Below are 567,743 nucleotides of genomic sequence, written 5' to 3' on the forward strand. Positions count from 1 at the left end.
TTATTAGGGGGAAAAGTTAAAAACTTTTCCCAAATAGAACAAATAATTATGGAAGTACTGTACAAATCCACGGTAAAAATTAAAATATGATTTTGTTTTGCGAATTGAAAAAAATTTCAGATGAGTTACAGAAAACAAATGAAAAAATTATGATTTTGAAAAGCCAGACATAACACTGGTGATGTATCTTACTTTGCGTTGGCCCTCATAAAGCACAATACATGGTATGCTGCCGTAGGGACGCCTCTGTAAACAACAGTATATAACACAGGTGTAGACAAGTTTTACCTTTCAATGCCAGTTATAATGATACAGAAAAAAAATAAAAAAAAAATGCTTTTAATAGCCCCTATTTAAAAAAAATATGTATTTTTTTGTTTTTATTTAAATATATAGTAGGGTGGGGGAAGATGGGACACCTTTTCACTCTATTTTCCCCTTTCATTTGGTAGTAAACTAAGAGCATTCAAAGGAATTTAAAACCGTATCCTAATGACTCCCATAGACTGTTGTTAATTGTTTAAAACACAATCAGGATATTTGGATATTATGCGCTAATGGTGTCCATCTTACCCCACCATACTATACCTATTTTTTGTATTAAAAACATATGTATTTCTTTTTGTTCTAAAAATATACATTTTTTTAATTCATTTTCACACATTACATAAAGCATTCATAACAAGGCATGTTCATTATACCATGCACCACAACAATAAGTGAGCCACCAATGTTTACAAAGCTTACATTAGTTATATTAATACCTTATTAATATTAATCCTACTGTATTAGATCATGCACTAAGTATTATATTACATAACCCTCGAAATTTAACTCTGGCACATAAAAATAATGTCCGTGGCAAATGCCACCGATTACTTTACATATGCTCTGTGGTGAAGTATTGGAGGCATTTTGAAAAATGCCACAGTGAATTTCGAGGGTTAGCTCAGCAGTTTTAGATAATAGTAACATTTATAAAATGGAATAGCATGAAAACAGGACAGCTAATTTGTAAAAGTATCTTTAGGGAAACTTTTTGAATTAAATAACAGCCTATAAATAGACAAATTCTATTTGCTATGGTACAATACATAGTTCTTAGTTGGGTGTTTTAGAAAAATAAAAAAAGACAATTGGTTTTAGAGGCTAAATGTGCATCTTAAAAATAAAGTGTATTTTTTGTTACTTTCTTTAACATAGCAGTAAATACCTTTTAAACATACTGTAAAATTTCAGAAAACATAACGATAAAAATAGAACACATATGTTTAAAACATGATTTTCAAACTGGAATTGTATATCATTTATATATAAATGATAAACTGTCCTATGAGCTATGGCTAACACACATGTTTTTTGGGCAAAAGGTAGGGTGTAGGTTTTGTACGTAAAGCCAAGGGGTGTCTTAAAGTTCAAAAACCTTTAGTGTAATATATTCTATATGGGTGAGGTCCTACAGTATGGTATGATTTGCACGTCATGAGATTTGGGATATTGGTCAGAGTTGGCTTATTATTCTGTTCTATATAGGTGAGGTTCTACTGAGGCATGCTATGGACTTAAGATTCAGGCCAGAGTTTTTAATAATAAAAAGTGTAAAATATATGTATAATACTTAATGAAAAACAAACTAACTTGTAACGCATCTGGATCAATTTTTGTTGAGCTTGTGCTTTTACGAAAACGCTCAATTCTGTCGGCAACACTGAGGCTTGCGGGATCATTTTCGGCAACACTGGGTTGTTGATCAAGCTCAGCGGGCGGAGGTTTTTCATACCTCATGCTGCCGGACCGTTGAACTTTGCCAGGTGATTCAATTGTAGGTACCAAGCCTGGTGTTAAGTTTTTGTTTTAGCTGAAAATGCCACCGTTTACAGGTTCAAGGCTCGTCGCTGCTACTATTGTGCGTGTATTTGTCTTTGCGAAGACACTTAACGACAATTGCTTTAACGCAGTGGTCACTAATGGGCTGTCCAAATTATTAGCCATATACAATTGTCAACCATACAGAAAAAAGTCACCCACAAAGTTACATACTTGGTATTTTGTAGGCAGGCACGAGGTGTATGAAACAGACACCCATGTTGTAACAACTATGGTTTTCTACCAGACGAGAAATTACCAAACTGTATTATTGATAGTTTGGAAATCCATTAGTGACCACTGGGTTGGAGCAATGTCTGTTTAGTGCCTAACTGCATATTTAGTAGCAACCTTGAGCTTCAAAACTGGTGTTTTTAATGCACCCCTGTTATGGCAGCAAGAACAACGTACCTATTTTAGCTTTGGCTTTTTGTTGTCGAATGTATTCTTGTGCGTTGTTGCAACGGTCCAACGACTTCGTTTTCATCGGCAAACGTGATTGGTCAGCTGGACGAGATGTTTCACTGCTCATTCTCCTGAAAAAAAACACATTTTTTTATTTTCATTTTTTTTTAATTTTTATTTTGGGTGTTGGGGTAATGAGCCAACTTTTGCCTAAATCCAAGACAATATTATATTGTATTATAATAATAATAAAAATATTCACATTTATAACATACCAACACTTTACAACGGAGAAAACAGACAAAACGGACGAATTCCGGATACTGTGTACAGCCACCTTTACTCCAATAATTCAATACTTTCTGCAAGTTAGCAATTTTGCACCAAACTACTATATTGTGAGACAATAATACAAGATTTAGACTTACAAAATATAGTAGGGTGGGGAAAATGGAACAACTTTTCATTCTATTTTCGTAACTCGTTTGGTAGAAGTTTGTAGTACATTCAAAGAATTATAAAACCATATCCTCACGACTACCATTGTTAATTGTTTAAAATGTGACTAGGATATTTGGATATTATGTGCTAAAGGTGTCCCATCTTACCCCACCCAAGTATAACGATTCATTATTTCATCCAGTTTTATAAATTACCTGTTATTTGATGGGTTAAAAAAATGTGAGCTTTTGTGCGCAGGTGATTGAGGGGTTCCACCACTATCGAGACTCACTTCTGATTCATTGCAACTTGATAATACGTCAGATATACCATCTCTGTGTTATAAAATGTATATTAGATATACCATCTTTATGTTTTATGAATGTAACTTACTTTATCCTTACGTGGCTGGAAAATGACGGTGGTTATAACATGGGTGTTCATACACCTCGTGCCAGTTTATGAGTATGTAACTTTGTGGGTGATTATTATTTTTTATAGTATAGACACAATTGTAAATTAAAAGTACATTAATGTAATATTATAAATGTAACTTATTTATTCTTGCATGGCAGGCAATGACAGTTGTTATAACACAGGTGTTCTGTTTCATACACCTTATGCCAGCTTACGAGTTACCATGTATGCAACTTTGTGGGTGATTATTTTTTATGAACGGCACAATTTGGACAACCCATTAGTGACCACTGGGTTGGAGCAATTGCCATTAAGTGTCTTGCTCAAGGACACATACCCATATTTAATATATGAATGAATCAATGTAACTTACTTTATCCTCGCATTGCCGAAAAACGACAGTCGTTATAACACTGGTGTTCTGTTTCACACACCTTGTGCCAGCCTATGAGTTACCAAGTATGTTACTTTGTAGGTGTACCATACATAACTACACTGTAATACACATGGCATACAAAACTTACATATACTCTTGTACAACGATATAAGCATGGGGTACAAGACCATCTTTTCCTTTAAAACTTCCTTCCCACCAGTCATCAGACGCACGATGGTACAAAGTGACGCAATCACCTTTTAAGAAAGACAACTCACGATCTGAACGACCTTTATAATCATACTTTGCCATCGCTTCCAAAAACTGCTCAGATTCTGTGAGAAAAATTTGCATTATATTTGTATGTGTTAACATGTGGCATAGCGGTTAGCGCGCCCTGCCTGTAACCCATAGGTAATGGGTTCAAGGCTCGTTGCTGCTACCACTGTGGGCGTATGTGTCCTTGGGCAAGACACTTAATGGCAATTGCTCCAACCCAGTGGTCACTAATGGGTTGTCCAAATTATCAGCCATACATAAAAAAAATAAAATAATCACCCACAAAGTAACATACAAGGTAACTCGTAAGCTGGCACGAGGTGTTAAACCCGTGTGATAACGACTGTCGTTTTCCGGCTACGCGAGAATAAAGTAAGTTAAATTCCTTTATTCAATATGAAGTGGCATTTTAGTGGTGCAGGGTAAAAATGGGACATCGTTTCTTTCTATTTTTCTGTCCCATGTGGTAGTAAGGCACTCTCTTAGAGTAGGGTGGGGAAAGACGGGACACCTTTTTGTGCTATTTTTTCGTCCCATTTGGTAGCAATCAAAGAACATTGAACGCAATATAATAATAAAATTGTACCGTCATCGCTGACACTAGAGTGTGCTGAAGCGCTGTGATGATCGGCAGCTGATTGGTCGACTTCGGTTGCCATGGTATCACCGGGGTCGTCGGGGGCAAACTCGTCAGAGGTCATGACCTTTTCATATTCCGGTCCATCCATTTTATCAGGGAAGATAGCTTCATGGTTTACTACTATCGTCTAGTAAGTAAAAACTGGTTTAAAGTGGTTTATATTTATTGGTGAACACAGAGGTAGTTGCTTGACCCCCAAAAAATGTCATTATTTTTATAAAAAAAAAATAAAAAAAACAACAATTTTTTAAAAAAGAAATAGTTTTTCACAAAAAAAATATTATTTTAAAAAAAAGTAAAAAGTAATATATATTTTTCTAATATTATTTAACTTGGTAAGCGTCCTGCCGAAATATATTTCTTTGATACACCATTAGTTGAATTTGAAAACAGCCTAATATATTGCTCTTATTTTAGTGTGTTCAAAAAGTTATATTTTACTACAGTACTAACTGTTGGAATTATATCTATGGCAACAAATGGGGACCAGGTTTTGTACAAGCAAAGGGGGAAGCTGAAAAAATTTAAATTAGAAATAAAAAAAAAGTTTTGGCAGCGAATATTGCATTATATACATATATATAGTAGGGTAGGGGAAGATGGGACACATTTTCATTTTAATTTATTGTACCATTTGGTAGTAAACGAAGAACATTTAAAGAATTATAAAAACCGTATCCTCACGACTCCCATAGACCGTTGTTAATTGTTAAAACTTAAAACAGGATCAGGATATTTGTATATTACGTGCTAAAGGTGTCCCATCTTCCCCCACCTACTATATGTTCAAAAGGGTATATTTTACACTACCAAATTTTATATAAAAATATACTAACCTTTATGATTTCATTAACATTAGCTTGGCAAGTGACTTGGTCATAGTTATCTGGTACTGGTAACAGGGTGGGACCAAAGCAGACAGCTATGTTGTATGCGTCCATCATGTTTTCGTCGCTGTTCTGCGATAAACTGTTCATGCAGCGTGTTAGTTTGGTATACCTTGTGCTCACTGTCGAGTTGTAATATGGGTGTCTTCTTATACACCAGACACACATAGTGCATTGATAAACCTGATGCTCATTGTCGAGCAACATAATTAAAATCACATAACCTACAAAGTTATTATGTTGTAATTCATAAGAGGACACGAGGTATATGAAACAGAACACCATTGTTATAACAACTGCTGTTTTCCGGCTACGTGAGGATAAACAAGTTGCACACATGGTAGCTCAAAAGCAGGCACGGGGTGTGTAAAACAAAACACCCATATTATAACAACTGTCAATGCCCCACAATGCACACATAAGTAAGTAACATGCATGGTAACTTGTAAGTTGGCACAGGGTGTACGAAACAGAACACTAAATAATGACTGTCTATGTCCCACCACACGAGGATAAAGCAAGTTACATATGTGGTAACTAGTAAGCTGGCACGAAGTGTATGAAACATGAAACACCCACGTTATAACAACTTTCAATGCGCGTCAGGGGAGGATAAAGCAAGTTACATATGTGGTAACTAGTAAGCGGGCAGGAGGTGTATGAAACAGAAAATAAAAAGTTAAATACATTCATTCAATCAAACACATAAGACTTACTGGTTTAGAAACGCGAAGAGATATCTCATCACAATGAGCACGGACTCAGGGATGTTGAGAATAATCTTCCTGATTTTCACAACACGATCTTCCATGTCCGATATATCTGGAAGGGTCACGTGAATTGTTCATGTGAAAAAATCATGGAAACATCATGTGAAAAAAATCATGGAAATATCATGTGAAAAAATCTTGTAAAAAAAACATTTAAAAAAATCTTGTGAAATAATCATTTGAAAAAACATTTAAAAAACTAAATCAAATTTTACAAAATGAAATGTGGTTCTTACAATATAATCACAAAACATATAAAAAGTTGTAATCCGAAATTAAATAAACATGAAAAATCTTAATATAGAAGATTTGTTATATAGTTCATATAGTTAACATATCGTGAATAATTTTCACGTGATTTTTTTTAAACTTTTTTAGGAATTTCACATAAATACTCACGTGCACACTGAACAATATCATCGAAAATATATCTCGGAAAAAGTTTCTCATCCAGTTGTCTGAAGTAAAGTTTAAGCAACCCTGCAACTGAGTTGATATCAACTTCATCCTCTCTTTCACTGACTGGGTCTTCACCAGCCTCAAAAAGTCGCTTCATTTCCGTTATTTCCTGAGGGGAATTGGTTTTTGGTTAATTTTTGGTATTTTTTTTAATGTTTTTTTTATTAGTTTTTGACTTCTTCTAAATCTTTGTTTTTGTCATTTACTGTTTTTGGTAATTTTGACATTTTTTATTACGTGTTGCTGTTTTTCTTTATTATAGAGATTCGCATTTTTGACAATTCTATATTCTCTTTTTTTGTTCTTTTTCAATGGCTAAATAGAACCAAAAAATTAAAAAAATTAATGTTAAGTATATTCAATCAAAGTAAAAACACAACATTAAAAAAAAAAAAATTAAGTAAAAAATATCACACAAAATACCGACCTGATGGGAACCAGGGACACGGAATATGCCTTGATGATGTAACCCATACAAGTTCAAAATACGAATGCAACTTTCAACTACGAGCGGAATGGATCGACCAGATTCCTGTGTTATGGTTAAGTTTAAACTACTATATAAATGTAACTTTATTAAAAAAATTCTCCGAATACAGTCGCGAAGATTGTATAGATTTAAAAATAAAGAGAATTAGCAGAAAAAGGTTTTAAAAACAACAAAATTTTTTGAGGAGAAAATGAGTATTACGACATAAACGTAACTTTAAAATTTTTACTTTCTTCGAATACAGTAGCTAAAATTATATTAAATAAAACAACGAAGAGAAGGGAATGAGCACCAAAATGTTTCAAAAACAACAAAATTTGGGGTAAGAAAATGTATATTACTATAAGAAAATGTAAATTTAATTTTTTTTTATCTCTTTTAATACAGTCGCCAAGATTATATAATTCAAAAAACCAAGAGAAGAAAATTTGCAGCAAAATGCCTTAAAAACAAACTTGAGATAGAAAATCTATATTATTAATACACTTAACACAAATTTTTATTTTTGTCTTCAAATAGTGAAGATTAGTTTTAATTTGCACGCTATGAAATGTCTTTTTTTACGAGACTTTTATCGTCTGGACCACCTCGCGGCTTGGTCCAAAATTGTGCCTTTTTAAAAAGTGACTCAGCAAATATTTGTCACTTTTTTCAAAAAAAAGAGCGATATGCCTTCTTTTTTTCCCATGTGAACAGGCTAATAGTGTTGTTTATAGGTTAGGTCCTACAGCAGAACCCAAAAGACCCTACAAATAAGCATAATGGGCTTTTACCAGTTCAAAACACTTTAAAAACAATTTTTTTTATGGTTAATTTACATCTCATGCCCATTACCCCAATAAAACACATAGTCTTCTATATAGACGAGGTCCTACACCCCAAAAAACCTTACAAATAAGCCTAATGAGCTTTTATCAGCCCAAAACACAATAAAAACACAATTTTTGATGGTTAGTTCACATTCACCAACCATGCGTCTTACCTGTAGTTTTCTCAGAGACCGACGTGGCCTTTTAACAATAAAATAAATTTAAAAGTGATGTTCGTAACACCGTTATAGGACAAATTGTTAGATGCATGCATCAACACCTACACATGTTACATTCAACTATACAACACTGAATGGTTATGAAGAGTGGGTTAATTTTAAAGACATTTACAAACAAATAAACGGTTATATTTAAACATGAAGTTTTAAAGCCGCGTTTTTAAGGCCACAAAATAAAGCCTACAGTTTTTTATTAAACAAATGGTTATATTTAAATATGAAGTTTTAAAGCCGCATTTTCAAGGCCACAAAATAAAGCCTACAGTTTTTAACCAAATAAAAGGTATTATTTATATACCAGTTTTAAGGCCATATTTTTAAGCCACACAAATTAAGCCTACAGTTTTGAACCCAACTAAAATAGCCCCAAAGCTGAAATTCTGCTGGTTTAAATTTTAAATGGTTAGCCATCATTTTTTATATTTAAGAGTTTATTTTAATAAAACTTTCTATTCCCATTTCCATAAAACAAAATTTATATTTTTGTCAATTTTGAAATTTTAGAAAGTACTTTAATAAAGTTTTAAGTCATTTAATAATGAAGCATGTGTGGACATACCAACCATTAATTAAGTGAGGTACAAGTATGCGGTTTGTTAATATTAAGTGCTTTCACTTAATAACATTTAAAATTTGAAATCTACAAAACAAAATTGACTTCAAACACAAAGCAACATTAAGGACAAAAATGAAAATATTTTACAATTTTGAAAAATTATATTTTGAAGACTTTTTTATGAAAATTTTCACACAAAAAGTATGTGGCTTTAAAAATTTTTTTAGTACTTTTAAAGTTTAACATTTAAGCGGAACACTACCCATTTCATTTTATTTTAAATTAAGAAAGGTTAATTAATATATAGGTACATTGTACAGTACATTATAAACGATATAAAAACGTTGTTTGATTTTAAATTGTCTTTTTGTTTTTTGAATATTTAAAAAGGCCCTAATTTTTTTTAGGTTTAAAAAGCCTTATTTTTTCTGTAGAACAGTCCATGCACTTTACGCATAAAAACACTAAAAAATATAATTTGTAAGCATTATTGTTTTTGATATGGTTTTTGAATATTGAAGTTAAAAAGGCTCTAATTTTTTGTAGGCTAGTCATTGCATTTTACACATACTAAAACTAATAAAAACAACTTTAAATTGTAAGTCTTATGGTTTCTGATATGTTTTTTTTAATATTGAAGTTTTAAAGGCACTTTTTTTCTGTAGGCTAGTCATTGCATTTTACAAATATAAAAACTACAAAAACAACTTTAAATTGTAAGTCTTATGGTTTCTGATATGGTTTTTCGAATATTAAAGTTAAAAAGGCACAATTTTTTTAATTCTGCATGATAGTCATTGCATTTTACATATATAAAAACTACAAAAACAACTTTAAATTGTAAGTCTTATGGTTTCTGATATGGTTTTTCGAATATTAAAGTTAAAAAGGCACAATTTTTTTAATTCTGCATGATAGTCATTGCATTTTACATATATAAAAACTACGAAAACAACTTTAAATTGTAAGTCTTATGGTTTCTGATGTGGTTTTTCGAATATTAAAGTTAAAAAGGCACAATTTTTTTAATTCTGCATGATAGTCATTGCATTTTACATGGTAATCCAGCTGTGCAGATGAAACAGACAGTCACCCTTGATGTAGACAGTTTAAAAACCTTGGCTTCATAAAATATTCATTACACCAGTTCAACTGAATGAATGCATTAGAAATACACAACAACAGGTTTCAATCTTGTTTTTAAGCAATACCAGTGATGTTACTTTTTAGATTCACACCAAGCTCTAATGCTTGAGGCACACAACATTTTTGAATAAAATATATTTTCAAAATTTATTTAAAACTTTTTTTAAACATTTTTCAAAACAAATGTTAATTTCGTTATACAGTTATTGTTGATTCTGTATCAGCTGCTACTTTATACAGTGGGCTGTAAATAAGTAAAAATAATTTTACTCTATATGTAGGTAAGGATGCACATTACAGAATTTCGAATCCATGAGATTCAAATCCTTTTGTATTCAAATCTAATTACGGGATTCGGTATTCTGTTTAATGACGTCATCACACCTCATCTCATAAAGTATATAAACAATTTTTGAAATTTATTATATTTCTTTTCATAGCCTGCTATACGTTTCATGACGCAAAAACTACCCAATAGTACAATTTTTGATCATTTTACAGATCCAACAAGGCTACTATGATAGAATCTATAAATATAAAAAGATTCGAAATTCTAGATACGGAATTCTAGATTCGAAATAAAGTATTCTAGGATATCCTAGAATACCTAATTATTCTGTAATGTGCATCCCTATATGTAGGTTGCATGTACAGTTATGTATGTGTGCACACAACATTTTTGAGCCGAACATCACTTTTGCTTGCAATTCTGTTGGTTTGTGATTTTGTAAAAAAATCCAAAATTCCCCCAAAATACCTTTTTGTAAGAAAAACCTTAAAAACAGTTTTTTTCTTTAAAAAATGAAACCTTTTTTTAAATAAATTATTTTTGTAGAAACCTTTTTTTTTATAATTCATTTTGACTTCCTTTAAAAAATATCAGAATTTTTTTATAAATTTTTTTAAAGTTTTTTTTATAAAAAATTTCGTTGTTTTAAGCAATTTTTTTATGTTTTTGATTAATATACCTTTAAATAAGCTTGCAGGTCGGTGCTAAAGTGGCATGCTATGTTGACTTGTGAGTGTTTAGCTCTCTTGCGACGAATAAACTTTTTTTTGGGCTTACGAAGCACAGTTGGTGGACCAGATTTACTACACCCGTGGAATATAACATGCAGTTAGTACAATGCAAATACAGGTTACAACTAATATTGTGTTAGCATTCAACAATACATAGACATACAGTGAGACAAAATGCATACGGTTGATAATTTTATAAAATAAAAATAATATTAAACATAGGCACCAAACTTGGAAAGACACCAAACTTTAAAACCGAAAAAAAAATGAATAGACACCAAACTTGAAAATCGAAAAAAAAATGAAATTTCGGAAATAATATGAATTTTGTCGTTTTTTAAAAAAAGGCATAAAATTTTCGGAATATTTTTAGTAAAATTTCAGGGGCACATTGTCAAAATACAGTTACACTCATAGTAGTCCTACATAAGAAACTTCATTGATTAATATGGTGAATGCAAAATACTTTGGCTTATTTTTATATAAATAGATAACAGTAGGGTAAAAATGGAGTACTAAAACATATAATGTCACCCCTGTTTCCAAACCTATTTAATTATTAAATTTAAGGGGAAATTTAAACTCGTGACACCCCATGTTTGGCGCCTATGCAACTAAATACAACCTATACAAAATTAATCTAAATATAAACTAAAATTTGCTATTTTATTAGACATATATGAGTCTTATAGAATAATTTATAGAACAGATTGCATTAGAATTGAATTTATAAATAATTTAAAAAAACAAACAAAGAAAAAATTACTAGGTGATTATATTATACGTCAAATAAAATTAAATTCATATTCTGTGTAGAAAAATTTTTCTTTATCTAGCTCAAATTGATCGTTTTTTAAAGGGAAAATAAAAATGGGGAAAACGTCTGGTTTTATGGGAAATAGAAAATATTTAGAAAATAAGTTTTATTTTAAATTTCCTTGTTTGTTCTTATTATAAAGTATTGTGGGGTAAGATGGGACATCTTAAGCACATATTATCCAAATATCCTGATTGTGTTTTAAACAATTAATAACGGTCTATGGGAGTCTTGAAGATACGGTTTTTATAATTCTTTAAATGTTCTTTATTTACTACCAAATGGGACAAGAACATAAAATGAAAGGTGTCCCATCTTCCCCCACCCTACTATACATAATATAGATAACTATCTGTAAATTGATATTTTCAGAGTTGGGTATTTTTATTGTTATTGAAAAATAAATAGGACAATTTGAAATATATCTACATCAAGTACAATAAAAAATGCCAACTCTGATATAAATAACATAATAAACAATAAACATAACCAATAAGAAGTCACATACCTTGTAAATGTGCTAGTTTCAGCTATAGGGATTTCTGTAGAAAAAAACAAACAAAAAATTTACTTTAAAATTATAATTAAACTTTTTTAAACAAAATATAAGGCAAAAAAAATCGACAAAAATGTTTTAATAAAACACTTTTGGTGTATAAAATATAAACCTAAAAACTAAAAATAAACAAAAATGTTTTGATAAAATACTTTTGGTATACAAATTAATAGCCCCCTAAAAAGTAATGAACAAAATTTTTTTGATAAAATATTTTGGGCTATAAAAAATATGTTTTAATGAAAAACCACAACAGAATTCTTTATTAGTTGAATAGAAAATAAGTTTGAATAATATCAAATCAAATACATTAGATTTTACATTACCTTCAGCAAGTGCTTTTTCTAATATTTGGTGTCGAGCCCGTAATCTGTTAAGCTGGCTGCTTTTTTGAAGGTAATCCTCAAATTTCTGAAACATATGAAGACATTTTAAACACTTAAACACTTTTTTTTACTTTTATTACAATTTTAGAGACGGTTTTTGAAAAACTGCCAGAATTAAGTTATAGCATTGCTTATAGGCCTAACGCTTTACAATTTTTTTAACTGTCATATTATTTAATGTTAATTTTTTTCTACTGTTTGTTGCGGTATAATATTAATGTATATAGGCTGAAAAAATAATGCTTTTTATCCTTTTTTAAGTTGCCTGCCACTTTCCCCAGCAATATTTAAAAAGTAACAGCACAAACCAGTTTCAAATGTTGTGGAGTTTTTACATATAAACAAAAATTTGGCATGTGTTTATAAAAAATGAAGTTTTTAAAATTTTAGTGCTAAACAGATCTAGAAATATAAGCTATTAACCTAATTGGGCCTAATACCTTGCAAAATTACTTTAAAACTTTAAATTTGCCAACATAACTTACTTTAAGATAAAACAAAAAGGAAGAAAAACCCTTTTCAAACATTGACTAACTTACTTCAAGATAAAATGCTTCACAATCAAGCAAAGTTTTTCGTGTTTTCGTAATTTCTTTAGTAAGGTAGGGTGAAGGTGGGGCAGCGAACGTAACGGCCCCAGGAAGCCCGGGGAACTCCCTCATGTGCCTGGTGTGTTGGAAGGGCGAGACAACATCCGAAGTCATGTCCGCTGCGTACTCATCCATTGATTTCGATGTAGCGTCAACTGTTTTCTTCATCTATAATTCATATGATATATATTTGTATAGTATGGTGGGGTAAGACGGAACACATTTCCCACATTTTACCCAAATATTCTGATTGTGTTTTAAACAACTAACAACGGCCTATGGGAGTCATGTCGGTTTTCTAATTTTATTTATTTATTTTTTTAATAAGAAATAGGACGAGAAAATGGAATAAAACGGTGTCCCATCTTATCCCACCCTACTGTTTTAAGATACAGTTGTGTGTGTTCTGGAGAAATCCGGCCTAACTTTTAGGTATCATGGCATGTTTTACTATAGAACTTCACCTATGTTAAGGTTTTATGTTATGTATATGTTATGGCTTTTTGGGTGTTGGGGCCATGGGACAAATCTGGCCTAAATCCTTGACAAGGACCTCACACATATAATAAAAAAACGTATTCTTACGATTCCCACAGACCGTATTTTGTTGTTTAAAACATGATTATGATATTTGGATGCTATAAAGGTGCCCTGTCCCAACCCACACCTATAAGTACAGAATCGAAAATTTAGAAACATGCAGACGTTGGCGCAGCCAGGGAGGTTGTCGCAACCCCCCCCCTTTGAAACCCATAAAAAAATTAATTAAAAAAAAAATTAAAAAATAATTTTTTTGAAATTTTTTTGATTAAACCCATCCCCGTTTTTTTTATCTGGCTGCGCCACTGCATGGAGATAATTTTACCTCATCTTCATCTGTGAGCATTTGTTGTACTGTCCTCTCCATCTCACTACATCTTTTGTCAATCTCCCGATGCAGCTGAGGAAGAGCAAGCGATACTTTGGCCACATCATCACTGCTGTGTGTCATCATTATAAACTCAGGTGGCGTGGCGAATGCATTCACATTGTTTTCCATACATCTGTGGGAAAAGTTTAATTAAAAAACACACATACATATATATTAGTAGGGTGGGGGAAACAGGACACCTTTAGCACATAATATCTAAATATCCTGATCGTGTTTTAGAGAATTAACAACGGTCTATAGGAGTTGTGAGGATACGGTTTTAGAATTCTTTAAATGTTTCTTGTTTACTACCAAATGGGCAGAGAAATAGAATGAAAAGGTGTCCCATCTTTCTCCATCTTACTAAACAACATATATTTTAAAAATATACTTTTTCCGTTTAAAACTTTACTAAAAAAAAGTTAAAACACATTTCTTTAAAGTTTAACTAAAATGAGGTTAAATGTGTAAACTTCACTACATAAAAAAAGAAAACATTTTTTTGTTAAATTTGGTCCTAAATAATGGGACAAAATTTTTCACTATTAAAAAGAAAAAAAAAATCTCTTGAAAATGAAAAACCTTTTCTTGTCCTTATCATGGTCCAGTTCTTGTACAGTTTTCTTCAGCAAGCCAACGCCAGTCATTTTGGAGTCTTGTGCGGCAACTTCAGCTGATATAAATGAACCCCATGCTCGCTCAAGTGACTTGTGGTACCCCATGCCCATCGTCTGTAGCAACATTATGATATCGAAATGAAACGAACATTGTTTTAAACACACTGCTTTTACTATAATTTAAAACAGGGCAACATTAAGTAAAAAATACAAAAAAGTTTAAATAGAAAAATGTAACTGTATTACATTTCATCATTTAGTTAAACACTCTGAACTGTATATTTTGAGAACCTTTTCTTACAGTTTTTTTTTGTAAAATATTTTTTTACTTAACAATAAAATAAAAATGTCAAAAATGATTTAAATTAACATAAAAAAAAATCAAACAAAATTAAAAAGGAAAAAAAAAACTGAAAAACATAAAAAGATGAAAATACAGTATAAATTAAAGAAATATTGTTCAAAAAAAATCATAATAACTACAGTATATGTTTACATCAAAAAGAAAGAAAAAAAAAGCAAACATAAAAAGATAAAAAAAACAGTATAAATAAAAGACAAATTTGCCAAAAAAATCATAATAACTACACGTGTAAAAAAAGAAAACAGAAAAAAAAGATAAAAATACATTATATAAAAAAGACATATCGGTCAAAAATAATAACAATTATATGAGTATATGCTTACATCTAACAAGTTGTCGATATCTACTCCATAATATTTCTTGATAGCAGCATTTGTAGCTTCTAGTTGAAGTATGTATTCATTACGTGCTTTCACAGATTTGAGATTGCTCTCAGAGTACTTGAGTTGTCTCTGTAAGATGACACTTATTAATACAAAGACGATTTACAAAAAAAACTAAGAATATCTAAATGAAAACTGAGATATCTACATAAAAAATGGAGAATTTCTAAATAAAAACTGAGAATGTCCAAATAAAAACTGGGAATTTCTAAATAAAAGCTAAGAATATCTACAGAAAAACTGAAAATTAGTAAATAAAACTGAGAATATCTTAATGAAAACTGAGATATCTACATAAAAACTAATCATTGCTACATAAAATCGGTTTACATTTATCTCTTCAAAATTAATATACACAATATCTACACAATGACGGTTTAATTTTAACTTTTGAAATTTACCTAAAAAGTCTGTAGCATCAAAAGTAAAAACTTTGGCTTACGTGTGGCGAAAACCTTAGTCAATTTTTTGAGGTTTCATTTTTTGGGGTTTGAATTTTATGGTTTTCCATAAAAACTTACTTTTTCTTTTAATTTTTCCAGTTTTCGGAACGAAGTAGACCTTCTGACTTTGTTGTCAGTTTTCGGGGAGTCTAAAGTTTTCTCATTCCTTTTGTCAAACTAAAATAAATAAACGAGAAAATTTAAACCGTAACGTAATACCACGCGATAGGTACAGGCATTAAAATCCATATACGCATAAAAAACATAATTTACCTGTTTTTCTCAATTTGTAATTTGTAAAAATTACACCAAACATTAGGTACATGCACTTAAATCCATATACGCATACCAGAGATGGTATTCTCGGTTTTAGTCGGACGACTAAATTTTTGTGCATTACTTATTTCAAAAGTTAGAAATCTAAAGGTCGAAATCTAAATTTCAGTCAGTCGATTTAGGCGGCGACAAGTTTCGTCGTTAGCCGGGAATGCCACCTCTGAAAGCATAGTTTACCAGTTTTTCTCAATTTCTAATTTGAAAAAAATTATACAACACATTAGATACAGCTACTAAAATCCATATACAGATAACAGAATGTGTAATTTACTTGTTTTTCTCAATTTGTAACTTGTAAAATTATACCATACATTAGGTACAGCGTACAGGCATTAAAATTCATTTACAAATAACAAAATGTGTAATTTTTTTTTTTTTACACAACTTGTAACTTGTAAAATTATATATCACATTAGATACAGCTACTAAAATCCATATACAGATAACAGAACGTGTAATTCACCTGTTTTTCCGCAACTCGTAACTTGCTTTCAGCTTGTACATACTCAGTATAATACACTTGATATAACTGCATGGATTGATACAGCTTACGAAGATCTTTAAGTAAATCTTCATGCGAGCATAGAGCGATCTCACGTGTCTGGAAAAATTGTAATTTTAAAACGAGGAAAAGTATTAAATGTGATAAAAATAAAAAACCTTTTCCATATACTTTTCTTGATATTATAACTACATAAAAAAGCTTTTCTATCTATTGTTTTTACATTTTGTTTTAATAATATAAATGTATATATATATATATAATATATAAAAAAGTCCCTTAGATGGATATATTATATTTAAAAAAATGTTTTACTGCTATATAATAAAAAAAAACTTAAGCAACCTATTACTGCAATGGATTAGTAGCAATTACCTTTAATAGTCTTGCCCAAGGACACAAGAGATTTTAAAATATAAACCAGTCAGCAAAAATGACCACAACTAAAATGCTACTATTTAAAAAAGTCCTTAAATTCAGGGAAGCTTAAAGCTAAAACTGATACAAAGCTTTTTTTCGTTTTTTGGGTACACTTAATTTTGCCAAAAACACATAGGCAAACCATTAGGGGTGTATAGAATGTTATTTTACCCCAATGTTTTAACTTGGGGGGTGACTTATAATTTCTACTTCGATTTTAAGTACAGTGTAGCTTTATCTTGCTGTTTGGAGGCAATAAACAAGCAGAGTCAAACATAAATTATACTTCATTTAACACATTACACAATTAATAAGGTTCTCTATGTTTGACGACTATGAGTGTAACTGTATTTTAAAAATGTAACTTTATAAAATAATTTCAAAAAAAGCCACAGAATTATCCAATTTTAATACAACATGAATAAATACAGTATATTTGACTCTGCTTGTTTGTTTTCACTAACTTATGAATATTACTCACTTTTTTGTGAAGTCTTATGGCATCTTCAACTACAATCTGCAACCTTGGAATAAAGTGATTAGCATATATGTTTGATAATGATTGATGATCTTTGCTTTCACGCTGGCATTGTTCAAGCATTTGAAACCAACATAATACGGGTGATTGCAGGTCAAGGTCTGGCTGCTCTTTCCTGAAATTTAATATATACATAATTAATATAGCAATAGGTGATTAGGTGTTAATAGGGTTGCATTGCATGGTATGCATGCGTGCCCTGCTAGAAATTTAAAAGTTGTGTTTTATTCTTTATGGGCGAGGGTCCTTGTCAAGGACCTGGGATTTGGACCAGATTTGGCTCATTACCCAAACACCTGGGAAGCCTATTTAAGTCTTTCATGCGACCGGTGTTCAACTTTGCGACACTACTTTGTAGAAACGTATTTTCGCATAATTTTTTATCCATGTGTGCACACCACACTTTTCAACTTTGTTTTTTTTTGATATGGCTTATAATTTGGACAACCCATTAGTGACCACTGGGTTTGAGCAATGTCTGCTAAGTGTCTTGCCCAAGGACACATGTGCAGTTTTAGTATCGCCATCAAGCATCGAACCGGGTACCCTTTGGTTACTATGCAAGCATCTAAACCAATGGGTCACGACGCTGGATAATTTAAAAGTTAACACAGGTTGTGTAAATTATAAAATACAAATTTTAGCAACTTGTGTGACTTTAAGAGGTTTAAAAACTTCTGTGTTACTAAGAAATCATGAATTGAATATGCAAACCATGGTAACTGAAATAGAAAATTACCATTTGAATTTAAAAATCATGTGAATTTAAAAATCATGTGAGTTTAAAAATCATGTGAATTTAAAAATCATGTGAGTTTAAAAATCATGTGAATTTAAAAATCATGTGAATTTAAAAATCATGTGAATTTAAAAATCATGTGAATTTAAAAATCATGTGAATTTAAAAATCATGTGAATTTAAAAATCACGTGAGTTTAAAAATCATGATTTGTATTTAAAATCCACAATTGTGAACTAAAAATCCTGATGTAATTTAAAAACCATGTGATTTCTGTAGAGACAATACAATCTCATATATCTATTGAACAAGAAATCAATAAAATCAAATGTTATGACAACCACCTTAAATTCTATTCAAGGCCCAGGAATGTATATAAAATAACACGCATGTTTACGCAGATAACAAAACAACAAACAAATATATCTTTGACAGTGTGGCAAGATACTGTATAAATAATGAAACAACTAGAACAAATAGGATTTTAATACAGTGTGTGTACATGCGCACTTTGTGCAATATAGTAGGATGGGGGAAGATGGGACAAGTAATATAGTAGGGTGGGGGAAGATGGGACAAGTAATACAGTAGGGTGGGGGAAGATGGGACAAGTAATATAGTAGGGTGGGGAAGATGGGACAAGTAATATAGTAGGGTGGGGAAGATGGGACAAGTAATATAGTAGGGTGGGGAAGATGGGACAAGTAATATAGTAGGGTGGGGAAGATGGGACAAGTAATATAGTAGGGTGAGGGAAGATGGGACAAGTAATACAGTATGGTGGGGGAAGATGGGACAAGTAATACAGTATGGTGGGGGAAGATGGGACAAGTAATATAATAGGGTGGGGTAAGATGGGACAAGTAATATAGTAGGGTGGGGTAAGATGGGACAAGTAATATAGTAGGGTGGGGGAATATGGGACATGTAATATAGTAGGGGGGGAATATGGGACATGTAATATAGTAGGGGGGAGAATATGGGACATGTAACATAGTAGGGGGGAGATGGGACAACTTTTAAATCCATTTTTTGTCATATTTGGTAGTAAATAAAGAACATTCAAAAAGCTATAAAATTGTATCTTCACGACTACCATAGGCCGTTGTTTATTGTTTAAAACGGGAATAGGATATTGGGATATTATGTGCTAAAGGTGTCCTGTCTTCCTCCACAGTACTATATATCCTATAAGGATAAGTAGATGTCATATTGTGTATAGAAAGTACGTTAAGCTAATGGTTACTATAATGACAAGTTTGCAGCCTTTAAATTCAATGCAGCAATTTAAACAACATGACTTTATTTGTTTTTGCATGGACGACAATTTGAACAACCGATTATTGATTACTGGTTTGAAGCAATTAATGTTAAGCGTCTTGTTCAAAGTCAAGCACATACATTATCAACAATGTTATTAGCATGCAGCAGAACACATGGTGTATTTTGGTAATGATACTTTGTCAAAAAATTTATAATTATTTTCTGATTTATTAGTATTCTATGTGGGTAAGGGCCTATAGCATCTCATGGAACCTGGAATTAAGGCCAGAGATACCATTAGAGCCATCCCCCCCAAAAAATCAAAATCAAAAAGTCCCACAATCAAGTATCAAATTAAGGCAAGATTCACAGAACCTTATATCACATTAATTTGTGCTTACTTGTGCATGATTTTTTCTACAAACTTAAAAAAAATACATGAAACTTACTTTATAGCGTATAAGTTTCTTTGCTTTGTGAGATACTTCTCAGATAAAATATCCAGTTTCCGAGCGTATTCTGAATCTATTTCAGATTTCCGTTTGAAAAATTCTTGCATATCATTGAGCAAAGTGGTTCGTGACTCTGTGTGTTGGTCGAGACATTTCAGCTGCTCATTCAACTGAAGTCGGATTTCTGGCGAAACAAAAACACGGGTTGGATCAGTGTGTAGAATGTAATAACATAAGGGCTTACAGTTCTAAATGGTGGACCTAATATTAAAAGATTTGATATTTTAGAAGGGTGTATTAATAAATAAATGAATAACTTTAAATTGTTTAATGTTTTAGAAGAATTCATTATTAAATTGACCAGGATTTTAAAAGCATTTATTAATAGATGAATAACATTAAATTGTCCAGCGTTTTAAAAGGATTTATTAATAAATTAATAAAAAACATAAAATTGTTTGATGTTTTAAAAGGATTTATTAATAAATGGATGAATAACACCAATGCACAATTGCAAACATATGTGGAGACTTTATACACCTCATGCACACTGGCAAGTTATTAGCTAGTTAACAATAATGGAACTTTGGGTTATGGGTTATAGAATAATCCTGGTCCAAATTTCAGGTCACATGGCGTGTCTTGCTATAGCATGATGCATGATACTCATATAACAAAAACTACAACTTTGTGTGACTTTTGTTATTATTTTGTTTTATTTGTGTGTGATTATAGCAGCATTAAGCTTTGGATCTAGCATTTTATAAGTGTTTAATTATTCTGGTTTAAGGAAAAGACAAAACAAAGACAGAATAATAAAAGAAAACAGACAAGGCCACGCAACTTTAATACAGTGACTCAGAACCAGAGTAATCAGTTCTTAAAGAACAGTAGAATTTACTGCAGTGAGTGGGCATAGAAGGTTTCTACATAAAGACCCATGAGAGGAAAACTCTGCCTATCTAACCTCAAGAGAATAATCAATATGACAATACTATTAGTCATAAGACTTATAACTTCAGCAGCGTGCTTGAATAAAGTTAAGCAAGCATTTAAAAGACTTGTATCAAGATTTCAAGGAATCTAAGCTTTTCGAAAAAGTGGCAATATAGAATATCTATACAGTAGGGTGGGGAAAGATAAGACACATTTAGCACATATTATTTAAATATCCTGATTGTGTTTTGAACAATTCACGGGTCTGTGGGGGTCGTGAGGATACGGTTTTATAATTGTTTGAATGTTCTTTGTTTACTACCAAATGGGACGAGAAAATACAATCAAAAGGTGTCCCATCTTTCCCCAAAGGTGACCCCTACTACACAATATGTATGTGAAAATAAATATAAAACACATTTGTTTGACAGAAGACAGGCTGTTAACTGCTTAAATATACCTAAATATAACATCTTTGAATAATATTAGCTAATAATATTACATACTCTATTCAAGGTATAATATAGGACCAAAAATAATGAGGCACAAACTTATAACATTGTATCTTATAGTAATTAAACCAAAAAAAAATTAACAAAAAATAACAGCAAAAATTACATATCATTTGATACATTAATCACAAAAGTATTGAAATGTACAAAAAACATGTTTATCTGTCACGGTGGGGTATTAAGTATACGCATTTCCTTTCCTTAATTGATCGACATGACGTCACACTATCATTATAGGTCAATCCCTGTCCTTTAACACGTGACTTTGACCGTGATGATAGGTTGTGACGTCACAGAAGCGCGTGCAATCGTTATTAGAATGCAAGGTCGGTACTACAGTTTTATAGATCTTAGTTATTCTCGCGTGGTGGGAAAACAACTTATTAGTAACCGCTGGGTTAAAGCAATTGCATTTAAGTGTCTTGCCCAAGGACACATACGGCTACAACTGCGGCAGCGTCGGGCATTACTCGTTCCCTTTTCTGAAAACGAGCGCTTTAACCTCTGTAGCACGGCGCCAAGCAAAACTGATAAGAAAATGCAAAAGCAATTAATCACTCTGTTAAATCGTTAAAATTGCACGAGTTCATGCAGAGCCGATTACAGACGGTTTGGAATTTGAAATTCTATATTAATACCAAACATTTGGTTTTGATTGAAGAGTTCAATTTAAGTACACGGTAAAGCATGCGAGATTAAACCGCACTCGGAGCACGCGCGAGCGACAAGACGTGTCTAGTTTACAAATATAAATCATTCATTACTTTTTAAGTATTGGTATACTAGCAGTGCCGTGGGCGAAGGACTCCGGTAAATCTTGTCGCGAAATTCTGGACAAGATTTTGGGAGATAACGTTGCTTGCACAGGGACGTATGAACGCGAGCGTTTCAGCAACCCAGGGTACTGGAGCTTTGCCAAGGCAAATTACTTTGCGAGAAATACTTGGTAGAATTCATGGCGACAGAAAATGAGCGCGAAATTTAGTGTGGTGGAAAACCTTAAAGGGGAACTGAAGTTATGTTAAAATTTTGCGTGAATATAGCCTTTACTAATCTGAATCTAACGATAAAACGGTGCGGTTTTAAATAGATAATTTAGTATTGTATATTCTGGTTAGTGAAGTCTACCAGTACACCTTTTGTAAAAAAATAATTTCAGTTTCACTTTAAATAAGCATTCGGTATGTGTTCGGGGTGGCAATCATGCCATAAGAATGACGTTATATTTTAATGCACATATTACGCGGGCTAACCGCGTATGTAGGGGTACTTTCACTTGAAAATAGATAACACAGCTCTGGTGGTACTTTCACTTGAAAATAGATAACACAGCTCGTAACTGTTAATTTTGGGCGTCTGTGTTTTGGGGCAAGACGGTTAGCGGACGTTGCTCCAACCCAGTGGTCACTAATGGAACAAAATAAACAAAAAATAAACCAAAAAGTTACATACGTGGTAACGCAAGCGGGCACGATGTGTATGAAATAAAACACCTGTTTTATACCGACTGTCGTTACTTCGCCGTAAAAGTTATATATGTGGTATTGGTAACGCATAAGCGGGCACAGTATAGATAAAATAAAACACCTGTTTTATACCGACTGTCGTCCCCGCCACGCGAGGATAAATAAGTGACATTTATTCATTTGAACGCAGACGGACGATTTGTAGTGACAGTAGCGGACATCTGTCTTTATGCATGAATTGGCAGTGTAAAACAAAGCCAGTATATCTGATTAGTCGTAAATCCACATGCGATAAGGCACGTAGCATCTGTCTGTCTATAATCGAAAAAATAATAAAGAAGAAAAGGACCGGCTAGTAAAAGTCACGCATTTTGGGAAATTGTAATTGAATTTTGATTTCTATGTATCTTCAATCTGTCAAATGAGTTGTATTTTTTTAGAAGTTAAGTTCTATAATAAAAATATATGAACATGAATACGTATATCGTTCTCGTGGAATACGATAGCGAAGATTAAATTAAAGTCATAGAATGTTACGTATTCGAAAGAATTTAATAAGAAACAATTTTTAATGCAGTTTTTATTTTATCTGTAGCGTGTTTTAACGGTTATCGGCTGTTTCGTAATTTATAGTGGGGTGGGGGAAGATGGGACACCTGTTTATTCTGTTTTCTCTTCCAATTTGGTAGTAAGCAAAAAACATTCAAAGAATTATGAAACTGTATGTTCACAACTCCCATGCACCGTAGTTAATTGTTTAAAACACGATCAGGTTATTTGGATATTATGTGCTAAAGGTGTCCCATCTTCCCCCACTCTACTATATATCTTTTCGTTGTTAAATTTGATCTTCGCTATCGTATTTAAAAATTAAAGTTATGTTATTGAATTTAACGTGCAGAAGACAACACACAAATAGGGATGCACATTACAGAATTTCGAATCCTTTTGTATTCGAATCTTATTACGGGATTCGGTATTCTGTTTAATGACGTCATTACACGTCACCTCATATACCATAGTAACAATTTTTGAAACTTATTAATTTTGAAAAAAAATATTTTTGTGTTTGTGGGACTTTCGAGAGTAAACGTTTCGTAACGTCTTTTCATAGCCTGCTATACGTTTCATGACGCAAAAACTACCCAATAGTACAATTTTTGATCATTTTACAGCTCATGACCCAACAAGGCTGCTATGAAAGGGTCAATAAACTGACTTTTTTGGGTAAAATTTCTTTTTCCTATAAATATAAAAAGATTCGAAATTCTAGATTCGGAATTCTAGATTCGAAATAAAGTATTCTAGGATATCCTAGAATACCTAATTATTCTGTAATGTGCATCCCTACACACAAACAACAAGCGACAATACAGAAACATTCGTTCCGTTTAAATGTAATTTATATTCACTTTGCTTTGCCGAACGAAATTCCGTATTATAAGCTAGCGATACGACATTGTAACATAAGTAGGCACTTGATAATATCTGCTAGAGCAGTCATGACAGCATACACTAGGTCGGTACTGTTAATTCCCCTTTACATAAGAACGGATCGATGAAAACAAAGCGTTTAAATTGAAAGCACGCGACGATTCTGGCGTATTGATTGAAAAGTCACTTCTGCAATGACGAACGCGTTGGAATTAAATCGAAATGGAAATATCTATAACAACATACACTGTACAGCGTTGCCAAGTCGTATTAAAAATACATTTACCATATGAATCGTTTCTTGTCGTTTTTTTCAACTAGTACTGTAGGGTAAGATGGTATACCGTTAGCAGTTAAAACCCATATTTCTGGGACATTTTTTAACATTAATAACGTTTTTCTTTTTATCTTACCCCACCCTACTATACAATGATTTAAAGAAACTAATATATTAAACTATAGATGCATTCATTTCATGATTCCAGTTAAAAACCTTTTATACAGTCAAATAATAACATTAATAACTTTTATTTACCCCTTCGATTACGGTAGCAAAGATTTAGAACTATTTTAAACGAAAATACAGGATATAGCGACGAAACAACAGTTGTTAAAACGCATTAAAAACATATTTACATTTACTTGGTAAAAAAGCGTAATAAACGGTACATTTATAAGAATAAATATATGTTTCAAATTGGTGATAAATCAAAATTAAAACCAGATTTTTTCATGAAACACATTTCGTCTCGATTTATTAAAGCTCTGCTTTCGTTTTTCGTGGAATACAGCTACACAGAACGTATCGGTACGGTATGCGACGGAAAATTACTGATAAGAAACATGTTATATTAATAAACGTCTGTAATATTACATTGCCGTACACCAATCAACGTAATGCAACACGAACGCTTACACGAACGTTTAATATAACGTCGTGCTAATTTCGCCGAAACTTTAGCTTTGTATTGGCGCGCTTTCAAAGTAGTTATGTACGTGTGTGCGGTTTAAGATTACATACACTGTTGTAACATACCAAGTTCCTGGTTCTATAAATACAATTTCATCATACTCATAGTACCGTGGGTTAAAATGGGATATTGTTAGGTCCTAAATCCCATATTTCCTGACCTGGTTTGAGCAATGACCAACGTTTTTTTAGAGTTGTAAGAATACAGTTATATAATTCTGAAAACATTCTTTGTTTTTTTTACCAAATGGGACGGTAAAGAGAATAAAAATGTCCCATCTTACCCCACCATACTAAACGTTTTCTTCATATAATCAAAGTTACAGCCACGTTAAAAATAGCCCCGACTAAACGAGCGTGTGTTTGGGCAGTTTAAACTGGTTTAAAGCTGTCAAAACTGGAAGATATATGAGGTCAAAGTGACTTAAAGATATAATATGTTCCCTACGGGGCGTAGGCGTTATAAAGAAAAGGGAAGTGAAAATGGAATACCACTAACACTAACCGACATACGACTTAACCCGCCCGTTGCCTCTCGTCATAGGGCAGAGCTTTGCCAGATATGCTATGACTTGCAAATCATCAGTGTGTGAAGCTAATGCAAAAGGACTGACATGTCCGTGTATTGGGTGTAAGTGTTTAAACAGGTTACACGTTACAGAATACAGATTTTATACAATGCTATAACTAAATATTTGGCCTAAACCCGAGGTCCCACGGCACAGCTTGCTGTAGGATATAACCCATATAGATTTAAAACAAGTCAAATAAGTATTATATAGTGGGCTGGAGGGAAGATGGGACACCTTTTTATTCTATTTTCTTATCCAATTTGGTAGTAAACAAGGAACATTCAAAGAATTATAAAACCGTATCCTTACGACTCCCATAGACTGTAGCTAATTGTTGAAACACGATCATGATACTTGGGTAATATGTGCCAAAAGTGTCCCATCTTAACCCACAGTACTATATACCTTTACAAATTATCCTAATGGAATATTAGCACGTCATAAGAGATTATACAACTCAAGTTAAACCATGTAATTTTGACTTGTAATACAGTTGTTATAACACACGCAAAATTTATGAGGTTTTTAACCTCAGCTTTATTTGTTCAATACTTTGTGTATGCTGTTGGTAAATATGCCCAACAATGTATGCTTTGGCGCAATTCCATACACCTTGCGTGCGTGTATCATTAACCTAGTCCAAAGTCACTTAGGGATAAGTGGCTGCTATGCACACAACGGACCACGAAAGTTAAAACACCTCGGCGCACTCGAGCACTCAGTCGTGGTGAAATTTGACACCGTGACGTCACTAACGACGCATTTCAACGAAGTATGTCGGATGCGCGCAGTCGAGCTGGGTTTTAAAGCAATCTAGGCTAAAACGAACCAAAGGTGACATGCATTCCGTGCACGATTATGTAAGCAAAAATGCACAATGAAAAGCGTCAGATTAGACACTATTGTACTAAATATTATTATTGCATATTTTAGTTTAAACACGGAAATCCTATGGGTTTAAAATTCCTATTTAAAAATCGTTGCATTCGATTCGACTGAGCAGGCCCTTTGTTCTAAATCCTTTATTCAGAATTAGACACGCCGGACCGCGTTTTGAGTGAGCACATCGCTCTGTGACGTCATTTATCAGCGTTAAAATAGGAACAATGATGGATCGAGACCGGGAAAAGGAATTTCGCGACAGTTTGTGGCCGTAATCGAGTTCAGAGAGAGTTAAAAACGTTCACATTGTTTGGTTCTTAATACTGTATTGGGTTGTTATCACCCACAAAGTCACATACTTGGTAACTTTTCAGCGAGCATGAGGTGTATGAAACAGAGCACTTGTGTAATAATGGCTGTTGCCAGTCACGTGAGAATAAAAAAGCTGCATTATGTGGGAAATATATGTACTATACTGTACCAGTGTTTATAAATTATATCTACGTGTAATTCGACCCAATGCAACTACAAATGCCTCATTAAATTTACACGTCAACACAGTAAAAAACATACGTTTCTAAACATGCGTTTCTACATATACACAACAATAATACGAAATACCACGACAGCGATCTTCTTTTACGACCGCTACAAGCTATGTTTATAGCAAAGAGCTATAGTTTCAAACGAGCGCGCATAAAAAGCTATAATTCCCTTATGTAAGACGAGACGGGCGAAATCTTAAGTCGTCATACGAGAGGTGCTTGCGGAATGTTAATTTCGAGAGAGAGAAAACACTGCTTTGTTCACCCACTGTCTTGGAAATGTTAGATCATAACCTCTTTTATTGCCGATGACAGAGAACGTATTATTCCATAGCAGAGACTTTACATAGGGCTACAGAAGTTGTGCTAGGGTATAATATTGTAGGTAATACCTGTTGGGAAAAAAAGTGCTCTAAAATTTGAAAAATTTAAACAGGAAATTGTGAAATACTAAACATTAAAATTTGTTCTTATATATAAATTCCAAAAAATATAAATTCCAAATTTTGCTCTGTGTAAAGGACCTTAGATTTGCTTTTAATTGTAAGCCAGTATCCCAAGGGATGAATTCCATAGATAAATAAAACTCTTGGCTTCAAAAATATCACCACTTAACACATAACGCCTATGCTGCTTTGTAATGCCCATGAGAAAATATATCATCAGTAGTAAAATACTAAAATTTCATGCAGTTTTTGAATTCAACACTGGATTGGATTTACACTAGTTTATCTATTTGGCTTTTTTTTCAGCACAGAAATGTAGGTCAGTTAGAATTTTCAAAACAAAAAAGATTTCTTTAACACTTATATAAAAAACATACAACTGGCAGGAACAACATATACAAACATATTTTTACCAGCATTTTAATACATATTATATATGCATTACACTTAAATAGAACTTGCTTGATAACCACTTATAATATAAAACAAGGAGGAACATTCCCACAGAAATATATGTAATGATAAGATAACACCATTGCAATTAGTTTAAACATTTTCTGCTGAACTGGGCTAACTGATAATGAGCAAAAGCAATCATTATTGTTTTCCTTGTAATTGGTTATCACAGTTTAAAATTATAGCAATTGGTAACTTTTAGAAATTGGACTATTTAGTCAAAAGTCAAAACCAACAATCACACATCCAAATAATAAAATAAATATATATATATAAATATATATTATAATATTTATATATTGAAAACAAATTCCTGTTGCCACATATGACAATGACATCATAAATAAAAGTTTTTAAAAACAAACAGAAAATATAAACCAGCTACAAAAAAATTTAGAAACTCATAAAAAAAAGAAAACAATGCCAAATGTAATGTCATCAAATAAAGAAAAAAAGGTGCAATAAACATATATATCTATAATACAGTTTTTTGTCAAAGTCAAACATTTTACAAATTTCATTGAAAATAAAATGAGGCCAAGTGTGATGTCACAAAGAAAGGTTTCAAGTAACGCTTGATTGCACATGAGTGGAAATGCTTTGACGAGCGATCAAGCGGAACACATGTCTAAACAATAGTTGGGTCTATTCGAACACAACATTTTGAAACATTCTTGTTAAATATTTTCGCTGGCATTGTGTGAAAACAAAGCAACTAAATTAACTCTTATTTTAGGTCATTTCTGTTCCAGGCAGATATCTATCTAAATACCTAAGCTGACATGATGGGAGCATTTTAAAACTTGGTATAAGAAACTGAGCGTTACTGGTAATAATAAGCACTTAGATTTATGATTACATATTAGATAAAGCAACAGTATTTTATTTGAAAATTTCTGTTATAATTTGACAGAATGACATACTGATACATACATTAGTAACAACACGTAAATCTTAAGCTCATACCGTGATCGCCTTGCCTATAGATTAGAAAGCCATTACCGTTTACATTAATGAATAATGATGTTAGCAATCTCATTAATTTCTACATTGGCATACAGGCTTTTAGTAGTGTATGTGCTGTATGGTCTCATTCACATAGAATAACTAGCATACAGATACAAACACACCCTTTGTTAAACTGTTTAAAGTTAAATATGTGAAAAAGTGGTAATTACTAATTCACCAGACAGATTTGTATTTTTTGTGGTGTAGTAGAATTTGAATTGTGTCTTTTAAAATTTCCGCTCCAATTACAGGATGTCCATGGAATTTTCCAATTTTGTATTTTATATACAGAAAGGTTAGAACAACAATTGTATGCAATTGAATTTAATAGTATAGGCTAATATGTGAACTGTATACTGTATAGCATATAGTATCAATACATATAGTATCAATACAGACATGCATTTCTGGCATAAATTCCATGTATGCGTGCCTGGCCATAGAACATCACACATAAAATGATGGAAAAAGAAAAAATACATCAACACGTAAAACTACATTACTATAAAATGGTGGTAAAAGTATGCAGCAGAGACACAGAGGCCACTTGTATGTTCTGCTTAGTTGTACAAACATTTCTTTACAAGAGTTTTGTAGTGATAAGAGTAAAGATAAAACAACAAAACTAGCAGCAAAGTTTACAATGCACTTCAAGGGTTTTGTTTAAAAGGTTTTACTATGAGTCTATGACCACCTATCCACATGCTGCAATACTATTATTATTATTCAGACGTTTCGTATTATACAGACTTTTTTTTCAGACATTTCGTCTGCCATACAGTGAGACTTTATATTGGTATAGCATAACTGTATTAAAATATGGATACAAAAAGCTTAGGTCCACCAAAACAACCCTCTAAACCAAGTTTTACGCATTTTTGAACCATTTAAAAACATTTCAACAATGTATTTGCAGCTTTTTGTATAAACCAAATTTACTGCCCAGGTTTTAAGTTGTTGAATAAGCAGAATCAAGGAATATCAAAGGTAGGGCAAAAAAAATTTTTTGTTTTTGAAATACGTTTTAAGGTGGCTGTACACAGTATTCGGAATTCGTCCGATCTGTCTGTTTGGTCCGGATTTCGCTGCCGCATTCGGAACTCGGTAATAGGTTTGCATACGACTTTGCATGCCGGATACTGTGTAGTGTGTACAGCCACCTTTAGGCTTTTTGGAATGTCACCCAAGTATTTTTAAATTAAAAATTGTCACTCAAATGCCATTAAAGTCTTACCTTTTATCTTTGCATCACATTCTGCCAGAGGCTGTTTATCCTTCTTGGTGTTCATTTCACAGAGTAACTATTACTTGTCTTCGGTCAGAACTAACCTGAGCTGCTCATTTTATTCAATGTATTTCTCTTAAAGCAATTTTACCCTTTTACCTACTATACAGCATGGCGGCACCTTAACACAGAAGTTAAACTTATAAAAACAATAGCTTTTAAACTCTTTCTACTGGTATATACTCTTTTTGTTCTTAACAGAGTTCTCAGATCACTTATTATATTAAAATCTACAGTAGCAGACTTAAAATTAATGCTATTACTTCATTTTTATTTAACTTTTTAATGTACCACAAATGACATACCTCCTATTAAGAACTTATGTTATATTAAAATGATTGTATTCGAAACTAAACCATTTAATACAGAGGTTTTGAAACTATGATACATGTAACAAATGTTGTATTTATGATATAAAAGTCTTTCTTTGGTACTAGAGCAACTATTTAAGGTAAATCAGAGTTTTACAGAAAATGCAATAAAATCACAAATGTTATGCCCTGTACTGTGCAGTTTTTTAAATAAGTGAGTCTGTCACTCTCTGTGAAATGAAAAATGGTCTACAAGTAGTAAAATAGCCACTGTGCTACATAAATGGGGTATTAGACCTCTTTACAGAACAAAACATAGTATGTTGGAAAAGCAAGGTCAGGAACCCTATGTTCAGAACTTCACTTCTTAAAGTGGTTTTCCATTAAACACCAATGCTTTCAAACTTTTTAGGGTCACATTTTTATCTTTGGGACAACTTTGTAACAGTACAAATTTTATCAATTAAGATGCCATTGAGGAGCATTTTATGATCAACTACAAAACACAAGTAAAAAAAACACACAATATGAGAAAATCAATCCTATTGAACCATACCTTATATAAATACACTACTGAACAATTTACAGGCAGCATATCAACATTCAAATCTATTGCTATGACAGGAATGTAATTTGATACATTCCTTCAATTATAAAGACTAAATAATAATATAGTAGCTACTTAGTGCTAAAGAATCTACCTGCTATGTATTCTAAGTTATAGACTAACCCCTCAAGTTAGTGCAGTTTTTTTTAAGTCTATTGTTTAGACTAAGTCATAGGAAAAAAAAATATTGCCCTGACACCACAAAAACAAGCTTTTCAATCTGGCAGATACCTAAAGGCTTAAAATCTTGCACAATTTACTTACATGAAGCACTAGACAGATATACTATAACTTAACTTTACCTAATTTAAAATCCATACCATGCGAATACTTTATGTAGGCAGGTTAAGTGCTATACCTATTATGTTTTTATTGGCCTATATTATATATCAGATTGGACAACACAGGATGTAATTTAATTAGAGCACCTACGTTTAATGGTAATTCAAGTACTACAGTACACCACTTAAAGAACGGAAGTTTAATATTTGGTATAGCAAATATAGGCAGTGGCCAGTCTGCACGTGCTATCATTAAAAATCGGTGTGCCAGGTTAGGAAACCCTATTTAATTTAATACATATTTTTCATTGTTCAATTAATTGGCGAGCGTGGGACAAACTATGGCATGCATAACCAAAAGTTTGTAAAAAAGATTGGCAGTCGCTCGTGCACCTGTCATACTCCGCAGACTGGGGCATTCTTAGGTACATTTAACATTATAAATTAAACTTTCCACCGGATTTTACCCACAGTATGTTCAGACAAGGCAAGAAAAACCTAGGTTAAAAATAATGTGTGCTACAAAAAAATAGCCATGACAGAATATAAAAAAATTATCATGAAATCGACATAATTTGTTGATTTTCCAAACAAATCTACCCACTTTTTTGAGAATCTGTATGCTAGTATAAGCAAAAATCTGTCTGCACATTCACAAATTAAACTTTCAAAACCAACTTTCAATTATACTATTGCCTATTATACAAGTTTTTTTTTTACAGATATTATTTCTTTCAATGAGGAATTGTTTTGAGTGTGACGAGCAGACTTTTAACAACAGACAAAATGTGCAATAAAATACATTATCACCAATAATCAATGTAACATTTCTTAGGCAAATAGAGCATCTAGGAATGCAGGTCAAAGTGTAAATTAGATTTGCCCACACAACAGAATCTTATATGAAAATGGCCTAAAAGCATGTATATACCATAGAACATCTTAAAAGTAAATTTTAAAAAAAGGAAAAAAACAAATAGGCCCAGTTACAAAATGACCAATACGTACGGCAGCAGACATTTCATTTTCCCTTTACTAACTTAGGCTGTGCAGCTTTTTAATTATTTAAAAGCCAAGAGAAATCAGGCTTTTTTAAACAAATGAAATTACAAACCTTTTTAGGTTTAATCTTTTCTTTTAATAAAAGACACACTAAACAAAATGAAAATAAAAAAATAATGCAGTTGTTTGTGCTATTAAACTTCCTCAGACTTGCAAACTGTCTGCCGTTCTGCATTACAGTAAACCGAAATCAAGGCACGACCGCCCTAAACCTATACACACGTATAAGAACCGGACGCAACTAAAGTCACGAAGAGAATTGACAAACGATTACGTAAATAATCGCGTAGCGCCGTTGTGTGTCGTTGACGTTACGCAGAATATAGTAGGGTGGGAAAAAGATAGGACGCTTTTCATTCTATTTTCCGCCCCATTTGCTAGTAAACAAAGTATATTTACAGAATTATTTTATTGTCAAAAACACGATTAGGAAATATGGAACTTAGGTGACAACGGCATTCAATTTAGAAAAAACGACCTTGTGGGGGGCGGCTAATGTTGAAGTTGCGGGATCGCGCTCCGAAGCCTCGCGACGACGCTGTTCCATCCTGCCCCGACGCACGCGCTATCCGACTCCGCAACGCATTGCACACCGATGTATGACACTTGTACGGCACATCTCAGTTTATTGTACGGTGAAAGTGCGCCATCGAGCTTAGAGACAAAGTGAGAACAGCAGGGTATTGCAAGCCCCGTACTGCCTCCAGTTCAGGAAAGTGAAAGGTTTATATAACGAAAAACACGTGTAGCAAAACAATAAATCATTGGCATGTGGCAATTGCCTCGCCTGGCATACACACAACTGGGTAATTGTTTTATTATCACGATTAGAATGACGGGAAAGTAGATGTTACGAAAGCAGCGAAACTGCATTCCATTCCTGTCATGCTTTTGTTATCGCTATACAACGTTGCTTTATATTCAATCTTTATGCATTAGTGTTAAATTTAGCTATTTTTATATTATTAAATCTGTGCTAGAGCACAATCAACCGCTACAAATACGCCCACACCACACAGAATGGTTTCATATACGTCCGCAATCGCGAGTATTGTTCATTTGTTCCTCATCTTGAAATTGTTTTGTCGCTACTTGACAGGTTCACGACGGTAGACTTGTTGCAAGATTCGCAACTTCTTGTGCTGAGCAGACTAGACTAGGCATAGATGAGGACATTTGATCAAATTTCGCTCACGCTTTCGCAGTGTCGTGCAGGGTATCAGTAGAGTATCAGTACTCGAGCAGCAGATTGTCTGAAAAACAAATTGGAGAGAAAATACTAATGCCATAGAGATTGAATATTCAAATACAATAACGAGCGGGTAAGATAGGTAGAGATAAAACTGGGTTTTAAACGACAAATGGCTTCTGCAGTAACAAGCGAACAATTTACTGTAAGGTAGTGGTTCAGGTATAGGCAGCTGAATCCCTGTGAGTGTGCTAACTCACAATATGCATACAAATATAAGACCAAAGAAGAAATAGACATTCGGGCCATAACATTAATGAAACCCTGCGAGTGTATTAACTCACAATAAGCCTAAAAAATAGGTATAAGAGGGCATTTTGCCATCACTCGTTGGGGGAAAACATTATTTTACCCATCTCAACGGTTATGCTTGTTGGGGTCTTAGTCAGACTCACTTCAACAGTAATAAAGTATAAAGCACATATAACAACTCAACGGTTATGCTAGTTGGAGGTCTTTGTCGGACCCTACTTCAACAGTAATAAAGTATATAGTATTCGGGCCACATAGACTAGTGAAACCCTGTGAGTGGTCAGCTCACAATATGCATAAAGTATAGATAAACAGAAAAAGATTCACCGTTGACTGCAGTTGCCATCGGAAGGATTGTGTCCAGCGGTTCACCAATTGTGGGGGGCGGCTAATGTTGAAGTTGCGGGATCGCGCTCCGAAGCCTCGCGACGACGCTGTTCCATCCTGCCCCGACGCACGCGCTATCCGACTCCGCAACGCATTGCACACCGATGTATGACACTTGTACGGCACATCTCAGTTTATTGTACGGTGAAAGTGCGCCATCGAGCTTAGAGACAAAGTGAGAACAGCAGGGTATTGCAAGCCCCGTACTGCCTCCAGTTCAGGAAAGTGAAAGGTTTATATAACGAAAAACACGTGTAGCAAAACAATAAATCATTGGCATGTGGCAATTGCCTCGCCTGGCATACACACAACTGGGTAATTGTTTTATTATCACGATTAGAATGACGGGAAAGTAGATGTTACGAAAGCAGCGAAACTGCATTCCATTCCTGTCATGCTTTTGTTATCGCTATACAACGTTGCTTTATATTCAATCTTTATGCATTAGTGTTAAATTTAGCTATCTTTATATTATTAAATCTGTGCTAGAGCACAATCAACCGCTACAACCTTCTGGCTTTACTACCAAAAGCACATTTTAGTTAAGGCAACAACTTTGGTATAAACAGCCTTTGTTTTCGAAACAAATCATATCACTTATGTTATGTTTGCAATCATATTTAATTACAAAAAAACATTCTTTTAAAACACTAAATTACCTCAAAGATCTGTAATCAGCAAACCAGTGGAAGCCAAAGCTTTTCCCAGAAAAAATGCTGTAATTATGGTGTACATGCTATCCAAACAAAACCCATGTAAAAATACTCTGTACATATTGCATTCAAAATGAAATTAACAATTTTTAAATGAAAATAACACACTACCATAGAATCTGGATTTCCATACACAGCAAAACAGAGAAATATTTCCAAAAATTGAATTGACGTTTGTAAAACAGTGGTTAAATAAAGTACAAACAAATAAAAATGAATAAGCTCCAGTTGACGGACTGTGAAAAATAAAAATGCATCACAAAGTGTAATTAATATAAACTAAAAATGAGGTTTGATTATGTTGTTAAACTTTAAACATTATGTAATAAAGGTTAGAGAAATGCGTAACAGAAACTTTTGTAAGAAATAAAAATTAAAGTTTGACAGTGTAATTCAAAGTAAAGCAACTATCTCTTCAATAAGATGCTTGTTTTCTTGCAGATACACCTGTGTATCCCATAATAAGTTAAGAAGTATTTCATCATTTGTTTCATTGAGTTGTACCTCATCTTCCATAAATGGGTTAAGTCTAAAGTAACTTGCATCCATAGTTTCACACCTGGAGTGAATACATATTATTAACACAAATAACAACTATATGTATTTTAGGAATAAAAATTATTCAGATTTATACTTTTAAGGCAAGCAAGGACAGTCATTATACCACAGGTGTTTTATTTCATACACCTTATGTCCACTTATGACTCGTTACGAGTTAGTATATGTAACTTAAGCATAGCTGGCGATTTTACCAAGCATGAAGCCCATGAGTGATTACTATTTGAATTTTTGCCCAAAGAAAAACACACGGTACACCCAGAATGGTGACAATACCGAGCCTCGCACCAGTTACCTCTGGTTTAGAGTGAGCGCTTAAACCATTGCGCCAGATAATATTGTACAATCTAAAGAATGAGAAGCACCTGTCTGTACTATGGTATAAATTAAAGCATAATCTTAGGGTGGTAAGAATCTTACCAGGCCTTGGCCCTTTCTACAACATAATCATTGCTTTGACAACATACATCAACCATCATTTGAGCCAACTCAGATCCAGCCAATGCCGTGTTCATCAAGGCTATTGGGCTGCTTGACCAGTTTAAATCCAGGGATCTGAATAAAGAATAAATGTCAATTTGGCGCCTGGCAAAGTGGTTGGGAAAGACACTTAACGACAATTGCTTCAACCCAGTGGTTACTGATGGGGTGTTTAAAATATCAGCCTTGATTCATATATAAAAAATAATCACCCGTAATAAGCAAGTTACATTAAATCTAGGTGTAGCGACCATGCTTATTTTATTCCAACTAAATGTAAATATGTTTTTAACTGTAAGCGTGATTTAACAACTGTTGTTTTGTCACTATATCCTGTCTTTTCTTTAAAATATTTCTAAATCTTCGCTACCGTAATCGAAGAGACAAATAAAAAGTAATTATTATGGTAACTTAACAATAATTATTTAAAGTAATACTATACCTGGCTGTTGTTGTTTTCATTTGCCCCGTTCCAATTGACAAAACCAATCCAATTTTTTTATAATCTCCAGCACCTGTTCGAACAAGCTCCTTGTTATATTTGTGTATTTCTGTCAATGTATCAAGCGTTGGGTTATTTGCAACTAACCCCCCATCTAAATATGGACCCATGGGGCGAAAATAGGTGGGTGCTGCACCACTGCTTCTTGCGGCCTCCCAAAGCAGTTGTTTGAGCGACGAAGTCGCATCACATGTCAATTTCTTCATTTCCGCATCACTCAACTTTTTCGAAAAAGATTTAGTCTTTGAACTTTTTGAAATAGGGTCAGTCAAGCTGTAGTTTCGAAACAAATGCAAATGAATTGGTTTACGATCAGCTAAGGCAGCAGTGATCAACAGTCTTGGACCATGCTGCAAAGATTCCATAGTCGTGTCTTCTCCAAACTCCTTTTTTAAGAAATCCTCCATAGGTTCTGAGTTGTATGGTCTTGATCCGACAAAAACTTTATCTTTAAACCGAAAATACAGTCGTTGCGCCTCAATTGCACTTTTGCCCATCAGCAGAGCCATAGCGAGAAACCCACCAGTACTAGTACCTGATATCCAGTCAAATAAATCTCGGCATTGCTTCCCAGTCTCGCGCTCAATTGCCATTAATATTTGGGACAACACAAGGCCGCGTACACCACCACCATCTAGGCAAAGAACTTTTAATTTTCGATCAAAATTTTGTGAGTTTCTATTCTGAAATGTAGCCTTATCATTGTTCACAGTAGGCGTAGGAGTTTTATGCAGAAGGCCGCCCATACAAGACAACATGTCCATGATAGTATCTTTATTTTGCTTCATACTCCTCATAGCAAGTAGCCCTGGTGTTTCTCCAAAGTCATTCTCAAGCAGGCAGCTTGCCCCAAAAAGCAGCAGCATTTTAACAAGCATAACATGGTCCCCGCTCACAGCCAAGTGCAAAGCTGTATTACCATTCTGCCCTTTACCATTCACATCTGCATCAGCAAGAATGAGAACCACTGCTGCTTCCAATCTCCCTCTAATCACCATGACATGAAGTGGAAGATGCATAGCCCAGCTCCGGACCTCAACTGGCGACTTGTACTCCAAAAGAAGATTAACCGCATCTTGAGACTTGCACCAATGTAATGGTAACCCACCATGTTGAGCACATTCCATTGTAACAAGAGATGGGTAATCTTTCAGCAACAATTCCACAATCTCATTGGAACTGTACTTTAAAGCATAATGTATCGGAAGGCCTAATTTTCCCACCACAAATGGATCAGCTTTATTTTGAAGTAATATTTTACAAAGGTGTAATTTTTTCGCCCTGCAAGCAATATGTAACGGTGTCATTTCTTCTTTATTTAAAGTATTTACAGCCACACCAGATTCTACCGTGCACAGAATCTGTAATATCTCTTTTAAATCCATTGAAACAGCAATATGAAACGGATTGTTTCCATAATCATCTGCTTTGTTCAGAACTGCACCTGCTTCAACCAATTTTTCTACAACCAGTTTAAGTTTCAGCTCACAAGCAAGGTTTAAGGGTGTGGAATGATTTTCACAGGACTGACTGTTTAACCATTGGTTCATTGGGCCCTCTTTCATTTTAACATCACTTAACCCTGCTTCCACCACTATATGCATTGGCGAGCGAATATTATTATTTCGAATCATGTTGCACAGCTTAGAAATTATTGATACCGAAAATTCTTTTTCAGTAGATTGTAAAATAGGCAGCAATTTTTCTTTATATTTCTCGAACACAGAAAGTGCTTCTTTTTTCTTGGATAGTGGTAAATGGAACAGCCTGAAAATTAATCGCTGGCTTGCTTTAGAATCAGGGAACAGAACCAAATCAAAATATTGGTTCACTTTGTGTAGTGCAAGTATGCCATGGGAGTCGGCCATATTTGATCTCTGGTATTCTCCCATATCAGGGATCTGCTTTACAGAATATGGATCTGATATTAATCCTGTAATTTTTTCCAGAAAGTACGCCATTTTTGATCCAGTTATGCTCTACACTTATGCCTTTGAATACAGCAAAAAGAGAGGTTTTATATATAAATAAACTGAGTTTTTAAGCAGGTGTGCTATTTTTGATTGACCGAAAGTGGTCATATATAAACATTGGAAGTTGGAACTAATAAGTTTATAAACATTACAAGGGAAATTCATTTTTCGTTTGTATAACGTGCATATAAATGGACCTAGTATAAAAGAATTGGTAAAGAAAAAGAAATTTATCTGATTGAATATGTATATAAATACCCATCATACTATACTCAATAAACAGATATACATAAATCAATTTTTCTAATCCATTTTTTAAAACACCTTTTTGTTTACATTGACAACTAAGCCATCATAAGCTGCAATTACTGGGCCTGAAAAGTCAGTTCTAGTCTCAGTTTCCAAAATTTCAGTAGTTTGGTCATCTGGTTCAACATCGTGCGTAAGAGGATGTTTATATCTTTGACTTACATGAGTTAAAACTATTTTTTGGGCTCCAATTGCATTTGCAAATTGTGCAACCATTGCGGGTGTAGAATGCCCATTTGCAATACAGCGGTCTTGCTGGCAATTCTCATTAGTAGCTTCATGTATTAACAAAGTACAGTTATTGCAAATTCCCCTCATATGCAATGAATCGCATGTATCTTGTAAAACAGCCACCTTTTTTCCAGACTGTACAGGCCCAACAAAATCTTCTGGTTTTAAAATGCGTCCATCTTCTAAAGTAATTTCTTCACCATTTTTAATCCTCCCAAATAAGGGCCCTTTAGGTACCCCATATTCGATTAATTTTGCATTATTTAGTTTCCCAGGCTTGTCGCACTCCGTAAAAACAAACCCAAAGCTGGGAATCCTATGTTTCAACCCACCAGCAACTACAGTCATATTTTTATTAGAGCACAGAGGCCAACACTTCATAACTTCATCATAAAAAATAGCGCGCCCAAAACCCTCTTCACAAAAATGAAGACACCCTTTTGCTGTGTGTTCTGGATCCCACATATTCCAATCTGGATCTCCAGGCTTCCACCCATCATACTGTATACGGTTGGGCACAATCTCATGCACAACATACTTAAATGTTAAAACTGACCTAGAAAGATTTAATGCTTCCCTTAAAAAGCGACGCAACCCAAGTGGCCCATATATTTCTACCAATTTAAGGTTTGAGACCATTTTCTCTGAAAAAATTGTGTCCAAATTCCCGTCTTCTGTTGGTTTTAACGCCATAGAAATAGTACATAACAACCCAGGAAGGCCAAACATATGATCTCCGTGTAAATGGGTGATAAAAATTTTAGAAATTTGGCCGGGCCGAATGGTTTTTAGTTTCATGATTTGAGTTTGGGTTCCTTCACCACAATCTATCAACCACACATCCCCCTCGTAGCGTATAGCAAGCGCTGAAGCCCCACGACATGGGGTAGGATATCCAGAACCGGTGCCCAAAAACGCTACGTCCATTTCCTAAAAAACTTGTGAAGGTTTATTTGAATAAAATGCACATCTCACGATTCTGATTCAAATATTTTTCACATGAATGTTTTCTTTAAAAATCAATGTGTTATGTTATTGCAAACATGTTTAAACTGATACATCTAACAGCTTTACTTTAAACAGTTACACAACAAAAGTTATTTGCATAGTTTTATAACCGCATTTTTAAACTATATATACACGAATAAATCTCCAAAAAGCCTAAAGTCATAGCGTAAAACCACAATGTAGCCACGCCTTAGACCGACATATAGTTTACTACGAACTGGTGACACTGCAAAATGTTGGTACTACTTAAAACTTTCAGGTTGTTTAATGAAAAACGTTTTTCAAATGGGGAATACCCCATTGTACAACTATGATAAAAACGTTTTCAAAATTACACGCTTTTGGTATTATATATTTGTGTACAAACCTAGAAAGTATGTATAAATTGTGATTTATTTTTCAATTTAAAAATGTTAACAACTGAATTTGAAGTTGGATGTATGTTGGTGTGTTCTCCAATACAGCTTTCCATACTCCGTTTTTCTATAAACTTACCTTTTTTCTTCCATACTCTCATTTAAAAAACGAGAGAGAAAACGAAAAAGTTTTTTAAAACATTCACATGGCATTTATATACAATATGGATTCTACACTCTGATGTGGAATTGTATCGTTTAGTTAAAACTTGAGATAAATATGATCAAGTTACAACGGTTTTTGATATCCACAATGCAAAATATGCGCATTAAGGGTAAGTTAGTATAATCATTTATTGCTAAACACCGTGTATAGGCGTACTAAATAAATAAAATGAATTTCACTTATTTATTCTTGCGTGGCGGGGCAAGGTAATAACACGAGTGTTTTATGGATGAAAATTTGGATAACCAATTATAAGTAATGACCGTTAAGTGTCTGCATACTTGTCTCAGGGTAGCAGCATCAAGCCTTGAACCCTGTGTTATCTAGTTAAAAGACAGATGCTCTATAAATCTTTTAACTGTGCCATGGCACTTAATAGTAAAAATAATGTCCAGCGTACAGGCACTGGTTAGACCTGCCTCCTACCCAGAGGGTACAGATCACAGGTACCATTAATTGTGGGTGTAAGTGTGGTAGGGCAAGAAAATTGATCCTAATTGCTTTAAACCAGTGGTAACTAATGGGTTGTCTAAATTGTCAGCCGTACAAAAAAATCAGTCCATAAAGTTACATACATGTTAACCCATCAGCTGGCACGAGGTGTATAAAACAGAACATTCTTTTAAAACCACATGCGTTTTCCTACTACGCGATGATAAAGCAACTTTATTCATTCATTTTTTCCTTTTTTACAAGATTGTGTTCAACCAAGTTGTCACGTGATGCAAACTCGAATGAAAAGTTCTCGAAAAAGAGGAAGAATGCGCGGCGGCCATAAACCGATGCCCGTGCCTCCAGAGAGACTGGAATGGAGTCAGTTTGATGCCTTGGATAAGAAACAGCCACGTGTTGAGCTAAAAGGCATGCCATTACTAGAAGAGTAAGTGCTAAAATTCGTGTAGAATTTATTTTGAGTTTTATGGAACTACGAGTTGAGCTGAAAAGCATGTCATTGTTAGAAAAGTAAGTGCTAAAATTTGTGTGAAATTTATTTAAAATTTTTTGGGTAAATTTGGAAAAAAAAGTTATTACAGCTGGACAGTTTCTAAAATGAATTTCTTTTAAAGTTAAACAATAAATGAAAAACTAAGTTACCACATATGTTTGTACGTTTGTGGGTGATTGTTCTGTGGTGATGATAATTTGAACAACCATTTTAGCCACTGGGTTGGTAAAATTACTGGTAATTGTCCTACCCAAGGACACACATGCCAACAATAGTAGCATTATCAAGCCTTGAACTTAGTAACCTCTGGTTTAGAGGCTAAAACGTAAAACCACTGATTTATGGTGACACTGTTGTCTGTTACATCATATAAATTGGGGTAGCCCATAAATACATCAAATAAATTACTGATATTAAACTAAAGGCTAATGATTTAATTTATAAGCTTTATAAGCTAAACCCTAAACTGCGACAGTATTAATACAATTATTAAATAAATTAACGAAATATTAAACTAGATCTGAAAAATCTGGTAAAAGCACGGATGCACGAGTGTTAAAAGTATTATCCCTTGAATTTGGAAATCAAAAAGACTTGGAAAAAGCAAAAGTATTAGAATATGGGAAACATCTGCAAAGACATCCTAATGATTTTGATTCACCAGAAATGCAAGGTATTATTTTAGTGTATGTATATACTCGGTACATTAGCGTACAGAAAATTTCGGAAACCTGGCTTAGGGCAAAGTTAGTATAGACCAAGTTAGGAAACGGATTGTAAAACAACGAGTCTTGTTATCCACTGTCTCGCGTCTATGACGTCATAGTCGCCACCATTACGGAGCCCACGGCATAGCATTTTATCATTGCTGGGTGCTGTTTTTCGTTTAAATATTGCGATTTTTTAAAAACCAAGCACTTCTGCGCGTAAAAATGGCTTTCTACTAATGTTATACCTTATCACAATAATAAACCTCACAAAAATAATCAACTTTTATTGAACACTCAATTGATTCAAGAGTAAAAAAACAGAAAATATCAAGTTTACTAACCAAAAACATAAAAGAACGTGTTTAAAATATAAAAACGCATAACATTACCATAAACTGGTGTATCTAGCTGCAGTTTTGCATGTAAATTGCCGTGATTTTACTTTTTGGCTCACAAACTCAACGCGTATACCCGGCAACGAAACTTAAGGTATCTGTGTAAAATTTGCCTAATATCGAAGTGACATTGAGGAAAACAATACTGAGTTACTATTTTTGTTCCTTTGCTTGAATTAGTAAGCTACCTTTTCTGCGTTCCGGGTCTTTATGAAATCGGAAAACGCGAACACCTTATCTGCTAGTACTTAAGCAGTTTGGAGCTGCATGTCCACCAATGTTGGATAATAAATGTAGTAAAGAATGGCTCTGTAGGTTCGTAGGTATGATCATATATTATTATGTAAACTAAGCTGATTGCTGCTAGTCTTAATCGCCAACGTAAAGTACCCTGTTAAACCACACTGTACGCCGAAAACCAGTCAAAATACTAATTTACTCCACATTAAATCCTAGATTTAATATTATATAACAAGATTTATATTAGAAATTATATTTTATATGTTAAAACAACCGCTATACGTGTTTTTTAGCTTTGTATCGCTTACAAGAACTAAATGAACACATGCCGACCATGCATTTGTATAGGCGATTCACGCTCTGTGGGCTCCGTAATGGCGGACACGAGCGCCGTTTCCTAACTTGGTCTATACTAACTTTGGCTTAGGGTACGCAGTATGAATGAGTAAACGACTTTTGTCTCTTTTGTAACGAAATTGAAAATCAGTAAAACTTACAAAAGCTGGTAGTAACGGAAGAACGACAGTCGTTATAATTATAGCACACTTATTGTTAAACACAAGTACAACACTTTTTCAATATAAAAGGCGGTACTGTTATACCTTACAAACAGTATATATATTTATGTTTGTATTTAGCAGCCGTATTTCTTAATTAATTCTTTTCCTTAATTGTTTTTTATCCATAGCATGATTTTAACAAATGATATTTTTTTAAAACAAATTTTCTGGCATAATAATTTTTACGTATATTTTATTATAAACCAATGTTTCGTACTGGTCAGGTCTGTTTATTTTAGTTTAAATATTTTAATAAATACTTTTTAACAGTTGCACAACTGACAGTGCACATACGAACCATTCAAGAGCATTATGTCAGAATATTTAGACAGGTAATTGTACAATCCTATTTTTTTTCAATGATTTAATTTACACTAAAATAAATCATTGGTTTAACCTGTTTTTCATAAATTGTACCTAATTTTTAAATATATATATATATTATATATTTTTTTAAAGTTATAATTTTTTAATATATATTTTTAAAGTTTAAATTAATTTGTACATGTATTAGCAGATACTATTCTATAAGTGTAGGGCCCCATTTTTTACAGAATATTTTTAATTTTTCTGCAATCTTTTATTTAGGACAAAAAACTACCTGGAGCTGTGAAAAAGATGGTTGAAAGAAGAAATGACCTTCTTGATTTCCTCCATTTATATCGATTTGAAACGTACACTAAAGTTTTGAAATTATTTAAAATTAAGTAAGTTTAAAAAGGGGGATAACTTTCACATTTTTCTTTAGGTTTTGGTGCCTATATGTCTAATATATTTATTTCTCTTCAAGACATAAACTGCCTCCACTGGAGACAAGGATCAGATCTGAGCTCATTGATAAAGTGACGGACATGAGGATCAGAGCATTCGCCGAGAGCAGGAGAGTCAAATTTGAGGAAGAGGAACGGAAAAGACAACTCTCTGAATTGAAGCAACATCTTAAAGAACAAAGAACAGTTGATAAATGAAAAAGACAAAGTTGCAACAGCGTGATATGATTTTAAACTCAATATACAGTAGGGTGGGGAAGATGGGACACCATTTCAATCCATTTTCTCGTCCCATTTGGTAGTAAACATAGAACATTCAAAGAATTATAAAACCGTATCATCACGACCCCTAAAGACCCTCGTTAATTGTTTAAAATAGAATCTGGATATTAAGGTGTCCCGTCTTCCCCACCCCTCTATATTGTTTTTTTTTTATCAAACTAGAAATATGTGGCTATTTTTAACAATGCGCTGGGTATAAAAATCCTGTCTTCTGTTTACAAATAAATGTGAATAAAAATAAATTTGTTTGAAGTGGGGTGTCATGTTTTAAAATGTCGGTTGTTAGAACAAGGCTTCTTAAACTGGGCGATGTAGGAACTGGTGTGTCATTAAGCATACATAGTATGGAAAATTTAACTTACTAAAGCTTGGCAATGTATTTTATGTTGTGAGAAAATGTCGGTTGTTAGAACAAGGCTTTTTAAACTGGGTGATGTAGGAACTGGTGTGTCATTAAGCATACATAGTATGGAAAATTTAACTTACTAAAGCTTGGCAATGTATTTTATGTTGTGAAAATTCCACAAAACAATTTGTGTGTGTCACAAACAGTTAGAGGATCCAAATGCAAAGGCACCAGTATGTTAACTTGTGCTATAAAAAAAATCATAAAAAGTATTTAGATTAATAAAAAGTTTATAAAATGAATATAAAGGCCTTAGCAAACCGTACAAAGAGTAACAAGCTTCAAGGCAACTCCAGTTGTTATCACAAAAATGCCCTGTAACTTAAAATACATTGCATATTGGATAAAACAGATAAGGTGTAGCGATCACGCTTATTTTCTTTCAACTAAATGTAAATATGTTTTAACCTGTAAGCGTGTTTTAACAATAATTGTTTTGTCGCTACATCCTGTTTTTTTTCGTTTAAAATATTTCAAAATTTTCAGTACCGTAATCGGAGAGAAAAATAAAGTTATTGTTGTTCATCAAGCAATAAACCCCAAATCTTACAAGACTTAACCAGTATAACCACTAAACTATTGCGCCAAATACAAGTGGGTAAATGGTAGACAAAAGCAGCAAACGTTTTTGGTAATTATTTTATTAAAAAAAAGATTTTCAAAATTTAAATCATGATATCTTTTTATCAACAGCTTCGATTCGTTTTTGGTTCAATTTCATTTCTTTTATTATTTCTTCTTTCATTTGCCTCGTGTCATAATGTTTACATATATCATACTGCAAATGTCCGTGGCCCCTTTTCTCTCTGTTATAAAATGGATGAATGAATCTTATTTATCCTCACATGACTAGGCAACAACAGTAGTTATAACATCGGTTTTCTGTTTCACACAGTTGATTTTTTTAAGTTTAGCTGACAATTTGGACAACCTATTAGTGACCACTAGATTGGAGCAATTGCTGTTAACTGACTTGTGGTGCCAGTCGTTTTTGTTAGCACAAAATTATCTGGACGACATGCATTCAACAATCTATATCTCAAAAGTCTTTTGACAAAACCACCATAACATAATTTAATAAGCTTACTGCATGACTTTTTGTTCCATAAAATCTTCTTGAACAAAATATTCTTCAAGATATGCATTGTATGGGCGTGGCCATGCTTTATGATAGTTGTAATTCCATAGTTCAAATTTCTTCATTTTGACTTTACCCTATTATTTTAATGACTTACAATTTATTTTAATGAGTTATTTTAGTTGGTTATAAATATTACTCTTATAGTTTTTATGTTATTAAAAGTCTAATGATGCCAAATTTTGGTTAAAATATATATATGTATCTTTAGTATTTAGTGGGTTGGTAAGATAGTTCATATTTTCATTGTTTTTATCATTCCATTTGGTAGTAAACAAAGAATATTTACAGAATTATATAACCATATCATCACAAATCTAAAGTAGCGTTTTAATTGTTTATGGGACATTATTTTCTAATGATATCCATCCTATCCTAACCTACTATATTTTATACACACTAATTGACTGGCACATATTTTAGATATTTTTCCTCACATAGCAGGGTAATGACAGTCATTTTTATAACAGGATAGTGTTAAAGTTTCATACACCTTGTGCTGTGCCAGCTTACGAGTTACTTCGTATATCACAGGTGTTCTGTTTTATACACCTTCCGCGCTTACAAGATACCATGTATGTAACTTTGTGCGTCAATGAACAAGCCATCAGTAACCACAGGGTTAAAACAATTGCAGTTAATTCTTTGCTTAAAAAAACACACACGACCACAAAAGTAGCAGCGACAAGCCTTGAACCAATGGCCTCTGGTCTTTAATCTAAAAATACATGATGTTTACACACCTTAAACACAGGTAATTCTTCTGTAGGAGGCAGTGGAGCTTCAGCTGGCATATCAAAACTTATGGTACAATAATCAGGGTCTGCATCTCGTAAGTAACGTAAGTCAGTATCTAGCCATTTCTCCAACCTTAAGACCTGGGTAATGAATAAATGAATTTTTGATATTTATATTTTCTTTCATGCACAATGAAGTACAAAAGTTATAGCATGAGTTTTATACACCTCATACCTGCTTACAGGTACTCTGAATCCCAGCATCTTAATTTGAATGTCCATTTTATTGAAATTAAAGTTTATTTGCCATGCAGCGAGGATTTTTTATGGTTAAGGTTTCAATAAAATACCTTACTCTGTAGTTTATATTATATAGTAGGGTGGGGGAAAATGGGACACCGTTTATTCTATTTCTCGTCCTATTTTGTAGTAAACAAAGACAATTCAAAGAATTATAAAACCGTATCCTCACGACTCCCATAGATCGTTGTTAATTGTTTAAAACACGATCAGGATATTTGAATGTTATGTGCTAAAGGTGTCCCGTCTTCACCCACCTTACTTTATATATGCTAATTTTATGTCAGTGACTCACAAGATCAGTTTTGGGAAACATATTATGCCTGGTATAGCAGCAGCACAAATTCTTTGTTTACTATAATGAATAATTCAGTCTTAATGCAAACGCTTTACACTGTACTGTATATGAGCAAACTTGTAAAGCCAGTACTAGCTATAAACCTTACACTTAACTGCTAACTGTTATTTACACAAAGCAAGGAAGTATGTGGAAACAGGATCATAAGGGGTCGTTAAGGTTTAGAAATGTCAGTCGTAAATTGTGGTCATTAATTTAAAGTACGATTGAGCAGATTTTTTCATATGAATAAGGTCCTACAGCAAGGCACAGCGTAAAAACTGCACCTATCTCTAATCTAGAGGTAATGGGTTCACGACTCGTCGCTACTACCATTGTGGGGCCCAGTTATGCATACACTGACACGCACGTCCTAGTTAAGCATACACTGACACGCACGTCCTAGTTAAGCATGCACTGAAATATGTAATGCAACTTACTTCATATTTTAACATCACTGGGCTGTAGAGTTGATATACTATTTCAATGCCTTCCCCTTCAACAATATTTCGAAGCAAAAACTTGCAGCCGAGTCCGAAACCATCGCGATATAAACAACGACCAACAAACCTGTTAAAAAAAACAATTATATATAGAATTAAAAAGCAGTATTTAAAGCTATGAATGAATGTAACTTACTTCATCCTCGCATGGTCGGAAAACGACAGTCGTTTCATACACCTTGTGCCTGCTTACGAGTTACCAAGTATGTTCATGGGCATAAATAGTAAAAAAATGACCGACAATCGCCGTGAGGCACTTAATTAGTAGCCTATTACCCTTTTGTTGCTATTTTAGTATTAACAACTAAATAAAAATACGACTAAAAAACTGACAAAAGCATGCACAATGCACAAACAAAAGAACTATGCAGTAACCTTCTTTGAATTAAAAATGCTTTAAAGGTTATTATCATTTAAGTTAAAATACGCCTATTTTTTGCCCTGATGTTATTTTGTGTGTGATTATTTTTGGGTCACTGCTACATTATACTGACCTTGATTGTTGACCTGCAGCGTGCTGATCATACACTGTAACTGCGAGAATTGAGCCAGGATAAAACTCTGGAATATTCACAACATTTCTGCGCCTCAAACAATCCATTCTCTCCAAGCGATATTTTAGTTTATTTCTATGCCATTCTGGCCGCACTAGTGGAGGAATGTATTCGGAACTGAAAAGTTTTGGGTCTTCTCTGCCCTGGAGATGAATAATAATGAATGTCACTTATTTGTAACTGTGTGGTAGGCAATGTTGCAAGTTATAACACAGATGTTCTGTTTCATACACCTCATGTTGGCTTAAAAGTACCGCATTGTAACTTTATGATTCATTTTCTGTATCGCTGAAAACCTGGACAATCAAATACAGATAACGAAGTTGGAGCAAAAATATTTAGAAATCTTTCCCAAGCAGACATAAGTTCACATTACAAGCAGCTTCGAGCCTTGAACACGATATCTTCTAGTTAAGACTATTGCTTTAGCCTAGGCACCACATGGCCAAAGGTAGTAAAAAAATTTGCTAAATTTAAAACATAGTCTATTATATAGTAGGGTGGGAGAAGATGGGACACCTTTAGCAAATATTATAATATCCAAATATCCTGATTGTGTTTTAAAGAATTAACAACGGTCTATGAGAATCGTGAGAATACAGTTTCCTAATTTTTTGAATGTTCTTTGTTTACTATCAAATGGGACGAGAAAATAGAATAAAAAGTGTCCCATCTGCCCCACCCTACTATACTTATTAAATTATCTTAATATTAATGATTAGTCATTTATTTATTAGTTGGTAGTCTACATTTTAAACTCACAGGAACAAAGGAGGTTTTCGAATCGTCAGATTTTAAAGTTGGGCGTTTCGGTTGAACAAATGAAGAAGAAAATCTTTTCAAAACATTCCGACATCGCATGGATATGATGTTAACAGCTGAAACAAAAGTGGACAAAGTTTTAAGCTACTAATTTATCTTTATGTGATGGTGGAGCAATGGAAGTCAATATAACATAAGTGAATGCCATATTTTTACTCGCCTTGCCCGCTTACCAGTTAACCATTTTTGTTTGTGGGTGATTTTTCTCTGTATGACCAAGAATTTGGACAACCCATTAGTGATCACTGAGTTGGAGCAATTAATGTTAAGTGTCTTGCCCAAAAGTCATATTATACAGCATACACCCAGAACAGTTGTGGGTTTGGCAACCACGCTTTTATTTGAAACTTTTACTCCCAGGCAGTTGTTACCGTTAGTTTTTAACGACTGTCGTTTTTCTGCTATTTTTTTCTCTTCGTTGTTTTATTTAATTTGATTTTTGTTACCATATTTGCAGAGAAATTATTATTATGTATATATATACAAAGTAGGATGGGGAAAACGGGACACCTTTAGGCTTTAGCACATAATATCTAAATATATTTATCATAATTTAAACAATTAAAAACAGTCTATTGGAGACACGAAGATATGGTTTCATAATTCTTTAAATGTTCTTTGTTTACTACCAAATGGGACGGGAAAATAGAAAGAAAAGGTGTCCCATCTTCCCCCACCCTACTATATATAAATATGGTTGTACTTACTTTCTGTTCCATGATAATTTAAACAACGTACAGCAGGTGTAAGAATCCTTATTGACATTATTATACAGAAATACCTTTTTAGAAATACCAATGCATCTGAAAATGAAAATATGATCAATTGCTCAAGTGAATAATCATTCATGGGCGTATCATGTATCACCAAAATCTATCACGCGTGAAAAGTAGAAAAAGTATCAGGTTATAAATTGAGGTTATTTTGCAATATTTATGTTTCTAATTCACCTTGATTAAGATACTAACAGCAAGTAATGTATTGGATTAAGACTATTTAGACAAAAATTTTAGTTACATAAATATGTAATGCACGATTTGCATAAATTTCCATAATGGTAATGGAGTATACAACATGTGAAATATAGCAATTCATCGTGACTATACTATAAAGCCTTAATGCAAAGAAGATATATACAAACAAACATAATATGTACCATTTCATGTCTTTGGAAATAAAACAGTAACACATGATATGTGGTACAATAAATTATACACGTTTTTTATTTGATTTTTTCTTAATTTCCAACACAACCCAGAAAAAAAAATCGAAAAATAAATGTTTTTACATAACAAACTGATAGAGTACTGTGGGGTAAGATGGGACACCTTTAGCACATAATATCTAAATATCCTGATCGTGTTTTAAACAATTAACAACGGTCCATGGCAGTCGTGATGATACGGTTTTATAATTCTTTGAAAGTTCTCTGTTTACGACCAAATGGGACAACAAAATTAAATGAAACGGTGTCCCATCTTCCCCCACCCTACTATTATAATGTTTTATGTTTCTAAACCACTTTACACACGCAGCATGCCCTGTTACAGTATAGTTTTACCACTTTTACAAACACTGTGATAATGTAATGATACAATAACATTTTACAAACTTATAAGCTAAAAACCAGAAGATTATTATTATTCGGAAAATTATACAATTATTTAAAAATGGCAATAAATGAATTAAGCCTTTGTTCAAATTGCAATTTAAAACATGTCAAATAAAGTATGGTATTGCACAATTGTTTTTTTACAAACATAAACACAAAATTACTATCTCTGATTAAAATAGAAACCTAAAATAACCATAAATTTAACCCAAATGCTACTCGCTACTTGCCGGTTATCTATTTAAACTATCTACACACAAATATATTGCATCGTAACCATTTTTCTCAAGATTTATAAAGAATCTAAAACATTAATATGGCATTGATAATTGATAAATATAATTTCTCTTCTGTAGGGAGGCAAGGCACTCCTGGGGACCTGGTATTAAAGGCAGAATTGGCCTATTACCAATCAAAACAAAATACTGGTCCGTATTTCTTCTTATAGACAGAGTTGGCCCATTACCAATAAACAAAATTACTTGTCCATATTCCTCCTTCTAATAGACAAAGATTGCACCACAGTAGGGTCAGCAAGGGTGCTTATATCTCCAAGGTCATCAACTTGACCAGCCGCAACTTTTCGAAGAATCCTCCTCATAATTTTCCCAGACCTCGTTTTCGGAAGACCCTCCGTAACCAGCATCTGTGATGGGACAGCAAATGATGCAATACGCTCACGGACCAATCCCTGAAGCTCTTTCACTAGCGTTTCATGATCACGTGAGAAGTTTTCTTTCACGGTCACGAACGCGAACGCTTCTTCTCCTTTCACAGCATGAGGTACCCCTACGACAGCAGCTTCAGCTACATCCGGATGTTCATCTAAAACATCTTCAACTTCCGCTGTTCCGAGTCGATGTCCACTGATGTTAAGAACGTCATCCATTCTCCCCGTGATGTGAATGAATCCCTCTTCGTCCCGCTTCGCCCCGTCTCCGGAAAAATAATGTCCCGGAAACGGCCGATAATAGGTATCCATAAACCTTTCATGGTCACCGTAAATAGTCCTAGCCATTCCAGGCCATGGATTTTTAATACATAAAGCGCCTTCATTTACCCCCTGCAAGTCCTCTTGCTCTGAGCCTAAAATTGCCGGCTGAATTCCAAAGAATGCCCTCATAGGCGCTGCCGGTATAATCTTATCATTAGGTCCAGAGGGTCTAGGTGTTACAGCAATGCCCCCTGTTTCAGTTTGCCACCATGTATCTACTACATCACATTTTCCATCCCCCACAACATTATGATACCACTCCCAAGCTTCATGGTTGATAGGTTCGCCCACACTACCCAAAACTTTTAAAGAAGACCGGTCATATTTTTTCACAAATGAATCCCCATAGCGTAACAGTAACCTTATAGCTGTAGGTGCCCCATAAAACTGGTTAATTTTCAGTCGTTCGACCATTTCCCAATACCTGCCAGGGTCTGGATATGTGGGTATACTTTCAAATAATACAGTAGTTGCCCCATTAGACAGTGGGCCATAAACCACATAACTATGGCCTGTTATCCACCCTATATCAGCAACACAGCCGAAAATGTCCCCATCATGATAATCGAACACATACTTTTGAGTCATGCTTGCATAGAGTAAGTACCCAGCTTGAGTATGCACTATTCCCTTAGGTTTTCCGGTACTACCAGATGTGTAGAGCATAAACAGTAAATCTTCACTATCCATAACCTCTGGGGTAAAATTTTCCGAAGCTGTTTTCATTGCAGCGTCTAAGTCAATATCCAAATTAGTTTTCGGGGCGTTTTCGCCGGTTCTTTTCGAAACAAAGACTCTTTTAACGGATGGGCATTTTTGCACTGCGGCATCGACAGTTTTTTTCAGCTCAATAACTTTTCCACCTCTTACACCTTGATCTGTAGTGAGTATAGTTTCCACTCCTGCGTCCTGTATTCTCTGAGCTAAAGCATCTGCACTGAACCCAGCAAAGACAACACTATGCACAGCACCTATGCGTGTACAAGCTAGCATAGCAGCCACAGCAATAGGGGATACAGGCATATAGATTGCCACCCTGTCACCGCGCTTTACTCCACTGTCTTTCAAGCAATTTGAAATTTTACAAACCATCGCCAAAAGCTGTGAGTATGTGACTTTTTCAGTGTTGCCAGGCTCATCTTTTTCCCATATTAAAGCCACTTTATCTGGGTGTTTTGCAGCGTGACGGTCAACACAGTTAACACTGACATTTAATTTTCCGCCATCAAACCATTTAATGTTACCAGAATTCATATCACAGTCTGACACCTGTGAAAATGGCTTATACCAGTCCAAACGAGTTTTGGCGAGTTCCCCCCAAAAATCGTCTGAATTGTTGACCGAAAATTTGTACAAATCTTCATAAGTCTTCACTCCTTTAAATTTAGCAGATTCTGGCATAGCAGTTGTTAGTGGGACGCCATTTTTCAACACATAGCTGCTAGTGTGTATTGAAGGCAAAGTTTTGCAAAATTTTGCACTGCGATGCAGCCTTAATATCAGATTCATATTATGACTAAATTCTTAAGTTGCCTGCAAAAAACAAGAGTATAAATTGGCAGTAGGCGGTAAAAAAACGTTTATTTAATTTTACTGTTGTTGTTAAGAGGCATAATTTTACCAGAAGAGAAAATTTACATCGTTTTTTAATTGCATTAGAATTTTGAAATATATATTAAAATTTGGATCATGATAAATTCAATAAACATGTTAACATAATAATACAATGCCTGTTTTATCTGCAAACAATTGCACATTCACAAGGTATAGGTGTCATATGCCCAAAACACCTTTTAAAAAATGTCACTCATTTGCATTGCAGTTATGGTTGTATTACGCATAGGCACCCAACTTTTGAATGCAGGAATAGTTAGACATGCATAACTTTACAACAAATTTGGTGCTAATGTTTGATTAATGCAATGCAGAAAATTTCCGGGTAGGCCTGCCTAGGTTTGGGCCTATGATTCTAAGTAATAATTTATGATTCCACAAAAAATTTGGGGCACAGATTCAACAAAACAAAAACGATATTTTCTGCCTAAAAACGATATGCCAAAAACGATAGTTTTTTAGAACCTGGAATATAAAAGTCAATTTAAATCTACACCTGAAGGTATATTAATGCCAAGGCTTCCCAAAACATTTGTAACGGGACCTGATAACCCAGCTTGGCTGTGACACCCTTGTAAAAAGTTCTCAACTAAATTCAAATCGATATTAACCGGCGCGTTATCTTCATTTAATTTTTGTTCTTCTGTAGAAATATTTTCACTAACGCCAGCATTTTCAGACTTGAGTTTTACAAAACTTTTTCCAACAGCGGTAGCAGACAATTCGGAGTCCATTTTTTCCATGTATTCCTGTATTTCATTTTTTTCTTCCTCTAAATCTGTGTCTGTTTCTTCATCGCTTGTTAAAAACTCACTTGAGGATTCATCGGACATATTCTCAGCATGACCAAGCATATTTTCAACGTTTAACATAAAATTTTCGACATCAAAAACCACTGGGGATATATCATTTGTAGTTTCTACGCCCTCGAGGCCAGAGACTTCACCCACAAAAGTTTTCATTTTTTCCACAGTTTCTTTTATAGTTTCCTGAGACAAGTCCGCAGTTTTTTTCTTCTTTTTTCCAATATGCAGATTTTTGAACCCCAAATTCATTTCTTTGGTTAACTCTTCAACTGCGTTTTCGTCTAAATACATCCATTTATCAGAACTTTCATTAGGTAGCTCTTCCAGTATATCTTTAATGACAAGTGTCTCTAATTTCGGAAACCCACTTTTTCCCCAAATTTTAAGCATTTTCACCATATTTACAAGCACATCTTGCTCAGTAGGTACATTTCTATCCGAAACGCAATTTTCAGTGAAAAATTTTTGTGCCTCAATTTTTAATTGATTATAAAGTTTGGACCCTTCCAGTTCATTCCGGAAATAACCGGTTTCTTTAAGGTAAGAAACAAAACTGTTAAACTTGTCTTCATCAAATAAAGCAGTTTCGGCAGAATTTTCAGCACTTTTTGTTGGTTTTACTTTAGAGCAAAGTATCTCTAAACCGTGAGATATTTTCATACCTAAGTCAACACCTTTGTTTTGTTTAGGGGGTAGGGCAGAGCTGGGTAAATACCCACTACGCTTGTCTGCAATGAACTGCTGTTGCATTAGCTGTGCATAATGACATCGCGTCATTGGTATTTGAGACCATACACGATTTTCCGGTTTAAAATAAGTGAAGTTTCTACAAGCTCTTAAATCAACGGGATTTCTCAAATAAAACGCTTGCACAGCTGGAGAAATTAGGGATGGGTTCTTGTCCAATAAATGCACAATACTTTCGCACAAGTACACATTTGCATGAAACACATTATCTTGACATGGGAAACCACTTATACGTTTCTGAATACATGAAATTATGGAAGAGCTTGCCTGTGTTAACCATGGATAATTAGACACAGCATCTAATGCTTGCTGTAGGGTAGGGTCCCCAATAGGCAGTATGTCAATTTCGGACGGAGAAGCTGGTTTAAGCACAATATGTACCAACCCTTTACTAATAAATACTCTGTTATTACATGTTGTAGGTGTAAGCCATTTTGGTAGATATTCAGCAGCCTCTATTAATAAGAACTCGCCATCACTGTCATTTATAGTAGCAACCAATTGAGTTAGGCTTATAGTTATCTTGTGCAGCAAATACACAATAAACCATTCGTCGTCAACGGAATCGCCATAGTTAGTATTACCTTTTAGCGAAAATGGTGTTGTTGTTTTGCATATGCTTAATTGGAATGGCTCGTTTTGCCAGATGTGTCCATGCGTTTCTTTTGCAACTATTGCTTGACATTTTAAGAGAATTTCTTCCAGCTTGTTGCAGTCTGATAACTTGTTTGCATATAAAGTGTAATGCGTAACATTGTCAACGAAATTCGTCGGTATTTCGTCCATTTCGCAACACTTACGAATTACCGAATACAATCAATACTAAATACTACATACATGGTATGAACGAAAAAGTGCAACAAACTCTGGAATAAATTAGAATAAAGTTACTTTCCGTATCTCTAATTAAATCACATGTGTGCCACACCACAACGTCTACAGCATAAACTTTGGCAAGGGTGATAAAAGATTTTGTCTGGTGCAGAACTTTATATTCACTGCTCAGTTTCACATAACTTCCTTTTTTCCTTTTTAATTGTCTCTCTCGTTTTCACAAAGACGAGTTTACGAGAGAGACAAAATGTTTTGGTATATATATCTGTTTCAGTAAACGAGAGTCGACTGTAATTCGTAATACTAATTAAAGGTGTACGCATTGTAAATCCGCGAAATAGTTTTGTATATGCGCAATTTCACACGTGTGGACAATTCAAATGTTATTTATAAGATCTAAATATGTAATACTCGTAGCAAACAAACCAACAAAGTTGGTGTTTATTCATATTAAACCAATATGGGTATACAGTACTATCTTTTATTCAGATAAGGCAGAGTCCGTGTATAAACAACGTTTTATTTCTGCATAAAACACATGTTTATAAGAACCTACAATAACGGTAGCTTAGTAAACACAAGCTATAAGGTTAAGAGGAAACCAAACAAAGGTTAACAGCCTTAAACCTCTAGTCTAGAGGAGAGCTTTCTAACCACTGTGCCCCGGTACCATACAAGCAAGTGACATAATCATTTTTTCAAAAGTTTATTAAAATATTAACATACATCAACGATGCAAGAATTAACAGAAAAGACGCTATGGATAAAGTATATGGAAAAGAACTAACAATAAGTAGATGGCCATTGAACACCCCAAAACCTATATAGTAGGGTGGGTGAAGATACATTTAGCACATAATATTCAAATATCCTGGTCGTGTTTTGAACAATTAACAACGGTCTATGGGTCGAGAGGATTTTGCAATTCTTTAAATGTTCTTTGTTTACTACCAAATGGGGTGAGAAAATAAAGTTAAAAGATGTCCCATCTTTCCCCACCGTACTGTATCCTACAGTGAGGCACAAGTTATTGGTTGAAAACAAATTAATAGTTTATAGATCAAACTAAAAACGTGCATAGACATAAAAAAATATATAAAATAAATCATACAAAATATACCAGTAATCAAGACTCATTGCATGAATGCTGCATTACAGATGAAACATCATTATAATCATAAAAATTATATTTATATCTAGAATTAAAACGTTGAAGAACTATCAAATCTGTTTTAAAATCTTTAGATTTTTTAAAAGATAATGAAAAAAATTGCAAAAAGCACAATCAAAATGAACTTAAATTTGACAATTATGCAAAAGCAGAAGGTTATGAAATAAAATAATGATAAAACTACATCAGTTGGTTTTACATGTTAATGGCGCCGTGGCGTAGTGGTTAGCGCGCCTGCCTCTAACCCAGAGGTAATGGTTTCAAGGCTCGTCGCTGCTACCATTGTGGGCGTATGTGTCCTTAAGCAAGACACTTAACGGCAATTGCTTCAACCCAGTGGACACTAATGGGTTGTCCAAATTATTAGCCATACGTAAAAATGAAAAAAACAAAACAAAAAAATAATCACCCACAAAGTAACATACTTGGTAACTCATAAGCTGGCGCGAGGTGCACACCCGTGTTATAACGACTGTCGTTTTCCGGCCACGCGAGGATTAAGTAAGTTACATTACATTCATTCAATGTTTAAAATTGAAGAACAAAAGTTTTTTTGAAGACATGACCTGAATCCCAACAAACAATATATCATACAGTAAGTATTTGGTCTTGTTGCTTGCTGTAAAGACAGATAGTATTTAAATATTGACCTGACAATGCATTGACAACTAAAATAAGTTTACACTGAAGACCACACTACGCTTATTCAAATAAAGTAAAGTCACAATATGGCATACATACATAGTTTGTAAAATTGACACAAACTCAATATATAACATGTTGAATATGTGACTTATCAGTGCAAATGAAAGTTGTTCACCTGTTTGCTATTTAAACAGCAACCAGAGAATGGTTGTATAATTCAACTTCACTTTCACCAACAACACTCCACTTGTCAGTTTGATCATCGTAAAATTCAATTGATTTCACAACTTTGTCATTAGAACCCTCACTATGATAATAATTCAAAAGAGAAAATTTATCATAAACAGATCGTATTTCTAGTATTTACCCTCCTACTACATAAATCTTGTTTTGTGCAACACAAGCTGCATGACAATGTCTCTCTATGTTCATATTTCCCACATAAACCCATGTGTCATCATCAACATTGTATTTCTCAACTGATTTAAGATATTGTTTTCCATCATAACCACCTGATATTTATTAAGAACAAATAAAAATATCTCCTGTATATTTATTGCATAATATTTTATCATAAACTGTTAGTTAATAATATGTCGGATAGAAACAACTTCAAAATAAAGAAAAATAATTAGATGGCACTGAAAATGGTCATTATAATTTAGGTAATTTAACATTTTTATTTTTTGGAAACATATTGATATTAAGCGTTTGTTTTTTTTCGACTGGTATGTTTCATTAGTTTAGTTTTATGGTTTTAACAGGATTTGTGCAAATGTTTTAAAAAAGTAAATGAAAATTAAATAAGCCACTCAACTATGTTGGTTTATGGGATATTTAACATTTTTTCTATTACTGCTTTCTTTCTTTATATCAATATCGTTATTATTAACCTGATTTTTGCTTAGTGCTTTAAAAATTAGAATAAAATTCTTGTCAGGCTTCCGAGTCGACATGTCCTGGTTTAATTTAAGTGAAAATGATAAAAATTGTTAAACAAAAATAATATATCAGTAATTAAAAATAATTACCAATAGCATAAATAGCATTGTTAAGCACCACAGCAGCAAACCCATATCGTGGTGTTTGCATTGGAGCAACATCATTCCACTCATCTAAGAATGGATCATATCGTTCCATTGAACATAGATACCCTGACTCATATCCACCAAGTGAATATAAATGTCCTGTTTAATATAAAAGTATTTGTTGGTCAAATTAAATAAACCGAACAAATTTATTATAATAACCAACCATTGTGAGCAACCATAGAATGGCCTTGTCTGGCAATCTTCATTGGTTTAAGTTTAATCCACTTGTTAAGTGAAACAACATAAGATTCTCCAGATGACAGACTTCCGTAATTATCATCAGATCCACCAAATACAAAGATGGTACCTATGTTATGAACAAAAATTTACCAAACAGATTAAATGAAGTACTGCTTCAACTTATACACCATACCTTATTATTTTTTCCTATAAACTAAATCACATATATTACAGTGTTAATAAGAATGTTGTCTTAAGAAGATATTTTTACATAATAAATACTTAGATATTTAAACCATTTACCAGTTTGTTGAATAAAATACTACAAGAGGCAAGTACAGAAACACAGAATGGTTTTTAATTTTTACGAAACCTTGTATTATATAAATAAATAAAGTAGGCATTTACTACATGAGTAAATGAAATCACCAATCCAGAAGAAAATCGCATTTTAATTTTCGCTGGAAATCACATAATTAACATTTATTATAAACATTTGTTATAAAGTTCAATATATTAATGTAAAATAAACTCACCATTTAAAACAGCAGCACTCAATCCCCATCTCTTAACATTCATTGAAGTTAACTTCTCCCATTTTAAAACCTTTTCCTTTAATTTCATTCGATGAACAATGTTAGTTGCCGTAATTTTACCATGAGTTTGTAAATCTCCTGCAAGATAATACAGAACATCATCGATGACAACGGCTGCCGCGTCATCACGACCAACTGGTAAATCCTGAAATCAAATCAAACATTTAGTCTGTATCTCATAACTAAGAAAAGTGTGCTTTAAAAATATGAAATGCAAAAATAAACATGATGTAAAAATAACAAGTAGATACCAATAAAAGTTAACATTTGCTTAAACTGATATACACTATATGATAAGAATTACCTAAACAAGTTATTTTTAGGCACGAATCCATGTTGCTTGTACAATATGTATTATTTCTGAGATTTTAACTGTTTAGAAAAAATTATGTAATCACTTTATTGTAAAGCAAACACATATTAAGCTTACCGGAAGTTGACTCCATTGTTTCGTTTGTAAATCAAACTTTTTTACTTTGGTTGGAGTTTTTGCTCCACCAAGTGATATGAGAGATTTGTCTAAGTAATAAAGTGGTGTTCAACTTTTTTTAACTAATAAAATAATTTATAAATGTTAAAAAGTCAGCTTTGAATTGGATATTGAAAAAATAGATCAGTATCTTTTTAAAGATGGTCAAATTACTGAAATATTGTAACGAATGGTATTAACTGTGGCTTAAAAAAATATTCGAGTTTTATTTTTACTTATTAATTAATAAAATGGCTATTTGAAGAATAAAAATGAAGTACTTTACCTGTTTTCTTTGAATGTTGCACCAAAGCATCAAATAATGAATAACCCAAATCACCGTGCTTTTTAATGAGAGGCTAAATAACAACTTTAATATATTTTTTTTTGTTTTTTTAGTGATAAATAAATTAATAAAAGTAATATATTTATCCTCGCAAGGCTGGCAACGATAGTCACTTTAGTGTTCTGTTTCATACACCTTGTAATCGCTTACACCCCACTGCTATGTAACTTTGTTAGTGAAATTTGACTTTACTTATTGTATTGCTAACCGCAATGGTAACAGTCGACCCCTGCATCCAGAACCTCTTGGCTATAGGCAGATGCGCTAAGCACATTGTCACAACACCAGAAATAAAGCAAGGGCATTCACCTCAACAGAGACTACATCTTCAAGCATCTCTGGAGACATTTCATGAAAATCAACAAATTTAATGACTTCGCTCAAATGACTTTCATTTGAAGCCAATTCAAATTTTACCCAGTTTATAACAGCAGTGTAAACCAAATCTGAAGGAACCTGAAAAAAAACATGGTTTTATATTTATGAATATCTTGTGGCAGCATCAGGTGATCAGGTTACAAATTAAAATTGGCACGAAACATTTTATTTAAACAACCTTGCCATGTGTTGACTGTAGTAACTTGGTGACATCATCTTTTGAAAGTTTCTTGAAATGTTCATCAGAAACAACTTGTTGATAATTTTCAACAACAAAGTTGTTGAATTTCTCAGTTAACTTAGGAATCGTGAAACGGTCCGCCAAAGCTTGAATTGTGAAGCAATTTTGTGGCGAGACTGTTGTCAACAAATATTCAATGCAAAGTTTCCTGACAGCTAAAACAGTTATGATAAGGTAAATCATAATAAAATATTTAAATCATGTTGTATGTACAAGGCATTTGAAGGAAATCAGAAACTGCAAGAAGGTCGCACACATTGTTGGTGTTGATGTTGATTTTTCCTGTGTACATGAAATCAACAAGTTTCTCCACACTTTTCGCATCTACACCATGAACTTCAACAACATCTTTATATTTTTCTTCCATCTGAAACAATATTGTTTACAACTTGAATTGATTTATTCATTGACTGCAAAAGCTTCATATAAAGGCAACACAATAGCATCACCCAGTCCATTGTTACGTCACAAATACAGAAAAAGGATAATCATTGATTAGCTGAGAATCACTAATCATATTTTCTGCATATTACCCTGTATGTATAGTTTATATTTAAAATCCAAAATTAATTTTGGTTAAAAAAATGACACATAAAAGTCATAGACGCCTAAATTATAAAATTCAAGGTAACCATGAGTGTTAAAAGATAAAAGTTTGTACGGCAAAAACATAAGTATATTTTACTTGTCACATTTTTAGCTTTTATTTGGGAAATTAACTAGACTGATCATTGCACTATCACTACTGTATATTGTTAATTTAAAGTCATGTTTGTAAGATAGGCTATTAAATTGTTTATGCATTTACACTACTCATGGAGTCATGGAACTCTGATTTATTTTCAGGGTATATACGCAAACCTTGCATACCCATGTTAGGCGCCTATGATAAAAGTACATACTCCATTAAAAGGTAATAATAAACCCAAGATAAGCAAGTTATATTTCTGTAAACAAGACAGAAACAGAATATACACTTACGGGTACCTCAGTGTTAAACATGGTGTTGAAATATTTCGAATAACAAGAAAGAACCATCTTGTTTGCTGGGATGTTTTTCTCTCCAACACGAACGATGATGTCATTAAAACAACCGTCTTGTCGTGATTCATTGGCAAATTGAAGAAGATCAGATGAATGATCAATATTGTGAGTTTGTTCTTCAACTGAGCATGTTCCATTGATAGAAAATGATGTTTCTGCCGCTGCCATGGCCATTTTAATGTTTGTTTACAGCTCTGATTTAAAAATATATTTTCTATTCACCTTATTTTAGTGCCTTCGATAAAATTTTATTAATTAACATGAACATGTATGTTTTGCACATATGCAAATGATAACATGGGTAATTATAACAGTTAAACAAAAATTACATCATCAGGATTATAGTCCATAAACAGCTTTCAGCTAAAATGTAATTATCCACGTTTTATTTCACATAGCAATTTCATATAAAGGCACATGGTAAGACACATAAAAAATAATCAAGCACAAACTAACACACATGGTAATTCGAAAGCTGGCACAAGGTGCATAAATAACCGTGTTATAACAAATGTTGTTTTCCAGCCAAACAAGGATAAAGCAAGTAACATTCATTCAATCATTAATCCACAAATGCGTCTTAATGCAAACATCAAAAGTTTGTACAGTCGATTACGACTCACAAGTTACGTTCAACAACATAATAGTATGTATCTTGATACAGTTTGTGTCACACAAAAAAAACAAGGTGAGCACTTTATCCATATATATTCACAATATCCAGTGTGCCCAGAAACAATGAAGCAACACAATCATAAATTTAATTGATGAGCCATAAAGTAGTATTTTAAACAGCACAATGGTGCTTAACCATAGTAAACCATATGTGTTGTATTTGACTGCTATATAAAACTTTATTTAAGTGTGAAAACTTTAACTGTAGCCTTAGTAAAACATGTTAACATTAAAGCTGTATTCAATAACTGTTGTTGCCTGAGCTAAAGTATATAAAAATCACCTGATATTCTCTTGAAGTAAGTAGCGGTATTACACTACATAAAATAGCGTTACAAAAAGGCGTTGGTCTGAACTGTAAGCAAGAAACGAATCCAACTAAAGGTACAATATATTTCGGGGAATCCCCAGGGAAAGAATTTTTTCTTGCACTGTGTTGATAAACAGGTAAAGAATAGACTACTGTAATATAACAGGACAAATTTACAAAGTTCAGCATTTTAATGCCAATTCCAATCTGTTGTAGTTAATTTCGAAAATTTGACTCTGTATGTGTACAGTTTATGTTAGAGCGATAAAGAATATTTGCAACGAAACGATTGTGGTTATTAAAAGCTATGAATGGAAAATAAAATAGCGCAAAAAGCTAACTTTCCGCTTTGGCTTGTACCGATGTTTTCACCATACTGCACTTGATGAAATTGGTTTAACGATATAATTCAGACTTAAGATTTTAAGTGGTAGCAATTCTTTGTTTGTTCAATTTAACGCGTGCATAACATAATGCTCCGTGTGCAATAATAGGAACGCTCTAATTATGCGGTAGAACGTATTATTCCAAGAACTTGCACTAACGGTAGCTCGGTAAACACAAGCTATATCAATACGGTTAAGAGGAAACCAAACAATGGGTAACAGCCTCAAACATCTGGTCTAGAGAAGAGCCGTCTAACCACTGTGCCACGGTACCATATAAGGAAGTGACATAATTATTTTATTTTTCAAAAGTTTATTAAAATATTAACATAAATCAACGATGCAAGAATTAATAGAAAATACGCTATGGATAAAGTATATAGGACAGAACTCACAAAAAGTAGATGGCCATTGAACACCCCAAAACATATACCTTACAGTGAGCTGCAAGTTATTGGTTAAATACAAATGAAGAGGTTATGGATCAAATCAAAAACGTACATAGACATAGAAAATATATAAAACAAATCATACAAAATATACCAGTAATCAAGACTCATTGCATGAATGCTGCATTACAGATGAAACATCATTATAATCATAAAAATTATATTTATATCTAGAATTAAAACGTTGAAGAACTATCAAATCTGTTTTAAAATCTTCAGATTTTTTAAAAGATAATAAAAAAAATTGCAAAAAGCACAATCATAATGAACTTAAATTTGTCAATTATGCAAAAGCAGAAGGTTATGAAATAAAATAATGATAAAACTACATCAGTCGGTTTTACATGATAATGTTTAAAATTGAAGAACAAAGCTTCTTTGAGAAAATACATGACCTGAATCCCAACAAGCAATATATCATACAGTAAGTATTTGGTCTTGTTGCTTGCTGTAAAGACAGATAATATTTAAATATTGACCTGACAATGCATTGACAACTAAAATAAGTTTACACTGAAGACCACACTACGCTTATTCAAATAAAGTAAAGTCACAATATGGCATACATACATAGTTTGTAAAATTGACACAAACTCAATATATAACATGTTGAATATGTGACTTATCAGTGCAAATGAAAGTTGTTCACCTGTTTGCTATTTAAACAGCCACCAGAGAATGGTTGTATAATTCAACTTCAGTTTCACCAACAACACTCCACTTGTCAGTTTGATCATCGTAACATTCAATTGATTTCAGAACTTCATGTTTAGAATCCTTACTACAATTATAATTCAAAATAAAAAAATAATCATAAACAAACCACTTTCAAGTATTTACCCTCCTACTACAAAAATCTTGTTTTGTGCAACACAAGCTGCATGACAATACCTCTCTATGTTCATATTTCCCACATAAACCCATGTGTCATCATCAACATTGTATTTCTCAACTGATTTAAGACATTGTTTTCCATCATGACCACCTGATATTCATCAAGAACAAACATAAATAACTGTGGTATATTTATTGCATAATATTTTATCATAAACTGTTAGTTAATAATATGTGGGATAGAAACAACTTCAAAATAAAGAAAAATAATTAGATGGCACTGAAAATGGTCATTATAATTTAGGTAATTTAACATTTTTATTTTTTGGAAATATATTGATATTAAGTGTTTGTTTTTTTGGACTGGTATGTTTCATTAGTTTAGTTTTATGGTTTTAACAGGATTTGTGAAAATATATTAAAAAAGTAAATAAAAATTAAATAAGCCAACCAACTATGTTGGTTTAGGGGAACATTTTTTCTATTACTACTTTCTTTCTTTATATCAGTATCGTTATTATTAACCAGATTTTTGCTTAGTGCTTTAAAAATTAGAATAAAATTCTTGTCAGGCTTCAGAGTCGATATGTCCTGGTTTAATTTAAGTGAAAATGATAAAAATTGTTAAACAAAAATAATATATCAGTAATTAAAAATAATTACCAATAGAATATATAGCATTGTTAAGCACCACAGCAGCAAAACCATATCGTGGTGTTCGCATTGGAGCAACATCTTTCCACTCATCTAAGAATGGATCATATCGTTCCATTGAACATAGAGACCCTGGCCAACATCCACCAAGTGAATACAAATGTCCTGTTTAATATAAAAGTACGCTGGTCAAATAAAATAAACAAAATAACTTATTATAATAACTAACCATTGTGAGCAACAACAGAATGGCCTAGTCTGGCAATCTTCATTGGTTTAAGTTTAATCCACTTGTTAAGTGAAACAACATAAGATTCTCCAGATGACAGACTTCCGTAATTATTATCATATCCATCAAACACAAAGATGGTACCTATGTTATGAACAAAAATTTACCAAACAGATTAAATGAAGTACTGCTTCAACTTATACACCATACCTTATTATTTTTTTCCTATAAACTAAATCACATATATTACAGTGTTAATAAGAATGTTGTCTTAAGAAGATATTTTGTACATGAAAAATACTAAGATATTTAACCATTTACCAGTTTGTTGAATAAAATACTACAAGAGGCAAGTACAGAAACACAGAATGGTTTTTAATTTTTACGAAACCTTGTATTATATAAATAAATAAAGTAGGCATTTACTACATGAGTAAATGAAATCACCAATCAAGAAGAAAATCGCATTTTAATTTTCGCTGGAAATCAAACAATTAACATTTATTATAAACATTTGTAATGTGAGTCGAGATATTAATGTAAACTCACCATTTAAAACAGCAGCACTCAATCCCAATCTCTTAACATTCATTGAAGCTAACTTCTCCCACTTTAAAACCCTTTCCTTTAATTTCATTCGATGAACAATGTTAGTTGGTGTTGCTTTACCATCAGTTCTTAAATCTCCTGCAAGATAATACAGAACATCATCGATGACAACGGCTGCTGCGTCATCACGACCAACTGGTAAATCCTGAAATCAAATCAAACGTTTAGTCTGTATCTCATAACTAAGAAAACGTGATTTAAAAAAATCCGAAATGCAAAAATAAATAAGATGTAAAAATAATAACTAAATTACAAATAAAAGTTAACATTTGCTTAAACTGATATACACTACATGATAAGAATTACCTAAACAAGTTATTTTTAGGCACGAATCCATGTTGCTTGTACAATATGTATCTATTGTGGGATTTTAACTTTTAAAAGTTATATAACTTCTTTATTGTAAAACAAACACACATTAAGCTTACCGGAAGTTGAATCCATTGTTTTGTTTGTATATTAAACTTTGTTACTTTGGTTAGAGTTTTTGCTCCACCAAGTGATATGAGGGATTTCTCTGAAAAAAACAACGTTCATCTTAAATTGATTAATAAAACAATTGTTAGAAACAGTTGACTATGAAATGAAAAATGATGAGTATTTAAATATTATAAACTGGGACATGGAAAATTCATTTTACAATTTTTAATAAAACATAAAATAGAATAACTTTTAAAAATATAAATATGATGTATACGGTATACCTGTTTTCTTTAATTGCACCAAAGCACCAAATAATGTATCAACCAAATCACCAACTTTTCTGATGAGGGGCTAAATAACAAATTTAATATAAACCTATTTGTCATTACTGATAATTTTTTTCATCTCCACATAGCAGGATAATGCTAGTCATTATAACACATGTATTCTGTTTTATACACCTTGTACTTGCTTAAAAGTTACCACATGTCTAACTTTGCGGGTACATTGTGCATTTTTAATACATAGTAGAAAAATTTGGCAATGAAGAAAGGACCGCTGGGTTGGAACAATTGTCATTTTGTTTCTTGCCCACATATGCCAACAATGGTAGCCGTGTCAAGTCTCCTACTCATACCCCTCTTTGAGGCAGGGACGCTAAGCACAGAGCCGGGAAAAAGCAAAAGCATTTACCTCAACAGAGACCACATCTTCAAGCATCTTGGGAGATAAATTATAAAAATCGACAAATTTAATGACTTCACTCAAGGAACTTTCATTTGAATTTAAATCAAACTTCACCCAGTTCATAACAGCAGTGTAAACCAAATCTGAAGAAACCTGAAAAAATATTTTGTTTAAATGAATGAATGTAACTTGCTTTATCCTTGCATGGCCAGAAAATGACGTCAATATAACATGGGTGTTCAAACACTTGCATGCCAGCTTACAAGGTACCATGTGTGTTACTTTGTAATTGATTATTTTTTGGGGATTTTTTTATTTTTTTAATGTATGGCAGATTATTTGGACAATCCATTAGTTGCCACTGGGACGGAGCAATTGCCAGTAAGTGTCCAAGGACACATACACTCACAACAGTAGCAGCAATGAGTCTTGAACCCATTACGCCTAGGTTAGAGCAAGGTGCGCTAAACATTTTACCACGGCGACAGAAAAAATTATGCATAATTATACATATGTAGCAAAATAGTAACTAATCTTTGTATTAGAGATTCTGGTTTAACATTATATTTAGTTAACAATTTGCACTTTTTGTTGATGTCACATTTTATTTAAACTAACCTTGTCATGTGTTGATTGTAGTAACTTGATGACATAATTTTTTGATAGTTTCTTGAATTGATCACCAGAAACAACTTCTTGATAATTTTCAACAACAAAGTTATTAAATTTCTCAGTTAACTTAGGAATGGTGTAACGGTCCGCCAAAGCTTGAATTGTGAAGCAATTTTCTAGCGAGACTGTTGTCGACAAATATTCAATGCAAAGTTTCCTGACAGCTGAAACGGTTATGATAAGGTTGATCAAAATATAATATTTAAATCAAGTTGTACGTACAAGGCATTTGAAGGAAATCAGAAACTGCAAGAAGGTCGCACACATTGTTGGTGTTGATGTTGATTTTTCCTGTGTACATGAAATCAACAAGTTTCTCCACACTTTTCGCATCTACACCATGAACTTCAACAACATCTTTATATTTTTCTTCCATCTGAAACAATATTGTTTACAACTTAATTCGGTTTATTTATTGACTGCTAAAGCTTCATATAAAGGTAACACAGTAGCATCACCCAGTCTATTGTTACGTCACAAACACAGAAAAAAGATAATCATTGATTAGCTGAGAATCACTAATCATACTTTCTGCATACTACCCTGAATGTATAGTTTATATTTAAAATAATATATTAAAAATTAATTTCGGTTTAGAAAATAATACACAAAAGCCATAGGCATCTAACTTTTTAAAAGTCAAGGTACCCATAAGTTTCAAAAGATAAAAGTTTGTGCCAGCGAAACATAAACATTTTTTTCTTGTCACCTTATCAGCTTTTATTTGGGAAATAGACTGGTCTGATCATTGCACTATCACTACTGTATATTGTTAATTTAAAGTAATGTTTGTAAGATAGGCTAATAAATTGTTTATGCATTTGTACTAGGTACTCATAGGTGTTATGATTTATTTTCAGGGTATATACGCATAACTTGCATACCCATGTTAGGCGCCTATGATAAAAGTACATACTCCATTAAAAGGTAATAATAAACCCCAAAATAAGCAAGTTATATTTCTGTAAACAAGACAGAAACAGTATATACACTTACGGGTACCTCAGTGTTAAACATGGTGTTGAAATATTTCGAATAACAAGAAAGAACCATCTTGTTTGCTGGGATGTTTTTCTCTCCAACACGAACGATGATGTCATTAAAACAACCATCTTGTCTTGCTTCATTGGCAAATTGAAGAAGATCAGATGAATGATCAATATTGTGAGTTTGTTCTTCAACTGAGCATGTTCCATTGATAGAAAATGATGTTTCTGCCGCTGCCATGGCCATTTTAATGTTTGTTTACAGCTATGATTTAAAAATATTTTCTATTGACCTATTTTTAGTGCCTTTAATAAAATTTCATTCATTAATATGAACGTGTATGTATTACACATATGTAGATGATAACATGGGTATTTATAACAGCTAAACTAACATTACATCACCAATGATACTTTATAAAAACTTTAAAATAAAATGTAATTATCCTGATTTTATTTCACATAGCAATATCATATAAAGGCCATAGTATGTATTATATCACTGACAATGTGGCTCTGTTGGTTTAATGAAACTAAATAAATAAAACCAAGTATTGTCATCCATTGTTTATACACAATACACAATGAATGATATCATGTTTCTCACATACTGCGTATAACAAAAGATTTCAATATGACTTTACTCTGTAAGTCTCTATATTGTGAACCATTTTTGTAGAAAATACTTTCTCATTTAAACTTTTGATTTAACTGTTGTAAGTAATATTTTAGCGTTAAATATTTATGGAAACAAGAAGGCATCCATTTTTGAGTGAAAACATCCTTGATCAAATTTGCTCATATTTTCATTCTATTTATTTGATTAGTTTGTACCTTACCAAATAAACCCAACCCACATATTATATATAGTTGTCCGGCGCCGTGGCAAAGTGGTTAGCGCGCCTGTCTGTAACCCAGAGGTAATGGATTCAAGGCTCGCCGCTGCTACCATTGTGGGCGTATGTGTCCTTGGACAAGACACTTAACGGCAATTGCTCTAACCCAGTGGTCACTAATGGGTTGTCCAAATTATCAGCCATACATAAAAAATTAAAAATTCCCCTAAAAAAATAATCACCCACAAAGTAACATACATTGTACCTCGTAAGCTGGCACGAGGTGTATTAACACCCGTGTTATAACAACTGTAGTTTTCTGTCCACGCGAGGATAAAGCAAGTAACATTCATTCATTCATTAATCCACGGCACTGAACAAATGCGTCTTAATGCAAACATCAAAAGTTTGTACAGACAATTATGACTCACAATTTACATTAAACAACATAATACCATGTATCTTAATACAGTTTGTGTCACAAACTATAGCAAGCAGTGTAAAAAAACAAGGTGAGCACTTTATCCATATATATTCACAATATCCAGTGTGCCACAGAAACAATAAAGCTCACAATCATAAATTTAACTGATGAGCCATAAATCACTACTTTAAACAGCACAATGGTGCTTAACCATAGTAAACCATATGTGTTGTGTTTGACTGCTATATAAAACTTTATTTAAGTGTGAAAACTTTAACTGTAGCCTTAGTAAAACATGTTAACATTAAAGCTGTATTCAATAACTGTTGTTGCCTGAGCTAAAGTATATAAAAATCACCTGTTATTCTCTTGAAGTAAGAAACGCTACTACACTACATAAAATAGCGTTACAAAAAGGCGTTGGTCTGAACTGTAAGCAAGAAACGAATCCAACTAAAGGTACAATATATTTCGGGGAATCCCCAGGGAAAGAAAATTTTCTCTTGCGCTGTGCTGATAAACAGGTACAGCATAGACTACTGTAATATAACGGACACATTTTCTTTTGTCAATTTGACTCCGTATGTCGGGATTAACAGCACAATCAATGTTTAACGAATAAAGCAGCGTTATTATAATGTTTAGTGATGAAATTCGTTCGAAATTCAACCATACAGCTTTTTTAATTAAACATATTACAATTTATGTTAGATGCGGCCATTAATAGAATGAATGGAAAGTGACAGTCACTAGGCTTCCCACCAGACTTTTTCCTCTAAGCAACATAATTTCTAGCTCGTTTGGACACTGTGTCTGTGAAACAAAACACACATGTTATAGCGAACTGTCACCGCCACGCGTGGATACATAGGTTTCAATCATTATTAACTTGCTATAATCTCTAAAAAAATATTTAATTCCTGAAGATGAAAGTAAGCAGAATTGATTTTACCGCGAATATGAAAAAGCAAAGATCAACTTAATCAAAGCAGCGATAAAGAACATTCGCAACATAACGATTGTAGTTATAAAACGTTTTGATTGAAAAACAAAAAGCTAGCTTTCCGCTTTGGCTTGTACCGATGTCTTTCCATTACTGCACTTGATGAAATTAGTGGAACGATATAATTCAGTCTTAAGATTTTAAGTGGTAGCAATTCTTTGTTTGTTTAATTTAACGCGTGCATAACATAATGTTTCGTGTGCAATAATAGGAACGCTCTAATTATGCGGTAGAACGTATATATTCCTGCATAAAACACCAAGAACTTGCAATAACGGTAGCTCAGTGAACACAAGCTATCAACAGGGTTAAGAGAAAACCAAAGAATTGGCAGCCTCAAACCTCTGGTCTAGACAAGAGCCGTCTAACCACTGTGCCACGGTACCGTACATGCAAGTGATCTGATCGTTTCTTCAAAAGTTTATTAAAATATTAACATACATCAACGATGCAAGAATTAACAGAAAATACGCTATGGATAAAGTATATGGAAAAGAACTCACAACAAGTAGATGGCCATTGAACACCCCAAAACCTATATAGCAGGGTGGGGGAAGATAGCCTACATTTAGCACATAATATCCAAATGTCCTGGTCGTGTTTTAAACAATTACCAACGGTCTATGGGCGTCGAGAGGATTTTGCAATTCTTTAAATGTTCTTTGTTTACTACCAAATGGGACGAGAAAATAAAGTTAAAAGATGTACCATCTTTCCTCACCGTACTGTATCCTACAGTGAGGCACAAGTTGTTGGTTGAAAACAAATTAATAGTTTATAGATCAAACTAAAAACGTGCATAGACATAGAAAATATATAAAATAAATCATACAAAATATACCAGTAATCAAGACTCATTGCATGAATGTTGCATTGCAGATGAAACATCATTATAACCATAAAAATTATATTTATATCTAGAATTAAAAAGTTGAAGAACTATCAAATCTGTTTTAAAATCTTCAGATTTCTTAAAAGATAATAAAAAAAATTGCAAAAAGCACAATCAAAATGAACTTAAATTTGTCAATTATGCAAAAGCAGAAGGTTATGAAATAAAATAATGATAAAAATACATCAGTCGGTTTTACATGCTAATGTTTAAAATTGAAGAACAAAACTTTTATTGAAGACATGACCTGAATCCCAACAAGCAATATATCATACAGTAAGTATTTGGTCTTTTTGCTTGCTGTAAAGACAGATAGTATTTAAATATTGACATGACAATGCATTGACAACTAAAATAAGTTTACACTGCAGACCACACTACCCTTATTTAAATAAAGTCACAATATGGCATACATACATAGTTTGTAAAATTGGCACAAACTCACTATTTGCCATGTTAAATATGTGACTTATCAGTGCAAATGAAAGTTGTTCACCTCTTTACTATTTAAACAGCAACCAGAGAATGGTAGTATAATTCAACTTCAGTTTCACTAACAACACTCCACTTGTCAGTTTGATCATCGTAAAATTCAATTGATTTCACAATTTTGCCATTAAAATCCAAACTATGATAATAATTCAAAAGAGAAAAATTATCATAAACAGATCGTATTTCAAGTATTTACCCTCCTACTACATAAATCTTGTTTTGTGCAACACAAGCAGCATGAAGACTTCTCTCTATGTTCATATTTTTCACATAAACCCATGTGTCATCATCAACATTGTATTTCTCAACTGATTTAAGACGTTGTTTTCCATCATAACCACCTGATATTCAATAAAAATCAAATAAAAATATCTCCTGTATATTTATTGCAAAATATTTTATCATAAACTGTTAGTTAATAATATGTCGGATAGAATCAAATTTAAAATAAAAAAAATAATTAGATGGCACTGAAAATGGTCATTATAATTTAGGTAATTTAACATTTTTATTTTTTTGAAATATATTGATATTAAGTGTTTGTTTTTTTGGACTGGTATGTTTCATTAGTTTAGTTTTCTGGTTTTAACAGGATTTGTGCAAATATTTTAAAAAAGTAAATGAAAATTAAATAAGCCAATCAACTATGTTGGTTTAGGGGAATATTCAACATTTTTTCTATTACTGCTTTCTTTATATCAGTATCGTTATTATTAACCTGACTTTTGCTTAGTGCTTTAAAAATTAAAATAAAATTCTTGTCAGGCTTCAGAGTCGATGTGTCCTGGTTTAATTTAAGTGAAAATGATAAAAAATTGTTAAACAAAAATAGTATATCAGTAATTAAAAATAATTACCAATAGCATAAATAGCATTGTTAAGCACCACAGCAGCAAACCCATATCGTGGTGTTTGCATTGGAGCAACATCATTCCACTCATCTAAGAATGGATCATATCGTTCCATTGAACATAGATACTCTGACCCACCTCCACCAAGTGAATACAAATGTCCTGTTTAATATAAAAGTACGCTGGTCAAATAAAATAAACAAAATAACTTATTTTAATAACTAACCATTGTGAGCAACCATAGAATGGCCTTGTCTGGCAATCTTCATTGGTTTAAGTTTAATCCACTTGTTAAGTGAAACAACATAAGATTCTCCAGATGACAGACTTCCGTAATTATCATCAGATCCACCAAATACAAAGATGGTACCTATGTTATGAACAAAAATTTACCAAACAGATTAAATGAAGTACTGCTTCAACTTATACATCATACCTTATTATTTTTTCCTATAAACTAAATCACATATATTACAGTGTTAATAAGAATGTTGTCTTAAGAAGATATTTTGTACATGAAAAATACTAAGGTATTTAACCATTTACCAGTTTGTTGAATAAAATACTACAAGAGGCAAGTACAAAAGCACAGAATGTTCTTATTAAATTTTTTCCGCAACCTTGTGCGATATAAATACATAAAGTAGACATTTACTACATGAGTGAAAGTAACACCAATCCAGAAAAAAGACCGTATTTTAACTTTCGCTGGAAATCACACAATCAACATTAATTATAAACATTTGTAATGTGAGTCGAGATATTAATGGAAACTCACCATTTAAAACAGCAGCACTCAATCCCCATCTCTTAACATTCATTGAAGCTAACTTCTCCCATTTTAAAACTTTTTTCTTTAATTTCATTCGATGAACAATGTTAGTTGGTGTTGCTTTACCATCAGTTTGTAAATCTCCTGCAAGATAATACAGAACATCATCGATGACAACGGCTGCTGCGGTTTCACGACCAACTGGTAAATCCTGAAATCAAATCAAACATTTAGTCTGTATCTCATAACTAAGAAAACGTGATTTAAAAAATCCGAAATGCAAAAATAAATAAGATGTAAAAATAACAACTAGATACCAATAAAAGTTAACATTTGCTTAAACTGATATACACTATATGTTAAGAACTGCCCAAACAAATTATTTTAGGGCACGAAGTCATATTGCTTGTACAATATGTATTATTTGTAAGATTTTAACTGTTTAGAAAAAATTATGTAATCACTTTATTGTAAAGCAAACACATATTAAGCTTACCGGAAGTTGACTCCATTTTTTCGTTTGTAAATCAAACTTTGTTACTTTGGTTGGAGTTATTGCTCCACCAAGTGATATGAGGGATTTGTCTAAGTAATAAAATGGTGTTCAACTTTTTTTAATTAATAAAATAATTTATAAATGTTAAAAAGTCAGCTTTGAATTGGATATTGAAAAAATAGATGACTATCTTTTTAAAGATGGTCAAATTACTGAAATATTGTAATGAATGGTATTAACTGTGGTTAAAAAAAATATTCGAGTTTTATATTTACTTTATTAATTAATAAAATGGCTTCGAGTTTTATTTTTACTTTATTAATTAATAAAATGGCTATTTGAAGAATAAACATGATGTACTTTACCTGTTTTCTTTGAATGGTGCACCAAAGCATCAAATAATGAATAACCCAAATCACCATGCTTTCTAATGAGAGGCTAAATAACAACTTTAATATTTTTTTTTGTTTTTTTAGTGATAAATAAATTAATAAAAGTAATATATTTATCCTCCTAAGGCGGCAACGATAGTCACTTTAGTGTTCTGTTTCATACACCTTGTAATCGCTTACACCCTACCACTATGTAACTTTGTGGGTGATTTATTGACTTTCTTTATTACATGGCTAACCGCAATGATAGCAGTCGACCCCTGCATCCAGAACCTCTTGACTATAGGCAGATGCGCTAAGCACATTGTCACAACACCAGAAATAAAGCAAGGGCATTCACCTCAACAGAGACTACATCTTCAAGCATCTCTGGAGACAATTCATGAAAATCAACAAATTTAATGACTTCACTTAAGTAACTTTCGTTTGAAGATAAATCAAATTTTACCCAGTTTATTACAGAAGTGTAAACCAAATCTGAAGAAACCTGAAAAAAACATGGTTTTATATTGATGAATTTCTTGTGGCAGAATCAGGTAACATATTAAAATTAGCACGAAATATTTTATTTAAACAACCTTGCCATGTGTTGACTGTAGAAACTTAATGACATCATCTTTTGATAGTTTCCTGAATTGATCACCAGAAACAACTTCTTGATAATTTTCAACAACAAAGTTGTTGAATTTCTCAGTTAACTTAGAAATGGTGTAACGGTCCGCCAAAGCTTGAATTGTGAAGCAATTTTGTAGCGAGACTGTTGTCAACAAATATTCAATGCAAAGTTTCCTGACAGCTGAAACAGTTATGATAAGGTTAATCAAAATATAATATTTAAATCATGTTGTACGTACAAGGCATTTGAAGGAAATCAGAAACTGCAAGAAGGTCGCACACATTGTTGGTGTTGATGTTGATTTTTCCTGTGTACATGAAATCAACAATTGTACACCATGAACTTCAACAACATCTTTATATTTTTCTTCCATCTGAAACAATATTGTTTACAACTTGAATTGATTTATTCATTGACTGCAAAAGCTTCATATAAAGGCAACACAATAGCATCACCCAGTCCATTGTTACGTCACAAATACAGAAAAAGGATAATCATTGATTAGCTGAGAATCACTAATCATATTTTCTGCATATTACCCTGTATGTATAGTTTATATTTAAAATCCAAAATTAATTTTGGTTAAAAAAATAACACATAAAAGTCATAGACGCCTAAATTTTAAAATTCAAGGTAACCATGAGTGTTAAAAGATAAAAGTTTGTACGGCAAAAACATAAGTATATTTTACTTGTCACATTTTTAGCTTTTATTTGGGAAATCAACTAGACCGATTATTGCACTATCACTACTGTATATTGTTAATTTAAAGTCATGTTTGTAAGATAGGCTAATAAATTGTTTATGCATTTGTAATAGGTACTCATGGGTACTCTGATTTATTTTCAGGGTATATACGCATAACTTGCATACCCATGTTAGGCGCCTATGATAAAAGTACATACTCCATTAAAAGGTAATAATAAACCCAGAAATAAGCAAGTTATATTTCTGTAAACAAGACAGAAACAATATATACACCTGTACCTCAGTGGTGAACATGGTGTTGAAATATTTCGAATAGCAAGAAAGAACCATCTTGTTTGCTGAGATGTTTTTATCTCCGACACGAACGATGATGTCATTAAAACAACCGTCTTGTCGTGATTCATTGGCAAATTGAAGAAGATTAGATGAATGATCAATATTGTGAGTTTGTTCTTCAATAGAACATGTTCCATTGATAGAAAATGATGTTTCTGCCGCTGCCATGGCCATTTTAATGTTTGTTTACAGCTATGATTTAAAAATATTTTCTATTGACCTATTTTTAGTGCCTTTAATAAAATTTCATTCATTAATATGAACGTGTATGTATTACACATATGTAGATGATAACATGGGTATTTATAACAGCTAAACTAACATTACATCACCAATGATACTTTATAAAAACTTTAAAATAAAATCTAATTATCCTGATTTTATTTCACATAGCAATATCATATAAAGGCCATAGTATGTATTATATCACTGACAATGTGGCTCTGTTAGTTTAATGAAACTAAATAAATAAAACCAAGTATTGTCATCCATTGTTTATACACAATACACAATGAATGATATCATGTTTCTCACATACTGCGTATAACAAAAGATTTCAATATGACTTTACTCTGTAAGTCTCTATATTGTGAACCATTTTTGTATAAAATACTTTCTCATTTAAACTTTTGATTTAACTGTTGTAAGTAATATTTTAGCGTTAAATATTTATGGAAACAAGAAGGCATCCATTTTTGAGTGAAAACATCCTTGATCAAATTTGCTCATATTTTTATTTTATTTATTTGATTAGTTTGTACCTTACCAAATAAACCCAACCCACATATTATATATAGTTGTCCGGCGCCGTGGCAAAGTGGTTAGCGCGCCTGTCTGTAACCCAGAGGTAATGGATTCAAGGCTCGCCGCTGCTACCATTGTGGGCGTATGTGTCCTTGGACAAGACACTTAACGGCAATTGCTCTAACCCAGTGGTCACTAATGGGTTGTCCAAATTATCAGCCATACATAAAAAATTAAATTGATGAGCCACTAAGCACTACTTTAAACAGTACAATGGTGCTTAACCATAGTAAAACATATGGCCTATCTGTGTTTGTACAATACAATATCCTACCCAGACCTAATACCAGTTATCTTGGACTGTTGTGTGAAAACTTCGTACCCTTAGTACAAATGTGTTAACATTAAAGCTGTATTCAATAACTGTTGTTGCCTGAGCTAAAGTATATAAATATCACCTGATATTCTGTTGAAGTAAGAAGCGGTATTACACTACATAAAATAGCGTTACAAAAAGGCGTTGGTCTGAACTGTAAGCAAGAAACGAATCCAACTAAAGGTACAATATATTTCGGGGAATCCCCGGGGAAAGAAAATTTTCTCTTGCGCTTTGCTGTGACAAGTAGGCTACAGAATAGACTACTGTAATACAACGGACAAGTTTACTAATACAAATATTTAACAAATGAAGCAGCGTTATTATAATGTTTTGTGATGAATTTCGTTCGGATTTCAACCCCATAGTTTTTTAATTAAACATATCACAATTTATGTTGGATGCGGCCATTACTAGAATGAATGGAAAGTGACAGAGTCACTCGGCTATACACACCAGATATTTTCTTTAGATTAATTTCTAGCTCTTTTAGGCGGAGTTTCGGTTATAAAAAGTTTTTTTTAAGCATGATTTACTCTTATAAACGGCCAGACAACATGATTTTAAACCAATGATAAAACTACTACTATTGCTTTTATTTAATGTTCCTTAGCATTAAGCTGTGCATTTTTAAATTGTTACAAATACTCTGCACTGAGTTACAAGTAAAATATGATTCGACTAAGCGACATTCTAGCAAATGTTATATACCAAAAAGTCCGGCGCCGTGGCGTAGTGGTTAGCGCGCCTGCTTGTAACCATTAGGTAATGGGTTCAAGGCTCGTCGCTGCTACCATTGTGGGCGTATGTGTCCTTGGGCAAGACACTTAACGGCAATTGCTCCAACCCGGTGGTCACTAATGGGTTGTCCAAATTATCAGCCATACATAAAAAAATAAAAAAAATTCCCAAAAAAATAATCACCCACAAAGTAACATACATGTTAACTCGTAAGCTGGCACGAGGTGTTAAACCCGTGTGATAACGACTGTCGTTTTCCGGCCACGCGAGGATAAAGTAAGTTACATTCATTCATTCATTACATTCATTCATTCATTCATTCATCAATGTTGTATAAAAGCGGTCTTTGTTAAATCTATTATATATAATATCTCTATTTCATGATTTTTTTAGTAATGTTTCGCATACCATTGCTATGACGACCACTGAATTCGAAACCTGATTGGCTACAATCCAATATACTATTTATGACGACATAAGAATATGACGTCATGAAACCGATCAGCTGATTTTTCATTAGTAAAATTGATGCGCAAGTATTCGCTGCTCGAATTTTTGCTGCTGATTTTGAACAAATAGTGAACAAACGTACACTTTGGTGTGTTTTGTTGAATGCGAAGTGAAAGAAAGTTAAATCTACTATAGGTATGTGGTTGATTTGTGTTGTCTGTGTTATTTTGATTGACAAATACGAACTGTTATATTTATATGCAATATGTTGTGTGGATACGATTAAACTTAAATGTTTGGAGTGTTTGAATGTTTTTGATACGTGGCATATTAGTGTGTATGTATGTTAGCAATGCCATGAACATAATATATTTAATAAAAGCCCGTTTTTATCTGACAAAAAAATAAAACAAAGTTTTCACAAATACAGAGCCTACAACTTTTTCAACGCGTTTTTTTGCACAAAACACATTTAATTCAACAAGAAACAGTACAGTGCGTCGCACTGGTACGATGTGCTTTAAAATTTCGAAGAAATATAAGACATATACAAAACATAACGAGAAAAATATAAAAAATAGTAATAAAAATTGATAGCGAAAACAAAATTTCATAAAATTTAGACATTTTGGTAAACCATTGCTACGGCGACCGTTTCCATGCCAAAACAAATTTGGCTGATTTCAAAATCTTTATGACGTAATGTGACGTCACTATTACTATCTGCAGTTTGAAAAATGGACTCCGATAATAGTAATCGAAAGCCAGAATGGGCGAAAAGGCCAAAAGCTGGTTTACAAATTCAGGTACATATTGCTCTGTACAAGCTTTATAAGTTATTGGTATACGCTCTATCTATCATACTGGAAAAATACAAAAATTCAAATTAAATCCTATTAATCCTATGTAAAATCCATACACACCTTATTACTGTATAACAGGATTTACAAATAGGCACGCCATAGGAAATTAGGACAGAATTAAACCCATTACAACAGTTACATACATATATAGTAGGGTGGGAAAAGTTGGGACACCTTTAGCACATAATATCTAAATATTCTAATCCTGTTTTAAAAAATTGACAACGGTTTATGGGAGTCGTGAAGATACGGTTGTGTAATTGTTTGAATTTATTTTGTTTACTACCAAGGGGGACGAAAAAATAGAATTAAAGGGTGTCCCATCTCCCCCACCCTACTATATGTAGTTATACCTTGAACTAAAAAAGGATTTCATACTTTAATAAAAGCAAAAACACATATATATGCAAATATAATAAATCAGACATATCTTTCAGGCTGGCGACGGGGAAGTGTGCTGGTATTCGCCGTATGAAATGTACGTCGATCTAGACAAGGTAAGAACTATAGCTCTTATTTTGTAATACGCTTTGGCAATGTAGGTGTTTTAGTTCATATAGTAGGGTGGGGAAAGATGATACACCTTTTCATTTTATTTTCGCGTTCCAGCATTTAGTATAAAACAAAAAATATAAAACTTTATTTTCGCGAGTCCTACAGACCGTTGTTAATTGTTTAAATCACGATCATGTTACTTGAATATTATGTGCTAAAGGTGTCCTATCTTACCCCACAGTACTATATGTTGAATAAAGCACCCGTGCTAAAACGACTACTGTATTTGCCCGTCACGGGAGGTAAAAAAAACGTCAACTAATTATTTATATTTGTTCTTTAAATCATTTATTACACTCATAGGAAACTAAAGAAGTTTCTGGAAAGTTTAAAACGACTTTGGGTCGCTGGGAGAAACAAAAAGCTGAGGTATAGTTAAACGATTTTTTTAGTGAACATAATTATAGTACCGTACATTTAGCCCTAGCGTATTAATCTCCGTTTTAAGACCACACATAGGTTTTACAATTGTTTTTTTCAGGGTGATGGCAAAAATAAAGACGTGACAAAAGCTCCTCACGATATGTATGTTCGTGAAAACAAGGTAATCATTTTGTTTTGTAACATTCCCAAAATTTCTACTCTATAGTGGGGAAAGATGGGACAACTTTTCATTCTATTTTCACGTTCCATTTGAAGTAAACAAAGAACATTCAAAGAATTATAAAACCGTATCCTCACAACTCCCATAGACCGTTGTCAATTGTTTAAAACACGATCAAGATATTTGGATATTATGTGCTAAAGGTGTTCCATCTACCCTCACCCTATTATATGAACACCTGATTCTATTTTAGGGAAGGCAGAAAGTTTTAAAGAACTTTAAAGAGACCTTGAATCAGTGGAAAATGACAGAGTTTGAGGTAAATTTTATCAAATACTTCTTCTTTTTTTGTAAGTAAAGCATATAGTTTAATGCAATGCATTAAATCAAATACAGGACAGTCTAACAGACGAGAAGCTTTCCGGTCTTTCTACTAGCTTCTCTTATACAGAGGTGAGTTCATTTTACATGAAATTCACTAAAACGTTCGTTGACTTTATTCTTTTATTTAGGAAGCACAGCGAGCACGCAGGGAACATGAGAGACTACGCAAGCAGTTTTTTACAATCTGTGATGGACATGGGGTGAGATACACAATTAAAACTTTTTTGTCACATCTATTTAATGTATATATGAACTGTTGTAGCTTAAGTGTAACTACAACCATCCAAGAAACTATGTGGAAAAATAACATTTAAAATAGCTTGGGGAATTCAATCAATTTTCTGGTTCGTCCTGTTATATGTTTGTCGGTTTGGAAACCCGTTAGAATTCCACGCAGTTGTCACGTCTTTGTTCGTTCTCTTACATGTTTGTTTTGTTCTTTGAGAGATAAGTAGTAACAGCAGCAACTTTAATACTAGATGAAAGGCCATGAGCGTAAATCGAAAAAAACAAACGAAGTCAACAGATCGACAACTCCATCCAGATCAGTTTCTTTCGTAAGCAATAACCTTTTGTTTCTTTTTCATACATGGTTTACACTTTGGATAACCCATTAGTGACCATTGGTTTAAGCTAGGACCGTTAGGCCTAAGTGTCATGATCTTGACCATCAAGCAAAGGCAGCAGCATCGTAACCACTGTATTTTACCTACAATGCGAGCAGTCTAACTTTTATTTTACTTTTCAGTTTATTCCACAAGGCAGGCAAAGATCTGCTGCATACAAATCAATAATGAAAGCGAGGGTAAGCTAAACTTATAGCTACAAAAAACATTCGCATAACGTTTGTTTTCTCTACAGAGCGGAAGGACGCTTGGCGAAACCAAAACCGGGGAAAAGACATTGCGAGATGTAATTATATGATTTATAACTTTTATCTAACATAGGCATTTAACATTAAAATTTTTCGCAGGAAGCCGCACCTGATAACTCTCCTGATATGTTTAAGTTGGAAACCGCACTAGAGGTAAATTATCAAGTTTATTCGTTGTGGTAGAAGCTTAAAAACGCTGTTTACTTCGGTAACCGGTCATTCTGGCCTAAATCCCATGTTCCATGGCGTGTCTTGCCGTATAGGAACTCAAACACATAGATTATAGCACATATCAATAACTGAATCTTATTTTTGAATTTCAGATTTTAAATCCAGACCCGCGCACAACAGATCAAAGGTTAACTGAAACTGACGGATCCTCGATAACTAAGGTAAGTTATTAAATGATGACAAGTTAAATGGTCATAAAACTATCCTTTTACTAACTAATATTGTGCATTCTATATGGCTTCTGACATTTTTTACAGATAAAAAATTATTAAAGTAACTGATTAAAATATATAACATTTTCAGTGCCAAATAAAGCCTTTAAAAATATAACATTTTCAGTGCCAGATAAAAGCCAATGATGTCACTCTGTCTCCATGTCGAAGCCAAGAAACCCCAACAAAAGTTGAAAATAAAGTCAATGAAAGGGTATTTATTGTTGTGCATTTGATTGCTGAATAATTGATTGAAATCTTATTTATATGCTGGCGTGGCGAAGCAAATTTACAAGTTATAACAATGGTGTCTATTTGGCATCGTGCTCGTTCAAAGCACGTATATAACTTTGTGGTTGGTAGTTTTTTTCTACATGGCTGACAATTAAGATAACCCATTCAAACAGTATAAATAGGTCTACATGAATTCATAGCAAAACTTCTGTTTTACAGAATAATGATCCATCGACATTGAAAAATCCTCCCACCAGCCCAATTGAAGGTTCAGAACTGTCAAAAGTAAGTCTAAAACTTAAGCTATTTCGTTGTTTCCTCGGCGTGGTGGCAAAGTGATGGCGTCCCTGTCTCTAACCAAGACGTACAGGTTCAAGGCTCGTCGCTGCTATCATTTATGGGCATAAGTGTCCTTGGGCAAGGCACTTAACGGCAGTTGCTCCAACCCAATGGTCACTGATGCGTTGTCCAAATTAACAGGTATACATAAAAAATGAAAAATCTAAAAATTCTCCTACAAAGTAACATACTTAGTAACTCGTAAGCTGGCACAAGATGTGACCTGTTTTATAACGACTGTCGTTTTCCACGCGTGGATAAAGAAAACTACATTCCTTCATGCATTTATTCTTACCGGTCAACAATTAATGTTGTTGTTTTACAGTCGTACACCGATTATGAAGACGATTTCGAGAGTTGCAGCGACTCGGACTCGGACAAGGTTAAAGAAAAACCTCGTACACCTGCGTGTTGGGGAGTTCTCAGTCGAAGCAATGTTTTGGACTGTGTAAGTATTTTATTTATACGCGTCTTTACACAACTTTTCTTTCAATTAGAGTAGGGTGGGAAAAGATGGGACACGTTTAGCACATAATATCTAAATAACCTCATCGTGTTTTAAACAATTAACAACGATCTATGGGAGTCGTGAGAACACGGTTTTACAATTCTTTGAATGTCCTTTGTTTACTACCGAATGGAAAAAGAAAATAGAATGAAAAGATGTCCCATCTTTCCCCGCCCTTTGGGAAGTTGTTTTAACTATGTAGTTAATTTTTAAAGGCTAAAAATGTGATTGTTAAACGAGGTATTTCTTAACAGGATGAATGGAGACAATTGTGTGATTTAGCAAACATGTTACTCAGAAGGGAGCCTGAACCTGAAGATTACGAAGTGGATCATTCGCTTCCTGATTGCGAAATGAGATGCCAATTTATCTCACCGTTTTACCCGTTGGTGGAAACACGACTTGAGTTCGTCGGTGGTGCGTTTTCCAACACTTGCTCTCCAATCCAAGAAGAAGAATTACCGGATGAGGACAAAGTGGGAGACAAGGATTCAACAAAGTCCTCCAGTCATCTCTCTTCTCCACTGCTGCCTCCCAAGCGCAAAAAGCTCCAAAAAATCGCCCCACAACGCAAAACCATTTCAGAGCCTGGTTCATACATTGAGTCAGGAGAGAGTGACACCGACAGTTACGACTCTCTCCTTGCACAGAAAGCTACCACCCATCCACCATCTCCCCACTTCGTTTCCCCTCCACTTAGCTGCGGCAAAGTCAGCCCCATGCCACACTGCAGCAAAACTGAAGTCAACGTTGTGGTAGCGTATGACGACGATGACGTACAAAACAGTGGCTGCGGATTCTGCCATCTTTTTCGAAAGATGGCCAAGAGAATCAAAAAACTATTTAAATAATTTCATTTTACCTGTACTGTATACTGTATTGCGCTTATAAAAAGGGGCGTTTACATTGCATAGCACGAAGTGCAATTTCCGTTGTGATAGCAATCTGAACGCCCCTTTTCATTTTAAACGTATAAAAATAAAACTTATTCTCATCTCTAGTCTAACATACGACAGGTTGTGTTTATTGTGTTGCTAAGAGTAAAATTTGCGAAGAAACCAGAGGTAATGGGTTCAAGGCTCGACGCTGCTACCATTGTGGGCGTATGTGTCCTTGGGCAAGACACTTAACGACAATTGCTCCAACCCAGTGGTCACTAAGGGGTTGTCCAAATTATCAGTCACACATAAAAAATCAAAAAGTCACACATAAGAAAATCAAAAAAAAAATAATCACTTACAAAGTAACGTACATTGGAACTCGTAAGCTGGCACGAGGTGCTAAACCCGTGTGAAAACGACTGTCGTTTTCCGGCCACGTGAGGATAAAGGAAGATACAGTAGGGTGGGGGAAGATGGGCACCTTTAGCACATAATATCTTGATGTCTTGATCGTGTTTTAAACAATTAATAACGGTCTATGGAAATCGTGAGGATACGCTGTTATAATTCTTTCCATTTTCTTTGTTGCCTACCTAATTGGGCGAGAAAATAGAATAAAAAGGGGTCCCATCTTCTATATACAAAAACTGCCTTCTTATAACTGCAATCGGAGGTTAGTCGAAAACCTAAAGTATGTGAAGAGAGTTAGCCTACCATATGTTACGCTACTTTGTGGGTAATTAATTTCTTGGTGATTTTTTATGTATGGCTGATAATTTGGACAACCCATTAGTGACCACTGGATTTGAATAATTGCCGTTAAGTGTCTTGCCCAAGGACACATACGCCCACATTAGTAGCAACGACGAGCCTGGAACCAATTACCTTTAGGTTAGAGGCAGGCGCGCCAACAAACTGTGCTACTGCGTCGGAACCTATATCATTTGGTTGAAATTCCACTTAGCTACGGTGCTGGGTAAAGTTACCACAAACGTACACAAGCCCCTTTAACACAAAGCCCCATAAATAGGAGCCTAATATTAATGTAAATGTTATTATTGTTTATTAACTGAGTAATAATAGAATAAACAAATATCACGACAGGAAGGTATACGCCGATTTTTAGAGGTATAACAGATATTAAATCAATGATATGTTACAGGCTCCACTAAGAGTGTTGTGTAAAACTAAATGACCAAAGTCAGCAATAATCAGTTAAAGGCACCAGCCGTATAGAGTAGTACAGTTAGGTACAGTACATATTGTCGTAAAAATAATGTATAGTAGGGTGGGAGAAGATGGCACACATTTTCATTCATTTTCTCATTCAATTCGGTAGTAAACAAACAATATTCAAAAAATTATAAAACCGTATCCTTGGGCCTAACATAGACCGTTGTTAATTGTTCAAAACATGATCAGGATTTTTGGATATTACGTGCTAAGATGTCCCATCTTTCCCCACCCTACTATTACAAAAACGAACAGGTATTAAATATTAAAGTGCTTAGGTGTTATAATAAATGATATTTAAAAGGTTATAAGTAACGTTTGTGAAAATTGTTTTAGTTTGTTAAACATATATTTTAGTTAAATTGTATTTTAAAATGTATCAATTTGTAGTCTTATATAATGCATTTAGAAATTTCGGTAATACGTAAGAAACAATTTGAAACAATACTTTAAAGGTGTTTTTAAATGTACAAGTGTATTCTGACTAATTAAGCCTGAAAAAAAAAAGACTTTTAATGGCTTTATGAATAAATGAATGAAATGTAGTTCCTCTTTTCAGTCACGATAATGAAAAACAATAGAGTTTACAAAAGCGAAAAAACAGGTAGTAACAGTAAAACAAGGCTTACTAAAATACCATATTGAAGGAAAGGGTTTTGGGTAAAAGGCGTGACCGTTACACTGTACACTGTGTACAGAGAATATTCACATTAATTCATGTAAAACTAGTTTTAGTTTGTGTAAGTAAAAGCAGACTGACTCCAGTCATAGTAAGTATACTGTGGTGCATAGCTAGTACCACCTACAATGTGTTCATTGTCGTCTTCATCTCTTATGTTAACTTCTCCACCTACAGCAGCCATGTACGTAGGTGGGGGGGCTGGAAAAAGGAAAGTTAATGGTTGGAAAAGAAAAATAATACTGGCAAAAATAAAAAAATAACGCCAATGAAAAAAAATAATGGGAAAGAAAAAAACTAAGAAAAGAAAAGAGAAAAATATACTGACAAAGAGAAGAGAAAATAAAAAAATACTGGCAAAGAAAATAAAAAATATACTGGCAAAGAAAAAACAAATTTTCTATAGAATTAGGTTGTTTTCTTATAACAAAACAAATAGGAGGAGCATTTTTTTGGACAAAAGTTGGTACACTACAAAAATGGGTTTTCACATGTGGTACAGCTTAATGCATATAATACAGAGATATCATATTAATTTGATTTTTGTAGAGATTTTATTCAAAAGGCTGAGAGATTTTTTAATGAATGGTACAGGCTATTCTAATAGTATTTGTGAGTATTGTATAGCAGGGAATACCGATGTACTTTTTTTATGGATGCACAGTACACACATGCGACTATCATTTGGAAAACAGGATGCCTTTTAAATCGCATATCCAAATCATTACCTATGGTAAACCAATTACCCTATTACTATGCAGAGCCATAGAAATACCGAGTAGTCCAACGTACGTAAAACACAAATTGACCGGCAATTTGGGTCCAAAATAACACAGTAGGTATAGGAAAAATGTATGTTTTTCGGTAAATTACAGAAAAACTTGAGCCTAATAACAAATTTAGAAAAACTTGTGTTACTTGTTTTCTGTGTCATAAAAAGTCAAAAATTAGAATAAGAAGCGGTTGATTTGCGACATTTTAGTCATTTAATGCGGCTAAATTTATATATTTTTTCTAAAAAATGTTTGGTAAGGTAAAAAAAAAGCTTTTTTACACCTTCCCACAAAAGGAAAACACAAACAAAACGTAACAAGTTTGTTAAACCCATTGCCAAAGTCACTACTTTTGCTCTATTTTGGACACACAAATACCGCAGTTGGACTACTCGGTGTTTTTACGACTCTGTTACTATGTAGACCCTGATTATTTATAAAGGATCTTATAGTCGATTTCAGAGCATGCATACATATGCTGTATACCCATGACAGGTGCGTAATGCACATAACATTAAAAAACCTACAAGTTTGTGATGTATTTGATACTCACGTTCATATGTTGGGGGTGGTGGGGCGCTGGGTTCAACAGGGGGTGCAGAAACAGGGAAACTCCCCATAGGAGGGTGAATAGAGTAAGGTGTTAGACCTTGCAAAGGGATAGTGCCCAATTGAATTGGCAAATTTAAGCGCAGATTAATGCTAGTGCCAGGTGTAACAACTGTGAACTGTAATAAATAAATGAATGAACGTAACTTAATTTATCCTTGCCTGGCCGGAACATGACAGTGGTGTTCATTAACACGGTTGTGTTCGTTAAAACATGGGTGTTCGTTTTAAAGTTATATTATACATGGTAGCAATACCTGAATAATCTATCTTAAATGTTATTTAAGGTTACAGTACAGATTAGCTTGTAAATGTAGTATATATTGCACTTCTGTGTAAACTATTAATAGCATATAAATGATAGGGCAATATGTAAATGTATAAATGTATGTACTACGGCAATATGTATATGAACTCTAATATATACATCTCCTGCAGCCCTGCTCCATGGTAAAGTAGTTATAAATAAGTTGTTGCATTCTCATACATATCAATGTATTATTATCAACCCACGCCCTACTAACCTGTAGATGATATTGTATATCTATGATATTACAGAATCTTAACATTGATGGTGGTAATGCTGGCACCTGTGTTAAAAAATTGCATTAAAATTTGGTATTTTAAATATATACAGAAATATATATTGTTTTTTAAAGCTAAAACTTAAGTTTATATTATTTAGTTTGGATTTTATTTATGTAAACAATTGATTACTAATAAATAATTTATTATGTGACAATGTAATAGGTTCTAAAATGTCAGATATACAGAAAAAACACACAAAAAATCAAAATCCAACTGTTTTTACACCACAACACAAGAACAAATAAGTGTTATTTATTTAGGTTTAAGGGTTTATTAAATATCACTAAAAACCTTAAATGACTAAAACAGTTTATTAAATATCATTAAGACACCTTGAAAGACTAAAAAAAGTTTATTAAACATCATTAAAAATGCTTAAATGACTAAAAAAAAATTTTAAATACCAATAAAAAACCTTGAATGCCAAAAAATGATCATTAAAAAGCCTATATCATTTAAAAAACCTTGAATAACAAAAAAAATGACTTTATATTTTAAACAGTACTAACTTGTAACCGTTCATTATTCCATTGAAGTGATTTCCCAGCATCCATGCCTTGCCCATTTATTTCAACAACCGTGTTTGAACGTGTTCGTGATTTTCGAGTTGTTTTAAAAGTCACACTCTGTATGATAGATGCTGAAGTACCAGGTAGCTTGGAAGAACTGGAAATGCAAAAATTTAACACAATTTTTAATTTACGTCTTAGAAAAAGATAGAGAAGATCATGTTATTTTAAAGAACGAATCAAAGTTTTTACGCACACTTTTGTTTTCCTATGAGACTAACTTGATAATAATTAAACATAAATGGCTTGTTTGTCTGCCAGGTGTAGCTACCCTGTAAATAAGATTTTAACTGTAACCGTGTTTGGTGTTTAACAACTGTTGTTTTTTAGCTATATCCTGTCTTTTCGTTTAAAATATTTTTAAATCTTCGCTACCGTAATTGATGAGACAAATAAAGTTAGTTTTATTAAGGATATTAACAGAAAAATAACAGTTGTTAAAACACCTTATAAATAAAAAGTCTGACTGTTAAATAAAGGCGTGACTGTTGCACCTAACATATTACCTAAAAGGAATTTCTAAAGATAAACAAATGCTATGACCTACTGGACTAGGTAGGTAAATAATCAGCATTGCTTGAAATTGAAGACTAAATTATTTATATAGTTTTGGTTAAAAAAACATGAAGTAATCTTAAAAGTCTTTTTCATTGCAAAAACCAATATGAATTATTTATATGTATATTAATGTCCCTAATATGCTGCTTGTGGAACAAATCAGGCACACATAGATCTATGAGCATACCCTGTACAAATATTAGGTAAATTATACATAGTGTTAAGGCAAATCAAAATCTTAAAAATATGGCTATTACCTAGTAGAGCTATTTAACAACAAATTCAGTGTATGTAATTTGCTGGTTAGGCATAATCCCTTTAACCTACAATTACCCACAAAGTAACATACATGGTAACTCGTAAGCTGGCACGAGGTGTTAAACCCATGTGATAACGACTGTCGTTTTCCGGCCACGCGAGGATAAAGTAAGTTACATTCACTCATTCAATCTCTTACCTTCCATTTTCAACATTAGCATTGACAGCGATGAATTCCCCTGGAACGTAACCCATTCTATCAATATGTACTTCTGCTGCTATTGGTCCACTTGCACAGCACAAGCAACATAATGTCTTTGAATCGTTCATGGTTGCTGGAGACTGTAAATATACAATTAAATAAATGTAAAATGAATGTAACTTACTTTATCCTCGCGTGCCTGGAAAACTAGTCGTTATCACACGGGTTTATCACCTTGTGCCATCTTACGAGTTACCATGTATGTTACTTTATGAGTGATTAAATTACTGTTCAAAAAGCTTGTATGATTTATATGGTAACTCGTGAGTTGGCACGAAGTGTTAGAAAGAAACAAAACACCCATGTTTAAAGACTGTCGCTTTTTTCAGACCCGCAAGGAAAAACCAAGTTTCATTAAATGTAAGTGTGTGTTAACAACTGTTGTTTTGTTGTTATAACCTTTCTTTTCGTTTTTAATATTTACTACCGTAATCAAAGAGAAAAATTAAGTTATTAATGTTATTTTATGTCCAATAAGTAGGTTAATGGGTTTTGTTGATATTATTAACAAAAATGCCTACGAAACATCTTATGAACCATAACTATTGGTATCTGTAGGACTATAACAAAACAAAGTTGTTAAATTAAACCTAGCCATCGCGTAAAAAATCTCACCCTGGCATGTTGTTCTTGATTTAGGTCAAGCATATCAAGAACAGTGAATGCAGTTTTTGTGTTTGGGTCAAATTTCCATGGTTTGTCAATTGATGCGTGTACCACATATCGAACGTAACCATGTGCTCCTATACAAAAGTTGTTAAGTAATGATATAACACAGCGAGAAAATCTGATCTGTGGTATACAAATATTGCCTCAATCATGCCTATTATATTCTCGTATGGCAAACAATGGAATAAAATGTAAATGAATGGAACTTGTTTACTTTTGCTTGGGAGAGCAAGGACAGCCCTTATAATAGGGGTGTTCTGTTTCATACACCTCCTGCTAATGAGTTACCATGTATGTTACCTTGTGGGTGAGGTATATTGATTAGATGTCTTATTGCACAAAATGCTATGTGGCATCATACATTTAGACATGAATGTAATTTACTTTAACCTCGCATGTTCGAAAAACAACAGTCGTTAAACAAGGGTGTACTGTTTTATACACCTCGTGCCAGCTTACGAGTTACCAAGTATGTTACTTAGTGGGTGATTATTTAGACAATTAGTAACCACTGGGTTGGAGCAATTGTGGTTAAGTTCTAGCACAAGGACACATACACCCACAGTAGTAGCAGAAAAGAGCCTTGAACACATTAATTCTGGTGGGTGATTTACCTTCAAAAGATGAAGGCAATTGTGGAGGCAATATAAATTGGAATGGGAAATTGGATTGACCACCAGGAAGTTTCTTTTCATTTTGATATGGCCCCATACTCCCTGTTAAAATAGGATTTAGTTAAACAATGCATATTGGTTAATAGGAAAATGACCACTCTTAGAAATTAACATGTTAAAAATAAAAAGTGAAGAGCATTAAATTAAAAAGTGTTAGGTTTAGTTTAAACTAGAATTTTAATAACTCATAAGTCTCATATATATAGGCTATATATTTATAGCATTGTGGCTCAGTTTAAACATAATTTCTAACAGATAAGATTGCTATAACAAACAAGTCAAGTTAAAATACAAGTAGGGGCAAACTGACCTTGCCCATAAACATATGAAGTCTGTTCAAAGTAAGTTTCAGAACTTCTGTAATGAACTGTCCGCCTATTTTTACCACTGCCCCTTGATTCTGACCAATGCACATTTGCTTTTCCAACAAACTTGATCTTGACAGCTGTAAATTATGGTATGGAAGTTAGAACAATGTAGATAGCTACTGTAGCTACCCACATTGCAATGAAAAATCTTTTTTATCACAGTGGTGTAAATACATGTATATATGTTACACGAATTTAAAGCATGGCAATTAATTATGCATAAGGGTAACTACTGAAATTATGCATGACGGCACTTGGTGACTTGGTCTATTATACTTTGGTGTCCAAAACTTCTTTTGTAATACTAAATTTCACCATATATATATAATTTCTATTGTACACAAAATCATGAGAAAATTGTTGTGTTTTTGTTGTGCAAAACTTAGAAGTTGTTTAATTACATTCAACGCCAAACATTTTCCGTATGGTAGTCACATATCAGCAATGAAAAGAGAAAGAATTTCCACTCAATTTATGATTACTTTTGTAAAACTATAACATGCATGTATATACAGTATATTAAACAGTGTTTAAAGTATGCAGTTGTTCACACCTTTCATTTTCATTGGAGCAGCAAGGTTTATAACAATGCTTCCACATACAGTATACACTCTCCCCAGGTCGAAACACTGATTTGCCTTCATTAAAACCAATGTAAAAAGATTGTAGCTTTCCCATTTTATCAGGAGTACACTATCACTATGAGTATGGACACTGCATTTATAAAAAAATATTAAACTGTTTATACTTTCACATAGCCTATGTAGTTGCGTGGAATTTCTTTTGTTTGGTAGATATTTGCAAAATAGACTCAACTGAATGCACTTTTTAATATTGTCTGAACGGTACCCTGACAGTTAAAGCTAGCTATTGGTAAAGCTAGTTATTGTTTGTGTGAACGGTCTTGCCGCAAGGCTACATGACTATTAGGCGAAAAAAGAAGGTAGAATGAGAGAAGCGACTGATTGTCGCCGGAACAATATGAGTTTGTATTGTAAAGGTGGGCGTGTTCGCGTGTATGTGCCGTGTCCGCGATTTCAATGATACGTGCGTGTGACGTCATCGCTTATCAACGTTGTCGCTGACTTGCTGAAGTTGCTGGTTTGCTTTTTGCAGCCTAGCGGAAGATTGAATTTCTATCGATATGTAGGGCAATAAAGTAAACTATGCGGTTGGTCATTTTGTTTATTTTTGTTATATATTGATTCTTCGTTTATTATATTGTATACACTTTCTGTAATCAGAGTTCGTATTCAAACATTTATACATACCGACTCTGCCTGTGATTTAATAGGCCTATCATGACTAATTTTGGTACTGTATTTTACATTAATTTATCTATTGTTTAAAATAATTATTGTTCCTTAAACATTTTTTATTTTAACAATAACGGTTTTGTAGTATTACTATTTTGTTGTTCCTAAAATATCCTTACCTTTAGGGATTAGTAAACCATATCAATTCCTGTTGCCAATATGAGTATTGTTAGTGTCCCTACGTCTGCATATGCTGACCAAAAACCTGGCACCAGTGGTTTAAGAAAAAACACCCAAGTATACCTCACTCAAAAGCATTACACGGAAAATTTCATTCAATCAATCTTGCTTAGTATTGATGAAAATGAGAGAAAAGGCTCCACTTTGGTTGTGGGGGGCGATGGTAGATATTACATGAAAGATGTAGTTCAAATTATTATTAAAATGGCAGCTGCGAACGGTGTCGCAAAATTAGTTGTTGGACAGAATGGTATTCTGTCAACACCAGCTGTATCTTGCCTTATACGCAAGTATTCTGCTACTGGTGGCATTATACTAACTGCTAGCCATAACCCTGGTGGGCCCAATGCTGACTTTGGAATTAAGTACAACACTTCCAATGGAGGGCCTGCACCATCTTCAGTAACCGATAAGATTTTTACAATTTCTAAATCTTTGGAGTCTTTTCAAACCTGCCCTGATATTGAAGTGGATATTAGCTCTATTGGAAGCAATGCTTTTAAAGTGGGGGGTAGTGATTTTACCGTTGATGTGGTATGCAGTGTTAAAGATTACGTTGAAATGATGAAAGAGATTTTTGATTTTGAGTCAATAAAGTCATATGTAACGTCAAAAAATCTGAAACTTTGTTTTGACTCTTTGCATGGTGTTATGGGGCCTTATGCTGACAAGATTGTTTGTGGGGAGTTGGGAGCAGATGCGAGCTCAATTGTTCATTCTATTCCTCTGGAGGACTTTGGTGGAGGACATCCGGACCCTAATCTCACTTACGCTAAAGCTCTTATGGATAAAATGAAAAAAGGGGAGCATGATTTTGGAGTTGCATTTGATGGAGATGGAGACAGGAACATGATAATAGGAAAGAATGGCTTCTTTGTGTCACCATGTGACTCTTTAGCTGTAATTGCTGCTAATCATGAAGCAATTCCATATTTTCGAAAGCATAAAGTGAGTGGGTTTGCACGAAGCATGCCTACAAGTGCAGCTGTGGATCATGTAGCCAAGGGCTTTGGAATGGAGATGTTCGAGACTCCAACTGGATGGAAATTCTTTGGGAACCTCATGGATGCTGGGAAAATTTCGCTCTGTGGAGAGGAGAGTTTCGGAACTGGGTCGGATCACATCAGAGAGAAAGATGGAATGTGGGCCGCTCTTGCGTGGCTTTCAATCCTCTCGCATCGAAAAATTTCCGCTGAAGAGGTTATTATTGACCATTGGAAGAAATATGGAAGAAATTGCTTTACAAGGTATGACTATGAACAAGTGGATTCTGAAGCTGCCGGTAAAATGATGAAATCTTTGGAACAGATGACTGAAGATCAAAGTTTAGTTGGTTCAACACAGTCTGGTGCTGGAAAAACTTACACTGTACAGTTAATGGATAATTACAGGTACTGTTTGCTTATACTTAATTAGGAATTCACAGTACAATATAATATTTTGTTTAACATCAACTATGTAAAAATCTTAGCAATGGTAAAATATTTTTGCGCCGAAAAAAAAATAGTTTTAATATTTAGCAGAAAAGATTGTTTAACTATGATAATTTAATGTAAAGAAATGTTTGTGTTGTTTGTGCAGGTACACAGATCCTATTGATAAAAGCATTGCAGAAAAACAAGGAATCAGAATCATTTTCTCTGACGGTTCACGTTTAGTGTTTCGTCTCAGTGGTACAGGTAGCAGTGGTGCTACAATACGAATGTATGTGGACAGTTATGTCTCAAGTGATGATGCAACACTGGAAGCTCCTGCCGCAGATGTGCTATGTCCTCTTGTTGAAATTGCTTTGAAAATTTCTCAGATTCCGGAGCTGACAGGCCGTACAAGCCCTACTGTTATTACGTAATAAATAGATTAATATGTATTTATGCATGCAAATAGTTATCTGTGTGGCTAACTTTATATATTGGTGACTTTATACTCTTTAACTGTGCTTATCTGCCAAAACATATTATATTAGGCCTAATGGGTGTACATGAATTGCAGTATATATATATATGTGTTTATTTATTATAGTTGGTCGTTTTTAACTTATGTTATTAATTCAAAATGAAAGATTGGTTTTGCACTGTATTTTGAAAGTTCAATAAAAGTTATATGTTCTGCTGTGCAATTAAGAAACAATATCGATTTTAATTTGAGGTAAGAGGGTTTTCCGAAATTTGTACAATTTAGCTTGAAGTTTGGCGAAATAAGACGTCTGCTCCCCAGTTGTTAAATATTACGTGGTTTGTAGTGCCACCGCGTGGGTAAATACAAACCGTCAGTTGCCTTGACAATAGAAGTCAATTATAAAAGCAAGATTTTTCAGCCGCGTTTTTTCATAAATAGAGAAAGAAGTTTGTAAAATTTTATGTTTTAATTTGTCTCAATGTAGTCTTAATACTTACTTAATCTGTGCCGTTTATTTTATGTAAACAGCAGAACGGTTCCGTATACAATTCGAAGTTGATGAACGAGTACAATATCGTTATATTGAACGAAAGAAACGTAATTATATGGATGGATCAGTATCACTGTGTACAATAATAGATAATGAAGTAACTCAAAAACTAATATAAAGTCATAATTTGTTACCATAGCCTAGTTGCTTGTAGAAAAAATAATATTTCATTAATGTTATTTAAAATTACTTTTTCCTGCAGAAATTTTGTTTAATTTAAAACGCCACGATGTTTGCTTCTCAGCGTCGAACAGCGCTGACTCATGCTCAGCAGGAGAAGCTGCAAGTGGAAAACAGAAGGAAAGAAAACCTAAGAGAAGATTTTCTAAAAAATTTAAAAGATGATACTCTGATCCGTGCAAATGTGAAGAGTGAGGATCGTGTTGCGGATAAAAGGTTCATCCGGACACTGCAGAGGGAGGAGCAGGAGCGAGTGATGGAGGAAGCCATCTTGAAAGCGGAGCAAAATAGTCGGCAGCGGGAAGAGCAGCTCGCGCAGGAGGAGAGGATGGCTCGTCAGTTGGAGCAGATTAAACTGGAGAAGATTCGAGATGAAAAGATGCGGCAGCAGCTCCGGGATAATAGTCTCGAGCTTAGGGAGTTGGAAGCTAAACTAAAAGCTGGGTATATGAATCGAGAAAGGGCGGCTCAGATCGCGGAGAGAGATGCTATTAAGTTACAAGGGATGCAGAGGGACTCTAAGATCGCTCGTCAGATGAAAGAGGAGTTTGAAAGAGCAGAGGAGGCAGAGCAACAAAAGGAGCTTGAGCGTTGGCAAGAAAGTGTTCGCTATCAACAAGAGCTGGAACGGCAGCTTGAAGAGAAAGAGCATAAGAAGCAAGAGGCGTATGAAGAGTTCTTGAAAGAAAAACTCATGATTGATGAAATCGTTAGGAAGATTTATGAGGAGGATCAAAGGGATCAGGAAATGAGGTTGGAGAAGCAACACGCGACGCAGAGATTTGTGGAGGAGTTTAAGCAAAAGAGGGATGAATGGAAGAGATTGGAACGAGAACGTTTGGAAGAAGAGAATAGAAAAATACTTCAGTTCGCAGATATGCAACAAGTTAGGGAGAATGAGAGAATGGCTAAGCAGCAAGAACAAGAAAATGCGAAGGCACTGGTGCAGCAACAACTTGCCACTAAGATTGCTAGGGAGCAGAGTGAAAAGGAAGAAAGAGAAAATATTCTTCAGGATCTTTATCTGGAAGAGCAAGAGGAAGCTGAGAGGCAAAAAGAAATGGCGGAGCAGGAGAGAAAGCTTCGACAGAGGATTGAACTCCAGGAAACGCACCAGAAGCAAATGGAATTCAAGCAAATGAGGATGGAAGCGGAACAGCAAGAAGAGGAAGAGTTCCGGAGGCAGATGCTTGCTAAATTTGCAGAGGATGATCGAATTGAGCAGATGAATGCTCAGAAACGAAGAATGAAGCAGCTCGAGCACAAGCGGGCAGTTGATGCTCTCATTGAGGATCGGAGGCGGCAGTTTGAGGAGGATAGACAGCGAGAAATTGATCAGCTCCAGGAAGAGGAGAGGATTCAAGCCATGCGGAGACAGATCTTGGAGGAGGAGAGGCAGAAACTTCTTAAAGAGCACGCAACCAAACTTCTTGGGTATCTTCCTAAAGGTGTCCTCACTAGCGATAAAGACTTGGAAATATTTGATGAAAATTTCAGGAAAGCTTATCAGAAGAGACGTGTTGATCCCTTTGATGACTATTGATGCTTTCCACTTATAATGGCTGCAAGTTTTGAATGTTTTTTGTCCCATTGACTGTTGTAGCACTTTTACTGCAAGTTTTCAACAAGGCATTGTGAAAAATTTAAGTTTGTCTCTTTTGACACTTCGTTACATTTTATGGGTATTTGTTTTTTGCTTCATTTGTGTAACTGCATAAAACGGTGAACTAAAAATATGAAAAAAATGAATGAATGACATTTATTCTCATTTTAGTTATAACACAGGCTACATATTTCATACACCTTGTACCTGCTTTTAAGTCCGTATGGCCTATAACATGGACAACCATAAGTGACCACTGGGTTTAAACAATTTTAGTTATGTGTCTTACCAAATAGGGAACAAACATGCCTACAATAGTAGCATTAGCAGCATTAAACCTAAATTCCTTTGGTTTTAATATGCTTCTACCACTAAGCATCAGTACCAGAAAATATCACACATCAGATAAAATAAGTATATTTGAATTAAACAATGTCCGGAAACTTAAAACAAGGAAAAGACACCGACTGTTCTAAAAATTTCGCAGTACTAAGCAAAGTACTGTCATTAAAGTGTGCTGATATCAACTGCATTGATATCGGCAGTCCATTTTGTGATAGATTGACAGGCACTGAAATTGCCGGCACGCCTGCTAGGTTAACAGGCTGAAGGCATACATCATGCTCTACAGTTCTGTGGCGGTTACTTCTTTGATTGAATTCACTATGTAGTGGGCTAGGTGACACCATTGCTGGAGTAAGCAAGATATCAACACTGCTATTTGACATTCCCATTGTTTGGGGTCTCCCACCCACTCTTAAATTTTCTTTGGTGGAAAATATGTTTAGGAAGTCATCCGTTATGAGCCGGCGAACTTTCATTGCTTTTTCGTAATACTTTTCATAGTTGCTGTAAGAAAGAGAACTAGGTAAAATATAAATTGAATTATTCTTGCATTGGCGGGGCAATAACGGTTGTTACGGCATTAGGATTTTTTTATATGGCTAAAAATTTAGACAACCCAAAAAGGGACCAATGGGTTGAAGCAACGACAGTTGTTAAACATGGGTGTTTTGTTTCATACATCTAATACAAGTATGTTCCATTGTGGGTAAAGGATTAACTATTAGTGACCACTAGGTTGGAGCAATTGCCGTTAAGTGTCTTGCCCAAAGAATACATTGACATAATGTTACTTTGTGGGTGATTATTTATTGGGGACTTTTTATGCATAGCGGATAATTTGGACAACCTATTAGTGACCACTGGGTTGGAGCAATTGCCGTTAAGTGTCTTTTCCAAAGAACACATACATGATACATCCACAATGGTAGCAGCGAAGAGCCTTGAACCCAATACCTGGGAAAGATGCAGGCGCGCTAACCAACTGTGCTACCGACTCCTATGGCAAGCTTTACCTTTTAAGTAGGAAATAATTGCCAGCAAGTATTCTTCCAGCAACAGTCTCATTAAAACCTTCACTTCTAGATCGGGCATACATCTTTTCTGTGTAATCGCCTTCAACTCTGTGGCCAAACTCCAAACCATCAAACCTGTAAATATGCATATTTTAAGAGATTTGTTATCATTGGCGCCTATTTTTAGAAAAACCAGGCTTCTTTTCGGCCACATACTTATTCCTATTAAGTTATTCTTGTTAAGCAAGGTACTGTTCACATGTGCTGATATCAGTTGAATTGATAATGGCAATCCATTTTGTGATAGATTGACAGAAACTTACTTGATTATTGAAACAGGGTATTATAATTCATTCCAGGGCAAGGCTATGTTAGGCACCTATGTTTGTTACACACATACAATGTTTTTTTTAGAGTCCTTCCTATTTTTTTTTACCAAACGGGACGATAAAAACGCCATACATGAAAAAAATCCCCCCCACAAAGTAACATATATGGTAACGCGTAAGCTGGCACAAGGTCTATGAAACAGAACATCCATGTTATAACGGCTGTTGTTTTCTAGCCATGCGCGGATTAAGTAAGTTACATTCATTTATTACTTATTTACCTAGCCATGTTAGATGCCACTTCAGCTGCGCCAAGCACTTGGTAACATGGTATTGAATACTCTGTATGCGGCAGGCTTACCTATAATGCAGATAAAAATAAATTACAAAATATTGTTCAGTTAAACATAAATGGCCTGTTTGTCTGCTAGGTGTAGCGACCACGCTTATTTTTTTAATTTAATGTAAATATGTTTTTAACTGAAAGCGTTTTTAAACAACTGTTGTTTTGTTAATATATCTTTACTTTTTGTTTGAAATATTTCTAAATCTTTGCTACCGACAATTGAAAAGAAATAAAGGTACTACATTTTATGTTTCTTTATAACCTTGATTTACCACAAATTACCTGCACAACTCTTGCACCAGCATTCTCAAAAATGTCCGCTGTTCGATTCCACGCTTCAATGACCTCAGGTGACATACCAGGAACATTGTACTCCTAAGTTTGAAGAATAAAAGTTTGATTGAATGTTCCTCAAGGGAGCGAAAACCCAGTTGTTATAACACAGGTGATCTTTTTTAAACACCTTGTGACATTTATGAGTTACCATGTATTTAACTTGTTGGTGATTAGTTTTCTGTATAACTGATAATTTTTTAGACATCACACTAATGATCATTAGGTTGAGGAAATTGTCGTTAAGTCTTTTTCCTAAGGACACATACGCCCACAATGGTGGCAGCACTGAACTTGTATTCTCATAGGCAGATTTGCTAACCATTGCCAAGATACCAGTAAATTTTAAGATAAGTTGAATGTATGTAAGAATGAATGTAAATGTGTTACCAATTTAATGATTATTATTAAACCATAGGTTTGGGTTCAAAATTTATCGCGGCTTCCGTTTTGACTTGAGAGCGTATGTCTTTTGGCAATTAACAGCAATTGCTTCGACCCAGTGGTGACTAATGGGCTGTCTAAATTGTAATGCATACACAAAAAACAATTACCCACAAAGATACGGAAGTGGTAACTCGTAAGCTGGCACTTGGATCATCCAACAGAACACCTGTGTTATAACGACTATCGATCCAGTCACGCAAGGATAAGCAATTCATTCATTATAACAGGAATCACAAACCTTCGGTATTCCAACGACCAAATCTTTGATACTTTCACAATCTAGTTTTACTTTTTCCACTTCTTTGGTTGTTGAGGTTGAATCCATACAGTCGTTACCGGCAATAATACCTGTTTTTGTTAGCTACTATAATATGGAATACACCTTGTCATATAATATAAGATTTTACGAATAATATATATATATATATATGTGGGGAAGATGGGACAACTTTTCATATTTTTTTTGTTCATTAAAAGAATTATAAAACCGTATCCTCAGGACTCCCATTGGCCGTTGTTAATTGTTTAAAACACAATCGGGATATTTAAATAATATGTTATAAAGGTGTCCCATCTTCCCCCACCCTACTATATATATATATGTGTCCTAGGTTCCACACTGTAAAACCTTACCCATAACTTATGTGTACATACATTAATTCTATGTGCATAAAAAGGTAGGAAAAACATAATTCATTGTATTTTTCCAAGACCTACTGTAAATAAGTGCCACATCTTCAACCGTCTTTGCCAATACCCCTGGCACGTCCAGTGAGTTAACCAGAGATATGAGTCCATGCCTTGATAATGAACTATACGTTGGTTTGAATCCCACCACACCACACATGGCTGCAGGTATTCTTATGGAACCTCCAGTGTCTGATCCTAATGCACTAAAATAAATAAAATATTTTTTTATTAGTAATACCATATTACATACCATAATTGTTTATTTATAATTGTTTATTTTTAATACATAATTGTTTATTTTTAAATACAGCAACCAAGATCAGGTTAATAACCTGTCCGGCACAGTGGCGTAGTGGTTAGCGCGCCTGCCTGTAACCAATAGGTAATGGGTTCAAGGCTCGACGCTGCTACCATTGTGGGGGTATGTGTCATTGGGCAAGACACTTAACGACAATTGCTTCAACCCAGTGGTCACTAATGGGTGGTCCAAATTATCAGCAATACAAAAAAAAAAAAAAATATTCACCCACAAAGTAACATACATGGTAACTCGTAAGCTGGCACGAGGTGTTAAACCCGTGTGATAACGGCTGTCGTTTACAGGCTACGCGAGGATAAAGTAAGTTACATTCATTCATTCATTTAAGTAATGAAGAAAAAAGAATTAGCAAAAAAACGACAATCGCTAATTTGCTATAAACACGCTGTAGGTAAATCGTTAAGTAAAAGTGTCAGATAAAAGCGTGGCTGCCAAACCCACGGTATCATAAACTGACCGTAAGGACATTCTCATAAATCACCTAATAAATGCACAAACAAAGACAAGGGTTTCTGCTAAGTTTTGTAGAATTTTACGATAGGGCTGTGGGTCGTAGTAAAATTCCAAGGCTTCCCAAACTGGGTGTTGTATGATAAACTTCAGGGACCTCTAACATTTACACAAAGTTCTGCATTTACTGCATATATTATACTATTACTAGTGAATTATAATTTTTTTAGGGCGGAAATATTTTGGTAGATTAAACAGGGTTGCAAGCGAAACACAAAGTATTTCAATCTCCCAGGGCCTACAGATTGTAGTCTAACTCTCCAGAAACACGCACTGCCATAAACCTTTGCTAATGTTATATTGAATAATATGTTTACACTTACAAATAGCTTGCTCCTGTTGCCACAGCAACTGCACTACCACCAGAGCTTCCACCACAAATAAACCAATCAGAATTATCTGTATTGTTAAAGTCATAAAGCCATGGGCTTCGTACAGGACCAAATAAGGAGTTAACTGAACCGGACCTAAAAATAATGTTAGCCAAAAAAAAAAATTAAGTCGAAAATTAAAATTCTTGCTGAAAGAGAAAAAACTAAAAGTTAGGACTATATATATAGTTAAATATAAAAATTCACTCTGCAAATGTTTTAATTCTGATTTAGCTATTCTGTTTTGTATTTTAAACAATGAATGTGAATTGTTTTGTATATGGGTGAGGTCCTACAACCATAGATGCAGGCCAGTGTTGGCCCATTACCCCCTATTGTCTAATGTGGGCTGGTCTAGTTAAAAAGTTTGAGTGTGTTTTAAGTTATAAACTAAATATGCATGGTATTATTAATTTAAATAATTATAATAATAACTTTTATTTGTTTCTTAGATTATGGTAGCGAAGATTAAAAAATATTAAAAAAAAACAGAATATAGCGACAAAGCAACAGTTATTAAATCACGGTTACTGTTTAAAAGATATTTATATTTAATTTGAAGAAAATAAGCGTGGTCGCTTCACCTAGCAGAAAAACAATGAGCCATTCTTAAAAACAAACACATACCCCATAGCAAATTCATCCATATTAGTTTTGCCTATCATCACAGCTCCAGCCTTTAAAAGTCTATCAACAACTGTAGCATTGAATGTAGGAACGTAATCTTTCAACATATTGGAAGCACATGTAGTTCTGACACCCACAGTACTGAAGTTGTCTTTCACAGCAAATGGGACTCCATGAAGGGGTAGGCTGAAACATTAACACAACAGTTAATATAACAGAGCAAATGGGTATTGGTCTAACTCTGGCATAAACATTTTTTAATCTGCATGTGCTGGTGCATAATATTACATAATGTTTCAAGCAAATAGCTTCATTTTTTTTATAAAAAAATGACCTAAAGTGCTGCCAATAGCAGATATTTTGAATATAGAACTACAAAGTAAAATACAACATAACCTACTTGGTAGACCCATGGTTTTCATTGTTATGGTCATCCACTACTGTTATGAATGCATTAAGAGGTTTTATCTCTTCAATTCTTTTGTAACACTCTCTTGCAACCACATCTTTTGAAATAGCACCATTCCGAATCAAAGATGCAATCTGAAATTTCAATTTGAAAGGTACTTTCTTATTTTGTGTCTAAAAGATAAATATACTACTGAATTATTTTATAAATGTAAATACATACATAAATATATATGTATTTCTGTACCTGCACTGTAGATTTTTGTAAAATTCCATTGCTGGCCATGGGTAATGAAAAACAGCATGCACGACCAGTTTTAAAATTCTGACTTTACTAATATTGTGTTTCAATTTTGGGAAATCCCCCTGTTTTTATATGAATTTCCTTTTTAACAGTATTTCAAACTTGGTCAATTTTAGAAGTTCTTACTTTTTTAGTCAAGTTTTAATCATATTTTATTAATGGACAGAAACTCGTTTAAAAAATAAAAACATATTCTAATTTCGGTGATTACGCCACTCTCTCACCTAATTCCTAGATTTTTAAAAGAAAAAAGGTATAACAAAAAGAAAAAAGGGGGAAAAGAAAAAGTTTGTGGTTGAAAATTGCTTTTTTAGTTCTCTCGCCAGTTGTTCAATGGTGTTTGCCAAATGAGGTAGTACAGTATTGTGAATCTGTTTCAGCATAGTTTATTGTTTCATGTCAAGGAAAAGTTGTTTCTTTTAACTGCAAATAGTGTTTACAGAAGTATACGACACGTATACAATCATAATGCATCAATTTACGCGAAGTTTCCTGGGCAAAATGCGAACTAGATATGCTGTACGCAAATATTCCCAAGAGTTCACAATGCGGAACCAATTTGACTTTGGCCCGAAGCCAAGCTTTAAGCACTGGTTTCCTCGACACATGGGTAAAGGACTTATTAAAATGCGCAGAGTTTTAAAAAACGTAGATTGTATCATTGAAATACACGACGCTCGTATCCCGATTTCTGGACGAAACCCAGGGCTCCAACAAGCGCTCAGTTCAAAGCCTTATCTTTTGTTGTTGAATAAAATTGACTTGGTGAAGTTTACAAAGCAGCATGTGGACGCAATATTCGAGTTTTACCGAGAAAAAAACGTCGAAAATGTTATTTTTACGGAACTGTTATCAGCAGGGCAATGCCATCCGTCCGTTCGTCGGATAATACCAGCGTGCGTGAATTTGGTGCAAAAAAGCCACCGCCACGACAGAGAAGGGGACATGGACATTAATATTATGGTTGTAGGCATTCCAAACGTTGGTAAATCCTCGTTAATAAAAGCCCTAAGGGCTGGCAACTTGGGGAGAAAAGGGGGACCAGAAGTAGGACGAAATCCTGGCCATACCAGAGCAGTAATGAATAGGGTTCAAGTCTCAAGTAATCCTGCTGTTTATCTGCTTGATACTCCAGGGATTTTTGAGCCACACATTACAGACATGCATGTAGGCATGAAGCTTGCTTTATGCAACACAGTACATGACCATGTAATTGGACCAAGCATGGTGGCAGATTACCTACTATACACTCTGAACAAACATAGGGATTTTACATACACAAAGTACTTTAATCTCCCAGGGCCTACAGACTGTAGCCTAACTCTCTTGAAACACATTTCAAATGAAGCTAATCAGTTTCAGACTCGTGCAGTGCAAACTGGTACTGGTAAAGTCCATGTTAAAATACCAGATTTCGATCAGGCAGCCTCTGTTTTCTTAAAGGCTTTCCGAGAAGGAAAATTGGGAAATTTTTTACTTGATGATGTTTTAAATTTTGAGTTCATTCATAAGTTTAATGAAGAAACAGAGTTTTATGATGATGAGAATGAAACGTAATTTTTTATGTTGTTTAAAAATGTGTTTACCATTTGCAAGGTATTTCATTCTACAACAGTGCAGAAAAATAACAATTTTTAAACGGGCCAATGTATACTAGTAATTTAATGTTTTCATATTTTGCGCCTTTGCAAATTAATTGTTTTTTTATTTGTTTACTATTAGTCCGATATTTCTTTCCATACCACAGCGGAAAAATATGTTAAATGTTAGGTCTAATGACTATTGACTATTGAATAACTTATATCAGTAAATCATTTTTTTCATGTTTTCATATTTTCAGCCTTTGCAAATTGATGTCTTTTAAAAAAAATTTTTTTACTGAATAACTACACCAGCTTGTTCCTTGAAATCACCCCAGTGGTTTCTACAACTGCAAAAAAGTTGTATTACTTATTAAAATTGCTCATAAACTGCATGGCACAAACTATTGTTAGGTCATTTTTTGTCAGTCATGTTATTAATTATGGTTTTGTCTTTTTTTTTTACAATTTTTTTTTTTCAGTTGTGGCAGAATTATCAAGTATACATATGATCTATACACGCTTATTTTTCATTGCCAAAACAATTTTTTACTTGTAAAAAAATAGTTAAGTACGCTTCTATGCTGCTACAATTTTGTATTTTTTACTTTATCCATGCATTTTCCCAATGCCCTGGTTATTCTGTAACATTTTCCACATACAACCACATAAAAATTCCTATCATGTTTTTTTTACAGTGTTAAACCAGTATTTAAAAAAAAATTACCGTTTAAAAATATGAGTTAGGTGTTTAAACACAAGCTGATAAGATCCAGCCATGAAAAGAAACATTCTTAAGTTTGTACAACAGGGCTTATGGCCTTCGTTATCCGGTGGCTGGTACTACGATACATCTCATAGCAACTTCACAAACTTGTTCCATCTCTATTCCTGGTTGTTTTTGCTCTGTCTGCCATTTTGCCTCTACTTAGTAAGTTGCTACATTTTTAGATTTAAATTTAATTAAAACTAAAGTAGGCTATGTTTTGAAAAGATTAATAAAAAACAATGTTTTTATAGTTTCATATTTTTTAAATGCAATAAATAATAAGTCATTGTTGGATTTCTGTACGATGCTTTGGCCCAGCAGTTAGATTCTTGTATTGTGAATAAAAGGTACAGGGTTGAATCGTACTGATAAGTGTATCTGTGTATGTGTCTTTGGGCAAGACACTTAGCGCCATTGCTGCAAGTTTTTGAACTATATCAGATAAAGGTAATAGATCATTTTTCAAGAATTTACGGTTTTGACATGCATTTTTTAGCAGGTTAATTGTTTTAAACTTTGGTTGTACCTTTAGATAACCTCTATAATTTCAGCATTTCTTTCTATAAACAATTTTATGTTGGTTTACCCCTTTGGGATGACAATAACAACAATATTATTTTTTTTAGTTGACACTGCTCACATGGGGAGTAACAAGTGCTTACTTTGTGTCACTTGTGATATTCTTCAGTACATTGAAATTTGCCAACAATCATCTACATCAAACATTTGATAAAGGGGAGACAATACAGAAGAAGACAGTGGAAGAGGATCCACCAGGTATGAGCACATCATGTATAATTGTGACTTATTTATCCTCTCATGGGGGCAATGCTAATGGTTACACCGTGTCTGTCTGGTCTGGTATATAAAAAGACCCCTGTTATAACTTGACAGGGAGCATGAGGTGTATGAATACACCATGTGTGTCTCGTGTATAAAAAGACCCCTGTTATAACTTGACAGGGAGCATGATGTGTATGAATACACCATGTGTGTATGGTGTATAAGAAGACACCCATGTTATAACTTGACAGGGAGCATGAGGTGTATAAATACATCATGTGTGTCTGGTGTATAAGAAAACAACTATTTCGTAACTAGACCCTATGTTATCCTCAAATGCCCATGTTAAAATACAATCAAAAAACATTACTTTGCATTTTACATACCTAACCAATAGGCTGTTCAATTAAAATATTCTGTTTTATTAAACACAATAAAATTAACTTTTAGATGAAGATAAAGTGACTGAAATAAAAGATACTGGTGAAGTAGAAGATGCTGTGAAGAAAGATTCGTATACGTGAGTCAGTGGCGCAACCAGCGCGTTCAAAAGGGGGCTGTCATATTTACGTCTAGTCCACGTTTATCTCAGACGCGATAAAACACTCCCTTTATTGGTTGTGCACACGAATATATATTCTATTTTACGCGGTAAATTAAAACTAACACTACATTATTAAAAAGACGTATCTAAATTAATATAAACTGAGGAAACATTGTTGCAGATTTACGCATGTTAATGTAACGATTATTTACGTCAGAATACCTTTGAAAAACCATTACGATTGTTCCATCACAAACGAGATTGTTGGTAAACAATCGTGTTTTATTTGCTCCTATACGATCTGTAGTTTTTGTATAATTTCTGTTTCTGATGATTAGTTTAAATCAGTGCTTCCCAAACTATGGTATGTGAAGGCCTCCCAGGTGGTACGCGAGCACCTTATTAAGTTCACACCAAACGATCGCAAATGATCTTTTAGTGATTGTCGTGAACTCGTGAGCATTATTTTAATCCACATAAATTACGTAGAGCGTGTCATTCCATGCCATATTCCCTACACCGGTGTTCCTAACTTTTTAAACCTAGGCGTTGTTTTACGCGTGTACAGAATATTTTTGCAAGCCTATCTTTACTTATGCGCATGAAAAGGCAAATATTCAACCTGTTTTCAAGCACCTGCAGGCTAAATAATCAAGGGGACAATCGCTAATATGACGCAAATAATGAACGTGTGAACTGCTATTATGACGTAATCAATTCCCAGGTCAAACAATCGCTATTATGACGCGATGAATCCACGTGTGAATCCCTACTGTTTCGTAATAATTATGCTGCTTGGCTGAGGAAAACATCGTGAATATACAGCAGTGCTACTTCTGGAACATATTTAGGTTGTTTATTACCGCGCCTGTTGCCCTGTTTAATAGGCAAATTACTTTTATTTTCAACTTTGAGAAAGGCAGTGCCAAGTTCATGCCCGCGGAAAAAATAGGTGTGCGTGCGGTTTTTAATTTCACTATTTAAAATGAGTTGTTCACGAGCCTTTAGTAGTTTAGTATGTAGGTGGTTTGAGAACGCTGCTTGAACCAAAAAGTGGTACGCGAGTAGATAAAGTTTGGTAACCACTGATTTAAATGCTGATAAACCGCGATTATTATGCATTTTAATTGGTGCAAATATAAGTGCGAGGAGCGACGCTATCAGTAAATTGGAACCAACACAAATTGTAATATATTATTATAAAGTATCGCCCCGGCAGAGCTTGGACAAAGGCCAAAAAACATCGTTTGATGACACCGCACGAGAACCATAGTTTTATTACGTCACTTTTCACGAGAATAAATTCACAACGATTGCTTCGTTTGTTAAGTGTTGAATGTATGCTACCACATGCGTCTTCCTTTATTTCCTACGCCGGCGCAGAGCGTAAAAATGTGACGCTCATACACGATGTTTCGATCTCGTGGTTGGTTGTGCAGTTAGCACATTCCTCCAGATTGTTATATTATGAAACGTCATAATTAATAGTTACGTTACAATAGGACAAGTGACGTAACAATTGAACGAAAAGTTATTCCAATTTTAAGCGAACGAATGTAATATTAAATGCAACGCGCGTGTGTGTGCGTCTTAGCACTTTCTGGCTGCGTGCGTGTCTGCGGAAAAGGGGGCTGTCATGACAGCAAAACAGCCCCCCTGGTTGCGCCCCTGACGTGAGTCTATAACTTGATTTAAAACACAATTTAGGGCTAAATGAATGAATGTAACTTGTTTTACCCTCGCATGGTCGGAAAACGACGGTCATTATAACACGGGTGTGCTGTTTTATACACCTCGTGCCTGCTTACGAGTTACTTTGTGAGTGATTATTTTATTTGGAGTTTTTCATTATTTATGTATGGCTGATAATTTGGACAACCAACTAGTGACTCGGTTGGTGCATTTTCCGTTAAGTATCATGCCCAAAAACACATACGCCCACAATGGTAGCAGCGACGAGCCGTGAACCCATTTCCTCTGGGTTAGAGGCGGGCGTGCTGACCACCCTACCACTGGGCTGGACACTTTAATATATCTAAATTATTGCTGCAGAGGTAAAGACGACGAAAACAACGAGAATGGTAAAGTTGATATCGCAAGCAACAAAGTTGATACTTCAGGTCACATGGAGCTTTGGGATGAACTTACTAAACATGTAACTTGTTTTTTACTATCAACTTAACAATGATTTTCTAGATATCATTTTTATGAACAATTTGACATGTAACCTTTTCTTAATCAGTAGGCTAAGCAATGTTTATTTTTATTAGTATTTTATATATATACAAGTAAATGTAAATATGTTTTTAACCGTAAGCGTGTTTTAACAACTGTTGTTTTGTCACTATATCCTGTCTTTTCGTTTAAAATATTTTTAAATTTCACTACCGTAATCGAAGAGACCAATAAAAGTTATTATTATTAATATATATAGAAATGATTTACAACAACAATATTGAGTCCGCTTTAAGAAAGTAATCCATTAAAATGTGTAATTAGTAGCTCCACAGTAATGTGATAATTTAGAATATTCTATTTAATGTATGCCTTATGCAGTAATGCATTACAATGGACACAGCAAGTATTATAATATGGAATATGGACATGATAAGTTTATGCATTGCCAGTCGGTATTAATTTACTAGACCAACTTTTGCCTGGTGTTACTGTACTAGACCATTGACTGCCCATAGGTTCACCTGCCATCAAAATTTTATGGATAATAACTTTTATTTGAACAACAGTTGTTAAAACACGTTTACAGTTAAAAACAAATAGAATAGAGTTACAGTACATGAAGTCATGACAGCTGGCGGCTGAATTTAGAAGCACTGTAGACAAACTGATTTTAAAAGTTTCTTGTTTTTTCAGTTGCCACAATGCTGTATTGCTTTTATGGACTATGTGTTAAAAAACTATTATTTTTTCCAGACATTTGCAGATGACGATTTATTTCCATCTTCCATAAAAGACACATCACAGAATAAAGGTATTTGTTTACAATTATTTTAACTCCAATCAACAGACCATCAATATGTTGCTTAAATTGTCAGCTGAATAAAGCGTTTGCCACCGAACCCAAAAGGTTAGGATCTGGTGCTACGAAAACGTAACAAACAAAAATTAAGTCCAGCCAATTGTTTAATAAAATACATATATATCGCCCAAAAGGTATTGTCAGTCTCTTATCCAATTACAAAACCAGAGATTGTATTATCGGCGAACGACTAAAATTAGTCTGTTGTGGTTACCATTGATTACCACCAGTGGCGCAGCCAGAAAAAAAATGATGGGGGGGGGTTAACAAAAAAATTTTCATATTTTTTTTAATATATATAATTTTTATTTTTTTTCTGGTTTAAAAGGGGGGTGGTCAGGTCTCCCTAAACCCCCTGGATGCGCCACTGATTACCGAGTTTTTTTAGTTGGTCGGCTAACTTTCTATGCATTACTTATTACGGAAGTTAATCGTTCGAAATCAGCCGGCTAAATATTAGTCTGTCTTGTTTAGCCGGTAACCACGAATGCCATTCCACATCAAGGTCAAATTTGCAGGATTTATTAACAGTTACTTTATTCTTCCATTAACTTAAACTATTTTTCTTAGTTACTGTAGATGTGCATGGCCAAGCAGAAGAGGAATCATTCATTGTCAAATCTTTTGACGAAATTCCAAAAAATCGTCACAATAAAAAAACAAAGTCACGAAAAAGGGAGAAACGGTTGGCAGTAGACCGATGTGCAAGCATCCCAAATGTCGATAATCGTGATAGTGATGTCATAATGAAAGATTTTCTCTCTGGAAGAAAGGCGCAAATAAAGGTAAGAATTACTTTAAAAAAATCTGTAAATAGTCAAAGTTGGGGTAATGGGGCAAATATTAGCCTAAATCATAGGACCCATGGCGTGCCACGCTGCGGGACCTTACCCACATAGAATAGAAATAGTAAAAATTGCATACTATAACTGTGTTAAGTTACTTTAATCTGGCCCTGATCTAGTGCTTGCAAAATCTGGTCTAGTGCTTACGAAGTTTTTCTTTCTCGTAACAAATGCCATTCAGTGTTAAGTTTTACAACATAAACGACAAAAAATTAAATAAGTTCACCAAATTTTATTCTGTGAGAGAGATATTTCTCCTAAAAGCGCATCAACTGTCCCCTTATTTAAATGGAATCCAAGTCCATATCTCACAGAATAAATTCTAGGATTAATATTTGTCATTTACACACTTTGTATTCTTTGATCTTGTACCCTTTGACGTACATTAAGTCCTAAACTCAGTCCTATCTCAAACTGTGAAGCCAATTGCTAATAACGTCATCACTCATCAAGATATATTTTTTTTGCTTTTGTGTGCATTTGGGTATTAAGTTATATACCATATATAACAACATAAGTTTGGGTACTAACTTATATAACATTACTTACATGCTTTTTTTATTTATCTCTTCGAATACAATTAGCAGAAAAAAAAAATGAAAAACAGTTGTTGTAAACATTGCGGGTAAAACTACCAGTTAAATAAAAACCCTGGCTGCTAAATCCAACTTACACAAAGTTTTGACAAATAACAATCTTTAATCCACAGGCAACTAATGACAAACCACTCTCATCTTCAGATGTCAAACTACAAGATAATTCAGAACCTTCAGGTAATTAGTGTTTAATAGCGAAGCGAGGGCCTTAACATCTGGTGATGTCTATGCAATAACCCCTGGGTGTTGTGGTAATGTGCTAACGATGGCCTGAATCAGTCGTTCTTAGAGTTTTTTGTATTGTTTACCCGTTTAACAAAGATGCTTATCGGATTTACCCCCAATATGTAATATGGTGCTCATTTATTAAAAAGCGAAAACAACTAATTACATCAGTTATGTTTAATGTGACGGTTGCGCTTGCTTTTTGACAACGAGTTGTTCAATGTCTGGTAAAGTACTACAATTGGCACAATTTTTCTGTCCCCTCAACTGATGTGGATTTTGATTGGTAGCTCATTTACCCTCTAAATACAAAGAATTTACCCTTAGGGGTAAATTTACCCCAGGGCCCAGTTTAAGAAATGCTGGTCTAAATGAAGTAACTACGGATTATATAAACTTGCATAGGGTGGCACTTAAATATGTATAATAACTAAATGCTTCTTTTACTTTCAAAAGCATTCCTGAATCTTAACCTTAATTTTAAAAACATACAGTAGGGTGGGGAAAAATGGGACACCTTTAACACAAAATAACCAAATATCCTGATCGTGTTTTAAACACTTAACACCGGTCTATGGGAGCCGTGAGGATACAGTTTTATAATTCTTTGAATGTTTTTTGTTTACTGCTAAATAGGATGAGTGAATACAGTCAAAAAGTGTCCCATCTTCCCCCACCCTACTATATAACTACAATCTGTCAAAATCTTAATGATTTCTGTTGGTATACTGATTTTTTTCATTTTTTTACCAGTGAAGTCTATTGTCGCCAATGATGATCAACTTTGTGAGGTACAGACAATACAAAGAAGGATTGGTTTTCGTGGCCACAGACGTCCAGTGAAGAAAAGAAGTTTTACAAAGCATGAAGGTAAGCATTACAAGTGTTGTTTTTTATTATGGTAGACCTAGAAATTCACGGTGGCGGTTGGCAAATGCCACGAATTTGTTTTTGAAAACTGTGCCACTACCCAGTGGTCACTAATAGGTTGTGGTATCATGGGCGTTAATGCATGTAGAATAGAACATGCTTCAGAGGTACTGTTTTTTATTTATGTGCAAATTGTATGTGTATTTAAGTCTGTCACACTTTAATTGTACTTTACCTTATGTAAAACATACATTTCTGTGGTTTTTTTACAAAAATTAGGTTGTACTTAACTTGCCATTGTAACTTACCTTATCCTCGCGTTGCCGGAAAACGACAGTCGTTATAACACAGGTGTTCTGTTTAATACACCTCGTGCCAGCTTACGAGTTACCATGTATGTTACTTTGTGGGAGATTTTTTATATGTGGCTGATAATTTGGGACAACCCATTAGTGACCACTGGGTTGGAGCAATTGCAGCTAAGTGTCTTGCCCAAGGACAAATACGCCCACTATGGCAGCAGCGACGAGCCATGAACCCATTACGTACGGCTCTGGGTTAGAGGCAGGCGCGCTAACCAACTGTGCTACAGCGCCGGACGATTTGACTATTAATATTATTTTAAGATTTCATCATTCAGTTATCTTATGCTATCTTGCGCTATAGATAATGGAGCCAAAGGAGACGACGCACGAAAATCACGCAAGCGATCAGCAGAACTAGATGTATTGAGTGATACACCTGATCTGAAGAGAATTTCTAACGGTACAGCCAACCAGGTATAGTTTTAATGCTTAAGTAAATATATACTATATGTGTGAGGTCGTCTGGAAGAGCATGTCATTGTACCCTGCTAATGAGACCTCATTTAAACAGAAAAAATAGTTCAAAAAGGGCAGAAACTGTAACAAAATACCTAAACACATTAGGTTTTGGGTATAGAGCACAACGCTGCTACCATTGTGGGCATATGTGTGTTTTGTAATGTTGTAAACCCTTAAGAGCAATTACTCCAACCCAGTGGTTACTAATTTGTGTTGTAAGCCATAAAAAGCTCAAAAACTTACATACAAAATAACTCGTAAGCTGGAAGAGGTGTATGAAACATAACACCTGTGTTATAATGACTGTGTTTTCTGCCATGTGAAGATAAAGCAGTTACATAATTCATTCAAGTCCTCTTGCTCCCAGGACCCTACATCAGCATCCACTCCTCAGATCAACCTGTTCCTCAACCAAACCATGACTCAAACCAAGTCCTCATCTTTGCCACGAGATGTCAGAGTGACAAATCGGATCGACGAAAAAATGTTAGTTTAAAACTTTGATTTTTTGGGGTTTGTACTGAATTAAGGCTACTGTTTTGTTTCCTTTTGTTGATATATTTTTTATTCATCGGAACTTGAAAGCGCTCACAAGGTGTATGAAACAGAACGCTTGTGTTATACCGACTGTCGTTGCCTCACTAAGCGGGAATAAAAAGTTACATTCAATCATTTATTACTATTTAAATCAAAAATGGAATTTAACAGTAGGGTCAACTCTTATAATATTTCTATGGCACGTTAATATTAATATACTGCTTCTATGTCAGATCAAGATCACTTCTAAAAGATGATCTCATGGCTGGAGATTCAGTAAGTCAAATTTTTATTTTTTTGTTTGTTTTTATGGTCTGGCTCCATGGTTCAGTGGTAAGCACTTGCATTGTAACTAAAAGGTGTGGTACTGATACTTATAGGTATCTCTGTGTCCTTGGGCAAGACACTTAGCAGACATTGCTCCAACCCAGTGGACACTAATGGGTTGTCCAAATTGTAAGCCATATCAAATGACAATCAAACACAAAGTTGAAAAGTGTGGCAACTCGTTACCACGCCTGTTGTACGTATCGTGGTAATGGGCTAACTCTGGCCTAAATCTTGAGGCCCATAGTGTTAACCAACGTAAAATTAAAAAATGATTGATATTTTTATTTTTGAAGACCTCTACGCAATTGAATTTTTCCACAAATATGTAAATGGAATTCCAACCATGACAATTTTTTCATAAAATCACGAAATAATTTATTTTTTATTTTTAGAATCATGGTCGTGAAAACATGATGAAAATCACGGTGAATGAATTCCTTCAGGATAAATCATCTTCCTCATCTCTTTCATCCACAACAACACCATCAGGATCATCTTTATTGGGGTCAGATGCGGTGGACACTTCCCACGTCACCTTGTGAGGAAGATTTTATATTTTTATGGGTCCCAAACTTTACGTTTTAAAAATGGGTCACAAATTTAATGGTTCCAAACCTGATGACTCTCTTTTTTTAGTCTTTAATTAAATAGGTCCTATTCAATATGGGTTTCAAAAATAAAACTCATAAAAGCATAATGGTTTTTTCTTGCTATACTGTTGTGTAAAAAAAACCACATGCACAATTTTTTTACTTTGTATTTTGCACAAGTTAAAGTCATTTAGCATTGAAAATTGTTGCTTTAAAAAAATTGAGTTAAAATCGTTATTTTTTACATTACGCCCAATTTTAATGGATTTAAGTTTTTAAATAGTAATTATTTTTGTAGAAACACAGAAGGTGCAAAGAGCAACAAGAATCCTGGAAATTGTAAGTTTTTATTAAGTCAGACTTGTTTCAGTATAGAATCCAGAAAGTAAACATGAATGAAAAATAACAATGGTTGAAAGTGATCCCGTTAGGACCAATACAGGCTTTGGGCAAGACACTTAACGGCAATTGCTCCAACCCAGTGGTCACTTATGGCTTGCCCAAATTATCAGCCATACAAAAAAAAATCCACCAAAAAATAAACCCCCTCAAAGAAACATGGTAACTTGTAAGCTGGCACAAGTGTATGAAACAGAACACCCATGTTATAACGACTGTTGTTTCGGGCCATGCGAGGATAAATAAGTTACATTCATTCATTCATTCAACACCTAAATTTGCTGCTCCCTTCAAATAAACTAAATAAAACAATGCGTAGTGACTTTCTGAACGCCTTACAGCTATAATAACTTTATTTATCTCTTCCATTATGGTAGCGAATATTTGGAAATATTCTAAACCAAACAAAGTATATAGCAACAAAACAACAGTTGTTAAAAGCTACTGACTAAGAAATTGTATTTTTTGATGGTGTCACCTAAAAATATGATGGTTAACAAAACATTAACTTTACTTTTTATAATCAGCCATGCGCCCAACCAAAGCTAAACCTCCAAGAAGCAGAAAACCTGGGAACTGGTCTGTTGTGTCAGGTATATGTTCTTATACCGATATCATCGCTGCTACCATTGTGGGTGTATGCGTCCTTGGGCAAGACACTTATAGGGAATTGCTCCAACCCAGTGGTCACTAATGAGAGTCCAAATTGTCAGCCATACATAAAAGCAATTACTCATAAAATTACATTTACTTGGTAACTTGTAAGCTGGTATGAGGTGTATGAAACATGGCACCTGTGTTATAAAGACTGTTGTTTTCCGGCCATGCGAGGATAAAGCAAGTTACATTCATTCATTCACAATATATAGTAGCTAATGTCTCACAAATCTCTCATTTACAATTTCATGAAAATACATTTAAAAATATCAATTTTACTAAGCATATTCAAAACAAAAGCTCAAATTGTTTACCATCTGCATAAACACATGCATTCATTCTCTTCATAAGACTGTCTGCTGTGAATATGATTAAAAAAATAATGCTTAAATTTACTTTCACAAAAACTTTGTTAAAAAATTATTAACTACCAGTATACTTTTTGGCTGCACCACTGTATAAAAAGATTATTGGGTAATAAGCCGAATTTTGCCCAAATCCCTCCTCAGATAAGGACCTCACCCATATAGAATAGAAATAGTTCTAACCTTTATCTCACATAGGTAACTTAGATAGTTCAACTAGTAGTTCTTCTGAAGATGAAACTGAAATGAGAGCTTTTCTTGATACTTTGCGACAATCTGCCACCCATGATGTATCTTCTGGTGATACTAAGAGAAAAGGTAGAAAGAAGTAACATCTATTTTAACAATGGTGTATTCATACACCTCATGCTCACTGTACAATTATAACATGGGTGTCTTCTTATACACCAAACACACATGATGTATTCATACATCTCATGCTCACTGTCAAGTTATAACATGGGTGTCTACTTATACACCAAACACATAATGTATTCATACACCTCATGCTCAATGTCGAGTTATAACATGGCTGTCTTTTTTTACACCAAAACACATGGTGTATTTATACACCTCATGCTCACTGTCAAGTTATAACATGGGTGTCTTTTATTACACCAAACACACATGGTGTATTCATACACTGTTGTTCTAATTTTATATACCCTGCTTAGTTACCACTAAAAAAATTACCAAAAAAGTTATATAGTAGGGTGGGGGAAAATGGGACACCTTTAGCACAGAATATTCAAATATTCTGATTGTGTTTTAAACAATTATCAACGGTCTATGGGAGTCATAAGGATACAGTTTTATAGGTATTTGAATGTTCTTTGTTTACTGCCAAATGGGACGAGAAAATGGAATGAAAAATGTGTCCTATCTTCCCCCACCCTAATACATAACCATTTTTTGCTATATAACAATAAATATATTGAAAAAAAGTAGGATACAGTTATATAATTCTTTAAATATTCTTTATTTACTACTAAATGGAACAAGAAAGTAGAATGAAAAGGTGACTCATATTCCCCCACCCTACTATATATATATATGTTTTTTAAAAAAATTAAACTTTATTCTAGATCTTCTGTTAAAAATAAGTTGTATTTTCTACATAAATGTTTTTTCTACCATTAGGCTTATTTTTTTTATATACATATAATATAACTAATTTTACATTGCATTTCATTTTCAGGAGAAACATCTAGTATATACAGTGACACCATGTTTAATAAGGTATGATTTACATTATGACATCACTAATGCACTTATGACATCATATTTTGGTTTTAGGCTCAAATGGGTTCAGTTTTAAAAGCTCAGACGCAAAGGTAATGTGTTACTGTGTAATTGAGTATATAAAAAATCTTGAAACCTATTTTTTGAAACATTGAATTTACAAAAGTGCTTACTTGACTATAATAATATAAAAACAATAATATAAATTGCTTTGTTTTCTCGATACTTCTTTTTTTTGCCAGACCCCGCAATGTAAAACAATTCACCATAAGTTTAAAGCAAATGGACAAGATTTTGTTTTAATTTGACATGTGTTATGCAGCCTATGTAGTTAAATACAATCAATACAGTTGTTTTTTTAATAGCACCAGTTGGGCCAGAATAAAAGACCTATAGGCCTTCCCACCCTGGTACCCCATGTTTGGAGCCTATGCACCTACCCCAAAATTTTATATCCTCTATTTGGGTTTGCCTATATTACCCTTTATTAATGAATGTTACTTTACCCTTGTACAACAGGGTAAGGACAGTTGTTATATCACGAGTATTCTGTTTCATTTACATTGTGTTTGCTTACGTGTTACCAGTATATAACTTTGTGGGCAATTATTTTTGGTTGGATTTTTTGTTGTAAATCTGACGATTTAGACAACCCATTAGTGACCACTGGGTTGGAGAAATTGCCGTTAAGTGTCTTGCCCAAGGACACATACGCCCCCAATGGTAGCAGCCCACGCCTATTATATATTTTTAAATTCCAGGTCTTCATCCAGCACAGACAGTGATGACAAAAATATGGAAGAAAATTACAACCAATGTTTGCATAACTTCAGTAGGATTCAACCACAAGTAAGCGAATCTAGAAATTCGCGGTGGCATTTGGCATGTGTTACCTACAAATATTATAGTACATCGCTATATCGGTGGCATTTTCCTAGCCTTTTTTTGGCACATATATATGCAGCAGACTATTTATTTCTCATTTTTTGGACGACAAAATAAAAATGCAAAAACTAAAAAAACGAAAAACCTAAAAAATACAATAAAAAGTAAAAAAAGTAAAGTATAAAAAAAAACCTTTTGCAACACATACTTATTTAGGGTTATTTTTTGGGAGCAACTTAAATTTAAAAAAATTATTTATCTTTTCAACCTATTTAGCTATAGATATTTTAAAATTTGAAAACTTATAATGTTTCTATGTGCAGCCTGATAATATCCGAAGGTCTATGTCCACAAGACAAGCCGTGCGTCACCGTGCGCATCGTGTCCGACGCACCCAATCTGTGCGTGTCCCCAGTGCATCAAATACAACATATTCCCCATTAAGTAGGGAGGGGTTGAGACACAGGCATCCAGCTGGTGACCAGAAAAGTCAACCTGAGGAAAATAATAATGAGTAAGTGATTCTGTTTATTATCTGTCAAGTTATAACATGGGTGCCTTCTTATACACAATACATACATGGTGTATTCATACACCTCTTGCTTACTGTCAAGTTATTACATGGGTGTCTTCTTATACACCAGACGAAGACGGACACGGTTTAACCACTGCCTTTCACACCGAAAACACATGTTGTATTCATTCATCACAGTAGGTTAGCACACCTCCCTCTATCCCCGTTGTAATGGGTTCAAGGCTCGTTGCTGCTACCATTGTGGGCGTTTGTGTCCTTGGGCAAGACACTTAATGACACTTGCCCCCCCCCCCAAAAAAAAAAACCTTTATACCCACAAACACACCTTCTAATTTAAATGATGTTGTTTATCCTCCGGACACAGAGAGGTTGTTGAAAAAGAGAAGACCGAGGAGGATCAGCCATCAGCAAGTGGTGGATCCAACATCCACTTTGCAACCAACCACGCAGACACTACAGAAGGAGCCGTTCACTGTTTTCAAGGTCAGATACTTGTATAGTATATTTAAAAGCAGTTTTTGTTTATATTTGAAACCATATATATTTGCCTATATTCTACAGAATTTCTTTTGCTTACATTTTAAAGCACTAAAAAACAACGATTTCGAGTGGGTTAATTTTTTTTTAAAAACGGAACTTTTCTGGATGCTGTACTAACTATATATAGTAGGTTGGGGTAAGATAGGACACTTTTAGCACATATTATCCAAATATCCTGATCGTGTTTTAAACAATTAACAATGGTCTATGGAAGTCATTAGGATAAATTGTGTATATCTTTTAAATAGTCTTTGTTTAATATGGAATAGGACGAGAAAATAGAATTAAATGGTGTCCGATTTTACCCCAACCAACTATATATAGTCAGTAGGACATCCAGGAAAGTTTCTTTTTAAAAAAAAATTAACCTACTCGAAATTGTTGTTTTTTAGTGCTTTAAAATGTAAGCAAAAGAAATACTGTAGACAATAGGCAAATATATTTGGTTTAAAATAAAACAAAAATGCTTTTAAATATAAGAAAATAAAAACTATTTAAAATATAAAGAAATAAATATAGATAAAATGTAAGCAATAAAAGGTTTTAAATATAACATAAGGAATTAAACTGTGTTTTTACAGATGAGTTTGGTAATTGGTTGACATACACGTTTGGTGGAAACACTGCTGTTGCTACTGAGATATCAAGTAATTTGCCTGCTTTACCAGAACTACCTTCGCTTAGGAGTAGACACTCAAGCAGGTAGGATAGTCTGATGTATAGAAAGACACTCATGTTATACATTGTTAATAAGAATAGGGTGTATAAATTTACCATGTGTGTCTCGGGTGAATAAAAAGACACCTATGTTATAACTTGACAGTGAGCATGAGGTGTATGAATACACCATGTGTGTCTGGTGTATAAGAAGACACCCATGTCATAACTCGACAGTGAGCATGAGGTGTATGAATACACCATGTCTGTTTGGTGTATAAGAAGACACCCATGTTATAACTTGACAGTGAGCATAAGGTGTATGAATACACCATGTGTGTCTGGTGTATAAGAAGACACCCATGTCATAACTTGACAGTTAGCATGAGGTGTATGAATACACCATGTGTGTCTGGTGTATAAGAAGACACCCATGTCATAACTTGACAGTGAGCATGAGGTGTATGAATACACCATGTGTGTCTGGTGTATAAGAAGACACCCATGTCATAACTCGACAGTGAGCATGAGGTGTATGAATACACCATGTGTGTCTGGTGTATAAGAAGACACTCATGTCATAACTCGACAGTGAGCATGAGGTGTATGAATACACCATGTGTGTCTGGTGTATAAGAAGACACCCATGTCATAACTCGACAGTGAGCATGAGGTGTATGAATACACCATATGTGTCTGGTGTATAAGAAGACACCCATGTCATAACTCGACAGTGAGCATAAGGTGTATTTGTATGAATACACCATACATCATTATAAAAAATTCACAGACGGACTCGTGGCGATTCATCGTCAACTAACTCAGCTCGTGACAACCGGTTAAATGACGACAGAACAATGTTACAACTCTGTGCACAGGATGAAATGACACTACCAGAGTACGCAGATTTTTTTACAAATTTTACCCCCCAAAAAATTTTTTTTTTTCATATATTTTTGCTCTTGCAAGTTAGAATTATAATATTATAATGTAAATATTTTGACCAGACAACTGAGATTTACCGATCGTAATTATCAAGTTTATGTTTCACCTACAAGAGCTGCATCTCAGGTTAGTGTTGTGAAGTCTTTATTGAGGTTTTGTTTTCTTGATGCTCACTGTTGAGTTATTACATGGGTATTTTCTTATACACCAGACACACATGGTGTATTCATATACTTCATGCTCACTGTCTAGTTATAACATGGGTGTCTTCTCATACACCAGACACACATATTGTATCCATACACCTCATGCTCACTGTCAAGTTATACCATGGGTGTCTTCTTATACACCAGACACACATGGTGTATTCATACACTTCATGCTCACTGTCAAGTTATAACATGGGTGTATTCTTATACACCAGACACATATGGTGTATTCATACACCTCATTCTCGCTGTCAAGTTATAACATGGGTATCTTCTTATACACCAGACACACATGGTGTATTCATACACCTCATGCTCACTGTCAAGTTATACCATGGCTGTCTTCTTATACACCAGACACACATGGTGTATTCATACACCTCATGCTCACTGTCAAGTTATACCATGGCTGTCTTATGCTCAATGTCAAGTTACCCAATGGTTTCCTATAACCACTTAACAAAAAGTCATCTAATTATTGTGTTATTTTTTTAAACAGCAAGAAGTAGGATCAAGACAAGCAACTCCAAAAGTAAAACTCTTCTACAAAGTGAAGATCCTACCATTCAAGTCTATTACATTACAATACGACAGACTTGCTCTAATGGATCTATTAGACAGGTTAGTGACTGTATTTATGACTCGGTGCCAAGAGGTAATTGGTTCAAGACTCATCCTGCTACCATTGTGGAAAAAATTCCTCAGAAAAAAAAAATTACCCACAAAGTTATATACACGGTAACTTGTAAGCTGGTATGAGGTGCATGAAACGTGGTGACTGTCATTTTTTACATTCATAACCTGGCTTTCTGTCTTTGAACATAACACTTAACAACTAAATCTGATAAAATGCATAAATAGGGCACTGAAATCTTAAATTTAACAATTTAAAAATGTCAGTAATTTTATACACTTGGCAGCAACAATATTTATATATAACATGTTTGTTATGATTATTTAGAATGCATTTGAGCATCTGTATTTTGAGACAAATTTTGACTTTTTAAAAGTATGCCTTTTAAAATCAATGTACCAGTAAAAAAACATAAGACCTCTCAAGTTAAAAAAAAGACTAAAAGACCCCAAAAACTTAATGAAATAAAGTGTAATATTAATACAGGAATGTGATGATGATTGAAACGATCATTTCCATTCTTCTTGCATCTGGTGTTGGACTTCTCGGACTTTTTGTCCTCTCCCAGGGTTTACTACACGAGTTATGGTCGTTCTGGTTTTGCATTGTCATAGCAACGTCTCAATTTCCGATGATTCGTAGCGTTCAGCCTGACTCAGCATCTCCTACTCATGTAAGATGATTCGGCATATAATTCAGTGTTTCCAACAGTTTTTTTGATTCAGTGTTTCCACCATTTTTTTTATTTAGTGTTTCCAACTATTTTTTTAATTAAGTGTTTCCAACAGTTTTTTTTTATTTATTATTTCTCAACCTTTTTTTAAAAGTTTATTTGTCAATATTTGTTTTTTATCATATTCATTTAACTTTTTGACAAATAGTTGTAAAAATTCTTATTTTTTGGGGCAAAAATTCCAATTTTTTACATAATACTTCGAATATGCCTACCAGAAAGCTTAAAATTTAGCCTCAGACACCCAAATTTAATAGGGGTGTTTAGAAAACCGTTTAAACCAGCATTTTTTAAACTGGAGTAAATTCCTCATATTTAGAGGGTAAATAAGCCACCAACCAAAATTCACATTAGTTGACGGGACAAAAAATGTGCCAATTGTAGTACTTTATCAAACATTGAACAACTCGTTGCCAAAAAGCAAGCGTATCGGTTGCAATAAATATAAATGATGTAATTAGTTTTGCTTTTTTAAAATGACCGCCATACAACCTATTGCGGTTAAATCTGATAAGCATCTTTGTAAAGGTGGTCGTACACAGTATCGGGAATTCGTCCGTTTTGTCTGTTTTGTCCGGATTTCGCTGCCGCATGCAGAATTGGACGCGGGTTTGCATACGACTTCTCATGCGAATTCGCCACTGGTTACTGTGTACAGCCACCTTTAAAAGGGTAAAGCATACAGAAAAGTTTAAGAACCACTGTCTTAAAACTAACTAACCTCTCGATAAAATCTACAGGGACACAACAGAGTGATTGCATACAGTCGCCCGGTATATTTTGCATTATCAGCCATGTTATTGTTGTTGTTTAATTTCCTATCAACACCTGACAACGTTCGACTTGATGGGATTTCAATTCTCGGACACAATTTTGGGAACAACGAAAGTTGCCGATTCGCCAGGGATTTTATGCTGAGTAAGGATTAGTGAGCATTTTTTTAACCTTTTTTTAATCAGCAAATTTAAAAACAAAAATATTCATGATATTTTTTAATAAAGCACTTATAAAAATGAATTTTTTTTTTAATTTCCAATTTGACAAAGAAATATTTTCAATTTAAATGTATTTTTGAATTTAAATATATAACTAATATTTTAAAAATATATTTTTGCAGTTTTTACTTGTTTGTTGCCCATTATATTCATGCTTGGACTTCTGCCTCAAATCAACACATTTGTTCTTTACTTATGTGAACAAGTGGAAATGCACATGTTTGGTGGTACAGGTAAGCATATGTGTTTTGTTCACCAAGGTGATCCTAGAATACAGATATTCTAGCGGCCATTTTCGATACCTTCTACTGGTACCACTAACCTAAAATTTGGACACTGTACTAACTAGACCCCAGCGGTACCGATTCTAAAATGAAAAATTTAAAATTCGAAAAAATATTAATTATGAATATTAATATTCGTCATAAAAACATATTTATAGAATTTTCTCCCGATCCAGCTTCGAATATGTTATAGCGCTAAGTGATACCTAAAATATAAAACATTATTTTCTTTAAAAAGGTGCGGGGATAGATGTTAAATATAAAAAAGTATGATCATAACTTGAATCATATAAATATTATATTTTCGATTTTTTTGCGAAAATATAACTTACGCATACATCTATGTAGGTCACTAGCATGTTATCCCCATCGAAAAAAAAATTAATTTCAACTTTTTTTTATAACTGAATATTAATATTCGTCATAAAAATATATTTATAGAATTTTCTCCCGATCCAGCTTCGAATATGTTATAGCGCTACGTAATACCTAAAAAATGAAACATCATTTTCTTTAAAAAAGTGCGGGGAAGGGTTCAGAATACAAACAAGTATGAGGGTCATAACCCGAATCATACAAGTATTAAATTTTAAAATATTTCGGCGAAAATATAACTTACGCATACATCTATGTAGGTCACTCACATGTTATCCCCATTGAAAAAAAAATTAATTTCAACTTTTTTTTATAACTGAATATTAATATTCGTCATAAAAATATATTTATAGAATTTTCTCCCGATCCAGCTTCGAATATGTTATAGCGCTAAGTGATACCTAAAATATGAAACATTATTTTCTTTAAAAAAGTGCGGGGATAGATGTTAAATATAAAAAAGTATGATCATAACTTGAATCATATAAATATTAAATTTTCGATTTTTTTCGCGAAAATATAACTTACGCATACATCTATGTAGGTCACTAGCATGTTATCCCAATCGAAAAAATAATTAATTTATTTATTTTTTTTAATTTGAATATTAATATTCGTCATAAAAATATATTTATGGAATTTTCTTCCGATCCAGCTTTGAATATGTTATAGCGCAACGAAATACCTAAAAAATGAAATATCGTTTTCTTCAAAAAAGTGCGGGGATGGATGTTAAATATTGTGGAGAGTATTAATTACTCTAATTTCGGGTTATTTACGGTTATCCTGTCCGTACTTACGTACCTGGAAATATATCAAGAATTTTAATTTATTTGTTTCAATTAATACAAAAGATTGTTTGTTCTTGAAGCCTCTAAGATTAATTGATAGGCTCGATCGAATTGTTTGTTATAGAAACGCCTGAAGTAGAGGTGCAAGGTCGCTTTCGCCCATTTTATGATAATCTTTGCACCTCCGTTATTTAATTTAACGTTGTTGGCAAGGTCCACCAGAGAGGAGTTTTGTGCAGTTGTAATCCAAACACTTTACTCTTCTACTATTCTGCAAACTGATACGATGCAGAATTAATAGAAGGGTAAAAAGTGAGGAATAGTGACCAAACATTTAGTGATCTTCTCGTTGTCTGTTCGTTGATCATCGTCGGATTCCTGTAGAATATAACTGAAAACACATAGTTATCATAGGTAGTAAATAAATTAGTCAGAGCAATTGATACAAAACCATTTAACGCCGATACTTTTAGCCTCACCAGGTATATCAATATTCTTATATTTACAGTTATAATTTTGTTATAAAAACATTTACGTGGATTAATATGTACTATTTTTGCGTTCGTGCAAATAAAATATATAAACACGAAATTCGAGAAATTAATACTCTCCACAATATTTAACATCCATCCCCGCACTTTTTTGAAGAAAACGATCTTTCATTTTTTAGGTATTTCGTGGCGCTATAACATATTCAAAGCTGGATCGGGAGAAAATTCCATAAATATATTTTTATGACGAATATTAATATTCAAATTAAAAAAAATAAATAATTTAATTATTTTATCGATGGGGATAACATGCTAGTGACCTACATAGATGTATGCGTAAGTTATATTTTCGCGAAAAAAATCGAAAATTTAATATTTATATGATTCAAGTTATGACCATACTTGTTTGTATTCTGAACCCATCCCCGCACTTTTTTGAAGAAAATGATGTTTCATTTTTTAGGTATTACGTAGCGCTATAATATATTCGAAGCTGGATCGGGAGAAAATTCTATAAATATATTTTTATGACGAATATTAATATTCAGTTATAAAAAAAAATTGAAATTAATTTTTTTTTCGATGGGGATAACATGTGAGTGACCTACATAGATGTATGCGTAAGTTATATTTTCGCCGAAATATTTTAAAATTTAATACTTGTATGATTCGGGTTATGACCCTCATACTTGTTTGTATTCTGAACCCTTCCCCGCACTTTTTTGAAGAAAATGATGTTTCATTTTTTAGGTATTACGTAGCGCTATAACATATTCGAAGCTGGATCGGGAGAAAATTCTATAAATATATTTTTATGACGAATATTAATATTCAGTTATAAAAAAAAGTTGAAATAAATTTTTTTTTCGATGGGGATAACATGCTAGTGACCTACATAGATGTATGCGTAAGTTATATTTTCGCAAAAAAAATCGAAAATATAATATTTATATGATTCAAGTTATGATCATACTTTTTTATATTTAACATCTATCCCCGCACTTTTTTAAAGAAAATAATGTTTCATATTTTAGGTATCACTTAGCGCTATAACATATTCGAAGCTGGATCGGGAGAAAATTCTATAAATATGTTTTTATGACGAATATTAATATTCATAATCAATATTTTTTCGAATTTTAAATTTTTCATTTTAGAATCGGTACCGCTGGGGTCTAGTTAGTACAGTGTCCAAATTTTAGGTTAGTGGTACCAGTAGAAGGTATCGAAAATGGCCGCTAGAATATCTGTATTCTAGGATCACCTTGGTGTTTTGTTCTATGTTCCGGCGCCATAGCACAGTTGGTTAGCTCGCCTGCCTCAAAACCCAGAGGTAATTGGTTCAAGGCTCTTCGCTGCTACCACTGTGGGCGTATGTGTCTTTGGGCAAGACACTTAATGGCAATTGCTCCAACCCAATGGTCACTAATAGGTTGTCCAAATTATCAGCCACACATAAAGAAAGAAAAAAATCCACAAAAAAATCACCCACAAAGTAACATACATGGTTACTCGTAAGCTGGCACGAGGTGTATGAACACCCGTGTTATAATGACTGTCGTTTCTCGACCATGCGAGGATAAAAAGCAAGTTAAGGTCTCTAAGTGTAGCAAGCCATGGGTTCTGGAAAGCTTATTAATTAATGTGGCGAATGCAATATACCTTAGGGGCACAAAGCTTGGGGTATTTCTTTACATAGGCACCAGTTAGCCCCACCTAAAACAGGGGTGCTAAAACATTTGTCATCTATGTTTCAAAAGTTGGCATAATTTGAGACTTTATACATATGCAGATGTATATTAATGGCAAATATTAGTTTTATAAAAAATGCTAAATCTTGTTCTGTCCATAAACCATGTGATTACTTATTGAAAAATTAAGTCCGCGCCGTGGCTTAGTGGTTTAGGCGCCTGGATCGAAAACCATTTTGTCCCCAGTCGATGCTCGACGGCGGTACTAATACTGGTCCGCGTATGTGTCCTTGGACAAGACACTCAACGGACATTGCTCCAACCCAGCGGTCACTGATGGGTTGTTGGGGTAACAGGCCAAATCTGGCCTAAATCCCAGGTCCTTGACAAGGACCCCACCTATAAAGAATAAATAAAAAAATAAGTAATTGCAAAGTCAAATTATTTCCTTCTACCGAAGTTCTAAACTTTTATAACTCATAATAAAACATTCAAAACCCTTCAGTGTTGAATGTTTGTATTTTCAACTTCCAGCTTCTACAAGTTTTGGCGCTTCAATTTTTGGAGTTTTTCGAAGTTTGTTTACATGCTTATTGCTGTTTGGATTCTGCTATGGTGCGATGCTTACCACTGTAAGTTTATGACCGTGTTTTGAAATTAAGTTTAAAATGTTTCTCAAAGAAATCTGGGAATTTTTTACCTGGTTAACGATTCGTCATCTTGTTATATTATATTTATAAAGAATTTAGATTATATTTAAGTTGCCTGTATCAGAGTATGCCGTCAAGTGTCTTGTATAAAATAAAAGTCTGAATCTGCTATGAAATAAATAACAAGCACAAATCAGCTTTTTTTTAAAAAGACACTGATAATGCCATTTACGTCAAAATGTATATTTATTACAATAAAAATTTTTTGATCTAATTTTGTTTTTTTTTTCTTTTATTACACTTAATCTTGACTGTTATTTTGCTTCAGGATTAAATTTTGTAGCATTTAATGTTTTGGGTTTTAATTGGACATTGATGATGCTATTTAGGCATAGGGTGGGAAAGATGGGACACGTTTTCATGTTGTTTCCTTGTCCCAGTTGGTAATAAACAAAGAACATTCAACAAATTATAAAATCGTGTCCTGACGACTCTCGTAGACCGTTGTTAATCATTTAAAACGCGATCAGGATATTTGGATATTACGTGCATAAGGTGTCCAATCTCCCCCTCACCCTACCATATATATATATGTAAAGCAATTTACATTCATTAATTCACTCATTCTTGAGAAGATATTTTGCCAAACTTTAAAAAAGGTTAATTTTATTGAATCAACATTTTGTCTCGTGGCGCACAAAACAGTTGCACAATAATATTACATTTTTTCCCAAAAGAACTATTCTAATGTAACGAACAATATAACGAGTCTATACCTAAAACTCGAGTCGTAAGATGGATTTTAACTTCAAAAACTATATGTGGAAAACTGTCAGAAAATTAATTTGAGAGAAATTTTATATATATATGTATATATATATGTTATAAGCACTTGATAATTTAAATTTTTTTAAATTAAAGCTTAAAATACTAAATATTTGTATTTGTAACAGGAAAGCAGTCAACACATTTTATTCTCAATCTTCTGTGGATTATTAGTTGCATCTTCTTACCATCTAAGCAGGCAAACCAGTTCTCCTTGGACATTTTGGTTTGTTTATTTTAATTATAACATTTTTTAGAACTTAACCATTTCATTTTTTTACATGTTTGATAGATATTGTGATAATATAATTATAACTGATTCGTCTTTGGTAATAGCATAATTCAAAGGTTTAAATAATTTTAACATTTTATTTTATATTTTATTTTTCGTACTTGTATGATGATGTTTTGGAAATATTATTACTTTTTTCCCTTGGTAGTAGGGAAACTCAAGGCTTTAAACTTTGATATTATTTCATACACCTCGTATTTGCTTCATTATTATAACATGTTTGGCTTAGGTGGGCTTTTTTTGTATGGCTGACGATTTAAGCAACCCCTAATTGATCACAGAGTTAGACCAAAGACAGACCTTGCAAAGTCCTATTCAAGTCACATTTAGCAGTTTTTTTTTAGTGCCTTGCCCAAGGACACATACTTCAAAAGTGTTAGCAGCGCAGAGCCTTGATCCTAATATCTTCTAGTTTCCAAACAAAACTAAAAACCACTAAGCTACTCAAAATTACATTTTTGCAAAGATTTTTGGAGTAATTCCTGTACTAAATCCTAGGACCCATTTCAAGCCACGCTGCGGGGCCTTACCCACATAGAGTAAACCCCTAATCTGATGTCTACAACTTTAGGTCATTGATCAAATCAAAGTTATTACTTGATGAACCGCGACGGGATAATGGGAGTACTGAGACGGGTGATCCAGCTGAAGAGGCAGACCAAGTGTCATCTGAATATATGCTTAATGCTGTTGTGAGTATATGAGATATTGGGGTGGGGTAAGATGGGACACATTTCGGGGAAAGATGGGACATATATTTTGGGGTAAGATGGAATACACACAGTCGGGTTTGATTGGACATAAAGTGTGGGGTAAAGCGGGAAAAGTTTTTATTCTCTTTGCTTGTTCTTTTTAAAAGTAACCAAAGAATATTTATAGAATTATATACTACATTAAATACGTATATATCTTTATGGTAAAATTCACCTTTTTGTGGTAAAATAAATTTTATCTTTTTTTCAGAGTGATCGTTTACAATCTGATGTGATTTGTTGTTCTATATTATGTGTCGTAATGTTCGCTGTGCACTGTAGTACTGCCCTATCTACTTCACAGGTCAGTTTTATTATTTACAATTTTTTTATATATTTTTATGTACAGGTTTTTTTTTATTCGTCATTTTTTATCATGATTCGAAAATTTCGATGATTTTTTCGTGATACAGTTTTTTTCATTGAAATTTGCCAGAAGCCTCCGTAAATTTCCAGATCTTATTATTTTTGTTAAACTGGCTATAAGTTTTATCCATAAAACAGGCATATAGTTCAAAATAGACTAAAAATACCCTTTTAAATTTCAAATTGTGTATTTAAAATGTATAGTGGGGAGAGATGGAACACCTTTTTATTCTATTTTCTTGTCCCATTTAGTAGTAAATGAATAAAAAAAAAGTAAATGAAGAAAAAGTGTCCCATCTTCCCCCACAGTACTATACTATTGCTGCCAACCATATTATATATGTTTTTTGACTCTACTGGCAAGAATTTTACTACGATTTTACCCTGATAAGACGTTCGGTACCGACAAAATTTTTGCCTAAAGAGACAAAATACAAATATAATATGGTTGACAGCAAAAGTATATATATATATATAAAGACAACAATTTGTAATTTTAAAGGTTATTATAGTCTAGATTAAACTATACGCCTGTTTTATGGATAAATCTGCGGCCAGTTCAGAATTAATTATAAAGATCTTATAATGGTGTTTATGAAAAAAAAAATTTATTACTATATTTACGTTATCATTTATCTTTTTCATTAAATTAACCCTTTATTTCAGCCATACCTTAGTACAGTGCTGTACATAATGGTCGCATGTACTGGCGTTATTCTGCATTATATATTCCCTCAATTAAGGAAAAACTTGCCATGGGTCTTTTTCTCACGCCCAATTCTAAGATCACGTGAATACTCCATGTTTGAGGTTCGTTTTCACGATTTTTTATCATAGTTTAAATTTTTATATACTTTTCATGTTTTTGTTATTATAATTCACGATTTTTCATGATACAATATTTTTATCATAATTCAAAATATTTTATGATATTTTTCGTGATACAAAATTTTTTCTTGATTCGTATTTTCTCATAATAATTTTTTTATCTTGAATAATAAATTTTTTATCTTAAATATAATATATACATATTAAAACTGACCAAAAAATACAATTTTTAAATTTTTTAAAATATTTTACGAAATTTCTTAATTTTTTTTTACATATAGGTAACAGAAGCTGCTCATTTAATGTGGTATGAGAAATTTTACGTCTTCGTGTGCTCTGTCGAGCGTAATGTCCTTTTTCCCATCGTTGTATTGAATGAGTTAACTAGGGATTCCCCAGCTGTTGTTGCTCTATATGGTCACGTGTAAGTATTAATGAATAAATGAATGAGTGATTCTGTTCCTTCTGCTACCAGGCATTGTACAAACAATATATCAGTGGCTCATCTGGGATAAAAACGTATAGTGTATTTCCAACGTTTCGTCTGCCATACGGCGAGACTTCATCAGGGAATGAAATTCTATTTTCTGAGTGATTGTTACTTTTAACCTCGTGAATGAGGCATAACAGTCTTATAACTTGGATCTTCTGTTTCATACACCTTGTACAAGCTAACGAGTTACTATGTATGTAACTTTTTAGTAGTTTATTTTTTCTTATAAATTTAGTATACCTATTAGTGACCACTGGGTTGGAGCAATTGCTGTTAAGTGTCTTGTCCAAGGACACACGATGCATGAAACAGAACACCTGTATTATAACGACTGTCATTGCCACGCCTTGCAGGGATAAATAAATTCACTCAATTTTCATATTTTTTTTAACAAAAAAATATATCAACACTTATACACGTAATCTTACAGACTTGGCAGTATTCTAATCGTAATATGCGGCGTAAAAATGCTGAGAGGGTCATACACAATGCCTGCTTCTCAGTTCAAAATCTTTGTTTTTACTGTTCTGTTCATTAAATATGACGCAAGGCAATACACAGGACCGTTACTTATTGCTTACCCAATAGTAGCAGTGATTTATGTCAAGGTAAGCTTATGTTTAAACTAGTCATACTAACTATGTTTTTACTACAATCAAATAATATAAATTTGAAACCATTAAATAATATTAATAAAAAAGTATTTTATAAATTTTATTTATTTTTTATTTTATAAATTTTATTTTTTTTTTAAAAACTTAGATTTATGCATTGTTTTGGAATGTCTTGGGTCCTGGAATATTTTAAAGGGGGTGTTTTATTATTCTGCTGTGTTCTATTTGCGGGTGTTTCTTTGCCTATTTGGGGTTGTTTCTAGGCATATTGGACCTGAGTTTTTCTACATTTCTCTTTTTTAACATTTAAATACTTTGTAAGACTTTTTTTTTAATTTAAAAATTTTGTAAGACTTTTTTTAGTATTTAGATACTTTTGGAATAGTTTTTAACATTTAAATTTGTAATACTATTTTTTAACATTTAAATACCCTGGAACATCTTTTTTACCATTTCTATACTTTCTCATACCTTAATAACATTTTAGCACTCATTTTTTAAACTTAAATACTTTAGTAATACTTATATTTACATTTAACTTCTAGGTGGAAGAATTAATACTCAAACTTCAATTCTGGTTAGTGTATGTTTGCCCATGGCAAATAACATGGGGTTCTGCTTTCCACGCTGTTGCGCAAGTCTGCTCAGTACCCCACAGTGCGCTTTTAACCCTTCATGCTCTAGTGGCTTCCATAACCCAGGCCCCATTCACCCCTTTTATTGGAAGCGCGCTTTTTTTGACATCTTACCCAAGGCCTGTGAAATTTTGGGAAAAAAATTACAAGTATGTATGAATTTTTATTTTATTTTTATCACGTTCAAGTTATAACATGGGTGTCTTCTTACGCACCAGACACTCATGGTGTATTCATGCACCTCATGCTCACTGTCAAGTTATAACATGAGTATCTACTTTTACACTTCACGCCCAATGTCAAGTTATAACGTGTGTATCTTTAGGTCTTTTTTACTACTAGCAAATAACCTAAAATCAAATATCAAACTATTTTTGTGTCTACATTAAAAACAGTACATTACCATTAAGACATTACAGAAAAACAGCAAATTAAAAAACAGTTCCTTTATCTTACAGTACAAAGAGAATAGACCACTCTAATTCAAGACTCTCAAGTCAGCTTGAAAGAGGGCCACACTCTGACCATAATAACTTAAATTCTGTGTTTTACGAACACCTAACTCATTCATTGCAAAAATCCTTGGCTGGTGACCTGGAATTAGGAAGGTATGTTAAAGTTTACTACCATTGTGGACGTATGTCCTTGGGCAAGACACTTAACGACAACTGCTCCAACCCAGTGGTCACTAATGGGTTGTCCAAATTATCAGCCATACATAGAATATGAAAAATTTCTCTGAAAAAATTCTTAACTCGCATGAATATTACTTGGCGTTAAAAATAAATCTGTATTATAAAATAGAAGTGATTTTTTTTTTACTTAAAAAAATGCATTTCACTTAAACATTCATATTTGTTTCCTGGTTTACATTTTTTTCTGCTACTCGAAAAATACTATTCTTTTAAGCATTTTTTTTCTGAAACACAATTTTTTTGCCTTACAAAAATTGCAATTTTTATACTTTCATATTATTTTTATTTTTTCTAAGACCCAATTTTTTTTTGCTTCACAAAAATTACAATATTTTTAAACCTTTTTATTATTTCTATGTTGTACCACTAGGTGGGGTAATGTGGTAGCCGGAGATTGCTTCATATTAGCTTCGGATTATTTAAATGCTCTCGTGCACATCGTCGAGTATGGGAACGGGATCCTTACTTTTCAACTGAGGGGTTTAGAATTTAGTGGTAAGTTCTTAAATATTTTTTTTTTTTAAAAAGGTGTTTTAATTGTTTTAAATGGTATTTAGTGTTTTTTATTTTTTGTTTTTTGTTGGGTTGAAATATAGGTGTTTTATATATTTTGACACAGGGGGTTTAAAATTTAGTGGTTTGTTTTAGAATTTCTGTTCTAATTTGTATTTTTTGTATTAAAATAGGTGTCTTACCTGGTATTAGGTGGTTTGTAGTGTTTTATTTCTGTTTTTTTTTAATATTGGGTTAAAACATGGGTGTTTTACACACAAAATACATAGTGTTCTAAGACCTGCACTTTGGGAAGAGGTGTTTGAATCAGAACACTCGTGTTATAACGACTGTTGTTACCTCACTCCACATAAAAATAAAACAATTGCACTTATACATAATGTACTTTATGCTCACTGCCAAGTACACAACTTAATTTAATTCCTAACCCACACAGAAACATACTAAGTAAACTCGCAAAGTAACATACGTGGTAACTCGTAAGCGAGCATGAAGTGTATGAAACAGAACACTCGTGTTATACAACTGTCATTTTCGGGCCACACAAAGATAAAGCAAGTTACATTCATTCATTCAATTATGCACCTCATGCTCACTGTCAAGTACGTAACTTAATTTCTCCTTGCCCACACAGAAACATACTAAGTAAACCCACAAAGTTACATACGTGGTAACTCGTAAGCGAGCATGAAGTGTATGAAACAGAACACCCGTGTTATAATGACAATAATTTTCGGGCCACACAAGGATAAAGCAAGTTACATTCATTCATTCATTCAATTATGCACCTCATGCTCACTGTCAAGTACTTAACTTAATTTTTCTCCTTACCCAAACAGGGACATACTGCCAACAACGCGAAGTTGAAGCGATCAACGAAGGTGCCGACACAAGTGAGAGTTGCTGTTGTTGCCACGTGGGGAAAATAAACGGAGTTTTATCTTTTAACTCAGCGTTTAACCAACGCTGGATGGCGTGGCAGGTTAGCTTTTGTTTGATGTTTAAAGTATTCATATATAATAAGTGTCTGGCCCTGTGCAAAGGTGGTTAGCACCCATGTTTTGTAACCCAGAGGTAATGGGTTCAAGGCTCTTCACGGCTACTATTGTGGGCGTATGTGTCCTTGGGCAAGACACTTAACGGCAATTGCTCTAATCCTATGGTCACTAATGGGTTGTCCAAATTATCAGCCATACCTAAAATTGTCTTAAAAAATTAAAAAAAAATAATTCTCTGCAAAACAATTTACATGGTAACTCGTAAGCTGGCACAAGGTGTATGAAACAGAACACCTGTGGTATACCGACTGTCGTTTTCCGGCCACACGAGGATAAAGTAAGATTCATCCTTTTTAACATTAATATTTTTTCTTAAAAATCTTTAAAATGGGCTTTGCTATAAGAGTTAACAAGTTAAAATGACGTAAAGTGCTACTAAAAGGTACGCCAGGGGACTTGGGATTTAGGAACATTTAACACTAAATAAATGCAAACATTTATAACATTTAACATTAAATAAATTAAAATTATAAATTTGTATTACACAGGTTATAGTGAGTAATTATGTGTTAGATGGGTACAACATTAGTGATAACAATGCAACAACTATGCTGGGTGTTTTTGACTTGAGGAAAATTCTCATAAGTTATATCGTGAAAGTAAGTATCATGAGCGTGACTTTTTCATATGAATATTTTCATATGAATTTTTTTCATGAGGGTTTCACATGATGTGATATAGTGGTATGAAAAAAGTTATATCGTGAAAGTAAGTATCATGAGCGTGACTTTTTCATATGAATATTTTCATATGAATTTTTTTCATGAGGGTTTCACATGATGTGATATAGTGGTATGAAAAAAGTTATATCGTGAAAGTAAGTATCATGAGCGTGATTTTTTCATATGAATATTTTCATATGAATTTTTTTCATGAGGGTTTCACATGATGTGATATAGTGGTATGAAAAAAGTTATATCGTGAAAGTAAGTATCATGAGCGTGACTTTTTCATATGAATATTTTCATATGAATTTTTTTCATGAGGGTTTCACATGATGTGATATAGTGGTATGAAAAAAGTTATATCGTGAAAGTAAGTATCATGAGCGTGATTTTTTCATATGAATATTTTCATATGAATTTTTTTCTTGAGGGTTTCAACTGATGTGATATAGTGATATGAAAATTACGTGATGATATTATGATTGGTTTGTGCTAAGTTTTATATGATAGCTCATTAAATATGATACTCATATTCATGAATTTTTGATAAAATTTTCATTAGTTGTGAAACTATGATAAAACTTTTTCTCATTACAAATAATGTGAATTACTTTCATAACTTAAAAATGTTATCAAATTTTGTTCATAAAACATGATCAAATCTAAACATTCACATAATACCAGTTCTTAACTAATTTTTTTTCACGAAAATGATAAAAAATTCACATAGCATGATTTTTGTCAGAATATTTCCAATAAAAAATGATCATTCACATGATGCCACCTTTAAACTAAAGAAAATTTTCACGAAAATTATAAAAATTCACAGAGCGTGATTTTCTTCCTTGTTGCTCACGATTCACTTGACTCATGGATCACGAACGACTCAATCCGTGAGCAACTCACGTCATGTGAGCAACCTGACTATGTAGACGTTGATTCTATGTTCGCTGTTGCCATTGACGACGATTATGACGTGTGGTTATTTGGTATCTCAAGGTCAAAGTTCACGCAAGTTTACTCGTCGTGGATCGATTACTGCTGTGCTCAGCGGGCCGGGACCAAAAATGTAAGCGGAAAAAAACAAAATATTTTCAAAATTTACAAAAATATTTTTTTTGATAAAAATGTAACATGCAATGGCTTTAAATTAAAGCCAAAATTGACCTTTTATTTAAACAGCAAAATCCATTAAGTGAAAAACACTATCAGCTTTCAAAACACATATATTAGGGTAGGGTAAAATGGAATCTGTTTTCATTCTCTTTTCTCATCCCATTTGGTAGTAAACAAAGAAAATTTACAGAATTCTACAAACGTAGCTTTATAATTCTAAAATAGTGTTGTTAATTGTTCAAAACTTGATCCAGAAACATAAGATTTAGGTGTTAAAGTCTCCCATCTTACCCTACAGTACTATATCTCTATTACCAAGTTTAAAAGTATCTTTTTTATTAATGTGTTAAAATACAGGGTGCAAATTACAGCGGGGATTCTAAGCTCACCACATTATGTTTTGCGATTAGTGTTCTGGCACGCAGAGCACTTGGGACCGCATCTCATAACTTATCATCCAAGTTAGTACCTTGTATTATTTGAATTTTATTAACATATATAAATAAAGTATATATATATCTCAAAAACTTCAAAACGCAAGTACAAATAAATCAATATAAAAAAAACTTCGAAATGCTGGTTAGAGCGCTCTCCTTGTAACCAGAGATTACCAGATTCAAGGCTTGACGCTGCTACCATTGCTGTTGTATGTGTCTTTGGACAGGGCACTTAGTAGCAATTTCTCCAACATAGTGGTCATTTTAATAGGTTGTCCAAATTGTCAGTCATACGGAAATGATAATTACCCACAAAGTTTCATAGGTGGTAACTCACAAACTGGCTTGAGGTGTATGAAACAGAACACCCGTGTTTAGTGGAGTTTTTTTTATTTTTTTTGAAAAATTTTTTGATTAAACTCCCTCCTTTTTTTTTCTGGCTGCACCACTACCCGTGTTATAGTGACATTTTCCGGCCACACACATAATAAACCAGGTTACAGTCATTCACTCATCAAAAAAACACTCACAAAGTAACATACCTGGTAACCCGCAAACTCGCACGAGGTGTATGAAACAGAACACCCATGTTATAAGAACTTTCATTTTCTGGCCACGTGAGGATAAATCAACACAACATCTAACATTCAAAAACTCTTCTCCAGTTTAGATTCCTTTCTGTACGGACTTTACTCTTTATTCAAGGGAGATTTCCGCATTACATCCAATAAAGACGAATGGGTCTTCACTGACATGAACTTGCTTCGAGAGGTTGTTGCTCCTGGAGTCCGAATGGCTCTTAAATTACATCAAGATCATTTTGCATGTAAGTTTTTCGCAATTTTTTTCATTATTTTTTATTGTTATATAGCAAGAGATAGGTATATAATAGGGTGGGGGAAGATGGGACATCTTTTCATTCCATTTTCTCATCTCATTTGGTAGTAAACAAAGAACATTCAAAGAATTAGAAACTGTATCTTCACGACTCACATAGACCCAAGATCTCATCATAAAACATAATACAACATACAGTAGGGTGGTGGAAGACAGGACACCTTTAGCACATAATATCCAAATATCCTGACTGTGTTTTAAACAATTAACAATGGTCTATGGGAGTCGTGAGAATAGGGTTTTATAATTCTTTGAATATTCTTTGTTTACTGCCAAATCAGACAAGTAAACAGAATGAAAAGGTGTCCCATCTTCCCTCACCTCACTATAATAATAATAACTTTGTTTGTCTCTTCGATTACGGTAGTGAGGATTTAAAAATATATAATTTAAAGAAAAGACAGAATATAGCGAAAAAACAACAGTTGTTAAAACACACTTACAGTTAAAAATATATTTACATTTTATCGTCAAAAATAAGCGTGGTCGCTACACCTAGCAGACAAACGCCATTTATGTTTAAATATTATCAAGTTAAACTTCTAAAGAAACAAAATATCCAGGTCCAGATGAGTATGACCAACATGAGCCTCTATTTACTGCTATATCTGAATACCAAACAACTATGGTAATAACACATGAGGGGGATCCCATGTGGAGGAAAGCTGTTCTTTCTAACACAAGTTCATTGCTTGCATTAAGGTTTGGACCTTAGTTACCTTTTATTCGTTTGGAAAACACTTAAAACAGCCATGTTATAACTTGGCAGTGAGCATGTGGTGTATGAATACAGCATGTGTGTCTGGTGTAAAAGAAGACACTAATGTTATAACTTGACAGTGAGCATAAGGTGTATGAATACACCATGTGTGTCTGGTGTATAAAAATACCCCTGTTATAACTAGACAGTGAGCATGAGGTGTATAAATACACCATGTGTGTATGGTGTATAAGAAGACACCCATGTTATAACTTGACAGTGAGCACGAGGTGTATGAATACATCATGTGTGTCTGGTGTATAAAAAGACAACCATGTTATAATTCAACAGTGAACATGAGGTGTATGAATACACCATGTGTGTCTGGTGTATAAGAAGAAACCTATGTTATAACTTGACAGTGAGCATAAGGTGACCCATGTTATAACTTGATAGCGAGCATAAGTACCCATAAAACCTTACACTAAAATCATACACGCAAGAATAAATAAATGACATTCATTTACTCATCCAAAAATAACTTACACAACCTAACCCTTATTCTCTCCACAGGCGAGTAATAAGCGACATGTTCGTTGACCAATACAGTGTTATAACACTAAACCATAGAGCATTAGGCTTTAATGTGGTTAAAGTAAATCGCGAATGTGTACGAGGTTTATGGGCTGGCCAACAGAACGAGCTCATTTTCTTGAGAAATAGGAACCCGGAAAGAGGGAGCATTCAAAACGCTAAGCAAGTTTTGAGGAATATGATAAATTCATCTTGTGATCAGCCTATTGGTATGTATATTCTGTTTAGTTTATGTATTGTATTTAATGTATGTATGGTAGGGTGGGGAAGATGGAACACCTTTAGCACATAATATCCAAATATCCTGATTAGGTTTTTAACTGTAAACAATGCTCAATGGGAGTCGTGAGGATACGGTTTTATAATTCTTTGAATGTTCCTTTATTACTACCAAATGGGTCCTGAAAATAGAGTGAAAAGTGTCCCATCTTCCCCCACCGTACTGATGTGTTTAATATAGGAAAACATTTTCTGTTTTGATGAAATCGTTATTAGGTTGTTGGAATTTTTTGTTATGGTGTTTTGGCCTTTTTAGTATTTTGGTATAACATATTAACAGTGTTATAGCTTAAAAGTGAACAATAGGTGTATGAATGCACAATGTGTGTCTGTGGTGTATGAGAAGACACCCATGTTATAACTTAACAGTGAGCACGAGGTGTATGAATACACCTTGTGTGTCCGGTTTATAAAACACACCCATATTATAACTCAACAGTAAGTATGAGGTGCATAAAAAAGAAAAAGGATTGTAACTTCTCATAAAAAACACAAGTTATATACTAATACACGTTAAATTAATACAAAAAACTTTACCTTTTTTCCGCAAAAATAACCTAATTTTTTTTTACCAGGATATCCAATATATGTTTCCCCTCTAACCACTTCATATGCAACAACCAATCATCAACTGAATAAGGTGATTGGCGGACCAATCACATTCGAGGCAGTCAAAACTTGTTTCACCAGCATTATAGCTTGGTCAGTTAAGTAAAGTAGAATATTTTGATATTTTTTCACTTTTTAATACCAGGTTAAAAAAAACACTTTTCCCTAACTGTTAAAATTTGTTGACACGTTTAACTTTTGATTGACAGTTTACATTTGATAAACACATTCACCTTTCATTGACAGTTTTTGTATGATTGACACTTTAAATTTGATTGGCTCTTTACATTTGATTGAAAGTTTACATTTGACTGACAGTTTATCTTTGATTAACACTTTACATTTGATTGACACATTTACATTTGAATGACAATTTACATTTGATTAACGTTACATTTGATTGACAGTTTATATTAAAAAATACATTTTGTTGACAGTTTACATTCGATTGACAGTTTACATTTGATTGACACATTTGCATTTGATTGACAGTTTACATTTGATTAACGTTACATTTGATTGACAGTTTATATTAAAAAATACATTTTGTTGACACTTTACATTCGACTGACAGTTTACATTCGATTTACAGTTTACATTTGATTGACACATTTGTATTTGATTGACAGTTTACGTCAGAGTTGCTCAGGTAGTTGCAACAGTGGAGGAAGTGGTGGATTTCCTCAAAATCAAGTTGTTCAATCAATACCCATGGTTAATATTCCATCACGTGAGTATAAATTACAACTTTAGTGTAAAGGTCATCTTAAAAAACTTATAGCGACTTTTTATTTCCAATTCAAAGCAATTTTTCTTTCCAATTTAAATATTATTATTCTATTAAATAAACGTCTTATTTATTTCTGATGTATTACCGTAACTGAACAGATAAAACGTTTTATCAGCTGATGTTACAACCATGTTTTAAAACTATTTTTAGCAAAAAATGCCAAAACTTTTATTGTAACAATGTTTTTTTACCATTCCTCAAGACTTCAGGCTATCAACTATTTTAAATTTTATTTTATTTTTATTTTTTAGGAAATTATTCGAATGAGCCAATCCCGCTTCACCTAAACTACAGACTGGCCAATGAGAGCGGAGCAAATGTGACATCATTCACCAACACTAGGTCGCGACACGGTTCAGCGATTAGTGGGGAGAAAAAATCTCTCGAGTCTCGAGCACGAAGTTCCATTTCTTCAGCTTCAACTTTAAGGTAAAATTAGATTTTCCAAATATTGGAATGAATGTAACATGGTTTAACCTTGTCTGGCCGAAAAGGACAGTCGTTATAACTCGTGTGTTTTGTTTCATACACCTCGTGCCCGCTCAATTTGCAGTTGTTTGTATGGAGTCTTGTTTTTTTTTAAATTTTGATTAAATTTTTTCTTTAGAAAATCTTTAGAAACTTCTAGAATGAACAAAGATGCTTTAGATGACCTGCCTTCATTTTCTGCCATTCATTCAATTTCTGGTTCGTCTTCGCGCTCAAATTCTACGTCCGATAATCCTTCAAAAATGCGCAGTGTTTCCAGATCAGAATATTCGCGTTCTCGACCGAAATCTGCTGCCAGTGTTGCCGCACAGTCATCAAATTCCAGCTGCAGTGTTGCACAACCTGGAGAGGCAGGTGCAAGAGCAGCAAGTTAATAGTGAAGAATTTAGTATTGATTTTTTTTGTGGCAACACTGACTGCGCCACTGACCGTAATGTTATCTGTATTGTAACATCTGCAAAGTAGAAAACCCCACTATTTCACTATTCTAATGCTTTTCGTATCTGCCACTGATTGTATGTTTATTTCACTGTTGTGTTTTCTGTTTATTAAGTTTTGTACAAACACTTTTTGTTGTCAAACACTTAAACTTTCTGTAGATACCATTGTAAATGAAAACTATACTGCTTTATGTTACAATGTTAAAAACAGTAAATACGTTGTTAAAACGGCATCGAATCCTGCTTTAAGCAGAAATTAATGGTAAATTAAACAAGTTAGTTGAACCAGGTGGCTACAACATTAGCAGTTTGAAATACAATATTGGGCATTAAATAGGAAGTGTACAATGCAGTCTCTAAAAGGTTTTCAAGAGAATTATAAACATATAGACCAAGTTCAAGCTGAATTACTAACAGGCAGCTTCATTTAAAAAAATATATATTTGTTTTTTCAGAATCGACTTGCTACTATCATATCCATAATAAATATATTATTAAATTTACTTTTAAACTTGTAAAGAACGGTGGACGTAATATGGCGCTCAACATTATTTAAAAAAACTGCACAAATTGCTCTAATCTAAAGGCCTTACTTTATTACTACCCCACTGGGATAATGCATTCATTGCTCTCTTCTAAATTTGGCGGCAAACTTCTAAAAATTTCCACAAAAATTTTGTTGTCTGCCAAATTTTCTTTTGTCTTCAAACAAAAAGCCAGCGTTTTTTTGTTAGTTTAAAACGTAAGTGTTACGTCTTGTATAATATACAATTTCTAAACAGTTGCGTGTGCTACTAGTACTATCTATTTAGGGCTAAGAATCGTTTATTTTAAGTCAACATGAAGCCAAGTTTCAAACGCAAGTTTTCTGTTCCATCCCAAAGCGTAAAACCCACGCGCGATAATCAAAATGAAGCATCACCGGTTAATAAAAACACGGAAAACGGTAAGATATGTTTTTTTCGGTTAATGCAACCAAGCTAATTTAATTTACATTCATTCGTTTATAATGGGGTATTCTTTACCCAGACTGCAGAGTATGGCAGGTGCACCCGCGATTTTTTTACAGACTTTTGGTGATGCACGCCACAATTTGTCCCACGCATGCCAATTAATTAAACAAAGAAAAAAATACATATTAAATTAAGTAAGATTTCCTAACGTGGCTTGAAAATGTACATGCTTTGCACGCAGTTTTTAATAATAGCACACGCGCACTCAAACGTGCGAGATCTCGTCAGGAACTGCCATACTCTCCAGACTGACCATTTTATTTAATTTTAAAGTGTTACTTAACTTTTTAACCAGATTTAAATAAAGAAGTCACTGAAGAACCAGAAATAACATGCAAGTTTGAATATTCACCAGTGGAAAATGTGGAGACTCGTGTATGTGTACTGTATAGCTGTTTTATTTCGGTATTTAAACTTAAAAAAAACTTTTTTTTTACCATATATTAAGTATAATAGTATAATAGCTTCATTTGTCTTTTTGATTACGCTAGCGAAGATTTAGAAATATTTTAAACTAAAAGACAGGATATAGCGACAAAACAACAGTTGTTAAAACGTAATCACATTTAATTGGAAGAAAATAAGCGTGGTCACTGGCTCACTGCACACCTACAGCGACACCTTTATATATATAGTTATATTATCCCGTTATTTTATGTTTAAATGATATTGTAATATCCAATTCAACTGGTTTATTGCATTTTTATTGTTTATTACAGACACAGAATACCAATGAGCCCAAGCAAGCTTTATCAGACAGCCAATATGATGAAATTTTTGACGCAGTTCTTACAAAAGCTACATCAGGTGTGTTATACAGCAACATTACACCATTTTTTATTGTTTTTATGTTGATTTACGACACATAGACAAATTACTCATTTCATATAAATGAAAATATGTTTTAACTGTAAGCGTACTTTAACAACTGTTGTTTTGTCGCTATATTCTGTCTTTTTCGTTTAAAATATTTCAAAATTTTTGCTACTGGAAACGAAGAGATGTTTTTTTATGTTGCAACTAAAAAACAATGATAAAAAATGTATGTAATTAAACATGACCAAAATGTTATTAAAAATATATGAACTACACTATAACAAAAACAATTTATACAGACAATTTGAATTCGGAAAAATCGAAAAGTGAAAAGGCGGCCGATCAATTTGTTAAAAGAATGCAAAACTCAACACCTACAAAGTAAATGTTGTTTTATAACCTATTTTGTCTTAATTTAAAAAAATTGACTGTTTTTGTTGACAGCCACAGTATCCGCGCAGATTGAACAGTTTACCATCGTGCAGCGAAAAAAAATTTTTTTTTCTATTCATGAATCGTTATAAGGTAGAAAATAGAGACATTACAAAATTAGGGTAACTCCATTTTTCCTCCAACCAGCATTCAGGAGCAGAACGAGATAACTCCCTCCACAAGTCCTCAGGAGGATACAAGAAGTCCACCCAAACTCCTCCTTAAAAAATGCAGCAAGAATAAGTCAGAAAAATCAGATCTGGACTCCATAAAAGCCCCACATAAAAGAACTAGTCTTGGTTATAGCAAGCCAGATAAAGAAAGACACAGCTTAGGTAAAAAAGCAGTTTAGTCTTATTATCCCTAATATAAATTTGACAGGATTCAATTAGATTTAGTAATTTTAATTTAGAGCAGTGGTTCTCAACCGTTGGTTCGCATCAACTTTTCCTGTTGGCCAGCCAAATTTGTAGCACTGTAACATAGAGTTCATGGTCTTTTTATCGTACGTCACAACAATGCTGCAGGTGTTGTGCCCAACTGTTTAAAAATAGGCTACAACTTGTTTAAAACCAGTTTTATGTGAAAGCAAAAAGAAAAGAGAGCAAATTTCCCATTAAATGGAAGTTTCCATTCTTTGCTTTTAAGTTGCATACTTTTGTCGTAATTACATTTTGTGTTGAATTTTCAAGGTCCACCTTTCCGCAAAATTTTTTCAAGCTAAAAAGGTTGAGAAACACTGGTTTATTTCACGTATTTAATAACTGTGTTTAATTTATATATTAATTAGTTGTTAAACTGCTGTTAATTTATTTTGCTTGTTTTTTCTGACTGGTTTTAGTTATTTTATATTTTTGTTTGTTGTTTTTAATGTTGTTTTTTACTTTTTTTTTCATAATATATATACATTAATATAATATTTTTTATATATATATATATATGTATATAAAGTATAAACAAGCAACAATAAATTCAGGAAGTTTAAAGACAAAGAAAAAAGAAAATCATAGACGACATCAAACTTGTGATGAATCTAGTCGGAAAAAAAGTGAAAAAGTTTTTAACAAAGGTGTGATTAATAATGTGACTTTAATTTTAACTAGGCTGCGATAGAATTGTGTGTAATTCCCTATGTGGGTGAGGTCCTACAGTCTGGCACCATGGGATATAAGATTTAGGCAAAAACCCCGACAACCAGGGTGCTACAACTCTACAAATCAATATATTATTAGTAATCACTAGGTTAAACGATGTCTGCTCTGTGTCTTGCCCAAGGACACATACATGTATCTGTATCGAGCATTGAACCTGGTATCCTTTGCTTATAATGCAGTCACCTAATTACCAAGCCACAGCATCAAACTTAAATATTGAAAAACTGACATAAATTTAAAAATATGCCCGTTTTTTTCCACACAAATAAAAAATATAACCATTTTTCGCGCAAAATAAAAAATGATCGTTTTTCTGCACAAAAATAAAAAATGTGACCCTTTTTTCTGCACAAATGTCCGTACCACAAACCGAATCTTACACTTAGGTGTGTGGGTTCAATGTGGAGAAAGAGATTGTTTGAAATGGAGGTTTCTGCCCGATTGTTCCGACCCTAGCTCCCTACCTGGCTTCTGGAGATGTTCATTAAATACAGATAATGATCAGAACAAGTTTGTGAACATTATATTCATATTATTTGATTTACACCAGATTTAATTATTTGTATATTATAGCATGTTATGTCTGTATTATATATACAGTAGTGTGGGGGAAAGATGGATATTTTTTATTACATTTTCTTGTCCCATTTGGTGGTAAACAAAAAAATACAAAATTATATAACTGTAGCCCAGGGATTAGGCCTCCAACCCAGAGGTTACCGGTTTAAAGCTTCTTGCTGCTATCATAGTGGGCGTATGTGTCCTTGGGTAAGACACTTAACAGCAATTGCTTCAACCCAATGGTCACTAACGGGCTGTCCAAATTCAGCCATAAAACAAAAATCATCAGAAAGTTTTCTACAAGGTAACTCAAAATCAGGCACGAGGTGTATGAATATGAAACAGAACGTCATGTTATAACGACTGTCATTTTCCCAAAGATAAAGCAAGTTATGTTCATAGAAAAATAGCCATACTACTGGCACATATGTTATAACGACTGTCGTTTTCCGGCCATGCAAGAATAAAGTAAGTTACATTCATTCATTCATTCATAATATATAATTCCAGGTGTTCTGCCCCTGAAGTAGATTGGACGTCATGTTTATCAAGTTCACAAGATCACTTCGTATACACCGAGTACAATGCTGGTTCTATAGTGTGGGCTAAGATGGCTGGCTACCCACCGTAAGTATTTAGGTGGTTTTAAACTGGTGTGTATTGGACAGCAATGTTATAACTGGACAGTGAGCATGAGGTGTATGAATACACCATGTGTGTTTGGTGTATAAGAAGACACCCATGTTATAACTTGACAGTGAGCATGAGGTGTATGAATACACCATGTGTGTATGGTGTATAAGAAGACACCCATGTTATAACTTGACAGTGAGCATGAGGTGTATGAATACAGCATGTGTGTTTGGTGTATAAGAAGACACCCATGTTATAACTTGCCAGTTAGCATTTTTTAAACTTAAAATTTTAAACAATACTTTTTAAACTAAAACTATTTTTAATAAAATCACATGTTTATTTTTTTATGACAATATTTTTATAAAAAATGTTAATTTTAGTTGGCCAGCTATGGTGGATAGCGATCCAGACACAGATATGTTGTATGAATACGATGAAGAAGGGACAGTGGTACGTTTTGTTCTACTATTTTTAAATCTGATTTATAATAAATACAGAGGCTCATAGCGCATTTGGATAAATGAATGTAACTTACTTTATCCTTGCGTTGCTGGAAAACGACAGTCGTTATCACACGGGGGTTTAACACCTCGTGCCAGCTTACGAGTTACCATGTATGTTACTTTGTGGGTGATTATTTTTTTTTTGTATAGCTGATAATTTGGACAACTCATTAGTGACCACTGGGTTGGACGTTGGAGCAATTTCCGTTAAGTGTCTTGCCCAAGGACACATACGCAAAATTTTTAAACAATATTAGACACATGTTAAACATATTTTTAATTTTTCATATTTAGTAAAGTTTTCCCACACTTAGCGGCAATTGCTTCAACCCAGTGGTCACTAATGGGTTGTCCAATTTATCAGCCACACATAGGAAAAATTTAATAAATTCTCCAAAAATAATCACTCACAAAGTAAGATGCAAGCTAGCACGAGGTGTGTAAAACAGAACAACTGTGTTATAACGACTGTCGTTTTCCGGCCACACTAGGATAAAGTAAGTTACGTTCAGTTGCATAAAATACTTAAACAGGCTTTCCGGGTGTTGGGGTAATAGGCCAAATCTGGCCTAAATCCCAGGTCCTTGACAAGGACCTCACCCATAAAGAATAAAATAAATTATAAAAATTGCTTAATGTCCCAACAAAATTATAAAAAAAAATTGCCTAATTATAAAAATTACCTAATGCACCAACAAATTTATAAAAATTGTCTAATGCCCCAACAAAGTTATAAAAATTGCTTAATTATAAAAATTTCCTAATGCCAATGCGTACTATGATAAATAACTCTTACACATTTATTAATTCCTATAGCTTCGATACCATGTTGTTTTCCTTGATAAGAATGTTAGCAGAGCGTGGATACCATCGCGATGCATTGAACCTTACAACCATTCAAATAATCAGTTGGTGAGTACTATTCTGGTTATCTAAATGTTTTTACTGTTTTATTTTTCTAACCAACATGGTCGGTAAACTTGTAAGCTGGCATGAAGTGTATGAAACAGAATATCTGTGTTATAATGGCTGTCATTTCCCCACCACGCCAGGTTAAATAAGTTACATACATGGTAACTCGTAAGTGGGCTTGAGGTGTATAAAACAGAATATCTGTGTTATAACGTTTGTCATTTTGACGTCATGCAAGGGTAAAGTAAGTTAATTTAATTCAACTTGGAAGCGCGCATGAGGTGTATGAAACAGAACAGCCGTGTTATAATGACTGTCATTTGGCGCCATGCAAGGATAAAGTAAGTCACATTTAAAACTCGTAAGCGCGCATGAGGTGTATGAAACAAAACACCCATGTTATAACGACTGATGTTTTCCAGCCATGCAAGAATAAAGCAAGTTACATTTATTCAACCAACTGAAGTTTTTTGTACATTGCTTTATATAGACTAGTAGCTGTTTTATTTACGTTTAAATACTATTTGTTGGTAATTACTACTTACTGGAGTCTTAAACCTCCCAAAATAAGCCTTCACATATGTAATAACTCGTAAGCAAGCACGAAGTGTATCAAACAGAACACCCATGCTATAACAACTACCATTGCCCCGCCGCACGAAGATGAATAAGTTCATTTATTTAAACATATCAAAATTTGTTTGATCTCCCTTCAGAATTTATGTAACCAAAAACATTTCAAAAGTGAACTGAATACAGCAATAACAGCAGCAGATGAAGCTCTTACTATGAGTTTGGCAAAACGAATTGAAAAATTTAGTTTCGGACAAAGATTTAAAGGAGACAAGGAATCTATATGGACATCACTAAGTAAGTTTTTGTCATTTTTTTTTTGGCCTGAAGCTTAAATACAGTACTATGGGCGTGGGGTAAGATGGGATATTGTTAGTAACTAAATCCTGAATTTTTGATCATGTTTTGAACAATTAAAAATAGAGTGGCTGGGCTATAGTTATATGATTCTGTTTTCTTTGTTTACTACTAAATGGGACGAGAAAAGAGATTGAAATGTCCCATCTTGCCCCAATATACTTCATTAGACTTCTATACCTAGGCATGAAGCATGCAACTAACTTTTTACTTTGATGTAGGGCTGATAATTTAGACAACCCATTAATGACCACTGGCTTGGAGCAATTGCCACTAACTGTCTTGAGAAAGTCACATACATAACACCCACAGTGGTGGCAGCGAGCCTTGAATCCAGCATCCCTTACTCATAAACTCTTTGATCAATATTCCACCATTTTTGTAAAAAATTTAAAATTTGTTTCAATATTTTTTAGCAAAAACAAGAAAATCGAAAAAACGGAAAAATAAATTTCTAATGGAACAAGTGGTCCCTGTCTCCCCATCTCCCAGTGCTGAATCAAAAAGTAAGTTTTTCTCATTTTTATAAAAACTCTGTTACTTAAATATTTTTAGTACATAAACAATTTTTCGCCTATTTTCTTCCAATTAAATGAAAATATGTTTTAACTAAAGCGTGTTTTAACAACTGTTGTTTTGTCGCTATATCCTGTTTTTTCATTTATAATATTTCTAAATCTTCGCTTCCGTAATCAAAAAGAGACAAATAAAGTTATTATTATCATATCATTATTTTTTCTGTTTCGAGTTTTTGCATTAAAGCTTTTTAATATACATAATATATATATTTTTTAAATATTACAATATTAATTTAGATTTAAAACCGAATAATTACTATTTAAATAGTAATTAAACATTTTTTACCTACTTACTTTATCAAAACAAATATTTCCGTAATTTTGTGCCTAGCCTGACAGTGACAAGAGGGCATTACATTTGTGAGATAATAATAGTAATAATAACTTTATTTGTCTCTTCGATTACGGTAGCGAAGGTTTAGAAATATTTTAAATGAAAAGACAGTATATAGCGACAAAACAACAGTTGATAAAACACGTCTACAGTTAAAAACATATTTATTTACATTTAATTTGAAAAAATTCGTGGTCGCCACACCTAGATAATGAGTCTGTTTTTCTTTAGATTCAAATGATTATTGGGAGACAGCCACCGATGATATGTTACCTTTGTCTAAAAAGGAAGAGAATCATGGGAAAAAGAAAAAAAGAGAGAAGGTGGAAAAAGAGATAAAAGAAAGTGAGGGATTTTTTTTCCAAAAAGAAGCAAATTTTCTCTCTTTTATGCTAGTTATTTGTAAGCAATAATATCATAATTTTAACGCAGAAAAGAAGAAAAATAAGGACAAGGCAGTAGATGGCAGTAAAGAGTCAGCGAAAACGAAAACAGCGTTTAAACCAACTTTTGTGGCCCCGGCACAAAAAACAGCGCTAGATGTCAGTAAAGAGACAGAAATAGAGTCACAGGACGTGCCATTAGATGGAGCTATTAAGTTTGATCCTGATATTTATACAATGGAGATAAATAGGTGGGTTGTTTGTACCTTATGCTTACTGTCGATTTATAACATGGGTGTCTTCTTATACACCAGATACACATGGTGTATTCATACACCTCATGCTCACTGTCAAGTTATAACATTGTTGTCTTCTTATACACCAGACACACATGGTGTATTCATACACCTCATGCTCACTGCCAAGGCGTTATAATATAATATATAAAACTTTTCTGCAGCGAAAAAATTGAAAAAACTGAAACAAATAAGCAAAATTATCCAGCTGGGAAATCCCCTAAAGACCCCCAAATTAACCCATGTCCTGGGTCCCCTGATTTAATAGAGTGTTCCCCTGCATCCATGGGGTCTCAGGACGAACCGATAAATTTAAGTTTAAAAGATGAACAAGTGTTGCCGTCCCCAGTGTTGCCCAGCGAAAAACAAACAACGGAAAGTTTTTGGTCAGCACCACTGGAAAAAAATAATGGTATTTTGTGTTTTTTGAATTTTCTCTTTGGTTTCGATATGTTTAAAAGAAATAAAAGTTATTATAAATTTTATTATAGATTTTTGTTATAGATTTAGATTAAGGTTTTACGTTTTATCATATATTTTGATCCTAGATTTAGATAACGTTTTATTCATATATTTTTATTATTTTTTTAATTGTAGATTTATATAACCTTTTTAGAGCAAATTTTTATCCTAGAAGTTTTTGTGATGGATTTTTATTACAGATTTAGATATCTTTTTATTATATGTTTAATTGGACGATGTTTATTACCTTTTATCTTAGACAGTAAATAGTAGAAAAAACGACTGACCCTTGCCTAAATTACACGGGCCGTGCGGCGCTCGAATTAGTTTCGTTGAACCATCTAGTTATTAGATGATGTTTTTTTGTTTTATTATTTGTCCGGCGCCGTGGCGTAGTGGTTAGCGCGCCTGCCTGTAACCATTAGGTAATGGGTTCAAGGCTCGTCGCTGCTACCATTGTGGGCGTATGTGTCCTTGGGCAAGACACTTAACGACAATTGCTTCAACCCAGTGGTCACTAATGGGTTGTCCAAATTATCAGCCATACATAAAAAAAAAAGAAAAAATCCAAAAAAAAAATAATAATCACCCACAAAGTAACCACATGGCAACTCGTAAGCTGGCACGAGGTGTTAAACCCGTGTTATAACGACTGTCGTTTTCCGACCACGCGAGGATAAAGTAAGTTACATTCATTCATTATAGATTCAGATGACAGTTTTTTGTTAAAGATTTTGCCTATTTTAGGTGACTTTTTATAATACATTTTTATTATAGATTTAGATTAGGTTTTTTATTATTGTGTTTTTTTGTTATAGATTTAGATGATGATAACGTTTTCTCTGATCTTGAAATAGATGATGTAAAAGGAATGAATTGGGATGACAAAGAAATTGATAATTTAGATGACCTAATGCCAGATATGATAGGCCAGTGTTAATTATTTTAAATCAAGTTCTTTTTACGTTTATTTTTTAGTTTAAAATTTTATTGTTTTATTAGAATAGTATATTGTTTATATTTTGTTATAAAAGCGTTTTTGAGTGAGTATTCTTTGTTCCTTTTGGGTTTTAGGTGTAATTTTGGACTATACTGAGTAAAAAGATTCTCTTTTTTGCTTGTAACTACAGTCGAGCTGCAATTTGTAGCCTATTATATAGTAGGGTTGGGGAAGATGAGACACTTTTTTTTCTATTTCTCATCCCATTTGGTAGTAAACAAAGAACTTTCAAAAAATTGTGATACCGTGACCTCACAACTTCTATAGACCCTTGTTAATTGTTTAAAACACGATCAGGTTATTTGGATATTATGTGCTAAATCTTACCAGACGCTACTAAATGTGTTTATAGTGAAACAGACGTTTTGTTAAGTGGTTAGGTTAGACTCCGAGCCTAGTTGTGCGTATTCAGAAAGACAGAACTTAGAATCAAGTACTGTAAAAGTTCGAGCCCGAATTTTACATTACGCGCGAGTAATTTTTACACACATGTATTCTGCATATAGTATTGTGGGTAAGATGGACTTCAGCAAATAACATTCAAATATTCTGATCGTATTTTAAACAGTTAACAACGGTCTATATGTGAGCCGTGAGGATACGGTTTTATAATTCTTTAAATTTTATTTGTTTACTACTATATAAGACGAGAAAATAGAATGAAAAGGTTGACAATCTTTCCCCATCCTACTGTATACCCAACAGCCAACACAAGCAATTTAAGGCGTCAGTTTTCTTACGGACGGTGCATGAACTACGACGACACATGTGTTCAAAAGAGAGTAAAAAGTGATTTTTATTCAAAAACTTGCTACAGGTGCGTTTTCAACGCTATAATTGACTTCAGACGAAAACACATTGGTTTTACTTGATGGGCAAAATTTTAAACAATGTTTGTTGGGCATATATTCTACGCACGCTCCTCATTCACGTTTATAAACCACCTCTCGTGTTTTGTGTACGTGTCTGGTCTTAATTTATGCCTCGTAACGCCCTGGGCATTATATTCTTACACCGTCTGTGTGTGGCGGCTAGAAAGATATTTTGTTTGCTGTTTAAACTCAAAACTTTATCCACTGTATAGCTTTTTAACAGTTTCAAGTTAGCTAAAAAAGATACATTACATACAGTTTTTGGACAATTGCATTTTAGCGAATCGAGTTATTTGTTTTTGAAATTAGTCTACTGTGATCGGTTTTTGAATTCAAAGGAATAACTTTTTAAATATGACTATGCGGTCAGAAAACATGTACACGACCATACGTACAAATGATTTCTTAAGTTCACAAAGAAGAAGTTCGACTATCAGCAAAGGCTATCGTTCCATCAGCAAAGGTAAAGTTTTACCCAGCAAACCCCGTTTCAAAAGAAAAAAATGTTTGATGATTTCAAAAGCGGAACAGAAAATATGAAAATTATGACTTTTAAAAACCAAAACCATTACGTTCTTTAATTTTTTATAAACAAAAGCTAACGTTTATTTCAATTTCTAGCCATAACAGATACTACACGTGGTAGGACCAGCAGAGCTACCGAGTTTTTTGATGAACTGCCTAAAGAACTTCAGTGCCCTAAATGTGGCGATCTATTCGACAGGCCAGTCTTATTATCTTGTTCTCATACTTTATGTATGGACTGTGCTGAAGATGCAATAGAATATGCAGAACTCGAATTAAAGGTAAATTTTAACGGCGTTATTTTTTATCATTGTTGCCGGGGCAAAGGCATCTTTTTAACCAGTTTTACCACGTGTGTAACTTTATAGGTGTAATTTTTATTCTTTTTTTGTAATGAATGACTGATAATTTAAATGTTAGACAACCCATAAAGGACCACCGGGTTAAAAGAGTTGCCTATAAACATCTTGCATAAGGACACATATATATGCCCACAATAGTAGCAGCGACGAGGCTCGAACCGCTGCTCTGGACTACGGGGCACCTTTTGCGCATAATATTCAAATATCCTGATCGTGTTTTAAACAATGAACAACAGTTCATAAGAGTCGTGAGAATACGGTCTTATAACTCTTTGAATGTCTTTTTTCACTACCGAATAGGGCAAGAAAATGGAATAAAAAAGGTGTCCCATCTTCGTCCACCCTACTATATATACCCATTGCCTTTTAGTTTTACGGATAACTTTGTTCTTTCATCATATAGCAACGCAGACGATTTTCCTGCCCGATATGTAGAAGTGCGATCAAGTACAATGCTACTGGTATAGAAAGCCTACCCCGAAACATAAACATTGAAGAGGTATTCTGCAATAAAATATATCATAGTAGGGTGGGGGAAGACGGGACACCTTAAGCACATAATATCCAAATATCCTGATCGTGTTTTAAACAATTAACAACGGTCTATGGGAGTCGTGACGATACCGTTTATAATTCTTTGAATGTTTTTTTTTTACTGCCAAATGGGACGAAAAAATAGAATGAAAAGGTGTCCCATCTTCCCCACAACCTACCGTATATTTGGTTCTTTAACGAAGTACGAATAAATTTAAATAGATAACACGTGTTATGTTATTCACTATGAATGAATGAATGTAATTTACTTTATCCTCGCGTGGCCGGAAAACGACAGTCGTTATCACACGGGTTTAACACCTCGTGCCAGCTTACGAGTTACCATGTATGTTACTTTGTGGGTGATTATTTTTTTGTTGGATTTTTTCATTTTTTATGTATGGCTGATAATTTGGACAACCCATTAGTGGCCACTGGGTTGGAGCAATTGCCGTTAAGTGTCTTGCCCAAGGACACATACGCCCACAATGATAGCAGCGACGAGCCTTGAATCCATTACCTAATGGTTACAGGCAGGCGCGCTAACCACTACGCCGCGCCGGACAGCCACTATGGATGTAAAAATTATGGACAGCTTATGCTGTACTCTTAACCGCTAAAACAGACAACTATTTTAAAGCTATACATCCATTCATATTTACCAGAATATATGTTACTGTATATGGTTAATGCAACATCAAATGGGCCAGATACGTTATTATAGAATAAAATGAAAAGTTTTGGTTTACTATGTCAATTACATTTTCTTGACTTGATAAAAAAAATGTCAAAATTTTAATTATAATTATAATAAATAAATGTAAAACGCTTTATCCTTGAGTGGCCAGAAAACGACAGTTGTTTATAATGTGAAAACAATCAGTTTCAGAAGCCTTGGTCTTAGAAATTTACCCTTGTTTTTTGCAGAACTTTTTTTAAACCATATTTTAAACTCTTAGGCCGTGGCGAGATTCAAAAAAGTGGGAAAATCTCACTATCCTGTATGTGACCAACATGCGGCGTTTAAAATGGAAATGCTTATGTGGTGTGAAGAATGTAAAGTGAATATTTGCCCTCTGTGTGCGGTGGGGGATGAACATAAGCAACATAAAGTAGGAATTAAAATATATATCATTTTCTTGTTTAGGTGTTATTAACAGTATATAGTAGGGTGGAGGAAGGTGGAACATTTTTCATCCTATTTTCTCGTTCCATTTAGTAGTAAACAAAGAATATTCACAGAAATATAAAACTATATTCTTAGGTTTCCCATAGACCGTTGTTAATTGTTTAAAACACAATTAGGATATTTGTATATTATGCTATAAAGGTGTCCCAATTCCCCCTAACCATTTGTATATGTATGTAACCTGTTTTATCCGCGCCTGGCCGGAAAAACAACAGTCGTTTTCAACAGATCTTTTTTTCATACATCTCTTGACCGCCTAAAAGTAACGAAAAAAACTAATAAAAATACGTAATTTTACTGTTTGTTTTGACCTATATATATGGCGTTCAAAATCAAAAGCAGTTTAGGCATTTTGTCGCATTGCCCCGCCATGTTGCTTTGTAATTAGTTTGCATTCATTATAACGTCATTACTTCTATTACGCAGATAACACCAATGCAAGTCGTGGAAAAATTCCAAAGAATAAAAAGGCGATTGAAAAACACGAAAGATGCGCTGAACGAAGAAATTGATGTATTAGGCGAATCAATAGTTAAACAACAGAAAATCGTGTACGATCTAAATGAAAAAGCGAAGGACCTTAGATTAAAGGTAATTTTCAGCACGCAGATATTCTTATTGTTATTTTAATTTCTATTTTTATATCGATTATTGTTTTTTCCGTTGCAGGATAATTTTGCATCAGATTTTGGATCATTAAGCACATAATATCCAAGCATCCTGATCGTTTTTTTTAAACAATTAACAACGGTCCATGGGAGTCGTGAGGACACGGTTTATAATTCTTTGAAAGTTCTTTGTTTACTGGCATAGGACGAGAAAATGAAATGAAATGTATTTAATCCCTATCCGTAATATCCGTAATATACAATTATAAGTTCTGCATATTATTTTCTTTAGGTTGATCAAGAGTGCGATGAAATGATCGCACAAATTGAAAAGCGAAGAAAATCGATGTACGCAGATGTAGACAAGGCGCTAAATGGTAAAAGAGAAAAACCAGACAAGAAAATTGAGACTCTACGAAGCCAATTCACGAAGGTAGTATTATAAAGCACGTTACATTTAGCCATGTAGTTTTGTGAATGAATAAGTGTAACTTACTTAATTACTTTATCCTCGCGTGGCCGGAAAACGGCAGTTGTTATTACACGGGTGTTCATACACCTCGTGCCAGCTTACGAGTTACCAAGTATGTTACTTTGTGGGTGATTATTTGTTCGTGATTTTTCATTTTTTTATGTGTGGCTGATAATTTGGACAACCCATTAGTGACCACTGGGTTGGAGCAGTTGCCTGTAAGGAACGAAGAAATGGTCTCATGGCATATGGTTTTAAAAGCCATTTTTTATCGTTTGTCCCATTACAGATGCAAGTCTTAACTATTCAAATACAAGAAGTTCTAGAAGTTAAAGATGCAAAAGATTTTATTGAGACGTTTAACATAAATGGCCTTCCAGGAAAATTGCAAGATATGGGAAAATACATTCAAAGTTAAGAAGAACGTATTTTTTGAAAGTATAATTGTGTTAGATTTTTACTGTGAAAGTTTCAAAGTTTTCCTGTATTTCTCTCAAAAGTATACCCAAAAAACCTAAGGTAGTCTACGGTAAGTGCTAAACTTAACTGATGTATTTAAAACATGCATATATAATTAAGTATAAACAAGAGAGCGTATCTTTAGTAAGTGAGTACGTAATAAACTATTTAAAACAATCTTAGTTACCCCTTTTATTACAACGGTCGTCTAAGCTTGATTAAAAACGAACGAAAAGAAGTAACTAATAAATCGGTTTTCAGTCGGTAATGGTGACTGTGGAGCAGTAGGTAGAAGGCATTATTGCATGTATTATAACTCACGTAAACGAATGATGTATTAAGTTGGTAAATACGCTTTGTACAACCTCAGCACCATGTGTTGAAATATAAACTTAAACTAGTTAATCCTGTCCCCAATATAATGAAAAATAGATTGATACCGATGCGTCAATTGTTGTCCAGATTTTATCCAGCTTTATAGTTGCATTGAGTGCCATCAATGGTTATGTCTAAAACAGTTAAGATTGAAAGCAAATGCTATCCCAAACAGCTTTTCTTTGAAGTCCTTAATACATATTATCCAGCTATTTAGCTAGTAAACAAAAACTTAAATCCGTTGCTTGTAGCTTATGCGATAGAGTAACAACGTAACATATGTGAATGAAATAACATTGCTGCATATGGTTAACTGCTTACCATTTGCTGACTTTTGGTTTCAATACCATCTGCGACGACAGGTATAACCTACTGTTGGCTTAGGAACAGCGATTCAAGTCTTCTTGCTTCGAAGGAAGTAATTCAAACGTTTTTCAAAAACCGAAAACAGGATGTTGGATGAAAGTTTGCTGAGAATTGATTGACAGTTGTTGTTATGATTACACTTGCGGCTTGAAAAAAAGAAATCTTGCAAGTTGCTGCAAAACTTACACTCTTTTGATAACACCTAAAACGCTTGACAAGCTGAAAAATTTCGGGAAAGCTTTACCACACTGCCAGAAACTTGCAACATCTAAATTTTCATTAATCTCTTTGTTTAAATAGTTTCCTAATTGCGCAAAATTACAACTGATTACATTCTGTTTTTTCTTCAAGTATACCATTAATAATGTGTATTTTTTTAAAATCATACGCAACTGGCAAAAGCATGTTGAAATAAAGAATATATCATGCATCATGAAACTAGTAGCTGTCAAAGGTTCTTTTTCACTTGTCTATCACATTATAAACAGTACATTAGCTTCTTGGGTAGAAAATTATTTTTGGATAAGACTTGTGATCCCAAACAACCTGTCAATCAAAAATAAATACCAAAGTGGGAGTTGGTGAAAGGATTTACGTGAGAAGGCCCACTTCCCTTCCCAGTATCTATAGTTCGGATGTTGTGTCGAGCTTCTTTTATTGCTTCCTGCTGCGACAAATTTATTAAAACCCGTTGATTTTGATTGACAGATCTTTCATCTGTTAGCTTAGGAACAGAGATTCAAGCCTTTTGGATTCGAAGGAAGTAATTAAAACGTTTTTCGTAACTGAAAACAGGATGTTGGACGAAAGTTTCGGTTTGATGAGAATTGATCTACAGAATGATCACACTTGCGGCTTGCAAAACAGAAATCGTGCAGATTACAGTTGTTACAAAACCCAAACTTAATCTTTCAAACTTTATTCTGCCTCATAATAGTTTTTTTATAACAGACAAAGCCTCCAAATCTCGGTTCCTCAATCTTTATAATATAAATGTTATCCGCGTCGTGTTGTAGGCTATGTGGGGGTCAAAAGATGTTTGACCTTACGTGCTTAACATCTTTTCGACGAAAATGAACATGTATATACTTTAAAAAGATGTATGTGCCCCCTTACGCCGTCAATAACACAGCAAATTTAGTGTGTCTTTATCACAGAAATAAAAAAGACTAGAACGCGCAACTTTCCAAAACCGTGATATATTCTTTTTTTCTATTCACGTGACCGCCAACTCCGTCCCCATTTCGCTTGGTCTCCATTGTAAAAGATAGGCGCATGGTAGTTTTAGGAGGTTTTAGCTGTTTATTTTAAAAACTGCACCACCTATTCAAGTTTATTAGGCCAGTTTAGTTATTTGGTAGGTTAACGTTAACAGTTTACCACTTTTTAGGAAATTAAATTATTTAATAATTTTAATTAAAAACCTTTAAGTAAACGGTTTGTTAAAAATATTTGTATATTAGAAAATAGTTGTTTGACCCTATAACTTTAAATCAAGTCAAAAAGTAAAGAAAAACTACATAAAACGCCCTCGAATCCATTGACTACAATAGTAAACGGGAACGACCCGCAAAAAAGAGAGAATATATCATGCTCTCTCCTTTGTCGACATTGGAGATGCGCGTTCTATTCTTTTTTATTTCTGTGGTCTTTATACAGATGTCCCTTACATGGAGTTTATCACAAATAAGACACACACTCTATTTTTTAACATTTAACCCATAAAGTCTTCTGTAAATTAGTCTACTACTACAGTTTATATTTTTTAAATAACAATCCATTATTCCTACTAAAAGTTCATTTTATGTTTCAGTTTACACCTTTGGTTCTCCCTTCACATTTCACCAGTAGCCTTACACAATTGGCTTCAAAATTTCAACACACAATCAAACAAAGTAATTGCTCTTAATTTTATTTATATTAACTGTTTATTATTGATACATTGGATGGAGAACAATTATTGTTCTGCTCCGTTGAGTTCTTGCATAACTTCATAATAGGGATGAATGTCCATCTCATTGGTGTCTTCAGCTGCAAATGTTAAACATCGGTGAACAAGCGTATATAAATGTTACGTGTTTGAGGTGTCTGGTCCGGGACGTTGCCCAACGGCAATCGCAGGGCCTGCCTCGCTTGTTGTTACGCAACAGCACAATAGCGTAATTATGTAAACGCATATAAGTAACTCCTTACCATTAGCTAGCTTTTGGTTCCAATACCAACTGCGACGGCGACCGACAAAGGCAACAGTGGTGTCAGTGAGAACGAGGAGTCCGACGACGAGCAAAAGGAGAAGAGCTGACTTGTTCATCTGCAACAAGAAGACGTATAAGTAAAACAACAACACGTTTATACAAGTTACTTACGTTTACTTTGTGTCCTGCAGAAGACTGGTGATTTACTGAGCAGATTCTGTGCTTTATATAAGAAATCTGCTGCTCCCTACAGGATGAGTGTTTTCGCAACAATTTTGTTTAAAGAAAAAGATATTCTCACAAACGTGTCTAATCTCTGGATACAACATCCGAACTATAGATACTGGGGAGGGAAGGGAAGTGGGCCTTCTCACGAAACAACGTTTCAGCAACTTCCATTTTAGCTTCCTTTATTGCTTCGTACTGCGACAAACTTGATAAATCCGTTGGTTTGATTGACAGGTTGATTTTCTGTTTTGCAAACGCACGATCGTACGCTCGTTTGATCATAACAGCAACTGTCAATCAATTCTCATCAAACCGAAACTTTCATCTAACATCCTGTTTTCGGTTTTCTAAAACGTTTTAATTGCTTCCTTTAAAGCGGGAGATCTGTCAATCAAGATTTACGAATGTTTATTTTGCTTCAGTAAACTTCCACACTGTAGGGAAAGGTGAATATAACATAATACATACTGAATCGCCGCTTTGACACGGTATTAAACAGCAAAAACAGTGAGCAACTTTCAGTTAAACTGATAAGTCACATATATAACATGGCATATTTACAGCTGAATTTTGCCCACTATTGTAAAAACTTCGTAATGCAATATTTTGCCATCAGTTTTTGACAAAACATTGCGTAATGCTTAAGCAAAGTTGTTACTTGTCTACTCGACTAATTTACAAAAGATTTTATGGGTATAATGTTAAAAAAAATAGAGTGGGTGTTTTCATTTGTGATAAACTCCATGTAAGGGACATCTGTATAAAGACACACTAAATTTGCTGTGTTATTGACGGCGTAAAGGGGCACATACATCTTTTTAAAGTATATACATGTTCATTTTTGTCGAAGAGGTGCTAAGCACATAAGGTCAAACATATTGTGTTCATGCATACTCACATAGCCTATAGCCATACAGCACGACGCGGATAAATTTTTTATAAAGATTGAGGGACCGGGATTTGGAAGCTTCGTCTGTTATAAAAAAATCTATTATTAGACCGAATTAAGTTTGAAAGATTAAGTTTGAGTTTTGCAGCAACTGTAAGTTGCACGATTTCTGTTTTGCAAGCCGCAAGTGTAATCATTCTGTAGATTAATTCTCATCAAACCGAAACTTTCATCCAACATCCTGTTTTCAGTTACGTAAAACGTTTTAATTACTTCCTTCGAATCCAAGAGGCTTGAACCTCTGTTCCTAAGCTAGAAGGAAGCAATACGTCGTCAACTTTACAACGAGAACTGAATGTAAATGAATGTAACTTATCCTCGCGTGGCCGGAAAGCGATAGTCGTTATAACAAGCCAATGGTCTATTCAATTGCTCACACTCTCAACAAAAAGCTACATAATGATATGCTTCATGGACCAATCTGTTACAGACCTGGACACTTTCGGCGCTCGTCTCAAACTGGAAGCGGGTGGTTTTGCACATAGATATCAAATATGTATAGCTCAGTGGTTTTGCAGCGCTTGTCGTACAAGATCTGTATGACCACTTACGTGCTCAATTAACCATAGTGTTTTCTTAAAGATTTTCTATAATCGTTTTTTTTCTAAATCATTTTGACACTTAAGTGCGCTGTTTTTGGGTGGGGGGAGACTTCACTAGCACCGATTTTTTATCCACACAAAAAACTTGTACGTTTTGAAGCAGTGCTAGTACACCAATTGCGGTGGCTTTATACACCTTTTGCCTGCTTTTAGAATCACATATGCCCAAAAACAAATCAAACATTTTTTAATTTATTATGTTATTTCTAGAATCAGAAATTTTTTTTTAAACACAAAATATCAATTTATAAATCGTAATTGCTAACTTTTTAAAAAATACTAAAAATATGCAAGTTTTTAAGTTCATGAACAGTATAACCTTATCTAGCCCCACATTTTTTAATTTGCTTAATGCAAAAAAGACTAAAAACAGAATGAACTAATATCCACACATTGAAATAGGAAAAAAACATTTTTATTTTACTCAAGTCAAATATCAACGATGAAGAAAATAATAATCAATTGCTGTAGAAAACGCAGCAAAGCCAGCTCCTCCTAATAAACCAGCTTTAATGCCACCTCGGAGACCAAGAATTCCTCCAGTAACAAAACCACTGTATGCACTGTTCTTTAAGTCAGCTTCACCCCTGTACTAAAAACATAAGAGGTACTCGGTTAACAAAAGCGCTGTTGCCGAGTAGTTTGGGCGCATGTTGAACCCAAAGATTATGGGTTCAAAGCTCGTTGCAGCTACCATTGTGGGCATATGTGTTTTTAGGCAAGACATTTAATGACATTTTCTCCATCTCAGTGGTCACTTAATACATCCCCAAAGTTATATACGTGGTAACTGTTAAGCTGGCACGAGACGTATGAAACAGAACACCCATGTTATAACCCCCCCCGTGCAAGGATAAAGCGTTACATTTAGAAGTTAAAGGGTTACCACACCACGATTTTATTTTATATAAATTTTACACCTAAAAATATCATGTCCGCGCCATGGTATAGTGGTTAGCGCGCCTGATTGTAACCCAGAAGTAATGGGTTCAAGGCTCGCTGCTGCTACCATTGTGGGCGTATGTGTCCTTGGGCAAGACACTTAACGGCAATTGCTCCAACCCAATGGTCACTAATGGGTTGTCTAAATTATCAGCCATACATAAAAAAATAAAAAAATCGCGAAAAAATAATCACCTACAAAGTAACATACATGGTAACTCGTAAGCTGGCACGAGGTGTTAAACCCTTGTGATAACGACTGTCGTTTTCCGGCCACGCGAGGATAAAGTAAGTTACATTCATTCATTCATACATTCAAAAACAGTATCACACTAAATGCAATGCATAGACATCATTTGCGCATTTAACTGTTTATAAAACTGCACATAATGCTTTTAACTTTTACTTATTTATACCCATATGACATGACCACTCAAGTTATAAAATGGCTGTTCTATTGCCAACCAGTAGATAGTTATATTTCCTCAAAAAACTCATTATCAACCACTGGGTTGCAGCCACAAAGATAAATCCAAGAAAATAGAAACCAAAACCTGTAACAGCATTAAGCTTTGAACCTGGGATCCTCCAGTCACAAAACATAAGCTTAAACACAAAACACCAGCAGAAACTCAAAGACAAGACTTACAGTTTCAATGCAACAATGTGCCATAGAAAACATTGCACCAATTGTGGCAAAATTTTTAGCAGTAGACCCCATTCTTGTTTTCATTTCTCGCCAAGTCTCTTTAATGGTTGGAACTTTAGAAGGGTCCGTATAACTTGGAGACTCAACACCAAAAGTAAACAATGCAAAAACAACTCCAAAACCAGCACCTGTAAAATTGAGATATTTGTAGTTGGGTAAGAGCAGAGTTTTTAATACTGTGTATCAGGTATTTGCATTATTTCCATGTACCAGAGAAATTTAGTTATCAACAATTTAATTTATATACGCTGTAATAGGATATAAATACGTCCTATCCCAGAAGTATTGTTTTATTAAATTGGGGCTAAAATGGCATGGTACAGGGTTAAAGTGTTTCTCTTAATTAGAGGTTTACGACTTGTCGCCCTACCATTAAAAGCGACACATGTACACTTATTAATTGATCCAATCCAGTGGTGCATTAAAGTTACCAATTATAATGACTGCTGAAAATAATCACCCACAAAATTACATACATGGTAACTACTAACTAGTAAGCGGGCACGAGGTGTATGAAACAGAACATCCAGTTTTGTAATAAATGTACTTGCCCGCCATGTGAGGATAATTAAGTTACAATTATCAACAGTTATTAAAACATGGTTACAATTAAAAGTGTATTTACATTTAATTGGAAGAAAAAAGGCCTGGTCACTACACCTAGCTGACAAACAAGCCATTTTGGTTTAATTATAATCAACATAAATTTTTAATAAAAACCAAAGTTTGAAACAAACCTGCAACAGTTGCAAGCGCGGATTTAAACAAGCAACTTTGCATTAGCTTTTCAATTCGTATTTCATAAATACTGGGAACTGGAGTTGGTAATCCACCCAGATAAGTCCCAGGTTGTAATGTTGAAGTTTTGTCTGGCCCCACTAAGTGTTTGAGAACTGAGCTGTACTTGAGTGTTGTGAATGTATATGGTTCTTTATTTGCTACATTTTGGTCGATTAATTTCGGTGTTGTCGACATTTTTTAACCGATAAATTTTGTTGCTTCTAAAAAATCCAGGAATTAATGAGTGATCATTTGTTAAACGATATCATGCATTCGAAATTAAAGTCAGAGTCCCAGAAACAGGTTTATATTGGTTTCGTTAAGGTTTTGCCACACCAGCAAAGTCTGCATGTAAAAGTAATGTATTTGGTTTTTCTTTCCCGCAACTTATTTGTTAACCACTAACCCCTCAATCCCTTTAATTAGTGCATGTCCGCTATGTCCACAATATTCACTATGTCGACTATGTAGTGAATGAATATTGTGAACATAGCAGACATAGTGAATATTGTGGACATAGCGGACATGCACTAATTAAAGGGATCCCAAACTACTAACCCCCATAACCACAACCCCTAACCATCAATCCTTAACTTTCCAACAGCCTATTCGGTGCTAGTGAAGAGTCTTCCCCCCCACCTTATTTGCTAACCACTAGCCCCTAACTACTAACCCCCATAACCACTAACCCCCTAACCTAGGGGGTTAGTGGTTAGCAAATAAGGTGGGGGGGGGGAGATTCTTCACTAGCACCCCCTATTCTTCTGCTATGTACAGGAGGATTCTTCACTAGTGCCAACTTTGATGCCGTAACGATTTCTGCCAGACAAAAAAAATGGTAAGCCCAATCCTACATAAAATATAGTTTAAATAAACAAATTGCACATGCAGGAAAACTAAATCTTTTCCTGTGTGGGGACAAACCACAGTATTTTTATTGTTACAGTACGCACAAAATTTGTTGTTTTGCAAAATGTCTCGTAAAGGGTAACACATTTTGTTGGCTAGTCTATAATTCTTTCACACATATTATAAAAAATATTGCAGAACAGTTGGTATTTGTATTACTGTTTTCTTTCAAGTATTTATGATTTCGAAAATTTACAAATAAGCACGTGGTCGTGAATGGATTGTTCCAGAACTTGACATAAATACATACTTTGCGATGTCTTTAACACTGGGAAATCACCTAAAGCAATATGAAATAGTTATTTCTTTCACTGCCATAGATACCATATATATAACATGTATAGCCCAGTGGTCACTGCCCTTGAGCATAGATAATACATATATGTGTACGTATGTACAGCCAAGCGCTTTAATTACAAATATTTGCCACGGCGTATGATCAATTTCCTGGTTAAATGAAACATCAACTTGGGTGACACAGTCTAGTATTACATTTGAAATATTTTACAAGATGCTTTAAGAGTGATCTTTCCCCACCTTAATATACCATGCAAAGCACTTCCATACATCAAGAACTAAACAGTAAGTTCTTACAGTAGGGTGGGGAAAGATGGGACATTCGTTCTATTTTCTATTCGTTCTATTTTCTCGTCCCATTTGGTGGTAAAAAAAGAACATTCAACGAATTATTAAACCATATCCTCACGACTCCCACAGACCGCTGTTAATTGTTTAAAACACGGTCAGACCATTTGGATATTATGTGCTAAAGGTGCCCCATCTTCCCCCACCCTACTATATATCATCTATCGTTACAGAGTAGTCGGTAATATTTTGAATCTGGGTACGCAGTGCAATTATAAACATAAAAGAAGCAAATTACAAAACACCTTGGCGCACTCAACGCATTCAATAAGCCATATGAAACCACCAACCTAAACTAGCACAGCTGGTGGGCATCGAGCGCAAACCATTATACACTCAAAGTTGTGCATTGTGCAGAAACGAAAACAAATCTGGTGTTAGTTGTTCGTGCTGTTTAGCGGTATTTAAATATGCGTAAGAAATGATTACATATAGCAGGGTGAGACTAGACACCTTTAGAACATAATACCTAAGTAGCCTGATCGTGTTTTAAACAATTACCACGGGCTATGGAAGGCATGAGGATACGGTTTTATAATGCTTTGAATGTTCTTTGTTTACTACCAAATTGGACGAGGAAATAGAATGAAAAGGTGTCCCATCTCCCCTACCCTACCATAAAAAGAAATCCCACTCTATATTCAGTAAATCTTATGCCGAAAACGATTCGACTGTAAAGTATAGAAGTCGGCAATTAACCTGGGGGTAGAGAGAAAACATATAGGCCCACAGTTTAAACTCATTAAAAAAATGTATCAGTATATAAAACAGAACTGTTTGTAAATTGTCGATACCAAGTGCGCAAGAGAGGTCCTTTTCTGTTTGTAGTACCTACTTCATTTTGACAAACGCAGGTTTTGGAAAGAAAGTTAGCGTCAGTTGAGGCTAGTGCAACGACTGGTAAAGGGTTTTTAACTTGTAGTCGTTTCTAAGTTCGTGTTTAAGCAGCAGTGATTCTTAATTTTTTTGTATGCTTTACCCTTTTAACAAAGATGGTTATCAGATTTACCCCCAATATGTAATATGGCGCCCATTTATTAAAAAGCGAAAACTACTAATTACATCGTTATATTTAATACTACGAGTGCCCTATCTTTTTGGCAACGACTTCTTCAATGTCTGGTAAAGTACTACAATTGGTACAATTTTTCTGTCACGTCTACCCCTCTAAATACGAGCAATTTACCCTAAGGGGTATATTTACCCCAGTTTAAAAAACGGTGTTTTAGTGAGTTAAAAAGTATTTTTTAACTTGTTCAGTAGTACTATTTTTAATAACTTTATCTGACTCTTTGATTACCGGAGCGAAGATTTAGAAATATTTTAAACGAAAAATCAGGGTACAGTGACAAAACAACAATTCTAAGACGCTTACAATTATTTTTAATATTAGGTATTTTAATACTGGTTTTTAGTCAACGTTAAAGGAAAACTGTTATAGAATATGGATGTTGTGAACTCAATGCATGGCACGATGCCAGAGGAAAACTCTACGATGGCAGCAAGTACAATGAATCATGCTGTGATGAATCATGATGCTGTGATGGATCATGGTAATCATATGAACGGAATGGTAAGAGATCACGAACTTATTTAAATGATTTTTTCTACTTTATAAGAGAGTGGGGGATAGTGGTACACTTTTCCCTTAATTTGCTCGTCTCATTTGGTAATAAACAAAAAACATTCAAAGAATTATATAACCCTATCCTCACGACTCCCATAGACCGTTGTTAATTGTTTAAAACACGATCGGAATATTTGGATATTATGTGAAAAAGGTATCCCGTTTTCTACCACCCTGCTATACGGTATGTATACAAAATATTTGCAGAACTATATAACCGTAGCCGCTCCCCTGCAATTGCGTTGGTAATTGTTAAAATACGATTGGGAAATATGGGATTTAGGTGATAACGGTATCCCATCTTACCCCAAAGTGATTTCATTCTATTTTTGCTTTCTATTTGGTAGCAAATAAAATACTCAAAGAATTATTAATTGTTGGAGACCGTTATTAATTGTATGTAACACGATCATGTTTGGATATTATGTGCTAAAGGTGTCCCGTCTTCTCCCATCCTACTATCTATGTCTGTATTGCCGTAGCGCAGTTGGTTTTTTCTTTGCAGTGCAATGGATTATTGCAACTCGCGTTTAGAATCCGTGCGCCAAAGCACGTAGACAAACTATTTTTATCCTTTTTGCGGTCATAAAACCTAAACGTTTTGTGTTCGTTCTCGTCTTGCAACCCACAATACAAAATTTACGGCATCATTGTAAAACCTTAGAGTAACGGGTCACTTCACGTTACTGGTTTTGATGCCCGGATTCAGATACATTGTGTTTTTAGTGTACTTAGCGTTTATTGCTTCAACTAAGTGATCACTAACAAGTTGTCCATAAAAAAAATAATATATTAAAAAAAAGAGAAAAAATTAACCAAAAACGTTCATACACAAAGTTACATGCGTGGTAACTGAAAAGCTTACATTAAGTCTACAAAACAAGACGCTTTGTGGAAACGCCTGTCGTCGCCCTTCCACGCGAGAATGAATAAATTTGTTTTGTGCTACCGGCTGCGCCTTAGCTTTATATACAACTTTAACAAAGAGGTTATTTTAGGTGCTGTTATTGCCGAATTTAATTAACGGTCCCGAGCGCACTTTTACCGGTCTGGTGATTTTACTTGATGATTGATATTTAATTTAGATTTCTTACTCCCGTTTAATTTAAAACGCATACTCCCATATAGTGTTGAGCTTTTCACACAACAGAACAGCAATAAAAACAGCCGTTGATTTTTCCTCTATGCTCGATAAAACAAGAATGCAGTCTGCTATTGTGTTTAGCTGTAATTATGTAGACCTAATATGAGAACGCACTTATTTTCCACATTAACACTTATTTGTAGTCATAAGCATAACAAAAATTATACACCTCAAGGTGTATATAATTCACAAGTCGTAACCGCGCTGTATAAAGTCATGTATAATATATCGTAAAGTAAAATGGTTCATGTTTGCATTCTCTTTTATCACCCTTTTTGGTATACTATATATAGTAGGTCGGGGGGAAGATGGGACACCTTTTTATTCTATTTTCTCGTCCCATTTGGTAGTAAACAAAGAACATACAAAGAATTCTAAAACCGTAACTTAATGACTCCCATAGACCATTGTTAATTGTTTAAAACACGATCAGGATATTTGGACATCATGTGCTGAAGGTGTCCCATCTTCTCCCATCCTACTATACAAAATTATAAAACCTCATTCTCACGACTCTAAAAGGGCGTTTTAAAAAAAATATATTTACAAAATGTTACCTTCTATATTTGGTAACAGTATTCATCTTACTCCCACAGTATATTGTATTTCAGATGATGGCACACACGATGAAAATGTACTTTAACTTCAATTTACCAATACATGTTCTATTCTTTGAGTGGTTGATAGTAACCCAAGGGCAACTGGCTGGTTCCTGCATCGGCGTCTTTGTCTTTTCTATTCTCTATGAAGGCCTAAAAAGCCTAAGAAAATACCTACAGACAAAAGCTGTAAGTAAGCCAGTTCACCTGCATAAAAATAATATAGCAGGGTGGGGATAAATAGAACGCCTTTTCATTCTATTTTCTCGTACAAATTTGTAGTAAACAAAGAAAATTAAAAGAACTATAAACCGTATCCTCAGCAGGACTCCCATATAGACCGTTGTTAATTGTTGAAAACACGATCAGGATATTTAGATATTATGTACTTATGATGTTCAGTCTTTTCACACCCTACTATACATAACTGGACACCAATAGCACATAATATCCAAATATCCTGATAATGTTTTAAACAGTTAACAAAACGGTCTATGGGATCGTAAGGATATGGTTTTATGGTTCCATAAAAAATATATTTTTGTTTACTACCAAATGCAAGAGAAATACAATGAAAAGGTGTTCCATCTCCCCCCACCCTACTATATATAATTTAATTTAAATACTCCACGTATATAGGCACCAAAACGATACTACCAGAGAAATGAAAAAGGATCAGAAGTTTCGTTCTCCAGAAACAAAGGGATTCTGTAAGTATATAATTATTATTTTGCGAAATAAAACTTTAAAATACCACAATGTGACATAAACGATAATTAAACCTTTAAATTAAAGTCTCCCAATCTTAGCTATTCTATATCAGAAAAAATCGAATAACTGCGAATCAAAACCACCCGAAGCGGTAGAACGGTTTGAATTTACCGCGCTGACAAAATTTCTGCATATATTTGCTTACGCGCGTTGTATTAAATGTCTTTTTTTATCTGATTTTTGGTTCCACAGTTCGTCCATGTTCAACTGTTGGCATTTACTCCAAAGCCTTCTACAACTCGTTCAAACTACTTCAGGGTTACTTCTGATGTTGATTTTCATGACCTTTAACGTCTGGCTGGCTGTTTCCATTTCCATTGGTTCAGCAGTCGGCTATTTTCTATTCTCATGGTGTCCTTCCTGCCAGGTTGACATAGGGGAACATTGCAATTGACACGCAGCTATAAGGAGTCTTCGGCTGTCATCAATGACGTCAGAGGACTCGTTCGTGACGTCAGACGTTGATGAAGACACGTTTTTGATCGCACCCGCTTTGTATAATTGGCATGACAAGCACATTTAAATTTCCTGGTCGTGTTTTAAACAATTAAGAAGGCTCTTTAAAGTCTTGAGGCTACGGTTGTATAGTTCTGTAAATATCCTTTGTTTACTACCGAATGGTACAAGAGAATGAAATGTCTCATCTTACCCCGACCTAAACTAATATAAGTCGATTTTAACGTAAATTCGACCATAAGGTTTGGTGTTTATACATATTATATGAAAAGTTAGGTTTACATTTTAAAATTAGGGTGATAGTTTGTGTAAAGGAGCATGATATTTAATTAATGTAACTTACTTTATCCTCACGTGGCTGGAAAACAGTCGTTATAACACTTATGTTCTGTTTTATACACCTCGTGCCAGCTTACGAGTTACCAAGTATGTTACTTTGTGAGTTAATATTTTGGGTGATTTTTGATTAGTGCTAAGTACATACGCTTTATGAATCTCTAAATAATACTAATCCTGTAACGGTGTGGGTGTATGTACAACAGCTTTCGATACCGCGGCTGCACATCAGCGTCGATGGTATACAGCGGTTAGCATTGTTGTCTTTCGTCGTGCAAATTGGAGATGATATTTAACTGTCTTGGTGAAGTTATTTTTATTAAACCTTTTTGTATATTCTAATAGCACAATATAGAACAGTACGGTACTTACAGACGTTTGGTAATGGGCCAATCGTGGCATAAATTCTAGGACCTATGCTATGCTGCGGAACCTTACCTACATAAAATAAAACTTACACACGTTTGCGTCTATAATTCCAATTGTCCATTTTGAATATCTATAGCCTCGATTATAAGGACGACTCGGCTAGTTTTAGGTCTGTGACTCTATCTTAGTATATACTATATACATTGTCGATTCGTATGTAACGGTAGATATAGATTGCAGCAGTGGGCATCACTATTTATTCAATGTACTCTGCATGCTTTATTCAAACAGAAAGCGAGGTATGCAATCTGAACGTCAAGGCGATAAAGTGATCATGAAGTGTCTAGCTTAATGATTAGCTAAACTGTAAAAAAATCACGCAAACCTGACCCTGAACTGGTGCTCATAGAGGTGCGTGAATCTTAGTTAAGGAGAAACAGTATGGATCTAGTGCTACGAAAATTAACAGAAAAAATCAAGGCTAACAAAATTTTTCAGACAGTTTTTCTTTTAAAAGATATATATGTTTAGGCTTAATTGCATCGGTCTTTATCTTGAAGGTTCTTCTGTCACAGATATACAACTGAAAACAGCGAATTCTGTAAATTATGTCAAACACTGAGATAGAAACTGCTCTAGAAGCTGTGAAGAGTGCTGTCTTCTGTCAGACTACTGAAGAATCGCAGTCCTATTATGACGTTTGGAGTAAACGTTATGACAGCGACACATCAACTCTGGGATCTTTAAGTACCATAAAAATAACAGAAATGTTTTCTAAACATGTAACAGGTTTGAGCAACTGCCAAGTACTGGACCTCGGAGGCGGTAGGTAACTTAGAAGTATTATTATTTTACACTGAACTGGAGTCGTTATATAATTTTTAAACAGACAGGCCAGTTTAAAAGCGGATGTTATTGTACAAAAATACGCTAATTATTGATTAAAGTGGTCATTTTTACACATAATTTGTTTTAAATATACCATGTTATTTTCTCTTGCAAACGAGTATATTCAAAAAGAGCTCATTTATTTTACGTGGACGTATGTACACGCATTCGTATACTATAGTATAGGTTACGAAACTAATGGTAAAAAATTTCTTAGCGCTACTAAAAGTCAAGCTACTATAACCCATGCCGGTAAAAAATCTGCTACATAGAATTTATTTAAACAGGAACTGGAAGAGTTTCTTACAATCTCCGAAATCGCATTCATTTTAAAGGAGACATAGACATACTTGATGCAAACATGAATATGCTATATGAGGCTAATCAAAAAGACATAAATTTCAGGTAGAAGTTATTCCTTTTGAGTCGATTCACATTATATATAGTAGAGCGGGAGAAGATGGGTCCCCTTTTCATTCTATTTTCTTGTCCCATTTGGTAGTAAACAAAAAATATTCAATGAACTATAATACCGTATCTTTACCACTTCCATAGACTGTAGTTGATTGTTTAAAACACGATCAGGATATTCGGATATTACGTGCTATAAATGGTGTCCCATCTTCCCCACCCTACTCTATATTACTGTGGGGTAAGATGGAGTACCCCATAAATACCATACACTACCTGGTCGTGTTTGAACAACAACGCCCTTTTAGAGTCGCGGGCACACGGTAATACAGTTCTGTAAACATTCTGTGTTTACTACTAAATGAGAAAAAAGAAAATAGAATGAAACCGTGTCCCATCCTAAATCTTACCCTATCCTACTATATTTCTTAAAATTAATGTGTTTTTTATTTAGAAATATTCTTCGCCATTTTGTTACTGAAAACGGGAATCTCCCTATCAGTGACGAAATGTATGACGTCGTTGTCAGTTCAGGAACGTTTTTACCAAATCATATTCCCGTAACTTCTATTTTCGTAAGTAATGTTATGTACAAATTATTTTAAAAAATCACGAAAATTGTGTTCAACGCTCCACGATTTAAATCTCAATAGATTTTAACTTCCAACCAATGCCCCCTAGGTTTTCTAAAGTCTTAGTCATACCAGAAAACAAACAAAAAATGAAAAAAATCCAAAATGAACACTTAAAGTGACATACGTGGTAACTCGTAAGCGGGCACGAGGTGTATGAAACGTAACACCAGTGGTATAACGACCCTCGTTTACCGGATACATTAGGATAAAGAAGTTACATAAATTTATGTAGCCATTATAACCGCAACTGTAAACTCCTATACTTTGCCGGCGTGTAATTTTTGCAAATGTGAAGATTATACAATATTTTGTCGATTAATATTTGTATAACGCACTATTGGCAAATATAAAGACATGTATTGCTCTGCACTGTAGTGTAGATACACACAAAATGAAAAATGCCACGCAAGTAGAAATGTTATAGAGAACCAAAAGTTTAACTATTTGCACATCAGGGAATAATCAACGTTATCAAACGAGGTGGTTTACTACTGTTTACAAGAAGATTGAAAACCACAGAAGGATACGGCCAACAATTTGTTGAAAATGTTGAAAAGTTATGCTCGGAGAAAAAGATGAAATATGTCGATCATATGGAGTACGTACATTTTACAAAAGTTGAAGATAAATTTCCGTCTGTCTGTTTTGTCTATCAACGGTTGTAAAGTGAAATCTTTTATTCTAATATTACCAAATTATAGTAGGAGGGGGGTGATGGGACACGTTTAACACATAATACCCAAATATCCTGATCGTGTTTAAAATAATTAACAACGGTTTATTGGGGCCGTGAGGATACGGTTTTGTAATTTCTTGGATGATTTTTGTTTACTATCAAATGGGACGACAAAATAGAATTAAATGGTGTCCCATCTTTACCACCTTACTGTATATGTTAAACAATTGTCCCACATTGTAGTGCGATTTTGACTGTCGATTCCTTGCTAATTCAGCATGTTTTAATCAATTTAATCTTATCGCGTATGTGTAGATATGAATAAAAAACATTTTTGTATTTCTGTACTTTAGACAAAAATTCATTTGGTATTGCGCAAACGGTAACTTGAGCACGTTTAAAATTGTGCACAAAATCATTTTACTGGTGTTTTTTTAAACAGATTGTGGTAAATACTGGGTTGAAGCTATATTACCTCAAACTACTTCTTTATTTAAAAGCACACACTCTATTCTGGGTTGTAGGTGAGTTATTCATCATCATATTTAGGGAGTTTAGTGTACACAAAGATTTCGCTTTTTGTGATTGTATGGCTATACGGTACAATTAGCAAGCTACCGGCACGAGGTGTATGAAACCGAACACCCATGTTATAACGATTGTTGTTTTCCGGCCGTGAGAGGTTAATACGAAGCACATGCATTCAGCGTAAAGACCGCAGAAAACCAGCTGTTTGGAAGGCTATACTGAATTTGTGTAGATACTATTTTCCTGATGTAAAGTATAGGCCGATGTCCTAATGAGAATAGAAGGGGAAAAAACAGGTGTTACTCATAGCCAAGCACACAACAGTTATTGTAAAATATAGACTTACAGTCGCCTTTTTTCAAAGTAAATACTTGACATGGTATAGGTGAGAGTCAGCAAAATTAACACGGCCACGTAAAAGATGTTGAAAAGTGAGAAATAGAGGAAAAGGTTACAGTCCAACGTCAGTTAAAGAACTATATATGCATGGTAACGCAATATTCGCTTAGCTAAAGATAAGAAATAATGCATAAGGTTTGAATAAGCTTAAATTGCCTACGGCACAAAAAGCAGTTTTGCTGTTTTCTTTGAACAAGAATAACATAAACGTGTGTGTTAGCCATGGGAATAGAATATGTTGTAAATTGGTCTAAAAGGCTAGGATTAGAAAGTAGTAGTTTCTTGTATACAGCGTTGGGGTGCGGGAACAGATTCAAGCTCGCATCTTAATGGCTTCTTATAGCGCTATAAGGACAAACGTGAAGACAGCAAGAGCATACCGTTTCCTGTACTCGCTGGTAAACACAATACAGCTGTTCAGTGTTTAATCCTTTTGCATTTAGTGTATTTCGGTAAACTATATAGTAGGGTGGGGGAAGATGAGACACCTTTTCATTCCATTTTTCGTTTTGGTAGTAAGGAAAAAAACATTCAAAGAATTATAAAACTGTATCTTCACCCCTCGCTAAGACCGTTGTTAATTTTTAAAACACGATGAGAGTATTTGGATATCATGTGCTAAAGGTGTCCCATCTCCCCCTACCATATTATATATCTATGCTCGAAGTGTAGTCATGCGCTATAATAGCACACGCAATCACAAACCCGTGTGCTATTGATTTTTGAACACTTGTTCTGATAAGCAGTGGTTTAGTATCTGAGCATCATGGCTGACAAAGAAATAGAAACAGCGCTTGGCGTTGTGCAAAACGTTGTGTTTTGTCAAAGTACAGAAGAGTCGCAGAAAAACTATAGAAAATGGAGCACGCAGTACGACAATGACATGACTATACTTGGTACATCAAACACCACAAAAATAGTAGAAATGTTTTCTAAACTTGTAACAGATTCGGAAAATTTTGCAGTACTAGATCTTGGCGGTGGTAAGAAATTTGTACACTTTATACAATTTAAATTACAAGTCGTTAAATTTTAAATATGACTGGACAGGTTTTAAGCTGGCATTTTAACAACTGACACCTTCTATTGCATAGTATAGGAGGGGAAAATGGGACATGATTTCATTGCCTTTTTCGAATCAACAAACGATTAAGAAATATGGGTTATGGGTGCTTGAATTATCGTCCCATCTTACCCCACAGGATATCGTCCCATCTTACCCCACAGGATATCGTCCCAACTTACCCCCACAGGATATCGTCCCATCTTACCCCACATAGCATCGTCCATCTTACCCCCACATGATATCGTCCCATCTTACCCCACATAGTATCGTCCCATCTTACCTCACATAGTATCGTCCCATCTTACCCCACAATATATTCGTTACTCTAATAACTTATCCAACTATGTAAATAAAGCGCTCGATATCAGACTAGAGGGCTCGAGTCTCGATCCTGCTATCTTAGAGGTGCTATGCATCCTGTTACATATGTGATAACTCATAAGCTGACACGAGAGATGCATGAAACAGGACACCTATATAGTAGGATGGGCGAAGATGGGACACCTTTTTACTTATTTTTCTCTTCCCATTTGGTAGTAAACAAAGAACATTCAAAGAATTATGAAACCGTATGCTCACGACTTTCACAGACCATTGTTAATTGTTTAAAACACGATCAGGCTATTTGGATATTATGTGTTAAAGGTGTCCCATCTTCCCCCACCCTACTATATTATAACGACGATCGTTGCCGGGCATACCAGCATAAATAAGTTACATTCATTCTTAAGATTTGTATTTTTTTTACCCAAATTTATATAGGAACGGGAATAGCAGCTTCTAATCTTCGAAATCACGCTGGGTTTAAAGGAGAATTGGATATTTTAGATGCGAGCATCCATATGTTGTATGAAGCAAGCCAAAAAGACATTAATTTGAGGTACAATATATACATTATAGTAGGGTGGGGGGGGGGGGAGTTTTTTATTAATTTTAAGTACAATATATACGTTATCGTAGGGTGGGGGCCTTTTAGCACATGTTATTGAAATATCCGGATCGTGTTTTAAACAATTATTAACCGTCTATGGGAGTCGTGAGGATACGGCTTTATAATTCTTTGAATGTCTTTGTTTAATACCAAATGGGACGAGAAAATAAAATACAAAGGTGTTCCATCCTGCCCCACCCTACTATATAGGTTTTTCACAAAACAATTAGTATTTATATTTATTGGCTTTCATTTAGAAATATTATTTGCCACGCTGTAACCGAAAACGGGAATCTCCCTCTTCGTGACGAAATGTATGACGTTATTATCAGTTCGGGAGCATTTTTACCAAATCATATACCAGCCAGTTCAATTTTTGTAAGTACTTATGCTAAATGAAAAAAATGGCAAAAATATTAACCCATAAAGTTGCATATATTTATTGACTCGTAAGCGGCACAAGTTTGCGTGAAAAAGAACAGCTGTGTTATAACGACAGCTGTGTCGAAACGACTGCCGTTGCCTTGACGCGCGAGTTAATGAGTTAAATCAATTTATTGGATGACGCGCGAATTAATGAGTTAAATCAATTTATTGGATAATTCTCTTGCTTTAGCGTTTTTTGTTGCGTATATACGTGGGAATTTCACAAAACGTGTAATTGTCACACGTGATATTATCATCGCATATAAGCTCATATGGTATAGCCTATATACACAGTACCTAACCCTTCAATTTCTCTATTTTAATTTTTCAACATAAGAAATACACAAAAACATAGCCACTGTTTCGTACAGATGTAGTAGGACAGGTTAAATGGGACACTTTATTCTCTTTTCTCGTTCCATTTGGTGGTAAATAAAGAATATTTAAAGAATTGTATATAACCAAAACTCAGCTACATTCAAAGTAGTATACTTTATTCTCGAGTGACAGGAAAATGACAGTCGTTAAACACGAGTGCTATGTTTCATACACCTCGTGCCAGCTTAAGAGTTACCATGTATGTTACTTTGTGGGTGATCATTTTTAGAGGGATTCTTTTCATTTTTATTATGTATGACTGATCATTTGTACAACCCATTAACGACCACTGGGTCGGAACAATTGCCGTTTAGTGTCTTTCCCAAGGACACATACGCCCACAACGGTAGCAGCGACGAGCCTTGAACCCATTACCTTTGTGTTAGAGGCAGGTGCGTTAACCAATTTAACCACGGCTTTGGGTCTTACCCCATAGCAATGTAAAATATCCACTGCAGGTAACTGTTAATATGTTTACCTATATCAGGGAATAATCAACGTTATCAAACGAGGTGGTTTACTACTGATTACAAGAAGATTGAAAACCACAGAAGGATACGGCCAACAATTCGTAGAAAATGTTGAGAAGTTATGCTCGGAGAAAAAGTTGAAATATGTCGATCATATGGAGTATGTACATTTTACAAAAGTTGAAGATAAATTTCCGTCTGGCTGTTTTGCCTATCAACGGTTGTAAAGTGAAATCTGTTGACTTTTTCATCGTTGTTTGTATAATTAGGTGATTAAAAATTTGGAGTAAAACTGGTTGTTTTAACACAACATTATATGATGCTCCGTACTTCTATAAACGTTGTGTTTAGAATAAATAAAATAAATATTAGAAGAAAACAGGGAAATATAAAAGACGCACAGCGTAATAATAGGCACAGTGTTAATATTAATAACTTTATTTGTCTCTTCGATTACGGTAGCGAAAAGTTAAAAATGTTTTGAACAAAAATGGAGGATATATAGCGACAAAACAACAGTTGGCAAAACACGCTCACAGTTAAAAAAATATTTATGTTTAGTTGGAAGAAAATAAGCGCATGTAGGCTACGTTGCAAGAAATGTCAAAAAAAATACCTTATAACTGTATACAGCAAAAATACCACTCTGTAGAATCTACAATTTCTGTTAAAAAGTGCAATATAATGACAGTTCAAAAGCTATACTTTGGTGTGAGCGGATTTTATGAAGTATTCCCCTTTCCGGCAGAATTAGTAAAAAATATGTATAGCTTTTACAAAGTTTCTGGCCACGCTAAATATGGATAAAAAAGAAGTTTTTACATTTTTTCCTTTAATCGTTTCTAATCTTCGTTACCGTAACCGAATAGGTAAAAAACGTCAATCATGTATTCAAGTGAATTTTAGTTGGGCAATGCAAACACCACAAACATCATGTACGTTTCCGACAGTTAAGTTTCTATGTTGTGTTGATTGAGTGGGACCATGGCCCATGGAATTTAGAATCGATTCCATACTGCAAGAAAAATGAGAGATTTGCTAGTAAACAAGAACATTCAAAGAATTATAAAACTGAACCTCACGATTTTCATATACCGTTGTTAGTTGTTTAAAACACGATTGGGATATTTGGATAATATGTGCTAAAGGTGTCACGATTTTTTTGAGTCGTGGGGATACGGTTATTTAAATCTGCAAGTTTTTGTGTCTACTACCAACTGGTGCCGAAAATGCAAACGAAATTATAACCCATATTACACTAACCTACTACATTTATAAGTGTAGAGTGAGAAAAAATGGGACACCTTTATCACATAATATCTAAATATCCTGATCGAAACAATTTAAAACGGTCAATGGGAGTCGTGAGGATATGGTTTTATAATTCTTTGAATATTCTTTGTTCACTACCAAATGAGACGAGAAAATAATATGAAAAAGTGTTCCATCTTCCCCCACTGTACCATAAATAACATACAGTCTTACCCAAGAGCATCTATGTTACGAACTCGCGAACTACGAAATCTCCCCAGTGGTTCTGGCAGAACAACTTTTTCATCCTTTTTCGCAGGTGCTGTCTCTTTTCCGAGTTTACTCACGGTAGTTATATAACTAAAAATTGTGAAACCTTTTTATACATAATAATAATAACTTTGCTTGTCTCTTCGAATACGTCCTAGCGAAGACTTAGAAATATTTTAAACGAAAAGGTTTTAAAACACACTTATAGTTAAAACATATAGTAGGGTGGGAGAAGATGGAATACTTTTTCATTCTATTTTGTGGTCCTACTTGGTAGTAAACAAAAAATATTCAAAGAATTATAAAGCCGTATTCTCACGACTCTCATAGACCATTGTTAATTGTTTAAAAGCGAATCAGAATATTTATAAATTATGTACTAAAGGTGTCCCATCTTACCCCACAGTAGGCTATACTATATTTAAGGGGCACCCTTGTAAATTGTAGAAAAAGTGCGATACTGTACTGCAAAAGAAATTAAATACCAAAAAATAAATACCGTACAAAAATGGTGTGGGGAAGATGGGACACCTTTAGTACCAATCGGAGTCGTGGGCATATAGTTTTATATTTCTTTGAATGTTCTTTGTTTACTACTAAATGAAGCGAGAAAATAGAGTTAATGAGTGTCCCATCTTCCCCCACCCTACTGTATGTACAAAACTCAGCATGAAAAAGCCATATATATCAAATACCAACGTTTCAAACACATTTGAAGCTGTGCTTTCGCTTTCGTTAGCATTCAGTTCGTCTGCGCTTTCCGCTTCTAAAATCTTTTTAACGACAACCCTTTCAGACATTCTCTTTCAGAAATCAATACACCTTTTCAGGCAGAGGATTTAAAGTGTATAGTATCAAAAAACAACGTAAACTATCGGCCAAATACTTCAGTCAGTCATACTGTATCTGTTTAAGAAGCACATTTTTGCTCGCCGTTCAGTAAAGTTGTAGGCTACTTATATAGCATTAAATCCGTTAAACCTTTACCTTACCTGATGTACATAGTTTAACAGTTAAAAAAAACATAAGGCGAAATACACTAGCCACGCTAAGGGAGACACAATAGAACTAGAAGTTCCTGAATTCCACAATAGACTTGGGATTTCATTACACGCCAGTCTTGTTTACCAACAATACACTTTCTTTGTGTAAGTAGCTTATGTATATTTACACTATAGAGACGTATTGTGTATTAACTATTTAATAAGCTGGATATGTCTGGGTATTTGGTTGAAATTATTTCTGAATCCTAATATTGTTTTGTGAAATATGAGAGCTTCAGCAGGATAAACGAATTCGTGATTTTTAAATTGACCGCTATAAAACACAGTGCTAAAATACAGCATGGTTCTAGACTAGAGTAACAAAATCGCTGTTTTCACAGTTCATTAAATTAGAGGTTAGTACAGTAGGATGGGGGAAGATGAGACACTTTTAACTCTATTTTCTCTTCCCATTTAGTAGTAAACAAAGAACATTAAAAGAATTATAAAACTAAATCCTTATGACTCCCATAAACCGTTATTAATTGTTTAAAACACGTTTAAGATATCTGGATATTATGTGCTAAAGGTGTCCCATCTTCCCCTCCCTACTATATTACTTCTTTTCACTTGGAATCGTCAAAGGATTACTTAAATTACAACAAGATTTTTTTTTACTTAAATTATAACTAAACAATAAAAACTAAGCAACTGGTTCTCGGAAATTAGTATATTGCTTCCAGCATACATCGTATACAAATTTTAATACCATTGTTAATATTCTGGAATCCAGAGTCTACTCTAGACTATAGTTATATAGACTACACACTCTTCTGGTATAGTACTTTAGTTATTATATGCTAACCTGCCATAATCTAAATTTATCTTTTGACTTACGGTAGGGTGGGGGAAGATGGGACACCTTTTCGTTTAGTTTTCTCTTTCCATTTGGTAGTAAACAAAGAACATTCAATGAATTATAAAACCGTATCCTCACGACTTCCACAGACCGTTGTTAAAAAATTGTTTAAAACACGATCAGGCTATTTGGATATTATGTGTTAAAGGTGTCCCATCTTCCCCCACCCTACTATATATACGAAAAGAAAGTTCAAATTAATTAAATTAGCGAAGGAAAGGAATAGCAAGAAACGACAGGCGTTTAGAACACGCTACGAGTAAAAAGTATTGGGTACTGAAGAAAGGCACCAATTGAAAAGAGTGTATTGTTGATTACAGATATAGTACGGTCATTTTTCCTTGATACATTATGCTTATACATAGTTTCGCGTCTTGTTACATGCGAAAAATAGTTAGCATGGTATATACATAAATTATTTATTATATCCTGTGTTGTAATGCACCGGAAAAAGGTGGTATAGGTAAAAAACTGCTGTAAATATTGAGAGCATACAGAAAGAAGGGTATAGGGCTAAAGGTTCCTGCTATTGAAGGAAGCAGTACAGAATGACGTTATAAATTATTAACAGCAGCGTTATATAAATAGTGTACAAAGAATGCGTGTTATATTGTCAGAAGTGTATATAGTAGGGCATTAGGTAACATGGGACACCTTTAGCACATGATCTCCAGATATCCTTGTGTTTTCAACATTTATAGCAACGGTCTACGGGAGTCGCAAGGATACGTTTTATAATTCTTTGAAAGTTATTTTTACTACAATTGGTATGAGAAAATAGAGTGAATAGGTGTCCCATTCTACTGTATACAGAGTACTGTAGTAAGAGCAGTATATAAACTTTACCTTTTTATAGTGTGTTTAATACTTAAATACAGCGCGTTAGACAGATGCTCAGGATTCGTTAGGAATCGATTATTTGCAGAAGAATGTCTAGTTTTGTGGAACGACTTGAGAATGAGCTAAAGTGTCCAGTGTGCTTTGCAACTTTCAAAAAGAATGTAATTTCTTTACCATGTCAACACAAGATTTGCGAAGACTGTGTTATAGCTTTGTGCGACTGCATTGTATTTCGAAGGTAGGATAACTGTGGACCACTGTGCGCAGATTGTGTTAAATCGATAATTTAAACCCGTTGAGGTAGACCACGATCGTTATTATGGTCATTGCTGCATCGAAACGATTTTTTGTTTTAGATTAAATACCAGGACGGAAAAAGATTTTATTCTCTTTTCTCATCCCATTTTGAAGTAAACAAAAAACATTCAAGGAATTATAAAAACGTATCCTTACGACTCCCGTTGACCGTTTTTATTGTAAAAACACGATAAGGATATATATGTGCTAATTGTGTATAAAATATAATGAAAATATGTCCCATCTTCTCCCGCTTTACTATATACATTTAATACATGTTAATATTCTTAAGGTGTCCTGTATGCCGTCTCAATTTCACACCAACGGAGTTAAGGAGAGATCACACACTTGAAAACATAATTCGTATCGTAAACAAAGAAAAGGTAAGTAATGTAACTTGCTTGATCCTCGTTTGGCTGTTAAACGACAGTCGTTATAACACGAAGTTTTGGTTCATACAACGTGTGCCCACTTACAAGTTATTAAATATAGAAATGTAACTTTGTGTGTATGTGTTTTCTGTATGGCTGACAATTTAGACAACCCATTAGTGACCACAGGGTTGGAGCATTTACCGTTATGTGTCTTGGCGAAGGACATATACGCCCGGTAGCAGTGGCAATTCCAACACGGTAGCAGTGGTAATTCCAATGTAAATGGTCTCTAATGTTTAAGTATGAATGAATTAATGAATGAATTTAACTTACTTTATCCTCGCGTAGCCGGAAAACGACATTCGTTATCACACGGGTTTAACACCTCGTGCCAGCTTACGAGTTACCATGTATGTTACTTTGTGGGTGATTATTTTTTGGGATTTTTTTAAAATTTTTTTATGTATGGCTGATAATTTGGACAACCCATTAGTGACCACTGGGTTGGAGCAATTGCCGTTAAGTGTCTTGCCCAAGGACACATACGCCCACAATGGTAGCAGCGACGAGCCTTGAACCCATTACCTCTGGGTTACAGGCAGGCGCGCTAACCACTATGTCACGGCGCCGGTTAGGTAGCTATAAATTTGTTCGGCGCTGTTGTATAGTGGTTACTGTGCCTTACTGAAAAACTTGTGGTAACTCGTAAGCGAAGCACGAGGTGTATGGAACAGAACGTCGGTGCTTTAGCATAACAACTGTCGTTCCCGCCACGAAAATTTGAATAAATTACCTTAATTTATTCAGCTATCGTTGGATTCAGAAACGTACGAGAATAAAGAAGTTACTTTTAACCCCGATGTTGTACATTGCAAGGCCGGTAAGTCCACTGTGAACTGATTTTATATGGTAGCTGAATCATTTGTAAATTTTTAACAGAGAAGTTAGACTATAAAGGGTCTATTAAGACGCTGAACGTTGAAAAAGGTGGGGAAAACACATTGCTTGATAAAATAAGATACCTCAAGTACCTACAAAGTATAAAAGTGGACAAAAAAACAGACGATTTGTTGACTGAAATTACTCACCTGGCCTCGACAACTGAAATTGAAGATGCTTTTCAAGTTATATGTGGTCTAAATTCTATTGCTGAAAGCATGTCTAGCAGAAAATGCGATGGAGTGCTGACTTTAGCTGATATTGTACTGAAACGAGCAGCATCTGTACAAATTCAGTCATCTCGTTTACATTGTTTGTTACATACGGCGTCATACATGCAGTTTGTTGCGAACACAATGGCAAAGTCAAGCAAGCGTGAACAATTTTCTGGGCACGGTTTGGATATTTTAAAGACAATCTTTGCCGAAATAGAAAGAATGGACAATTTAGAGAGTAGCGAAACCGCTAAAGGCTTAGCCTGGTGTTTAAAGTTCACAGGCGTTTGCTGTAATGTAATGTGTATGTACGATAAGTCGCTAAATGTAAACAAAGATGCACTGAAACTGCTTGAAGCCGAATTCGGAACCAGTGTATGTAAAAACTTTAGAGTTTATGGTATGTGTCAACAAAACATGGGTGTTGCATACAAGCGATTAAATATGGAAGCTGAAGCAAGATTATCGTTTATTTCGGCAATGGAGAGTTATGTTGCTGCGAAAGACTGGACAAGTGATTTTCAAAAACAAGAGAGTCTAAACCGAACTTTAAAATGCTTAAAAACACTTGCATAGCTTAAATTTGAATCATTTTAAGACATTTTATTTTTCAGTCATACGTAAACTAAAGTTTTACAGTATTATACAGCACCATCTTATTGCTATAAAAAGCTGTTTGAGAATTGAGATGAAACTATTTTTGGTGGGCTTATGTTTTTTTACCTCAAAGTACATTTTCCGGTCGCAAATGATAATAATTTTAACTTAAAACTTTGTGTTTCTTAACTCTTGATAAATTTAAATGTATTACATATATATACAATATGTATACATTCTTGAATAACCTTAAAATGAATTACGTACGTATAGTTTATAGGATTCTATAAATTTTACAACATTTTTTTATAATGTTTAGTATATAAAAATGCAATGTAAGTAGCATGTTCGTCACTAAATAAGTTCCTTTAACTCATTCGATGCAACATTTACACCTGACTTAGAGATTTCACTTTCGCTTTTCAAATTAACATTCAAGTTTTCACTAACGTATCCCGGTAGCTGACAAGCAGTTTTTAATCTCTGAAAGAAAAAACATCAATCATTAAAATTTTAGATACCGTATTAAAAGGTCACATTAACATAGCGAAGAGATAGGAAATAACAGCAAGTGACAGGCGTTGTAAAAGCGTGGTTGGTAAACTGAATAAGAACAACTCAGTGTAGTGCTTAATGTTAAAACTATATATACTTAAAAGCAATTTGTGAATAAAACATGGAAGTCGAATCTAAGATTCCTGGCACTAAATCATGAAAATAAATATATGTATTTGAAGTAAACGGCCACATACATACATACCGATTGCAAAGTTCCAGTATCCGTTATAAGATCATATATTGAAATTACAGGTATCCAGATAATGGTCGAGCACGTTATGAATAACCCCAGAGCTTGTGCCCACGTTGGGTACACATACACTTTGTTGTACGTTGCAGGTGCGTAGAAATACACGTTACAAATCACAATAATCTAAAATTAAGTACATATTTCTAAATAGTAAAATGAAAGTGATTATTCCAAGAATTTGGTCGCATAGTGGAGCTAAAGAGCAAATTTTAATTATTCTTGTCGGTTTTTATGTCGTTTTTACACCAGACTCTGGATCAATAGGTATTTATACCTATTAAACAGTAGGTTGAGGTATGATGGTCCATGTTTTCGTGCTATTTCATCCTTGATTTTTGTTTAGTAAAATATAAATATAGTAGGGTGGGGAAGTTGGGACATCTTTAGCACATAATATTCTAATCGTGTTTTAAACAAAGAACAACGGTCTATGGAAGTCGTGAGAATACGGCTTTATAACTGTTTGAATGATCTTTGTTTACGACTTTAAAATGTATAAAACATAAATCTAAAACAGCTCTCCTGATATATACATTTATTTTTAATATCAAAGGGAAAACTTAGTAAAGTCGTTCACCGTATAGTGAGACAGGGAGTTTGCATTCGCTGGCAACAACTATAAACAACAGCTCGCACACTCAAATCTCTCTTTAACTTAAACAGATAAAACGTTCGTGTGATCAAATTTAGGGTGTGTCAAGCTAGGTCTTTGAATGTAAACTATAAAGTATAAATCTTTTTCTTGTTGTAGTGTAAAATGGAACAAGCCTTTTCTTGTCCCATTTTACACCTTTTCTTGTCCCATTTTACCCTTTTCTTGACCAATTTGGTAGTAAACAAAGTACATCGAAGAGTTATAAACCCGTGCCCTCACGACTCCGATAGACCGTTGTTAATTGTTTAAAACAAGATTAGGATATTTTGGTATTATTTGTTAATGGTGTTCCATCTTTCCCCGCCCTACTAAAACTTAGTGACCAGAGCCTTTTTTTAATATATAGTAGCGTGGGGAGACGGGACACCTTTAGCACATAATATCCAAATATTCTGATCGTGTTTTAAACAATTAACAACGGTATATGAGAGTCGTGAGAATGCGACTGTATTATTCTTTGAATGTTCCTGGTTTACTACCGATTGGGACAAGAAAATAAAATGAAAAAGTGTCCCATTTCCCCCACCCTACCATATGTTGTGCTTAGCTAGATACTCAGATGAATACTTTGCTTAATATAGATAAAAACACATAACACGTTACAGTTTTGTTGCTGGTTATTTATTCACTGAAATAGTTAAATGGAAGGCAGAACTATTCAATCTTTGTGTGTTCCTCGTCTGCTTAAAATATAAACAGAAATAGGTTTACCAGTTTTTTAAGAAAAAAATGTTGTTTTTTTATATATTATATTAAAAAGGTTAAACGTTCACAATTTAATATTAATAATAATAATAATAATACCTTTTGTCTCTTCGATTACGGTAGCGAAGATTTATAAATATTTTAAACGAAAAGACAGGGTTTAGCGACACAACAACAGTTGTAAAAACACGCTTACAGTTAAAAACATATTTACATTTAATTAGAAGAAAATATTCGTGGTCGCTACCCCTAGCAGACAAACGATACATTATTTAAATTTATCATTAATTGGTCTAAATATGTTTTACCTGTTACCCTGGGAAGCATTTGATTTACTGCTCAATCGGGTTTTCTAAAACTAAACAATATTGTTGTTATTGTGATGAGAACATGTGACACAAAACAGCAGGGTTTAAAAAACTTACCTTGTAAATCATCAAGATTTTCAAAGTTCATGTTAGAATCTAAGATAAAATCAGTTATGTTATTAAGACATTAGATGTACTTTCAAATGGTTAAGAAAAAGTTTAATAATACGCCGTTTTTTATTGTTCTTTTTCATTTAAATACAGCCAAAACAAACGTAAACCGACAAACAAAAACAGCCTCTGTAATAGTTTTATACCTTCTTCCGGTTCCATTTTGCTCCTCTCATCTGTAAACGAAGCAAAATCGCAAATTAGGCGAGTTTTTATTAATGTTAAATGAATATGGTTACAACATATAGTAGGCCGGGGGAAACATGGGACAACTTTTTATTATATTTTTTGTCCTATTTGGTAGTAAACAAAACAAATTCAAAGAGTTTTAAAACCGTATTCTCACAACTCCCAAAAAGACCGTTGTTAATTGTTTAAAACACAATTAGGATATTTGAATATTATGTGCTAAAGGTGTCCCGTCTTCTCCACCCTATATATTTTGCTTACCGCCATAATAATAATTACGCTCTTTTCCATTTCTACGCCGTCCCCACTATATGGCTTTGGAGACTTGCACCATCATAAGCATGCCGAGCAAAATAGCGACGAGTAGTAGCTTGTTCATCTGTAAAACATACAAGTTACTGCAATCTTATCTCAACTTTCAAACCGTACAACAAATTGAACCAACTTTATTTTCTTTGATTTTCAAAGTGAAGCAGACTTGATAATTACTGCTTTTTAAACAGTTTTGTAACAATTGATAGGAAACTGCGTTTATTTAAATATTCCGACCAATTTCCTTTTTTTAAATCTGCAGCTGTCTGTCTTAATGAGTACAGAAAACCATGAGTGCGCAGTGAGGACAATACTATATGACCTTGATTGTACTTGAAAAACTTTGGATAAATTAACCGTTGAACAGATTTGCGACCTCTAGTAGAAATCGAAGGAAGTTGCAGTGTTCATTTTTGCATTGTTTTCTTCTGCAAGCCAAGTACTTCGTTCTTTTAATTGGAAATTACTGAACTTCCATGTCAAGGTCAAAGAGCTGTCTTTTTAATTCTTTTGCGATATGCACTTTGAGGTATTTTTGCATTACATTTGCTGCATGTCTGCATACATAGCATAGGGTGAGAGAAGATGCGGCACCGTTAGCTCATAATATCCAAATATTTTGACAACGGTCTATGGAGTCGTCACTTTTATTAGCTAACAACGGTCTATACGAAGTCGTGAGGATACAGTTTTATAAATCTGTACATTTTACTACCAAATGGGAAAAAGGCGTCCCATTTCCCCCATCCTGCTATACTTTATATTTATCAATCAATAGCCTGTTTGGGCGGGTAATAGGCCATAAATTGGTTCAATTCCTGTTTGTGGGTTTTGTTTTTCCATCATGCTCCAACCTTTAGATCAATCTTTTTTAAGATCAACTTCCTTCACTGTACGGGTGTCCTTACGCACAGTTTTCTTCCAATTAGAACCTTCATATGGTTAATTAAATGCCTTTTACTTATTTTTTTTTACACTGTATCGTTTGTAGGGTGAAACGGTCACGCCTTTTATCCAAAACATTATTTTATTTTTTTTATCAATAAGGGTGTTTTAACAAATATTGTTTTACCGTTACTACCTGTTTACTTTCGCTTTTGTAAACTCTCTTTTTCTTCGTTATCGTGACCGAAGAGACGGAATAAATTTTATTCATTCATTCAGCATTGTATGAGTAAATTTAATAATTAAACGTTGCAGTAATATTATGTAACATACGCAAACTTGTGCGCGATGCAATAATGAGGTACGTAATTCATTTTAAGAATGCTTAAAATTAAAATTAAATCGTTTCTGAATACAGAAACTCATACGATTTAAAGTATAGTAGTGTGGGGGAAAACGGGACACCTTTTTATTCTTTTTCTCATCCCATTGGTTGGCAAATAAAGAATATTTAAATAATATAAAGCCGTTTCCGTACGGCTCTCATAGACCGTTGTAAATTGATTAAAACACGATCAAGATAATTGAATGTTATGTTTCAAAGGATATTATGAACATTTAATGTTTGGATAATATTTTTCTACAGTATATATTACTATAAGAAAAAATGGATACCGTTAGCATATAATAGCACACACTAACTTTTTGATTGTTATATTAATCAAAAAGCTTATAAAAAGTCGTCGGAATACTGTTATATTTCTGTTAATATTCTTTGTTTACTATCAAAAGAACGAAAAACAGAATAAAAATATGTACCATTTTACCCCAATTTACTATATATATATAATTACAATTTCAACATGAAATTTTGTAATGTATAACAAAAAGAGTCGAAAAGTTTTATGACTAACGTGGTAATAGTTTGTATAAAAATGCAATTTAAGTTACATGGTTGACACTAAATAAGTTCCTTTAACTCATTCGATGCAACATTTACACCTGACTTAGAGATTTCACTTTCGCTTTTCAAATTAACATTCAAGTTTTCACTAACGTATCCCGGCAGCTGACAAGCACTTTTCAATCTCTGAAATAAAATATAAATCATTATGAAAGTCAACCTGACAAGGTGATTTAAATAACTGCAAGATACACTCGTAATCCGCTATTAGTAAGATACAAAATCAAATTTTGATATTTAGTGGGGTAGGGAAGATGAGACACCTTTTCTTTCGATTTTCCCTCCCATTTGGCAGTAAACAAAGAACATTTAAAGAATTATGAAATCGCATCCTCACGACTCCCATAGACCGTTGTTAATTGTTTAAAACACGATCAGGATATTTTGATACTACGTGCTTAAAACTGCCAAGCATAGGATCAGTAAGTGCACTCATGCGCGAAGAATGGTCACGTGGTCTCGTTAGCGAACTATCACTTAAGTATACTGTGGTTAAACCCAAGCAATCATACAAAAAGAAAGATTCTACCATTAATGAGATTGTATTTTTAGTTCATACATACCGATTTAAAAGTTCCAGTACCCGTGATAAGATGATATATTGCAATCGTAGGTATCCAGATAATGGACGAGCACGCTATGAGTAATCCTAGACCTTGTGCCCACGTTGGGTACACATACACTTTGTTGTACGTTGCAGGTGCGTAGAAGTACACGTTACAAATCACTATAATCTAAAATTTAAGAGGACTTTTTTAGATAAAGAAACTTGCAAGAAATGTGGTATATTACTTTGTACCGATGTCCATTTCCCCCACCCTACTATAAAACAGTAAAACAAAAGTTTTTATTTGCTCTTAGAAATAATTGGGCATGAAATTCAAAATGTCCAGTCTGTAATCTGCACATTGAGTCTAAAGCATTATTTTAAAAACTGCATACATTCTTTTAATTATTATGAATAAAGTATTCGCTTACTGTAAGAGAAGCCGGGGTGACGAATCTCCATAAATACTTAAAATAAAGCAGAGCCCTCGGTCCTCGGTTAAGTATCTTTCTCAAACAAGCCAAGTAAGCATCTCCGCCAATCCAACCTCCAGCCAGGGCTTCAAAGACACATAACGTCGTTGTCGACCACCCGGCAGCAGCAAAAGTGTCCATCAAATTAAACACGTAAATTCCACCCTGTTTAAAAAAAAAATGCATGTTAAATTTAAAACTTTCTTAACATAATCATTGAGTTGTCTGCCAAACCAGATTAAAGAAATGACAAGAGAGCTAAGCTTAAATGAATGTGCACGCACACAATTCGACTAATACAGTAACACATAAAAACAAAAAACAATTCGACTAATACAGTAACACATAAATGTAAAAGATATATTTCATGTATAGTAGACTGAGGGGAGATGGGACATCTTTTAACTACTTTTCTCATCTTATTTGGTTGTAAATAAAATACTTTTAAATAAATATAAAACCGTATAATCAAGACTCACATAGACTTTTGTTAGTTGTTTCCAACATGATAGAGATTTTTAATGTTAAATGAAATTTATTTCGTCTCCTCGGTCACGATAACGAAGAACAAGAGAGTTGACAAAAGCGAAAGGACGGGTTGTAACGGTAAAACAACAGTTGTTAAAACACGCTTATTAATAATAAAAAAATAAAAGAAAGAATGTTTTGGGTAAAAGGCGTGACCGTCATGTTGTGTGCTAATAGTGCCCCATCTTACTCAACAGAACAATACAACATATATGTTAATTTACTTTTAATTAAAATACCAAACTTACTTCAGTAGTCATTGTGATTCCAACAACACAGAAAATAAATGATACAGTGGCAATGAACAATTCCTTTCCAAATCTGAACGATTGAATGCGCGGAAAGTAGTCCAGTACACTGGACGTCCAGCTTTCCATAAACACAAACTGTTAATCGAAGTAAAAATATAAACTAAAGTTCACTATTTGTTCAACTTTATATTCAATTCGCTTTAGCCTCGCGAAGCCGGAAAAACACACTCGTTATAACACGGGTGTTCTATTTAATACACCTCGTGTCAGTTTACGAGTTATCGTGTATGTTACTTTGTAGGTGATTATTTGTAAGGTTTTTTTTTCTGTTTATATGTATAGCTTATAATATGGACAACCCACTAGTGACCACTGAGTTGTTGCCATTACCGTTAAGTGTCTTGCCCAAAGACATATACGCCCGCAACGATAGCAGCGACGAGCCATGGACTCATTAATGTATATTGCGTAATACCGTTTTACAGCAATGTCTTACCTGGCTATCAAAACCCAGCAAAATTAGGGTGAGAAAAAATAAGGCACACCAAAGCTGTGGGAGTGGCAATAGTGACAACGCATGTGGATAAACCAAGAACACAAGACCTGGCCCAGATTCGGCAACTGCTTCGACAGTGGTGTTCTAATAAATGTAGAATTTATATTTAAACGCTATTTCGTAACATCAGTATTTATATATAGTAGGGTGGGACAAGATGGTCCATGTTTTCATTCTGTTTTATTGTCCCATTTGGTGGTAAACATAGAATATCTACAAAATTATGTAACCGTAACTTTACGACCCTAAAGTAGCGTTGTTAATTTGACACTTAGTTGACTTATAGATCCTTTTGTTGTCGACCAGTTGTATTTACACAGATTCTTTATCAATCATTGTATAGTGTAACGTGTCCATTCATTAGAGCTAAGATTTCTTATTATTAAACATACATTCAGGGATATATGGGATACTATTTGTTAACGATAACTACAATACCCCCTACTATATATAATATAATGTAAAGTGCCTACTCATTAGAGCTAAGCTCTCTTGTTGTTAAACACACTTTTAGAAAATATTGGATATTATTTGTTAACGATAACTATAATACCCCACACTGAAGTCTAAAACAGTTTTTTTTTTCTGACATTTTACTGTTTTGTAAATACTCTAAATAAATGACGAGTAGACATCGAAACATTGTAAGGCAAAGCGTTATAATTCCAGAAAAGCTATCAAATTTAAAAATATGCATGTCAGCAAGATATAATATTATTTGCAAAATAGGAGTAGCGACCACGCTTATTTTCTTTCAAATAAATGTAAATATGTTTTTAACTGGGTCAAAAAGGGTCATATTTCACCAGCCAGTCGTATAATTTGTAAATAACATATTTTATCACATAACCATTATAGAAATACCTGAGTTTTAGCCATAAAGCCAAGTACTGAAAACACAGCAAAACCGCTCATAAAACTTGCCCCACTGTTTACGACCAACATGAAAAGAGAATCCCTGTCGTATAAAGCTACATTAAAACGTATTTAACATGTTATGTTCTCTTTTAAATTACTACGTTTAATATTTGATCAAAAGGCACAATATATGGATAGCAAGTCATAGAATACCATTGTGGGCGTGTGTTTTTGTGAGCGTGTTTTTATGCACACTTTACATCCAAATATAAATTTAATGCTGTTTAATAGAATGGTTTATTACATTATACTGCTTGTACGGTGTAACGGTATAACGACTGTCATTGTCCCACCACACGATGATAAATAAGTTTCATTACATTTATTCTCTTCTGTAGTTTTGCTCCTTATTACCGTTATCGAAGGGAAAAAATATGTTTATGCGTTCACATGGTATAATTACTCCAACCCAGTGGTCACTGATGGTAATTCAGGTTAACATTTATACATAAAAAATATCCCCAAAGATTGCAGTGCTGTGGCAAAGTGGTTAGCACGCTTGCCTCTAAATCAGAGGCAATGTGTTCAAGGCTTGTCGTTGCTACTATTGTGGGCGTATATGTTCTAGAGCAAGACACTTGTCGGTAATTGCTCCAATCCAGAGGTGACTAATTCTAATTCTAATTATCAGCCATAGAGAAAAAACAATTAAACACGAAGTTTAAAAAGTTACATATGTTGCAACTGATAAGCTGGCACGAGATGTATGAACACCGTGTGATAACGACTGTCATTTTCCGGCGACGCGTGAATAAAGTAAGTTACATTTATTTACACACACTTGGTAAGCAGGCACGAAGTGTATAAAGCTACCACACAGTTGTTATAACATGGAGTAGTCAGAATTATAAACCATAATAAAGTAAATTGTTAAGTGTTATATTATTCTACTTACCGTAAAAGGTTATGTTTAATCTTGTTATAACTTCCAAGATTTACGATTGCACCAAAGCAAATGCCGTAGGAGAAGATAACCTGGGATGCTGCAGCCATCCATACCTTAAGAAATATAAGTCTCAACAATAATATATATAAACTTAAGTATATTTTTGCCTCTTATACTATTACATATATTTTAGGGTGGGGGAACAGGTGACACCTTTAGCACATTATATTTAAATTACTTGATTAAGTTTTAAACAATTAATAACGTTCTATAAGAATCGTGAGAATACGGTTTTAAAATGCTTTAAACGTTCTTTGTTTACTACCAAATAAGACGGGAAATAGAACGAAAATGTGTCCCATCTTTCCCCACCCTAACTATATATAGTTGCTTGTTTATATCTTACCTTAACATTGGCCAATTTATGAATTTCAGGACGAAGGTAATACGTTATCCCATTAGCTGCGCCGTCCAATGTCGCTCCACGTACTATCATTATAATTATCATTATAATTGGGGCCGTTGCAGTGAAATATACGATCTGTCGGAAAAAAATACTATTTACCATGTATGTAACTTTGTGGGTAAATATGTTTTATTTATTTTATATATGTGTATTGTATGGTTGACAATTTCAACACCCATTAGTGACCACTGGGTTGGAACAGTTGCCAGTAAGTGTCTTGCGCAAGGACACATACGCGCACAAACCAGAAGCAACAAAGAGACTTGAATCTATAACTTTGGTAAAGGGAAAGCGTGTCATGGCGTCGGGCATATTTGGTAGTTTAATTGATAAAAAATGGTTTGTGTTTTATTTTTAGACTGTAATATTCAAATTTTAACCTTAAAAGATCAATGCTGAATGATATATATATTTATCCTATAGCGTAACGAGGCAACAACTGTAGTTACAACACGGGTGTTATGGTTCATATAAGCACCTTATGCCTGTTCACGAGTTATAACGTATGCAACTTTTATGAAACTATTTCAGAACATTTTTAAATCTTTTTGTATTGTATTACCGCTAACAATTTTGTAATTTGTAACTGTTTACTTTATCCTCGTGTGGCCGGAAAACGACGGTCATTAAACACGGGTGTTATATTTCATAAACCTTGTACCAATTTACGAGTAACCATGTATGTACTTTGTGGGTGACTATTTTTTTGGATTTTTTTTATGTATGGCTGATAATTTGGACAACTATTAGTGACCACTGGGTTGGAGAAATCGCCGTTTAGTGTCTAGCTCAAGAACACATACGCCCAAAATGTTATTTCAGAAGGATTTCTTCATATTTTTGTATTGTATGGCTGATAATTCAGACAGCCAATAAAGGACCACCAGTTTAAAGTAATTACAGTTAAGTGTCTTGCCAATACGCATTACCTTTGCAGTCCATCGTACCCCTTTCCAAATGCAGAAATAACACAATATCCAAACTGCAACCAGGCAAAGGTAGATAGGCCATTGTACGTTTCCCATTTCGTCAATACCCAAAGACTTATGTAAGACGTTCCTTCTGCAACAAAACAAATATATATAGTACTGGGGGGGGGGGGGTAAGACAGGACACCTTTAGCACATAATATCCAAACATTCCGATCGTGTTTTAAACAATTAACAACGGTCTATGGCGGAGCCGTTATGATATAGTTTTATAATTCTATAGTTTTATAAACCAAATCCAAGCTGTCACTTTAACATACTTGGTAACTCAAAAGCAACCATTGTGTATAAAATCACTACACAAATAAATAGTTTTTTTTTTAAAAGTATGCTTTGTTCAGATTATCTGCGCTACTGACAAGATTATATTATAGCACACATAAATTAGTAAATAAATGAATGAATGGAACTTGTTTTATCATCGCGCGGCCGAAAAATGACAGTCGTTATACCGTGAATGTTATGATTCAACACTTCGTGCCAGTAGCTTACAAATTATTTCGTATGTGTAACTTTGTGGGTAAATATTTTTTGTTTTTTATACATTCATTTATTTGTGGCTGATAATTTGGACAACCCATTAGTAACTACTGAGTTGGAACAATTGCCGTTAAGTATCTTGCTCAAGGACACACACGCCTACAATGGTAGCAGCGATGAGCTTTGAACTCATAACCCATCGGATATAGACGTTAGAGGCTCGCTAACCAACTTTTCTACGACGTCGACACTTACTCCCAAAATTGCGTAACTGAAGAAGTAGCATTTCTATTCAAAGTCCCGTTCGTTGTATTCAGTATAGAAAAGCAATCTGGTGAATTGTAACCGTTGTTGCAATGCGTCCATTCAAGTTCAGAGTAAAAACTCGCGACAAGATATCGTAATGCCCATGCGATTATAACTGGGTAGTATACGTTGCAATACAAAAGAATGACCCCACTTGCTAATCCAATTCCTGTGAAAAGTAACAGTGTTTAAGGCAACTTATAATATAACACGAAATTTTCTAAATTCTTTAGCATCATATTCATGCCCACTTTTGAGTTACGGGTATATAGTACTATGGGTACGTAAAATAAACTTAGCACATAACGTCCAAATATTCTGATCGTGTTTTAAACAATTAACAGCCGTCTATAGGTGATGTAGGGATACGTTTTTATAATTCTTTGAATGTTCTTTGTTTGCCACCAAATGAGAAGAAAATATAAGGAAAATGTGTCCCATCCTCCCCCACCCTACTATATGTAACTTATAAGTGTTTGTTTAAGTTTAAATGGTTAGTCCATTATATTAAAATAGGATTAGAGAAAAAACTATCGGTAACCGTTTTGCTCAAGGACACGCCAAGTGTAGGTTCGACCAGTTACGAAGCAACCTCTTAATAAATACCATACAAAGAAATTGGTAATTTAAGTATACACCTTATGCGAAGCCAAATAACTGTCCCATCTCACCTCTCAGAAGTGGGAACATATTCCATGCTTTGAGCAAACCTATTCTTGAAATTTGACCAACAGAAGTCTCCAGAAAGAACATAGGTAAGGCGATGATTGCCACGAATATAAAGTATGGTATCAGAAACGCCCCTGTGGTAAAAAAAACTTAATTAACGGCTGCGGTAAAATATGTTTTATTACAACAGGGGTGTTTTAGGTTCATACACCTCGGCCCACTTTCAAGTTACCACGTATATGAGAGCAACTTTGTGGGTGTGTTATATGTGTGGCTGACAATTTAAACAACCCATAAGTTACCACTAGGTTGGAGCAATTGCCGATAAGTGTCCAAGGACACATACGCGCACATTAATACAGGGACCAGCCTTGAACCCATTACCTCTGCTTACTAACAGACGCGCTGACCACTTTGGCACGGCACCGGACCTTGTATGTATTGCGCGTTTCCTATGACCAATCGTATACCAATGCTAGCATATAACAAAGTAATACTAGTACACTGTTGAAAGACTTTGCTGTGGTATTAAAACGCTGAAACCCTGTCTTGATGTATAACGTATTTCTTCTCGTCTTTGTATTTCTCTTTGTAAAAAATGAAATATTCCCCTAAAAATAATTACCCACAAAGTTACATACGTGGTAACTCTGGCACAAAGTGTATGAAAAAAACAGTCATCCACAAAGTTATATATACGTGGTAATTCGTAAGCTGCCATGAGATATATGAAACAGAACATTCGAGGTATAACAACTGCCGTTAGCCAGCCGCGCGGGGATAAAATTCGTTATACATTTATTTTATCAAATGCACTTTTTTGTTTTGTGATGTAACTGCATGGATATATATATATTGTGGTCGTGAAGATACGGTTTAATAACTATTTGAATGTTCTTTTTGTTTACTACCAACTGCGACGAGAAAAAATGAGTAAAAAAAAATTTTCCCACCCTACTATATTACACACAGTTATATTAACGAATTAATAGTTTAAACACACGTGAATTATACCTTTCACAAAATGTGCAGAAGTTGTATTTCGCATACAATATCGCGCACATGACCTTATAAAACGTCGAATTGTAACCTATAGTCCAAGGTTTACACTATACAGCTTGAATGAGCGCAGTAATACAGTCGCAAGCAAGACTAAGCGAAGCATGACTTCTTTAAAAGAAACATTTCTAAGTTTAGCTGCAGTCATTAAATGAGTCGTAAATTCTGAACTGAACTTTAAACCGATACAATTGAACTTTAAACCGATATAATTTATGATCTTGACAGTAAATACGAACGTTATGACCACATTACAAAAAGTTATATATTTCGCATTTTTTTAAACGTAAATAAAAGGTGGTCAATTGTAAAATTACACACTAGCGTAAACTTTATAATAAATAAGTTTAAAAACTTACCGCCCCCATTTTCGTAACATAGATATGGGAATCTCCATAAGTTCCCTAATCCCACAAAAGCACCGCCAGCGCTAAATAAAAAGTCGAAACCTTTCTTAAACGTTTCCCTAGTATCGGCCCTACTTTTCCCAGCCATTTCTTAACTAGTTTTTGGTTGACTGGCCGTATTGGAAACTGTGTATTTTTGGAAGTATTGCTATGCTATGTTTTGCCTTCTTCGTACGTAAAACAATCGAGAGAGTTTAAGATTAGTATTGCAAAATGGAAAAAAACCAAAACTGTACAACAATGTTTCTTAGCCCCTGGGTCGCCCAAAAAGTGGGTCACAATTGGATTAGGTCGGTTCCCTACTATAGTGTGAGCGGATTTTGTTACATGTAAAACATATTTATTGTATGCTGGCAAAAGTTAAGAAAATGAAGTTTTAAAAATTGGGTCATTATTTTTATTTTTATTTGGGTCACCTTTTTTTATTGTATGCAAGCAAAAGTTGTTAAAATGTAGTTTTTCAAAATTCGTCACCAAAGATTAAATATTAATTTATGTTTTCTGTTAACTACCAAATGGGTTAAGAAAATAGAATTAAAAGGTGTCCCATCTTCCCCCATACTACTTTATAGACCTATTAGGTAAGATGGGATATCTTTAGCACATAATTACAGTAGCCCAGCGCTCTTAAACGAGTGATTAACTGTTTAAAACGAGATCGGGAAATATGGGACTTGGGTGCTAAAGATATCCCATTTTACCCCATATTACTATAAGAAAAAAGGCGCAGTGAACTAAAGTTATGTATAACTCAATACAGATTGCATTCGTAGCGCTTCTAAAACAGTTGTCAATTGTTTAACACAGGATATTTGAATATTATGTGCTAAAGGTGTCCATCTTACCGCACAGTTCTATATGTTGGAGCATAATGTAATCGTTTATGCTCCGCTAATTTGAGCCAAAGGGTTGTATACGGCTCGCTAAACGGCTATAATTGATAACGGCTGTATCGTACCCGAGGGAACATGATGCCGCTACCATTTAGGGGTTGGCATTTTCCCAGCAGCAGTAATGAATGAATGAATGAATGTAACTTACTTTATCCTCGCGTGGCTGGAAAACGACAGTCGTTATCACACGAGTTTTACACCTCGTGTCAGCTAACGAGTTACCATGTATATTACTTTGTGGGTGATTATTTTTTTGGATTTTTTTTATTTTTATTTATGTATGGCTGATAATTTGGACAACATTAGTGACCACCGGGTTGGAGCAATTGTCGTTAAGTGTCTTGCCCAAGGACACATACGCGCACAATGGTAGCAACGTCGAGCTGTGGACCCATTACCTCTGAGTTACCGGCAGGCGCGCTAACCAATATACCACGGCGCCGGCCGATTTAATGAGTAAACTTATACTGCATTGTGAGTTTAGCAGCCACGTTTTTTCTGTCCTTTTTTATCTGAAACTTTTTCCATGAGTTAATTTATAGTAAAGTGGGGAAAGGTGGGACAATTTTAGCACATAATATCTAAATATCCTGATCGTGTTTTAAACAGTTTTTATATGTGACATTTTTACTTAAGTATAGTTTTACCCGTAGCATGTGTAAAAGTAAAACGACTATTGTTTTGTTGCTAATTACCTTCTCTTTACTGTATTAATTTACCTAATCTTTGCTACTATATTCGAAGATATAAATAAAAAAATATTACGTGTGCATAGTAACTAATGTGTTGACAAAAGTTGCAAGCCGTACATAAAAAAGTGACACCTGTATTATAACCACTGTCGTTGCCCCACTACGCGAGGATAAACATGTTTTTGAATAATTATACCTTGCTGTCAATTTGTAGTCATATTAATTCTATTAAACACACACACTTGTGTTTATACTGTACAATGTACAGTACATATTTAAATTGCTCTGGCGAGCCGTCTAGCGGCAAGTAGCTACAGTATTTCGAGCAAAGTATTTTTTCGATATGGATTTTCTGTTTATCATTCAAGATTGTGGTAGCGAATTTGACAAAGTAAAACTTTAGATCAGAGATTTTTGGTTATGGCCTAAAAAATAAATCTTTTTGATTAGAAATTTAGGAAAACCTGCTAGAAAAAAGTAGGAGATATTCGTAGCCAAAATACCCCATAGTTTTCCGGACACCGCTATCTGATAAAGTAAAGTAAATACAGGAGATGAGATATTTTATTTGATGCTTCAAAAGTTGCGCCACGAAAAGAAATATCTAAGTTAAATTTACTTTAGTCAACAATAGGTTTATTATTATACAAAATACATTCTAATGCTTCGTGCCACAAGAAACATCATTTTAATTCTTGCAAACTGAGCTTTTCTGTGCGTCCAATTTAAGACAGAAGGTATCCCCTGTAAAATAAAATGAATGAATGTAAATTATTTATTCTGGGATGCCAGGGCAATGATAGTCGTTATAACACAGGTGTTTTGTTTCATACACCTCGTGGCTGCTTACGAGTTACCACAAATGTAACTTTGTGGGTGATATTAGTTTTTTATCTTTTTTTTTATGTATGTATGGCTGATAATTTGGACAACACATTAATGACCACTGGGTTGAAGCAATTGCTGTTAAGTGTCTTGTCCAAGGACACAGACGCCTACAATGGTAGCATGACAAGCCTAAGACCTATCTAGGTAAAAAGCAGCCATTGTACCACAGCCATAGACACCTAACTTGGTCAAGGTACCCATATAGTTTTAAAAAATAAAAGTTTAGGCTGACGAAAGCATGAACATTTCTCTTGCCACTTTATTAACTTTTATTTCGGAAATAGACTGATCTTTTCAATATCACCACTGTATAGTGTTTATTTTTGTAAATATAGGCTATTAAATTGTTTATTCACTTATACTGGGTACTAATGGCCCATAGGTATTCTGGTTCATTTTCTGGGGTGTATATGCATACCCTGCATACCCATGTTAGGCGCCTATGGCCACAGCACCAGTCATATTCAAGTTTTTGTACCTAATTCAACATATTCATAAGAATATACTCACGGAAGCTTCATACGCATAAAAACTCTGCTCATCCCGAAACTAACAAGCACAGATATTCCACCAATAAGCATAAGGAGTGACCGGTTCAGTTTTGGGATATTAGGGGCGTTTGCTTTGTCCAAAATAATAAAACCAAGGCCCCCTAAAGAGAAGAGAAATGAAGCAGCAAGACCCTCCATGATGTATTGTCCATTTACCCTGAAAAAAAAAGGATTTAAATAATAATACATGGAATAACATAATTTTTGTTTATCTTCCAAAACAATTGCGAATATTATACTACCTGTAAGCAAGGAATGCAACTGGCTTAGCGTTTCCTTTATCGTCAACAGTTTGTCCAACACTTGGAGGTTCCACTATGATGTCATAGATGGTTCCTGTGAAAAATGACACCAAATAAATAATGATTATCAGATGCTCTCTTCTTTGGGTAATTTTAGTTGGTCGTGGTCATTATTTGAAACCATGTTTTTGAGTCAAACTTTATTCAGTGTTTTTCAGTCTTAGTCGACCGACTAAATTTCCGTGCATTACTTACTAGACAAGTAAGTTGATCAAAATCTAACAAATAAAATAAACGTGCTAGTGAAGAGTCTTCCCCACCCCCACTTATTTGCTAACCACTAACCACTAACTACTAACCCCTATAACCACTAACCGGTAATCCTGTCGCTGGTGACCAGTGAAAATTTTGGTCTCAAAATGTACCTTACGTCTCCCTGATACTCGCTGTATAATTTTTTTTTAAAAAAACTCGGGCGTTCGTATCGAAAATTAACTTTGAAAATGCGCGAAATCGTGCTGCGTCACCGTATTTTCCACACGAGCCGGCAAAGGTTAGATTATGACGTCATAGAATGCGTATTACAACCTTTGATTTCTACGTTACAGATTACGTAATTTGTTAGTTTTTTTGGATTTAGAGGTTACGGGTTAAACGTAGGGGTTAGGGTTGGGTTAAGGGTTAGGACTTGGGGTTTTCCCTAACATAAAACAGTGCGAAAAACACGATTATAACATGCTGTAACGTACGTAATATGTCACTACTGTGACGTAACATATCGCTATTGTGACGTAATAAATCGTTAACCTTACGCAAGTCAGGCGAATTACGGTGACGCAGCACGTTTTCGCGCATTTTCAAAGTTAATTTTCGACACGAACGCCCGAGTTTTTTCAAAAAAAAATTATACAGCGGGTATCAGGGAGACATAAAGTACATTTTGAGACCAAAATTTTCACTGGTCACCAGCGACAGGATTACCCCACTAACCATCAACAACACCTAACCCCCTTGGGGGTTAGGGGTTAGTGGTTAGCAAATAAGGTGGAGAGGGAGGGAGATTCTTCACTAGCACCAAAATAAAATGTACGGGACATTTTTTTCAATTTGGGTATAAAGCTCACTTCTAAGTTACTAAATATTAAATATATTATATATATAACTAAAACAGCTGAAATTAACCATTTTATTAAATTTTAAATTGCTATTCCTATAAATAAATTACATTATATATATAAATATATATATATTATGTACCTTTAGGTTTTTTATAAAAACTAACCTGCGGTGACAAGAAAATAAGACATCATTACGATTGCGAATACGACCATTGCGGATGGTTGTCGAACCCATGACGGTTTCTTTAGCTTAAGATTTGGACAAACCAAAAACTTAAAGGGAAGGCCCACAACTGATTCCATTATTATTTCACAAATATCTGTCTCAAAATATAATAAAAGTTACAAAAAAACGCACAAATCGAGCGAGTTTAACAAAAAATGGTGCTGCTAGCGAAAAATCTCATGCCTACGTTATCTGCTAACTATTAACTAATAAACAATAGCTACTAATCCCTAACCAATCCCCTACAACCCCTAATTACCATCCAATAACGCTTCCCACTAGAATTTGTGTCGTACGGAAGGATTCTTCACTAGTGTTAAAAACTTACTCGTCCGTTCAATTTCTAAACTTACAGAAGCGATGCCACGAATACGATGACGCGTAAGGTAATTCCCCTCCTACGTAACGCAGTGACGTCACATAGCAAGGGAGCTGATTTCAACAACAAAATTTGGCATTTAAATAGCAATAATGTTTATGGATGTGTTTTAATAGCAATTTTGCAATGTATTTGGGACGAGCCAAAAATTAAACGCATATATAGCATGATTTTGGCAATATAATTGACATGAGCTACCTTTAACCTTTTAGTTCATATGTCCTTGAGCAAAACATTTTACGGAAACTGCCCCAACTCAGTGGTCACTAATGGGTTATCTATAATGTTAACTATACATAAAACACGCCTAATAATACAACGGTAGCAGTACCAAGTCTCGAACCTATAACTCTGAGCAAGAGGCAGACGCACTGAAACAGCAACCAATCTGCCCTGCTGTAGATTTTAGACTAATTTTACCGGCAACACTGCGCGTTGACGTCACTTATGACAGGATTTTTGTGGTTATTGCTCAGCTAAAGAGTAAACAAGAACACGTAGACGGCGCGTCACATTTTATAGGCCGAGCGTAGTTTATTTACTATAACCGCACTCTTGCAAGTTTATTTGGTTCGAGCAAATGCCGTTAAATGTCTTGCCCAAGGACACATACGCCCATAATTAAATGGTAGCAAGCAATACGTTAAGGTTTTCTAGTTATTCGAGAGTTCTTCAGTTTTTACTATTATAGAATTGTTTGCATTACTACTTATAAAGTTATATTTTGCCGTATACAGAATCGTAATGTTTTAAGACCTAATTGATTGTTATATTTGTTGTGGATTGATGTTATAAAATGGAAACTCATCTCCGCAAAAGAAATCTTGAACAAGAAAATAATACAAGTGAGGTATATACATGTTGAATTAATAAAAATATTCAAACTTTTTCCCATTTATTGATATATATATAGTACTGTGGATAAAGATGGGGCGATTGCCGGTTATAGCACATGATATCCGGTGCTAGTGAAGAGTCTTCTCCCCCCCCCCCTATTTGCTAACCACTAACCCCTATAACCACTAACCCCTAACCACCAACCTCTAACACTTTCCACCAGCCTATTCTGCTATGTACCGGAAGATTCTTCACTAGTGCCCAATATCCAAATACCCTGATTGTGTTTCAAATAACTAACAACTGGACTAGGCAAACCAATCATTATAAATTTCAAATCCTATATATATATATATATATTATATAATATAATATAACATAACTATTTATTTCACTTTCGCATGCGTTTATTTCCGAGTCTCCTATTTTGACGCTTGGCACTCGGCAAGCCTTATGCTTTTGCTATAATCTACTAAAAGCTATTAAAAGATAACGAGACGAGTCAGTGTATCTTTCTCTTTAACCTGAGCGTCAAAAAAGGGGGACGTTCGGGCACAACAAATATTGAGTTCGGGCTTGGCTTATCGCATCCCAAATATATATAGCCTATATTAATATATATTTTACATTTCATTGTTAGGACCACCTTAGTGACTCAAGCATAATTGAGCCAACTGAACCTCCAAAACCAAAAGATGAGACACCAGAATTTATGAAGGAAGCTTTGAAGGTAATTTTCACCATGTATTTATATCAAGCGTACCGATTTCTTCAATATCTGGGGTATGCAGAGCGCAACGACGCGTTGACTATGACGTCTTATCATATATGCCATTATATAAAAGTGGCGCAAAAAATTTTTTCGTCGGGAATTGGAAACACAAAATTTGCACTGCTATAGTGATTAGAATGAGACCGCTAGACGGCTTAAGTGTTAGAAAATTGGTATGCCGCATACCCTATAAATATTCTGAAGTATGCGCCTTATATAGGTATATATAAGTTAGGATGTGACAACTTAATTAAAATATATATATATATACCTAAAATAAGCAAAATTTAAAAATATGAATGTGTAAATTGCACTTTTAGGATTTTTAAATCTTTAAATAGGCCTACAATACTTATTGACAAACTATTTCTAAATTTTCTATAAAATTGATAATTTTTTACAGGATTAACAATAGGAAAGTCAGTGGGAAATGTATATATATATATATATAACCTAAAATAGGCAAAACGTAGCATTATGAAAATGTAAATTTCCCTTTACCATCTTGTGATGCAAAAATTATTGACAAAATTTTCAGATTTTTTTCTAAAATTGTTATTTTTCACAGGATTTAACTCCACGATGGCGGAACTGGTGGATTAGAGGCTTGTTCACTATTTTAATGATTGGGTATTTTGGACTTGTCATTTATCTTGGAACCTTCGCTTTTATGGCTTCAGTAAGTTGTACATAAGTTTCCATCAGCAATGCTCCAACCCAGTGGTCACTAATGGGTTTTCCAAATTATCAACCATATAAAACAAATTTCAAAAACTCCCAAATAAAACAAGTTTTAAAAAATAATGATTACTCACAAAGTAACATACATGGTAACCTGTAAGCTGACACGATATGTATGAAACAAAACACTTTTGTTTAACGACTGTCCTTTACAAGCCACGAGAGGTTAAATAAATTACATTGATTTATTCTTGTCCCATTTGGTAGGTAACAAAGAACATTCAAAGAATTATAAAACCGTATCCTCACAACACCAAATGTTTTTTTTATCAATTTCTGTCTCCTAACTGTCAGTTACTGTCTTACTGATACATTATATTGTATTTCTATATTCTATATTGTCATTTCGTCTGCAGGTAATTCTGTTCCAAGTCAAATGTTTCCATGAAATTATCACTATTGGACACCAGGTATGTAAACACTAAACAATGAATAAATAATTGTCCTAATATTTTATGCTTATACACATTGTGCCTACTTTGCAGCCATACACAAAAACAGCCATTCATTGAAAAAAATAAAAAGCCCAAAAAAATAATCACCCACAAAGTGACATACTTGGTAAAGACATGATATAGCGACAAAACAACAGTTGTAAAAACTCTTACAGTTAAAAACATAATTTATTTACATTTAATTGGAAGAAAATAAGCCTAGTCGCGGCACCTACATGTGCGTGTACATTTTATTCTGTTTCTGAAAAAAGATTCCCGTATTTTGTGACTTTTATATACAGAATTAAATTTCGTAGTATTATGTTAAAACAACATATATATATATGTAGTTTTTAAGTTTCTGTTATTGTCAAATTTTAATTTAATTGACAGGTCTACAAATCCTATGATTTACCTTGGTTTCGAACACTAAGTTGGTATTTCTTGATCTGCTCAAACTACTTCTTCTATGGGGAAACTGCTATGGAACATTTTGCTGCGTTTATACAGAGTGAGGTAGGTATGGGTTCAAGGCTCGTCGCTGCTACTAAAGTGGGCGTATATATCCTTGGGCAAAACACCTAATGGCAATTGCTTCAACCCAGTGTTCACTAATGGGTTGTCCAAATTATCAGCCACACATTAAAAATAAAAAGAAAACACAAAAAATAATCACCTACAAATTAAAATACTTGGTAACTCGTAAGCTGGCACGAGGTGTATAAAACATAACACCCACGTTATAATGACTGTTGTTTTCTGGCCACGCTAGGATAAAGTAAGCTACATTCATTCATTCATTACATCTTTAAATTGACCTTAAAATGCTCTAAAAAGTTTTACTTTAAATAATAAGGCATTTAAAAAACTGTTTTATTTTTTAAAATCTAGTGTGACATAATTTATTGTAAAAAAGCAGCTTTTTTTTACTTATTTTAAATTTTACACATTTGGGCACTAATTTAAAAGAGAAAGTAAACAGGCTATACACATATAATATTATGTACATAAGATTTAGTGCGAAAATGTGTTATATTTTTCAAAATGATGGTACAAAAGTAATACATGTTTATTACAATGTGTTGAATGCTCTTTTGTGTAAACAGACATAATGTTTTACATTATATCACATATGCATCACATTTGTTTATGTGTGGTGTCTAATAGCGTAGGTTATTTATGCACATGATTCATTCATCAATATATACATTATGAATATCATGTTGCATACCACGTATATCCTGAGTCCTGAGTGTTAATCATAATGCAATAACAATATCTGGCGCTGTTGCAAAGTGGTTAGCTCGCCTGCCTCGATTTTAGAGGTTGTGTTACAAGGCTTGTCGCTGTGGGCAACTTTATAAAGCCGAATCCCCCAATTGGAAGTCCAAATTATCAACTATAAATAAAAAATTGAAAAAAGTTTAAAAAAAACCTTACTTCGTTGCAAAATCCAACAACCCATTAGTGACCACTGGGTTGGAGAAATGTCCGTTAAGTGTCTTGCCCAAGGACACATACGCGATCAATATTAGTGCCTTCGACGAGCATCGAACCGGGGACACTTTGGTTTCCACTCAGATTCCTAAACCACTGGGCCACGGTGCCGGAAAACTTGAGGGGCTGCCGAGGGAACCAATTTTACAAAAAGCTCTGCATATAATACAATATATAATTAACCTTGAAAAGTAGAAAATTCCAAAAAAAAAAATTTTGAGCAAAAAGTTTGGGAAGCTCTGCTTTAAGTTCACTATTGGTTAGACTCAATTTTGTTTGCAAAATTTAATATAAGTTTGCTTTTATTCCAGAAACATATGATGTTCTTAGCAAAATATCACCGATTGATCTCATTCATGCTTTACTTGGTTGGATTTATGTTGTTTGTTTTAAGCCTGGTGAAGAAACGATACAGACTGCAGTTTTTTATGGTGAGTTTTATTTTATATATATATATATAAAATTACTATTGGTTGATTTTTTTTTGAGTGTCATTTTTTGAACAGTTCTAAATTCCACAGTCTTTAAATTAATGGTTTTAGCGGAAATCCTTTTTTATTTTATTTTTATTAAGAAGGACAAATTTTAAATTTACTGCAAAATTTAAGTTTTCTGGCTTCGCCACTGTTTACATATACCAAATATGTTTTTAATCCTTTAGTTTGGTTGGACACACGTGACATTGCTTATTATCGTTACACAATCTCATTTGCTGCTACAAAATCTATTGGAGGGAATTATCTGGTTGATAGTCCCAGTGTCAATGGTAATATGCAACGATATTATGGCCTATATGTGTGGATTTTTCTTCGGAAGGACCCCATTAATTAAGGTAAATAAATGCTAAATAATTTTTTACTAAAAAAGTTTAATTACATATATAGTAGTAGGGTGGGGGAAGATGGGACACCTTTTCATTCTATTTTCTTGTCCCATTTGGTAGTAAGCAAGGAACATTCAAAGAATTATAAAATAACATCCTTATGACTCTCATATACCGTTGTTAATTGTTTAAAACACAATCAGGATATTTAGATATTATGTGCTAAAAGTGTCCCATCTTCCCCCACCCTACTATACCATTTTGAATATACCCTTCAACCAATTAATTTTTTTTTTGCACTTCAATCGGACCACTGCTCCATAATTTTTTACTCAAGTATTGATTAACATAAAAACCTTTCGTTCTTGCAAATAATCAATATATTTGATCTATACAATGACATTTCGAACATAGTTAAGCTCAGATGATGTGAAATGTTGATTAATTTCATTGATGGCTTAATAATAGCTTAGGTTAGGATTTTTAAAATGGTTATATATGTGTATATATATATATTATATATGTATAGATATATCCCTTTTTTTAGACGTTTCAAAGCAAAAAAGTTCATATTTTGTCTTTTTTTAATGATTGTTTTTAAATATATTGCATTGACTGACTGACTGTTAGTCAGTATTAAAACAACATTTCGAACAACATTTTACTATACATAAAACAATTCTTCCACAATAACCGGCAAAGTTACATACATAGTACGTAAGATGGCAAGAGGTGTATGAAACAACACTCGTGTCATAACGACTGTCGTTTTCCGGCCACGCGAGGAAGTAACATTTAATCATAATACAATATATATACAGTAGGGTGGGGGAAGATGGAACACTTTTTAACTCTATTTTCTAGTCCCGTTTAGTAGTAAACAAAGAACCTTTAAAATATCATAAAACTATATCCTCACGACTTCCATAGACCGTTGTTAATTTATAAAAACACGATCAGGATATTTGTATATTGTGTGCTAAAGGTGTCCCATCTTCCCCCACCCTACTATACTATATATAATTATGGTATTATTATTCAGCTTTCACCAAAGAAAACATGGGAGGGTTTTATTGGAGGAGCGTTCTTTACTATTATATTTGGTTGGCTGGTAAGTACACTGGTTTTAAGCTGTTCTTATGATATTAGTAGCATAGGCGTCTAACTTTTGAAAAAAGTTACCCATTTGCTGCTACCATTATGGGCGTATGTGTCATTGGGCACACTGGCGTAAAGTTACGGGGTTGCAGGGTTGCCTGGCAACCCTTTGATTTTCTCCATACTAATAATGCGTAAGGAATTACGTTCGACCAAACGAAGACGCCATTATTACTGCGAACAAACTTCATTTACGTTCGTTAAAATATGTCAATACCGATGCGTCATTCACGACACAAACGCATTCAACTGGTATTTAAACTCCTGTTTGCTAAATAATTCACGTGTGAATCGCTATTGTGACGTCAGTAATCAACGTGTGAATCGCTATTATGTCGTAATCAATTGCCAGGTTCAAACAACCGCTATTATGATGCAATGAATCCACGTGTGAATCCCTACTATTTCGTAATAAATATGCTGCTTGCCTGAGGAAAACATTGCATATAAATATAAAGCAGTGTTGGAAACGTTTTAGGCAGTTTATTTCCGCGATATTTTGTTCTGGAAACCTACTATTTCCGACGGACGGGTCTTCGTTTGTAAGATAACCACACACTCGTGCGGGCTTGACGAAAGGCGCATGCGACATAGCTACTGTGACGTCACTCGCCAGGCAATCGGATTCGACCGTTTCTCATTACACGGACTCGCCGAACGCGCGTAATTTTAATTTGTCTCATCCCTACGTAATTCTGATTACGTTTACGTTTGTATGAGCTTTTACAAAGCACATATTTAAAGGGTTGCAAACCGAAAACAAAGGGTTGCAAACCGTTTTTTTTTCGCGCCTACCGGCGCGAAGACTTCCTTTTTTTCTGGTTTTTGCAACCCTAACGTTTAGTAAAACTTTACGCCTATGATTGGGCAAGACACTTAACAACAATTGCTCCAACCCAGTGGTCACTAATGGGTTGTCCAAATTATCAGCCATACAAAAAAAAAGAAAAAAATCCAAAAAAAATAATCACCCACAAAGTAACATACATCGTAACTTGTAAGCTGACACGAGGTGTTAAACCCGTGTGATAACGACTGGCGTTTACCGGCCACGCGAGGATAAAGTAAGTTACATTCATTCATTCATTTAGTTTTAAAGGATAAAAGTTTTGCAGGCGAAAAAAATGAACTTTTTTCTTGTCACATTGTTAGATTTTTTTTGCAAAATAGACTGATCGTTGCACTATCACTATCACCACAGTATAGTGTATTTTAATACATGTTTTGTCTCATTTGGTAGTAAACAAAGAACATTCAAAGAATTATATATTGTATCCTCAGTTCCTCACGACTCCCATAGACCGTTATTAATTGTTTAACACATGATAAGAATTTTAAATATTATGTGCTAAAGGTGTCCTATCTTTCCCCACCAACGCTATCCACAAATTTTTAAGCAAAATTTTCATGGCAGATTTAGTTAAGTACGTTTTATGTGCCTCACCGCTTAAAACACGGTAGTACATTGTCTTCTGTTGTTTTCTGAAAATTTAATAGGATGTAATAGACTAATGGTGTATCGTAGTGTCAATACATTACTTACTTTATTGTGTTAACATGCTATTAATTTGAATGCCCAGCAGTGTTGCACAAAGAAAACATTTTCAGTGTTGCGCAACAAATCATATTTTTTAATTAACAGGCCTATATATAAAATATATATATGTAATTGTAAAGGATTAATTTTTTCTGTGTATATATATAATTTTTTTTTCCATTAAGTTAAAGTAAGCTTAAAAATAAACTCTAATTTTATTTAAATTAGAAACTGAGATACCATTTAGCGAAATATATATCTCATTTTTTTGTTGTTGGAGTGGATTTTTTTCTGTTAATATGTATAGTAGGGCGGTGAAAGTTGGGACACCTTTAGAACATAATATCTAAATATCCTGATTGTGTTTTAAACAAAAAACAACAGTCTATGTAAGTCGTGATAATACAGTTTAATAACTCTTTAAATGTTTTGTTGTTTACTACTAAAATGATCAAGAAAATACAATAAAAAAGTGTCCCATCTTACCCCACCCTACTATATATCCCTCTTTTCCCAGATATCAGGCTTCTTATGTCAATTCCCTACCATGACTTGCCCAAGTGATATCTCGTCTTCATTCAGTGTTAACTTAGACTGCGTACCTCTACCTACATTTGAACAAACTGAGTATCAAGTACCCCTGTTTATACGGGTACTGCTGAAGTTGGTAAGTGGTACACTGTTGGATATCATATGTCATGTGTATACATAATGTGTGTATAAGAAGATACCTATATTTTAAATTGACAGTGAGCATGAGGTGTATGAATACACTATGTGTGTCTGGTGTATTAAAAAACATGTTATACCTTGGCAGTGAGCATGTGGTGTATGAATACACTATGTGTGTCTGGTGTATAAGAAGACACTCATGGTATACCTTGACAGTGAGCATAAGGTGTATGAATACACAATGTTTGTCTGGTGTATAAGAAGACACCCATGTTATAACTCAACAGTGAGCATGAGGTGTATGAATACACCATGTGTATCCGGTGTATAAGAAGATACCTATATTTGAAATTGACAGTGAGCATGAGGTGTATGAATGCACAATGTTTGTCTGGTGTATTAAAAAACATGTTATACCTTGGCAGTGAGCATGAGGTGTATGAATACACCATGTGTATCCGGTGTATAAGAAGATACCTATATTTGAAATTGACAGTGAGCATGAGGTGTTCGAATACACCATGTACTTATGATATATATAACACATAGACAGCTATACTGCGACTATATCTTGACAGTGAGCATGAGGTATAATACAATTACAACGCATTTCAGATTAACATGGATGTAGCATCAGTGATGATATATCCGTTTCAACTCCATTCTCTCTCCTTATCTATATTTAGTTCATCTATCGCCCCATTTGGCGGTTTCTTTGCATCAGGATTTAAAAGGGCTTTCAAAATTAAGGTAATTTTGGTCTCAGTGTATTGCTATGCATAATAACTTTACTTGTCTCTGCTATTACATAGCGAAGTTTTAGAAATATTTTAAACGAAAAGACAGGATATAGCGACAAAACAACAGTTGTTAAAACACGCTTACAGTTAAAAACATATTTACGTCTAATTGGAAGAAAATAAGCGTGGTCGCTACACCTAGCAGACAAACGAGCCATTTATGTTTAATTATTATTAAGATAAACTCATAGAAAAAGTGTGTGTAAAGACATGACCCGTACAATGGGGGGAGTCGACTTTTAAAGGGATTGACCCAAAGGTTGGGCTCTGATGGTAAAACAAAACCCTCAAAAATACAGTGAATAGTCTCAGTGGCACACTTGTAAATTGTAAAGAATTGCATTGCTATAATACACAAGAAATTAAATGTAAAAATGAAATACGTAAAAAAGCAAAAACGATAGTTGTTATAACATATGTGTTTTGTTTCATAGACCTGTTCATTTTTTTTTGTAATAACACCAAAAAATATAACAAATTTTTACAATTTTTACAATTTTTTTTACAATTGTTTGTGACCCATTACAAACTATTTTACCCAAATTATAACCCACTTTTTTGTTAAGACCTATAAAAGAAAGCTTCATTATTAATATTTTTTCACAGGATTTCGGAGACACCATCCCCGGTCATGGAGGTTTAATGGATAGATTCGATTGCCAATATCTGATGGCGACTTTCGTTAACGTCTATTTGCACACCTTTATCAAGTAAGTATAAGCACAGTAATTCTAAAAATCTTTTCCTTACTTTTAACACATATATCTGGGGCAGCACCATCTACAAATTATACAGCTGACAAGTTTGACTACAATCATCCACAAATTTGCACATGTGGTAACTCCTAAGCAGGCACGAGGTGTATGAAACAGAAAACTTATGTTATAATGACTGTCGTTTCCCTGCCACACGAGAGTATAGTTACATTCATTCATTTACTTTACCCACAAAGTTACGGTAATTCGAAAGTGAGCATGGGGTGTATGAAACAGAACACCTGTGTTATAACGACTGTCTTTGCCCCACCACACGAGAGTAAATAAGTTACATTCATTCATTTACTCTCCCCAAAAATTTTTGTATGTGGCAACTCGTAAGCAGGAACGAGGTGTATGAAACAGAACAACCGTGTAATAACAACTGTCTTTGTCCCACCAAACGAGAGTAAATAAGTTACATTTATTCATTTACTTTACCCACAAAGTTACGCTAATTCGAAAGTGAGCATGGGGTGTATGAAACAGAACACCTGTGTTATAACGACTGTCTTTGCCCCACCACACGAGAGTAAATAAGTTACATTCATTCATTTACTCTCCCCAAAAATTTTTGTATGTGGCAACTCGTAAGCAGGAACGAGGTGTATGAAACAGAACAACCGTGTAATAACAACTGTCTTTGTCCCACCAAACGAGAGTAAATAAGTTACATTTATTCATTTACTTTACCCACAAAGTTACGCTAATTCGAAAGTGAGCATGGGGTGTATGAAACAGAACACCTATAACGACTGTACTTGCCCCGCCACAAAAGAGTAAATAAGTTACATTTATTCATTATATACAATATACACACTTTTATATTAGATTACCTACACCTAAGAAATTACTGCCTATGATAACGGCAATGACAGCTGCTGATCAGATGATTTTGTTTAATGATCTGAAAGACTATCTAACCAACAAGGTAACTTAGATGTACAAATATTTTTAATTGTTTAACTTATGTATCCTTGCTTCAAAACGCAGCTTACGAGTTATAACCAGCGTCGTGGCAAAGTAGTTAGCGCATGGCCTTTAACCCAGCGGTAATGGGTTCAAGGCTCTTCGCTGCTACCATTGTGGGCATATGTTTCCTTGGGCAAGACACTTAATGGTAATTACTCCAACCTAGTGGTCACTAATGGGTTGTCCAATTTATCAGCCATACATAATAAAAATATCCCAAAAAAATAATCACTTACAAAGTCACATACTTGGTAACTCGTAAGCTGACACGAGGTGTATGAAACAGAACACTCATGTTATACACATTTGAATGAGCATTTTTAAAAACGACTTTTAAAGTCTTTAAAACAATAAAATAAGTCTTATATTTTCCTACATTTTATTAAGTCTTTAAAAATGTTAATTTTTTTCAGGGTTTTTTGGAATGATACATTGAAGTTTTTAATATGGGTGATGTATGATAATAAATTTGTCATTGTTTTGTGCAGTTCTATGTTACTTTTATTTCACAAATGTAGACCTAAAAAATTGTTTTTTTATTTTTTATTTCTTTGCAGCCGTTTTTCAATTATTTATAATTATCAAAAAATTCTCATTTTTTTAATATTTTAACCACTGCAGAAAAGATGTATCCAGATTAAATATAACATATATAGTAGGGTGGGGAAATATGGGACACCTATTTATCCCATTTTCTCATCCCAATTGGTAGTAAATAAAAACATTCGAAGAATTATAAAACTGTATCTTCACGACTCTCATAGACCGTTGTTAATTGTTTAAACAAGATCAGGATATTTGAAAATTATGTGCTAAAGGTGTCCCATCTTACCCCACCCTACTATATATAGCATATAATTGTACTGTTATAAAAAAATTATGAAAAAATGCACATTTGTAAAATGTTTTGAACAGTAGTGTATATAATTATATGTATATTGTGATTTTAATTTTAATTTTTTGTTTTCCTAATCTAAACATTTATATTTTGTGAAGTAAAATTGTGCAGTACAAATTGTAAGACGTACTGTGATTGTAATAAATTCGTGAATGTGTATGATTTTGTACTTATTATTATTTTAACGTATTCATTTTTAAGCATAGGCAGTGTACAGTTATACCACAGCTGTTAAGGACTGTGTTTCAGTTAGAACGCTATAATAGCCAAGCGCCGTTGTTGTGATATATGTTCCGACCGATATATTTATTCCGGGCGCTACTGCGCATGCGACGTGTTATAACTTAGAAGAATGTAGAAGTCGTTTATTTGAATGTCAATATAAGAATGACAAAAATGACATTAATTCAAACGTGTAGGTTTCTAAACATTGCGCATATATAATACAGTAATGTGTGTATTGTAGCAAAAACATCGAGATTTTGTAGACAATTTTAAAAGCAAAAACAACCGCTGCGAGTAGGGTTCGAACCTACGCGGGAAGATCCCATTAGATTTCAAGTCTAACGCCTTAACCACTCGACCATCGCAGCTCGACGGATGTTTTAGTCGCATTTTGCAACATTTCCTCCTGCTGGGTGACTACCTTTATTTTATTAATTTATATATATATATATATGGCTATAAAACAATATTTTACTACGCCATACAAACTATCTTAGTAATAGTCAATAGTTTAAAGATTTTACTTTTTATTTTTCTGACCTTTTAATTTAGATTTCGGCATATTTAAAAAGTTTTGGAAATAGCATTTATAAACTGCACTGGAAGCTTTTATTTATAGTTGAATTTTCAACTTCAGCACTGTAAACGCCAGTAAATTGCAACTGTTGTAAAATTGCAAGGAAAAGTTTGTCGAGCTGCGATGGCCGAGTGGTTAAGGCGTTAGACTTGAAATCTAATGGGATCTTCCCGCGTAGGTTCGAGCCCTACTCGCAGCGGTTGTTTATACTTTCAAAAAGCTACGTATCTGCCTCTTGTTTTTTAAAAATCATTTTATATCACACGAAACAGAGGAAAACTGTGGGAAACGAAGAGCTGTCAAACTATGTTCCGTTTAATGTTAATATATAGTAGGGTGGGGGGAGATGGGATACTTTTCATTCTATTTTCTTGTCCCATTTAGTAGTATACAAAGAACACTAACAAAATTATAAAACTTTTTCATCACGACTCCCATAGTTTTTAATTATTTAACACACGATCGGGATATTAGGATATTATGTGCTAAAGGTGTCTCCACCCACCCAGAGCTATATAAAGGTGTTTATACGATTCTCCTCCCACCCTACTATATGTTCATTTAATACCATTGATTTTTTTCTCCCCAAAACTAAGCGAGGGGATTCCCCATGGCCAATGTATTTTCCTGGTTAATGCTTTAACGCTCAGGCTGGAAGCTTTCCGAAAATCCCCTTAGTATGACGTAGTTAGATATTTCTATGAGGTCGTCGAGCGTGTCGATGTTATTGCACAATTTTATTTAACTGTTTGGTTCCCACTTTAACATAGTCCGCCAAATCCGGTCTTTTCGCCATTTATTTCAATTTTGCCCATCTGGTCATTTCGCCATTTATTCTTATTGTCGCTCGCATGCCTTCTGCGAAATTGTGTTGCAGAAAGTTATGAAAACGTCCGTATTTGGAGGAGTTGTTTTTTTACAATAAGTGACATTTTACTTGTATGAGGGTATGTGTTGTGCAAAAGTTACCATTTTACTTGTGTGGGGGTACGTGTTGTGCAAAAGTTAACATTTTACTTGTGTGGGGGTACGTGTTGTGCAAATATGATCATTTTACTTGTGTGTGGGTACGTGTTGTGCAAATATGATCGTTTACTTGTGTGGGGGTACGTGTCGTGCAAATATAATCATTTTACTTGTGTGAGGGTACGTGTCGTGCCAATATGATCATTTTACTTGTGTGAGGATACGTGTCGTGCCAAATTTAACATTTTACTTGTGTGGGGGTACGTGTTGTGCAAAAGTTAACATTTTACTTGTGTGGGGGTACGTGTTGTGCAAAAGATAACATTTTACTTGTGTGGGGGTACGTGTTGTGCAAATATGATCATTTTACTTGTGTGGGGGTACGTGTTGTGCAAATATGATCATTTTACTTGTGTGGGGGTACGTGTTGTGCAAAAGTTAACATTTTACTTGTGTGGGGTACGTGTTGTGCAAAAGTTAACATTTTACTTGTGTGGGGGTACGTGTTGTGCAAAAGTTAACATTTTACTTGTGTGGGGGTACGTGTTGTGCAAATATGATCATTTTACTTGTGTGAGGGTACGTGTCGTGCCAAATTTAACATTTTACTTGTGTGGGGGTACGTGTTGTGCAAATATGATCATTTTCCTTGTGTGAGGGTACGTGTCGTGCCAAATTTAACATTTTACTTGTGTGGGGGTACGTGTTGTGCAAAAGTTAACATTTTACTTGTGTGGGGGTACGTGTTGTGCAAAAGTTAACATTTTACTTGTGTGGGGGTACGTGTTGTGCAAATATGATCATTTTACTTGTGTGGGGGTACGTGTTGTGCAAATATGATCATTTTACTTGTGTGGGGGTACGTGTTGTGCAAATATGATCATTTTACTTGTGTGTGGGTACGTGTTGTGCAAATATGATCATTTTACTTGTGTGGGGGTACGTGTTGTGCAAATATGATCATTTTACTTGTGTGGGGGTACGTGTTGTGCAAATATGATCATTTTACTTGTGTGTGGGTACGTGTTGTGCAAATATGATCGTTTACTTGTGTGGGGGTACGTGTCGTGCAAATATAATCATTTTACTTGTGTGAGGGTACGTGTCGTGCCAATATGATCATTTTACTTGTGTGAGGATACGTGTCGTGCCAAATTTAACATTTTACTTGTGTGGGGGTACGTGTTGTGCAAAAGTTAACATTTTACTTGTGTGGGGGTACGTGTTGTGCAAAAGATAACATTTTACTTGTGTGGGGGTACGTGTTGTGCAAATATGATCATTTTACTTGTGTGGGGGTACGTGTTGTGCAAATATGATCATTTTACTTGTGTGGGGGTACGTGTTGTGCAAAAGTTAACATTTTACTTGTGTGGGGTACGTGTTGTGCAAAAGTTAACATTTTACTTGTGTGGGGGTACGTGTTGTGCAAAAGTTAACATTTTACTTGTGTGGGGGTACGTGTTGTGCAAATATGATCATTTTACTTGTGTGAGGGTACGTGTCGTGCCAAATTTAACATTTTACTTGTGTGGGGGTACGTGTTGTGCAAATATGATCATTTTACTTGTGTGAGGGTACGTGTCGTGCCAAATTTAACATTTTACTTGTGTGGGGGTACGTGTTGTGCAAAAGTTAACATTTTACTTGTGTGGGGGTACGTGTTGTGCAAAAGTTAACATTTTACTTGTGTGGGGGTACGTGTTGTGCAAATATGATCATTTTACTTGTGTGGGGGTACGTGTTGTGCAAATATGATCATTTTACTTGTGTGGGGGTACGTGTTGTGCAAATATGATCATTTTACTTGTGTGTGGGTACGTGTTGTGCAAATATGATCATTTTACTTGTGTGGGGGTACGTGTTGTGCAAAAGTTAACATTTTACTTGTGTGGGGGTACGTGTTGTGCAAATATGATCATTTTACTTGTGTGAGGGTACGTGTCGTGCCAAATTTAACTTGTGTGGGGGTACGTGTTGTGCAAATATGATCATTTTACCTGTGTGGGGGTACGTGTTGTGCAAATATGATCATTTTACCTGTGTGAGGGTACGTGTTGTGCAAATATGATCATTTTACCTGTGTGGGGGTACGTGTTGTGCAAATATGATCATTTTACTTGTGTGGGGGTACGTGTTGTGCAAATATGATCATTTTACTTGTGTGGGGGTACGTGTTGTGCAAATATGATCATTTTACTTGTGTGAGGGTATGTGTCGTGCCAAATTTAACATTTTACTTGTGTGGGGGTACGTGTTGTGCAAATATGATCATTTTACCTGTGTGAGGGTACGTGTTGTGCAAATATGATCATTTTACTTGTGTGGGGGTACGTGTTGTGCAAATATGATCATTTTACCTGTGTGAGGGTACGTGTTGTGCAAATATGATCATTTTACTTGTGTGGGGGTACGTGTTGTGCAAATATGATCATTTTACTTGTGTGGGGGTACGTGCTGTGCAAATGTTAACATTTTACTTGTGTGGGGGTACGTGTTGTGCAAAAGTTAACATTTTACTTGTGTAAGGAGCTTGTTTGAAAGTTAAAAATTCGCATTTTGAACCACTATTTGTTATATAGATTAATGTATAGATTAAAAATGTCCTTTCTTACCCCAAGTACCCCATTGTGTTTTATTAAGCCACTTTACTATAAAGTAAAAAAAAACTTATTGAGTTAAACCCCATTATAGCACACAACACAACCAATTGAACACATAAAATGGGTAGTACAATAACTAGTAACCCTGCGTTAACCTACATTTTTCTTTGTGATCCCTGGCAGCAGCAGCAGTCTCTGTATGTATGCATTGGCATTAATACAACAAAATAAATAAGTTGAATTGAACACATCGATATCGGTAGTTATGTACAGGTATGGAAAGCACCCATACGGCCATACCTGTAACGTAACAACCTAATTGAGGCATTCGGTCAGCACACATAACATTTATCAACAACATCATAATATATAGGACATTACCTGATTCAAAATTTAGAAGCAATCATCTTAACAGATTGTATATTGCTCATGCCTATTGCCATAGGCGTAAAGTTTTACTAAACGTTAGGGTTGCAAAAAAAACAGAAAAAAAGGAAGTCTTTGCAACCCTTTGTTTTCGGTTTGCAACCGTTTAAATATGTGCTTTTTAAACGCTCATACAAACGTAAACGTATTCAGAAATACTTAGGGATGAGACAAATTAAAATTTCGGCGAGTCCGTGTAATGAGAAACGGTCAAATCCGATTGCCCCGCCAGTGACGTCACAGTTGCAACAAATATGCTCCAGGCCTACCTCCAACTTTAAAATAACACTAAACAACAAATATGCTCCAGGCCTACCTCCAACTTTAAAATAACACTAAACAATTTAATAACACGAAACAACAAATATGCTCCAGGCCTACTTCCAACTTTAAAATAACACTAAACAATTTAATAACACTAAACAAAAAATATGCTCCAAGCCTACCTCCAACTTTAAAATAACACTAAACAACAAATATGCTCCAGGCCTACCTCCAACTTTAAAATAACACTAAACAATTTAATAACACGAAACAACAAATATGCTCCAGGCCTACCTCCAACTTTAAAATAACACTAAACAATTTAATAACACGAAACAACAAATATGCTCCAGGCCTACTTCCAACTTTAAAATAACACTAAACAATTTAATAACACTAAACAAAAAATATGCTCCAAGCCTACCTCCAACTTTAAAATAACACTAAACAACAAATATGCTCCAGGCCTACCTCCAACTTTAAAATAACACTAAACAATTTAATAACACGAAACAACAAATATGCTCCAGGCCTACTTCCAACTTTAAAATAACACTAAACAATTTAATAACACTAAACAACAAATATGCTGCAGGCCTACCTCTAACTTTAAAATAACACTAAACAATTTAATAACACGAAACAACAAATATGCTCCAGGCCTTCCTCCAACTTTAAAATAACACTAAACAACAAATATGCTCCAGGCCTACCTCCAACTTTAAAATAACACTAAACAACAAATATGCTCCAGGCCTACTTCCAACTTTAAAATAACACTAAACAACAAATATGCTCCAGGCCTACCTCCAACTTTAAAATAACACTAAACAATTTAATAACACTAAACAACAAATATGCTCCAGGCCTACTTCCAACTTTAAAATAACACTAAACAACAAATATGCTCCAGGCCTACTTCCAACTTTAAAATAACACTAAACAACAAATATGCTCCAGGCCTACCTCCAACTTTAAAATAACACTAAACAATTTAATAACACTAAACAACAAATATGCTCCAGGCCTACTTCCAACTTTAAAATAACACTAAACAACAAATATGCTCCAGGCCTACTTCCAACTTTAAAATAACACTAAACAACAAATATGCTCCAGGCCTACCTCCAACTTTAAAATAACACTAAACAACAAATATGCTCCAGGCCTACCTCCAACTTTAAAATAACACTAAACAATTTAATAACACGAAACAACAAATATGCTCCAGGCCTACTTCCAACTTTAAAATAACACTAAACAATTTAATAACACTAAACAAAAAATATGCTCCAAGCCTACCTCCAACTTTAAAATAACACTAAACAACAAATATGCTCCAGGCCTACCTCCAACTTTAAAATAACACTAAACAATTTAATAACACGAAACAACAAATATGCTCCAGGCCTACCTCCAACTTTAAAATAACACTAAACAATTTAATAACACGAAACAACAAATATGCTCCAGGCCTACTTCCAACTTTAAAATAACACTAAACAATTTAATAACACTAAACAAAAAATATGCTCCAAGCCTACCTCCAACTTTAAAATAACACTAAACAACAAATATGCTCCAGGCCTACCTCCAACTTTAAAATAACACTAAACAATTTAATAACACGAAACAACAAATATGCTCCAGGCCTACTTCCAACTTTAAAATAACACTAAACAATTTAATAACACTAAACAACAAATATGCTGCAGGCCTACCTCTAACTTTAAAATAACACTAAACAATTTAATAACACGAAACAACAAATATGCTCCAGGCCTTCCTCCAACTTTAAAATAACACTAAACAACAAATATGCTCCAGGCCTACCTCCAACTTTAAAATAACACTAAACAACAAATATGCTCCAGGCCTACTTCCAACTTTAAAATAACACTAAACAACAAATATGCTCCAGGCCTACCTCCAACTTTAAAATAACACTAAACAATTTAATAACACTAAACAACAAATATGCTCCAGGCCTACTTCCAACTTTAAAATAACACTAAACAACAAATATGCTCCAGGCCTACTTCCAACTTTAAAATAACACTAAACAACAAATATGCTCCAGGCCTACCTCCAACTTTAAAATAACACTAAACAATTTAATAACACTAAACAACAAATATGCTCCAGGCCTACTTCCAACTTTAAAATAACACTAAACAACAAATATGCTCCAGGCCTACTTCCAACTTTAAAATAACACTAAACAACAAATATGCTCCAGGCCTACCTCCAACTTTAAAATAACACTAAACAATTTAATAACACTAAACAACAAATATGCTCCAGGCCTACTTCCAACTTTAAAATAACACTAAACAACAAATATGCTCCAGGCCTACCTCAAACTTTTAAATAACACCAAACAGTTAAATAAAATTGTGCAATAACATCGACACGCTCGACGACCTCATAGAAATATCTAACTACGTCATACTAAGGGGATTTTCGGAAAGCTTCCAGCCTGAGCGTTAAAGCATTAACCTATTTTCCTTCCTTTATTTTGCCGTTTGCATTCAGAATTTTAGAATCTGAATTTAGAATAACGTGCTCTAGAACGAAAAATTCAATAAATGTAACTTTCTTTATCCTCGCGTGGCCGGAAAACGACAGTCGATATAACATGGGTGTTCATACACCTCGTGTCAGCTTACGAGTTATCATGTATGTTACTTTGTGGGTGATTATGTTTTTTTTGTTTTTTTTACTGTAGTAGTTATAAGTCAATTTTATAACCAATTTAATATTAACAGATGCTAATTCCAGGCTTGATATTTTAAGAATGCAAAACTGCAGGTTGCGTATTATTAACTGGACCTAGAAACTGGAAAAATATGGCCAGAGCAAAACTCAAACGGCAAGTGAAAATAAAGCAAGAAAAAGAAGAATATGAATTCCCATGTAAAAAGTGTGACAGGGTTTTCAAAAAAGTCGGTCACCTAAAATTGCACATGAGGGGACATAGGAATAAAAAGACTCTAACTTGTAATGTGTGTGATAAAACGTTTTCACAAAGTTATCACGTCGTTATACATATGAGGCAGCACACTGGCGAGAAGCCATTCCATTGTAATGTTTGTGATAAAGCATTCACGGATAAAAGCAATTATTTAAACCACAGAAGGGTCCATACTGGGGAAAAGCCATACAAATGCGATTTGTGTAGTAAGGCATACTCAGAATCTGGCCCTTTGCGGATACACCGTCGTGTACATACAGGGGAGAGGCCCTTTCCTTGTGGATTATGTGAAAAGGCTTTTGCGAGCCAAGCTAGACTACGTGTGCACTGCCGAGTCCACACAGGCGAGAAACCTTATAAGTGCGAGTTTTGTGAAAAATGTTTCGCTCAGAATGGTACGCTAAGAGCGCACAGAAGAATTCATCTTGGAGAGAAACCTTACAAATGCGAGTTCTGTGACAGAGCTTTTACTGAGGGTGGGGCTTTGAACAGACACAAAATGATGCATTTCGGAAAGAAACCTTTTAAATGCAAACTTTGCAAAAGAATCTACATCAAAAAAGATAGCTTTGACCTGCATATGAAAACACACAAAAAAGTGGGCAAATCAAAAAAATTTCCAATAGTCAACAAAAAGAATATAAAACTTGAATAAATGAATGTAACTTGCTTTATCTATTGCGTGGCCGGAAAGCGATTATCTCTGGGTTAGGGTAGTGCGGTAGGCGCGCTAATCACTTTGCCATGGCGCGGGACAACAAGTGATTTTCTGTAACTGAGAAAATTTTAATACTGTTTTTACTCAAAGAGCAAAGCTTGATAGAGCATCAAAAATATTTGTTTGTGATTTCCACTGCTAAATCTATGTGTATTTACTATTTAGCATATAGTAGGATGGGGGAAGATGGGACACCTTCGGCGCATAATATCTGAATAACCTGATCATGTTTTAAACAGTTAACAACGGTCTATGAGAGTCTTGAGCATATAGTTTTATAATTCTTTGAAAGTTCCTTGTTTACTACCACATTGGACGAGAAAATAGAGTTAAAATGTGTCCCAACTTCCCCCAACCTACTATATATTTTTATGTAATGTCTATTTCACCCCACTGTATTAAAAATTAAAAACTTACCAAAAACACATATATATATAATTTTTTAAACTGTTTTTTGTCAAGTTAGCTTAGTAAAAACTTACATTTTTACACAACGACTATAAAACAAATTTAAAAAAAAAAATTTTTTACACTAGCTATAAAAAATGCAAAAAAATGTTTGATTTGTAACAAATTAATGTTATGTAAAATAGTTTCAACTCATATTTGTTTATTTTTTTGCCACTGTTAATTTGTACCGTATAATAATTTTGATAATTTGTATATATAGGCTTATATAGTAGGGTGGGGGAAGATAGGACACCTTTAGCACATAGTATCTAAACATCCTGATTGTGTTTGAAACAATTAACAACGGTCTATTGGAGTCGTGAGGATACGGTTTTATAATTCTTTGAATGTTCTTTGTTTACTACCAAATGGGACGAGAAAATATAATGAAAAAGTGTTCCATCCTCCCCCACCCTACTGCATGCTTCATTTCCGATATACCACTTACTTTTAAGTTTTACAGTTTTGCTAAGAAAAAAATAATATGATATAACTAAGCTATATACATAGGCACCAAACCTGGGGTGGCAGGGTAGGCAGGCCAACCCTGAAATTTAATGAACTGCATTAATTAGTAAAGATTATAATCACTTAGGTAAATTATTTTGTAAAATTTAACAGGTAACTATCATAGCCTTCCCTGTGTTTGTAAAAGTTTGGTGCCTATTAATGTATGTAATTCATTTTACAAGCTACTTCTACTAGCATTACTATTATATATTATGAAATATATGAATCTGATTGTTTATATAAATTTTTCTGTTTTTTTAATGTAACAAAAATGTTTTGTGTAATGTCAATATATAACAATTCATTTTTTATAAGTAGAAATCATCCATGTCTTATTTAAACATGGATAAACTATTTCATCCCAAAGTTAATTTGTGACATTTTTCGTTGAAAAGTTACTAACTTTTGTTCAAATTTATTACTTGTTGATTCAGACTGTAGGCTTAGGAAAATTCACTTATAAACGAATTAAAAAAATGTGCTTGAAAAATATTTTTTAGGAAACACTGTTTTTGTTTTGTTTAGAAACACTGTTTTTTTAAGTTGTATGAAAGCACTGTTTTCTTACACTTTCTGATAGAGTTATAAAAAAAAACTTTTATAAAATAAAAATGCCGAAGGATTCTTCGAAAAAGAAATCTTCTGGAAAAAACAAACATTTGTGCAAATACTGCGACAAGAACTTTAGCAGTCACTGCAAACTGGTAATTCATATAAGGACACATACGGGGGAAAGGCCTTATGGTTGTGACGTGTGTGGGAAAAACTTCCATTATCCTTTAGCTTTAAAAAGGCACAAGATTACTCATTTAAAAGAGAAGCCACATAAGTGCTCTGTATGCCCGAAATCATGCATTTCAATTGCAGATCTTAAAAGGCATGAAAGAGTGCACACTGGAGAGAGGCCATTTAAATGTGATACATGTGAAAAGGCCTTTAAGCAGAAAATTGACTTAATCAGGCATACAAATGTCCACTTAAAAGAGAAACCTTTTATTTGTAACATTTGTGATAAAGGATTCTCAGTTAAGTATAATTTAGAAGCACATCTCGCAGTCCATACAAAAAAAAAGCTGTTTGTATGCCATATATGTGACAAAGCATTCTCTGGCAGGAGTGTTTTATCAGTACATTTACGTATACATTCCGAAAAACGGCCTTACGTATGCGACTTCTGCCCTAAAGCTTTTAGACAGATTGGTAATTTAAAGCGACATCATTTGACGCACACAAAAGAGAAACCGCACAAGTGTTTTGCATGTGATGCCGCGTTCGCTGATCTGAGAAGCATGAAAATTCACAGAATGATCCACACTGGTGAAAAACCTCACATTTACGTATACATTCGAAAAACGGCCTTACGTATGCGACTTCTGCCCTAAAGCTTTTAGACAGATTGGTAATTTAAAGCGACATCATTTGACGCACACAAAAGAGAAACCGCACAAGTGTTTTGCATGTGATGCCGCGTTCGCTGATCTGAGAAGCATGAAAATTCACAGAATGATCCACACTGGTGAAAAACCTCACAAATGTAACACCTGCGAAGCTGCATTCATGAACGTGAGAAGCCTGAAAAAACACCAGAAGATTCACGTTGAAAAAAAGCGTTACATATGTGAAGTTTGTGACAAATCGTTTTCTCTTCTTAATACTCTGAAAAATCATAGAAGAATCCACACTGGTGAAAAACCATTCAAATGTAAGACTTGTAACAGAGCTTTTGCAGGTCAGAGTAATATGCAAAGGCATAGTAAGATTCATTTAAATGAAACTACTTAACACGGTACAACTCTTGAATTTATATTTTTACTAGCAACCATCTTTTTAATTGTATACAATACTTGAATACTGAATGTTACTTTATCTTCGCTTGGCCGAAAAACGACAGTCGGTATAATACAGGTGTTCTATTTTATACACCTCGTGCCAGTTTACAAGTTACCATGTACATGTATGTTATTTGTGGGTGATAATTTTTTTATTATGTATGGCTGATAATTTGGACAACCTATTAATGACCACTGGGTTGGAGCAATTGCCGTTAAGTGTCTTGCCCAAGGACAAATACACCCACAACGGTAGCAGCGACGAGCCTTGAACCCATTACCTCTGGGTTAGAGGCAGGCGTGCTGACCAACTGTGCTACGGCGCCGGAAAAGTATATTATTAAACAATAACATTTTTTATACATACAGTAATCTGTTTTAGGTTTCATATTATAAAACTATAACCTTTTTTTTCTATAATTGAATAGTTGTTTTAGATTAGGACTTCAAAAGTATAACTGTACACTTTTCAGTTTAGAAATGACTTTAATAACACAGGTGCAAAATAAACTGCAGCACATTAGGAGAATAAATACAACATCAAAATTAGAACAACAAATATACATTTGAAGAAATTGTTAATATGTACAACACAAATTTAAATATTGAATTCGTTTTAATATTATTTATAAATTTAATTTTACTTTTAAAGCAGTTGCACCACTGAGATAGAAAATAAATCAGTAAATTACCCATTTTTTACTCTGTCCTAAACATTTTACCGCGAAAATTGCAAAGAAACTGTTATTGAATAAATTTTAAGTGAAGGAAAATTGTATAATTTTAAGCCAATAAAATGCATTACAAATTAGAAGGAAAATTGTATAATTTTAAGCCAATAAAATGCATTACAAATTAGAGTTTCATTTAAAGTTAGGACTTTTTCAGACAGTGATAACAAAAAATAAAAAAGATAGTATTATTTAAAAATAAAAACAATTTTATTATTTACGAAAATCTACATAGGAAATTGCATGTATTTTTTGCGTATTAAATTACATGTAATTTTTTCTGATCAATTTTGTTTTTAGATTCCAATTCTATTTTATTTTTCACGACTGTAGAATATATCAGGGTAGGGGAAGATGGGACACCTTTTCGTTCTACTTTCTCATCCAATTGGTAGTAAACAAAGAATATTAAAAGAATTATAACCGTATTCTCACGACTCTCATAGACCGTTGTTAATTGTTTAAAACACGATCAGGATATTTGGATATTATGTGCTAAAGGTGTCCCATCTTCCCCCACCCTACTATATTATAAAAACAATAACAATGCTGTAAAAATCTTAGGCTTAGTCCCATAGCTCTTCTGTACGACCAAATTTATAAATAAGTGTGGCAAAAAAAATTAGGGCGTTTTGCAGAAATACAGCAACACCAGGATAGGAGTTTCCCTTTGTAGCTTAAAATAGATGAAAAGTGATTAGGTTTTAGAGGTAAATTCTTTTTATTGATCAATGTTAAGGTACTGTTTAGTCTAAACTATTAGTGGTGTATTAGATAGATTACTGTCTGTACAATTATAAAATCTGGGTAAAAATAACAGTTGTTAAACACGGGTGTTCTGTTTCCTACACCTCGTGTCAGCTTATGAGTTGCCATGTATGTTACTTTGTGGGTGATTTCTTAATTTTTTTTATGTAGGGCTGATAATTTGGACAACCCATTAGTGACCACTAAGTTGAAGCAATTGCCGTTAAGTGTCTTGCTAGCAGCATAGTAGCTACACACTAAAAAAGGCAAAATATTACATCTTGCTCACAAACAACTTATAAATGTCACCAGTGGGGCAGCCAGAAAAAAAAATTAAGGGAGGATTTTAATCAAAAATTTTTCAAAAAATTTTTTTTTTACATATTTTTAAAATTTTTTTGGGGGGTTTAAAAGGGCAGGGGTCGCGACTCCCTAAACACCCCGCTGGCTGCGCCACTGAATGTCACCATATATACACATATATATATATATACAGGTAATACTTACTGTTTACAACATATATTCCAAACAAAACCCACATAGCAGCAATAAGGGATCCGAAAGTTAAAAGAAAACCAAGCAACATCCAAATTCTGGCACCTGTAATATTGCTTATTTTATAAATAAGTATATATATTATAAATATCACTTATATATATGTACATAATTAAAAAATCCCCCAACAATAATTACCCACAAAGTTACATACATGGTAACTCGTAACCTGACACGAGGTGTATAAAACAGAACACCCGTGTTATAACGACTGTCGTTTCCCGGCCACGCGAGGTTAAAGTAAGTTACATTTATTTTATTTTGGCATGGTAAGGCAAATCAATGACAGTTGTTATAACATGGGTGTTCTGTTTCATACACCTCGTGCCAGCCTACGATTTAAAACGTATGTTACTTCTAATACTTTGTGATTTTTAATATGTAAGTAATTTTTTTGACAACCTATCACGGACTAGTAAAACTGTGTTGTGTGTTTCATTGCTGATAATAGTCCTAAACAAACTTATGTATAAAAAAACTTCAAAAAATTATTGCTTTAAACCCTAAAGCTGCAATTTAAATTTTCTGGGTTGCTTACTAATTAGTAGTACAACAAAAATACTTAAATAGGTCACTAAAAATAGTATAGTAGGGTAGGGAAAGATGAGACACCTTTAGCACATAATATCTAAATATCCTGAACCTGTTTTAAACAATTTACAATGGTCTATGGGAGTCGTGACGATACAGTTTTATAATTCTTTGAAATTTCTTTGTTTACTACCAAATGGGATGAGAAAATGTAATAAAAAGGTGTCCTATCTTCCCCCACCCTGCCATATAACACCAGGTCAACATGGAAACAAAAATGAATACCTGTAGTGCCAAGACAGCCCTCAGAATAAGAGTCTCCTCGTACCTGTCCGTTTGAAACTGCATTTACCCTGCATGTAATAGATATTTGAGGGTGTTATTATTTTTGGGGGAATTTTTTGATATATGGCTAATAATTTAGACAACCCATTAGTGACCACTCGGTTGGAACAATTGCCGTTAAGTGCGCCTGCCCAAGGAGATGTACACTTACAATGGTAGCAGCGACGAGCCTTAAATGCATTACCTTCCGGTTACAGGCAGGCACGCTAACCACTTTGCCGCGGCATAGGTTTTAACAACTGTCATTGCCCTACCATTTAAAAATTGCCCTACCATTTAAAAATTGCCCTTCCAAAATAAATAAGTTACATTCAAAAATTGACAGACCAAAATAAATAAAGTCATTGCCCCACCAAAATAAGTTGCATTCTTTCACTTACATAAAAAAAGCTAAAGAAGCAATTGCTCCACATGCATGCACTGCGTGTGGCATTTCACTTTCCGCTGGAAATTGAACAGCTGCGTCAATAATTATCCACCAGCCACTAAAAAACTGAAACAAAAAAATAATAATTTAGAACATATACCGCCTGCCAAAAGCTTACAGTAATGTAAATTTATTAATGTAAAGTTTTTGCAAAAAATATTCAAAAAAATTTAGACAAGCTGTTCTGCAAAAATCTTACTGTAATCTTAATTTTAATTAAATAATGGAAAGTTTTTTAATTATAAATATATATATATATAAAATGTCACTTTTTGCAAAAACTAAATATAATAATTCATTTTTTCGCAAAACTTAATACTAAAAATGTAAGTTTTTGCAAAAAAAGACAGTTCGTAAAATATTTTTCCAGGACAATGTAGTCTTTTGAATTCAGAGGTACCCTAAAGATTTTTTAAGTTCAATTTTATAAAGTTGAGGTCATACAATGTAGCAATTTACATTTCACCTAAAAAAATATAGCTGGACAGTGAGCATGTGGTATCTAAATACTTACCAAAGCTCCAGATAGTACAGCGGCGACAGCATTTCTCTTTTCTCCAAGTTCAATGCACTCGCAAGAAGGGCATTGAAAATTATCCAAAATTCCAGCCATTTTGCACTAAGTGGTAATTCCTATTAAATTATGCACCCAAAGCTGGTAATACAATTTCGAGTGTGAAAAACTACACTTAAACAGACATTTATAAACAAGGCATTCAGTATTCTTAAATATGTGTAGGTATCAATGCAAAATATTTTGTACACAAACATATATTGAATATAACATTGGGTTTTCGAATTGGAATTATTTAAATATAGAGCGGGAAAAAATCTAGTAACTAATGGACACTGTCACTGGATAAATGAACTTTAAACTACCATAAAGTAGGGTTGGGGAAGATGGGACACCTTTTATTCTTTTTCCGGTCCATTTGATAGTAAACAAAAAATACTTAAATAATTATAAAACTGTATCCTCACGACTCCTATAAACCGTTGTTAATTGTTAAAAACAGGATCAGGATATTTGGATATTATGTGCTAAAGGTGTCCCGTCTTACCCCACAATACTCCATATATGATTTTAATGCACCAATGTGATAATTAGTTTAAATTGTAGCATAAGAAAAAGCATAAGAATATTTAAAAAACATTATGTCATTGTATTTTAACTAATCGGTTGTTTTTGTTTCATTGATTGGGTTGTCAATTAATTTTTGGAGGGTATTAACACAACACAAATAATTTTTGCTTGCCATTTATAAAGAGGGAATATGTCCTTTTAAAAAAAGTGGATTATTTAGACCTTAAAGAAGAAAATAACAGGAAGTAATAACCATTTATAAGTATTTGGTTTCAAATATACAATACATTTGTATATAACACCAATATATTAGTATTAAAACAATTTTGGCCACTATGTCCAATGTGTAACATATATATAGTAAGGTGGGGGGAATGAGACACCCTTTTTTTCCATTTTCTCATTTCATTTGGTAGTAAACAAAGAACATTCAAAGAATTATGAAACCGCATCCTCACAACTCTCATTGATCATTGTTAATTGTTTAAAACACGATCAGGATGTTTGGATACTATGTGCTAAAGGTGTCCCATCGTCCCCCTCCCTACTATATATATTTATAGAAGCACCAGTATTGCATATAGTTTATATATATATATTAAACTTTTACCAAATAACAATATATATACATTATATATACTACTTTACGAAAAGGTTTTCGTATGCGTTTTTATAAAATACAAATTTTTTTTTAAATGGCGCAAAGAGATCTGTAGACTCCAAGTAAGCTATTTATATAACTTGATTTTGAATTTAAATGCAAACAGTTTATACAAAACCGAACATACTAATAGCACTGACCCACAAAACTGTAAAATGTTGAAATTATTCTTCATAAAACTTCTGTTTACGGAATAAATAAATAGAAAAACTTAGCACACTAAAGCTTTAGTTGCCGAATTTCATCCGATTTAAAATCCGGTCTCAAACTCAGAACTTGACGGACTTCTGCAGGTGTTAAACGCCATGTTAGGGAACCCGCGTTGTGTCCCCAGTAATCGTCTATTTCTGATACTTTATCCAAATTCAAAATGGTACATATCTGCATCATTCTTGCAAAACGGTCGCGCACACTCCAAGAGCTTGTAGAAGTTAAGTAGCTCACAAGAGAACGCAGTTCTTTGTCGAAAAAGAGAGCTCCGAGACGGTTAAACGTGCTTTTTAAAATAGCTTTTTCGAGTTGCACTACTACTTCATTTATTAAATGACTGATCAGTTGGTCATATATATTAGGAGATAGTACTGGTTGAAATTTGTTTAAGAGTTCTTGTATGTTGAAAATAACTTCTTGCACCCAAGGGTCGTTGGCCTCGTAATCTGTTAAGTCATCTTCATTTATATTATGACTTACAGATAAGAAATTTGAGACTAATGGCTTAATTTCTGGCTTTATGAGCGAGACGCTTAAATCGGTTAAACCACTTTGTAAAACGTTCCTGAATTTCGTGGACAGCAAAGCTAAATCCGCAAGACAGCTTTCCATTTTGGCCATTTCTTGTTCTGTAAGCTGGTTAAATACCTTGGTTACTTCAGCGTCTAAGCTGTGTTTTAGTGTCTGTACGTGCTCGCTAGCTACTTCGGCATTGTTTAGAGTACAGAGAAACTTCTGCCTGGTTGCGGTGCTCTGCTCGTCCACGCTTTGTAGTTTTCCGTGCTGGAATGACGACTGCATCACTGTATAAGCGGAACTTATATTATCCAACATTCCACCAGAAGGGAAGCCGATTTTAACTTGGTTTACCAAAACATCACGGAACTCACCGTCCAAAACAGAAGTCGCATGGTTTAGCATAGCGCAAACACAATCTATCGAAGAACTCATCATGGACCTTTTAATGCACTGTTTTAATATATAAAACACATCGTCTATCATGCTAGATGTTAAATTCCCAGGCTCAAAACTGTCGAGTTGTATAGCTTTTGCTATGGACTCACGCATGTAATATTCCTCCATTATAATATAGTATCCTATGACCTCTTGTATACAATGGCTTAATTCACAATTTGTGATCCACGTTTGCAACTCTTTTTGTCGCTCTTGTTTAATTTCTTTAGTGGGGAAAACGATTTCTATATCAGCTTGAACTCTTCGCTTTATAAACCGTAAATAAAGCTCTGTTCGAGAACTTATTATGGTAACTTCTGTAAGCAGTGGCTCCAGGTCTCGTGGGTCAACTTTTTGCTCATTTTCAGGTTTTTTACTTGAAAATAACGATTGCTGTACCCTTTGGACAGTACCCTTAAAGCTGCGTACTTCTTTAAACTTTTGCAGGACCACATTCGTTTGTTTATCGCACTCTAATTGGACGTTTTTGATCAAAACGAATAATTTTCCCGGCCCATAATATGTTTCTACCAACGGTTGCTGCTTTTCTACAGTTCTAGCTATCCCTTCAAAAAGCAGGGTCAAAACATCGGCAAAAATTAAACTATACCTTGTATCGCCAGTCTCGATTTGCAAAGCTTGTTTTAAATTTTCACTCGAACTCTTAGCAATCTCTTGGCACAAATAATGCGAAAATTTGTCAAGGCCTTCGTCTTCCATTTTTAGCAACGGAAAAATTTTGAAAAATCTTTCAACTCCAGTAAGGTCATTATTTAGCACGGCAAGATCAAACTGTTCAGCTACGACCTGGGACATAGCCACTCTGGCCTCCTTCAGCACTTTTAGGGAAGCATTTATACTTGAGCTTTCAGTACCTTCATGTACAGTCTGTTTTATAACGTTTTCGTCTAAACACAAATACCTGTGTATGTTTGCTGCAGCCTTTTCGTAGTCGTTTGACTCCATAGCAGTTTTCACACCGTCTGTGCAAAATTTTAAGTCCAAAACGTCGTCTACTCTTTGAATCGCTTTAAAAACTTGCGATTTTGCTAAGTCGAGTAAACGTACTTTTGAGCTTATGTTTTCAGCTAATGTATACGTAAATTGAATTATCCCAAAGAGGTTTTTTGAGTCAGAATGTAGAAGGTCTAAATTAGGCAGCATTTTGTTCAAGCTATCCATTCGTTCGTCAAGTACAGATTTATTTTCGAGTTGCTCATTTAATTCGTTCGTATATCGTTGTTCACTGCTTTCAACTTCTTTAAACGCTTTTTCAATTTCTTCAGATGTTGTTAATTGGCGAATGTCGTCTAAAGACGGCCATTCCGACTCCATTTTGGAGATTAGAAGCTAATATACAACAACAATAAACCACAAAAAATCTAAGTCACAAGATTCAATACGAAACTTATTAATGAATTTTGTCAAAATTAGTTCGAAATCAGTGTTGCCAAAAAGTGGTGTCTGATATATTTTTATAAAAAAAGCATTTGTCTGATTTAGTCCAACAATTTTTGTCTTGATTAATCGTTTATAGGTAAATTTCGTACTTTTAAGCACTGGTTACCCGCTAGTGAACTGTATAATACATAAAAAAATCATAAAATGAGTTTTTTAGATAGAAGTTGTAAAAGGAACTCGATAATTGAACTCTTAGTTTTAAATGAATGAAAGAATGAATGGATGTAACTTACTTTATCCTCGCGTGGCCGGAAAACGACAGTCGTTATCACACGGGTTTAACACCTCGTGCCAGCTTATTGAGTTACCATGTATGTTACTTTGTAGGTGATTATTTTGGGGGGCGGATTTTTTTCTTTTTTTATGTATGGCTGATAATTTGGACAACCCATTAGTGACCACTGGGTTGGAGCAATTGCCGTTAAGTGTCTTGCCCAATGACACATACGCCCACAGTGGTAGCAGCGTCGATCCTTGAACCCATTACCTCTGGGTTACAGGCAGGCGCGCTAACCACTATGCCACGGCGCCGGATTTCAATGGCTACACAAGCCATTTTAGGCACGAAATTAGACAATTGATTTGATGCCTATGCAGTTTATTTTACTGACAGAAATGTTAACATATGGGATGTTGTTAATTGTTTAAAACACGATTAAAATATTTAGATTTTATGTACCAAAGGTGTCCCATCTTCCCCTACCCTGCTACATTAGGGGCACACGATTGTACACATTTCAGTTTAAAATTTAAAATAAAGTAAATATATCACGCAAACACACTCTCCTTTATAGTTACCACGTATACGCTCCATGCAGTACACGCTTAAATATCATGTCTTTACATTTACAGTTAAATTCATGATGTAATATTTTCCAGTAATTTTCCATGACGTGTGTGTCAAAAAAGCGACTTGAATTATTACAATGAATTATGTTCACGACCTGGTATTTCCAGATACACTTATCAGAAAAGTGAAGCTATATCATGATAGACGTGCGTTTCCGCTTTCCAAATAATTAATAACATAACGAAATATTTAAGAAATCGACGTTCTATAGGGTACAAGCTAATATAGTCATATACAGTGAAAATATTATACAAGATTTATAATTGATTATTAAAGTAACATGTTCCGACTATATAGTAAGGAGGGGGAGATGGGACACCTTTAACACATAATATCCAAATATCCTGATTGAATTTTAAACAATTAACAGCGGTCTATGGGCGTCGCGAGGATAAGGTTTTATATTTTTTAGAAGTTCTTTGTTTACTACTAAAAGGAACGAAAAATTAAAACAAAAATATGACCAATTGCCTCCACCCTACTATATAGCCTATTCGCTTAGTTTAAACACTGAATTTAAAAGCATGCAAGTCAAAAGCAAAAAGTTAAACATAAATACGGGAAAAAATACAAAGTCAGATAACGTTAATTTCAAAAATACAATGAATGAATTAATGTAACTTATTTATCCTCGCGTGGCCGAAATACGACAGTCGTTATAACACTGGTGTTCAGTTTCATAAACTTCATGTCAAATTACGAGTTTACAAGTATGTTACTTTGCTGGATTACGATTAGATGGTAAAAGCAACCAATTAGCATATAGGGTATATAGACACTAATGCAAGTGACTAGATTCATTTCGAAAACGAAATTTCGTTTCCGAAATTCTTCGCATTGCAACACAATTTTGACAAAAAAATGTTTCGAAATTTTGAAATCGAGTAATAAGTAGGGCATGGAAACTAATGCATTTCTGTCTTAAAATGGGAAAATGTTTCCAGTTTCACTTCGAGTTGCAAAGTTTCGTTTCCAAATGAGTGTTGTTATTTTGAAAACGAAATTTCGTTTCGATAATTTCTGGATTGCAACACAATTTTGAAAAAAAACGTTTCGAAATTTTGAAATTAAAAGTTTACAGGATATATGATTCTCCCTGTATATTATACGGTATTTTAACTTATAGAACTGGGGAAATACGGGACACTTTGGCGCATAAAATCCAAATATGTTTTAAACAATTATAACAACGGTCTATGGGAGTCGTGGGGATACGGTTTTATAATTTTTTGAATGTTCTTTGTTTACTATCAAATGGGACGAGAAAATAAACAAAAAAGGTGTCCCAAATTCCCCCACCTTACTATGTAATTAAACAGTGCAAAAAGTAATCTATAACTACGATAGCCTATGTGTAACTTAAACAGATGGTATACAAAATACCGTTGGCTATATATAGAAGTATTGCTTTTACATGTGTCTTCTTTTTATCCAAACAAAACCATTTGAAAAATTGCAAGACAAACAGATGAAAATATCACAATTCTAACCGTGGCAACTTTAAGACTATTCCCGGAACTTGTAGTAACTTCTGCGTCAAAAAGCATTGACTGTACTGTAGGCATATTAATCTCCATTTCCGGCTGTTCTTGCGGTTCTGTGGCATGCCAGTGATGTTCGTGTTCAGATACACTGTTTGTTGTAGGTATAGGTGGCATTTCTGCAGTCGTTACAATTATTGGCGGTGGCATTTCAGGAGTTGTTACAATGATTGGCGGTGGCATTTCTGGAGTTGTTACAATTATTGGCGGTGGCACTTCTGGAGTTGTGGAGTTGTCATGTGGTGGAACTGCCATGGTTGTATTAACCACTGGCAGAATTACTGGTCCAGGCAGAAGTGGTAGACCACCAAATCCACTGAACGGGTTGCTAATCTCTTTAATTGTTACGTTGTTGCAGCCGTTGCTGTAGCAGCAAGTCACGGTGCATGAACTAAAAAAATGAAAAAAAAGAAAATCAAAAATAGTATTCACACACAAAGTAACATACATGGTAACTCGTAAGCTGACATGGTGTATTAACACCCGTGTTACAACGACTGTCATTTTCCAGCAACGCGAGGATAAAGTAAGTTACATTTATTCATTTATTCATTCATTCATTCATTCATTCATTTGTACATTTATTTATTTATCCTGGACTGGTAACGTCGGTTGTCTTAATTATGTTTTGTTTTCCAATGTTTTGTTAAGTTTCTTTCCAAAGGACATACACGCTTACATTTAGCGCCGAGCCGTGAAAGCGTATAAACTCTACAGCTATGTACGCTAAAACCACTTTCCCAGAGCGCATGTTATGTTAATATGTACACCTCTTGTCCGCTTACGAGTTATCACGTTTTTGGTCATTATATTAATTAGTGTAGTCTACTGAATAATAGGGAAAATATGGACGTATTTTAACTGGGCTTTTTAACTGAGCAGACGGCATTAATACTGATATTGCAAATCTGGAAGAATAGAACGATTTTGCTGGAAAACTGCAAACAAATCATTGTTACAATTTTATGTCCTGTAAAAAACGTACTTACTCCAGTCTAAAAAATGGATTGATTCTTAGTGTTTTCGTTTCATAGTCTTGGCAGGTGATGTTTTCACAGCTGGTGGCGTTGACACATTCACCGATCAGTAGGTTGCCTGATATAAAACAACAACAGTTTTAATAGCTAGGGTCACTGAAAATGTGGTAAAATTTTAATTAATAACGAATGAATGAATGAACCTCACTTTATTCTCGCGTCACCGGAAAACGACAGTCGTTAAACATGGGTGTTATTTTTTTCATATACCTCGTAGCTTACGAGTTACCGTTTCTTTGTGAGTGAATATTTTTTGGGGATTTTTTTCACAAAAGTGCAAAAAAACACAAAAATGCAAAACTGTTAATCATAATAACAATTGCAAACTACTCTTACCGTTTCCAAGCAGCGTTCTCACTTTGGCTTCTATAGAAACACAGGCCTGTGGTACACCATTGTACGGGCACGCTTTGTCACCGTAAAAATTACGATTCCAAATTAAACTTCTTGCGGATATGTTTTGGTAACACGAATATTCAGTGGCAAAAGTTAACGCTGGACAAAACAGCAACAGAAAGAAAGACAAATGCATGTCGGCAGATTGTACCGTACCAATCAATTTCCCACAAAAGTAATTTTGAAGACAGAAATTCGGCGTTTTTTCAATATAATAATATAGTTTCAAAAGATTTTAAATATTCTAAAATAGATAATAGTGTTGAAAACTGTAGCATGATAAAAAATAAATAAATTATAACTTTAGGTAAAGCATATAACAAAACGAAAAAGTCAGCATGACAAAGCATAACTAAATGATAATTTCAGCTAAAACATAACTTATTAACGATAACTCTATAACTTAACTTTAGCTAAAGTATACGTATAGAAGGGTGAGGGAAATGGGACACCTTTTCATTCCATTTCTCGTCCTATATAATAGTAAACAAAATAACCAAAGATTTTAATACCGTATCCTCACGACTCCCACAGATCGTTGTTAATGGTTTAAAACACGATCAGGATATTTAGATATTATGTGCTAAAGGTGTCCCATCTCCCGCCCCCCCTACTCTACAGCTTAATGTTAACTTCAACTTAAGTATAACTTACTAACTGTTAATGGTATTAAATCTACACTGTTTGGAATTCATTTTTTTTTCTTAGTCTGCTCGTGCTATTAGCTTTGCATTATCACACCGTAATTACATAAAGCTGCGCTAATTTTGTTCAGAAATCTATGTTTAGGGACGATTTTTAAAGGGTGTTTCACGACTACAGTTTGAGTCACTTACTGCACGGCTTCAAAATTTTCAAAATCGTGACACAGTTAAAATGCAAACGGAAATTGGTTTCAAGATACAAACGAAACTTCGTGACGCCCGCATAGTTCGAATAATCTTTTCAAGTCAAATTTGTTTTGCGTCTTCTTTTAGCCTTTGGCAAAAAGTTCAGACAGGCGTAAATTTAAAATTAGGGGAATTGTTTGATGCAAAAGTTAACATTTGACGTGTATTCACGCCATGTCTGAATTGTGACGCAGAAAGAAAGCTATTTTCGTGCCCAAATGTTGTAAATCAAATATAGCCCTATGTTCTGTATGCATATAACGCCTTTAAGGCTCTTAAACAAAAACAACTTTATAAGTCAATTATATAGCGGGTTGGGGGAGATAGAATACCTTTTCATTCTATTTACTCGTCCCACTTGGTAGTAAACAAAGAACATTTAAAGAATTATAAAATCGTATACTCCCGAACGCAACTCCTATACACCGAAAAAAAAGCCTGTCGCATGATTGAGAGCAAAATAAATCTTAACACCTCTTGTTTAACGTTGTTTTCCTAATGAATTATTAAATATCGCTCACGTAATTTGTAGTCACTAGGCAGTAAACTGTAGCCTATATAAGCCAGCCGCATTTTTTGGGTGCGACTTGCTTTATTATCGCGTGGTGGACAGTTGCAGTCGTTATGGTAGGGTGGGGAAAGTTGGGACACCCTTTCATTTTCTCGTCCAATTTGATATAAATTAAAAAAAAAAAAAACATTTAAATAAATATAAAACTGTATCTTCACGGATCCCATAGACCGTTGTTGATTGTTTAAAACACGATCAGGATATTTGGATATTATGTGCTAAAAATGTAGCATCTTACCCAGCAGTACTATATAACACGGGTGTTTGGTTTCATAGCCACATGCCAGCTTACGAGTTACCACATTTGTAACTTTGCAGGTGAATGTTTTTCTGTGTGGCGGATAATTTTGACAACCCATTAGTAACTACTGGGTTGGAGCAATTACCATTAAGTGTCTTGCCCAAGGACACGTACGCCAAAAAAGTTGGCAACGACAATTCTCGAACCGAAACCTATGGTTGAAAGGCAAGTGCACTAACACCTTGGAAAAATAATGTGTTCCATTTTTTGCCCAGAAAAAAAACAAAAAAACAAATTTCTCGCATAAAATAAGTTCCGCACTATCTGAACCAGAATTACGGGCGGAACCGGATTTTTGGCTCAATGCGTAAAATATTGGTAAAAAGTGACGTCCAAGTTTTTTTTATTATTAGCGAAAACCAAGATTGACGGCAGAGGAAAACAATTTACAAACGAACGATGACGACACAAATAGCGCTTGTTGCGTAACAAAGGACCATTGTCAAAAGCATTTCATAAATCAGCCGAGTAGTATTAGGAAAAAAATTTCAAAAAAGCGAAAATTTCATGTTATGACGTAGGCGTGACGTCACACGGTGACGTAGGCAGAGGGGTCGAGACGCACAGAAAACCGGGCGTAACGAACATTGTGACTTAACAGAAAATAAGCCATAGATATCATATACATAACATGTACATGATATCTATGGCAAAAACTGCGGGTTTAACGAAAGGGGAAACACCGAGACAGGGAACACCATAGAAATAACAAAAAGTGGACCGCCGTGAAATTCTCGCCGACAGAATGCACACCAAGTAGTTTTCCGAAAGAGTTGGCAGAAATTTTAATTTATATGAAATTTCATTAATATTTTTTTCTCTCTGTATATGCGGGTACTACACTCTTTTTTACCCAGAGTTCTATATACATGACTATTCTCGGTTATTTAGGACAGAGTGAAGTCAACCAAATAAAAACTACACCCTAATAACTAAAAGCAGCAAATTTTTAAAATGAATTTACTGTGCGGTAGGGGTAAAACCAAAATTGGGGGTAAGATGGGACAGTTCCAAATTTTGGGGTAAGATGGGAGACCGCCAAATTTGGGGTAAGATGGGACGTGTTCAAAATTTGGGGTAAGATGAAACGGGGCTTACAAACCAGATGTGGAGGGGGTGTACATGGCAGCGTTGGGGTCTAAATGAACGGGGTGAAGCAGGCCTACCATTTGCGGGTCAATATTGGGGTGACTTTGTACGACAGTGGGGACTGGGGTTCTGGCGGCTGGGACTTGAGTGCAGAAATTATTGGGGTATTCTTGGGTGGGGCTTAGGCGTACGAGCGGGGGCTTTTCGAGGAAATTTGCGGAGTAATGGGGGGTTGATGAACGGATACGTGATTCGGGAAGAATCGATAAAATATCGGCAAGACGGGATTTTAAATCTACAATTTCAGCGTCTCGTTTGTATATAGCACCTGCGGATAAATTGATTGTATTATGTAATGAATTATAAAAGTATTATGTGGCTTTTCTGGTAAGAAATGGTATTATACCAAAATCAGCCACACAGCAAAACATTTAAAAATTTTAAAAATTAAAAAATATCCTGATTTGAAGTTAGATAAATTTTAATTTTTTTGTTGTTTCGTTGGAAATAATAAATATAGTAGGGTGGGGGAAGATGGGACGCATTTTATCTGACTTTCTCATCCAATTTTGTAGTAAACAAAGAACATTTAAAAAATATTCTAACGACTCCCATTGACCGTTGTTAGATCTTTAAAACACAATCAGGATATTTGGATATTATGTGCTAAAGATGTCCCGTCTTCCCCCACATTACTAGGAATAATTTTAAAACAAAGTAAAAAAATCAAAATAAATAAAAAATACACTGCTGTATCTGATGCTTTTATAACAAAATTTATTATAATTCTTATAAAAAAAATTTTTTTTAACATGTTTCTAACCATGAGCTAATTCCAGTTGTCGTTTCACGTCACCAAGTGCAGAAAACAGATCCAGTTTTAGTCTCGTTTCGGCGCTAAGCGAGTTTTCGAGCATCAGGTTTTTGTCTTGCATTGCCTGCAATGCTGACATCAGTGTTTCCGATTCTTTTGCAGATTTCTCCTGAAGCTGGAACTCCTACGGAAAGAAAATTACCATGGCAACACTGTGTATGTATGAATGAATGTAACTTGCTTTATCCACGCGTGGCCGGAAAACGACAGTGGTTATAACATGGGTGTTCTGTTTCATATACACTTCGTGCCAGCTTACGTGTTACCATGTATGTTACTTATTACCGAATGTACAATTAACATTAAAAAATGGGTTCGGTGCCAAAGCATTAAATAAAGTATTCTTACCGAGATTTCCTTTTTCATAACGTCGCACTCTTCTTGTTTTGCCTTAAGCTGGCCTTCAAGTTTTAAAATTTCATTTTCCAGGTCGTGTTTGGCTTGTTTTAATGCTTCAGCTTTTTCTTTTTCACTGAACAATGAAAAATGTTAAATTGCTTTTAGTAGGGTAAGATGGTACACATTTTCATTCTCTTTTCTCGTCCCATTTGGTAGTAAACACAAAATATTTACAGAATTTTTTTCTTCAAAAAAAAAATTACTAGCTTTTGAAGTCGGTCAAGATGGGACATTTTCATTCTATTTCTCGTCTCATTTGGTAGTAAAGAAAAACTATTTACAGAATTATAAAACTGTATCCTCACGACTCTAAAAGAGCGTTGTTAATTGTTTAAAACACGATCAGAAAACATGAGATTTAGGTGCTAATCCCATCTTACCCCTTTTTAGGTGGCATCCCATCTTACCCCGGCCTACTTAATAACATAATACCGATTAATTTAGCATGCACAAAGTGAACTTTGGGCCAAAATACAGACATTAAGGAGTATTTCATAAAAACTAGAACCATTATCAAGTAATAACTACTGTTTAAGTTTAGTTATAAAAGTATTATGTGGGTTTTCGGATAAGAAATGGGATTATACCAAAATCAGCCACACAGCATAACATTTAAAATATTAAAAAGTATCAAAAAAAAACAGATTCGAAGTTAGATCTATTTTAATTTTTTTGTTGTTTTAAGTAATACCTATTTTTTAATCTTGAGCAAAAGCAATTTCGGGGCCCAAACCAAGACATTTAAAAGTACTACATAAAAACTAGAACATATATCAAATAATACCAATTTTTAAGCTTGGGGAAAGGGACTTTTTAGCCAAAAAATAGCAGTTAAAATGTACTACATAAAAAACACACAAAAAAACTAGCAATGTAGCATAGAATTAGAAGCGTTTTTTGGGGTCAAAAACTAGCATTAAAAAGCACGACATAAAAAACAGACAAGCAACTAATAATCTAGCATAGATATAACAAAATACCGATTATTTTGTGCTTGCGCAGCGGCGTGCTTTGCTGTCTCTTCTTCTTCTTTGCGCCTTCTTTTTTCTTCGTGAAGTTGTTTTTCAACGTTAACTCTGCTGTCTGCCTCACTTTTAAGTTTTTTTTCCATGCTCTGCATGCTTTGTTTATCCTTTTGTTTGCCACTGACCATACTGTTCACCCTGCAAAGATATTTTTAAAATTTAACATTTAAAAAAACAATCAATTTTTTAAAATTTAAAAAAAAAAATTATTTTACGAATAATTTGAGGGATTTTAACATTTTTACAAAGATATAAAAAGTATTTTTAATTTTTAAGAATTAAATAACCATACAGTTCACTCTGCAAAGATAGAAAAAAATTCTTTTTCAAACATTAAAAAAAGATATTTTTAAATTTTTAGAAATTTTTTTTAAACTTAAGCATAAATATATACGTATGTAAAAACGATTTTCCCATATTTTGAGCAATTTAACAAAAAAAAAAACAATGTACTTAGTCTGCAGCATGTCATTTTCCTTTTTCAACTGATTCACGTCATTTTTTGCTGAGCGTTCCAGATTAGTCAGCAAACTTATTTGATTTTTCATTTCTTGGTCGTTTTTTCGTGCTTGGTTGAGCTCGGATTGAAGCTTGGCTATTGTAGCTTCAAGCCTCTCGATGGCGCTAAAGAGAAATATAGATGTTTAGTTACATAGATAATATAATTTTTTTATTAGTTATATAGTAGATTGGGGTAAGATGGGACAACTTTTTATTCTTTACTCGCCCCAATTGGTTGCAAACACAAAAAAATAAAATCTAGCATGAGGTGTATAACAAAACACCTGTGTTATAACTAGGGATGGGCTGAGATCCAAACTATTCGGATTCGGCGAATCCGAATATCTAGGGTCTAATATTCGATCGAATCCGAATATTCGATGACGTCATTCAACTAATTTACTGTGGTGAAACAAATGAAATTGTATAACCGGTGCATATCCAGCGTCGTTTCTATTGGTATCGTTCTATCGTAGCGTTATCTGCGAGCCGAGAAATTAATTAAAAACCTGTCAATCAACGCCGGCCGAGTGCATATAAAACGCGGCGCACCGGCTATTGGCCACATGCAATCAAAGTTTTACTCGATTTCTACACCATTATAGGATCCAGAAGTACAAAGGTAAAACGTTGTATTGATGAGTGGGTTTTTCGTTATGAATACGGTCGAATTTAATTCATATTTCGTTTTATCGTATTTTACCTGTAGCCAGGCATGTAAAATTTATAAATTATAATGGTTTCGTTAATTTTTAAATATCTGGAATCGGACATTGTATAAAGCTAAGCTTCTGAGAGTGCGCCATAAAGAATAGGCGAGGTCCGAAAGCTAATGAAGGAGAAAAGGCACACGCGAACACGTTCGGTTTTAGTCTGAAGGTGCGTTAATAAAAATTCCACAAAACACGTGGTTTCCGATCAAACGAACACGTGGTTCACGATCAAAGAGACCGCACAAGACTACGAGTTTCGTGAATTGCACGAGATGTAGAATTAACTACTGCTACTGGTTAATTCAAGTTAACAAAAGTTAAACAACATTTATTTATAACTGTTACAGAAGATTTTGCAATATTAAAATTAAAACAGTTTTACGATTTTTCGCTTTTAATTACCAAATCATACGCGGAAACATAGGCCACTCAGTAGTTCGTAGGCGCTGCGATTCGTTAATTTCCTAGAGTAAATTCGAACGAAATTTGTGTGAACTGAGTTACGTTATAAACTCTAATGTGAAACCCGCGTAATTTTTGGTTATAAAATCAAGATTTTTTATATTCAGACGATCACGAAATTACTGTTTTGGCGAATTCAGTAGTGTGTGTGGCATTTCGTGGGCAATAGAAAGTATTCGGATTCGACCACGCATATTCGGATTCGATCGAATACCTAAAAATGCGTCGAACAACGCCGAATATTCGGATTCGGATTCGATTCGGCCCATCCCTAGTTATAACGGCTGTCGTTTTCCGGCCACGCGAGGATAAAGTAAGTTACATTCATACAGAACCACTGCACCAAAACTAGTTTAAAACACAATCCTACCTTGGTGTGCTTATTAACTCAATTTTGTTCTCCGTTTTTTCTGGTATAACATGTCCGTTAGTTAGGGGTAGGGGTATGACTTCTTTTACCCCTAAGTGACCGTTGGGTAAAGTTGGGGCTTTCTGTTTTTCAGAATCGTTCGAATGAACAGAACTGGAACGCGACGACGAGTTCTGCTTCAGCGATTTCGGAGAATTGTTTCCACTGTTACTGGATTTGCTTTTCTGTTGTTGCTAAAAAAATATTTTTAAAATTAAAAAAAAATTTTTAACTATTTTTTGTATGTATAAATATGTTTTAGTTTGTAGTTTATGAATATTTTTATAGTATTTTTTTGTAGTTTATTTTTCTGTTTGTTTTGTAATTTTTGTTTGTAAAAAAATAACTGCGGTTTTTTAATTTTAGTTTGTAATTGCAGTTCTTTTATTCTTGTTTTTGTTTTGTAATTCCATTACAATGTAAACAGACAACAATTAATTAAAGTAAATGCTATGTTATTTTTGCTGATAACGTTATTTCACGAGATTCTGCTCAATCATTTTACAGTGACTACTACAAATAAACTGCAAACAGAAAATGGCAAAATTTTGCAACCAATTAGACCTATGACGTCAATGCGGTTCATTTTACAATGTGGTTAAATCGGAATTCTGAACAGCCGGCCCAGATGAAATGTTGTTTATGTCGAAAATCAGGAAAATAGGCGCCAAACCTGGGGTGGTAGGGTGGGCAGGCCTACCCTGGAATTTATACACTGAATAAATTTGAAAATCTAACCAATACAATGAAATGTGAATGTATGTACATTCCCTATTAATTCAATTTCAGCAGTTTTTTGATAGTACCAATGCAGATTTAGGTAAAATGGGCGCACAAAATGTAAACACGAATGTATTAATCTTATGTTAGGGATGTAACAAGTTGCATAGATACCAAAACTGAAAAAAAAATTGGGAAAAAAAAATCTAGATATGTATTTTTTTTTGAAAAATTTGTTGAAAATTTTTTTAGGAAAACTAGAAATAACTAAACTAGATTTTTTTAATTTGTTGAACAATCGGAAGCAGAGACATTTACTATTTAGAGAAGAAAAAAGCGAGAGTTTCATTACTAATTTGGGCCCCTCACCGCACCCAATTAGGGCACAGTTGTTGTTTTTTCTACTATTTACTTAAAAAACATAACACTTATGTCCATAATTTAAAGCCTAAAATATCGAACAAAGCTGAAGAGTTACCTGCGTCGGAGAGCTAGCAGACTCATTTGAAGACTTTTTGCTTTTATTCGATTTTCGAAAAATAACTTCTATTTCCTGTACAGGGGGTGTCCAAATTGGTATATGTTCCGGTACAGATTTATTGGCACTCTTGCGCGAGAGGGACGGGGTGCTCGATGAGCCCGAACTGGACACAGTGGTCTTTGTGGGGGAGGGCGTTACCTCTGCAACTACAAAGACAATTTTTTTATGGAAAAAAAATTCACCCACAAAGTTACATACAAGGTTACTTAAGCGGGCACGAGGTGTATGAAACAGAACAACTGTGTTATAACGATTGTCATTGCCCCCAATATGGGATAATTGAGTTACATTCATTCACCCCTTTTATAAGTAAATTCATTCACCCCTTTTATAAGGTACATTCATTCACCCCTTTTATAAGTAAATTCATTCACCTCTTTTATAAGTTACATTCATTCACCCATTTTATAAGTTACATTCATTCACCCATTTTATAAGTAAATTCATTCACCTATTTTATAAGTAAATTCATTCACCCCTTTTATAAGGTACATTCATTCACCCATTTTATAAGTTACATTCATTCACCTATTTTATAAGTAAATTCATTCACCCCTTTTATAAGGTACATTCATTCACCCATTTTATAAGTAAATTCATTCACTTATTTTATAAGTAAATTCATTCACCCCTTTTATAAGGTACATTCATTCACCCATTTTATAAGTAAATTCATTCACCCATTTTATAAGTTACATTCATTTACCCAATTAAATCAACTCACTTTGTAAAGTATTATCATGAGAAACGGGAGATGATTTAGATCGATCATGTGATTTCTTCACATGAGGTAACACGCCGTTAGATGTATTACTTGGTGTACTGACTTCACCTTAAAAAATGTATCATATATATTTATATATATAAATATATGTCTATATTAGGGTGGGGGAAGAATGGACACCTTTAGCACATAATATCCAAATATCCTGATCGTGTTTTAAACAATTAACAACGGTCTATGGGAGTCGTGGGCATACGGTTTTATAATTCTTTGAATGTTTTTTTTTGTTTACTATCAAATGGACCAAGAAAATAAAGTTAAGAAAGTGTCCCATCTTCCCCCAACGTTGAATAATATGTGCTAATAGTGTCCCGTCTTTCCCCTCCTACTATACATTTCGGACCAAAATGCAATAACACAAAACTAATCTTTGGTTAAGCAAGAATAAAACACTGCGTTATAATAAAATTCAATAACTAGTCCCTTTGAAATTCAATACAGAGTATTGATCTATCAAAAATATCTGCATAATATCGCCAATTACGAGTTTCATATTACACAAATTTACAGTTTTATTGACCTAAATTATAAACGTGTTAATAAACGCAAGTTTTTTGCTTGTAAAATGAGACGCACAATAGTGCAACCTAATGGTTTAAAATAAACTGTTAATTTAATGTTGACATTTTAACAGTTTTTATGGCAATTTCTTGCAGTTTTGTGTCATTGAATAAAGTGATCAGTTATTTAGGTATAGTAGGGTGGGAAAGGACGAAACATAGTTAGCACATAATATCCAAATATCCGAATCGTGTTTTAAACAATTAACAACAGTTTATGGGAGTCGTGAGAATACAGCTTTACAATTCTATAAATGCTCCTTGTTTACTATTGAATAGAACAAAAAAATAGAATAAAAAGGTGTCCTATCTTTCATGCAACGATAAAGCAAGTTACATTAATTCACACAAATTCCACAAAAAATCCAATTACTGATTAAAAAACAACATAACTTTCACTTATTTAAAAAAAGACGAAACAGCATTTTATTTAACTTATTTAAAAAAAAAAAATTTTTTCACTGATTCAAAAATAAATATAAAAAAATAATAAAAACTTACTTTTGTCTTTATCTGTCACAGAAAGAGTATGATTCAGTTGTTCTTTAGGTAAAGCTTGTCGTAAAAGTTCGTAATAAAAGGTGTTTTCTTTCTGTACCTCTCGTTGCATTCGTAATTTAAACCGATATGACACGTAACTTTTGAAACCTATCCCCAGAGTCACAACTGGATGACCGATGCTAAAAAATAACATTAAGTTTGTTAATTAAATCACGCGTTAATGGAAACAGTATTGAGTTTGGACAGCTAACTCTAGTCTTAGATGCAGGCACTAACCACTTTTCCGGAATATATAAATATCTTATAGAATTTTTGACCAATGCTAAAAAACAATTTTTGTTGTGTTTGGTAAATAAATTTTGCGTTATTGGAAACAGTATTGAGTTTGGACCACAAACTCTAGTTTAGAGGCAGCCACTAACCACTTTTCCGGAATATATAAATATCTTTTAGAATTTTTAACCAATGCTAAAAAACAATTTTTGTTGTGTTTGGTAAATAAATTTTGCGTTATTGGAAACAGTATTGAGTTTGGACCACAAACTTTAGTCTTAGATGCAGGCACTAACCACTTTTCCGGAATATATAAATATCTTTTAGAATTTTTTAACCAATGCTAAAAAACAATTTTTGTTGTGTTTGGTAAATAAATTTTGCGTTATTGAAAACAGTATTGAGTTTGGACCACAATCTCTAGTTAAGAGGCAGCCACTAACCACTTTTCCAGAATAGAAATATATTAAAATTGCATATTTTTCTAGAAAAAACTCTAAAAATGCAACAAAACATTCCTACTACAGTTCTTCACATTTGATACGCAAATTTAAAAAAAATTCCCGTTACACACCTAACAATGGCATAAAATAATGACAAAAAAAGATAAAACAAGAGTAAAATCAAAAGTTTTAAGTAACATAGTATAAAAATTAAACAAATTTACAGAATTTTAATCAATTTTTTTGACGTAAAAATTCCTATATATACATGTAAAGTAAGGTGGGGAAGATTGGACACCTATTTATTCTATTTTTTCTCGTCCCGCTTGGCAGTAAACAAATATTCAAAAAATTCTCCGGTTTGATAATTTTCTGAATGATTTTTTTTTACTACCAAATCAACCAAAAAAAGCTTTTCCATCTTCCCCTATCCTACTATATAGCCTATATATATAATTTCAAAACAAATCTTAAAATGAGCTGTAAAGGGTCCACATAGGTCTCCTTTTTTTAATTAAATTTTTTTATAACCAACTTTTTTTTATAACCAAAAAACAGTCCAAAACCGCTGTGCTTTCTTAAGATGGGACACCTTTTCATTTTGTTTTCTCTTGCCATTTGGTAGTAAACTAAGAACATTCAAAGAATTATGAAAGCGTATCCTTACGGCTTCCACAGACTGTTGTTAATTCTTTAAAACACGATCAGGCTATTTGGATATTATGTGTTAAAGGTGTCCCATCTTCCCCCACCCGACTATATATATTTTTCTAAAACAACGCAACGTCTTACCAATGAGCTGCAAAAGGTCGGCATAGGTCTATGTGAAACGGGCTGCTTTTTAAATCCCTTAATCTCATTGTAGCTTCAATGTACATAAACAACAACCAGAGCGAGACAGTGGGAAGACAGATACCTTTATCTGTATGTAATTACAATATAGGTTTAACACAGAAATAAAAAAGAGTAGAACGCACAACTGCTCAAAACCGTGATACATTTTTTTTTCTATTCAAGTGACCGCCAACTCTGTCCCAATTTCGCTTGGTTTCCATTGTAAAAGATAGGCGCATAGTATTTTTGGGAGGTTTTAGCTGTTTATTTAAAAAACTACACCAACTATTCAAGTTTATTGGGCCAGTTTAGTTTTTTTGGTAGGTTAACGCAATTTAGGTTAACGCAGTTTTGTTTAGAAAATTTAGTTATATATATATATATTTAATAAATTTAATTAAAATCGTTTAAACAAACGGTTTTTATAAAAAATTATTACATATACCTGGAAATAGTTATTTACCCTATAAATTTTAATTAGGTCAAAAAATGAAGAAAAACTACATAAAAATTCCATTGACCACAATAGTAAACGGGAAGGACCCGCGAAAAAGAGAGAGTGTATCACCTCTCTCCTTTATCGACATTGGAGATGCGCGTTCTATTCTTTTTATGGAATGCGTTATAACTTATAAAGCTAACCAAGGGTACAGGAAAATAATTAAAATGCAATGGTAAAATGATACTACTGCTTACTGGCATAATTTTCACGCTATTTAAAAAGAAAAAAAATATATATCATTAGTTGCACAGCCAGAAAAAACTTAAATCAAAAAATTTCAATATTTTTGTTTATAATTTTTTTTTTGGTTCAAAAGGGGGGGTCGCGACACCCTAAACCCCCCTTGGCTACGCCACTGTATATTATTATATACCTGTATGCCAGACATAGTGAATCCATACATATGTGCTTGCCATAAAGAAAAGCCACTGAATAGGAATAAACAGCAAGCATATGGTGTCTGATGTTATTGCAATGCATACAAAGAATACAGAATACGCCTGGAAAAAAAGAACAAAATAAATTGACAGTAAAAACAATTATATAATATGTATTTATATAGTAGAGTTGGGAAGACGGGATACCCTTAGCACATACTATTCAAATATGTTCTTTGTTTACTACCAAATGGGAGAAGATTTACTATATTATTTACTATAAATTTTAATATTGAAGCCTCAAAAATGATGTTTCTGTAGTTATTTAAGGTTTAATTGTTTTGATTATACATATTTTTTACACACACACATGTTTTTGATAAAAACTGCGTAATTTCATTTAAAAAACCACACACCTATTTAGAGTCAGTACCACTTACCAAGCCTTGGTATTTAAAAGTATCGTAAACACTTTGAAGCAGCAGCCAGAAAGGCCACATGTACTCAAACCGGAACTCAAGAATAAAATCAGCTAAGAGAATGAACAGCCAAATGGTCACAAATTTGATGTAAACGAATGAGCTGAAAAAAACAACAAATTTTCACAGTGTTTATATAGTAAAGTGGGGGAAGATGGGGCAAATTTTTATTCTATTTTCTCGTCCCATTTAGTCGTAAACAAATAACAGTAAAAGAATTATCAAACAGTATTCTCACAATAATAAAACAGTAACTTACGAGTTACCATGCATGTAAACATGTGGGTGATTAATTTCGTTTTTTTTACTTTGTTTTTATGTATGGCCCAATGGCTGATAATTTGAACAACCCATGTAATATTACATGTTGCTTGTGTAATATTTAATATTTGTATTAATACTGGCAATGCCATCACTTTCTGGCTGGTGTAAACACTGCAAGTTTGCAACACCCCCCAAATTTTGTTAAGTGTTCTATAATAATAACAATACCTTTATTTTGTCTCTTCGATTACAGTAGCAAAGATTTAGAAATATTTTAAACCAAAAGGACGAGATATATTGACAAAACAACAGTTGTTAAAACATGCTTACAGTTAAAAACATATTTACATTTAATTAGAAGAAAATTAGCGTGGTCGCTACACCTAAACACATTCAAACGCGCCAATTAGGAATCGAATGACACCAACGCTACAAATCGGAATCGTATGGCAGCCCATAAAACATGACGCCTAAAACGTGACAACATGAGTGAATTCCACATCTTGTAATGTAATGGAATTTCCAACGTTTTTAATTATGTGCTGCGCGCGTCTTATAATGCACATTCATATGTTTCTCGCTTTAGTTCTATTTACTAATTTACTCAGATTCTTTCAGTTGCTTTGTTTGCCTGTAGGCACTTTTCTCGTTTTGATTACTTTTAACTGTTTGTATTAATGCAGGTTACTACTGAACTATGTAGTTGCGTTTTGATTTGGGTTTTTTTAAGCCCTATTAAACAAACTAGCATCTGATTGTATAGCAATAGATAATAATGTGTTCACAGTCGGTGAGCTACGTCCATATTCATTGTAAGTGTATCTTTATATTGCATTGGGGTGCAGATATTTTGCGCAGATAAAGTCCTGCAGGTCAAGAGTTGGAAAAGAAACGGGACTCGGTTAAAACGCTACGGTCGAAACATGAATATGTACTTCACTATCGCGAGCACATCAGTTTCGGACGTACAAGGGTGTTGGGGTAATGGGTCAAACCTGGCCTAAATCCCAGATCTTCAAGGACCTCACCCATACAGAATAGAATATTTATGTCGCCCATTGTGTTGTGACCATTCATGCATGGCAACTGTACAACGTGATTGTACGTCACTCGCATGCCCTGTGCCCCCTTTCTTTACATTTATGCATTTTGTTTACGTTTATCTTAAATTGTCTTCGTAAGCATTTCCTACTGTCTCAATAATATACAACAGAATGGGATTTCTCTATTACTACATGAGGGCCAGTTATAAATTACAGGGGGAAGCCGCAAGCCGTACTTATATTTAACATAGATTAGCATGGACTGGTAATAGTTTATTTTTGTCCTTGATCTTATGATTTTAAATTGATCTTATGATTTTTTTGTCTGTAAAATTTGTGCGAACAGCTCGAACAGCGTCTCTAAAATACGAGCGAACAGTCGGAACTAGGGATACACATTACAGAATAATTAGGTATTCTAGGATATCCTAGAATACTTTATTTTAAATCTAGAATCCGAATCTAGAATTTCGAATCTTTTTATATTTATAAAAAAAAAAATTTTACCCACAAAAGTCAGTTTATTGACTCTTTCATAGCAGCCTTGTTGGATCATGAGTTGTAAAATGATCAAAAATTGAACTACTGGGTAGTTTTTGCGTCATGAAACTTATAGCAGGCTATGAAAAGACATACGAAACGTTTACTCTCGAAAGTCCCACAAACACAAATTTTTTTTTTCAAAATTAGTAAGTTTTAAAAATTGTTATTATAGTGTATGAGATGATGTGTGATGATGTCATTAAACAGAATACCGAATCCCGTAGTTAGATTTGAATACAAAAGGATTCGAATCTCATGGATTCGAAATTCTGTAATGTGCACCCCTACTCGGAACATGGTTGCTTCTTTTTATCGACTGGAAGGAGAAGGTATGGGGTTATGAGATTATGAAGTTATGGGGCTATATATATATATATGTGGTGTACAAAGAAGAGGAAGGGGCTATGGGGCTTAGGGGTTTAAGAGCTTCATTAGAACAAAAGTATTTTCATGGTTAGTACCACCTGTCATGTTCACGTGTGGCTTTCCGTGCGTATTTTAGAAACACTGTTCGAGCTCTCACATCAAATAAATTCAGTGAAAAATATGAAGCTGACTTCGTGGGCAGCACAACTTTTCATAGGTTGCACACCCCTGTTCTAGGCAACTAATAAATAGACGAATATGTTTTTTACGTGTACACGGCATTATTCGCCCGTGAATGCCACGTGTGGCGATGCAACCACTAATCTAACTGTCGAGCGTTTATTGTGCCTTTCCTTAACTAATTTATTCCACAGAGTTACTTCAGTCATAAATTAAGTTCACCGTAAATAAACCAAGCTTTGAAAAAGGTTGCAGCTTATCGTCTAATAAACATGAAGCTTAAAGACCCTACCTTCCACAAACTCCTTCAGCAAATTTTCCGGCTCTTTTCACAGGCCTTCTCGGAGGTTTTCCGGCCTCAGTATTTCGACGTTTCATCTTATATATTTTGACACAAGATTTTCAGGAAAAAGCAAATGCCAGTTTAATATGTTCTAACCTACTACCTGAATAAATAAATGAATGAAACTTGCTTTATCCTTGTGCGGTGGAAAACTAACGACAGTCAATATAACTCGGGTGTTCTGTTTCATAGACTTCGCGCCAGCTTAGTAGTTACCACGTATGTAACTTTGTGGGTGAATATTTTTCCTGTATAGCTGACAAATAAGACAATCCATTAGTGACCACTGGGTTGAAGCAATTCCTGTTAAATGTCTTGCCCAAGGACACATACGATCCAAAGGTTTTGAACCCATAACCCCTATGTTACAGGCAAGCTTGGAAAGTATGAGAGATTTAATTATTAAAGTATGCAGTACTTGATACATCGACTGGCAATTATAAAAATGTAACTGGCCAACTGTATACCAATTGCAAGCACAATACAGCCTGTCGTAACGGAATTACAAGCTTCAATAATATAGGCTTTATTAGACTGCATCTGCAAACGCACACAATGTTAAATACACAAAGCGCACAATATACAACAAAATTATAAAGTACTACATTCATACTTAACACAACGACCTCCGCATACTATTACTATAATACAGTGAACACTGCAGCACGATAAGTCTAACACAAGGAAAGAAGGACACGCGGCGGCAAGGCAACCTTGGGCAACAATGCTTAGAGCGTGGAAAGCGCGATAAGTCTATAGTGAGCAGACACGATAACAGTTTACAATACAGCCCTGTGAAAAATTTGAACAAATATCACTTATATATCCTTACTAGCAGGCCAACTTTAAAATTTAAAACATCTTTGTTTTATACATTATATTTGTAACTTGTAAGTGATTTTTTTCTGTATAAACTACAATGAGAACAATCTATTAATGACCACTGGGTTAAAGCAGTAGCCAATAAATATATTATTCAATCACATGTAAATGACGGAGAAAAATACCGTCTTATGCAGTGTTTCTAAAAAAGGCAACACTACTGCTAAATTATATGATTTAAGTTAAAATGATTTAGGTAAAAAATGTCAGGGTAAAAGAATAAACAGGTCAAAAAATATTATTTTCTTAGCCAGAATAAAATGAATCTTTATTCTCACTGACCTAAATGAATGTAAGTACACAGTAGACTATAAAATTAAAAAACTTAGTGTATTTATAAAATATATTTTTGCACATTTTGACATTAAAAATTTGACATTTGTAGAAACGTATTTTTTATAATGCTACGTTTTCTGGCTGTACCATATTTGTTTTAATTATTTCATGCCATTTTTAACCTTGTCAAGTTTTTTTTCAAATGAAATATTACTATAAAATATTCAAAACATATTACTATTGCCGATTTGGTACCACGCTATTTGTCATTAAAATACTAATTTTACTTAAATAAGAAATTTTGCAAGCATTTATAAAGTAACTATAAGTAATTTTTGGCACTGTTAAGTTTTCTGTTGTCATTCGTAACTCTATTTTTCTGCATTTTAAGTTTTAAATTCATGTGTAACTACAAGCTCACTTTCGTCTGTATTCAAGATCCAACTGATGGACAAGTTCGTTATTCCCGTTAAAATATGCGACACTTTATTCTTACTGCGTTCCTGTCGCATATTTTAACGCCCAAACTGCATCTTATAATCCCCGCACTAAAACGTATGTCATTTCCGGGTAAGGATAAAATGTTTCGAACATTATACAGCAAAATTGAACCGTTTTGGCTACATTTCTTGGGAAATAATATTGTAAAAATTGTATTTATACATCATATTGCAGCTTAAGGTAGTTAATTGGTAGTAGAATTGTAATTATCGATTGTTATGGTTTGCTTTCGTTTTGTGTTTGTTACCGAGAAATTTATTACTCCCCAAGTTATTATGTTTTGAGAAACCCACATTTGAGTTTTATTAATAAAAATCATAAACGTAACAGTATAACACATTAATGAGAACAATGCTACACTGTGTTTGTTTTACTTTGCACAATTTGTTTAATATTACATTAAAGATTTCAAACACAAAGCTATGTGAGAAATTTATGGAAAACAGTTAAATCTGTGTAACAAACAGAGGGGCAATGAACCAATTGGTTTCCTTATCTAGCAGAATAAACACAGATGTCACAACAGTTACACCTATGTGCCAATTTATTCAACACCTACCCTATAAGCCAAGTAGCACAGGAAGCATAATTACACTAATAATTGTCCAGGAATCTAGGTGTAGCAACCACACTTAATTTTTTTCAATTAAATGGAAATATGTTTTAGCTGTAAGCGTGTTTTAACAACTGTTGTTTCGTCGCTTTATCCTGTTTTTTCATTTAAAATATTACTAAATCTCTGCTACCATAATCAAAAGACAATTAAAAATGTTTTTTGTTGACAATTCCCTTCTTTTCATTGTTATAATTAATTTGATCGGCACTACTTAAAAAGATAAATAAAAAAATTGTTTTATAAAATTGCCTAAATGGCCATGTACTATGTTTATCAACATTTAATTGCAATTTATTACAACTATTATTGTGGGCGTATGTATCCTTGTGCAAGACACTTTAACAGCAATTGCTCCAACTCAGTGGTCACTAATAGGTTGTCAAAATTATCAGTCACAATTAAAAAAAATCACCCACAAAGTCGTAATCCAGCAAAGTAACATACTTGTTAACCCGTAATTTGGCACGAGGTGTATGAAATAAACACCCGTGTTATAACGACTGTTGTTTTCCAGTCACGCGAAGATAAAGCAAGTTACATTCATTTATTCACAACTAAACAGTCATGTGAGTATGATTGTATATTTGATTAAATTGATTACCAGCATGAAATACATTTGCAACACTTAAACAGCTACACATATATTCAGACCACCAGCAAAAACAAAACAAAAGTAAAATGTTGTTTAAAAAACAAATTTTGATAATCATATAGGATTTTCTTTGTAACATTTAAAATAAAAGTTTCAGTACTTTGTAGACATACCCAAGAAAACAACAAAAAACGGTTATAAATATAAAGCTATGAACTTTTTGCAGCATAATACTAGTTAATACCAAATTTATATTACATAACGCTAAATTATCCTGTTGGCGATACTTTTGGAACACTTGATAATGAAATAGCAACATAAAAACAAAAAATAAATATATCAAAACACTATCCTGTATCATTGGTTTTTTATCCCTTTTGTATTTTTTCAATTTTTAAACAGTAATTGTCAAAGCAGTTTTGATTTACAAATGCTAAAACTTAAGAAAAATAACAAATAATAATTGTTTTCAAAAGTAAATATACTTTACACAATAATGAAACAACTCTGGCCTAAATCGAGGTCCCTGGCGTGGCTTGCTGTAGGACCTCACCCATATATCATATATAAATACACTGTACACATGCATAGCGGTAAATATGTTTATTTTTTTTCTTTTAGGTTGTTTCTACTTGTTCAGATGAAGCTACTGAAGATGCTACAATGCTTTTAGTTTGGGGTGATGCAGGCTGTGTTAGAACCCATGATGGCACCTATGTTTTGGCATTGATATTAAATATATATTAATAGTAATTGAGACTTAATGTTTAGAGGTGAATTTATAAAACTTTCTATCTCTTTTTTACTAAAAAAATCTTGTTTTTATATAGTAGGGTGGGGGAAGACACAACCTTTAGCACATAATGTCCGAATATTCTAAATGTTTTAAACAATTAACAATGGTCTATGGGAGTCATTAAAGTACGGTTTTATATTTTTTTTGAATTTTTCTTGTTTACTATCAAATGGGGCGGAAAAAATAGAATAAAAAGGTGTTCCATTTTACACCACCCTACTATATATTTTTTCGAGTTTGCAGTGGAATCCTGCGGGTCAAGGATTATTTTCTTTCAACTAAATGTGAATATTTTTTTAATTGTAAGCGTGTTTTAACAACTTTTGTTTTGTCGCTATATCCTGTATTTTCGTTTAAAAGATTTCTAAATCTTTGCTACAGTAACTAAAGAGACAAATAAAGTACAAGAAAATTAAAAAAAAAGATAACAAGAAAATAAAAAAATGATGTAAAAAAGTACAAAAAATAAAAGTAGGTCCAAAATTTTCAATACCTGTATACCAGTATGTATTTGTATAGAGCCACACCATACAGAAAAGCCAGGAACCATTTGTGTTAGAGCTTTCACTTGCTTGAAGGAATGAATGCATGAACGTGTGTCTACATCATAAAATGACAGAAAGTCTAAAAAGCAGATTTTTTGGTTCATTGTGGCTGTTTATTTTGAAGTTTATACAAATATTTGTATCTGTTTAAATAGGGGTAATGGGCCAACTCTGGCCTAAATCCTAAGACCCATGGTATGCCACGCTGCGGGACCTCACCCACATAGAATAGAATCTGTTTAAATATATGTACGTTTTTCTAAATAAAAATCTAAAAATAATTTTTTAGTTTATTGCGGCGTTTTTTTTCAAAAGTTTATAAAAATATTTGTAATCTGTTCAAATCAATGTAGTTTTTTTAAATATACTTTTTTAGTGCCTCATCTGGTATATAAAAACGTAATGTATTTTTGACATTTTGTCTGCTATATGCCAGGACTTCATCAGGGAACACTCTTTTCTGCTATCAATGTGGGCGTATGTGTTCTTGAGCAAGCCACTTAACAGCAATTGCTCCAACCCAGTGGTCACTAATGGGTTGTCCAAATTATCAGCCATGCATAAGAAAAAAAAAAAAATAATAATCACTCAAAAGTTACATACAACTCGTAAACTGGCACCAGATGTATATAATAGAACATTTGTGTTAAAACGACTGCTGTTTTCCAAGTTACATTCATTCAATGGGGGGGTAGATGGGAGACCTTTTCACTCTATTTTCTCGTCCCATTTAGTAGTAAACAAAGAACACTCAAAGAATTATGAAACCGTATTCTCACGACTCTCATAGACCATTGTTAAATGTTTAAAACACGATCAGGATATTTAGATATTACGAGCTAAAGGTGTCCCATCTTCCCCCACCGTACTATATAAGCTAGAACACAAATACTTACTTAGTTGGGAATTATAATAAACACCAATTCTTGCTGGAACTTTTGTAGCTTCTAAGTTTTTCATTTTGTTATTATGTTTCGCAACGAATGTGTTCTAAAAAATATGGTAAAATTAAAAATTACTTTTAAATGTTTTGATTTTTTTTTTCAAATAAAAATGTCGCAATATTTTTGTGTATATATATATATTATTTTTGCAACAACTTTCGTTTTGTCGCTATATCCTGTCTTTTTATTTAAAATATTTCTAAATCTTCGCTACCGTAATCGCAGAGGAAATAAAGTTAATACATTATTTTATTATTATATAAAAAAAACAGTTTGTGATAATAAAAAACATTTTCAACATATTAAAAATTACAATTTTTTTACAAATATTTTTTACCACATAATCAAAATGTTTATTTTCTATAAAAAAAAAAGATTTTTTGTTTTTAAATACCTGTATCCAGCTTGAGACAAAAATACACCAAGAATTTGGGGTCCGTCCGATCTGATCGTAACGACTGATAGAACGAGACGTCAGGCCCACACTGTAAGTTTTAGAGTCAGAGGCTGCAGTAACTTCATAATATATTTCGTCATCGGAAATGGGGGAATCACCTTTATAGAGAAAGAATTAGCTGCTTTAGAGAGTAGTTTTAATTTTTTATAATTTTAAATTTTTTTTTTTTTTTAATTTTTAAATTTTTTTTTTGTATTTTGTCCAGGCGATACGGGTTCAAATCTTAATGCTGCAACTATTGTGGGTATATGAGATGTTGGGTAAGACACTTGACTTAACGGCTATTGCTTCAACCCAGTGGCCGTTTAGATTCTAGAATGTTAAAATTGTAAGTTGGAATTGAAAAAAGAAAAAATAGGTATCACCCACAAAGTTGCTAGGTCCATTAGAATGTTAAAATCCTAAGTCAGAATAAAAAAAGACAAAAAAAGATATCACCCACAAAGTTACGTATGCTGATAACATGTAAAGTTGCATGAAGTGTAATTTGTTTCAGTAAACCTAAATAAGTCACTCTGGTACCCCCTAAAAGACCTTAATGTACCACAAGTGGTATGCGGACAGTAGGTTGAGAAGCACAGCTCAAAACTTTGTAAGCGCACTACTAATCGTCCAGTGCCGTAGCACAGAGACTAGCACACTGGTCTCTTACCAAGAGGTTGCGGGTTCAAGCCTCATCGCTGCTACCATTGCCAAGTTACACTCATTCAATTAAATTTAAGAAAAAGTTCGAAAAGTTTTAAATTACCCTTTATTTGTATTGAGCATGCCTGTAACGTAAAGTTAAATGTTTAAGTCTTACCGCTGCTACCATTGGAAAGTTACATTCATTCATTAAATTTAAGAAATAGTCGAAAAGTTTTAAATTACCGAGTACAGTGTATGATTCTCCAATAAATCTGTCTTTCTTTGTCTTTTTTGGCGACGATGTTTTATTTGATGTTTGTGTTTTTCCTGCACTTCTTGCTCGCCCTTCTGGTGCTAAAAAATAGAAATAATATAAATATATATATATTTCGAAATTCCATGATGTTAAGTCAAAACAAAGAAAATTAGTTTTTTAGTTTATATATAAAATAGTAAAATTCAAAAAATCTAAGGCTGCTACAAAGCTTCCCTTAAGTAAAATACGGTAGTTTTTTCGAGTTGCTTTACTTGGTCAAGCTATCAGATTATTTCTGACGCGTTTGCTTTACCATTTTTTTCGCATTTTATTATTTTTAAAATTTTGATTTTTTTGACCCATTTTGATTGTTTTGACATTTTTATTTTTTTGACATTTTAATTGATTTTTTTTGGCATTATTTTAAAATAACCCAACTTCTCTACCTTTCATGGCTGTTGGGTCCCATTCCACTGTGATAGAAGTTGTAACCTTCAAATTCCCGTGACAGGCGTCAGCGTCAAGGTTGAAACTATAGGCAGGTGTTGAGATTGTTACAACTCGACTGAATTCACCGCCTACAGCTTTATTCCAAGATTGAACACGAATTTGAATAAATGGTTTGTCAAAAACCAAGCCTGGAATTCAAATTTAAAACTTAAAAATTAAATTAGTTTGAAAAAGAATGATATATATAAAATATTATGTATAGTAGGGTGGGGAAAAAAGAAAAGACATTTTAATTTCATTTTCCCATCCCATTTGGTAGTAAACAAAAAACAATCAAAAAATTATAAACCAGGCCTAAAATAAATTTAAAATTTAAAGCATTTTTTGATGAAATGTAATATGGTTGTTAAAAATGGCAAATTTACCTTTATTTTGCCTAGCACTGTGGTACAGTGGTTGGACCACTAGGTTGAAGCAATTTCCGTTAAGTGTCTTGCCCAAGGACACATACGCCCACAATGGTAGCAGCGGTGAGGCTTGAACACATTACCTCCGGGTTACAGACAGGCACGCTAACCACTTTACCACCACGATTCTATTATGACCGCATATGCCTTTTGGACAAGACATTTAACGGCAATTGCTCCAACCCGGCAGTCAATAATGAGTTGTCCATACATACCTTTAATGACATATTCCATTGTTTTAATATTTTCCACAGTTTTCCATGGGACGTCTTGATTTCCCTGGTCAGCTTTTACTTGTCGGAACTGAAAAACGTAAGATTCAATGGTAGAAGGTAATATAATGTCTTCGTTTTCGACAGCGCTATTTTCCTCAGTGTCGGGAGTTGGTAAATTCCACTGGCAAGTTATGGTGTTGTCACTTGCGGTGCATAATTCCTCTAGTATGATAGGGGTCTGTGGAACTAGAAAAAAAATGGTGTTACTAAAAAGCTCTCAAGAGTATTTCCGACGTGTTTGATATTCCAAATTGTCAAGCACAAGTTGAAAAATACAAATTTAATTTTATTTTAACAGGCTTTATTTTGTACATGTATAAAAAGCATTAAAAAGTTATGTTTTGTTTTGTTGTTTAAGTCAATTTTTAGACTTCATATATATATATATATAATATATATATATATATATATATATATATAATATATATATATATATAAATAGGCTTTTTTATGAACAAATTACGCTTTTTTGTTCAAGTCAGTTCCTACTGTATATTTTACCTGGCAAAAAAGTTAGCTTGTTTAGAATCGTTTGCTCTCTTGTAAAATCAGCCACCAAGTGACAAGAAATATCTGTCACACTTGCCACAGATGAAAGACGAAATATTGGTGACATTGTGACTCTGCAAAAAACAATGATAAGTCAGCTTTAAAATGTTTAATCAGCAAAGAAATGATGACAAATCAAAAATTACAAAAATTTAAAAATGTTTTTGAAATTAAATAGTTTTTTAAATTTTTTTTTTTTTACGAAAATGAAGCATTAAAATGCAGAAAAATGCATGCTGCTTAAAAGATTATTGCCGCTAGGGCTAGTATATGGTTTAAGTACTTGAATATTTAAATACAAGTACAAAATAGCAAGAGCAAATCAATATACATTATCCAATTACTGGCAAAATTGATTTTAAATTACAACACAACTTTTACAGCCTAAACGAAAGTCTAATATAAAGTTTCTACTTAAACTGCTACAAAATTGAGCATTTTTTATATTAAGTATTATAGCATTAATTAATGACCAAATAATAGCTCTATTCCAGTGGTCACTAATAGGTTGTTCAAACTATCAGCCATACATAAAGAAATAAAAAAGTCCCCCAAAAAGTACCTACGAAGTAACATACTTGGTAACTCATAAGCGAGCACGAGGTGTATGAAACAGAACACTCGTGTTATAATGACTGTCCATTTCGGGCCACGCGAGGATGAAGTAAGTTACATTCATTCACATCCAACATTTACTAAAAACACCAATAAAGTTTTAAATAAACTACAACTATCCTGTAATGCTACATACAAAAAATCCTAAAAAATAATCACCAACAAAGTAACATACATGGTAACTCGTAATCTGGCATGAGGTGTATGAATCAGAACACCATGTTATAACAAGTGTCGTTTTCTGGTCACACGAGGATAAATGAGTTACATTCATACATATAAACTAAAACAATAAAATTTGTAAAAAATTTTAACGAGATTTCAACTCTACAGTGAGTTTTATTATGATGTCATAATGTTACAGCTGCGGTATTTGCACTGCATTATTTATAACGCTTAGCTACAGACTACAGTGTAAAAGTTAAAATATTCTCCAATGGCTATATGTTTAATGAAATAACAAATATATATATGCGTACTTGAATTGAATACTTTATGATAGAATACTAGTGTATACATAACTTGCAAATTTTAGCATAACCTAAAAACACCTTTTTATGAGATTCTTAATCCTAAAACTTCTGTTTTTGAAATTTATCTAATTTATGTGACTAGTTTTCTAAAAAAAGGCTTTTGTAATTTTTTTTTTCATTTTTTCATCATGGCAGGTTATAGACTAATGTTATTTAAGTTGCAATTTTTAAACCAGAATTTTTTTATTACTAATTTAAAAGAGAACACTACATATCTCTTTAATATTGTTTAATTAACTGTTGTTTATTTAATTTACATTGTATCGTCTGTAGGGTGTAACGGTCACGCATTTTATCCAAAACATTATTTTTTTCTTTTTATCAATAAGCGTGTTTTAACAACTGTTGTTTTACTGTTACTACCCGTCTTTTCACCTTTTGGGACTTTCTCATTTTTCGTTATCATGACCGAGGAGACAAATTAAATTTAATTCGTTCATTGCAGTTTAATTAGGTTAAGCAAATGTAATACATCATATTGGGATCAGCATAGATTAAGAATGAACAAATTAATACTAGATTATCCACCATAGCTTATTATATATAAATAGAGATATTAATTGACTTTGGACCCAAAATTTGATTTGGGCGCGAGAACCAAAGTTGAGAACCAAAGTTTCGTAAATCCCAGTTGCAAGATATTAGTTTTTTCCATAAAATATTTAATTAGAAATTTATGTACACTTGTTATGTTATGTAACAGTAACACTATTGCAAAATCCGAAAGTTTAAACAATTTATATAAATCGTATAATTTATAAAACACTGGCTGCACGCTGACGTGGCATTACGTCATTTTCCACGAGAGCATATTCACAACGATTGCTTCGCTTACCAAGTGTTGAATGTATGCTATCGCATGGGTCTTCCTTTATTTCCTAAGCGAGCGCAGAGCGTAAATATGTGACCTTTCGATCGCGTGGTGGGTCAGGCAATGGGCACATTCCTCTCGATTGGTACATTATGAAATGTTATAATTAATAATTATGTTACAGTAAGACATGTGAAGTAACAATGAAACAAAAAAAGGTTCAAAATGCAACACGGCAATGTTTGTTATTCGATCGATTTCGTTACCTGATAATTACGAACACCCGTGATTATAACGAACACGCAACAAACATAAAACATCAAATCGCAGCTTTAACAACCTTTCTAATGCACAGGCGCCTGCACTATAGTCAGAAATATGCAAGATTTCCTAGCTTGAGTGAAATATATTACGCCCGGATTTTCAATAAAATTAACCGATCACCGTCCGGATTTACTTCTACAATCCTGTAAAAAAGTTCAAGAGTTTTTGGCTTTTTATTTAAAATCAGATACGGAAACATTAGGGATTAGGCTATCGTGTAATTCGACACCTGCTGTAATTGCATAAGGTCAAACTTGCCGACGTTGCGATTCGTTACTTGCGAGAGAGCAAATTCACAACAAACGAAAAATGATTAAAGAGAAAGCTACGCTGACTAGTCTCGTTATCTTTTAGTAGCTTCACTTTTTTTCATTTTTAATATTTTTCGCTCTCGCGTGCAACATTATAGCAATAGCATAAGGCTCGGCGCTCGGCCCAGATTTCAGCTGAGCGCCGAGCGTCAAAAAAGGAGACGCTCGGGCACGAGCTTTTGAGTTCGGGCTCGGCTCGGCACATCCCTAACGCATACCTTGCATACCCATGTTAGGCGCCTATGATGTCTAAATATCCTATTACAGTACAGTAGACACATACATACATAAATCATGGACGCTAATAAAATTTTAATTTTAGGGGTGCAAACGCATACCTTGCATACCCATGTTAGGCGCCTATGATGTCCCACTATTCTATTACAGTACAGTAGACACATACATACATAAATCATGGACACTGATAAATTTTTATTTTTAGGGGTGCAAACGCATACCTTGCATACCCATGTTAGGCGCCTATGATGTCCAACTTTTCTACTGCAGTACAAACATATACACTTAAATCATGGAGCACTGACAAAACTACACCACTAATTACAGCTGTACAACATATATTTGTACATGATGATACACTACACATACAAGCGTATTATAACTTGCCTTTCTTTAATTGACAACGCAACCTAAAAAAATGAGTTTGTCAGCAAAAAATAATAAAAAAAAACGGAAAAAAAAAGATAAAGTATTAGACATATCTATACAGAAATAACACAACAATTATAAACGTACTGCAAATGCATATTCATACAGTTTCTACACTATTAGAAAAAGCAGTAAGTTCTGAGTATAGTAGGGTGGGGGCAAGGTGGGACACCTTTTTACTATATTTTCTCTTCCTAAGTATCAGGTCCTATGGCGTGCCAGCTTTAAAATCTTACCCAAATAGAATAGAATAGAAACTTCAATAAAAAGTTTTAAAAAAAACTTTGTAATATTAAATAAAAATGCAAACCAATTTAATTTAATAAAAAAAAACAAAAATAAAAAAAAAAACTTTGTAAAGTTTAGAAAAATATAACCCAATTTTAATGGGAATTTAATGAATATATAAAATTTAGGTAAAAACCTACTTGGTTAAATTGAGTGTTATTTGTAATATCCATTGCTTCTTTAGATATTAAAATAAGCTCGTCAGCATCTGTTCTAGAGTCTTGGTAATTTTTCAACTGATTCTGTAATCAAATTTTAAATAAAAGATTAGTGGCGTAATTAGGGGGTTTGCAGTTTTGCATATGCCACATTACCCTACACTACTATAAGAATACATGAATGTAACTTGCTTTATCTTTGCATGGCCAGAAAATGACAGTCTCGGGTGCTCTGTTTCATACACCTTGTGCCGGTTTACGAGTTACCATGTATGTAACTTTGTGGGTGATCATTTTTAGGGTAATTTTTCCTTTATTATATTGCTAATATACAAATATATTTATATATATATTATATATAAACCTTAATTAAACTGGTCTTCATATTCATTTCTTCCTCTACGCTCGCAAGCATTTCTTTTTTTCTCAACTCTAAAGCAGATTCAAGTTTTTCGAACTCAGAATTTAAGTCGTCAAGACTCGAATGAAATGCTTCGCTTAAAAGACGGAGATCAGATTGTAGATCAGATTCGAAAGCCGTTGCTTCATCATATTTAGTACGTAAAGAGTCAACAATGCGCCCCAAGGCCTCCTAAAATATTGTGTTACAATTAAAGAATAAATTTTACTTTAATGTATGACATATATATATATATGAATTAATAAGTGAATAAAATTGATTTTGTCTCTTCGTTCACGATAACGAAGAACAAGAGAGTTGACAAAAGCGAAAAGAGGGTTAGTAACGGTAAAACAACAGTTGTTAAAACACGCTTATTGATAAAAAAGAAAGAAATAATGTTTTAGATAAAAGGCGTGACCGTTACACCCTACAGACGATACAACGGGAAAATTAAATAATAACATTTATTTAAACATATATAAAAAAATATATATAGATGTATTTGTTTTATTCATACTCTCCTAAAATATTGCAGAAAATAATTTGTCCTGAAATCTTGTGTTGAATAAATGAATGCATTAATAATATAAATATATCATATAATATGACAAATGTTATATGCGTATGTTTGGGAAATGGGGCAATGACAATTGTTATAACATAGCTGTTCTGTTTTATAGACCTCGTGCTCGCTTACGAGTTACCACATATATAACTTTGTGGGTGATTGAATGAATGTAACTTTTTTCTAACTTATTTATCCTTGTGTGGTGGGACAATGATATAACACGGGTGTTCTGTTTCATATACCTCGTGCTTGCTTATGAGTTACCCCATATGTCACTTTGTTGTTGATTAAAAGAATGAAACTTATTTACCCTCGCATTACAGGGCAATGACAGTCTTATTACACAGGTGTTCTGTTTACGTGCCTATTTGAATTTTACTGTCGTAACTTTTAAAATAAAAGAAAAAGTTAAACCGTAACATACACAACTCTAAGCAGGGCAATTTATTATGAATTTGAAATAAAATACACAAATATATAATTAAATACTATGTTTGTAACTCATTTGGGTGTAAACATTGGTATATCATTGAGTTAGGAAACATACTTTATAGTTACATACCTTTTGCTTATCCATGTCGTTTTCGTTGCGACGGCAAGCGCTAAATTAGTCAATAAAAAAAAGTCTGGAAAAAAGTGTTTGTTAAGAAACTGTCAACCTTATTATCAATTGCACGTAAAATACCGTTTCAAATTACGATTTATGTTTGCTGTGAGTCTGAACATAGTACACGCTCTGAGTATATTCTAAACAAAAAAGGGCAGGATCTAAACGTCCAAGGTCAAGGGGGCGGGCCTCTTGCCTTTTTCTTACGTTTTCTCTCGCTATTACGGCTGACGTATTTGTGTGTAAGTGAACACTAAAGATGAAATTTTAAGTGATAAACAATAATTGGTTTTAATTACAATTCTATTAGCTGCAATTACAGAACTTCTGCAATATCCACCCTTTAAATAATTCATCACATAGGTTTGAATTTGCTTTATCCTCGCGTGACCGAAAAACGACAGTCGTTATAATACGGGTGTCCTTACATCTCGATCTCGTGCTAGCTACGAGTTACTATGTATGTTACTTTGTGGGTGTCTTGGCCAAGGACACATACCTCCACGATGATATAGCCAGCGACGAATTTTGAACCTATTACCTTTGGGTTAGAGGCAGGTGCGCTAATCACTTTGCCACGGCGCTTTTATGATTTACAAAAAAATCATCCCATAGTTTCGAAACCTGTTACGGTCACACAACTTGTAAACCAGGATGAAGGTTAATATTCACCAACTAAAAGCGCTGTAGTGTTTCATTTAAGTGGGCATTTAGTTAATCGAACGATTTTCACATTGCTTTTCTTCTTCTTATTATTATTATTGCAAAAAAATGTTTGCTTGAAAGTACTTATATGATCATTTCCTTTAACTGTCCGGTATGTGTTTATTATTGTTGCTTACACGTTGCCGATATGTTGTATGTTTAGTCGTTTGAATAAACATTCATCAAGACACATTCTGTTGTGAGATAGGAATTAATGTTCATCAATCAGAAGTATGTTTCCTGGTACCAACATTTTAAAAATATCGAAACTGAATCAAGTGACATAAAACAACAAACGAAAGATGTGAATCACATCGGTTAGATCCTATAAATACAGGAATTTTTAAGATATACATACACACTTAGTATTGAAGTCAACCATAAGGAACATTGAAACCATACATCCAGAATCAGTATGACAAAGATTTCTCCAGTTTTCTTGATGGTCGTCGCATCTCTGCACCTTAATATTGCGTGTTGCAATCCAACGTCGCGGTTTGAATGCTGGTTCTGCAAAAACGAACAGTCGGACGAAGATTGTACAGAATATGGGATGCCAACGATTTGCAGCTGGAACCAGGTTAGTAAAATGATTTTTGTGGAGTGCGGGAAGATGGGACACCTTTTCATTTGTTGGTCCCATTTGATATAGTAAACAAAGAACATTTAAAGAATTATAAAACCGTATCCTCGCGACTCGCATAGACCGTTGTTAATTGTTTAAAACACGATCAGGATGTTTGGATATTATGCGCTAAACGTACCCCCACCCTACTATCTTAAGTTTTGAATTTTAAATATCTTATGTGCTTTTGATCATTGGTCATAGAGAAAGTAAAAAGGTTTTTCCTTTTCGAAAGTTTCAGTGTCGTAAATGGGCAATAGCATAGTTAAGAATCTATTTGTGAATTTATGCACAAGTAGAATAGAAAAAACTTTGTCGTCTTTTTGACCGTTTTTTCTTCTACAGGTTTGTTACACCGAGTCGCGGGTAGAGAACGAAATGTACTTGATCACGAGGGGCTGTAAAGAAGTAGACGCATGCGAAGCTTTACACATGCAGAACCGAACGCAATGTCACCCAGAAATCAAGTAAATTGTCATTTTTTACATTTAATTATTCTTCGTATAATACAACACGTAAAAAAATCATCCAAAAATAATTACCCATAAAATAACATACTTGGTAACTCATAAGCTGGCACGAGGTGTATGAAGCAAAACACTCATGTTATAACGGTTGTCATTTTCCGGTCACGCGAGGATAAAGCAAGTTACGTTCGTTATACATTCAGATAATACGCTATTTGCTTTAACGTCGCTATTATTATACAGCCCCAGTGTGTGTCGAACATGCTGCGATAAAGACGGATGCAACTACCATTTAGACGCTGGAGAGGGAGTTTTGAATACAAGTAATATATCACCAACACAAGCGACCGGTGTGGGCAATGACCAATTTTTTGGTGGACGAATTCTACCCGGTGGGGTTCCACCCCCAGTGTCTACAGAAATAGCGTCACCAAATTGCAGTAAGTAAAACGAATGAATTTTTGCCAGCGGCTCGGAATAAGTTAGGTCACATTTACAGTGTAAAGCGGGTTTTTCAATTTTTGGTAAAACACCAACTTTAACCGGAAATTTCAAATTTAACGGGAATAATACTCCCATAAGGCCTTTTGTCCGATAAAGTTGTTATATAGTAGGGTGGGAGAAGATGTGACACCTTTTTATTCTTTTTTTTTGTCGTCCCATTTGGTAGTAAACAATTACAGAGCATTCAAAGAATTATAAAACCGATATCCTTACGACTGCCATAGACTGTTGTTAATTGTTTAAAACACGATCAGGATATTTAGGCATTATATGTGCGGCTGTGCCTTACATCGGTAATATGAAAAACTCTGGGCTATTTTACAATACGTGTGAGTTGTAACACATTCTGTGTTATTGCAGGTCACTATATCAAGCCAGGGCCCACTCCCCCGAACCTGCTCCCCGAAGAGCAATGCCGAATAAACGTCCCAGCAATGTGTGTTAGCAGTGGAAGTCTTGTGTTCGTGTTGCCAAAACTACCGGCACCGTTTCGAGATGAAGGATTAAAGTATAGCAGGTTCGGTGCTTATATATCTTATTTAGTAGTAAACAAAGAACATTTAAAGAATTATAACAACGAATTCTCACAACTCCCATAGACCGTTGTTAATTGTTTAAAACACGATCAGAATATTAGGATATTATGTGCGCTATAAATGTGTCACGTCTTTTCCCGCCCTACTATATCTTGCTAGAAAGACGTTATACTTATAGCCTTTTTTCTTTTAAAATATTTCTAAATCTTCGCTGCCGTGATCGAAGCGACAAATAAAGTTATTATTATATTAATTGTTATTATTAATATTATTATCGTAATTTCGGCAGAGCACGACAGGCGGAACGAGGACTATGCCCAAGAAATCCTCGTCTCGAAACAAAGGCAGTTTACGAAGAAGATGATAGTTTTGTTCTCCTGACCATTGTCAATTATCGCTATTCCAACGCCTTACCAGTTGCTCAACAATTTGATCATCTTGTCGGAGGAGAAAATGTCCGGGAGTTCGTTAAGAAAGCGCGATCTGGTGAACCATAATGAAAACGACCCTGTTAATCCCAAACGAGAGTTTACATTAGAAAGATTATTTTAATATTTTATTATTATTAACCGGCGACTTGTTTTCTATTATTCGGAAATTTTGCTAAAATACAGTAGGGTGGGGGAAGATGGGAAACCTTTTCATTCTATTTTCTCGTTCCATTTGGTAGTACACAAGAACATTCGAAGAATTATAAAACCGTATCCTCACGACTTCCATAAACCGTTGTTTATTGTTTAAAACATGATCAGGATATTTGAATATTAGGTGCTAAAGGTGTCCCATCTTACCCCACAGTACTATACATTTTTGAAGGAGTGTGTGTTAGATAAATATTTAGTGCTGCAATCGAGACTTTTACTGGTTTTCAAAAGATAATGTTATAAACCAATTCAAAATCTTCTTTATTGTTCCATTTAAATGCGTTAACTAACGGAGCTTTCGTGTATTTGCGTTTTGTCTGCGGTTGGTTTTCATAGACCGTGGGCCTTTTAATGTGATCTGGTAAGACAGGACACTTTCCGCATTGTTAAGGTAGGTATTTCTGCGTGCGAGCTTATGAGTGCGTTTTTTCCGCGCATGTGTAATTTAGCACTTAGTGTTTACTGTTTAGTCGATGTGGTCGTAAGGGTGTAAGCATGGGTATACGCAGTGTAGTTAACCAAGAATTTGGGATGGGCGATTCAAAATGTGGAATCATGAAATTCCATGGCAACAAACGCGTATAACGTCTGCGTTTAAAGTGTTTTAATAGCCAGTTAAACTGTAACACTCAATCGGGTTCTTGTAGAAGACCAGGAAAGCATATCGTCAATTTTTGCAGAAGTCAAAAATGAACGCTTAAGGTAGACCCGCTTCAATTTTTTTTCTCAGTGAACCCCCTAATGGTGAAATTACAATCGCAAGTCTTGCTCAAAGCTTTGGCGGATAAAAGCCTTGAGCAAATGATCACTTATGTGATTATAGATAGTAGATCGCACGTTCGTTTAGTTGATAAAGCTATGCAAAGTGTCCAGTAAGCGAAAAGCATCCAACTGATGTCTCACCCTTATTTACTTAATAAATTTAATAATGGGCAAAACTTTATATATGTTTCAAGCAGTAACTAAAGATTCCAGGAAGCATTTTTATTTCACACAAAACAAATTACTGACATTCTGGTACATTAGCTGGATGGTCGCAAACTTTGATTATCGGATTAAATACAGTCCCCGGTTGGCAGTGAATCATGTTCAACTCTCCGTTGGAACACTAAAGAACAAAAGTATTTTACCCATCTTGAATTTTAAAACTGTCTTGAAGCATCTAAGCACTTTTTAATTAGTATTTTAAACTCTCTACATACCTGATAAAAATCATCGCAATCGTCAATTTTCTTGAAAGGTTCTCCTGAGTAGGGCACCCCGTTGTCGTCAATACAACCAATTTCAGGAGGTTTAATAAAGAGATTTATAACTGCAACATTGGAGGACTCAGCTGTGTTACCTACATCATCTGTTGTCCTGACAGCAAATCCAATTCTGCATTGTATAATTCCAATTATCGAATAAGTACTCTACACACTAAACTAGTACAGTTTTTTTAGATTGGTGATGACTTAATCAGAAACATTGCCAAAAAAAAGAATGAAAAATGATATACCGAATGACAGAGTCTTAAAACAAGCAAATGTATGACAAAATAAGTAGTAACAAAAAAACATTCCAATACAACAGTTCTTACACCAAGGTTTCTTCATCTGCTGGTATGTTGGGCAGAAACACAGTGAATGTTTGGGCATTCCCTGCAACACCCGGTTTCATTAAGTTTCCAGAGGTTAACATGCTTTGGTAAATTGGATGACAGTTTTCGAATGATGTCGTGAGCAAATCAAAGTTGTCAAATCTATAACGTAACTCATACTGTGAAGCTGCAAAAATGAAAATAAGAATATGTAAAGTCAATGCAAAGTAGAGAAAATTGAATGTTAACAAATTTTAAATGTTATGATTTAAATTGCCAATTATACACTGAGAACAATAAAGTAAATGGGAGAAACTTTTATTATTTTTATTTTCTGTCAACATTTGTACAAACAACTTTCTGCACATTTTAAAGGTCTGTAGATAAAAATGCAAACTGCAAGTTTTATATAAACTAACTGTACTACCTGTGCCCACATCATTGTCATCCCCAGGTGCAGTGAATGAAATGATTATTCCTTGCAGGCCGTCCAATGGATCCTTTTGTACAGCGCTCAAATCTAGTACTCTTGCAGGTGCGTATACATCATTATAAGTTGTGATGATTGGTCTATAATTGGCATTAGTTTAATTGTTATGTATTAATAGGTATGACAGAATTTACCCCGTGTAGGTAAATCCACCAGCATCTGAAATTCTTGAGAACTCGATAAGTGAAGGGGCTGGTATAACTTGGACTTTACCTCCATTTGGATTCAACACAACTACATCTGAAAAGTATGTATCTTGTTTATTTTTATCTGGTCTGAAACGTGGTAACTGGGTGTTAGAGTGGTAACTTCTCTGAAAAATGCTAGAATACAGTATTTATGCATAAATAGTACATACCATTTGAGTCAATGTAGCCAGAGTTATAGGCTGCTGTTGAACGTACAGAAGATGCAACTACAGCTGGGTTATTAGCTGAACCAGTGACACTAACCTTGTTAAAATAATAAATGATTTGTTACTTTGTTTGTTGCTAGCTTTTAAGACAACATACTGTAACTGAGTATTGTCCATTTCCAACAAAACTTGAGAAATACCTAGAGTACACTCCATCAGATTTTCTTGCATCTGGTGCTGTTTTGGTTTTAAAAAAATAAATTATGCCATATTTATCTTTAAATGTTTAGGCAGTTACCTGAACCAGAGTCAGTCAAGTCCAGAGTGACTACGGTTCCATCAGGACAGCTTATAAGGGCTTCTACCTTAGCACCCAGAACTGCATTGTAACCTTGACTAACCTATGATAATGAACAGCATTTTTAGAAGCTCAGCAGCAAACATATTTCCAGATGTACCTTACTGTATATAATGACACTGTCACCAGCTTCAAATGACCTTTTTGACAAACTGGATTCCACCACAATAGGAGGTACATTACTTTGTAGAGCCTTTGTGGTAACTTTCACATTCACATACTGATAATGGTTTGATGTGGTGATACTGTATTCCCATTTACCCTAATAATATAAAACTGCATAAAATAAAATAAAACACATGTTTAACCAAGCTTGAAGGATAATAATGTATTAACCCACTTATGTAGTTAATTTACTTTAGAAAACTACACTTACCTGTGCTACATCTGGTATCTGAAAAACAACAGTCCTTTTCTGGTTGTTTACACCGACTCCTTCATTGAAACAGCCATCTGTTGGGTGGGAGCAATATTCTTTACCATTTGGATCTGTCACTTTTATGACTGGTTCTCCTCCAACCCAGGACTCAGACCATTGAAATTCAAAGATTGTATCTTTGCCAACACTGCCATCGAGTACCACAGACTCAACTCTAAGGTCATTAATTGACATTTTGTGTAGTGCTTCACTAACCTAAAGTTGTGACAAGAATAGACTCAAAACTGTAGCATGCCTTAATAAATAAAGTTAGCAATAAGCAAAATGTATTACATACTGCACACTGTTTTATTTACCAGCAGAATGTTTTGCGATTGGTCCCCATCGACACTTTCCGAGTAAGACTGAAACATTTCTTTGACCAGGGAAAAGTCATTAACATTGATGATAAAATCTCCATCTGTTTCTTTAGCTAGTAATTCCAAATCACTGTTCAAATAGTCCCCAAATGTAAGAGTGCTCAAGATGATGCCCTAGAACAGAAAACAATGTTTTTGTTGTCAATTAGTTAAAAAATGCCCATCTGATAAAAAATCAATTTCAAAAAATAAAACATATGATTTAAATAAATCTTACATTGGAAGTAACTTCATCATGTACATCACTTATGTAAGGTGCATATGATTCTGTACCATCAGTTAAAACAACAATGTGACTGCCGACAGTTGAGCCACTGTTTTGTAGAATCTAAATTTAAAAAAAAATGAAGGAAAATAGCGTCAAAATTCTCAATTGTCGTGGATAAGGTTCTCAGTTTCAAAGGAAAGTAAATTACTTACAGATACAGCAGTGCTTATTCCAATTCCAATGCTTCCAAGACCATGAATGCCATCTGGAATGACAGCAAGCAATTGTTCTCTATCTGACATAGAATTTATTTTAACCAAGTCATGTAACACATCAGCTTGTGTGTAAAACTGCACCATCGCCACTTCACTACCATCGGATATATATTGTGATAGAATGTCATGTAAAACTGTCTGCATGTCTTGAAATTTTTTCTGTAATAAAATCCAAGAAAGATTTTTAAACAATGCTTTGACAATTTGTTTAAGCTTTGATTTATTTTGAAAACTGCAAAACAACCTATGTAGACAAAAGCATGTAACATCCTATTACATGCAAAAAAACTGGTGAGACTTTTATATTAGATATATTAGAAAAAATAACAACAAGTGTCAAACATAATAAAAATGGGGGGTCAAATTGAGTGCATGAAAAAAGTAATGAAAATAGATAGTAATCAGCATACCCCGTTCATTGTGCCAGATATATCAAGCACCAAAACAAATCTGTTTTCTTTTGGCTGTACAAACTTAAAGTTTGGAACAGTGGAGACAATGCTAGGGTTGGGCAGGTTGGCTTCATTCGCAAAATCATTGGAAGACATAATCACATCCCACATACTACGTTGATTGCATAATCGATTGTGTTCATTGGGAGCTTCTCTGTTATGTAGGTTGATAGGGTCTGATGGGTCATCATGGCAGAATGTATAAGCCTAAACGTTGTACAAAAATAGCTAAAATATCCTGCTTAGGTTTACCTTGTTTTAAGTCAAACAATCAAATAAATCTATTTTTAAGTCCTACAACATAAAAATATTGCCCCCAAATTTTGTATCAATATTTTGTAAATGGACATGAGTAGTATCAAACAGATCATAGGTGTTATAACTCTGAGACAGCATTCCTTTATTTGTATAGGTACATTAGTCTTTGTTATTTTAATTATGTTACTGTGGAATCACATGAATTCTTACTTGATCCATGTATTGATGTGACATCAGTGAAGTAGAAAGAGCTGGATCTTGTTCTTTATAAGGTATAAAAGTGCAGTTAGATGTTGGCACCCAGTTAGTGTATTGGTTTGACTGACATGGTTTCATTTCACCAGTGGTCCAGTTTATTGCAATGTTTTCTCCTTTCAAAGCTACTGGACACCTGTAAAACTACTGTTGGAAAAGCCTTGAAAGTCCAAACAATTACTGTAACTAAAGAGACAATATAAAGTTAGTAAATATGCTTCATTGTGTTTATCTTTGCTTGTCCAAAACATAACCAGTATCACAAGGTGAAATAGTAGACAGTTTAGAAGAATTGTTTACCGAAAAATTAATCAGAGTTTAAATAGAAGAATTTAACTATAGCACATTTCATCATTTAGATTTACACTCCGGACTGTACATTTTGAGATTCAATGTTTTGCAGTTTTTTTTGAAAAATATTTATTTAGTTTTGGTGGAATCTGGAATTCACTCACCTGGTTGCTTCTAATTTCCCATTTTTGTCATAATAGAACCCATCATACCCTTCAGTAGCACTCTCATCATAAACACCCCATCTTAAATGAGCCCACTCGTGTACTATAGCTTTTCCTATGAGTTTGTTATGCAAACAGTTAGCATATTTTTCAATTATCTTTAATTTATCAAGACCTACCCTTTGGTCCGTAGTTTTCCACTACATCACTGTTTAAAAGATAGTTTGGTGTTAGATGCATATACTTTCCAGGTTCCCCACATTGACCAAACTGAAGTGTGTATGGCATATCTCCATATTGCACATTTTCATTTGCGATGATAACATCTGCCTAAAATGGTACTTCATTTCAGTAAATTAAATTAGAGGAGAAGCTTGTGATACAAAATATTAATTTATACTCACACCACTGTATGTAAGATTCCTTGATGCTGGATAGGTTCCACTCCAGGTTTTAGGAACGATCACTGTAATTTCACCAAAGTATGTGCGTTGTTTTGTTGCTTGCCATAAAACTTCTGAAGCCTCTGTCCAAATGCTCTGTATATTTATTTATAAATGGTAATTGATCTTCGCTACAGTAATCAAATAAAATTGTTATTAATATTTCGTTATTGTTATTACAAAAAAAAATAAAGAAGATACAAATAAAGGTATTATTATTAATATAAAAGTTATTATATCAGTTCTAATACCATTCAAACCACTTCCAGTCAATTAGTTCAACTAAGAAGTGGTATGTTAAAATGTTGTTGATTTAGCAGGACAAGCTAAAAACTGTTTACATGGTAATATATTTTTTGTAAAGTAATCCAGCAAATAAATTAGCAATTGTAAACACAATTTTGTCAAAGAGGAACATACAAAAATAAAGAAATATTTTATTGATTTTAGTGCAAACAAATGAATTATAATGAATCCTGGTTCAGGGTTTTAAGTTAACAGCTTAAGTGAACCATATGATTTTTTACAAACTTACCTGTATGTTATTTAGAAGATCTAAGTTTTCTTCAATCTCTGGATTGATTCCAATTACAATATTTATGTATTTGTTCTCAACAAGATTGATGTTACTACATGATACCAAATGCACAAATATTAGCAGCCGAAGTACAAACTGACTGATGGTATACTTCATTTCTTTTGTTGTTAAAATGTTCTTTATGCTTGTGAGCTCAGCTTAAATAGAGATCTCTACACCTGAAGATGGAGGTGTGGGAATACAGCATCTTGCTTTTTAGTGGTTGTGGTAAAATGTTGTTCAGAAAGGTTCCAGATGTGCTTGTTTTGACAGTGTGAATTTTGTATGTTTGTGTCAGCACAATTTTATATTTATTACAGTTTCATAACAACTGTTTAAATGTTTTCGACATGTAGGACGTTTGCTCACAAGTTTATCACCATTTTAATCATAATGCAAATTTGTATTGAGGTTCAAGATCAAGTTTAAAATAGCCTAGGAACCATACATGCTGTTGTTTTGACTTCATTATGCAAATATTGTTAAGTTAATTTATTAGTTTTGTGGTTCTTTGTTATTCGTACAAAAATGATTGTTATCAAGTCAAAATTGATAACAATTAACGTGAGAACTTGATGGCCTGTTAAGTTGCCTTAAGTGTGTATTTAAAAAACCAACAACACGTTTTCCAATTCTCATATGTTTATCACCTTGTTTTTTTTAATATAATATAAAATGTTTTCATATGGTGATTGACTATTAAATAGAACCTTTGTGAGATAGGCATATTATTTTGATATTTATATGCAGGTATGTTTTTATTTCATTTTAAGTTTTGTTTTTTTACTTTTGCAGAAAAATATTTTCAATGTCAAGGTCAAGGTTAAATTTAAAAAAAGCATGGGAACATTATAAGCTGTGGCATTGTTTTAGGTGTGGTTTGCAAAAGCCTTTCAAAACAACAACTGGCACAATTCTCATCAATTATTACACTAGCTTGGTTTCTGATATAAAATGGTTTTAATCAGTCAGTACCCATTAAAGAGAATACTATTGTGGAGAATAGATATATTGCTGTATCACAGAGTAGTGTTTCAAATCACTTATTATAGTATGTTGCTTCAGCGCTGGTATATACAGTTTGCTATCACAATACTGTGGTACTCACTGCAAGCATTTGCAGTTCATGGTTAGTTGACTCTATAGTAATATTTATTTTAACTAATAAATTAAATGAGTATTAAATTGACTTAAGTTTACATAGTTGTAATTGTTAAGTTGATGATGTTTTGATTTTCTTACACAGTTTTCAAAGTATGGTAACTTAATGTCACAAAATTAAATTATAATTAGATAAACATTTTTACAGATGAGCAAAACAGTCGTACTGTGGAAGTCAATTCATTTGGGGAGGCATCAGTAACTGTTCATTTCTCATTAGAATTTAATAATCCACCAACTGTGTCGGCATGGGCAAGAGGGAATCCCCAGTGCACTGAAAAGTAAGTGATTATTTTTAACACTTTGTTAATAGATAAATAACCTTTATGTGAAATGTAAAAATATGAGATGTTGCGTTTAATATTAATGCAAGAATGGTTTACAACAATAACGAGATTTACAAAAACGAAAAGTAACGGTAAAACAATAGTTGTTAAAACACTCCTATTGATTAAATGAAAGATTGTTTTGGATAAAATGCATGACCGTTGCACCCTACAGACAATACAATGTAAATTAGGTAAACAACATTTAATTAAACATATCAAAGTTTTAATTGAAAGTAAAGTGTGCGTAAGAACACAACCACTACAATAAGGGGATAATTTTCTAGATATTATATTGAACAACCTTGCTTTACAATGTGGATATTTATATTTAATTTTATTTAACACAGATATGCTGTTACGATTCAAACTATCACAAAATCTCAATTTACTGTCAACATCAAATGCGATGGAAGTTCTTGCAATTGCGGCGATAGACTTGTTCACTTGTACTGGAGTGCAACTGAATTCATTGACCCTGTCTCTAGTTAGTTTGTAGCAACAAAACACATTTACATTTATGTGATACCTAAATTAATATCAATTAATAGATCAGTTTCAATTTTTCTTTTTACGTTTATTTTGGTAATACAAGATTTCAAATTGATTGAAATAGTTTGTTTTTAACTTACTAAGCAGCTAGTCAGTGCTAATGGGACATTACCCATTCCTATGATTTATAATCAATATTTTACATATTTTAACTTTGTGGGTTATAATATATTTCTTATTGCATATCATGTGTGTGACAAAAAAATGCATGATTGCGACCTACAAATATCTGTTTGAATATTATTTTGTTTGAATTTTAATTCAGATAAGATTTACTTTAAAACTGAATCAAGTTAAGTATAAAATATACACAATACAGAGTTATTGGGTGATGGCCGAAGGTATTCAGCTGTTGACATCCCTACACCAGAATGGATCACCACGCCATCTATTGTTGGTGTTGACAAAGTATTTGATGTGTTGGGTAGGGAAGTACATCTCTCTGTTGTGCATGACTTACTGGCTGTTCAGAGCAAAGGGTAAAACTTAAATATTATGAAACATATTACTTGGTAAATGGGTTCATAGATTACAATTGCAGTTGTGGTTTTAACTTTTAACTAATATAAATCTCTGCTTATAATGGGTCTAGAGTCTGCTTATTATGGGTCTAGAATAGTAATAAATGTGGTACTAACTTTAGTAAAAAATCCTGACAATAATCCTATTTTACCTATTCGAATCTTCGAAAACGGCAAGTAATTTTTTTTATAAATTTCAGCAAATTCCCTTTTATACAAACTGAAGGAAACAGTGTTGATATCATTCTGAATGTACAGGCAGACACTGTATATGTTGATCAACCAGTTGCAGAGTTCCCTGGATTAAGTCAAATTAATATTAAAGCAAGAAGATTTGTATCAAACAATGCTGAGCTAAAACTAATGGTACCAAACCACATTTTATTATAAGTTTTAAATTTTGTACTGTTCCCTACACTTTTGTTTTGTTGCAATGACTGCTAAATTTCCCTTAAGAGCAATACTGGATTCTGTGCATGATGCTATTAGTATTGTGCACCTATCCTGTGTGCGTGGCCTTAGATCTAAAGTTTATTGCCTCAACCCTATGGCCACTAACAGGTTGTACTATTTGCAAAAAAAGACAAAAAGAACTTTCAACAAAATACACATTGTAACTTGTATGCAAACACAAGGTTTTAAAATAAGTTACCAGTGTAACAGAATGTTTTTTTCTCCGCTATACAAGAATAATGAGTCACCCATTTACTTGCACCACAAGAAGCATAGTAGAAGCATTAAATTTTAAACCCATTTTTAAATGGTAAACCCTCAAACCTCTGTCCCATGGCTCTTCTTGTGTCTAACAGGTTAGTGTTTTCTTATATGCTTAACAAATGTAGGCTCCGACTGTATGCCATCAAATCAATAATGATGTTTGCTACAACCCTACAAAAGCTGATGTTAGTTACCCAGGAAGCAATGGTAAACCAGGTGTACAGAGTGCAGCAGTTAATCTGATTGCTCAACAAATTGTCGGGAACCTAGAACTTACTGTTCAGGTGTTTTTTTTGTTTGTTTAAGCCTTTACTTAGTATGTGATGTTTAATGCCTAACTGGTATTGCAACATTAGAAATAGATTTCGGTTAATTTATATAAATTTCCAATGTAGAAAGCTGTTCGCTCCCTTTTTTAAAAGTGTGCAACAAATTTTTGTGATATTTGTATTGATATTTATTGATGTTTAAAGGGTTCAAATGGAAGCCAACCAGAGGCAGGGGGTGATGGTAGACCTGGAGATGACCAGACCAGTGTACCACCCAAACTTTCCAAAGGTGAATGCTGTGATGGTCACTGCTATATGTGGACTGATCAAGATAAACATTGCAAAGGTAAAATATTGGATTTGATTTATTGGGTTTACTTTTAGAGGATCTAAAATGGCTGGTTTATTCAATTAAAGAGTTGACGTTATTTATGATGCGGAGAATTCCTAATATTAATTTAAATTTTATGCTGCTAACTTTAAGGAAAGAAGGGATACGGCGGGGAAAGTGGCAACGATGGTCGTGAAGCTGGTAATTCATATTCTGGTGGAGCAGCTGAATCTGTGTCAATCTATGCTGAAACTTTGTCAGGCTCTATAAACCTTGAACATATACCTGGATATGGGGGACACCCTGCCTCTCCTGGATTTGCCGGAAAGGGGGGGTATGAGCTAATATTACTGTGTGGGAGAAAAGTATATTAAATGCCAAACTTGATAGTAGAAACTGTTGGCTACAAATAGTTTAACTGGTACCTTTGTTTACTTATCGCTTCGAGCAATGCTTCATTACTTGAATAATGATTTATAAATTCTGATTCAACCTTCATTTTTTTAAAACATGTTTTGCTTTTTTATATAGATCTGGAGGGATAGGAGGGTGTGGGTTTCGATGCCATGATGGTTGGTGGTGTGAGGGGTGGCGTTGCTGGCATCATTGTAATGATGACTCTGATTGTGGCAATCGTGGTAATACTGGATCAACTGGTAGCCCAGGCAAAGATGGTTTTGAGAAAGGAATCCCAGCTACAGTATGTTTGATAATTCGGAAAATTTGATTAGCAATATCAAGCTGCTAATATTTTGGTTTATGTTTAATAGTAATTGTGTTGTGTTGTTTATGTCAAACAAGCTTAGCTAGAACATCAATCATGACCAATTTTATTAGATATGATGTGGTCCAAATTGTTTGGTTTTTAGTTAAGTTAAAAAGTGTGTTTTGTTCTGGTTTTTGTTTCTGTAAAACAATTTCTGAAGCAATTTATAAAAACTTTTTTGTTAGGGAGAAATGGGGAGTATTGCTTCATCTCATTTAAGAACTATCGGTTCTGTTAAACCTTGGTTTGAGTTAGAAGCTGATTTATTAGGAGTGATTAGAAGATATGGGGAGACACTATATCAGAGGAATGATCTTGACCAAACTTCTGCAATTTTTCAATTTCTTTTGTCAGTATCAGATGAAAATTCATTGTTTCACAAAGAAGTAAGTACCACAGATGCAAGGTATAGCAACTTAAGATACCACCATATCAAAAACTAGTAAAATGTGTCTTTTTAATGCAATTTATAAATATATGTTGATGCATTTCAGATTGAAGTTCGAACACAATGGATAAAGGCTGGCTTCGACTACTACGGTCATACTGAAACTTACGCGCCAGACAAAGCGTTTAACTATTGGAATCTTAAAACTAATAAACTTCTTGCGGCAGGAGATAAAGTGGAAGACGTTTTTAACAGTGTTTCGGATCAAGTAAGATTTTATTTACGTTTTGAATGAATGAATGTAACTTTAAGGAGTTACATTCATTCATTCATACTTTATCCTCACTTGGCTGGAAAACGATAGTCTTTTTCACACGGGTTTACCACCTCGTGCCAGCTTACGAGTTACCATGTATGTTACTTTAGGGTAATTATTTTTTGAAGGGGATTTTTTAATTTTTTTATGTATGGCTGATAATTTGGACAACCATTAGTGACCACTGAGTTGGAGCAATGGCCGTTGTGTCTTGCTCAAGGACACATACGCCCACAATGGTAGCAGTTTTACAATTAAAAACCTTTGGGTGTTGAAAATTTAACAGTGCCTATATCCTACTATTCTGTGATTTCCAATTATGTTTTTACTACTCCTTCTATTATCAGTTTAAGTTTAAACAAACCGGTTCTTTTTGTGTATTTAACAACTATATATTTTTGTTGCTTTAACAGATTTCAAACATAGTCTTTGTGTGTGAAACAATTCAGCAAGTAGTTTCCGCCACAGTCCTGCAAAATACTGATGATCTGGAAGAAAACTACGCAGAGTTGTCCAAAACAAAACATAAATTAGTAAATGTTTTAAGTCAAGTAGATGAGTCAATGCAGTTTGAAATGTTTCGAATCACTGACCTAGTACCTCGTGCGATTATACAGGTAAATTGAGTCTGGTGCAGTGGCTCGCCGTTCGTATTATAACCATAGAATATTGGATTTAATGCTAGATACAAATGATGGAATATACAATACACTGCAATCTGTGGGTTGTCTAAATTGTTACCCATACATGAACCCCATCCTTTCCATATTTATATTTGATCGATCACAAGCATTACAAATCATACAATACACCTGTGGTATAATAACTGTTGTTACCCGGCCACACACAGACAAAAAAAGTTCCATTTATTCATTTAAATACATGATGTTCTCTGATACAGTAAGAAACCCTGTTTTACTGAAGTATTTTAATAAGGCTTTAAAACCAAATAAATGAATATAAAAATAATATTATTGAATGCCATATGGGTCTATATTACCATATGAAGTTTAATACAAGTAAAACATAGATTTCGTTTAGATGTAATTTTTCTGTTTTAGACCAAGGAAGCATTAAAAGATACATTTACACATCTCATCAGAGGTCTTATTGGTGTTACCAAGAATATTGTAACTGGTTCAACAGTCGGTGTAATTCAAAGCTCATTGTCGGTAATTCATTTTATATTTTGGTAAAACATAAAGTAAAGATTATTAAATTCAAATATTTACCGTAAATATGCTCGTAGCAATGGTTAGTTTAACTGGATAGTTGAGTCTGTTTAATTATATCCTATAGACTTTATGAGTAGCTTCATTTTTCTTTAAATAACTCAGTAAAAATATATACATTGTATTCTATATTCTGGTGCCCTGAAAAGATTAATAATATTGCGAATTTACACAAATTTACACTGATTTAACATAGGATATATATAGTTTTTGTTTAAAATTTAGTTTTCAGAGTATACACTTTACATACACATAAAAATAGACAAATTAAATGCTGATTTAAATTTTTTCTTTACATTGTGCAACACTTCAAGCTTAAATGATATTACGCATCAAAACAATTTATGCAGCTCATACACACAATTTCAAGTATGCCAGATTGTGATGCAACTGACCTTGAAGCTGCTGGTGAAACCTTGGGTGAAAGGTAATCATGCTTCATTATTTATTGTGTAAGCCGTGGCACAGTTGGTTAGCGCGCCTGTCTCTAACCCAGAGGTTATGGACTCAAGGTTCCTCACTGCTACCATTGTAGGCGTATGTGATGCCCCGCACAGTTACATTCGTCCCAAACCAGAGTTGGTAAAAATACCTTTACAGTTTTAAACTAGACATATTTCCTTGCCTGATAATGTTGTTTTTGTTATCTTAGGATCGATTTTGGATATGCCTATCAAGGCCTAGATCCTGAAGATATGGATTTTTCATCTATTAAAATGGATGCGGTGTTATATATCAAAGAGGACCTTTCTTATCGTAAAGATGCCCTTATTTCTCAGCTTGGATGTCTTATTGACTACTCCAAACCAGATCTGGTAAACAAGAATGTTATGCTTTTCATGGTATCTTGCCAAAACAATTTAAACATAGGTGCAAAAAACACATATTTTCAAGTTTAGAACTAAAACTAGTGATGTCAATTACTATTTATTTTAACTTCTAAAATGGTTTTAGATCTAAACTTAAACAAATGAAACCAGAGACAGTTATGTCATAAGCATCTTAACAAATCAAAAAGTTAATATTGGCTGATACATATAGTTTTATCATAACTTTGAACTAAATATTTAGTATTCTTTCGAAGGCAGGTAACTTAACTGAAGCAATTGATAACTACTACAATGATGGTCTGATTCGAGCAACTGTTATTGAATACCTGATGAATGTAGATATTCAACGGCAGGTGTGTTCATTTGTTTTATACCTTTATCCTAATTATTCTTAAATCTAATATTGGTAATTATAAACAAATTTAATATTTCGGCTGTTTGTGTCAAATAAGCTTAAAAAATCTTTTATTCAAATGTTATTGTTTTTCCAACTTGCAGGAAATTGAGGAATCTGTTACTCAAATGGAAGAAGTACAAATGCAAGTTGATACAATTGTAAATGGTGTTGAAAATAGTGCTTATGTCCAATCAAGGATGACATTGGCGGACGGTCTGTTTGGGTAAATTTGTTGAAATGTTATTCTTTTGATATTTATATCCAAATATATGGGTAACGGAATGGGTTCAGGGCTTGTCGCTGCTACCGTTGTGGGTGTATGTGTCCTTGGGCAAAACAATTAATGACAACTGTTTAAACTCAGTGGTAACTATTGAGTTGTCCAAACTATCAGCCATACAGAAAAACAAAAAATCTCGATAGTCACCCACTAAGTTAAATACGTGGTAACTCGTAAGCGGGCACGAGGTGTATGAAACAGAATACCTGTGTTATAGGACTGTCATTGCACCACCATGCGTGGATAAACAAGTAGCATACATTTATTTATTCATTTTCAGTTCATAATTAAGTGTGGTTAGAAATAAGCCAGTTATTATTTATTTTAAGATTTTACCAACAATTAGAAAATATCGTGATGCGATCTATGTACGAGCTATCGAAATCATTTGAATTTTCTTGTTTGTGGGAATTTGATGCTCTAAGCAGATATTCAAGCGTATTTGGTGATAAGGTTTGTATAGGCCTAGCTAATATATGCTTAAGGAAAGAACAGACCAATTGTTTGTTTATTGAAGTAACTGTATACATTGTAATACAATTTTATTTTCAAAAAAAAAAATTAGGCTTGTAATAAATTTTGGTTTTGATAAAATTTACCTTATTTTGATTGACAGGCCACAGTTTCAAGCACTGGTCAATTAGAAGGGATGCTTCAGATGTACCTTATTCGTAACCAATTACAAAACCAACAAGAGAAGTTTCTAGCTGAGGTTTCTTCCACACAAACGTTCACATATGCCAAAAGTTGGGAGTTTAACAATGTGAGTGGGTGTGTTAAAACAGTAGGCCTGTATTCGTAGTTCTTTTTACTTCTTACTTTATCCTCACAGGGTTGGTAAACAACAGCCGTTGTAACAAGGGTGTTCTGTTTCATAAACCTCGTGCTAGCTTACTAGTTCCCAAGTTTGTTACTTTTTGGGTGATTATTTTTCGAATATTTTTTGGGGGATTTTTTTATTTTATGTGTGTCTGACAACTTGGACAACCCATTAGTGACCACTGGGTTAGAGAAATTGCCATTAAGTGTCTTGCCCAAGGACACATAGGCCCACAATGGTAGCAGTGACTGGCCTCGGACCTATTTACCTCTAACCAACTGTGCTACGTTGACAAATTTACACATTGTTTCTTAGGTGATGCACCCTACTATATTTGACCAGCTGCAGACATCAGGAGTTGCAAATATTGCATTAAAACTGGATCCAAATGATGTTAATACCATCGGTTGCAGCCACTGCTACAACACTCGACTAAGATCCATTTATGTTGAACTTACAGGAGATGCACAACCTAACACTGTTCCCGATAAGTATGGTTACTGCCTAATTACATAACAGAAAATCAGTTTCTCACTCACTAACTAATGTATTGAAGCGGCAAATAAAAATATTATAATTTGCTTGAGAGTGTAATGTTAATGGTTTTGTTATTCAGTTCAAGATTCCGCAATGTTATGTTTGACTTGATTTTGTTGCAACATAGACATTTTAAATTAATTAATTGTTGCAGAATATATCTGAGAGTAGCTCACAAAGGAAATTCAAATTTCCTCATACCTGATGATAAAAATGGTGCAATTGTCAAGTTACTTCAACAAACACCTGAAAACATTTATGAAGGAACAGTATTATCGTTTGATCAGTCAAATTTGGTTTCATCCATCTCTGATAGTCATTTAACAGCAAAATTTTTACAAACTGTATGTATAACGATAATTTGTAATTTAGATGGTACCTTAATTAAATTTACCTTGATGTTATTTATAGAGTTTGTGTTCCGATACTACTGAATTCTTCGGTACAAATCCATGCAAAAGTCCATTTGCGGGTTATACGATTTATGTTCCGAGAGATGACATGGTTGATTGTTCTAGTGACCCTAATGATCATATTTTTGGAACAAACTGCAAGGATCTTGATTATTCAAAGTAAATCTAGTTTGTTTAATTGTGCTTTTAAGTTGATACATTTAATGATAATGCGTTTTAATAGATTCACAACAATTCGATTTTACGCACAAGTACAAGCATGGAGCGATTACCCTGACCAAACAAAGTTTGTACCACCAGTATGATTTGTAATCTGTGCCAACATAATTTCAAATAATCGATAAATAAAACGGAGTAATAACACATTGGTTGTTTACGTTGTTGTGCCAGAAAAAAATCGCTCACTTCACACCATTTCTTGATATTTATATATAATACAGAATTTATTTCTAATGCACGGTGAAACAGTTTGAACGAAAGTTAAGTTTTAAGACATCCAGGTAACATAAAAACTGTTGAAATTTAGGTGCTGCTAGTTGAAATTTAGGTGCCACCTTATTTGCTAACCCCTAACTACTAACCCCTATAACCACTAACCCCCTAACCATCCAGACATCAACACCTAACCACTAACACTTTCCACCAGTCTATTATGCTAGGTAACGGAAGATTCTTCACTAGTGCAGAAATTTAAACTAGACTGTTGTCTACTGTAGCATGGCGCATTATTCGCAACTTTTTGCGACTGAAAATAGTAGCATGGCGCATTATTCGCAACTTTTTGCGACTGAATATAAACGTATTAGAACTGAATATAAAATCACATGAATATGAAACGTATTAGTTTTGAGCTGTTAGCCTGCTACATTATGTTCATTAAAACCACATTTTTATACATGCTTTTTATTATTACAGTTTCTAAATACATGACCAATACTACAAAAGAGACTAAAATGACAGCACAAAACAATCAATTTATACAACAATATTGAAGAACGGTATACATTAAGACATGACTGTAGAAATAGTAGTGTTACGTTTATAACGGTGGTTTCGTCCGGGACGCTACTGTAACTGCTGATCACGGAGACTGACTGCTGTAATAGTCTGCAATGAGCTGCATTAAATACGATTTTACTATTAAAACATGTAATTTAATAAACAGTACAAAAACAAATTCCATTAAAATATACACTTAACCTTTTTTACAACGACAGCTCAAAACAAGTACAGTACTGCTTAACGATTCACAACAGTGAAACAATAATACAATTACAATCTTCAACTAACACAGTACAATAAGAACTGCTGGTCAAACTCCAAACTAAAAGCAGGAGAAGAGCGGTGCACTGCACGTGCGGACACGCAGCAATCAGGCTAGCGGCATGGAACACTCGAAAACGTTAAACAAGTTTAAGAAACGAGTCGTGCATGAACAAAATAGTGATAAAGGGCCCAAAATAACAGGAAAAGAAAAGACAAAAGATCACGAATAGTGAGAAGACAGACAACTTTTACGCGACGTGAACAACAAAAACGGTGCAAGTGTCAACAAAATAATAATGTAAACCCACGACATAAGATTAAAAGCCTCCAAGAAATCATTAACCGAAAAGCCTAATATTGTATACGGCGTTGTATAGCTATATGGTACTGCATTACATGCAGGCTGTTAGTGGGAATTGGAATATATATATTGTAGGGTGGGGGGAACATGGGACACCTTTTCATTCTATTCTCGCCCTATTTGGTAATAAACAAGGAATATTCAAAGAATTAAAAAACTGTATCCTCGCGACTCCCATAGATCGCTGTTAAGTGATCAAAGCACGATCAGAATATTTGGATATTATGTGCTAAAAGGTGCCCCACATTACCCCACAGTACTTTATACGGTCTTATAAAGAATTAAAATGAATGCTGTAGTGACAAATGAAAGGAAACTGCGTACTGCAGGGATAGTCATGGAAAGCTTTGGTAACAATATTCATAACGGCACAATTTTCATTAACAGATTTGTCCGGTTGGCCGACTGCCCAAAATGTATTGCTTTCAGCAAGTTCTTCATCGCTATTGTAGAAAAAAAGTTGGCATGAGGTGTATGGAATAGAACACTCGTATTAAACTGTTAACTGTCCATGTACCGCCACGCGAGGTTATAAGCGGGTAAAATAGATTATTAATGTAACTTACTTTATCCTCGCGTCGCCGGAAAACGACAGTCGTTATAACACTCGTGTTCATACACCTCATGCTAGCAGCTTACGAGTTACTATGTATGTTACTTTGTAGGTGATTATTTTTTGGGATTTTTTTATGTATGGCTAATAACTTGGACAGCCCATTAGTGACCACTGGGTTGGAGCAATTTGTTCAGTATAGATTTATACATTTCGTCAAATATATGGACATTTATAAATTATACGAGTAGAAAGGCTATACTGACCTGAAAACCCATGTACCTTCATTTTCGATGTCGGTCATTCCGATCCAAAACAAATTACTATTAAACGGCTTTGCTATTTTCTGTTGACGGGTAAAAATAGTAAATATACTTGTGATTTTTACAGACAGAAATAAAAATATAGTTTGTTTATTTGTAACTTGCCTTATTCTCGGTGGAAAACGACAGTCATGGGAGTTTTGTTTCATATACCTCATGCCAGCTTACGAGTTACCACATTTGTAACTTTGTGGGTGATTGTTTTTTCTGCATGGCTGACAATTTAGACAACCCAATAGTTACCACTCGGTTAGAGCAATTGCTGCTAAATGCCTTGCCTAAAGACATCTGCCACATCGGTAGCAGCGACGAGCCTTGGACCTGAAACCTTTGAATTAGAGGCGACGAGTGCTCTAACCATGTAAAATTGTTCATCAATAAATAAACTTATACCGAAACGAATTCCAGCAAGTCTCGTGTTTTTACCGGAACAACCACGCCGCCTCTGTCAGTGCAAATGGCGTTTGCTTGCTGATATTTCAAGGTTTTGCTAAAAACTTCCAAACACGAGTTGTTGTATCGCTCCCCGCAGTCTGGTGTTACATGCAATGTATCAATGAATGAATAAATAAAGTTATTTTCATTCGCGAGGCGAGGTATATAGCAACGACAATTGGTATATAAATATATACTAGGGTGGGGGAAGATGGGACACCTTTTCATTCTATTTTCTCGTCCCATTTAGTAGTAAACAATTAAAGAACATTCAAAGAATTATAAAAACGTATCCACACGATTCCCATAGACAATTGTTAAAAAAACGATCAGGACGGTTTAAATTTAGTAGAGTCAGGTATGGGCTCAACGCAAAACATGATTAAATAGCGAATAAATAAATACGCTATAATGGAAAATGGGTATGGCACATACTTCTATATGCCGCCCAATTAAATGAAAGTAGTAAAGATGGCCAGCCTACATTTGCACCGGTTCTTGATATTTCAACCATGAAGTTATAATAACCAACTTCCACAACAATGGCTGTGAAGGTGGGCCATGAAACATCCTTAGCCTGTAAAAACTCCTATATAGTAGGGTGGGGGAAGATGGCCCCCCTTTCATTCTATTTTCTCGTCACATTTGGTAGTAAACAAAGAACATTTAAAGAATTATTAAACCGTATGCTTATGACTCCGAAGACTGTTGTTAATTGTTTAAAACACAATAAGGATATTTGGATAATATGTGCTAAAGGTGTCCCATCTTCCCCCACTCTACTATATGACCAATGTGTGAAATTGACACTTATATGAATGAATGAATGTATGTAACTTACTTTATCCTCACGTGGCTGGAAAACGACAGTCGTTATCACACGGGTTTAACACCTCGTGCCAGCTTACGAGTTACCATGTATATGTTACTTTGTAGGTGATTATTTTTTTTTGGAATTTTTATTTTTTTATGTAAGTGGCTGATAATTTGGTCCATTAGTGACCACTGGGTTGGAGCAATTGCCGTTAAGTGTCTTGCCCAAGGACACATTCGCCCACAATGGTAGCAGCGTCGAGCCTTGATTCTATTACCTCTGGGTTACAGACAGGCGCGCTAACCACTATGCCACGGCGCCAGTAATGAATTTTACGAAACTTCGAAAATACCACGTATATATCGCGTATATAAACAGCCGCTACAAATCAAAATTACCAAAATGCGTAAAAACTTTGTTCAACAACATGTATTAAAGCAAGGTGGGGCAAGATGAGACATAATTCAATCTATTTTCTTAATCCATTTCGGAATAATATTCACGATTCAGTATACGAATATTTTAATAAATATGCATACGGTATCCCATCTTACCACACCGGCTTAATTGTACAGTTAATTTAGTATTTAAACAATAATTAGGAATACAGTAGGGTGGGGGAAGATAGTACACATTTATCACATAATATCCAAATATCCTGATCGTGTTTTAAACAACTAACAACAGTCTATGGGAGTCGTAAAGATACTGTTTTATAATCCTTTGAATTTTCTTTGTTTACTACCAAATAGAATAAGAAAATAAAATAAAAAGATATCCCATCTTCCCCCATCCTACTGTTTATAACCTTGACTTTGACACTAAATCTTTGAGGCAAGAAATCCAAGCAAGTTTCATATTCCAACCGAACGCGAGTTTCGTTTGTTTCGGATGACAAATCCAACTCTTTTAGGCCCGAAATGCTCTCTGCTGCTGCAATAAAAATTTGCAATTAAATGGTAGAATTATTAGAATATAGTAGGAAGGGTGGAGATAGAACACCTTTAGCACATAGTATTTAAATATCCTGATCGTGTTTTAAACATTTACCAACGGTCTATGAAAGTCGTGAGGATATATAGTTTTATAACTCTTTGATTTTTCTTCGTTTATTTCCAAATGCGACGAGAAAATTGAACTAAAAGGTGTCCCATCTCCCTCCACTGTAGTATATAGTACTGTGGGGTAAGATGGTGACCGTTAGCTCCAAAATCCCATATATATCTCACACTACTCTACTATATTTCAATTGAAAATTCACTACATTATTTTAAAATTCCACTTACCATGCGAAATTGCAAGAGCAACGAAAACAATAACAAAGCTAAAAAAGAACGCTGACATGCCCATAGTCAAAACGCGAATAAACGCATGCTTAAATGTTATGCTTTAATTCCAGAACCTTACCACGTATTTGATTCGTCATATTTATTTTAAATAATGTTCATTCTTACTGTTAAATACTTGGTATTTAACAGGAAGTGGGTAATACAGCAGCAAACGTCATGATAGCTTTATATAGCCGACTGTAATGTGAAGTGCGTACTCAGGTGACACAGTATTATATAGTACGGTGAAGGAAGTCGATGCGCCTTTAGCACATAATATCAAATTATCCTGTTTGTGTCGTTATTATACAGTTTCGTATAACAGCATTAAGACGTTAACAGCATAATACAGTACAAAAGCGTTAGCGCAACTCAGCGCTTTTTGTTTTAGCCATTGTGAAAACTGTGAGATGCGACAAGTGTTCTTTTATCAGAAGTGACGTCAGCCCTATACTTCCGTTTAGATAGTTTCGTTGTGTACATTAGTATCTGCGAAGGTTTGTCTGCAGGAAACAAGTACAGCTGCCATCATTGAAGCAAAAGTAATAACTCTAAACATATTACTGTTTAAAATAGGCGTTGCTTTTAAACACGCATGTGTACGGTTGATTAAACTTAAATTTACCCATTTTTCTGTCGTATATAAATGAAATTTTATACTTTTATGTACTAGTAATTTATAGAGCTACTTTTTAGCATTGAGGTATTTAAATTAAAGAATACAAAATAGATTAAAGTCTTAAAAAGTAAACTGTAAAGGCAACACTCGTAGTTTATTTGAGGTCAAGTTATATAAAGGTCAAATACGGACATTAGTATTAAGTGTATTGACATACAGTTTACGCAGGCGTGCTGGCAGTTACTTGCATACAAACGTATATGAACCGCAGTTATATAACGCCTATGTTATTATGCGATTGGCCACAGTTAAAATAAAGTTTTTAGCAGGTTTTTCAATTGTTTTTAAACTAAATGCCTTAAAGCAACGATAATGTAGCGCGTTTTGGGGGGTATTGCATTTAAAATTTCGAAATTTTAAGAGTCTAGAACCCTAGACGGCATTTCAAAACGGAAAGTCGTGTTTACTGTTTTGTGGTTCACGTATGACGTGCTGTATCACGTGGGTATAGTCACAAGACAAAATAAAGGAAAGAAGGGTTGGTTTTGTTTTTGTCAAATCTATCCTTGAATTTGGGATTTTGTTGTTAAAAGACGTTTGCATAAGGTTTGCTGCACTGTTAGTTAATATTTAACCTTTTGGGTTTTAATAAAATTATGTTGTTTTGTAAGTATAGGCTGTCTTTATCAGTGTAATTTTAATACATGGGACTATACAGAGAAGACGGAAAACTTTTTCCGCTAGGTGTTGGTATTTATTTAAATTAAAAAATACGGAAAAACGAACAAAACAGCGCTACAAAGTGTTAATAAGTGTAAAACAAATTAAATAAATAATAAAAACACCTTTCTAAATACATAAAACACTAGTAAGAACATATTTCCCACATTAGGTCGGTTATATACGCTTTTTCGTTGTGTTTACTGTCGTCGAGTCTGTGGTGTAACGGTTTGCGTGCGGTCGCATACTCTCTTTGTTTCATTTTTATCGGGTTCGAGTCCCGCACAGTGAAATACTTTTTTATATTTTTTTCAAGTTTTTTTTGTTTGATTAGCACGAGTTTGGGGTTAGGGGTATAGAGGTATAGGGGTTTATATTTTATGTGTAAAAAACGTGAAACTAACTGCTCCCCATAGAATAGAGAAACGAATTTGTCATCGCCTCCTAGCGGAAAAAATTTTCCGGCTTCTCTGTATAGCTCCATGTAATTTTAATTTAGCGATTTAAAAAATAAAAATTATATTTACTAATGGTTTTACCATAAAAATTATTGGTTTCTGTTAAAGTTATGTTGTTTTGTAGGTATAGCCATATAGGTTTTCCTTATTATAACTGTTATTTTAATTTAAACATCATGAAAATCGCTGCGGTATTTCTCTTGTTTGTTATTGCATGCCAAGCTGGTCATGTGATTCAACTGAAAAAAATGAAGACCGTACGTCAGGACATGCGTGAAAAAAACACGGATTTGTCAATTCTTATGCCTCCAAAATACCTGAAATTCATGGCCGCAAATGCTGCCCCAGAACCACTTACAAATTACCTAGACGCTCAATATTACGGCAAAATTTATATCGGAACACCTCCACAGCCCTTCACTGTTGTTTTTGATACAGGGTCTTCTAATCTATGGGTACCTTCTGTACATTGCGCTATAACAGATATCGCATGTCTTATCCATAACAAGTACAAAGCTAGTGAATCTTCCAGTTACAAATCAAACGGCACTAGTTTTGCTATACAGTATGGGAGTGGTAGTCTTTCTGGTTATGTCAGTAGTGATACAGTTAGCATTGCTGGCGTAAAAAGCAAAAACCAATTATTTGCTGAAGCTACAAAAGAACCTGGTCTTACTTTCGTTGCCGCGAAATTTGACGGCATTCTTGGTATGGGCTACCCTGAGATTTCTGTAAACGGTATAACACCAGTGTTCAACCAAATGTTTAAGCAAAAAGCTTTGGCTCATAACCAGTTCTCGTTCTATTTAAACCGGGACGCCAATGCTAGTTCTGGAGGGGAACTGTATCTTGGCGGTGTAGATACTAAAAAATTTACCGGCAGTTTCAGCTACCATCCTGTTACTGTAAAAGGCTACTGGCAAATTAGTATGGACAGTGTGAGCGTAGGCAGCTCTACAAGTGCATGCGTTTCTGGCTGCAAAGCTATCGTAGATAGCGGTACTTCACTTTTAGCTGGGCCCACTGATGAAATTGAAAAAATTAACAAGCTTATAGGTGCAACCAAATTTCTAAACGGCGAATATATAGTTCAATGCAATAAAATGGCGACCATGCCCGATATTACATTCTCTTTAAGCGGTGTTAAATATATCTTGAAGCCAAACGATTATGTTATGAAAGAATCTACTGCTGGTGAAAGCATATGCATCTCTGGTTTTATGGGTTTGGACGTTCCCGCACCTAGAGGCCCCCTCTGGATTCTCGGCGATATTTTCATGGGAAAATTCTACACTACGTTTGATTTTGCTAATAACAGAGTGGGATTCGCACAGTTGGCAAAATAAATTTAAAAAACCTGCCAAAAAATTATACAGAAACATAAAATATATTCTCAAAAAAAATTTTCAAAAAAATTATCAAGGAACATAAAAACATTTTCTCATAGCATATAGCTTTTGTGTATTGGTTATCATACATGCATAACACTTGTGTTTTCATTGATTGTTTATTAAAATTTGTCATTATGTACGAACATTTGTTTGAGATTTCCTTCTGGTTAAATATAGTTGTATTATTTTTCTGTGAAATTAATTTCATTTAACGCATTTTGTCAATGGTAAAAATGCAATTGAATAAAATTCATGGTACAAATGCATTTTATTTAACTATAACAGTGCTTCTCAACTTTTTCAGTGTGACCAAAATAAAACATTTTTTTTAGTAAAAAACATATATATATATATATATATATATGATTAGTAGAAAAACTTTGGCTGAAAAACTTCTAAAACTACATTTAAACGCAGGAATAACTTAAATTAAAAAAACAGTTACAAAAAATACTTTCAAAATATTGTAGTAAATAACCTTAAGAGTTTAGAAGCACTGTATTTAATTAAATAAATGTTTCATTCAAACTGTATAATGGTACGCAAAAGTATATGTAAAGGTAATAAAAATTTCATTTTTTTCATTACTTAGATTTTAGTAAAAATGTCCCATAGGAGTTTAAGTGTGTTTAGAAAAATATTTTCTGAATTTTCAAAGTTACCATTAAGGGGTGTAGCAATAAAACAGAATAACGCGTATACACATAAAAGTGAATTGTTGGCGTCCCTACAGCAAGTACAAACGTTTCATACTACCCCTATTGTTGCAAAGGACAAGTAGGTATTGTTTTATATTATTGAATGAATAAATGTAACTTACTTTATCCTCGCATGGCCGGAAAACGACAGTCGTTATATAACACGGGTGTTCTGTTTCATACACCTCGTGCCAGCTTACCAGTTACCATGTATGTTACTTTGTGGGTGATTGTGTCTGCTTCTAACATAAAGGTAATGTGTTCAAGGCTTGTCACTGCCACCATTGTGAGCATATGTGTCCTTGGACAAGACTTAACGGCAATTGCTTCAACCCAGTGGTTACTAATGGGTTGTCCAAATTATCAGCCATGCATAAAAAATTATCACCCACAAAGTAACATACATGGTAACTCGTAAGCTGGCACGAGGTGTTAAACCCGTGTGATAACGACTGTCGTTTTCCGGCCACGCGAGGATAAAGTAAGTTACATTCATCTGACAGCTAACTTTCATTTTTCAGAATTACAATCAATCTAATAGACAGAAAAGGCGAGAAGCACACCACTTCTGCTAACATTGATGATACTATACTAGATGTTGTTTTAGACAACGAACTAAACTTTGAAAGTTTTGGTACGAAAAATAATACATTCTATCTATAGTGCTTAAGTTATGTTATTTTTACCATTTTCGCATTTAAATTTTTAGTATATGGTGTAAAATTTGGAATATTTAAATTGCTTCACTGGTATTTTTTAGCAAACAGTTTAAAATTGCATTTTTTAAATTGTTTTTTTTTCCAGCAAAATATTAAATAGTAAAAAAGGTTTAAAAAAACAAAGAATATTGACAGAACAATTAAACCGTATCCTCACGACTCTAAAAGTGTGTTGACTTTTATAATATAAAGACTAGAAAATAATTAGTGCTAATGAGTAATGATATATTTTGAGAAGCTTTTTATAAAAGCTTTTTTATTTCGATAACATGGACTACAAATTATGGGATTTTTATAGTAAACAAAAAAGCATAAAATTATAACTTGAATTTAACTTTTTTTAGGTGTATGTGAAGGTACAATAAGTGCAAATGATATATTTTAAAACCTTTTTTAATTGGTAATAGAACAAACAGGCTACAAAGTTATGAAATATTTAACTCTAACGGGAATTTGACTTGCACAATATAAAGACCAGAAAATAATATGTGGTAAAGTAACAATATATTTTGAGAAGCTTTTTATTTCGATAAAATGGACTACAAATTATGAAATATTTCAAAATAAACAAAGAACTTGAAACTCTAACTTAAATTTGACTTTTTTTAGGAGTATGTGAAGGTACGGTGTCTTGTTCTACTTGCCATGTTATATTCGAAGATGGCGTTTACTCGCTATTGGAAGAACCGTTGATGGATGAAATGGACATGCTGGACTTGGCTTGCGGTTTAACAGAAACGTAATATGCTTGCTTTTGTAATTTCTTGCCCTGATCTAAGGCTCATGTATTTATAATGTTAAACTTTACCTATGGGTTCAATGAATGAATGTAACTTACTTAATCCTCGCGTGGCTGGAAAACATCAGTCGATCTAACACATGCGTTTTGTTTCATACACCTTGTGTCAGCTTACGAGTTACCAAGTATGTTACTTTGTGGGTGATCTTGAACACCTGTGTTATAACGACTGTCGTTTTCCAGCCACGCGATAATAAAGTTACATTCATTTAAAATTTAATCAATAAGATTCCCAACGTTTGACAGCTTTAACTGCATTTTAACAATGTCGCCCCAGTTTTTACTAAAAAAATTGGAAATGTATCGCCTATATATGTATTATGCCTATTATAACGTGCACACTTTGCAGGTCCAGGCTTGGATGCCAGGTGTACCTTACAAAAGAAATGGACAATTGTACCGTGACACTACCTCGTGAAATTACCGATGCCAGAGATGTATAATGACAATAAAAACCAATCTTAGGAAATACAAATCTATCTGTACCAGAATTTTGAACATTTTTTACATTGTGATATAGTAGGGTGCGGAAAAATGGGACACTTTTTCATATTATTTTCTCGTCCCATTGGTAGTAAATAAAGAAAATTTCAAAGAATTATAAATCTGTATCCTCACAACTCCCATAGACCGTTGTTAGTTGTTTAAAATATTATCGGAATATTGGGATATTATTTTACTAAAGGTGTCCCATCTTCCCCCACATTACTATACGAAAATGTACGACTAGTAGGTTGTATAATTTTAACAATTAAATACTGTTAAAAAATTATTTATCTGTACCAACTTTTTGTAGCATGGTAATTTTTTTTACACAGACATTTTTGAACTCATAAAATACATACTGTAGCAAAGTGCTTTCTAATTTTAGTAGCTAGTTGGTCCAACCTCCATAAAACTGTTGAATAATACAGTAAGAAAACCCACATTTCAATAAAAAAAAAGTTGTTGAATTTTTTTAGATGTAAAAATGTAAAGCCGAAATTTGTTTGCAAAATTTATAGAATTGTAATTTTAACAGTACTAAAAATAGTTGCAACACTGATATATTACCATTTTTAACAGTACTGCGTAATAAATATACATTTTTCTTACTAAAAATCTATGCATTTTGTTCACACAATCACCTAAGCAAATCTAAATATTTTTTACATTAAATACTAAATAGCAGTCATTCCAAAACAATTTTTTTTCGGTTTTATTTTAATTTTAGAAATCAAGGAATTTCTTTAGTATAGTAGGGTGGGGAAGATGGGACACCTTTTCATTCTATTTCCTGGTCACATTCGGTAGTAAACAAAGAACATTTAAAGAATTATAAAACTGTATCCTCACAAATCCCATTTACCGTTGTTAATTGTTTAAAACACGATCAAGATATTTAGATATTATGTTCTAAAGGTGTCCCGTCTTTCCCAACAGTACTATATATACGCTTTAATTTATTTTTACCTACCTTGTTTTAAAAGTTTTGTGGTGTATGTATTAAATGGTGGTCGGAATACATAATATGTTTTAAGATACTATGGAATTTTTGTAAGTAGAATTCAGTCCATAGCTATATAATAGTGATACTAGGACTGTAGGGTATAGCTTAGTATTTTTCTGCAAAGACATTTTCATTGACAACAGCAGGGGTGTGCAACCTTTATTACAGTAGGGCCAGGTAGAAATTACTGGGTGAACCCGCAGGCTATACATTTATTTAACATAGACTTGTATGCACCAGTAAAAGTTTGTTAAAGGGCTATTTCATTTCCTTGCAGAAATATGAAGTTCGGAAGCAGAAATTTCTGAAAACTGCTATATAAATTTATTGCCACACCAAATAAATTCAATAAAAAATATGCAGGTGGCTTTGCAGGCCACACAACTTTTCTTTGTGAGCCGTTAGTTGCACACCCCTGGGCTACAAAAGTATTAATATATGAGATAGGAAAAAAATGGTAAAGCTTTAGAACATAATATCCTGATCATGTTTTAAACAATTAACAACAGTCTATGGGAGTCGTGAGGATACTGTTTTAAAATTCTTTAAATGTTCTTTGTTTACTGACAAATGGGACGAGACAATAGCACAAAAAGGTGTTTCATCTTTCCCACCCTGCTATACCATACTTTATCCAGTGGTTCTCAAACATTTTTGTTCATGATCCAATTTAATTTTCCGTTACCCTTTACAGTTAATAGTATAATATATGCAGGCTACTTTTGGCAACTTACAAACCATTTTAAATTAGAAAACCACTATCATATATAGGTTTCTAACATAGTTTTTCAATCATTAGTGACCACTGGGTTAAAACAGTGAGCTTGAAAATTTTAAAGCAAAAAAAACACAGCTAGTTCAATTTTAAACTACATTTTACATAGAACCTAACTCACAGCCAAAATACACAAAAAAGAGATGTAACACTATAGCCTAAGCCTACTCTGTAATAAATATTATAAACATTATTTCTAATACCTTTGTCTAAAATATTCTTGAAAGACAATTTAATAAAACACAATAACCTACTGTTGTGTATTTGACTGACTTATATCTAAAAATCTTTGAGGGTTGTTTGTGGTAATTGGCCAACTCTGGCCTATATACCATAGGTTATAAAGTTTGCTGTAAAAAAATGACCTCACCCATAAAGAATGTCTCTCATTTCTGACATACATTTCTAAAAACATTTTCTACAATTTTACAGTATCAGGTAATGGGCCAACTCTGACCTAAATCTCAGGGTCCATTGCTTTTTCTTTCTTCTGTGTAAACAATTTCTAAAAAAATGATCCCAAAAAGCTGTCTATTGCTGTATTAATTTGACTTATTTATATCTAAACAAACTTTTAAGGTAATGAGCCAACTGTGGCCTAAATCTTAGCTTCCGAAAGTTGCTGTAAAATCAGTCTTCAACTATATAGAACATTTCTTTTTTGTCTCTTTTCTAAAATGATCCCAAATTTTTTACAATTTCACAGAATGAAGTAATGGACCATCTTTGGCCTAAACTTTAGGTTTGAAAAGTTACTGTAAAATCTGGTCTTCAACTAAATAGAATATCTTCTTTTTGACATTTTTCTAAAATAATCCAAATTTTTTTCTCTTTTTTTTAAAAAATTAAAGTTTGAAAAGTTACTGTAAAATCTGGTCTTCAACTAAATAGAATATCTTTTTTTTGACATTTTTCTAAAATAATCCAAATTTTTTTCTCTTTTTTTTAAAAAATTAAAGTTTGAAAAGTTACTGTAAAATCTGGTCTTCAACTAAATAGAATATCTTCTTTTTTTGACATTTTTCTAAAATAATCCAATTTTTTTTTTCTTTTTTAAAAAAAAATTAAAGTTTGAAAAGTTACTGTAAAATCTGGTCTTTACCCATACAGAATATCTCTTTTTTCTGACATTTTTTAAAAAATAATCCAAAAATTTTCGTGATAAAAATATATTACGGTGAATATGCCCACCATGCTGTTCCATGTTACCACATATCTACATGTTCCGCCGGCAGGAAAATAGCGCCCCGTATTGAATTCTAGAAGCAAAATGTATGCATGACAGTCGCTTATGAGCGGCATAACATAACACCTAACGAGAAAAGCTGCGAAACTGTAAAGCAAAATAAATTTTCGCGAAAGTACAAAATTACTGGTACCAACGATTTGTTTTTTTTCGCTGGAAAGGTAAAAATACGCAAGGCACTCTTGCGTTGGCAAACATTGCGAAAAAAACTATAATTCAGCCATTTTTCTTTGAATGGACACATATATAATATATATATATGCCTTAAGAAATGAGTTTGCCTATTAAACGTTAATAAATAGCCAGAAAACATGAATATTTTTGGAGCACACAGGAATAATTGTACCGACGAGGCAAGAAATTAGTTTTTGACTAAAAAAACACTGGCGTTTAGATATTTTTTACCAAAAATGTAAAAGTTAAAGCAAGTACCAGCATTGAAATAGAATTTGACAAATTTTTTCGCAAAAAAAACAGAATTTTAAAAAATACCTTATTAAAAAATTAACCATTTTCATTGAATTATGAAAAAATTTCACCAGATTAGCAAAAAGTGATGACCAATTTTTTTTCGCAACTATATGTTACCATAGAAAGTGGAAGTTGAAATTAGAATTGGTCATCACTGGAGCTAGAAGCCTAAGTGCAAAGCAACCCCAGTTTTAAGTGCTTATAATTATCCATAAAATTTGCGTAGTCTAAATGGCTGTAAATGTATGTAAGCTATTTTGGATATGGTTTTGGGGGATATTTTGGGGGTAAAAAGGGTTTCTAAATTGGGTTTTATTGCGTAAACGGTCGCATTTGGTGTATGTTCATTTCTACAGTAATTCTGGACTCCATTACGTCTTTAAGCTGCTGTTGTAGATCCGCGTTTAGCCTCGTAAGTTGCGTGTTTCGGACTTTTAGTTCTCGTATTGACGTCTGTAGACTGCTTTTATTGCGAGATAATCTGGATTATGATGTCATAGTTAGGGATTAAAGGGGAACTTAGGTTAGAGTTGGTCCTTTTTTCCTGTTCTATATGAGTGAGGTCCTTCAGCGAGGTAGTCATGGGACATGGGATTCAGGCTAGAGTTAGTACAAAACCCTTTTCCATATACTACTATACTATATAGATTGGGGTAATGGGCAAACTCTGGATTAAATCTTAGGCCCTATAGTGTGTCTCGCTGTAGGACCTTACCCACATAGAATAGAGTAATGAAAAAAAAGTTTTTAAACAAAATAAAATGACAAGTTGTTTACACAAAATGTAATAAAAAGTTTTTTAGACTAAAAAAATGGATTTTAATAAAAAAATAATCAAAAAAGGCACAAAAAATACAATCAAAGAAATAAAATATTTTTTTCTTACTCTTGCTTAGGTTGGGGTTTATGTTTTGGGTCTTTACTCGAAATTGGAAGAGTTGACAATATGGGTTCAGGTTTACATACGTCCGAGCTCATTATACGAGAACGTGGGGGTTTTGTGGGGGCCTGGGGTAAAATGGGGATTTTATGATATAAAGGATATTGTAACGGAAAATTTAGTAATATACAATTTTGTATTTATAAGTACTATTTTACTTTTACAAGATTTTGTTATTATGCGTTTTATTACTATGAATTTTGGTATTATAACTTTATCAATGGTATTTTACTGTTGTAAGTTTTTGGTATTATTAATTTTTACCTTTTTATTATGCGTTGATTTTTCTTCTTCAATATCCTTGTTTTCAATTTCTTCTTCGATCTTCGCAGATTCTTCTAAAAATAAAAATTTAAATAAATTCAAACATTAAAATAGAAAAAAAAATTTTTTAAATTGCACAATATTAAAAAAGAAAAAAAATAAAATTTTAACAATGTTCGGCGCCGTGGCTCAGTGGTTTAGGCATATGTATCGAAACCAAAGTGTCCCCGGTTCCATGCTCGGCGGCGGTACTAACACTGATCGACGAATGTGTCCTTGGGCAAGACACTTAACGGCAATTTCTCCAACCCAGTGGTCACTAATGGGTTGTCCAAATTATCAGCCATACATAAAAAATATAAAAAAAGTAATCACCCACAAAGTAACATACATGGCAACTCGTGAGCTGGCATGAGGCGTATGAAACAAAACACCTTACCCATAAAGAATAAAAAATATGAAATTTCAACATTTAATATTTTAAATACGTAAATATAATGTACAATATATAAATACCTGCATTACAACAATACATCGTTAAGAATCAGATACAGAAAATTTTATTTTTGAAAAAAAATACAATTTTTCACAAAAACTCATAGAAAACTGTAAAGTATAAAATTAAAAACATTTTTTTTATCTATTTCCGCTCTTAATTTTGCTGAAAATTTTAAATTTATGATTCATTTATTTTATAAATCATAGAAATTTAAAACAGGATGCATATTCAAATCGAATATTTTTGCTTTTAATATCAGATTTTATAAATTAAACTACTTTACAGTATTAAAAGCAAAGTATTAAAAGCAAAAATATTCGATTTGAATATGCATCCTGTTTTAAATTGCTATGATTTATAAAATAAATGAATGATAAATTTAAAATTTTCAGCAAAATTAAGAGCGGAAATAGATAAAAAAAATGTTTTTAATTTTCTATTCTATTCTACATGGGTAAGGTCCTAACATCAAGGCATATCAGAAAAAAATGGGATTTAGGGAAAAGTTGGCCTACTTTGGATTCTATATGTGTGATGTCTTACAGCAGGCCACACCAGGGTGCATGCAGTTTAAGCCAGAGTTGGCCTATTACTCTACTTTTTATGGGTGAGGTCCTACAGCGAGACATGCCATGGGACTTGAGATTTAGACCAGAGTTGGCCTATTACTCTATTCTATATGGGTGAGGTCCTACAGCGAGGCATGCCATGGGATTCGAGATTTAGACCAGAGTTGGCCTGTTACTCTATTTTATATGGGTGAGGTCTTACAGCGAGACATGCCATGGGATTTAAGATTTAGACCAGAGTCGGCCAATTACTCTATTTTATATGGGTGAGGTCTTACAGCGAGACATGCCATGGGATTCGAGATTTAGACCAGAGTTGGCCTGTCACTCTATTTTTTATATGGGTGAGGTCTTACAGCGAGGCATGCCATGGGATTCGAGATTTAGACCAGAGTTGGCCTGTTACTCTATTTTATATGGGTGAGGTCTTACAGCGAGACATGCCATGGGATTCGAGATTTAGACCAGAGTGGCCTATAACTCTATTTTATATGGGTGAGGTCCTACAGCGAGGCATGCCATGGGATTCGAGATTTAGACCAGAGTTGGCCTGTTACTCTATTTTATATGGGTGAGGTCTTACAGCGAGACATGCCATGGGATTTAAGATTTAGACCAGAGTCGGCCAATTACTCTATTTTATATGGGTGAAGTCTTACAGCGAGGCATGCCATGGGATTTAAGATTTAGACCAGAGTCGGCCAATTACTCTAATTTTTAATAAAACTTACTGTTAGGTCTTGGAGCAGGAACCGGTTTCACAATTTTTTCCACTTTTTTCTCAACTTTTTTTTCTAATTTTTTCTCAATTTTTTTTTCGTCATCCGATTTTTCGATAGGTTCTGGCTCCTCGTGTGGCTGGTTAAAGTTACTAAAGTCAGCGAAAGACTCCTGTGGCTCTGTAACCTAGGAAAAAGTTAACACAAAAAAATTTATAAGTATGACGCCGTGCCAAAGTGGTTTGCGCGCCTGCTTCTAACCCAGAGGTAATGAGTTCAAAGCTTGTCGCTGCTACCATTGTGGGCGTATGTGTCCTTGAACAAGACATTTAACGGCAATTGCTCCAACCCAGTGGTCATTAATGGGTTGTCTAAATATAAAAAAGTAATTACCCACAAAGTAACGTACATGGTAACTTGTAAGGTGCCATGAGATGTATGAAACAAAACACCTGTGTTTAACGACTGTCGTTTTCTGGCGACGCAAGGATAAAGCAAGTTACATTCATTAATTGACACAAATTTTTGTAATTTTAATAGATCAAAAAGAAAGAAAAATCGCACTGCACTAAAATAATTTTAGACAGTGCAATATTACAGTTAAAAAAACAAACGAAAAACAGTTATTAAAAAAGCAATAACACACTTACTGGTACAGTTTGGGGGCGTGGCGGGGGCGTTGGTCCATCTACTCTATTTTCAACATCTAAAACATAGGGTTCTAAAATTATCAGAATTTTAAACATTTTTTTTGCAATTTTTTAAAAGACAAGACTTCTAAAAAATAATTGTACTAGTTTTTAAACATACCTTTTATAAAAAAAGTTTTTCGCAGGAAAATTCTTAATTTATTATAGCATAATTCTAAAATTTAGTGAAAAATATGCACAATTTTTTTTTATATATATAAATGTATATTTGTATAATTTTGTTCGTATTTTCAAATAAAATATTTTTTTGCCAAAAATACCTATCGTTGGAAAATTCTCATTTCTCTCCAACGAGTTTGATTTTGATTCTCTTTTAAGTTTGGGTGAAGATTTGGGGTGAACAAGGGGTCTGGGTGGGGGTGTGGGGGCAGGAGGGGGTAGTGGGGTTATAGTGGGGACTGACCCACTTTCCATGGATGAACTTGAACCGGATCTAAAAAAAATTGTTGTTTTAGACAATTAATTGGGCTTTTTTTCTGTTTTTTTGTAGCACTTAATTCTGACAGATATTTCGTTACAAAAAACGAGAATCCAATTTCATGAGCACTAGATCAGGGCCAGAATCACAGAATTTGACAGTTAAACTTGCATAAAACTTTCGTACCTAGTTTTTTTAGCTCTTATCAAAATCTAAAAATAGGCTAAAAAAATTGACAAATTTTTTTCAAATTTTTTAATTAAAATTTCACCAATTTTTTTTAACCAATTACCTTGGACGTAGGGGTCGTGACGACCAATCAGAATGCTCGGGATCGGACCGATCTTCAACATCATCTTCATCTGCGGAAGATCGATCGCTCGTGGCAACCGAGGACGATGATGATGTCACTGATGATGTAGACAAAGATCGTCCTGGAAAAAAATAGAAATATTATAAAAATATCGAAATTTTATGAAAATTTAAAATATTAAAAAATTGAAATAGTATAAAAACTGAAATAAAATAAAATATTGAAATAATATATAAAGTTGAAATTTTATAAAAACATTGAAATAATAAGAAACATGGAAATATTAAACAAACATAGAATTATAAAATTATTTTAAAACGTCGTGAAAAATCATATAAATAATCAACACACAAAAATAATGTATTCTTTATATACAATAATAGTCAAAATCATTAAATTAACATACAATAAGATAAAATTTTTACCTTTTTTATTTTTACGAAATGTTTTTTCTTCCAGTTCATTATTTCTCGATTCTTTAGAGTCAGTTGAGTTACTTGCTGATAATTTTTTACCTAAAAAAAATTTTTTTTGTGTTATAATTTTTGCTTTGATAGGGCTGATAATTTGGACAACCCATTAATGACCGCTGGGTTGGAGCAATTGCCGTTAATTGTCTCGCCCAAGGACACATACGCTGATCGGTATTATTAGTACCGCAGCCAGGCATTGAATCGGGATACTTTGGTTTCGATACAGGCGCCAAACCACTGAGCTATAGCGCCGGACAAAAAAATGGGTTAAAGCATTGAATGTATTGAGCTTATAAAATTCTTGCCTAGGCACCAAGCTACAGTAGTGGACATTTTTCCTTTTACGAGTTGCAACACTTTCTGTCTTGATGTTTGTTTAACAGCGTTATGTAAATATTACAACTGTATTACAACATTTTTTGTTTGCTATAGAACACTGAACCTGTTCTATACCACAGCTTGAAGAATATAATTTTGCTAAGGTTTTAAAACATAATTTTTCTAATTTTTTGAAACATAATTTTGCCTAGCTTTTAAAAACATAATTTTGCCTAGCTTTTATAGACATAATTCTGGCAAGGTTTTTAAAGAAAATTTTGTCAGGGTTTTTGAACATAATTTTTCCAAAGTTTTAAAACCCGTGTTATAACAATTGTAGTTTCCCAGTCACGAGACTAAATTAATTAAAAATTAACAACGGTCAATGGAAGTCTGAGGATACGGTTTGATAATTCTTTGAATGTTCTTTGTTTACTACTAAATGGGATGAGAAAGTAGAATGAAAAAGTGTCCCATCTTCCCCACCCTATTATACATTAAATTCGAACCCATTACCAAAACAAAACAGAACATTCCTGTTATAACGACTATTGTTACCCTGCCACATGATAATAAATTGATTAAATTTACTCAAAATTTTTTTACAATAAACATACTTTTACCTTCACAACTACTATCTACATCAGACAACTCGTTCCGTAAAGACCCATACGGGTTAGTCACGAGCCGTTTTTTCGTCCTCACTTGCGGGGACGACGTCGTACTCTCCTCATCGTGCGTTTCACCACTAGGAGTCGCCCCAGAGGACTTTTCAGCGTCGTTGCTAACCCGCTTCCATAACTCGGGGTGACGAGACGGGGTCATATGTACCGCTACAGGGTGGGGTAAATTTTCCTGAAGGTGAAAAATATAGGGGAGTTATATAATATATATATTTTTATGTATGAGTTAGGGGTTTGGGGTGAAATTTCCCCTTTTTGTGAATTTATTTTTCTAATAAGACTTTTTCAATCTTTAAAATTTAAAATAGTCTATGTGTCCTCTTTTTCAAACAAAATTTTCCTTTTTTTTAATTATAAATACCCTCTTTTTTGACCCCAATGCTAAGGGCTGTCCTATCTACATACCTCATTTAATTTTCGGACTTGTTAAACATCACAAGTCACCTGCCTACAGTGGTGCAGCAAGAAAAAAAATAAGGGGGGGGGGGGGGGGTAAACCAAAAAATTTTTTTAAAATTTTTTTAACAAATTTTTCGGTTTAAAAGGGGTGGGGTCGTGACCCCCTAAACCCCCCTGGCTGCGCCACTGCTTGCCTAACTCTAGTTTGGGGTAATTTTTAAAAAAGAAGTAACATTTTATGTTTGCCCAGAGCAAAATAGTGTTTAAAATAAATATATATTAATTATATTATATATATGTATATATATATATAGTTTTTTAAATTTTACCTCAATTGAATGATTTGATTGGTCAAAATTAGCGAGTGTCGTCGAACTGTTTGTTCGGTCACTGAAGGTCTCCCATTGGTCAGCAGACGCTGTTATAGATATCATATAAAATATATATATTATGTATTGTAGGGTGGGGGAAGATGGGACACATTTTTATTGGAAAACGACAGTTGGGTTTAACACCTCGTGCCAGCTTACGAGTTACCATGTATGTTACTTTGTGGGATTGTGGGTGATCACTTTTTTTCATTTTTTTTATGTTTGGCTGATAATTTGGACAACCCATCAGTGACCACTAGGTTGGAGAAATTACCGTTAAGTGTCTTGCCCAAGGACATATACGCCCACAGTGGTAGCAGCGTTGAGCCTTGGATTAAATATTTTTACAAATTTTGAGATATTATGCTTGAACAAAAAATACCTGTATTATTAGAAGCAATAGGATGGGAAGGTATTTCTTCGTCAGGTTGAAACGGGTCTGCGAAAAATGGACCAATTATGATGTAATATTGATGATTTCCATTTTTTATATAGGCATAAGTGTATAAACATAAAATCACAGAATTGTGCCAGTGCCAAAGTGCCAACAAAAAAAAATAGGCGAAAATATGTGTCTGACTGCGATGCGGTGTCGCAAAGTTGAGCACTGTCCTCAACCACAAAGAATTGAAACATAAGGTGTATAAACATTTACAAATGCATTAGTATTATTATGCAGCTGGTGCAAAACCCCTTTAACCTAAAATTATTATTATTTTTTGTATAAAAAGTTGTTAAAATACCTTGCTGTTAGACCTTACCCATATAAAATGAATAATATGTTAACACTAGCCCAAATCGCAGGTTCCCTGCTCTGCTAAAATGTAAGACCTCACCCTTTTTTTTCGCAAATAGGGGGTAAAAAAATTATAAATTAAAAAAAAACTGACCTGTTTTAGTGGGTACTTCCCCTACACCGAGATCAATTAACGTAGGAACTAAAGCTTGAGGAAGTTTAATTGGTAGGTCGTATCCATTTTTACGAGCTACAACGAGATGAAATGCAGTGCAAAACTCGTCTATGGTAAGACTACCATCTTGATCCATGTCTGATAACTCCCTAGAAAAAAAAAGGATTTAGAAATTAGAAAATTCATTTATGTATATTATGTTACAGTTTTGCATTACAGTGGGGTGGGGAAGACGGGACACCTATTCATTCTATTTTCTCGTCCCATTTGGTAGTAAACAAAGAATATGTTAAAAAGAACACTAGATCCAAGTTTTGCATTATACGATATAGTACAGTGGGGGAAGATGGGACACCTATTCATTCTATTTTCTCGTCCCATTTGTTTGTAAACAAAGAACATTTAAAGAATTATGAAACCGTATCCTCACAACTTTCATAGACCGTTGTTATTTGCATATTTGGATATTATGTGCTAAAGGTGTCCCACCACCCCCCATCTTACAATATAGTCTAGGCCCATGGCTATATTCTATATGGGTGAGGTCTTGGGGTAATGCATGCCATGGGACCGGGATTAAGGCCAATGTTTGCCTTTAATAGGCTATTACACAATAAAATAGGACACCATTTTATTTTGGCCTGATTAGGCCCATTTTTGGTAACAATTTAAGGCCTGATTTGGAGCATTTTGGTCACAATTTAAGGCCCAGTTTGGCCCAATTTTGGTCACAATTAAGGCCTGATTTGGAGCATTTTGGTCGCAATTTAAGGCCCGGTTTGGACCATTACCCAAACCCTGTCCAGGCATATAAAATTAACATTCAAATTAAAGCTACTTACCATATATGGGAGAGTTCTAATATTGGTAGTTTGGACTTGGTGAAAAAATTCCTTGCAGTTTGACCTGAATGTATGAGTAATATAGGTAAATACACAACTTTCAATTTTTACTCTTACAATATTAAGTTTAAAAGAATTTTAAAAAAAAATTAAAATGATACCTAATCTATTTTTAAAAAATAAAAAATTACCAATTTTTTAAATTAAAAAAAGGGATTCAAAAACTTTTAAATATTGTTTTTTAACCAAAATAAAAACCAATTAATTATCCTTTCAAATCGGGCTATAAATTTACATAAATTTTATAAAAAATTAACAAACGACTATTAATTTTTTTAACCAAAATGAAGACCATTTATTTTTTAAAGAAAGGGTAGTAAAATGTGCTTGCTCACAAAAATTTTACCGTCAATTTTTCCTTTCAAATCGGGCTGCATTGTTGAAAACTGTTTCATATAATACTCTCTTTGTTCGTCTGTAATACACCACGGGTCTGTAAACTCATTACTGCCATCTAGCGCCTGTTTGTGGCCAATAATGTCTTCTTTTGAGGGGTTTCGATGCCTTATTTGGGTAGGGGTCTCAACAGAGTACCCCGGCTGGTTAGGGGTCCTTGCGTGGGGCTTTAATGGGGTGTTTGACGCAAGGGGGTGTGTCAAAGGGACTCCTTGGACTGGGGTGTTGGGGTTTTGAGAGGGGTGTGTATGATCTGAAGTCCTCTTTAAATTGGAGGAAACAGGAGTAGAGTTGGAGTCTTTTTGATCTTCGGACTTCCGGTTTGGAAAAGACGCCCATTTATCGTTTCCAGGTCCACTGCTCCAGGGAGATGGACTTGCAAAATTATTTCCAGCTGAAAAAAATAAAATTAATTTTTAATGGGATATTTTTGGGGCTATGAAAAATATAGGGGTAATATAATTGGGTCATCCCAATAAAAAAGTTAAAAAAAATTAATATATAGTAGGGTGGGGGAAGATGAGACACATTTAGCACATAATATCCAAATATCCGGATTAAAATTCTTTAAATGTTCTTTGTTTACTACCAAATGGGACGGAATATGGAATGAAAAGGTGTCCCATCTTCCCCCATCCCACTAATATATATATATATATATATGTGGTAATTTTTTTTCCTAATTCACTGTAAAAAAGATGAGCAGTATACAGTATTAAACTACCAAGAAGGCTGGTTTAGAATTAATATGACTGTGGCCTGTGGGGAAAGACGGGATACTGTTATCACCTAAATCCCATGTTTCCTGAACGCGTTTAAAAAATTGACAACTCTGTTTACAGTCTACCGTCATTATTTATATAATTCTGTAAATAATAATATTCTTTGTTTACTTCCAAATCAAAATGGGACTGTAAAAAGAACAAATTTCCCATCTTACCCCACCTTACTATATAATAAGCCTGGCACCAACAAAAACATGTCATATTAACCAAGTAAAATACAACTATATAATTTTGTAAACATTCTTTGTTTACTACCAAAAGGTCGATAAAAGAGATAAAATTTCCCATCTTACCCCACCCTACTATTATAACTAGCCTAGCAGCAACAAAAAAATGGAATAATAAACTAAAAAACTTGTTCAAAGTATGCGCAATGACTCCAAAACTTTTTGTTACCGAGTAATCCAGCAGTGCTATTTTTTCTGCTTTGATTAGACATGTAAGATTCAAGACTTGAACTGTCCCAGCTTTTACTTAAGCTCTGCTTTCTTTCATCTGAATTATTTGGTATTTCAATTGCCGCTGTTTTCGGGCATACAAAACTGCTGACACGTGGTATGGAGCATGAGTCAGCAAATTCTGAGGTCTTAGTTTTTGGCATGGCTAATTTTACAGCTCTTTTTAGTTTTAACATGATAGGAGAGGATTTATTAATTTCTGTTTGCTTTTCTTTGTCATTTTGAGCAGTAGGGAAATTTTTGTCACAAAATTCCGCTCTCATTTTGGCAAATTTTTCAAGAGGCCATGAAAAACTGAGCGGATCCTCATTTTTTTCGTCCGAATCTGAAGATAAATATGGAAGTTCAGGTTCTAGCTCCAGAGGAGAGAGATTAAAGTCCTCTAGTTCCTTAATCTCATCTTTTTGTGGAGGTTCATTTTTCGGATCCTCATTTTTCTCTTCTTCAAATTTTTCGCTTTTTGTTTTTTTAACTTTAATTTTTTCCTGTTTAAATATTGAAATTGAACTCCATTTTTGTTTCAATTTGCTTTTTTCCATTCCTACTTCATCTAAGAGCGTTCTCTCTTCGTTTTCAAGTGTCCCAACTGAGTATGGGGTAATAGACAGACCCCCTAGCACTGAATCACTCACGTTTTTTAGAATATTGTTCAGAGAAGGGCTGTTAAAGCTCTGGTTAAACTGTACATTGTTTTTACAGTGAGAGCTTGTAAACTGCGTGTGACTTGCATCTGAAGTGGCACTTGTCACAGGTGTTTTGTTAGTTTTGACGTCAGAATGTTTAGAGAAACAATTGCCGTTTAAATCCTTGTGAAAATTTTCTCGCGCTAAACTAAAAGATCTATGATGTACTCGCGATTTTTGCTGACTCTGCATTTTTCGCTGCAGTTCAAATTGCCCCATACTGTTTGAAAACGGTAAATTTGAGCTTTTTTTGCATGCACCATTAGGAATACTTGGTGAAAATTTGTTCAAAGTATATGCAATGTCTCCAAAACTTTTCGATTTCGCAACAGGTTGTTTATAAGGTGCTTCCACACTTTTTTGACCTTTTATAATTTGTCCATTGGCTTCTAAAGAGCTTTTATCCATACTTGCCAAAATGAAAGTACTTTAGTCTACTACTATACCTTGTGAACAATACATAATTTTACATGAATAGCACCATATTATAACCAACAACAGACTAATTAATTTTAAAGGGCAAAACCCATTTATATCTAAACTTTTTATAAGTTTTTTTGTTATAATTCCGCGAATCTGACCCTGATCTGGTGCTCATAGAGTTGAACGATTCTACGAAAATGTTATAGACAAAAATCAAGTTAAAAAGACAAAAATCAATCAAAAAATTATTGCTGGAAAATATCAATATATGAACATGTACTTCAGCGCACAAAACTATCTTCCATTTTTAAATATTTAAATACACTACTTTTTGTGGTAGTTTCTATAGCTTAAAACTTGTGCAGTTACATAAAAAGAACTCCATATGGGCATGTACTGTAGAACTGAAGATTTTAGTGGGTAAAACTCAATATACAATCTGAGTATCCTAACCGATGTAACTTTATATTTAGGCATAATTAGTGTTAAAACAATTATATAATTAAATGTACATCAACAAAACTATAAAATAACTCTATGCTGTAGAACTAAATTGTTAGGAACTGGTTCTATAGGCTGGCATACAAACTCTATATTATGTTATTGTTAGGCCATATTTCAGTTAATTAAAAAATCCTAGTCTAAAGTCTTGAAAAACTGAACCGTTTACTGTATAAATGTATGTATGCATGTTATGGACTGGTTCTATAGGCTGTCATAAAAACTATATATACATATATATTATATATATTATTGTTAGGCCAAATTTCAGTTAATTAAAAAATCCTAGTCTAAAGTCTTGAAAATCTGAACCGTTTACTGTATAAATGAATTTATGAATGTTATGAACTGATTCTATAGGCTGTCATAAAAACTATATAATAGTAGGATGGGGGAAGATGGGACACCTTTTCATTCTATTTTCTCGTACATTTTGGTAGTAAACAAAGAACATTCAAAGAATTATACAACCTTGTCCTGGTGACTCTCATAGACCGTTGTTAATTGTTTAAAACACGATCAGGATATTTATATATTTTGTGCTAAAGGTGTCCCATCTTTCCCCACGCCACTATACATATATTATATATATTATTGTTTAGTCATAATTAGAGTTAATTAAAAAATCCTATCTAGTCTCTCTTGAAAAACTGAACCATTTACTATATAAATAAATGTATGAATGTTATGAACTGATTCTATAGGCTGCCATACAAAATATCTATTATGTTGAAGAGCCGAACCATAATTAGAGTTAAATGTTCAAATAAATAACAGGTAACAGTAGGGAGCTATTACTGACATAATACTAACTGATAAGTGAATGGGTGTAGTTATTATATAAAGACCACAAAGTTATGAAAGAATAGACTTGAAAGGGGGTGAGGTCAGGATGTTACGCTCGACAGAACGTATAAGAACCCAGCTCGTCAGCTGTACACGGGATAGGAGGTATAGTGTTTTTATTTCCTTAGAGGGGTAACTTAAATGGTATTTAAAAAAAAACTTTATTTAGCCGTGGGTAAATATGGGGTGGTAAAAATGTAATTAAAATGTTTTGTGGAAACTGTTTTTTACATTTTTTTATAAATTCTTGTAAAATTTTATAAATTCTAAAAAGCGAGAATAAATCATGAGCTTAAAATGTTTTTTTTTAAATTTCATATATATATATTATATATATAATATATATATATATATATATATAGTAGGGTGGGGGAAGATGGGACACCTTTAGCACATAATATACAAATATCCTGATCGTGTTTTTAATAATTAACAACGGTCTATGGGAGTCGTAAGGATATAGTTTTATGATTCTTTGAATGTTCTTTGTTTACTACTAAACGGGACGAGAAAATGGAGTTAAAAGGTGTCCTATCTTCCCCCACCCTACTGTATATACATTTTTTAGGTATTTTACCAATAAACAATTATAATTATATAACTCAAAAATATTCTTAGTGTATTTACTGTATTACAAGATTAAATAAATAATGCATTAAGAAACTGACAATCTGACTGTAATAGCTATAGAAATTACTACCATATAATTAAGTGGGCTATAATTAATTAGTTTAAACTATGGGATTACTAGATGTATAGGAAATACTCAATTGTAATTATAATCTGGTAGGGTACTTTTGCTATAAGGCACAACGTAGCGTTTTAAAATTGATTTTCTGGTAAAAACAGTAACTCTGCACCAAAATTTCACCTGTCATTAGGACAGACATTTTTTTAAGCGGAAATTTTGTTGTTAGGATAGAATTTTATAATTTTATTGGTAAATTGATGTAAAAAAGGAAAAAAGCTTAGAACTTTAATAAATTTTAAAAATCTCACCAAAATAGGCATTAAATGAGCAAGACAAAAATGAGACATACATGATATATATTAATATTATTAAATTAACTAATAGGCTACTCTAACAAAATTTTCATGCATGTTTACTACTAAATCTGACGCCATTTCTGTTAAAATCTCTAGATGCTGGCATGCTGCTATCATTTTTGGCGTGCGTGTCCTTAGGCAAGAAACCTAACTGTAATTGCTCCAACCTAGTGGACACTAATGGGTTGTCCAAATTTGCATACAAACAAAATTATTCAAAACAATTTACAACGGGCTATGGGAGCCATGATGTTTTATAACTCTGCAAATGTTCTTTGTTTACTACCAAATGGGACGAGTAAAAACAATGTAAAGATGTCCCATCTTCCCCACTCTACAATATTATATAATGTTAAAAACAACCAATAACGTGTACCTGAATTTAAGTGCACAGGACTGTCATCAAATGAGGTCCATGCGCGGTTTTGAACTTGAGATGGGGTGGCTTGAGTTGAATTGGTGGGTAAGTTGGGGTTATGTGGGGCAGTGGGTGAAGTGGGGGGTGACGAGAGCTTGGGTTTGGGTAACCTTGACCCCTTGTGTAAAAGGTGGGTCTGAAATATATAATGAAAAAAAATAACTTTATTTGTGTTTTCGATTACAGTAGTGAAGATTCAGAAATATTTTTATATGAAAAGACAGGATATAGCGTCAAAACAACAGTTGTTGAAACACGCTTACAGTTAAAATATATTTACATTTAGTTGAAAGAAAAAAGCGTAGTCGCTACACCTAGCGGACAGAGGGGCCATTTATTTTAATTTAGTTAAACTTCTAATAAAAAAGGGTGTGTAAAGACAAGATTGCATAATTATAGAGAAAACAGCGATGTAGTACAGTTAGTTAACGTGTCCACTTCTAACCGAGAGGTAATCGATTCAAGGCTGTTATTGAGAATGCTTAAAAGTGAAATTTCATTTTTGACACTATTAGCCAATTTTTGGTGCTAGTGAAAAATCCTCTCCCCACCTTATTTGCTAACCACTAACCCCTAACTACTTTATTACTAACCCCTATACCCACTAACCCATAACCATCAACCCATAACCACCAACCACTAACACTTTCCACCAGCCTATTCTGCTATGTACCGAAGGATTCTTCACTAGTTCCCCACTTTTTTCACCAACTATACAGCGCTCAGTAGTAAGACAAAAAGAACATTTTAAGACCAAAATTTTCACTGGTTATTAGCTAAACAAATATTGCATGGGTTTGGGGTCAAGAGTTAGTGATTTATTGAGTTTTTGGTGCTAGTGAAGAATCTTCCCCCCACCTTATTTGCTAACCACTATTAACCCCTAACCCCTAAGTTAGGGGGTTGGGTGTTGATGGTTAGGGGGTTAGTGGTTAGTAGTTAGCAAATAAGGTGGGGGGGAGACTCTTTACTAGCACCGAGTTTTTTTTTAATTTGCATTACCTGAATCGCCTGAGGTCTAGGAACACTTTGGCTTTCCATTTTCAAAGTCTGCGTCAACGTTTGGTATTCCCAATTAGATGCATGAAATTTATAAGCAGTTGTCTTTACGGTTTTGGTAAATATCTATTAGTCAAATCACCACTGACGTCTAAATTAAATCTTACTCTGACACTAAAAGAAATTGCATTTAGTTTTTTAAAGAATGTGTAATACCGGTAAAACAAAAACACAGTTTTTATATTTCGACAATCAATTATAGCAAGTTATGTTAAAATTTGGCTTTCGGTGCATCTAAAAAATAATTTCCTTCAATCCTGTTGTCTTAGAAAGTCTTAATTATATTTTTTTATTGTAAAATCTTCAAAATACGTCACAAATTTGATGAATGTTATTTTTGTTTTTCAAGATTTCGAAAACCCTTCCCAACTAATCTTAAAGTGGATGAGATCGAGGCGCATGCTTTAAATTGAAAGCAATATTTTAGATTTCATGTGAAGTTCAAGAGTACCAAAAATATAGCGACCAACATACGAAATATTAAACTTATTGTATTAAACACGTAATGCTTTTTCAATAAAAGTTATATTTTTAATAGATTTTTTTGCATGCGACGTAAAAAAATTGGTTATAACGTTGCAATCAGAGGGTATCAGATTCAAGGCTCGATGCTGCCACCACCGCAAGTCATTTAAGGTATTTTCTCCAATCCAGTTGTCACTACAGAGTTGTCAAAGCAATATATCCCAAATTACGATTACCCATAACGTTTTATAACACAATTTTTTATAACACTAGGACGTAATTTCAAACAGCTTGTGCCCGCTTACAAGTTATCAAATTAGCAACTTTGTGGGTATTTGTTTTTGTACGCCTGTATGGCTGGCGAAATTGGCGTCTATAATTTGTGACCACTTGACTGAACAATGTTAATATAGGAACCTATATAATATATGAACATACACATTGAGGTTGAAGGACAATGCTGGCAGCACCAAGCATCGAACTCGGAACCTTATAATGTCACAACACCATTAGCCTACTACGCGAGGATAAAAACAAAAGGCGGAAATAATTTTGGTTTTGCCTGTTACACAAAATTAGGTTCAATTTCGTTGTGGTAATAATTTCAAAACAAAAGGACTAATTAATTGGTTCCAGTCATTCAGTCAGGCAACCACACTTCTTTTCATGTCTAATTTTTTAACCGCGTACAACAAGCGTAAATACCCAAGCAATAATTGGACAATTGTTCATGCTATATAGTCGAAACCCGGCGAATAATTTATCAAGCTTTATTGGAAACTTCGGGTGTAACTGATAGTTTTAGGCGCGCCGCGGTAGGCCTATCCATAACTGCATGCTCTTAAATACACACATACCAGTATAAGAACCGGTCTTTTCTATATACGTGTTAGGTGTATAATTTTAATAATATATAGAAGGGTGGGGAAAGACGGGACACATTTTCATTTTATTTTTCGTCCCATTTGGTGGTAAACAAAGAACATTCAAGGAATTATAAAACCGTATCCTCACGACTCCCATTGACTGTTGTTAATCGTTTAAAACACGTTCAGGTCCGTTTTGTCTTTTTGATTACGGTAACGAAGATTTAGAAATATTTTAAACGAAAAGACAGGATATAGCGACAAAACAATAGTTGTTACAACACTATGTTATAAGATTACTATGCTGTTATAAGCCCAGAGAATAAAGAACACTTTTTTTATTGCTGTGGCTCGGCAAACGTTATAACACTGTTTTTCTGTTTCATACACATCGTACCCGCTTGCCGGGAGAATACGGTTTTTATTTCTTTGAATGTTCTTTGCTTACTATAAAATGGAACCAGAAAATAGAATAAAAACATGACCCATATCCCCCTACCCTACTATATAACATTGCCAGTCATTTTTCATACACAAAAAATATATACAAACAATAACCCGTGTGGATTTTATTTACGATTTCACTTCAACATTAGCGCCATCGGCATTAAGCCATAAAATACTCGCTGGTTTTCCGTGACGAAAAACAATTAGGTACCGGCTACTGTATAGTCTCTGCTAGGTAGTGTGACAAAAAAGATTGTGGAACAAAAAATGAACAGGCTGCATTAGGCTGAACTTTTGTTAAAGACTCGTAAAACGGTGTATGTGACGTCACAGCTATGACGTAACGCAGGGAATTAAACGTCACGAAAGCGAGACATTTTTTAATTAAAATAAATAAAAGAAATTGTATGTTAGGAGGGGGGGGGCTGTTGTTTTTGTTTTTCTGGGACAGATTTGACACCCTAACGACACCCGCAGCAGTAAAGCAATGATTTGCGCCACACAGAAAAACCGTACCAACTATAGAACGCGTTTAACAACGAAAAATTGCAACTAGTCTTTAGCGAGCAAAAATGTTGTTAAAAAACAGTGAAAACTCCGAGTTTTACAAGAAAAAAGCAAAAACATATGGAAACACCATCCACAAATGAAAAGGGCAATTGAAATTAGAAATATATAGACACAGAAGGCGTGTTAAGGCACACATATTACATAGGGGCGACTTAAAGGACTGTGTATTAAGTGACAGCGGAATATGTGCTTGTAAAATACAAGAACTAGAAACTTCGAATGTCTGAACACGTCTTTATGGCTGTATTTTGCATATAACCGGTCATATTAAGCTGCTTGGAGGGGGGGGGGTATTTCTTTGTGCGCACCAATACTGATACGAATAATTGCACATAAAGACTCGGGAAGGACTCGGTAGTTTAGGAAACGTTCACTAAACCACATTATGACGTCACAAAGTGCATTGTTTATCAAGAATTAAACGGTAAAGTATATATAGTTGGAAAAATGGCGAACCCTGGCCGTTTACTCGTTTTCAAACCCGGATTTAGCAGCGAAAATCCGTACTTGAAAACGTCAAGCACTCCTGTTCGTGGTTTTGAACAGGCTTTTGTGATTTTTAAAACCGGTTTTGTAGTTTACGGTTTTTATAGCGCGACTATTACCAATTTTTTCGCTGTTTTAAAAAAATTGAGTGTAAAATTTTGCAGAGAAATTGTATGGCATATTATTAGGACTATGACGTAACAAACACCTATGTGACGTCACCGTCGCCCTGCACGAGGCAAAAGTGCAATCGACAACGAGAAGAAAACGACACAGAAAAAAAAATTAAAACATTTTCTAAGATTTTTATAAAATAAAATATTTTTTGATGATTTTAAAGGGAAAAAACAATGCGGAAATATAAACTAAGACGAAAAGACACAAATGTCCATTTGAAAATGATTGTTCGGTTTACGCATTGATTTTTGCTGCTGTATGGCCGAGTGTCTAACAACACTGCTGGAAAGGATTTCTGACGTTTTTTTTCTATGAGTAAGGTACTGGTGTATTTTTAAGTAGGGTTACTGTAACTTGCTGGCTGGTAATAACATACCATACTGTCCGGTCTAAAGAAAATTGGCTCTATTGGCTGGTATGGGATAGGGGCTTGGTACATATCGGAGTTAGGGGGATAGTAGGGGGCTTGGGGGTAATTTTCCTGGGGCTGGGTGCTGTAACAACACCCGGAGCAATGGCAACAACAGAAACAGCATTGGGGTGGAACTGGGTAATTTTGGGGCTCTTTTAGGGGGTATTCGCATGCAGGTCCAGCGTCGTTAGGGGTTATAGGGCGCGATTGTGGCGCTGGGCTTATTGGGGCAGAACACACATCTCCAGCCGTCGAAGGTGTAAAAGATGAAGAATACGCCGACATAGGCGAAGAACGGTCGCTCATTGAAACTGGGGCCGGTAAATAGCTTCTTGTCGGTTGAGGTGTGCACTCGCCGTAGTATTGAGCGATTTGATAATCCTGTTGTATGCGTTGCTGCATGACCGCTGCCTCGTGCTTGCTTTGCGCTACGTTGTTGGCTAGAGTTTGCCGCACTAGCATGGTGATAAGGTTCAAAATCATAGCCCGTTCATGCTGCATCAGACAGATTGTGCTGTAATCAACAACCCGGCGAAGAACGAGTAAATATTGGAATTTCAAATCGTCTTCTCCGTTGAAATGATTGTCCAAATAACTAATCAGCTTTTTCCGCTGCCGGTCAATGTCACTGAAGTCTATGAAAAAACGCGAGCACATATGCTGCTCTAAACGAGCGGCCATGTCAGGTCCTGTAGCGAATGAGCCTGTAGCTTTTCCGCTCTCGTCACAGTCTCCGGGGACAAAATCGCGCACTAACAAATTGCAATAGCGCAGAAGGCCGCCGCCGCGTATTTCTTCTGGCCTATGGGTGCAAATTCGTCTGTGTTTTAAATGCCGCAATGCCGCGTTTATATCCCCGTAGACGCTTTCTGCTACTATTGTCGGGTGAAAATCGGCGTTCATTTCGAGGTTTTGGTGTCTGGCTGCGTGTCTGAAGCGAAGATACGTGTCTAGGATAATTTGGAAGGAGTCGACACTAAATTCGAATTGACGTCTCATGCTTTGTACGAATTTCAGCTCCAAATTTCGACCTGAAAAAAAACATTGTATTTAGACCACATGTAATCGATATTGAATGAATAAATAAATGTGTTTTTTAACTGTAATTTCCTTAGTTATAGCTAATAAAACAGATTCAAAAATACCCTTTGAAAATATTTAGTAGTGTGAGGGAAGTTGGGACAAATTTTTACTCTACTTCCTCGTCCCATTTGGTAGTGAACAAAGAATATTTAAAAAATTATTAAACCGTATGCTCACAACTCCCATATACCGTTGTTAATTGTTTAAACGCGATCAGAATATTTGGATATTATGTGCTAAAGGTGTCTCATCTTCCCCCACCCTACTATCACATACAGTACTGTAGGGTAAGATGGGATACCGTTAGCACCTAAAGGTGGCTGTACACAGTATCCGGCGTGCGAATTTCCTTGCGAAGTCGTATGCGAACCCATTACCGAGTTCCGCATGCGGCAGCGAAATCCGGACAAAACGGACGACTTTCGGATACTGTGTACAACCCCCTTTAGTCCCAAATGTCCCGATCGTGTTTTAAACAATTAACAAATAGTTAATACGAAATTGAACATAAAGTGTCAATAGAGTCACAGTTGCTAAATATAAAATATTCCAGTACAGCCTACCGGAAAAACAGTATGTACATTGCTTGATAAAACAGAGACGCTTAAGTGTGTTTACAGAGCATAAAAGGTAAAATAGCTCCATATTTACGCAGTGTTAAGCTATAAGCCATTCTTATATTATATACCAATATCGCATAACAGTTTTTAAGTATAGCAGGGTGGGGGAAGATGGGGCACCTTTAGCACATAATAACCAAATATCCCGATCGTGTTTCAAACAATTAACAACGGTACATGGGAGTTGTGAGGATACGGTTTTATAATTCTTTGAATGTTCTTTGTTTACTACCAAATGGGACGAGAAAACACAACGAAAAGCTGTCCCATTTTCCCCATTCCACTATATATATGGTTATAATTTATAAGCGCCCCCAAACGCTTGAAAATAGTATTAAGTTTCAAAATAGCTTAGTATTTACGTAGTATTAAGCTACAGGGAAATCCTATATACCAATATATTATAACAGTTGTTAAGAATATAGTTATAACAAATTAAAAATGTACCAAAAACGCTTTAAAAATTGGTTTAGGTGTTAATTACTATAATTATTAATTGTTAGCCTATTTTGGTTTGGCCAAGAGATAATTACTACTTAAATGTGGCCTAATATATACGTACGATTAATAAATACGGAGCGAAATGTGTCAAAACGGACTTTAAACGGTTATTAACATTTTATCTGTTTGCGTGTTTTTGCTGTAATATTATACAGCAATAAGCGATTATAATCGCTATGTACAACTCTGCAAACGGTTTGAAAAATCTTATTCGAACCGAAAAATTTGCTATGAAGAGACGTATTTCTCCGTGCGTGATTAAGCCTTTTTGGCCGGCAGCAGATTAAGTGTATTTCATAAATATACAGTTGGCTAACTTAACCGGTAAACCCACAATTCGCTACATAGTCCATAGTTCTGAATTACTGCAAAATTCGGTGTAATCCGACCGTTTCTAAACGTTAACTTAAGCCAGAGGCACTAAGGACAATTTATTGTGGCGATAACCCAGTTTTAAATGTCATTGCAGCGTTTGGTTCGAACTGGTAAAGTCGTTACGCTTCACTACGCCAGGTTACGCCCGATTAAACATTACCCGCAAATTGGTTCCAGGTTCGATCGTGCGTGAACAGCTATGCTTTAAACTTAAGAATTAGTATGTAAAAACACATAACAAGTTTTTAACCTTTTTTTTGTATACTTTTTTTTTCAAAATGGAAAAAATTTCGGTTTTAAATACTTACAAATTAAAAGCATTATACAAACGTAATTACATATGTTTTAATTATAAGCGTGTTTTAACTGCTATCGTTTTGTGGCAATATATTTCGTTTTGTGGCATATATTTTCGTTGTTGCCTATTTTTAGTGATTCTGTACCGTATTTGCTAAGTCAAAAAAAAACGTTATTATAGTTGTATTTTAAACAGTTTTAGCGCAGTTTACATTTTGGTTTTAGCATTCTTGTTTTACAAATTTGTATTTTAAAAGTTAATATAATAGGCCTACTGAATATCGGCACAATACACAATAGCGATCGATTTACCAGGAAATTTTCAAATGTAGGTAATATGGCCGGTAAAAATAGGGTTTAAAAATTCGCTTTATTTCGACTCGTAATTTTAGCGGTTTTTGCCAATAACCACACAAAACGAGCCGATTTTGCGGGTCAAATACTACCTAGACTGCTAAAGCATGTTCATTACGCGATTACTGTTATACGGTTTAAAATGACTCTAAAATTGCTGGTTTTGACGGTCACACAATTGGTTCTGTGTGTGTGAAAATCTGGCTGGTTTAGTTTGCTGGGATTTAAACCTTATGCGTGACAATATATGTTTATGACGTCACAATACTCTTTTGTTGTGCGGTCGCAAAGTAAAATGAATGGCATGGTCCGAAAACTTCTCAGTGAAATAAAAAATCGAATATATGTATGAACGTAACTTATTTATCTTCGCGTGGCGGGGCAACGACAGTCGTTATAACACTGGTGTTCTATTTCTGTTATATACGCATATATTTTTACGTACGGCTGATAGTTTAAAATTAAATATTACATAAAGACCCACGTGAACAACTGCAGCTGTACGCGTATGCGCAAAATAACAGCAGCGTGAGCCTCGAACCCATATTCTCTAGTCTAGCGGTGAGCGTGAGATAAAAAAATATCTTGACAATAACTACATAATTTTATGACACTAAGATATTATCATTCAAAAATAAAAAATAACGAAAAATTTACAACATTTTATATTTTCGGCATTTTAAACTACAAAAAAGAAAAACCCTCGAAAACATAATGCATTTTTTAAAAGGTTAGTTTAACTTTTGGGAGGCCTGTTTCAGCTGGACAAATATAGACTTTGTAGGCTGTACGTATTAACACAATAGGCCAGACGTTGTCCTTCCTAGTACAAATGTTTTTAACAGTTAACAATGTTTTTTAAACGCGCGAGAATAGGCTTATAATATAATTATGTAAATAACCGTTGTTTGCTACAAAACGGGACGACAAAAAAAATTCAAATATTTTTTGTATCACCCGCTGAAATAATGTATCGTCTCGACAGCGCGCATAAAGGACGAGACATACGAAACAAGGTCATATTTAAAATCGATTGAGCAAATTTGAATGGCTTACGGGCGTACACGATACATGGCAAGTGATAATATGAATAACAATAAACATTGCCGGCAGGTATACTGTGTCCTTGGATTAGCCGTTAAGGTTCTGTACGATTAGAATGGTTATTACTGTGGGGTAAGATGGGATATTGTTAGCACCTAAGATAATTAAATGCTATATTTTTTATCATGTTTTTTTACAATCAACAACGGTTAGAATGGATATTACTAGGGGGTAAGATGGGATATCGTTAGAACCTAAATCCCATATTTCTTGATCGTGTTTTAACAATTAACAATGCTTTTTTATCGTGTTTTTACCAATTAACAACGTTCAGATTAGATAGATATTAATGTGGGGTAAGATGGATACTGTTAGCACCTAAATCCCATATTTCCAGATTGTGTTTTAACAATTAACAACGCTTTCGTTTTTAACAGTTACTAACGAGCCTTATGATACGGTTATTTATTTCTGTAAATAATATTTTTTTACTACTCAATATGTAACAATAAAATTATGGTAAAAGGACGAAAAATAACGCATATTTTTTGTGGGAAATTACACCCAGCGTTTTTTGTGTAAAGTTTTTTTTTCTGATATACGAAGTAGTTTTCGGGCGGTAAAAAAATTAAAAACCGTTTTCCAATATCATGGTTAGTAAAAAATAGTGAGTCGTTCTGCTATCCCGAATTAGGAAAAACGGGTCCCATTAATTCAATACAAATGCCAGATGATGCTAAAACAACTAGGAAAAAACGCCGGGTTGTGAATGAATGCATTCATTAATAATTTTACGAAAACCGGCGTTCTGTGATGCCAGTCCCATTGTGTGTACATTTCGGCAGTTACATTCTTACTAAAATACCAACGTATTTACGTATTTTTTGCGAAATTTATAACAAATTTAAAAAATTAATACAACATAAAAATTGGTTGAAAAAGTGTAAAATCATTTTCTTAGATAACTTAAATACTAGTATAACATGCTATATTAATATTAAATAGCACTTTTCAAGCAAACTGCTAAATAAAATAAGGTACTTAAAAGGAGAAAACAAATCTAGGTTATTTTATTGATGAAGCAGGGGCAACAGTAGTGTGGGGTAAAATGGGATACCGTAAGCACTTAAATACAGAATATCCAAACATCCGTATGGTGTTTTAGACAATTAACAACGGTCTATTGCGGTCGTGAGGGTATAGTTTTATAATTCTTTGAATGTTCTTTGTTTACTATCAAATGGGACGAAAAATAGAACGAAATATCTCATATTACCCCACCCTACTATAATATAATATATACCTGTTTGTTTAGTTTGTTACACAAAAGCTTACCCGAATTATTGTTGAGTGAAATTAAGCTCCATTTGTCCGAATCATTTGCGACTTTGACCATTTTCTGGACGTAGGCAGTTCCTAACACCACGCTTGTCATGTTGCTACGTACTACTCCTTCGGGAAGAAGTTCTAGAAGGATTTCCATGACAGAATCTTTTATTTTCTGCCAGGAAGACTGGTTTTGATGTTGGATGGGGTGGTAGGAGGTAAAAGGAGACTTTTGCTCCTCCTCTCGTTTCGGAGGCTGGGAGGAAATGAGAGAAGACGTGGACGAAGATGTGGACTCTAAAGATCGAGTCCGAGATCGGAAGTTAGTTCTTGATTCCAGAGAGTCTTGGATGAAAGATGCGGACGCAGAAGGGGAAACAGGAGCGCTTGAAACGGAGGACCCACTGCTAGTGTAGCCGCTATCTTCTAATAGAGATAAATCTTCGGAGTATTTATCGTCTGGTTTTGGGTGCCGTCGCCGTACAGTGCTCGGTAGGGAGCTTGGTCGAGTTTTTGTCGCTTCAGAAGATTGGCGTTTGCGGCGACGCTGGTGCTCGTCTGATTTCCGCTTTTCAGTGGCAGTGGAATTGTTTGAATTGCTGTTGTTTTGCAGTTCATTCGAGGGCGTCTCGACAGTGAAAATCAAGTCTAAGTCTTTGTATGTCGGAGCTGTTTGCTGAGAAAGTACGTGCGTTGCGGCGCTACCATTCAACCGCACGTTCTGTACTTTGACGCCGTAACTTTCCAGTCGTTCACACACCATCTGTGACAAAGGTTATTAGGTTTTAGAAGCTGTTTTGTTTGCAGTTCAGAGTGCAAAGCTGTGCAAATGGCAGGCGCCTTGGTGGGACGCATTGTTTAAATGTTGGCGTCTAAACTTTACCACGCGTTGCGTAAATAAAGCGAAAAGTACTGGCGGTAGGTTTAACAGTACAAACATACGGATTAAGAAAATTAAATACCGTATACCATATATCAAAATACATTATAATTCTGTTATAAATAAGTGACGCCCTACAGCGAAACATGCCAAGAAACCCCGAGATTTTTTTAGACCAGAGTCGGTCTATTGCCGCCGAAAAAAACAATTAATAGAGAATAAAAAAGGTAAAAAACAAATTTTGCAAAAAAAGTTAAAAAACAAATTTTGTTTGCAATACCCTCAAAACCAAACTAAAATATACGAATTTTTATAAAAATAAACCAATTAAAAAAGGTTTAATTTAAAAAGGTAGTAAAAAACACATATTTTACCTGCACTAACTCGCTTGGGCTAATTTGTAATGTAGGAAAATTTCCTACACCATGAATAGGAACAGTTGCTTCCATAACCTCTGCCAGTCTGGAAACGCCACGGTAGTCCAAGAGCTTATAGCGCTTAGCACTCGGGTTCATGACCTTTTTTGCGACCTTTTGGTGTCTAGAGGTCACTGACGTGTCCATTTTGATGATAGTAGAAACAATATTGCACTAACTTTAGATTGGTTACTAGACAGCCTACGTTAGGCCTAAGCAATCTGTAAAAGAACATGTTTAATAAAAACTGTACGCTTTAAGTCTTACACACACTTTTTCCGATTTTTTATGTTTTTTTTTTAAATTAAATTCGACATATGAGTTCATTATACTGAACTGTGGGTTTAATAGCCACGCTTTTATATAAGTAGTTTTAGTAGCGTGTTTTAATAACGACTGTCGTTTTGTTGCTAATTCCCTTCTCTTTTGTTACACTGTGTTAATAAACATGGTTTTCGTTACCATATTCAAAGAGATAAACACAAGTTACGTTATTGTTAAGTTATATTAACTAGTTAAATCGGTTACATAACAGTACAAAACTGCGCAGTCAAATAGAAACGCGTCTCTTCAGCCATGCGCAAAAAAACTCTTGCCGGGCCAAAAAGGATTCGATTCTTTGCTTACAAAACGCCGTTACAGTTCCTATGGCTGACTGCACTTTAAAATGTCACCGACATTGCGAAATTTCGCGAATGCAACTGCTTTTCAAGACTGCAGGTACTTGTACCACTACTAGCGCTCAAAGATACTTAGTAATAGCGACTAAAAATAAGCAGCACGACTCGGTACCTACGTTTTTTTTTTGTTTCGCTTTGAAAGCCAATACCAGTACCTGTCTTTTGTTAGCTAACAAACTCTATATAGTCTATAACAATGCCTTATTTGTTGTCGTAATAAAGGCTGTGGAACGTAACAAATATAGCATTGTGACGCACCGAGCAGTCTGTTTCTGTCTCCAATGCAATTTAATTGCAAACGATTGCGCAATTTTGAGTGATTGATTCATAGCGTTTAGCCTGTTAGAACGACTTCTATACTAAACGTGGCTGCTATATTTCGCCTATCTATTTATTACAGGTTTCTAAATTAATATAAAGTCGTAACGCGTTGATTTGAACAGTAGTTATAGCGCAAATACGAAACAAAACATATACCACCTAAATTAAGTTACCTTTACAGCTATACACAGAGGGTCATATTTCCGCTAAAATAAACGAGAAAATGACCCCGCAATCGCAAACTATATACGTTTATTTAAAAAAAAACTTGCCAGCGCTAAACGCTTAGGCTAAACAAGGCCTAATATTGCTGCAGACAAGGATTAGTCATTCATAAGTAGTATCTTATAAGGTAAAGCAGTTGGGAAGTATACACAAGTAGCAGACGCGTATTAGTCTGTCGTATTGGCGAAACTAACTTCTCCGTGCTAATGCGTTTTAATTTGTTCACTGGTTTCTAACATGTATGCAAAATTATAGTATTTTTAAAAAACTAGAGCCTAATTACATACATATGCTTTTTAGTGCAGAAACAGTACTGTGAACTTGTAAAGCTTGCGTTTTATATTACTTCAAACTGCCCGCTTTTAGAAAGGTGCAGGTAAAACTGAATACATCATAAAATTGCAAAAATCTTGACTTTTCGGCTTCATATATCTATTCTAAACCCACAGAACTTCTTCCTTTTAATAAGGATTAATACACGCGATAATACAAGTCACAAAGCAGCTGATCTTAACCTGACCTAAATACTGGCAAGAGAGTCAACGCCAGCAGCCGCTTCTGAATCGAATGAGCAGCTACCCAAGCGTGCCTTGTCCTTTTAGAGGCGCGCTACAACACGAATCGTACCACGCATGTGACGTCACAAAGCGCTGTATGACGCGCCGCCTTCCCCGCTAAAAAGAGAGAGCGCTCACAGAAACAGAGAACTAGCGGGGTAAAACGCAACTAAAAGAAACAAAAGATTCCCTAATACCGAAACACGCTGCGGTAGAAAAACAATATGCCTTGATACTGCTTGGTTGCGATTTCTTAAATAGAACTACAGTTCCCTAATTGGGGAAAATGTACATGACCTAATATGAGATGAGTAATTTTCCAGCCTACGTTCTAAAAATAGTTACTCACGGAATTTAAAAATACCAGAACAAAAATGTATGTATGTACAATTAAAGCTGTACGGACTGTAAGTCATAATAGCGTTTTGTAAATACTGGTTCTTGCTTTTATATATATATATGACCTTAAGTATTTTAACGGTTGGCTAGTTCTGTCAAAATAGCAAGTCAAATTACTGATCCGTTAGATTGCGGTTTCTTTTTGTAGTCTGGGGTCAAAAACGCCGGCTGCATACATTAACTGTTGTATTTGGTATGCATAAGGCAATAAACGTCTAGTATAACGTCTGCTATTTTTGCGTTCAGATATTTTCTTAAAAAAACTCATTAGCGTGAACTTTGTACTGGTGTTACCCATATAGAATTAATACAACGGTTGAAATTTTTAGCAAATATTTCGAAAATTAATTTTACACGAATAAAACAGGGTTTTAACAAAATTATGTTATAAAAGGCGGTCCCTGACTCCCTATATTAGTTTTTACCTATGTGGAAAATATTTTCGGGGCGATACCGAAACGGAAATCTACAAAACGAATAATTTATATATCAAATGTAATTCCCTAAACAATTTTTTATTTGCGTTACTAATATGGCATAACAACATCAGTTTCAAGCTGAACAGTTAGTTTCCCCGCGTAAAACACCTTTCGGTACTTAGTAGCCTACTGATAAGAATTGGTATTTCAAGGAAAAAATACGGAAAATATTACAGTCAACACAAAAATTACAGATTTCAGTTTAACATAATACGGTACAGTGTATTCAGTCTGCATAAATAAACCTGTAACAGCTGAATGTTTAGTCATATTATTCTGCTATAGGCGTAAAAAGTCAAATGTCTAAATATAGTATAGTAAGATGGGGGAAGATGGGACACCTTTGGCGCATAATATCCGAATATCCTGATCGTGTTTTGAACAATTAATAACGGTCTATGAGAGTCTTGAGCATATAGTTTTATAATTCTTTGAATGTTCTTTGTTTACTACCACATGGAACGAGAAAATAGAGTTAAAATGTGTCCTAACTTCCCACATTCTACTATATATCGAAGTTATGAATGGTACAAATAAAATTGTAAAGACTGACAGTAACGGTAAAACGACAGTCGTAATAAGATAAGTTAAAACAGAAGTACAAAACTAAATTTAAAATTGCTACATCCAACAGACAAAAATCAGAATATTTGCTGAGAAATTTAAGCGAGAGACGACTGGTTTTAAGTTTAACTTTCAGTTTAATAAAAAAGGGCGTCTTCACCAGAATAGCGCATTTTGTTTGCTTTTCCGTGTTTCAGTAAATGTCAGGTGCTGTGGAAATTAACCAGAAAAAAAAATGTTTAAACTTTAAACGCCTGACAATGTCACAGTCTGTTGCTATATATGTATTCTTTAAAAGCTGTGTTTAAAACGCCGAATTTTTACTGTCAGTTTTCATTTGTACTATGTATTCTTCAGAAGCTGTTCTTTAAAAGTCGAAATTTTTACTGTTATTTTTTACCTATACCAATTGCAGTGCAATTTCCCAGTAAGCATTCTATTTTAAGCTAATTTAATTGGTAGTACCTATGCTCTTTGTGGTTAACTATTTATGGCGATCTTAATTATAATAGACGGCGGTTTCAAACCTTTTTCTACCTATAGTTCTGCGGGGTAAAAGGAATATCATATTAAAACCTAAAACCCGTATTTCCTGATCGTGTTTTTGACAATTAACAACGCTCTTTTAGAGTGACAGGGCTACCGTTTTATAATTCTGTAAACATTCTTTGCTTACTAGTAAAAAGGACAAAAAATAGAATGAAAAGATATTTTTAGGAAATGTAGTAGGGTGGGGGAAGATGGGACACCTTTTCATTCTATTTTCTCGCCCACAGTAAACAAAGAACATTTAAAAAATATTACAGCGTATCGTCACGACTTTCATATAGACCGTTATTAATTGTTTAAAACACGATCAGGATATTTGTTGTATGCTAAAGATGTCCCGTCTTCCCCCACCCTACTATAAAAGTAATATAAAAGCTGATATATTGGTATACGTACCAGAAATTAAGAACCGCTGTACTAGAAAACCAGTTAAGTTCACAATGCATTATATTAAGCTTATATATTTAAAACATTCAAAGACTATAAACAGCCGCACGATGTACCGGTACAGTACATTTGCATTATGTTATGCGTGATAGGGCAATAATCCGACCGGATACCAGTAGCGTTTCCAAGGAAAGCTACTTTTTCTTAAAACCGAGTTTAGATTGCCGCTACAACAGTCCAAAACGTTTGCTGTGTGCAATAATATTTGGCAATCATTTTGAAAACAGTTTTTGGCAGTTTTTTGATGCCGGTTTACCTGCCAAGTGTATAGCAATTAAAACGGCCAATTAAGAGCCACTAACGTGACGGCTACGTCTCCCCGCACCGCCGGGTAATCGAATTTCAATTGTATTTCAGACAAAAGCTGCACGAGCACCTGAGCCGAGCAATTACACATACGATAACTACACGATTATTGTGATTTCAGCCGCTTTTATAATTAAAAATCAGTCCTGATTGCACTCGAAATGCTCGACTTTTCACGACTTTTTAATTCATGTACATAATCTAAGTCTAAAGGCGCGTGGCTCTCACAGCACATGCCTGACTGCCGCACGGTTTCCAGTAAGAAAAACACTGCCGATTTAAACCAAACAGTACATCATGTCTCCTCTTATTCAAATCACGGCATTTAAATCATCGCACCGGCGCAGCAAAGCATAAACAAAACAGAACCATATGCTAGGAAACGCCGCATAAGGGGCAATCAAACGATTGTGTTGCAATTGTAATACGAAATCCTTTCAGACAAAAGAAAGAATAAAATCACTCAAACTAAAAAGCCTGCAACGGGCCCATACAAAAGGTACAATAGTCTGTCTAAATTTGTCTCTAGTTTAAATGTTTTTGACATTTGATTTCGTATTTAAGCGTTATAAACAACACATAATTATCCAGAGTTTAAGTTTAATAAAGCTGTATACGTAACTTGCTGGTCGTCTGTTTATAGCAAAATAACACATCTTAAATCCTGTATTGAATTTCATAGCCTGCAGACTTGGTAGTCTTATACTTGCGTACATTGGTGTATAGTACTGTAGGTAGGCTAAGATTGAATACCGTTAGCACATATATTACACATTTACTGATCGTGTTTTTGACATTTTACAAAGCTTTTTTTCGCAAGGCTACGATTCTATCCTATTCTGTATGGGTGAGGTCCGTAAAGACCTGAGATTTAGGCCAGATTTGGCCCATTACCCCAGAGGCTACAATTATTTATTTCTGTAAATATTCTTTATTTATTACCAAATGGGACGAAAAAAGTGAATGAAAGCATGTCCTATCTTACCCCACCCTACTATTTCATTACACACCCGGTTAAACCATTGAAATTAAAACGAACATCGCTTTAAAATCGAATATTTAATTTCCGTGCAATCTATTTCTTTTTTTTCTTTCCGGATGAATGATTAATATTATGACGTCAAGGCGACGTGAAATGACGCACGCAAGGCAAGTGCTGCGTGACGCTTTTAACGTTTTGCAATAAATTGCGACCTGGCCCGGTTGCGCTGTGACGTCATCAAATGCATGACGTCAATTTTTGCGTGGGACAGGTCAAATTAGACTTAGGATAATATAGAAAAAAGTTAAGAAAACAGTTGATGTATAAAATTAAAACTTTAAATACCTTAAGCACGTAATATACCGAATTCATATTCGTGTTTTTAACAGTTAACAACGCTTTGTGAGGATACGGTTATATAATTCTAGTAATGTTCTTTGTTTACCACTAAATGCAATATAAAATCATGGACCATCTTACCCCAACTCACTATGAAACAAACACAGAGTTTTCTGGCGCAATTTTTCAATACTTAACGATAATTTATAAAAATATTTTCGAAATTTGTTGGATAAAATTGTAAAATATAAGTCTTAACAAAAATAGACAGGCATAGCTAAAAGTATAGCCAATTGTAACATATAGTAGGATGGGGGAAGATGGGACACCTTTTCATTCTATTTTCTCGTACATTTTGGTAATAAACAAAGAACATTCAAAGAATTATAAAACCTTGCCCTCGCGACTTTCATAGACCTTTGTTAATTGTTTAAAACACGACCAGGATATTTATTTATTTTGTGCTAAAGGTGTCCCATCTTCCCCCACCCCACTGTATGTTTTACTCTTAAAAGCTGTCTAAAAAAATTAGCAAATTTTAAAATATATTTGAACTGCCTAAAAACTGGCAAAAAAAACTGTAAAATGTAACTCAATATCAGATGTATATAAATTACTAATAAACTTTCTATTTTGAAAAATACATAACACGAACCGCCGCACGTTATAGACATATATACGGCATCGTAATGGTTGAGGGTATGTGACGGCATTACAGTTCCTTCATATTGTACATTGCTTGAAATGTATGGGCAATGACGTACGTTTGTATCCGCTGATTTATTGTGTATTGATAAAACGCAATAGTAACTATATGTATAGTACTGTATTGCTCAATGCGAAAATACGACGATTATCGATGTATGTGTTCCGATTTTAAACCTTTTTAGGTTAGGTATATATAGTAGGCTTGGGGAAGACGGGACATCTTTAGCACATAATATCCAAATATTCTGATCGTGTTTTAAACAATTAACAACGGTCTATGGGAGTCGCGAAGATACGGTTTTATAATTCTTTAATTTTTCTTTGTTTTTTCGAAATGGGACAAGAAAATAGAATAATAAGATGTCCCATCTCTTCCCACCCTACTATATAGTTAGTTGGGGTAAGATGGGATATTTTATCCTCTTTTCTCGTCCCATTTGGTAGTAAACATTCAATACTTACGAAATTATAACCGTAGTCTCGCAACCGTAGCGTTTTTATTTGTTTAAAACACAATCAGAAAAATATGGGATTTAGTTGCTAACGGTATCCCATCTTACCCCACGCTACTATGTTTTACAATTTCACACAACAAATATAACGAATAACTCAGAAATTATTTCTAATACGATAAACAAGTTATTCGCTACTGCGCATGCGTACCTTTGGGAACTAAAAACAAATTAAAATACCATGTGGTAAAATAATATCAAATGCGGTCAAATGAAATTTGAACCCTTAATTATGGTTTTGTAATAAACCGTTACCGCACAGTCTTGAAAAACAACTCAAATACTTAACACAACACAACATTTCAGTGTTTCTGAATTTTTAGTATAACTAGACAAAGAAATGCATTTAAATCCTCAAATATAAAACAGCTACTATGCTTAACGTTTGATACAGTTTGTTTTGCGCCTGGAAACACTAGAAAATGATCGTATTTTAGTCTGGAATCACTGTTTTTTGCATCACTACTTTATTAAAAGTCAATAGTTTTACTTGTTTTTGCACGTCGTTTTAGATTTAGTATTCGCAGTCTCAAAATATAAATACGTTTTACACATAAAACTGCGCTATTTTACGAAACTTAATAAATGACTGACTGGAAAACACTGTTTTTTTATTGTTTTTTTACTAACAAAAAACACCATTTTTTGACCAAAAACATTGTTTTCCACCAAAACACTATTTCAAGCGTTTTTTCTATCAAAAAAATAACTGTTTTTCAAAATTTTTTTTTGTTTTTTACCCAAAAACAATTTACACAAAAAAACAATGTTTTTGACCGGCCCCGTCTGCAGACTGTCAGCCATTAACCCGAATGCGACAAACATTTAGTACAATAGGACTTAACCACAGATCAAGTGCACGAGGAATGCTTAGGTTACAGAAGATACTCGCAAGAGACCACTTATAGGCTTTTCTGTTCAATTTCTACTTGGCAAAATCTAAGTCCCTTGTTTTTAGCTCGCAAAGACGAAACCACATGTCAACTTAACTAGCATAGCATAATACTGTGGTGTAGATGGATACCGTTAGCATATAATAACTCATAATTTCCTAATCGTGTTTTGAAAAGTTAACAACGCTATTTTATAAGTCGTGAGATACAGTTATATAATTTCGTAAATATTTTTGTTCAACAGTTTAAATGATAAAATAAAAATAAACCAAATTTCTTCAAAGAATATATTTATATAGTAGGGTGGGGGAAGTTGGGACACCTTTTCATTCTATTTCCTCGTACACTTTGATAGTAAACAAAGAAATTTCAAAGAATTATAAAACCGTATCCTCACGACCCCTATAAACCGTTGTTAATTGTTAAAAACTGGATTAGGATATTTGGATATTATGTGCTAAAGGTGTTCCATCTTTCCCCGCCCTGTCATAAAATTATAAATAGGACATGACAATTTATTAAAGTCTAAGACACGAAAACAATTAAAACGCTTCGCCTAAAAAAATATTCAGCAGTTTCGGTTTAACGAATAATATCAATTGTGTTGTGTTGCTCTGTAGTCAGGTATATAATTATAGAATGTTTAAGTACTATATACTCAATACAAAATATACGGCTAAGTAAACCGACAGAGTATATAGCACATTTGAAGTGTTAAAGCAATTTGCATATATTACTTATGTTGTTATTCAACATGCCGCAAAACAAACATTCGAATATTTAATTCCAATCGAAATGTACGTGTGCATCTATTTTGAGGGCGTCTAATGAGAAAAAGGTCCCGTTTTCCAGTAAACAATTATATGATACGTGACTTGGTAGGCGTTTACATTGGGAAAATACATAATAACTGTTTTTAATGAGTTTCTCTACATTTTCTACGTAATCGGCTAAATTGTGCAGCGATTTTTAACAATTTACAAAATTTATAAAAAATATCGACAGAAGTATTTTGTAAACTATAGTTTCGTGGGGTAAGATGGGATACTGTTAGCACCTAAATCCCATATTTCCTAATCGCATTTTAACAATTAACAACGCTCTTTCAGAGTTGTGCATATAATAAGGTGGGGGGAGAAAGGGCACTTTTTTATTGAATTTTCTCGTCACATTTGGTGGTAAACAAGGAATATTTAAAGAATTTTAAAACCGTATCCTTACAATTCCCATAGACCGTTGTTAATTGTTTAAAACACGATCAAGATATTTGGATATTATGTGCTAAAGGTGTCCCATCTTCTCCCACCAGTATACTTTTAAAGACAGCAAAACGGAAATTCAGTTTTTGTTAACAGAAACAAAAACAAAAAGAGAAAAAGTGACTGATCGTGTATGTTGTGGCATTTCCGTTTTTGCTTAAACCATACACAATTTTCGCCTATAACACATAAACATAATAATAACAAAACAGCAATATTTTGCGGCGCTTGCTACCAGGCTTAATACAACTTCTGCAGTCGCTTTACTTTTTAACAGAGAGCAATTTAAACCTAATAGCAGTGCGGGGTAAAATGGAACATATTCTTTGTTTACTACCAAAAAGGATGAGAAAATAGAATAAAAAAAGCGTCCTGTTTCGCCACCCTACTATACAGTCTAGTGCAAAACTTGGATCTAGTGTTCTTTCTAACAAATTCTTTGTTTACTACCAAATTGGACTAGAAAATAGAACGAATAGGTGTCCTGTCTTCCCCGCCCTACTGTATAGAATAATGCAAACTGTAATCCAGTTTTTGTTCTAAATGCCAACCGTTACAACATGAACGTTTACAGAGAAGTAAACCTGATAAAGTTAAGGTAAATATTTACTTTTCGTTCATCAAGTGGTTAACCGTACTTGGCGGACCGGTTTGAGCATTAGTGCTGATATGTACAACCTAAATTCACCTTAACTAACTCTAAGACACTGTTTTAAAGTACTGTGGGGTAAAGCATCTAAAACCAATACTTTCCGATCGTGTTTTAACAGTTAACAACGCCCTTTTTAAGAGTCGCGAGGATACGGTTATAAAAAATTGTAAGTATTTTTGTCTTATCTCACCCTACTATATGGCTTAAAATCAAATTTTAAACAATCCTTTTTTATTACATTTTTACCAAAAATTTTAAAAACTTTGAAGATATAGATAAAACGACTCCCAAAGCAATTCTTATAGATAAAAGATTACAAAATTAAGTTCACTGTTTAATTTAATCGTACCAAAAACTTAACAAAAAAAAACGCAAAATTGCCAATTCTTAGGTCATTAATTAAAAGTTAACCAATTTTCCAAAGTATTTTAGCAAAAAAATAAAAAAAAAAATTTAAAAAAAAATCAAAAAAAACAAACAACAAAGTATGCGTTTCTACTCAATACACTATTAACTATATACACCTCGTGAAAGCAGAACAAATTCAAATCTGCAGCTTTCTCTGCAAACAAGAGACTGTCTGTACTCCGGCAGACGAGCGTCTTGAAAATCTCCTTTTATAACCGCAGGGAATTTGGAGCAAAACCCAAACGCCGACCGCGAGTCTATTAGCGCTTTTGCATTTTCTCTCAGACCACTACAGCACCCTCGGATTTCGAAATGAATTTAGTTTCGGTCAGCTTATGGTCTATACCGTGACGTCATGATATATTTGACTAATGTGATGACACGTACGTCACGTGATGACGCCTTAAAAGGAAAGGACTCTGCGGTGATAGGACACCGTTAGATCTAAATTGAATCTATGCCAAATCGAATTTCGAACGCAGGCCAGACAGTGCGTCTGGCAGGTCACTAACATATGTCCCGCAAAATGCTACGTGTGTTCTTATATTGGAAGGCGTTTTTAAATGCCACAATAAACCTAAGTTTTCCAAGCAAATATATATATAGAAGGGTGGGGGAAAATGGGTCACGTTTTCATTCTATTTTCTCGTTCAATTTGGTAGTAAACAAAGAACATTAAAAGAATTATAAAACCGTATACTCACGACTTTCATAGACCGTTGTAAAGTGTTTCAAACACGATCAGGATATTTGGATATTATGTGCTTAAGGTGTCCCATCTCCCCCCACAGTACTATATACTAATTACACACAAATACATGTTGATTGCATAAATTGAATAATAAACCGGATATTGTTTTTCCATTACATACCCTGAAATAGTTGCTTTAATGGGCACGATTAAGAACGGAAATTAGGTTTAAAAATAGAAACAGCTTCGTGCTTTGTAATTATTAATACAATGCTGGTTTCGCGCTTACAAAACTTAAGCTATATTATAACGCGCGTTAGCTATTGGTGATCATTCTGCGGGTAAATTTTTTATTGTTTATAGCACGCGCTAGTTGAATTACATACTGCGTTTTGGGCCGTAATTATTATAAACACACAATACTAGCGATTTAAATTAGTCTAATACTGTTTCCAAGTGCTAAAAACCACATTGTAAATATAATACACATCAGTTTTCTATTTCAAGTGTTTTTCGTAGATAACGAATAACAAATTCGGGTATTTTTAACCGCGTGCGTGCTTTTTGTTTTTTATTTTCCATCTTTTTTCTGCTAGTTTGCGGTTTCAAACCGCCAAATTATGACTGTAAAACACACTCTTAGTCATAGCCGCAGTTTATGTGTAACTTAACCCGCCCAAAAGGTCGCCTCACCAAATCGGAACTAATGAGTGGCTTATTTGTTTGGATAAGGTAGATAAATAACCCTTTACCAGAACCTGGTTTAAACTATTACTCATAATTTCATTGTTATAGTTATCCAAAACAAACAGATACGAATTCGGTATGCAGAAAAAGCAAATAAATCAGTGCATGCCACTGGCCCTACCGTGTTATTGCATGTCATTGTGTAATACACACAAACAGTATAAATTACATAATATAGTTCTGTGGGGTAAGATGGGGCACCTTTAACACATATTATCAAAATATCCTGATCGTGTTTTAAACAATTAACAACGGTCTATGGCAGTCGTGAGTATACGGTTTCAAAATTCTTCGAATGTTCTTTGTTTACTACTAAATAAGACGAGAAAATGGAACAAAAATGTGTCCCATCCCACCTCACCCCTTAGACCGTTGTTAATTGTTTAAAACACGATCAGAATATTTGGATATTATGTGCTAAATATGTCCCATCCTTCCCCACAGTACTATATAAATACCATAATTCTAAAACACGGTTTCTTAAAACGTAAACCCATACACAAATCTGCGTCACACATTCAAGCGCAATATAATACGACAAAAAAAGCAAATACCGAACGCTAGTTATATTACACTGCAAAATAAGCATTGTTTGTACTTTCCAAACAGTAGGATAGCCTTACAGTAGGACAATGCCTAATTTGACGTACTGTATGCAGTTATGTCTCGCAAAACTATTAGCAACTCGACGAAAGAGATGTTCTGAACTGTAAACATTCATTTTCATTATACTGTTTTCTAGTTCTATAAAACTCCAGTACTAAGCCTAGCATTTTAAGCAAGAAACTAATTAGTTTATTCTGCTGGCCTGCCAAAACAGCAGCGCCGGAGGTGTCAAAACACACAGCTAGCTCTAAGGTAAATCCTAATCTGTATTGATAAATACTTGTGAACAGGTTCAACATTTTCTGTGCTGTAGGCTGAATCAAAACTCTTTTTTCGCGGACCCGGACGTGTTTACAACGTCACATTTAAAGAGAAAGGGAGGAGACGAGAGAGAGCGAGAGAGAGAGAGAAGGCGAGAATGGCTTTTAAATCAGGCAAAGTACTTTTCAAGCACGAAGCTCAAAACTAAACCATAGACAGTTTTTAAGTACCCGTTCAATACAATAGACACAATTTTAGTGGTCCAAAATGCTACCTTTTATCGATTGATCCGGCTGTAGGGTTTTTGACAAGTTTATTTTGCTCAAGTGGATTTGGAATTCTAGCTCTATCATAAAGTACATGTTCTCTAAAATGCAACAAAAACAACAAAATCTAAATTTAATCGCAGGCCGTTAGGAGAACGTCCTACAGACGTTTAGTAAATCGGGTCCTACGTCTAACGGCTGTTTCCCATTTGTATAAATTGCTTCTGACTTGAATGACAGTAGCTTTTCCATTAAGGGAAATAGGGCTATGAATGAACAGGCAGAACATTCAATGGAATTTCCGCTGAACGTCCTAACAGCTTATCACTATTAGAAAAAACAGAAGTGGCGTGATACTGCATTGCCCTAACAATAGTGGGGAATGGGTACACTTTCGGTTTGCTTTAAAAATTAAAATATATTGTGGTAAAATAGTTCATGTTTTCATTCTTTTTTATCTTTCCATTTGGTAGTAAATGAAGAATATTTACAGAAATATACAACCGTGGCCAACGAACTCTAAAATAGCGTTGAAAAACACAATCAGGAAATTTGGGATACAAATGCTAACGGGTGGGGGAATATGGGACACCTTCTCGTTCCATTTTCTCGACCCACTTGGCAGTAACCAGAAAAAAATTAAAGAATTATAAAACCGTATTTTCACGACTCCCATATACAAATGGGACAAGAAAATAGAACAAAAAAGTGTCCCATCCCACCCCACTCCCTTAGACCGTTGTTAATTGTTTAAAACACGATCACGATATTTGGATATTAAATGTCCCATCTTCCCCTACCCAACTATATACACCAGCTTTTGCTGGCTATTGCCACACGCTTGATTTTGAAGTCTGTAATTTCCAGCAGCGTTCAAAATATCGAGAGTAAAATTTCGCTTGCGGCTTTAGTGGCCTGGTACAGCACGAACGCGCAGTGTTTTTTATCCTCACAACGACTGGTGCATGTTCTGTGACGTAGGGGCATTTTGTTGCTTTACATAACTGACAAGGCGTGACAAGCTGTGTAAACAGGTTGTTAAAACGTTCCGTCAGATATAGTGCATGTACCACTGAAATGAAATATAGGAACGAACTTGCAAACGCTAAACCTATATAGCTACCGTATAGTGCTGTGGGGAAATATGGGATAGCTTCAGCGCAAAATATCCCATATTTCCGAATCGTGTTTTTAACAATTAACAACACTCTTTTAAAGTCGTGAGGCTACGTTTAAATATTTCTTTGAACAATCTTTATCTACTATCAAATGGGACGAAAATAAAACAAAAATATAAACCATTTTACCGTAACCCACAAATTTCGTAAAAATGCGATTTTTTCCAATTTAAAAATTATTTTGATTTTTTATGAAAATCGCCTTCGGTCACGTGAAGTTAAAAGTAGCGGTCACGGCCAGGTAATTCCCGCTGTTCTAATATAACTCGGTTCCAGCTCCTATTTAATCCGAAAAGATCGAAGTGCTATAATTACAATAATAACCGAGAGCACCAATAAACACATGTCTAATTAGACGTTGCAAAACACGCGTTCCAAAGAACGTCATTTATTTATTAAAATTACTGTTTTGTGCTCACATTATAAGCTTGTACAACTTCTGCAATAACAAAATACGCTTTACTTTTTAACTGAGTATTTTTTTGCTTGTTTAGATTTGAAAAAAGGGTATACTTTTTGCCATTTTTAAACTAATTTTTGGAATTGGGGTTTAGAATTTCATATTTTTTTTAAAAACGTATTGTCTATCGATCACTATAATACTGTACTACCAAACGTATAATAAGTTTCCAAATACTGAATTGCAGCACTTACAATAAAATGTCTACCTTGGTATAACTATAGTCTTTAGCTACTGATTAAACTCATATAGTGGGAGGGGAAGATGGGACACCTTTTCATTTTATTATCTTGTCCAATTTGGAGCAGTAAACAAAGAACATTTAAAGAGTTATAAAACCGTATCCTCACGACTCCCACAGACCGTCGTTAATTGTTTAAAACACGATCAGGATATTATGTGCTAAAGGTGTTCTGTCTTCCCCCACCCTACTATAACTACAGCCTTTAGCTACTAGTGTTTTAACTTATATTTTACAATTTTACATCGCTGCTAAATTGTCTTAAATTATTATTTGGTGAAACTTTTTCAAAATATGATCTCTTTTGTGCATTTCAACGCTTAATTTACGTAGCCCTGTCTTTACTAGCAGCTTCAAATCGTAATATAAAGCATTTCACATCCTATTAACAATATATATATTACAGGGGGGGGGGGATTTTAGCACATAAAATCCAAACATCCTGATCGTGTTTTAAACAATTAACAACGGTCTATGAGAGTCTTAAAAATACGATTTTAGAATTCTTTGATTATTTTTGTTTCCTACCAAATGGGACGAGAAATTAGTATAAAAAGTGTCCCATCTCCCTCACCCTACTATACATACGCGGTATAGAAAAATAATGAACGACGCTCTATACCAGTTAAACTATTTCAAATTCTCAGAAACATTACATACATTATGTATTACCACTTAAACGTTTTTTCCAGGTAGTACTATCTTTCATTTCGCTATTTACTGTATAACATGCCAATAGCTTATTACTGTATAAAGGCATGGCTTTTATATAGTCCATTTCTCCAAACTGTTTTCAATACCTGACCGGCAAAGCGTTTCAATAGCGGATAAAGTACGTATCTAAGACATAGGATCACAACATAATAAAAACAAGTATTCTGAATAGCATCCTGTTTTCAAGTCTGGACAAAAATAGACGAGCTACTCTGCCCTGCGACCTGGTCCGTAATCCAATACCTCATTCTAGAGATGGAATTCCGTAACCATTTGTACTGTGACGCTAGAATAACGATTTCGTTAGGCGGAAGCACTTATTAAGGAATGCGCGCGAACGTCAGGCGGTGTGCTGTACTGACGCATGAGAGCGTATTTTTAGCGCCCAAAACTGTGTATCTTGTCAAAGAAATACAGCACGTAGGCTCTGTCCTTAATGAAGATTCGATTTAACAGTTGTAATATACAGCCGTGAAAATCGATATATTATCCTACGTCATCAGACTGCGTCATTTTGCGCCACTGGGAACTAATATATGCCCGGTTTTAAATTATATGATTCGAAAACATTGATTTTTTTAAAATTAGTTTAACCTCGAGTAAATTTCTCCTGTTTTTTTTGTTACGTCATAATGCGGAATTGCGTCACAATTAGCAATAAGCCTAAACACACGAGGTGAAAAATATTAGGTAACATATTTAATTTGGTAAAACAACAGGACACCCTTAGCACATAATATCTAAATATCCTGATCATGTTTTAAACAATTAACAACGGTCTATGGGAGTCATGAGGATACGGTTTTATAATTCTTTAAATGTTCTTTATTTACTGCCAAATGGGACGAGAAAACAGATTGAAACGGTGTACCATCGTCCCAACCCTACTATGTAAAAAGCTAGCAAAATTAGCTATTACATTTGGCGTCAATGATTAATAATCAGTTAAAATAAAAGAGATGTTTTAAAAGTGTTGTGGGGTGGGGTAAGATGAACCATGCTTCAATGTTTTCTCGTCCCATTTGGTAGCAAACGTAGAACATTTACTGAATCATATAACCGCATCCTCACGTCACTAAAAGAGGGTTGTTAATTGTTTAAAACACGATCAGAAAATATAGGATTTCGTTTAACAGTATTCCATCTTACCCCACCCTACTACAGTGTCTGTGTTTTTCTATGAGTGCAGTTTAAAGTTGTTTTGCCTAATTGCACAATTGAATCTTCTAGATCTGTTTGCAAATTAAATTAAAAAAGAGAAATTTTACAATTTCATACAACATGTGCTAATTTTGTTCATAAAGCATTATTAATTGGTCTTATTTTTACAACACATGGTTATTAAAAATGTATATTGTACATTTTATAACACTGTGAGGTAAGATGGGACACCTTTTCGTTTAGTTTTCTCTTTCCATTTGATAGTAAACAAAGAACATTCAATGAATTATAAAACCGTATTCTCACGACTTCCACAGACCGTTGTTAATTGTTTAAAACACGATCAGGCTATTTAGATATTATGTGCTAAATGTGTCCCGTCTTCCCCCACCCTACTATATATATATATATATTTGTTAACTACCTAATGACCCAATGAGGCGAGAAAAAAGAATGAAAACATGTCTCATATTCCCCCACTCTTATACTATATATGCTTTTCATAATTCCTAGAATAATATGATACGCCGCAGTGACGGCTGTAAACAGAATATGTAACTTAATATGCACTGCAATTAATTTAATAGTCATCGTGCATATTTATATAAGGTGGGGAAAGACGGGAGACTCCTTTAGCGCATAATATCCAAATATCCTAATCGTGTTTTAAACAATTAACAACGGTCTATGGGAGTCGTGATAATATGGTTTTATATTTCTTTGAATGTTCTTTGTTTACTACCAAATCGAACAAGAAAATAGAATGAAAACATGTCCCATCTTTCCCCACCCTACTATATATATACTTTTTACTGTATGAGTCAGCGCCATTTCAAATTCAAGTATTATATGCGATATAATAGGCAAAGGTTATAAGGCCATAAGTTGTCTAATTTTGAGGTCACGCACGTTAACTTGGTAACGTTATAAATTATGCATGGGATTTCTGTGGTGCTGAAAACAAAACAAAAATTCCAGTCGCTTTTTTGAATAACAGCTTACAAATAAAACGTAGTCTATTGTGAGGCCATTTGAAGATTAAAGAGTTTTTGGTGATATGGCATTTATTTTGTTTTATAGGTGGCTAAAGGAAGATGGGACACATTTTCATTCTATTTTCTAGTTCAATTTGTAATTTTGAAATCGTATCCTTACTACCCCCATGGTTAATTGTTTAAAACACGATCAGAAAGATAGGATTTATAAGCGCTATAACAGTATTCCATATTACCACGCAATAATGGTACAGGTAAAAGGTTAAATACCGCTGGCCTTGTAGAATTAGATAAAGCTAACCGCATGTACCTGTAAGTCCATATAGAATACAAAGTGAAAATTTCCAAAGATATAAATAGATTAAACAACCCGATTGCCTGCAACTGTTTTTGTTGTTTGCGCAGTTGAAAAAAAATTGATTACGTAGAAGGTTTTGTTACAAAAACTACACAATTCATTATACTCTAAAATTAGAATCGTTTAACCGTAAAGTTTAGATTTAATGTTTTGTTGTTGATTTTAGGGACCGGATTCGAATCTCGATGCTGCCACCATAATGGACGTGTACGTTCTTGGGCAAGACATTTAACGGTTAGTACTAAAACTTAGTGGCCACTAATGGGTTGTCAAGTGCCAGTCACGAGTTAAAAAAACTGAAAAAAACAATCACCAACAAAGTTACATACGTGATAACTCGTAAGCTGGCACAAGGTGTATAAAACAAAACACCCGTGTTATAACGACTCTCGTTGCCCACCACACAAGGGTATATCAAGTTTTATCCATTTATTCATACATATTAATACCTAAAACGCAATACATACGTGGTAACTCGTAAGCGGACGCAAGGTGTATGAAACAAAACCTATGTCATAACTTGTTAAATTACTCAACAACACGAATATATACCGACCAAAAAAGCGAAAACGGGTTCAAAATATCGATTAGACTTTTTTATAATGCTTGTCTGCACAATATCAACCTAACTGTCTAATATTGATATTATTTCGATAAAAACTGTCAGACCAGTCAAAACTGGTATACGCTGGATTAAATTATTTGAATTTAAATTTAATGTCAAATTTAAGTTATAACAGAAACGTTACAGTAAATATGATTTCTGTTAAAAAAACATAATTTCCGTTTACAAATAAATATAGTAGGGTGGGGGGAGATGGGACACCTTTCCATTCTATTTTCTCGTCCAATTTGGTAGTAAACTAAGAAAATGCAAAGAATTATAAAACCGTAACCTTACGACTCAAATAAACCGCTGTTAATTGTTTAATACACGAAATTTTGGTCGAATAAAAAAGCAAGAATGAATGAATGTAACTTGCTTTACCCTCCCGTGTTTGGGAAACAACAGTCGTTATAACACGGGTGTTCTGATATTTCACCACAATCGTTATTTCCCAGTTGGCTTCATATTTCAGCGAACGTAATCCCTCTGAGGCTGTTTACCAAGTACGGCGCGTTTTCAAACCGAAAATATTTTTACTTTCACAAACAACAATAACTACGATGGGAATTCTTAAAGGACCATATGCCAATGCAAGATAAAAATCTGTGCATTGATAGATACAGTAGGAAGAGGGAAGATGGGACACCTTCGGCGCATAATATCCGGATATCCTGATCGTGTTTTAAACAGTTAACAACGGTCTATAGGAGTCTTGAGCATATAGTTTTATAATTCTTTGAAAGTTCCTTGTTTACTACCACATTGGACGAGAAAATAGAGTTAAAATGTGTCCCAACTTCTCCCATCCTACTATATGCTTAAATGTTGTCTAAAGGTATATTCTGTACGCAAAAAAAAGCGTTTTAACAAGTTTAAGATACTGCTGTGTTTCACTAAACACTTTTCTGAAATTTTTTTCTCGTTTTTTTTTGCTATAGAGAGGTTCGCACAAATATACCCTCCTATAATATCCCGTATGCTGAAAGCTATAATAAAATGTTACGTTTTAACTAAAAGACCATCTATTAAGAGCTTTTTTTTTTAAATTAAACAACAAAAAAATACCTTCTTACAAAATGCACAAGCTATATGCCGATAAGAACACAGGCGCAACTAATTTTTGCTTTAGTTTTACGTGGGTCAGTTCTATTTTTGCCTAGGTAATTTTTTGACGTCACGTTTTGCGTCATTCCAATCGACCTTACGTAACCACCGCCGTTAATTATACATGCGCGGATATAGTACGGTGTCGTAGGACAGTGATGCTGCCGCTAACCTAGAGGTTATAAGTTCAAGGCTCGTCGCTGCTACTGTTGTGGGCATATGTGTCCTTGGGCAAAACACTTAAAAAACATAAATTGTTCCAACCCAGTGGTTACCAATGGGTTGTCTAAAATTGTCAGCCACACATAAAAATACAAAACATCCACGAAGTTACATATACTTGGTAACTCGTAAGGTGGCATAAGGTGCTGTATGAAACAGAACATCCATGTTATAACGACTGTCATTGAAGATAAAGCAAGTTACATTCATACTCATCGCCGCTAGAGGCGCTCAAGATCCCCAACAACTCAAACTACAAACTCCCCTCAATTAATTATTTATGTGAAATCTCAAAATACTGCGAATGCAAGTAACCCTATACGTATATGCGTGGTTTTAACAACACCGAATGACGTTTATTTACTTAAACGGTCATGGGTTCGCTAATTCTGTGTTTATTAGAGTAAAGGGCAGACCTCATGCTCTCTGTCGGTCACAGGTTACAGAACAAGTTGTCCCATCTTATCCCATAGTAATATATCACTAAAACAATTTAGTATTCAACTTTAGGCAAATGGTTTCCTAAAATCTACCGCGTTGATATTTAAATAATGGATTCGAAACGTAAAAGTATATGCGTCATGTACCATCTGTAACATGTTATGAATGACTTACGTTTTGTGGCGACTCAGTGTTCTTGCTCATTGGCTGTTTATTTGGCTGGCTAACTTGACATTCAATTTGTGGTTAAAAACTGTTCGGTCTTTTTTGTATCTGGGTAGTTTTAGTCTTACGTGATAGTCTATTCTCTATAGCAATAGTAGGGTAAGAGAAAACGGGACACGTTTTTAGCACCTAATATCCAAATATCCTGATCGCGTTTTAAACAATTAACAACGGTTTATAATTCTTTGAATTTTCTTGATTACTACAAAATGGGACGAGAAAATAGAATGAAAAGGTGACCCGTCCCCCCACCCCACTATATACTGTATATAGTTGACAAAGTACAGGTTACAAAGGCTATATAAATGCAGTGTGACTGCCTGATTTTGCTGCCTATATTTTATACAACTTGTATTACGAAGCAGGTCTTCCTACATTTTAAAACACAACTGTGCTGGCGAACAATGTACTTTATGTACAATGAAGCAATCAGTGAAAAAGCGCTCGGCAAAATGCACACACGCCGCTGGCCTAATGGTACACAAGGCAACGATAAGTCAGTAATACAGATACCGGCAACTGTTTGGCTGCCTAAATACACACAAAAAAAGAAAAAAATCCAGCACAATATTCCTACAAAGTAACACATATTCATAAGCGAACATAAGAATCAATTTAACGCCGGTGTTATAACTACTGTCGTTGCGTGGCCACGCGTGGATAATTAAGTTACATATTCATTCATTCATTCATTCATTCATTTGATTCGCAGATCAGAAGCTACGGGTTCAGGCGCAACGCTGGTATCTAAACTGTTTTTCAAATTGTTAGCTATCTATAAAATAATTCGACAATTTTATCACCCATAAGTTATACAAGGTTGCGGTTAGCGCGACCACCTCTAACCCAGAAGTAATAAGTTCAAGGCTTGTCGCTGCTACTATTGCTGGCGTGTGTGTCCTTCGGCAAGACACTTAACAGCAAATGCTCCCAACCCAGTGGTTACTAATGGGTCGTCCAAATTACCGGCAATACATAAATAAAACACAAAACAACTAAGTTTTATCTATTTTTTCAGTAGCTTTCTGTATGTGGCGGACAATTTTAGACAACCCATTAATGACCACTGGCTTGAATTAATGAATGAATGTAACTTACTTTATCCTCGCGTGGCCGGAAAACGACAGTCGTTATCACACGGGTTTAACACCTCGTGCCAGCTTACGAGTTACCATGTATGTTACTTTGTGGGTGATTATTAATTTTTTTGGATTTTTTCATTTTTTTTTATGTATGGCTGATAATTTGGACAACCCATAAGTGACCACTGGGCTGGAGCAATTGTCGATAAGTGTCTTGCCCAAGGACACATACGCCCACAATGGTAGCAGCGACGAGCCTTGAACCTATTACCTAATGGTTACAGGCAGGCGCGCTAACCACTACGCCACCGGCTTGGAGAAATTTCAAATAAGCGTCATGCCCTAGAACACATACGTCTTTCAGTAAACAGACACATACAGTCGTAACAGCATCGAAATAAGACACAATATACTTTAATGATTAAAGTTTACTTACCAAACACATATAAGCACATTAACAAATATATATACATCAAATTCCCTGATAAAATGAAGTACCCCACTTCACAATATACAAACAATGAATATTAATATCTTACAGAGTTCTATTTACAATAAATCACCCACAAAGTAACATACATGGTAACTCAACTCGTAAGCTGGAAAGAAGTGTATGAACACCCTTGTTATAACGACTGTCGCTTTTTGGTTACGCGAGGATAAAGTAAGTTACGTTCATTCAATTAGCTATAAAACAGTACGGTGTTTAATATCGATTTTTTGTGGATTGTGAAACGACAGTCATTATAACACGGATGTTCTGTTTCACACGCCTCGTGCCAGCTTACGAGTTACCACGAATGTTACTTTGTCAGCGATTGATTTCTGCATGGCTGACAATTTATTTTAGACATTCTATTAGTGACCAATGGGTTGGAACAATTATTGTAAAGTGTCTTAACCATAGGACAGATACGCGCACAATGGTATCAGTATCCAGTTAAATACTTTACTTAAACAAACTAAAGAAACTATGTGAAAGTCTAAAAAGACCCCAAATGCAACTTGATTATTTTCTAAAATATCAAAGTTTCCAAATCCACATATTTTGCTCTAATTAAAATATTACAAATTATTTTTTTCAGATTTTTTTTTTTAAATCAAATTTTAATTTAAATTTTTGCAAAGATGGAAAAGAACAACCATTTCTTGACCGGATTATGGATTTTCATGTTTTCGAAGCTGAAAAAATGCTCGCTCTTACAAAATTTCCTCTTCCCACCATCGAACCTTTTCTTGATTCCATTTCAAATTCCTCGTCTGCAGTTCGAGACTCTGTAATGAGCAATTTTGAGTCCCTGGTCGGAACTCCTAAAACAGGGGTCCTCCGGGAGTCCCTAAGAGCGCATCCTCCGGAAGAGAGAGTAGAATCTCGCTGCAGACTTGCTCCGAGAGGATGCACAGAAGACCTGCGGGAGTTGTAAAAATTATAAAGGCTTATTTCGCTAAGCCGACTTAAAGTTTGGGAATCAAAACGTGTCCTTGGAGCTGGAAGTACAGACTTCCGAATGTTGCTCTGCTCCTCTACCTCATCTGTTGGGCCACAAGGGGGCAGTGGTGGCGCCACAACCGAACTTGTTTTGGGGAGCGGTGTTATTGAGTTAAAGGGGTCGTCAAAATTTTCTGAAATTTTGTTTTGAAATTCGGAAACTTTTTTTACATTCGCGGACTCTGGCTCAATAGAGACATCTGGTGAGGATGAAACGGTATTGTGGTCCATTGGTGTCACATGCGCAATTGTTTCGCTCGGCGGAATACTCATGTCAGAAAATTTGATCCCTGTATTGGTGCGTGGTAATTCTGGTTTTGGTGGTTCCAGTTTTGGTGTTTCTGGTTTTGATGTTTCTAGTTTTGGTGTTTCTGCTGTTGGTGTTTCTGGTTCAGAATTTATACTTTCTTGTGGTTCTGGTGTTTCAACTTTCTGTGGTTCTTCTGGTTCTTGTAGTTCTATTATATATGGCGATAAAAAGTGCAAAGATTAGGATGTTAAAAATCCTTTTTTTTGACAATGAAATATAAACCTTTATTATACAATTGGCTGGACTTGATTTTTGTCCATTACATTTTGTAGTCCTATGTTAGGTCACTTGACAGCAATTGTTTTAAACCAGTGGTCACTAATGGGTTGTCCAACTATAAAAATAAATTGTAAGTTAACTGAAAAAAAGTGATTCATGTATTTGGCATGCCTTGTTGTGGGACTTTACCCATAGAGAATACATAGAACAATGAAAATAGGCTAAAATTTACCTTGAATTGGTGTTTCAATTGTTTCTGAGGAATTTTCTTCAGGCAGTGGTGTTGGGGAAATTGATAATTGTTTCTTTTTGCTGGTACAACATATATTAGATAATTAAATAAAAAAAGAATTTCAAGTAATACAGAATCAATTTTTTTATTTCAATATATTTTCTATGGTAAATAGTTAACTGCCTAAACCACTATCTCAAACTGCTAGATATAATACATAACTGTTTTTTATTTAAACTTAAACTGTATAACATTATATATAGTATTTTTTGTGTAGAACATGTAACACCTACAAAGTTAGTATATTACCAAAAAAAATTACTTAGTACCTCCTAAATTAAAAAAGGTGTACAAAGCCAACATATATGGTGTATAATAGAATATTTGTGGTATAACTTGATAATAAGTAATAATATAACAAAAATGAATGAATGAATGTAACTTACTTTATCCTCGCATGGCTGGAAAACGACAGTCGTTATCACACAGGTTTAGCACCTCGTGCCAGCTTACGAGTTACCATGTATGTTACTTTGTGGGTGATTATTATTTTTTTATCATTTTTATGTATGGCTGATAATTTGGACAACCCATTAGTGACCACTGGGTTAAAGCAATTATCGTTAAGTGTCTTGCCTAAGGACACATAGGCCCACAATGGTAGCAGTGTCGAACCTTGAACCCATTACCTCTGGGTTACAGGCAGGTGCGCTAACCACTATGCCACGGCACCGAAACAAGAGCTAAACTTACCCACGATATTTAAAAATGAGGAAAATTGAGCTCAGAATGATGAATAGGAAGAGACAAGTGAGGATAAGAGCAAGAGGAAAATCATCTTGATCTGGATCAATTGTCTCCAATGGCGTTGGTTCAACTGGAATGTAAGAAAATTTTGTTTGTTTTTTCGCTTTGTTTATCTCTTTGAATACAAAGAATGAATGTAACTTCTTTTATTTTTGCGTTGCAGAGATAAAACAGTGGTTGTTATAACATGAGTTTTTCTTTTAAACATCTCGTGCTCGCATACCAGTTACCAAATATGTTACTTTGTGAAGAATTAGGTTTTAGTGCAAATAAAAATTAGAAAAAATTGTATATTTTTATTTTATTTGTCTCTGTAATTATGAGTTCAAATTAATTAAACCAAATAAGAGAAAGGATTTAGGAAAAAAACAAGAGCTTACTTTTTGTGTTCGGTTTGTTGTGTTATGCCCTGATAATGTCTCAATGTAAGGCAGAAAAACGTTTTTATAATAAAATTATTTTTTCACAATTTTTTTTAAATACATGTAGTAGGGGGGGGGGGGGAAATGGGACACATTTTCATTCTATTTTTTTATCCCATTTGGTAGTAAACAAAGAAATTTCAAAGAATTATAAGACCGTATGCTCACAATACATCATAGTACACACCTTCACAAAAATCGCCAGTATAGTTAGCAACACACAAACAGTTGAATAAAGTATGATTCAGCGAATTTTCAATACATGTTCCATTGTTATTACAAGGTGCTGAGTCACAAACAGGTATTATTTCCTCACAGTGCGAGCCAGAATATCCCACCAGGCAATGACATCTGAAAAAGCAACTAGGAGATTAAAAAATAATAATAACATTTAGAAAATAAGGAAAAAATAACACAAAAAAATAATAACTTTAAAAAAAAATTCAACAAAAAAAAACATTTAAAAAATAAGAATCATATCTAAAACATACCTAAACAAAAACATTTAAAAACAGTTGTTATAACACGGGTGTTCTGTTTAAAACACATTGTGCCTGCTTACGGGTTACCATGTAGAGTAGGGTGGGGGAAGATGGGACACCTTTTATCTTTATATTCTCGTTCCATTAAGTAGTAAACAAAGAATATTCAAAGAAATATAAAACCGTATCCTCACGACTCCCATAGACCAATGTTAATTGTTTAAAATACAATCAGGATGTTTGGATATTATGTGTTAAAGGTGTCCCATCTTCCCCCACTCTACTATATATAACTTGGTGGGTAATTGTTTTTTTTTATATATTTTTTTGGTCGATAGCCAACAACTTGAACAACCCATTAGTGACTAATAGGTTATAATAACCGAAAAGTGTCTTTCCCAAGGACACACCGTAACACAAAAACTTCCCAACCAAAACAATAAACGACATCTTCTTGGTTTTAAGTTTACCAGCCACCCTTTTAAACTGACCTTCTTTCTCACACCACTTTTAGCGTGTTTTAATAAATGTATTTTTCTGTTAATTCCCATCTATTTATGGTTTAAATAACATGATCTTCGCTACCTCAAAAAAAAAACAAATACAAATATATGTTATACTATGCTATCTGTAACTCATGTTGTTTTATCACTATATCCTGTCTTTTTGCTTAAAATATTTCAAAATCTTTACTAATGTAATTAAACAGTCGAATAAAGTTATGATTATTATTCTACCTACCTATATATATCCCCGGATTGTTCACAGCTGCCTCCATTTAAACAAGGTTTTTGAGCACATAGGACTCCATTTAAGCAACGTGCTCCAGTCCATGCCCTCCTACAACCAGCATTGCAAGTCCCGAACGCTAAATCACAAACTGGGCCATTATCGGTCTCCAAACAGTTCCCACATTCTTGAGAACAGTTTAGACCGTAAGTACCTGTAGGGCAAGACTCCCAGCAGCTGAAATAGATTGAATAAATTTAAATAAATGAAAGTAACTTGTTTATCCTTGTGTAGTGGGGCAATGGCAGTTGTTATAACTTGGGTGTTCTGTTTCATACACCTTGTGTCTGCTTACAAGTTACTGCATATGTAATTTTGTGGTTGGTTAAATAAATGTAACTTGTTTATGCTTGTGTGGTGGGGCAATGACAGTTGTTATAACACAGGTGTTCTGTTTTATACACCACAAGTCTGCTTACGACTTATGTAACCTTGTGAGTTAAATAAATCGAAAGTATTTGAAAGATTTTTTTTGAGGAAATATTTTGGAAGGATTTTTTTTGTAATATATGACTGACAATGTAGATAACCCATAAGTGACTACCATTTAAACCAGGGCTACTAAACCGTTTATGGTTGTATCATATTATTAACTGTAAAAAATGAGGAAAAACTTAGGAACTAAAAAGTGCCAGGAGCAAAACACTGTTTCTCAAAAGTTTAATACAAGCATTAATGCCCCAGTTTCTAAAACTACATAATGAATAGTCCAATAAAATAAAGCAGTATATACCTTATTCCTGTCCAACCAGGTTGACAGTAACCTGAACATTTCCCAGTAACTGGATTACATGTTGTACCATTAGCACAGTTACAAGGAGTTAAACAATTTTCACCAAAAAATCTAGAAATTGAAATTTTTAACATTAAATGTAAAACTTATTTTGTAGATAGTTTTAAACTGTAGCACAGTAGCTTTAGCTCTTGTTTTAAAACTAATGGGTACCAGGTTCAAAGCTAGACGCTGCTGTTGTGTATGTTTTTTAGCAAGACCTTTACCAGTTTAAAAGTTGAAACCGGGCACGAGGTGTATAAGGTAACAGCAAAACGTTGTATACACTAATTTATAAACAAGTTTTTGTGACTTTTAGTGAGCACTTTGTTAAAGCAATACCTTTCAGTGTCTCAAGGACACACAAGGCTACAATGGTGGCAGCATCAAGCTTTGAACCCGGTATCTTTAAATTAGGAGTAAAAAAAGGCCAAAATCCTCTAATTGGGCAAATGCTTTAACTGTCCTAAAGCATTGGTAAAAACATACGTATTAAACCAGGGTTCTTAAACTTTTTTGAATACGTATTAAACCAGGGTTCTTAAACTTTTTTGAAGCACCCTCCTTAATGAAGATCCCAACAAAACTCGTGCCGCTCTTTTTGTTAAACTAGTGTTACATGTGTTATTAAATATGTTATAATATAACACTTTATTTTATTGTTTTTCGCTCCCCCCTTTTCCGAGTCTTACACGACTCCCTATGGGGGTGCACACCCAGTTTAAAAACATATGAAATAATGTACCCACCCATCATCACAGAACGAAACACACATCTTTGCTTTAAAACCTTTTTCACACGATCCGTTATTTACAATACATTCCCCACTTTCATGGTGACAGCTACTTCCGTTGATGCAATTCCCGCATTCGAGTAAACATTTTTCCCCATAGTTACCAGGCATACATGGTTCGTCACATTTTCCCCCTTGCCAGCCAGGCTCGCATGTAATACCAGCCGTATTATCTTTGCTTTCTTCACAAGAACCAGTGGCTACGTCACACGCTGTATTATTCCTACAATGACAGTTATTTCTGCAGTCTTCTCCCCAAGTTCCGTTTCTGCATTTTTCAATACAAAATGGAGGCAAGTAACTGAACTGACAGACAGTGACATATTCCTCTGTGTTAGAAGAATCCTCATTAAATAAAGGGCAGTGTCCAGTGAAAATATCACAGACACCGTTATTGGTGCAAAATCCGCACGTTCTGTTGCAGTTTATGCCAAAATAGTTGTCAGGGCAAGGCTGTTGGCAGTTTGAGCCTGTCCACCCTTCAGAACAGCCATGTAAACAAACTCCAGTGTATGGGTTGCATTCATCTGACTGGCAATGGCAGTCACGCATACACCCTTCTCCATATTTGGCCTTAGGACATTCTGGAAACAATTTAAGTCATGAAAACATTATTTTAACGTGAAAAAACTAAGTGACAGAAAATATATTTTTTAAAGATATAAGCACTCTCATATCCAAATTGTCAAAACACATAATCTCTGTTCTATATGGTTGAGACTCTAGTTTTGCATGCCACGAAACCTGAAATTTAGGTCGGGGTTGGCTCGTTAACTAAAACCACATAACTTTTTTCGTACATTTTTCCAACCCAGTGCACTTATGGGTTGTTCAGGTTACAGCCATATATAAAAAGTAGTCACCCACAAAGTAACATACATGGTAACTCATAACCTGACACGAGGTGTATGAAACAGAACACTCGTGTTATAACGACTGTCATTTTCCGGCCATGCAAGGATAAAGTAAGTTACATTCATTCAAAATATACACATTAAAATTTCTACCCTCACCTAAAGTGCAAATTATCCCAGAAAATCCTGTTGAACAAGAACAACCATAAGGATCTGCCAAGCAAAACATCTTTCCTTTACATCCAGCATCCTGATCCGCTCCCGGATCCTCGGAGCAAAGATACTGGCATCTTCTTCCAAATTTATTTGGACCACATCCTAAAAAGTATTTTATTTTATTGCATCATAGGTTTAGTAGCCATGTTTTGATTGAAGAATTTTCTAAGGTATAGTTTTTTACCCAAAGCAGGTTTTTAACCATTTTTTTTGCAAATTTTCTTTTCATGTGAATAATTTTACCTGTATTGGGATTTAAACCTAGTATCTTTAAGTTACAACAAATATGCTCTTAAGTATATGATGTTGTAGTAGGTATAGTTATAATCCTAAAAGAGATCTTTCGGCAAGATTTATAATTCTGAATGAGATATTTAACTATTACATTTATCTAATGGAAAAAGATAAAATCTCTTTATAATAATAACTACTGTAAGAAGATTTTTATCAGAATTATAAACGTTGCCAGAAGAAGAAGAAATCTCTCTTTCAGGAGATAATTATTTTCAGAAGATCTCTGAGAATTAACTCTTGCTAGAAGATCTTTTTCAGAAATATAACTCTTGCCAGAAGATCTCTTTTAGAGTTAAAAATACTGTCAGGAGATCTCTTTCAAAATCAAAACTATTGCCAGAAGATCTTTTTCAGAATCATAACTACTGTTAAAAGATCTCTTTCAGAATCATAACTAATGCTAAAGGATCTCTTTCAGATTTAAAACCAATGTCAAAAATAAAGATCTCTTTCAGAATTATAACGAATGACAGAGGATCTCTTTTAGGAATTATAAACTTGAATAAAAATCACAATTTTGAGCATAAACTCACAATAAACATCCATAACTCACCTAACTGACATAACTCTCCCATAAATCCTGGAGGACAAATACAATTTCCTGATACATCATCACAGATTCCTCCATTTTCACAAGAAGGGCAAACTTGATCACAATTTCCTCCAAACATGTCAGCAATACAATCTGAAAATGAAATATATTTAGATGGAAAAAATCGGGAGAATCTATGAAAATATAAATTAATTGGATCAACTCTGGCCTAAATCTAAAAGATATATATATTTAAATAGACCAACTTTGGCCTGAACCCTAGGTCCCTTATTGGCAGGCCTCAATGTAGGACCTCACCCAAATAGAATTAAAACTAATGTTTGCCTTTTCAGAAAATCGGAAACTTTTGTAAAAGTTACTTTTTATTAAAAGAACACTAAAATTTGCTACAAAGTTTAAAAAATATTGCCCATTAAAATGTGACTACACCTTTCTAAAGTTCTAAAACCTTAAAACATTTCCATAATTATGGTGCACTTTATAATGTTGCAAAGAATTACCTCATAATTTGCACAAATAAATATTTAAAATCTTACTTCGGACAACAACTCTAGTTAGAGCTTGCAGTAGAACTCTTCTGATTGGATTATTTACTGGGAAAAAGATGAGATATGGCCCCGAATCTTCCTTTTTGGCACTTTGTATGTTTAGTTGAAGTTGCCCAACAGCTAATCTTCTAGGAGATGCATAATCTATAACAGAGAATAATTTTAAAAAGATCTGGTTCTAGGAAAACTTAACAGACAAAGATCAAGTCCAACCAATTGAATATTAAAATATATTATATATATTTTTCACCAAAATGGCATCTTCAGTCCCTTATTAAAAAAAATTGAAAAAATTGAAAAAAATGGCAAAGAATGAAACCTTTTAAAAGATAGACTAATTGAGACCCATAATATATTTCTGTTCTGTATGGGTGAAGTCGTCGTCAGGAAATATCCAATTTGGGCCAGATTTGACCCATTACCCCAACAGCCATAAGGCCCTAAAGATAGGCATATTTTTTCTGAATTGTTAAAAAAACAAAATAATCCTTACTCAACAAATGATACCACACTAGTTCATCAATTGGCATTCTCTGTGCTTGGATCATATTCAACGTGATTAATTCGTTGATAGAAGCACGGTAGCTTAGTGAGGTTGGGAAAATGAGCGCTGGAATGTAATGTTAATAAATAAATGCATTAATTTGTTTATCCTTGCGTAGTAAAACAATGCAATATTAAAGTTATAACATGTATGTTCTGTTTCACACACCTATCGTGCCTGCTTATGAGTTTCCATGTATGTAAGTCTGGCCGTTAATTTTTAACAAATAAGTATATACCTAGATTTTTCTAATCGTTTCAATAAAAGTATCTTACTTTATCCTTGCGTGGCCGGAAAACGACAGTCGTTATAAAACGGGTATGGTTCAGTACTTAATATTCTGCCTATATCACAAACAAGCAGTACAATGCAGCAATATTTTGTAGTTTACCGTTTTTGGACATAATCACTCCAGATGCTTTTGTCGTTTCTCCAGAACTTGCATCTCTCCCAGTGCACGAAAATATCCCGAACTTTTCAGCGAGGACCGATTCGAAAATTTTCACTTGTCTCCCAGGCCATGACTCTGGTTCAATTCTAGAATAACACAAAATGCAAAAACGTTCATGTAGAACTACTTTGGAGGCTTAAATGGTTAACACTCATATCCATATATCGAAAAGTTATAAAACACATCGGAAATTTTCCTAACTACTAACTAGTTCGAAAGCAAATGCCTTTCAACAGGGGGGATTTTTGTCAGTGTCTGTCATTGGGAAAGATATTTTAATGGTAATTTCTCCAACCCAGCGGTTACTATACCGATATGTTGTCTAAGTTAACAGCCATTTGTTAGAAATGAAAGAATAAAAACGCAGAGTTTAACTGCAGGGTTCTACCAATGTATATAACTACAGTTATATATACATTGGTTCTACAGACCAACGCAAGTATCTTTGAGCATGCCACTGAGTTGAAGCAATTTCGGTTATTTGCCCTTGGACACATACCCCAAAACAGTAGCAGCAACAAGCCTTAAACCTAATAGCTTTGCTGGCCTCTGGGTCAGAGGCAGGCGCCGAGAAATTCGTTCTCTATTACCTTCCATATACTCTCTGATGAGTTAAATTTGTTCCACGTCCAATATCTGCCTCCACTTTAAACGGAAACGACAATGGGTGAAACAAGGTGTTGCTCCCAACACATTTCATGACAACTTCTTCGTTGTAAGCAACGATTGGTGTTTGAAGTACAAGGGTTAGGTCCAAAACGCAGTCTGAATGAATAATGAATGTAACTTGCTTCATCCTCCTCGTGTGGCCGGAAAACGACAGTCGCTATAACACGACTGTTCTGTTTCATAAATCTCGTGCCAGCTTACAAGTTATCACGTATGTAAATATTCGGAGCATATTTTTGTATTGCTTCATTGCTTGCAATTAAGATAACCCATTAGTGACCACCGGGTTGAAGCAATTACCGTTAAGCGTCTTGCCCGCATACGCCCACTACGGTAGCAGCAACAAGCCTTGAACACGAAACCTCTGGGTAAAGGCTGGCGCGTTAACTGGTGTACACTGACAGCCGGACAGTGCTTATTTAAAATGTTAAAGATAAAGGTTTAAAGCAATTTTTATACCAGTTTAAACAAACAAACAAATAAATAAATAACTCTTTTTACCCTCGTATAGACATGGCTACTAAACGCATCGCAAAAATAATTAATCTCATAAATTTAAATGTAGAGTAAGATGGATACCGTCACATAATATCCCATATTTCCTAATCATGTTTTGAACTATGAACATATTATAGTAGGTTGGGGGAAGATGGGACACCTTTTCATTCTTTTTTTTCTGTACCATTTGGTAGTAAACAAAGAGCATTCAAAGAATTTTAAAACTGTATCAGGATATTTAAATAATGTGTGTCATCTTCCCCCATCCTACTATATGTAGAATTTGTTTACTACCAAATGGAACGATAAAAGAGAATAAAACACGAAGCATATTAAACACAGCGTATTAAAGAGTAGAACTTGTTTGCCATTGTAGTAAATAAAGAACATTAAAAAATATATATAGTAGGGTGGGGGAAGATGGGACACCTTTAGCACATAATATCCAGATATTCTGATCGTGTTTTAAGCAATTAACAACGGTCTCTTTAAACAATTAACAACGGTATGGGAGTCATGAGGACATAGTTTCTTATTTTTTTGAGTGTTCTTTGTTTAATACTAAATGGGACGAGAAAATAGAGTTAAAAAGTTTTAGGAGGGGTGGGGTCATTTCAACGGCAGGGGGAGACCTGAGTAAATGAATAGGTAAATACATGAATGAATAATCATAATATTCAATACACCTAGTGTATAAGAAGACACCTCTTTCCCCATCCTACTGTATATGGAATCAACAGAATTATGTTTAGACAGTATCCATCTTCTTTTTTATATTCACAATTTTACGCCACCTGTAATTTTGCAGATCCACAAAATAACTAAAACTTTCCATTTCATTTTACTTCTTTTATTTTCTTGCCGTATCCAATTTTTTTCGTTTTTTTTCACATAACTGAATTAATGTATTTTATACAATTTCGAAACCTACTGTTTACAAGTAACTACTTAATTCAAATGTTGCCTAATCAAAAAGCTTACTAAATACCACTTAACTATATTAAGGGCTCTTTATGAAACTTTACCGATAGTGGAGGACAGTGGAGGACATTTTTTTGAAGTGCAATTTTCGCACTATATGTACGAGTATAGTTCATTTATACTCAATGAATGTATGTAACTTACTTTATCCTCGCGTGGACGTAAAACAACAATCGTTATAACACGGGTTTTCTGTTTCATACACCTCGTACCAGCTTACGAGTTACCATGTATGTTATTTTGTGGGTGGTTATTTTTTGAGAATTTATTAATTTTTTGTTGCGCCTGATAATTTGGGCAACAAATTGCTTTAGTAGTTTGGGGTAATATGGGACATATTTTTATTCTCTTTATCGTCCCATTTGGTAGTAAACGAAGAATATTTACAGAATTATATGAGCATATTCCTAATCTTAATTGTTAAAAAACACGATTATAAAATATGTAATTAAATAATTGTGTGATGTTCTTTGATTACTACTAAACGGGATTTTAAAAAGTAAAATATAGGAAAATAATAACCATCTTACCCCAACCTACTATATAGTAGAGTGGGGGTGTAACAGAATACCCATAATTCTAATGTCACGTGTATCCGGCCGGCGGCCATTATTATCATCATCGTTGTGTAGACCGCATGTTAATCATAACTGAGTTCGTACTAATCGTACATATACAATACAAGCTTCTTCAAGGTCACGCCTGCTTATATAATCGAACCTCAACATTACATGGTGTCAGAGTGAGAAGATGTCCGAGACAGTACAGCTCACACAGCCTAAGTCTATGTGCTTTAGTTCAGCAAATTCTGCAGAAACTTGGCGTAGGTGGGAAGTTTCATTCCGAACCTACCATGCGGCAGCACAACTTGACAGCAAGCCAGGCAAGACCCAGGTTGCAATTTTGTTACACTGTGCAGGTCCAGAAGCGCAAGACATATTTGCTAACTTTCAGTTTAGTAACACAGTTCTTGTCGAAAAGAAAAACAAGAGTTTAAGGATATGTTTGGATCCGAAGCCACTTAATGCCGTCATAATGCGTGAACGGTACAGGATACCAACACCAGCTGATGTACAGGCCCATTTGTCTGGAAAGAAACTATTTACGGTTATGGACATGAAAGACGGATATTGGCATGTCAAGCTTACAGACGAGTCGTCATACCTTACGACATTTCACACCCCATGGGGAAGAAAGCGATTTTTAAGAATGCCATTTGGCATCTCATCAGCAAGCGAAGTCATGCAGAAACGAAACGAAGAAACTTTCGGTGACATTCAAGGAACACACGTCATAGCAGATGACATCATAATAGCCAGCGAAAATGAAGAGGAACATGACAAAATACTACGGAAATTATTAACACGTGCCAGAGAAAAGCGAGTCAAGTGCAATCAAGACAAGATTCAGTTCAAAGTGAACACGGTGGAGTACATGGGAAACCTTGTTACTGAGAAAGGATTGAGACCTGACGACAAAAAGATTGAAGCGATTGTTAATATGCCGACCCCAAATGATGTCGCATCGCTTCAACGTTTGCTCGGTATGACAAAGTACCTTGCACAATATATTCCCAATGAGTCGTCAATTACAGCACCTTTGAGGTTACTATTAAAGAAAGATGCTGAGTGGAAATGGACTGAAACACACAGTAAAGCGTTATCTGACTTAAAAACTGTTTTGACTAGCAAGCCGCTTTTGACTTTTTATGACGTAACAAAGCCAGTAACAATGCAGTCAGACGCGTCACAATACGGGTTGGGAGCATGTTTACTGCAAGAAGGAAAACCTATTGCTTATGCTTCCAGAGCCATGACAAAGGCCGAAGTTAATTACGCCCAGATAGAAAAAGAAATGCTATCAATCGTATTTGCAGCGAAGAAATTTCATCAGTACATTTACGGTAAAGAAGAGGTTGCAGTGGAGACTGACCATAAGCCACTGGAGTCAATTTTAAAGAAGCCCCTAAGCAAGGCACCGCCACGACTTCAACGACTAATGCTATCCCTTCAACCATATGACATTAAAGTACGTTATGTCCCTGGAAAGTATTTGTACCTTGCCGACACGCTTTCTCGAGCGTATTTACAAGGAACATCGGACGAAGAACTTCACGACGACCTAGTACGTGTTATACACTCTTTAATTTCAAATTTACCTGTGACAGCGAACAGATACGAAGATATACAGCGCGCAACAGAGCAAGACACAACGTTACAGAAGGTAACACGCTACTGCCAACACGGATGGCCTCGAACACAAAGGCAAGTTGTACCAGAAGTCCGAAGATACTGGAACATAAGAGATATGCTTCATACAGCCGACGGGATCGTTTTCTACAACGAAAGAATTGTAATACCGACAAAGATGCGAGAGTTCGCATTAAAGCTCATACATGAAAGCCACCTTGGAATGGAGAAATGCAAATCCAGAGCACGAGAACTTCTTTATTGGCCTGGAATGGCGCATGACATAGAAGACATAGTCATGAAATGCACTATTTGTTGCAAGTACCAAAGAAATCACAGACGTGAGGTAATGATTCCACACGAAATACCCGATGGTCGATTTTTAAAAGTCGGCATGGATATCATGACGTTTAGAGGCAACGATTATCTGGTTGTTGTTGATTACTACTCAAAATACCCAGAAATTATATCTTTGACAGATAAGACCGCGAAAACAATCGTGGAACACCTAAAAAGCATGTTTGCTCGTCATGGAATACCGCGAGAAGTTATAAGCGACAATATGCCCTTTGCAAGCAAGGATTTCTTGGATTTCGCAAAATCATGGGATTTTAAAACCACAACGTCGAGCCCGAGATATCCACAATCAAACGGTCAAGCGGAAAGAACAATTCAAACACTAAAAAACCTACTGAAAAAGGCATATGATGATGGCAAAGACCCCTATCTAGCAATCTTGGAGTACAGAAACACACCTATCTCTGATTTACAATATTCACCAGTTCAAATGTTAATGAGTAGAAGACTGCGCACGAAGATACCAATACATAAAGATCTACTAAAACCAGAAGTGGTAGATGCTTATGTAGGACTAAAGAAACGACAACTAAGGCAGAAACATTTTTATGATAGAGGCACTAAAGCCTTGCCACCATTAAAGAAGGGAGATGTTGTAGGGTATCGAAAAGATGGTCACTGGAAGAGAGCCATTGTCACCAATCGAGCGTGTGAACCTCGATCCTATATCATACGAAACGAGTTTGGTAATTTATTACGACGCAATCGAAGGCAACTGAACAATATGCCAGGAGTCATGGTAAACACCTACGTTGATCACAATGACTATGTACCAGACACCCGATCTATGACGTCACAAAGTCAGACCAATGTAAACAACATGCCCATAGTAAATACTAATGCTTCGTCAACAGAGCGTATATCACGCTACGGTCGCCCAATTGTAACGCCAGCTAAATACCGTGATTATTATGTGTAAATATCGCACTGGTATTCATATGCTTGTGTTTTTTCCAGTCAGTTGTCAACATTGCATTTTTCGTTCATTGTTTATGTGTAACGATGTACTCATTTTCATTGATTGACATTTCGTTTTCACAATGTCTCTTTTTAAGAAGGGAGGTGTAACAGAATGCCCATAATTCTAATGTCACGTGTATCCGGCCGGCGGCCATTATTATCATCATCGTTGTGTAGACCGCATGTTAATCATAACTGAGTTCGTACTAATCGTACATATACAATACAAGCTTCTTCAAGGTCACGCCTGCTTATATAATCGAACCTCAACATTACAGGGGGAAGACGGCACACCTTTAGCACTTAATATCCAAATATCCTGATCATGTTTTAAACAACTAACAACGGTCTATGACAGCCATGAGGACACGATCTAATAATTCTTTAAATGATTTTTTTGTGCACTACCAAATGAAACAAGAAAATAGAACAAAAAGGTGTCCCATCTCCCTCCCCCCACCCTACTATGTAATTTTAGCAGTAACCGTCTTACCCCAAGCTACTATATTTTTTCAGTTCTAGCAATAAAATACGATCATAGTTACACGTTTCTCTTGTATTTAATTAAAGATCGGCGTTCTGCAAAATTGTAGATTAGTGTTTGAGCATTTTAACATCGCCTTTATAATATGTACACAAAACGATCTTCGGCGATACATATAAGCGTACAGTTAGACGTAATTATATAACATAGCTAAAGAAACCACTATGCTGGCTGTAATATGTACTACGCAAAATTAAGGAAAATTAATGTGCTGTAGACAAAAAATACGAACATTTTTGGGACAAATCTGATTTTTGATATTTTAAGTATATGAGACACCTATAGGGAATTATGGAAATTTTTTTTTTGTCTAGCGGCGGAAAAGCTGTAAGAGCTTTACTGCTAGATGGCGCAACTGCGCAAGAGCATACTGGACTTATAGAGTTAGTTGTTAAGAATCTGACAGGCATTAAAACAAAGGTGTTAAGCTTTCATGATTAAGCTAATGGCTCTGTAAGCTTTGAGGAGCATAAATCCCTACTGTTTAAGAGGAATTAGGTGCACAATTGAAGCAAGCTACGAAAAAAAAAGCATTTGGGACCATTATACGTTGCAGTGACAGACTAACTATTCTTGGAAGAGACATTGGGATACTGCTTGGGCATATTTGTGCAAAACAACAAGCGCTTTTTGTCGCTCGAATGGACTGCACTTAACAGTGCGGAAAAAATGGACAAAACGTTCTTTTAGTAAATACTCACACCCGAATTCTTATACTTTCCGGGTAAAGATAGACTATTCTTTTATGGAATACATTTAAATCGTGTTGAAAACAAAAAGGAAGTGGTCTTATGCGCAAAAAAACAGCTCGGCAGCTGAAAATAGGGTTAGCCATACAACGAAAAACATACTCAGCAAACTGTAGCGCATGTACAGTGCCGAGACGGCACGTAACAGTGCGTTAACGCGTTACTTATACATTACAAGTGCGAATTGGGCAAACAAGGAAACTTTATATACACTGACTTTTAGAAGGGGTGGGGTCATTTCAACGGCAGGGGGAGACCTGAGTAAATGAATAGGTAAATACATGAATGAATAATCATAATATTCAATACACCTAGTGTATAAGAAGACACCCATGTTATAACTTGACAGTGAGCATGAGGTGTATGAATACACCATGTGTGTCTGGTGTATAAGAAGAAACCCATGTTATAACTTGACAGTGAGCATGAGGTGTATAAATACACCATGCGTGTCTGGTGTATAAGAAGACACCCATGTTATAACTTGACAGTGAGCATGAGGTGTATAAATACACCATGCGTGTCTGGAGTGTAAGAAGACACCCATGTTATAACTTGACAGTGAGCATGAGGTGTATAAATACACCATGCGTGTCTGGTGTATAAGAAGACACCCATGTTATAACTTGACAGTGAGCATGAGGTGTATAAATACACCATGCGTGTCTGGTGTATAAGAAGACACCCATGTTATAACTTGACAGTGAGCATGAGGTGTATAAATACATCATGAGCGTCTGGAGTGTAAGAAGACACCCATGTTATAACTTGACAGTGAGCATGAGGTGTATAAATAGATCATGTGTGTCTGGTGTATAAGAAGACACCCATGTTATTACTTGACAATGAGCATAAGGTGTATGAATGGATCATGTGTGTCTGGTTTACAAGAAGACACTCATGTTATAACTCGACAATGAGCATGAGGTGTATGAATACCCTATGTGTGTCTGGTGTATAAGAAGACACCCATGTTATAATTTGACAGTGAGCATGAGGTGTATGAATACATCATGTGTGTCTGGTGTATAAGAAGACACCCATGTTTTTTATTATTTTTTCTGAGTCGCTTATTTTCTGTGATAACAATAAATTCCTAATTAACAATAAATTGCAAAAACATCTAGAAAATTAATTCCTATTTATCTAACAGCCAAATTAACTGGAAATCCTAATTCCTGATTACCTGGAAAATAAGTTCCTTCAGACGTTCTTTCGGCAGGTCATCAAATTCCTCTTCAAAAGTGAAGGGTTTCTCTGTCACGGGTTCGTCAGCTGGGTCGTAATATTGCTCAAGATAAGGGTGAGCAAGTGCATCGTCGACGTTAATACGCTTGGTGGGGTTGAAGGTCAGCATACGGTCCAAAAGGTCAAGCGCTGGGATCAAAGGTGAAAGGTTAAATTTGTAAAAAAAAATTGTAAAAAATAAGTGAAAAAAGTTTGCAACAAAAAACTGTAAAAAGTACGGAGACAGTATTCTATGTGGAAAATAGAGATTGTACTATACCAGTATTAACATACAATGTTTAAGGAAACTTCATTCTATTCCCATTTGGCAGTAAACAAAGAAATTTAAAGAATTATAAAACCGTATCCTCACGACTCCTATAGACTGTTGTTAATTGTTTAAAACACGATCAGGATATAAAGTGTCCCGTCTTTCCCCATCCTACTATACATTGATTTTATGTAAAAAAATGTGTTTTTTTTAACAACTTTTAACCAAATTTAAAACCTAAAACTCCAAAAAAAACAGATAAAAAATTACCTTTTTCGTCAGCTTTTGAGTAGAGACGAGACCAAGAGAGGCGTGGCTTGTTCGGCAGAGACATAAGATAAGCACGAGCTTTCTCATTGATGATGCAGTTGAGGTCCTCTTCTGATGGGGAGCCAAGGATGCCTAGAGGATGGATAAAGATTTGTACCTTATGCTCGCTGTCGGGTTTTGACATGGGTGTATTTTTGTACACCAGACAGTCAGACACACAAGGTATATTTATACACCACATGCTCACTGTCAAGTTATAACATCGGTGTATTTTTGTACACCAGACACACAAGGTGTATTTATACACCCCATACTTATTGGCAAGTTATAACACGGGTGTCTTACTGTCTTCCTATACACCAGACACAAATGGTGTATTCATACACCTCATGCTCACTGTACAGCGATAAAATATATAGGCTACACATGATTTTGTAAAAAAATTATAACATAAAATAAAAATTATATATATATACAGTAGGATGGGGGAAGATGGGACACTTTTTAACTCTATTTTCTCGTCCTATTTAGTAGTAAACAAAGAACCTTTAAAGAAATATGAAACTATGTCCTCATGACTCTCATAGACCGTTGTCAATTGTTTAAAACACAATCAGGATATCTGGATATTGTGTGCTAAAAATGTCCCATCTTCCTTCACCCTACTATACATTAAAAACAAAATTAAAACATTTCTGGTAATAACAGAGCTAAATGCATTAACATTTATATTAATTTATATAAAACTTGCAAAAGTTTTGTAATTCTTTTCCATATGTTGAATAGTAAAATTATTTGCCATAATGAGCTTTAGGTATTGACTTATGGCACCCATATGTTTATAAATAGACAGACATATTGATTTATTGAGCACCAGGTGGATATGCCTTATTACATTAGATTAAAGTACAAATCCCTTACTAATTAAAAGAAAAGAAATTGTTTTTTTTTAGAAAAAAAAAACAACAAAAAGCAACATTTTTAGAAAAAAAACAACTTGAAAAAAACAAATAAAAACAACATAAAAGCTAAAAAATGCAAACAAAAAGTTTTATAAATTAGACAGCCAGATACCGGTACATAATTCGTTAAAGGTTCTTTGTTTACTAGCAAATGGGACAAAAATAGAACGAAAAGGTGGCCAATCCCCCCCCCCTGATATATAGTAAGGTGGGGAAAGATGGGACACTTTTATCACATATTTAAATATTCTGATCGTGTTTTAAACAATTAACAACGGTTTATGGGAGTCGTGAAGACATAGTTTTATAATTTGTTGAATTTTCTTTGTTTTCTACTAAATAAGACAAGAAAAGAGAATAAGCATATGTCCCATCTTCCCCCACCTTACTATATCTGTTTTTGTTTCTTAAGCATTAAAAAAAAGGTGGCTGAAGCAGCTAGAACAGTTCTAACTTACCTAAAATGTGATTAAGCTGATCCAAATAGTGTTTTCCAGGAAAAATTGGTCTGTTACTAATCATTTCAGCCAGAATGCATCCGACAGACCAAATATCAATTGATTTTGTATACCCCTTCGAATTGAGCATGATTTCGGGAGCTCTGTACCATCGGGTGGCGACGTACTCAGTGAGGAACCCCGTGTGGTCGTGCTCGGGGTCGGCAACTCTCGCCAAACCAAAGTCGCAAATCTAACAAAAAAATTAATTTTGAGGTATTGGAAATTTAAATGGATAAATTACTAATAATAATGTTTCAATTTAAATACTAATTCCTGTAAATTTATTCTATATTAGTGAGGTCCAATTTTTAATTTTAAAATCGTAGAGAGTTTTTGTTATTTTAAAGATCCAATAAATAAATTTCTTATAATTCAGTTTTATTTTAAATACTAATTCCCTTAATTTGTTGTATATTGGCGAAGTCCAACAGCAAGACACACTAGGGACCCAAAATTTAAACCAGGGTTGGCCCAATATCTAAAGATTAACAGTCCAATTCCAAGCTATATATGATATATAAATATATATAGGATTGGGGAAGATGGGACACCGTTCATTCTGTTTTCTCGTCCTATTTGTTAGTAAACAAAGAACATTCAAAGAATTATAAAACTGTATCCTCACGACTCCCATAGACCGTTGTTAATTGTTTAAAACACGATCAGGATATTTGGATATTATGTGCTAAAGGTGTCCTATCTTCCCCCACAGTACTGTATAGCAGTTTTTGATAGAATACAGTTATATGCGTCATTGCATTAGTATATGACTAAACTCGTAACAGTCTACATTATGCAAATATATGTCTGCAAAATAACACCCACCGCTGGTGTTGCTGCAATCCAAATTAGAACAATATGACTATATAGAAAATAATATAGAATGTCCATTAAACAGATTAAGCATTTTTCTTTAATTTGAAAACAATTTTTTATTATTTTTACATATATTTGGGATAAGGCATTATTAAATTTTATAAATATATATATATATATATTTATATTTTACAATTTTAGGCGTTTAGCAAAAACACTATTGCATTTTTAGGGGAAACAGTTTGGAAAAACTGTTTTTTAAACAGGTTTATACATTAAATGGTAATATTATTTTAAAAACTATCATATAACATTAAAAAAACATTTAAAATATAAACACTTTAGCTTAAACTTTTTTGTTATTGTTAATTATTGTAAGTTAAATGGTTCACTGCGGCTTTTTCATTGCAAACAGTTATAAAAAACTTTTTTGAACTGCTTTATATAAAAGCCTTGTTTGATTTTGCAATAAAAGTAAAAACTGCAAATACACAAACAAAATTTTTGCAAATAACACATTTTTTTTCAAAAAATTTTTTTTTTTTTAAATTAGCCTAAAATCTGTGTTAAAAAGTATTGAAAATAAAACAGATTCATTTTAACACCTTAACCTATAATATATAGCAAATGTAGTGCACCAGACTTACAAAAACAACAACAACAACATCAAATTACTCATAGAATGCATAGTGCATGAGATACCAGTAAATATTGGGCACGAAAAATGACAAATTTGTTTATGGGCTATAATGTCGTTACATTATATTTTATATACAGTAGGGTGGGGGAAAATGGGACACCTTTTTATTCTATTTTCTCATCCCATTTGGTAGTAAACAAAGAACATTAAATTGGACGAGAAAATAGAATAAAAAGCTGTCACATCTTCCCCCATGCTATGACACTCCGAAAGTTTTTTTTATAATTTATTACAAATTTGGGAAGTTTTTATAATGCATTTGCTATACATATAGTTTGACAAACCAGCTGTTACTGCAGCGCCAGTGTGCGCTGGTACGAAAACAAGTTATAAAACTCAATTCCAGGTAAAGATTTTGTTGTTTATATTGCATAGCTTACAGCTCAGGGCACGTTTTAGCAAAAGAAAAACAACTGAAATGCATGTTGTGACTAACATTGTATAAAAACAAAGATACCTTTTCAAAATTTAGTAATTGTCATTTGAAGTATAGTAGGGCGGGGAAGATGGGACACCTTTTGAATTATATATATTTTCTCGTCCAATTTAGTAGTAAACAAAGAACTTTAAATGAATTATAAAACCGTTTCCTCACGACTGCCATAGACCGTTGTTAATTGTTTAAAACACGATCAGAATATTTAGATATTATGTGCTAAAGGTGTCCCGTCTTCCTCTACCCTACTATATATACCAAAACCCAGTAGTAACTTTTATAAATACAAGGTATAAAATGGGAAAAAATATTCCTCCATTCATTCATATACTTATTTATTTTAAAAAAATGTGCAGATTTTTGTATACAATTTTTCAGCTATGATATACATTAAGTTACTATAATATAAAATACAGTTTAAAATTATAACATTACAATATAACAACAGGGAAATAGCCTTGGTAGGATAGCTTCCCATAATAACTTCCTATATGAAATAACAGTCCAGCGTTTTGGTTAGAAACTAAATGTTGCTGATTTTACCAAAAACAATATATATAGTAGATGGGGGAAGATGGGACACTTTTTTGTTCTATTTTCTCGTCCAATTTGGTAGTAAACAAAGAACATTCAAAGAGTTATTAAACCGTATCCTCACGACTTTCATATACAGCTGTTAATTGTTTAAAAGACGATCAGAATATTTGTATATTTTTCGCTAAAGGTATCACATCTTTCCCCACAGTATTATATTATATAACATTTGTGTTATATTATACATTTAAAAAAGATCTGCCATGCAAGATTTAGCACAAACTTTTTAAAATCACAAGGGAGGCAGGGATATTTAGACACACAATAATGTGAAACAAATCTATTATCTAACTTATTGGTTGTAATGTTTACTGATTAATACAGTGTAGAAAATGCCAAATTCGACCTGCCCACTCTGCTAGGCAGAATTTGGCACATATATATAAATTCGGTTGCAATACTTTTGGTGCTGTAATGAAATTGGACACTTTTTCAATGATCTTTTGCATAATTCAGCTTATTTTATGCTAAGTTACCCAGTGTGAGCATTAGTATCTTATCTTTGACTGTAAATCAGTTCTAAAAGTCAATCTATTTTGAAAGTCTATATTTAGGCCTAGTTTATGAGATAATCTAAAAAAGTAAAAAAGCTTATTTTATATTTATATTTAAACCAGGTATGCTACTTTTTACTATGTACTACTATTTCAAAAGATAAGAAATTGTAACTATATATATATTTATATATGGTGCTAATTTATAGGAAATCAAAGAACCGCTAAGTAAAAAGGGCAACACCCATTTTGAATTTTGATTTATATTTAAACTAAGTACCAAAAATTTGACCAAGCATTATTATGTGTGATTTATACCATATTAAAAGTCGGGACATGTTTAGGCTGTGTATTTAAATGCATTTAACACTTGGTGAAATAACAGTTACAATTATAAAATTAGTAGTGTAAAAAATCGGCGCAAAATTTTACGGTTATTGACTAAATCAACACAAAACTAAATTCATGCCCTTTTTTTAAAAAAAACTGCCTAAAACAGAAATGGGTAATGCAGTTAGAATTTGCCCTTTAAAAAAACTTATTTAAAACCAAAACCCAGTTAAAACTCCTTTCTGTCTTCTGCTAACCAAAGATTAAATTAAACCTTTGCAGATTAAATTAGTGATTACTGGCCCAGGCTTTTCTAACCTGCGTATCTTAATTAAGGATAGAAAAAGTAAAAACATTGACTGACATTTAAGATGTAGGCATACATACCTAAAAATACAATTCTTATTCTAAAAAAATTGCAAAAGGGTTTTTAAAAGTTGTAATTTAAACCGGCCTAGTCACAAATAGGTTGTCCAAATTGTCAGCCATACAGAAAAAAAAGCGAAAAAATGCACCCAAGTCCCAAATAAAAATACAATTCTAAAAAAAATTGCAAAGGGTTTTTAAAAGTAGTAATTTAAACCGGCCTAGTCACAAATAGGTTGTCCAAATTGTCAGCCATAGTGAAAAAAAATACAAAAAAATGCAGCTAAGTTCCAAATAAAAATACAATTCTAAAAAAAATTGAAAAGGGTTTTTAAAAGTAGTGATTTAAACTGGCCTAGTCACAAAAAGGTTCCAAATTGTCAGCCATAGAGAAAAAAGACGAAAAAATGCCTCCAAATCACATACAAAGTTACATATTTACCTCGAAAGTGGGCATGTGGAGTATAAAGAGACCACACATGGAAAACAACATAATTTTCATTTTATATTTTAACTGTTAAATTGAACTGCCACGTGAGTATAAAAAAGTGACACCCCTGATCAGTGGCGCAGCCAGGAGGGGTTTTTGGGGTCGTGACCCCCCCCCCCTTTTAAACCAAATAACAAAAAAAAAATTATTTTTTTTAAATTTTTTGATTAAACCCCCCCCCCCCCCTTATTTTTTTCCTGGCTGCGCCACTGCCCCTGATAAAGTTTAAGTATCTACACTTCCAATATGACGCACTGAACTTGTATAGCCTTTATTAAGTAGGCTATATAAATGACACTTTAGTATTTACAATGCAATAATATACAGTTTTACAACTGTATGTTATGCTAAGAAACTTCTATATAAGAATTTGTATTTAATTTGAACTCTTTTTAAGTGATAGTACAAATATATATATATATATATATAGGAAAAGATAAAGTTTAGCTATGTATTTTTTAGATTAAACAATATAATTTTTTTACTATATACAATTTAACTTGAGCTTAAATCGAACCATGGCACAATTACTGTAATACAAATGTTTAATTACGGGCTATTAAAAGAGGCCAATGTAAAAGATACTCTGAGAGCTTGACTAAGTAGGGCAGGTAAAAATAACTGATTTTTGCTTTCCTGAATTTTTAAAAAGGGTAAAAATATAATGCCAACGCTATGGTACAAAATTGTTAGCATGTCTTTAGCCCAGAGTTTACAGGTTCAAGGCTTGGCGCTGCTACTATTGTGGGCGTATGTATATTTGGGCAAGACAATTAACGGCAATTGCTCTAACCCGGTGGTCACTAATGGGTTGTCCAAGTTGTCAGTCAAAAATTGCGAAAAAAATCGCAAAAAAAAACATAAAATCACTCACAACGTTACAATATTTATATAATACTTGATAACTCGTAAGCGAGTATGAGGTGTTTTAAACAGAACACCCATGTTATAACAACTGCCTTTGCCCCTCTACACAAGGGTTTTCATTCATTCACAAAAACTACATACCTTTAAATCACAAGTTGTGTTCAGAAGCAAATTGCTGGGTTTTAAATCCCTATGGATTACATTCGCTGAGTGAATATATTTTAATCCTCGTAAAATCTGGTACAAGAAATAGCAGATATGGTCGTTACTCAAATGTTGAGTTTTCAACAGCTTATATAAATCAGTTTCCATAAGATCTTGAACGATGTAGCTGTATGGGTTAAAAGTTAAGGAATTTGTATATATACATTTTAAATGGGTAAAACTGAAAAATTAGAATAGCAAGAACAGATTTATATTCAATGTTTTAGGAGCTTTAAATTATTAAACAGAAAAATTTAATTGTAATTAAAATAGAAATTATATCTAGAAAACATATCTATTTTAATTACTTATATAAATAACTTACACAAACAAAAGTACATATACGAATTAAAAACCGCAGTTTTATTTGGGAAATGGCCTCATCATTGCACTATCACCACTGTATAGTGTTTATTTAAAGTCATGTTTGTAAGATAGGCTAATAAATTGTTTATGCATTTATACTAGGTACTCATGGGTACTCTGGTTTATTTTTAGGGGTGTATACGCATACCTTGCATACCCATGTTAGGCGCCTAAGGCAAAAGCCCAGATCAGTGGTTCTTAAACTTTTTGTATGCTTTACCCATTAACAAAAATGGTTATCAGACTACCCCCAATATGTAATATGACGCTCATTTGATAAAAAGCGAAAACAACTAATTACAGCAGTTATATTTAATACTACGGATGTGCTTGCTTTTGGAAAACGAATTGTTCAATGTCTGTTAAAGTACTACAATTAGCACAATTTTTCTGTTCGTCAACTGATGTGGATTTTGATTGGTTGCTTATTTGCCCTCTGAAATTTAAATAAATAATGGCCTAGAAGGTATATTAGGTAAACATATATGAAGTAAAGGATACACATCTTTCATTTCTGCAAGTGTGGGAGCTCTTATGATATCCTTTATGGAGATAATGTTCTCGTGGTTGAATGAGATCAATATTCTTATCTCACGCAATGTACGTTGACAGTATGTCTGGTGCTCAAATGGACTGATTTTTTTGATCGCCACTTTCTGACCGTTCTGACCATCAGTCGCAGAACTGTATTAAAAAATATATATATATAGTAGGGTGGGGGAAAATGGGACCGCTTTTCATTCCATTTTCTTATCCCATTTGGCAGTAAACAAAGAATATTCAAAGAATTATAAAACCGTATCCTTACGACTTCTATAGACCGTTGTTAATTGTATTTTTTTGGTATAACGCCACTGGAGGATTATTGTATATAGGCCACAAAAATTATCCTTTTTTATTTTTCTCCAATCTGGCATAAAACAATAAATAAATGAACAAAATTGATTTTGTCTCTTAGGTCACGATAACGAAGAATGAAAGAGTTTACAAAAGCGAAAACAAGTGTAGTAACGGTAAAAAAAGTTGTTAAAACAAGCTGATTGATAAAAAAGTAGGAAATAATGAATTGGATAAAAGGCGTGACCGTTACACCCTACAGACGATACAATGTAAATTAAGTAAATAAATTTAATTAGACATAATAAAGTTCTAATTGGGAAAAAAGTGTGCATAAAGACACAACCTGTATACGATATATATCCATATTCTGCAGAGCGTTAGTGAAGGCAATCCAGTGGTCACTAATGGGTTGTAAAAATTACCAGCCAAACATGAAAAAAAAATATTTACCCACAAAGTAGCATTGCTTGTTAACTCGTAACTGGCACCCAGACTGCAGAGTATGGCAGGTGCACGCGCGATTTTTTTACAGACTTTCGGTTATGCACGCCACAATTTGTCCTACGCACGCCAATTAATTAAACAAAGAAAAAAATACGTATTAAATTAAGTAAGATTTCCTAACGTGGCTTGAAAATGTACATGCTTTGCACGCAGATTTTTAATGATAGCACGTGCGAACGCGAAAAATAACCGTCTTGCACGCGCGAGATCTTGTCAGGAACTGCCATACTTTGCAGATTGGACTGGCACGAGGTGTATTAACATCGGTTTTATAACGACTGCCATTTTTCAGCCACGCGAGGATAAAGTAAGTTACATTCATACTTTGGTAATCCTTTAGCTGGTGGCCACTGCGCATTTTAAAGTTAATTTTCGACACAAACACCCTAGTTTTTCCAAAATAAATAATTAAACAGCGGGTATCAGTGAAACCAAAATTTTAGGGGGCCACCAGCTAAAGAATTACCTATACTTTTAACTCACCAAACCATGCCATATGCCCCCTCTCCAATGTAGCTCAGACTTGTATAGCGTGGAGCAACATCAAAAACTTGTCCTCGAACAACTTCGGGAGGTCGCTTGTCCGACATAATTCCTTTTTTTAATAAGAAACTTTTCCTAACATATGCTGTAGACAAAAAAGCTCTATCTATGCAATATTTAAAAATAATTGAAGAATCTTATTATAGCATATAAATTGTTATTTGTTGAACAACGTAAAATGTAGAAAACTTTTCTTAGAATTTGCGGCAAACAAAAAAGCTCCATCTATGTAGATTTTAGAAATAATAAAAGAATTGTATTATATAAATTGTTGGGACAACATAAAATATTCCTATGCAGTTTTTAGTTTACAGCAAATTTTAAAACGGTAATTTTTCATATTTTTAGACGCTTGTTCTAGGCAAATTTTCGGAAAAAATATTTTTAGACACTTGTTCTAGGCAAATTTTCGCTCACAAACTAGCCCAAAAATATTAAATAACATGCAGTACAGTTGTTTTTTTAAGGACCGATATTTAGTATGAAGTACAAAAAATAAATGCAATTTTTCTCGAAAAAAAAAACGCAAAAATAATATTTGTATTTAGCTTACAGTTTTAAGAATCCAATTGAACATAAATATTTAATAATTTAAACATTTTTTGTATTTTTGCTTCGAATGCGCGTATTTCATTTAACTTCTTGACCGTGTTTCTTTAAAGCAAAAAATTAAATGTAAGTTTCGATATTTTGCAACTAATTCGACAAGGTAGATAAAAGTTATAGTAGTGCAAATCTGAGACCATGTGGTCCCTTATTGTAATTTATATAAACATTTAGTTTTAGCACAGATAAGAGAAATATAAAGAGTTTACGAGTGGCTATAACTAGATTACGAGTTGTGTCGTTTTTTTAAAACTAGAAGTATCAATCAATTCCAATCAGACCAAAACTTTCATCCGATACTCCGATAACGGATTTTGAAAATCGTTTCAATTAATTCATTTGAAACGAGTGGAAATTACTTTTGTATAAGATTCATAATTCTAAACAACCTGTCAATCAAAAACAACGATTTCATCAAGTTTGTCGCAGCACAAAGCAATTAGAAAAGCCGAAACGGAAGTTGCTGAAACGTTTTTCGTGAGAAGGCCCACTTCCCTTCCCTCCCCAGTATCTATAGTTCGAATGTTGTATCTAGAGATGAGACACGTTTGTGAGAATATCTTTTTCTTTAAACAAAATGTTTAAGAATTATACATCACGAAAGGAGCAGCAAATTTCCTATATAAAGCACAGAATCTGTTCAAAAAATCACCAGTCTTCTACAGGACACAAAGTAAACGTAAGTAACTCGTATAAACGTGTTATTGTTTTACTTATACGTGTTCGTGTTGCAGATGAACAAGCCAGCTCTTCTCTTTTTGCTCGTGGTCGGACTCCTTATTCTCACTGACACCGCCGCCGTTGGCCGTCTTGGCAGAAGTCGTCGTCGCAGATGGTATTGGAACCAAATGCCAGCAAGTGGTAAGCAGTTATTTATATGCAGCAATGTTATTTCAGTCACATATGTTACGTTGTTACTCTATCACATTAGCTAAACGACGGACCTACGTTTATATACGCTTGTTCACCGATATTACCGTTTGCAGCTGAAGACACCGATGCGAGGGACAGATGGTCCTATTATGAAGTTATGCAAAGACTCAACGAAGCAGAACAATAATTTGTTCCCCATTTAATATATCAATAATGAACAGTTGATATAAATAAATTCAACGGCATTTACTTTGTTTGATTGTCTGTTTGAAACAGGAAATCAATTGTGCAAGGCTACTGTTGCACAATAGTATCACACATCCTTGATAGTGCGAAATGTGAAGGGAGAACCAGAGGTGTAAACTGAAACACAATAAATTTCCGATAGGAATAAAACATATACGGACTCTGGAATAAAAGGTTCTTATTTGGAGACAAATATAAAATTAAGTCCTCGACTTAAATAAAATAAATTCTATTAATCACTTACTAGAAACAAAATGAATGTAAACAGTTGTGATTTGCGGAAATGAGAAACCAATTAAAACATAGGCTATAGCCTATCGAAGTCAATACTGACTTGCCTTCATTAGAACAAACACAGTGTTATTACAAGCTGTTACTGTTGGATTTTAGGCACGAATAGCAAGATTATACATATCTTCGTTAATGGATAGCAAGTTAAATGTAATTTTGGAAATATGTCGGCGATACTATGGGGTCAAGGTTAAATACCAATTCGTATAGCCCCGCTCAATTTTCATATGCAATACTTATCGATGCAAAAATAAATTGTTCTTAATCATACAAGGTCGAAAATTACTGAAGCAATTTCTTTTATCTACTGTTCGCTTAGGAACAGTTATTCAAGTTTTCTCGCTTCGTATAGGAAGTAATTAAAACGTTTTTCGAAAACCGAAAACAGGATGTTGGATGAAATTTCAGTTTGAAAAGAATTGATTGACGGTTGATGTTATGATCACACTTGCGGTTTGCAAAACAGAAGACTTGCAAGTTGCTGCCAAACACTCCAAACAACCTGTCAATCAAAACAACATCCGCAGTACCGCAGCATGAAGCAATCAAGAAAGACAAGTGGAAGTTGCTGAAACGTTTTTCGTAGGAAGGCCAACTTCCCTTTCCTCCCCGGTATCTATAGTTCGGATGTTGTGTCCAGAGATGAGACACGTTTGTGAGAATAGCTTTTTCTTTAAACAAAATCTTTGAGAAAACATACATCCTGTAGGGAGCAGCAGATTTCTTATATAAAGCACAGAATCTGCTAGTAAATCACTAGTCTTCTACAGGACACAAAGTAAACGTAAGTAACTTGTATTAACGTGTTATTGTTTTACTTGAACTTGTTCTTGTTGCAGATGAACAAGTCAGCTCTTCTCCTTTTGCTCGTCGTCGGACTTCTTGTTCTCACTGACACCACTGTTGGTTATACACGTCGTCGTCGCAGATGGTACTGGAACCAAATGCCAGCAAGTGGTAAGCAGATATTTATATGCAGCAATGTTATTTCAGTTACAAATGTTACGTTGTTACGCTATCACATTAGCTAAACGACGGACCTACGTTTATATACGCTTGTTCACCGATGTTTAACGTTTGCAGCTGAAGACACCAATGAGATGGACGGTCATCATCCCTATTATGAAGTTATGCAGGACGGTCATCATCCCTATTATGAAGTTATGCAAAGACTCAACGAAGCAGAACAATAATTTGTTCCCCATTTAATTTATCAATAATGAACAGTTGATATAAATAAATTCAACGGCATTTACTTTGTTTGATTCTCTGTTTGAAACAGGAAATCAATTGTGCAAGGCTACTGTTGCACAAAATTATGACACAGCCTTGATAGTGCGAAATGTGAAGGGAGAACCAGAGGTGTAAACCGAAACATAAAACAAACTTCCGGTAGAAATAATAGATTCTATTTGTAGATTATAAACTGTAGTAGACTCATTTCCAGAAGATCTTTTGGGTATAATGTTAAAAATGATAGAGTGTGTATATACGCCTCGTGATAAACGCCATGTAAGAGTTATCAGGGACATCTGTATAAAGCGCACAACAAATTTGCTGTGTTATTGACGGCGTTAGGGGGCACACACATCCTTTTAAGTACATAAACTATCCGTGTTTGTCGAAGAGTTCTGGGGTATGTTAGTGGCAATATTGATCCTTTCTGAGCACATATGTGGTCATATAGATCCATTTTCGGCGAATAGAAGTATAGGCAAGTTATTGGCAAAATAGACCTTTTTTATGAGCACGTAAGTGGTCATACATAGATCCTTTGTTGAACTGGTGTTAATCAGGTAAGGTTAAACATCTTTTGTTTCTTGTTTATTATTAAGTTGAAATAAAACCGGTTACACACAGTATAGCGTTCTAACATTAGTAGCTCACAGCCTACCCGAAACTCAACGTATTGAGTAGTTCATGGGCATCCGCCCAGTAGAATTAGGGTGAGAGCGTCTTGTCTAATACTATGGGATCGCTTGCCAAGAATGCGGCAACATACCCTGCAATCAAATTGCCAACACTCTCAACACGAATTGTAACAGGCATGGGCACTGTCTGGTACAAATTATAACACGCCTGGGCACCGCTTGTACGAATTGTAAACAGGTTTTGATAAGTTATTTGACGAATTATCGCTTTACGAAATTTTTAAAACGGTGGGCAAACTCAAGCTGTAAATAAGCCATGTTAAATATGTGACTTGTCAGTTTAATTGAAAGTTGCTTACTTCTAGGCTATTTAATACCATGCCAGAGCGTCGAATAAGTATGTTTTATGCTATATTCACATTGTAACGATGAATAGAGAAGCCTATCTTAGCCTTACAGTGTGGAAATTTACTGAAGCAAAATAAACATTCGTTGATTTTGATTGACAGATTTTCTCTCGCTTTCAAGGAAGTAATTAAAACGTTTTAGAAAACCGAAAACAGGATGTTAGATGAAAGTTTCGGTTTGGTGAGAATTTATTGACAGTTCGTTGATCTTGATTGACAGATCTTCTCTCGCTTTCAAGGAAGTAATTAAAACGTTTTAGAAAACCGAAAACAGGATGTTAGATGAAAGTTTCGGTTTGGTGAGAATTGATTGACAGTTGCTGTTATGATCAAAAGAGCGTACGATCCTGTGGGTTGCAAAACAGGATCAACCTGTCAATCAAAAACAACGATTTCATCAAGTTTGTCGCAGCACGAAGCAATTAAGAAAGCCAAAACGGAAAATTCTGAAACGTTTTTCGTTAGAAGGCCCACTTCCCTTCCCTCCCCAGTATCTATAGTTCGGATGTTGTGTCTAGAGATGGGACACGTTTGTGAGAATAGCTTTTTCTTTAAACAAAATGTTTAAGAAATCATACATCACGTAAGGAGCAGCAGATTTCTTATATAAAGCACAGAAACTGCTCAATAAATCACCATTCTTCTATAGGACACAAAGTAAACGTACGTAACTCGTATAAACGTGTTATTGTTTTACTTATACTTGTTCCTATTGCAGATGAACAAGTCAGCTCTTCTCTTTTTGCTCGTCGTCGGACTCCTCGTTATTACTGACACCACCGTTGCTATTCTTGGCGGTGGTCGTCGTCGCGGGTGGGGATGGAACGAAAAGCCAGCAAGTGGTAAGCAGTTTTTTATATGCAGCAATGTTGTTTTATTCACTTACCGTTGTAACTCTATCACATTAGCTAAACGACGGATCTAAGTTTATATACGCTTGTTCACCGATGTTTAACGTTTGCAGCTGAAGACGCCAATGCGATGGACAGATGGTCCTATTATGAAGTTTTGCAAAGACTCAACGAAGCAGAACAATAATTTGTTCCCCATTCAATATATCAATAATAAACAGTTGATATCAATAAATTCAACGGCATTTACTTTGTTTGATTCTCTGTTTGATACAGGAAATAAATTGTGCAAGGCTACTGTTGCACAATAGTATCACACAGCCTTGATAGTGCGAAATGTGAAGGGAGAAACAGAGGTGTAAACTAAAACATAAGTAACACTTTGGTAGGAATAATAGATTTCTATTTAGAGATTATAACTTGTGTTGGATTATTACTCAGAAGATTATATGGGAATATGTTGAAAAAATAGAGTGTGTACATATGTCTCGTGATAAACGCCATGTAAGAGTTATCAGGGACACCTCTATAAAGCGCACAACAAATTTGCTGTGTTATTGGCGGCGTTAGGGGGCACACACATCCTTTTAAGTACATAAATTATCCTTGTTTGTCGAAGAGTTCTGGGGTATGTTAGTGGCAATATTGATCCTTTTTGAGCACATATGTGGTCATATAGATCCTTTTTCGGCGAATAGAAGTATAGGCAATTTATTGGCAAAATAGATCCTTTTTATGAGCACGTAAGTGGTCATACATAGATCCTTTGTTGAACTGGTGTTAAGCAGGTAAGGTTAAACATCTTTTGTTTCTTGTTTATTATTAAGTTGAAATAAAACCGGTTACACACAGTATAGCGTTCTAACATTAGTAGCTCACAGCCTACCCGAAACTCAATGTATTGAGTAGTTCATGGGCGTCCGCCCAGTAGAATTAGGGTGAGAGCGTCTTGTCCAATACTATGGGATCGCTTGCCAAGAATGCAGCAACATACCCTGCAATCAAATTGCCAACACTCTCAACACGAATTGTAACAGGCATGGACACTGTCTGGTACAAAATATAACACGCCTGGACACCGCTTGTACAAATTGTAAACAGGTTTTGATAAGTTATTTGACGAATTATCGCTTTACGAAATTTTCAAAACGGTGGGCAAACTCAAGCTGTAAATAAGCCATGGTAAATATGTGACTTGTCAGTTTAATTGAAAGTTGCTTACTTCTAGGCTATTTAATACTATGCCAGAGCGTCGAATAAGTATGTTTTATGCTATATTCACATTGTAACGATGAATAGAGAAGCCTATCTTAGCCTTACAGTGTGGAAATTTACTGAAGCAAAATAAACATTCGTTGATTTTGATTGACAAATTTTCTCTCGCTTTTAAGGAAGTAATTAAAACGTTTTAGAAAACCGAAAACAGGATGTTAGATGAAAGTTTCGGTTTGGTGAGAATTTATTGACAGTTCGTTGATCTTGATTGACAGATCTTCTCTCGCTTTCAAGGAAGTAATTAAAACGTTTTAGAAAACCGAAAACAGGATGTTAGATGAAAGTTTCGGTTTGGTGAGAATTGATTGACAGTTGCTGTTATGATCAAAAGAGCGTACGATCCTGTGGGTTGCAAAACAGGATTAACCTGTCAATCAAAAACAACGATTTCATCAAGTTTGTCGCAGCACGAAGCAATTAAGAAAGCCAAAACGGAAGTTTCTGAAACGTTTTTCGTGAGAAGGCCCACTTCCCTTGCCTCCCCAGTATCTATAGTTCGGATGTTGTGTCCAGAGATGAGACACGTTTGTGAGAATATCTTTTTCTTTAAACGAAATGTTTAAGAAATCATACATTACGTAAGGAGCAGCAGATTTCTTATATAAAGCACAGAATCTGCTCAATAAATCACCAGTCTTCTACAGGACACAAAGTAAACGTACGTAACTCGTATAAACGTGTTATTGTTTTACTTATACTTGTTCCTATTGCAGATGAACAAGTCAGCTCTTCTTCTTTTGCTCGTCGTCGGACTCCTCGTTATTACTGACACCGCTGTTGGTTATAAACGTCGCCGCGACTGGGGATGGAACGAAAAGCCAGCAAGTGGTAAGCAGTTATTTATATGCAGCAATGTTGTTTTATTCACTTACCGTTGTAACTTTATCACATTAGCTAAACGACGGACCTACGTTTATATAAGCTTGTTCACCGATGTTTAACGTTTGTAGCTGAAGACACCAATGCGAGGGACATGTGGTCCTATTATGAAGTTATGCAAAGACTCAACGAAGCAGAACAATAATTTGTTCCCCATTTAATATATCAATAATGAACAGTTGATATAAATAAATTCAACGGCATTTACTTTGTTTGATTCTCTGTTTGAAACAGGAAATCAGTTGTGCAAGGCTACTGTTGCACAATAATATCACACAGCCTTGGTAGTGCCTAATGTGAAGGGAGAACCAGAGGTGTAAACTGAAACACAAAATAAATTTCCGATAGGAATAAAAGGTTCTTATTTGGAGACAAATATAAAATTAAATTCGAAAGCCATTACCTATTTTATAGTTTGTTTTATTTGCGCTATTCTTTAAACCAATATGCTTCTGCCAATTTTGTATTCGTAGGACCTGAATAAAATAAATTCTATTAATCACTTAATAGAAACAAAATGAATGTAAACAGTTGTGATTTGAGAAAATGAGAAACCAATTAAAACATAGGCTATAGCCCATCGAAGTCAATACTGACTTGCCTTCATTAGAACAAACACTGTTGTTATTACAAGCTGTTACTGTTGGATTTTATGCACGAATGGCTAGATTATACATATCTTCGTTAATGGATAGCAAGTTAAATGTACTTTTGAGATTATGTCGGCGATACTATGGAGCCAAGGTTAAATGCCAATCCGTATAGCGCCGCTCAATTTTCATATGCAATACTTTATCTCTGCAAAAATAAATTGTTCTTAATCATACAAGGTCGAAAATTACTGAAGCAATTTCTTTTATCTATTGTTAGCTTAGGAACAGGCATTCAAGTTTTCTTGCTTCGTATAGGAGATAATTAAAACGTTTTTCGAAAACCGAAAACAGGATGTTGGATGAAATTTCAGTTTGAAGAGAATTGATTGACGGTTGGTGTTATGATCACACTTGCGGTTTGCAAAACAGAAGACTTGCAAGTTGCTGCCAAACACTCCAAACGACCTGTCAATCAAAACAACATTCGCAGTACCGCAGCATGCAGCAATCAAGAAAGACAAGTGGAAGTTGCTGAAACGTTTTTCGTGGGAAGGCCAACTTCCTTTCCCTTCCCGGTATCTATAGTTCGGATGTTGTATCTAGAGATGAGACACGTTTGTGAGAATATCTTTTTCTTTTAACAAAATCTTTGAGAAAACATACATCCTGTAGGGAGCAGCAGATTTCTTATATAAAGCACAGAATCTGCTCACCAAATCACTAGTCTTCTACAGGACACAAAGTAAACATAAGTAACTTGTATTAACGTGTTATTGTTTTACTTGAACTTGTTCTTGTTGCAGATGAACAAGTCAGCTCTTCTCCTTTTGCTCGTCGTCGGACTTCTTGTTCTCACTGACACCACTGTTGGTTATACACGTCGTCGTCGCAGATGGTACTGGAACCAAATGCCAGCAAGTGGTAAGCAGATATTTATATGCAGCAATGTTATTTCAGTCACATATGTTACGTTGTTACGCTATCACATTAGATAAACGACGGACCTACGTTTATATACGCTTGTTCACCGATGTTTAACGTTTGCAGCTGAAGACACCAATGAGATGGACGGTCATCATCCCTATTATGAAGTTATGCAAAGACTCAACGAAGCAGAACAATAATTTGTTCCCCATTTAATATATCAATAATGAACAGTTGATATAAATAAATTCAACGGCATTTACTTTGTTTGATTGGGTGTTTGAAACAGGAAATCAATTGTGCAAGGCTACTGTTGCACAAAATTATGACACAGCTTTGATAGTGCTACGAAATTTGAAGGGAGAACCAGAGGTGTAAACCGAAACATAAAACAAACTTTCGGTAGAAATAATAGATACTATTTGTAGATTATAAACTGTAGTAGACTAATTTCCAGAAGATTTTATGGGTATAATGTTAAAAATGATAGAGTGTGTATATACGTCTCGTGATAAACGCCATGTAAGAGTTATCAGGGACATCTGTATGAAGCGCACAACAAATTTGCTGTGTTATTGACGGCGTTAGGGGGCACACACATCCTTTTAAGTACATAAAATATCCTTGTTTGTCGAAGAGTTCTGAGGTATGTTAGTGGCAATATTGATCCTTTCTGAGCACATATGCGGTCATATAGATCCATTTTCGGCGAATAGAAGTATAGGCAATTTATTGGCAAAATAGATCCTTTTATGAGCACGTAAGTGGTCATACATAGATCCTTTGTTGAACTGGTGTTAATCAGGTAAGGTTAAACATCTTTTGTTTCTTGTTTATTATTAAGTTGAAATAAAACCGGTTACACAAAGTATAGCGTTCTAACATTAGTAGCTCACAGCCTACCCGAAACTCAATGTATTGAGTAGTTCATGGGCGTCCGCCCAGTAGAATTAGGGTGAGAGCGTCTTGTCCAATACTATGGGATCGCTTGCCAAGAATGCGGCAACATACCCTGCAATCAAATTACCAACACTCTCAACACGAATTGTAACAGGCATGGACACTGTCTGGTACAAATTATAACACGCCTGGGCACCGCTTGTACGAATTGTAAACAGGTTTTGATAAGTTATTTGACGAATTATCGCTTTACGAAATTTTCAAAACGGTGGGCAAACTCAAGCTGTAAATAAGCCATGGTAAATATGTGACTTGTCAGTTTAATTGAAAGTTGCTTACTTCTAGGCTATTTAATACTATGCCAAAGCGTCGAATAAGTATGTTTTATGCTATATTCACATTGTAACGATGAATAGATAAGGCCTATCTTAGCCTTACAGTGTGAAAATTTACTGAAGCAAAATAAACATGCGTTAATTTTGATTGACAAATTTTCTCTCGCTTTCAAGGAAGTAATTAAAACGTTTTAGAAAACCGAAAACAGGATGTTAGATGAAAGTTTCGGTTTGGTGAGAATTTATTGACAGTTCGTTGATCTTGATTGACAGATCTTCTCTCGCTTTCAAGGAAGTAATTAAAACGTTTTAGAAAACCGAAAACAGGATGTTAGATGAAAGTTTCGGTTTGGTGAGAATTGATTGACAGTTGCTGTTATGATCAAAAGAGCGTACGATCCTGTGGGTTGCAAAACATGATCAACCTGTCAATCAAAAACAACGATTTCATCAAGTTTGTCGCAGCACGAAGCAATTAAGAAAGCCAAAACGGAAGTTTCTGAAACGTTTTTCGTGAGAAGGCCCACTTCCCTTCCCTCCCCAGTATCTATAGTTCGGATGTTGTGTCTAGAGATGGGACACGTTTGTGAGAATAGCTTTTTCTTTGAACAAAATGTTTAAGAAATCATGCATCACGTAAGGAGCAGCAGATTTCTTATATAAAGCACAGAATCTGCTCAATAAATCACCAGTCTTCTATAGGACACAAAGTAAACGTACGTAACTCGTATAAACGTGTTATTGTTTTACTTATACTTGTTCCTATTTCAGATGAACAAGTCAGCTCTTCTTCTTTTGCTCGTCGTCGGACTCCTCGTTATTACTGACACCGCTGTTGGTTATACACGTCGTCGCCACTGGGGATGGAACGAAAAGCCAGCAAGTGGTAAGCAGTTATTTATATGCAGCAATGTTGTTTTATTCACTTACCGTTGTAACTCTATCACATTAGCTAAACGACGGATCTAAGTTTATATACGCTTGTTCACCGATATTTAACATTTGCAGCTGAAGACGCCGATGCGAGGGACATGTGGTCCTATTATGAAGTTATGCAAAGACTCAACGAAGCAGAACAATAATTTGTTCCCCATTTAATATATCAATAATAAACGGTTGATATCAATAAATTCAACGGCATTTACTTTGTTTGATTCTCTGTTTGATACAGGAAATAAATTGTGCAAGGCTACTGTTGCACAATAATATCACACAGCCTTGATAGTGCGAAATGTGAAGGGAGAACCAGAGTTGTAAACTGAAACACAAAATAAATTTCCGATAGGAATAAAAGGTTCTTATTTGGAGACAAATATAAAATTAAATTCGGAAGCCATTACCTATTTTATAGTTTGTTTTATTTGCGCTATTCTTTAAACCAATATGCTTCTGCCAATTTTGTATTCGTAGGACCTAAATAAAATAAATTCTATTAATCACTTAATAGAAACAAAATGATTGTAAATAGTTGTGATTTAAGAAAATGAGAACCCAATTAAAACATAGGCTATAGCCTATCGAAGTCAATACTGACTTGCCTTCATTAGAACAAACACTGTTGTTATTACAAGCTGTTACTGTTGGATTTTAGGCACGAATGGCTGGATTATACATATCTTCGTTAATGGATAGCAAGTTAAATGTACTTTTGAGATTATGTCGGCGATACTATGGGGCCAAGGTTAATACCAATCCGTATAGCCCCGCTCAATTTTCATATGCAATACTTTATCGATGCAAAAATAAATTGTTCTTAATCATACAAGGTCGAAAATTACTGAAGCAATTTCTTTTATCTACTGTTCGCTTAGGAACAGTTATTCAATTTTTCTCGCTTCGTATTGGAAGTAATTAAAACGTTTTTCAAAAACCGAAAACAGGATGTTGGATGAAATTTCAGTTTGAAAAGAATTGATTGAAGGTTGATGTTATGATCACACTTGCGGTTTGCAAAACAGAAGACTTGCAAGTTGCTGCCAAACACTCCAAACAACCTGTCAATCAAAACAACATCCGCAGTACCGCAGCATGAAGCAATCAAGAAAGACAAGTGGAAGTTGCTGAAACGTTTTTCGTAGGAAGGCCAACTTCCCTTTCCTCCCCGGTATCTATAGTTCGGATGTTGTGTCCAGAGATGAGACACGTTTGTGAGAATAGCTTTTTCTTTAAACAAAATCTTTGAGAAAACATACATCCTGTGAGGAGCAGCAGATTTCTTATATGAAGCACAGAATCTGTTCACTAAATCACTAGTCTTCTATAGGACACAAAGTAAACGTACGTAACTCGTATAAACGTGTTATTGTTTTACTTATACGTGTTCTTGTTGCAGATGAACAAGTCAGCTCTTCTCCTTTTGCTCGTCGTCGGACTCCTTGTTCTCACTGATACCACCGTTGCTATTGTTGGCGGTGGTCGTCGTCGCGGATGGTATTGGAACCAAAAGCCAGCAAGTGGTAAGCAGATATTTATATGCAGCAATGTTATTTCAGTCACATATGTTACGTTGTTACGCTATGACATTAGATAAACGACGAACCTAAGTTTATATACGCTTGTTCACCGATGTTTAACGTTTCAAACGACGAACCTAAGTTTATATACGCTTGTTCACCGATGTTTAACGTTTCAGCTGAAGACGCCGATGCGAGGGACAGATATTCCTATTATGAGGTTATGCAAAGACTCAACGAAGCAGAACAATAATTTGTTCCCCATTTAATATATCAATAATGAACAGTTGATATAAATAAATTCAACGGCATTTACTTTGTTTGATTCTCTGTTTGAAACAGGAAATCAATTGTGCAAGGCTACTGTTGCACAAAATTATGACACAGCTTTGATAGTGCTACGAAATGTGAAGGGAGAACCAGAGGTGTAAACCGAAACATAAAACAAACTTTCGGTAGAAATAATAGATACTATTTGTAGATTATAAACTGTAGTAGACTAATTTCCAGAAGATTTTATGGGTATAATGTTAAAAATAATAGAGTGTGTATATACGCCTCGTGATAAACGCCATGTAAGAGTTATCAGGGACATCTGTATGAAGCGCACAACAAATTTGCTGTGTTATTGGCGGCGTTAGGGGGCACACACATCCTTTTAAGTACATAAACTATCCTTGTTTGTCGAAGAGTTCTGAGGTATGTTAGTGGCAATATTGATCCTTTCTTAGCACATACGTGGTCATGTAGATCCATTTTCGGCGAATAGTTGTAGGCAGTTATTGGCAATATAGATTCTTTTTGGTGTTAGGCATGTAAGGTAAAACATATTTTGTTCCTGCATACACATATACACCACGACGCGGATAAATTCATTATAAAGATTGAGGGACCGGGATTTGAAAACTTCGTGTGTTATAAAAAAAATCTATTATTAGAGCAAATAAAGTTTGAAAGATTAAGTTTGAGTTTTGCAGCAACTGTAACCTGCAGATTTCTGTTTTGCAAATCGCAAGTGTGATTATAACAACATCTGTCAATCATTTCTCAATAAACTGAAATTTCATCCAACATCCTGTTTTCGGTTTTTGAAAAACGTTTTAATTACTTCCTTCGAAGCGAGAAAGATTTAATCCTTGTTCCCAAGCTAACAGTGGATAAAAGATCTGTCAATCAAAAACAACGGGTTTTTAATAAATTTGTTGCAGCACGAAGCAATAAAGGAAGCTCGTCACAACATCCGAACTATAGATAATGAGAAGGGAAATGAAACCTCTCACGAAAATCGTTTCACCAACTTCCATTTTGGCTCCCTTTATTGCTTCGTGCTGCGACAAACTTGATAAAATCTGTTGTTTTTGATTGACAGGTTGTTTAGAATCACGAATCTCATCCAAAAGAAACTATACCACTGAAAAATTCAATTTAATTTTCAACTCAGAGAAAATATAAAACTAAATTCGAAAGCCATTACATATTTTTATTTGTTTTATTTGGTCTTTTCTTAAAACCAATAGGCATCTGCTAGTATTGTATTCGTATGACTTGAAGAAATTGAACTTCACTATTTGCATATTAGAAACAAAACGATTGTAAACAGTTGTGATTTACGGAAATGATAAACCATTTAAAACGTAGGCTATATCGGTGTCAATACTGACTTGCCTTCATTAGAACAAACACAATGTTACTACAAGCTGTTACTGTTGGATTTTAGGCACGAATGGCTAGATTATACATATCTTCGTTAATGGATATTAAGTTAAATGTACTTTTGGGATTATGTCGGCGATACTGTGGAGCCAAGGTTAAATGCCAATCCGTATAGCGCCGCTCAATTTTCATATGCGATACTAGCCTATATCTGTGCATAAATAAATTTGTCTTAGCCTTATACAGGGTCGAAAACTACTAAAGCAAATATCTGTTATCTACTGTTAGCTTAGGAACAGAGATTCAAGTCTTCTATTGCTTCGAAGGAAGTAATTGAAACGTTTTTCGAAAACCGAAAACAGGATGTTGGATGAAATTTTTGTTTGAAGAGAATTGATTGACAGTTGCTGTTATGATCACACTTGCGGTTTGCAAAACAGAAGACTTGCATGTTGCTGCAAAACACTCCAATCAACCTGTCAATCAAAAACAACATCGGCGTTACCGCAGCACGAAGCAAGAAAGCCAAAATGGAAGTTGTTGAAACGTTTTTCGTGAGAAGGCCCACTTCCCTTCCCTTCTATAGTTCGGGTGTTGTATCCAGAGATGAGACACGTTTGTGAGAATAGCTTTTTCTTTAAACAAAATCTTTGAGAAATCATACATCCTGTAAGGAGCAGCAGATTTCCTATATAAAGCACAGATTCTGCTCAATAAATCACCAGTCTTCTACAGGACACAAAGTAAACGTAAGTAACTCGTATAAACTTCTTATTGTTTTACTTATACGTGTTCGCGTTGCAGATGAACAAGTCAGTTATTCTTCTTTTGCTCGTCGTCGGAATCCTCGTTCTTACTGACACCACCGCTGCCCTTTATCGTCGTCGTCGTCGTCGTACCGTCGTCTTACGTCGTCGTCGTTTCGGATGGTGGAACGAAGAGCTAGCAAGCGGTAAGCAGTTACTGATAGCCTATGCAGCAATGGTATTTCATTCACATATGTTACGGTGTTATTCTATCACATTAGCTAAACAACAGATCTAAGTTTATATACGCTTGTTCACCGACGTTTAACATTTGCAGATGAGGACATCAATGAAGTTATGCAAAGACTCAACGAATTAAAACAATAATTTGTTCCCCATTCAATGTATCAATGATGAACAGTTAATATAAATGAATTTAAAAGCATTTGTGTGTTTAAAGCAGAAAGTCAATAAGTTTTGCATAGATACTCTAATACATAGGCTGTTACACTATCTATCGTGTCAGTCTACCACAAAATAACATGCCACCAGAGTCGGTATATAAACAAAAAGAGTCGGTATATAAACAAAGAGTAACACATATTTTTAAGAATATGTGTCATTGGAAAAAAACACCAACGGCAATTGCCATCAGTACAAAATGTAAAAACTAATTACCCAAAAAAGGTAAATACATTGTAACTCCTGAAGCGGGTACAAGGTGTGTCAAAATTAAACAATCATGTTATAACGATGATCGGTGCCCTGTCACGCGAGAATAAATAATAATAATAGTAACTTTTATTTGTTTCTTTGATTACAGCAGCGCAGATTTATAAATATTGTAAACGAAAAGACAGGATATAGCGACAAATCAAGATTTGTTAAAACACGCTTACAGTTAAAACATATTTACATTTAATTGGAAGAAAATAAGCTAATAAAAATGAAAACACGTTTTCAACGGTAAAAGATCATGATGGTTGATTTAATATCTGCTTTTGAGTGTGCATATTTTTTACTGATGTGGTTATCTGGATTGTTTGCAATACCATTCCAATCTGCAAGAGAAAAACAATTATATGTATGTTATAACTATTAAAAAAAAGAAAAAAAAAGAATTACCCACAAAGTAACATACATGGTAACTCGTAACCTGGCACGAGGTGAAACAGAAAACCCGTGTTATAACGACTGTCGTCTTCCGGTCACGCGAGGATAAAGTAAGTTACATTCTTTTATTAAGTATTAAAACCTGATGCTGCTGCTACTATAATCGGGATCAATAACTGTTCAGTTTACGTTGTAGTTTAACCTTATATTTACCATTTTTTTAGCTAGGTAGACTGTTTGTTACGAAATAGTAGGGATTCATTGGGATTGACACGTAATCATTTAGCATGTGTAAGAGTTTTAAAAACAGGCTTAAATGTTTGCTTTTTTAATTTAACTTTTACCTGCGTCGTGTTTTAGCCTTTTGACTACCACTGTAATAACACTTTATTTTATAGTTTTTCGCGCCCCCCTTCCGAGTGTTTCACGCCCCCCTAGGGGGGCGCGCCCCCCAGTTTAAGAACCACTGGGTTATAAGCATGCATGCTAACCAACTGAGTCAAGGCGCCTGACATAAACGAGAAGGCTAGTTGTTCAAAAGCTTACCAGTTAAGTCATTGCATGCATTACTCGTCGAATAACCATTTTTTACACCACCAATACAAACAAATTGGCCATCGCAGTTGTTTAATCTGAAATGTAACAATTCTTGAACTGAAATGTGATGGTTTTCAATTATTTTAAGACACCTCACTTAACAATATCAACAAAGCCTGCACTCTACGTTACTGCAACAAATTATTAAACAGAATAATTTGCTTGCATTTAAAAGAAAGAGAATACAAAACAGATTACTGACGATTTCCACTCTACCTGCAGATGTTTTTACAAAAAAACACAAAACACTTAACGGCAATTGCCCCAACCGAATGTTCACTTTTAGGTTTTTGAAATTATTTCTACAGCTGACAATTTGGACAGACATTAGTGACCACTGGGTTGGAGCAGTTGCCAGTAAGTGTCTTGTCCAATGATACATACGCCCACAATGGTAGCAAGCCTTGAACCCATTAGTCCTGGGTTAGAGGCAGATGCGCTAACCACACCACACAGCGCTGTGGAAAACCTACCTAACAGCAGGACACATAGCAAAATAAGTTCCATCATATGATTCAGCACGAATCTGTAAAAATCCAGTGGTAGTTGCAGAATGCATGTAAGGTGGGACAAAGTTGCTTAAGTTAGATTCACCAGTTGTGTATGTCACCGGTACTACTAGATGATTGGACTCACATTGGCCTGTAATGTATAACTTTTTGTTAAAGTGGTTAAAAATTTTACCAACCAAAATTTTCAACAAAATTTTTTAACAACTTCTTTTTGTGAAATTTACTTTAACCGTTGATCACTGTCAAAATATCTAATAATAATTTTAATCTATCGAAGTTGTTAAACTAAAATTTTTAACACTTCTTTTTTTGAAAGTTACTTCAACCATTGATCACTGTCGTGTTATCTAAATTGTCATAAACTTTTTCTTAACTTATTTATTGCAAACTTGCTCCAACCCAGTGATCACTGATGGGTTATCTAAATTACAAGCTATATAGTAAAAAAATCACCACAAAGTTATATAAGTGGTAACTAAAAAGTTACAAGGTGTATTAAACAGAACACCAGTGTTGTACCAAATGTTGTTTCCAAGCCATGCAAGGATAAAGCAGGACAGCAAGTTACTATTAAGTCCTGCACCATGTGTTGACTTGTAAGCGCTTGTTTTTGTGAATTTAGTTAAACAGTAATCATGCAGTAATTATAGGTAATGTTAGAAGTTAATATTATTCATATTGTGGCGGCTGCATAATGATTTATCGCAAGAGGTAAACTAAAAGAGCGTAGAGAAACGAGAGACACAGATTTTATTAAAAAGATATCAATAGGAAAAAAGCACTCGTCTACTCTCAGCGCACACACGCTAATTGTGCAGTTTTAAATCTGAAAATTAAGTCTAAAAATTATAAATATGTTTTATGATTTGATTTCAATCAAGAGATAAAACAATAAATGCTAGAATTAGGAATTAAAAAACTGTTCGACCAAAAAGGATACATATGACCACTACCGTGTTCAAAAAATTTGTCTAACAAAAAAACTTCCAAATAATGTCGCCTGTTATTCGAATAATTTGCGTTGGCCTAAAATGAATTTTACTTGCTTTAGAGTAGATAATAATCCAATAAACAGATGTATAAAGAATTGGTTCAACAACAAGATTACCTGGCCAGGTGTAGTTTTTAAATGGTTGCAGAATTTTTCTAAGGGCTGTTTCCATTTGAGGTTGGGTAACAAGAAGTCCCATAGATCTGTAAGAAAAGATTTATAATTAAAAATGCTTATTTATCCTTGATTCACAGGGTATTCCAACAGTATAATATGGGTATCATTCTTAACATTATATACAGTGGTTTTAGACACCCTGTTTTTGAGTTTTGCATGCAACTTTGTGGGTTATTGTTTTTAAGGCATAACTGAATTTTTTAGAATACAAAAATTTCTGTTATACGGTAGCAGCATAAAGATTTGAACCCAGCATACTAGGGTTATGAAGAAATTGCTCTGCTTGTCTAGGTGTTCAGATAATGGGCCAACTCTAACATAAACGCTATGTAACATGTCATGCTTTACTGTAGGACCTTACTTATGTATACTAGAGCACTTTAACCACTGCTTTATGGTGATAACTGATAACTATATGCATCGTTGCTGCTACTGTGACGTATTGTTTCCTTTAGCGTTAAACGGTTTTGGCTTTTGTGTGTAGTTTGCTGTGGCGTTTCTCCGTATTGTTTCCTAGTTTTTCTTTCGTTTTATATTTGGCTTTTGTGTTGGGTGTATACGTCTCGCGCTTGTTTCACCTTTAAGCATAATTGGTCGTTGCGGCGCGAGTACCCCTTACTCGTCTGTTTCACTTACATCCGCCCTAGTATTGCATAAGATCGGCAGTTTTCGTTGTGTGTATAGTGTAGTAACGTTGCGTTGGTGTATTGGATTACCATGGTTAAAACGTTGTTGTATTTGGTTACTGTGGTCAAGACTTTATAGTGTGTTTGAGAGTTATTCTTACCTGTTTTATTATAAGAGTTTTTATATGCCATTAAACTGTTAAGAAATACTACATCAGACAGTTGAGGTAGGCCGTTAGAGCAGCGTCCCGGACCACACTTTACGTAACACTACTATGGTAGGCGTACGTGTCCTTGTTTAAGACACTCAGCTGCAATTTCTCCAACACCAGTGGTCACTAATAGGTTGTAATTTTTCAGCGCCACATAAAAAAATAAATATTCACATACAAAGTTACATACGAGGTAACTGGTAAGCTGGCACAAGGTGTATGAAACAGCACACCTGTGTTTAAGGACTGACGTTTTCCGGCAACACGAGAATAAAGCAAGTTACATTCATTCATTCATAAATAATTATAATAAGTTACCTTGAAAGCATTGTGTATCCAAACATAACTCTTCTTGCGTAATTAAATATATAACAATCATACCGAAAAGACCTATAAGACTTGATACTTCTATCTGACAAATAAAATGTGGTTGATGAAAACCAATCCTGAAATAATAAACAAATTAAAGCCTAAAATTAGACTTACAGGTGTTTGTGTACTTTAGAGAATGTAATTATGCATGCCCTGATATAAGTTATGATAGTATCGTCTGTAGGGTGTAACGGTCACAAATTTTATCTAAAAGGTTTTTTCTTTCTTTTTTATCAATAAGCGTGTTGTAACAACTGTTGTTTTACCGTTACTACCCGTCTTTTGCTTTTGTTAACTTTCTTGTTCTTTGTTCACGAGACCGAAAGGACGAAATAAATTTCATCCATTCATATTATTATAAAAAAACATTTGTTTACCTTGGTATTATTAACTGCAAATACAACATCACAAACACTTGGAACAGTTCTTCCATAAAAACACCTAGCTCTGTATTGAAGCTCAAAATTACCATCTGTAATTTTACCATTGTATGACATAAGCAGATCTCCCTCAGCTCTTTGGCTTCGAATCTGTCATAAAAAAAATTTATAACAAAAAATGTTTTTTTTAATAACCATTTTTTATTAAATTTTTATATGAAAATTACTTAACCTTGCCTGACAGGGTAATTATAGTTGTATAGCACAGGTTTTCTGTTGCATACACCTTGCTTTAAGAGTTTCGACCATTGTGGGCGTATGTGTCCTTGGGCAAGATACTTAATGACAATTGCTCCAACCCAATGGTCACTAACGGGTTGTCCAAATTATCAGCCATATACAAAAAAACAAATAGGATGCCCTTATAAAATAATCACTCACAAAGTAAAATACTTGGTAACTCATAAGCAGGCACGAGGTATTTGAAACAGAACACTCGTGTTTAACAACTGTCGTAAGCAGTTACATTACAAATCTACCTTTGAATGCAAATTAAATTTATTTACCCGATAATATCCAAAACGTTTAAAATTGTGATTTTCTATGGCAGCTACAAGAATAAATGGATGAGATTTCCTGCTGGTGATCGCAGTATTAGTATCAATAAATCTGTGGATTTAGTTTGTCGCATTAATAACACTTAACGGCAATTTTTCCAATCCAGTGGTCACTAATGGGTTGTCCAGTTTATTAGCCATACCTAAAAAATCTTTTTCTTTATTTGTCTCTTCGATTATGATAGCGAAGATTTAGAAATATTAAAAAAACAGAACATATCGACAAAACAAAAGTTGTTAAATCACGCTTACAGTTAAAAACATATTTACGTTTAATTGGAAGAAAATAAGCATGGTCGCTACACCTAGCAAACAATTTATGTTTAATTATTTTCAACTTAAACTTCTAATGGAAATAAATGTGTGCGTAAAAAAAGACACGACCTGTTAACTTACTTATATTCCTGATCATAGTGTATTGAGCGCTCAGCACTAAATCGAAAAGAAATCTGCAATGAAAGTATGTATGTTATTGCTCGTTATAGTAAGGTGGGGTAAGAATGGTAAGATGGGTCATGTTTAGCACATAATTTCCAAATAATTCCTGATCCTGTTTGAAACAATTAACAACTTTCTATGGGAGTCAGGAGAATACGGTGTCATCTTTGAATGTTCTTTGTTTACTACCAAATAGGCAATAAAAGAGAATAAAAATGTGTCCCATCTTGCTTAATATGTAAGCAGTACTTTTACATAGCCAGTACTGTAGCACAGTTGTAATAGCAAGCATTATAACGACAGATTACAAGGTTAGATTTGATGCTGCTACTATTGTGGGCGTATGTGTCTCTGGGCAAGACACTTCACACATAGGCGTAAAGTTTTACTAAACGTTAGGGTTGCAAAAACCAGAAAAAAAGGAAGTCCTCGCAAAAACCAGAAAAAAAGGAAAAAAAAAACGGTTTGCAACCCTTTGTTTTCGGGTGGAAACCCTTTTAATATGTGCTTTGTAAAAGCTCATACAAACGTAAACGTATTCAGAATTACGTAGGGATGAGACAAATTAAAATTATGCGCGTTGGCGAGTCCGTGTAATGAGAAACGGCCGAATCCGATTGCCTGGCGAGTGACGTCAGTAGCTATGTCGCATGCGCCTTTCGTCAAGCCCGCACGAGTGTGTGGTTATCTTACAAACGAAGACCCGTCCGTCGGAAATAGTAGGTTTCCAAAACGAAATATCGCTGAAATAAACTGCATAAATCGTTTCCAACACTGCTTTATATTTATATGCAATGTTTTCCTCAGGCAAGCAGCATATTTATTACGAAATAGTAGGGATTCACACGTGGATTCATTGCATCATAATAGCGGTTGTTTGAACCTGGCAGTTGATTACGACATAATAGCGATTCACACGTTGATTACTAACGTCACAATAGCGATTCACACGTGAATTATTTTGCAAACAGGAGTTTAAATACCAGTTGAATGCATTTGTGTCGTGAATGACGCATCGGTATTGACATATTTTAACGAACGTAAACGAAGTTTGTTCGCAGTAATAATGGCGTCTTCGTTTGGTCGAACGTAATTCCTTACGCATTATAAGTATTGAGAAAATCAAAGGGTTGCCAGGCAACCCTGCAACCCCGTAACTTTACGCCAGTGACTTCACAGCAATTGCTCCAACCTAGTGGTCACTAATGGGTTGTCCAGATTATCAGCTATACATAAAAAAATTAAAAACCAATCACCCACAAGTTACACACATGGTAACCTGTGAGCTGGCACAAGGTGTATGAAACAGAACACTCCTGTTTTAACGACTGTCGTTTTTTCAGCTACGCTAGGATAAAGTGAGTTACATTTATGCATAATTATAAAACCTTCATGCCATATGTAGAAAACGTTCCATTTCCACCATCTCTTAATGTGTTACTTCTTGAACCATAATCATAGTTGTAAAAATCTGGTATCCCTGCAGTTATATTGGGGGCAAGAGCAGCTATTGCATTAGCTAAGTCAGATACAGGAGGGTATGCAACTGAAATAGAAGAAAACAGTTTAAGTTATTATTATGCTAAAGTTTCAGTTCCCAAATGCAAAAATCACATACAAAGTTAAATTTGTGGTAACTGGTAAGCAGGCACGAGGTGTATGAAACGGAACAGCCTCTACAAAGAACACAGTTTAAATTATGGTTTGGCACCATGGCACAGTTGGTTAGCGAGCCTGCCTTTAACCCGGAGGTAATGGGTTCAAGGTTTTTCGCTGCTACATTTGTGGGAGTATGTGTTCTAGGCAAGACACCTAACGGCAATTGCTCTAACCCAGTTGTTGATAATCGGTTGTCAAATCATCAGCCATGCAAAAAATAAAAAACAATTACCTTCAAAGTGACATATGATGTAACTCGTAAGCTGGTATAATAATGGCTGTCGTTTTATAGCCACGAGGATAAAGGAAGTCACATACACATGATATATACATTCATACATCATTTTTATGCTTATTTTATAGACAAAAATTAACACATTCCAAATTGTCAGCCATACAAAAAAAAAACTTAAACAAAAAAAACCACAAAGTTAAAAATGTTGTAACTCGTGAGCAGGCACGAGGTGTAGGAAACAGATCAATGAGAACATCCATGTTATAATTTCTTAAGTTTTTCAAGAAATATATAATATAGGAAAATAATTACTCATTTTTACCTGATGTTTTTGGGTTCATGGGGTAGTGCTGAGTGTATGTAGAGAACAGATTACCACCAAGAGATTCAAGGAAATTATTGCTGGTATGATATTGTAATCCAGCTTCCACTGCTGTTCTCGGGACAGGTGTTTTATTTGGTACATGGCGTAACATTACATTAGATGCCTGTCAAAATTTTAGAGAATAATAATAATATTGATAACTTTATTTGTCTCTTCTATTCCTTTATTAAAGTTTTTTGAATATTTTAAACGAAAAGACAGGATACGGCAACAAAACAACAAAATTTTAACCAAACGTCAAAAGTCATAATTTTGGTGAATAATAGTAATAATAACTTTATTTGTTTTCGATTAGGTAGCGAAGATTTAGAAATATTTCAAACGAAAAGACAGGATATAGCAACAAAACAATAGGTGTTTAAACACGCTTACAAAATTACATTCACTTTACAAAACAAACCTTTATGGACGAATATCCAATGTTTTTATAATCAGCTGAAGTAGCTTGGTCTACCCTTCCAAATGTATTTCTATTTTCCCAATTTCTGGCTGAAAAATTAAGAATTGGATAAATTTATGCTTTTTTTACTATAGTTTATGATAACTTGCTTTATTCTTCCCAAGGACACATACACACACAATGGTAGCAGCGACAAGCCTTGAACCCATTACTTCTGGGTTAGAGGGAGGCGCGCTAACCACTTCACCTCATTCAATTAATTGTTGTTTTAAAAAAGAAACTTTATAACACGAAAACGAAAAAAACGACTGATTTTTTAGTCTCATACATCTAAAATGCAAACCAGGCTTTATAGTTTATATTCTTTATCTGGTTGATCTGCATTTTATCAACACTTCACCTGTTACATTTAATACAAAAACAAATTCACTGAAATATTCACTAACAAAGTTACATAAGCGGGCATGAGGTGTATGAAACGGAACACCTGTGTTATAGCTACTGTCGTTTTTTAGACAAGCAATAATTAAATGAAACGTAACTTACTTTAAGCTTGCAAGGCCAGAAAACGACAGTTACAACACAGTGTTTTGTTTCATACACCTTGTGTCAGCTTACGAGTTACCAAGTATGTTACTTTGTGGGTGATTTTTTTCTATTTTTTTTACGTATGGCTGATAATTTGGACAAACTATCAGTTACCATTGGGTTGAAGCAAAAAATTCAAGAGGTAATTAATATATATATAGGTTTCTTACACATTGTATATTCTGGTTGGTCATTACTAAACCACATATCTCCTGTTGAACATTTTCCATCTATATCATTCTCATGAACAGATGCTACTAATGTCCACCCACCGCCAGCAGTTGTCATATCACAATAGACCTGAAAAATTACAAATTCAATGTTTTAACACATAGACATACATATATTATGTAGATATATATATATATTATACCAGAAATATATATTTTTATGTGCATGAATAAAGAAGTACATGTGTTAAATTGGAAACGGCAGTTATAATATGAGTTTTAGGTTTGTCCAGCGCCAAAGCACAGTTGGCACTGATGTCCAGCGCCAAAGCACAGTTGACACTGATCGGCAATTGCTCCAACCCAGTGGTCACTAATGAGTTGTCCAAATTATCAACCACACATAAAAAAACTGAAAATATCTTCAAAAATTATCACCCAAAAAGTAACATACTTGGTAACTCGTAAGCTGACACAAGGTGTATGAAACAGGACACCCGTGTTTATCAACTGTTGTTTTCCGGCCATGCGAGGATAAAGTAAGTTACACCAATTCAACTTTTACCCAATATTTATAACAAATTTATAATCTTACTTGGAATGGTATAAGAGTTCCCAGCGGTTTTAAATAGTAATATCCATCTGTCATTACTTCAGTAGAATTCTTAAGATCCAGACAAGACAGTGCTGGGTTGTTTAAAGTTCCATATGCAATTTGTTGTTGTTGTTCTATAATGTATTTATTTTAATGAATGAATGAAATTTATTTCGTGTCTTCAGTCACGATAATGAAAAACGTGAGAGTTTACAAAAGCGAAAAGATGGGTAGTAACGGTAAAACAACAATTGTTAAAACACGCTTATTGATAGAAAAGAAAATATATAATGTTTTGGATGAAATGTCTGACTGTTACACCCTACAGACGATACAATGTAAATTAAGTAAATAACATTTAATTAAACATATTAAAAAGTTCTAATTGGAAGTCAAGTGTGCATAAGGACACAACCTGTGAAGAAACCTCCGGTATATAGCAAAATAGGCTGGTGGAAAGTGTTAGAGGTTGGTGGTTAGTGGTTGTTGGTTGATGGTTAGGGGGTTAGTGGTTATAGGGGTTAGTGGTTAGCAAATAAGGTGGGGGGAGATTCTTTACTACCACCAAAAGAACTCACCTGCCACTTCCTGGGTGTTACTTTGTGCCAATGATGGCTTTCGTACAAATGTAAGATGAATTATAATTACTGCAATAACAATAATTACAATCAGTACGACACAAACAAAAACTCGCCAAAATCTTATAGGGTGTTTTTTCTTCTGATCCAATGGCTTGGTCGTTTTTGGTAGGGCTGGTAGTGCAACTGTGCCTAAAAGAAAATTAAAATTACAAAAAATTATTCATTCTGTTATTTAAGATAGAATTAAAATTTCGAAAAAAGTACAATTGTACAATCCATTAGGTACTATACAACTATAGAGTAGTAAAATCTGGGGTGCCATTTTTATAGACAACTAACAGCAGGGTAAAAGTCTTTGGGTAAAAATTGACACGCTAAAACATATGAATGAATGTAACTTACTTTATCTTCGCGTGGCTGGAAAACGACGGTGGTTATAACACGGGTGTTCTGTTTCATACACCTCGTGCCAGCTTACGAGTTACAAGTATGTAACTTTGTCACTGACGGCACTGCTATTTCAAAAGTAGGGGTAATATTTTGCCCTGGCGACTCCTAACGGTAGGCCTACATATATGTCACAAAGTAACATACATGGTAACTCGTAAGCTGGCACGAGGTGTTAAACACGTTTGATAACGACTGTCGTTTTCCAGCCACGCGAGGATAAAGTAAGTTACATTCATTAATTCATTCATTCATTCATTCATTCATTTATTTAAAGTAACAAGGTACCACTGGGTTGGAGTAATTGCAGTTGACTGCCTTGTGCAAGGACACATACACGCGCTTTAGTAGCAGTGCTGCGCAACAAGTATATATTCTATAGGCGAGCGCTTTTATCTTTGCGCCGAATATTGTCATATACCATATAGTACTGTACGTAAGATGGGGTAACGTTAGCACCTAAATCCCGTATTTTCTGATCGTATTTCTAACAATCAACAACGCTCTTTTAAAGCTACGGCTGTGTAGTTTTGTAAATATTCGTTGTTTATTACCAAATGAAACGACCAATAGGAATATAAACATTTACCATCGTCAAAGAGTAAAAATACCTGTATTTTGTGGTTCAATATCATTTGAATATATACCCTCGCCTAAGTCGTCTTCATACTGCACTTCTGGCACGCGGTTTGTATTAGATTTAAAAGCGTCTCCCATTACTAAAGAATAGCAGTTTGCAGTTTAACGAAGTGTACGCTTACTGTATGAAGTTTAAATTAATAAAGTAAGAAAACGAAAGTGATTTAAGTTAAAATAGAAAATTCAAGGCGACTTTCGGCACGTTGTCTTCTCGTGTTTTTAATTTCTAAACATTTCATGTAAGAACGTCATTACAGTCACGAATGCCCCGTCTACAGCAGTTGTTTTTATGACACATTGCATGCTGCTAAGACAGTTTCGGTTATTTTAGTATCGCATCTGTAGTTATCTGCGTAATTCTTGTTTTTTTTATAGCAGGAATAGTCAAGTCATTTAGTTTCCTCGTGTGGCGGGCTAAACTAGTAGGAATAATTGCACGGGTTTCCTGTTGCGCGCCATGCATGGTCGCTAAATATATCTCGAGCTAGTGAGTTTGGGATATATAAAGCTTTGGAAGTAATTGTTTTTGTAATCGCGTAATTATAACTGAATTAATGTAATTTGTTTATCAAATGCGTGGTGGGGCAACGGCAGTTATTATAATACGAGTGTTTTGTTTCATACACCTCGTGCCAGCTTACGAGTTACCACGTATGTAACTTTGTGGGTGATTGTTATTTAATTATATATTGTATAGCTGACAATTTAGACAACCAATTAGTGACCACTTGGTTGGAGCAATTGCCGTTTAGTGTCTTGCACAAGGACATAAATACTCACAAAGCTGCATATTAAAAAAGACACATCTGGAACCATAAGGTTCAAAATATATAAAAAAAAATACGTTTAATATTAATGCTCTAAGTGTGTGTAGGTAACAAACGTGCACAAAAAACAGAATTCGCAACAAAAATCTACTATAGTTGCAAAGATGAATCAGTATGCGAATGGTGTATATAAAATGATGCATATCATGATAAAATACAGTGGATAACGCCTTAACTACTTTTCTTTTTTTTTAATTTTAACTGTTTGGTAAATTTCCTAGTCCAATTGTTAAGATTTTGGAAAATTTTGGAAATGAAAAAATGGCCTAAGTAAAAAAGGGAAAAATTACTTTTTTATTATGTTTTTATTTCAAATAAATTTAAGTTGTAAAAAACAAGTTTTAAAAATAAAATCTTTAAAAATTTTTTTATGAAGTTCTGCGAGGAAGATGGGACACCTTTAGCACATAATATCAAAATATCAGATCGGGTTTAAACGATTAACAACAGTCTATGAGAGTAGTGAAGATATGGCTTAATAATTCTTTAAATGTTCTTTTACTACCAAATGGGACGAAAAATACAACGAAAAGGTGTCCCATCTTCCCCACCTAACTATAATTACCCAAAATTTAAAAAAATGTGAAAAAAACGGCACTTGTTATCCAAAGTTTTTTCAAAAATAAGTGAATCTAATCATCTGAAGAAGGGATCTCAAATGCGACCCCAAATTGTTGTGACAACGCACGTAATTGCTCTTCATAAGCCACATTTTTCTTGATACATTCTGAATAGTTATATTTTAGGTCTTCAATTTCGTCAAAAAATTCGCCATCAAAATGCGAGAGTTCTTCTCTCATTCTTTCTATATCTTGCGTCAATTTTTCGTTTTCTTTTCTCAAAATGAGCATTTCTGTTCCAAGTCTTACGTTTTCTGCTTTTGTTGTGTTTATTTCCTTTTCCTATTATTGTATGTTTTATATTGTAAAAAAGCACCTAACAAAATAATTTTTTTACAAAAAATTAAAAATATGATATAGTTTATTTCCTAAAACTTGGATTTTACTCATAGTTTTATTTTTTATACCATTGTTAAAACAAAATTAAATTTAGCCTGTTTATGAGATACTTAAAAACTTATCCTTTTTGCAGTTAAAACTTATTGACTGTATGCTTTACTTAAAAATTCTCATTCCAAAACTATTTAAAATTTTATATTTTTACCTGTTCTGACGTGCTTGGCCCATTTTCGTCTAATCCATGATTTCGGAGCTTTTGATTGGCTGTTTTAATCAGGTGATTAAGTTCTTCTTTTTCATTCTCCAATCGCGCGACAGTAAGCCTAAAAAAATATTTTTAATTTTTCTACTTTTTTAAAATTTTTATAAAAAAAACATAGTTACAAAAATTTTTATGAAGCTTGACAATGAGCATAGCAAACAAAAACCAAATCGATTTAGCAGCCACGCTTTTTATTTTACATTTTTCCTTAAGTAATTTACCATTTTAAATCAAAAATAATTTGTATTATTAAACCTGTACTTGACAATTTGGAATATCAAACGCGTCAGAAATACTCCTAAAACTAGACCAAGTAGGCTGTTATTTTGTTACGAGAATCAACCAAATCCATGAGCACTAGATCAGGACCAGATTTATGGAATTAATTACAGTTAAACGTGGCTCAATAGCGATTAATTAACATGAAAAACTCCTATAGTATAAACAGTACCTTGTTAGTTGCAGTTCACGTACAGTGTTGGGATCAGAACCGCCGGCTCCAAGCGGGAACCTCTCGAGTACTTCCACCTGGAAATGATGGTTATGTTATTATGTGTGTATGTGGTGTATACCTCATGCTCACTGTTGAGTTATGACATGGTTGTTGAGTTATAACAAGAAGACACTCACGTTACACAGTAAGCATGAGATGTATGAATACACCATGTGTGTCTGGTATAAAAGAAGACACCCATGTTATAACTCAACAGTGAGCATGAGGTGTATGAATACACCATGTGTGTCTGGTATATAAGAAGACACCCATGTTATAACTCAACAGTGAGCATGAGGTGTATGAATACACCATGTGTGTCTGGTATATAAGAAGACACCCATGTTATAACTCAACAGTGAGCATGAGGTGTATGAATACACCATGTGTGTCTGGTATATAAGAAGACACCCATGTTATAACTTGACAGTGAGCATGAGGTGTATGAATACACGAGTTGTGTTTGGTGTATAAGAAGACACTCATGTTATAACTTGACAGCGAGCATGAGGTACTCATCCCAAAAAAATCTTCCAACCACAAACCGCATCACCTGCTCTTGTAATCTTTCCACATCTTTATTAAGTTTATTTTCCTGCATCCTCTGATCTTCAAGGATATCTTTTAATCCTCCAACCTCTTTCGTCTTCTTCTCTAAATCCGCTTCCGTCTTACGAAGTTTTGATTCCAACATTCTAGATTTTTTAAATTTCCAAATAAAAAATTATTTTTCTAAAAATTTGCAAATTTTCTACATTATTTTTTTTAATTTCAAAAATAATTAAATCCTAGAATTTTTTGTTTATTGTTTAAAACAAGATCAGGATATTCGGATATTATGTGTTAAAGATTCCTATCTTACAACACAGTACTATAGTAGGGTGGGAAGAGGACACCTCTAGCACACAGTTTTTTAAAATACTGATCTGGTTTTAAACAATTAACAACAGTCCATAAAAGCTGTGAAGATACGGTTTTATAATTCTTTAAATGTTTTTTGTTTACTACCAAATGGAAAAAGAAAATAGAATGAAAAAGTGTCCTATCTCCCCCCCCCCTACTATATATATAAAATACATGACTTTAAAAACAGGTACCTGCTTGTAATAGCAGAGTTATAACCTTTACTGCCACTGCCAGCAAACTTAGGAGCTTTGCTTTCTGCCACTGTAAGTTTTTTCTTAACTTCTTCAAAATCTTTAGTCAGTTTATTATACTCTGCCTATAAAACAAAGTTAAAAATTAAAAAAATATTTACATATTTTTATACATTTTGGGGAGAAATAGATTGTTAACTTTTAAGTACAAAATTCTTAAAATATAAAGTCACCCTTTTGGTAATGGGCCAACTCTGGCAAAAGCTTCGCTGTAAGACCTCACACATATAGAATTTACAAGCACACACAAAACACCAAAAAGATAAAAATAATATATAAAAACCAAAAATGTCAAATTTCATTCCTAAAAATTATGAAAAATGCTAATACATTTTGTAAATATAATTCGTACAAATAAAATACAAAAATACATAAAATATAAAATTACACACTAAAACGTTGCTAAAAAAGTAAAATACCAAACCTGCAAAACTTGTTTTGAGTCCCTTATCCTGTCCCTTGTTGTAGCATTTTTATTCAAATCTTTTCGAAGTTTTTCATTTTCTTTCATTAATTTTTCAACTGATTGCGTTTTACTTTCATATCGTAAGCTTAGTTGTCCTCCAATTTGCTGAGTCATTTCGTTAATACGGTTCTAAAAAAAATTTAAAAAAAAATTATTTTTTTTTAAGGTATTTACTCTGCTTTTTTGGAATTCAAAACTAAAAAGGACTACTTAAACAATTTTTTTTAAATATTTTTTTCGTTTTTTTTTATTAGTCTTATGGCTCAGTTGTTGAGGGGATAAAGCTTAACCCAAGGATACCAGGTTCAAAGCTCGATGCCGCTAATATCAGTCATACAAAAATATCAGTCATACATCAAAATGTTATATTTTTTTAACAACATTTTAATTTTAAAAGGTTATAATTAACTTGAAATACTTTTAAGTCAAAATTTAAAAAAAACACCCAAAAGCTTCGTAATTATCAGCAATATCATAAAAGGAAACATTTTACATTTGAAAATAAATTTTTACAAAATACACATATAAAAACATGCTTAAACATTTAAAAAAGGTTCTCAAATTCAAAAAGTAAAAAAAACTCACTTTTAAAAGTTGATTTTCGGATTTAAGTTGCTCAAGTAATTGATTAGACACGACGCCGGGAGCTTTTTTCAAATCCTCATTTTCTCGTTGAACTCGTTCTACGACTTTCTTCATCAAGATAACTGTCTTCTCTAGCTCTTGGATGTTCTTCCCACTTCCCCCAACATCCGGACCCTAAAATAAAAAAAATAAGAGCAAAAGTTTGAGATATTTTTTTTACTAATTTTATTTCTATATTTGAAAATTGATTTTTTTTCAATTATTTAACTTGAATTGCTTTATTTAAAATTTCTTTTAATTAGAAATTATTATCATTTTTCTTATTTATTTATTACCCTATATTTTCTAATTAATATTTAGGGGGGGGGGAATTTTGCATTTTATTTTGTCTCTTTTATTTATTTTTTTTTTAACTTTTTCTTTTTTAAACTTTTTTTTGAGGATAGTTTTTTATTTTTCTTACTTTTCGTTGAATTTTTAGTTTATCAACGCGTTGTTGAAGTTCGGCTTTCTCGGATTTCAACAAGTTGATAAAACGTTGTTGAAATTCAACTCTTTCCTGTCAAATGAAAACATGTTAAAAATGTTTTGTACCTCATGCTCACTGTCAAGTTATAACATGGGTGTCTTCTTATACACCAGACAAACATAGTGTATTCATACACCTCATGCTCACTGTCAAGTTATAACATGGGTGTCTTCTTATACACCAGACACACATGGTGTATTCATACACCTCATGCTCACTGTCAAGTTATAACATGGGTGTCTTCTTATACACCAGACACACATGGTGTATTCATACCCTTTATGCTAACTGTCAAGTTATAACATGAGCGTCTTCTTATACACCAGACACACATGGTGTATTCATACATCTCATGCTCACTGTCAAGTTATAACATGAGTGTCTTCTTATACACCAGACACACATGGTGTATTCATACCCCTTATGCTCACTGTCCAGTTTAAAAACAGGCGTCTTGCAATACTATTTAACTACAACTTACAAACCAAAAAAACACATAAAACTACACCATACAGAACCCACCACAGTGAGCCTTGAACCTAAAACCCTCAAGTCACAAAAACACAATACCTGTAGTCTTGGCACATCATGTTTAATTTGCTCAATTTCAAATTGAAACTGTGTATTTTCTGACGCCAGTTGTAAAATACGACCCTGCATTCGGTTTTCTCTATCTTCAAATTGTGACGCAAGCGTTTCGTCCGTTTCATGACGCAATCCTGTAAAATATCCAATTTATTAAACCATTATATAGTAGGGTGGGGAAGATAGGACACTGTTTTAATCAATTTTCTCGTCTCATTTGATAGTAAACAAAAAACATTTAAAGAAATATAAAACCGTATCCTCACGACTTTCATAGACCGTTGTTAATTGTTTAAAACACGATCAAGATATCTGGATATTATGTGTTAAAGGTGTCCTGTCTTATCCCTCAGGGTTAAAGTACTTCAATTATAACCAGATGGTACCCAGTTCAAAGCTTGGTGCTGCTAGCATTTTGTGTCCTTGAACAAGACACTTAACAGCCTAAAACGGGAATATAGGCCAAAGTTGGCCTAATACCCTGTTCGATATGGGCATGCCATGGCACCTTAGATTTAGGCCAGAGTTGGCCCATTACCCCAACATTGTATACGCACAATCTATATGGGTGAGGTCATACAGTAAGGCATGCCATGGCGCCTAAGATTTAGGCCAGGATTGCCCATTACCTTAATAACGCATTCTTTACCTGCAGTTAATAACTCTTTTTGTAAATCTTGCATTTGATCTGAAAGGTGTTGGTTTTTCATTTGCATTTCTGTTATTAGTTTGTTTTTAGGAAGCGTCGTCATTTTTTTCAAGTCGCTGTTTTCCTCTCCAAGATCATGCAGACGACTGGAATAATGGGATTTATATACACCTCATGCTCGCTGTCGAGTGTAATATGACCTCATGCTCGCTGTCGAGTGTAATATGAGCATGAGGTGTATGAATACACAAGACACATTTTGCATGTTTTTACACCTCATGCTCACTGTCAAGTTATAACATGGGTGCCTTCTTATACACCAGACACACATGGTGTATTGATACACCTCATGCTCACTGTCAAGTATGACATCATAACAGCACCTGCTAAGTTCCTCGATAGTATGCAGATGTTGTTTTACTTCGATTCCATTAGGTGGCGCTGCATCATCCGTGTATTGGTTTAGGGGAATTACCTGTTTTCTAAGTTTTTCTTTTTCCAAGCGAGAATTCGCGACACGCAGTGCAGCGATCTAAAGAATAATTTAAAGTTTTTTTTTTATTTGTAAAAAAAACAGAAATAAAATAAAAAGCAAAGATAACTTGAAAATATTAATTTTAATATATAAATAATACAAAATCATAAAAAAACTAAACAACAATAAAAACAAGCAAAAAATAAAAAAAAAAAACAATGAAAGACTAACTAAAAAAATAATAAGCATATATAAGTTAAAAATAATAATTGTAATATATAAATAATACAAGAGAAAAAATAAAAAAATTAATTACAACAGAACTAGCAAAGAATAACAAAATTACAATAAAATAAAACAACAAAAAACTTACTTGTTTATCTTGTGCTGTTACTTGTTTTTCTGCGTCTTGTAGTTTAGATTTTAAACTTTCAACTTTGGATTGCCACTGTTTTTTAACATCCCATTTTGCTACTTCCAGTGTGGTCTGTATGTATGAAATGTTATGTGTGTTTGGTGTATAAGAAGACATTCGTGTTAAAACTTGACAGTGAGCATGAGGTGTATGAATAAACTATGTGTGTCTGGTGTATAAGAAGACACCCAGATTACAACTTGACAGTGAGCATGAGGTGTGTGAAAACACCATGTGTGTCTGATGTATAAGAAGATACCCATGTTATAACTCAACAGTGAGCATGAGGTGTATGAATACACCATGTGTGTCTGGTGTATAAGAAGACACTCATGTTATAACTTGACAGTGAGCATGAGGTGTATGAATACACCATGTGTGTCTGGTGTATAAGAAGACACTCATGTTATAACTTGATTATACTATAGGGCATTTTTTAGAAAAAAAAATCGTCATACACTTCATGCTCACTGTCAAGTTATAACATGGGTGTCTTCTTATGCACCAGACACACATGGTGTATTCATACACTTCATGCTCACTGTCAAGTTATAACATGGGTGTCTTCTTATACACCAGACACACATGGTGTATTCATACACCTCATGTTCTTATAATTATAACATATTACAAAAATAAATTTTCTATATTCGACATACATTATATCATGCCTGACTGCAACAAATAAACTTTATAATTGAAAACAAAACTCTAAAGCCCACATATCTCACTAAAATACATTTTTTTTAATCCTACATAAAAACCATGTACAATACAACTACATTCAACTTCAGTATAACTAGTTGAGCACTCTTATAGACCCTTTATAATTAAGAGTCATATTACATTGAAGCACAATACGTTATAATGTGACTCCGGCTCCACAAAAGGCTTTAGAAATCTGGCCAAAGGGTATATTTGTTTAACTGGTGGAGCTTAAAAGTAGGCGTGACCATTTCTTTGGGGGCGTGGTGGTTAGAGTTATAACTTTTTTATATAAATTTTTACGAAAAATCATGTTTTATGTTATATTTTTTTTGTTTGTTGAATATTTTTTTGATAATTTTTGAAATAGTAAAAATTTGTAGCCAGTTTTTAAAAATTAAACTTTTTTTGTTTATAATAAAAAATAACATTTTAAGTTTGACAAAAATAACAGAATTTTACAAAAAATTCAACAAATAAAATATTTTTTCTCCAAATTCCAAAAAAAAAATAAGATTTCATACACATTTAAAAAAAAAAAAAAAAAAGAACTTTAATTGAAATCTAAAAAAAAAACTTGTTTTCTAAAATCCTAAACCAAACTTTTTTACCCGAACTTTTAAAAATTAAAACATTTTTTCCTAAAATACAGAAAAATAAATTCATTTTGTCTAAGATATAAAAAAAAAAAAATTTTACCAAAATTTAAAAACTTTACCTTATCAGGGATTTCTGTTTTTTTCTTTAATTTTTCCTTTAGATTTTCCACTTCACGTTTCAAATTCACGATTTCCGATTTTAATTTTTCATTTTTTTCTCCGTCTTGACTTGAATAAACTGATCTTGGTAACTTTGAACTTGCAGAGCTTGGCCTGCTGTAGCATACAAAAATATTCTCAAACAATAATTACTAAACTTAAAATAAATATACAAAACCTAATTTTTTTTGTAAATTTAAATCCTAATTTTTTTTGTAAATTTAAACATTTGACTTCAAATTAAACCACAAAATTCAACAATGAGTACGAGGTCAACGAAAAACTATCAAATCTCAAACTTTTAGACTTTTTTAAAATTTAAATTGTACTTAATCTTTTTTTTCATTTTTTTATTTTTGACCTAAACAAAACTTAACAATCAGCACGATGCCCACGAAAAAACTCTTAAACCTAAAATTTTTAGACTTTTTTTAAAATTTAAGATATACTTAATCATTTTTAAAAATTTTTAAACTAAATTAAACTCAACAATAAGCACGAGGTCAACGAAAAACTCTCGAACCTCAAATTTTTGGTCCCTGCATCCACAGGTTTGATCTCATCCTCTTCCACTTTTCTCCCTTCCGATAATTTGATCTTTAGAGGTTGATCCTCCCCAAACTTGATCCCCGCATCCGGACCTTTGTTTCGGAGCAACCTCTTCATCTTCTCGCGAAGATCTTTGCTCTCTGTCTCCTTCGTGTGGAGATCGGACTTTAATCTTTAAAAAAATGAAATAATTTAAAAATTATTTTTCCATAGTTCTAATATATATAGTAGGGGGGAGACGGGACACCTTTGGCAAATAAAATCCCAATATCCTGATCGTGTTTTAAACAATTAACAGTGGTCTATGGAAGTCGTGAGGATACAGTTTAATAATCATTTGAATGTTCTTTGTTTACTACCAAATGGGATGAAAAAATGGAATGAAATGTGTCCCATCCTTCCCCACCCAACCATATATTCAAAACTACGATAATCATAACTAAACACTTGAATAAATATAACAAGAAAAAATTAAAATACCTTTGGATGACTTGACTCTTCTTCTCTGCCTCTTCTAAAGTCTTCCGGAGCTCAGATTTAAGAGTAGTTTCCGTTTTTTCCGATTGTTTTAAATTGCGACGAAGCTGGGCAATTTCGTCTTTCAAATCTTCAATGTCGTCCTGGGGTAAGATGGTTCATGTTTTTATTTTATTTTCCCGTCCCATTTAGTAGTAAACGAAAAAGAATAATTTTTTATTGAAAAAATATGAATATATATATTTCATGTACTTAAATTGCCTTATTTTGACCTGTTTTGATTGGTTGGTTTAAATTTTGTTGAATTTTGATTGGTTGGTTTAAATTTTGTTGAATTTTGATTGGTTGGTTTAAATTTTGGTGGATTTTGATTGGTTGGTTTAAATTTTGGTGGATTTTGATTGGTCGATTTAAATTTTGGTGATTTTTGATTGGTTGGTTTAAATTTTTGGCGAATTTTTGTTGAAATTGCAGCTATTTTGTGATTTTCGCTTTTTTGTTAACTTTTATACACCTATTTATGAAAACTAATTTGAAAAAAAAAATAACAACTTCTTAACAAAAGTATTAATAGATAAAAATTCACGTTTATTTACTTAATAAATATTTTAATGGATAAAAAAATATGCTTTTGTTATGATATTAATTAGGTCCCAATCATTTACTTTATTTGCTATAGCGCCACAATGCGGTATTTGGTGAGTCACATGTTACGTTACTGAATGACATTGACGAAGGTTTTGTTTTTAATTCATTACATATTACACCGTAACGTTGATACTACATTTTAAGATCTGTTTTGTTCGCTAGCTTTGTTTTCTTATTTAATAAACAACCAAAGGTCACAATATGATTTACCTTATAATGAGCTGTTCTCTTTTCCACGAGAATTGTAACATTATGAGTGTCAGCTTCTCCGGCGGTTGCCGCTCGTACGTTTTCTTGAGCCTGCTGCACCAGATCAACACGTAGCTCTTTTAACGCATGGCTTAATTGCTGAAAACGAGATTTTTAAGCTAAATTTTGTGTTTTTCTTTGTTGAAGTGAAATAATATGTGGCTTTTGTATAGATAAACCAGATAAAAACCCTGCTAGGAATTAATGTAACTTATTTATCCTCGCGTGGCCGGAAAACGACAGTCGTTATAACACAGGTGTTCTGTTTCATACACCTTGTGCCAGCTTACGAGTTACCACGCATGTAACTTATTTATCCTTGCCTGGTAGAAAACGACAGTCATTATAACACAGGTGTTTTGTTTCATACATCACTTTCGAGTTAGTATGCTACTTTGTGGTCAGCGTTTTTAAATCAAAATCCCTTAAAGAAGTTGTTTTATATAAAAACGTGATATTGTAAACATTAACAATACCTGTTGTTGTTTTTCTTTTTCAGCAAGTTCTTCCTTTAAACGCTGAACAAGGTTTTTCATGGATGCGGCAGGGGCACGGGTGTTCGCATCCTTCTGTCTCTTCAATTCTTCTTTTGTGACTGATAATTCCTGTATAAAAACAATAAATTACAAAAAAATGTTTAATATTTGTAAAAAAGTAATGCTTTTTTACATTTATTTAAAAAAAAAGATTTTTAAAGACAAAAATGGTTGTTTTGTGAAAAAGCTATTTCTTTTGTATTTTTTTGTGAAAACAAATAATTGAATAACAAAAAGAGAAACTGTTTTTTTTTGTTAAATCTTACCGTTGTTGTTGCCTCAACTTGTTTATGTTTCTTTGCGAGTTTCATACGTAATGCGTTTAACATGACGTCATGTGTCTCTTGCATTCTGTAGCAAAAAAATTGTATGTGTAATTTATAAAAAAATAAAAACAAAAATTATGAATAAAAACTATAAAAGTTTCAATAAAATGGGAAAAAAGGTAAAAACAAAAGGTATAGAAAAAAAAACTACAAAAAACGTAAAAATAAAAAAAAGCGATAAAAAACTGCAAAAAAAAGAAAAAAACTACAAAAAAGATAAATAAAACTATGAAACAAAAGATAAAAAAAATTACTTCATTTTTTCTGCCTCATGTTGTTTCTTGGTGTCTAACAGCGCTCTCTTGTGGCGAGAAATATCCGCGTTTGACGATCGAACTCTTTCCATAAGAGCCGACATTGCAGCATCTTGCTCGCGAACCATGTCTTCCAACTCGTTAAGATGACGAAGATCGGATGCGGAGGGAGCAGACGATCCTGGAGGTTGGGAGGCGCTCTTGGAGGATAAAGAAGAAATTTTACCCGTTGCAAAAAAAAACGAAAAAAAAAAATTTTCTCAGAAACAAATTTTAAAATGAAAATTATTTTGTTTTAAATGTGCACAGTTTGAAAATGTTTGTTTTTTTAAACCCTGGAGGAATATTTTTCTAATAAAAAATAAGTTAAAATAAAATAAAAAACTACTATAAATACTTACAGTAGCTGCCTGTTTAAACTTGTTGAATGCGTCATCAGTTTTCACGTGAATCTTATTTTGCATGAGCAGCATATCACGCTCATGAGCTGCTGACATCATTTCGTGATCTCTGCGCGATTCTTCAAGCAATTCTTTATACCTAAAAAATCAAAAAAAAATTGAAAAAGTGTTTTACAATGGTAGCAGCATCAAGTTTTGAACCCATAACTTCTGGTCTAGAGGCTAAAAAAAAAATTTTTGAAAAAAATTAAAAAAAAAAATTTTGAAAAAACTGTTTTTTGACACAGACGCTTACAATGGTAGCAGCATCAAGCTTTGAACCCATAACCTCTGGTCTAGAAGTTAAAAAAAATTAAAAAAATTATAAAAAAATTAAAAAAATTTTTTTTTTTAAAAATTAAAAAAACATTTAAAAAGAATGTTTTTTGACACGTACGCTTACAATGGTAGCATCATCAAGCTTTGAACCCATAACCTCTGGTCTAGAAGTTAAAAAAAAATTTAAAAAATTTAAAAAAATTTTTTTTTTTTTAATTTAAAAAGAATGTTTTTTGACACGTACACTTGCAATGGTAGCAGCGCCAAGCTTTGAACCCAAAACCTCTGGTCTAGAGGCAGGCAACTCTAACTACTGTGCCATAGCGCATACATACCTTTCTATACTTTGTTCTTTAGCAGATAATCTTTTCTTTAAAGTTTCAATCGTGTTTAATGCCACGTTGAGTTGTTGTTTTGATTCGTTATCCGTCTGTTGAAATATATTTATCAACAAAATATTTCAACAAAAATCAACAAAACTTTTCAACAAATTTACTAAATATTGCAGAAAACGTATAGATATACTTATAATTTAATATGTTGAATTTAGATTAATAGATTCAACAACAAAAACACCAAAAATTAAGAAAAAAAACAACAGACTCAACAAAAAATTAACAAATTCAATAAAAAGTTACCAAATCAACACAAATCAACAAATTCAACAAAAAACAACTAATAAATCAACAAATTCACCAAAATCAACAAAAAGTCAACAAAATCAATAAATTCAACATATCTCACTGTATGAGGTTCCGGCAGAACAACAGTAGTCGGCATGTGAAGTCGCAACTCGTTGATAATTCGATCACGTGACGTTATATCGCCCTCAAGTGCGTGTCGAGCGTCTTTTAAACGATCCGATTCAAATTCAAGATTCTACAAAAAAAAAAAAAATAAATAAATAAAAACAGAAATAAATAAAAAAATAGGATCTGGTGCTACGAAAATATAACGGACAAAAACTTCAACAAATTTAGTTCTGTATGAGATATATATTTCACGACGAATACCAAAAACACTTGATTAGGTTCTACACTGTTAATCGAGTTGTGCAAAAAAAGTGCAAAATTGAGTTCGTAATACCTTAACTTGCGCTTGTAGATTTGTCATTGTTTTTCTTTGTTCTTTTATTGTTTCCAAAGCTTTTTTCAATTGATCTTCAACAGAAAGTGACGTTTGAGGCAAAATTTCGCTAAAATCGTCCAATCTGTAAGAATAATTAAAGGGTAAAATTTTAGTTTGGTAATGAATTAATGATAGCTATAAAATCTTAGATTTTTTGTTGAATAATTTGTTATTTTGCCACAAATGGGGGTTTTGTTGAAATTTTCATGAAATGAACATTTTGGTTATAAAATAATTAAAAAAACAAAGTTTTTAGTTCTGGCAAAATACAGTGTCTTCCTGAAAAGTCACCACACATGTATTTTTGTGGGTAATCATTTTTGGAAAGTAATAAAAAATTACATAAAAAAAACAGTGAAAAAAACGAAAAATAATAACGTAAAATGTCTAAAGCTACATTTTTTGGAAATTTCTGACACTTTGGACAATCAGAATGACTAATGGGTAGGAGCAAAATCCTATTTAGTTAAAAAATAATAAAAATACAAACTTTTTTGCTCTTTTATTAACTTCGCGTTGTTGATTTTGAAATTGGTCGAGTAATCGTTCTAACTCGCTCTCTCTGCTCTCCCACTCCACCTGGTGGTCCTCCTGTACCTATACATAGAAACATAATAATATTAGTCGCCACATTTTAAAAACATCAAAGTATGCAGACAGGCGAAAATTCCCCAAATCAGAATACATAACAAAATGTACAGTAGGGTGGGGGAAGATGGGACACCTTTAGCACATGATATCCAAACATCCTGATCGTGTTTTAAATACTTAACATTGGTGTATGGGAGTCGTAGGGATAAGGTTTCATAATTCTTAAGTTTTATATGCTTCCCACGAAATTGGACGAGAAAATAGAATAAAAAGGTGTCCCATCTTCCCCCACCCTACTATATATATTTCGTTATTTTATGTCAGTGTTTCCCAGCCTTTTTAGCTTGTGGACCTCTAAAATTTTAAAACAAATTTTGCACACCGCTGGACCTTAAAAAATCAACCCAAATGTAATTACGCCCAAAGTAGACCATGAACTCTATGTTACGTCACAGTGCTGAAAATTACGGAACTGGCCAAGTTCTAAATCAGTTTAAATTTGATATTTTATTACTTTAATCAATAGACAAGACTACAACATCTTGCATTTTGCAAATTAGATGTAAAATTGTAATATTTTTGGCGGACTGGCAGAAAAATTGATGTGGAACGGAGGTTGAGAACCGCTGGCATATATTTTGTTATATTATGCTCTGCTGTAGGACCTCACCCATAGAGAATAAAGTAAATTGCCAACTCTGGCCTAAATCTAAGGCCCTATGCGTGTCCTGTTGTAGGACCTCACCCATATAGAATAACATTACATTTCCAATGAAGAAATCACACCTTTAACATTTGAACAATGTCTTCTTCCAAGCTAGAAATAGTGTTTTCATGTTGGTTGTTTAATCTTTCCATGTAAGAAATTTGCTCATTTTGCCGCGTCACCTAATATATATAAATATATCAAAATATATTATGAATAATGAATGTAACTTGTTTATCCTTGTGTGGTGGGGTAATGTCAGTTGTTATAACATAAGAAAATACATAGATATGAAAATATATAATAAAAACGAATTATTTATCCTTGTGTGGTGGGGTAATGACAGTCGTTATAACACGGTTTTCTGTTTAATAGACCTAGTGTCTGCTTAAGAGTTACCAAGTATGTTACTATGTGGATAACCGTTTTTATGTGTGGCTGATAATTTGGACAACCCATTAGTGACCACTGGGTTGGAGAAATTGCCGTTAAGTGTCTTGCCCAAGGACACACTCAATTGCGATATAATAAGACCCTGCTTTAACGACTGCCATTGCCCTGCATTTGGAGGATATATAAGTTACATACAACAAAAAAATACATATTCCAAAAACTATTTTAGGCAAAATAAAAATTTTAATTTAATGTTTTTTTTATTTATATTTTACAATTTTTATATATATTTAATTTAATGTTTTTTTTTATGTATATTTTACATTTTTTTTTGAAAATTTATATATATTTTATCTGTTACACAAATTAACTATTCATTCACCTGTCTCTGTAATTTCATATCTTGTAATCTGAGCCCATCCATTTTTCTACACCATTCCGTCAGCTGGTCTGCTCCTCGTTTATCCTCAATTGCTCTTCTTAGGTCCTCCAGTCCTTTCTTCCGGACTTCCGCCTCCAGGAGCTGATCCTCAAGCTTCTCGCGCTCGATTCTCATCTTTCTCATTTCTTCTTCAACCAATTTTTTGTCTCCTCTCAATCTGTGAAGAAATTATTTTCAGTGAAACATTTTTAAGAGCAAAAAAAAGAGAGAAAAATTTAGCATAAAAATAAAAGGAAATATATTTTATAAAACAGGAAGGATTATAAAAGAAAAAAAAAACAAAAAAAACAATAACATCCAAAAAACAAGAATAAAATATAAAAAGGAACCCAAAAAATAAAAATTCTATATTTATATATATATAAACAAGTGAAAAAAGACAGAAAAACAAAACTATAACACTTTTAAAAAAAGTAAAAAAAAACAAAAATATAAATATGAAATACCCCACTAAATAACCAAAAATTTATGACCAAGAAATTTGCAACAAGAACAACAACAGTAATAAAAAAAGTACCGTATCATAGTTCTGGCGAATTTTTCTTGTTGTGAAATCGGCAAAGCACCACTGAACTGTTGCCGCAAACTCTGGATGGTTTTTCGTAAATTTCTGATTTTTGTGTTGCATTCTGCTCTTGTGAGGTAAACCGCATCTTCTTTTTCGTCTGGTAAAAAAAATTAAACGTAAAAATCTGGTGAAAAAAAATAAAATAATTTTGGGGTTTTTGAAAACAGACACAAAAAGCAGACACACACAGCGAAAAAAGAATATATAAATATATCTCAACAAACACACAAAAAAGACACAAACAGAAAAACAAACACAAATATAAATATAGCCTAACAAAAAACACGCAAAAAAGACATACAGAAAAAACAAATATAAACATATCTCAACAATAAACACACCAAAACAGACACATAGACAAACAAAAACAAGAATAACAACAAACACACAAAACCTACCAGTGAGTTTTTCAGCTTTAAAAAGTTTCGCTTTCAATTTAGTAACATCCTGTCTTGTATTTGATAATTTTCGTTCCAAATCTGACTCGCTCGCTTGCAATGTCAACACTTGGTGGTGTAGTTGGCCTGTTTTATAAGATTTTTATGTTATTATAGATATATTGATGGCATAAATTCGATAAAAAAAAAATAAAATTTTTGTTGAAAAACAAATTTTTAGCAGAATTGTTAATTTTAAATTAAAAAAAAAACAGGTTAAAAAGCAAGAAAATGTCAAAAAAAGGATTTAAACGGTAATTTATAAATTCAAAAGTTTTATAAAAACTGTAATAAACATGTAAAAAAACAAGCAAGAACAGGTATATATATATATATATTCTTTTGAACAGAAAATATAATTTCGAAAGACAAAAAAAAACACAGTAAATGTAAAGAAACAAGGGAAAATATAATCTGTACAATGAAAAACAAAAATTTTTAAACAAAAATCCACTTTTTCTGCAAAAAAACAACAATAACTTTTAAAAAATAAATAATTTTTTACCAATCAATGCGTTATTATCTGTTTGATGTTGAAACGTTTTTAATTGTTGACGTAACGATTTCAACTCCCTGTCTCTCGCTTGTTGTTGCGATTGAACGCTTTGTAGTTGATTCCGAGAAATTTCAGCAATGTCTTGTAGTTTGGACATCTTTAGCTGTGGAAGAGTGGATTTTTTGTTGATTTTTCTGTTGATTTTTTTGTTTTTTTTTGTTAATTTTTTATTGTTTTTTTGTTGTTGATTTTTTTGTTGTTTTTTTATGATGATTTTGTTGATGTCACCTTAGTTTTCACGAGATCTTCCTGAAGAAGAGCCATCTTCTTCCGATCAGCATCACTTACAGATCGAGGAACAACCTCTGCAAGTTCATCCCGAAGATCTCGTTCCGTCTTCTGCGCCTCCATGTTCATTTTTGTCAACTAAGCAAGAAATTAGTAAAAAAAGTGTATTTCCAAAATTTTTTGAGAAAAACGTAGTGCATTTCCAAATTTTTTATAAAAAAAGTAGTGTGTTTCCAAATTTTTTTAGAAAAACGTATTTCCGAGGTTTCATATGCCATCTGGCTAGACTTTATGGAAAAATAAAACAATTTCGTTCCAAATGGCAGATGAAACGTTGGAAATACACTTCCTTTTATACCAGATAAACCATTGAAAGATTATTTGCATTATGCCTGGTAGCAGAAATAACAGAAAAACAACAAAAATTTCAAAACCTACTTCACTGAATTTTTGATCTAGTTCAGAATTTCTGTTTTCAAGTTCATTTAGTGAAGACTTGAGTTTATTATACATTTTTGTGGCATGGTCTGCTCGCTGTCGTTCATTCAGTTCTTTCATTTCAAGCAAGGTCACCTGTTACGAATATAGGTAAAAAACTATGTTACAAACCTGTACGAATATAGGTGAAAAACTATGTTACAAAAAGACTTTATAAACAAAAAAATTATTTTTAACCAAAATATTTAATAAAATTTTTTTTTATGTTTTCTAAAAAAAAATCGTATTTTATAAGTAGTATACTTAAAAAGTATCGCAATTTTGTAAAAAATCGTATTTTTTACTTCTCAAACAGCATTTTTTAGAAATACAGATGTTTTTTTTTGTCTGAAAGTGTAATTTTTGTGTTTTTATTGTACCAAAAATGGCTCCAAAATTTATGAATTCACGGTTATTTTCGTAAAAGAAAAAACTATGTAAAAGTTGGTACCTTAAAAAGAGTGTTAAAATAATTGGATATTTTTAACTATAAAATATATATTAACAGTTTAATAGACAGAATAAAAAAGTCATAAAAGAAAAAGTTATATAGATTTAAAGTGTCTGTTTATTTTCGCAGTAAAAATCGAATTGTAATTTTATTTTTTGCGAAAAGAGTACAATTTTGCAAAATATCTGGTATATTTTGTACAATAGAAATCTTCAATATACAATAGAAATCTCCAATATACAATAGAAATTTTCAACATACAACAGAAATCTTCAATAAACAATAGAAATCTTCAATATACAACAGAAATCGTCAATAAGCTGAAACAAAAGCTGGTATTTCAGAAGATTCAGATATCAAAGCAAGATTCCATATTTTTGAAGTGTCTGAAAAAACGCCGCCAGCCTCTAGCATCTCCATGCGATATTTTGAATGTGTGGCCAACTTCTTGAATAATGCAGCCGCTGTACAAAGTTTTTGAGTTATTTTTGATTCATTACACTTTATCACTGTATGTTTTTTGTTGAGCTATAACATGGGTGTTTTCTTATACACCGGACACACATGGTGTTTTTATACACCGCATGCTTACTGTTGAGTTATAACATGGGTGTTTTATACACCAGACACACATGATGTATTCATACACCTCATGCTCACTGTCAAGTTATAACATGGGTGTCTTCTTATACACCAGACACACATGATGTCTTCATACACCGCATGCTCACTGTCAAGTTATAACATGGGTGTCTTCTTATACACCAGACACACATGATGTCTTCATACACCGCATGCTCACTGTCAAGTTATAACATGGGTGTCTTCTTATACACCAGACACACATGGTGTATTCATACACCTCATGCTCACTGTCAGGTCTTAACACAGTTGTGTATTTACACACACATACCTTTTTTGCACCTCGTTCCTTTCTCTGACCATCCTAGCTTTAGTTGCAAAGCAAGTATAGCACTTGTAATGGACGGCAGAATTGTAGCAGCAGCTTTTTTGGTGGCTGAACTCAATGTTTTATCGCTCAGTTGGAACAATATGACCTGGTAATTGGTTTAGGTGTAATTTGTATTTATTTTGAAAGGATATGGTGTATTTATACACCTCATGCTCGCTGTTGAGTTATAACATGGGTGTCTTCTTATACACCAGACACACATGGTGTATTCATACACCTCATGTTCACTGTTGAGTTATAACATGGGTGTCTTTTTATGCACCAGACACACACGGTGTATTCATACACTTCATACTCACTGTTAATTTATAACATTGGTGCCTAAAAAGAAAAAAATAGCTTAAGCTTTTATCTGTTTTTCGATGTGTATGAAACAGAACACCCGTGTTATAACGACTATCGTTTTCCAGCCATAAGTATAAAGCAAGTTACATTAATTCATGGTAATAACTCAATTTAGAGCCTTCCTTTTAGAAAAAAATTAAAGCTTATATTTTCTTAAATCTTACTTGAGTAACTTGTACAGATATAATAATAATTGTGACAATAAGATTCGCCATTTTAAAAGTTCGTGTTTTTTTGTGCCATTTTTCATAATCTGCTAAAAACTTCTTATGTAGTATTTGTAGTAACATTGAATGGTTAATTTCTTTGGCATTTTTGATCTGAAAATAACAAAAATAAATGAATTTTATTATAATGCAAAGTGTTTTTATTTAGGAAATTTTTGGAATCTTTTATCAAATTAGATTTTATTATAAATACTTTTTAAATGAAAAAAACATAATATTTTATAATAAAGTGTATTTAAAAACACAAATAACTTTAATTAGAACATTTTTTTTATAAAATTGTATTTTTACTAAGTTGATAAATAAAAAAAATTATAAAAAAATCATTATAAAATAAACAAAAATAAAAAATATTTTTACTTTGATTTATAAAAAAAATATTATTGAAGAAAAAAATTATAAAAAAATATTTTTTACTTTGACTTCTTTTTGCAGGAAGGGAGGAGGAGGTTTCTTCTTCTTCTTCTCTTCCGATCCTGGCATCACTGATCCAGCGATGGAATGACGAGGAGTCAATATAGTGGGGGGAGGATATGATGGCCGATGGGATGGGGAAGCCACAGCTGAAGATGCGGGAGAGTAGGTCCTCCCAGGAGCCAACATCAAGGATGTAGCAGCACTTGTAGCAGGAGAGGACTGGATGGAAGTTGTTCCATAACTCCCGCATGTTGCCAAGTCTAGTTTAAAAAAAAATAAAATTGTTTTTTTTTAATTGAAAAAAATTACCAAGCAAAACTTAACAATTTTAAAATTTAACAATTTTTTTTGGGGGGGGATTCCGTAACTTTCAAATTTAGTGGGTTCTAATAAAAAAATTTTAGAAAGGGTAAAATTTTTTTTATCTGTATTCTACTTTATGGTAAGATGGGATACTGTTGACATCTAAATCCTATATTTTCTGATCGTGTTTTGAACAAATAACAACTCTATTTAAGAGCCGTGAGGATACGGTTTTATAAGTCTGTAAATATTATTTGTTTACTACCAAATGGGATGAGAAAATAGAAGAAAAAGGTGTCCCATCTTCTTCCACCCTACTATATTATGCAAAACGGCGGGGCCAAAAACATTAAAAACCACAAAGTAACATACTTGGTAACTCGTAAGCTGGCACGAAGTGCATGAAACAGAACACTTGTGTTATAACTAGGGATGCACATTACAGAATAATTAGGTATTCTAGGATATCCTAGAATACTTTATTTCGAATCTAGAATTCCGAATCTAGAGTTTCGAATCTTTTTATATTTATAGGAAAAAGAAATTTTACCCACAAAAGTCAGTTTATTGACCCTTTCATAGCAGCCTTGTTGGGTCATGAGCTGTAAAATGATCAAAAATTGTACTATTGGGTAGTTTTTGCGTCATGAAACTTATAGCAGTCTATGAAAAGACGATACGAAACTCATGGATTCGAAATTCTGTAATGTGCATCCCTAGTTATAACAGCTGTCATTTTCCCGCCATGCGAAGATAAATAAGTTTCAAACGTGGTAAGCAGACACAAGCTGTATGAAACAGAACACTTGTGTTATAACGACTGTCATTTTCCTGTCATGCGAAGATAAATAAGTTTCAAACGTGGTAACTTGTAAGCAGACACAAGGTGTATGAAACAGAACACTCAAGTTATAACGACTGTCATTGCCTTGCTACGTGAGGATAAATAAGTTACATTCACTCATTCAATATCATTTTTTTGTGCCGGAAAATTAGTTTTAGTTAGAACACCTACATACCTGTAGTACTAGTATTAGCTGCCTCAGAATTTCCTAAAAAAAATTAGTTAGCACAAAAAATTTGCATTGAAAAAACAAAATTACCCGATTCAGTAGTTTTACTTTTTTCCAGCAAAGGCATTTTATCTGAAATTTTTTTTGGTCAAATTAGATTATTTTGAACAAATATGCAGAAATTAAATGACTTACCAGTTTTGTCTTTGCTCATATTCGAAATTACTTTACTACAGTTAATATACAATCAACTTAACACTGGATATGCAATCTGTTAAGCTGGTACATAAAAGCTGGCTTAGATAAACGAATGTAACTTGCTTTATCCTCGCATGCACTGGAAAACGACAGTCGTTATAACACACGTGTTCTGTTTCATACACCTTGTGCCAGCTTACAAGTTACCACGTATGTAAATTATTTATCCTCGCATGTTCTGGAAAACGACAGTCGTTATAACACACGTGTTCTGTTTCATACACCTCATGCCAGCTTACGAGTTACCATGTATGTTACTTTGTAAGCATTTTTCTGAACAGCAGAATACTGCGATCAGAAAAAAGCAAGTTACATTCATTCATAACTAAAAGGTTTCATTATTTGAGCTAGACTTTTCACTTGTTTTTGGTCGAAAATTCAGAACATAATTTTGTAGACTAAACTAACTATTTTTATAAGCTGTTTCTGGTTAAACATTCAAAAAATTCAGATTGTCTGCTCAAACTAACACACTTTTAGACTGTGTATTAAATTTAAAGTTTGAATAGCTAAAACTGAGTTCTTTTTGGACTGTTTCTGTTAAAACAATATTCAAAAACTCAGTTTTACACAATTTCTGCCAAAATTCTGAATAAACTAGTACCTATTTAATCTGTTACCATTTGTCGAAAATTCAAAATAAATTGTGAAACTTAGAACTAGCCACAGTAAATTCTGAATAAATAGGAAATAGTTTCTACAGTGCTAGTTCTGTTGTTTACAAAACAGATTGATAGGTTCTAGGAAACACATTAACTGGCACTTAGTAAACCATAATAAAGTTAGTCTAGGAAAAAGTTAAATAATATAAATTATAATGTAAATTGTTGCTGTCAGGCAAATATAAGGCTAAAAACATTGTATTGTTTGTAAAGTGTAACCGTGTTTTTATCTGAAACTTTACACCCATGTTATAACTTGAAAGTGAGCATGAGGTGTATGAATACATCATGTGTGTCTGGTGTATAAGAAGACACCCATGTTATAACTTGACAGTGAGCATGAGGTGTATAAATACAACATGTGCGTTTGGTGTATAAGAGACACCCATGTTATAACTTGACAGTGAGCATGAGGTGTATGAATACACCATGTGTGTCTGGTGTATAAGAAGACATCCATGTTATAACTTGACAGTGAGCATGAGGTGTATAAATAAGAATACACCGTGTTATAATAATGTCTTTACATACACATTAATTAAAAGGTGTAGCGACCACGCTTTTTTCTTTTAATTAAACGTAAGCATGTTTTTAACTGTAAGCTAGTTTTAACAACTGTTGTTTTACCATTACTACCCGTCTTTCCGCCTTTGTAAACTCTCTTGTTCTCCATTATCGTGACCGAAAAGACAAAATAAATTTTCTTTTTTAACAACAAGCGTGTTTTAACAGCTGTTTTTTTTATCATCACTACCCTATATAAATATATACAATTTATGTGTATTTTATTTATTTTTTAATTTGACGCCAAAAATGTTATGTTCTAGCATCATTTATTCACTTTATTTGCATTTTGAACAACAAACACATATTTTAGCACCGGCATATTACACTTTCTACTTATCTAAGTCCAAAATTTTGTTTTAAAAATCCAACTTATTTTTAAAACATTTAAAAAATTTGAATGTACTAATTTTACATAGCAGATTTTTTGATAAAAATTTGGCCCTGAAAAATACAAAAAATTGATAACTTTTGCCTGCATTTTGTCAATTTTAAATGTTATTAAATTAATTAGGACCGCTTTGGTACTGAAAGTGTAAAAAAACTTACATAATTTTTCTATATATTATAAAATCTTGTGAATATAGAAAGACATATAATGTACGACATATAAGTGATTTTGAAATGAGCTGTTTAAATTCATGATCATAAGATTCCATGATCATGAGAAAAATTTATATGATCAGAATTTGTGATCATGAAAAAAAACTTATGTGATCAAGTTTCATGATCATGAGAAAAAAATTATATGATCAGAATTTGTGATCATGAGAAAAAACTTATGTGATCAAGTTTCATGATCATGAGAAAAAATTGATGTGATGAAATTTCATGATCATGAGAAAAAAACTCATGTGATCAGATTTTGTGATCATTTAACAAATTTGGGATTAAATTCCGTGATCACTGTTGCTATGGTGGTCGTGACCACTGCTGCTATGGTGGTCGTGATCACTGTTGCTATGGTGATCGTGATCACTGCTGCTATGGTGGTCGTGATCACTGTTGCTATGGTGATCGTGATCACTGCTGCTATGGTGGTCGTGATCACTGCTGCTATGGTGGTCGTGATCACTGTTGCTATGGTGGTCGTGATCACTGCTGCTATGGTGGTCGTGATCACTGTTGCTATGGTGGTCGTGATCACTGTTGCTATGGTGGTCGTGATCACTGTTGCTATGGTGATCGTGATCACTGCTGCTATGGGAATCAGAGCTATCACTACTGGAGTCAGATTCTAAAATTCTCACGAGCATAGCTTGATATTCCTTTTGTATTTCGGACTTGAATGAAACTTTTAGATCTGTAATATGAATTGAATTTAGTTTTTTATATTAAAAACATATTATTAACTTATTTGTCTGCGATTACGGTAGCAAAGATTTAGAAATATTTTAAACGAAAAAGACAGGATATAGCGACAAAACAACAGTTGTTAAAACACGCTTACAGTTAAAAACAGGTTAAGTTTATTTGGAGGAAAAAGCGTGGTAGCTACACCTTTTAATTAATGTATGTGTAAAGTTAGAGTTATAACATGGGTATCTTCTTACACACCAGACACACATGATGTATTCATACACCACATGCTCGCTGTCAATTTATAACATGGGTGTCTTATACACCAGACACACATGGTGCATTCATACACCCCATGCTCACTGTCAAGTTATAACATGGGTGTCTTCTTATACACCAGACACGCATGGTGCATTCATACACCTCATGCTCACTGTCAAGTTATAATATGGGTGTCTTCTTATACACCAGACACGCATGGTGTATTCATACACCTCATGCTCACTGTCAAGTTATAACATGGGTATGTTCTTATACACCAGACACGCATGGTGTATTCGTACACCTCATGCTCACTGTCAAGTTATAATATGGGTGTCTTCTTATACACCAGACACACATGGTGTATTCATACACCTCATGCTCACTGTCAAGTTATAATATGGGTGTCTTCTTATACACCAGACACACATGGTGTATTCATACACCTCATGCTCACTGTCAAGTTATAATATGGGTGTCTTCTTATACACCAGACACACATGGTGTATTCATACACCTCATGCTTACTGTAGACTTACAGCAAATTATATTCAAAAAACCTATAACATAAAAATTATTTTTTTAAAATTACCTGTTTTCAATTTTTTTATGACTGAAACAAAAAAGTGTTGTGAGACATCAAAAAACACTTTTAATATGATAGTAGTAACAGCAACAACTGTTACAAATATTCTTAATTTGATGCCAGTAAGTAGTGCACACTGTAGAATAATCACCTAAAAGAATTTTAATAATTTAGCTCAAGAAATTTACGGTGGCAAATGCCACCGACTGCTACTGTTTACATGGGTCATACGCCACCGTAACGCCACAGACTTTATAATACCTTTTTAATAGTTTAACTAGAAAGTTTAAAATACTCTAAAATATACATAACTATTTCAGAACAGTAAATTTAGGTGGTAAATAAAAAGTGGAAAAAATAAATTACAGAAAATAATGAAATAACAGAGTTTTTACAGTTTATAAACAAATTTATGTTTTACAAGAAAATTACATTAATACATAAAAATATTTAAGTCACTAACCTGTGCTAGCTGTAGTAGTATCAGACACAAATGCAGAAGCAGAAATGTAGTTTTAAGTGTAATTAAAACTTTTCTTTCCCCATATTTTAACTGAGCTGATTTTACGGCTGCATTTACTCGTTTCATGTTAAATTCAACAAAATCAACAAAAAAGGTAAACTAAAGCTGTAACGTTGCACAATTTTTGTTCGTTTTTCCGTTGTTTTTAAACAATTTTTTAGAAGTTTTTAAAATGTATGCTAATTCTTATACCTTAAGAAATCAACTATTTTATTGTTAATTTTTATAAATTCAACAAAAAATCAACCGATTTCGATTTAGTTTGTTGATTTTCCGCCAAAAATATGTTTGGCAATAACTTAATAACAGTTGTGCATAAAATATTCGCAAATTTATACAGAAAATGTAGAAAAATCATCTGTTTTTTGCCAGTTTTGACCAATAACTTAAAATGTTACAACAATTCAGTTTTTAGCGCCAAAATATGTTTTGTGACAATTTATTTTCATTTCTTAACATAATACTACCTGCCAAAACTAAAATCTCAATTCTAAAACCTTAAAATAGCGAAATCAGCCTAGTTTTGATGCCAAAACAAGCATAAATTTAATGTAAATTCTCTACGTAATAATAAACTAAACTTTCAATAGGTAAACTCTAAAAATGAAAATCTCAATTGGTCAATTGTAACGTCTTATATAGTAGGGTGGGGTAAGATGGGACACCTTTTCACTCTTTTCTCGTCCCATTTGGTAGTAAACAAAGAACATTTTAAGAATTACAAAACCGTATCCTCACGACTCCCATAGACCGTTGTTAATTGTTTAAATCACGATCAAGATATTTGAATATTATGTGCTAAAGGTGTCCCATCTCCCCCCCCACAGTACTGTACCTAAATTTGCCTAATTTTAAGCAAATTTAAACAAAAACTGCATTAAACTATAATCTGACTAGTCTTCTGTAGCTAACTCCACAAATGTCTATATATAGCCTATTGTTTATAACAGGCTATCCGTTCCCATACATTGTACTGATTAATGGTACAGGAAACAATTAAAATTCTAATGCCTATACTTGCCTACTGCATATGCACATACAGTTTTCACAAAGTTACCGATTATAAAGACTCAATTTTTCAGAGAAAATTTTTTAAGATTTTTTGCGCATGCATTTTTGCGTAATTGATTACTGTTTAATGAAAATAGAAAATTGTTTTTTTTTAAACATTTTTTTGGACAAATGTTTTGAAATAATTTTATAATTTTAGCTTAACATCATTTTGAAACAAAAAACTGTCGCATACTTTTTAAACCAGTAATTTTAATGTTTTATAACATTTTAAAACAACATTTTTTGTATTATACTTCTTAAATCAATAATTTATGGTTTAGTTTTTCATTTAAAAATGTATAAATGACCATTTAAAATTTTATATTTCAAAAAAATTGTCCAAAATAAAATAGTCACATACCTTTTGTATGGCCGAAGTCATATCCACATTAGCAGAATTAAATCCTTTCGTAACTTCCCCCATTTTTCTTTGTGCTTCCTCTAGCGTGTGTCTCTTCTCTTTCTCAATGGAAAGGTCCTGTTTCAAAGATGCAACTGCTTCTACGGCAATCTTTAGCTCCTCCTGGAGGAAAAATTAAAGGAAAATTAACTGTAATACATTCCGCGAATCTGACCCTGATCTGGTGCTTATAGAGTTGAACGATTCCTATGTAAAGAAATACAGGTCTACCAACGTATAGTAGGTTGGGGGAGATGGGACACCTTTATCACATAATATTTAACTATCCTGATCCTGTTTTAAACAATTAACAAGGATCTATGGAAGTCGTAAAGTTATGGTTTTATAATTCTGTGTTCTATGTTTACTACTAATTGTGACCAGTAATAAGAATGAAAAGGTGCCCCATCTTCCCCCACCCTACTATATAGAATATATATTTCCCCTAAATGGCATCGTCAGTCTCTCATTCGAATAAAAAAATTAAATCAAACTATTTTGACACAGTGTGTGTTTTATTTAAAAAAAATGGGGACCATTTAAAATAATGTTTAAAACCCTGTTTTAGAGTTTTATTCACATGTACAGCGGTACCTTATGCTCGCTGTCGAGAGTAAAACTAATTCATATACTTAATTTTTGCGCCCTAAATTATAGATTACCTAAACCATTACATATTAGGGTAAGATGGGACATGTTTTCAATCTCATTTCTCGTCCCATTTGGTAGTAAACAAAGAATATTTACAGAACTATGAAAACGTAGCCCCACAATTTTAAAAGTGCTTGTTAATTGTTAAAAACACATTGTTAAAAAACAATCAAGAAATACAGGTTTTATTTTATAATAACAGTATGCCATCTTACCCCACAGTACCATAAACAATTCTAACCTGTAAGCCCGTGTGTTTAATGTTGTCAATCACAAATTGGTTTTCCTTTTGTAAGAGGTCTCTGTATTTCGACGTCATCTCGTCAAATCTTTTGTTTGCTGCTAATAGTTCCGATTCGGGGGAAGTACCCTCCAAAGCGCGTTGTAAAGATGCTGTATGTATTTTAAATTGATAAATGAAAATGAATGCATAGAAGAATGAATTGTCGCAATATAGACAAATGGGCATATGTGTCCTTGGGCAAGACAATTAATGGTAATTGCTTCAACCCAGTGGTCACTAATGGGTTTTCCAAATTATCAATTGCACATAAAAAAAATTCGAAATATAATCACTCACGAAGTTATATACTTAAACTCAAAAGCAGGCATGAGGTGTATGAAACAGAACACCGGTGTTATAACAACTGTTTTTCTCTTCCACGCAAGGATAAATAAGTTATATTAATAGTTAATAAATTAAACTCCTACCTATTTTAAACGCGGACATTTCTTTATGTCGCTCCAAATAACCAATTCTTTCAGATACAGCTTTTTCAATAAGAAAAGATTCATTTCGTAAATTATTTCTTTCTTTTATTAAAAGTTCTTCTGTAGCTTCAAGTGCTGTAAAAATAAAAAAAGATGATTTTTTTGCTTTTTTATAAATATTACAATTAAACTTTTTTTTTAAATTTGCACAGTAAAAAAACGGTTAATTTTCCATTAAAGAATGCGTATCAACATTAAAAACAATTTTTTTATAAAAACCTTTATTTTTTCGAATTAGGGTTTTTTCGTTTGCTCGTAGCAGAGAAACTTTTCTAGAAGTTTCTGCGAGTTTCTTTTTCATTTCTTCTGGATCAGAATTCAACGCATCGAGAAGTCTCTTTTAAAAGCATGTTTTTTTAAAATTAATAACTTTATTTGTCTCTTCGATTACGGTAGCAAAGATTTAGAAATATTTTAAATGAAAAGACAGGATTTAGCGACAAAACAAAAGTTGTTAAAACACGCTTACAGTTAAAAACATATTTTCGTTTATTTGGAAGAAAATAAGCGTGGTCGCTACACCTAGCAGAAAAATTACAAGGCATGCCATGTGGCTTGGGATTTATGCCAGAGTTGATACATACGAAATTTTCGGACTTTAAAATCGAAACAATGAGTGTAAGCTATTATGGTTTCTGCTTTTAAATTGTGTTTTTAGATGTATGTTTTTAACTGGTTTTGTGTAAAAATAAACACATTTAACTTTATATAATAGATAAATACACTTAAAAACATTTACCATCATATAATATATAAATATACTTAAAAACATTCAACATTATATAATAATTAAATACACTTAAAACACAAAAGGTTTATACAATAAAAAAATACACTCAAAAAAACACATTAAACATTATACAATAAACAAATATACTTAAAAAACACAAAAGCAACCAACCTGATATTCCTCCAATTTCACTCCTTCTCTCTCCTCTTTTTCTTTCCTCATTCTCCTCTCCTCCTCCATTTTGCTCCTCTCACTCTCACTCTTTTTTTCAGCATCACTGAATTCTGTTTAAGATTTTTTTTAATAAAATCTTATAAACCTAAAAAATATTTTTAAAAATTTAGAAAAAAAATGTTCCATTACCAAGCAAATTGCATATTTTTCCTTTTTTTAATAATATATAGAAAGTTGGGGTAAGATGGGACATGTTTTATTTCTTTTCTTATCCCATTTGGTGGTAAACAAAGAATATTTATAAAGCTATATAACGTTAGCTCTGCAGGGCTAAAAAGCGTTGTTAATTGTTCGTAACCAATCTTCTAAAATTTATGAAAACTTGAAGCTAAAGCTGCCCCAAAAGCTTTGTTAAAGTAAAAGACCACAGTTTTTTCGAGCTGCACTACTTAGTCAAGCTCTCAGAGTATTTCTGACGCGTTTGATATTCCAACTTGTCAAGTAAAGGTTTAATAATACAAATTAAATTTGATTTAAAATGGTAGATTACTTTAAAAAAGTGCAAAAAAATGACTTCTAAACATATATAATATAAATCACTGTTGAGCATGAAATCGACGCCGTGGCATAGTGGTTAGCGCGCCTGCCTGTAACCCAGAGGTAATGGGTTCAAGGCTCGACGTTGCTACCATTGTGGGCGTATGTGTCCTTGGGCAAGACACTTAACTACAATTGCTCCAACCCAGTGGTCATTAATGGGTTGTCCGAATTATCAGCAATACATAAAAAAAATCCAAAAAAATAATCACTTACTAAGTAACATACATGGTAACTCGTAAGCTGGCACGAGGTGCTAAACCCGTGTGATAACGACTGTCGTTTTCCGGCCACGCAAGGATAAAGTAAGTTACGTTCATTCACATAGCACAGAAAAAATCCAGGGTATTACCTTTATACAAAAGATATGTTTGATGCCGTAACGCGTTCAATTTTCTCTTTGAGTTTTCCAGCCCTTGTTTTAAATCAGTGACCATTAAATCCTTCTTGGCAACTTCTTCCAAGGTCTGTAGGTGTATTAAACTTTGTCAGTGTTGCACATACATAATAAGCATTGATGAGGGTTTTACTGTAGTAAAAAATTTGGCAACACTTCATGAAAAATGGTGCAAAAAAGTTTAATATATTATTCTGCATTAAATGCTCGCTGTCGAGTTATAACATGAGTGTATTCTTATACACCAGACACTAGGGATGTGCTGAAGTTGAAAAAGCTCGGGTTCGCCGAGCGCCGAGCTTTAACGAAAAGCTCGGCACGAGCCCGAGCCCGAGCACCTATGACGTCATCAAGGAGAAAGGCGTACGAGAATGCGTTCCTATTCAGCCGAAAAGCGCCGCTAATCAAAATAATACAGAACACGTGGTTTGCGGTTAAAGACGCGGCTCGCTTTTCATAATTCCTACTGTTGCAAAATGTAAAATTCATACAAAAAATATTTAATTAAAAAAATATTTATAACTGTTACAGCCAGTGGCACAACTAGCAAGTTTCTACGCATGTTCATCTTGGATAAAGTAACGATTATTTACGTCAGAATAAACCTTTACGATCGTTACATCACAAACGAGATTGTTGGAAAACAATCGTGTTTATTCGCTTCCATACGATCTGTAGTTTGTGTATAATTTTTGTTTCTGATGATTAGTTTAATGCAGGTAAATCGCGATTATGTGAATTTTAATTGGTGGAAATATAAGAGCGAGGAGCGACGGCGACGCTATCAGTAAATTGGAACCAACATAAATTGTAATATGATATTACAAAGTATCGTCCCGGCCGAGCTTGGACAGAAGCCAAAAAACATCGTTTGATGGCGCCGCACGAGAACCAGAGTTTCATTACGTCATTTTTCACGAGAATAAATTCACAACGATTGCTTCGTTTGTTACGTGTGGAATGTATGCTACCGCATGCGTCTTCCTTTATTTCATACGCCGGCGCAGAGTGTAAAAATGTGACGCTGATACACGATGTTTTGATCTCGTGGTTGGTTGGGCTGCCCAACTTGGGCAGTGGGCACATTCCTCCCGATTGTTATATTATAAAACTTCATATTTAATAGTTACGTTGCGATAGGACACGTGACGTAACAATTGAATGAAAAATTGTTTTAATTCCAAGCGAAGGAATGTTATATTGAATGCAACGCGTGTGTGTGCGTCTTAGCACTTTCTGGCTGCGTGCGTGTCTGCGGTAAAGGTGGCTTAGGGGTTGCAAAACCCTGTGGTTGCAAAACCGTGGTTGCAGCAATTTATATTATTTCATTATAAAAAAGTTTAAGAGTTTTTGGCTTTTTATTTAAAATGTGATACGAAAACATTGGGCGCTCGTGTAATTCGACACCTGCTGTAACTCGATACGGGCAAATTCGCTGACGTTGCGATTCGTTACTTGCGAGAGAGCAAATTCACAACGAACGAAAAATAATTAAAGAGAAAGCTACGTTGACTAGTCTCGTTATCTTTTAGTAGCTTCACTTTTTTCATTTTTAATATTTTTCGCTCTCGCGTGCAACATTATAGCAAAAGGCTCGGCGCTCGGCCCAGTTTTCAGCCGAGCGCCGAGCGTCAAAAAAGGAGACGCTCGGGCACGAGCTTTTGAGTTCGGGCTCGGCTCGGCACATCCCTACCAGACACACATGGTGTATTCATACACCTCATGCTCACTGTCAAGTTATAACATGAGTGTCTTCTTATACACCAAACACACATGGTGTATTTATACACCTCATGCTCACTGTCAAGTTATAACATGGGTGTCTCATATACACCAGACAACTGTTGTTTTATCGCTAAATCTTTTAATTTAAAATATTCGCTGCCGTAATTGAAGAGACAAATAAAGTTATTATTATATTACTAATAATACAGTAGGGTGGGGGAAGATGGAACACCTTTTCACTCTATTTTCTTGAGTAAAAAAGTATAACATCACGACGCCCATAGACCGTTTTTATTTATTTAAAACACGATCAGGATATTACGTGCTAAAGGTGATCCATCCCCCCCCACTATATAAATATATACCTGTATTAGCTGTTCATTCAGTGCTGTTATTATATCATTAGAATCACCATCAAGCTTCCCAGATGTTGGAAAACTTTTTGCTGAAACTTGTCTCGCAACACTGGGTTGTCTGGAAACACTGGATTGCGCAATAGCGTCAACTTCGGATTGAAGGTAGCCAACCTAGAAATGTAAAAATTTGAATTTTATTTCTAGTTTTATTGTAGGCGTATGTGACCTTGGGCAAGAAATTTAATGGAAATTGCTTTAAACCAGTGGTTACTAATGGGTTGTCATAAAAAAATATTCACCAACAAAGTAACTTTTTTCTGTTTTTAGAACATTTTTTGGGGAGTTTTTATAGCATTTTTTGTACCTGTTTAAGAAGCCTTTTTTTTATTTTTTTTTATTTTTTTATTTGTGGCTGATAATTTGGATAGCCCATTAGTGACCACTGGGTTGGAGAAATTACCGTTAAGTGTCTTGCCCCAAAACAAATTCTCCCACAATAGTAGCAACGACGAGCCTTGAACCCATTACCTCTGGGTTTGAAGCTAACTAACTGTGCTACCTGTTTAAGAAGTTCTGTTCTCTCGTTCGATATCGAAGCATGTTCTGCCCTCAAGTGGAGAAGCTCGTTACGTAGCTCATCGTTTCTTCCGATCATCTGATCCAACTCTGCCCTCGTGTGGGAGGACGAGTCGCTTGTGTCTTCGTGTTTTGTGTCCATAAGCTGGATGGTGGGTAAGTTAGATGTGTGGATAAAAGAGAGAAAGGGAAAAGGAGAGATTCAGAGAAAAGGGGGAAAAGGAGAGATTTAGAGAAAAAAGGGAAAAGAAAAAAGGAGAGATATTGTTAGAAATGAATAAAGGAAAATAGAGAGGAAAATGAGAGATTTAGTTTGAAAAGGGAAAAAAGAGGAAAGAGTAAGTTAGAAATGGAAAAAGAGAGTGGAAAAGATGGTATAGTAAGAAAAAGGAAGAGATTTGCCTAAAATACGTAAGAAAGAAAAAATAAGGTACTAGAGGATAATGGAAAAAACAGAGTTGCTTGAAAAGCGGGAACAAATTCAACAAATGGGAAAAGAAAAAACGGACAAAAATGTACTAAATATATTTTATAATCTTGAGAAAATTATTATATGCAACACACTTACTCTTAACAATTTATCCAGTGAAGGTATTTTCACATTTTGAGTTTGCGTTTCTTGAGATTTCTTAATAGCTTCTAATATTTCTTTCATAGCTACTCGTAGTTGGCTGTTTTCTGTCACAATTGCACGACATTCCTAGTAAAAAAAAAGATTTTTTATAAATTGTTTAAAGCAGAGGGAAATATTTTTAATTTTGTGTTTTATTTTTACCCCTTTAGCACATAATATCCAAATATCCAGATCGTTTTTTAAATTAACAGCGGTCTATGGGAGTCGTGAGGATACAGTTTTATAATTCTTTTAATGTTGTTTGTTTACTACTAAATGGGACTAGACAAGAGAATGAAAAGGTGTCCCATCTTCCCCCACCCTACTGTATATATAAAAGAAAAATATAAATATTTGCTGAAAATGCATTAATAGAAATATATACAAAAGAAAGATATAAAAAATTGCTTAAAAATGTAATAAATTACATAAAAAACTTACTTTTTGTAATTTTAAATTTTCGACTTGTGCGTCTCGTAACTTTCGTTCCGATAAATTTGATTCTCGATTTAATTCTTCCATTGTTTGCATCATTTTACCTTCACTTGATGACCGCATTTCTACACTAGTGGGGGTCGGCCTGTTAATGTTGAGTCATTGTGAAATTGCTGAGTCATGGTAATAAGTCGAAAAAATGATCAAGAAAATTTTTAAAATAAAAATTTTTAAATTTGTTGTGGTTGACTCTAAAATGCAGTCATGGAAAAGTTTGTATCTAAAAAATGCTTAGTCGCAATTTAAAATGCAAAGTCGGAACAAAAAGTACACAGTTTTAATTGAAAATGCTAAGTCACAAATGATCCAATGTCACAATTAAAAATACATACTGATAAAATAAAACTAACCATTGTGGGGAAACTCCTTGCATTCTCTTCTTTTTAACATCTTCAATAAAACGATCGATTAAATCTAGATCATCAGATCCTAGACCTTCATTTAATGCTTTCTGAGTGTGGGACTGAGCTTGGGCACGAATCTGCGTAAAAATTGTACAAAAATTGATTCTATATGGGTGGGGTACCTATAACGGTATTTTTTCTATGCAGAAAGATTCTATACAGGAGTTGAGTAGGTTCAGGGTTCGAAACTCGATGCTGCTACCATTGTGATTATGTGTCTTTGGGCAATATATGTCAAATGTTATGCAAATAATCTTTCCAGGGAAAAATAAAAAAAGTTTCCAGGGAAAAATAATCATCTAGAAAGTTACATACGTGGTAACTCATAAGCTGGCACGAGGTGTATGAAACAAAACACCTGTGTTATAACGACTGTTATTTTCCCGCCACGTGAGAATAAATAAGATTATTCATTCATATTTGTTAGAGGTAGCCCCCTGGTTTTGAAGTAATGGGCTAATCTTGGCCGAATGTAATAAATAAAACCTGCTTTTTCCTCGTATTTGGGGTAACAACAGTCATTATAACACGGATGTTCTGTCTCATACACCTTGTGCCAGCTTATGAGTTACCATTTTACCATGTATGTAGCTTTACAGGTGATTAGTTTTTCAGGAGTTTTTTTTACAATAAAGATGATATACTGAATAATCACATCCGGACTTTGATTTCTTACCTGCCTCTTGAAGTCAATTCTTTCCTCCTCTAATCTTTCAATCTCTTTTAAGAGGACTTGATTTTCTGCACGATATTGCTGCTGGCGGAGGGCTCTGGACTTCCGGAGAGGTAAAATGTCCTGGAGGTCTCTCGGATCAACTCCCAACCGCTCCCTGTACTCCTCATTCTCCTCCAGAAGCTGGGAAGATAAAAAAGATCATCTTTTGAAAAAAATAATAATAGATTTTTAAAAAAAAATCTTAAAAAATTTTAAATATGTTTTTTTAAAACAGTTTTTAAGTGTTTTGCTTACTGGGTGTTGGGGTAATATTCAGGTCAAAACTCTGGACCCACGGTATGCCTCGCTCTAAGACTTAACTCATATAAAAAGAAATAATGAGGCAACTCTGGCTTAAATCCCAGGTACCCTGAAATCACTGTAGAACCTTACCCAAAAACAACAACAATTTTTTAAGTACACACATGCCACAATAGTAGCAGCATTAAGTTTTGAACCTGGTATGCTCTAGCTAGGCAATCTAACTGTTAAGCTAAAGGTGGCTGTACACAGTATCCGGCATGTAAACTTGCCTGCGAAATCGTATGCAAACCCATTACCGAGTTCCGCATGCGGCAGCGAAATCCGGACAAAACAGACAAAACGGACAAATTCCGGATACTGTGTACAGTCTCCTCAATCCATTTTTTAGCCAATAAACAGTTACATACGTCATTTAGTTTTTCCTCCAATTGATTTGCTTGTCTTGTTAAATCCACAATTTCCTGTTCACATAATCTGGTCTGGTTTTTGCACTCTGAAATGTAAAAATATTTTAAATAAAGCTTCATAAAGTAATTAATGCATTATAAAGTGTAAACTCTCTGTGACTATAACTTATTTATCCTCGCATGGCGGGGCAACATCAGTTGTTATAACACGGGTGTTCTGTTTCATACACCTCATGCCTGCTTACAAGTTACCACGTATGTGAATTTGTGGGTGATTTTTATTTTTGTGTGTATGGCAGATAATTTAGACAACCAATTAACTTAAAGCTGCAAATTATTAAATATTTTTTGAGGCACTACAAATATATATTCAATCACATATATAGTAGGGTGGGGGATGATGGGACACCTTTTTATTCTATTTTCTCGTCACATTTGGCAGTAAACAAAGAACATTCAAAGAATTATAAAACCTTATCCTCACGGCTTCCATAGACTGTTGTTAATTGTTTAAAACACGATCAGGATATTTAGATATTATGCGCTAAAGTTGTCCCGTATTCCCCCGCCCTACTATATAAAGTTTGCAATACCTTTGATTTCATTAACTGCCTCTGTAAGGCCATATTGCCCGGATTCGAGTAACGCAATACGTTTTAATGCTTCTGTTAGTTTGTAGTCGTTTTCTTGTGCCTCAGATTCTGCTGTAGCGCGATGTTTTTCAGCAGCTCGCGTGGATTCTTCTAGTTTTGCTACATCAGCCTGTATTAAAAATGGGTTTTATGATGGCAACACTGGGGAATTTTATTGTGGCAACACTGTAAAATTTTGTTGGGACAATACTGTAAAATTATAGAAGGGCAGCACTGAAATTTTGTAAGGGTAACACTGTGAAAATTTAAGATGGCAACACTGCAAAATCTATGATATAATTGCAACTTGCACCTGACAGGTTTTATATGGGCAACACTGTAAAATTTTGTGTGATCAACACTTGTGAGGGCAACAATGTGAAATTTTGTAATGGCAACACTGCAAAATTTATGTCATGGTGGCAACACTGTAAGTTTAAAATATTGCAACACTGTAAGTTTAAAACATGGCAACACTGCAACTTAGTGGCTAAGTGTCCTTAGGCAACATACTTAACGTCAATTGCTTCAAACCTGCCTTGCATAAAAAAGATCCTAAAACACCCCCACAAAATAACATACATGGTAACTCGTAAGCTGGCACGGGGTGTATGAAACAGAACACCTGTGTTATAACGACTATCGTTTTCGGCCACGCGAGGATAAAGCAAGTTACATTCATTACATAATTACCTGCAAGTTACGAATCTGAGACTTATATGCCAGTGTTTCCCGATTGGTTCCTTTATTTTTCTGCAAATCTTGAACAATCGCTGTTTGCTCTTCCAAGTCACCAACAGCTTGATTTAATGCAGATTCAATTTCTTTCAGTTGCTTTTGTTTTTCTTCAAGTTTCTAAAAAAAAAAATTTTTTTAGGGCTTGAAATAGAAATTTATAAAGTTTTTATTTTATAGCCGTCATTTTTAGTGGGACAAAATTGTTTAAGGCAGCTTTTTGTGTGGAAATTCAAAAAAATTTACGCCGAAAGCTAGATACTGTTAACTTGTAAGTGGGCATGAGGTGTATGAAACAGAACACCCGTGTTATAACGACTGTCTTTGCCTTGCCACGCGAGGATAAATAAATTACATTCATTCTTACTGTCTTAGATATTAAATTTTACACCAGGCAATTTTTTTGTCAAAAAAAAAATCCTACTTTCGTCAGTTGTTCCACTTTTATCCGATCTTGGTCCAAATTTGCGGATGTAATTTTATTCTGAAGGACTCCAATGACCCTCTCCTGCTCTTCAATCTTCTGCCTCCTCTCCTCCAAGATTCTGCTCCACTCCTCAACCTTTTTGTTCACAGATTCAGCAATCAAGTCCTCCTCTTCAGTCTTGGAGCGAATTTGCTCTCGAAGATCCGAAATCTGGAAGAAAAAGATAAAAAAAAGATGATCATATTTTCATTTTTTTTGTAAAGTCAACCTGAATTAAATTTTTAAAAATATTTGATTTTTAACATTGAAGTGCATATATATAGATATATATATCTGAAGCAGCTAACTTTTTACCCTGACAAGAAAATGGCCTAAAAATGCGCGTAAAAGGTGTATTAACCAAACTTCTGAAGTTGCTTTGCCACATAATAATAAATAAATTAGATTTCCGAAAAAAAGTTGACTTGCATCTTTAACTGCGTGAAATTACAAAAAAAATTATTTACCTGCATTTTCAGTTGCGCATTTTGTCGGTGCAGATCGTCCGTAAAACGATCAGAACTCCCGATTATCTTCCTCATCTTCTCATATTCATCCACCATCCTCTCCATGTCCTCCTGAGCATTCTCCATCTCCATCTTTAGATTCCGATTCCCGGAGCCTAGATCCCTGTTTAGCTCCTCTAGTGTCTGAAATGTAAAGTTTAATAAATAAAAAAAAAATTTGCGAGATAGTATTACTTCGATTAGGTAATTTTATGGCATTTTTATAAAAGCTTTTCATTTTTGGTTTAATTCAATGATTTTGTTGTGTTTTACAATTTTTATATGGACAAATTACAAATGTTTTTAGTTGTTTGGATTAAAATAAGTATTATATAAATTGAATTTCTAATATATTTACTATAAGTTCAATTTTAAGATATATTATATATATACTACATATATAAATTTAATGTGTATACCACTAAGTATACTGGGCTAGCTGAATATAGATACATATATACATATATACATTCATATATATACATATACGCACCGTAATTTGAGTTAGCAGTTCAGATATTTGCTTGTTTTTCTGTGTAAGTTTTTCTCTAGTTTCTGCATCAGTTTGTCCATGTGTAGAAAGTTTTTGTTGTTGCTGGTTTTCCATTATTTCCCTGTATTCTCGCAAATTGTAACGCAGTTCTTGATTCTGGGGGGGGGAATTTGTTTAAAAAAAGGAATAATGTTAGTCAAAAGTGCGCAAATTTTACTGTATTAGCGCAAATTGTAGCGCACTTCTTAATTCTGGGGGGAAAATGGTAAAAGGTGGAAACCGGTTACAAAAATGGTCAAAAGTTGGTCAAAAGTGTGAAAATATTGGCCACAAATGGTAAAGTCATACAAAGTCAATAAATTGGGTAAAAATGATAAAAACTGACAAAAAAAGTTATAACATAGGCTAAAACTTGTTAAAAAAGGGGCAAATACTCAAAAACTTTAGAAAGGTCATAAAAAATGTAAAGTAATAGACAACACATGTCAACAATGTCCCAAAACAAAAATGCATTAGGTCTTAAATATTATGTGCTAAAGGTGTCCCATCTTCTCCTACCCTACTATTTTGGACTTTGGGTATAGGATTTTATTGATTACTTTTTCACAGTGAAAATGGTATATAGACCACAATATGTAATCTTGTAGAATCCAACCAAAAAGTTACCTCTGATTTTAATTCTTTTAATTGTTTTTTCCCGGCTTCCATATCACGTTCATACGTGTCTCGTTCTTGTGTCATGTCCTGTAGCTCACGTTTCACATCGATTAGTTGTTCTCTGTACATTTCTACACTTTCTATTAGTTTTCGGTGCTCTACTCGACTGAAATCAGTGTCTCCAGTTGTACCAGCAAATTTCTGCAAAAAAATATAAAAGTCTTGACATAAAAAAACATAATAGTTCTGCAAAAACTGATCGGCATATGTGTCCTTGGGCAAAACACTTAGCGGACATTGCTCAAACCCAGTGGTAACTAATGGGTTTTCCAAATTGTAAGCCATATCAAAGTCAAAATCATACACGAAGTTGAATAGTGTGGTAACTAATTAGTACACGAAAATGAAAAACGTTGGGAAAAATACTAGTCAGACTGGCTTAAATGGTCTTTCTGAGTGTTCGGGTACTGAGCCAAATCTGGCCTAAATCTTAGGTCCTTGACAAGGACCTCACCCACAAAGAATAAAAAATAAAATAAATAATTTTATATGTTTTTTCTCACCTTTTCTTGCTGCAACTCTCGATTCAAATCTTCAATTTCTTCGTCTTTTTCATCGATCAGATCTGTTTGCTCCTTGAGGATTTCTTGCATTGCTTTCTCTCTATACTGAAGAATAATAATAATAACTTTATTAGACTCTTCGAATATGGTAGCGAAGATTTAGAAACATTTTAAACGAATAGACAGATTAAAAACCCCCCCAAAAAAAAATCACCCACGTTCGGGGGATTTTTCTCCTCTGAAACAAAACTAAAAAAAACGTTTAAATATTTACGTCTAAAATTCTCAAGGCGGATTTAAAAAGAAGCTGCAACTTCGGAGAATCAGAAGAGAAGTCTCCTGCCTCCGCATCATGAAGAAGATCAGCGACTTTCTCCATCACTTCATCATCTTCAACATCTTTTGACTCCGCTACAGACGAGATCGCATCCCAATCGATGTTGGGAGCCATCTTGTTTTTTTATTTGTCAGTGAAAATCGTTTTTCTTCAACATTTTAATCTGTACTTATATAGTGTTTTTTTCTGTAAATGGATAAATGTAATTTATGTAAGTAAATCTTGGCACTAGTGAAGAATCCTCCGGTACATAGCAGAATGGGCTGGTGGAAAATGTTAGAGGTTTGGGGGTTGATGGTTAGTAGTTAGGGGTTGATGGTTATAGGGGTTAGTTGTTAGGAGTTAGAAAATAAGGTGGGGTATATTCTTCACTAACACCCATTATACAATAAGTAGTTTTGCATACGCTATGTTTAAATTGTAATACGTAACATTCAAGAATTTTTAAAACGTTGTTACGTGCATTTAATTGCTGTGTTAACTCACATCTGACTTTTCCCACGCATTTTAATATTATTAATAACAAAACCTTAAAACTAATGCATTAAACAAGATACTTTTTAGACTTTTTTCTCTGTATGTTAAATTTTAGCGAATGTTCGACGCAGCAAACTGTATCCAAAACAAACTGATTTTTTTTTCGGAAAGAATTTTTGTATTTTGCGGCGTCAATAACGACCGCTACATGGCAGTGTTGCGAAGTATTTTTTAAACTGTTTATATTTTTTGATGCGCTGTTTTATTCAAATAAAATTAATATTTTTGAGGTTTTATTGTTTTAAATAAGGTGTATGTTAAGATTATTGCATGCCAATAAGTAATATATTGAATGAAAAAGCAACATTGAGTCTACGGGGAAATTTCGTTATAAATTTGTCTAAAAATACAAACAAAACGATCTCAAACAGTTATATTTTACTTTTACCATTATATACCAAAGTTAAAGTGGTTTTATGTTTGTTTTACCGCTAAATTGAAAGGAAGTACTTTATTCAAATAGTTTGCCTTTTTCTCTCGTATGCCAATTCAGAGACCGCAGGCAGTCACGTGGTTTTGTCTCAGCCAATCAGATCGATTTGTGTAAAATAATCTTTTAGCAGCTCAGGAAGCGAGTATAGAGAACCTCGCAATAGAATTCAATAAACTTGCGTATTTAATGGACAAATAAACAGTGTTTAAACAAACAAATAACTAAAAATTCGCAACGTTGCTCGGTAAGTGCTTGGACCTAACTAGAGTGCGGTTTACAGAATCGTTACAAGTTATACAGCCGCTAGAAAAAGCGCTGGAATCGTGACGTCAGGTCCTTTTTCTTTAGTCTAGACTTGACGCAGATCGGTTGGCGGACATTTTTTCTACCGGCAGTTGATGATCTGTTTGGAAAAAAGGGCGTTTTGTTTTTTTCATATTCTCCAGTTTGTAGAGACTAAAAGAAGAAGGAAAACGTTCGAATTGTGATCCAGGAGCTTTTTACTCGGAGGTATTTGTTTATAAATTTGTTTTTCTAATCTTTTGCATCCAGATATTAAATTAATAAGCCGCAGAATGCATTCCGCCACGTTACAACACCAATACCAACGTCTAGGTTACTGGGTATTTTAAAACACACTTTAAATGTCTATGAATTTCAATATTCTAATAGCTTTACCTTGTTTTACACTTAACTACTTTATAATAAACACAGTGTGTATGTTTTATGGGTATAGATTTTTATTAGTTACTTTTTTCACACTTTAAATGGGCTATAGAATACATTATGTATTTTTTTAGATTGTATTACAGTCTATGGTGCATCACACCCATTAATTTTTTTCTTAGCTACAAAACTATTTTATGTGTGTATTTATTTGCTCTTTCTGCCAGAGTTTAAATGTAAACCGATTCAGAATTAAACCAATTTCTTAAAAAAATGGTAGGGCGTATCTCTTTGTTTTTTTTTAATGAAAATCAATTTTATTTTCAACTCTTTTTGTTTAACTCTTTAAAAAAGGATGTCTCTTTGTTTTTCTTATTTGGGATTTATTTATCTCAAGTTTTCGTTAACTAGTCATTAAATACAAAAAATTACAGTTTCTTTTTCCACAAAAAAAGTCTGTCAAAATGAAAAAAATGCACTTGTACCAACATCACTTTCTAACAATATACCCCTATTTATCTTGTTTGAGGTATATGTATATATCTTAAATTTATCTTGTTATGACCCCTTGTCATGACACCCCTAAAATAATTTCTTTCCTTTTTTTTAAAGCAGTTTTTTTATCACCATCTTGTCATGCCCCCCCTAAAAAATTTCCTTCCCAAAGAGTCGGCCAAAAAAATTTCACAGTTAATAATTTCTTTAAAAAAATGCACACGTATCCACCACGTTTTATGAAAATCCTATTTAATGCAGCACCAACACAAATGGATTCGTCTGATAATTTCTTCTGGAATGCCGAAGTGGCGAATGGCAACGACAATGGTATTCTCCACAGCTCAATTGATGGCTTTATACAGCAACAGCAGATTATTATACAGGTTTATAACTTTATATTAGCTTTTTATATTTGTTCATTCATGTTTTAAAATAAAATTGTTTCTATTAAAAGGTTTAACTTAATAATAATTAAACATAAATGGCTTGTTTGTCTGCTAGGTGTAGCGACCACGCTTTTTTATTCCAACTAAAAATGTGAATATTTTTAACTGTAAGCGTGTTTTAACAACTATTTTTTTGTCACTGTATTCTGTCTTTTCGTTTAAAATATTTCTAAATCTTCGTTACTGTAATCGCAGCGGTAAATAAATATAATATTATTATTTATTATATCATTAAAATAAAATAGGCCAGAGATGGCCCAATACCTACGTGCTTTTTTGTTTTAAATTAACACATAATAAATCTATGTTCATTTAAAATGTTAAATGTATTGGCCAAATTGCTAAATGTAGTAAAAATCCTAAACATAAAGTGACTATTTCAATATCGAACTATTGCAAGATATATATATATATATATATATATGTATATGGTTATTTAAGTATTATATTCACACAGGACCAAGACTCTCCACCCCCAAAGTCATCTCCATTAATTTCAACTGAAACTACATCCCAGTCCATTACATTCAGGTATAATGCCTTATTTTTATTGTACCCAAAAATAGACCTTCAAGGGAAGTGGCAGGCCTCAAAATCTGATTAGGTCCATTCAGTAGCACCCTGGGTGTTGGGGTAATGGCCCAATCCTGGCCCAATTCTCAAGTCCCATGGCTTGCCACACTCTGGGACCTTACCCACATAGTAAAAAATACTACCCATTATAATGATGAGGTTTATGCGGTACCAAACAGGGTTTCAGGGTGATTGGTCAATCCTGGCTTGCCACACTATAGGAGTATAGGACCTTACACACATAGTATAGAACAAAGTACTTCCTATTTATGAATGAATGTAACTTGCTTTATCCTCGCGTGGCCGGAAAACGACAGTCGTTATTACACAGGTGTTCTGTTTCATACACCGCATGCCAGCTTACTAGTTACCATGTATGTTACTTTGTGGGTGGTTATTTTTATTTTGTTTTTATGTTTTGCTGATAATTTTGAAGACCCATTAGTGACCACTGGGTTGGAAAGTCATTGTGGTGTTTTATATGGGTGAGGTCATACAGCGAGGCATACTAGGATTTAGGCCTAGGTTGACGAGTTACCATGTATGTTACTTGTGGGTAATTTTTTTTATTATTTATAGCACTTAAATACTAAATCCTCCTCATTACAGCCAGCAGAGCCATGTTACAATGGCAGAAGAAGAAAAACCAAAAGAGACGACAGTTACAGTGGCTGCAGACGGGATACTCCCGATGGGAATTGTAAACCCAGATGCAATTGAGCCCAAACCCCGTTCTTATACTTGTAGGATCTGCCAGGTTTTTGATTTTGGTTTCTATTTGCTGTCTCAGATTATATAGTAGGGTGGGGGAAGATGGGACACATTTAGCGCAGAATGTCTAAATATTCTGATTGTGTTTTATACAATTAACAACGGTCTATGGGAGTCGTGAGAATACGGAATTATATTTAGTTGAATTTTCTTTGTTTACTACCAAATGTAACCAGTAAATAGAATGATAAAGTGTCCTATCTTCCCCCACCCTACTATATATATATATATATAGTGTTTTCTGTGTAATTTCTTTCTACACAATTTTTCCTTGATGCCTCTTTTTACCTACAAATTTCATATTTTTGCTAAATTGGCATCATCAGTCTCTTATTTAAATGAAACATTTAGACGAAATTTAAATAAAACATTTAGACATTTAGACGAAACATTTAGGCCATTTAGATGAAATATATATTTTATTAAACAATTGGTTAGACTTGATCTTTGTTTGTTATGTTTTCGTAGCAACAGACCCCAGAAGTATAGGTGCCAAACTTTTTTAAATGCAAAGGAGGCAGAGATAGTTAAACACACATTCCTATAAAACAAATCTTAATTTATTGGTTATAATGTTTACTGATTAATGCAGTGTAGAAAATTTTAGGGTAGGCGTAGGCCTGCCTACCCTGCCACCCCAGGTTTGGCGCCTATTTATTCAGTCATTTATATTTACCTACATTTGTTACAGATTACTTTTCCAAACAAAAGTGAGGTCACGGTTCATTCTCGTTTACATACTGACCACCAAGGAAAACCATACAGGTAAAATTTGATTGGAATTTTAACTATTTAAAGAGTTTTATTATTTTAAACAATTAATATTGTTCTATGGGAGTCGATAGGATGCGGTTTCATAATTCTTCAAGTGTTCTTTGTTAACTGCCAAATGGAACGAGAAAATACAATGAAAAGATATAATAAGAAAAGGTGTCTTATCTTCCCCACCCTACTATATAATTTAAACAATTAACAACGGTCTATGGGAGTTGTGAGGATACAGTTTCATAATTCTTTGAATAATCTTTGTTTACTACCAATTGGGACGATAAAATACAATGAAAATATATAATAAGAAAAGAAAAGGTGTCCTATCTTCTCCCCCCCCCATGCTATATTATTTTACCCTGTTTCCCAAATTGTGTTGATATGTCATCCCAGACAATAATGTTACGCCAATGGCGTATTTACCCTACAGTATAGAATAAGCATGCATAATAATGTACCATTTATTTCCAGATGTAACTTTTGTGGAAAAGGTTTTTCAACCAACTTTTACCTGAAGCAACATGAGAGAATACACAGCGGACAGAAGCCATACAAATGCCCTATGTGTGATAACTCATTCAAACAACTGTCTCATGTGCAACAGCACGTCAGGTAATATTCTAACTCTCTATCTCATATTTCTTACTTAATTTTACTGCCCAAAAGTTTAAGCCATAATTCGACAACTTTGAGAGATTTTTTTGTTCACATAAAATATTCCCTATCACATATTTGGATTTGCCCGGCAAAAATTTATGTGCTAGTTTTAATTTTAAATCGAATCATTTTTAAAAATTTTGTTCATATAGAGTATATGCCTTAATCTACCTAATAAAAACGACCGCCATAAGGAAGTCCTTATTTTAATTGTAAAAGGAAGTGGTAGTTTACATAGTAGTAACTCCAAATATACACAAAGTGACTATTTTCACTAAAAACGGGCACAAAACAAGATGTTTTCGTCATATTATCTTAGGCATAGCTCTTTTGTATAAAAAATAAAAATACTTTTTCTCATTTTCTTATTTTTCTGTTTGTTAATTCATTTTTTAACTCATTTTTTTCCTCTTTTTGTAACAGAATCAATCTTGTTTTCTCATTTTTTATCCCGTTATTCTTATTTTTCTACACAGAACGCATACTGGTGTCCGCCCATACAAATGCCACTGGCCAGGCTGTGGAAAAGCTTTCTTGCAACAATCTCACTTGAAAAGCCATGAAGCACGTCATGAACCTAAGTAAGTAAAACCTCATTGAATAATGCGGCGAATGTAATATAGTACTGTGGGGAAAGATGGGACACCTTTAGTACATTATATCTAAATAATTAACATTGGTATGTTGGAGTTGTGAGGATACAGTTTTATAAATCTTTGAATGTTCTTTGTTTACTACCAAATGGGATGGGAAAATAGAATGAAAAGTGTCCCATCTTCCCTCACCCTACTCTTTCGTATCCCATCTTCCCATGACCCTCACCCTAATATATTTCGTTTCTGCTAGTTTGTATAGAAACTAACAACATGGTAAAACCCATTTAAGGTGTAAACTTAGGGTTCTCAATCGTAATGTTACCCCTTTTTCAAAAAAGAGTAGAACTTAGTTGCTAAATTAAATGATATCACTATTGTCAGTTAAAAATATGTTTGAACAATTTATGTTGCTGCTACCATTGTGGATGTGCATGTCCTTTGGCAAGATATTTAACTTTAATTGCTCCAACCCAATGGTCACTAATGGGTTGTATAAATTGTCAACCATACATAAAAAACAATCACCCATAAATTTCATACGTGGTAACTCGTAAGCTTGCTTGATGTGTATGAAACAGAACATCCGTGTTATAACCACTGTCAATTTCTCTCTAAGGAGAATAAAGCAAGTTACATTACATTATAGTTTTAAATATGTTAAATATTTTTTCTATAGGCCAACAACAGGAGCTAGACCATTCAAATGTCACTGGCCGGATTGTGGTAAATCATTTGCCCAACTAACTAATCTCAAGTCCCACGTGGCAAGACATACACCTGGCAAATCTAAAGGCAAGAAGGGAAATGCGAAAAAGGCAGCTTCTGGTAACTCTGAGGATGTAAGTAGTAGATATAGTAGGGCGGGGGAAAATGGGACACCTTTTCACTTTTTTCTTGTCCTATTTAGTAGTAAAAAAACAAGAATTATAAAACCGTATCCTCACGACCCACAAAGACTGTTGTTAATTTTTTAAAACACGATCAGGATATTTAGATATTGTGCGCTAAAGGTATCCCATCTTCCCCCACCTTACTATATAACTTAAAATCCCCACAGAATGTAATAAACCAAGCTGCAGCTGCCGCCAATATAGTACCAGGAATGGGCATAACTGTAAACGAAGAAGCTGAGATCCGTCCTTTTCTCTGTCCGGGCTGTTCAAAGTTGTACGTGCGAGAAGCCACCTTCAAAAAGCATCTGGAAGAATGCAAAACTAAACTCCAGCTCTCAATATCTGCCACCGCATCCGCCCTTGGGATTGCTCCTCCCCCAATGCCATCCTCCAGCGGAGGGATGCAGGATTTTGATCAGAATCTTCTGCAAGTAAGATCTTATTCATCACTTTTTTAGATTTTTTTCGGAACAAATTTTTATGAAGAATTTTGCATTTGGTTTTTAATTTTTTTTCCAGGAAGAAAATATTAGTCATTAACACAATGTGTATGAAATAGAACACCTTAATGGCAATTGCAGAAGTCTCTTATGAATTGTCTAAGTTGTTGGCCATTAAAAAAACATACAAAATAATCACCCACAAACAGGGGCGTATCCAGGAATTTATAAAGGGGGGGGTCCGCAAGTTTTTGCTTAGAAAATGGATGCGTATAAAACGTAACGTGCTCGATAAAAACCCCCCCTGACTAGCATAAATAATAACGCACACGCTGGCGCAAATAGATGTGTTCAAAGGGAGGCTATCTAATTTGCGCCGAAGGCGCAAAAAAAATTTTGCTTAAACCCCCACCTTTCTGCTGTAAAACCCCCCCGTTTTACAAACCTAATTAAATTTTTAAATTACCACGTACGTTGTCATGTTATTGGGTTACGACGGCGAAGCTTATTTTGCGACGTAACAACAATTTATATGTGGTTAATTGCGTCATAATGTCCATTGACGCGTCCGTTATTAGCTACATCGTGGATGTAAAAAACACGTTAGAATTTCCTTGTTCTTTTTGTGATAGTACCCAACTTTCTATACCTCAGTAAAAAGTCGTAATCGAGTTAAGTCTACTCACCGTGTGACACACAGCGTGTGTAGCAAAAATGGGTACAAAGACGACCGCAATCAAAATTTTTGATAGTCGATTGTATGAGATAACGTCATGATTTCTACACATGCGAAACAGTTATAGATCAACATCCCAAAGCATTAATAAAACTGATCTTGACGCATGGTGCTGCGTAGGTACCGGTGCAAATCGAGCATCGTTTCTCTTGGTAACGTTTTATTTTAGCGTTTTCTACAAGCCGAGAAATTAATTAAAAACCTGTCTATCAACGCCGGCCGAGTGCCGATATAAGGCGATGCACCATCATTGACCACATGCCATGAAAGGTTAAACTCGATATTACATCTACATATTATCCAGAATTACAAAGTTGGCAGAGTGAAATGTTGTATTGACGACTGGTCTCTACATCAATACGGTTGAATTTAAATATTTAATTCACTTTTTGTTTTATGATATTGCACCTGTAGCCAGGCATGTAAAACGTGCAAATCGTTATAGTTTTATTAATATGCTTCTGTTAACAGTTAATAATGGCCTGGGCCCGAGCGCTAACGACGCCATTAAAGAGTCTGGACCACGCTCATACAAGTTGGCTTTAAATGAAAATTTACACTTAATAAATACTATCTGTGGTAATTTTTTGTGAAAAAAATATTTAGTTTGGCCAAAAAAACGTTTTAAAAAGTGCCAAAAAATTCGCCTATTGTTGCGTCACTCGCGGGCACTATGACGTAAATTACGTCACGATCTTTTCTAATCGATCAGCTGATTTAGGCTTTGCTGTTTGCAGCAAAACAGAGTGTACCGTCGACATAGCATTTTCTGTTACTTTTAAATTAAGAAATATGCGTAGGTATTGCCGTGGCCTAATTTTAGTTTAAAATTAATATTTTTTAAAATGTTTGTAAGTGTATTACAGTATTACGCTATTTAAATTTGTCAGTTAACAATAATGTAAAAGTGTCAGTGTGTGATGTATAGTCAGGTAGAAGTATTTCATCTAATGAAGTGACATAAGTGAAGATCCTAGTCCACTAGCAATAGATATTGAGCCTTTCCAGTTTGAACCTGTACTTCCAGCAAGTGTTGGGGAAGTAGACAGGCCAAGACCATGGAAAATAAGTGAAGCTGAGCAAATCAACAACACAATTTGGTGGGTTGACCAAGAATAGCATTTATTAAAAAAATGTGACATTTAATAAGTCTGTTGGTTAAAGTTTGCACTGTCTTTTTTCCTGAATTTGTTGAAATTTGTGTAAACAGATATGTGTTGCAAATATGATATTCTTGACTGAGACCTGAGCATGGAATACAAATTTAGTGAAATCAATTTACTCTAGTATAGTATTTATTGTTGATTTGTTGGCCTTCATACCAAAAAGTTGGTCAATCACATGTTTATGGTGTTTATTTTGTTTAGACAGTATCATTACACAGCTGATCAGAACTTTGTTCGATAGGTACCGGAATGACTGGAAAAGGAAAACAGAAAGGTTCCATCATTACTGATCAAAAGTATAAGCGAACAACATTATAGTGACAGTTCAACAACATTTGCAAGAATATTTCATCATTCAGTTTTGAATGGTCTTGTTTTATACTAAATGTAATTCATGCAAGAGTTATGTTGTTTTAAATTAAGTACATTCAACATTACTAGAAGTACATATTTAAGTATTGGATTATTTTCATTGTTTTGAATAAAGAATGCTTGTACCAGATGGTGGATCTGTTCTTCTGCGCTCTCCAAATAAATGCTACTTACTTGATCCGAACAAGTTTCCTTGCATATCCTAATGAGAACATATCATAGTAAAACTACCTGAAGTAAAATGTGCACTACGAATATGAGATGACCCGCATACCAATGTAATGTTGCTTGCTTTTTTCTAAGCCCCGCTCTTCCTTTTGAAAATGAAAACACACACACCTATATATATATACTTATTATTACTTTAGTCATTCTTGTCTTGCTATTTTAAACACAACACCTATCAGGCATGATTACTCGGCTTATGGTAAACTCCTATATGGTAACTTTAAATACAGATATAAATATAGTCTATGCCATGTAGGGAAAAAAGAAAAAAAATTTAAAATCTGAACCCTAGAAAGTCACGAATTCTCCACTAAGCTTGGTAGGCTATTTTGTGTGGTTATACACGGATCCCTAGGAAATAGTTTCCAATAAGTTGCTAAAGCCATAAGTACTGTTAATACCTTAAAAAACGTTTTGATTTGCTTATCTATCAAAACTGCACCAATAAACGATAAATCGCTGATAGGCCGGGTTTTCCCCATAAACGAAATATTGCATTGTGACGTCACAGTGCCCGCGAGTGACGTTTTTTACAACTTTGAAATTTGATTTTTTAAACGTTTATAACTTTTAAATTAAAGCGAATTTTCACAAACTGGCTGTTAATTTAGCATCAGTAGACATAAAACTTTATTCTTATGCAAAAAACTGCGCAACCATGAGAACCGTGGGCCGGACTCTTTAAGGAGAAAAGGCGCACGCGAACACGTTCGGTTTTAGTCGGAAGGAGCCGCTAATCAAAATCGCACAGAACACGTGGTTTCCGATCAAACGAACATGTGGTTTACGATCAGAGAGACCGCACAAGACACGAGTTTCGTGAATTGCAGTGCTGCAACATGTAGAATTCATGTAAAAAAAATTATTTATAATTGTTACAAAAGATTTTGCAATATTAAAGTATGAGTAGTTTTACAATTTTTCGCCTTTAATTACGAAATCAAACGCGGACACACATGCCACTCAGTAACTCGCAGGTGCTGCTGTTCCTGACTTTCCAAGAGTAAATTCCTAACGAACGAATTTGTTTGAACTAGGTTTTGTTACAAACTCGAATCCCACGTATTCAACCACGCATATTCGGATTCGATTGCATAATAAAAAATGCATCGAATAACGCCGAATTGATGGAATCCTGATTCGGCCCATCCCTAGTTTTTTACACGTGATTAAGCACCTTATACTAACCCCGGGTAAAAATATTAACACAAAAATAGTGGAACTTTAGATTAAAGAAAAAAAAAAACAATTTTACAAAAAAAAAAAAAAATTTTAAATAATATTCAAAGGGGGGGGGTCCGGACCCCCGTGACCCCCCTCTTGTATACGCCCCTGCCCACAAAGTAACATACATGGTAACTCATAAGCTAGCACGAGGTGTTTGAAACAGAACACCCATGTTATAATGACTGTCGTTTTCCGACCACAAACTAAGTTACATTCATTTATTTAATCTTTATATAGGTTAACATAGTCGGTAACCAAAACCAACAACCAGCAAAAAGAGCTCGTATATCACACGACGAGCAGCAGATGGGGATACAGGGCCAAACCATGACCGACGGGGACACCATTCAAGTAAAACAGGAGACCGTCATCTCCGAAAACGAGAATACAGTCTTCGTCACACGCGAAGATGGAGAATACAAACTTCCGGATGTCCTCTACTCCACAAATCAGGGCGATCAAATCAGCATTGAAGATGTGACGTTCCATCAAACCTCCTCTTCTGAGCATCCAACATCCAGCTCCCAGATCATTACAGCTGATTCCTCTGCTCCAGGGATCATACTCTCCCAGCCGACGAGTACATCCGCTTCAGGGAAAGATCCAGGCACATCCACAATTAATCAAGCCGCTTTAAGATGGCAGTGGGACAGTGGAAACACATCAATTCCTAGGCTTAATTTCCCATAAAAAGTCTAGTTTTGAGATATAGGCTAAGGTGCTAACAATAATGTTTAATGGTATATTTTTATACCAAGCGAGAATCATATTCTAATTTTTTAACGCCTTTTTTTTAAAAAAAATAGATCTATTATGTATGTAGCCCAGTGTATTTGAAGTTAGCACAGTAAAAAGTTACTGGATTTGTTTTCAACTATCATGCACTAAAGTTGCAGTTTTGTATTTCAAAAATTGTGCCATTTGCTGTAAATAACGACAGTTTTAGATTTTTCTTCTGTCTAATTGAGTGCTAAATGTTCACTGCCTAAAATATCTGTATTGGCAGTACTGTCTGCTTATTCATACTAAAAAAGGCTCAGTTATATGTATCCTAAAAGGTTTTACAAATTTGCTTAACAGTCTTATAACCCTTTTCCAAACGGTGCAATTTAACTATTACATCCATAAAAAAAATATTTATGGCAACATAAAACTTAAATTCATAAAAAAATACTTTTGGCAACTTGAAACTTTTTGCACGTAAATTACCATAAAAATGTAAAATTGGACTAAAACAGCATAAAAATATCAAAAGGACTATTTTTACACTTGAACCTTTGTACAAAATGTTATGTAGATAACTCCAGGGCACTGCCCGCTTATTTTTACTAACCCTTGCTACTAGGTCGAATTTTCGACTATTAAAATCTGTTTGTTGAATTCTGGCGTTTATTTTTTACTGTGGTACAAGAAAACTGTTTTATAGTGTCTGACCTAAAATCACAGGTGCCTTTTTATAGTTTCTGGACTAGATTTTAAGGTACCTGGTTTATAGTGTCTGGACTAAAATTTTAAGCATAGGGTACAAATTCTGGATTAAGTTTTTGATTGCAGAATTCATAGTGTCTGGACTAAAAACGTTAGTTGCATTTTTATAGCGTCTTGGCAAAAATCATTCACTGTCTGTTCTAAGCAGAATTTTGGTATATTTTACGGTACCTGTACACAGCCACAACAGATTTCGTGGTACTGAAAAACCTATTACATATACGCAAGCTCCTATGCCGACCCTAGTCGTAATACTTTAGATAAATAATATAGTGTTCGTATGTAGCCAAAACGCCGCTGTGGAATCTCTATTAACTGAAAGTTTATTGAGTGGTCGTCCAGTATTTTCGGGTGTGGTTAAGCGGTCGTGCCTAGGTACACGGCCTACTACAGATGTCGCTGGTAAATGAATGTAACTTGCTTTATTCTCGCGTGGCCGGAAAACGACAATCTTTATATCACAGGTGTTCTGTTTCATACACCTCGTGCCAGCTTACGAGTTACCACGTATGTAACTTTTTGGGTTATCTGTTTCATATACACCTTGTGGGCTCTGCTCGACTTTGGGATAAAGGTTTTGGGGCTTGGCGGTGCTACTTTTGTTGACAAAACGTATGTTTCTTGAGCAAGAAACTTTAGGGCGATTTCTCCAACCCAGTAGTCCTTATCAGTGCTAACTCGTAAGCTTGAACGAAGTGTCTGAAACAGAACACCTGTGTTATAATGACTGTCATTTTCTGGCCAAGCTAGGAGAAAGCAAGTTACATAACAGTTTATTACATATTTTTGTATTTGGTGTAAATCGAAACGCTTTAGCAGTTTAACTATAACTGTAAACTGGACAATCTTCCGTGAAAATTTTAGTCATTTACTTTCATGTATACGTCATATGTTGTGACGTCACAATGCTATTTGTGACAATTCCAATGGTCTCCAAGACTGGCAAAGGGCAACAGTTCATCTTATTTTACAAGTTTCACATTTAAAATGGCTGCAGCTGCAAAAGGGGGTTTAAAATGCCTACAAGTCTGCGGATATTGCTGTCAATTAGTCGCATGCAGCGTCGGGGGCTTGAAGTCGGTATGGGGGACCTTCACAAAGGTGTTTACCTGCGGACAAGGCTGGAGAGGGCTAATACGCAATTCAGGAACCATGTGCATTTCAGAAGAAGACCCGGACTACAAGGATTTTGAACTGCCCGTCGTCGAAGAGCGACAGTACACTGATATACCTGGATTCATTGCTTTTCTGGCTACTCTGATTGGTATGTGTGTTGCGATGCATATGGGACTGGCGTATGGCAAGCCTACAGTTTTTACGAACGGTGTCGATTCGTGGGGAAATATATGTGGACAGACAAACATAGCATATTCGGGCGTTTCTATTTCTGGAAAGGATATGACCAATTTTCCGAGAGTACTGATTGCAGATTTCTTGTCAAATTCCGACGCGCTTTCGAGCGACCCTTCTAAGAAGAAAAGTTTGTGTGTCCGCCTATGCCCATTGGTAACTGCGTCATTCCAATGCAGAAACTATCTTTCTAACAACACAAATTATCCTGTTAGCGTAACTTCACAGCTTTGCAATGGCGCAACGAGCGCCGAACTGGCATTTGACGAAAAGAACAGAAGATGCGTCCCCTCTCATGTAGTAAAGGGCTTATCCATACAAAAACAGAATGCCCTAATGAATCTGTACAGCCAGAATTGGTTACATAATGTGGTACACGATTGCCACGTGTGCGCCGCCGAGCTAACTTGGATTACGCTTATAGCGCTTGCTTTTACGATGGTTTTTCTTCTAGTAATGCATGGAGCAGCGGCAGCGCTATGTTACTATAGCTTTACCACATTTTTCGTCATGGGTATAGCAGCGACGTCGTACATGTGGTATCTATACACTCTTATCAATGCAGTTGATACCGGAATTTCAGTGTATTCGGCTAGCGGGATGTCTGTTTATGTCGAAAACTCTGATGGGTCTGCGGCAGGACAGTCCTTTGAAGCTAGTATGCTGCAAGCTGCTTTACAGTTCGTACCGAGAGCTTTTGTGCACTCACCGCGTTCTGCTGCTACTGCGACTGTACCACAAGCAGGCTATTCTATTGTATTTCGGGACGCTGCTATAGTTAGTACATCGATAGTGGTCGGTTTTGGCATCGTGTGCTTTTTAGTCGGCCGGAGGAGCATGGACGCGTGCGCTGTTCTATTTGAATACGCAACTGAAAGTATAATGGAAATTAAATGGGTGTATCTACTACCTATTTACACAATGTGTTCTTTAGCTTTTGGGTTCGGCCTATGGCTCCACACTATAAAGCACATTACAGCGATTTTCAAAGCCGATTTAGCGATAGGGGAAAACAGTAGCTCAGGTTTAGCAAGCGCCACTTACGTGCCCGATACAACTTATAGCACATGGGTTTTAGTATTCGAATTTATTGCGATTATTTGGATTCTGAACTTTATCATGGCGTGCCAGCACCTGATTGCTTCTCTAGTAGTGGGAACTTGGTATTTTTCAGTGGAAAAGGCGGAAATGTACCGTCCTATGCGCGTAGCCAGTTCGCGTCTAATCAGAAGACATTTGGGATCTGCAGCCACGGGATCTTTCTTCTCGGGATATTTTGGAATATTTAGAGCTCCGTTAAGGTGTGTAAAATAATAATAACTTTTATTTGTATGTTCGGTTACAGTAGCGAAGATTAGAAAGAAATATAAGTGGCAAAAAAAAATATAGCATAAAACGACAGTGGTTAAAATGTGAAAAGATATGGGGTTTTACCTCAAGGGGTTTTCCCTTTTCCAAAAAGGTTTGGAATTCGTTTATTAGACAGTGTTTTAGATTTTTTATTATATATGTTTTAATTTTGTAAGCAAAAATTGTCTTACCACACTACTGTCTGGTATATGTATACATTGAAAGTTTACAGGAATTGTAAGGGTCCCAATAATTTTTGGGACCCATTTTACTAACGTTTTTTGTTGTGCATTAATTTACTTAAAAATAAGTAAATAATTATACTATATTATACATATATAGCATATATAACCTGAAAACTGCTTTACAAAGGAAATCTAAAATACTGCCTTGTAAAACTGAAGATTACCAAATAAAAATATTTATTACACTACAAACGGTTTCATTATAATTTTGACATTATAAAAAGATATTATACCTATATTATAAATGTGAAATCAAAAAAGCATTATTTATATAATTTATTTATTATAATACAAATTTTAAGCAATTTTTTTTTTTTTTCAGTTTTTTACAATCGCGTGTTGTGACGTCACTGGAACACGCACGTAACTTAGAAAGGGAGTATATGAAGAAGAATTCAACATATCATGAAGATCATGTATATGATGAACCAATGGAAGATGCAAGTGTTCTAAGTTATTAATATTTTGTGCTGTGTGAAGAATCTATCCTAGCTTTTAAATTCAAAAGTTTAATTTATAGAAAACAATCACCCACAAAGTTACATTCCAAGTAACTTAACTTGTAAGCTGGCACAGGTGTATGAAACAGAACACCCGTGGTATAACGACTGTCGTTTTCCCGCCACAGGAGAACAAATAACTTAAAAGGTGTATAAAATAGAACACCTATCTAATAACTAGTAAAATTAGCAGCCACTTTTTGCATTATATTTTACTAAAAAGTAGGGTGGAGGAAATGGAACACCTTTTATTATATTTCCTCGTCCCATTTGGTATTAAACAAAGAACATTCAAAGAATTATAAAACCGGATCCTCACGACTCCCATAGACCGTCGATAATTGTTTAAAACACGATCAAGATATTTGGATATTATGTGCTAGAGAAGTCCCATCTTCCCCCACCCTAGTATAAATATATATTTTTATTTCGTAACTTTTACCTTTTTGTATTAATTAATTGTATGTTATTTCCATGCAGGACCTGGAAGAGGTGATCTACGACGAGCCAGCTCCTTCTGCTGCTCCGGAAGATGATCCCGATCTTCCTCCATATGATGAGGAGGAGGCTGTATACGATGATGTGATGGAAGAAGATGAAGTATCACCGTATTCCGTGTATGATCCCGTGGAGGTGAATATGAATGAATGAATGAATGAATGTGTCCTGTTTAAGCACATATATGTAGAATTAAGATGTAATATCTTTTATTTATATATTCATTCGTATCTTTAGTCAAAGAATCATGCATTCATTTATTCACTCTTGCATTTATTCCTTCATTTATTCATTCATTTACTAATTTTTTCGTTCTTCCACACACTTATTCATTCACCTCTTTTTTAGCCACCACTCAAAGCTGTCATTCATTCATTCATTATTCTTTTTTTTGTTTTACTTATCTATTCATATTTCCTTCATTCGTTTATCAACACATTCACTCATTTATTCACTCATTTATTCACTTTTTCACATTTATTAAAACTTCTTCAATCGTTCATTCATCCATCCATGCATCCATTCATTCACTCATTCACTCATTCACTCATTCACTCATTCACTCATTCACTCATTCACTCATTCACTCATTCACTCATTCACTCATTCACTCATTCACTCATTCACTCACTCACTCATCCATTCATTGACCCCTATTTTTTAGCCCCCACCCAGCGCCCCCCCACCCAAAACCTCCCACCCTGACCCCACAGTAGCATTAGGGGTATGGAGTTGGGTGAACAACGCCTGCTCCCCGTTCTTCTGGATCCTCAACCACGTCTTAATCTACATCAGTGATATTAACTACCACATGGTGGCGCTCGAGGGTTGCTGGTTTTTCGCAGCGGGACGAATGATCCGAAATCGACTCGAAAAACAACAGGTCAGTTTTAGGTTTATTTTCTAATTTTTGTTTGTTTTTGTTTTTTTCTTTGTTTTTTGACTTTTGTTGCAGTTTTTCTTTTATTTATTTCTTTTATTTGTGACTTTTTCTATGTCTGTTTTATTGTTCTTTATTATTTTCCTTTTTTCATGTTTTTATTTTTTTATCCTAACCTTTTTTTTTAACTTTAATATATTTCTGTATTTTATAAAGCATTTTATAAATAGCATATCACTCAAATAATAATGGCAACACTTTTTTAGAATTTGAAAGGCATCACTGCTGTCTCCTCCTTTGCCATGTTCCTTGGCAAAGTGACTGTCACTCTCTCAGTGTTGCCATTCGGATTTATTCTCCTAAAAGACAAAGCTGGTGTATTTATGTATGGCTACCCTCTTGCTGTAGGAGCTCTTCTGTCCTACCTTATTTCTCACGTCTTCATTTCACTATTTGAGTCAGCAGTTGGGTAAGATATTTATATCAATTTGTATATAATTATGTTATACAGTACGATGGGTAAGAGGTTCTATTTTCTCGTCTCATTTGGTAGTAAACAAAGAACGTTTAAAACATTATTAAACTATATCCTCACGACTCCCATAGAGCGTTGGTAATTGTTTAAAACACAATAAGGATATTTGGATATTATGTGCTAAAGGTGTCCTGTTTTTCCCACCCTACTATATATATTTTTTTTTTTTTTTAATATTTCAGCGCTGTGTTTGTGTGCTACTTGGAAGACACCTCAATTAACAAAGGAGATAAATTATCTCCATATTTTGGAAAAAAGAGATTTTTTCGAAGTTTACAAAACGCGCTGAATGAAACAACTACTGCAACTGGTATGTTATTTTTTTACTTTTTCCGAAAGTTAGAAACAGAACACCCATGTTATAACGACTGTTGTTTTCAAGCCATGCAAGAATAAAGTAAGTTACATTCATTGATTCACATTGTGCCCGCTTACGAATTACCAAGTATATAACTGACTGTTTTTTGGGACTACTGGGTTGGAGCAACTATTTTTAATTAAGTATCTTGCCCAAGGAAACATAGGCATTAAGCTTATAAGGGGGCCAGTTTTTAACCAGTAAAAAATTAAAAACATTTTACATCTTACCCTACTATAGAATTTATTACCAAAAATTAAATTTAGATTTTCCGAATTTACAAAACACCCTTAGATGGGAAACTTACATCTGATAAAAATATGTTTTTTTTATTTTTTTTAGCTCCTCCATACACCAAACATCATTACGACGCTGATCCTGAAAAGAAGATGAACCGAGCACAGAAGATGCAGATGCTTAGAGAGATGAACGGGGAGTATGAGAGGATGGAGCAGGGGGAAGAGTAAGTCTTCCTCTTCTTCTTTTATAAAAAACGCAAAAAACGACTCACAGTGTTGACCCAATTTTTTTCACTGTGATGACCAGGAAATGTTTTCTTTTATAATTTTTAGTTGTTTTTTTTTTGGGGGGGGAAGGGTTTCTTTTAATAAATTTTTTACCAGTGTTGACCAACATTTTATCCCAGTGATGACCGGGAATTAAACCCAACCGATCCATCTTCAATATTTCTTCTCATGCCGAAAAAGGCAGCCAATCAGACGCCTGGAAATCATGATTACGACGATGTTTACGAAACAGGATATGACATCGCTGAAATGTTTGAAGAAAATATTGAAGTAAGTTTTGAAAAAAAATTTTTTTTTAATCTGTGTGGGTCAGGTCTTGCAGTGTGGTACGCCATGTGATCTAAGATTCATGCCAGAATTTGCCTCACAACTATTTATACAGTAGGGTGGGGGAAGATGGGACACCTTTCGCACATAATATCCAAGACCAATTTTTTTTAACGCTATGAAAAAACTACACCATTTATTGTGTAAGGGGAATACTGCAGGCAAATTTTTTTTATACAACACTGAAAAAGTTTTGAGGTAATGTTTTTTGAATAACGTAAGGGTAAGGTCTTATGGTATTGCACAAAAAATTTGAATAATAGCAAAAAGTGGACTTTAAATATTTTTCATACACTTTTTAATAAAAATATCAAAAAATTTTTTGAAAAGCTTTAGATTAGAGCTACCACAGTGTTTAAAGTGTTACAGGTTACATCATAGTAAACGATTTATTTGTAGATATAGTGTTACAGCATAGTCAGTTGTAAGTATGTTGTAGGATTTGGAAGAGGAAAGACAGAAAAAAAAGAAAGACAAAACAAAAGATAAAGAAAAAAAAGAAAAATCAGGGGAGAAGAAAAATGATAAAAATAAAAAAGACAAACAAAAAAACGGAAAATCGGACAAGAAGAAAAATGACAAATCGGACAAACAAAAAAGTGAAGCAAAAAAACAGACTGGTAAAAAAACAAATGAAAAAGACAAAACAAAATCAACAGACAAGAATAACATGAAAAAAAGTGAAAAGAAAACAGAAAAAAATGGGAAAACAAAAGGTATAACTATCTGTGTTTTGAAACTGACCAATTTTATAGAATATTTTATTAGCTGACTCAGCAAAAAAAGGCGGAAAAACCCCCGATAAGAAACCAAAAGGAAGATCCGCAAAACAAGGCGACTCAGCAAAACCGAAAACGAAGACTGACTCAGCAAAAAATAAACCCAAAACAGGAAAACCCCCTAAAAGACCCCCACCCCCTAAAAAAGTTGCGACGAGTAAAAATAAATCAAAACCTGCTAAACCAAAGGCAGGTAAAAAGAAAAAATAAAACAAAAGAAAAAAATATTTGTTTTAATTGAAATTTAAATAAATTTTTTTAGTTTTTAGCATTTTTTTTTCGTAATTGTATGAAAAAGTAGATTTCGAAAAGTTTTTGGGATTTTTTAAATTTTGGAATGTGGTGTAAATTATTTTTATTACATGGGTGTACCTTTATACACCTTGTGCTTGTTTAGAGTTACTAAGTATATAACTTTGTGGGTGATTGTTTTTCTGTATGTTTTGTTTTATTATAATTATACAACCCATTAGTGGTCACTGGGTTTGAGCAATTGCCGCTAAGTGTCTTGCCCAAGGATACATACACCCACAATGGTAGCAGCGACGAGCTCTGAACCCATTACCCTTACTGTTAAATTTCTTACATAAGCACATATACAATCACATATTACTTCTGTTTGTTGTAGTTTTACATTTGCAGGTGGAATAATGAACACGAAAAATGGCAACGTTTCTAAAGCAAAAGGAAAGCCAAAAGTCAAATTTGACCGAAATCCAACAAAAAGCGTAAAGAAACCAAAAATGGGAAAAAATCAAAGTTTCAAAAAACCTGGGATGCTTAAAACAGCAAAGCCACAAAAAATGAAACTGCCAAAGATGGGGAAAGCCCCTAAAGGCAGAATGAAAGCGCCAGGAAAACTACCGAAAATGGGAAAGTTTCCAAAAATGGGAAAAGGACCAAAAATGGGAAAATTTCCCAAAATGGGTAAAGGACCAAAAATGGGAAAATTTCCAAAAATGGGAAAATTCCCAAAAAGAAAAGCTCCAAAAATCCCGAAATTACCAAAAATCGGGAAAATGAAAGGCATTGGCAAAATGAAACATCCCAAAATTCCCAAAATCAAAATGCCGGGAATGAAAATGAAAAGGGGGGGTCTAAGGGGAATGGGCAAATTAGGAGCTGCTGATATTGCAGATGGCGTAGGAGGGGCTGTAAATATAGCTGACGGTCTTTTACAGCTGACAGGTAAAAAAGAAGGTGCCACAAGCGCGTTACAAAACGCCGCTTTCGGGACGAGAAATCGGTCAAAAGCCACAGCACTTGCCAGCCACGTTGTAGCTAATAGATTGGATTTTATCGAAAACGGTGAATGCAGTAACTGGAAATTTGCTGTGGCTACTAAAGATTTAATTTGGGGGGGTAAAGAAGTTTTGGAAAACGTGGATAGACAATGGGATGAAGCAGAAGGAAAATAAATTGTTTTGTTGTTGACTGATATGCAGATTTTTGGTGGACTGTTTTAGGTTAGAGGTGGTAAATTTTTAGGGCAAAGAAATGGTCCATTTTTTTGAATGAATGTAACTTACTTTATCTTCGCATGGCCGGAAAACGACAGTCATTATAAGATGGTTGTTCCATACACCGTGTCATGCTTTTGAGTTACCATGTATGTAACTTTGTGAGTGATTTTTTTCGACAACCCATTAGTGACCGCTGTGTTGGAGCAATTGCTGTTAAGTGTCTTGCCCAAGGACACATTCTCACAATAGTAGCAACAACGCGCCTTGATCCCATTACCTCTGGGTTCGAGGCAGCCACGTTAACCAACTGTGCTACGGCCAGACTCTGTTAACAATTCTTTACTAAAATTTGGGGTTTAATAAAGTTTAGGTTATATTATACACTGTAGGGTTATATTTGTTAAATATAGTTTTAGTTTTGAAATGTCACTTTCTATTCTATGTGGGTGAGGTTCTGCAGCATTACATGCTATGAGACCTGAGGTTTAGGCCAGAACTGGCCTATTAGCAACACCCCATAAAAACTTTTCTTAAAGGCATAAAAAGTCTCGCAGGACACACCATCGGACCTGAAGTTTAGGCCAGAATTGGTCTATTACCTAATCAACACCCAGAAAAATCTCTTTAAAAGAAAATGTTTCTGAAGGTCATAAACTGTTTGTGTCAGAAGATGGATGTTTTACTATCTGTACAATGTAGTATAAATAGGTGAAAAGTTCTTTAGATGCTACTGCACATTTAGATAGATCTGTTCCCAGCACACAAATTTTACACTATTCAAAATTTTTAAGTTTTTGCTTGCTAATTTTTAGCTAACATTTAAAAACTATATACCATAGGAAAATACCCAAAATATTTTTTTCATATTTATTTAACGTTCTTAATCACAATTTTAATTTACAAAATAAGTGTAAATAACATTAAGCAATTTTTTAACAATTCGTAAAGTAAGAAAATAATAATTTGATCCATAAATACGATTTAATCGTATAAAAAAATTCAAAAAAATCATTTAAAAAAAATTTAGATGAATGTACAACATTATATATTCTTATATGAACTGAAAATTTTTAGATATTTTTTATAATTGTATATATTACAGTGCATTTAGCTTTGCTAGAAATAAACAGAAATAGTTTAAAATTTTATTATACCTGGTAGCCACGCAAAATTTAAAAACTTTATTTTAACTTGGCATTTTACAATAATTACAAGAAAATCCTAATTTTTTAAAAAAATTTTTCCAGCAGAGTTAAATGCACTGCAGTTTATTTTTGTATACTTGTTAGAATCGAAAAATACATGATTGGACCACAGTTTAAATTAGAAAATACATATGATGGAAAAGGCACCGGCGGTGTTATTATTATCATGCAGCAGTGCTTCCCAACTTTTTGCTGTTTTAAATATATATTTATCATAAATTAAAAACGTTTCATCATAAATCATTTTTTGAAACCCAAATATTAATAATAAATAATAGCGTTTTATCATGAATTAAATTTTTTTGCGGCCCAAATTTTCCTCAAAATTTTGTAATTTTACAATAATTTGGGTTTAAAATATAAATTAAAATATATTGCGAATTAAAATTTATCATAAACTGATAGCTTTTTATCATAATTTTTCGGCGACCCAATTTTGAAACCAAATTTTGGTTAAATTTACGTTTTATAATATAAATTAAATGTATTGTGAGCCGCTGTAGTAGGCGACCCAAATCAAAGGGTGACCCTGGGGTTGAGAAGCACTCCTGTACAATATCTATGTTATATGCATATTTTAATACGCTTCTGGTCGCTCTTTTAAGCTTACAACAAATTTTAACGGGTGATTTACAAAAAAAACGTATTTTACAGCAATTTTTTTTTATAGAAAAATGTGTTGTGCATCACTGGTAATAGGTATGGCAGTGTGTGTGATTATGGCAAAAAAATAGACAGAGCATTTCCAAAGCAGAGTTGGTGTCATATGCACAGTGCGTGGTGTCCAGTGTTGCGCAAACTTTTTTGATTTCCCAACTTGGTTAAGTGCATGCTTGAAACACCTTGCTGCAGTTAAGCATTGGACGGATTTGAAAAACACCTGGAAACACTGTTTTGGTCAACACTACACCCATACACCTCCGGAATCCCCAGAAGGTAGCCCTGCAGCCGGGTGTGTCGGAATCTGGGTTTCAAATTCCGGGGGTGGAGGTGGGAACTCGTTTACATTGCTTCGACTACCACCTGGGAAAAAATTCAAGAATTTATTTAAATAAAAATTAAATTATAAGATTTTTTTAAATTAGGAAATTTACAAAACAAAAAAAATTTACAAAACAAAAAAAAACAATATAAAAACGAGAAAAAATTTAACAAAAATAAATTTTAAAAAATAATAACGACTAGGAAAATATTAGACTTACACAAAATAGTATACCAGATACCTGTATTTAAAATGCATGAATTTTATACCAATTGCAAAAAAGCAGAATAATTTAAAGACAATTACAGAACCTACAAAAAACCTACTTTTTCTACTCTGAAAAACTTAAATTTGTTGTAAAAACGATAAATTTGTTGTAAAAACGATAACTATTTTTCAGTGTTGTCATGCTTACCTTTTTCGGAGTCAGAGGGCAACACTGTAACCTTTGACCCTGTTTGCCGAATAAACTGCTGAAGGTTAACTTGACGCAGTTCTCTGTTCAGTGTTTCCAGTTGCATCATTTTCATCTCATTTGCTGTGGAAGGATTTTATATTTGGAAACACTGTTTTTTTAAACTATATTTTTATACCAGAGATATCATCATAGTAGGGTGGGGAAAGACGGACACCTTTTGGCAGATAATATCCAAATACCCTGGTCATGTTTTAAACAATTAAAATTAAAAACGTTGCATAGTATTCGTGAGGTTACAGTTTTATAACTCTTTGAGTGTTCTTTGTTTACTAACAAATAAGACAAAAAATAATATTAAAGGTGTCCCATCTTCCCCCCTACTTAAACGGTAATTGCTCCAAACCAGTGGTCACTAATGGGTTGTCTTAATTATAAAAAAAAAAACAATCACCCACAAAGCTACATCCTTTAACAAATATAGTTATAATTGAACTAGCCTACCATGCGAGTATAGATAAATAATACCCCAAAAATTGTAAAGTTTTTTTAGCTATAAAATAATATTTTAATAGTAAATATACCTTCTTCTGTATTGCGCAATCCAGTTTGTACCTTTTTTAACTCGACAGCGATTTTTCTGAGGTCCCCATTTATTTGGTGTATGTTGTTATTCATTTCTTTATTTCTATGAATATATATATACATATATATTAATATATATAAATATATGTTGATGGCACATTGGCACTGTACTGTAGCCCAGTGGTTTAGGAATTGACTTTAAGCCAGAAGATACCAGGTTCAATGCTTGATGCTGCTACCATTGTTTTTTTTTGGGTGTATGACACTAATGGCAATTGCTCAAACCCAGTGGTAACTTATGGGTTGTCTAAATCGCCATACATTGCAAAAAAATCACCCAGAAAGTTACATAAGTGGTAACTCATAAGCAGGCATGAGGTGTATGAAACAGAACACCCGTGTTATAAGGACTGCCGTTGCCCTGCCATGCGAGGATAAATGAGTTACACTTATTCATTAATTGGCATCTGTCAAAACATTTTATTTTTTAGCATAAAACACACAGATTTTCTGGCCAGTCTTAAGAAAAACGCATATGTAAAATAAAACGTTTATTTTATACTGTATTTTATACCGTTTAAAAAACTAAGACCATTTTCAGTAAAGTAAAAAGTTTAAAACCATTTTTAAAACTTATGTGAAAATCATACCTGAACACCGCGGCTGCAGACTTTGCTTTAAGGGTTTTTTCTTTTGTGGCTTGAACAATTTCCTGGTAATAATAATTTTTTTTGTTTTAAAAACAGTGTGTGATATTCTATATAGGTAAGCTCCTATGGCAGGGCATGGGATCTACGCCATAGTTGGCCCATTACCTTAAAAGTTATTGTAAACACATTGTAATATCTAAATATGGGTAAGGCCCTACAGCAAGGCATGCCATGGGACCTTGGATTTAGGCCAGGGTTGGCCCAAACAGTGTTATGCCAATTTAAGGCTATAGTTCAAAATAGTGGATATATATGTGTTTTGCTTAAAACTATACAATGTATTAATTAGTCACTAAATTAACAAGACTACAAAATTTTGTTATGGTACAGTTTTACATATTATGGTAAAAAATAAAATATTTTTAATAAAAAATTACAGCAAAATATATATATATTTATTATATATATATATATATATTATATATATATATATATATATATACCGTTTTTTTGGATAAAAAAAATATTTTTAAAACAGCTTAGCCTTAAATTGTAGGCCTAAAAATGCTCTTAAAAGCTTAGGCTTAACTCATAATTTTAATAACATATTAAGCCTGAAAGCATATAGTTATACAACACCAGACAAATGCCCCAAGGTATAAAAGCTAGCATACCTCATTGAGGAATTTAAATTTCTCTTCCAATTCCCTTATGCTAGAATTCATTGTGTCAATTTCTGTTTGGTAATTTTCGCTCTGCTTTCTTAAGAGTACACCTAAAAATATAGAAATGTAATTATAGAATGGTGGGGTAGGATGGGACATTTCATTATCTCTCTTTTTGGTAGTAAACAAAGGATATTTACAAAATTTGTTTTAAAAATTTGGGAATATTAATGTTGGGTAAATGGGACATGTTTTCATTCTCTTTCTGGTCTATTTGGTTGTAATAAATAAAAACATTTACAGCAACTTTTAACCGTATCCCAGCAACTCTTAAAGGGCGTTGGGTATTGTTTAAAACCTGGCCAGGAAATATGGGATTTAGGTGCTAACAGTAATAGTATACATCTTATCCTACAGTATTGTAATAATAAGTTTAATTTGTTTCTTCAGTTACAGCCAAAAAGGTCAGAGTAATAAACAAATATAAAAAGCTGTGAAATAACAATAAAACGACAGTCGTTATAACACGCTAAAGGTTAAAACAGAGTGCAAACTTCTTAGGTAAAAAAACATGACCGTTTTAAACGAATAGTTGCAACTGTAAACGGCTTTTTAAGCCTGTACAATAACTGGGTTCATAAAATAGCCTCAACCAATCAAAAATGTTATTGCAGGTTTCAAAATAGCGTATTATATCATACATACAATATAGTAGGGTGGGGGAAAGACGGGAAACTTTTAGGACATAATATCCAAATATCCTGATCATGTTTTAAACAATTAACAACAGTCTATGAGAGTCGTTAGGATACGGTTTTATAATTCTTCGAATGTTCTTTGTTTACTACTAAATGGGACGAGAAAATAGAATGAAAATGTGTCCCATCTTCCCCCACCCTACTGTATAGTATTATACATTCAAAATAAAATATTTTATTATTATAGCAGCAGAATTTGCAATTTACATGGTCCCACTATATAATACATGAATAATTTAGGTACTACTGTAGGGAGAAAATACATTGGAATTTCCCAGTGACATTTTACCGCTAAGTACATAATCACCTTCTAGCTAATTGCCATTTAAGTGCTCACACTGTAATTAGCTGTACTGGTATTAGAAATTACTTTGGAATTTTCATTTTAGATTAGTTTTCTGTATTAGGATTATAAGTTAATTTGCAAAATCTAATGTGATTATATTATGTATATATAGTAATATGGGGTAAGACAGGACACCTTTAGCACATAATATCCAAATATCCTGATCATGTTTTAAACAATTAACAACTATTTATAGAGAAGTGGTTTTATAATTCTTTGAATGTTTTTTGTTTACTACCAAATGGGACAAGAAAATAGAATGAAAAAGTGTCCCATCTTTCCCAATCCTACTATATTTATATAGGTATATATTTTTTAATGGCTAAATTTAATTTAGTGCTTTACACTAAACTGTTTTTATATAAATGGCTAAATTAGGGTGAATATTTATTTAAGTGTTCTTAAAATAGCGAAATTAGTGTACCAGTATTTTATTTTTTTAGGTTACTTGAGACAAAAATGCATGTGAAATTTAGGCACCTAAAAAAAACTATGCGTATAACAAAAAATAGCGGTTTTTAAAGATTTTGTAGCATGAAACACACATACAACAGTACTCATAACAGACCTTTGTCTTTTTCTTCATCCAATAAACCTTCGAGTAATTTTTCGCTGAACAAATCGGATTCATTTCTTTCTATTTGTTTTTCCAATTCTTCAATTTCTCTCTGTGCAAAAACCAAACATAAACTGAAATAATGCAATTAGGGAATACTTTCTGTTATTTTTACATCATTTTTATATTTTCTATACCCCTATATATATAAAGCAGAAGTAGCAGCAAAGAGCCTTGAACCCATTACCCCTAAAAGCAGGTGCGCTACTGTCCACAGTTACATTTATCTAAATCTTATAATAACTTTTATTTGTCTTTTCGACTACGGTAGCGAAGATTTAGAAATATTTTAAACGAAAAGACAAGATATAGCGACAAAACAACAGTTGTTAAAACACACTTACAGTTGTTTTAACATTACTTTAATTTTTTATTCGTTAACAAAAATTCTGACATCTGAAACCATTTATAGTTCTTACTATTACTAATTTTTGCTTTTAAAATTTATAAGCTATAACACACACATTCATTTGCAAACTTTCAAACATAATTCTATATACCTTAGTCTGCAGTGAGGTTTTATCTTTTTTTTCCAAAGTTTCTTGAAATTTTTCCAGTTCATTAGAAAGCGAGTTAAGAGTAGTGGTTTGCTCTTTAATATGCCCATTCTGTTCAAGTACGAGATTCGTGAAATCCGAGCGAGCTCTTTCTATGTCTGGTGTTTTTACTTTAACTGGGGGAGGGGAGTTGACTGGTACTGCTATCGTTTTCGACTCTGACCATTTTCGAGGCTTTTGTAAGGTCCCAGTTAAGGTGTTATTACTGCTAGTACTTGTTCTTTGCCCAGGCAGCATGGGCGGACTGTTAGCCCCTTGTAATGGGCCCATATCGTCTTTTCGAAAAGCAGGCGGTATTAACGCTTTTTTCTTCGCACTGTAGGATAAATCTGGTCTTGACCTAGCCGGTGACTTTTGCACATCCCCTTGAGCGGCGCTGCTAGGGGGTGGTGTAAAAGGTTCCTTTTTTGATGGCAGGCCTTCCATTCGGAACGAGGGTGGCATTAGTGGCTTTTTCTTTGTAGCAGTATTGTTATTATTGTTATTTGAGACTACGTTCAATACAGGCTTTTTTATTTCGACTTCGGGAAATTTGAATTTATTTTCTCCAACTCTAGGCTTTTGGATTGAGTCACTTGAGTTGGCTGAACCTTGAAAAGAAAATTTATTGTGTTCTTATAATGGATTTTTTTAATGAATAGTAGGGTCGGGGAAGATGGGACACCTTATCATTGTATTTTCTCGTCCCATTTGGTAGTAAACAAAGAACATTCAAAGAATTATGAAACTGTATCCTCACGACTCCCATTGATCATTGTTAAATGTTTAAAACACGATCAGGATATTTGGATATTATGTGTTAAAGGTGTCCCATCTTCCCCCACCCTTTAATATGCTATAGCCTAAACAATTATGCATAAAAATAGTAGGTTAATATGCTATTAAGAAACTTACCTATTATTGTTAGGGATTTTCGTTTCGGTTCTTTTCTATTTAAAACAGCATCATTTTTTTGCCGATGTTTCATTTGGGGTGGGAGGCTTTGCCTGAAAATACAATTTTTTTTCAGTCACAATTTTCGTGGTTTATTCAATATATTATTATATATATAATATACTATAAAAAGGGTCTGTCATATTTAAGACTTAGTTTAACTCTGTCTCCAATGTGCTAAAATTATATGCCTAATACAAAAAATGATAAAATGATAAACTGTTAATATATATATATGTAATTAAATTGACAGATCTAATTTAGCGAAACCAATAAAATTTCCATACTTGATTCTTGACCAAAGCTAAAACATGGTTTAGAAATTAATAAAATAGCTAGGTTCGTTACCTGTATCCTGTGCGTTCAGGCGTGACAACACTTTCATCATCGTTATGACTGGAAACACTGCTCGCGCCGGTTCGTCGTAAAATAAACTGAACACTGGGGCTGCGGTCGCCAAAATTCGATAAAACCTGAAAAAACCACATGTTAAAAATTCGAAATATATATAATTTATATTATTATTATATAGGCTAAAATTTTTTTTCATGGGTGAGGTTCTACAGCATGGCATGCCATGGGATCTGGGATTTTCCACAGAAAATTCTATTCTATGTGGCCATATGGGTGAAGTTCCGCCAAGGCATGCCGTAGGACCTGAGATTTAGGCCAGAGTTGGACCAATATCATGACAGACACCCAGGGTGCTACAACCTATTTTAGTGACCAGTTTAAAGCTATATTTATAAAATTAGACCATAGTTACGTCATTTTAAAAGCATGGATATTCTGTTTGCTACAGACACCAAGGCTTAACAACTGAAGATAAGCCGCTGCACATTATCTATAAGCAGACATAGGAATTTTAGCTTAAAGGGCGTGACTCGACTATTAAAACAGTTTCTGTAGAATGCTTTTGTAGTATCACTGCTCAAATAGTAGTAAATAATGAATGTAAATGATTAACTCAATGTGGAAAAGCAATAACACAGGTGTCTTATTTCATGTTATAATACAGGTGTTCCATTTCATACACTGCATGCTCGTTTACAAGTTACCATGTATGTAACTTACTGTATAGGTAAATAATTGTTTCATTGCGGGACATATTTCCTGTAGGGCTAACTAATTGCTCTAAAACAGTGGTTCTTAAACTTTTTGTATGCTTTACCCTTTTAACAAGGATGGTTATCAGATTTACCCCCAATATGTAATATGACGCTCATTTATTAAAAAGCGAAAACAACTAATTACAGCAGTTATATTTAATGCGACGGATGCACTAGCTTTTTGGCAACGAGTTGTTCAATGTCTGATAAAGTACCACAACTGGCACAATTTTTCTGTCCCGTCAACTGATGTGGATTTTAATTGGTAGCTCATTTAACCTCTAAAGACGAGGAATTTACTCCCGTTTTAAGAAATGCTGCTCTAAACCATGAATGACCACGGAGTTGGTTCAATGACCATTAAGTGTCTTGGCCAAGGACACATACATTCAATTTAACATATGTTAATCAACCTGTAAGGGTCTTTCTGTTGGAGGTAGCATTTTTTCTGTGCCTCTCCATTGCTCAACAAGTGTGTAACGACCAGTGCGCCCTGTAACATGAAAAAATATGAAATACAAATCAATTGTTAAGGTGTAATATAAGAAAATATTATGATTCATTATAAGTAGAAGGCCATTTCTGACCCAAAAACTCTGGAACATATCCAGGTCTCTAGACTTTTCTTGCTCTAGGACCTGAGTTATCGGCCTTACAAAAAAAAGAAGAAAAATCCATGAAAAAATAATCACCCACAATTCCCACAAAGTAACATACATGGTAACTTAAAAGCAGGCACAGGGTGTATGAAACAGAACACCCGTGTTATAATAACTCTGGTTTTCCAGCCACGCGAGGATGAAAGTAAGCTACATTTGTTAAAGTACCCATTTAAACACATACTTTACAGAATTTAAACGTATGTTTATACCTGTAGCTTGAGCTAGGGCGATCACAACCTCTTGTACAGTGGTTTGTTCATTTATTCCGCATACCACACGTTGTATACCGTCTACCCAGACCTTTAATTCCATGACAACACCATACAATGTGATGGTTTATACAAATTGTAACAGGTTTTAAGTGTCTATACAAAAGCAAGCAAATTTTTTGTACTATTTTTTTCTGCAACACTGTGAATATGTATTAGTAATATTATTGAATAATTTGAAAATTGTAAATTATTTTCTTCTGTTGGCAGGCTAATGACAGTTGTAATATGATAATAAAAATAACTTTATTTGTCTCTTCGATTATGGAAGCGAAGATTTAAAATATTTTAAACGAAAAGACAGAATATAGCGATAAATGACTGTTGTTAAAACACACTTACAGTTAAAAACATGTTTACATTTAATTGGAAGAAAATAAGCGTGGTCGCTACACCTAGCAGACAAACGAGCCATTTATGTTTAATTATTATCAAGTTAAACTTCTAATAGAAACAAAAGTGTGCGTAAAGAAAAAATAGAATATTTTTGCAGATTTTTTTCCAGAAAATTTTTAAGTTTAGAAAACTATGAAAACGGTACCAACATTTATTATTGTGATTAAATTGACTAGATATATTTTAATAATCTATGTATTTTAAATGGAAATTATTGTGAAAAAAGCAAAAAAATCCTTCCTTTCAAAACTAAACGCAAAATAGTATGACGTCATTTTTAAAAATATTTTAAACAGTATGACGTCATTTTAAATGGAATCAAAACAAAAACATTTGAAAACTAACTAAAACTTAACAACAAGCGATTTAAATACACTAAAACAAGTTTTTAATGAGAAAATATATAAAAAATTACTTGCACACAAAAACACGTAATATTGTAAACTTCAAAAACGAGTTAACAAGCCTCATTCTTACTCTTGAGTATTTTATACGCGACGTGTGAAATAAGTTCCCGCAAATTCTTCATTTTCCTATCAAAACACTTTCGTTTCCTGTACAAAACAACAACGAATTTCTACCATTCTCCATAACTGCTAATGTTGAATGAATGGGCGTCTTGTCGTAACTTTATGGTCATGCCTCGTCGACTTTCGGAAATTTCACTTTTAAACCAAAACAAATCATTTTTCGTTAAGGTAAACGAATTTTATAAATTTTTAACGAAAATTCGCTTGCGTATTAGTGATAAAATAAAATCAATAAACAGCAGAACGATTTTGGATTATCAGATGCGTGTATTTCTATGTATTTGACAAGCACTAATCTGCAGTGTTGACCGTTTATGGTTTTTGTCGCATCTATCCTACAGTCAATAATTGCCAAATGGAAACACTATAATTAAATACTCTATTTTGCTTTAGCTGTCAATCGCACGTTTTTGTAGCGAAAGATCGTAATTTTGTGAAGCAAAACTCAGCGTTTAACATATGCAAGATCAAATTTAAAGTATTTTATTGTAAAATACACGGAATTTACAAAATGACGAACGACGTAGACGATATTTTCAAGTCATTTGTGGATAACAAGCTGAAACAATTTGGAATGAATGGGTAAGCTGTATTTTCTTATGAATGAATAAATGAATGTGTTTACGTTATCCTTGCGTGGCCTGAAAACGACTGTCGGTGCTAGTGAAGAGTCTTCCTTCCCTACCTTATTTGCTAACCACTAACCCCTATAACCCCTAACTACTAACCCCTATAACCACCAACCCTCTACCCATCGAAACCTAACCCCTTAACCTAGGGGTTAGGGGTTAGTTCTTAGCAAATAAGGTGGGGGGGAAGATTCTTAACTAGCACCCGACTGTCGTTATACCACGAATGTTCTGTTTCATACACCTTCCGCCAGCTTACGAGTTACCTTGTATGTTACTTTGTAGGCGATTTTTTTTATTTTCCTTTACTTATATAGTGTAATGGAAACAGTAAAGAATCATTTTCCTATCGCTAACCCCCAACTAAATAACCAAGATTGCAAACTTTAATTTTTGTCAAAAAAAATAAAAATTGCTCGAATATTTGTCGAAAATAAGCATTCAATGTCTTTGCAGGCCATTCTTTGCAATATGGCCTATAACCACTGACCCCTAATTTATAACCAACCTTTAACTACCAACCTCCAACACTTCCCACCAGCTTAATCTGTAGCGAACCAGATGATTCCTCACTTGTGCCTAATTACTAAAATAATAATGCAGTTAACATTGAATGTATAAATGTAACTATTTAATCCGGTATGGCAGAAAATTGACAGCGTTTACCACAGATGCTTTGGTAATCTTTAACGTAATGCATTCAAGGCTCTTCGCTGCTACCATTGTAGACGTAATATGTGTTTTTAAAAAAGACACTTAACAGCAATTGCTTCAACCAAGTGGTCACAAAACAAATTATCAGCCACACTAAAAAATCTCCTAAAAATAATCACCACAAAGTAACATACATAGTAACTCGCAAGCTAACACAAGGTGTATGAAACAGAACACCTGTGTTTAACAACTGTCGTTTCCCAGCCATGCGAAGATAAAGTGAGTTCTATTTATTCAATCTACTTCACCTATAAGGGTGGAAAAGTTCAGACTTTAATCTTATAGTTCAGAGGCAGGCAAAGTACTCTAATCACTGCTAAGCACCGTGCTAAGGATATTAGGTTTAGCGTTTAGGTGTTGGATTAATGGCTTAATACCCGATTGGTCTTGCCTTATTTTATAGTTTAATTGAATTGCATGGGAAAATGCCCTACTCTGGGGACCACCTTAATAAAAAGTTATTTTTTTCTTATCGTCCGGCGCCGTGGCATAGTGGTTAGCGCGCCTAATTGTAACCCAGAAGTGATGGGTTCAAGGCTCGCAGCTACTACTATTGTGGGCGTATGTGTCCTTGGAAGGACACTTAACGGCAATTGCTCCAACCCAGTGGTCACTAATGGGTTGTCCAAATTATCAGCCATACATAAAAAATTCCAAAAAAATAATCACCCACAAAGTAACATACATGGTAACTCATAAGCTGGCAAGAGGTGTTAAATCCATGTTATAACCACTGTCGTTTTCCGGCCTTGCGAGGATATAGTAAGTTACATTCATTCATTTGTTACATTCATTCATTCTTCTTGTGTCTAAGACTCTAAATATTCATAATTGCTTTGTACAGACTACCCAATGCAGCTGAATCATTGGAAGAATCAATGAAGAGAGCTATGGGTAAGAATAAGATCTATAATATGTTCCAGGACTTTTTGCAGTGTATTTAAAAGGATTTTGTAAATTTTTTCCCTTTAAACCATATTATGTAGTACTTCTACCTGTCAATAATTCGCGTTTTTAAAAATTAAGGTTTATAAAAATTTATGTATATAATACATATTATATATGATCGTATTTTTTTTTATTTGGTAATTTCTTCTAAATCTACGTGAATTTACACAGTTTTGCAAACATTGTAAGCCTATAATGCCCGTTGTAAATCTCAACCCTGAAAATTCTTTACAGATGCAAAAGTTGGCTTAAAATCAGATAAGAATATTAACACCTATGAAGAAACTGATAAAGAGAAGAAAGAGAAAAAGGCAAAGAAGAAAAAGAAACATAAAGAGGAAAAGAGCAAAAAGAAAAAAAAGAAAAGAGAGAAAGAAGAAAACAGTGATGACCAATCGAAAATGGAAATTAAACCGAAAAAGTTAAAGAAAAGTTTATTGGTAAATGAAAACGACCAAGAGGGTGAAATTGGAAAGAAAACAGTAACCTGTTACCACGAAACTGTTACCAAACTTAAAGAAATCGAAAAATTATCGATTGGGGAGAAAAAAAATAATGGGAACTTATCGAAAACTGAAAATAGTGTAAAACAAGAGGAAAAGAATGTATTATTAAATAGTTCTGTGATGCCAGGTGCAAATCAATGCGTAAAAACTGTTCAAAAAGGCACTGATTTAAAAGTTAATGACCAAAAAATTGGAGATAGTTATGAAAAAAATGAAAATGGAATACGAATTTCGAAACCGGAAATTTTAAGTCCTGTCCCTGCTGTTAAAAGTGATTCAAATACTTCAGAAACACAGAAAACTGCTGTAAATTGCCCTGTGGAAAAATTACAAGAAATAACAGATGCTAAATCAAGTTCGGCACAAGAATTAAAGACAACTGTTAAAATACATGACAGCAATAATGTTTCTGAAGCAAAAGTTGGGAAAAATAATCAAAAAACTGACCTAAAAGGTGAAATATCTAGTCAGAAAAATGAAGATTCAAATAAACGGAGGGACAGCAGAAGAAAACGGTCACGCTCAAGGTATACATTGCCTTTATTAGTTTGAATGAATAAATGAAACTTATTTATCCTCACATGGTCGAAAATGACAGTCATTATCGTGCTAGTTTACAAGTTACCATGTATGTTACTTTGTTGGTAGGGGTGCACGCAAAAACTACCCCATAGTACAATTTTTGATCATTTTACAGCTCATGATCCAACAAGGATACTATGAAAGAGTCAATAAACTGACTTATGTGGGTAAAATTATTTTTTCCTATAAACATAAAAAGATTCGAAATTCTAGATTCGGAATTCTAAATTCTTATCAAGTTAAAATTCTAAAAGAGAAAAGTGTTCCTAAACATCTAAATCTTTATTTCTTTTAGGTCAAGATCAAGAAAACACAGAAGAAGATCACATTCAAGATCAAGGTGAGGTTTTTAACAGATGTTTAATTGACTATTTATCAAATAAAAAAATATATTTATATATATACCTTAGTATTGTCATTGTGGGTAAGATGGGATACTGTAAGCAGTTAGCACCTAAATCCCATTTTTCCTGATCTTATTTTTTTTTATAATTTAAAATGTGTTTTTGGAGTTATGAGGTTCTGGTTGTATAATTGTGTAAAGACTTTATATTTACTACCTAATGGAATGGAAAATGAGAATCAAAATATTGACCATTTGATCCCAACGTAATATAATTATACATATAGTACTAGGGTTGGGGAAGATGAAACTCCTTTTCGTTCTATTTTCTCGTCTCATTTGATTGTAAACAAAGAATTTTCAAAAAACTATAAAACTATAACCTATCGACTCCCATATAGACCGATGTTGATTGTTTGAAACACAATCAGGATGTTTGGATATTATGTGCTAAAGTTAGGTGTCCCATCTTTTCCCACCATACCATATATATTAACATTAAAAATAGCAGGGTAACGGTATAGTTTTATTAATCCCTTTTGTTATAATTTAGGTATCGCCTTTTTTTTCTTTTTCTAACATGGTTTTAATAATAAATCTAAATGAACAGTGCTAAAGGTCCTTGCCACTTCCACATGTATATACTATATTGGTGCCTTCCCTATTTCTTGTTTTTTAAATTGTAATCTACTTGTAAAGGTCCAGGTCTCCAAGACACAGAAGACACCACCATAGACATAGACATCATAGATCAAGGTATTTCATTTTGTTTGTACAACAGAACACTCATATTGTATAGCCTATATAAAAAAAAATACAGAACACCCATACTGTAACGACTGTCTTTGCCCTAGTTTTTCAATTCTTAAAAGTAGTTTTGTCATATTTTCAAATTTATCAGTCTGAATTCTTATCCTTTTTTTCTAGGTATTGGTTATAATATTATTAATATTTTAATGTTTTCTGTAATAATACGTTTCTATGTTTTCCGTTGAATAAATGATGTTTTTATGTTAACAGATCAAGAGATCGACACCGAAACAGTTCATCATCAAGATATAGAAGAAAAGAAAAGTAAATAATACTTATTTCTACACCTATTTTAACTGTACATATTTTAAGATTCTATATAAGTGAATTCCATTTTTTCGCTTTGTTATTTAAAAAGGACCTTTTATATTATAATTTCTAATCCAATTTATAAATTTAAAATGATATAATGTAGATTCTAGCATATTTTTTCACTTGTATAATTTTTTACTAACAACGTTTTATTTATAACGGTCAAAATTTTAATATATAGTAGGGTGGGGGAAGATGGGACACCTTTAGCACATAAAATCCAAATATCCTGGTGGTGTTTTAAACTGTTTTTTGAGGATCCGGTTTTATCATTCTTTGTTTTTTTTTGTTTACTACCAAATATGTCGAGAAATTAGAACAAAATGTATCCCATTTAACCCCACCCTACTATAACAAATTTTCTTATGATTTTTGTATCCTGCAAAAATTTTGACTAAAATTATTAAATTTCAGATCGCCCAAAATATCTAAAGAAGACAAAGTCAAACTGCTTGAAATTGCAAAAGCAAATGTATTAGCTCAACACAGAGCAGATTCTACACTTACTAATTTGTCTACTGAAAGTCTGGTAAGCAAACAGATTTGGCAACACTTTTAAAGTATATTTGCACAGTGCTAAAAAAATGTTTGAACAGTTTTTGGCAGCACTGCAAAATTTAAAAACTTTTAGAACATATTTGCGCAGCACTGCAAATTTTTGACCAAATTTCGGCAACACTGCAAAATTTTAAAACTTTTTTTAGATTTGCGCAGCACTGCAAAAGTTTAACTAAAATATCTTTTAATAATTTCAACATTCTAATCAAAACATTTTTATAAAACTGTGTTTTGTTTCTTACACCTATTTTACTGGTTTTATTCTAATTTTTAAACAAAAAAAATTCATTTTTATAATTTTTTTCCAAATTTAAGTACATTGTTTTGTTAAAAAAATCAAATAATATAAAAATTTCAAAATATAAAATTACAATTTTTTTAACAGGCCGTTATGCGATCTGGTGGTGTTACAGTTGAACAACTAACGGGGGTATGCAAAGACATTATGGACGGCAAACGAGAAGTAACTGTTCAGAATGAGGCAAAGATAAATCACCCTTACCAAGTTAAAGAAGCCCCTTCAATTACTATTAATATAAAAGTGAGGAATGAATGTAACATGCTTTATTCTCACGCGGTCGGAAACGACAGTCATTATAATACGAGTGTTTTGTTTTATACACCTAGTGTCCGTATACGAGTTACCATGTGTGTTACTTTGTGGGTGATTATTTTTTGGATTTTTTCATTTTTTTTGTGTATGGCTGATAATTTGGACAACCCATTAGTGACCACTGGGTTGGAGCAATTGCCGTTAAGTGTCTTGCCCAAGAACACATACGCCCACAATGGTAGCAGCAAGTGCCTTGAACCCATTACCTCTGGGTTACAGGCAGGGACATTTGCCGCTTTGGTATTGGTTTAATGAATGAATGTAACTTTTTGTTCTTGTGTGGTAGGGCAATGACAGTCATTATAACACGGGTATTCTGTTTCATACATCTTGTGCTTGCTTATAAGTTACCACGTATGTAACTTTGAAGTTAAATAAATTAATGCAAATTGTTTTTATCCTGGCGTAGCTGGAAAACGACAATTGTTATAACACGGGTGTTCTGTTTCATACACCTCGTGCTGCTTACGAGTTACCATGTATGTAACTTTGTGGGTGATTTAGAAAATTCATCATTAAATACCATCATATAGTATAGATATATATAAAAATTTATATAAACAATTAAAACCCAGTAATTATCCTTGCTATATGAGGCTTAAGTCATTATAATGTTTTTGCTTTGTTTTATGTAACAGTTTTTTTAATATTTCTATTTAAAAAAAAATTAAAAAAATTTTCCAATTTTAAAAATTTATATATATATATATATATATACAATTATTTTTCTTCAAACTTTTGTAAAAAGTTTAATTTTTTAACTTTTTGTTTTTTTTAGTCGCAAGTCCCTGTCCCTCCAGTGGCCAATCGTCCTCTCGCGATTCTCTCCAAGGAGTTTCCGGTCTCGTCCGGATCGCAACATCAGAGGGAGGATGTGTATGGGAAGTGGGAGCCGATCCAGAAAGAGGAGAAAAAAGATGAAATTAAAAATAAGGTGAATGAATGGGGGGTGGGGGAAGATGGGACACCTTTAAGGGAAAGATGGGACATGTTTAAGGGGAAGATGGGACACCTTTAAGGGGAAAATGGGACATCTTTAGCACATAATATTCAAATATCCTGATCGTGTTTCAATTAACAACAGTTTATAAAAGTTGTGAAGATAAAGTTTTAAAAAATATACACCTTATGCTAGCTTATGAGTTATCATAAATGTAATTTTGTCAGTGATTTTTTTGGTATATACCTGAGTACCTGACAATATACACGTTAGTAACCACTGGGTTGGACCTATAAAATAAAAACTTCCATGAAAAAAATTTTCAGCACATAATAATTTTTTTGTTTTTAGGTTATTAAAAAACCTGCTGTAGAAGAAAACAACACTCTGATGATAAAAGACGTGATTGCTGAACGTGTTCACGCTGTAAGGGAGCTTGAAAGTAACCCTAGTAATGAAACAGCATTGAATAATATGCAACAGATGCAAGTGAAGGTAAATTTTCTGGAAAAAAAAGCAGCAAAAATATTTATATAAGCACACTTTTGTTTCTATTAGAAGTTTAACATGAAATAATTAAACATAAATGGCTCATTTGTCTGCTAGTTGTAGCGACCACGCTTATTTTCTTCCAAGTAAACGTAAATATGTTTTTAACTGTAAGCTTTTTTAACAACTGTTGTTTTGTCGCTATATCTTGTCTTTTCGTTTAAAATATTTCTAAATCTTTGCTACCGTAGTGGAAGAAACAAATAAAAGTTAATAATATTATTATGTTATAATTACAATGTTATAACTTATAACCCTAATTTAATTCTGTAAATATTCCTTGTTTACTACCACATAGGAAGACAAAAAGAAATAAAAAATATCTCTTAAAAAAAATTTAAAATGTCTCTTACCCTACTGTGCAATATATGACCCCTAATTTAGTTCTGTAAATATTCTTTGTTTACTACCAAATAGGACGAAAAAAATAAATAAAAAGATCCCTTAAACAAAATGTCTCTTCATTATAACACAAATTGAATTCTGTAAATTTTCTTTGTTTACTACCGAATGGAAAGACAAAAAGGATAAAAATATTCCTTGAAAAAATTTTTAAAAGTTTTCTTGATACAAAAAAAAAAGAAAATGTATCTTACCCTACTGTACAACAAAATAACTCCCTAATTCCTACAGTTAGATAAATGGATGAGATCGAAGATAATTCCTGGGCAATTTACCGGGTCTTCTGGTTTACAACCTCTCAGTAGAATGGAACTTGAAAGGGGACAACAAGCTTGGGCAAATAATGTAAGAAATAGCTGTTTTTTGTAGATTTATGAGGAATAATATGCTATAAAAATGTTTTATATATATAATATATATATTTTTGTTTATTTAATCAGCAAATATATTAAAAAAATGTATTTTAATTTATATATATATATATACATATGGTATAATGTCATAAAAAAATCTATATATATATAATATAAAAAATATAAAAGTAGCTTTCTAATTTGTTTGTTTAAATATTGCATTTTTAAGTTGTGTTTATATAAAACGTTAAGAACATAGTTAATTTAGACATAGTTAATTTAGTATAATTAACATAGTTAATTTATTTATTTTGTAATATATTTTTTTTAATCTTTTTTTTAATCATATATATATTTTATTATTTTATATTTCCCAAGAACTAACTAGGAATAGCTGTAATATATATAATATATATATAGAAGGGTGGGGAGAGATGGGACACCTTTTTATTCTTTTATCGTCTCATTTTGTAGTAAACAAAACACATTCAAAAAATTATAAAACCGTATCCTCACAACTCCCATGGACCGTTGTTAATTGTTTAAAACATGATCAGGATATTTGGATATTATGTGCTAAAGGTGTCCCGTCTTCCCCCCACCCTAATTGGCCTAATATATTTATAATATATATTAAACCTATATACTCCCTTTCAAAATGGTAAGTCTATATCACTGTCTGTATTTTTTCAATTTTTTTTGTGCTAGTTGTTACTGTGGGTCTTCCAAATCATAAATAGTTTCAAAATCGACAAATGTGTTTCTATTTTTGCAAAAAAATGTTAAAATTCTTCTAATTCATGGAAGCTTAAAGCTAAAGCTGCTACAAAGCTAAAGAAAAGACGGCAGTTTTTTGAGCTGCCCTACTTAGTCAAGCTCTCAGAGTATTTATGACTTGTTCGATATTCCAAATTGTCAAGCACAGTTTTAAAAAGTAAATTGCATTTGATTTAAAATGAAAGTAGGTCGGATGCTGTATAATCTGTAAACATAATTTAAAAAATGTAAAAAAAATTTAGTACTTTAAAATGAATAAAAATTTTTTTTTTGTCGATTTTTGACACTATGCCCACAGTAACAAACACAAACCGAAATCTTTTGCAGCTTTGGACAACAGTGTTGCCTATTTCAGCTTGAAGAAGACAAATCCAATGGAACCTTTTTGGGACGGGTAACACTGGTCTGTGCTTCTTTTTTTCTCAGCGGAATTTCCAAAATTAAAAAATAATTGAAAAAAAAATTATTTTTTTTCTGAAATTTTTTTTTTCTGTGGCCAAAAAACAAGCACATATCAGTGTTATGCGTTTGCATAATTATTTTTTTACAGGCACGAATGGAAATTCCAAACAAAAGAACTAACATGATAGTTTAGTACACAACTAGTAAAGTCATGGCAATTCAAAACTTGAATTTTAAACAGGGCCAAACTTGCCCAAATTATAGAGTTACTTGCCATAGGACCTTGCCCCTATAAAACAGAGACAAAAGGACAAGCATAGTGTTTAGGAATTGTTAGCTTTAAAGTTCTAGCTTTGAATTGCTCTAAAAACCTCACAAATACATGTTTTCTACATTACACACACAATATCAACAAAAAAATTCGTTTTTCAAATTTTTTGAATTTTTGAAATTTTTAAAATAATTTTTTTTTCGTAGTCAACGTTAAATTCGGGCAAGCAAGTCGGGGGTATTGGAAAGGCTCTGCTGCAAAAAATGGGGTGGAAAGAGGGGGAACCACTGGGTAAAACAATGACTGGGTCTCTGGAACCTCTAAGGGTGAATGTGAAGACAGATCGAAAAGGTAAAAAAAGTTAAAAATTAAAAAAGTTCAAATTAGTAAAGAGTGTTTTATATACCGGTAATGTAATATTTGATTTTGATATATAGCAGCGTGGGGAAAGATGGGACACCTGTTCATTCTATTTTCTCGTCCAATTTGGTAGTAAACAAAAAAACATTTAAACAATTAAAAAAGCGTATCCCTACGACTTCGGTTGACCGTTGTTTATTGTTTAAAACACGATCAGGACATTTGGACATTATGTGCTAAGGGTGTCCTATCTTTTCCCACACTACTATATATATATATAATATATGTATTATTTTTGTATTTTTTTACACAGGTCTTACAAGTATTATGGAATGCAAATCCAATACAACGCTCATACCAGCGGGACCTGTCGCACATAAGGGCAATTTTACCGCAGTGCGAGATTTATCCGGAAAACACCCTGTCAGTGCATTAATGGAAATATGCTCGAAGCGGAAATGGTCACAGCCAAATTTTCAGCTTGTTCATAACTCTGGCCCAGACCATCAAAGGTTTTTCATGTTTAAGGTGATTTAGAAGCATTTTAAATAAATGTAACTTGTTTATCCCTGTGTGGCGGGGTAATGTCAGTTGTTATAACACGGGTGTTCTGTTTCATAATCCTCGTGCTCGCTTACAATTTACAAATAGGTTACTAGTTTAAAAATTATTTCGATTTTAATTAATGTAACTTATTTATCTTTGCATTGCAGGGCAATAACAGATGTTATAAAACACTGATACAATTGTTCTGTTTTTACAGAAATTGACTACAATTTACAGAAATGCTATGTTTCTACTGGTAGAGCTTTTTTGTTAATAAAAAATTTTAATGACTTTAAAGTGTGTGGCAAAGCCACCGTCAATTTCGAGTGTCATATTTTATTATTTTTTCCAGGTAACAATTAATGGGCAAGAGTACCAGCCTTCTACACCATCTGTGAACAAGAAACTCGCAAAAGCGAATTCGGCCAGTGTTGCTTTACAAGGCATGGGACTCATTCCAAAAGTGGACTGAAATTGCGTTTTTAATAAAATAATTAAAAGACAAAAATTAAAAACATAATTTTTAAATTGAAAAAAAAATTAAGGGAAAAATGGGGAGTCCGTTTTTATGAGGTTTGACCCAAAGATTGGTCCATGATAAAAAAAGAACACCTCAAAAATAAATTCCACCAATAGTTCACAATAAACTAATTCAAAAAACAGAATACTAAATGTGAATGAACTAATGTAACTTCCTTCGTCCTCGCGTGGACTTTTAACTTGGTTTAGCTTAACTTGCCTGGCCATAAAACGACAGTTATAACACTTCAAAAAAACAATCACTCATAAAGTTACATACATAGTAACTCGTAATCTGGCATGAGGTGTATGAAACAGGACATCCGTGTTATAACGACTGTTGTTTCCACTAGTAAGTTAAATTTCTGCATTCTGCTGAATCTAGACAGTAATAGTAGCAAACAACCTGTGCCAAGTATAGTGGGTATAATTATTACGGTAGCGGAGATTTAGAAATATTTTAAACGAAGACAGGATATAGCGACAAAACAACAGTTGTTAAAACACACTTCAGTTAAAAACATATTTACATTTAATGAAACAAAATTTAATATTGATGTATTTTCGGGAAGATTTCAGTGATAAAAAGTTCTTCACGATTACAATTACTAATGTGATTTTTCTTGTTACTCTCTTTCAAAAACATCTTGTCCGTCCATTAATTTCATAGGATCTGAATCTGAATTAAAACATAGCTTTAAAATGACTACCGGTTATATAGGCGATGTGAAATCGAACGACAAGTATTTTGTAGCTTACCTATATCGTCAGGCTGTTCTTTACTTCTGTAAAATTATATTCATTCAAATTATTTATAAGTTCATACTTTAGTAGGCTAAGGGTTACTCAGTTGTACAGTCTTTTGCCTACCATGTATAGTGGCTTTGTATAAATTGTGCAAGCATTTCTTGAGTCTCGGACAAGATTTTTAACTATTACAGCGGTTTCAATACGTTTGACAAGCTACTCCTTGCAACTTGTAATTTGGATGTAAACTTAAAAACAGATAACTTAATTCTAAACAAGTGGCGCACTTTTAACCAAGCTTAGCGCGGCAGCGGCAATACTATTATTAAATATTCGCCCACAAAGTAACATACATGGTAACTCGTAAGCTGGAACAAGGTGCATGAACACCAGTGTTATAACGACTGTCGTTTTCCGGCCACGCGAAGATAAAGTAAGTTAAATTCATTCATTCAAATAAAAAATATAACCTTAAATCCGAATGACTGTGGAAGTACTGCCACCCCTGTCTATGTGCAGTAGTCGTTTCACCACAATAGGCGTACTCGAGAAAGCAAAGCAAGGCAATGCACAGTAATAGTTTTCGGTCCATCTTCTAATGTAGATAATTTGAAATGAAACGCATCGTAACAGGCGCCTGCTGTGACGGAAGCAGGTTCTTGGTATGACTTTGACGTCAGAAGGTCCTTTCTGTTCCATCTGCTGTTTTCTAGCGTTAGCAACTAGCGATGAATGTAATGTAACTTACTTTATCCTCGCGTGGCCGGAAAACGACAGGAAAACGAGTTACCATGTATGTTACTTTGTGGGTAATTATTTTTTTGGATTTTTTCTTTTTTTTTATGTATTTCTGAAAATTTAGACAACCCATTAGTAACCACTGGGTTGGAGCAATTGCCGTTAAGTGTCTTGCCCAAGGACACATACGCCCACAATGGTAGCAGCGTCGAGCCTTGAACCCATTACCTCTGGGTTACAGGCAGGCGCGCTAACCACTATACCACGGCGCCGGACAAGCGATGCTATCTAACGGTTAGACACAGAAGTACACTGTTATTGGTTTATTATTTGTTCACGCTCATTTTCTTCCAACTAAATGTAAATATAGTATAGTGTGGAAAGATGGGACACCTTTTCATTCTGTTTTCTCGTCCCATTTCGTAGTACACAAAAAGCATTTAAAGAATTATAAAAATGTTCCCTTACAACTTCGATAGAACGTTGTTATTTGTTTAAAACCCTATCATGATATTTGGATTTTATGTGCTAAAGGTGATACTATATGGTGCTTAAAAGGCCATTTTGTTGGGTGTTATTGTTGTCTATATATATTCCGTGCGCACTGGTTTCTGGGTCGTTTTATAGGCTTATCTAGAACGATAACTGCTTATCGGGGAAGTCGTGGAACGAACTGCAAGGTCTGGAGCTAAATCAAACACCCCTGCTGTTACGTATCTAGACGCTGCAGTTAACACGCTGTTCTTTTGTTTGTGTGTCTTTCGTCGTGAAATTGTTGCGTGTATGAGCGTGTTGTTGTCTGTAGTAAGGAGAGATGACGATACGAGAATGAATAAATGAATGAATAGAGAACGGGAGGAGAGGAAATACAGTAGATAGTATAACTGAGATTCAATAGTAAAGTTACCTAAATACGTTGAGTGCTGCCTAAGTTACGTGTTGTTGGGAATGCGAGAAATATACACAACGTTTTAGCTACAGTGAATTAATGGAACCAGCTTTAAGACCAGCATAAGAACCCGTCCGTCACCCGTAAAAAACGTGACAATCCACAAAGAAATAGTCACCAACAAAGTAACATAATTGGTAACTCGTAATAGCTGACGCGAAGTGTATGAAATATGTTATAACGGCTGTCGTATTCCAGCCACGCAAGGATAAAGTAAATTGCATTCATTCATACTTTAGTCAGTGTGTCTCCACACTCAGTTTTGTTTGTTTTTTATATGGTATGAAAAACAAACACTTTATAACATTATTAACAATATATTCAATAAGCTGCATACATATGATCAAAGTTAGATTGGTTGATACAGTCCATCTAATAGATAGGTAACGTATATAAGCTCTAATCAAGGAATATACTACATGCGTGTCTGGTGTATAAAAAGACATCCGTGTTATAACTCGACAGCGAGCATGAGGTGTATGAATACACCATGTGTGTCTGGTGTATAAGAAGACACCCATGTAATAGTTCGACAGTAGGCATGAGGTGTATGAATACACCATGAGTGCATAAGAAAATACTCACGTTACAACTCGTGTGGTTTCTAGGCTCCCCGTGACTATTCCAACTACCAACCACAAATTTGGGGGTGGAGGTCGTAAATTCGATTTACACCGTTAAGAAACTCGGTAAATCGGTTTTACAATATAAAAAGGGCATGGTAAATTGCTTTTTTTCTCACGAAAAAACGGTTTTACAATATGAAAGCACATGGTAAATTGTCTTTATCTCACGAAAAAGCGGTTTTACAATATGAAAGCACATGATAAATTGCTTTCACTTCTTATTCCAATGTTTATTTATACTGCGATGTGTATTAATGTAATGCACTTGTTTCTAAATTCTATATAAGTGTTCACTCGAAACTGTTTACTGTGAACTTTTGGAGGAATTTCTTTTGGGGAGTTTTGTTTTTTCATCATGTTCCAATCTTTGGATCAATCTTCTTTAAGGTCGACTCCCCCCATTGTACGGGTTGTGTCCTTACGCACACTTTCCTTCCAATTAGAACTTTAATATGTTTAATTAAATGTTATTTATTTAATTTTGACATTGTATCGTCTCTCAGACTCTCAGACTCTCAGACTCTCAGACTCTCAGACTCCCAGACTCCCAGACTCCCAGACTCTCAGACTCTCAGACTCACAGACTCTCAGACTCACCAGACTCACCAGACTCTCAGACTCTCAGACTCACAGACTCTCAGACTCCCAGACTCCCAGACTCCCAGACTCCCAGACTCCCAGACTCCCAGACTCCCAGACTCTCAGACTCTCAGACTCTCAGACTCTCAGACTCTCAGACTCTCAGACTCTCAGACTCTCAGACTCTCAGACTCTCAGACTCTCAGACTCTCAGACTCTCAGACTCTCAGACTCTCAGACTCTCAGACTCTCAGACTCTCAGACTCTCAGACTCTCAGACTCTCAGACTCTCAGACTCTCAGACTCTCAGACTCTCAGACTCTCAGACTCTCAGACTCTCAGACTCTCAGACTCTCAGACTCTCAGACTCTCAGACTCTCAGACTCTCAGACTCTCAGACTCTCAGACTCTCAGACTCTCAGACTCTCAGACTCTCAGACTCTCAGACTCTCAGACTCTCAGACTCTCAGACTCTCAGACTCACAGATTTTTGGCGGACCAAAGTTTCACTCAAACCATATCGTTGGCGTAAATGTTAATTCCTGTCTTTTAATCTGTTTTATTTATTCTATGTGTGGCATAAACACAAAATTCGTCACAAATATTGAATGTTAATGTTATTTCTCACGTCATACAACCGTAGTGTGACGTAGAAAATACCAGTAAATTCAAATTTCTAAAGTAAAAATAAACACCTTTTATCGATAATTTGACTTCAAAATGCACAGGTACAGCATAGCACACGGTACTAGGGACTCAGGTCTGCATAGAGGTTCTACATTTTCGTCATACTCCTTGGCGTCAGCCCCGTCGCAACAAGTTCTTGGACAAATTGGACTTCCGCTCAACTCTGATAACGGCACTTCACCTTTTATAACTGTAAATTATGGAGGTAAAGTATATAATGAAACTTTTTTTTGCATTTTTAACTTAATATAATCTCTATGTACGATACTGTAGGGTAAAATATATACACATTTCTACTTTTTTTTAAACATTTTAAAATGCTCTTTTAAAGTCATGTGCATACCGTCTTATAATTATGTAAACATTCTCTATTTACTAACAAATTGGGGATAAAAACGAACGAAATATAGACCATCTTACCCCAACAATATATGTTTCAATATCACTACTTAGTTACAGTAGAGTAGAAACACTACTTAGTTACAGTAGAGTGAGAGAAGATGGGACACCTTTTATTCTGTTTTCTCGTCCCATTTGATATTAAACAAACAACACTCAAAGAATTTTTAAACTGTATCCTCACGACTCCCATAGACCGTTGTTAATTGTTTAAAACACGATCAGAGTATTTGAAGGTGTCCAATCTTCCCCCACCCCACTTTATAGTTTAGAATTAGATGTACCCGTATCATATTTCTGACTATTTTAACCAATGTTGCTCCAAAAAATAAAAACCAGTTATAGTATTCTAGAGTAAGATGCGATACCGTTAGCACCTAAATCCTGTATTTCCTGATCGTAATTTTAAAAATTAACAACGCTCTTTTAGAGTCGCAGAATTACGGTTTTATAATTCTGTATAATAACTGGTTTACTATACCAAATAAAAACAAAAAGAATGAAAACCTATGTCATCTTACCCCAACATATTTTTACAACTGTATGTAATTATAGTCTTAGAAGGCTTACCGTGCACGCTTATCAGCTCAACTTTATCCCAAACCTCAGGTCCGCTGACATGACTTTCTATAGGACTTCATCCTTATGGAAGAGATAGAAATTATACTCTAATGGGTTGTCCAAATTATCAGCCATATACATAATAAATATATAGAAGAAAATCACCAAAAAATTAACATACATGGCAACTCGTAACGAGGTGTTTGGAACAGAACACCTGTGTTATAACGACTGTCGTTTTCTAGCCACGAGAATATAAAGCAAGTTACATTCATTTATACGTTTTAATAAGTTATTTTATCTTTGTTATTATTGCTTGCAGATGGCCAACAAGTTCTTGTCAACGTAGATTGCGCAATATTGCATTTGTTTTTACACCTAAGGTACGAACGTTCATATGGTTTTAAATATATACTGATAGTGTAGCGGTACAGGTTTTAATTTGTGTATAATATAGTAGGGTGGGAAAGGACGGAACACCTTTAGCGCCTATTACCTAAATATTCCGATCGTGTGTTAAACAATAATTAACGGTCTATGGGAGTCATGAGGACAAGAAAATAGAATGAAAAGGTGTCCCATCTTCCGCACACTACCCTATAAAAAGTTTTAAAAAGCTGTTTTATAACTTAATGATTATTGAGATATAAACCATTAGTAATTAGTAAACTAATAAATAACACTTTTTTATCTTCAAGTGACGGTGCGACTCCAAAATGTTGAATTATTTTTATACCTCATGCCAGCTTCGAGTTACGACGCATGTAACTTTAAAAGTAATACCATACCGCTTATATGCCCACCGGTTCGAGGCTCATCGCCGCTACCATTGTGGGCGTATATGTCCTTTGGCAAGACACTTAACGTTAATTGCTCTAACCCAGTGGTCACTAATGGGCTGTCCAAATTATCTGCTATATATAAAAATCCTCCCAAAAAAATGGTAACTCATAAGCTGGCATGAGGTGTATGAAACAAAACACCCGTATTATAACGACTGTCCTTTCTCCTTACTCGAGAATAAATAAATTACATTAATGCATGCATTCATTTATATAATAAACTTACCAAAAGGTTTAACTTCTTATAGGGCACGTTATGTGGCGGACGGCTGGCAGTTTGACGAAGACATAATGATTACTGGGCCGCCTATAGTTGAGAAACCTCCTTCGCCAACCAAAGAAGATAGATTGAAACGAGATTTAAATCCGCTCCAGCCGAAACTGTTTAGTAAGATGCGATTACATATATTGTTTCTGTAAAATAGTATATCTAGTAGGGTGGGGGAAGATGGGACACCTTTAGCACATAATATCCAAATATCCTGATCGTGTTTTAAACAATTAACAACGGTCTATGAAAGTCATGAGGACATAGTTTCATATTTCTTTGAATGATCCTTGTTTACTACTAAATGGGACGAAAAAAATATAGTTAAAAAGTGTCCCATCTCCCCCCATCATACTGTATATATAGTGGGTAGGGGAAGATGGGACACTCTTTCATTCCATTTTTTCGTTCTATTTGGTAGTAAACAAAGAAAAATTAAAGAATTATAAAACCGTATTCCTACGACTCCCATATACTGTTGTTAATTGTTTGAAACACGATCAGGGTATTTTGATAACATGTGCTAAAGGGGTTCCGTCCCCCACCCTACTATAGATAAATGAATGTAACTTATTTATTCTCGCATTGCGAGCACAGTGGTTATTACACGGGTGTTTTGTTTCATATATCCAGTGCCCGCTTACGAGTTACCACTACTGGGTCGGAGCAATTTACGTTAAGTGTCTTGCCAAATCTGCAATATCGTAGTATGGGGGACACCTTTTCACATAATATCCAAATATCCTGATCATGTATTTCCAAATGGTACGAAAATATAAAACAAAAATGTGTCCCATTTTCTCCACTTTACTATAGTAGGGTGGGGGAAGATGTGACACCCTTTCAATCTATTTTCTCCTCCAATTTGGTAGTATACAAACATTCAACGATTTTTTTTTATAAAACTGTATCCTCAGGGCTCCCAAAGACCGTTGTTGATTGTTTAAAACACGATCAGAATATTTGGGTATTTATGTCAAAGGTGTCCCATCTTCCCCCACCCTACTATATATATATTACAAAGACATATATATATAAGCGCCCACAATGGCGGCAGCATTCAGCTTATTTTTCAAACTAAATCTAGCCAATCTCACAGTTAATAAAATAAAACGTTATACCTTTAGCTTGCTTTGATTTGCTGGACGAAGGACATGCACCTTTGGAATTCTGCAACAAAGACCCGATGACTAAAGTTCGGAACTTTGTCAACGACAGAGCGACTTACCTGTTCTGCAAAGTGAAACGTATGTAACATAGTACATATGAATGAATGTAACTTACTTTATCCTCGCGTGGCCGGAAAACCACAGTCGTTATAACACGGGTTTAACAGGGCATACAATTTAATAATTCTTTGAATGTTCTTTGTTTGCTATCAAATGGGCTGAGTAAATAGAATGAAAATGTGTCCCATCTTACCATTATTATATTTTAATATGGTTTATCAAACATTCAAAAGACAGTTACAGTAGGTAAACATACATTTAAACTTATACGTTTAACTTAGTGTTAAATACAGGTACCCATAGCGGTGTTATAAAAGAAGCAGTTCCTCTACTTGCAAAGACACCGTTGGAGTTAAAACGTAAATATAACTTTTTACAATTATAACTGAAAATTTTGTTTCTTAAACTACTAAAACTACGTATTTTTGCCAAGACACCAATTTTTGAAATTTCAATTTCTATTAAAAAAATCGGAAAATTTACCTAAAAACCTTTGACATACCTTTAATATTTGTGAATAAAATCGACTTGCAGGTCGAATTGATACCGTTCTTCGCACAATTGAGCGCTCAAACAAGCGGCGAGGAGGCCGGGGTACAGACAGATCTCCTACGGGGAAAACGAGCCTGCTTCCCGGCAGGAGAGATCATCGGCTTAGCATCACATCGCAGTCAAACCGAACATTCGCAAATGTGGTGCGAAACTTGCAAACCAAGTGAAACTTGGTATTAAACATTGAAATCGCATTTAATTCACTTTTTCGACGAAATTTTTATCAAAACTTGAATTTTCTGTCTAATAGAAACGCGCAAATATTAAATGGACGCGTACAAAACACAAAATCAAACATGCTCAACGCCATGCTACAAGTATATGGGGAACAAAGTCTAATGACGTCACGACAATGACGTCATGAAGCAACGACGTCACGAAAAACGTCATCAAATCAATCAACGGCAAAATACCACGAGTATAAAGTAACGACGCCAAATTTTAATGACGTCATCACCCTATGACGTCACAATCTATTCGTCGTCATCTTTATCCCAATCTCCGCCCTGTTTTGGTGGCTTGGGCCCGCCAGCTGCTTTTGCCATAATTATCTGGTCAACACTGAGAACGGTCACCACTGCATTAGTGGCCAGCCTTATAGCCCAATGCTTGGTCAGGTACTGGTCGAGAATTCCTTCTTCTGCTGCGTCGATAACGTCGCCTGTTTCGATGTCAACTCCTTTGTTTGATCCATTATCCTCCTACGGGTGATTTTTGGTAAGTTTGAGTTATAAAGAAAAAACAAAGAAAAAAAAAATATATATATATATATATATATAGTAGGGTGGGGAAAGATAGGACACTTTTTTATTCATTTTTTCTTCGTTTCATTTGGTAGTAAAAAAAAACATTCAAAGAAATATAAAACCGTATCCTCACAACTCCCGTAGAGCGATGCTAATTGTTATCTATCCTTACATGACAGAGCAGAGCAAGTTGTTTTAAGTTTGTGAGACGATTTATTTAATGTAACTTATTTATCTTCGTGTAGGTGAAAAACAAGGTGTTTTGTTTCATACACCCTGTGCCAGCTTACGAGTTATCGTATATGTAACCTTATACACAATTATAAAATAAATAAAAGAACAAACGTAGTTTTATCCTCGCGCGGCTGGAAAACGACAGTCATGATAACACAAGTGTTCTGTTTCATACACCTCATGCCAGCTTACGAGTTACCATACATGTAACTTCTATTACCTGATGACTTGCATACAACTTAGAGACTACTTGAGTAGGATTCAAGCCAGCATTTTCAGCGAGAGCGCGAGGTACCACCTCTAATGCTTGCGCAAACTTTTTAATCGCATATTGCTCCAACCCCGGACAGGATTCCCCAAACTTTGCAATTCTTTTCGCGAGTTCTATCTCGCAAGCTCCTGCTCCAGGAACCTGTCTCTGGTCCTATGAAAAGTAAAAAAATGTTACAATAGTGGTACTGCATCATAGGCGCCAAACTTTTGAAAATACAGGGGAGGCACAGCTATAAAGTCACCCATTCTTATGAAACAAAATTGAAATTATTGATTATAATGTTTACTAAATAACACTGTGCAGGGAATTCCAGGGTTGGCCTGGCCACCCTGCCAACCCAGGTTTGGCGCCTATGTACTGCACTATAGCTTTCAACATACTTTTTTAAGTAATTTCACCCATTTAATTAGTTTTTACAAGATAATGTAAAAATAGAGGTACAGTATCATACTTTTAACATCAACAGTTTCATGCATTTTTATTGAATATTTTTAAAGTAGTTTTTACCCATTGCATGTTTTTAATACCTGCCGAAAATTAGTATTGTAACATATAACAACACAACCTATTGTAACAACTTATTGTAGTCTACATGGGTAAGGGCCAGGTTAGAGAACCTAGGATTTGGCCCATTACCCCCAACAACCAGACTGCTTATAAGTTATAAGAACAAACAAAGAAATATATATATAGTACGCTAGTGAAAGATGGAAACCATTTTCATTCTATTTTCCCGTCCCATTTGGTAGTAAACAAAGAATATTCAAAGAATTATAAAACTGTATCCTCACGACTTCCATAGACCGTTGTTAATTGTTTAAAACACGATCAGGATATTTGGATATTATATGCTAAACGTGTCCCGTCTTACCCCACAGAACTATTTCTTGAGTGGCATGGCAGTGCCTGTTTATGAGTTATTGTACAACAGATTACAAGCTACAAATACCCAAACATGAAAAACAGCAAACTTACCCTTGTAATGACTTTGAAATTATTGACTCCGTCATCTACTGCCCTCTCCAGGTCATCTAGAATATTCTCAGTGGCCGCACGGAGCGCCAGAGAGCATATTTTAGTGTCTTCTTTTGATGAATGCTCAAAAATGACCACACTACGGTCACCAATCTCGTCTTGACGAACGATACTGCAGTGACCTGCCTCCTCTGGTGTAGGTGGCGTCTGGTGGATGAATGTAACTTATTTTCTTGCGTAGTGGGGCAATGATATCTTTATATTTCTATTCTGTGGGTGAGGTCCTGCAGTGCGCCATGGGACCTAGGGTTTAGGCCAGGGTTGGCCTATTACCCCGATAGTCGTTATAACACAGGTGTTCTGTTTTAGGTACCTAATGCACGATTTTGTTACTCTAGTGGTGGCAGCGTTTAGCCTCAAACCTGTACCCTCTTGTCTAGAGGTGAGTGCTCTAACGACTGTGCCACTACAGTGCTATACTGATAAATCAAGAATAGTTCGACTGGTGGCATGGGAGTGGAAACCATGGATAAGCCACTCAAGTTCCCACCCATAAAATAAATGACAAAACCAACCAAAATTCATGCCTGCTTATCCACACACTGGAATAGCTTCAGAAACTTTACTGTGGCAATGAATAAGCCACTCAAGTTCCCACCTACGAAAATACAAATAACCAAGGAAAATTCATGTCTGCTTATCCACACACTGCATCAAATCACAGCCAATTAACTGTCACACTTACCAGTCTCGGCAAAGCAGTAGCATTGATAGTTTTACACAGTCTCCTGAGGTCCCACTTTGAGTTAAGTCTAACCACCATAATCTTGTGTTTGTTGGCGAAATGTAGAGCTAGATCTGACACTTTTCCACCAGATACGATCACATTAATACCAGTATCCACAATGGCTTTAACTTGCTGAAAAAAAATTAAAAAAAAATTATATAATTGTCTATTATAGACTATAAATTGTGTTGAATAAATGGATGATTGTAACTTACTTTATCCTCGCATGGCCAAAAAACGACGATTGTTATAACATGGGTGTTCTGTTTCATACACCTAGTGCCAGCGTACGAGTAACCGTGTATGTTACTTAATGGGGTATTTTTTTGTGAGATTTTTTTAATAATGGCTGATAATTTAGACAACCCATTAGTGACTACTGGGTTGAAGAAATTGCTGTTAAGTGTCTTGCCCAAGGACACATACGCCACAATGGTAGCAGCACAAAAAGTGGGTCAAAACCCTTAAATACTAAAAGGGCACCTATGCCCCTTTTTGGCTTACACTATTTTGAACCCACATAAAGATCATAACCCACATAAAGATCATATAACTTACAGCATCCAGAATGTTTTCTTCTCCCGTGCTAAAGTTGAGCAATTCCTGTGCATTCTTCAGCAATACTGTGCCTTTAGTTTCAGTATTAAGCATATCAAATGGACAAGTGTATACCGCTACTTTTGCGTCTTTAATATTCTTTAAGTCGCCTAAAAAACGAAATAAATAATAACTTTATTTGTCTCTTGGATTACAGTAGCAAAGATTTAGAAATATTTTAAACATAAAGACAGGGTATGGCGACAAAACAACAGGTAAAAAAATATTTACATTTAATTGGAAGAAAATATAACTTAGGGATGAAATCTTAGGGGTGTAGCCAGTCATGGGACCTCAGTTTCAAGCCTAAGTTGGTCTATTACCCCAACACCCAGGGTGTTACCAACGATTAGTGACCGTTTGGAGCAGTAAGTGTTAAGATTTTGCCCAAGGACACATACGCCTAAAAAGATTTGCCCAACGACACATACCTCCGAAAATGTCTGCCCAAAGACACATACACGCAAAAAGATCTGACCAAAGACACATACACCCAAAAAGATCTGACCAAAGACACATACACCCAAAAAGATCTGACCAAAGACACATACACCCAAAAAGATCTGACCAAAGACACATAAACCCAAAAAGGTCTGACCAAAGACACATACTCCCAAAAAGGTCTGACCAAAGACACATACACCCAAAAAGATCTGACCAAAGACACATACACTCAAAAAGATCTGACCAAAGACACATACACCCAAAAAAGTCTGACCAAAGACACATACACCCAAAAAGATCTGACCAAAGACACATACACCCAAAAAGATCTGCCCAAAGACACATACACCCAAAAAAGTCTGCCCAAAAACACACACCTAAAAAGGTCTGCCCAAAGACACACATAAGTCTCAAACAGTATTCTCGAACCGGACCTAACACCCCTTTAATAGTTACACTTACTTTCACATTCTCTTAAAAACATCATTCCGTTGACAAGTTGTGACGAATGGACTCCAGATCCGAGTAGTTTGATCACACGAATGTTATCTACGTTGAACTGGATGCGATTTGGTGGCAGTATCCCAACTGTAATAGGGATGTGTATTGTTAAATAGTAGGGTGGGGCTTTGAATGTTCTTTGTTTACTACCAAACGGGACGAGAAAATAGAATGAAAAGGTTTGTGTTATAACTCAATTATGAATGCATGCGAATTTGTTTATGTGTCAGATATATAGGAAGACACCCATGTTATAACTCAACAGTGAGCATGAGGTGTATGAATACACCATGTGTGTCTGGTGTATAAGAAGACATTATGTTATAACTCAACAGTGAGCATTGGGTGTATGAATACATCATGTGTGGCTGGTGTATAAGAAGACACTTATGTTATAACTTAACAGTGAGCATGAGGTGTATGAATACACTATGTGTGTCTTGTTTATAAGAAGACACCCCTGTTATAACTCAACAGTGAGCATGAGGGGTACGAATACACCATGTGTGTCTGGTGTATAAGAAGACACTTATGTTATAACTTAACAGTGAGCATTGGGTGTATGAATACATCATGTGTGGCTGGTGTATAAGAAGACACTTATGTTATAACTTGACAGTGAGCATGAGGTGTATGAATACACCATGTGTGTCTGGTGTATAAGAAGATATTATGTTATAACTCAACAGTGAGCATGAGGTGTATGAATACACTATGTGTGTCTTGTTTATAAGAAGACACCCCTGTTATAACTCAACAGTGAGCATGAGGTGTACGAATACACCATGTGTGTCTGGTGTATAAGAAGACACTTATGTTATAACTTAACAGTGAGCATTGGGTGTATGAATACATCATGTGTGGCTGGTGTATAAGAAGACACTTATGTTATAACTTGACAGTGAGCATGAGGTGTATGAATACACCATGTGTGGCTGGTGTATAAGAAGACATTATGTTATAACTCCACAGTGAGCATGAGGTGTATGAATACATCATGTGTGTCTGGTGTATAAGAAGCCTCATGTTATAACTTAACAGTGAGCATGAGGTGTATGGATACATCATGTGTGTCTGGTGTATAAGAAGCCTCATGTTATAACTCAACAGTGAGCATGAGGTGTATGGATACATCATGTGTGTCTGGTGTATAAGAAGCCTCATGTTATAACTCAACAGTGAGCATGAGGTGTATGAATACACCATGTGTGTCTGGTGTATAAAACACACCCATGTTATAACAAAACAGCACATATTTTACCCAAAACTTACCACAAGCTTCAGCAATTAACTTTGAAAGAAAATCTTCGTTTCCATACTGTTTGCTTGCCAGTGATGTTTTCAATGCTTTAGTTACAACATTAAGATCTCGAAGGTCTGGCACAGTGTTGCAAACCAGGTCTGTAAATACAAACCAATGGTATTTTAAAAAGTTATCCATTTTGGATGTTAAATTCGTATTCTGTTCTATATGGGTGAGGTCCTGCACCAAGGCACGCTATGAGTCCTCGGATTTATGCCAGAGTTGGACCATTACCCTAACTTTGCATATGCACATTCTAGGCTATTCTATATAGGTGAGGTCCTACAGCGTGGCATGCAATGGGTCCTAGGATTTAGGCCAGAATAGGCTAATTACCACATGTTATATTCATTACATTATTTAATAAAAAGTTGTTTGGGCGAAAAAGTAAATTTAATTTTATTACAAGGGGAAAATTCATTTGCGCTGGTGAACTCGTACATATTGGCAGAACTCATACATACGTATTGGTACTCATACATACGTATTGGTAGATATGTAAACAAAAAATGTAAAATAGGAAAATGAACAGTCTTAATGCCTGTATGAGTGCATGATTTTCACTTTTTCTGCAAAGTTGAGTACGGGTTGCATGAAACGCTTAAATTGGTTTTCCAGGTGTTGGGGTAATGGCCCAAATCTAGGCTAAATCCCAGGTCCTTGACAAGGACCTCACCCACAAAGAATAATATATAATTATATAGTATTGACCTGGTAAAATCTCCACAGCTTTATCACAAGCTGCCTCAAAACCTTCAGTAACTTCTGGCACAGAAAGTCCCATCCTAAGAAGTTCTTCTGCAAGTGCTAACATTGCTCCTGAAATAGTAATTTGTGAGAAAAATGTTGTATAGTAGGGTGGGGGAAGATGGGACACAGTTTTGTTCCAATTTCTCGTCTCTCCCATTTGATTTGGTAGTAAACAAAAAATTCAAATAATTATAAACTTGTATAAATGAATAAATGTAAAACTCACTGTATTCTCGCGTGGCCAGAAAACGAAAGTCATTAAACACAGGTGTTTTGTTTCATACACCTTGGGCCAGTTTACAAGTTACCAAGTATGTAAATTTGTGGATAATTATTTTTTTAATTTTTTTTTAATTTTTATGTATGGCTAATAATTTGGACAACCCATTAGTGACCACTAGGTTGGAGCAATTGACGTTAACTGTTTTGCCCAAGGACACATACGCCCACAGTTGGAGCAGTTGCCGTTAAGTGTTTTGTCCAAGGACACATACGCCCACAATGGTAGCAGCGAAGAGCTTTGAACCCATTACCTCTAAGTAAAATTTGCATAGCTTTGCTAACTAACTGACCTGCGAAAATGAGGACAAAGTTTGTTCCATCTCCTACTTCTTGTTCACACATTTGTGAGGCAATGACCACCATCTTGGCTGCTGGGTGTTGAACCTGTTTATATAATTGATTAAATTTACTGTATAAAAGGGCCCACTAGTTTCGTGCTCTTGCATATTTATTTTTCTATTTTGGACCTTTGCAAATTCATAGATTTTAATGTATCAATAAACTAATGTAGCTTGCTTTATGCTCGCGTGGGCGGAAAACGACAGTTGTTATAACACGGGTGTTCTGTTTCATATACACCTCGTGCCAGCTTATGAGTTACCATGTATGTTACTTTGTGGGTAATTATTTTAGCAACATTGCACACATATGCTTATATTCTTTATGCAGTAATGCATATACAGCATGCTAAAATCTACCTGAAAAAATACATTAGTGATATTACCTCCAATTCTTTCAGTATAGTAGCAGCATCATTTGTTACAAAGAGTTTTTCAATGTGGTTGATAACCATCTTATTCATTCCTTGAAATAAATAGGTAAAGGTAAATACAATGTAAGTTATTTATCTTCACATGGCTACAGACGGTTTATAACATGGGTGTTCTATTTCATACATCTCGTGGCCCAATCTGCAGAGTATGGCATGTGCACAAGCGATTTTGTTTACGAACTTTTGGTTATGCACGCCAAAATTGGTCCCACACACGCCAATTGGTTAAACAATGAAAAAAAAACTGTATTAAATTAAATAGGATTTCTTAACGTAGCTTAAAACTGTAAGTGCTATGCAGATCTTGCCAGGAACTGCCATATTTTGCAGATTGGTGGCTGTTTACATGGCATAGAATATGCAAATATGTGGATATTTATAACTTTGTAATTTGGGCAAACGATTAGTAAGGTGTTAAAACAATGAGCATTAAGTTTCTTGATGTAAAAAGGACATAAATCTAATGATCTTATAGTTTTAAACATATATATATAGATACAAACAACACATGTTTTTCTAAAATGAAGTTTTGGCACTAGTGAAGAATCTTCCGGTTCATAGCAGAATAGGCTGGTGGAAAGTGTTAGTGGTTGGTGGTGGAAGACTCTTCACTAGCACCCAAGTTTTTTTACCATGGGGTCCAAATGCTGACTGAGTGGTTTTTGAAAGCTCTTTGCAAGCTTTGATGTTACGATACACAGCTTCTTCAAGGCCTTGAAAGTTCTGTAAGAGCAGAAGAGTTAAATCAGAACATATTACATTATAAATTTGCTAGTGTTTTATTTTAGAGTGTAATACGCATGGAGATATTGCTTATATTTGTTATAAGTAGGAATGCACTATAGAGAATTTCAAATCCTTTTTATACGAATCTAATTAAACGTTTCGGTATTCTGTTATTTAAATGACGTCATCATAGTCATTTCTTGCATATTTGTTGTTTTCAGCATAAATATTAACTTTCCGATCATGACTACAAACATATATATATATATATACGAAAACGAAACTTATAAATATTGGGTAATTTTTTTATTAATCTATGACATAAAATTTACCTTTGCGCCGTCTTTTAACATTTGGGCAAAACCTGGTGCTTTGGGAACTCGGAACGCCATTTTTAGGGATATTTAAAAGACACAGTATTACCTAACTTAAATATTTAACACAAACTTCCTGGAAAATACAACATCTGTTAAATTCGAGCTCTAACCAAGACTTTACTCTAGAACATTCTAGTTCAAACGATTTTTTTATTTGAACGCATTGGCGAAAACGTACGGTTAAAACCGATAGCACATAAGCAATTAAGTACAAAATGTACTAAGTTTAAATAAAAATGTTTTACACCACAGTAATATATTTTTAATATAATGCCTGAAATAAACCTAATTATGGCTTATTTAAAAGAAAATTGCATCATTTGTGCTATTTTAGTCCTAGATACAAAAATATTTTTAATTAATAACACAGGTCGTGTCTGTTTTAAAATTGGACCATGTGAATTATATACATGTTTCAACCGTTTTTAAATTAAAAAAGTTTAATTCTCGAATAAATTTAAACGTTAAACACTAACAAAAAAGCAATTACAAATTAAAAACAAAAGTTTCTATGGCAATACATAATACCTGAAACAAGCAATGTATTTTCCCAAATATAAAGATTTAGCTTAGAGCGCCACCATTTGGCCGTTTCTATAGTTACACATCCAGCTTGTTTTGTTTTTAGAATTGTTTATTTTGGCAAAATAACTAATCTTTTTTATCGGCGTTTGGTAAAATTAGTAACAAATACGTGTTTTTAACAAGGCCAGAATATAAAAATAATTTAAATCTATCTATAAATCATTACCAATGACCTATGCAAAGTTTATGGCTTAAAAACTGTCTCTAATTGGTATTAGGCAAATGTTTAGGTCTTAGTATGAGCAGTAGTAATATATTAGACGAGGAAAATGACAACGAGGACAATGGGTCGCACGAAAGTCGACCAATATCGGCGATTGCCCCTTCTGTTCGAATACAGGAAGAAAGCCAGGTGGAAATAACTGCAAGTCCGGCTTTCCAATGCCTAGAAGAGGTATTGGCATTTTTGATCAGTGTTTAATGATCCTTTAGCTGGTGGCCACCTGAAATTTTGGTTTCAAAACGTCCTGTAGCCCTCACTGCTATGACCTATGAGCATTATAAATAAGCTTTAATGTCATAGTTAAAGTCATAAATATTTTGTTTTAGTTTGACTTTCTATTAAGTAAGGGTGCTGATACCTTACAGCTTAATTTTGGCCTGTCTCCAAAGGGGCTATTCTCATATATATTTTTCACATACAAAATCTGGTTTATTTTCCACATATGTGTGCGCATACAGTTGTTAAAAATATGTGTACAAAATTTCTAAGTTAAATTCAGAAATCATACTATAGTCCAAAGAGAAATGTTTATGATTCTAACTTATATTTTTGTAAATAATAATTGTTTCAGTTATTCGACGCTGGAAAAGTAACTGGAACACGAATGGCTGAACTAAAGTCCAAATATACCGCAATACACGATATGTTGAAACAGTGAGTAGTTCTAGAAGTCGTATGTATTTGTAAAACCTGAATATCATGGATTCAAAGCTCACTAAAGGAACTTAAGAGGATAATTTTAATTGAAATATTTTTTAAAGCAATTGGGCTAGCAATGTGACTTAAATTTATATAGTAGGGTGAGGGAAGATGGGACACCTTTAGCACATGATATTAAAATGTCCTGATCGTGTTTTAAACAATTAACAACGGTCTATGGAAGTCGAGAGGATACGGTTTTTAATTCTTTGAATGTTCTTTGCCTATTACCAAATGGGTCGGGAAAATAGAATAAAAAGTTCTCCCATCTTCCTCAACCCTGCTATGTTATGACATCACAATGTATTACTTTAATTTTAGCACAAGAGAATCGGAAACAAAATTACTCGAAGATGCAAAAAATTTCACAAATGAACTTGAAAAACAAAGACAAGAATTGGAAAAAGTAACACTGCTTAACATGAATTCGGATTTTAATAAAAATCAATTTAGTTACAAGTTACAACTGTTTTTTTACACACAGTAATGGGTGTATGTTTATTAAATAAAAAAATACTTACATTTATAATAAATAAATACTATACTAGATAAAGTGTATCTAATGTTACAATATGTCTGTATGCTTATGTTAGGAAAATGTAAAGCAATGGTTTTTTATATAGATATCTGAATGTATATTTATCCGGCCCTGTGGCTTAGTGGTTAGCGCGCCTGCCTGTAACTCAGAAGTAATGAGTTGAAGGCTTAACGCTGCTACCATTGTAGGCATATGTGTCTTTGGGCAAGACACTTAACGGCAATTGCTCTAACCTATACATGGTAACTCGTAAGCTGGCACGTGGTGTATGAAACAGTACACCTGTGTTATAACCACTGTTGTTTTCCGGCCCTGCGTGGACAAAGTAAGTTACGTTCATTCATTAATTTAAAAAAAAAGTTAATTATATTGTCATATACTTCACCATTACATTCCTTACAGGCTGACCACTTCCCTGAAAACATTGACACCGAAGTTGGAAAGCTAAGACAAGATTTACTGAAGCGACATAATGACATACAACAGATAGAAGAGAGAGAATATGAACTGCATTATAAGATAGACTCGTACGTTCATGAATTTTTTCTATTTGTATAAAGCTGTTGCTGGCAGGTGTATTAAGTTTAAGTAAGAGAACCTTTGGTAATTGTTATTTTGAATATTGTAAATGAATTATACTTTAGCTACCACTGACAATTTGGACCAATACATTGGGCCCTAAACTCATAGACTAGCTCAAGGTGTATGATACAATACACTTGAATGAATGAATGAATGAATGAATGTAACTTACTTTATACTCGCGTGGCCGGAAAACGACAGTCGTTATAACATTGGTTTAACACCTCGTGCCAGCTTACGAGTTACCATGTATGTTACTTTGTGGGTGATTATTTTTGGGGGATTTTTTATGTATGGCTGATAATTTGGACAACCCGTTAGTGACCACTGGGTTGGAGAAATTGCTGTTAAGTGTTTTGCCCAAGGACTCATACGCCCACAATGTAAGCAGCCGCAAGCCTTGAACCCGTTACCTCTTTGTTACAGGCAGGCGCGCTAACCACTATGTCTGGGCCCCTACTTTTATTCAGATTAGACCTGAAATTACATTTTATTCATTTATTCAATATATATATACTGTAACCCAGAGATAATGGGTTCAAGGCTTAACGCTGCTACCATTGTGGGCGTATGTGTCCTTTGGCAAGACACTTAACGGCAATTGCTCCAACCCAGTGGTCACTATTGGGTTGTCTAAATTATCTGCCATACATTTAATTTATTTATTATATATATATATTATATATATACAGGCTTGAAGAAGAATTTCGTTTACTGAAGCGTGAGTATGAACGAATACCGAAGCAAGATGAAGTTGAAGCTAAGAAAAGAGAAATTGAAAATCAAACTGAACAACTCAAGAAAGAAAATGCTCAGAGGATATTGGAACTTAAGAATTTAAGGGTGTGTAATAAGTAGAAGGAATAGCCAGTGTGCTTTTCTTAAGAATCCAAGGGTGTGTAATAGATGGATGGAATAGCCAGTCTTTTGTTTTTAATTTAAGGGTGTGTAATAAGTAAATGGGATAGTCATTGATTTTTCTTAAAAATTTAAGAATGTGTAAAAAGTAGATTAAACAGCGATTGTGGGTTTTTTTTAAATGTAAGGGTGTGGGATAAACAGATGGAACAGCCATGTTATTGTGGGTGGGAACTTAAGTGAATTGTTTATGGTTGTTGATCCCAAGCCTACAGTCGAGTTACTGAAGCTATTACAATGTGTGGATAAGCAGGTATGACTTTTGGTTGGTTAGGTCACTTATTTTCGTGGGTGAGAACTTGAGTAGATATAGGTGCCAAGAAATAAGAGGCAGTGAAACATCTTTATTTGACAACCTTTCAAAAAACATAAATTCTGCGAGTTGAACTCTGATCTGGTGCTCGGAAGATTCTTGAGTAAAGAAATATAGTCAGATCTGGTGCTAGGAAAACGTAACAGACAAAAGTGCAAAAGAATTGTATAAAATGAGATATATTTCGCCTAAATGGCTTTGTTAGTCTTTATTATAACAGGATCCAAAAATTAGATATGTTTTAATTTTTTAGGAAGACCTTGAAGCAAAAGATCGGCAAAATGGTCTCGATGCAAAAGAACTTGAAACTAAGATAGAAGAAAGGGAAGGATTGAAAAACAACCTTGTTCAAATTCATGGAGTGCCCACGCAGTTATCAAAGGAGATTGATAAAATAAATAAACAAAAAATGTAAGTGTCTGGTGTATAAGAAGACATTCATGTTATAACCTAACTGTGAGCATATGGTGTATGGATACACCATGTGTGTCTGGTGTATAAGAAGACATTTATGTTATAACTTCATAGTAAGCATGAGGTATATGAATACACCATGTGTGTTTGGTATATAAGAGACACTCATGTTATAACTTGACAGTAAACATGAGGTGTATAAACATTTTATGAGTACCTTTTCTAAATTTTAGAATTTATTTTTCGTAGTGACGTCACAAAGCGACAATCTGAGCTCTCGGTCCAATTTGGCAACCTCGAGTCTGAGATGAAAATGATTGAAGGAAAGAGAGTGAGGATTGAGGAGGAAAAACGAGAAGTGGAAGATGAGTTGGACTTCCAAAGATCAATTCTGGAGGGAAAAGAGCGAGAGTACGATAAGTTGATGAAGGATTTCGATTTTGAGAAAGAGAGAGAAGCAGTTTTGCTTGGGGATAGGTGAGTTATGTGTTCTGGGTTATTTAGAATTTGTTTTAGTATGAATGAACGAATGTAAATTAGTTTATTCTTGCGTGGACGGAAAACGACAGTCGTTAAACACGAGTGTTCCGTTTCATACACCTCGTGTTGCCCAAGGACACATATGCCCACAATGGTTGCGGCAAACAAGATCATGTGTAGATACTAATGGGCATATGTGCCTTTAAGCAAGACATTTTTTTCAGAGCTTCATTACTCGTCTTTCTGCACTGTTTTAATTTTCTGGACTATATTAGTCAGTAAACAATACAACCAAAAAGTTAGGTTTGTTTCATGAGAATGTGTGTCTAACTATCCCTGGCTCCCCTGCATTTACAAAAAGCTTTGCGCTTTTTTACATTAAGTTCTTATTAATCTTTTCAGAGCATCTCTTGACCTTTCATTACGCCACACACAACTTGAAAAGAAGACGGGGCATGACACGCTGACGAGAAAACAAAGAGAAAAGGACAGAGATCTTCGTCAACTGAAAAAGCTTGAACAGCAGTTAAAAGTCACCTCAGATGCTTTGAGTCACCAACAAACTATCTATGATAAAGTAAAGGACCAGGTAAATATATCCTAAATTGAAAATGGGATTTCCGGAGAATGTGTTTTGTTAAAAAACTATAGCTCGTGCTCACTGTCCAGTTATTGTCTTCTTATTCACCAGGCACATATGGTGTATTCATACACCTCATGCTCACTGTCAAGTTATTACATTTGTGTCTTCTTATACACCAGACACACATGGTGTATTTATACACCTCATGCTCACTGTCAAGTTAGAACATGGGTGTCTTTTTATTCACCAGGTACATCTGGTAAATTCATACACCTCATGCTCACTGTCAAGTTAGAACATAGGTGTCTTTTTATTCACCAGACACATATGATGTAAGCAAAACTTGTTTTGGTCACACTTTGTAAAATTACCTGCTTAAAATAAGCTTATTGAAATACTATAAAAAACTGTACTACACCCTTTCCATGATATTGGTCATGTATTAATACAAGTTTGTTTATAGTCTTTGTTATTCCCAAAAGACGATGGTTCTTTATATGAGAAGAGAAAGCAATTACAAGCTGAAGTTGATGAAGCCAAGAGAAAACATGGACAACAGGTTTAAATTTATTGACTTGCAAAGTCTGTTTTGTAGCTAATTCCAATTTCATCCTAAAGATTCCAATTTTATCTTTTTGATTCTTTGAATATTATAGGTTTAGTGCCATGAATATCCCAACTTTACATCAAACTTCATAACCATAATTTTGCCCACGTCAATGATAACAAATTCAATGTTTTGTGAATATATGATCACAATCCACTTACTAAAAATTCATGACCATGATACTATCTTCATATAAATCATCAAAATTTCATTTTCAGGATCCTATGATCACGATACTCTTCTAAAACTTCATAACCATGATAATATCTTCACATAAATCATCAAAATTTCATTTTCATTCTCTTCTAAAACTTCATGACCATGATTGTCTTCATATTTTCACATCAGTCATCACAATTCAAAAGTTCATCTTCACAATTTTGACTCCTAGAACTCCTTGACATCAGTGGAGCAAGGAAAAGTTGAAGACTGCATTTTGGAAGAAGAGAGGTTGATCAAGCAGCAGGAGGAGCTTAGAGGAGTTGTGGTTGATCTGACTAGACTCGCACAGATCAAGGCTGATGAACGGGAACAAAAAGCTCGAGATTTTATGAGAGCTGACGTAATATGTCTATGTTGATTATAAGTGTATAAGATGTCTATGTTATGTAATAGATGTCTATGTTGTGTATAAGATGTCTATGCTATGTATAAGATAGACATGTTATGTATAAGATGTCCATGGCATGTACAAAACATTCACCAACAAAGTAACATATACTTGGTAACTCGTAAGCTGGCACGAGGTGTATGAAACAGAACACCCATGTTATATCGACTGTCGTTTTCTGGCCCTGCAAGAGTGAAATATTGAATTAAATAGCCCAAATCTAAAGTCCAATAATGGGCCTTGAAGTAAACCTTATTCATATATAACAGTAAACCCATAAGATGTCTATAATACATTCAAGCTTTGAAAATGGTCTGCAAAATTACATATTAGAAAACAAATTATGCACAAAATATATGGGTATTCTTATAACTTGTGCACTAGACTAACCTGTAGTATTTATGAATTAAAGAATAGTTCAAAGTATGGTAGTTATGCTGTTTCTATATAATCTATTACTGAGCAGCATGTTTTTAGTCTAAATATAGAGCTCAATGAAACATTGAAATTTCTGTTCTCGATACATTGTCTGAAGATCTCAATTATATTGATACTATTTCTATGTACACAGCAACGCTACCACCGAGCGGAGCAAGAGCTCAAGAGCAAACAGCTTGTGATAAACGACCACAAGAAGAAGAATATTGAAGTTCAGGTCAGGTTACAAGAGTTCGCGAAGCTGTATGACGTAATTAAGGTAATTGTTGTGTAACCTCAGAGTTAATTCATATTTACACTGAACAATTTCTAACTATTTGTTTGTTTTTTATTTTAACAAGAAGATAAACTATGCTGCTGGGTAAATGCCAATTGAAAGGACAGGATATAGCGACAAAACAACAGTTGTTAAAACATGCTTACAGTTAAAAACACATTTACATTTAATTAGAAAAAGTGTGGTCGCTACATCAAGCAGACAAACAAGCCATTTATGTTTAATTATTTTATACTATAGCGAATTCCACTAGCAAAAAATTAATATAGGTTTTAAAAAGATATACTTTCTGCAGAATGAACGAAACAAGTGCGTCAACCAAATACAAGCTTGTACACAGAAGTCTGCAGAAATGAAAGAAAAAATCAAAATTCTTGCAAACGAAATTGAAATATTAAGAACAACTGTAACCAATATTGAAAGGTCTGAACTAAATAGTGTATAAATACACCATGTATGTCTGGTGTATAAGACAATTTTGTTATAATTTAACAGTAAGCATGAGGTGTATGAATACACCATGTATGTCTGGTGTATAAGAAAACACCCATGTTATAACTCAACAGTGAGCATGAGGTTATGAATACACCATGTGTGTTTGATGTATAAGACAAAATAATACACCCTTGTTATTACTGAACAGCAACAAAAAGATATATTCTATAACAAAATACCATTCTTTAGAAATCTACAAAAAGCTCGCTTGAAGAAGATGAACTCTCTTGTGGTCCGTGACTCTCTTCGTAACGAGAGATCAAAAGCTCTGAGTCTGGAAGCAGAACTTATTGAGAAGAGAGAACAATTAAAGATGCAGATTGGGAAGCTAAACACATTGAATAATCAAGCTGAAGAAGGCATGGTCCAACTGAGGAAGAAATATGAAACTGCAGTTCAACATAGGAATGACAGGTACGTTTTATGTTGAGGGTTCTATAGAATAGTGCAAAATATAATAAAAAGTGTCCTATCTTTCCTCACTCTAATATATATGTGTGGGGATGTATGATGTGGAATGCCATGGGAATTGGGATTTATGGTAAAGTTGGTATAGAACTTAAAGACATTTTATTGTATATGGGTGAGTCATACAGCGAAGCCCCTTTGGGGCCTGGGATTTGGGCTAAAGTTGGCTTGTTACACCAAAATGGTTCATTAAGGCTCTTTTGTTTAAGATGGTAAAAGCTTAAAATATGATATTTAAGTAGTTTATGTCTTGCACAAAGACACAAATGACTACAAATATACCCTAAACAAGCTTTGAACAAGGTATCCTTTGTTTTCAAAATCCAACCATGCTGGTGATTATCATTTGTGACTAAACTCAAATTTATAATGAACTTAAACCTTTCAGAGGAGTCCAGTTAGTAGAGAGAGAGGAAGAAGTGTGCATCTTCTATGAGAAGTTCAACATCCAGGAGACAATGATCAGGAACGGAGATGTTGCCGTGCAAACAATGGAAGAAGAGATAAGGTTTGTGATGTCATAACAATCTTTGTGTGATGAAAAATTGAAATTAATTTGAATTTTTTTCTTGTTGTTTAAATTATAAGGTTCGTTTTAACCTAAAAGTGGCATTGTTCTAGAGTAGTGAATGTATTCAACCTTGGACAAGACACTTATAACAATTGATCTAACCCAGTAGATCCCTATAGGTTGTCTAAATTGCTATCTGTACAGAAAAATAAATAAAACCAAAAAATAGTTACAAAAAAATTAAACAGGTTGGACTCGTCAGCGGGCACGGGTATATGACAAAGGAAGTTGTATAACGCCTGTGCATTTTTGTAGCTGACAACTTAAACAATGACCAACATACACTTGTGGTTTCTTGCAGGTTCCTGAGAATGCAGAACGCAGAAGAACAAAGACAGATAAACCTTGGACGGAAAAATCGGCCGAACTTGAAACATCTTAATGATGAACTTGTTACATTGCAAATACAAGTATGTAGTATATGATATTTCTCTTTTATTTTTTCCAGTGCATATACAATTTGATTAAGAATACATGTATATTATAAAATGAGGTATATGAATACAACACATGTGTCTGGTGTATAGGAAGACACCTATACTATAACCGGACAGTGAGAATAAGGTGTATGAATACATCGCATGTGTCTGGTGTATAGGAAGACGCGCTATAACTTGACAGTGAGCATGAGGTGTATGAATACACCATGTGTGTCTGGTGTATAAGAAGACACCCATGTTATAACTTGACAGTGAGCATGAGGTGTATGAAAACATCACATGTGTGGGGTCTATAAGAATACTCATGATATAACTGAGGTCTGAGAGTATAAGGTGTATAAAAAACCTTGTGTGTATATTCGATAACAAAACACTTATATTATTACTCGACGCTAAGCATGAGGTATATCATCCAAACACATCATCTTCTTACAGTTATCCCAATGCCAAGATCGGATGAAGGAATTAGAAAAAGAGCTTGAGGATCCAGATCGCCCTGGAAGAGTTCGTCTTCTCCAAGGAAAAGATCCAAGTCCAACAGAGTTGAGATCAATGGTTGAAAACGTAAGAAGTTGTTAAAAAAGTTTCAAATTAACTTTAAATAAATGGATAAATGTAACTTGTTTAATATTAGAACTCCTGCCATCATGATTAAGTGGTTAGCATGTTAGCATCTAGCCCACAGTTTTGGGGGTTAGGCTTGATGCTGCTATTAAATGTTTAATATTTTTAGCAAAAACTTTTTTTTTAGCTGGAAATTCGATTGGCTGAGAAAGAAGAGCAACTATTGGAGCGTGACTTGATTTTTGAGCAAGATTCTCGATTGGCTGATAGAGTTCAAAACAAAGTTGAAGTCGGAAAGAATGATTCACTTAGTCTTGCTAAGAAGGTTGGTTATGTAATTCATATTTAGTTGTGTGCAGACCCAGTTAAAAAACTTCTAAATGAAGATGAACAAGTCCAAGACACACTCAGTATTACAAAGTGAAATACTGACAGTGGAAAAAAATCTTAAACGAAAAACTAATTAAGATTTAATAAAAGAATGTAACTGTATCATATTTCTGCATTTAGTTAAAGCGCTTCGAACTATACATTTAAGGATTCAATGTTTTGCAGTTTTTTTTGTAAAAAATTTGTTTAATTATATATAACTTATTCATGGTCGCAACTCCTTTGTTCACAGTTGAGTTACTGAAGCTATAGTAGTGTGTGGAAAAGTAAAAAAGATTTGGGCAAGTAAAATACAGCGAAAAATAAAAGTTATTACTATTAACATCCCAGCAATGCATATTAAAATTGTAACAATCAACCGGTACCTTTTTGAATCATTTTCTATTTAGGTTAATGGGTTCCAATCACGTATAAAAGACGTAACACGAAAAATGATGTCTCTTGTCTCTGAGTTGGCTATGAAGCAAGCTGAAACAATGCAACTGCAGCAGAAATGCAAATCAATGCATGTAGATCTACAACAAGGGTATACAAGAATGGAACAAGTTAGTATCAGAAAATAGAAGTTAAAATATTGGTATACATTGTCCATGTAAAAATCTGGTCTCAATTTCAAATTTCGATAATTTATCTGTTTCTATAATCTAAACATTTTTGCCGCAGGGAGAGCCACCTAGTGATGAGATATACTTGGAGTGGGAGAAGTTGGTTTCTATGGATATGAGGAAACGAAATGAAGACGCAGAGAGAGCAATGGTTCGTTGTTTGCTTTTTACCCCAACTTTCTGCCGTTTGTTCTTAACCAAAGAGTCTCTCTTATTCTTTTCTATCTTTTACTCTTTTCTTGCTACTTTTTAAGCTATCTATAGTCTCTTTATTGCCTTATCCTTTACATTTCCTATATATATATATGTTTACACTTTGTCTTTTAACTCCTATCTTTTTCTCTCTTTTCCACTCTCTACACTGCCTTTTTTCCAATCTCTCACTTCTAACCTTCTTCACACACTTATCTCACTTCCAACCTTCTTCTCACACATCTTTTTCTTCTAACCTTCTTTTCTCACACATCTCTCACCTCTAACCTTCTTCTCACACATCTGTCACTTCTAACCTTTTTCTCGCAGGCTGACCAAGAAGAGCAGCAATACCAGCTTGTAGGAGGAACAGCAACCACAGCTGAGCCCAGACCCAATGCATATATCCCAGAAGACGAAACAGAGCTCCCAATACCTCGTCCCTACGGGTCACTTGCGCCATTTAAGCCAACAGAACCAGGGTCATCGATGCGACACATACGTAAACCAGTTTTGCGCCCAATTGAAATTTAACTTTTTTTTGTAAGATCAAACAATCCAAAATTTTGATTTTCAGTGAAAAATATATATTTTTCTTGCACGTTTAAATTCTTGTATTCGTTTTGAACTGAATTTTATTGAACAGTATGATTGTTTTTGATTAAACAATTTTGAAAGACAGAAAAGAAATTGCATTTTTTTCACCAAATTTAACAAAATATCAGAACATACATAATTTGAATTAGTAAATACCAAAGTTGTAAGAAAAACACAGTTGTAAAAAAATGGCAGTGACCAAAACCATGACCACAAAAAATGAAACAACAAAAAATTGGACTTTTATTGGAAATCGGGACAGGTTTTTTAAGACCGGAGCTACCAAGTGGGACAAAAAAAAGAACGAAACATGTCCCATCTTACCCCAACCTACTATACTTTTAATTCAAACCAAAAAATAACGAAAAATGGCTGACAAAACAGTCCCTAAACTCCAAATCTAACTTGTATTCCCCTTTTACTCATTATACGGCTTCAGCTTTAGTCTTGGAATAATATTCATAGATGTCAGTTCTTGGAATAGTAACTTGCAAGCATATGGAATTTTTAGAGTAGCGACATTTTTCGAAGATTTGCAAAACTGACACCAGCCGTCGTAGCCAAGTAATCCACATTTTCCACAAACGTCAACCTGAGGGGTATGTGTTAATGTGGGTGACTATTACACCGCATGCTCACTGTGTTGTTATTTACAAGTATGCATGGTGTATTTATACACCTCATGCTCACTGTCAAGTTATAACATGGGTGGCTTCTTATACACCAGACACACATGGTGTATTCATACACCTTATGCTCACTTTTAAGTTATAACATGGGTGTCTTCTTATACACCAGACACACATGGTTTATTCATACACCTCATGCTCACTGTTGAGTTATAACATGGGTGTCTTCTTTTACACCAGACACACATGGTGTATTCATACACCTTATGCTCACTTTTAAGTTATAACATGGGTGTCTTCTTATACACCAGACACACATGGTTTATTCATACACCTCATGCTCACTGTTGAGTTATAACATGGGTGTCTTCTTTTACACCAGACACACATGGTGTATTCATACACCTTATGCTCACTTTTAAGTTATAACATGGGTGTCTTCTTATACACCAGACACACATGGTTTATTCATACACCTCATGCTCACTGTCGAGTACTTACCTCGAACTGATCACTTGAAATCATGAGACGTTCCAACAACAACATACTCGCTCCGTACCCAATCAAACAGTCTCGTTCCATTTCACCCAAACGAAGCCCGCCATCGTGTGACCGACCCTCCGTTGGTTGCCTAGTAACCATAGAAATAATCTATTTATTTTTTTCAATTTTTTTTTTCTTAAAAAATACAAATTTTTAATAATGTTTTTAAATAAATATATTCAAATATTTCAATACTGTGCTGCAAATACTTGTTTGTCTGCTAGGTGTAGCGACCACGCATATTTTCTTCCAAATAAACGTAAATATATTTTTAACTGTAAGCGTGTTTTAACAACTATTGTTTTGTCGCTATATCCTGTCTTTTGGTTTAAAATATTTCTAAATCTTTGCTACCGTAATTGTAAAGAAAAATAAAGTTATTATTATTATTATTTTAATATAATTTAATCACCTGGTCAGAACAGCGCGTGGGCCCCTGGCTCTTGCGTGCATTTTATCCAGAACCATATGCTTCAGTTTCTGGTAGTACACTGGGCCTTGGTAAATATAAGCCTCAAATGATTCCCTGTTATAAATGGAAAACATATATTTATGTATTGTAAACGCTGGTCCAAAACTTAGGTCCCATTGCGTGCCAAAACAGTAAACGAAATATTCAAAGGATGGCAGTAGCATACAGTCTAGATGTTACGACTGAAGTTCTCCCGTAAATGAAAATAGTAAACGAAATATTCAAAGGACGGCAGTAGCATACAGTCTAGATGTTACGACTGAAGTTCTCCCGTAAACGAAAATAGTAAACGAAATATTCAAAGGACGGCAGTAGCATACAGTCTGGAATTCATTAGTATACTCATATACTCATTCATTAGTAATATCCACCAAATTGGAACCCAACAAAAATGTAAATGCAAAAGTGTGTTCGGAATAAAACATTGGTGCCAAAATGTGGGACTATAATAGGATGGGGAAAAGAATTATGAAACCTTATTCTCGATCCGGATATTTGGATATTATGTGCTAAATGTGTCCCATTTTTCCCACCCCTACTACATATTAAGCAGTGTTGCCTACCCGGTTATTCCAGATGTTAAACAGTCTTTTCCAACGTAATTATATCCATTGTCGGTCAACACTTGAGATAAATCTTCAACTTTGTCTCCACCGAAAGCTGTTCCGTAGTGAAATTTACCCCCGATTGCACCTGTGTGTATTATACCTCATGCTCATTGTCAGACACATATGGTGTATTCATGCACCTCATGCTCACTGTCAGGTTATAACATGGGTGTCTTCTTATACACCAAACACACATGGTGTATTCATACACCTCATGCTTACTGTCAAGTTATAACATGGGTGTCTTCTTATACACCAGACACACATGGTGTATTCATACACCTCATGCTCACTGTCAGGTTATAACATGGGTGTCTTTTTATACACCAGACACACATGGTGTATTCATACACCTCATGCTCACTGTCAAGTTAGAACATGGGTGTCTTCTTATACACCGGATACACACAGTGTATTCATACACCTCATGCTTACTGCCGAGCCCTTACATACCTGCTTTGCTACCAAGTAACTCCATAAGTTTCCCCACAGTCATTCTTGATGGATAACCATGGGGGTTCATTATAACATCCGGACATATCCCGTCTTGGTTAAATGGCATGTCAGCTTGTTGGACTATAAGCCCTGTCACTCCTATAACATAAATTAACATTTTTTTAACATAAAAATCAAATAATTTGTATAATTTGTATAAAAATTATATATAGGAAAAAAGCAATACAAAAAAATATCATGGGCTATATCCTTTAATGAAGATCAAATATTTTGTAAGAAAATAAACAACAAAATTTTTACTAAATATCTTAAAAATCAAATATTGTATGGAAAAAATAAATAAATAGTATAAAAGCAATAAAAAAAAGTAAACATCATATAAATAAAACATTTTATAACAAATAAATAGAATAAAATGTTCACCTTTTTGCCCATGCCTACTGCTAAACTTGTCTCCCAGTTCAGGTCTTCGCGTTTGTCGTAATAAGATCTTTATGAGAGATGACTCCTCGTTGTTTGACGACACCATAACCTGTGCGAAACCCAATTGTGATGTCATAATAAAAAATTCGTCAATGAGTTCGGCAAAAAAAAAAAAAAATTAATTTTTTAAATTTGAAATACAATTTGTACAACCCTTTGGTGACCATTGGGTTGGAGCAATTGCCGTTAAGTGCCTTGCCCAAGAACACATACGCCCACAATGGTAGCAGCGACGAGCCTTGAACCCATATTTTTACACTACCTTTTCAATAGTAGAACCAACAGGCCCTCTATAAGATATAGGAGTCTCCTGGTAAGAGGGTGCTTGGTCCTTTGTAACCACGTTTGTTTGTAAAGGACAAGCTTTGTTGACGAGAACCTGGAAAAATATTTTTTTAAATGTTGTGGTAACAATAACATTATACATTTTTCTGTATTTTTAGACCTAAAAACACATTTTTTCTTGTATTTTTACAACTTATATAAAAACACATTTTTTTTGTAATTTTGCACCATATAAAAAACACATTATTTTCTTGTATTTTTACAGATTATAGAAACAGCTTTTTTATTTTTATAGCTTTCAAACATTTTTTTTCTTGTATTTTTTTAACTATAAACATGCTTTTTACTGTATTTTTACAGTTATAAACACGTTTTTTCCTTGTGGCCTTACACCTTATGTACAAAAATTTATTTAAACAAACGATTTTCACACAAAGTAACATACATGGTAACTCAAAAGCTGGCACAAGGTGTATGAAACAGAACACATGTGTTTAACGACCGTCGTTTTCCAGCCACGCGAGGATAAAGCCAGTTACATTCACATTCAAACAATTTTCACAGATAACCACACAAGCAAAAAAATACCTGTTTACTTTCAACTTTTACCCCAGGCATAATTATCCCATCTGCATCTAAGCCTTGGTGCCTCCATATTGGTTCCCTGGTTTCCGCGTTCAAAGCAGGTCCCATTACTTTATCAAAGGTCTGGTTTGCATATCTTTTCAAAATGCATTTCTGGTTCCGATATACAAGGCATCGCCCATACCCTATGTAACCATAATTAAAATTTTGTTTCTATTAGAAGAATATATTTAAACATAAATGGCTCGTTTGTCTGCTAGGTGTAGCGACCACGCTTATTTTCTTCCAACTAAATGTAAATATGTTATAAACTGTAAGCGCGTTTTAACAACTGTTGTTTTGTCGCTATATCCTGTCTTTTGGTTTAAAATATTTCCAAATCTTTGCTACCATATTCGAAAAGACAAATAAAGTTATTTTTATTATTTTCTACCTCGGTATTTTTAACTGCAAATAAATCTATTTGTCTCTTCAATTATAGTAGCGAAGATTTGGAAATATTTTAAAGGAAAAGACAAGATAAAGCGACAAAACAACAGTTGTTCTCTGGCAAAAACGGATATAGGACCTCACCAATAAATAAAACTATACTCCCTATTTTAATGTATAACTCTAACAATTTTATACCAAACTAAAAACTCAATATTTAAACCCATTACCTCTGTCCACTGAAGCTCTATTAAGAACCAAAGCGTCTTCAATATCATACCCGCTGTAACTCATGACTGCAATTATTGCGTTTTGTCCAGCCGGTAGCTTTTCAAAGTTGATCAGCTCTATTGTGCGCGATTTTACTAATGGCGCCTGCGAAAAAAAACATATAGTAGGGTGGGAAAAATAGACACTTTTTCATTCTATTTTCTTGTCCCATTTGGTAGTAAATAAAGAACACTTAAAGAATTATAAAACCGTATCCTCAGGACTTCCATAGACTGTTGTTAAATGTTTAAAACAAGATCAGGATATTTGGATATTATGTGCTAAAAGTGTCCTATCCCACCCCTCATTACTATATAAGTTCAACAGTAAACAATTAAGTCTTTTGAATTTGACCTATTTTTCTCAATTGGCGGAGCAAAAACAGTCTTTATAATAACACAGGTGTTTTGTTTCATACTCCTTATGCTCACTTTATAGTTACTATGTATGTAACTTTGTGAGGAATTTTTTTCGGGATTTTTTTTTATTGATGTATGGCTGATAATTTGAACAACCCAATAGTGACCACTGGGTTGGAACAATTGCTGTTAAGTGTCTTGCCCTTAAACACATACCACAAAATGCTAACAGCGACAAGCCTTGAACCAAATACCCCTTATACACTAGTTTCAATTACATAAATTATAAATAAAGTTAAATTATAATACCTGAGGATAAACAAGCAAGTACATCAGCGTATCAATTCTCTGTTGCTGGTTATATCCAATTGTTCCTGTTTAGCATAAAAACACAACAAATATTAAAAAAAACAAAAATTGTTTCAGATTGAGGTCTAGATGGTAGCACCCTGGGTGTTGGGGTAATGGAGTGAGAAGCCTACACCCCAGGTCTCAGGTGTGCCTCACTGAAGACCTCACTCTTATAGAATAGATTGGGACCAATAAGCCTACACCCCAGGTCTCAGGTGTGCCCAACTGAAGACCTCACCCTCATAGAATAGACTGGGACCATAAGCCTACACCCCAGGTCTCAGGTGTGCCCCACTGAAGACCTCACCCTTATAAAATAAAACAGCCTTGCCCCAATAAGCCTACATTCAGTGCTGTGATTCGTTGCTAGGTGTCGGTGAACGCAATTTTCGACATCCAAATTGTGAAACTTAATCATTCTGACGTCTTAATACGTATTTTTTCGTTTACATAGCTTTAAACGAATAACGGCGTAGTTAATTTAATTGACACATCGCTTAACTTAACAGTTATTGTCACGGCAAGAAAATGTAAATTACTTCGGACTTAGTCTCGCGAGTTAGCTTGGCGAAAAAAATTAAAAAAACGCATTGAAAAACATTGAAAAACGGCCCAATCGCAGCTCTGCCTACATCCCAGGTCTTTACACTTGAAAAGCTTACTTACCCATTGCTTGTTTTCCCATAGCACACTGATAAGTATTTCTAGGTGATTGGTTATGATGCGGATAAGGTATTAAACCTGCACATACACCAAGTAACGTGAAAGGTTCTATCTCAAGATGTGTGGACTTGCTGTAAATATAAAAGCACACAAGTTGTATTCAATATATAGTACTGTGTGGTAAGAAGGATACCATTAGTATAGTAGGATGGGGGAAGATGGGACACCTTTTCATTCGATTTTCTCGTACATTTTGGTAGTAAACAAAGAACATTCAAAGAATTATAAAACTTTGTCCTCGCGACTTTCACAGCCCGTTGTTAATTGTTAAAAAAAAAACACGACCAGGGTATTTATATATTTTGTGCTAAAGGTGTCCCATCTTCCCCCACCCCACTATACATAATATTCCATGTTTTCTAATCTTTTTTCTAATTAACAACACTCTTTAGGAGGTGTGAGGATACAGTTTTATAAATCTGTAAATACTATTTGTTTACTACCAAATGTGTTAAAAAGTATGTTATATAATCAGTATATATATATGATTATTAAAAACATGTTTACACAATATTTAAAGCAATTACTCTAAACTACAAAGTTACATATGTGGTAGCTCTTAAGCGTGTTTTAACAACTGTTGTTTTGTCGCTGTATCTTGTCTTTTCATTTAAAATATTTCTAAATCTTTGCTACTGTAATATAAGAAACAATCAAAGGTATTATTAAATATAATTATTTAGATGTATATTTTAACCTTTGACTTACTGCGTTATATAGCTTTCATCTAGCGCGACGAAACAATCATTTTCTTCGCTGACATCCAAGTATTCCACTAATCCAGATCGTAAAAAATCCTCAAAAGAACGAAGACCACGTTTTAGTTCTTCGATGTGGTGTGATGTCACAAGGGGTTTCCCCTTCGAAACTATGATGTAAGGTCTATGTGGAAAAGATCGTTTCATCACGATTGGTGTTAGATGCATGCAGAAATATGTAGTAACATAATCACACGTAGAGTAACACATACACATTAAAAACTTAGAGCAACACACAAATACAGTGACACTTATACAGTACAAATGAATGAAACTTACTTTATCCACGGGTGGCCGGAAAACGACAGTAAATAAACAAGGGTGTTCTGTTTCATACACCTCCTGCCAGCTTACGAGTTACCAAGTATATGTTACTTCGTTGGTGATTATTTTTGAGGGGATTTTTTATGTGTGGCTGATAATTTGAACAGCCTATTAGTGACCACTGAGTTGGAGCAATTGTCGTTCAGTGTCTTGGCTAAAGACACATACGCCCACAATAGTAGCAGCGAACAGTAAAAGCATACAGTAACACAAACACATACAGTTAAAGCATTACACACACAAACCCACCCACCTGCAGAGCCTCCCACCATCAGAAGAAACATAAACCGTTCTATGCGCCCGATTGGTCGAAACTGATATAAAGTCATTTAGATATCCGTGTCTGCGCATGAGACGTAACGTGGTAACTAGATGAACCGGGTCTCGAACGACACCAAGTACTAGTCCGTTTAGAAATACTATGTACGAGAGTTGGGAGTGGATTTCTTCTCCTGGTTTTGAATAAAAAAATTATAGAAAAAGGTTGAAATGTGGCAAAGTGGTTAGCGCGCCTGCCTGTAACCTAAAGGTAATGGGTTCAAGGCTCGACGTTGCTACCATTGTGGGGTATGTGTTTTTGTGCAAGACACTTAACGACAATTGCTTAAACCCAACATACATGGTAACTCGTAAGCTGGCACAAGGTGTATGAAACAGTACACTTGTGTTATAACGACTGTCATTGCAGCTTGTCTGTTGGGGTCAGAAACCACTGTGTTATAAAACACATATAGCAGGGTGGGGTAGGACACCTTTAGCACAAAATATCCAAATATCCTGATCTTGTTTTAAACAATTAACAATCTATATCAGTCGTGAGAATACGTTTTTTAATTCTTTGAATGTTCTTTGTTTACCACAAAATAGGGCGAGAAAATGGAACGAAAGTTGTCCCATTTCCCCCCACCCTTCTATATGAGTTATATGATGGTATAAAAACAGTGTACCTGACAGCATATATACATCTTCTACTCCAAGATTGAACAGTAAACGAGCGGTAGGTTCTTCCTCCACATCTACAGTGATGTGCGTCATCAAAGCAAGGTTCTTTACCAGACCTGCGTTTAATACACCTCATGCTCACTGTCATGCAAAGATGCTTATTGTATGTTGATATACTGTATGCTCACTGTTAAGTTATAACATAATTGTCTTCTTATCCACCGGACACACATGGTGTATTCATACACCTCATGCTCACTGTCAAGTTATAACATGGGTGTCTTCATATACACCAGACACACATGGTGTATTCATACACCTCATGCTCACTGTCAAGTTATAACTGGGAGTCTTCCTTTACACAAAATATTAACCACATAGAAACAATATACAGTATTGTGGGGAAAGACGGGACACCTCTAGCACCTAATATCCTGATCAAGTTTTAAACAATTGACATTGGTTTATAGGAGTCGTGAGGATACGGTTTTATAATTCTTTGAATGTTCTTTGTTTACTACCAAATGGGACGAGAAAAATATAATAAAAAGGTGTCCTATTTTTCCCCACCCTACTATATCAAAGACATAGAAACATTGTATCAACCACATAGAAACAATATATCAATCACATAGAAACAATATATCAATTATCAACCACATAGAAATAATATATCAACCACATAGAAACAATATATCAACCACATAGAAACAATATATCAACCACATAGAAACAATATATCAACCACATAGAAACAATATATCAACCACATAGAAACAGTATATCAACCACATGGAAACAATATATCAAACACATAGAAACAATGTATCAACCACATAGAAACAATATACCAACCACATAGAAACAATATATCAAACAAATAGAAACAATACATCAACCACATAGAAACAATATATCAAACACATGGAAACAATATATCAAACACATAGAAACAATGTATCAACCACATAGAAACAATATACCAACCACATAGAAACAATATATGAAACACATAGAAACAATATATCAACCACATAGAAACAATATATCAACCACATAGAAACAATATATCAACCACATAGAAACAATATAACAACCACATAGAAACAATATAACAACCACATAAAAACAATAAATTACCACAAGCTTCTCCTTCCGGTGTATCTGACGGGCAGAGCATTCCCCACTGTGATGGCTGTAGCGATCTCGGCCCGCTAACTTTGCGGGTTTTTTCGAACTGAGAAGCAATCCTCGTCATCATTCCGAGAGCTGATATATAGGATAGCCTGGTCAAGACCTGGGTCACCCCTTTTCTTTCCATTTTAAATCGTTTCACTATCCAGTTGCCCTGAGTATGGTAATTTTATTGATATTTTTATTTTGATATTTTTATATTAATAGTTTATTAGTTTTTTATTAATGAATGAATGAATGAATGAATGTAATTTACTTTAACTTAAAAAAAAAAAATTTTTAACCAACTTGTAAAAGAATATGTTATTTGTTTACTTAACATTTTAACAACGTCACCCCAAATTTTACTAAATAGAAACAAAAAAACTTACATATAATAGGAAAATGATAGTTTTCCAAAAAAATTATAATTTTTTTTTTAATCTACTTACAGATGAAATGGCAATGACGAGAGAAGTCGTAATCAAATCCTGACGCATGTGCCGTACCACGTCAAACTGTGCGGCACGTGGCTTTGGAATTGTCAAGTCAGCGATTTTCTTTAGCTCAGAGTTAAAACGTTTGAAAAGGTCCTCGAATAGAAGAGAAATAAGCTGCGAGAATTTGTTTTTTAAAGTTTCAGATATACAGTAGGCTGGTTGTCCCATTTGGAAGTAAACAAAGAACATTAAAAGAACTATAAAACTGTATCCTTAGGACTTCTATAGACAGTTGTTAATTGTTTAAAACATGATCAGGATATTTGGGTGTTGGAACAATACGACAATAGACATACATTCCAGGTCTCAGCTGACCCTCAAAGACCTCACCCACATAGAATAAAACATTCTTGCCCCAATAAGCCTACATCCCAGGTCTCAGGTTTGCCTTACTGAAGACCTCACCTCATAGAATAAAACAACCTTGCCCCAATAAGCCTACATCCCAGGTCTCAGGTTTGCCTTACTGAAGACCTCACCTCATAGAATAAAACAACCTTGCCCCAATAAGCCTACATCCCAGGTCTCAGGTTTGCCTTACTGAAGACCTCACCTCATAGAATAAAACAACCTTGCCCCAATAAGCCTACACCCCGGGTCTCAGCTGTCCCTATTTAAAGATCACACCCTATCCCAACTTACCCCACCAGCTAATTCCATTCTTTTATTCCCATAATAATCGCGGTCATCCACTTCTAAATAGCCAAGTTGAGTGAGAATTATACGACGTATCATAAGAGCGAGGTATACTGCCTGTAAGCAATTAAATATTGAATGAATGAATGTAACTTACTTTGTCCTTGCAGGGCCGGAAAACGACAGTCGTTATAACACGGGTGTTCTGTTTTATACACCTCGTGCCAGCTTACGAATTACCATGTATGTTACTTTGTGGGTGATTTTTTTTTCATTTGTTTATGTATGGTTGAGTGACCAATGGGTCGGAGCAATTGCTGTTAGGTGTCTTGCCCAAGAACACATACACCCACAATGGTAGCAGCAACAAGCCTTGAACCCATTACCTCTGGGTTACAGGCAGGCGCGCTAACCACTTTGCCACGGTGCTGAATATTAAGAGTTGCTGCAGTAATAATAAGCCTTTTGGCCTTAACTCTAGATTTCATGGCATGTCCTGCCATAGGACCTCACTCATATAAAATAAAAAGTATTAAACCATGCAAATTCTGGCTTAAATGTCAGGTCCTATGGAAAGCAACACTAAAGACCTATAAGACAAATAATGTATAGCATATTCTATAGCAAAATAATGGAATAGGATGATATTTACCTTAGCATGGTAGTTCCAATCTGTAACAGGTATATGTGCAAGTAGGGTAGTGTTTAACCAATCTCGAGTCTCGTCTGTTTTCGACTGTCGTGCAGCTCCCCACACAGGACGCTGACGTCGTATTTTTCCGCTGATGTATTTTGAGGCTTGCAGTTGCGTGAATACCTTGAATTGGAATAAAAATGAATGAAACTTGCTTTATCTTTGTGTGGCTGGAATACGACAGTCGTTATAACACGGGTGTTCTGTTTCATACACCTCGTGCCAGCTTACGAGTTACCATGAATGTAATTTTGTGGCTAACTGTTTTTTGGGGGAATTTTTAATTTTTTTTTGTGTGGCTGATATTTTGGACAACCCATTAGTGACCACTGGGTTGGAGCAATTGTCGTTAATTGTCTTACCACAAGGACACATTTGCCCACAATGGTAGCAATGACAGTCGTTTTTATTTTTTGTTTGAGTGTAAAAATGACTTAAACTTCATATACCCACCCCCACTGTACACATAAATTGTTTTATTTATTGGTGAAAAATCCCCCATTTTTGAAAATATAAACCTAAAATAAGGCCATTTTTAGTAAATGGGTTACAAAACTACCTTGGCTTTATCTTTAAAAGGAGAAGGGGGTCTATCGTTGGGCCGTAAGCCCTGAATTTACAAACCTCAAGTTTATGGCAATCTTCCAGTGACGGGGAAAACATAGACATCACATTTTCTTCCGTTCCAATCAGCTGCATTATTGATTGCTCGCTTTCTACTCCCATCGCCTGGCGCATAAAATTTAAAAAAAAATTAAATTCCATCAAAAAAATTAGGTTTTTTAATTTTATTCTATTTTACATGGGTGAGGTCCTACAGCATGCCATGGGACCTGAGGTTTTGGACCATTATTTTGACACCCAGGGTGCTACAACCTATTAGTGACTACTGGGTTGGAGTAATGTCAGTTAAGTGTCTTGCCCAATAACACATACACATATCAGTATCAAGCACTAAACACTTTGGTTACGATGCAAGCGTCGATCCACAGAAAAATTGCGCCAAACAAAAATTATAAACCAACTTTTACTAAAAAAATTTTTTTACCTTTTTTTGGAAATGTTTGGTCTGTGAAAGGGCTTAGGTTCGCTATAAAACTTTTACAAATTAACAAAAGCAAAAAAAAACAAAACAAACTCACTTTAAAAATCACACATATTGGCATATCTTCATTCAATGCATTCTGCTGGAGATAAAAATGTCCTTTTTTCTGCAAAACATTCACTCTTGTTTTCTTCTCGTGCGTTGAACTGTGCACTGAACACGAACAAAAACCTTTTCGATCTCTTTCAACGATCATTCGGTTTTTGGACATCTGTTCTTGGATGAGGATCACCTTAAGATAGAACGCATCAAGATTGAGTGATGATGTTTGCAATGTACAATGGTTTTTAATGACCGTCGTATTGCTGCCTATATATTCTCCTAGTTGTTTCAAATAATTTGATCTTCGCTATTACATTTGTGTTAAGAATTATATTTTTTTATTGATTGTCGTTTTGCTGCTAACTTCTTTTTTTGGTTGTTTTAATAATTTGATCGTCGCAATTATATTTAAAGAGATAAAAAATCTATATATGTAATGAATTAGTTTCTTTTAATGAATGTCGTTTTGCTGTTAATTTATTTATCTTGATTAATTTTTTTCTATGCTTTTAAATCTTGTGACAACGGGAATTACAAAATGATTTGGCTATTTCACAGCAAACCACGTGTTCTATATAATTTTGATTAGCCATGCTTTTTGACTGAACAGAAACCTATTCTTTAATGCATTAATGTTTGTATTTTAATTATAATTTGGGCATTTCTCATAAGTGCTCAACTTGACGATCGTTTGGGCTCGGGCCAGGCTTTTACCATTTTAGCACATCCTTAGTACACATATATATATTGATAAAGAAATATCTAACCCAGAGGTAATGGGTTCAAGGCTCGTCGCTGCTACCATTGTGGGCGTATGTGTCCTTGAGCAAGACACTTAACGGCAATTGCTCCAACCCAGTGGTCACTAATGGGTTGTCCAAATTATCAGCCATACATAAAAATGAAAAAAAAAATAATCACCCACAAAGTAACATGCTTGGTAACTCGTAAGCTGACGCGAGGTGCACACCCGTGTTATAACGACTGTCGTTTTCCGGCCACGCGAGGATAAAGTAAGTTACATTCATTCATTCATTCAATATATATTCTTACCTTTTCAACACCTTTGCATACAAAGTAACCTCCTGGGTCATAAGGACATTCGTTCATCTTCGCCAACTCAACCCCGTTTTTACCAGTGAGAACACAATTCGAACTACGTAACATGATCGGCATTCTGATAATGTAGAAAATTATGTTAGACCAGTGCTCTTCAACCTTTAATGGGTTGGTTAACCCCTTAAGTTGTTGCGTCAAACTCATGCACCCCTGATTGCTTTAACGTAAAACTAATGAAGTTTCACAATTCCCAGTGATGCAAGATATAGAATTCATATAAGAAAATGTAAAAATGTGTGCTAAATTGGTTAAAAAGTTTAAAATGAAAAAATATTGCTGAAAATTGTTGAAGTTTGTGATGCACCCTTGTATACCTTTTTGCACTGGTGCACCCCTGGCATATTTTGGTGAACCCTAGGGTGCACCGTGCACACCGGTTGAAGAGCACTGTGTTATACAACAGTTATTCTATTATGGGAGAGGCCCACGGCCGGCACCTCATCGATCCTAGGACCTCTAACTCTAAATTTGACTTTACTTACAAACTTATAAATATAGTAGGGTTGGGGAAGATGGGACCTTTTTATTCTATTTTCACGTCCCATTTGGTAGTTGAGAAAGAAATATCAAAGAATTATAAAACCATATTCTCACAACTGCCGTAGACCGTTGTTAATTGCTTAAAATACGATCAGGACATTTGGATATTATGTGTAAAAGGTTCCCCCATCTTCCCCCACCCTACTATATATATTTAAGGTTTTAATTAAATGTTAAAGCTACCTGTTGTTAATTGCTTAAAACATGATCAGGATATTTGGATATCATGTGTAAAAGGTGTCCCATGTTCCCCACCCACTATATATGTTTACGGTTTTAATTGAATGTTGAAGCTACCTTCCGATTGGTAATGCTTTCCTGATTATCCTTTGTTGTCCTCTTGTATATTCTATATCAACAGTTATAGAAGCTGAATATGTCATGTCACGTAGTCTACATTCGTGTGGTGTGACTGCTCTCGTTACGTTGAAACTTTCTTCGACGTCAGGAACACCTAGGGATGCACATTACACAGTAATTAGGTATACTAGGATATCCTAAAATAACTTTTTTTCGAATGCCGTCATTTTCTGCGAGAAAAGAGAGCTCCAATTCCAACAGAATGATGATGTAAAAGCATTCGTAACTATGTAGAGGGCAAAAACGGCAATGTGAAACGTATGGCAATTTTTGAACAACTTTGTGAAACGTTTTTGTCAAAGTTTTAATAGATAAAAGTTTGCCACAAATACAAAATTCCCCCAAAATATAATCACCCACAAAGTAACATACATGGTAACTCGTAAGCTGGCACGAAGTGTATGAAACAGAACACCCATGTTATACCGACTGTCGTTTCCGACCACGCTAGGATAAAGCAAGTTACATTCATTCATTCATTCCCTTACCAACATGGATGTCCAAATACTCCAAATACCAGTTTGGGTCTGCATCGCTCAAAACTCTCTTGTTTGCTTTGACAATATTCTTTATATCAACATTCACAAAGTAGTTGAATGAATCTATGTGCTGTTTTACAAGACCCTTCACTTTTAAGAACTCAGGTAACAATAGCCATTTGTCCTGCAAATAATCAATTATTAATAATAATAACTTTATTTGTCTCTTCGATTATGGTAGCGAAGATTTAAAAATATTTCAAACCAAAAACAGGATATAGCGATAAAACAACAGTCGTTAGATTGGTATATATTATATATAGAATAAAAAAAATACAAAAAAATATATATAACTACGCACACAGTAACCTAAATGGTAACTCATAAGCTGGCACAAGGTGTATGAAACGGAACACCCGTGTTATAACGACTGTCGTTTTCCGGCCACGAAAATAAAGCAAGTTCCAATAGTAATAACATTCAACCATTCCAAATTAGAATTTTTTTTTAAATTTTGTGTTTTTTTCATTAAGAACTAGCATTTTCGAATCTGAACAAAAAAACGATTTCAAATTCGCGTAGAAAACTTGTTTAAAAAAAACCTTGTGCTGCGAAAAACTGTCCTTTTTTCTGGGTTTTTATATTAACCAAAGATTGGCAATAGTGAAGATTCCTCTGGTATTTAGCAAAATAGGCTGGTGGAAAGTGTTAGAGGTTGGTGGTTAGTGGTTGATGGTTAGTGGTTACAGGGGTTAGAAGTTAATGGTTATAGGGGTTAGTAGTCCAATCTGCAGAGTATGGCAGTTCCTGTTGAGATCTTGCGCGTGCAAGACGGTTATTTTTTGCGTGCGTGAATGCTATCATTAAAAATCTGCGTGCAAAGCATGATTGTACATTTTCAAGCAACGTTAGGAAATCTTATTTAATTTGTATTTTTTTCTTTGTTTAATTAATTGGTGTGCGTGGGACAAATTGTGGCGTGCATCACCAAAAGTCTGTAAAAAAATCACGCGAGCAACTGCCATACTCTGCAGTCTGGTTAGTAGTTAGGGGTTAGCAAATAAGGTGGGTGGGATTCTTCACCAGCACCTAAAGTATACATACTTATTCTTTAGTATACACACAAACAAGCAAATAGATACCTCAATAGTGGAAACTGGTTTATTCAGGTCATTTTCTGTTGGTTCTTCTTTTGGCTCGGTCTTAATTTGCGTCATATTTATACGTTTTACATCGCAATTTACTGTACGATATTTTGCACTAATATTATATTAACAAAGTAGATGTAAAAAAATATTTTCAGCGTTTTAATTAAGCGTTTAGCACCAGAATAGACGAATGGAAACAATTTATTTAACACGCGTTTTTGCGAATACGTTCTGTTACGGGATTTTACCGAAATGCGTACCAAAACATGAAAATTATCGGGGACCTTTAATATAGACTAAATAAATAAAACTTGTTTTATCCCCGCGTCGCCAGAAAACGACTGTCGTTATTATGAGGTTGTTCTGTGTTAAACAGTTTATGATAAACTAAATAGTGTTAGTATGGTAGGGTGGGAGAAAATGTGACACCTTTTCGTATTTACTCGTCATATTGGGTAGTAAACAAACAACATTAGAAGAATTAATTAATAAACCGTAGCCTCACAGCTTCCATAAATCTTTTTACTTGTAAAAAACTAAAATTTTTGACCTCCTTTTTCGTGTTAAAAAAAGAAAAAAAAAACGAGTGCGCGTAAAGCGAGTCTACGTCTGTACACGAACGTTTTAAGTACTAGTTGTGGCACGGCGAGGCCCGATTCGTGACTGTACAATGCAAGGGTTCATGACCGCGGGCTAACAATTCCGACTAAAACTGAAGCTCGCGTTAGAACGAATAAGGAAAACGTTTATATAGTTGTTGGTTAAGAAGTGATTCTCTATTATGACAGACATATTATTATATTGATAAATTTACATTATTTTAAATATCGGGTTGTAGTCAGACGTATTATATACACTAGACAGGTATTGTGTATTTTTACACCGCATTCTTATAAAATTCCATCTTTGAAACAGAGCAATGATCATGTAACTATGAATACACCGCGTGTGTGTTCATACAATATAGAACGCCACGTAGTAGGGTGGGGGAGGGAGATGGGACATCTTTTCATTCTATTTTCTCGTCCCATTTGGTAGTAAACAAAGAACATTTAAAGAATTATAAAACCGTATCCTCACAATTCTCATAGACCGTTGTTAATTGTTTAAAACACGATCAGGATATTTGAATATTATGTGCTAAAGGTGTTCCATCTTCTCCAACCTACTATACAATAAAAAATAAAGGCATATACAGCAAAGTCTTTAGTCTGGCTTTCTTCAATATATGTTTATTTTTGCAAAGACAGAGGCATAAACAGTAGCAGTGGTTCTGGTTAACATCAATTTTTTCAATTGTTCAAAGACAGACAACTTTAAATACGGAATATGTTCTCTACACTGTAAAAAAAGTTCAATCAAGTTTCAATCAAATTCAATCAACACCAAATTTTGACGCAAAATTTTTGAATCAAGTGCTTGACGCAATTTTTTGAATCAAATTTGCGTCAAGATTTCACACACATTCGCGGTCGGTTGCGTAAAAAACTAAATCAAATTTCTACGTAGAAAAAAATCAAATTTGCGTCAAGATTTTGCACGCATTTGACGGCGGTTGCGTCAAGAACCAAATCAAATTTTTACGTAGAAAAATTTTGTGCAGCTGAAATTTTTCTGCAAAAAATACATATTCTGGTTGGTGAGGTATATTATGCTTGTGTATTTGGTAGAGGTGGTATAAAAACAATGAACCAAGCGGTAATAACGAACAGTGTAGTGAAAACGAAATGGTAATTACAATGAACAGTATATTGAAAAATTACACAACGAAAATTTTATTTTGAACAGTTAGCTTACTGCTGGTGGACAAAATCTAATGCAGCAAGCAAGGACCGAACAGTACAATGAGGCTTCTTTCTTAGTAATAGGCACTCCCAAAAGTTGTAGAAAGATGATAATTTACAGTAGTAATGTACATCAAACACCCAGAACGATGAAAAAAGTCGGTAAAATGCGGTCAAAATGTCTTGTCCCAAGGGTATTGCTGTAGAATCAAGAATAAGAAAATACTCATCAGGTTTTCTCCCTTTTCCCACAGCTAGAAGAAACGGTTGTGTCATTCCTGGAGGCTTCTCTTTTGCAAATGACTCAGCATCAAATCCAGCCTGTGATAATGAGGGCCATTGTTAAAATGAATAAGCCTGTGTGCCAGTACTGTAATCACACATGATTAATTAAACTCACCCCTTTGAACAATATCACAACTGGTTGCTCTCCTGATTTCTGCTTTTTAATATTTACTGATGGCAGTAGTTTATTTAGCAGTAAAATCGCCTTCAGAATTTCTGAAAATAGCAGTGTATCATTGTTGTGCCATGGTTTAAAATGGCTTGTTGACATTAAAGTTAAAAATAATAGAAAAGGCCTTATTAAAAACCAAGTACGGACAAGAAGTTTAGATACACTTACCATCATCACTTTCAATTGAATGATTTCGACACATGTTCAAGTCCGGCAGTCTGACTGCAAGGTCTTTAAATGGAATAATTGAACTCTGGTCCGGAAATAGTTGTTTGAATTCCTGTTCTATCTAGTACAACGAAAACACAGTTAGTCAGTTACACTTCAGAAAAAGTTAGTGCATCTAATTAGTTTCAGGATATATACTTACAAGGCCGCCCATGTCATCCTTAAATCGTGGATAATGCTCCAGCAAAATTGTAATGGATGGGTGATCAGCATCCACTTCTTGTCGTCGATATTGAAATGTGTCCTGCATTGCTTCATATATGCTAGTTTTTGTAACAGGGTTCAGAACGGTGTTTTGCAACCATTCAATCTGTGTATGAAAAAAAATGTTAAAAAGGCAATAATATATATATATAAATATAAGTTTTGTCATAAAATTACCACACCTTTTCCTTTGATGAAACCATTTCTTCTGAATCCCTTACATCGACCGTTTCTACTGAGTCATCACTGTTGGCTTCATCATCAGGCTGTTTTCGTTTAGTGGGTGTTCTTTTCTTGTATGGCTTCACATCCTGTGGTAATTTTCTTCGAATTGTCCGAAGTCGATTTTCTATGTAACCACTACCCGAAACACCATCATAGAAGTGTTCCTATTTAAAATATGATTTATAGAAATGGTAGGTGCCAGTGGGAGTAATGCCACACATCATATGTGTGCTGGACTTACATATCCCTTGCATCCTGGTAACGTTGATTTTAAACAAGGAAAGGTGGACACAATAGCTTTTGCAAGCTGTGTTTTTATTCCGCTCGTGGGGTAACTGGAACAAAATTAGAACATTATGGTTTCCTGTTTTCCATACAATAAATTGTTAACATAAAAAAACAAAACTTCCAAACCCACTTTTCTTTTTGTCCTTGTTTTACAGCTTCTTCTATTAGTAGTTTGGTACATATCTTCACAAAGCTGTTTTTGTTCTGTTGATTTAAGTGACCATCTTTCTCTAATTGCATTAAAATGTCATCACCGAACTCGGAAGTGGCAACATAATCATGCAGGTTGCTAAACTGTGTATATTTTATAGTTGAGTTTTTTAATAACAAAATCATATTTGGAGAAATATATTTAATCTATATTCATATAAGAAATTTTAAAAGTCAATCAATGTTTTTTTTTAAATGGAAGACCCAACTGAACTTACACATTGCAAAGTTTGATTTGTTGTAGTGGTGGAATTTGGGTCAATCCTGTTTCTGGTTTGCCCTCTTATTATCCTGCTTATTTTCTTTCTTTGTCCCAATGTATTGAAGCCTATCTCCTTCAATTCGTCAGTGTCCAACTCCCTTAGAGTTTCCCCATTAACTTCCTCGCCTGAGATAAAACATTCCTTTACAATAAATCATGTCTTGGTATAATGTATGACAATGGTCCAGTGTAACCAAATGGTAACTTTAAGTTATATGCACGTTTACTTTTCAGTTCACTTAAAGCAATTACTGATAAACAATCATCAGCAGTACACTTAGAAACTGCATAAGCATGATAGCAAACATCAAAGTTCTCTGTATCATATTGACACACAATTAAATATGGCTCATCATTTGCTAAAAATGTGCATACGATTTGGGCAAATGTAGGTAAATTTCTCTCACTTAGTGGATCAGCAAGTGAAACACACACAAAAAACTTAGGCCTATACACAATACGATTATAAGATATTTGACGTGCTATGTAAACTGTGGATATATCAGCAAATTTATGTTTCAACAAGCTCATATATGGTGAATTAGCAATTTCACACACGGTACCATCACCTACTTCCAATTGATCACCAAAGTTAACATTAGATGAAAATGTTAAACACTGCTGCCATTGATTCTTAATGGCAAGAGACTTGCATATATTTTTAAAGTTGGATATAACATGAGCATGTTTTTTAAAAACATTATGTCGAGCTTCATAACGCATACAAGACATGTTTGCAATCGGGCCAAACATACGAATACATGTAGGGTAATGCACTAAATGATGATGCTTATTAATTAGATTAATATCAGGAAATAATTGTTTAAACAGCATATGATGATCAAATATCAAATCCTCTAACAATACCAAATGACCAATTGACAGCGTTGGCTGAAACACTATGTCAACAATTTTCAATAAATACAGTAACAAATTTAAATACAAACTTCCAACTTCGAACAAATCTCCAAAAATTAGTGGAAAATGTCGAAGAAAACACCAAATTTGAGCCGCCTTTTGCTTTAAGTTACCATCACTTATGTTTCTCAAATTGGTTTCAATAAAATTGGCTGAAGGTTTATCCTTACTGTCGATAATCCCATAATCAAAATGATACAAACGAGAATTTACATCACTTACTTTTAGGGCCTTTTTACTAAACACTAAATAGTTTAAAACTAATTTAATTTCCTTCGGTACAATTCCTTCTAGCAAATCATGCATAGGATCAAATGAATAGTTTTCAACAACATTAAAGTATCTTGATTTTTCAAATACAGAAGCAGATGCAACACCATAAGCTGGCAGCTTTTCTTTTGTACAAACTTCTTGATGATTTTCTTTTGTTCTCGGAACAAACATGGACTCTTTGAATTTTGTTTGGATGTCACTTCTCTGTGCATAACATAAGCGGCAAAAATAAGTAGCAGATGGGGATTGAAAACCAAACAATGAATGTGCAGCCAATGTATCAGCAACAACCATATTTATTGTTCCTCTTATGGTTGAACCATCTTCTAAGGTTAACCCTTGGTCGCTTTCTAATTTGTTTATTTCTTTGAAGAATGGGTCAAGAATTTTAGAAAACCCATACTTTTTAATATCAAGAGTATGAGCAATTGCTAATAAGTGAATATTTGAAAGTGAGGAATTGCAATGCCTAGGGAGATTTTGTATGGTGTAGTAAAACAGCCCGACCTCATGTACTTTGGTTTTTGACCCAAGTGGATTTACAACCTCAACATCATCATAGTAAAACTGCACTTGTAAGGCAGATGGAGCTTCAGAATATAATGGATGAGTGATAAATGCTTCTCCTTCATTATAAGAACTTATGGTAGAAGTAGAAGATGCGACAGAGGATTTTTCAAGTAACAATTTAAGATTTGTTTTTAAAAGCAGTTTGTTCAGAACCTGTTTTATAGGAACATATTGAAAAGACTCTGTAACAGATAAAGATAGGTGTTTATCTAAACCTCTATCATAGCGATGATCAATTCTTGTTCCCAAGCTTACTTCAGTTGGGGAAATCAAGTTTTTCTGGAAATACTTGTTTTGTTTGTGAATAGTATCCAGTTGCTGCAATATCTGCATTATTCTTCCAAAAACCTTTAATATTAGGTTAATAAAGATATTCAATGATTGATCTGGTACGCACAAAGATTTTGTACTTTGCATTAGGTATTCTTTAAAATCTTCAAAAAATTGCTTTAAAAAAACAATAAAAAATAGTAAAGTAGTTTGATTGACCCCACTTTTACTTCTCATGTGGAGAATAAGATTTTTCAAATTTTCAACTAAAATATCTTCATTTACGCATTCAATATTATCTTGTTCATTAGATTTAGAGGCAGCATCCATACTTTCCACAGAATCAGTGTTTAAGAAATTGTCGACAGTTGTTTTACCATCATAACAATTTTGTGGGTGGGATTTTCTAAGATGACGCATAAAGTTGTGTAAACGGGTAAAAGTAGTACAACATCCATTTTGAGAACAAGTTATATGCGTATTATCAGGATTTACTAAGTGCATATGTCGCATATGTCGGGCAAAGTCAGATATTTTAACACCAGTCCAGCCACAGTTGAAAGAGCAAGTGTATACTGTTGTCTCCATCTTTGTAAGTAAATTTTAAGTACAAACCAAACCCTAAACTTATGTATATATATCTACTAAATACCACACACAACCTGATATAACAAAAGTTCAGTTAATAATCTTATTTAAGCTTCAACACAAAGAAACTACAGCTTGTAAACACACTAAAATATGCCTAAAATAAAACCAAAGTACAACGTACAAGTAAAACAGTTGTGGTTACAAACTATACCCCGCTGGACGCCGTCCCAGTATTTTGAGTAGTCTCGGGGTTCACAAACAAATAACTATATACAACTTAATACAAATAACATATCTCTATTATACAGCATGCAGATAAAATTACAACAGGTTTAACACAAAAACATAGGGGTTCAGGGGTTGTACTTACTTAGAATTTTATTTTCGATTTCTGGAGTCAAATCCATATCTTTTTTTTTTAATAAATGAACAATTTCAGCTGGTTCCAAAGCGTCAAACTCTTTGCAGAATTCCATGTTTAAGCCTATCTAGTTTGTTTGTATAAATCTGAAAAACAGATAAAGCTTGTTTCTGTCGTCTGCATACTTAGTTCCCTTCCTGTACCACTCAAACACTTAACGCGCTTTCAGACAAGCTCTAATTACATAGCGCTGTTCAATTGGCTTGACTAGCTGACTACCTCTGGGCTCCGTCTTTGTTCAAAACCGTTCAACTTTGGCGCGCTCCCGCGTGACGTAGAAGGTGCAAAAAAAAGTTTGCGACTCTCTCGCGTCGCTTTAGTGAGTCAAAATTTGATTCAAGTTAGCGATCGATTCTCTCGCATTGAGACAGTTGACGCGAATTTGACTCAAGCGAACCAACTTGATTGAAAAAAAGCGCTCAATCAAGCACTTGATTGAGCATTTTGCGTCAAGTTTTTTTAGAGTGTAGTACGTGTAAGATAGTGACATAGTTGTCCATGTACGTGTAGAGGGTACGGTATAGGTCTACAGTAGGCTATAGACCGTTTAGTAAGAAAAGGATGTACCATGTTATATAGTATAAAGTGGGGGGAGATGGGACACATATTCATTTTATTTTCTCGTCCAATTTGGTAGTAAACAAAGAACATTCAAAGAATTAAAAAAATCGTACCGTCAAAACTCCGAGACCGTTGTTAATAGTTTAAAAACACGATCAGGGTATTTGGATATTATGTGCTTAAGGTGTCCCATCTTTCCCACCCTACTATTTTATATCGGAAAAATAGGGTCTATGTTTTTATTATGTCTTATTGTTACGTTTGGTAGTATAGTACAGTAGGGTAGGGAAGACAAGACACCTTTTAAACAATTAACAACGGTCTATGGGAGTCGTATATATATAGTACTATGTAGTATTGGGGGTTAAAATGAATATTGTTGGCACTTAATACTCTATATATTTCCCAATCGTGTTTTTAACAATTAACAACGCGCTTTTAGAGTCGCGGGAATATGGTTTTAGAATTCTGTAATATTTTTAGTTTACTATCTAATAGGACGATAAAGCGAACGAAAACCTTATATTCGCTTGGTTTGGAAAAAAACTTAGGCAAGCACATTGAAACGTCGGTATCTTATTAATCTAGTAAAAAATAAGCGCAGTTTTATAAATATAACGCTGTGAACGGAATGTGTACGGTTTCCGGCGGAAACTGCGAATTTTAGTTGTTTTGACCAACGTGACCTTGTTTTAGCGGCTAGATAACAGTTGTTATTAAACGCTCAGTAGAACTATAATAGTGTTGGCGTGGAGGTGCGGCGCATATGGTTTCCTCAAGTCACTTGTCGTATACTTGGCTCGGGTCAGTGCTGCCCACACCAGAGCCATAGAAGTACCGAGTAGTCCAACCCATTGTTCCGTAAAAGACAAATTGAACGCCATCTTGTTTCCAAAATAACACAGTAGGTAAAGGGAAAATGCATGTTTTTCTGTAATTTAAAGCGAAACTTGGACCTCAAAATAAATTTAAAAGTTGGAAAGCCAAAAAAATATGCGTAATTTGTTTTCTGTATCGAAAAAAGTCAAAAACTAGATTTAGAAGCGATGAAATTGTGGCATTTTAGTCATTTAATATGGGTAATTTTCTATATTTTTTGCAAAGAATGTTTGATAAGGTAAATATAGGCCATTTTACGCCTTCCCACAAAAGGAAATCGCAAACAAAACCTAACAAGTTCGTTTAAATTCATTGCGAAAATCAACGCTTTTGCTTGATTTTGGAAACAAGATGGCGGCAGTTGGACTATTCGTTGTTTCTACGACTCTGGCCCACACGCGTCCCGGGCTCTGTACCCGTACCTCGCTCAACAGTTATAGTACTGTGGGGCAAAATGGGACACTCTTAGCACATAATATCCAAGTATCCTGATCGTGTTTTAAACAATTACCAACGGTTTATGGAAGTCGTGAGGATATGGTTTTAGAATTCTTTGAATGTTCTTTGTTTACTACCAAATGCGACGATAAACAGAACGAAAAGGTGTCCCATCTTCCCCCACCCTACTATAACAGTGAGAACAGCGAACATTGCAGGTCCCAACTCCTGCCCTGGCTCCGACAGCCTCCTTATACAGTACAGGGCTTAAATAATGGCGAGAATGCAAAATGCGAAAATACCATTAAACACTGAAGAAAGTCAGTTACAATATCATGCAGCAAGGCTCCGTATTGTCACAGAGCAAAATCTCTAGGCAGTGTCTTAACAGCGGTTTCCTCATCAATGCGTTTGTGTACGATTGTCTTTGTTATAGTAGGATGGGAAAAGACACTTTGTCAGACGAGACTTTTTTAATTTTCTTTTTACGGACCCCCTTTAATGATATTCAGGAAAATAAGGTTACAGAATTATTCGACAGTAATATCACGACTTTATAAAACGCCCGTCAAAGCTGATTACTGTTTTTAAATATTAAAATATATGTAAAATAGAAACAGTATACTTTGAACAGGTAAAAAAATGCGAAATAGTAAGGTGCTATTTTTTAATGTTCGCTAAATCATTGAAAGAGTAAACTTCACACGCCACGCAATTCTAATGCATATAGTGAAAATTGGATAGTTATATACAGTAGGGTGGGGGAAGATGGGACACCTTTAGCACATAATATCCCAATATCCTGATCGTGTTTTAAACAATTAACAACGGTCTAAGGAAGTCGCGAGGTTAGGGTTTTATAATTCTTTAAATGTTCCATGTTTAATACTAAGCTGAACGAGAAAATAAAACGAAAATATGTCCCATCTTCCCTCACCCCACTATATATTAAATATCTGTACTCAAAGCACACTCAACCGCTACATATAGTATGAAAAACGACTTTTATGAGAGGTCATATAGTTATATAGAAAATTGGACAGGATTTTTATAACTATAAGAACTTTTTGAACTATAAGATATTTCTTTGAATGTCTGTAATATTAAAATACAATGGGTCAGGGTAAAAGACGGTCCGTGTATTCAATCTTTTGTCGTCCCTTTTTTAAGTAAATAAAGAATATTTTCATAATCATATAACCGTATCACCACGTTCCTACAAGAATATTTACAAAATCATATAACCGTATCACCACGACCCACAAGAGTGTTGTTAACCACTCGTTCAGAAAATATGAGATAATGTGCCGTAGACCGCGAATATGTGCTAACGCGGTATCCCTCTTACCACGGAAGACTGGCTATACGTTAAATAAACTTAATAAGAATAGCGGTTTGCCGAATGTAAATTCAATGTTAATTACTCATTTTCGTGTAGCGGGGCAACGCCATTCGTTATAATACGGATATTCTGTTTCATACACCTCGTGTCTGCTTACGAATTTTTGTGAGAACTGTTCTTTCTGTATAGCAGACAACTTAGACAGCCCATTAATGACCACTGGGTTGAAGCAATTGCCGTTAAGTGCTTAAGGACACGCACGCCCACACTGGTAGCAACGATGAGCTTTTTAACATAAATTCTAGAAGCAGGCACGCTAACTACTGCCCTATACGATACTATATAGTATAGAGTGGGGGAAGATGGGACACCTTTTCGTTCTATTTTCTCGTCCCATTTGGTAGCAAACAAAGAACATTAAAAAAATATAAAAGCGTAACCTTAAGACTCCATTATACCGTTGTTAGTTCTTTAAAACACAATAAGAATATTTGGATATTATTTGCTAAAGGTGTCCCATCTCCCCCACTCTACTATATAATTTATTTTGTATTTTCAGATGAGATACAGCATGTTTAGGGTATTTGTGATACTTATTCTTGAAGCTATGGTTGCCTTTGGCTTCCAGCCGCTGGATGATTCAATAACAACCGCAAGATTTAGTTCCTCTGAAATATATCTTCACCAAAAAGTCTTGGACGCTGGCTCTACTATTGCAATCAATACGAAATTAAATTGTGGGGAAAATATGTGGGTTCGGATTTTGGGCTCCGAGTGCTTTGGAGAGTAAGTTGTTAATTTTACCCCCAACTTTACAACTAGTTTAGGTGTGCACTTTACCGTGGTTACTGTGAATGAATGCATAAAAGTAATTTGTTTCATCCTCGCGTGGCGGGAAACGACAGTCGTTATATAACACGGATGTTCATACACCCTGTGCCCGCTTAAGAGTTACCACGTATGTTACTTTGTTTGTTTTTTTTATAAAAAACATGACGAAGAATGTATTGACAATTTTCAATTTACTTCTAATGGCCCACTGGGTTGATGGAGTTTGGATTTACGTTAAGTATCTTGCCCAAGGACACGTATATAAGGCGTTTCGTTGCATCGAGCTAAACTATGTTCTTTGTCTCAGCTTAAAACTCCCCTTTGAAAATCTGTACGAAAACGAATGGTTTCACAAATCCTTTGAAAACTACAAAGCTTGCCAAGTTTTCAACGCGACGTGGTACCCCGATGACGCTATGAAGTGCCGTGACGTCACCACAGATGACGTCATCACAAAATTAAAGTTCGAAAGCCAAGAAAAAAAGCAAAAGAACATGGACACTTTTACAACTCCGTTTACAGGAAGGTATTATATAATTATGGCGGTGCAAACTATCGGAGAAAAAGAAATTAAAGTTGATATTACAATGCGAGGATACAACGGGTATCTTAACAACTACGAAATTAAGGCTTGCCAATCCCGAATTCTGAGCGCATCCGTATTTGCTCTGACGTTGTGTTTGCTAGTGAGGTCGCAAAAGGACGTTAGCGGGATTTTCGGTTTTCTTATCTGTCTGATTACTTTGGAAATAGTTTGTCACCTATTTTGGTGTCTGGTTTACGTGCAACATGACGTGTACGGCTATTCTGACGTCATAATGAACGCCACCGCTGCAGTGATGGATGTTTTCAACAGCGCCACCTTTCGGGTGTTTATATTATCTCTATGTATGGGGTTGGGTGCGAAGAAACTAAAAAAAGAAGTCACCTGGTGTGTTCCAATTATGTTTGGAGCCACCTACGTCATAGCCAATATATGTTACGTCATCAGTAAAAGACGAAATTATGACGTCATGTTTCAACGCTCGGCGGGAGTTTTCGGGCTAGTCATTGACGCAATGATAGCTTATACAGCGATATCTATGATTGTTGGTAGAATGCAGAAGCCGTTAAAAGACAAAACGAAAATTGTGTACCATAAATTGTTTAATGTGTTTAAATACACAGGTGCTTTAAGCGTTGTTAATATTATGCTGATGGTAATAGTTGTCACTAACTACTGTCAATTTGCATGGTACTTTTCGCTGGTTATTGATGTAATTTGGATCGTCATAAGATGGCTATTTATTGTGTCAGTAGCGCTTGTTTACCGCTAATGCTATTTATGTATTTAAAAGCGTGTGAAAAAAAGGGTATCACAAAATTGCATACGTGGTAACTGGTAATGCACGATGTATTTATACGTCACATAGGGTAGAATGGGACACAATTAATTTTCGTGTTCCATTTATTAGTAAACAAGGAATATTTGTATAATTATAGTAGGGTGGGGGGAGATGGGACACCTTTAATACATAATATCCAAATAGCCTGATCGTGTTTTAAACAATTAACAACGGTCTGTGGAAGTCGTAAGGATACGGTTTTATAATTCATTGAATGTTCTTTGTTTACTACCAAATGGAAAGAGAATACTTAACGAAAAAGTGTCCCATCTTCCCCCACCCTACTATATATACCTGTATCCTTACGACTCTAAAGTAGCGTTGTAAATTGTTAGTGGTATGTGCGGTGCTATAATACTATTCATGAATAAAAAATATTTAAAAAAAATTAATTGTTATGTTGTTATATTATTAAAGCGGCAGCGAATACGTTTCTGAAAACCTTCAAACGAGTTTTAAACTCACTGCAGCCGAAACTGTTTAGTGAAGTGCTACTGAAAAGATATTGTTTCCGTAAAATAGTATGTGGTAGAGTGGGGGAAAATGGGACACATTTTCATTCTATTTTCTCGTTTTATTTTTTAGTAAACAAAGAACATTCAAAGAATTATAAAACGGTTTCCTTACGACTCCCATAGACCGTTGTTAATTGTTTAAAATACGATCAGGATATTTGGATATTATGTGCTAAAGGTGTCCTATCTTACCCCGCAGTACTATATATCGCTTAACAGAAAAAATTACACCCTTGTGATTGTGTATTGAGCGAATATATCATACTAGTTACGCTTATCTATTTAAAAAAAAAGACTTAAGGTGGCTGTACACAGTATCCGGCGTGCGAGGTCTTATGCAAACCCATTACCGAGTTCCGCATGCGGCAGCGAAATCCGGACAAAACAGACAAAACGGACGAATTCCGGATACTGTGTACAGCCACCTTTATGATGCCATTTAGGCAAAATATAGTGGGATGGGGGAACATGGGACATCTTCGCCGCATAATATCCGAATATCTTGATCGTGTTTTAAACAGTTAACAATGGTCTATGGGAGTCTTGAGCATATGGTTTTATAATTCTTTGAAAGTTCCTTGTTTACTACCACAGGACGAGAAAATAGGGTTAAAATGTGTCCCAACTTCCCCCACCCTACTATATATTTCTCAATTACCATTAGTGGTTGAACTTGATTTTTATTGGTTACGTTTTCGTAGAACCAGACCAGTTACGCCTTCGATAAACATATATAGATAAATATGGGACGAAATACTTTTCAAGCCTGTGCTAATTTACTTTAAGTTAATATTTAAACGATTTCTATGAATTGTAACTTGGATTTACATTTAGGGGAATACTGGTCGTGATAAATGATTAACGTTATAGTAATTTTGTTGAGGAAATTCTTCTGTAAAGAAGGCAAATAATTTATTTAAGGGACCATTATAATACACAATATATAGTACTGTGGAGTACGATGGGACACTTTTAGCACATAATATCCAAATATCCTGATCGTATTTTAAACAATTAAAAACGGTCTATGGTAGTTGAGAGGATACGGTTTTATAATTCTTTTATTATTCTTTGTTTACTACAAAATGGGACGAGAAAATCAAATAAAATGGTGTCCCATCTTGCCCCACCTTACTAGAAAATGATGATACGGTGTCCCATTCTTCCCCACCCATACTATGAGTTATAACCTACATATACTAAACTTTATGGTATCATAATATACTATAATATGCACATAACGACATATACTTGCCTGTGTTAATGCATTTTAAACACTATATATATATATAGCTTCACTATAAACTAATCTACACGTTCTGACAATTTGTTGGTATTCTAATCTCTTTAAATTTCCAACTGGTCTACACGCTTACACAACAATAATGCTGCATGCGGTGTACACACCGTGCGAAAAACGGTCTGCGTTTTAAATAATTACTGCACGAATTCCTGAGGATTTCGTTTCCTGTTTTAAGGCAGAATACGGCCTACATCTCGGCTATTGGCAGAGTAACTGTTCGTTCAAAAATTTCTAATTAGCGATTGTTTTTTTAAAACAGTTAAGGTAGGAGGGCAGCAAGACCTAATAACACGGGTGTTCTGCTTCACACAACTCGCGGCTACTTAAATGCATGCAACTTTATCCTTGCGTGGCTGGAAAACGACAGTCATTATAACACGAATGTTCTGTTTCGTACACCTGGTGTCAGCTTACGAGTTACCATGTATGTTACTTTGTGGGTAAGTATTTTGTATTTGTGGCTCATAATTTGGCCATTACTGACCACTGGGTTCGAGTAATTGTCGTTAAGTAGGACACATACGCCTACAATAGCAGCGACGAGCCTTAGGCTACTAGTTACTGGATATATGTAACTGAGTGGGTATTTCTTTATGTATGGCTGAAAGTATGGACAACTGGGTCAGAGAAATTACTTTTAAATATTTTAACCAAGGACTTTACATTCACCATCCGTTGTACTATACTACTTAAGCACACGTTCCTTTCAATTAGAACTTTAATAGATTTAATTAGATGTTATTTACGCAATTTTTACGTTGTATCGTCTGTATGGTGTAACGGTCACGCCTCTTATCTTAAACATTATTTTTTTCTTTTTTATCAATAAGCGTGCTTTAACAACTGTTGTTTTACTGTTACTACCGTTATTTTGCTTTTGTCAATTCTCTTGTTCTTCGTTGTCGTGAATGTCATTCACATACTTTAATGAAAATTGAAACTATATTACCTTTAGACAAAACGGCAGCTTTATGCTCTATGGAAGAGTAATGATACGGATTTCTAAATCTTGGTTTACATTCAAATGGGACAAGAAAATAGAATCTAAAGGGGTCTCATCTTACCCCACCCTACTACTATATAATACTGTAGTAAAAGATACCTTAGCAACTAAATCGCGTCATTTCTGTCGTTTTTTGAACAACTAACAACGCTCTTTTAGAGTAGCAGGGCTACGTTTAGATAATTCTGTAAATATTCTTTGTCTACTACTTAATGGGACAAAAAGAGAATCAAAACATGTCCATTCTACTGTACTTCAGTGAGATTTGAACCCAGTACCTTTGACAGTTGCTTTATATATTGCGTATTGTTGTAACGTCACAGCAAAATAGTATGTACCTTGTTTTGCGACAGTGACGAAACTGTACCCATATTGAAGAAAAACTTCGATAATCAAAAATTACTACGGTTTTTAGAACGTACTATGCGACGAACATAGAAATCACAGAAACAGTGTTGCTCAATGCAAAACTCATTGCTTTTTACCAATGAGTATTCGGAAAAAGTACAGGAAATGGCAACACGAAAAAAAGAGCAACACTGAAAATTGTGAAATAAAACCGATTTTTTAATAATTCTGTAAAATTATAAAGCTTTAATTAAATATGAGGAATTAAGGTTACTGTAGGTCGCGTTAGGGGTTATGTGGGGTCACTGTTTCCGTGTTTGACTTCAGAATCAACTTTTTTTAACAATTGGGTAAGTTTTTGCTCTGCTGCGTCGATTTTTTGGTTGAAATTTTCTTTCAGTGCTTTAACCTGAGAGTAATATTTATATACCTTATGCTTACTGTTCAGTTATAATATAGGGGTCTTCTTATACACCAAACACACATGTTGTATTTATACACCTCCTGCTCGATGGCGAGTTATAACATGGGTGTCTTCTACACCAGACACACATGGTGTATTCATACACCTCATGCTTACTGTTGAGTTATAACATGGGTGTCTTCTTATACACCAGACACACATGGTGTATTCATACACCTCATGCTTACTGTTGAGTTATAACATGGGTGTCTTCTACACCAGACACACATGGTGTATTCATACACCTCATGCTTACTGTTGAGTTATAACATGGGTGTCTTCTTATACACCAGACACACATGGTGTATTCATACACCTCATGCTTACTGTTGAGTTATAACATGGGTGTCTTCTTATACACCAGACACACATGCTGTATTCATACACCTCATGCTTACTGTTGAGTTATAACATGGGTGTCTTATACACCAGACACACATGGTGTATTCATACACCTCATGCTCACTATCAAGTTATAACATAAGCGTCTTCTTATACACCAGACACACATGGTGTATTCATACACCTCATGCTCACTGTCAAGTTATAACATAGGTGTCTTCTTATACACCAGACACACATGGTGTTTTCGTACACCCCATGCTCGCTGTCAAATTATAACATGGGTATCTTCTTATACACCAGACACACATGGTGTATTCATACACCTCATGCTCACTGTCAAGTTATAACATGGGTGTCTTCAACAGATATTATTTTCACAACTATTGGAGCAACAAACCTCTTTCAAATGGTCAGCTGCTTCTTTTATTTCCCCTTCCACGGACCTGTGTGAAAATAAGACTCCAATGACATCACAATATACATTATGATGTAATAGACACTAAATGGTTTTTACAATACACAAGACACACATATGACAGCACATGGCATATAAATAGGCACCAAACCTGGGGTGGCAGGGTAGACAGGCTGTGGAATTTATGCACTCCATTAATCAGTAATGATTTGTCCCAAAAAGTCATATTTTTTTGTATTACTTTTTAAAAGTTATATTAAAGTTATATTACTTATTATTTTTTTTACAGAAATGCAAAAGTTATATTACTTTTTCCAGAAATGCGCGTCTAACTATTCTTGCCTCCCCTGCATTTTAAAAAGTTTGGCGCCTATGGACATATAGTGGGGTAAGATGGGACACGTTTTTTTAGTTTAACGTCCCATTTGGTAATAAACAAAGAATATTTAAAAATTATATAAATGTATAGGGCCTCGAAATATCCCATCTTGCCCCACGACAACATGTTTTGGAAATATAACTTATCATATAACAAAAAGCAAATGACATTATAATGACTGTTAATCAGTTATAATTGCCACTGTATGCAATTAATGTTTAATTTATTCTATATGTATGAGGTCCTACAGCATGGCATGCCATGAAACCTAAAATATAAACGAGAGTTGGCCATTACAGCAATTATATTACAAAAAAATTAATTACAGCAGTTTATTAAAGAATAAACTTTTTTTTAAACAAATCCAAAAATTTTTGGACTAAAATTTAAAAAAAATAAAATAATTTTTTTGCATAAAATAATGCTATGGTGTTAAAATTACTGCTGGCTGCAAAAAATGATCAAAGTTTTGATCATTTTTTTTTATAAAAATGCTGCAAAAAGCTTCTATCACCATTTAGCTACAGTTATACCTTGTGTGTGCGACATGAATATAGTTGAATAGCCTGCGTTAGTAAATGTATGGTCCTATTTATATTGGAACAATTTGTATCTGTAGGTCATATTTATAGTAAATTAATTTGTTTATTTCTTAATTTTTAAAATAAGGCCCAAAAATTGCGACACCCACATAGAATAGAACAGAGTACTTTGTCAAAATTTATATTCTATTAAGTTTTAAAATAAGGCTCAGAAAACTGCAGGACCTCACCCATGTAGAATAGAACAGATCACTTTGTCAAAATTTATATTCTATTATTCTTTATAGATGAGGTCCTAGAGTAAAGCAAGTATGCACTAGGACCAGAAATTTGGGCCTGAGTTTGCCTATTCACAAAAACCCTTATAAAGAAATATACAGTAGAGTGGGAGAAGATGGGACACCTTTAGCACATAATATCCAAATATCTTGATCGTGTTTTAAACAATTAACAACGGTCTATAGGAGTTGTGAGGATACGGTTTTATATTTCTTTAAATGTTCTTTGTTTACAACCAAATGGGACAAGAAAATGTAATCAAAGAGTGTCCCATCTTCACCCACCCTACTATACAATATTTAGATTACAAATTCATGCTTTTAGCACATTTAAAGCTACTTATATTTCAATTACTTCAACCAAAAATTACAAAGAATTATAACACAATTACTATATATTACATACAACATGAGATATACATTAATACAACATAAACCTTACCTATGGCCACGATAGACAAAAACTAAATAAATTAAAACAATTTAAAAATTACTTTTTTTTTGCTTAATAAAAATATACTTTTTTTTATAAATTAAAACAATATAAAATGTTTTGTTTTTTACCTAAAAAAATTTTAAATAAAAAAATCATTTAAAATTTAAAAGTAATTAAAAATGTTTTTAATTTAAATTTTCAAATTTTGTGACATAATAACCTAGTTATGACATCATACACCTCATTATGACATCATATACCCAGTTATGACATCATACACTAACCTTAGTTCAGTTTTATACCACGTATTTTTCATCAAGTATGGGTCAGTTTGACTTTCTTTGCTTTTTGTTAAACCCTGTAAATAAACATTTTTTTTAAATCAGAAGATACAGGGTTTAAGGCTCGGCATGTTTTAAATAAATTCCATAATTTAAATTGTGTTTTTGATAATTAACAACGCATTTCTAAAATCGTAAGAATACGGTTTAATAATTCTTTGAATTTTCTTTGTTTACTACAAAATGGGACAAAAAAAAGAGTGAAAATGTCCCATTTTGCCCCAACCAAATACATTTTTCTTACTTTTGTTAGTTGTTTTGCTTCATGGCGATTTGTTTCTTGTTTAGAATCCTGTAAATTTAATTTTATTACAATAACAATAATTTTGATAATATGAAAATGGTAAAATACTTCATTATAATAAGAAATATTACTTTATTATGACTGAATGCAACTTATTTTATCCTTGCGTGGCCGGAAAACGACAGCCGTTATAACACAGATGTTCCGTTTCATACACCTCGTGCCAGCTTACGAGTTACAATGTATTTTACTTTGTGGGTAATAATTTTCTCGGATTTTTTTATATATGGCTGACAATATAGACAACCCATTAGTGACCACTGGGTTGGAATAATTGACGTTAATGTCTTGCCCAAGGACACATACGCACACAATGGTAGCAGCGACGAGCCTTGAACCCATTACCTCTGGGTTACAGGCAGACACGCTAACCACTTTGCCACAGCGCCGGACAAATTATGATAATGATAAAAATACATAAATTATGACATTACAATATATATATAGTAGGGTGGGGGAAGATGGAACATATTTTCCTTCTATTTTATCGTCCCATTTTGTAGTAAACAAAGAACATTTAAAGAATTATGAAACCTTATTCACGATTCACGAAACTTTAAAAGAGCGTTGTTAATTGTTTAAAACACGATCAGGATATTTGGATATTATGTGCTAAAGGTGTCCCATCTTCCCCCACCCTACTATATACATATATATTAGTTAATTAGTTATGACATCACATACCAATAGTTTAGTCAGCCGAATAACTTCTTTCGTCATATCGACATTTTGCTGCCACAGTTTTCGATTTTCTGTTTCTAACCTGAAAATAATTTGTTCAAATAAAAAAGAAATAAATAGAAATACTACTGTATATATTGTCTTTAACCATGGCTCAGTAGTTAGACAAAACCAAGAAAATAAGTTGCAAGCGAAAAAAAAATTTAAAAAAAAATCTAAAAAAAAATTTTTTTTTGTTGATCAGATATTATTATTTATTTTATGAACACAAGTTTTGGTTCTGTGGCGTGGTTTAGTGGTTAGGTGCTTGCATTGAAACCAAAGGATACCAGGTTCAATGCTCGGTACTGTTAGGTGTAAGTTTGTTTTTAAGGCCGACAGATTTTTTATGCATAATTTTTTTTAAAATTTTTTTTTACATTTTTAGAAAACAAAGAAATAATTATTAAGAATTAAGGAAAAAATGCACGAAAAAGTTTTTTTTGGTGCCCCCCAATTACCTAAAAATAGAATTCTTACTTTTCTTTTTGGCGTTCTTCTTTGTCAAGACTTTTATAAAGCTGTTCAAGCGCGTCACGCACGATCTTATGCTCTACTAACATTTCCTCCATTCTCTCGGCTAAATCAACACCGGAGGCAGCAGAGGACTTGCTCATATCGTCACTGGCAACTAAAGTAAAAATAGGATTTAAAAAAAAAATTTAACATAAAATTAAATATATATATATGATCATAAATTAAATAGCATAAAAGTAGTTTAAGACCGAACTAACTTACGAACTAAATGTTACGAACTAACTGTGATATGGAAAACAATACATTTACGGTAATAAAAACAGTACATTAGGTATAGTTTAACAATACTTGCAAATATATCACATTTTTTGGTTTGTATTGTTTATTGTAGAACTTCTTTCTACCTAATATTTTATTTGTATTAAAACGATTGTTTTCACACTCTAGGGGTTCTGAGTTCTAGACTCGCCCAGGTAATTAAATTACCTCGTTCTCGTAAAGGACTTGATTGTTGATACGGACGACTGAAAAAGGGGGAATCAACGATTCCGTTCAACCCTGTGATGTCATAAAGGTTATTATGAATTAATAAAAATAATAAATAAATACCTGGTTTAAGGCTCTTCATGTTTTTAAAAAGCTCATATTCCATCGTGCTTTTAACAATTAACACACTTTTTTAAAATCATGAGGATACTGTTTTATATTCCGTAAATATTATTTGTTTACTACCTAATGGGACGATAAAAAGAATAAAACACGAACCATTTTACTAAGAATAAATATAAAAAAATTATTTGTATTCATATTATATGAATTAATGAATGTAACTTGTTTACCTTGTATGGCGGGGCAATGACACTCGTTATAACACGGGTGTTCTGTTTCATACACCTTGTGCCTGCCTATGAGTTACCATGTATGTTACTTTGTGGGTGAATATTATTTTTGTGAACTTTTTCAATTTTTTTTTGTGAAGTTTTATTTTTTTGTATTGCTGATAATTTGGACAACCCATTAGTGACCACTGGGTTGGAGCAATTGTCATTAATTGTCTTGCCCAAGGACACATACGCCCACAATAGCAGCAGCATGGAAATTAAACCCATATCCTCTAGCCTAGACCCAAGCTATACTAATATCGCTTAAAAAAAATTAAAAAAATTGAGTACAACATGAAAAAAAAGACAAAAAATATTTTAATACAATATTGAAAAAAAAGATTTTTTTATAATAGTATTTAACCACAATGTACCTCCTTTCAAAAGCTTGTTGATAGTTTTGTTTGGAGCTTTTGGAGCTGGTGTTGGGGTAATAGGAGACGGTGTCTCTTCTGTTGGAGTTTTATAATTATTAAGATGTCTCATCTAACACTGAGAATGGTGCAGTTTCTGTTAACCAACTTTAACCATCCTCAGCGTTAGATTAATAAGTGTTATACAGAAAAACTAGCTTTAAATATTTATTCTCATATAGTACTGTGGGGAGAGACAGGACACCTTTAGCACATAATATTCAAATATCCTGATCGTGTTTTAAACAATTAACAACGGTCTTTAGGGGTCGTGAGGACACAGTTTTATATTTCTTTAAATATTCTTTGTTTGGTACCAAATGGGACAGGAATAGAATGAAAAGATGTCCCATCTTCCCCCCACCCTACTATATGTTTAAATACAAGTATTTTACCATGTTCTGATGTATCCACTGCTGGGAGATCTGAAGCATTGCTACATAAGGATACAGAGTAATCAGCCATCATAGCGGTACTGTTTAAGCTAGGGAGGTCCTGGAATATAATAAGTTGGTTTTTAGTGAAGCACACCTGAGACCTGGGGTGTAGGCTTATTGGGGCAAGGTTGTTTTATTCTATGTGGGTGAGGTCTTCAGTGAGGCACACCTGAGACTTGGGTTTTAGGCTTACTGGGGCAAGGCTGTTTTATTCTATGAGGGTGAGGTCTTCAGAAAGGCACACCTGAGGCCTGGGTTGTGGGCCTATTGGTCCCAGTCTCTTCTGTTCTATGAGGGTTAGGTCTTCAGTGAGGTACACCTAACACCTGGGGTGTAGGGTTATTGGGGCAAGGTTGTTTTATTCTATGTGGGTGAGGTCTTTAGTGAGGTACACTTGAGACCTGGGGTGTAGACTTATTGGGGCAAGGTTGTTTTATTCTATGAGGGTGAGGTCTTCAGTGAGGTACACCTGAGACCTGGGATGTAGACTTATTGGGGCAAGGTTGTTTTATTCTATGAGGGTGAGGTCTTTAGTGAGGTACACCTGAGACCTGGGGTGTAGGCCTATTGGTCCCAGTCTATACTGTTTTATGAGGGTTAGGTCTTCAGTGAGGCACACCTGAGACCTGGGGTGTATGACCATATTTTTTACAGGGGAAAACTTACGTCAAAAACACTAAGACTCTGTTCTTCATCAGCATTATAAGTGTCATGGGAACTATCAGTGTCTGAACCACTGCTGTTGTCTGAAATAATCAAATAATAAATAAATTAAGCATTAAGAAGTAGTATACAAGGTCTCAATGTATTATTAATTTATATAAAAAACAAACAAATCCAGAACAAAAAACTATCGATCCTAAAAATAAACGGACATAATCTAACAAGCACAAAAACGACACACATAATCTGACAAGAACAAAAACGGCACAAATATCTAACAAATATAAAAACAAGCAAAATTTAACACAAACAAAACATAAAAACAAGCAAATTCTAACACAAAATACGACTACAAGCATAAAAACAAACGAATCCGACAAGCACAAAAACAAACCTTGATTGTTGACACCATGTGACTTAGTAATGACTGCTCCATTGTTGTTAACATTCCCATTTATGACATCACAATCACCAAAACCATTTTCTTCAATGAGGGGTTTCGTCCCTCTAGTGGGGGAACGAGCGTCGCTGTCGGTGGAAGATCTGATGCGAGTTCGCTCAGTGGCTCCGTACATTTCTTCAGGAGCATAGTTTCCCTCTTGTTTACTGTAGAGAGGAATGAGGATTAGTGAGAGTGGGAGGAGCAGGGAGGAGAGAGAGAGTTGAAGAAGAGAGAGAGAGAGAGAGAGAGAGGAAGAGAGAAAAAGAAATCAAGAAAGAGTAGTTAAAAGAGTTAAGCATGTGTTACATTTTTAAGATTACTAAAAATCTGGGCTGACATTGTCAAAATACAGTCACACTCAGTTGTTTAACTTCATTAAATAATGTGGTCATTTCAGAATACTTTGTCTTTTTGTTTATGTTAGCTTATTTTAGCGCAATACTGTTAAAGTCATGCTTATGATATAATTTCTGATACTTTATGGTGCTATTACTGACTAAAAACTGTAAAAATAATACCGCAAAAAAAGATTATGCTCTTAAAAGTGAAACTGTCCTTCCACAGTTTAACGGAAGAAACGAAATAAATTTCATTCATTTAAAATTAAAAAACTTACACCCTCCATTGGCCAAAAGTGATAATTTCGGGGTTCTCCAAAATTTCCCGGTATCTCTCGCTCTGTCTCAATCTTTCTTGACGGAGTTTTATATCGAGACCCAGGTTGTCACCTGCCTCGTGGTCACATGGGGTCATCGTGTTGTAACCGCTTTCTATGCTGGTGCCGGAGACTGCTCTCTGTAGTAAATGAGTGGTCAGGAAAGTTTAAACTTAATATAGGGTGTTCTATATTGATTAATGTAGTGAAAAATGTATATAGTAGGGTGGGGTAGACGGGACACCTTTAGCATATGATATAATATCCAAAATTCCTGATTGTGATACTTGAATTATTGGCTGCCTGGAGCAGACCTGTGTAGTTTTAAACAAAAAAGCGACTGTTTTTAGACACTGATCAGAATGCTTCATTTTTTACTTTCATTAGGTTTTTGTCTGTTGTCGCTTGGAAACTCCTCCCCTTAAATAAATTCCTAAATACACCCCAAACTTACTTTATGCGGGTTCCCTGTTTCATGAGAAGATGCTCTTCTTCTCATACGCCCCCTAGCGGCTGTCATAGTCGTCACAGGAACGCTCCCTCGCCTCCCAACTTGTGTCTTTGTCTCTTCTTCATTATTTTGATCTTCCCTCTCCTCTGGAGGGGACTTTTCATCCGGAAGAGCTTCGGAATCATCCTCACTGTCGGACTGGATGCTGTTTGATCCTGGAGGATGGTTGTTCCTTTTCCGGGGAGGTCGGATTACGGGACGAGCGATCTTGGGACTTTTGTTAGCATTTGTGGATGCGGGAGATGATATCTTTGCTCTAGAAGATAAATCAGAAGTTTTTTTTGTCATAATTATATTTTTTGTGTAAAAAAAATCCTTTATTAATTAGTAAACATTACAACCAGTAAGTTAGATTTGTTTCACAGGATTGTGTGTTTAAATATCCATGCCCCCCCCTGTGTTTATAAAACTTTGGCGCCTACATGTACACTACTGCCCCTAACCCAGAGGTAATGGGTTCAAGGCTCGTCACTGCTACCATTGTGGGGGTATGTGTTCTTGGGCAAGACACTTAACGGCAATTGCTCCAACCTAGTGGTCACTAATGGGTTGTCCAAATTATCAGCCATACATTCAATATAGGCTTACTGTCCGTGGGATTTAACTATGTGTATAGTATTACATACATTTATCATAAATCATATACTTTAACACTACATATTAAAAAACAAAGCTTTATGGGTGTCATATAACCATATAACTCAGATTATAAATCATATTTTAATTAAATCACTAAAGTTTAACTAGCAACTGGTAACGTATTATACCATTATTATTAAATCACGTTAATCATTATTTGAAGTTAAGCATTTTGTTTATACAACAGTTAAGAGCACTGTTCTAGTTAAAATTACAGCACTGTGTGAGTTTAACTAGTTTGTTTATATTTGTTTGCGTTTGTTGTATGTTGCGTGTTAATTTCGACAAACTGTTATTCATGCAACTTTGTGAAACAAGAATTTCATTTGGAATTTCAAGAAAATCCAATTTTTAAGTTGAATGTTTTTAGTTATATATATATATATATATATACAAAAATTGAAAAAAAATATATATATATATATTTTTTTTTCATATTTTGAAAAAAAAATGTTTTTTTTAGAAAGTGTTATTTAAAACATAAAAAACGGCAAAATTAAAACCACAAAACACAATCAAATTATTTAAAACGTTAAGCAATTACAACTAAAAAAATAATAATAAAAAAAAACTTTTTTCAACTTTTGTCTACGGCAAAATTAAAACAAAAAACACAATAAATTTATTAAAACATTAAGCAATTACAAGTAAAGACAAAACAAAAAATATAAAACAAATAATTGAAACCTCACCCTCGTTGTATTGCACTTGTATGTTTGTTAAATTCATCAGCGGAAAATCGGCGATTAATTCTTCGATACCTTTCGCTTAGTTCATCACTGATTTAAATTATTGAAAGCTTGAATAATGTATGGTAGGGTGGGAAAGATGGGACACCTTATCATTCTATTTTCTCGTCCCATTTGGTAGTAAACAAAGAACATTCAAAGAATTATAAAACCGTATCACCAAGACACGAGATCATTGTTGATTGTTTAAAACACGATCAAGATATTTGGATATTACGTGCTAAAGGTGTCCCACCTTGCCCCACCCTACTATATAAGAGTGGCACCACATTAGATGTGGTAGCACCACGAATTTTAAACTAAAGGTGGCTGTACACAGTATCCGGCGTGCGAATTTGCCTGCGAAGTCGTATGCAAACCCATTACCGAGTTTCGCATGCGGCAGAGAAATCCGGACAAAACAAACAAAACGGACGAATTCCGGATACTGTGTACAGCCACCTTAATGCTGTTATGTAATCTTGTAGGTTTTTACTGTTTAAATACTTGATTTATTTAAAAAAGTATGTTGTGCTGATTTTTACAATTTTACTTCACATATTTTCCTAGTTAGTGTTTTATGTTGCTGCATAATTCACTTTTGTATTTTAAATCAGAAATAAATTAGCAAAACCATATAAAACTCAATTAAAAACAGTAAGTAAATCAACAAAAAACAAACAAAAAATTATTTCCCAAATAATTATAAATAGTTAAAAATGATTGCGTTAACAAACTACATGAATTAAACATACTTTCAGCTGAGATAAAAATAAAAACAACTGAAAATCATTCTCACTTTGATTTTACAAGATTGTCACTTCGGTTTCGACTCTCTTGATAAAGTTTTTTTCGCTCCAACCGATGTTTCATTGCTGAAACAACCTGAAAATTTTGTTATTCTGATTTAATGAGCCATTCCTAGTTTCGCTGTACAGAGCTTTAAGACAAGTTTAAAAAAATCTTTTTTTTTGGAAAATGCTCACATCATAATTTAATATAGTATATACCAGTGTTTCCAAAACTTTTTTTTACCCCCTTTAAACTTCCAAATTCTCTGCAACCCATCATTTTTATGTATAACTTAAACTATAATATAGTTGGGTGGAAAAAATAGGACGCCTTTTTGTTCTATTTTTTCGTCCCATTTGGTAGTAAACAAAGAACATTTAAGGAATTATAAAACCGTATCCTCATGACTCCCATAGACTGTTGATAATTGTTTAAAACACAGTTAGGATATTAAGTGCTAAAAATCCGTCTTTCCCCACCCTACTATATATGCAGTACTGAATAAAATTAGGATACTGTCAGCCACCCCTGAAGTTCATAACCCACAATGTGAAAAACCTTATTACCCTTGAAACAGAGTTGACAGTGTATTCTATATGGGTGAGGTTCTACAGCATTGTATGCCATGGTTATAGGACTTCGGCAAGGATTGGCCAATAGTGTATATTTGGCACCCTATTTAAAACAGGGGCGACATTGTTTACCTAGCACCCTAATTCTAAATGTAAACTGGCCAATACCCTGCTGTTGATCATTTATACAAACAAGCAGAGCCATTGTATACTGCATGTGCATGCCACAAAAAAAGTCGCATATGACTGCATTTAATGCAAGTTAAAACACAATTACCTCTTCATTTTCATCAATCGTTGGCTGTGAGCATCTTCTGTTCAAATTCATTGCCGTGTCAAGATCATTTGACCATTTTCCGTCTCCTCGCGAAGATTTTGCGGGAGCGGAAATTTTTCGCATCGGTTTATTCTCAGAGTTGAACCGCGATGTCTTAGCATCATCTGCCGGGTTATTGCCCCTCCTACGCCCTAGTTGAACTTCTAAAGTCGTTGTACGGTTTCCAGTTAATTGCCGGACGTAATCCATAGCGTTTGAAGGTGAAATTGCTGTGGCTTTTGTTGGGAGAGCAATTCTTTTATCCCTTTTTTCGTTTTTTTTCTCCGAATTTTTCGAACTAAATTTCGGGGAATTATTTTTTCCAAATTTTGGCGAATTACTTTTAGTTCGAGTTGCGAGCCGAGACTGCGGTTTTCTAGCTGTATTTGGCCGGCTTTTTGCAGCAGCTGATGGAAGAGGTAATCGAGCACGTGCTGTGCTTTCGCCCTCACTGGACACAATAGAGGTTACTGGGCTAGAAGAGCGACTTATTTCTTGGAAACGCTTAAACGCGATTAGATCGGGCGCAAGGTTTTCAAACTGAACGGAGTTTTCAATTTCTCGGTCAAAACAGAAGTCAGAGTGATGCCCGTTGATTATTTCTTCTCTTTCGGAATGGCTGGAAGGGTCTAGAAAAAAAATTTGCGGTTTTAAATTAGGAAATTTAGTCCAAAATTTGTAAATATATATATAGTATGATTTGATTTCATTCAAAAGATTAAAAAAATAAATTTGTGAATTAAGAATTGAGAAAAGTTTGGAAAAAAGTCTCGCAAAAACTAATACCAATAACATGAACAACTGTTCAACGAATAAGTATATTTTCGCAGCACCAGATCCTTACAATATTCATTACACAAGAATCGTTTAACTGTATGAGCACCAGATCAGGGTCAGATTCGCGAAATTTATTACAAGTTGACTGTTTTGTTCATTATGTTTTCTTATACTAAAGTCTGCTAAACTAATACACATACTTGGTGAAACGTAATGGTAAAAACAGGCAATAACCCAAACAGTAAAGCCATAAAACTTAATTACAGCTAAATTAAAATTTGTTAAACTAACTTTCGGTTTATAATGAAATATTTTTTTAGTGTATTTGCTTTAAATACAATCTGTTACAAAAAATTAATAAAATAAAAGAATGAATATATATATACATATATATAGTAGGGTGGGGAAAAATGGGACACCTTCAGAACATAATATCCAAATATCCTGGTCGTGTATTAAAAAATTAACAATAGTCTATGGGAGTCGTTAGGTTACGGTTTTATAATTCTTTGATTGTTCTTTGTTTACTAACAAATGAGACAGGAAAATAGAATGATAAGGTGTCCTATCTTCCCCCACCCTACTATTATGTACATTAAAGTACATATACATACTTTTTTATGGTATTATAAGCTATATAGCTGCACTAAATTCAAATACATATCAGTTATTTGTAATGTAAACTACTCTAAGACTTCCTAACTCATAAATACAGTGTCTGCATGCAACTAATAAGCATTGCGGACATAAAACAGTGCAGTACATACATTATTAATTACAAATGGCTGATTTCATTTACGTTTGATTGTAGGGTAGTGTCTCAAACTGCCATAATTGAAAAGTATTTGTAAATAATTTATACATCTTAAGATCTAATGTGCTTGGGAAAATTATATGCTGCTTATAAAATATTATACAGTTAATATAGCTACGGATGCCCATTACAGAATTTCGAATCCGTGAATTTCAAATCCGTGATCCTAACAATTTTTTAAAATTTAATAATTTTGAAAAAAAAGATTCTTGTGTTTTTCGTTTCGCAGCGTTTTTTCAAAGGTTGTCTAAACGGTAGCAATCAAAATGCTGGTGCAACATATCTACACCTCAGGTGTCGGGAGTGCCTCAGGACCACAACATTATAGAATTAACTGTATTATTGGATGTCTTTAAACTGCCTCAGTGGGGGTCTAGGTGGCAAAAACATTATATTATAGACTTCACAACGTGTGTGATATGGCTGATTATATCCTTATGGCAAAATTTCGAAAAGACATGACAGTCATATACTGTTTAATAAATATATATATATATAATTGATTAATTGCACTGAATAGCTGTTTTCACACCAGCACTGAATAGCTATTTTTAGGCATTTTTGTACTAACACGAAATTTTAGTGTAAGGCGCTTCATATAGACTAGTCTAGAAGAGGCGTGTCCAACCAGCGGCCCCCTCGTTGTCTAACTAAATGTTAGAAGTTTTATACCTATTCACAGTTTCAATAAACTGTCACAAATTAGTCATAATTTTTTAATAAACTGGCGCAAGTGTGACGTGGACTGCATTAAATTTATTTCTTAACTACATAAGCTGCATAGGAAAGTCATTTCGTGATGCTAGTTTTTCTGGAAAAATTTAGGTGCCCATCGTTGTCATTTAAAATTTTGTATTCGGCCCTCCAGTGAAAAAGGTTGCCTGGTGTAGAAGACTTACCTTGTTTAACAGGTGATGGCTCAGCAGAACACAGTGATACTACTTCACAGTTATCTTCAAAATCAACAGAAGAATCGCCGGGGGATCCGAGAATTGCACTCACAGTGTTGCCGGAGATTTTTTTGTCGAAATCTTTATTTCCGTTTTTGTCGAAATTTTTCGCAGAAAACGCGATATTGTCTGGCACCCCACAATGGGTGTTGTTTGTTTTTGGAAAAGTGTTGTATTTCGTACGTATAGCACCTCCGTGTGGCTCGTTTGGGCTTCCTTCTTGTGACGAGCGAGGAGAGAATTTGGTACGAGGTAGTCTAGAGGCAGACTGGAACCCCGGAATTTTGGAGCTGAAGAAAGTTTTTTTAAACGACTTGTATAACATGGGTGTTATACACCTTAAGCCAGCTTTTAGTATGTATGTTACTGAGTGGGTAAATACAGTTATTGGGGTTTTTCATTTTTATGTATGGCTGATAATTTGGACAACCCATTAGTGGCCACTGAGTTGGAACAATTGCTGCTAAGTGTCTTAAAATTTGTGCTTTAATAAACCTCATAAAACTAACATACCGAGAAATTGGAATACGCTGTTTGGTTGCCATTTAAACTTGTTGTTGTCACATCAAACGCCGAAAAACATTTCAAGACCTCTGTAAAAAACATCACAATGTTAGTAAAATTATTAACACAAAAGTTATAAATAAGTAAAAATATTCATTAAAAAGCAACAACAATCTATACCATACAGTAAAATATATATTTATTTTAGGCACATTGAGATTAATAAAATTTCTTTCCTATACGTATATATAGGAAGAGAGAGAGAGAAAAAACAAACAAATAGTAGGCCATTAAAGGACTATAAATAAAAGTAAATGTACAACTAGAGCCAAATTTATTATGATATATTATTAATATATAGTAGGGTAGAAGAAGACAGGGCACCTTTAACACATAATATTCAAATATCCTGATTGTGTTTTAAACAATTAACAACAGTCTATGAGAGTCATGAGGATGCAGTTTTATAATTTTTGAATGTTCTTTGTTTACTACTAAATGAGACAAGGAAATAGAAACAGTAGGTGTCCAATCTTCCCCCACCCTACTATAATTATAACGACAATTGGTATAACTTTTACCCACCCATTGCTAAAGCTGATATAAAACAATAAATTAAAATAAAACTGCAACTTTTTTATGAAGAACTACTTTTTAGGAACAAATTGACTGTTTCTGCTACACTAGCTCTGCAAACTGTACTCTTAACTCTAAGACATGTGCTTATATATTGACAGTGACATGAAGTAATTTTAGGCTTAGAATCCTTTTATGTACCGGTGTATCAAATGCAGATATAAAAATAAATCAATCTACAAAAGAAGTATCTTTTATCCTTTTTCCCAAAAAAGATTTCTCTTAACACGATTTATGGGTTCTACGACTGATAGTACAGAGTAACGCAAATATTTTTCTACTCTAACTTTCCAGACGATATTTTAAACTTTGTTTGCATTTCCAGGCACAAATATTGGAACTGTCTCTTGGGTATTTTGGTACAAAGATTTAGGAGTACGCAGCGCTCTGTGGGTCATGTTTCTATTGTTAAAGGTGGGAGGGGTAGACAAACATACGAGACATGACATGGATCCTGCATTAAATATCCACTCAGATCAGAATAAGTTAACTAATGTTTGCAGTTAAAAATGGATGAATGACAGCAGCCAAAATACAGGTTTATACAAAGATTTTTAATATCTGATAGTAGAAAGGTATTTTTAAATTTTAGAGAAAAAATACTGTGGGGTAAGACGGATATAGTTTGAATATATTTATTGTAAAAGTAATGTGGGGTAAAATGAGATAAAGAGAATGGCTAACTGGTTAAAAAAACTTACAAATTTCGTGGAGTAGCTAATCTAAATATACATTCTGGCTTATTATAATTAAATACCATACAAAGAATCTATGTACAAAACTACCCAATGAGAACCTAATTATATTTATATATGCACAGGCATAGCCTATATATACATATACAGTTTCATTAAATATAAGCTGTAAAAGCTGAAATATTAAACTTTCTATATTTAACTTTACAAAACCAATTCAACCACTTTCTTTTCTATGCCTGTTAACCTCGCACTGCAATAAAACTTAGCAAATTGCTTCAATAGATTCTAAAATAAACTCAAAAATATAGAAATCAATCATTTTCCCATCGATTCTGCAATTCAAATTCAATTTAAAATTAAGCCCGCCAAACTGATCTATAACTAATTGATTTGTGGTTGTCAGATAACAATAAAGCATTGATTGGCACTATATACACTCCAGTGAGGACTGGCGTACAGCATTACAACATCATTTCAAGTTACGAGTGGTAAAGATTGTAAATTTTAAACACACGAGTACTGTAACTTGATAGGCCCTTAACATTCAACACACACAAGTGGGTAGCTTGAACAAAGCATAAGGTCTTAGGTCAGAACGGTTCTTTAGATCTATTCATGTTTAAATTAGAGGGGCTTTAAACTAACAAAAACTAGTTCTTCTTTGGGACTTAAACCAATTATGGGAGACTTTAAGTTGCACCCAACGGCGTAAAGGACTTCAATGGGAAAAGTAAATTGGATAAAAAGCTAAATATAACAAGATTTATATTGAAAAGCTCTGAAGTGTGAATAAATGGCTGTTCTATCCTTTTTGAATTCCACTTTTTTAGATAATAATATAATTTTATAGGCCTATTGTTTGCAAGGCTTTAAAAAAGTAAACAGACCTTTTATGTATAATATTACAGAATAAGAGTTAACGATCATAATTTGCCCATTGGATACAATTTAACAAAACATTCCAAATGTCCATTGAGTTTTAAAAATATAACACAACATACATACTTTATGTGACCTATAACACACACAAAAACTGAATTTAAAAAATTTATGATCTATTAGTATAAAAATGAATTTTATAAAATGTATTATGAATACAAGTATATATTTTGAGTCACACATCTGTATGATAAGCCCCATTTGACTCCAATTTGTCAAAAGCCCATTTGATATTTTTCCTTTGTTTTTATGTAATAGACTAACTTAATAATAATTAAACATAAATAGCTTGTTTGTCTGCTAGGTGTAGCGACCACGCTTATTTTCTTCCAATTTAATGTAAATATGTTTTTAACTGTAATCGAGTTTAAAAACTGTTGTTTCATCGCTATATCCTGTCTTTTTATTTAAAATATTTCTAAATCTTCGCTACCGTAATCGAAGAGACAAATAAAGTTATTAATAATACCAGCAAAAATGAATAACTTTCAGTAAAATTGCATAAGAATACAAGAAAACACGTAATTAAAACATAGGTGTATAAAATACATTTATGTTCCACATAACTTCTAAATTAGCTCCATCGCACCAGCATAAATGAGCAATTATGACATACTTTTTGTTGTTAAATCAATGGAATAACTTCAAATTTAAAAAAGCAGGGTATTAATGGTAATTTGGGTACAAATTATGGTTCCGGTATAAATTACATACATGGATCCTAAAAAAGTCAGAAAAAAATCGAAAATTTGTAAACCAAACAATAACTCACATAGTACTAACCTTTTAATAAAAAAATCCAAATTCTGGTCTAAAATTTCATTTTATTGGTTATCTTTTATTATCTATGCCATTTCAGAACAGAATACTCAAACTAGGGCGCTACCTTCATAATAAATCGATTTAATTAAACTGTAAACTTTGAATAGCGTTACCCTGTCATAATTAAATTACGTCATACATCATTACGTCATTGGTATACAAAAAATAAATCAGACTTTATTGCTTAATGACAGCTCGACACGTCTTCCAATCAATTTTATACGAATTCTAGTAAAACGATAGAGAAGTATTCTGTGGAAGCGATTTGATTGTCTCTAAACTGGCCACGTAACAAAAGCAAAAGTGTGAACGAAGCGAAATGATGCAGCTGACAGCGCTACTTGTTTAATCAACGTCAATGAACTTCCAAAGTCGGTCATGCGTCAAAACACAATAAACTAAATACAAGTTGAATTTCCGCAAGCAAACAAAATTTTACGTATAAGGTGTTTCTAAAATTTGGGCTGTAAAATTCGCTAAATATTTTTATATTCACATTAAAAAAATAATTAGCATAAAACTTCGAAACAAGCGTTTTGGAGGGTAAAAAAAAACGGTACTCTATTGTCTGTGGAATAAAATTGTAACAAAATTACCCTAGCTACAACATAAATGCATTATTTAGCTAAAAAAACAAAAAAATCTCAAAAAAGCGCGCAAAAATGTAATTACTTACGATTTCTATGGTATGACGTAATGTTTGTATAAAGTCCTTTGCTTATCCACACCCAACGAGAAATGTTCGTTTTTTATCAGAATATTTTAAGTCTGTGACTGTATTGCTGTACCGCATGTTCAGATTGTAGTCAACGTCGCATTTTAAGGGATATAAACCCGTGTTATTGGATAATTTAAGTTTAAAATTTTAACTAGTCAATAACGCTCGTATTTTTAATATAAAACTGCATATTTTTCGCCTCGTTTATAATAGTAGGGACAGGGCATAGGAGAAGTAGAACACCTTTAGCACATAATATCGAAGTGTCCTGATCGTGTTTTAAACAATTAACATTGGTCTATAGGAGTCGTGAGGATATAGTTTTTGAATGTTCTTTATTTACTACCAAATGGGTTGATAAAATAGAATGAAAAGGTGTCCCATCTTCCCCACCCTACTATATATCCAATATCCTACACAATTTAAAAATATTCAGTATTAAATGGCAATAACTGATATAATCGTTTAGCTGGTGACCAGAGAAAAGTTTGGTTTCAAAATGTCCAATAGAGCTCACTGTCACTGATAGTCTGATACCCACTACATATTTTATTTTGCGAAAAAGTTAGGCGTTCATGCCGAAAATTACCTTTCAAAAGGTACCAAAACATAGACCCGAAAATTTCTACATTTTCTAAGCTAAAGGACTACCCTGATTTAATGCTATATATTTTATACACAGAACCAAAATGGAGGAAAATTCTGCTTTAGTGCCTCTAGAACAACAGCATGATATAGGAAAAAATGCCAAAGCTAGTAATGGGAAAATGTTACTATGGAATGACCCACGTTTAATCGCAAACCAACGAATATCAATTGCTCAACCAGTGCCCATATCTTCTGCTAGCTTAGTGTATTACCAACGGCCTAATATAGTGGAAAAATCGCAAACAAGTTTCATGAAATGTCCAGAGAAATTACAGCCTAATAATATGCAAGACGTTACACCAGTAAGCAGTGATAACGATGTGCGACCGCTTAAAAATTACTGCGATATATGTAATGTTGGGTTTAGTACAACTCAATCACTGTGGAGACATAGGAGAAGAAAGCACTGGAAAGAGCATAGAGCTGGTATGTTTTACACCAAGCAAAAAAACCTTGTGTGTCTGTTATGTGATGATTTTAAGTGCTCTGTGCAAGCTGAACTAATCGACCATTATAATTCGGCTCATGGTAAAAAGCTGGACGTAAAATGTGAGGCCTTTGAAAATGAAGATAAATTTATTGAATGGAAAGCGGACCTGGAAAAAAGAACGAGTTCTTTGTTTATTATAAAGACAGCGCGAAAAGGGACCCATTTACAAAATGAAGTTAAATATTATTCGTGTAACCGATCCGGGTATTTTAAAAGGAGGGGGAATAATCTAAGGAGTTTGAAAAAGAAAGGGTCGTGCAAAGTTTCTGGACACTGTAGCG

At 34.2% G+C, this 567,743-nt stretch overlaps 63 protein-coding genes, 12 long non-coding RNA genes, 2 other non-coding genes and 1 pseudogene across 114 annotated transcripts in view; 35 read left to right on the plus strand and 43 right to left on the minus strand.

Moving 5' to 3' along the window:
• LOC149734642 (SLIT-ROBO Rho GTPase-activating protein 1-like) overlaps positions 1-30,772 on the minus strand; it is a 38,972-nt gene extending 8,200 nt beyond the window's left edge. Inside the window, exons 1-22 of one of the 3 annotated variants that reach the window (XM_089879885.1) lie at positions 30,578-30,772; positions 20,114-20,300; positions 17,606-17,777; positions 16,666-16,803; positions 15,945-16,043; positions 15,364-15,492; positions 14,642-14,790; positions 14,015-14,192; positions 13,099-13,317; positions 12,500-12,584; positions 12,126-12,159; positions 8,013-8,040; positions 6,968-7,072; positions 6,481-6,649; positions 6,028-6,133; positions 5,261-5,393; positions 4,371-4,551; positions 3,654-3,840; positions 2,928-3,047; positions 2,278-2,402; positions 1,639-1,835; positions 193-246 (exon numbers count right to left, since the gene is read on the minus strand). In XM_089879885.1, the coding sequence (XP_089736011.1) occupies positions 193-246; positions 1,639-1,835; positions 2,278-2,402; positions 2,928-3,047; positions 3,654-3,840; positions 4,371-4,551; positions 5,261-5,393; positions 6,028-6,133; positions 6,481-6,649; positions 6,968-7,072; positions 8,013-8,040; positions 12,126-12,159; positions 12,500-12,584; positions 13,099-13,317; positions 14,015-14,192; positions 14,642-14,790; positions 15,364-15,492; positions 15,945-16,043; positions 16,666-16,803; positions 17,606-17,777; positions 20,114-20,300; positions 30,578-30,632 (2,850 nt within the window). In that variant the 5' untranslated portion in view covers positions 30,633-30,772. Of the gene's footprint in view, positions 1-192; positions 247-1,638; positions 1,836-2,277; positions 2,403-2,927; positions 3,048-3,653; positions 3,841-4,370; positions 4,552-5,260; positions 5,394-6,027; positions 6,134-6,480; positions 6,650-6,967; positions 7,073-8,012; positions 8,041-10,748; positions 10,873-12,125; positions 12,160-12,499; positions 12,585-13,098; positions 13,318-14,014; positions 14,193-14,641; positions 14,791-15,363; positions 15,493-15,944; positions 16,044-16,665; positions 16,804-17,605; positions 17,778-20,113; positions 20,301-30,577 lie in introns of all 3 variants that reach the window. The other 2 variants (XM_089879883.1, XM_089879884.1) reach the window with 2 other exon arrangements.
• Positions 30,773-33,283: 2,511 nt separating this feature from the next.
• On the minus strand, positions 33,284-38,991 carry LOC149734644 (85/88 kDa calcium-independent phospholipase A2-like). Its single transcript, XM_089879886.1, has 4 exons — positions 36,971-38,991; positions 36,469-36,603; positions 35,288-36,049; positions 33,284-33,367 (listed from the first exon to the last, which is right to left on the minus strand). The coding sequence occupies exons 1-3, from the start codon at positions 38,989-38,991 to the stop codon at positions 35,884-35,886; spliced, it is 2,322 nt and encodes a 773-aa protein (XP_089736012.1). The 3' UTR covers positions 33,284-33,367; positions 35,288-35,883.
• Positions 38,992-39,021: 30 nt separating this feature from the next.
• Positions 39,022-40,952, minus strand: LOC149734645 (zinc phosphodiesterase ELAC protein 1-like). The gene has a single exon (XM_089879899.1). The coding sequence runs from the start codon at positions 40,468-40,470 to the stop codon at positions 39,319-39,321; it is 1,152 nt and encodes a 383-aa protein (XP_089736025.1). The 5' UTR covers positions 40,471-40,952; the 3' UTR covers positions 39,022-39,318.
• Positions 40,953-41,083: 131 nt separating this feature from the next.
• Positions 41,084-45,288, plus strand: LOC149734646 (small ribosomal subunit protein uS15m-like). Its single transcript, XM_089879901.1, has 6 exons — positions 41,084-41,242; positions 41,830-42,013; positions 42,598-42,752; positions 44,255-44,316; positions 44,573-44,691; positions 44,775-45,288. The coding sequence occupies exons 1-6, from the start codon at positions 41,188-41,190 to the stop codon at positions 44,950-44,952; spliced, it is 753 nt and encodes a 250-aa protein (XP_089736027.1). The 5' UTR covers positions 41,084-41,187; the 3' UTR covers positions 44,953-45,288.
• Positions 45,289-46,064: 776 nt separating this feature from the next.
• Positions 46,065-50,729, minus strand: LOC149734647 (large ribosomal subunit protein bL19m-like). Its single transcript, XM_089879900.1, has 7 exons — positions 50,541-50,729; positions 49,774-49,889; positions 48,952-49,154; positions 48,395-48,524; positions 47,324-47,458; positions 46,530-46,657; positions 46,065-46,248 (listed from the first exon to the last, which is right to left on the minus strand). The coding sequence occupies exons 1-7, from the start codon at positions 50,680-50,682 to the stop codon at positions 46,113-46,115; spliced, it is 990 nt and encodes a 329-aa protein (XP_089736026.1). The 5' UTR covers positions 50,683-50,729; the 3' UTR covers positions 46,065-46,112.
• LOC149734648 (acetyl-coenzyme A synthetase 2-like, mitochondrial) lies at positions 50,636-53,950 on the minus strand. Its single transcript, XM_089879888.1, has one exon. The coding sequence runs from the start codon at positions 53,946-53,948 to the stop codon at positions 51,924-51,926; it is 2,025 nt and encodes a 674-aa protein (XP_089736014.1). The 5' UTR covers positions 53,949-53,950; the 3' UTR covers positions 50,636-51,923.
• A 22-nt stretch (positions 53,951-53,972) lies between these two features.
• On the minus strand, positions 53,973-56,572 carry LOC149734649 (protein ecdysoneless homolog). Its single transcript, XM_089879890.1, has one exon. The coding sequence runs from the start codon at positions 56,390-56,392 to the stop codon at positions 54,533-54,535; it is 1,860 nt and encodes a 619-aa protein (XP_089736016.1). The 5' UTR covers positions 56,393-56,572; the 3' UTR covers positions 53,973-54,532.
• Positions 56,573-57,127: 555 nt separating this feature from the next.
• On the minus strand, positions 57,128-62,914 carry LOC149734650 (kelch-like protein 12). 3 transcript variants are annotated; one of them, XM_089879893.1, is made up of 12 exons: positions 62,545-62,914; positions 61,771-61,924; positions 61,495-61,712; positions 61,248-61,394; positions 60,879-60,951; positions 60,554-60,642; positions 60,064-60,268; positions 59,511-59,654; positions 59,288-59,443; positions 58,624-58,768; positions 58,432-58,563; positions 57,128-58,230 (listed from the first exon to the last, which is right to left on the minus strand). In XM_089879893.1, the coding sequence occupies exons 1-11, from the start codon at positions 62,773-62,775 to the stop codon at positions 58,443-58,445; spliced, it is 1,683 nt and encodes a 560-aa protein (XP_089736019.1). In that variant the 5' UTR covers positions 62,776-62,914; the 3' UTR covers positions 57,128-58,230; positions 58,432-58,442. The 3 variants fall into 3 exon arrangements, with proteins under 3 accessions (XP_089736019.1, XP_089736018.1, XP_089736017.1); XM_089879892.1 differs by having other exon boundaries at positions 57,128-57,450; positions 62,539-62,914; XM_089879891.1 differs by having other exon boundaries at positions 62,539-62,914.
• Positions 62,915-64,249: 1,335 nt separating this feature from the next.
• On the minus strand, positions 64,250-72,029 carry LOC149734651 (kelch-like protein 12). 3 transcript variants are annotated; one of them, XM_089879895.1, is made up of 12 exons: positions 69,532-72,029; positions 68,752-68,905; positions 68,476-68,693; positions 67,864-68,010; positions 67,452-67,521; positions 67,176-67,264; positions 66,688-66,892; positions 66,139-66,282; positions 65,919-66,074; positions 65,262-65,406; positions 65,071-65,202; positions 64,250-64,869 (listed from the first exon to the last, which is right to left on the minus strand). In XM_089879895.1, exons 1-11 carry the CDS (start codon positions 69,760-69,762, stop codon positions 65,082-65,084), a joined length of 1,680 nt encoding a protein of 559 aa, XP_089736021.1. In that variant the 5' UTR covers positions 69,763-72,029; the 3' UTR covers positions 64,250-64,869; positions 65,071-65,081. The 3 variants fall into 3 exon arrangements, with proteins under 3 accessions (XP_089736021.1, XP_089736022.1, XP_089736020.1); XM_089879896.1 differs by having other exon boundaries at positions 65,313-65,406; positions 69,526-72,029; XM_089879894.1 differs by having other exon boundaries at positions 69,526-72,029.
• Positions 72,030-72,182: 153 nt separating this feature from the next.
• Positions 72,183-77,465, minus strand: LOC149734652 (kelch-like protein 31). 2 transcript variants are annotated; one of them, XM_089879898.1, is made up of 12 exons: positions 77,277-77,465; positions 76,528-76,662; positions 76,252-76,469; positions 76,014-76,160; positions 75,647-75,719; positions 75,282-75,370; positions 74,792-74,996; positions 74,240-74,383; positions 74,020-74,175; positions 73,359-73,503; positions 73,167-73,298; positions 72,183-72,510 (listed from the first exon to the last, which is right to left on the minus strand). In XM_089879898.1, the coding sequence occupies exons 2-11, from the start codon at positions 76,604-76,606 to the stop codon at positions 73,178-73,180; spliced, it is 1,377 nt and encodes a 458-aa protein (XP_089736024.1). In that variant the 5' UTR covers positions 76,607-76,662; positions 77,277-77,465; the 3' UTR covers positions 72,183-72,510; positions 73,167-73,177. The 2 variants fall into 2 exon arrangements, with proteins under 2 accessions (XP_089736024.1, XP_089736023.1); XM_089879897.1 differs by having other exon boundaries at positions 72,183-72,970.
• A 3,492-nt stretch (positions 77,466-80,957) lies between these two features.
• Positions 80,958-83,692, plus strand: LOC149734653 (uncharacterized). The gene is made up of 3 exons (XR_016385220.1): positions 80,958-83,017; positions 83,188-83,256; positions 83,435-83,692. It is a non-coding gene; the product is annotated as an uncharacterized LOC149734653 (long non-coding RNA).
• Positions 83,693-84,657: 965 nt separating this feature from the next.
• LOC149734654 (uncharacterized) lies at positions 84,658-85,698 on the plus strand. Its single transcript, XM_089879953.1, has one exon. It carries the CDS (start codon positions 84,676-84,678, stop codon positions 85,237-85,239), a length of 564 nt encoding a protein of 187 aa, XP_089736079.1. The 5' UTR covers positions 84,658-84,675; the 3' UTR covers positions 85,240-85,698.
• A 611-nt stretch (positions 85,699-86,309) lies between these two features.
• LOC149734655 (arrestin domain-containing protein 3-like) lies at positions 86,310-93,243 on the minus strand (annotated as a pseudogene). Its single transcript, XR_016385182.1, has 9 exons — positions 93,063-93,243; positions 92,452-92,586; positions 92,082-92,183; positions 91,414-91,541; positions 90,736-90,878; positions 89,661-89,817; positions 89,088-89,153; positions 88,508-88,682; positions 86,310-87,382 (listed from the first exon to the last, which is right to left on the minus strand). The product of XR_016385182.1 is annotated as an arrestin domain-containing protein 3-like (transcript).
• Positions 93,244-93,604: 361 nt separating this feature from the next.
• Positions 93,605-96,132, plus strand: LOC149734656 (phosphoglucomutase-1-like). Its single transcript, XM_089879938.1, has 2 exons — positions 93,605-95,396; positions 95,587-96,132. Exons 1-2 carry the CDS (start codon positions 93,985-93,987, stop codon positions 95,852-95,854), a joined length of 1,680 nt encoding a protein of 559 aa, XP_089736064.1. The 5' UTR covers positions 93,605-93,984; the 3' UTR covers positions 95,855-96,132.
• A 98-nt stretch (positions 96,133-96,230) lies between these two features.
• LOC149734657 (meiosis-specific nuclear structural protein 1-like) lies at positions 96,231-98,380 on the plus strand. Its single transcript, XM_089879940.1, has one exon. The coding sequence runs from the start codon at positions 96,681-96,683 to the stop codon at positions 98,172-98,174; it is 1,494 nt and encodes a 497-aa protein (XP_089736066.1). The 5' UTR covers positions 96,231-96,680; the 3' UTR covers positions 98,175-98,380.
• Positions 98,381-98,635: 255 nt separating this feature from the next.
• On the minus strand, positions 98,636-104,435 carry LOC149734658 (glutamyl-tRNA(Gln) amidotransferase subunit A, mitochondrial-like). The gene is made up of 10 exons (XM_089879939.1): positions 104,220-104,435; positions 103,965-104,107; positions 103,565-103,750; positions 102,890-103,033; positions 101,765-101,940; positions 101,286-101,395; positions 100,550-100,642; positions 100,203-100,282; positions 99,593-99,727; positions 98,636-99,083 (listed from the first exon to the last, which is right to left on the minus strand). Exons 1-10 carry the CDS (start codon positions 104,256-104,258, stop codon positions 98,660-98,662), a joined length of 1,530 nt encoding a protein of 509 aa, XP_089736065.1. The 5' UTR covers positions 104,259-104,435; the 3' UTR covers positions 98,636-98,659.
• A 144-nt stretch (positions 104,436-104,579) lies between these two features.
• On the plus strand, positions 104,580-106,554 carry LOC149734659 (mitochondrial ribosome-associated GTPase 1-like). The gene has a single exon (XM_089879944.1). It carries the CDS (start codon positions 104,745-104,747, stop codon positions 105,831-105,833), a length of 1,089 nt encoding a protein of 362 aa, XP_089736070.1. The 5' UTR covers positions 104,580-104,744; the 3' UTR covers positions 105,834-106,554.
• Positions 106,555-106,634: 80 nt separating this feature from the next.
• Positions 106,635-143,256, plus strand: LOC149734660 (pecanex-like protein 1). 2 transcript variants are annotated; one of them, XM_089879933.1, is made up of 48 exons: positions 106,635-106,787; positions 107,252-107,402; positions 107,859-107,928; positions 110,005-110,107; positions 110,884-110,941; positions 111,560-111,774; positions 112,544-112,607; positions 113,409-113,525; positions 114,192-114,304; positions 114,717-114,835; positions 115,120-115,162; positions 115,609-115,754; positions 116,105-116,145; positions 116,733-116,798; positions 117,426-117,545; positions 118,426-118,466; positions 118,524-118,561; positions 119,231-119,318; positions 119,678-119,868; positions 120,254-120,372; positions 121,011-121,131; positions 121,877-121,984; positions 122,094-122,157; positions 122,740-122,861; positions 123,361-123,547; positions 124,348-124,525; positions 124,725-124,835; positions 128,769-128,866; positions 129,838-129,935; positions 130,573-130,693; positions 130,965-131,057; positions 131,786-131,929; positions 132,229-132,371; positions 132,871-133,048; positions 133,600-133,838; positions 134,148-134,297; positions 134,755-134,879; positions 135,737-135,879; positions 136,444-136,554; positions 137,450-137,689; positions 138,094-138,197; positions 138,839-138,999; positions 139,634-139,772; positions 140,344-140,573; positions 141,219-141,345; positions 141,882-141,982; positions 142,294-142,471; positions 142,650-143,256. In XM_089879933.1, exons 1-48 carry the CDS (start codon positions 106,635-106,637, stop codon positions 142,903-142,905), a joined length of 6,126 nt encoding a protein of 2,041 aa, XP_089736059.1. In that variant the 3' UTR covers positions 142,906-143,256. The 2 variants fall into 2 exon arrangements, with proteins under 2 accessions (XP_089736059.1, XP_089736060.1); XM_089879934.1 differs by lacking the exon at positions 106,635-106,787 and adding an exon at positions 106,966-107,072.
• Positions 143,257-143,383: 127 nt separating this feature from the next.
• Positions 143,384-153,322, plus strand: LOC149734661 (uncharacterized). Of its 2 annotated transcripts, none has more exons than XM_089879935.1 (16): positions 143,384-143,917; positions 144,280-144,359; positions 144,704-144,791; positions 145,100-145,181; positions 145,380-145,567; positions 146,209-146,301; positions 146,773-146,896; positions 147,458-147,574; positions 147,964-148,033; positions 148,903-148,998; positions 149,715-149,868; positions 150,345-150,434; positions 151,072-151,185; positions 151,273-151,474; positions 151,684-151,931; positions 152,800-153,322. In XM_089879935.1, exons 1-16 carry the CDS (start codon positions 143,812-143,814, stop codon positions 152,919-152,921), a joined length of 1,974 nt encoding a protein of 657 aa, XP_089736061.1. In that variant the 5' UTR covers positions 143,384-143,811; the 3' UTR covers positions 152,922-153,322. The 2 variants fall into 2 exon arrangements, with proteins under 2 accessions (XP_089736061.1, XP_089736062.1); XM_089879936.1 differs by having other exon boundaries at positions 151,869-151,931.
• A 678-nt stretch (positions 153,323-154,000) lies between these two features.
• On the plus strand, positions 154,001-158,184 carry LOC149734662 (tripartite motif-containing protein 59-like). 3 transcript variants are annotated; one of them, XM_089879945.1, is made up of 7 exons: positions 154,011-154,316; positions 154,475-154,659; positions 155,144-155,239; positions 156,234-156,386; positions 156,890-157,054; positions 157,364-157,504; positions 157,833-158,184. In XM_089879945.1, the coding sequence occupies exons 1-7, from the start codon at positions 154,208-154,210 to the stop codon at positions 157,959-157,961; spliced, it is 978 nt and encodes a 325-aa protein (XP_089736071.1). In that variant the 5' UTR covers positions 154,011-154,207; the 3' UTR covers positions 157,962-158,184. The 3 variants fall into 3 exon arrangements, with proteins under 3 accessions (XP_089736073.1, XP_089736072.1, XP_089736071.1); XM_089879947.1 differs by lacking the exon at positions 156,234-156,386 and having other exon boundaries at positions 154,001-154,316; XM_089879946.1 differs by lacking the exon at positions 155,144-155,239 and having other exon boundaries at positions 154,005-154,316.
• Positions 158,185-160,634: 2,450 nt separating this feature from the next.
• On the minus strand, positions 160,635-162,185 carry LOC149734663 (uncharacterized). Of its 3 annotated transcripts, none has more exons than XR_016385184.1 (4): positions 162,065-162,185; positions 161,110-161,600; positions 160,937-161,054; positions 160,635-160,774 (listed from the first exon to the last, which is right to left on the minus strand). It is a non-coding gene; the product is annotated as an uncharacterized LOC149734663 (long non-coding RNA). The 3 variants fall into 3 exon arrangements; XR_016385185.1 differs by having other exon boundaries at positions 161,110-161,550; positions 162,065-162,154; XR_016385183.1 differs by lacking the exon at positions 162,065-162,185 and having other exon boundaries at positions 161,110-161,250.
• A 931-nt stretch (positions 162,186-163,116) lies between these two features.
• On the minus strand, positions 163,117-165,529 carry LOC149734664 (mitochondrial import inner membrane translocase subunit Tim22-like). Its single transcript, XM_089879950.1, has 3 exons — positions 165,106-165,529; positions 164,309-164,496; positions 163,117-163,309 (listed from the first exon to the last, which is right to left on the minus strand). The coding sequence occupies exons 1-3, from the start codon at positions 165,341-165,343 to the stop codon at positions 163,154-163,156; spliced, it is 582 nt and encodes a 193-aa protein (XP_089736076.1). The 5' UTR covers positions 165,344-165,529; the 3' UTR covers positions 163,117-163,153.
• A 1,985-nt stretch (positions 165,530-167,514) lies between these two features.
• Positions 167,515-171,823, plus strand: LOC149734665 (high affinity copper uptake protein 1-like). The gene is made up of 4 exons (XM_089879951.1): positions 167,515-168,275; positions 170,085-170,261; positions 170,712-170,782; positions 171,036-171,823. The coding sequence occupies exons 1-4, from the start codon at positions 168,147-168,149 to the stop codon at positions 171,235-171,237; spliced, it is 579 nt and encodes a 192-aa protein (XP_089736077.1). The 5' UTR covers positions 167,515-168,146; the 3' UTR covers positions 171,238-171,823.
• Positions 171,824-171,973: 150 nt separating this feature from the next.
• LOC149734666 (uncharacterized) lies at positions 171,974-175,057 on the plus strand. The gene is made up of 4 exons (XM_089879949.1): positions 171,974-172,829; positions 173,180-173,297; positions 173,758-173,878; positions 174,394-175,057. Exons 1-4 carry the CDS (start codon positions 172,613-172,615, stop codon positions 174,601-174,603), a joined length of 666 nt encoding a protein of 221 aa, XP_089736075.1. The 5' UTR covers positions 171,974-172,612; the 3' UTR covers positions 174,604-175,057.
• A 760-nt stretch (positions 175,058-175,817) lies between these two features.
• LOC149734667 (uncharacterized) lies at positions 175,818-179,104 on the plus strand. Its single transcript, XM_089879948.1, has 4 exons — positions 175,818-176,524; positions 177,370-177,487; positions 177,796-177,916; positions 178,830-179,104. The coding sequence occupies exons 1-4, from the start codon at positions 176,308-176,310 to the stop codon at positions 179,037-179,039; spliced, it is 666 nt and encodes a 221-aa protein (XP_089736074.1). The 5' UTR covers positions 175,818-176,307; the 3' UTR covers positions 179,040-179,104.
• On the minus strand, positions 178,830-181,354 carry LOC149734668 (uncharacterized). Its single transcript, XM_089879955.1, has 3 exons — positions 181,033-181,354; positions 180,298-180,423; positions 178,830-179,827 (listed from the first exon to the last, which is right to left on the minus strand). Exons 1-3 carry the CDS (start codon positions 181,131-181,133, stop codon positions 179,704-179,706), a joined length of 351 nt encoding a protein of 116 aa, XP_089736081.1. The 5' UTR covers positions 181,134-181,354; the 3' UTR covers positions 178,830-179,703.
• An 842-nt stretch (positions 181,355-182,196) lies between these two features.
• Positions 182,197-185,792, plus strand: LOC149734669 (uncharacterized). The gene is made up of 4 exons (XM_089879943.1): positions 182,197-183,313; positions 183,665-183,755; positions 184,554-184,626; positions 184,686-185,792. The coding sequence occupies exons 1-4, from the start codon at positions 183,165-183,167 to the stop codon at positions 185,474-185,476; spliced, it is 1,104 nt and encodes a 367-aa protein (XP_089736069.1). The 5' UTR covers positions 182,197-183,164; the 3' UTR covers positions 185,477-185,792.
• Positions 185,793-187,565: 1,773 nt separating this feature from the next.
• Positions 187,566-189,004, minus strand: LOC149734670 (uncharacterized). Its single transcript, XR_016385186.1, has 5 exons — positions 188,595-189,004; positions 188,291-188,320; positions 188,091-188,129; positions 187,974-188,023; positions 187,566-187,640 (listed from the first exon to the last, which is right to left on the minus strand). It is a non-coding gene; the product is annotated as an uncharacterized LOC149734670 (long non-coding RNA).
• Positions 189,005-189,780: 776 nt separating this feature from the next.
• LOC149734671 (sodium- and chloride-dependent taurine transporter-like) lies at positions 189,781-199,244 on the minus strand. The gene is made up of 12 exons (XM_089879937.1): positions 198,982-199,244; positions 197,566-197,697; positions 196,844-197,063; positions 196,049-196,181; positions 195,060-195,194; positions 194,663-194,766; positions 193,714-193,807; positions 192,790-192,933; positions 192,291-192,428; positions 191,473-191,679; positions 191,058-191,228; positions 189,781-190,620 (listed from the first exon to the last, which is right to left on the minus strand). Exons 1-12 carry the CDS (start codon positions 199,115-199,117, stop codon positions 190,492-190,494), a joined length of 1,743 nt encoding a protein of 580 aa, XP_089736063.1. The 5' UTR covers positions 199,118-199,244; the 3' UTR covers positions 189,781-190,491.
• Positions 199,245-201,160: 1,916 nt separating this feature from the next.
• Positions 201,161-203,764, minus strand: LOC149734672 (oligosaccharyltransferase complex subunit ostc-like). The gene is made up of 4 exons (XM_089879954.1): positions 203,578-203,764; positions 202,296-202,389; positions 202,013-202,210; positions 201,161-201,358 (listed from the first exon to the last, which is right to left on the minus strand). Exons 1-4 carry the CDS (start codon positions 203,714-203,716, stop codon positions 201,340-201,342), a joined length of 450 nt encoding a protein of 149 aa, XP_089736080.1. The 5' UTR covers positions 203,717-203,764; the 3' UTR covers positions 201,161-201,339.
• A 961-nt stretch (positions 203,765-204,725) lies between these two features.
• On the plus strand, positions 204,726-216,073 carry LOC149734673 (phosphatidate cytidylyltransferase 2-like). The gene is made up of 13 exons (XM_089879942.1): positions 204,726-204,868; positions 205,496-205,585; positions 206,196-206,306; positions 206,725-206,778; positions 207,196-207,318; positions 208,611-208,730; positions 208,961-209,131; positions 210,165-210,233; positions 212,335-212,484; positions 213,105-213,239; positions 213,896-213,999; positions 214,876-214,975; positions 215,430-216,073. Exons 1-13 carry the CDS (start codon positions 204,815-204,817, stop codon positions 215,442-215,444), a joined length of 1,296 nt encoding a protein of 431 aa, XP_089736068.1. The 5' UTR covers positions 204,726-204,814; the 3' UTR covers positions 215,445-216,073.
• Positions 216,074-216,425: 352 nt separating this feature from the next.
• On the minus strand, positions 216,426-216,507 carry Trnas-uga (transfer RNA serine (anticodon UGA)). Its single transcript has one exon. It is a non-coding gene; the product is annotated as a tRNA-Ser (tRNA).
• A 326-nt stretch (positions 216,508-216,833) lies between these two features.
• Positions 216,834-216,915, plus strand: Trnas-uga (transfer RNA serine (anticodon UGA)). The gene has a single exon. It is a non-coding gene; the product is annotated as a tRNA-Ser (tRNA).
• A 6,808-nt stretch (positions 216,916-223,723) lies between these two features.
• LOC149734676 (uncharacterized) lies at positions 223,724-225,574 on the plus strand. The gene has a single exon (XM_089880125.1). It carries the CDS (start codon positions 223,825-223,827, stop codon positions 224,602-224,604), a length of 780 nt encoding a protein of 259 aa, XP_089736251.1. The 5' UTR covers positions 223,724-223,824; the 3' UTR covers positions 224,605-225,574.
• Positions 225,575-225,753: 179 nt separating this feature from the next.
• Positions 225,754-227,432, plus strand: LOC149734677 (uncharacterized). 2 transcript variants are annotated; one of them, XM_089880136.1, is made up of 2 exons: positions 225,754-226,958; positions 226,990-227,432. In XM_089880136.1, exons 1-2 carry the CDS (start codon positions 226,239-226,241, stop codon positions 227,407-227,409), a joined length of 1,140 nt encoding a protein of 379 aa, XP_089736262.1. In that variant the 5' UTR covers positions 225,754-226,238; the 3' UTR covers positions 227,410-227,432. The 2 variants fall into 2 exon arrangements, with proteins under 2 accessions (XP_089736262.1, XP_089736261.1); XM_089880135.1 differs by having other exon boundaries at positions 225,754-226,842; positions 227,042-227,432.
• Positions 227,433-227,922: 490 nt separating this feature from the next.
• LOC149734678 (transmembrane protein 50B-like) lies at positions 227,923-231,449 on the minus strand. The gene is made up of 5 exons (XM_089880128.1): positions 231,307-231,449; positions 230,746-230,858; positions 230,306-230,373; positions 229,442-229,534; positions 227,923-228,863 (listed from the first exon to the last, which is right to left on the minus strand). Exons 1-5 carry the CDS (start codon positions 231,403-231,405, stop codon positions 228,754-228,756), a joined length of 483 nt encoding a protein of 160 aa, XP_089736254.1. The 5' UTR covers positions 231,406-231,449; the 3' UTR covers positions 227,923-228,753.
• Positions 231,448-235,134, minus strand: LOC149734679 (conserved oligomeric Golgi complex subunit 4-like). The gene has a single exon (XM_089880099.1). The coding sequence runs from the start codon at positions 235,034-235,036 to the stop codon at positions 232,757-232,759; it is 2,280 nt and encodes a 759-aa protein (XP_089736225.1). The 5' UTR covers positions 235,037-235,134; the 3' UTR covers positions 231,448-232,756.
• A 281-nt stretch (positions 235,135-235,415) lies between these two features.
• Positions 235,416-240,923, minus strand: LOC149734680 (uncharacterized). The gene is made up of 3 exons (XM_089880122.1): positions 238,927-240,923; positions 238,543-238,648; positions 235,416-237,944 (listed from the first exon to the last, which is right to left on the minus strand). Exons 1-3 carry the CDS (start codon positions 239,120-239,122, stop codon positions 237,440-237,442), a joined length of 807 nt encoding a protein of 268 aa, XP_089736248.1. The 5' UTR covers positions 239,123-240,923; the 3' UTR covers positions 235,416-237,439.
• A 151-nt stretch (positions 240,924-241,074) lies between these two features.
• On the minus strand, positions 241,075-255,107 carry LOC149734681 (macoilin-like). The gene is made up of 13 exons (XM_089880105.1): positions 254,923-255,107; positions 252,196-252,337; positions 251,752-251,878; positions 250,835-250,964; positions 249,327-249,505; positions 248,206-248,313; positions 247,419-247,627; positions 246,182-246,414; positions 244,589-244,759; positions 244,091-244,273; positions 243,060-243,183; positions 242,661-242,835; positions 241,075-242,165 (listed from the first exon to the last, which is right to left on the minus strand). Exons 1-13 carry the CDS (start codon positions 255,006-255,008, stop codon positions 241,843-241,845), a joined length of 2,190 nt encoding a protein of 729 aa, XP_089736231.1. The 5' UTR covers positions 255,009-255,107; the 3' UTR covers positions 241,075-241,842.
• Positions 255,108-257,810: 2,703 nt separating this feature from the next.
• On the minus strand, positions 257,811-268,641 carry LOC149734682 (FSD1-like protein). Its single transcript, XM_089880116.1, has 13 exons — positions 268,569-268,641; positions 268,446-268,509; positions 267,277-267,504; positions 266,895-266,996; positions 266,425-266,447; positions 263,159-263,280; positions 262,598-262,843; positions 261,912-262,103; positions 261,453-261,563; positions 260,520-260,680; positions 260,078-260,171; positions 259,130-259,260; positions 257,811-258,553 (listed from the first exon to the last, which is right to left on the minus strand). Exons 2-13 carry the CDS (start codon positions 268,458-268,460, stop codon positions 258,458-258,460), a joined length of 1,521 nt encoding a protein of 506 aa, XP_089736242.1. The 5' UTR covers positions 268,461-268,509; positions 268,569-268,641; the 3' UTR covers positions 257,811-258,457.
• Positions 268,642-269,530: 889 nt separating this feature from the next.
• Positions 269,531-272,231, plus strand: LOC149734683 (uncharacterized). The gene is made up of 5 exons (XM_089880121.1): positions 269,531-269,775; positions 270,166-270,287; positions 270,531-270,727; positions 271,152-271,308; positions 271,617-272,231. Exons 1-5 carry the CDS (start codon positions 269,611-269,613, stop codon positions 271,822-271,824), a joined length of 849 nt encoding a protein of 282 aa, XP_089736247.1. The 5' UTR covers positions 269,531-269,610; the 3' UTR covers positions 271,825-272,231.
• Positions 272,232-272,940: 709 nt separating this feature from the next.
• Positions 272,941-279,903, minus strand: LOC149734684 (calcium-activated chloride channel regulator 1-like). Its single transcript, XM_089880098.1, has 20 exons — positions 279,803-279,903; positions 278,433-278,653; positions 277,859-277,993; positions 277,634-277,784; positions 277,455-277,569; positions 276,955-277,135; positions 276,445-276,693; positions 275,972-276,193; positions 275,769-275,879; positions 275,489-275,665; positions 275,130-275,387; positions 274,854-275,015; positions 274,694-274,796; positions 274,553-274,632; positions 274,399-274,492; positions 274,175-274,280; positions 273,978-274,120; positions 273,551-273,737; positions 273,174-273,348; positions 272,941-273,079 (listed from the first exon to the last, which is right to left on the minus strand). Exons 2-20 carry the CDS (start codon positions 278,589-278,591, stop codon positions 272,975-272,977), a joined length of 2,913 nt encoding a protein of 970 aa, XP_089736224.1. The 5' UTR covers positions 278,592-278,653; positions 279,803-279,903; the 3' UTR covers positions 272,941-272,974.
• Positions 274,814-275,758, plus strand: LOC149734685 (uncharacterized). The gene is made up of 2 exons (XR_016385205.1): positions 274,814-274,927; positions 275,116-275,758. It is a non-coding gene; the product is annotated as an uncharacterized LOC149734685 (long non-coding RNA).
• On the plus strand, positions 279,429-288,694 carry LOC149734686 (uncharacterized). The gene is made up of 23 exons (XM_089880095.1): positions 279,429-279,603; positions 279,784-279,916; positions 280,312-280,448; positions 280,833-280,992; positions 281,235-281,400; positions 281,877-282,035; positions 282,225-282,366; positions 282,505-282,685; positions 282,883-283,051; positions 283,303-283,503; positions 283,612-283,773; positions 284,235-284,438; positions 284,883-284,993; positions 285,404-285,480; positions 285,706-285,868; positions 286,138-286,236; positions 286,382-286,503; positions 286,890-287,013; positions 287,177-287,323; positions 287,696-287,871; positions 288,072-288,261; positions 288,329-288,489; positions 288,554-288,694. Exons 1-23 carry the CDS (start codon positions 279,429-279,431, stop codon positions 288,633-288,635), a joined length of 3,441 nt encoding a protein of 1,146 aa, XP_089736221.1. The 3' UTR covers positions 288,636-288,694.
• Positions 288,695-291,405: 2,711 nt separating this feature from the next.
• Positions 291,406-295,166, minus strand: LOC149734687 (uncharacterized). The gene is made up of 3 exons (XM_089880129.1): positions 293,369-295,166; positions 292,891-293,015; positions 291,406-291,845 (listed from the first exon to the last, which is right to left on the minus strand). The coding sequence occupies exons 1-3, from the start codon at positions 293,430-293,432 to the stop codon at positions 291,675-291,677; spliced, it is 360 nt and encodes a 119-aa protein (XP_089736255.1). The 5' UTR covers positions 293,433-295,166; the 3' UTR covers positions 291,406-291,674.
• Positions 295,167-295,303: 137 nt separating this feature from the next.
• On the plus strand, positions 295,304-297,191 carry LOC149734688 (cathepsin D-like). Its single transcript, XM_089880117.1, has one exon. The coding sequence runs from the start codon at positions 295,318-295,320 to the stop codon at positions 296,551-296,553; it is 1,236 nt and encodes a 411-aa protein (XP_089736243.1). The 5' UTR covers positions 295,304-295,317; the 3' UTR covers positions 296,554-297,191.
• A 3-nt stretch (positions 297,192-297,194) lies between these two features.
• Positions 297,195-300,337, plus strand: LOC149734689 (adrenodoxin-like). Its single transcript, XM_089880127.1, has 4 exons — positions 297,195-297,375; positions 297,818-297,930; positions 298,625-298,754; positions 299,164-300,337. The coding sequence occupies exons 1-4, from the start codon at positions 297,203-297,205 to the stop codon at positions 299,255-299,257; spliced, it is 510 nt and encodes a 169-aa protein (XP_089736253.1). The 5' UTR covers positions 297,195-297,202; the 3' UTR covers positions 299,258-300,337.
• Positions 300,338-302,231: 1,894 nt separating this feature from the next.
• LOC149734690 (uncharacterized) lies at positions 302,232-318,046 on the minus strand. The gene is made up of 16 exons (XM_089880100.1): positions 317,844-318,046; positions 316,800-316,977; positions 311,631-312,074; positions 311,225-311,288; positions 310,362-310,531; positions 309,854-309,910; positions 309,430-309,518; positions 308,642-308,873; positions 307,653-307,742; positions 307,207-307,348; positions 306,757-306,929; positions 306,437-306,492; positions 305,799-305,973; positions 304,000-304,073; positions 303,682-303,803; positions 302,232-303,276 (listed from the first exon to the last, which is right to left on the minus strand). The coding sequence occupies exons 1-16, from the start codon at positions 317,880-317,882 to the stop codon at positions 303,108-303,110; spliced, it is 2,274 nt and encodes a 757-aa protein (XP_089736226.1). The 5' UTR covers positions 317,883-318,046; the 3' UTR covers positions 302,232-303,107.
• Positions 312,090-315,661, minus strand: LOC149734691 (uncharacterized). Its single transcript, XM_089880118.1, has one exon. It carries the CDS (start codon positions 314,012-314,014, stop codon positions 312,812-312,814), a length of 1,203 nt encoding a protein of 400 aa, XP_089736244.1. The 5' UTR covers positions 314,015-315,661; the 3' UTR covers positions 312,090-312,811.
• A 1,739-nt stretch (positions 318,047-319,785) lies between the features above and the next one.
• Positions 319,786-328,468, minus strand: LOC149734692 (terminal nucleotidyltransferase 5B-like). Its single transcript, XM_089880107.1, has 3 exons — positions 328,178-328,468; positions 326,933-327,686; positions 319,786-322,354 (listed from the first exon to the last, which is right to left on the minus strand). Exons 1-3 carry the CDS (start codon positions 328,364-328,366, stop codon positions 321,246-321,248), a joined length of 2,052 nt encoding a protein of 683 aa, XP_089736233.1. The 5' UTR covers positions 328,367-328,468; the 3' UTR covers positions 319,786-321,245.
• Positions 328,469-349,852: 21,384 nt separating this feature from the next.
• LOC149734693 (uncharacterized) lies at positions 349,853-360,583 on the minus strand. Its single transcript, XM_089880096.1, has 13 exons — positions 360,224-360,583; positions 359,574-359,719; positions 359,132-359,248; positions 358,627-358,782; positions 358,091-358,222; positions 357,187-357,345; positions 356,130-356,757; positions 355,342-355,452; positions 354,561-354,785; positions 353,525-353,688; positions 352,862-352,985; positions 352,109-352,188; positions 349,853-351,805 (listed from the first exon to the last, which is right to left on the minus strand). Exons 1-13 carry the CDS (start codon positions 360,427-360,429, stop codon positions 351,027-351,029), a joined length of 3,027 nt encoding a protein of 1,008 aa, XP_089736222.1. The 5' UTR covers positions 360,430-360,583; the 3' UTR covers positions 349,853-351,026.
• Positions 360,584-361,389: 806 nt separating this feature from the next.
• Positions 361,390-377,487, minus strand: LOC149734694 (mitogen-activated protein kinase 1-like). 2 transcript variants are annotated; one of them, XM_089880120.1, is made up of 7 exons: positions 377,301-377,487; positions 375,975-376,157; positions 375,045-375,234; positions 369,769-370,000; positions 368,349-368,480; positions 367,767-367,957; positions 361,390-361,432 (listed from the first exon to the last, which is right to left on the minus strand). In XM_089880120.1, the coding sequence occupies exons 1-7, from the start codon at positions 377,405-377,407 to the stop codon at positions 361,415-361,417; spliced, it is 1,053 nt and encodes a 350-aa protein (XP_089736246.1). In that variant the 5' UTR covers positions 377,408-377,487; the 3' UTR covers positions 361,390-361,414. The 2 variants fall into 2 exon arrangements, with proteins under 2 accessions (XP_089736246.1, XP_089736245.1); XM_089880119.1 differs by lacking the exon at positions 361,390-361,432 and adding an exon at positions 365,829-366,837.
• A 939-nt stretch (positions 377,488-378,426) lies between these two features.
• On the plus strand, positions 378,427-380,631 carry LOC149734695 (uncharacterized). Of its 4 annotated transcripts, XM_089880133.1 has the most exons (4): positions 378,491-378,645; positions 380,216-380,333; positions 380,460-380,478; positions 380,512-380,631. In XM_089880133.1, exons 1-4 carry the CDS (start codon positions 378,544-378,546, stop codon positions 380,567-380,569), a joined length of 297 nt encoding a protein of 98 aa, XP_089736259.1. In that variant the 5' UTR covers positions 378,491-378,543; the 3' UTR covers positions 380,570-380,631. The 4 variants fall into 4 exon arrangements, with proteins under 4 accessions (XP_089736258.1, XP_089736259.1, XP_089736256.1 ...); XM_089880132.1 differs by lacking the exons at positions 380,216-380,333; positions 380,460-380,478; positions 380,512-380,631 and adding exons at positions 378,701-378,827; positions 378,953-379,088 and having other exon boundaries at positions 378,427-378,645; XM_089880130.1 differs by having other exon boundaries at positions 380,460-380,631.
• Positions 380,632-384,310: 3,679 nt separating this feature from the next.
• LOC149734696 (uncharacterized) lies at positions 384,311-386,438 on the plus strand. Of its 3 annotated transcripts, none has more exons than XR_016385200.1 (3): positions 384,311-384,438; positions 386,056-386,173; positions 386,300-386,438. It is a non-coding gene; the product is annotated as an uncharacterized LOC149734696 (long non-coding RNA). The 3 variants fall into 3 exon arrangements; XR_016385199.1 differs by lacking the exon at positions 384,311-384,438 and adding an exon at positions 385,846-386,000; XR_016385201.1 differs by lacking the exon at positions 384,311-384,438 and adding an exon at positions 385,960-385,994.
• A 1,370-nt stretch (positions 386,439-387,808) lies between these two features.
• Positions 387,809-388,555, plus strand: LOC149734697 (uncharacterized). Its single transcript, XR_016385202.1, has 3 exons — positions 387,809-388,127; positions 388,183-388,297; positions 388,420-388,555. It is a non-coding gene; the product is annotated as an uncharacterized LOC149734697 (long non-coding RNA).
• A 983-nt stretch (positions 388,556-389,538) lies between these two features.
• Positions 389,539-390,179, plus strand: LOC149734698 (uncharacterized). The gene is made up of 3 exons (XR_016385198.1): positions 389,539-389,688; positions 389,744-389,867; positions 390,044-390,179. It is a non-coding gene; the product is annotated as an uncharacterized LOC149734698 (long non-coding RNA).
• Positions 390,180-392,107: 1,928 nt separating this feature from the next.
• On the plus strand, positions 392,108-392,708 carry LOC149734699 (uncharacterized). The gene is made up of 3 exons (XR_016385197.1): positions 392,108-392,266; positions 392,322-392,469; positions 392,601-392,708. It is a non-coding gene; the product is annotated as an uncharacterized LOC149734699 (long non-coding RNA).
• A 338-nt stretch (positions 392,709-393,046) lies between these two features.
• LOC149734700 (uncharacterized) lies at positions 393,047-404,118 on the minus strand. 5 transcript variants are annotated; one of them, XR_016385195.1, is made up of 15 exons: positions 403,970-404,113; positions 402,909-403,100; positions 402,331-402,464; positions 401,736-401,865; positions 400,978-401,066; positions 400,515-400,680; positions 399,687-399,844; positions 398,257-398,309; positions 397,810-397,912; positions 397,241-397,393; positions 396,810-396,903; positions 395,594-395,679; positions 394,447-394,615; positions 393,923-394,008; positions 393,047-393,324 (listed from the first exon to the last, which is right to left on the minus strand). XR_016385195.1 is itself a non-coding variant. In XM_089880108.1 (15 exons), exons 1-15 carry the CDS (start codon positions 404,073-404,075, stop codon positions 393,224-393,226), a joined length of 1,854 nt encoding a protein of 617 aa, XP_089736234.1. In that variant the 5' UTR covers positions 404,076-404,111; the 3' UTR covers positions 393,047-393,223. The 5 variants fall into 5 exon arrangements, 4 of the variants coding, with proteins under 4 accessions (XP_089736234.1, XP_089736238.1, XP_089736235.1 ...); XM_089880108.1 differs by having other exon boundaries at positions 396,810-396,937; positions 403,970-404,111; XM_089880112.1 differs by lacking the exon at positions 403,970-404,113 and adding an exon at positions 403,314-403,571 and having other exon boundaries at positions 396,810-396,937.
• Positions 404,119-404,830: 712 nt separating this feature from the next.
• LOC149734701 (centrosomal protein of 290 kDa-like) lies at positions 404,831-444,954 on the minus strand. 2 transcript variants are annotated; one of them, XM_089880093.1, is made up of 52 exons: positions 444,683-444,954; positions 444,409-444,513; positions 443,855-444,046; positions 443,189-443,344; positions 442,657-442,839; positions 442,148-442,360; positions 441,682-441,843; positions 440,950-441,118; positions 440,357-440,442; positions 439,647-439,826; positions 438,917-439,047; positions 438,513-438,651; positions 438,027-438,158; positions 437,442-437,603; positions 436,892-437,053; positions 434,757-434,871; positions 433,805-433,917; positions 433,123-433,240; positions 432,844-432,978; positions 432,374-432,525; positions 431,443-431,604; positions 422,108-422,242; positions 421,670-421,807; positions 421,391-421,544; positions 420,847-420,972; positions 420,398-420,545; positions 419,821-420,037; positions 419,126-419,227; positions 418,239-418,345; positions 417,707-417,830; positions 417,365-417,499; positions 416,956-417,050; positions 416,303-416,441; positions 415,902-416,101; positions 415,588-415,672; positions 415,262-415,390; positions 414,747-414,884; positions 413,892-414,031; positions 413,386-413,583; positions 412,823-412,976; positions 411,358-411,471; positions 410,893-411,041; positions 410,510-410,655; positions 409,846-409,994; positions 409,210-409,305; positions 408,747-408,920; positions 408,120-408,290; positions 407,636-407,760; positions 407,092-407,233; positions 406,497-406,573; positions 405,989-406,106; positions 404,831-405,726 (listed from the first exon to the last, which is right to left on the minus strand). In XM_089880093.1, exons 1-52 carry the CDS (start codon positions 444,857-444,859, stop codon positions 405,457-405,459), a joined length of 7,539 nt encoding a protein of 2,512 aa, XP_089736219.1. In that variant the 5' UTR covers positions 444,860-444,954; the 3' UTR covers positions 404,831-405,456. The 2 variants fall into 2 exon arrangements, with proteins under 2 accessions (XP_089736219.1, XP_089736218.1); XM_089880092.1 differs by having other exon boundaries at positions 412,823-412,979.
• On the minus strand, positions 422,280-427,084 carry LOC149734702 (uncharacterized). Its single transcript, XM_089880124.1, has 7 exons — positions 426,071-427,084; positions 425,966-426,007; positions 425,882-425,914; positions 424,560-424,819; positions 424,080-424,235; positions 423,511-423,655; positions 422,280-423,061 (listed from the first exon to the last, which is right to left on the minus strand). The coding sequence occupies exons 1-7, from the start codon at positions 426,087-426,089 to the stop codon at positions 422,910-422,912; spliced, it is 807 nt and encodes a 268-aa protein (XP_089736250.1). The 5' UTR covers positions 426,090-427,084; the 3' UTR covers positions 422,280-422,909.
• Positions 427,610-431,372, minus strand: LOC149734703 (uncharacterized). Its single transcript, XM_089880126.1, has 3 exons — positions 429,969-431,372; positions 429,512-429,656; positions 427,610-428,662 (listed from the first exon to the last, which is right to left on the minus strand). Exons 1-3 carry the CDS (start codon positions 430,092-430,094, stop codon positions 428,250-428,252), a joined length of 684 nt encoding a protein of 227 aa, XP_089736252.1. The 5' UTR covers positions 430,095-431,372; the 3' UTR covers positions 427,610-428,249.
• An 850-nt stretch (positions 444,955-445,804) lies between the features above and the next one.
• LOC149734704 (uncharacterized) lies at positions 445,805-457,132 on the plus strand. The gene is made up of 11 exons (XM_089880114.1): positions 445,805-445,959; positions 446,064-446,225; positions 447,138-447,262; positions 447,783-447,856; positions 448,508-448,655; positions 449,361-449,434; positions 449,909-450,049; positions 450,571-450,675; positions 451,367-451,529; positions 451,748-452,014; positions 455,990-457,132. The coding sequence occupies exons 3-11, from the start codon at positions 447,149-447,151 to the stop codon at positions 456,440-456,442; spliced, it is 1,539 nt and encodes a 512-aa protein (XP_089736240.1). The 5' UTR covers positions 445,805-445,959; positions 446,064-446,225; positions 447,138-447,148; the 3' UTR covers positions 456,443-457,132.
• LOC149734705 (uncharacterized) lies at positions 453,721-454,475 on the plus strand. The gene is made up of 2 exons (XR_016385204.1): positions 453,721-453,859; positions 454,167-454,475. It is a non-coding gene; the product is annotated as an uncharacterized LOC149734705 (long non-coding RNA).
• Positions 454,037-454,908, minus strand: LOC149734706 (uncharacterized). Its single transcript, XR_016385203.1, has 2 exons — positions 454,572-454,908; positions 454,037-454,499 (listed from the first exon to the last, which is right to left on the minus strand). It is a non-coding gene; the product is annotated as an uncharacterized LOC149734706 (long non-coding RNA).
• Positions 457,133-458,267: 1,135 nt separating the features above from the next.
• Positions 458,268-466,109, plus strand: LOC149734707 (uncharacterized). The gene is made up of 11 exons (XM_089880094.1): positions 458,268-459,891; positions 460,508-460,625; positions 461,166-461,318; positions 461,848-462,066; positions 462,330-462,532; positions 462,781-462,908; positions 463,299-463,419; positions 463,603-463,753; positions 464,250-464,526; positions 464,579-464,782; positions 465,232-466,109. Exons 1-11 carry the CDS (start codon positions 458,393-458,395, stop codon positions 466,005-466,007), a joined length of 3,849 nt encoding a protein of 1,282 aa, XP_089736220.1. The 5' UTR covers positions 458,268-458,392; the 3' UTR covers positions 466,008-466,109.
• Positions 466,110-466,905: 796 nt separating this feature from the next.
• On the minus strand, positions 466,906-476,281 carry LOC149734708 (uncharacterized). The gene is made up of 11 exons (XM_089880113.1): positions 475,745-476,281; positions 475,287-475,366; positions 474,113-474,237; positions 473,726-473,817; positions 472,775-473,421; positions 472,227-472,326; positions 470,564-470,664; positions 469,890-469,951; positions 469,239-469,342; positions 468,655-468,777; positions 466,906-468,280 (listed from the first exon to the last, which is right to left on the minus strand). The coding sequence occupies exons 1-11, from the start codon at positions 475,845-475,847 to the stop codon at positions 468,162-468,164; spliced, it is 1,656 nt and encodes a 551-aa protein (XP_089736239.1). The 5' UTR covers positions 475,848-476,281; the 3' UTR covers positions 466,906-468,161.
• Positions 476,282-477,058: 777 nt separating this feature from the next.
• On the plus strand, positions 477,059-487,865 carry LOC149734709 (protein Son-like). Of its 4 annotated transcripts, none has more exons than XM_089880102.1 (14): positions 477,061-477,312; positions 478,918-478,967; positions 479,256-480,054; positions 480,405-480,449; positions 481,152-481,208; positions 481,473-481,526; positions 481,989-482,103; positions 482,518-482,673; positions 483,524-483,679; positions 484,037-484,180; positions 484,868-484,981; positions 486,646-486,790; positions 487,113-487,327; positions 487,513-487,669. In XM_089880102.1, the coding sequence occupies exons 1-14, from the start codon at positions 477,242-477,244 to the stop codon at positions 487,567-487,569; spliced, it is 2,178 nt and encodes a 725-aa protein (XP_089736228.1). In that variant the 5' UTR covers positions 477,061-477,241; the 3' UTR covers positions 487,570-487,669. The 4 variants fall into 4 exon arrangements, with proteins under 4 accessions (XP_089736230.1, XP_089736229.1, XP_089736228.1 ...); XM_089880101.1 differs by lacking the exon at positions 487,513-487,669 and adding an exon at positions 487,698-487,865 and having other exon boundaries at positions 477,062-477,312; XM_089880104.1 differs by lacking the exons at positions 487,113-487,327; positions 487,513-487,669 and adding an exon at positions 486,094-486,169 and having other exon boundaries at positions 477,059-477,312; positions 486,646-486,784.
• A 494-nt stretch (positions 487,866-488,359) lies between these two features.
• On the minus strand, positions 488,360-489,627 carry LOC149734710 (uncharacterized). Its single transcript, XR_016385196.1, has 3 exons — positions 489,082-489,627; positions 488,624-488,649; positions 488,360-488,543 (listed from the first exon to the last, which is right to left on the minus strand). It is a non-coding gene; the product is annotated as an uncharacterized LOC149734710 (long non-coding RNA).
• Positions 489,628-492,042: 2,415 nt separating this feature from the next.
• On the minus strand, positions 492,043-494,359 carry LOC149734711 (uncharacterized). Of its 2 annotated transcripts, XR_016385213.1 has the most exons (3): positions 494,219-494,359; positions 493,160-493,231; positions 492,043-492,380 (listed from the first exon to the last, which is right to left on the minus strand). It is a non-coding gene; the product is annotated as an uncharacterized LOC149734711 (long non-coding RNA). The 2 variants fall into 2 exon arrangements; XR_016385212.1 differs by lacking the exon at positions 494,219-494,359 and having other exon boundaries at positions 493,160-493,464.
• Positions 492,224-496,922, plus strand: LOC149734712 (uncharacterized). Its single transcript, XM_089880162.1, has 6 exons — positions 492,224-492,395; positions 493,473-493,533; positions 494,241-494,380; positions 495,388-495,507; positions 495,783-495,848; positions 496,024-496,922. Exons 1-6 carry the CDS (start codon positions 492,224-492,226, stop codon positions 496,206-496,208), a joined length of 744 nt encoding a protein of 247 aa, XP_089736288.1. The 3' UTR covers positions 496,209-496,922.
• LOC149734713 (T-complex protein 1 subunit theta-like) lies at positions 496,218-504,923 on the minus strand. Its single transcript, XM_089880155.1, has 12 exons — positions 504,765-504,923; positions 504,339-504,429; positions 503,659-503,738; positions 503,225-503,318; positions 502,614-502,721; positions 501,872-502,000; positions 500,561-500,686; positions 499,616-499,764; positions 499,016-499,189; positions 498,271-498,477; positions 497,242-497,445; positions 496,218-496,742 (listed from the first exon to the last, which is right to left on the minus strand). The coding sequence occupies exons 1-12, from the start codon at positions 504,822-504,824 to the stop codon at positions 496,515-496,517; spliced, it is 1,650 nt and encodes a 549-aa protein (XP_089736281.1). The 5' UTR covers positions 504,825-504,923; the 3' UTR covers positions 496,218-496,514.
• Positions 504,924-505,546: 623 nt separating this feature from the next.
• Positions 505,547-516,491, plus strand: LOC149734714 (coiled-coil domain-containing protein 146-like). The gene is made up of 20 exons (XM_089880139.1): positions 505,547-505,788; positions 506,189-506,271; positions 506,638-506,722; positions 507,257-507,381; positions 508,129-508,279; positions 508,921-509,078; positions 509,331-509,558; positions 509,964-510,150; positions 510,608-510,703; positions 511,143-511,313; positions 511,933-512,058; positions 512,372-512,499; positions 512,761-512,985; positions 513,428-513,547; positions 513,912-514,020; positions 514,486-514,614; positions 514,802-514,939; positions 515,394-515,549; positions 515,668-515,760; positions 516,132-516,491. The coding sequence occupies exons 1-20, from the start codon at positions 505,633-505,635 to the stop codon at positions 516,333-516,335; spliced, it is 2,868 nt and encodes a 955-aa protein (XP_089736265.1). The 5' UTR covers positions 505,547-505,632; the 3' UTR covers positions 516,336-516,491.
• LOC149734715 (DNA-directed RNA polymerase III subunit RPC2-like) lies at positions 516,392-532,655 on the minus strand. Its single transcript, XM_089880138.1, has 24 exons — positions 532,406-532,655; positions 531,273-531,447; positions 530,722-530,878; positions 529,819-529,942; positions 528,761-528,955; positions 528,243-528,347; positions 527,577-527,741; positions 526,931-527,041; positions 526,241-526,402; positions 525,756-525,963; positions 524,621-524,731; positions 523,927-524,125; positions 523,300-523,473; positions 522,535-522,662; positions 521,827-521,891; positions 521,119-521,263; positions 520,463-520,644; positions 519,852-519,968; positions 519,530-519,638; positions 519,104-519,244; positions 518,606-518,735; positions 517,983-518,096; positions 517,529-517,658; positions 516,392-516,990 (listed from the first exon to the last, which is right to left on the minus strand). Exons 1-24 carry the CDS (start codon positions 532,478-532,480, stop codon positions 516,817-516,819), a joined length of 3,396 nt encoding a protein of 1,131 aa, XP_089736264.1. The 5' UTR covers positions 532,481-532,655; the 3' UTR covers positions 516,392-516,816.
• A 1,396-nt stretch (positions 532,656-534,051) lies between these two features.
• Positions 534,052-539,521, minus strand: LOC149734716 (uncharacterized). The gene is made up of 9 exons (XM_089880156.1): positions 539,062-539,521; positions 536,026-536,195; positions 535,728-535,891; positions 535,551-535,644; positions 535,267-535,473; positions 535,023-535,190; positions 534,821-534,941; positions 534,596-534,696; positions 534,052-534,516 (listed from the first exon to the last, which is right to left on the minus strand). The coding sequence occupies exons 1-9, from the start codon at positions 539,165-539,167 to the stop codon at positions 534,205-534,207; spliced, it is 1,443 nt and encodes a 480-aa protein (XP_089736282.1). The 5' UTR covers positions 539,168-539,521; the 3' UTR covers positions 534,052-534,204.
• Positions 536,196-539,043, minus strand: LOC149734717 (uncharacterized). Its single transcript, XM_089880150.1, has one exon. It carries the CDS (start codon positions 538,686-538,688, stop codon positions 536,214-536,216), a length of 2,475 nt encoding a protein of 824 aa, XP_089736276.1. The 5' UTR covers positions 538,689-539,043; the 3' UTR covers positions 536,196-536,213.
• A 3,343-nt stretch (positions 539,522-542,864) lies between the features above and the next one.
• Positions 542,865-547,802, plus strand: LOC149734718 (uncharacterized). The gene is made up of 2 exons (XM_089880159.1): positions 542,865-543,118; positions 543,471-547,802. Exons 1-2 carry the CDS (start codon positions 542,892-542,894, stop codon positions 544,477-544,479), a joined length of 1,236 nt encoding a protein of 411 aa, XP_089736285.1. The 5' UTR covers positions 542,865-542,891; the 3' UTR covers positions 544,480-547,802.
• LOC149734719 (uncharacterized) lies at positions 547,604-565,883 on the minus strand. 8 transcript variants are annotated; one of them, XM_089880140.1, is made up of 20 exons: positions 565,568-565,877; positions 562,521-562,600; positions 561,957-562,297; positions 559,428-560,095; positions 558,586-558,671; positions 557,751-557,837; positions 556,363-556,675; positions 555,870-556,048; positions 555,206-555,417; positions 554,815-554,894; positions 554,107-554,206; positions 553,673-553,750; positions 552,904-552,975; positions 552,421-552,571; positions 551,905-551,983; positions 551,161-551,208; positions 550,860-550,933; positions 549,853-549,885; positions 548,923-548,968; positions 547,645-548,126 (listed from the first exon to the last, which is right to left on the minus strand). In XM_089880140.1, the coding sequence occupies exons 2-20, from the start codon at positions 562,550-562,552 to the stop codon at positions 548,010-548,012; spliced, it is 2,796 nt and encodes a 931-aa protein (XP_089736266.1). In that variant the 5' UTR covers positions 562,553-562,600; positions 565,568-565,877; the 3' UTR covers positions 547,645-548,009. The 8 variants fall into 8 exon arrangements, with proteins under 8 accessions (XP_089736271.1, XP_089736266.1, XP_089736273.1 ...); XM_089880147.1 differs by lacking the exon at positions 549,853-549,885 and adding an exon at positions 550,582-550,603 and having other exon boundaries at positions 565,568-565,873; XM_089880141.1 differs by lacking the exon at positions 565,568-565,877 and adding an exon at positions 563,097-563,515.
• A 917-nt stretch (positions 565,884-566,800) lies between these two features.
• The window catches only part of LOC149734720 (uncharacterized), a 1,777-nt gene continuing 834 nt past the window's right edge, over positions 566,801-567,743 (plus strand). Inside the window, exon 1 of the mRNA XM_089880157.1 lies at positions 566,801-567,743. This exon is cut by the window's right edge and continues 834 nt beyond it. Coding sequence (XP_089736283.1) covers positions 567,014-567,743 — 730 coding nt within the window. The 5' untranslated portion in view covers positions 566,801-567,013.

The sequence above is a fragment of the Ciona robusta genome, chromosome 6, assembly GCF_009617815.1.
Source record: "Ciona robusta chromosome 6, ASM961781v2".
In the NCBI taxonomy this organism is placed as follows: Eukaryota; Metazoa; Chordata; class Ascidiacea; order Phlebobranchia; family Cionidae; genus Ciona; species Ciona robusta.

Excerpts from the sequence above, each read along its gene's own strand:
- LOC149734700 (XM_089880108.1), bottom strand. The coding sequence starts at position 404,075 with ATGGGAGACGCTTTTAAATCTAATACAAACCGCGTGCCAGAAGTGCAG. Across the intron at positions 398,310-399,686 it reads TTTCTACATATGGCATGAAG|ATTTCTTTTCGATTTAGTGC; the intron begins GTTTTATAATTA and ends CTTTCATTGCAG. Across the intron at positions 394,009-394,446 it reads GCTATGTGTCCTGCTGTTAG|ATTAAACAACTGCGATGGCC; the intron begins GTAGGTTTTCCA and ends GTTACATTTCAG.
- LOC149734678 (XM_089880128.1), bottom strand. The coding sequence starts at position 231,405 with ATGGCTGGAATTTTGGATAATTTTCAATGCCCTTCTTGCGAGTGCATT. Across the intron at positions 230,374-230,745 it reads GCTTCTTTAGCTTTTTTTAT|GGTAAATGCAGTTTCAAACG; the intron begins GTAAGTGAAAGA and ends TATTACATGCAG. Across the intron at positions 229,535-230,305 it reads GGGCTGTCTTGGCACTACAG|GTGCCAGAATTTGGATGTTG; the intron begins GTATTCATTTTT and ends GCAATATTACAG.
- LOC149734677 (XM_089880136.1), top strand. The coding sequence starts at position 226,239 with ATGCCGAAGGATTCTTCGAAAAAGAAATCTTCTGGAAAAAACAAACAT. Across the intron at positions 226,959-226,989 it reads ACACTGGTGAAAAACCTCAC|GTATGCGACTTCTGCCCTAA; the intron begins ATTTACGTATAC and ends AAACGGCCTTAC.
- LOC149734651 (XM_089879894.1), bottom strand. The coding sequence starts at position 69,762 with ATGGCCATGGCAGCGGCAGAAACATCATTTTCTATCAATGGAACATGC. Across the intron at positions 66,283-66,687 it reads GAGTGCTGCTGTTTTAAATG|GTACCATCTTTGTGTTTGAT; the intron begins GTGAGTTTACAT and ends TTCATAACATAG. Across the intron at positions 65,407-65,918 it reads CAATGCTATATATTCTATTG|GTGGTCATGATGGAAAACAA; the intron begins GTAATTATTTTT and ends GATGAATATCAG.
- LOC149734660 (XM_089879933.1), top strand. The coding sequence starts at position 106,635 with ATGAAAAGAAACATTCTTAAGTTTGTACAACAGGGCTTATGGCCTTCG. Across the intron at positions 110,942-111,559 it reads AGACACATCACAGAATAAAG|TTACTGTAGATGTGCATGGC; the intron begins GTATTTGTTTAC and ends TATTTTTCTTAG. Across the intron at positions 122,158-122,739 it reads CTACAAGAGCTGCATCTCAG|CAAGAAGTAGGATCAAGACA; the intron begins GTTAGTGTTGTG and ends TTTTTTAAACAG.
- LOC149734694 (XM_089880120.1), bottom strand. The coding sequence starts at position 377,407 with ATGTCGGACAAGCGACCTCCCGAAGTTGTTCGAGGACAAGTTTTTGAT. Across the intron at positions 375,235-375,974 it reads CTTGCAGAAATGAAAGATGT|CTACATCGTTCAAGATCTTA; the intron begins GTATCCTTTACT and ends TAACCCATACAG. Across the intron at positions 367,958-368,348 it reads CTCAAAAGCTGACGAAAAAG|CGCTTGACCTTTTGGACCGT; the intron begins GTAATTTTTTAT and ends CTTTGATCCCAG.
- LOC149734689 (XM_089880127.1), top strand. The coding sequence starts at position 297,203 with ATGTCCCATAGGAGTTTAAGTGTGTTTAGAAAAATATTTTCTGAATTT. Across the intron at positions 297,931-298,624 it reads ACTAAACTTTGAAAGTTTTG|GAGTATGTGAAGGTACGGTG; the intron begins GTACGAAAAATA and ends GACTTTTTTTAG. Across the intron at positions 298,755-299,163 it reads GCTTGCGGTTTAACAGAAAC|GTCCAGGCTTGGATGCCAGG; the intron begins GTAATATGCTTG and ends CACACTTTGCAG.
- LOC149734681 (XM_089880105.1), bottom strand. The coding sequence starts at position 255,008 with ATGAAACGTCGAAATACTGAGGCCGGAAAACCTCCGAGAAGGCCTGTG. Across the intron at positions 250,965-251,751 it reads TCACTATGTCTGGCATACAG|ATAAAGGTATCTGTCTTCCC; the intron begins GTATATAATAAT and ends AATTACATACAG. Across the intron at positions 249,506-250,834 it reads CGACCTTTTGCAGCTCATTG|CATCGGTCATCCAGTTGTGA; the intron begins GTAAGACGTTGC and ends GTTATTTTTTAG.
- LOC149734664 (XM_089879950.1), bottom strand. The coding sequence starts at position 165,343 with ATGTCGACAACACCGAAATTAATCGACCAAAATGTAGCAAATAAAGAA. Across the intron at positions 164,497-165,105 it reads CGCGCTTGCAACTGTTGCAG|GTGCTGGTTTTGGAGTTGTT; the intron begins GTTTGTTTCAAA and ends TCAATTTTACAG. Across the intron at positions 163,310-164,308 it reads CACATTGTTGCATTGAAACT|TACAGGGGTGAAGCTGACTT; the intron begins GTAAGTCTTGTC and ends TTATGTTTTTAG.
- LOC149734714 (XM_089880139.1), top strand. The coding sequence starts at position 505,633 with ATGAGCAGTAGTAATATATTAGACGAGGAAAATGACAACGAGGACAAT. Across the intron at positions 507,382-508,128 it reads CTGCATTATAAGATAGACTC|GCTTGAAGAAGAATTTCGTT; the intron begins GTACGTTCATGA and ends ATATATATACAG. Across the intron at positions 512,500-512,760 it reads ACTGTAACCAATATTGAAAG|AAATCTACAAAAAGCTCGCT; the intron begins GTCTGAACTAAA and ends ACCATTCTTTAG.
- LOC149734669 (XM_089879943.1), top strand. The coding sequence starts at position 183,165 with ATGTCTAGTTTTGTGGAACGACTTGAGAATGAGCTAAAGTGTCCAGTG. Across the intron at positions 183,756-184,553 it reads GTATCGTAAACAAAGAAAAG|CTATCGTTGGATTCAGAAAC; the intron begins GTAAGTAATGTA and ends TAATTTATTCAG. Across the intron at positions 184,627-184,685 it reads TGTTGTACATTGCAAGGCCG|AGAAGTTAGACTATAAAGGG; the intron begins GTAAGTCCACTG and ends AATTTTTAACAG.
- LOC149734709 (XM_089880101.1), top strand. The coding sequence starts at position 477,242 with ATGACGAACGACGTAGACGATATTTTCAAGTCATTTGTGGATAACAAG. Across the intron at positions 480,055-480,404 it reads AGAAAACGGTCACGCTCAAG|GTCAAGATCAAGAAAACACA; the intron begins GTATACATTGCC and ends TATTTCTTTTAG. Across the intron at positions 484,982-486,645 it reads AACAAGCTTGGGCAAATAAT|TCAACGTTAAATTCGGGCAA; the intron begins GTAAGAAATAGC and ends TTTTTTTCGTAG.
- LOC149734659 (XM_089879944.1), top strand. The coding sequence starts at position 104,745 with ATGCATCAATTTACGCGAAGTTTCCTGGGCAAAATGCGAACTAGATAT.
- LOC149734702 (XM_089880124.1), bottom strand. Across the intron at positions 424,820-425,881 it reads AGCTAATACTAGTACTACAG|ACTTGGCAACATGCGGGAGT; the intron begins GTATGTAGGTGT and ends TTTTTAAACTAG. Across the intron at positions 424,236-424,559 it reads TCCTGCAAAAAGAAGTCAAA|ATCAAAAATGCCAAAGAAAT; the intron begins GTAAAAAATATT and ends TGTTATTTTCAG.
- LOC149734687 (XM_089880129.1), bottom strand. The coding sequence starts at position 293,432 with ATGGGCATGTCAGCGTTCTTTTTTAGCTTTGTTATTGTTTTCGTTGCT. Across the intron at positions 293,016-293,368 it reads TGCTCTTGCAATTTCGCATG|CAGCAGAGAGCATTTCGGGC; the intron begins GTAAGTGGAATT and ends TTTTTATTGCAG. Across the intron at positions 291,846-292,890 it reads GATTTAGTGTCAAAGTCAAG|GCTAAGGATGTTTCATGGCC; the intron begins GTTATAAACAGT and ends GAGTTTTTACAG.
- LOC149734713 (XM_089880155.1), bottom strand. The coding sequence starts at position 504,824 with ATGGCGTTCCGAGTTCCCAAAGCACCAGGTTTTGCCCAAATGTTAAAA. Across the intron at positions 504,430-504,764 it reads TGTTAAAAGACGGCGCAAAG|AACTTTCAAGGCCTTGAAGA; the intron begins GTAAATTTTATG and ends CTGCTCTTACAG. Across the intron at positions 503,319-503,658 it reads CTATACTGAAAGAATTGGAG|GTTCAACACCCAGCAGCCAA; the intron begins GTAATATCACTA and ends TTATATAAACAG.
- LOC149734703 (XM_089880126.1), bottom strand. The coding sequence starts at position 430,094 with ATGAAACGAGTAAATGCAGCCGTAAAATCAGCTCAGTTAAAATATGGG. Across the intron at positions 429,657-429,968 it reads TACTACTACAGCTAGCACAG|GTGATTATTCTACAGTGTGC; the intron begins GTTAGTGACTTA and ends AAATTCTTTTAG. Across the intron at positions 428,663-429,511 it reads CATAAAAAAATTGAAAACAG|ATCTAAAAGTTTCATTCAAG; the intron begins GTAATTTTAAAA and ends TTCATATTACAG.
- LOC149734673 (XM_089879942.1), top strand. The coding sequence starts at position 204,815 with ATGGAAACTCATCTCCGCAAAAGAAATCTTGAACAAGAAAATAATACA. Across the intron at positions 208,731-208,960 it reads ACAGACTGCAGTTTTTTATG|TTTGGTTGGACACACGTGAC; the intron begins GTGAGTTTTATT and ends TTAATCCTTTAG. Across the intron at positions 213,240-213,895 it reads AAAGGGCTTTCAAAATTAAG|GATTTCGGAGACACCATCCC; the intron begins GTAATTTTGGTC and ends ATTTTTTCACAG.
- LOC149734647 (XM_089879900.1), bottom strand. The coding sequence starts at position 50,682 with ATGAATGATTATTCACTTGAGCAATTGATCATATTTTCATTTTCAGAT. Across the intron at positions 49,890-50,540 it reads AAATTATCATGGAACAGAAA|CTGTTAACATCATATCCATG; the intron begins GTAAGTACAACC and ends CTTTTGTTTCAG. Across the intron at positions 46,249-46,529 it reads ATGGAACAAAAAGTCATGCA|AGAGAAAAGGGGCCACGGAC; the intron begins GTAAGCTTATTA and ends ATTTTATAACAG.
- LOC149734688 (XM_089880117.1), top strand. The coding sequence starts at position 295,318 with ATGTTGTTTTGTAGGTATAGCCATATAGGTTTTCCTTATTATAACTGT.
- LOC149734708 (XM_089880113.1), bottom strand. The coding sequence starts at position 475,847 with ATGGAATTAAAGGTCTGGGTAGACGGTATACAACGTGTGGTATGCGGA. Across the intron at positions 474,238-475,286 it reads CAACAGAAAGACCCTTACAG|GTTTTATCGAATTTTGGCGA; the intron begins GTTGATTAACAT and ends TGGTTTTTTCAG. Across the intron at positions 470,665-472,226 it reads GGATGAAGAAAAAGACAAAG|GTGTACTCTTAAGAAAGCAG; the intron begins GTCTGTTATGAG and ends CTATATTTTTAG.
- LOC149734668 (XM_089879955.1), bottom strand. The coding sequence starts at position 181,133 with ATGTCTGAAAGGGTTGTCGTTAAAAAGATTTTAGAAGCGGAAAGCGCA. Across the intron at positions 180,424-181,032 it reads GCTTCAAATGTGTTTGAAAC|TTATATAACTACCGTGAGTA; the intron begins GTTGGTATTTGA and ends CACAATTTTTAG. Across the intron at positions 179,828-180,297 it reads CGTAACATAGATGCTCTTGG|TATGGAATCGATTCTAAATT; the intron begins GTAAGACTGTAT and ends TTTTTCTTGCAG.
- LOC149734665 (XM_089879951.1), top strand. The coding sequence starts at position 168,147 with ATGGATGTTGTGAACTCAATGCATGGCACGATGCCAGAGGAAAACTCT. Across the intron at positions 168,276-170,084 it reads GTAATCATATGAACGGAATG|ATGATGGCACACACGATGAA; the intron begins GTAAGAGATCAC and ends ATTGTATTTCAG. Across the intron at positions 170,262-170,711 it reads AATACCTACAGACAAAAGCT|GCACCAAAACGATACTACCA; the intron begins GTAAGTAAGCCA and ends CCACGTATATAG.
- LOC149734686 (XM_089880095.1), top strand. The coding sequence starts at position 279,429 with ATGGTTTTAATCAGTCAGTACCCATTAAAGAGAATACTATTGTGGAGA. Across the intron at positions 283,504-283,611 it reads ATTCATTGTTTCACAAAGAA|ATTGAAGTTCGAACACAATG; the intron begins GTAAGTACCACA and ends GATGCATTTCAG. Across the intron at positions 288,490-288,553 it reads AAGGATCTTGATTATTCAAA|ATTCACAACAATTCGATTTT; the intron begins GTAAATCTAGTT and ends GCGTTTTAATAG.
- LOC149734718 (XM_089880159.1), top strand. The coding sequence starts at position 542,892 with ATGAGATACAGCATGTTTAGGGTATTTGTGATACTTATTCTTGAAGCT. Across the intron at positions 543,119-543,470 it reads GGCTCCGAGTGCTTTGGAGA|CTTAAAACTCCCCTTTGAAA; the intron begins GTAAGTTGTTAA and ends TCTTTGTCTCAG.
- LOC149734676 (XM_089880125.1), top strand. The coding sequence starts at position 223,825 with ATGGCCAGAGCAAAACTCAAACGGCAAGTGAAAATAAAGCAAGAAAAA.
- LOC149734658 (XM_089879939.1), bottom strand. The coding sequence starts at position 104,258 with ATGGCCAGCAATGGAATTTTACAAAAATCTACAGTGCAG. Across the intron at positions 101,941-102,889 it reads GCAACAGGAGCAAGCTATTT|TGCATTAGGATCAGACACTG; the intron begins GTAAGTGTAAAC and ends TATTTATTTTAG. Across the intron at positions 99,084-99,592 it reads AATTATTTCCTACTTAAAAG|CAACTATGAAAAGTATTACG; the intron begins GTAAAGCTTGCC and ends TCTTTCTTACAG.
- LOC149734654 (XM_089879953.1), top strand. The coding sequence starts at position 84,676 with ATGTTACTCAGAAGGGAGCCTGAACCTGAAGATTACGAAGTGGATCAT.
- LOC149734644 (XM_089879886.1), bottom strand. The coding sequence starts at position 38,991 with ATGGCGTACTTTCTGGAAAAAATTACAGGATTAATATCAGATCCATAT. Across the intron at positions 36,604-36,970 it reads ATGAAAACAACAACAGCCAG|ATCCCTGGATTTAAACTGGT; the intron begins GTATAGTATTAC and ends TTCTTTATTCAG. Across the intron at positions 36,050-36,468 it reads GTAGAAAGGGCCAAGGCCTG|GTGTGAAACTATGGATGCAA; the intron begins GTAAGATTCTTA and ends TATTCACTCCAG.
- LOC149734704 (XM_089880114.1), top strand. The coding sequence starts at position 447,149 with ATGGATTCGTCTGATAATTTCTTCTGGAATGCCGAAGTGGCGAATGGC. Across the intron at positions 449,435-449,908 it reads CACCAAGGAAAACCATACAG|ATGTAACTTTTGTGGAAAAG; the intron begins GTAAAATTTGAT and ends ATTTATTTCCAG. Across the intron at positions 450,676-451,366 it reads GAAGCACGTCATGAACCTAA|GCCAACAACAGGAGCTAGAC; the intron begins GTAAGTAAAACC and ends TTTTTTCTATAG.
- LOC149734683 (XM_089880121.1), top strand. The coding sequence starts at position 269,611 with ATGACAAAGATTTCTCCAGTTTTCTTGATGGTCGTCGCATCTCTGCAC. Across the intron at positions 269,776-270,165 it reads CGATTTGCAGCTGGAACCAG|GTTTGTTACACCGAGTCGCG; the intron begins GTTAGTAAAATG and ends TTTCTTCTACAG. Across the intron at positions 270,728-271,151 it reads AATAGCGTCACCAAATTGCA|GTCACTATATCAAGCCAGGG; the intron begins GTAAGTAAAACG and ends GTGTTATTGCAG.
- LOC149734667 (XM_089879948.1), top strand. The coding sequence starts at position 176,308 with ATGGCTGACAAAGAAATAGAAACAGCGCTTGGCGTTGTGCAAAACGTT. Across the intron at positions 177,488-177,795 it reads CAAAAAGACATTAATTTGAG|AAATATTATTTGCCACGCTG; the intron begins GTACAATATATA and ends GCTTTCATTTAG. Across the intron at positions 177,917-178,829 it reads TACCAGCCAGTTCAATTTTT|GGAATAATCAACGTTATCAA; the intron begins GTAAGTACTTAT and ends TACCTATATCAG.
- LOC149734691 (XM_089880118.1), bottom strand. The coding sequence starts at position 314,014 with ATGGATAAAAGCTCTTTAGAAGCCAATGGACAAATTATAAAAGGTCAA.
- LOC149734672 (XM_089879954.1), bottom strand. The coding sequence starts at position 203,716 with ATGGAATCAGTTGTGGGCCTTCCCTTTAAGTTTTTGGTTTGTCCAAAT. Across the intron at positions 202,390-203,577 it reads TTATTTTCTTGTCACCGCAG|GAACCATCTATGACATCATA; the intron begins GTTAGTTTTTAT and ends CATTTTTCACAG. Across the intron at positions 202,211-202,295 it reads GTTGCATTCCTTGCTTACAG|GGTAAATGGACAATACATCA; the intron begins GTAGTATAATAT and ends TTTTTTTTTCAG.
- LOC149734649 (XM_089879890.1), bottom strand. The coding sequence starts at position 56,392 with ATGGACGAAATACCGACGAATTTCGTTGACAATGTTACGCATTACACT.
- LOC149734650 (XM_089879892.1), bottom strand. The coding sequence starts at position 62,775 with ATGGCCATGGCAGCGGCAGAAACATCATTTTCTATCAATGGAACATGC. Across the intron at positions 61,713-61,770 it reads TGATTTCCTTCAAATGCCTT|CTGTCAGGAAACTTTGCATT; the intron begins GTACATACAACA and ends TAACTGTTTTAG. Across the intron at positions 59,655-60,063 it reads GAGTGCTGCTGTTTTAAATG|GTACCATCTTTGTATTTGGT; the intron begins GTGAGTTTATTT and ends TTCATAACATAG.
- LOC149734692 (XM_089880107.1), bottom strand. The coding sequence starts at position 328,366 with ATGGACACGTCAGTGACCTCTAGACACCAAAAGGTCGCAAAAAAGGTC. Across the intron at positions 327,687-328,177 it reads GCCCAAGCGAGTTAGTGCAG|ATGGTGTGTGAACGACTGGA; the intron begins GTAAAATATGTG and ends CCTTTGTCACAG. Across the intron at positions 322,355-326,932 it reads TTCACTCAACAATAATTCGG|GTCGAAATTTGGAGCTGAAA; the intron begins GTAAGCTTTTGT and ends GTTTTTTTTCAG.
- LOC149734656 (XM_089879938.1), top strand. The coding sequence starts at position 93,985 with ATGAGTATTGTTAGTGTCCCTACGTCTGCATATGCTGACCAAAAACCT. Across the intron at positions 95,397-95,586 it reads CAGTTAATGGATAATTACAG|GTACACAGATCCTATTGATA; the intron begins GTACTGTTTGCT and ends TTGTTTGTGCAG.
- LOC149734695 (XM_089880130.1), top strand. The coding sequence starts at position 378,544 with ATGTTTAAGAATTATACATCACGAAAGGAGCAGCAAATTTCCTATATA. Across the intron at positions 378,646-380,215 it reads CTACAGGACACAAAGTAAAC|ATGAACAAGTCAGCTCTTCT; the intron begins GTAAGTAACTCG and ends TTCTTGTTGCAG. Across the intron at positions 380,334-380,459 it reads GAACCAAATGCCAGCAAGTG|CTGAAGACACCAATGAGATG; the intron begins GTAAGCAGATAT and ends TAACGTTTGCAG.
- LOC149734715 (XM_089880138.1), bottom strand. The coding sequence starts at position 532,480 with ATGACGCAAATTAAGACCGAGCCAAAAGAAGAACCAACAGAAAATGAC. Across the intron at positions 528,956-529,818 it reads TATGCAAAGGTGTTGAAAAG|GTGATCCTCATCCAAGAACA; the intron begins GTAAGAATATAT and ends TTCTATCTTAAG. Across the intron at positions 526,403-526,930 it reads GAATGGAATTAGCTGGTGGG|CTTATTTCTCTTCTATTCGA; the intron begins GTAAGTTGGGAT and ends AAATTCTCGCAG.
- LOC149734684 (XM_089880098.1), bottom strand. The coding sequence starts at position 278,591 with ATGAAGTATACCATCAGTCAGTTTGTACTTCGGCTGCTAATATTTGTG. Across the intron at positions 275,388-275,488 it reads AATCGCAAAACATTCTGCTG|GTTAGTGAAGCACTACACAA; the intron begins GTAAATAAAACA and ends TCACAACTTTAG. Across the intron at positions 274,633-274,693 it reads CTTGACTGACTCTGGTTCAG|CACCAGATGCAAGAAAATCT; the intron begins GTAACTGCCTAA and ends AAACCAAAACAG.
- LOC149734657 (XM_089879940.1), top strand. The coding sequence starts at position 96,681 with ATGTTTGCTTCTCAGCGTCGAACAGCGCTGACTCATGCTCAGCAGGAG.
- LOC149734661 (XM_089879935.1), top strand. The coding sequence starts at position 143,812 with ATGAAGCCAAGTTTCAAACGCAAGTTTTCTGTTCCATCCCAAAGCGTA. Across the intron at positions 146,897-147,457 it reads ACAGATAATGATCAGAACAA|GTGTTCTGCCCCTGAAGTAG; the intron begins GTTTGTGAACAT and ends ATATAATTCCAG. Across the intron at positions 151,186-151,272 it reads GGAAAAAGAGATAAAAGAAA|AAAAGAAGAAAAATAAGGAC; the intron begins GTGAGGGATTTT and ends ATTTTAACGCAG.
- LOC149734662 (XM_089879945.1), top strand. The coding sequence starts at position 154,208 with ATGACTATGCGGTCAGAAAACATGTACACGACCATACGTACAAATGAT. Across the intron at positions 154,660-155,143 it reads ATGCAGAACTCGAATTAAAG|CAACGCAGACGATTTTCCTG; the intron begins GTAAATTTTAAC and ends TTCATCATATAG. Across the intron at positions 157,055-157,363 it reads CGAAGGACCTTAGATTAAAG|GTTGATCAAGAGTGCGATGA; the intron begins GTAATTTTCAGC and ends TATTTTCTTTAG.
- LOC149734719 (XM_089880140.1), bottom strand. The coding sequence starts at position 562,552 with ATGGCAACCAAACAGCGTATTCCAATTTCTCG. Across the intron at positions 555,418-555,869 it reads ACTTTTGGCCAATGGAGGGT|TAAACAAGAGGGAAACTATG; the intron begins GTAAGTTTTTTA and ends TCCTCTCTACAG. Across the intron at positions 552,572-552,903 it reads AAGTCCTTTACGAGAACGAG|TTGCCAGTGACGATATGAGC; the intron begins GTAATTTAATTA and ends TTTTTACTTTAG.
- LOC149734693 (XM_089880096.1), bottom strand. The coding sequence starts at position 360,429 with ATGAAGCAAGTTACATTCATTATTCATTCAGACTGCGTTTTGGACCTA. Across the intron at positions 359,720-360,223 it reads CATCAGAGAGTATATGGAAG|AATTGAACCAGAGTCATGGC; the intron begins GTAATAGAGAAC and ends GTGTTATTCTAG. Across the intron at positions 356,758-357,186 it reads TGGGATAATTTGCACTTTAG|AATGTCCTAAGGCCAAATAT; the intron begins GTGAGGGTAGAA and ends AATTGTTTCCAG.
- LOC149734666 (XM_089879949.1), top strand. The coding sequence starts at position 172,613 with ATGTCAAACACTGAGATAGAAACTGCTCTAGAAGCTGTGAAGAGTGCT. Across the intron at positions 172,830-173,179 it reads AGTACTGGACCTCGGAGGCG|GAACTGGAAGAGTTTCTTAC; the intron begins GTAGGTAACTTA and ends TTATTTAAACAG. Across the intron at positions 173,879-174,393 it reads TTCCCGTAACTTCTATTTTC|GGAATAATCAACGTTATCAA; the intron begins GTAAGTAATGTT and ends TTTGCACATCAG.
- LOC149734671 (XM_089879937.1), bottom strand. The coding sequence starts at position 199,117 with ATGGCTGGGAAAAGTAGGGCCGATACTAGGGAAACGTTTAAGAAAGGT. Across the intron at positions 197,698-198,981 it reads ATGTTACGAAAATGGGGGCG|GGGCGTTTCTGATACCATAC; the intron begins GTAAGTTTTTAA and ends TTTTTACCACAG. Across the intron at positions 191,229-191,472 it reads TCACCCCGGCTTCTCTTACA|ATTATAGTGATTTGTAACGT; the intron begins GTAAGCGAATAC and ends CTTAAATTTTAG.
- LOC149734680 (XM_089880122.1), bottom strand. The coding sequence starts at position 239,122 with ATGCATTTGTCTTTCTTTCTGTTGCTGTTTTGTCCAGCGTTAACTTTT. Across the intron at positions 238,649-238,926 it reads GAGAACGCTGCTTGGAAACG|GCAACCTACTGATCGGTGAA; the intron begins GTAAGAGTAGTT and ends GTTTTATATCAG. Across the intron at positions 237,945-238,542 it reads AATCCATTTTTTAGACTGGA|TTCATGCACCGTGACTTGCT; the intron begins GTAAGTACGTTT and ends TCATTTTTTTAG.
- LOC149734682 (XM_089880116.1), bottom strand. Across the intron at positions 260,172-260,519 it reads TTGTCTCAAGCTGGATACAG|AACACATTCGTTGCGAAACA; the intron begins GTATTTAAAAAC and ends CATATTTTTTAG. Across the intron at positions 259,261-260,077 it reads TTATTATAATTCCCAACTAA|ACTTTCTGTCATTTTATGAT; the intron begins GTAAGTATTTGT and ends TCTGCTTTTTAG.
- LOC149734712 (XM_089880162.1), top strand. The coding sequence starts at position 492,224 with ATGCACAGGTACAGCATAGCACACGGTACTAGGGACTCAGGTCTGCAT. Across the intron at positions 492,396-493,472 it reads TATAACTGTAAATTATGGAG|ATGGCCAACAAGTTCTTGTC; the intron begins GTAAAGTATATA and ends TATTGCTTGCAG. Across the intron at positions 493,534-494,240 it reads CATTTGTTTTTACACCTAAG|GGCACGTTATGTGGCGGACG; the intron begins GTACGAACGTTC and ends AACTTCTTATAG.
- LOC149734645 (XM_089879899.1), bottom strand. The coding sequence starts at position 40,470 with ATGGACGTAGCGTTTTTGGGCACCGGTTCTGGATATCCTACCCCATGT.
- LOC149734690 (XM_089880100.1), bottom strand. The coding sequence starts at position 317,882 with ATGGAAAGCCAAAGTGTTCCTAGACCTCAGGCGATTCAG. Across the intron at positions 310,532-311,224 it reads TTAGAACTCTCCCATATATG|GGAGTTATCAGACATGGATC; the intron begins GTAAGTAGCTTT and ends TTTTTTTTCTAG. Across the intron at positions 307,743-308,641 it reads TGTAGATAGTAGTTGTGAAG|GTAAAAAATTATCAGCAAGT; the intron begins GTAAAAGTATGT and ends AATTTTTTTTAG.
- LOC149734707 (XM_089880094.1), top strand. The coding sequence starts at position 458,393 with ATGTGCATTTCAGAAGAAGACCCGGACTACAAGGATTTTGAACTGCCC. Across the intron at positions 461,319-461,847 it reads CCGTGTATGATCCCGTGGAG|CCCCCACCCAGCGCCCCCCC; the intron begins GTGAATATGAAT and ends CCTATTTTTTAG. Across the intron at positions 464,783-465,231 it reads ACCTGCTAAACCAAAGGCAG|GTGGAATAATGAACACGAAA; the intron begins GTAAAAAGAAAA and ends TTACATTTGCAG.
- LOC149734652 (XM_089879898.1), bottom strand. The coding sequence starts at position 76,606 with ATGTACACAGGAAAAATCAACATCAACACCAACAATGTGTGCGACCTT. Across the intron at positions 76,470-76,527 it reads TGATTTCCTTCAAATGCCTT|CTGTCAGGAAACTTTGCATT; the intron begins GTACGTACAACA and ends TAACTGTTTCAG. Across the intron at positions 75,371-75,646 it reads GCACCATTCAAAGAAAACAG|ACAAATCCCTCATATCACTT; the intron begins GTAAAGTACATC and ends TTTATTACTTAG.
- LOC149734648 (XM_089879888.1), bottom strand. The coding sequence starts at position 53,948 with ATGAATCTGATATTAAGGCTGCATCGCAGTGCAAAATTTTGCAAAACT.
- LOC149734646 (XM_089879901.1), top strand. The coding sequence starts at position 41,188 with ATGATCAAGTTACAACGGTTTTTGATATCCACAATGCAAAATATGCGC. Across the intron at positions 44,317-44,572 it reads ATGTCAGAATATTTAGACAG|GACAAAAAACTACCTGGAGC; the intron begins GTAATTGTACAA and ends TCTTTTATTTAG. Across the intron at positions 44,692-44,774 it reads TTGAAATTATTTAAAATTAA|ACATAAACTGCCTCCACTGG; the intron begins GTAAGTTTAAAA and ends TTTCTCTTCAAG.
- LOC149734701 (XM_089880092.1), bottom strand. The coding sequence starts at position 444,859 with ATGGCTCCCAACATCGATTGGGATGCGATCTCGTCTGTAGCGGAGTCA. Across the intron at positions 438,159-438,512 it reads AAAATTTAAAATTACAAAAA|GAATGTCGTGCAATTGTGAC; the intron begins GTAAGTTTTTTA and ends TTTTTTTACTAG. Across the intron at positions 408,921-409,209 it reads AACTAAAAATTCAACGAAAA|GGTCCGGATGTTGGGGGAAG; the intron begins GTAAGAAAAATA and ends TTTTTATTTTAG.
- LOC149734716 (XM_089880156.1), bottom strand. The coding sequence starts at position 539,167 with ATGGAATTCTGCAAAGAGTTTGACGCTTTGGAACCAGCTGAAATTGTT. Across the intron at positions 535,474-535,550 it reads TACCAGGATGCAAGGGATAT|GAACACTTCTATGATGGTGT; the intron begins GTAAGTCCAGCA and ends TATTTTAAATAG. Across the intron at positions 534,697-534,820 it reads TTCAATTGAAAGTGATGATG|AAATTCTGAAGGCGATTTTA; the intron begins GTAAGTGTATCT and ends TGCTATTTTCAG.
- LOC149734717 (XM_089880150.1), bottom strand. The coding sequence starts at position 538,688 with ATGGAGACAACAGTATACACTTGCTCTTTCAACTGTGGCTGGACTGGT.
- LOC149734679 (XM_089880099.1), bottom strand. The coding sequence starts at position 235,036 with ATGGAGTCGGAATGGCCGTCTTTAGACGACATTCGCCAATTAACAACA.